Source organism: Mobula birostris, chromosome 31, assembly GCF_030028105.1.
Source record: "Mobula birostris isolate sMobBir1 chromosome 31, sMobBir1.hap1, whole genome shotgun sequence".
Classification (NCBI taxonomy): domain Eukaryota; kingdom Metazoa; phylum Chordata; class Chondrichthyes; order Myliobatiformes; family Myliobatidae; genus Mobula; species Mobula birostris.
Window position 1 is genome coordinate 22,647,630 of NC_092400.1, and position 576,716 is coordinate 23,224,345.

Here is a 576,716-nt window from a genome sequence, read left to right on the forward strand (position 1 = left end):
TTGCCTCTTTACTATGTCAAACTTTAGTGGAAGTCTGGAAATGTTCATTAGAGGCTGCATTGTCGCTTATTTTGTAGACATTAAATTATGTATCTGTGACTTAACATGATACTATACTCATAATCAAAACAAACTATTTTGCTTTTAAAAAATATTGGAGAAGCCCTCATGAATGAACACATTGAGTTTTAGTGGATTACTAGATTATTATTGCTATTGAACAACTTCTTTGACCCTGAAAAAGTTTTAAACGTGAATCGAGGATGCCATCATTTTAGTGAGTTTTGTCTCAGATGTTTCTTTCTGCTGTAGCTAAATATGCCTGCCCTATTTCAAACTGTGCCCAAAATTAGGTAGCTTTTGTGATCAGTGGTGTACCACAGGGCTTAGTGCTGGGATCCTTGCTGCTTGTTCAATAAATCAGTGATCTAGATGAGAATGTGAGAGATATGACCTGAAAATTGGTGATACTAATTTTGAAGAGCAGAAGATCCCAATTTTTTTATGCCAAGGACCCTAACCATTAACTGAAGGGTCTGTGGGCTCCAGGTTAGGAAGCCCTGGAGAAGAGTGTACTCTTGGGCTATAGAGTGACAGTACTCAGTTGATAAATTGTGTAGGGCATGGTAGATCCTGAGAAGCGTGAGGTGATTTTTGTTTTTGGAGGAGTGGGGTCAAATGTGAATCTATCATCCAAGATCCTCACCACCCTGGCCATGCTCTTTTCTTGCTGCTGCCTTCAGGTAGAAATACAAGTGTCTCAGGACTTGCACCACCAGGTTCAGGAACAGTTACTACCCCTCAACCATTAGGCTCCTGAACAAAAGAGGGATGATTATACTCTTCTATTCAGATGTTCCCACAACCAATGATCTCACTTCAAGAATTCTTTATCTTGTTATTTAATGCATTTATCATGTATTGCTATTTATTTTAGTTGCATTTCAACAGTTTGTTGTCTTCTATGCTTTTGCTCTTTCATTGATCCTGTTTAGTTACTATTCTATAGATTTGTTGAGTATGCCTGCAGGAAATAAGAACCTGAGGGTTGTATGTGTTGACATGTATATACTCTGGTCATAAATTTTACATTGAATGGACTACTGAAGGAACAAAAGGCATTAGCAAGTATACGCCAAAGGATCACTGAAGGTAGCAGCACAGGAAGAAGGCATTCAGAATGCATGACTTCATTCGCCAGGTTACAGACTACAAGAGCAAGGAATTCTTTTACCTTGGAACAGAAATGGTGTGGGTGGGTTGGTGGTGGAGGCAGACAGAGATGCATAAGATTTGATAGACATAAGTAGGAAGAAAGCTATCCCAATGGCAGTATGTCAAGAACCAGAGGGCAGGAGTTGGAGTCAGGTACACTTCCAGCATTTAAGAAGCATCTGCATGAGATAAGGCATTGTAGGCTGCCCACAAAGTGCTGTTAAATGGGATGAGTATACATGGGTACTAGGTGGTGGGCTGAAGGGACTGTTTCTGTGTTGTATGCTTTTATTATTATTTCAGATGATAGAATGTTACTCAAAATGTTATTCCTGTAGTTTAGTCGTCGCCAACCTTTTTAAGCCCAAGATCCCCTACCTCGGCCTTAGTGAAAGGCAAGATCGACCTACTAAATCATTTAGTCACACGCATGCACACTGGGCAGAAAAGACCGGAAGCAAAACACTGCAACCCAGAAACAATCTCTCTTTACAAACAGCTTTCCGTAGCGGGAGTATTGCTATATTGCCATTATCTTAATTAGAATTACTTATTTTTATAATACTCACATTACAACACCTTTAAGTCTATGTTTCATTATTTAATTTTATTTCAACATGAAAAATAAATGAATAAAAATTGACTGTTGCACTCAGTGTAATGTCTGGGGCTGAATACTTTCTGCTAGTTCCCTGAAATTTGGCTCATAACTACAGACAGCCAGTCTGAGACAGTCTGTGAGGTGTCTGTCAGTAAGACAACTCCTGTACTTAGATTTCATAATTTTCATCTGTTGCAGCACAGCACCCTCGCAAACCTCTTTACAGACTGAATATTTGAATGGACAGTTTCCTTTGTTCGACTGAATGTTGAATCTGCCATATTTTTCGGGTGATTTGTATTGGTAAGCTGTTACTGAGACAGACTGAATATTTGAATGGACAGTTTCCTTTGTTAGACTGAATGTTGAATCTGCCACATTTTTCAGGTGTTTTGTATTGGTAAGCTGATACTGAGACACTAGTATAAGTTTCAGAGGTACGCAAGATAATGACACCACTGATGTTTGTTTCCCAGTTATTTACATTTGGGAAATGTTGGAATTTAAAGGGGGAGAAGTGTGTAATGTGAGCATTTTAAAGATAAGTTAATACAAATTAGGATAATGGTAATATAGCAATACTCCCGCTACAGAAAGCTGTTTGTAAAGAGAGATTGTTTCCGGGTTGCGGGGTTTTACTTCCTGTCTTTTCTACCGCGGTGCATGGTCGGGGAGCTAACACACATGCGCACTGTGCAGAAAGAACGGAACTAAAACCCTGCAACCCAGAAACAATCTCTCTTTACAAACAGCTTTCACTAGCAGGAGTATTGCTAAATTACCATTACCCTAATTAGTATTACTTATTTTCATAATGCTTACATTACAACAGTATTTGTGTATTTATTTTTCATTTTTTTTCTGGATCTGCTGGAAAAGTCTCAAAGATCGACCGGTCGATCGTGATCATCTGGTTGGTGATCACTACTATAGTTAAATGTTTTTTGTCCATAAAGTTGCTTCAATTTTATTGGCTGCTCCATCATCTTAATGATTGTCCCCCATCACTACAGAACCTTGTCAATGTTAGATGAAAGATTAGGAAGAACTAACCCTATTGAAACTTTGTCAATGCCCCTTTTTGAAGTCAGTGGTAAGTCCTATCCCATTCTGTTCCAAAATATGACCTGTGATGTCTTTTGGGTGGACTCCAACAGGCCTGCAGCTGATTGTGAATGTTTAAATGTGCCCATCACTGGAGAAATATATAACTCTGGTGGTAGTTTCTGTTGAAGACATTAATTTGCATCTCACATTTCCTTTATCAATTCTTTTGAATGCACTCTTTCTTTCTATTAGGCCATCTCTATACGTGTCTGAATTAAAACAATGCACTTTTGATTTCAAATTATCTGGTAGTGTTGAGCAATGTGTTACTACACCTTATAACAAACAACAATTAACTCAGAGTGGATCAATCAGATTTGTCTTTATTTTACTTGCAGCAAGGGAAGACTAGCACCATACAAGAGCCGGTGATAGCTTCAAAAAAACATACAGCATAGTCACACCTTTATACACAAGTATGGCTACCGCACCTCAATTCAAGGACAGGGTGCATTCTTTTCATCTGCTTAATCAGTGTACTTGGCATTCTTCCAGTAACGCATCTGGCCTGCAGTTTGTCAAGGACTCGGGTTCCATTGGTATAATGTTGCACAACCACTATTAACAAAGCACTCTGGTACAACACAGGTTTCATTTTGTTACAGACAAAAATGCCATTTTGGTACTACAAGTACATTTCCACAGTAGTAATTTGATACTTTTCTCGTGGTCGGAAGATGTGCAGATGAACAGGTCCTCCTCAGGTTATGTTTGAGAGACTACTATGATGGACGTGAGTGGCTTTGCTAATTGCTGCAGGGTTGCAAGCACCTTCTGCAGAATGGGAATGAGGACCTGGCCTCCTCTCCCCATTGAGTCACACAACTGGACTGGGCTGAGCAGAGTTAAGGATTGGGGACCAGGGTCATTCATTCACTTGCTCAGTAAGCCAACTGGTAGCTGCTCTTCACACATCTGATGTTTCTGTGATTGTCCTAACCCTGGGGATTGTCTGTAATGAACAGTCTCCAACCTGGTTATCATTCAGTTTTACATCTGGATCAAATGGCATCATTAAAATGTCATACTCGTATTTTGGTTTCAGTATCTGCCTAAATCAAATTTCAACCCATTTGAATCAAAAAGTAGCCAGTCATCTTGAAGTGAAATCTGTAGAAATCTTACACAAGGTCAGGCAAGTCCTGTAAAACAATTGGCTTTGTACATTACTCAATGGCATCAATATTTTGGCCTTGGGAAATAGAAAATGAATTAAGTTGTTCGACCACTGTTGTGGAATGATTCATCATCCAGGAAATCCTAGTGAACCACTGAGATTAATTATAGAATATAAATTTCTACAGTAGTGAAATGTAGGTTGAAGCTTCTGTAAATAAAAGCACTGGCAAAAGTAAAAAGCTATCCTCCAAATAAAGTTTATTCATTATTTAGTACTAACAGTTACAGGCAAATCCAATTGTTTATACATATTACATGAGTTTGTTACATAAATTCAGGATATGCTGGTGAGTAAATAACAACACAAGACCTAGTTATGGATGACTGTTCTTGTGATCACTCTCGCATTCTGCAGTATCAGAATCCACATTGACACTCTCCAGAGAACCAAACAGCATGAAATATAACACATCACATTTCCCCCAAGGCAATCTCTCCTTAAAACTGGAATAGGACACAAGTATTTACAGACCTCATCCTTTTTCAACATGACACAGCCAATATGTTCTGTGGTTCAATGTTAACCAGATTTGGGGTCATAGACCCCTACTGTTAATTGGCCGAGTTTAGGGTTAAAACAGATTTTAAATCCAGTAAAATTATTAAATCATCTCATTAAACAATTCTTGGTGTCACCATTACTCTGTTTTGAGGTATTAGGTGCAAACTTGTTGATTTTATCCCACTTAATTAATATGGTTTTATTTATGGCAATTCATATTGAATATTACATTTGGAACCCAGGACAAATGGTCAGGCCCAATCGAGTCATTGCTACTTTGGGATATAAACAATTCCATAATGGCTTCTTCTAAAGTGTGATAGTTAATTTCATTGTTCACAAAATGGCCAGAAATTGTAATTATTCCAGGAAAAAAATTAAGGATATGTTAAACTTGCGACATTGTTCTATCTAGATCTGTTACAGGGACTGTTGTAGTATTCGTGATTCAATGAATCTACAGCACACGATTCTGTATGTTTGGGCTGAATGGACGTGCTTACTTTGTGCAATTCATTTTTATAGCACATTGCAATACTCACATTCAGTTTCGTTGTGCTGCTAATGGGGGAAAACTGGCCATCCCACACAACTAGCTCTGACAACAATTGGTCTCAAAGCAGGAAGTCTCGTCTGCATTTTGCAAAGTGAAGTTCACTCCTTAGGAGGTTGTGCCAAACTGATTTGAAAGAAATATCTGCTTTGTTATGGGAATGCCCTGGAACTCCCATTGCCATTTACAGTAGTAACACGGAGTAAACACGCATAAGCAGCCTTACCTAACAATATTGGTGCTTTACTGCAATGGCATCTCATCAGGCTGCCTGTTTTTCTTGTTTCCTAGCAAGAACACGGCAGTGGTGGGAGCTGTACGGCAGGTCTAACATCTGAAGTGATTCTTCAGAGTATAAGTCCCATCTGGAGTTATTACCAACGTGTACTCCAATAGCAAAACTAAGTTTGTATCAATGCACACTTGTCCTTCACTTTAATATGAGCTACATGAAGCTACTTTGAAACACACAACTTTTCAATACCATTTTCATTGTGGCTTCCTCTAACTTCGAAACTTTTAGAATGCTCCTAAAATATGAGGTTAAAATGATTCTGTGATTAAGAAGATTTTCAAAACCATTCTTGACTATCATAGATACTCCCTGAGACCACATGTTGTAGGGAGCAGTTGCAATCTTATCTTGGCCACTGGAAAAATGCAAGCATCAGGTAGAACTCTAGTTTTATACCCTGCCTGATTTCATTCACTTAAGTAATTAACAGCATGTAAAATCGTTGTCCTTTGAGATGACATGGGTTAATACCACCTCTGTGGGTATCATTAATCACACTGTCCTTATTTTGAATTGTATTTTAATATCTGAATTAGCTGCATTCTAACAATGATTTGAAAGATATTTAACCTTGTTACTTATCACATCCTTCTGCCTATTTTCAAAGCAGTGTTATCTTTGGCAAATTGTGTCTGAAATACCTCTTGGACAAAAGTCTCAGTCACCGGACTTGTGGGTTTCCGAGGACATTATGTAATTAGGTAGACTGTGTAATTAGGAAGGCCAAGCTATGGGGCATTTACTCATAAAATGAGCTTAAATAAGCTTTTTTATTCCACTCCTTAATTGCCATTTTAGACCAGCAGACAATACAAACTGCTCTCCTGGGTGGGGGAATTTAATAACTATTCAAGTGCAATATTGAAGTGGGCCGGAATTTGAGCTTTCAGTTCTATCTTGGCAAATCCTGATGAGAACAAATAAATTTGTATATTACAAGGTATGAAGCAAACTATCATCAAAGCTTGACTTTAATATCCCAACATGTTAATAATCTTGTATATGTCATACTACTTTCTTAAACACATTTCACTTTTTAAATTTTTATCTGCAAAATGGTCAACATTGCAGGATCTCTTTTTCCTCCCCTGTACATTAGGTGTAGGAAGATGGGCTGTAAATTCTATCACTGCTGTTGGTAACTGCAGCTAAGTTATTGTTAATACAAAATGAAATCCAATTAATTGCTTAATACCACTTTTTAATTTGAATCCATTGCTGACTCTAGTGGACTTGTATATTATCAAGAATGGTGATTATTTTGGATTTTTATCCTATGCATGACCATGGCTAATTTCACTAATCTGGCCCTTAAAAAGAACACGTTCCTTTTTTTTAAAACAAAATTCTCACCTGCTCCTTACAGATATGGAAAGCAGGTTTTAAATCTGTAGCTAGTTCATCAGCTCTGTAGAAGTGATACTGCCAGCTTGGTAATAAGTCCTTTGATGGTTAGAGTCGAGCTCAGTTTGTTTTGCAAATACAGTTGTAAAATTAATATGCATTAAAATCTTCAGACATAAGTTCTTAAAATAGCTATGATTATATTCAGCTTTCCAAATGAGAGTTAATGAGACTACCTTGCATTTTCCAATAGCATGAGGACCTGCACAATTATACAAATTGTACTTGCCTTGCCCATTATGACAGATACTGTTCCCTACACTGTTTGAAACACATCACATCAATACACTATTTACACATGCTTTGTTAATGTTTATTTCTATATAAAAATGGATTTGTTTCAGAATCTTCTACACTATTTTGCCAGTAGCTCTATGGGTGCTGCTGACTCCTATGCTGCCAGATCAACGACGTTGGCAAATTTAGAGTAGGCTCTGCAGCTAATGCATTTAAAATTTAACATATGTTCTGTAATATCAAACATGGTACATTTGCTGCTCTTCTGGTGCTTTTCTACAGCAGTTCTTAGGTTCACTCATGGATTTTGACTGCAAGAGCCAATAGAATAGAACAAACTTATCAGGATAGCATTCCCTATTATGACAAACTGCTGATATGAGGCAGCTTGGTTTCCATCTCTTTTTTTTTTGCCTATTCCTGCATTGCCCCATGTTTACCTATACTTGTGTTGTATCAGTTTTCCCCAATGATAAAGTACATTAACAGCCCTTTATATTTTTAAAAAATTTTTAAAATTTAGCTTTGCATGTTTTGTTGAGACAGGTTTCACATCTGAATCGAGCTTTCCCCAGTTTTGGGTGAATGTTTATTTAAAAAAGAAAATAATTTCAACTTGCTGCTTTTCCCAGTTTGTCCTATAAATCAGGAAAGATTGCCGTCATACCCCACGTCTTTCAAACACTTAGACTGCTGAGTACCTTTTGTTCATCTTTGCATCACACCTTTTCACAGCTGCAACAAAACTTAAGGGAACCGTCACTATCCTCCTCCTCCTCTTTTTCCTCCAATATTTATTTCCTCTTTGGATTTTTTGGCAATAAGTCTTGTAAGTTGAACATCATACAAGTCAGCAACCAGGACATAATTTGCAGAAACAGTGTTTGTTGAACATTACTTTTGCCAGTAATGACTATGAACATAATGGACTTGATAGCAGTTGTCAGGATAATGTTGAATATTTCTACAGCTACCAACACTTTGCAAACTGTTTATAGCTTTGCAACATTCCATCCTGTGCAGTTTCCCATTGACAGAACAGTCCAAAGCAAATGTCAGTAGACATTCACTTACTGAGCCGGTGACTGTTTTTGGCAGGATTATAATCCAGTTTCTGTCTCTGGGCTGGAAGTATAATTGCTGTGTCTTTGAAATCCTCTTCTTTATTTAATAAGGTCCTGCATCCCAGGATTTCCCTTAGTGAAGTAATCCTCTTGCTTCATCTGACAGCTAGGTATACTGAGTTTCATTTAGAATGTGGGAGTCATTTTATGAAATTAAAAACAGAAACATCCACATTGAGGGGGAAAAAAAAAATCAAAGGAAATATAACTACTACTTGGCTTCAGATGCATTCACTACCAAACTCATAAACCGAGTAGAGAGAGTCTCGAACACAGACATAAATGGTTTGGTTAAGACACTGACATATTTCGCTATGAAGTATAGCAACATCTATAGATAGAAAAGTTAACTTTAAATAAAGAGCCTCATCTGAGGATGCATGTATTCATTGTCACTGACATGCAGCATGGGCCACCAGGACACTAATACTCAGCTGGACTAATGGAGTAACGAGACAGACCTTTAACACAGAACAAGCCCTTATTATTTCTGAATAAACACTTTAATAAGCAGTGTTTTTAAATTTAAACTACCTTCGTCAAAACTTTTTAAAATGCTCCATGGTGTTGCTGTCCTTGTGATAAAGAAAGTTAATATGGGCACTTTTTTTTTTAAAAGCCAAACAGTTTTCACATGCAAAGCTCCTTTCCTCTTCATTCTGTCTACTGTACACCATTTACAGTGACACATCCAAGCAAAAAGACTAACATCCCTGAGAGATGTGCACGCCTTATTCACGAAGATACTACTGCGTGTTTTGCGGGTTGTGACCTCTAGAAAGCATCTGATGCCAGTGTTCCTACAACTAACCAGGCGTGCTTAGTATTTTTGCCTCTATGTGCACCATTAGCTGCAACACGGCAGGAGGTGCACTGTATACAATTCAACCAAATGGAAAACATCTCCGCTCTTATTTTAAGGAATGACCAGTGCAAGCAACTGTCAACTCGACAGCCCTCTCTCTCTCATTTTTTTTTCTTGATTTACCTGCCTCTAATTATTTATATTGAGTGGGTCTTTCCATGAGGAATAACAGTTGCAGACTTGCACAGTATGTCACTGTAAGTTGCCACCAATAAAACTGAATCAGGCCAATGCAGTCTGCTTTTAACTAGCCCGAACTGGAGTTAAAGTAGTGGCCAAGGCAGTAAAGCAAAGCATATTTGAACCCTAGTAATGTACTTTACAGGGTGTAGTCTTCATTGTCAACATCCTTATTCGCTGCTTCTTCTCATCTCCTCCTCAGTCCTTTATGCTGTCCTCCATGACCCCCTGGGCAGATAACTCTGCCAGCACGTTTTCCAAATAGTTGGGATCTGGATAGCCATGTCCGGTTAAATTAGATCCAAACTCTGTTTTGTGATGAATTTCGTTCCACACTACTGTATCTGTTTCACCAGTGGTATTGGACGTTCCAATGGTGAATATCAGCCTGCGATCCCAAGCCACAATCAAGAGCTTCAGAATCTAGAAAAGGACAATTAAATATTCAACAGTGAGAAGATATTTGGATTGGGGCTTTTCAAATTCTTCACAAAAAAAAAAAAAAAAATCCAGTCAAGTGAAAGACTGGAACAGAGATTCCTAAGCTCTTTTTATACACCCACTAGATTTATCAGCTACTTATGTACCCTGATCAACACATGCCATACATTTAGCCCTTTAAACAATAATTATTATTCTTCCCTGATCCACTACCATGTCTAATCTACTGGAATGACTCCTGGTTATGTGCCTGATACTTTTTTTCCATCCTACTGATACGTTTGTTCATTTACCCTGAACTACACACTGTTTCCTCCCCAGTCATGATACTTTTCATAGTCCCATCTTTCTGCCTCGGTAAATACCCACAGTCTTGTATGCATGATTTCTCTTACTTAACCCCATGCTATCTGAATGTATCTCCCAGGTTGAAAACCTCTGGCCTAATCCAGTTTCACTAGGTTCCTTCCACTGCAGTCTCTTGTGCACTCCGTGTCTGAAGTGTGAACAAAAACTAGTGAGACTGGGTCCTGAGCCTCTACCGAATGGATGAGCTGTGGGAGTCTTATGTAAATGAGTTTTCATTAGTTACATTAAATATTGTCCTCCTCCCCTCCCCTCTCCACGTCACTGCCACCTGCCCTCACTAGATGTTTAGCCACTCTTTAAATTTTGCAAAGATGGATGACAAAATACCAAGCTGCAGTTAGAAGATGACAAGAGGTTCACAAACTCAGTTCAGTCCTTGTATAACTTATTGAGCTCGAAGTAATCTCATCAATTAGCGTTTCTGATCTAAGTAATAATGTGTGTGTTAGAGCATATTCTGGACTTTGGGTGCACAGCAAAACATTTAACTTCAGCCACCAATCTTCAGATCTGTATATGGACTGCAGATTAAATTTAAAATGCAGTTCTGGACAATGGGTTCCTAAGCTATGAACCAAAATTAATTGGAAGATTGGACAATGCTAATTTAAATTAATTTGGGTGTCTGTAGTGTGGGTACGACGAAGGAGGTGTGAAAGTTATATGTAATTCAAAGGGATGCACTGTAGATGCTTTAAATAAATATAGAATTGTCCTTTGATCTTTAGCATATAAAGTGTCATGTAATGTTGGGACAAGCAGACCTCTTCCTCCAAAAGGGACAGTGTGAATGATTTATATACCACCTGCTATCAATGCACTGATTTCTGGAAGCAATCTTTTCTAGTTAAAATTCTTTGACCAGGAAGTTTCAAGTGTGAATAAAGTTTGCTCTATCCACATTGCCTTGATTAACACAGCCCTATCTAATATACAGTCCTAACGTTCCCAAACTCCGCTCCACGGAGAACTGGCTGTTGGGAGCCTTGGTGTGTACTTGAAAAGATGCGGGCTCAGTGCTTAAAGGTGGAATTTGGCCAATTAGTTAATTTTTAGAATGGCAGAGATGTGGACCTAATGTTCTTCTGTGTTGTGTCCTGTGATACCTTAACTCTTGGAATCCATGGGCAAACAAGAACTTAGTTCAATCATCTTGATAAATGTATAAAGTACTGATTGTTTTACGAGCTTTAAAATTAGAGTTTTTGGCGATGTTGGCACAAAGGTGAGAAGATGTTCCACTTACCTTGCGGCCTTTCTCGTTATCAGGCAGGTAGCAATGACGTGGAAAGCCTCTGGCGGTGAATTTCTTTCCTTGATTGGGGTGCTCAACACCCTTTGCATAATGAAAAAGAATGATATAGGAAACTGGACTGACAAGTGAAACATGATTTCATGCAAATAACAGAGTAATTGAGGTAATTTTACATGCCCACATTGCCCGCAATGTCTTATCCACTAGAAAAAGCCACTAAAATACAGGAGTGTGCTGCCACAAAATCACTTTAATTGTGGTTTTCCTGTCTCCCTTGTTTGTGGATTCCTTTGTGCTTACATAGCTTTTGTTGGTCAATTTCTTCTTCATGTCTACGCATCATTTACTGATTTTTTTTTTCCCCTTCTTCCTTTCAAGCCTAAGCCTAGCACCCTATTTCTGAGCAATCTCATGCCCAAATTCATTTTTTCTTTCTTCTTCTGTAAATGGCTTACTTTCTGCATTCTCACCTAAGCTCACTAGATTCCTTTCTTTTCAAATCCTTTTATTATTATTATTATTATCCAAAATTAACACGAGTACATTGAAGTAAGCAACAAAAACATTATTTTAAAGATCGAAAAATTTTGGTGATTTAAAAGAAACCCCTACTAAGCAAGAAAAAGTGGGGGAAAAAAACCCATTAGATGTTCAATCCTGGAGCCATGCATCATATAAAAAGCTTCTAAAGATAAACATCAAACCGCCAGCATAGATTCCGTTATCCTCAATGGTTCTAAATATGCAGAAGAAGAACCAGAGGCTGATAATCTGCATGGCCTTTTGTATATTCTCTCCCACTTCTGTACTAAATGTGGGGAATGGCATGTACAGCCATTTGTACCATGGCAATATATAGCCTTCTTTCTCAGGTAAAACTGAAATTCAATCCACATACTACATCTGTAAATATTTTTCAAAAATGATACCAAAACAAGGAAGCCTATGATATTGAGCATAGTTAAAAGCATTCACCTGTAGTCCTGCTGGGATGTCATAGACAATGCGAATTGTTTTGACTTCGGGATATCCAGGCAGTGAGTGTGGGATTACGTGATATTCCATCTTCCCAGGTGGCTGTGTCCCAGTTTTCTCACCATAGATAGCCTTGCAAGTGGGACACTGCAGGCTACCATCCTGAACAAGGAAAATTACAAAAACATCGATGCTTTTTTTCACTTGCTAAGTCACTAAATATTCTTCTAAGTAACTTATTTAACATTCAATATTTTACTTCAAGTACCAAATGCTTACAAAGGTCTCTGATTGTAAAATAATTTCTCTTAGTACTATACTGCAGACAGGCAAAAACTATTCAATTTTCATTTACCCTTTTAACCTCTCTCCTACTTGATCGATTCCTCAAACTGTAGCTCATTAGCAGCTACGATTCAAAGTGTGTTTATTATCAAAGAATGTATGAATTATACAACCTTGAGATTTGTTTGCAGTCGCAAAGCAAGAAACTAGAAAGAACCCAATTTAAAAAAAAAACCCTCAGTGTGCACAGAGAAAGAGGAAAAAAAATAACAAAACAAATCAAGTAAACCACAGAAACGAGTTCTGAACCACATTGAGTCCTTAGATCCAAATCCCTCAGAATAGGCCTGAAGCCTTCAGTTCTTCACATTAGTGGGGCATATTGCCGCAAAGTTCGCAGACACGAAGCACAGCAGAAACCTGGATGAAAACTTCTAATTGGGTCTGGCTCAGATAGAAATTTGGGTGCAAATGAGACAGTACAGGATTGTCCACCTGTTATATGAGGCAGCACCGTAGCATGATGGTTAGCACAATGCTTTACGATACCACCTCCAAGAGCACCAAAACCTTGTCGTAGGGTTTGGAGGCTTGCGTAATACATGTCTATTAACAACTCAGAAAACATGTTACACTGAGGATTGTTTCTGCTTTAAGAATTCCGTACCACATGGTAATTCCATGTAAATTTGTTCCGTGCTTGTAAGACCATAGAACATCAGCGCAGAATTAAGCTTTTTGGTTCATCAAATCTGCTCCGCAATTCCATCATGACTGATTTATTACCCCTTTCAATCCCATGCTCTTTCTCCCTGAAAACCTATGATATAACAGCAACACCTGTGAAATTTGCATTCTGTTTACAAGCCCCTCCTTGTTAAATATTTTACTAATACCCATATTTAGATTTCATCAAAGAGCCTCTGGAGGGTACTTCAAACCTCTACTAATCTTTGCATGGTCATGACTGAAAAATGACATTATGGCAAGCACAACTGATTAAAAATTTCATGATAGCTAAAGGAAGCTGTAACATACAAATTAGGAAAAGTGGCGGGTCTCTCAGCCTCTTGTGTCTGTTCTCCCATTCAACAAGGTCATAGCTAACTGATGGGTAACTTAGGCTCCACAATCCTGCCTATCCTTGGAACCCGACATTCTATTACTACGAATCTATCTAACTCTACCCTGAAAGTATTCAAAGATTACTTCCATCTACCCCTGAAGGAGAGAGTGCAAAGACATGCACACCATGAGAGAGAAAAATATCATCTCAGCTCTATATTAAGTTTTGTTTGAGATCTTCCCACAAGATGGGACATCGTCTCAACATCCACTGTGTCGATATAAGAACTTGACAGGCAGGTAAATTAATCCAGTAGCCTAACTATTGATGGACAGTTAATAACAAAACTATGCAATGGGTTTTAATGTCCTGTGACTTGTGATTTATTTAAAATCACAGGTGTGAGCAAGTATTAAATCTTCCCATCTGATAGACAGTAAAAGTACTTTTCAAACTGAAGTTACAGTCTCATTATGGAGAAGTGACAGCCAATTTACTCATCAAAATGCTCCACAAACAACAATACTGTTCTATAATTGGTCCAAGTAGTGATTTATGGGGAGTGATACTACTTAGTACACAGGGAAACTTCCCTCCTCTTCTACAAAGCACGTGGAGACTCCTTGGAGGAGCAGGTGGTTACTTGGTTTAATGCAGCCATCTCTGAGTGCTGCATGGAATGACAGCCTAGATATTTGTTCAAGCCTCTGGAGATGCATGAATACTACTGGCTGAATGGTAATTGACACAAGGTAAAAGAAAAGTAGGGTAATTGTATAAAGTGCCCTGGTATCCGATCTCCACCAAAAATCTGAGATCAATAAAAAGAAAGTCACTTGTACTAGACAATAAGACATTATTTATTTACTTATTGAGATACGGTGTGGAATATGCCCTTCTGGCCCTTCAAAGCCATGCTACCCAGCAACCTACAGTTTAATCCTAGTCTAATCACGGGGCAGTTTACAATAACCAATGTATTCAGCCCATTGAGTCTGCTTTGCCATTCCATTACGGCTGATTTATCATCCCTCTCAACCCCACATTCTCCCCCTAACCTGTGACGCCCTGACTATTCAGGACTCTATCAAGTTCTGCTTTAAATATACCCAATCACCTGGCCTCCACAGATTCACCACCCACTGACTAAAGAAATTTCTCCTCCATCTCTGTTCAGAAGGGCATCCTTGTATTTTGAGGCTGTGCCCTCTGGTTCTAGACTCATCCACTACAGGAAACATCCTCTCTAAGGCCACTCTATCTAAGTCTTTCAATATTTGATAGGTCTCTATGAGATTTCCCCCCTCATTCTTCGTAATTGCACTTATGTGTTGGGCCCAGAACAGGTCCCCTGCAATCATTAGATTCTTGAATCAAAGAGGATAACTTCACTCAACTTCACTTGGCCCATCATTGAAATGTTCCCACAACCAATGGACTCACTTTCAAGGACTCTTCATCTCTTGTTCTCGGTATTTATTGCTTATTTGTTTATTATTATTTCTTTTGCATTTGCAGAGTTTGTTGTCTTCTGAACTCTGGTTGAAAGCCCAAATTGGGTGGTCTTTCACTGATTCTGTTATAGTTATTATTCTACTGATTTATTGATTATGCCCACAAGAAAATGAATCTCAGGGCTTTATAAGGTGGCGTATTTACTTTGGTTATAAAATTTACTTTGAACTTTTCTTCTAAAGTCAAGTGAGTACAGGCCCAGAGCCATCAAGACACTCCTCATACCTTAAACCTGAAATTCCCATGATCATTCTCGTGAACCTGCTCTGAACCCTCTCCAATCCCAGCGCATCTTTCCTGAGATAAGGGGCCCAAAGGGGCTCCCAATACCTCAAGTGTGGCTGACCAATGCCTTCTGAAGCCTCAGAATTACATTTTTGTTTTTTACTACCAGTAAGACTGACTGAATGCCAACCATTATCGCAGAGTTTTCAGGCAAAGTTTGCCAGTCTTCTAGTTTGTTGTCAATGGCCGGCTCAAGCCTTTATTATAAACACAAGAGATTCTGCAGATGCTGGAAATCCAAAGCAACACAAACTGCTGGAGGAACTCAGCAGGTCAGGCTGCATCTATAGAAATGAATAAACAGTCAACGTTTCAGGCCAACTGAAAGCCCTTCAGCCCTTTTTCAGGACTGCCTTTATTGTTCAGTCCAATTGTGTCAATTGTAAGTGCAAAGTTCTTTTTTTAAAAAAAAAAGTTCGAAGTAAATTTTATTATTAGCGTACATATATGTCAGCACATACAACCCTGAGATTCATTTTCCTGTGGGCATACACCCCAAATCTATAGTATAGTAACTATAACAAGGATCAATGAAAGATCAAGCAGAGTGTAGAAGACAACAAAGTGGGCAAATGCAAATATAAATAAATAGCAACAAATAATGAGAATACGATATAAGGAGCCCTTAAAGTGAGATCATTGGTTGTGGGAACATCTCAATGGATGGGCAAATTATCCCCTTTTGTTCACCGGTCTGATGGTTGAGGGGTAGTAACTGTTCTTGAACCTGGTGGTAACACACATTTGTTTTCAATTAATGAATTAATACTTTATTAATATTATATTAATAACCAAAGGCACAGTATGCCTTTGGTTGACTCTTGGTCAACCAATAAGTGGTCATGATTACAGAAGACTAAGGAGTGTTATTGATTCTATTAATTAATTCATGCCACATTACACACAATATTGTGCGTGCATGCAGGTCAATGGCTTCCTCTTCATTAAACAAATCTTTCTGCCTTTTTTGGAACTTGCTGAGGCTGTTTCTTTTCATCCCATGCTAGTTAAGGTTAACTCTAATGCAGCTGTTTCCTTGCTAGTGTTTATAGGCTGAAGCAAAAGAAAATTTTAACTTCAGGTATTACAGTCAGTAGTATAGTTGCTGCTTCAGGGGTATGGTCTCCGCTGGCTGTCTGATCTTACCTTGTTGCCGTTGTTGTACATGGCTACAAGACACAGGAGATGATACATGTGGCTGCATTTACTGAGCTTCCCCACCAACTCTGGCTTCACACCTTTCAGATTCAGGACCCCATCATAGCCCGATGAGCTGACCAGCCTCTCCATGCAGATTGTGCAGTCCTGGTGGCAGAGCAGAAGGACAATTAGAGATGGGGGAGAAAAATACAGGAAACGAAAAGCAAGAAACTGCAGATGCAGATGGTCCCCAACCTTTTTATGCCATGGTCCAATACCATTAACCCCTGATCTAAAATACAAACGGGAATTGTTGACAGCATCTCCAAGAAAGAGAAACAGAGTCTATGTTTCAGGTCAAAGAAGTACACTCTATCAATTCCTCTGATAACTACTAGGAACTAAATCTGGCGGGAGCAAAGGGTGTTGGAAATGGCAACGGTGGAGCACCGCGAGAAGAGTGCGTGATAGGTTGTAGAGGAGGAATGCCAGGGGTAGGTGGCGTGGGTGCAGACACACCCAGCCCTGAGACACCAGGTAAGCTCATTTGATCATTACAGGATTTTTCACTGGTGCTTCCCACTACCTCCCCTCTCCATTCCCCTTTTCCCAATGATGATTCCCCTCTCCTTGCTCCCTTCCCACTCACAGTCCACAATAGAATCAGGTTTATCATCACTCGCATATCTCATGAAATTAGTTTTTCTTTGTGGCAACAGTTCAGTGAAATACATAAAATTACTACAGTACTGTGCAAAAGTCTCCGGCACCCTAGCAATATATATGTGCCTAAAACTTTGCATGGTACTACATATGTACTTAGATAATAAATTTGCTCTAAATTTTGAAGCAGTGACACATCTTAAAACCTTGTTAAAGGCAGCAGTGTGAAATAATTATAAATCCAATTAAAGGGAAAATTAGAGAAAAGAAATATTAATGAACTAGGGTCATTTTTTAATGAGAAGAAAATACTTTCTTGAAAACTATTAAAAGGGATGGATGGCAAATAAAAGTGAGGCAAGTTAGGTGGTTTGTGTTGAGAAACATATCAATATAATAGGCAGAATGTTCTGGTTTTCTGCTGTATGACCCCCTAACTTTATGATTCGTTCTGGGGGGGGGGAGAAGAGAGGTAAAAAGAACATTAAATCTTCGCAAATTCTATGGGACAGTTTTAACAACTAGTAGACATAAATGACTAACTATTTTATAACAAAGCAACACACAAAATGCTGGAGAAACTCAGCAGGTCAGACAGCATCTATGGAAATGGATTGCGAGTCAATGTTTCAGGTGAGACCCTTCTTCAGGACTGAGAAGGAAGGGGGAAGATGCCAGAATAAAAAGGTGGGGGGGAGGGAAAAGAGGATAGCTAGAAAGTGATAGGTGAAGGGCTGGAGAACAAGGAATCAGATAGGAGAGGAGTGTGGACCATTAGAGAAAGGGAAGGAGGAGGGGACCCAGGGAGAGGAAGTGGGGAATAAAGGAGGGTGGGGCAAGTTTGTTTACTGGAAGGAGAAATTGGTATTCGTGCCATCAGGTTGGAGGGTACCCAGACAAAATACAAGGTGTTGCTCTTCCACTCTGAGGGTGGACTCATCTTAGCACAAGAGAAGGTCATGGAGTGACTTTCAGAATAGTTGTAGATAGGAGTAGAGAAGGGATGTAAAGCTTTTTATCATAGTGGGTGTTACGGTCAGAACTAACCATATTAAAAACTCTTATAACACTAAAATATAACCTTTTAACTGAGAGCTGGAGAAAGCGATAAGGGTAAATCCATTAGTTGACACTGAGAACATTCCTGAATAGCCACCTCCTGTGCCATGAATTAATGATTTCTTGATAAAAGGCTGGATTAACTAATCATGTTAGGAGGTAATGGCCCAGTTTTAATTGCCCTTGCTTTGTTACTGCTTTAATTCCTTTTCAGAAACTGCCTGTAGTGAAGAAATAAATGGCTGATGGAACCTAAATTTAACTGCATTTGTTCGTATCTGTATTAAAGATTCCACAATAAAATCATTCCCAAAGACTGATGGCCTCCAAGAGCACCACAGCCTTGTATCCCTCAATGGCCTGGACAGCTATGTTGGCTGGAGTTAGGGCTTGATGCTTTGGCTCTTGGTCAGGTCACCAATGCCAGACAGGTCAAAGAGTAGAGGCCAGACTAAGAGAGGTCCACCAGTCCTCCAGGTTTGGGGGTTCAGCTCAGAGCTGACTGGTCAAAAACGAATCGTTATGGAAACAGAAATGAAGAATCCTTCTGTATAGACAGAGGTGGAGGGGCTATTTTGCTGCCCTAAAAGTCATGAGCAGGAAGTAAGTAAGTAAAGATTGATGAGTGTTTTAAATATAAAACTATAGCTGGAAGTAGAAGCTATCTTTTAAAAACATCTCCCTGCCTCTGTTGCATTTACTTCCACTCTTTGTTACACTGCCCTGTATAACACAGGCTCAACACTGGCATTTCTGTCAACTGCGTGGAACTCTTGGACATCTATGTGTGTGACCAAGTGTGAAGGTCCAAGATGTCCAGAAAGTCTGATGCTGGTCAATTGGGCTGCCCACTCCTTGCATAGCTTGCCAATACATTCAGAGACCCATTGAGGCAAAGACCTCCACACACTTCCATCAGAGTGGACATGAGGAATGGTGACCCCATACACATGTAAATTTAGGTAACTTTAATACTTAATCTGAATGTTTAAACATTTTTGCTGTGTTTAAGTTTGTTTTTTTTAAATAATTATTTAGACTTATTTGCCTTGCTTTTAAATGTGTCCCACTATCGGAGTCAGCTGATGAGCAGTCAAGAGACCAAGCCAGAGAGAGAAGCGCGTTAACAAAGATCAAAGTAAATTCTATTATCAAAGTACATATCTGTCACCATATACAACCCTGAAATTCATTTTCCTGTGGGCATACTCAGCAAATCTATGGAATAGTAACTATAACAGGATCAACGGAAGATCAACCAGAGTGCAGAAGACAACAAACTGTGCAAATGCAAATATAAACAAATAGCATTAAAAAATGAGAACATCAGATAATGAGATAAAGAGTGCTTAAACTGAGATCATTAGTTGTAGGAACATCTTTAATAGATGGGGCAAGTGAGTGTAGTTATCCCCTTTTATTCAAGAGCCTTATGACTGAAGGGTAGTAACTGTTCTTGAACATGGTGGTATGAGTCCTGAAGCTCTTGTACCTTCTATCGGATAGCAGCAGTGAGAAGAGAGCATGACCTGGGCGGTGGGTATCTCTGATGACAGTGCTTGAGGCTGAAGTCCAATTGGCTTTGCTGACCATGTCAGCTTTTCTGGCTTTCTAGAGAAGCTAAGTGTGGTAGATGGGAATTGTGGGCAGTGGACTGGAAAGGACCTGGCCCACTGAAGATATCACGGAGTCTGATACAGGAAAGCTTCTTTTCATGTTCACACTAATTCGTGCTAAGTTTTGACCCTCACGGCAGGTGCTAGAACTGCATCTATGAATCCAAACTGATACACAATACGCTTGCAGCTAATGTCCATTGGAAGAATGTAGAGTGGGACGATTGTGATAACCAGGCCAAGAGTCTTGCATAACCCTGACTTTGCTGTTCTTCAGAGTTTAACATCTGAGTTCTGTAAACTTGCTCGGCCTAAGGATCTACCTTGGATTATTTCTTTGCAACAATTCCATCAGTGTGTTGCTTCTTGAGTTAGTATTGCTGAATTCAATAGGATATGGCATACTAGGCACTAAAGGTCTCTCTGTCCAGACTTCAAAGGTTTCTGTCCTAACTAGCTGTTCCATTAGTAGGCATTTCCCAATGAGAAGATCACAAGAGAACAAGGAGAGTAGGACAAATTGCTGTAAAACTTGGAGTGGGGGCGGGGTGGGAGTTGTGGTGTGTTAGGTCAATGATTACTTTTATATTACATGTTTATTTGTAAAACTTGTTGATTGGGCGGTTACAGTTGGAGGAATTGCAAATTTTCTGACTAAATGGCCATTAGATCATAAACACCAGAAATTCGCTGCAGATCCTGGAAATCCAAAGCAAATCACACGAGGTGCTGGAGGAACTCAGCCATTATATCAGTATTAAATGCCAATTACAAGCCTAGTGCCCCCGATCAACACTTGTCCCTGTTTGCCCTTGTTGCCTGGGGCATAACTCTCCTTGAACTCAAACCTCCTCCCCACTCTTTTTTCCCACTGCAGGCCAATGTTAGGCAGATTCTGGGTCTGGATGGCTGATGTTCCATTGCTATTTCTACATTTTAGTTTTTTTTTTGAGATACAGCTCCACCCAGCAATGACCAATTAACCTCTCAACCAGTAGGTCTTTGGACTGTGGGAGGAGCACCTGGAGGAATCCTATGTGGTTATGGGGAGAACGTACAAACTCCTTACAGGCAGCGGTGGGAATTGAACCTGGGTCACTGGCACTGTAAACTGTTGTGCTAACCACTATGCTACCGTAGCACCCCAGCTAAAAGCACTTAGCTAATCATGTGATATCTGTTGATGCGGCCTGACACGCAGATCGTTTCTGGTTTTATGTCAGATCTCTGCATCTGCATGTTGTTTTGATTTTTATTTTTTATTTACCGATGCTCCACTGCACCTGATAGTAAGTGGACCGACCAGGCTCCCTTTGTTCTCTGTCAGACATTTCCATTTATTTTTCTAACTGATAAACTTCACAGCCCACAGCAACTAATTTTGTGATCAAGCAGTAAACTGGTTCTGAAGGAGAAGCTGCTCAGTTCACTGTAAAGAGTAGATCTGAATTATTAAGTGTCGATTTTGATTCTCCAGCAAAATGGCTGGCTGTACCCAGTCACTGTTATATCCACAGGTTAAGTGATTCAGTTATGCTACTTATTGTCAGTTTTAAAAACTGCAGTTTTGCTTTCCTACAATTCTATTCCAAATCCCACTTAGCAGCAGAAAACCAACTGCGCTGTTAATGACAGAGGATAGAAACAGACTGCAGCAGTTAGATGGGAAATAGAGGAAAAGGAATAAATAAAGAGGCGAGCAATTTTCAGATGAGATGATAAAAGCTTGATGTTTATCACAGATGTGTGAACCTGAAGTACTTAGGACAGCAATTAGTTAGGACGGTACACTACAGGAGATTGAAACCAGTCTGTGATGTCCACAAGAGCATACATTTAATTTGAATTATTTTAAGTGAATTGCAACTTGCTGACTGGCTTCAACAAATGTCGGATATTGATGTAATGTACGACGAATACCAAGTACTTCAGCCTCTTTAAATAAGTTCATCCAAAAGCCCAATTCCATTTTCTCTATACTCAGAGGCTCTCCCAATTCTGCTCCACTTCACTACCATAATTCTATTTTGTTTTATTGACCTTTCAGGGTGTGGTTATTGCCTTTGTCTTACTAAGGTGATATTTTCTTGAACCTCTGCTGTCACTCCAGCTGTTGGGGAAGAAGTTTCAGGAGTTTGACTCTCTGATGATGAAGAAAGGTGGTATAGGTTGCGGTCAGTATGGTGCACAATTTGAAGACAAACCAACAGATGTGGTTTTCTGAAGGTTTTTTTTGGGTGTAGACTAAATAATGCAACTCATAGCTGGCAGCCACTGGCAAAGCAAAGAAATATTGAAGTTATGATAGTGAACCCATCCAGTAAACTTTGTCCTGGATGATAGTGAGGTTCCTGACTGTTGTAGAGCTGCACATTTCCAGGTGAGTGGAAAGTCTTGGTTCATCTGTTTTGTGCTTTGAATATGGTGGAAAGACTTCGGGGTGTCAGTACTTGAGTCATTTGCTGCAGGATATTCTGTCCCCCTCCTGCTCTTGTAACCATAGTATTTAGATGATTGATCTAGTGAAGGGGTTTCTCAATCTGGGGTCCAAGGAACCTTTGGTTAGTGGTAGGGGTTTATGGCATTAAGAAGGTTAGGAACCCCTTAGAAACCCTAGTGAGTTTCTGATCATTAGTGACCCCAGGAAGTGATGCTTGAAGTCTTGGCAATGCTAATCACATTGAATGTCAATGGAGTTGGTGGTCAAACTTGCTCTTGTTAGAATAGCCATGCAAATATTATTTGCCATTTCTCAACTCATACCAGTATGGAGTAAGCCTTGCTTAATGCAGATGCGGACCGATTCCTTTTTACAGAAGTTAGGAATGGAATTGAACACTGAATAATTTGCAATCCAGCCTTGCGATGGATGAAACATCACTGATGAAGCACCCACGGGTCTTTGTGCCTGGCACCTTTCCTACAGAATCCCGCTGTGGACGGTCCCAAGCCTGACTGTGAAAGGAAGAGAGTTGGGCATGGGGCTAGCAACCCATTCCATAAAAACCCAGAACTACAGGAAGGCCAACAGAAGCTCCAATGGCCTCATCCAAGGGAGAAAAAAGATCTTTGAAGATGTGCTACACCCTGGACAACTTGAAAGACTGGCTAAGGCCAGGGGACTCTGGCAAGCTGCTGTCATTGGCCTATTGCCCAGTAGTGGTGATGGGCTTAAGTGGGGGGCTTAAGCACCCTTCCTACAGCAATGTCCCAAGGTGGAATAATTGAATACCAACAACCACAACAATCTTCTTAGTGTGAGGTATGGCTCCAACCATTCTTTCTTGATGATCATTTATTTCATTTGCACTCACAAGAGCTGTTTGAATCCACACTCAGTTAAATGATGCCTTGATATCAAGGGTGTCACTCTCACCTCACCTGTCAGGCCCTTCGGTCCCCATTAGGATAAAGGTTGTGATTAGATCTGGAGCAGAGCAGGGGTTCCAACCTTTTTTATGCCCACGAACAAATACCATTAGGCCAGGGTTCTGTAGACCCCAGGTTGGAGACTCCTGCAGTAGAGTAACTCACAAACAAACTAGGCTATTGGCACTCTTTGCCACTTTGATTATTTGTAGACTAACTGGGATGGAGGGGTAGGATTTGGTAATAACTCAAATTGAATTTGTCCTGCCTTTTAGTAGATGAGATACCTGGGCAGAGTTCCTGCATTTGAAAGATGCTAGTTTTTAACTAGCAGAGCTTGGTGATGTAAAGTTGGTTCTGGAGCAGAGCTCTTCAGTACATCAGCCACAGTGCTGTCTCAACATGTGGCCTTTGTTGTACCCAGTGTACACAGATGTTTACATAATATCCTGTAGGGTCAATTGAACTGGCTGAAAAATTGCTCTGTGATGGTGGAATCTCAGGAGGAAGCAGAGATGGATCATCAGCTTGGCTTTTTGGCTAAAGTGGTTCTGAATTATTCAGACTTGACTTTGGTAATAGGTCTTGAAATCCAATTCAAAAGACATGAAATATTCCCATGAAGCCTCTCAGCTTTGCCCTTTATCCTTTAAAACTGTTCTTCAAACTCATACCTTTGACCCTATTTTTAGGTATGACTCTTAAAATCTCCTGATTGGCTTAATTCCATTTGTTTGAGAATGAAGCACCTTAGTATGTTTCACCAGGTTAAAGATCCCATTGTAAATACAAGCTTTTTTTAAATAGATAGGAAATGACTTGGCAACTTTAAGTTATTCGTGATATAATACTGTGAGATTATTGAAATCTACTTTTTCCAGTAAGGTTCAAATAAGACACAAATATACTGTACCCATAGATTGAAAATTAAAATTAACCAACTTCTTGCATTCTCTCAATGTCATTATAAATCCAACCATTGCTTTGATTATGATAATTACTGAAAATTTACATCTTTAAAAACCAAAGAGTTAGAAATATCTGCTGTCATTTTTTTTCCTCCTTAAATTACAATGATGACTATATCTCTCAGATACAGCAATGACTATGACACTTGGCTATGCAACGTCTAGAGGTTGTGAAAGGTGTTTTAAATGCAAAGTCTTTGGTGGGTTCAGCAGCATAGGGAGACTAAGAACATAGGAATTTCAACTACACCGGTCTCTGCCGTTCCTTTGGGTTCATCAGATGCGTGGAGTGGGAGAGCTTGCTAGATGGATAACAGCTTGCCCTCCATATGGTGCTGCCCAGGTTTGCTAGGACACAATATCCATGGTAGACCCTGACTGACGAAGGCCTCACTCTACAGGATGTGGGATAGTTTATAGCAAAGATAATTCAAACAATGATATTCAAGAGGGCAATATGTGCCAAACGAATGATGAACCAATGACAAACACACACAACTAAAAATGTTTAAACTTGGAAACAGTTACCATTTGTGTGTGTGTGGTTTCCATCTTAGTTCAGGCCAGATTTCTACCCTATGTTGCATTTTTGAAAAAAAAATCTTGTTTCAAGGTAGCAGAACAATATCAAAGTTGGACTTTGTTCAAGTGTGACCATTGTAATGAGCATACATTTTGTTCCTTTGTGAAGAGGGGAGTAACGAGGGGAACCGGTGAACTGATTTGCCCTGGACACTCATCTCCTCCCGGTATTTCTGTCATACTCTGACCGAGGGATTGTCCGTTAGTGACTCTCACCTCATCCGGTGGATTCTTGACTTTCTGCATGTATCTTCGCACCACATCCTCCGGAGATTTTACTATAAGAGACAAAAAAAAAATGTACATCCTTATTAAATGTGCCCCAGGAAGAAGGAAAAATATCCCTCATTCTAAACATTCAGGTGCTGTATGTAGGTCAGCAAACATCATTAGCAGAATTCTGCAAAGGCAGCATCTCGTACTCTGAAAGGATAACGAAAGGTTCAGGATCTCAAATTAAATTTCCAGAGTCTCCAATGCTTATCTAACATGGCAAGTGTTCCCTTGTACGGTGTAACCTTATTAGTGGTCTGTAGCCACTTACAGAATCTAATCAGGCTCCAGAGAGTCTGACGGTCTTTTCTTTTTGTTGCAAAATTTCCCAACATTGCTTTTTCTTGCTACTCCTCTCCAACATCCTCTGTCCAAGAATACATTGTGGAATACTCTTATGCTTATTCCAATCATTGGCCAATCCTGAAAGCCCAGTACCAAGATGATTTAAATATGGAATTGGTAAAAGCAGAACATCAAGTGAAAGGGCGGCTTAAAGGAGCAACTGAAATAAATTATTAATCATGACTACAAAGTGTTTCAGAAAATGTTCAACAAAAAGTTGCTTCATCTTTATCCCGTACTTTTTTCTATTCTCCCACTTCTTTCTGTAAGGGAGCACATGCCAAGAGAGAGAAAGGAGCCTTCAAGTAATTGGTAAAAGGTACAAGAAGAAACATGAACAAAAATTGCATGCAATGAATTATTAATGATCTAGACTGCCTAAAACAATGGAGGGAGCAAGCTCTTCATCAGGAACAGATTGTTCATTCATTCGTTCTATGACACATCATATGATGTGGGCGATCATGGTCTTTCCATGACTATAATTGTTCTTGGCAAATTTTCCTACAGAAGTGGTTTGCCGTTGCTTTCTTCTGGGCAGTGTCTTTACAAGATAGATGACCCCAGACTTCATCAATACCCTTCAGAGATTGTCTGCTTAGCGTCAATGGTCACATAACCAGGACTTGTGATATGCACCAGCTGCTCGTACGACCATCCACCACCTGCTCCCATGGCTTCATTTCACCCTGATTGCAGGCGGCTAGGAGCTACACCTTGACCAAGGGTGATATGCAGACTAGTGGAGGGAAGGGGAACTTTACACCTTGGGAATAGATATGGGGGGGGTGGGGGAAATTCATATGGGCAAGAGGAAGGAGCAGGGTTAGGGAGTGTATTGCACAGCAACTTTGAAAAGCTGGTACAGGCAGGGTCTGCAAATGGTCTTTGTGCTCTGTAATGCCATGGCCTGGTGGGGGCAGTGTCATTTAACTTACTGCCCCTTTGCTCTTTACTACTCTGGGTGTTCCCACAATGATACCAAGAAATTGTTGCTCTTTCTCTCTCTCCTACGCTCTAGCCCAACATGAATAAGGTGTGACACCAGTGGGTTTCTTGAGTTGGAGACAGTATAAAATAAGGAAGTATATAGCAGTTGCAAAGAAGGTTTACAAGGATGTTGCCGGGACTTGAGAAACTCAGTTACAGAGAAACGTTGAATAGGTTAGGACTTTATTCCCTGGAGCGTAGAAGAATGAGGGGAGATTTGATAGAGGTATATAAAATTATGATGGGTATAGATAGAGTGAATGCAAGCAGGCTTTTTCCACTGAGGCAAGGGGAGAAAAAAACCAGAGGACATGGGTTAAGGGTGAGGGGGGAAAAGTTTAAAGGGAACATTGGGGGGGGCTTCTTCACACAGAGAGTGGTGGGAGTGTGGAATGAGCTGCCAGACGAGGTGGTAAATGCGGGTTCTTTTTTTAACATTTAAGAATAAATTGGACAGATACATGGATGGGAGGGGTATGGAGGGATATGGTCCGTGTGCAGGTCAGTGGGACTAGGCAGAAAATGGTTCAGCACAGCCAAGAAGGGCCAAAAGGCCTGTTTCTGTGCTGTAGTTTTCTATGGTTTCTAAATAATGTCAGTAGAGTTGATAGTGGGAGAGCAAAAAAAAACCCTTTCAGCCACACAGTGCACACGATGTTAGCAAATTCACACTAAATGCTGGATGAACTCAACACATCAGGCAGCGTCAATGGAAATGAATAGATGGTCGATATTTTGGGCTGAGACCATTCTTCAGGCCAAAATATTGACTGTTTATTCACTTCCATAGATGCTGCCTGACCTGTTGAGTTCCTCCAACATTTTACGCGTGTTGCTTTACACTTCCAGCATCTGCAGAATCTTGTGTTTATGCTAACAAATCACTTGTTTAAAAATAGGAGTGGCTGTGGATACTTGGCTCAGATGGTATTGCAAAACTCCTGAATGTTGGCTTTTTCCTCACCTTTGCAGACATCCTCCAGGCCTATCCCCCACTGCTACCCCTTGACCACAACCCATCTCTTCTCATTTAATCATTACTGAGCTTGAATCCTGCTATTCCCTATCTAATTAATATCTTTGGGTGACTATTAGTTGCATAGAGACTTGTAGCTTAGGATGAAGGATGTCTGTTGAAATACATGTTGAAATACAACTTGCAACAGAGATTAGTGTTGCACAAATAACAAGTTAGCTTTTGATGAAACACACTGTCATTAGGTAGGTTTGCCAGAGTCTGCAAAGGTTTTAAAATTTTGAATGGCGTGCTCATTTTTTTTTAATAAAAAATAGTGTGAACTGAAGACAAGGGAGAGAGCCTCAGGGGAAACACTTGGTGGGAAAGGCCCAAGCATAAATCATTTACCAATCAATCAGACTGAGTGATGTTAAGTGTAAAGACTGAAGTACAAGTTGAAATGGGTGAATGCAATATTAAATCAGGTCAGGAAAGAAAAACAGGGAACAGCGTTGTATTAACAAGTAAAGAAAAGAGCCAGATTAAAAAATTTTAACTTTGTATTTCACAATATGTAATGATTAAAACTTGAAAGAATGAGGTTCAAGTTTTAAGTTTGGTTTCAAATCAAGAACAGTTTTTCCCTATCGTGTAACACTTTTGCTGATCAGAGGTCATTATTTTGAAATACATGAGGTGAGATTTAGTTTGCTCAAATGCCCAATATTCAGCTTTCACTAGTGTTTGGGTCATGAGGTAAATGTTGCAAGTCTAAATGGGGATTGCAGATTATGAAAAATCCATAGTTAATTTTGCTCTTTGAACAAATATACTATTTGCATATTAATAAATGCAAGTGCCATCACACTCTCTTTTTTGCATCAAATTCAGCTTCAACCTTCTATTGGTGACACTGATGTACTGGATAAAAGACAGTCAATTAAATGCAGTCGGATTCCTGAAAAAAAAATTGTGTGTGTAGGCCTATTGATGTGGAATTATCACTCACTAAGTAATCTGCTTACCATGACAGTTCAAAGTAAGTTTGTTATCAAAGTACACATGTGTCACCATATTCAACTCTGAGATTCACTCTCTTCTGAGCACTCACAGTAAATCCAAGAGCTGTAACAGAATTGAGGAATCAGCACAACCAACCAATGTGCAAATACAAGAGAAAATAATAATAATGATAAATAAGAAATAAACATCGAGAACATGACATGGAGAGTCCCTGAAAGTGAGTCCATAGGCTGTGGGAGCAGTTCAGCGAGGGGGCAAGTGAAGTTATCCCCACAGGTTCAAGAGGGCTAGTAGTAACTGGTCCAGAACCTGGCGGTGTGAGTCTTGAGGCTCCTGTACCACCTTCCTGGTGGCTGCGGTGAGAAGAGAGCATGGCCTGGCTGGTGGGCAGTCCCTGATGATAGAAGCTGCTTTCCTGTGACAGCGTTCCTTTGTAGATGTGCTCAACGGAAGGGAAGGCTTTACCCGTGATGGACTGGGCCACAACCACAACTTTTTGTAAGATTTTCTATTCAAGAGCATTGGTGTTTCTATACCAGGCTGTGGTGCCACCAGCTGACATTGATTTAAGGTGAGAGGGATGAGATTCAAAGGGTATTATTTTTCCACACGGTAGTTGGTATCTGGAAAGAGCTGCCAAAGATGGTGGTGTTCAGTGTTCCCACTGAGGTATGCACGTGTTCGTGTGCACACATCATTGGCTACTAGTGCACGAAGGAACTTAAACTGCGCACAAAAGGTTGTCACCCTCTACCTCATTGGCAAGTTAAATATATTTCACAATTGTACATACTCACATTTCCTTTTCTGCTTTCTGATCTGGATGGCGTTGAAAACATGGAGTTTGTGATTTGTCTGCAGATTTTAGAACTGCCTTATTTATACTGTTTTTATTGAAGAAATTATTGATTCACTGTTGAATTCCGAAGAAGCAATGCGCGTGAAGCATAAAAGAACTATTAGTTAATTTAAAGTGGAATGGCTTAATGAGACAGCACAAACTGCGGCACTGAAAGGTCAGGAATGTGCAGCTACGAGAAATATTTATGTATAATACAGAAACTGGTGTTACTTGCGTGTATTGTCGCGATGCCAAAGTTGCTGGAAAATTTGCAAGTAGGAAGAAGTGGACTGATATTTGGAAACTTGACTTTTTAAAGTGTCATTTAGCAAGCAAACCACAAATGTACAGTGTGCAAAAGCTATGGCGAGAAAATCCGTCATTACCCACTACAGGCCTGCTAATGTATGTTTTGTGAGAATGCAGATGAACGAGAGCAAAAATCATCAAACCCAGAGGAGATCAAAATCTTATTGATAGTGTTTTGCTAGCTGTTAAAATGAATACCTCTCTCTCTCTCTCTCTATATATATATATATATATATATATATATATATATATAAAATTCAGTGTGCACGTGTTGTCACTGGGCAAAAAATCGCACAAGATTTTTGCACACATTGGTCATACTAATTAGAGGGAACATTGGTGGTGTTGTCAGGAACAGAAACAACATTTATCACCTGGACAGATAACTGAAAAAGCAAGGCATGGGGTGTATGAAACTACTGCAGAGGGGTGGGGTTAGGGCAAGATGACTGGCATAGATGCAGCAGGGCTGCACAGTTCTAAGTTAGGCTACGTCTACTCTATGCCGGATAATTTTGAAAACGCTGGTTTCGAGTAAAAACGATAGGCGTCCACACTAAGCGTTTTTCAAAATATCTCTGTCCACATTAGACGGATATTTGGGCGAATCTCCTTCTATTGGGCATACGCAGGACACACACAAAACAAGTGAAGAGGAAATGATATAATTGGTGCATGTTTGTCCAGTTACAGAGTTGAAAAACTTAAAAGGAATTGCTCTTGGCTCTCGCGCAGGAGGACTTAAAACTGAAAAAAACAAATACCGGAGTGTATGGAGGCAACCGACAGGTAGTTCACAGACAGTATGACCCAGCTGACGACGAACATTGAAAAACTGACTAACTCTGTTGCATTAATAAAGCACCTTGTTAAATGTATAAAACATGTCTGCATCAGTGTTATCTTGTATTTCCATACAATGTTACATCAGGCTGTTACACATCTATTGTCAGAGAAGTACTTGCATAAATAGGTAAACCACCTTCATACAAGCAAGGACAGAAAACAGGGCAAAGTGAGTATACTTATTTATTCAGTAAGCTATGGGTCAAAGTATTTGGTGAGTACATTTCTAACTCTTCTGGCTTCAGTCTCGTTGCTGTCTTCTGAAATTGTTAGGTTCTGCGAAGCGCAGAATCAAATATTGCTGTGATGATTGTACGCTCTAGTATCAATTCCTTGGCGACAATAAAGTAGTACTAATAATAATAAGAAAACAATGAAATGCTGCGCTGTTGCCATCTGTTCCGGTACGTCATGACAGCGGTTTTAAAAAGCTCCGGTTACCCCGTACACACTGCAATGGATATTAGACGTTTTCAGATTTATTCACTCTGGAGACCGTTTCTGAAAATCTCTGTTTTCGGGGGCTGAAAACGCCGTTTCAGTGTGGACAGAAGGTGAAAACGAAGAGAAAAAGCTTTGTTTTCAAAATTATCCGGCGTAGTGTGGACATAGCCTTAATCAAGAAATAATTGTTTCCAACAAAGGTTAGAAAATGGTTTTAAATAAAATGTATATGCCTAAAAGCAAGGAAATCAGTAAATAAAGCAAATGCACTACTGACACAATCCCCTTCTTTCCTATCTCAGATATTCCCCTCTTTCCTTTCTCAGACATCCCCCTCCTTCATACAGCTTTCCAAACTTCTCGTTTCTTTTCTAAATCTGACAAGAGCTCTTTTTCCTTTGATCTTTTCTCTTCCCTTAGATGTAGGCTGACTTGCTGAACATTTCTAGCATTTTTTAACAATTTGAGTCAGACACAGATGGACAAAAAAATGAGGTGTGAAAGCAGGTAGTTTAAGGAGGACAGGGCTAGCGGCTGAATGTTTCCTGTTGAGGGGGCTTTCAGACAAGATACAGATCAGGATTTAAAAAAAAAGGTGTCATGAAATGGCAATCATTTTTTAAACTAATAATCAAAGGAATGAATTTGAATTGAATTGACTTTATTGCTTACGTCCTTCATATACATAGAGGAGTAAAAATATTTATGTGACGCCTCTGTCTAAATGTGCAATGTGCAATTTATAGTAATTTATAATAAATAGTATGTACAACAGGACAGTCAACATAACACAGAAATACAATTGTGTCAGCATGAATTAATCAGTCTGATGGCCTGGTGGAAGAAGCTGTACTGGGGCCTGCTGGTCCTGACTTTTATGCTGTGGTACTGTTTCCCAGATGGTTGCAGCTGGAACAGTTTGTGGTTGGGGTGACTCAGGTCTCCAATGATCCTTCGGGCCCTTTTTACACACCTGTCTTTGTAAATGTCTTGAATAATGGGAAGTTCACATCTAGAGATGTGCTGGGCTGGGCTGTCCGCACCACTCTCTGCAGAGTCCTGCAATTGAGGGAAGTACAGTTCCCATACCAGGCAGTGATACAGCCAGTCAGGATGCTCTCAATTGTGCCACTATAGAAAGTCCTTAGGATTTGGGGGCCCATACCAAACTTCTTCAACTGTCTGAGGTGAAAGAGCCGCTATTGTGCCTTTTTTCATCACACAGCCGGTGTGTACAGACCACGCGAGATCCTTGGTGATGTTTATGCTGAAAGACTTAAAGCTGTTCACCCTCTCAACCCCAGATCCATTGATGTCAATAGGGGCTAAGGCCTGTCTCCATTCCTCCTGTAGTCCACAAACCAGGTCCTTTGTTTTTGCAACATTGCGGAAGAGGTTAAAATAAAAGGTGATAGAATGATCATCAAATTAAGCTTAACTGATTTTAAAAAATGCTGTACTGTAGATCTCAAGCAGTCTGAAGACAGAAACTTCCTCTGTCCTGTAAATACAACCAATGAAATGCCTGCTACTTTCTGTACACAGAGACCTCCCAATTTTATCTGCCACATGTACAGCATTTTCTCCTGTAGTCATTCCTGTAACAGTCCAGACCAGCTGCTGATTCTCTCAATCCCACTGCTCCCTCCTGTATTATTTCCAGCTTTTACTCTTTGCCTGTTGCTTTTTTAAAGTTTTTCAGAAATTTGGATCTTGGATCATCTTGTGTTTTAGGTCCATTCTGCTGACTAATCGCTATATCTTCCAATTACCTTGAGGATCCTATAATCCATGGAACTCAGCCATAAATGTTCTCAACAACTGAATAACCACACCCTTTCAGGAGAGAATTGCAAAAATATACAACCGTTAGTGTCAAGATCTCTGTTACAGGTGGCCAACTCCTCTTTATAAGCCCATATCCTCAGCCAAGCAATCTGGGGTCCATGGACCCCTTGCTTTAATAGTTTTGGTCCATGGCATTAAGAAAGGTTGGGAGCCCCTGCCTTAGGTTCTCTAATAGAAGGAAACAGGGCTCTGGGTCCCCTGTCAGCATCTTGGATGTAGGAACTATGGCGAACATGGGTTAATTGTGGTCAGGGCCCTTTTTAAAGCACCTGCATCTCAGGAGGCATGTAACAAATTCATTCTGTTCTGATGGCAAGGCATATACATTTTTCCTTTCACAAGACCAAATGCCCTTTAAGTAAAACCCTGTGCAGTCTCTGTAAAACCTGCCGTTCAAGAAACCTTGTAATAAGGACTGATGTACATTGGTACATAGTGTGGAAGGGACATGGAAGTGTATCAAGAGTAGAGCGCTTCCTAAAAATGCCATTGTCCCATGACTCTTTTGTCAGTCTAGTTTATATGCAAGTTGCACATGTGAGCAGCTTCCTTTGGTGACACTAAATGCAGTGATGAGCGATGTGCCACAGCTTTAAAAACCAAACTTCCTCATGGTTCTATTTCGGAAATGGAGGCTTAACCTCTTCTCCATATTGCTGTTTACATTCCTAAATGGACTGCAGTGCTGATCTCATCAGGGAACGGACCAAACTGAGGGAAACTACTCAATATGACTGCATGAAGGGAATGATTAAACGGGAGCAAAGACAGCACGATAAATCAGCCGCACTGGGCGTCCATGTCATTTCTAGCTGAGTCCTTTAGTACAGTTTTCTCACAATGGCTTCACCAGAAATGAAACTGAATTGTTCAAGGCACTGAAACATGGATGGAAAATCTCCTTGTTTTGTTTCTGAAGGACTTACGATAATGAATCTCCCTCATTATTCAGTCGCTGGGAGGCACCCACTCCACACATACCTTTTTTCAGATGCTTTTTCTTGGTTTTCCTGCAGATGCCAGATATCCCAGGCACTGGCTTTATTTCACTCTTATTGACCGGCGGAGGGTGAAGGATGGGTTTGGGAGCCCGAGTCAGGCACACTGGAAGCCCAGCAGCACACATTAGAATCCCAGTCATACCTGCGCAGAATGCCAAGGAAGATAATTTAGCCAGTAAATCGATTTCAGTGTAAATCGTAAAAGTCACCATCTTGAAGACAATTTTAGTATAACGTTAGTCGTTCCATGGGTATAATAATCCAAGACTTCCCACCATTCCTTTGCTGGCTCAAAGATATTGAACAAATTATTTCAAAATAGCATTTCAGCTAATCAGACCACTTGCTTGTTCCTGACATGACATCAAATCTCTCAAAAATCCTACTTAATAATGAAGACTACACATGCACTCATTCTTAAGGTTTATCCTTTGTGGATTTGCTTAAGACAGACTTCCTGAATGAAAACCCACACAGCTATTTAGTAACACTGTACAATCCTATCAAGCAGGAGCATCGTTAATAGTTCGGTAACCATATTCCTGTATTAACTCACAGCTGCCATTTCCCTTCTTGCTCAGCGGCGAGCTAATTGAAGCTGTACAGAAGACATAACTACTTTCAGCTGTGTACGTTGTTCCCTGATCCCAGCCAAAGGCTGCATAATGGCAGGGAAGCTAATATTGCACGCTAAAGTTAGAAAATGGGTGGTGGGGTGGAGATTCATCTTTGCTAAAGGAGGTGTAAGGCACTCCTTCCCTTTGCTAGCCTGCAGGTCACCCTTGGGCAAGGTGTAGTCCCAGATCAGGGTCACATGAAGTCATGGGAGCAGGTGATGGACGGTCGTATGAGCAGCTGGTCCATGACACAAGTCCTGCTTATGTGACCACTGATGCCTGGCAGACAATCTCTGAAGAGTATTGATAATGGTTGGGGTCACCTGTCTTGTAAAGACACCGCCCAGAAGAAGGCAAACCACTTCTGTAGAAAATTTTGCCAAGAACAATCATGGTCGTGGCAAAACCGTGATCCCCTGTGTCATATGATATGGCACATAATGAAAAAACGAAAGTTAGAGTCTGAAAAGACTAATCAGACAAGGTTTCTTGACACTCGATGACTTCTTAAAGGTACGTGCCAATAGCTTGCTCGGCGTATTAAAACAGTCTGCAGTGATCACTCTTTTCACTCAATGTCTATTCATTGGGATTTGCAATTTGCTTGCGCCTGCCAGAATGGAGCTTAACGTACAGTAAGTGATTAAAGGAGACCGTGATAGCACGGGACACACATGCTTCCTTTGGAAATGCTGATGCGTTTCTTTTGACTGGGATTAATAACACGTAAGGTACTGCAGGATACTGCACTGTATTTAAATCCTCAGCTTCTTGATCTCAAATAATAACATACTCATCATTAGCAGCACTATCTAATGTTCAAACAGAGATGGTGAGGTACTAATATGCCAAGTGAACAATGTCACCACCTCGAGCTCTCACTTTCCATTCATCACCCCACCCCCGCCGAACCCCTTTATCACATTTCACTCTTTCCCCTTCAAACAACTACACTCTGGTCAAAAGGATGCAAGCTCCAAGCACGTCACAGCCCCCTCCAAGTCTCTCAATTAAAGATCCCATACTACATCCGTGAGACTTTATAATGAGAACTAGTGAGAACTTCAGATGTTTCAGTGAACACCGCTTCTCAGCCTGGACAATGAACCTGGGGCCTTATTGTTTTAGTAACACCGTGGGCCACAGTAAACATCCAGAACTCAAAAAGGCCTCATAGCACACTAGTAATAGCCACTGGTCTTTGTTTTCTAGCGTCAAAATGACCATATTGATTTAAAATTAGGATCATCAACATCAATAAGTGAAACTACTTTCTGATGAGATTACAGTAATCCTATAGTGGAACATAAACAATGGTCAGTTTCTGTCCCTGGCAGATACCCTTGGGTATTAGCCATTAAAGACTGTCCTTAATTTCTGCAATCCGTCATATTAAGGCAATAGCAAAGGCATTCCAACTTGACCACTGCTCAAGTTAAATTGCGAGCGATTACAGAGTTGCATACATACAAACTTCCATTGACAGGGTAATGTGGAGAGATTAATTTCCATCAGCCCTCTTTTTTTAACAACAAATCTGGTGAATATGAAGTAGCACACAAGACATACAGGCTGCTCGGCTAAGGGAAGGGGGTCAGTAGAGAATAATTAAAATGCTTTAGTGGATTGTGCACAAACTACCTATTTCTGGCTTCATCGTTGCTTGGGTGTTAGGATCAGTTGTTGCTGGTACCACACATTGCATTGGGTCTACAGCTTTTTGACTACTCTTCTGCAGAGTGAAGGGAGCAGCTCGCTTCATACCTGCTAGTGCTGGGTGAACGGGACCAGACCCATTTAAGTTTTTCACTGGAAGGGCAGGTACCCTGCAAGAAATCAAATACAGACCATTAGCATCCTCAACACAGATTTCATTCACTCTCAGTACATTTATTACATTTTCTTTTTAGCCAGTCTACATATCAGAATCACTGTATACATTTCACATTTGCTATCTCAGAAGAATTTATTCAGGCAGTGCTTGAAGTCCAACATTGTGATTGGTCAAATACTGTAAGTTGAAGCCTATTGACAAATGCCAGCATTGATTAAGGATCCATCAAAAGATCCTTTCCATGCTTGAATAAGTGTGAACTAAATGCCCCCGTTAGCTTTTGTCTGCTGATTTTTGAGATCTATCATGTTACTTGTAGCCGATAAAGAGACTCATAAAATGTCACAAAGGGTTTAAAGAAAGCTGCTGAAGCCATGACTGATTAGCAATAAAAGACTGTACTGTGAAAAGGGAGGAAAGCGGGTCAATGCAAAGTCACAGCTGCAGTCTTCAGATTCCTCCATGTTGCTGGGTCTGAACTCCAGGAACTCCTTATCCAGCAGCACTGTGGGAGGAGGCCCATACCCTGCATTGATTCAGGAGCTTTGAAATCGCTGTATATGGCAGCGGATATCAACAACACTAAAGCATTCCACAAATCCGGCAAACTTTCTTTTCCAAAATCTGAGGTAACAGAATTAAATAACTTAGAAAGCTTGGTATCCAAACGTCAAACTGAACTACCAATCATGGCTTCAGGCTTCGATTTACAGCATTGACCAATCAAAATGGTTCAAGCACACATTAACTTTACAATATTGCCCTACTTGCCCTCGGATCACAACAGTATGGTCCATTATACTGAATAATTATCAGTGTACAACTATCTCCCGCCATTCTTGAAATTGCACTAACTGGGTTCTAGTCAAATTTCTTTTTTAAAAAAAAGTCTCGAAGCAAATTTATCAAATTTCAACTTGAGGTGACAAAATTAAACAACTTGATCTCTAAATATGAAACTGAACTACTAATCAACTCCATTAAAAATAAATTATTTCTACCAGAAGACTGAAGGTATTTTAAAAAAAAATTTATTTATTGAGATACAGCACGGAATAGACCCTTCCAGCCCTTTGAGCCACGCTGCCCAGCAATCCTTCAATTTAATCTAAGCCTAATTTACAATGACCAATTAACCTACCAACCAGTAGGTCTTTGGACTGCAAGGAGAAACTGGAGCACATGGAGGAAACACATGGTCACGGGGAGAATGTACAAATTTCACTCTTTCCAGATAGTAGGTTATGGTCGGTTACATTAACATTAAAAAACCAGGCACAGCTTTAAAAAGTCTGCAACACAGTACACTTCTTCATGCTGAAATGTTCCACTAATTAAGATAGTAGAGCTTAAAGACAGAAACTAGTAACTTAGGCAACATGGGCCATATTTTGGAAACAGTATTTTTAAACTACATGTAAACGAATGCAGTGGAACATTATTTAAAGTCCATTTATCAGCAGTAATCTCAAAGAGTTAATCCAAATCAGGTATGAATATTTACTGGGAAACTATCCACAAAAAAAATCACAGCAAGTTCCAAGAATGAAAAGAAAATCAACACAGGAATTCCCCATATTTTAAAAAATACGTATATTTAATTATTATTTCACTCTGACCTGACCCCACAAACATAGAAGCAACCCTTTAGGTTGGCAGCCTCTGGCAACCCCTTTAAGGATGCTCACTTGGGTCAGCTGGTATGGTGCCAATCACATTTGAGGTGGTGAAATGTGGCTGGCACTAGCTACAGGAATATGCAGGCCATTATCAGCAGAACATTTTTATTTCCAGCATGGGGCCTGGATGTGAATGTTTTGCCTGTGATGAAAGGAAAGTGGAACGTTCACAGACACAGCACTTTTGACAGTTTCTGGATATCTAAAAGAGCTAAACTGACAATGGTATAATTTGCAATGGTGTCAGCCTAATAGTGGAGGAATATGTTGTATACACTGAGCCCTCCTCAGACAATCCACTTGAAACTACAAAGTCATCACTGAATTTCTAGACAATGGTGAAAACGTCTTAATTCAGACTGCTGTTACTATGGAGTCATTGACCTACACAGCATAGCAACAGGCTCCTGGGCGCAACTACTTCACACCAACTAGGTTGTCTATATTTGTAGCCTGCATTTGACCCCGATCCCTCTAAACCAGGGTTCCCAATCTTTTTTATGCCATGGATCTCTATCATTAACTGAGGGGAACTCCTGCCCTAAACCCTTCCTATTGATGTACTTGTTCAAGTGTCTTTAAATGTCATAACTTCACCTGTCTTTACCACTTCCTCTGTCAGCCTGTTCCATATACTCACCACCTTCCATGTGGAAACTTTCTTTTTTTTTCTTTTTCAATCTTTTTTATTAGTTTCAATATCAAACAGATTACAAAAAGTAAGTACATAATAATTGGGATTATATTAATTGATAATTATTGGAATTTACAGTCAGGTAACACATGGTTAGAAACATCCCAAAATCACACAGATTAACAACAAAATATATAAGGAGTAAATGTCACAAAAAAACAGAAAAAGAGAAAAAAAAATCCCCTAAAAAAAAACTAATCTACCCAAACTAAAGAAAAAAAAGGGGCTATTTTGATACCTCAGATAAAACCAATAGTGTCGCCACTTCCGCTCCTCTCCCCATATAATGAAATCACAAAATAGATTTGGCAAGGGTCAAATTACATCATGTGGAAGTATTTGAATAAATGGTCTCCAAGTCTCATCAAATTTATTAGATGGGTCAAAAATGACACTTCTAATTTTTTCAAGATTTAAACAAGATATAGTTTGAGAAAACCAATGAAATGTAGTAGGAGGATTAATCTCTTTCCAATTCAATAGTATGGATCTTCTAGCCATTAAAGTAACAAAAGCAATCATCCGACAAACTGAAGAGGTCAAATAATGTTTTTCTATCATTGGTAAACCAAAAATGGCAGTAATAGGATGAGGTTGTAAATCAATATTCAAGACAGTGGAAATAATATCAAAAATATCATCCCAATATTTCTTCAATAAAGGACAAGACCAAAACATATGAGTTAATGAAGCTATTTCAGAATGACATCTATCACATATAGGGTTTATATAAGAATAATAACGAGCTAGTTTATCCTTGGACATATAAGCCCTGTGTACAACCTTAAACTGTATCAATGCATGTTTAGCACAAATACAGGAAGAATTAACTAATTGAAATTTTTTTTGCCATTTCTCAGTAGGTAAGGTAAGCTTAAGTTTCCTTTCCCAGTCATTCTTAATTGTATTGGAAACATCCGAATTAATTTTCCTTATATTATAAATAATTGCAATTGAACCTTTCTGAAAAAGGTTTAAATCCAAAATTTTTTCCAATATATCAGTGGAATATAAAATCAGAAAAGTAGTAAGAACAGTATTTAAAAAGTTTCTAATCTGTAAATATCTAAAAAAAAATGTGATCTAGGTAAATTATATTTATTAGATAATTGTTCAAAAGACATAAAACAATTATCAGAAAATAAATCAGAAAAACTTATTATACCTTTTGTTTTCCAGACCAAATATGCTTGATCCAAAAAAGGTTGAAAAAGAAAGTTGGATATAATAGGGCTAGTTAAAATAAATTGATTCAGTCCAAAACATTTTCAAAACTGGAACCATATTCGAAGAGTATATTTAACTATTGGGTTATCCATTTGTTTGTCCAGTTTAGAGAAGTCAAAAGGAAGTGGGGTCCCTAAAATGGAACCCAATGAAAATCCTGAGACAGAATTACATTCAAGATTAACCCATTGTGGACTTGAAACTGTATCCCAATTCCATGTCCAAAATTTTAAATAACGAATATTAATCGCCCAATAGTAGAATCTAAAATTTGGCAATGCTAAGCCACCCTCCTTTTTGGGCTTCTGTAAGTATCTTTTACCTAGTCTAGAATTTTTATTCTGCCATATGTATGAGGAAATTTTTGAATCAACCTTATCAAAAAAGGATTTTGGAATAAAAATTGGCAAAGCTTGAAATAAACATAGAAACTTGGGTAAAATAATCATCTTAACAGCATTGAAATTAAAACCTTTCAGTGAATCAATAAACAGCAGTTCTGGTTAAAAGCACAGAACCATGGTATTATGATCATAGGCTTTCCAAAAATATTTACAGCAAGGGTTCCCAACATTTTTTGATGCCATGGACCCTTACCAATAACTGAGGGGTTCGTGACACCCCGATTTACAGGAACAGTGGGACACAAGGGGCTTATTCCAAGCAGCTGTACAGATATCCCATCGGGTGGCATCATATAGGAAGATGGAAATTCATCCTTGGGTTTAATTAAATGTGCTACAGGATATCTGCCTACTCTTCCTCACTGACTCTCTACATGCAGCATCTACCTGTACACCAACTGCACCAATACCCCACACCACAACCCACCACCAAACTAGTTTTCACCCTCCTCAACAGCTCTAGCAAAACCTGCCCGCAAAGATATTGGTCCCCCTCTGCTTCAGGTCTAACCCGTCCTTTTTGTCCAGGTCATACCTTCCCCAGAAGAAACCCCAATGATCCACAAATTTGAAACCCTGCCCCCTGCACCAATTAAAAACAAGAGAAAATCTGCAGCTGCTAGAAATCCAAGCAACACACACGAAATGCTGGAGGAACTCAGCAGGCCAGGCAGCATCTGTGGAACAGAGTAAACAGTTGATGTTTCAGGCCGAGACCCTGCACCAGTTTCTCAGCCACGCTAAATCGTTCTATGCTTACCTTCACTGGTGCTCAGTACAAGTAGCAATACGGAGATCATTACCCTTGAGTTCTTGCTTATCTTGCCTTTCCTACCTACCCTCTTACACTCTCTCTTTAGGACCTCATCCCTTTTCCTACCTATATCGTTGGTACCAATACGTACCACGGCTTCTGGCTGCTGACCCTCCCCCTTTAGAACGCTGTGAGGTCGACCTGAGATGTTCCAGCATTTTCTGTTTTTGTTCAGGTTTTGGTGCAAGTTACACCAGCATCTATTCCAGAGCTTTGGATGACCTCAAGTTTCTGAAAGGTGAAACAGGAGAAGGCAGGTGGGTGTTGATTGGAATAGGCAGGGCCAGAGATGGTAATAGCACAGATGAAGGTTCTAGCAGTAGATATCTGAGGCAGGGGAACAACTGGGCAATGTTGAAATGGTTCAGATAGGACTGAAATGCACAGAGGTCAGTTTGGAGTCACGTACCACACCAGAGTTGAAAACAGCCTGCTTCAGTGACCTGTGGCTGCCAGGGATAAGAGAAGAATAGAATTAGACACGACAAAGCAGTTTGTGACTGAGATCTAAGGCAGTACTAAGTTGGAGGACTTTGCTGATCGTTCTGTACTGTTACTGAACAGGCCAGTTTGATGGTTCAGAGAGAGCAGAGAATGTCGGTGTTTACAAGCAATATTTTATTAGAAATTAGAGAGGGTGGAGGGAGAAAATCAAGAGGTCTGGCTAAGGCTAGATCTTTGAGGGGAAGCAGGAAATGAGATATTAGTGCAGGCGATCTTCTGGATAGGTAAGCATGGTACCAGGCCAGTGCAGACCCATTCAGAATCCTGGCGATAGAGGAAGTTCACTTGTGAGTCTGTTGGGGTCATCTACTGTATTCAGTGCTCCCAGTGAGACCTCCTGCATATCGGTGAGTTCCAATTTCAATTCATCTTCCCATTCCCATTCTGATAGGTCAGTCCTTGGCCTCCTGTTTCCCCCTCGCTGATCTTATCTCCTTACCCGCCCATCACCTCTCTCTGGTGCTCCTCCTCCTTCCCTTTCTTCCATGGCCTTTTTGTCCTCTCCTGTCAGGTTCCCCCTTTTTCAGCCCTCTATCTCTTTCACCAATCAGCTTCCCAGCTCCTTACTTCACCCTCTCCCCCTCTCCTGGTTTCACCTATCACCTACTACCTTGGACTTCTTCCTCCCCTCCCACCACCTTCTTACTCTGACTTCTCATCTATCTTTCCAGTCTTGATGAAGGGTCTCAGCCCAAAATGTCAACTGTTTATTCTTTTCCATAGACGCTGCCTGGCCTGCTGAATTCCTCCAGCATTTTGAGAGTGTTGCAATAGAGGGAGTTATTATAGTCACGCCAAAGTTTGCAGAGAAGTTTGGAAAGAAACAGCATGGATTATCTTTGTCAATGGTCACGTCAAATGCCATTGTGACTTCCATAAGAGCAGGAACAGAAAACTGGCTGGAAGTATTTGGAATTTCTAGGGAACACTTTAATGGATTTGGGATATTTGAGGATTTGAAAATCAACAGGACGTGTAACAATAGAGAAAGCCAGCACTGCTTTTCTGAGGCAGAGTGATAGGGGCAGATCTGAAGAGAGAGCTACTGGCCAACACTGCAATCATTAAAGAAGTCTGAGTTATCATTCTGTGGGAATGAGATCAAGGAACCAGGAAGCAATAGGTGGGCCATGTATGTAGTCAAGGTGGGAGGGGAAGTTGGAGGGTGGGTTGCACATTTTTGAATGGTACAGAAGAGACCTTAGACTAAGTTCAGACCTGTGGACTAAGAAGAGTGAAGCAACAGCTGATTAGCTATTCTCAGTCACAAAATAGTCCACAGACTCCTTGCATTTGGAGCTGAGGGTGGATAAACAAGGGGAAGTTACTGTTATCCCTGCATGCATTAAAATTTTTGAATTAATGATTAGTCAGACAAATGACCGACCTTCATGCAAGAAAGCCTCATCCACACATTATCCAGATTCATGCAGACGATTCCTTGGCATAAGATTTACCAGTGTTTAATCTTTCCACTCAACAAGACTTCAACAACATAATTGTTCTTTCAAGGCAAGGACAGCCCGCTATAAACAAACTCCTTGGGCTTGACTGTACCTTGGTGGTTTCTGTCTTAACAGCCTGATTTTTCTCCATATCTCTGGGCAACACTAGAGCCCAGAAAGCCTCTCATCAGAATCTGAGCACTCTCAAACTCTTTCCGAATAATCAAGCGGCAATCTTGTGGCTTGAAACAATGCATCTTGCAAAGGACCTTTGCAGACAGCTGCCGTACGTCTGGGAGTACAACAGCGGCCACCACTGAAAGCACTTACCCCCTTTGCAAAGAAATCTTCATCTTCCTTAAAGCAGCAATCTGGAATTGTGTACTAATGTTCCCCTTCAGATATGGCTCTTTCCTTAAATGGATGCAGGTATAAAACAAACCACCCTGTGAGTCACTGGCTGTGTCTAGATTAGTTTTATAAAGCAGTTTAATCCCGTCCATCACCGTAACTTCAGTGACATCACAACCAGCCTTGTGCGTAATGTGGCATGTGTAGAGATTAACAGGGAATCAGCCACATTTTCGTTCGTAAACAAGCCACTCCTGCAGGCACGTACGCATGTATTAAGCCCGGCTTTTCCATTACTACGTGTCAGACAAAAACAACTGACCTTCTCATTCAAAAAAAAATCGAACATAAACAAATACAACTGGATGCTGTTGGCTGGCAGTGAATCTTCCATGATTCAAAATCCACCATTGTTTAATGTCATTTCCAGTACACAAGTGTAAAGGAGAATGAAATAATTGTTACTCAGATCTGAAGCAGCACAAAAAAAACACAATAACATAAAGAACACCATAATATAAAAAACACACTAACTAAATGCGTAAGGGAGCTTATATATTTAGATTGATTGTATGTCTGTAAGGTTATGTTGGGCACAGGAGTGTCTGTATATAAAGGTGACTGACGGAATGATAAAGTAGTGGCGGTTGGGAATGTGGAGAGGTGGGTTTGTGGGTGGGAGTGTTGATCAGCTTTACTGCTGGGGGAAAGTAACTGTTTTTCAGGCTGGTGGTCTTAGTGTGGCTGCTATGTAGCCTCATCCCTGATGGGTGTGCGATCGCGGGACCGTTGCAGGAGGAGGAGCGAGGAGCTCGGGGCTCGGGAGAGCGCTGAGTGCTGGGAAGCAGCTGAAGAGCTGAGGTGAGTGTGCTTTAAAAGCATGGAGGGCAACTGAAGGGTTAATCAGAGTGTTGATTAGAGGGAGTGAGTACTTGAGGTAATTGGCAGGGACAAATAAAAGGAGGGGTAACTGAAGAGGAGCGGCCAGTGTGTGAGTGGCTCAGGGTAGGAGTGGAGCTTTGAGGCTTCGGCGAGCAGAGGCTGAGAACGAGCTTGCTCCCAGTGAGGTAAGGCCGGGTGAGTTCCTTTAATTAATCTAATTAACTTAGGAGTAGATAATGGAGGCAGCAGTTAGGGCAGTCGAGTGCTCTGTATGCAGTATGTGGGAAGTCAGGAACAGCACAATTGTCCCTGATGACTACACCTGTAAAAAGTGCATCCGGCTGCAGCTCCTGACAAACCGAGTTAGGGAGCTGGAGCTGGATGAACTTCGGATCATCGTGAGGCAGAAATAGACAGGAGTTTCAGGGAAATAGTCACCACTAAAAGTCAGGAGGCAGGTAGCTGGGTGACTGTCAGGAGAGGGAAGGGGAACAGACAGAAAGAGCAGAGCACCCCTGTGGCCGTTCCCATCAACAATAAGTATACCATTTTGGATACTGTTGGTGGGGACAACCTACCAGGGACAAATTGCAGTGGTCGCGTCTCTGTCACCGAGACTGGACCCTCAGCTCAGAAAGGAAGGAGGGAAAAGAGGAGAGCAGTAGTGATAGGGGATTCGATAGTTAGGGGGACAGATAAGAGGTTCTGTGGGAGAGATCGAGAATCCCGGATGGTCTGTTGCCTCCCTGGTGCCAGGGTCCACGATATCTCGGATCGAGGTCTCGGTATTCTCAGGAGGGAAGGTGAGCAGCCGGATGTCATGGTCCATGTAGGGACCAATGACGTGGATAGGAAGAAGGAGGAGGTCCTGAAAGGGGAGTTAGGGAGTTAAGTGCAAAGTTGAAGGACAGGACCTCCAGGGTTGCAATCTCAGGATTGCTACCCGTGCCACGTGCTAGTGAGGCTAGAAATAGGAAGATGATGCAGCTAAATACGTGGCTAAGGAGATGATGCAGGAGGGAGGGCTTCATGTTTCTGGACAATTGGGCTTTGTTCCAGGGAGGGTGGGACCTGTTCCAACGGGACAGTTTGCACCTGAAATGGAGGGGGACAAACACCCTTGTGGGAAGGTTTGCTAGTGCTGCTCCAGGGGGTTTAAACTAGATATGCAGGGGGAGGGGAACCAGAGTGTTGGAGTAGATAATGAAGTGGAGGAGGATAAAGGTCATGCGAAGACTGCATGTACAGACAGAAAATAAAGGTTTGTATGTGATAGAAATGTTCTCAGGTGCATCTACTTCAATGCAAGGAGTATTGTAGGTAAGGCAGATGAGCTTAGGGTGTGAATTGGCACGTGGGATTACAACATTATTGCTATTAGTGAGACTTGGTTGCAGGAGAGACAGGACTGGCAGCTTAATGTTCCGGGGTTCCCTTGTTTCAGACGTGATAGAGGGGGAGGGATGAAAGGGGGAGGAGTGGCATTACTAGTCAGGGAAAATATCACAGCTGTGCGTAGGCAGGACGGCCCAGAGGGCTTGTCTGCAGAGGCCATATGGGTGGAGCTGAGGAACAGGAAAGGTGTGACCACACTAATAGGGTTGTATTATTGACCGCCCAATAGTCAGAGAGAATTGGAGGAGCAAATCTGTACAGAGATAGCAGACCGATGTAAGAAACAGAAAGTTGTAATAGTAGGGGATTTTAACTTTTCACATATTGACTGGGACTCCCACATTGTGAAAGGGCTGGATGGCTTGGAGTTTGTCAAATGTGTTCAGGAAAGTTTTTTAAATCAATATATAGAGGTACCAACGAGAGAGGATGCAATACTTGATCTCCTATTAGGGAACCAGACAGGTCAGGTGACAGAAGTATGTGTCGGTGAACATTCTGGGTCCAGTGACCATAATGTTATTAGTTTCAAGTTAATTATGGATAAGGATAGGTCTGGTCCTCGAGTTGAAGTTCTAAATTGGAGAAGGGCCAATTTTGTGGAAATGAGAAAGGTTCTAGGAAGAGTGGATTGGAATCAGTTGTTTTCTGGCAAGGATGTGTTCAGTAAGTGGAAGGCCTTCAAAAGCGAAATTTTGAGAGTGCAGAGTTTGCATGTTCCTGCCAGGATTAAAGGCAAAGTCAACAGGCACAGGGAACCTTGGTTTTCAAGGGATCTTAGCGATCTGGTTAAGAAAAAGAGAGAGGTGTATAGCAGCTATAGGCAACAAGGAACAAATGAGGTACTTGACGAGTATAGAAAATGTAAGAAAATACTAAAGTAAGAAAATCAGGAAGGCAAAAAGAAGACATGAGGTTGCTTTGGCAGATAATGTGAAGGTAAACCTGAAGAGTTTCTACAAGTATATTAAGAGTGAAAGGATAGTAAGGGACAAAATTGGTCCCCTAGAAGATCAGAGTGGTCGTCTATGTGTGGAACCTCACAAGATGGAGATCTTAAACAGTTTTTTTGCATCAGTATTTACTCAGGAAGCTGGCATAGCGTATATGGACGGAAGGGAAACAAGCCGTAGTGTCATGGAATATATAGAGATTAAAGAGGAGGAGGTGCTTGCTGTCTTATAGCGAATAAAAGTAGATAAATCCCCCAGGCCTGACCTGATATTTCTTTGGACCTTGAGAGAGACTAGTGTAGAAATTGCTGGGGCCCTGGCAGAAATATTTCAAATGTCTTTAGCCACGGGTGCAGTGCCAGAGGATTGGTGGGTAGCTCATGTTGTTCCGTTGTTTTAAAAAGGCTCCAAAAGTAAATCAGGTAATTACAGGCTGGTGAGCCTGACATCAGTAGTAGGTAAATTATTGGAAGGTGTTCTGAGAGATCGGATATACAAGGTCTGATTAAGGATAGTCAGCATGGCTTTGTGTGTGGTAGATTGTGTTTAACTAGTCTTGTAGAGTTTTTTGAGGAGGTTACCAAGAAAGTAGATGAAGGAAAGGCTGTGGATGTTGTCTACATGGAATTTAGTAAGGCCTTTGACAAGGTCCCACATGGGAGGTTAGTTCAGAAGGTTCAGACACTAGGTATCCATGGAGAGGTTGTAAACTGGATTCAAAATTGGCTGTGTGGGAGAAGAGAGAGAGTGATAGTGGATGATTGCTTATCAGACTGGAGGCATGTGACTAATGGTGTGCCTCAGGGATCTGTGCTGGGACCATTGTTGTTTTGTTGTCTATATCAGTGATCTAGATGATAATGTGGTAAATTGGATCAGTAAGTTTGCTGATGACACTAAGATTAGAGGTGTTGTGAACAGCAAGGAAGGCTTTCAAAGCTTGCAGAGGGATCTGGACCAACCGGAAAAATGGGCCAGAAAATGGCAGATGGAATTTAATGCAGACAAGTGTGAGGTGTTGTATTTTGGAAGCACAAATCAAGGTAGGACATGCACAGTAAATGGTAGGGCACTGAGGAGTGCGGAGGAACAAGGGGATCTGGGAGTTCAGATACATAATTCCCTGAAAGTGGCGTCACAGGTAGACAGGGTTGTAAAGAAGGCTTTTGGCATCCTGGCATTCATAAATCAAAGTATTGAGTATAGGAGTTGGAATGTTATGGGGAGGTTGTATAAGACATTGATGAGGCCAAATTTGGAGTATTGTGTGCAGTTCTGGTCACCTAACTATAGGAAGGATATCACTAAGATTGAAAGAGTGCAGAGAAGATTCACTAGGATGTTGCCGGGTCTTCAGGAGTTGAGTTACAGGGAAAGTTGAACAGGTTAGGACTTTATTCCTAGAAGAATGAGGGGAGATTTGATAGAGGTTTACAAAATTATGAGGGGTATAGACAGAGTAAATGCGAGTAGGCTCTTTCCACTTAGATTAGGAGAGATAAATATGAGCAATCATGGCTTTAGGGTGAAAGGGGAAAGGTTTAGGGGGAATATTAGGGGTAACTTCTTCATTCAGAGAGTGGTGGGAGTGTGGAACAAGCTGCCATCTGACATGGTAAATATGGGCTTACTCTTAGGTTTTAAGAATAAATTGGATCGATACGTGGATGGGAGAGGTCTGGAGGGTTAAGGACTGGGTGCAGGTCAATGGGACTAGCGGAATAAAGTTTTGGCACAGACTAGAGGGGCTGAATGGCCTGTTTTCTGTGCTGTAGTGTTCTAGGTTCTAAGCAGTCCAACAGCAGGGTGGATGGATCTTTCATGATGTCACTGGCCACTTTCTCATATCTGTCCTTGATGCCAGGTAGGCTGATGACAATGATGCACTGTCATTTATTAGTTTATTTAATAATATTCCCTTTCTTCCATCAGCTGGGCACCTCACACACACTCTTTGAGGAGATAGCAAGTCGCCAGCACTCTCTCCAGTCTGAAACACTAAAACGTCTGCTCACCATGCGGCCTCCTGGGAAGACTAAACACTGTTCGGTGAATTGATTTTCTGTATTCCTCCTCCTATCCGCCTCTATGCTCACTGTGGCCTTTTGCACTAACCAAAATTCCCTATTCCTGCGTGACCATACTGTTCTTGGCCACTTGTGGTGCCTCAAAAAAACAAAAAATCTTTGCTTATTTGCTGTCCATGACTGATCGGTCAAGTTTCAAAGAATGTTTGAGGGGGCAGAGGAGGGTGTTGTTATAGAGCAATATAGAGATATTCTTCACCGAAGGTTGCACATCTGGGCTACACCAGCTTGTGCATAAACATTTGAAGCAAACAATCATATATTTCCAAAGCCACGCACACAACATGCTGGAGGAAATCAGCAGGCCATTTAGCATCTATGGAAAAGTGTGCATAGTCGACATTTTGGGTCGAGACCCTTCATCAGGACTGTTAGAAAAAGATTCCCAGAGCTTGCAACATGAATAACTGAGACATCGTCACTCCAATTATAAGTGCACAACGGGCAAGATTTCTCAACCACTGCAGGAAATCTTGTTTAATAAACCATTCCAACTTTAAAATGAGTTGATGTCAAATCTGATTATTTATATGCAAATTCAGATTACTGAAGTTTATTTCTGGGTCAAGACTTTGCATGATAGATGGTTTCACTATGACTAATTATTGATATATATACATATAGCATAAATCAACAATTGCTGAGATATCAGATTCAAAAAGGGGTTGTAAGAAAAATATTTTGCTTGTTGTTCCAAAAGGCGTTTTACTTGAGGAGGACAACGACAGCCTATACTAGAACCACGCATTACATTTCGTTGATTGAATTACCAGCACTTGTGAAACAAACAGCAAGTCTGGTTCATTGAAAAGGGCCATCCTTGTATTTTCTCTGCACTCGAGCAAATAGTTCTGATGACATTTACACACTCTCTTCATCTATCCTCCCTTCAGATCCGACTCTGAGCATAGTTTCTGACCTGGCCCCACGGCACTGTAGTGTAGTGGTCAGCACAACTCTTTATAGTACCAGCGATTCGGGTTCAATTCCCGCCGTTGCCTGTAAGGAGTTTGTACGTTCTCCCCATGACCGCGTGGGTTTCCTCCGGGTGCTCTGGTTTCCTCCCACAATTCAAAGATGTACTGGTTGGTAGGTTAATTGTTCTTTGTAAATTGTCCCATGATTAGGCCTGGATTAAAGTTGGGGAATTGCTGGGCGGTGTGGCTTGGAGGGATGGAAACGTCTATTCAGTGCTGTATCTCAATAAATAAAATAAATATCTAACTTTGAATTCCGCTATCTCGCTGCTTTCTGTGCAAAGACGTTCCTCTGCTCTGAATGTTGGGATCTGGGGTGAGAGCTGATTTCACTCTTTCTCTGTGATGGTCACTCCTCTCTCCATGAGGCTGGGGCTATGAAGACTGCCCCTGCTGCTGTGCCTCATGCCTGCTAATATGACAAACTGATAAGGGAGGTTTTAGGCCTACTCTGGGCTGCTCTGGGGTTCAGAACTGAAGACTCAATTTGGTTTGGAATGTTGTTCGCTTCAATTGCTTGCATGATTTGTGTTTTTTTTTACTTTCTTGCACGTTGGGTGCTGTCTTTTGTTTTTATTTTTATTCTTTTTCTTTAATCGGGTTCCTTCGAGTTTCTTGCTTTGTGCTACCTGTCGGCAATCTCAAGGTTGCATAATTTATGCTTTCTTGGATAATAGATGTACTTGAATCATTTCCTGTTCTCCTTGTCCTCAGTCCCACCAGTAACGACAGACTGCTTGAATCTAACCTACCCCGTCCTTTCTTGATTTTAAACACTTTCATTATACTGCCTCATGATCAACACCACTCTAATTAAAAATAAATTTTCCATCTTAACATCCTTCTTCATACCAAGCTGCATTTTAGTGAATCTGTGTTGCGTCCCTTCTAAATTCTTTACACCCTTCCTGTGGCTGACAGCCCGATACAGGATACCGTAATCTAATTGACAGCTTATTAATTGTATAAATAGAATCTTCTGAGGCGTGCATGCCACTGACCCACTTGACCGATGCAGGATTACAGGGGGAGAAAGGTCGAAGACATGTAGATGGAAGATAAATGAGGACTGATCGCTTATGGCGACCAAGAATGAGTAGCGGCACTGGGTGTTCATTGGGAGTACAATGCATGTGAAGGCAACAGAGCAAGCTGAGAAGTGGTGAAGCCGAAAGTATTAATGAAGCTTTATAAAACATGGTTGAGGTTCAAGTGCAGCATCATCAGTTGAGGCGCTATATTCCAGATTTTTTTGGGGTGGCTACCAAAGGAGGTGCAAGGTGCTCCTTCCCTCCACAGGGCTGCAGGTCACCCTTGGGCAAGGTGTGGCACCTGCTTAGCCCCCCCACCCCGATCAGGGTCACGTGAAGCCATGGGAGCAGGTGGGGAATGGCCATATGAGCAGGTGGTACTGGTTTTGCAATCACTTCATCCTCTGAAGCATATTGATAAAGGCGAGCGCATCCCATCTTGTAAAGACACTGCCCAGAAGAGGGCAATGGCAAATTACTTCTGTAGAAATATTTGCCAAGGACAATCATGGTGATGGGACCATGATTGCCCACATCAAATGACACGGCACATAATGATGATGTCATATGACATGACGCATAATGGTGATGACGATATTCCAGGAAATGTATCAAGAGCATTAAGATGTGGTTTCAGGTGTATAATACTTCAGTTAGATATGGAGTCTAAAGAAGTTAGTGCTTCAGAAGAATATGTTGAAGATTAAAGTTTACCAAATCATAAACTTTTGGTATAAGATGGTGCTACCTAATGTGTGCAACAGTTCACTGGCAATTCAAAAGGCAAGAAATTTGTCTAAAAACGCCTTTTCTGAGGTAAATTTGGTAAACTACCACCCCAAACAATGAAGAAGCAGGCCAAGGTGAAGCTAATTGGAAGGGTGGGCCGTGCGGATGCATCACAAAGCCAAAGTGCAACGTGTTCACGGGGTCGCAGAGGGAGTTGGAGTGAGTGATTTGGAGAGTAGTCGAAGTGGAAGAGGTTTGATGCTCGTCCACCTAATCTGGGTGAAAGGTTGGAATGCTACAGGCGCCGAGCTGATTTGGCGATATCGAGAATGGCTTCAGGCTGCGCGGCCCAAGTGTGTCGCTGTGTCAGGATCCGGGTCCGAGAGCAAGGCACTACCCAGTGCTTGGACAATTAAAACTCTGGTCCAGATAGACGGGAAAGCCCGAGTGTCAGGATCAGAGGTGAGCGTCGGGCTGATTTTGCTCACTCTGCCGTGGTGTTCATTCCTCTGCCTGCAGCGCTGAGGCTGTGAAATGCTCCGGCGTCTGTCGTCTCTGCGAGTTTCGCTGCGTTTTTGTACTGCTAATACTGTATGATGGACTGAGATTGCACCTTGGGCCTGCTTCAGCTGCTCTGGCAGTAGATCGAAGAAATCAGTCTGTTTCAGAATGCTGTCATTTACTCCTTTTTTGTGTGTGTGTTTTCCCTCTTCTGCAGTGCAGTGGTTACGGTCTTTCTTTTTTAAATTAAGTTGTTTGGGTTTCTGGCTTTGTGGCTGTCCGTAAGCAATCAAATTCCAAGGTGTATAACTTATGCATTCTTTGATAATAAATGTACTTTGAATCTTTGCGTCTTTGAAAAGTAATGAGAAGCTGGCAGGACACGATGATACCTGAGGGTGTAGCTTTAACATATTTGATGAAAGCATTTTTGAGTGTGTTCTTACAATCAACAATGGCTTTGTCTAACTTTTAGAACATAGAACATAGAAAACCTACAGCACAATACAGGCCCTTCGGCCCACAAAGCTGTGCCGAATATTTCCTTACCTGGGAAATTATGATTATGTCTTTTAAACACAGCTGAAGGGAAATGGTATTTCCTGTTATCTTCATTGCCATTAATAGCAAAATTGAACAACATCTAAGCAGGTAGAATCTGTGCACCAGCTCTACGTAGCCCTGGTTTGATCAAACTTACAATACTTTGTCCAGTTCTAAACAGCATATCCTTCTAAAGAGATACACTGGCTTTGTAAGAAATTCAATCAATCAATTACTTAAGTGATACAATGTGGAATAGGCCCTTCCGGACCTTCAAGCTGCTCTGCCCCAGCAACCCCGACTTAACCCTAACCTAATCATGGGACAATTTACAATGACCAAATAACCTACCCAGTACGTCTCTGGGCTCCAGTTTCCTCCCACAGTCCAAAGACGTATTAAGTAGGTAAACTGAATGTACCTGAAATTATAAGCAGACTATTTCTCGAAGTTTAGAAGGCTGCAAACATATGAATTAGGACCAGCAATGGGACATTTGGTCCCTCTGGAATGCTCCACCATTTAATGAGTTCATAGCTTATCTGACAGTAACCTAATCAATATTCCAGCCTTTCCATGGTAACTTTGCCTTCTATCTATCCCTGCCTGAAAAACAGAACTTAAAAGGATCACACCCCTCTAAGAGGATACAAGCTGTTTCATATCTGCTGTAAACAGACAGCATTTTAATTTTAAGACTCCTGGTTATGGATTCATCTATTGTTATCTTTCACAATGATGTGTCACCTTATCCAATGCCTTCTGGAAATCCATATTACAGCATCTCTTTTATCCTTAGCACATGCAATACTATGCAAAAGGTATACATGTGTATGTGTGTGGGTTTTGTATGTATACAAAAATCTTAGGCCCATATATAGTGTATAGCTAGGGTGCCAAAGACTTGCACGGTACTCTATTAGTCAACATCGAGCGGAGAGCGAGTTTGTAAATCTGCTGGGTGTTGGGAATGACGAGGGTGGTGTACCGCAGGAGGTGTATGGGACTGGTGGCAGAGGAGTGCCCGGGTGGGGGGGGGGTGGGGAGGAGGGTGGCATGGGTATAGAGACGTCCAGCCCTGAGACAGCAAGCAGAGGGTCTTTTGTTTCCACATAATTGGTCTATTGATCATTACAAAATGCCTCTCTGGTGCTTCCCGATCTCCCCCTTCTCCCTTCCCCTTTTCCCAACCAGGACTCCCCTCTCCCTGTGCCCTTCCCACTCTCAGTCCATAATAGAGACCCATATCAGAATCACACTTATCATCACTCACATATGTCATGAAATTTTTTTTTGCAGCAATCCAGTGCAATACATAAAATTACTACAGTACTGTGCAAAAGTCTTAGGCATCCTATCAATATACTATATATATGTGTGTGTGTGTATATATATATATATATATCTTAGACTTTTGCACAGCACTCTATCAATTCTTCAAAGAAGTCCAAATAAATTGGTCAAACACTGATCTGTCCTGCTCTGATACTGCAGAATTCCATTCACATGGGACCAACCAAAATACTGTCCTCAAATACACATGATGACAAGTCTGGTGCTGTTGTTGTTTGGTGACCTTTACCTGAATGCCAGCTCCCTGACACCTCTTCAGACTTCCCACAAAACCATGACCCCACCACCAGTCTTGAGATCGTCACTAACACCAGTTTCTCAGAACTTCCCTCCACGAACTGCATCTTCCTAATCCATCAACCATTGACTTATATATGATTTCTGGCTAGCTTTATCTCATTCTAATTTATCTGCCTTTTTCACCTTTGAGTTATTTGTTACTTGCTGTTATAAATTCTGTCCAGTCCTCTGACCTGGCACTTAGCATTGTATGATTGTCCGCTGGTAAGTTTGTAATTTAGTTGAAATTTTCAAATTAACAGTTTCACAGATGGGAGACTACATTGTTTGGGGATTCCAGGTCATAGAGTTAAATTTAGAGTCAGGACTTTCAGGAGTTCTTTATTAGTAAGGATGTCAAAAGTTATGGGCAGAAGGCAAGAGAATGGGTTGAGAGGGGAAAAAAAAAATCTAACAGCCACGATCAAATGGTGAAGCTGACTTGAAACACCAAATGGCCTAATTCTGCTCCTATCAGAATCAGTATCAGATTTAACACCACTAGCTTATGCTGTGAATTTGTTGTCTTAGCCGCAGCGGTACAATGTGATACATAATAATAGAAACAAAATATGAATTGCAGTTAAGTATACACACATTAATTAAATTTAAAAAGTAGTGGAAAAACAGAAGTAAAAAAGTCATGAGGTTTCGATGCCTATACTGTCAGTCTTATAGTCTTGGAGTTAACTGACGGTGGGTCAATTCTTAACCTTGAAATTGACTGAGTTTCCTGACTGCACTAAGTGATGTGGAAATTAGGTCACGGATCAGTAATAGTTGATCATCAGTTCATCTTAATAGCTGAACAGACACAAGGGTTTAAATAGCCTCCTGTTCTTTCTGTTTTGCCTCATCGTTCCTTTCTTTAATTACAGATACATAGTTGTTAAAAAAGTAACAAAGAAATGGCTAAACCCTGACTGTCCCCTGATAACGATTTGCATTTGTAGGTGTCTCAGTTGTTATATTAAAAGCAGTATGGTGGTGAAGATGTATGTAACCATGTTACACCAATGGTTTCACGTGATATTACTAAATCTAGGTAATTTTCCATTGTTAGCTAACTGCTCCATTTGCCTGAAATCAAAGCTCTGTACTAGAATTTGGAAATCCATTTCATAGAAAGGACAGAAGATTTTTCCCCCCATTACTTTAAAAATCCCAATTTATCTAGATCTCTTCTTCGGTCTCCTCACTCTCTCAGGATCCACCGGTAGGATGACATCCCTTGTGATGAATTTTCCACAGCCTTCACCCACTCTAATCTGTCCTGCTCTGATTCACATGGGACCAACCCAAACTTTGTCATCAAATATATACAATGACAAGGGTGGTATCGTTGTTGTTTCGTGAGTCTTACCTGAATGTCAGCTCTCTGACAGCTCTTTAGACTTCCCACAGAACCATGACCCCACCACGAGCCATCAGTTTTTCAGGAGAACTTCTCTTCACAAACTGCAGCTTCCTAATCCATTAACCCTGCACAGTCTGCTTCTAACTTGTCTCTATTATCCACCATCAGGACTGTCAAATCAGACTCCTTGATTCAGCCTGCCCAATACCATAGAATTATTTCCTTACACTTTAATTCAATTCTTCTTCTCCCTTTCTGTATTTCCCCCAATTACGGTGATGTTCTTTGTTCATTGTCTCTTCGCTCAATCCTGGAACATCTGGACAAGAAGATTCATATATCAGATTGCTCTTTATTGACTACAGCTTTATCATCCCCTCAAAACTAATCAGTAAGTATCAAGACTTGGGCCTCACTGCCTCCTTGTGCAACTACATCCTTGATTTCCTCACTTGCAGACCCCAGTCTGTTTGGATTGGCAACAACATCTCCCCCAAAATCTCCATCAGCACAGGTGCACCCCAAGGGGGGCTGTGTACTTTGTCCCCTGGTTTACCCACTTTACGCTGATGACTGTGTGGCTAAGCACAATTCCAATGCCATATTCAAGTTTGCTGATGACCCCACTGTCATTGGCTGATTCAGAAGTGGTGACGAATCAGCGTGTCGGAGGGAGGTTGAAGATCTAGCTGAGTGGTGCCACTGGAACAACCTCTCACTCAATGTCAGCAATACCAGGGAACTGATTATTGACTTCAGGAAGAGGAAACCGGCGGTCCATGAGCCAGTCCTCATCAGGGGATCAGAAGTGGAGAGGGCCAGTAACTTTAAATTCCTTGGTGTTATCATTTCAGAGGGGCTGTCCTTGGCCCAGCATGCAAGGGCAATTGCGTAGGAAGCACAGCAGCACCTTTACTTCCTTAGAAGATTTGACATGACATCTAATACTTTGACAAACTTCAATAGATGTGTAACCCCCTCACTGGGGCTTGTATATAAATTTGGCTCGTTAGCTATCTCTGCTAACTGCAACATGACCGCAGTGAGAAGGCCACCTTTTGTAAACAATATACGTCCAGGATCGGTATGATCTGGGGTTCAACCAAACAGGAAAGTTAGGATGTTCCAAGTAAGGAACATAGGTTGTAGCAAATGCTGTGTAAATACTGCCCATACACAATTACCAGTAGCTCAGAAATGCCAGATCATGCACCAGCATAAAATTATAAAGAAAGTACATTTACCAAATTTTCAACTTTAATAAACAGTCACAGAAAAATAAAAGGGCCCATTACAGTTAAACCAGTCCAATGTGCACATAAACAATGGAGCTCATTTCTCGAATAGTCGGGGGTGTATTGTTTTACTCTCACACTGGACCCATGGTCTGCATAAAAGCACCTGCACATTCTAAACTTCTCTCAAAGACCATCCCAAATGAACAGGCTCTCTCAGGAGTATTGGCCCTTCCTTCTTGGAGCCATTCATCTGCACAAAGCACATCTCGCAATGGGAACTCTCCTTCCGACAGTATTCTGCTGCATCTTCCCTTGTATCCCGCTCAGCAGCTCCTGCTGAAAGACCCCAAACCAGACTACTATCCTTCAGAAATCTGATCCCGCCCAGCTCTCCCAAATCTTCCACTGGGCAGGAAGATACAATTGATTGACACAACATTCTAATTTGGAGATCCTGGGTCCTTATCTTTAGCCTAAGGCAAAATACACTTACCAGCAGTACACACTGCTTTTACAGAAAACTGCTAAATAAAATACCTCACAGCATAGCAGTAGAATTCCTAACCAGGGCATTATAGATGTGTAGTGGGGAGTATATTGATTGGTAGCATCACAGCCTGATATGGAAACACCGATGGACTTGAACGGAAAATCGTGCAGAAAGTAGTGGTTACGGCCCAGCCCATCACGGGTAAAGCCCTCTGCTCCACTGAACATGTCTACGTGGAGTGCTGTCACAGGAAAGCAGCGTCGATCATCATGGACCCCTAGGTCGTCATGCTCTCTTCTCACTGCTGCCATCAGGATGAAGCTGCAGGAGCCTCAGGACTCACACCACCAGCTTCAGGAACAGTTATTACCCTCCACCATCAGTGGGGATGAATTCATTCAACTTCCCTTGCTCCATCACTGAACTGTTCCTATAGCCTATGGACTCACTTTCAAGGACTCTTCATCTCATGTTCTGGATATTTATTGCTTATTTATTATTATTATTTCTCTTTTGTATTTGTACAGCTTGTTGTCTGGTTGTTTGTCCCTCCTGCTTGGTACAGTCTTTCTCAGTGTCGGATGTGGGAGGCCCTGGAGTCTCCAAGCCTCCCAGACGTCTACATCTGTGCCAAGTGCATCGAGATGCAGCTCCTAAGGGACCGTGTTACGGAACTGGAGCTGCAGCTCGATGACCTTCGTCTGGTCAGGGAGAGTGAGGAGTTGATAGAGAGGAGTTACAGGCAGGTGATCACACCGGGGCCACGGGAGGCAGACAAGTGGGTCACGGTTAGGAGGGGGAAGGGAAAGAGTCAGGTAATAGAGAGTACCCCGGTGGCTGTGCCCCTTAACAATAGGTACTCCTGTTTGAGTACTGTTGGGGGGGACAGCTTACCCGGGGGAAGCGACAGTGGCCGTGCCTCCGGCACAGAGTCTGGCCCTGTAGCTCAGAAGGGTAGGGCAAGGAAGAGGAGGGCAGTTGTGATAGGGGACTCGATAGTAAGGGGGTCAGACAGGCGATTCTGTGGACGCAGTCCAGAGACCCGGGTGGTAGTTTGCCACCCTGGTGCCAGGGTCCGGGATATTTCTGATCGTGTTCAAGATATCCTGAAGTGGGAGGGTGAGGAGCCAGAGGTCGTGGTACATATAGGTACCAATGACATAGGTAGGAAAAGGGATGAAGTCCTGAAAGGAGAATATAGGGAGCTAGGAAGGGAGTTGAGAAAAAGGACTGCAAAGGTAGTAATCTCGGGATTACTGCCTGTGCCAGTGAGAGTAGGAATGCGATGAGCTGGAGGATAAATGCATGGCTGAGGGATTGGAGCAGGGGGCAGGGATTCAAGTTTTTGGATCATTGGGACCTCTTTTGGCGCAGGCGTGACCTGTACAAAAAGGATGGGTTACACTTGAATCCTAGGGGGACCAATATCCTGGCAGGGAGATTAGCAAGGGCTACTGAGGTGATTTTAAACTAGAATGGTTGGGGGGTGGGAATCAAATTAAAGAGGCTAGGCGAGAGGAGGTTAGTTCACAACAGGGGGATGGGAACGAGTGCAGAGAGACAGAGGGGTGTAAAGTGAGGGTGGAAGCAAAAAGTACTAAGGAGAAAAGTAAAAGTGGCAGGGCGACAAATCCAGGGCAAGCATCAAAAAGGACCATTTTTCAACATAATTGTATAAGGGCTAAGAGAGTTGTAAAAGAGCGCCTGAAGGCTTTGTGTGTCAATGCAAGGAGCATTCGTAATAAGGTGGATGAATTGAAAGTGCAGATTGTTATTAATGATTATGATATAGTTGGGATCACAGAGACATGGCTCCAGGGTGACCAAGGATGGGAGCTCAACATTCAGGGATATTCAATATTCAGGAGGGATAGACATGAAGGAAGGGGAGGTGGGGTGGCCTTGCTGGTTAAAGAAGAGATTAACGCAATAGAAAGGAAGGACATAAGCCGGGAAGATGTGGAATCGATATGGGTAGAGCTGCGTAACACTAAGGGGCAGAAGACGCTGGTGGGAGTTGTGTACAGGCCACCTAACAGTAGTAGTGAGGTTGGAGATGGTATTAAACAGGAAATTAGAAATGTATGCAATAAAGGAACAGCAGTTATAATGGGTGACTTCAATCTACATGTAGATTGGGTGAACCAAATTGGTAAAGGTGCTGAGGAAGAGGATTTCTTGGAATGTATGCGGGATGGTTTTTTGAACCAACATGTCGAGGAACCAACTAGAGAGCAGGCTATTCTGGACTGGGTTTTGAGCAATGAGGAAGGGTTAATTAGCAATCTTGTCGTGAGAGGCCCTTTGGGTAAGAGTGACCATAATATGGTGGAATTCTTCATTAAGATGGAGAGTGACATAGTTAATTCAGAAACAAAGGTTCTGAACTTAAAGAGGGGTAACTTTGAAGGTATGAGACGTGAATTAGCTAAGACAGACTGGCAAATGACACTTAAAAGATTGACGGTGGATATGCAATGGCAAGCATTTAAAGATTGCATGGATGAACTACAACAATTGTTCATCCCAGTTTGGCAAAAGAATAAATCAAGGAAGGTAGTGCACCCATGGCTGACAAGAGAAATTAGGGATAGTATCAATTCCAAAGAAGAAGCATACAAAAAGTGGCTCACCTGAGGACTGGGAGAAATTCAGAGTTCAGCAGAGGAGGACAAAGGGCTTAATTAGGAAGGGGAAAAAAGATTATGAGAGAAAACTGGCAGGGAACATAAAAACTGACTGTAAAAGCTTTTATAGATATGTAAAAAGGAAAAGACTGGTAAAGACAAATGTAGGTCCCCTACAGACAGAAACAGGTGAATTGATTGTGGGGAGCAAGGACATGGCAGACCAATTGAATAATTACTTTGGTTCTGTCTTCACTAAGGAGGACATAAATAATCTTCCAGAAATAGTAGGGGACAGAGGGTCCAGTGAGATGGAGGAACTGAGCGAAATACATGTTAGTAGGGAAGTGGTGTTAGGTAAATTGAAGGGATTGAAGGCAGATAAATCCCCAGGGCCAGATGGTCTGCATCCCAGAGTGCTTAAGGAAGTAGCCCAAGAAATAGTGGATGCATTAGTGATAATTTTTCAAAACTCGTTAGATTCTGGACTAGTTCCTGAGGATTGGAGGGTGGCTAATGTAACCCCACTTTTTAAAAAAGCAGAGAGAAACCGGGGAATTATAGACTGGTTAGCCTAACGTCGGTGGTGGGGAAACTGCTGGAGTCAGTTATCAAAGATGTGATAACAGCACATTTGGAAAGCGGTGAAATCATCGGACAAAGTCAGCATGGATTTGTGAAAGGAAAATCATGTCTGACGAATCTCATAGAATTTTTTTGAGGATGTAACTAGTAGAGTGGATAGGGGAGAGCCAGTGGATGTGGTATATTTGGATTTTCAAAAGGCTTTTGACAAGGTCCCACACAGGAGATTATTGTGCAAACTTAAAGCACACGGTATTGGGGGTAAGGTATTGATGTGGATAGAGAATTGGTTAGCAGACAGGAAGCAAAGAGTGGGAATAAACGGGACCTTTTCAGAATGGCAGGCGGTGACTAGTGGGGTACCGCAAGGCTCAGTGCTGGGACCCCAGTTGTTTACAATATATATTAATGACTTGGATGAGGGAATTAAATGCAGCATCTCCAAGTTTGCGGATGACACGAAGCTGGGTGGCAGTGTTAGCTGTGAGGAGGATGCTAAGAGGATGCAGGGTGACTTGGATAGGTTGGGTGAGTGGGCAAATTCATGGCAGATGCAATTTAATGTGGATAAATGTGAAGTTATCCACTTTGGTGGCAAAAATAGGAAAACAGATTATTATCTGAATGGTGGCCGATTAGGAAAAGGGGAGGTGCAACGAGACCTGGGTGTCATTATACACCAGTCATTGAAAGTGGGCATGCAGGTACAGCAGGCGGTGAAAAAGGTGAATGGTATGCTGGCATTTATAGCGAGAGGATTCGAGTACAGGAGCAGGGAGGTACTACTGCAGTTGTAAAAGGCCTTGGTGAGACTACACCTGGAGTATTGTGTGCAGTTTTGGTCCCCTAATCTGAGGAAAGACATCCTTGCCATAGAGGGAGTACAAAGAAGGTTCACCAGATTGATTCCTGGGATGGCAGGACTTTCATATGAAGAAAGACTGGATGAACTGGGCTTGTACTCGTTGGAATTTAGAAGATTGAGGGGGGATCTGATTGAAACGTATAAAATCCTAAAGGGATTGGACAGGCTAGATGCAGGAAGATTGTTCCCGATGTTGGGGAAGTCCAGAACGAGGGGTCACAGTTTGAGGATAAAGGGGAAGCCTTTTAGGACCGAGATTAGGAAAAACTTCTTCACACAGAGAGTGGTGAATCTGTGGAATTCTCTGCCACAGGAAACAGTTGAGGCCAGTTCATTGGCTATACTTAAGAGGGAGTTAGATATGGCCCTTGTCGCTACGGGGATCAGGGGGTATGGAGGGAAGGCTGGTACAGGGTTCTGAGTTGGATGATCAGCCATGATCATACTGAATGGCGGTGCAGGCTTGAAGGGCCGAATGGCCTACTCCTGCACCTAGTTTCTATGTTTCTATGTTTCACTGATTCTATTATGGTTCTTGGATTTACTGAGTATGCCCGCAAGAAAACGAATCTCAGGGTTGTATATGCTGACATATATGTACTTTGATAATAGTACATATATTTGAACTTTGAACCTCAGTTCACCGCCACTCTGACAGTTTCCAGCTCCCTGGTCCGTCCTCCTTCCCGCAGGTGGCTGAATTCACTCCGCGCTGAACTCTGCTCAGTCCTTCCGTTTCATCAGTGCAGCTACGCAAACCCACCTGATCCCAAACTAAGCCTCTTTGTGGGATACATGGAACAGTCCCTGTTAGAGTGCTACTCAGGCTCCCTTTATTGCCTCTGATTTCAGTCGTTGATAATTATCGCTGTTGCTTCCTCACCTTTGCTGATTACTTTCACGCTGCTCTCAGTTTGATATTCATTGGGCAACACAGCAGCGTAGCGATGAGCATAACACTTTTTAACGTGCCAGAAACCTGGGTTCAATTCCGCCGCTGTTTGTAAAGAGTTTCTCTGTTCTCCCCATGACCACACGTTTCCTCAGGGCGTTCCGGTTTCCTCCCACATTCCAAAGATGTACGGGTTAGTAACGGGTCCGTAAGCTGTGGGCGTGCTATTTTGGTGGTGAAAGCAAGGCGAATTGTGGGTTGTCCCGAACACATCTTCAGACTGTGTTGGTCATTAACGCAAACAACACATTTCACTGTATGTTTTGATGTTTCAATGCACATGTGACAAATAAAGCTAATCTTTAACGATTCGTTATCTATCTCTGACTCTTCCCTTTCCCCAATTTTTCTTGTCTCCATCAGAGCTGTTAGGTTAGCCAACAATATGCAACTCAAGCCCACAAAAATGCATAGCTATCTTGATGGTATTTAACTTTCTGCAGACTGTCTATCTGTATATTGCTTTCAAAACAGTTATGAATATGGCAGCGATTGCACATCCCAAAGCAGAGACAAATAAACACCTCCTGGGAACTAACTCCTAAATCTTGAATAGAATTGACTTTATTTTTTTACATCCTTCATATACATGAGGAGTAAAACTATTTACATTACGTCTGTATCTAAATGTGCAATGCGCAATTTGTAGTAATTTATAATAAATAGTATGTAAAACAGGACAGTTAATACAACACAGAAATACAGTTGTGTCAGCATGAATTAATCAGTCTGATGGCCTGGTGGAAGAAGCTGTCCTGGAGCCTGTTGGTCCTGGCTTTTATGTTGCGGTATCATTTCCCGGATGGTAGCAGCTGGAACAGTTTGTGGTTGGGGTGACTCGGGTCCCCAATGATCCTTCGGGCCCTTTTTACACATCTGTCTTTGTAAATGTCCTGAATAGTGGGAAGTTCACACCTACAGATGTGCTGGACAGTCCGCACCACTCTCTGCAGAGTCCTGTGATTGAGGGAAGTGCAGTTCCCATACCAGGCAGTGATGCAGCCAGTTAGGATGCCCTCAATTGTGCCCCCATAGAAATATTCAGTATGTTTTCAGTCATTAGCCCAATCTGGGGCCAAGAAGAATTGGCCACATCATGGTCCAAGGAATCTTTCTGATGGTTGACCCTAATGTCATCATTCACTGACTACCCTAACCCTTGCCTGCCCATAAACAGATCTACATGTGGCAGGATATCAGAAGGAAGATCAGCCTGGCCTTGTGTTATTGAGACATCCACGTGTGCTGTACTTGCCGGGCTGGAGTTGACTGCACTTGCTACAGCTTTCTGCTAACTACACCAACGAAGAAAGGCTCGACAGCAACTTGCCCGTCGCTTATCAAGAGGATTTACTAATAGCTTAAGAATCTGATAAGTCCAGTGGCAAATTCAGAAACTAATCTGGATTTTGGAACAGCTGTGAGCCATTGGTGTCATACTAAATTGTTAACTAGAAAAACACAAAGCTGCCTTTGTACTTTTCATGTGCAGTGAATGTTGTTTTGACCTACTTAAGATTTCAGATACATCACCTTTTATTAAATTCTCATCTGAAAATTAATGACAAAAATGCCACTGTGAATATTAATCTAGGTTCATCAGTTAGTAATTTTTTCAACGTCATGATAATGTAAATGTGAAATATACTGAAAAATGTCTAACAATAGAAAGTGATGGATTTGATCTAGGATTCCTTAGTGTTGCCACAGTTTTCATACTTCCTGCATTATAGCACTCACACTCCCAACAAGTCCATGCTACGGAAATGTTGATGAGTCAGTCTTTTTAGAATATTGATGCTGTTTCATACTGTTCTCCATTAACAAGGTTGGAAATTCATCAGACTGTCTCTAATTATGACTCAACTAACAGCTATGCAAGACCATAAGCAAAGAGGAACAAAATGGGCTCTACGACTTTCACTGATGCCCAGTCAGATTTGTGTCCCTCTCGATCTCCTCGGGTGGAGATTAGGGAGAGTTAGTCATGCAGTTTTACAGCAACGTTGAGGAGAGTACTTTGCAGATCAAAAGAACAAACCAAGCTATTGGACAAGACCAATGTGGTCTACAATTCCCACTGAGGGCACTGCAGCAAATATTATGTTGGCCAAACTGGGTGAAAACTATCCACAAGTAAAGCGGCGTGGCCATCTCTCCCTAGTCTCTACCCTTGAAGATCGAGAGGGGCATCAGTGAGATGCAAACACGCGGCTTGCTAGAGAATTCCTTAGAAGTGTGGTGTTCCGCAAACAATCCCGGAAACACGTAGACCTTGATCCTATTTATGAGCTGGTGTGGGCAAAATTCCAGACTACACTTCACGAAGTTTGTCACACAGCCGATCAGCGACAAGATTTCCTCCCTGCATCACAACTGAGTTTCAGAAAAGACGTCCAGTCGGCGGATTGAAAAGTATATAAAAGGCCAAGCATTCGGAGGACATGCCACAATCAACAGCGCACTGACGATGTCTCCTTGCATGGTGACAAAATGTTTGCAAGTAAATTGCCAAGACTGAAATCACGTGGTTGAGATAGATGGAATAAATGATTTCCCTCAGGTATTCTGAGTAAAAAAATGACTGAATGATTAGAAAACAAAATTGCTGGGAATAAGAACAGAAATTGCTGGAAACATTCAGCAGGTCGAGCAACCTCTGTGGAAAGAGAAAAATAGTTAACCTTTTGAAGCATGTCTGAGTGAAAGGTTAACTTTATTTCTCTTTCCTATTCATATAGCGAGTAGGTAATAATTGGTGAGGTTAAGTAAACACTCAATGACCAAACAGTCTCAACTATCAACACTTATCCAAGCTGCAATATCTCCACCACTGGATAATAAGGATGTATAAACAAACATCATATATTCCAAGGGATCCCAATCTGGGGTCCGCAGATCCTTTGCTTAATGGTATTGGTCCATGGCATAAAAAAGGTTGGGAAGAAAACCCAACTCTGTTTTGCTTTCTACTTCAGACATAGCTTCTAATAATTCAAGGCATCAAGACTAGTCATACTGTATCAGAGAACTTAATAAATGTCATTAAAAACTTAGCATCTACAAACTTTTCATATAAGAGTGAAGGTCACAGAACACTACAAGCAGAGAAACAGGCCCCATCTGCTCCATGCCAAACAATTAATTTGCCTACTCCCACTGACCTGCACCCAGACCACAGCCTTCCCTACCTCTCCCATCCATGTACCTGTCCAAATTTCTCTTCAATGTTGAAATTAAACCCACATCCACCATTTCTGCTGGCAGCTCATTCTACAAATTCACTGACCTCTGAGTGAAGAAGCTCTCCCATGTTCCTCTTAAACATTTCACCTTTCACCTTTAACCCATGACCCCTAGCTGTAGTCCCACTCAACCTCACTGGAAATATCCTGCTTCCATTTACTCTATCTATACCCCTCATAATTTTGTATACTTCTTTCAAATCTCCCCTCAGTCTTCTGTGCTCTAGGGAATAAAGTTCTAACATATTCAACCTCTCCTTATAACCCAGGTACTGGCAAGAACCTTGTAATTTTTGTCTCCATCTTTCAATCCTATTGACATCTTTCCTGTAGGTAGGTGACCAAAACTGCACACAATACTGCAAATTATGCCTCAACAATGTCTTATACAACTTCAACATAACATCACAACTCCTGTACTCAATACTTTAATTTATGAAGGCCAAAGTACCAAAAGCTTTCTTTGTGACCCTACCTAACTGTGACGCCACTTTCAAAGAATTATGGATCTATATTTCCAGATCCGTCTGTTCTACCACACTCCTCAGTGCCCTACTGCTCACCGTGTAAGTTTCACCCTGGTTTGTCCTTCTAAAGTGCGGCATCTCACACTTGTCTGCATTATATTCCATCTGCCATTTTTCCAGTTGCTCCAGGTCCCGCTGCAAGCTTAAGTCTTCCTCACTGTCCACTAAACCCCCCAGTCTTGGTATCATCCACAGATTTGCTGATCCATTTTATCATATTATCATCCAGATCATAGATATAGATGACAAACAACAAAGGACCCAGCACAGATCCCTGTGGTACACCAGTCACAAGGACAGCCATCTTCTACCACTCTGGCTTCTCCTGCAAAGCCAATATCATAAGACCATAAGACAAAGGAGCAGAAGTCGGCCATTCGGCCCATCGAGTCTGCTCCGCCATTTTATCATCAGCTGATCCATTCTCCCATTTAGTCCCACTCCCCCGCCTTCTCACCATAACCTTTGATGCCCTGGCTACTCAGATACCTATCAATCTCTGCCTTAAATACACCCAATGACTTGGCCTCCACTGCCGCCCGTGGCAACAAATTCCATAGATTCACCACCCTCTGGCTAAAAAAATTTCTTCGCATCTCTGCTCTGAATGGGCGCCCTTCAATCCTTAAGTCATGCCCTCTCGTACTAGACTACCCCATCATGGGAAACAACTTTGCCACATCCACTCTGTCCATGCCTTTCAACATTTGAAATGTTTCTATGAGGTCTCCCCTATATCTAATCCAATTTACTACCATATCCTGAGTGCCAAATGACTAAACCTTCTTGACTAACCTTCCATGTTAGCTTGTCAAGGTCCATGCAGACAACACGAAAGCTGCCTTCATCAATTTTTCTGGTAACTTTCTCGAAAAACTTTATAAGACTGGTTAGACATGACCTACCATGCACAAATCCATGTTGATTCAGTCCCCGTCTATCCAAATACTTATATATCCAGTCCCTTAGAATACCTTCCAATAACTTTCCCACTACTGTTGTCAGGCTCACTGACCTATAATTTCCTGGCTTATTCTTGCAGCCTTTCTTAAACAACGGAAAAACATTAGCTATCCTCCAATTCTCCGGCACCTCATCCATGGCTAAGGGCATCATAAATATCTCTGCTTGGGCTCCTGCAATTTCACCACTGGCCTCCCACGGGGTCTGAGGGAATACCTTGTTCTGCCCTGGGGATGTATGTACCCTAATTTGCCTCAAGTCAGTGAACACCTCCTCCTCAGTAATCTGTATACTGTCCACGATCTCACTGCTGCTTGGCCTCACTTCTACAGACTCTGTCCATAATGGGACCACCTTCATTTAAAAACACAGTGGACATGGAGCAGAAACTCTTTTGATTGAAGTTGTCTTCTTTGATACTGGTTAGACTGACAATTGTTCTTCACTAGCATTAGAGAGCGAATGAAAAACAAAGATCTGTGCAGGAGATCTACTCGCAGAGGCCCCGAAACCCCTGATTTCGATCCGCCATTCAACCCTGCTTCCCATGTTATTCCCAAAACCTGTCGGTCCCACTCCTCAGAAGGATGAAAGGTCATTGACATTGAAATGCCATTCTTTTCCTTGCTGCATAGCTCTAGATACCTTCTCCATAGCTTCATACCACATTTAGTATCCTTCAGGAATATAAAAATGATGAACTGCCATTTAGACAATACGTTGTGAGTCATTCTTTCTGAAGCCACAGCAACAAAAGGACATCAAGGATATTGGTGCTCAGAGAATTACACGTCTTGTTTCAGGCCAACATTAAGCTTTGAGGTTTGATTTGATTTAGTCTCCAGTTTGGAAGCTTTAATATAATTGAAAGTAGATCACACGTAGGCTGAAATATGCTTAGGTTCAACATTTGTAGAGGGGAAAAAATAGACACGGTTTCACTTCAGGTCATTTATGGGATTTTTCTAAATGTGTAACTGAGGCCGAGTTGGTAGCAAACAGTCACCTCCAAGTCAGAGGACTGTTGGTTCATGTCCCAGATTAATGTATTTCCAACAAAAATTGGGGCTGGTAGTTCACTGCAGGAAAGATGTCAATAAGATTGAAGGAGTACAAAGAAAATTTGCAAGCTTGTTTCCAGGAGTTGAGGACCTGAGTGATCGGGAAAGGTTGAGTAGGTTAGTTTAGTTTACTGGTTAGAGGTATCGCTTTCTGATGTGATGGTGAACGTGTCATTCTCCCAGGCGGACATGAGAAATGCCACGTTGCTAACTAAATATAAGCAAGCGATTTATTCATACTGTCCTGGCCAATATTTATTTCTCTATCCACTTCACTAAAACAAATGATTAATTTATCATCATAATGATCTTTGCAGAAGCTTGATGTACACAAATTCCAGATGTGACTACAATTAAAAGGTAATACACATTAAAATTGCTGACAAAGGGTCTCGGCCCGAAACATCGACTGTACCTCTTCCTACAGATGCTGCCTGGCCTGCTGCATTCACCAGCAATTTTCATATGTGTTGTTGGCACGTTTTGGGTCAAAATATTGCATCAGGCCTGCAATATATTCACATACACTTTTTACTCCAGGTGGCGGGGTGGAGATACGTCTCTACCAAAGGAGGTGGTAAGGCTCTCCTTCCCTCCACTAGCCTGCAATTCACCCTTCGGCAAGGTGTAGCACCTGCTTAGCCCCCTGATCAAGGTCACATGAAACCATGGGAGCAGGCGGTGGATGGTCGTATCAGCAGCTGGTACATATCACCAGTCCTGGTTATGTGACCACTGACGCCAGGCAGACAATCTCTGGAGAGTACTGATTATGGCTGGGGTCACCCATCTTGTAAAGACACTGCCCAAAAGAAGGCAATGGCAAGCCACTTTCGTAGAAAAGTTTGCCAGGAACGATCATGGTCATGGAAGGACCATGATCACCCATGTCATTTGACACGACACATAATGATAATGATACTTTTCACTGCACGGGTTCCCAACCTTTTTCATGCCATGGACCCCTACCATTAACCGAGGGTCCATGAACTCCAGTTTGGGAACCTGTGTCTTATTATAATTTAATGTTTTTATTATTATATACTGCTGCCACAGAACAACAAATTTCATGACATATGCCGGTGACATTAATTCTGATTCTGATTCTAACAAACACTTCTGGTCATTGTCAGAACAGTACCTTGCAATTTTTTTCTAACCAGTAACCAGAAAGAGTTTGCTGGCTGTATCTATAGAATGGCTGTGTTTATAGAGGGACAGCTGCAAAATGCCGTGGCTTCCAAGAAATCTCACAGCAGGCATCAGAAGTTCTAAAAATTAAACCATGACCCCTTATAAAGTCACGAGTATCAATTATTGCAGCTGAGTGTGACAAACACATGGCCTTGCTGGTTTTTCTGATTTTTTTAAAAAACATTCTTACATAATAGCAGAGACACAAGAGACTGCAGATGCTTGACCCTTGCATATATTGCAGGCCTGATACAATGCTTTGACCCAGAACTTTGCTGATTCCTCCTCACCGTCACCCCAAAAGAAGCTGCATGACCTGATGTGTTTGTATATCAACTGCTTGTTGATTCATACATAAAAACTGACTTAATGTCTCGACTTAAAACGACACCTCCAGCTAAACTGTCTCAACCCTGTACTTAAGTAATAACCAGGATTTTGATGCACATGTCTCTGGAGTAAGATTTAAAGAACCAACTTTCCACGTAAAATAGAAACAGAACAACAGTCACAACATGCTGGAGGAACTCAGCAGGTCGGGCAGCATCCGTGGAAACGATCAGTCAACGTTTTGGGCCGGAACCCTTCGTCAGGACTGAAAAGGGAAGGGGCAGAGGCCCTATAAAGGTGGTGGGGGGAGGGTGGGAAGGAGAAGGCTGGTAGGTTTCAGGTGAAAGACCAGTAAGGGGAAAGATAAAGGGGTGGGGGAGGGGAGGCAGGGAGGTGATAGGCAGGAAAGGTGAAGAAAGTATAGGGGAAAACACAATGGGTAGTAGAAGGAGGCAGAACCATGAGGGAGGTGATAGGCAGCTGGGGGAGGGGGCAGAGTGAAATAGGGATAGGGGAAGGGAGGGGGAGGGAATTACCAGAAGTTGGAGAATTCTATGTTCATACCAAGGGACTGGAGACTACCTAGATAGTATATGAGGTGTTGCTTCTCCTACCTGAGTTTAGCCTCATCATGGCAGTAGAGGAGGCCATGTATGGACATATCTGAATGGGAATGGAAAGCAGAGTTGAAGTGGGTGACAACCGGGAGATCCTGTCTGTTGTGGCAGATGGAGCGGAGGTGCTCGATAAAGCAGTCCCCCAATCTGCGTCGGGTTTCACCGATGTAGAGGAGGCCGCACTGGGAGCACCGGATGCAACAGATGACCCCAACAGACTCACAAATAGAAACAGAAAATGCTGGGAATGCTCAGGCAGTCAGCCAGCTTTTGTAGAAAGAGAAATAATTGAGCAGTTGCACCATGCGATCATAAGATATGGGAGCTAAATGAGGCCATTTGGCCCATCGAGTCTGCTCCGCCATTTCATCATGGCTGATCCACTTTCCCTCTCAGCCGTAATCTCCTTCCTCCTCTCTGTATCCCTTCATGCCCTGACTAATCAAGAATCTATCAACCTCAGTCTTACATATACTCAATGATGGCTTCCACAGCTACTTGTGGCAATGAATTCCACAGATTCACCACTCTCTGGCTAAGGAAATTCCTCATCTCCTTTCTAAAACGATGTCCTCCTATTCTGAGGCTGTGTCCTCTGGTCTTAGACTCCCCCACTATAGGAAACATACTCTCCACATCCACTCTATCAAGGCCTTTCAACATCTGATAGGTTTCAATGAGGTTTCTTCTGAACTCCAGTGAGAAGAGGCCCAGAACTACCAAACACTTCTCATATGAAAAGCCTTTCAATCCTGGAATCATTTTTGTGAACCACCTTTGAACCCTCTCCAATGTCAGCACGTTCTTTCTTAGATAAGGGGCCCAGAACTGCTCATAATGCTCCAAGTGAGGCCTCATCAGTGCTTCATAAAGCCTCAACATTACATCCTTGTGTTTGGTCTGGTAGGTTATGTACAGGAGTATAAGAAGCTGTAATCGGTAGTGGACTCTGCCCGATACATCTTGGACGCGACCTCAAGGCAAAATCCATAGAAGATTCCTACTATCTAGGCCATGTTATCTTTTCACAGCTACCATAGGGAAGGAGTCCCACACCACCAGATTCAAACACAGCTACTTCCTGTAAACCATGCAGTCCTTGCACCAACCAGCAAAACCCTATCACTGGAGTACAACACTAAGGACTCTTTAACTACTTCGCACTAAGATTGGGCCATCGTATTCCAATTGTGTTTGTGTTGCTAAAAATGTTTATATTTTATGTTTAATTTACATTTTTCTTGTGACTGCTGCGTATATGATGCCTGTAATGCTGCTGGAATTTAGCTTTTCATAACATATGCCTGTACTTAAGAATTTGACGTTTCAGACTCTTCATCAGAACTTTCCGCAGATTCATTAATCTTGGAATGATCTGCCCAGGGAGCACTGGTTTGGGAAATGCATCAGAATTTTACTGAAAAGATGGAAAACTTCAATAAAATCGATCGTCTTCCATCATCAGGAACTTTAAACAAGAATGCACAGTTTACTTATCTGACTATATCTTTATGGAAATTACATTCTTTAAAATAGTTTTCGACTAGTCACATAAAACACTTTCTTTCCGGTTGAAGTTGACGAGACTGCAGTCCTTCCGGTTACTGGGGAAAAATCCCCGAGTCATTAACTTTCCATCCTGCCACAAACTCAGATGAACACAGGTGATCTGACCAATGCAGTGCAGAGTTCACAAGGGCTGCACGTCTTGCACCCACCATCCGACGCGACGCGGGAGCAGGTAGCACCATACGAACACAAACCTCACAAAAGTTTTGATTCTATGACTGATTCGTACCCCCGCCTCTATTTACTTAAAAAGAAATTTCTCGTCTTCTAGCAAGGTCCCGAGTCAGTTATCGAGCTCTACTTACAAGATCTCATCCATCTGTCAGTGAGCGAGCGGCGCTGGCGCTGCGCTGTGCTCCCACTGCTAACCAAACCAACGCTGCACGGCTGCAAAAGCAGAATGACTCGCGGTGCCACAGCTTCCTCAGCAAAGAGAAACTTAACTTCCTCTAACTGACCAGACGTCAGTTTGTCACGTTCGCGTTCCCCCCCCCCCCCCTGCCCAAACAGCTATTTTGTATAAAGTAGCATTTATGCAAACACAACTACGTGGCGGTCTTTCTTTGGTACCTATCCACTTTTAGTTTTGGCAAAGGGCTCTACGTCAGAATCAGAATCAAGTTTAATGTCACTGCCATATGGCGTGAAATTTGTTAACTTTGCGGCAGCAGCACAACGCATACAGTATAATGTGGAAAAAACTGAATTGCAGTCAATATATATGCTAAATTAAATAAATAGTGCAAAAATAGAAATATAAAACGTAGTGAGGTAGTGTTCAATCATAAACAAGAGAAAATGTGCAGATGCTGGAAATCCAAGCAACACACACACAATCAATGCTGGAGGAACTCAGCAGGCCAGGCAGCAGCTAATGGAAAGGGTACTGTCGACGTTTCGGGCCGAGACCCTTCAGCAGGGGTGGACTTTTGTGTGTGTGTGTGTGTGTGTGTGTTGTTAGTGAGGTAGTGTTCATGGGTTCAATGTCCATTTAGAAATGGGATGGCAGAGTTTGTGCCCTCAGGCTTCTGTACCTCCTACCCGATGCTAACAGTGAGAAGAGGGCACGTCCCAGGTGGTGGGGGTCCTTAATGATGGACGCCGCCTTTTTGAGGGACTGCAGGTACTTTATGGAGGAATGCAGATACAATACCAAAGCGACTGGAAAATGCTGCGTTTATTTGATACTTAAAGTTATCTCAATCATGGGCTGCAATCTACAGGCAAACTGGATGGAACAATTCTTTTATGTTTAACCGTAACCTGTGGGAGAGAGGAAGTTCGCTGCAAACTGCCGAAACCCGCACTGGTTTGCGTGATATTTTTAAAACATAAAGCCTCCGGCGAGTCGAAGGTGTTGGAATATGTGAGACGGACGGAAACTGGGTTTCTTGCTTACTTACCAACACGGGTGTGAATCAGTTCGCGTAGTAAGTGATCCGAGTAAAACTCACGTTCTGCTCTTTCTCCCGTGTGCCTGGGAAAACTCGCAGCAACCTCGGTGGAAGCAAAGCGCGCTCGTTGGGTTTTCAAGGACACAGCAGGAAAGCAAAACGCACTGTTCTTGACTGTTAACTCGTTTCCAAACACGGTCCATCGCTGTTTCAAGTTTCAGGTGTTGTTGAGTGATAGGTGTTCGGTCATTCTGAATGCGCTGACACTTCAGTCATTCTCCCGGTCTTCCGTCTGGGGATCGAGTAAGAGTGTATTTTCCCGGAGAGGAGGTTTCCGTCTGCACATCATGAGAGACCACCAACAAGGTCTGCGCCACGATCAGAGCAATTATTACAAATGTACAAACACGAGACAGTCTGCAGATGCTGGAAATCCAAAGCAACGCAGACAAAATGTTGGAGGAACTGAGCAGGTCTGGCAACATCCATGGGAAAGAGTAAACCAGTCAACGTTTCCGGCCGAGACCCTTCCTCTTCAGTCCTGAAGAAGGGCCTTGGCCCAAAACATGGACTGCATATTCCTTTCCATAGCTACTGCCTGGACTGCAGAGTTCCTCCAGCATTTTGAGTGTGTTGTTATAGATGTCAGGATATAACACCACTATCATACTGACTGTGGGCCACACTTCTTTATGATAAGAACATAATAGAAAACAGCAGGAGGCTAAAGGAAAACACAGATCTGTAATGACCGAATATCCTGCATTCACTCACTGGTATGGCAGCATAACGCCAACGAAGAAACATCTTTCTGTTCACCATACTGGAAGATTAACCTTTCTCTTTCCTCCTGCTGAGCATTTCCAGCCCGAAATCACAAAGACTGCAGATGCGGGAAACCCAAAACCAAGATGGTAAAATGCAGGGCAGACGTCTTTGTTTTCCTTTCCGCAGGTGCTGCCTGGCCTGCTGAGGGTTTCTATTTTCTGTTTGCTCCTTAGTGGGAGGGTCAGTTGGGGGTAGGGTGAAAGTGTAGTCCACACTGAGCAAGGACCATGTACCTTGCGGCCGAGTAAACCTGAGGGTTTCTGTCCACTTGCTCAACATCAGGATACAGAGAGGTCTGTACAGTGGGTGAAGAAAGAACACAGGACATCAATACATACAGGACAGATACTTTGGCCCGCCATATCTTCGCTGCACCAAGGCCGAAGCTGTGGGCCTTCTCTGGCTGCTCTGGGCTTCGTGCGAGCTCCACGACGTCTTGCTCCGCTGTGTGAAGACCTGAGGCTGTGGCCCACACTGGGCTTCGTGTCTATGGGCTTAACTTTCGTTCTGAATGCGGTTGCTTGCTTTTACTGTTTGTGCAATTTACTTTTTTTTTAAATTTCCCTGCACATTGGGTGTTAGATATTTTTTAATGGGTTCTTTTGGGTTTCTTGTTTTGTGGCTGTCTGCAATTGCCGGATCTCAAGGTTGTATAATGTATACAAACTCTGATAATAAATGTACTCTGAACTTTGATCTATGCCAACCACGATGCCAATCCAACTAATCCCATCTGCCTTCATTTTCTGCCTGTCTGTGCAAATGCCTCTTAACGTTGCTCTCATATCTGCTTCTGACACCTCCCCCAGGCAGTGCATTCCAGCCATTAACACTACCTCAATATTCCTGTTTTGCATTATTCTGTAATTTTTAGTGACCTTATCTTCGCACTGTATTGCTGCCACAAAATAACAGATTTCACATCATCTAAGGCAGTGATAATAAGCTTGATGCAGATTCTGCCCTCACACAATTCCATTAAACCTTCACCCTTCCATCTTATGTCCTCCAGTATTAGGCATTTGCACCCTGAGAAAAACATCTCCAACTTTCTATCCTGACTGTGCTTCTCTTAGTTTTACATACTTCTATCACATCACCTCTCAGCTTCCAAAGTTCCAGAGAAATCAATCCAAGTTCATCCAACTTTTCCTTATAATTAATACCCTTCAATCCAGGTGCATGCTGGGGACCCTCTTCTTCACCTTCACGTCCTTGCTGTAGTGTGCCAACTAGATCTCTACATGGTAGCCCAAGTATGGCCTGCTCTATATAGCTGTAATACGCCTTGCCAACTTACATGCTCTACACCCAACAAGCAAGCTAATCAACTTATTTACCACCCTATCTCCTTGTGTTGCCATTTTAGAAAAAAGCTATGGGCTTGCACTGCAATACCTCTCTGTACATCAATGCTCCTTGGCTCTGCCATTCATTGTATACGTTCTTCATACATTTGATCTCCCCAGATGCATCACCCCACAAACAACAGAGATCCCAGTACTGCTTCTTGCAGAGTAGCCCCAGTCACACACTTCTGGTCAGAAAAAACACTTCTCCATCAATAGCCTCTGTTGTCTTATGACCAAGCAAATTTTCTTAAAATTTACAAAATTATGATCACTGTTCCCAAAATGCTCCCCCACTGAAAATTTAGACACAGGCCCACAATCATTCACCACTACAAAGTCTAGTACCCTGATTGGTCAATTTAAGTTCGACGTACATTTATTGTCAAAGTATGTATACGTTATACAACCCTGAGGTTCATCTGCTTACAGACAGCCATAAAACAAAAAAAAAGCAAAAGGACCCATATAAAAAAACTGTCAAACACCCAATGTGCAGAGGGAGAGAGAGAAAAAAAAATTGTGCAAATAAAAGTATGCAAATAGCATTCAGAACAAAAGTGAGTTCTCAGGCACGTAGCCTGGAGCATCCAGAGCAGGCCACAAGCTTGGCTTGACCAACACCATCAAGCAAGGGGTCTGTGGACCCCTGGTTGGGAAACTCCACATCGGCAGCAAGCTATTTACTGTTTTTACGTCTTTCATCCTTTTCGATATTTGACAAGCTAATCATTTGGTGCTGTGGTCTGGCTGTAAAGTGCAGCTGGTCCAGAAGATCAAATCGCATAGGATCCATGCTGAACTAAGTCCTGTACAAAACTTGCTTGGTCATAGACATGACCTCCCTAAATATCTGTTCCTATCTTGTCAACTGGCTATTGGGAGGCCTGTTGTATAACTCTACCGTAGCAATTGCAACTTTGTTATTGCTGTGCTCTAGCCATGTGGTTTCATTGGAGGAACACTTCAAGATGCCCAGTCAAAATACTGCTGTGACAGTAAAGGCCCTCCTCAATTCTTTTACATCTGTCTCTGTCATGTCAGAGACACCTAAAATCTCTAAGAGTATGCCAACATGTTTTAGTCTAATAATAAAAAAATTTAAATTAATATAGAACCATAGAAACCATAGAATATTACAGCACAGAAACAGGCCTTTTGGCCCTTCTTGGCTGTGTCGAACCATTTTTCTGCCTCGTCCCACTGACCTGCACCTGGATCATATCCTTCCATACACCTCCCATCCATGTATCTGCCCAATTTATTCTTAAATGTTAAAAAAGAACCCGCATTTACCACCTCATCTGGCAGCTCATTCCACACTCCCACCACTCTCTGTGTGAAGAAGCCCCTCTAATGTTCCCTTTAAACTTTTTCCCCCTCACCCTTAACCCATATCCTCTGGTTTTTTTCTCCCCTAGCCTCAGTGGAAAAAGCCCGCTTGCATTCACTCTATCTATACTCATCATAATTTTATATACCTCTATCAAATCTCCCCTCATTCTTCTACGCTCCAGGGAATAAAGTCCTAAGCTATTCAACCTTTCTCTGTAACTCAGTTTCTCAAGTCCCAGCAACATCCTTGTAAACCTTCTCTGCACTCTTTCAACTTTATGATATTGGAAATACCAAACTAATTAGCTGCTGTGCTTTTTGTATAAGGTGCAGCAATGTTATGCATTGTGGGGTAAAGGACTACATGCATCTTTATATGGAAATTGTCCAGTTGCCCAAACAGACAAGTGAAGTGGTGATGCAACTTACAAGTTTAGTTGTTACCTCTCCAGTGAGCTGGGATTAAAAGATGCTCAAAAACTAGATGGTATAGAGTAAGGAGGAAGATTTTCTTCCCCATGGAGAGAATGGCTTGAAAATGGAGCATTGTACCTGAGGAAGTAGTGAAAACAGATACTCTCACAACACTGAAGAAAGAGAGAGTGAGGAAGAGATTCAGTTTCAGAATGAGGTTTAATATCACCAGCATATGTTGTGAACACGAGGAAATGTGCAGATCCTGGAAATTCAGGCAACACACACAAAACGCTGGTGGAATGCAGCAGGCCAGGCAGCATCCACAGGAAGAAGCACAGTCGACGTTTTGGGCCGAGACCCTTTGGCAGGACTAACTGAAAGAAGAGATAGTAAGAGATTTGGAAGTGGGAGGGGGAGGGGAAGATCCAAAATGATAGGAGAAGACAGGAGGGGGAGGGATAAAGCTAAGAGCTGGAAAGTTGATTGGCAAAAGGGATACAAGGCAGGAGAAGGGAGAGGATCATGGGACGGGAGGCCTAGGGAGAAAGAAAAGGGGAGGGGAGCACCAGAAGAAGATGGAGAGCAGGCAAGGAGTTATTGTGAGAGGGACAGAGAGAGAGAAAAAAAGGGAGTGAAGGATGGATGGATGGATAGATAGACAGATAGATAAATAAGGGGAGGAGGAGCATTAACGGAAGTTAGAGAAGTCAATGTTCATGCCATCAGGTTGGAGGCTACCCAGACAGAATATAAGGTGTTGTTCCTCCAACGTGAGTGTGGCTTCATCTTGATAGTAGAGGAGGCCGTGGATAGACATATCAGAATGGGAATGGGACGTGGAATTGAAATGTGTGGCCACTGGGAGATCCTGCTTTCTCTGGCGGACAAGCGTAGGTGTTCAGCAAAATAATCTCCCAGTCTGCGTCGGGTCTCGCCAATATATAGGAGGCCACATCGGGAGCACCGGATGCAGTATATCACCCCAGCCGACTCACAGGTGAAGTGTCGCCTCACCTGGAAGGACTGTCTGGGGCCCTGAATGGTAGTGAGGGAGGAAGTGTAAGGGCATGTGTAGCACTTGTTCCGCTTACAAGGATAAGTGCCAGGAGGGAGATCGGTGGGAAGGGATAGGGGGACGAATGGACAAGGGAGTCACGTAGGGAGCGATCCCTGCAGAAAGCAGAAAGGGGGGGAGGGAAAGATGTGCTTGGTGGTGGGATCCCGTTGGAGGTGGCGGAAGTTACGGAGAATCATATGTTGGACCCGGAGGCTGGTGGGGTGGTAGGTGAGGACAAGGGGAACCCTATCCCTAGTGGGGTGGCGGGAAGATGGGGTGAGGGCAGATGTGCGTAAAATGGGAGAGATGCGTTTGAGAGCAGAGTTGATGGTGGAGGAAGGGAAGCCCCTTTCTTTAAAAAAAGGAAGACATCTCCTTGGTCCTGGAATGAAAGGCCTCATCCTGAAGCATATGTTGTGAAATTTGTTGTTATGCGGCAGCAGTAATATGCAATACATAATAATAAAAACTATTATTATTATTGTAAATTACAAGTATATATATGTAAAAAGTTAAATAAGTAGAGCAAAAAGAGAAAGAAAAAAAAAGTAGCAAAGTAGTGTTCACGGGTTCAATGGCCAATCAGAAATTGGATGGCAGAAGGGAAGAAGATGTTTCTGAATCATCCCCAGGAAGTTGGCTGGAATGAAGGATTTTAGTTATAAGGGAGGTGACATAGGCAGTTTTTTTTCCTCTCTCACTAGAGTATAAGAGGCCAAAAACTAAATGGTATAGAGCAAGAAGGAATATTTTCTTCCCCCTTAGAGGGGATGGTTTGAAAATGGAACACGGCACCTGAGGAGGTGGTGAAAACAGGTACTTTATAGAGCTTTATAACATTTTCAGAGATACAGAGACAGGAGTTGGAAATCTTTTTCCTAGGGCAGGAGAGTCTATGAGAGGGGAGCAATTTAAAGCAGATCTGCGTGGAAGATTTTGCACAGGGATGGTGGTGGTTATCTGAAATGAACTGCTCGAGGAAGTGGTGGAGGCAGATACAATGCTGAAAATGTGTTTGACAGGCACTCAGATGGGAAAGGCAGAGAGGGCTACATCCTAATGCAAGCAAATAGTACTAGCATAAATAGTCACTGCGGGAAACACAGACAAGGTTGGGCAGAAGAGCCTATTTCTGTGCTGTACATTTCTAAGTATCTACACAAGCAGCTGAATTGCCAAGGCATCAGAGGCTACAGACCACATGTGCTAAGTATTCAGTAGTCAGTTATTGACACAGTGGGTGAAAGGACATTCTTCTGTGCTCTGCAACTCTATGAGACTGTTCAGATGTTAGTGGAGGCTCCATTATGCACCTCCTTGCCATCTTTTTTAGCTGGAAGATTAGGTTAGCAGGTAATCCTCAAATATTGGTCCTACACATGCAGAGCAGTGAGGAAAGCAGAGTGCAAGCAAAATGTATTGGATTTAATCTTCTTTAACATGAGACAGCATGAGGAGAATGTTCAAAACGCTGTGAGAAGCAGGAAAGCTACGTATGAGCTTGAAAATCCTCTTGTGCGCCTAACAAAGAGATTCAGAGATATCCTGATGAAGGGTCTCGGCCCGAAACGTTGGCTGTTCATCTATAGATGCTGCCTGACCTGCTGAGCTCCTCCAGGATAATGTGTGCATCACTCTAGATATCCAGCATCTGCAGTACCTCTTGTGTCATAGATGACTGCCTAACCTTCAGTTTTCCATGAAAAGCAGTCCCAGCGTCACTCTTCAGTGATGTGTATACATTGAGTGTGTCAGGAGCTGCAGTAAGGCAAGGGTTAAAGACAACGTCCAGACAAGGGTAGCCTGGGGCAGTTGTAGTCAACCCAGAACTTTGAGGTGGGACCACTAGGGCCAATCTTGCTTACGGTAGACAGGTAGGTGGGAATGACTGCAGCAGTGTAGGGAGTGCATTCTCTGAAGACCATTTCTAGAAAGAAATTTGAACATTTCTTCCCATTACACAGTAGGGACCTGCTGACAGATGAGATGGGAATAATGGAACGATGTGAAATATAGCCCAAGAAATCAGAGACAATGGTTTTAATAATCTCAAAGTGTCATTGGCTATCAGCTTGTAGTTTCTATTGACTTTGTGAATGAGCTGCCTGAGAAACGACTCAGATCTGCTCCAATGAGCCTACACCAATGTGCAACAGACCACAGCAGATACTAACTCATTGGCTCTTCACTGAACCCTGGAATATTTGGAGAGCAAAGATGCATACATCAAGATGCTCTTTTATCAACAACATCTCTGCACTCTAAACCACCATTCCCTCAAAACTAATTAATAAGCTTCAAGACCTTGGCCACAATACCTCCTTGCGCAATTGGATTCCCAATTTTCTCACTTGCGGTTCCCCAGTCAGTTCAGATTGGCAGCAACATCTCCTTCACGTTCACCATCAGCATAAGTCCACCACCAAGCTGTGTGTTTAGCCCGCTGCTCTACTCACTTTACACTTACAATTGCGGGGCTAAGCACAGCTCTCATGGGCCAAATTAAAGGTAGTGACGTATCAACGTATAGGAGGGAGATTGAAAAGCTGGCTGAGTGGTGCCTTAACAACAAAATCTTCCTCAATATCAGCAAGAACAAGGAGCTGATTATTGATTTCTGGAGGAGGAAACCAGAGGTCCATGAGGTGGAAGGGGGTCAGCCATTTTAAGTTCCTTGGTGGTACTATTTTGGAGAATCTGTCCTGGACCCAGCATGTACGTGCAATTACAAAGAAAGCACGGCAGTGCTTCTATTTCCCTAGGAATTTGAGTAGATTCGGCACGACATCAAAAATAAACCTCTATAGATGTGTATTGGAGGGTATATTGAATGGCAGCATCACAACCTGGTATGGAATCATCAATGATTTTGAATGGAAAATCCTACAAAAAGAGTGAAGGCGATAGCTTCACTCAACTTCACTTGCCCCATCATTGCGATGCTCCCACAACCAATAGACTCACTTTCAAGGACTCTTCGTGTCATATTCCTGGTATTTATTGCTTGTTCATTTATCATTAGGTTTTCTTTCCTTTTGTATTGCACAGCCTGTTGTCTTTTGCACACTGAAGTTGGTGTTTCACTGATTCTATTATGGCTGTTATTCTATTAGGGATTTATTGAGGATGCCTACAAGAAATGAACCTCAGGGTTGTATATATATATATATAATTTAATAATAAATTTACTTTGAACTTAGAATGGCAATTGATCTTGCACAAAATAATTCAAACATACACAATTTACCAAATGGTCAATATCTGTAACTGACAGCCAATTCTGTATAAAAAATAGCATTTTTCTGTCCTGGATTCAGAACAATGTGGTGACAGGGGCCACGCCGTTCTCCTTGTGCACAAGTAAAATAAAGTATGTTTGAGTCGTAAATGTGCGAGTGTTCTGGGTCCAGTTATTTTATTTAATTTTGGGTGACGACAAGTATTTCTCAGCTTTTGAAGCAGAAATAGTTGACTCAATTTATAGTCCCACTGTAACAGATGAGAATTACCAAAATTCAATATCACCAGCAATTTGTGCTAGGAATCCATATCTATTGCTTTTGAGGGAAATTTCAGGATAACAAATGTAATGAAACTCCTTGCTGGAGAATAGAGTAGGTCCTTCATTGATTCAACATTGGCATTGCATTTTTTTTTTACAACTTTAATCACATAATCTTAAGTGAACTGTCTATGCAATTCTCATTGGCTGCATGTTGTTGGCAATGCTAATCGAAGCAGAATATGTAAGATCCAATTGTTTTGCCACCAGTCAAGCCTGGTGATGTTTCACTGTAAGTGACTGAGATTGAACTGAAATATGTTGTATGTGTGCCATCAAAATTATGCGGAAGAGTAGAGTGTAAAAGAAGCTGAGCCGTCCCAGGTTCAACATCAAGAGCCTAAAAGACACAGTGAAGGTACAAGATCTCCAGGCTGCCCTTTCTGAAAGACTCCCAAAGCAACATCCAGAGGGCACTGAAGCACACTGGACCACACTGAAAACCACCATCCTTGATTCTTCTAAAAACATCATTGGATACAAGCCAGGAAAAACAAAAGATTGGTTTGATGAAAACAACAATGAAATAGAAGAGCTAATCAACAAGGAAAGGAAAGCTTTCTGTGCCTGGCAGAAGGACATCTGCTCCAAGGCAAAAAGAGAAGCCCACTCCAAAGGTAAGGCCGTAGTTCAGCAGAGAGTAGGGAAATAAAGAATCAGTGGTGGACAGAGAGGGCCCTAGAAATACAGCAGCCTGCTGACTCTAGTTATATCAGGGTTTCTTTATTGCCACCAAGGCAGTGTATGGCCCAAACCATCATGGCCTAAACCCCCTTCACTCCAAAGATGAACAGAGGCTGCTAAAGGACAAGGATGCCATCAGTTTTTGATGAAATGAACACTTCACAGGCTACTTAACTGTAACACCACTGTGGACACAGAGATCATCAATCAGCTCCCAGAACGACCCGTGAAGGAGGACATGAACAAGCCTCCTAGTATCAAAGAGGTGCAGAAGGCTTGCAAGAATTTGGTGAACAACAAGGCCACTGGGCCGGATGGAATTTGCAGCAGAAATCCTCAAGGAAGGTGGCACAGAACTTTTAAATGATATTCATAGCCTGTTTGTCAAGATCTGGCACAGGAGAAGATTCCAGCTGAACTCAGGGATGCACTGATTGTCACTCTCTTCAAAAAGGGTGACAAAGCTGACTGTGGAAATTATAGAGGCATCTCCCTCCTCTCTACTACAGGAAAGGCACGCACCCGAATTTTATGTGACCGGCTTCCACCTCTGGCAGAAAATCTCCTGCCTGAGTCTCAGTGTGGTCTCCGTCCAACCAGAGGAACATCTAACATGATTCTTAGTCAATTGCAGGAGAAAGCCCAGGAACAAAATCTCCCACTTTAAGTGGCCTTCATAGACTTTACAAAAGCATTTGACTCTAGAAATCATGCTGTCCTTTGGCAGGCACGTCCAAAATTGGGTGCCCAGAGAAATACCTCAAGATCCTGCAGCTCTTACACAATGATACGAGTGCAACAGTCATCAGCAACAGCAGCTCTGAAACAGCACCTTTCAAGGTTGAGACCGGGGTCAAACAGAGGTGCACCATTGCCCAACTCTGTTAGCCATTTTCATTACAACCATTCTTCACTTTACAGGCTATGGCCGCCCACAAGGAGTCCACATTCTCTACAGAACAGATGCGGGGGAGGGATTCTTTAATCATAATAGGCAAAGAGCAAGGTGTCAACTACTTCCATCATGGAGCTCCAAAAGGCAGACAATAACTTCAACTTAGCTCGCTCAGAGGAAGATCTACAGTGCATAGAGCATGCAAGCTCCATCAAGAAAACCCAAGTTCTGCAACAACCTACTCCTGATCAAGCTCCTAAACCACCAGTCGTCCAAGTTGGCAACATCCCTCTGGAGAACACTGATCATTTCCCCTATATTGGCAGCCTTCTTTCTTCAAGAGCCAATATTGACCTTGAAATAAATCGCATAGTCTGTGCGAGTGGAGCATTTGCCAGGCTGAAATAGAGGGTTTTTGAATATGGGATATCAAGAGCAACACTAAGCTTCTGGTCTACAAAACTATAGTCCTCCTCCCCTTGCTATATGGAGCGGAGTCATGGACAAGACCCACAGGTGACCACAAGAAGAATCATACTCGACTACACGTGATCGCTAATGATGATGATGATGATGGCACCTATCTTCTGCTCCTTCTTCAAAGTTCAAAGTACATTTATTATCGAAGTATATATATATTATACAAACTTGCGGTTTGTCTCCTTACAGGCAGCCACAAAACAAAGAAACCTAAAAGAATCGATTAAAAAAAGACGGTCAGACACCCAATGTGTAGAGAGAAAAAAAAACAAACCATGCAAACAATAAAAGCAAGCAACTGGCATTCTGAACTGAAATCTACGAAAGAGATACCATCTCCAGACATGAAGCCACAGCCTCAGTTCAGCTTACGGCCCCAACTCCCTGACCTTTTCAATCTGGCCCACACTTAAATCGTCATCCTTGTGCTTATTTTCATTAAATTACCTTGCTTAGATTGGGAGAAGTTGTAGTTTAATTCCATTCTTTAACCTGACTATATTTTGATGTCCTGCCAAAGGGTTTCAGCCCGAAAACATCAACTGTACTTTTTTTTTCCCCGTAGATGCTGAGTTCCTCCAGCATTTTGGGTGTGTTGCTTGGATTTCCCAGCATCTGCAGAATTTCTCTTGTTTGCGATACTTTGAGTAAACTGTTATTGTTTATCAGTACAGCCGAGTATTTACTATGAACTCAAGACATACAATCCTTAAGTGTGTTGATTGAGATACAGCACGGAATAGGCCCTACTGGCCCTTCGAGCCTTGCTGCCCAGCAACCCCCAATTGAAGCTTAGCCTAATCAAGGGACAATCGACCTACCAACCAGTACGTCTTTTTGGAATGTGGGAGGAAACCCACACAGTCACAGAGAGAATGTACAAATGACAGAGATTTGTGAATAGGGGATCTGATTTTAATAGTAAAATGCTATTTAATACAGAACATAAAAGGAAATAAAACTTTAAAATTATCATGTAAAGTTGGGATTAAAGTTCTTTTTATTTCCCCTGCACCACCATACCCAGTCAATCACACCCTTCACTGGAACTCCATATAATGAATAGACCCATAGATAAAACAATACAGAATCCAATAAGCTAATTACAGAAAAGGACACATAAATATCTGGTTAGGAAACAGATTAAGTATAATGGAATATAGCTGGGCAAAATCAACTTCTGTATGGGACATCATTATATGTGGAATTACATTGTCCACATCAGACTGCTTCATGCAGTATAGACTTTGAAGCTCTTTAACTTTACTTTTCTACACCAAATGTGTGTGTCGTTGCCAAGCTCCCCTGCTTCATCTCAAAATAATGTCACTAGATGTCTGCCCAAGGAAGGGGCTTGGCTTAATGTCTCGTCCAGCAATCCACGGTCCCATTTTTACAACACTGTGGTGATCAAGTAGGTTCTTACACTCAAATCTTGGGAGTGGGATTTGAACTGACATATGGATCAGAACTGTAGCAACTGAACCACAGCTGACACATAGCAAACGCAGAGCATATTCAGATATAGAACTGGACTATTTTAAGTAGTGATATTGCAGGCACTAATTCTGCATCCATTATCTCAACTCACTATTGCTATGATGAGAATGCACCATTATTAAAGTCTAATTTCTTGTTGTATTCTGATCAGTTTCACTTCCCTGTAGCTATTCCATCTCACGTCCTCTAGTTCTTGTCTCACTGAATCTGTCCTACTCATCATTTAATACATACCTTAATGAGATCTCTCCCCCCCCAGTCTCTTATGCTCCAATGAATAAAGTCCTAACCTATTCAACCTTTCCCTATAACTCATGTCCTCATGACCTAGCAATGTCTTATAAATTTTCTTATAATATTACTAATGGTACTAATGTTGCTCTTCCCTCTTATTTACATTCCAAGAAGCACACCCCCACTCTCTGTTCCTCTTCCTCGCTGTTCCAGATTTTCCCTCTTCACCAGTGCTTGGTTTTATGAACATCTTGCGCAAGAACTAATGTTGCTAAACTGTGTGCTGAAGTACTCAGCAACAGGCCAAGATCAATATTACACAAATATATACTACATCAACAGCATTGTTTAGTCAGTAACATATGGTCAATATCTATCTTTCGATATAAATCAGTTATGTTTTGTCACTCCAAGACATAAAAAAACTAATTGAAAGGAAAACAAGGTTGACGGGAGATAAGTCATGTATGTCATTTTTACTTTAAGTGAGGGATGCACGGATCAAATGGCGGCATGATGACGTATGCCATTTACGTACTTTTACATATAATTCGCAATGCATTATGTAAACAACAAAGAATGCTTAATCAAACAATATATTTAGAATATTACTCAAATACTACTGAAATATTAAATACACAACACTCCTCCCTGCTTAGCTATAAACTCCAACTCAATATGGAATGCATCTTAACTAAATACATAGCCTACTATATCATATAACTCTATATACAGACATCCACAGCATAGTAAATTTTAAATTGTCCCATTTAGACCAAAATATTTCATCGCTGTGGAGAATTTCTTATTCTTGTGGGATAACAGCTTTCCTGACAAGGAGGATCACTCTGCTTGGCAGGTGAGGCTTGAATTTGCTAATTTCTCAAGAAATTACTGTAGGTCTAATTTATTCTCTTCTCTTTCCATGGCACTTATACCTTCTACCTCTTTCTTTCCTTTTTCTTTTTTCTTGGTCCTGGAAAGGTGCACTTAGTTCACTGGAGTATTCTCTTATTAATCCTTCTATTGCTCCCTTTATGATCTGATCTCTCCTCTTGGCTTCCTCATCCACATCATCATCTGTTTTCATATCTCCACTGATTCATCTAGATGGATTTTGGTCTTTTCTTCTACTTTTACAAGCAGTATTTTGTCTCCCATTAGAAGTTCATGCAATAACCTTAATGCACGCAGAGTAGATTCTGGTTCTTTATACTCACAAAAGCCGAATGCTTGCAACTTTCCTGAAGCACCTTGAACTCTCTTCCAGCTTAAAACCAATCCACCTTTTGCAAGTAACTGCCTGATTAACATATCAGAAACTTCCTCAAATATGTAGCCTATAAAAACTATTGTAGTCGGACCACTGCTTTTGTCACTTTCACTATTCCTCTGAGCATGGTCCTTCCTTGGTCCAATATGCTTTCCAACCAGAGGCAGAGGTTGGCATCAACACCTGTTTTCCCTCTGTTGGGCAACAGTTCATGGTGTACTACGTGGAAATAGTGTGGTACCATCCAGTATCTTTCTTAATTCTCTTTCATCTGACACTGTTACAGGGGACGTGGCATGATAGATAGGTCTCCAATCAAGTTGTAGTTGTCTCGGCCAATCACACCTCCACAATGCTGGCCCTCCTGTTTTTACTACATACAAGCCTAATGTGTCTTGTTGGTTGTTGAACTTCACTGTTACAAATGTCATTCCCACAGGAATGATCTTTTTTCCAGTATAAGTTCTTAGTTGGGTATCTGGAGGCTTCAGTTTAGTATCCTTGAAATGCCACTCAAATTTGTTTTGTGGAATAACTGAAACAGCTGAGCTAGTGTCCAATTCCATTTTAATTAATTTGCTGTACACTTCTGGTGTAAGCCATATCGCTTGTCTATTATTAACTTTCAATTCAATTCAATACAAGGCTATTCACTCCTGTCTCACTCTCATCATTATCAGCTTTTCCATCGGCAGTGTGCAGTTTAGTGCTCTTTTTGAAACTGCAACTTGACTTTTTATCTTTTTCACTTCCCCATGCAGTCCATTTCATTTTGTCTGTCTGACACACCCTTTGAATGTGTCCTACTTTGTTGCATTTTCTGCAAGTTTTGCCTTTAAATCCGCATTTATCTGGTGTTTTTGAGACCCTGCAACAATGGTAACACAGTTTGTTCAGTCAATCCAGTTTCTGTTTACACATTGCAATTTTGTTCATGCTCACTTTCATTCCTGACTGCAACTCAATTGTGTGTCTCTCTCGTTTCCATTGATAGAGCTATTTCAACTGCTCTTTTACATGCAAGTTGGGCTTCAGTTAGGAGTCATTTTTAAATACTTTATTGTGAGATTCCATAAACTAAACAATCTCTCAGTGCACCATTAAGCCCATTACTGAACTGACAAGGCTTAGACAACTTCTTCAATTCAGCCATGTATGCTGAAATGGACTCCCTTTCCTTTCCTTTCCACTTATGGAACCTAAAACATTCTGTAATCAACAAAACAAACTGTATGCTTTTCCACTCAATGCACTCAACAAGACTGGTACTTGTTATTTAGTTATTCCATTTACTTTAAAATGTTGCTCAATTAGCTCAGTATACATATTCCAGTTATCTGTTATGTAATCAAACCCATCAATCTTTCTAATGTCATTAGCCATTTTTGCTCTTTTTTAATGATTATTATCACCTGATACTCACTCACTGTTTATGAACCCATAAATTCTTCTATTTTCTGCCTTTATTGAAATCGACTGTGTCTGTCCCTTCAATAGAAGCACATGCTGTGTTACTTAACTCGACCATTTCTCGCTATACTTGTTTTTTACTGTAACCCAAATGTCTCGCTACGCTTCCACATGCAGGTAGCTGTCTTTGTTTTGTTTAAAACTTCCTCATCGCCACTGTTATATTTTGTAACTCCAAATCATAAAAAACTAATCAAAAGGAGAACAAGGGAGCCAGAAGGTAAGTCAGGTACTTTGTTTTTACTTTAAGTAAAGCACACACGGATCATGTGGTGGCATGATGATGCATGCCATTTACGTACTTTTACATATAACCCACAATGCATGATGGAGACAACAAAGAATGCTTAATCAAACAATAGATTTACAATAGTACTCAAATATTAAATACACAACAAAATCAGGAGGAGGTGAGGAGCAAAGTGATGACCGTTGAAAACAGAGTTGACAAAACCACACCTTGTGGAGTATACAAGGATCCTCTCTATAGTTAGAGGATAAATATTGACTGGTTACAAGATTGTCCATCTTTACAGTATGGGCAAGGTCAGACACATTTACAGCTTGCAAGTTTACAGTGAAGGCTTTTCCTTATTGGCGATTCACTCCCAACATGAGAGTCATAGAATTACTGAGTTACTGTTGTTGTAGTTGTCTCAAACATTTCCTCCAGCAGCTGATTCAACACAGATACACCCTTTGTGTAGAAAAATAAAACTTGCCCTTTAAGTCCCTCTTCAATCTTTCCTCTCTCACTTTAAACTTACGCCCTCTTGATTCCTCAACTCTTGGAAAAAAGACTGAATGCATTCACCCTATCTACTGTGTCACTTACTGCCCATTATGCTGTGGGTGTTTAGTGCAGCAATGGAGATCCTCCATCTCTGTCAGTATAGAAAGATTATCCATTGCTGTTTCTGTAACGATTTTTTTTCAGCAGTCAGGGTTGTCGGCCCTGAGCTGGAGGACCGGTGGACTGCTCTTAGCCTGGCCTCTATCCTTTGACCTGTTTGGCATGGGTGACCCTACCAATAGCCAAGGCCCTGATTCCAGCCAGCATAGCTCTCCAGGTCATTGAGGCGCACAAGCCTCCAAACCCTATGACGTTTGTGGTCTTCTTGGAGGTATGTACTGTATGTTCCTCATAATTTCATACACCTCCATATGATCACCTCTCAGCCTCCAATGCTCTAAGGAAAAAAGTAAAAACCTGTCCTCTTAACTCAGTCCCTCAAGTCCTGGAAGCATCCTTGTAACTTTTTTTTCTGTACTCCTAGTTTAATAACATCCTTCCTACAGCATGCTGTAAAACTGCACTGTGACCTCCCAACTTTTGTGCTCGATGGCCTAATGTATACAGCTCAATGTGGCAAAACCTTTCTTCACCAGTCGTCCATCAGTAATTCCGTGTTCAGTGAGCCATATACTTGTACTGCAAGTCACTCTGTTCTACAATACTGCCCAGGTCTGCGCCATTCTCTGTGAAAACATTGCATGCTTTTATTCAAAGAAAATAGTCAGTGAGTCTGTAGCAATCTTTAAGCAGCAGAATTCCAAATGCCATCCAGAGTAATATTTTGATCTCATTAAAAACCTTTTAATAAAGCAAGAACATCTCTTTATCTGGAACAGTGGTTACGCAGCTTTATTAAAAATGAAGGTAATTTTCATGAAATTACTCAATCAAAATGAAGCCACTGTTCCAGGAATAGCAACGTGCTGGCTCAAAGTAGTTCACTTCAATCGATCGACAACGAATGCTTGAGGAGCAGAATGCAAATGATGCAGTGCAGCTCCACCGAATTGATCCCTTTCTGCTCTGTTCGTTCGTCCGTTATGTGCCGTGTCATATGACGTGGGCAATCATACCATGATCATGATTGTTGGCAAATTTTTCTACAGAAGTGGTTTGCCATTCTTATCTTCTTCTGGGCAGTGTCATTACAAGGCTCAATATCAGGCGCCAGCTGCTCCCATGGCTTCACATGACCCTCATCAGGGGGCTAACCAGGTGCTACATCTTACCCAAGGAGGACCTGCAGACTTGTGGAGGGAAGGAGCGCCTTACACCTCCGTAGGTAGAGACTTATCTCTACCCTGCCGCCCTTCTGCTCTGTAAGGTGATAAGTAAGGAAATTGAGAAACGTACAACAATTTTTGATAGGATTCTCTTGTGTCTTGTGCCACTCAGAAACATTTCCAAAAGCAACTGCGGAGTTAAAGAAAAATGGTTTTATGATTTGAATGCAATCAATGTCAACTGAGTAAATCGATTTTACTGCCATTGTACAACACAATCGGATTGGCCATAAATTTCTAACAGGCGTTATTGCCCAAGTAGCCGCCACTTAGTAAAATAAATTTATTTCACCATAAAATTTGGGCTTGCATTATTGAACAAAGGCATTAAATAGATTTACTGAAGTTTAGGTGCAGTCTCTACAGGGTAGCTGGCAGTGACAGACAATAGTGTGTAATATTGACTATCGACAAATAGAAAATGAGATCCAGCAAAAGAGCACTGCAAACAAAGAGTAACTTAATTGCACACTAGCTTCCTTCTGTGGTGAGAAGTCTGTGATTCTTATCAAGGCATGGAGTATGGAAAATACTTTTTCGGTGCGGAAAACCAAGTCTGGAGTTACACTCAGTGGCCTCTTTTTTTTGGGTACACCTATACACCTGCTCTTTAATGCAAATATCTAATCAGCCAATCATGTGGCAGCAAGTCAATGCATAAAAGCATGCAGACGTGGTCAAGAGGTTCAGTTGTTGTTCAGACCAAATGCCAGAATGGTGAAGAAATGTGATCGCAGTGACTTTGACTGTGGAATGATTGTTGGTGCCAGATGGGGTGGTCTGAGCATCTCAGAAACCGCTGATCTCCTGGGACTTTCACGTACAACAATCTCCAGAGTTTACACAGGATGGCATGAAAAACGAAACAGAACATCCAGTGAGCAGCAGTTCTATGGGCAAAAACAACTTCTTAATACAAGAGGTCAGAGGAGAATGGCCAGACTGGCTCAAGCTGACAGAAGGGGGCCAGTAACTCAAATAACCATGCATCACAAAAGTAGGGTGCAAAAAAAGCACCTGAGAATGCAGAACAAGTCAAACCTTGAAGAGGATGGGCTACAGCAGCATTAGAACACAAACATACACTCGGGGGGGGCACTTTATTAGGTACCTAATAAACTGGCCACTGGGGTATAATGCAAAAGCTGTCCTCCACTTGGAGACCCACTGGGAATGCAACGGTATAGCAGATGGTTTAAAGATTAGTGCGAAGATAAGGTTGATTACACTAGACAGGTGGTCCTTCTGATTTTGATTATTAGTTAATTTTAATGGATGGAAAAATTACAGTCTGCATTCTTATACCATCTGAGATATACTCTTCTTGAATTCTTAATATTAGATGCAAAGTCTTCTCTACGCACCCCAGTTTTTGACACCCTAACTCTTTAATCTTTCTTCATCCACTTGTGTGCAGACCTCTTTCCACTCCATCATGGTGTCAATAGTTTAAGGTCCCATTGTGGAATTTCCCTTTTAAAGAGCTCAGCCCTTCCAGGCCATTCTTTCCTTACAGAATCTCATTAAAGCTACCAGTTTGACCATGCCTCTTGTTACTTCCAAATAATCTATCCTTCTTTGGATTTTGTATGTAATTTCAAATTAAAGTTTATAGTAATTCAACCATACACATGTATAGCACCAAGTGAAACAATGTTCCTCCAGACCAAGGTGCACAACACAGTACATATAACTCACACCCAACACAAAGTAATATTACCACAAATAAATTAATAAATAATAAAATATATTCCAGAAGATTGACATTTAGCATAAGTGCATTTATGGCACAAGTTAAAAAGTAAATAGTATAATGCTACTGGCACTTCATAAGTGGTGAGACCTGGGTGGCAGTAGGGAGTTCAGTCAACTCACAGCCTGGGGGAAGAAGTTGTTTCCCATCCGAGTGGTCCTTCTCCCAATACTATGGTACTTTCTTGCCTCTATCTTAAACTGATGAACTTTTCTAGATCTGAAAGAAGAATATGCCCGCAGAAAAAAAATCTCAGGGTTGTTTGTGGTGACACATGTGTATTCTGGTAATAAATTTACTTTGAACTTTGAGATGTCAAATCCCTTGAACAGATTATTATACGTGAAATAACCAATCTGCTGAAATCAGACAAGTGTAAGGACTGAGGTTCTCAGACAGGGATATCACGATCTATTTAAATTAACAGCTCCATCGTTCGTGTGTGTGTGTGTGTGTATGTATGTCACCATATACCACCCTGAGATTCATCTTCCTGTGGGCATACTCAGCAGATCTGTAGAATAGTAATTATAATGGGATCAATGAAAGATCAACCAGAGTGCAGAAGACAACAAACTGTGCAAATACAAATATAAATAAATAGCAACAGAGGATAAGAACGTGAGCTGAAGCGTCCCCGAAAGGTGGGAACATTTCAACGATGGGGCAAGAGAAGTTGAGCGAGGTTATCCCCTCTGGTTCAAGAACCTGATGGTTGAGGAGTAGTAACTGTTCCTGAATCTGGTGGTGCAAGTCCTGAGGCTCTTGTACCTTCTACCTGATGGCAACAGTGAGAAGAGAGCACGGCCTGGGTGGGGGGGGCCCCTGATGATAGATGCTGTTTTTCCAACAACAGCGCTTCATGTAGGTGTGCTCAGTGGCTGCAAGGGTTTTACCTGTGAAGTACTGGGCCAAATCCACTATCTTTTGTAGGATTTTCCATTCAAAGGACAAGGATAAGGTTGATCAAGGTAGCAGAGGAGGTGCTTCTAAAAGACCGATACAGTGAGGTGCTTCTGAAAATCTGCGGATTTTCAAATGTCTGCTTTCACCCAAATGGTTGCATCACATGCTCCCTCGCTGACGAAGTTAGAGCACAAATAGTTTGGCTGCTCCAGTATCCAGAGAACCTCTACAAATTCAACAAACTGCCCCAGAGCACCCAAGAACACCAGCAGTACCCTGTCATTCTGACAATATCACTATTGAGAGGGAAAACACATACAGTACACTGAGAAACACCCAGTGACAGCACGATTTATTTATTTATTGAGAGACAGTGTGGAATAGGCCCTTCTGGTCCTTCGAGCTGTGCTAGCCAGCAACCCCTGATTTAATCCTAGCTGAATCACCAGACCATTTACAACGACCAATTAACATACCAACTAGCACGTCTTTGGACTGTAGGTGGAAACCGGAGCACCCGGAGGAAACCCATACGGTCACAGGGAGAACGTACAGGCAGTGGCGGGAAGTTACTGTACCACATAGAGCCGAGGGAGCATTGACAGTCTGTGCTCCCCCAGCCCACACCTAGAGTTTAGTCCAAGTGCACCCACTTCCTGAATTCAACCACGTTCACACCACGGTCCAGACAAGTCGGCAGCTCACTTGAGCCAGCTGATAGGTGTCCAGCTGTGTGCGCAGCAGGAAAACCCCAGGCGTTTGCACCCAGAGATGTCCCGACACAAAGTGAAACATTTGTACACTGACCCACGTGTAGCTTGTTCCAGCACACAGATGGGAAGCTTGCTAACATTACTAGTGTTGCGAGACAACTTTGCCACAGTCATCATCAGCATCAGGTGCTGTGCCCAGTTTGAGCTTTGACTGCCATGGCCCACACACTCCTGTTTCGGGTCAAGTGGATTAATTCATTGGTATTCATTTCCAGTTCTCTGGCTGCTGTCTCCATCATCATTTGTCTTTGTCTTCTTTTGCTTTTTTCCCTTCAATATTTCCCATAATTACTATTATTATTATTATTATTATTGCATTGTAACTCCTCTTTCCTAATCACATGTCCAATGAAGTCACGTTGCCTTTTCACGATCTCATACATTATTTCTCTTTTTGTGTTTGCTCTGTTCATGACATCCTCATTAGATATTCGTTTCGTCCATGATATTCTTTGCATCCTCCTCAAAAACCACATCTCTGCTGCTTCAATTTGTTTCCTCATGTTACTAGATATCGTACAATGTTCTGAGCCATATAACATAACTGGATAAACGTAACATTTGCCACAGTGACAGATCTATATTAAAATGAGCCTCAAGGAGCAAGATGTCTGATTGGCATTGTGCACATCCCCGGCATCATTTCTAAGAACCAGGCTACAGGAGACTAATATCTATCCCAATGACAGATATAGCATGGGAAATGCTGGCACATAGTAAGCATTGCAACACACACAAAATGCTGGAGGAACTCAGCAGGCCAGGCAGCACCTATGGAAAAGAGTAAACAGCTGGCGTTTCAGGCCGAGACCTTTCATCAGCTCCTGGCCTGCTACATTCTTCCAGCATTTTGTGTGTGGGTTGCCTTGGATTTCCAGTATCTGCAGATTTTCTGGTGTTTATGACAGAGAAAGCCTAGTTCAACGGAGAGTGAAAACACTCCTCATCGAAAACCTAACCATCAAATAAAGCATAAATAGGAGCTGAAATCCAAATGGTATGCCTGGTAATCACCAACCAGGGATTGCAAGTTTACAAACTACTGTACTAAACTGTGAAAATGCAATGCAAGAACATTTGTATCCAAGATATCTACCATAAAATTAATAACTCAATTCTTCCCTGATTTTGGACATTCGGTCTCCCCAGTGGCTTGAGCTGGATCATTTCACTATGTCTCACAGGGAACAGAAATAACCTCTCCCTATTTTCTCTGCTATACATGTAACTCCTGTTCCACAATGTTAGGACTATACCTCAGTGCTGGTTTCCTTAATTAAGAATAAACTTGTCTTGGAGACAGTGTAAGGAATGCTGACTAGGCTAATTCCTGGGACGAAAGTCTTGCCTTACGAACACAAATTCTGTAGAACAGGGCTTTATTTATTTCCCACTTATTTGTTTACTATTGTCATTATTTCTTCTTTTTGCATTTGCACAACTTGTTGTCTTCTGCATTCTGGCTGAAGACCCTCATTGGGCAGTCCTTAACTGATACTGTTATAGTTACTATTCTATAGATATATTGCATATGCCTGCAAGAAAATTAATCTCAGGGTTGTATAAAGTGACATATGTGGACTTTGATAATAAAATTTACTTTGAACTTTCAATTTTATTCTCCGGAACTGAAAAGAATGAGCATTGATAGGAAAGATGTGGCATGGGACTCATAACTAGGAGACATAACTTTAAGATAATAAGACAAATATGAAGAATGTTTTTTTATCTTTTAGGAGTTGTGGAAGTTTGGACTTTCCTCCTCCACATGTATGTTGAGTCATTAAATATAAAAAAAAAGTTGGGATAATTTTTCTTTTACCCTTTGAGATGCAAAGATCAGATCAACCTTCACATCAGGGGCTCCAAACCTGGGGCCCATGGACCTCCTGCTTAATGGTATTGGTCCATGGCATTACACAGGCTGGGGAACCCCTTCTCTAAGTTAAATGGTTCAGATTTAAGGAGCCATATCATGAACTGTCGCAACTATCCCTTATGTTCTTGTAATTGAGTTTTACGGTTTGTGCCAGTATTGCCTTAATCCCATGAACTCAACAAACTTTGCACTGACTTACTTCCTAACAAAAGGCAGGAACATTAATAATTCTCAGAAACCCCTTGTGATACATAATTAAGCAATTATATAGATGCTCTGGTTTTCTTTCTAATTATTACAAAAGGGTAAGCCCAAAACAGTTTCCTGAACCATCATTCATATTCCCTTCCAATTTAATTGTTATTTCTTCATAGTTTTCAATCTTAAGACTTTGTAACTGACTTCATCAGAAATCACAAGTGCATCTTCTTCCCCTTTATCCTCCCTGGTCCCTGCTTCTGACTCAGTGCCTTCTCTGAGCTGCTATATCTCTTCATCAATCAAACAGCCTTGTCAGCAAACCTAGGGATATTGATGTAGATTTAAGCCTTATATCCATTTCCTTGGTTTAAAAAGTTTTCTATTTATCAGTTTGGTGTAAACATTAAATCAGCAACTCTCTCATTTGATCACATTTGGACAGTACACAGATAGAAAACAGTACAAGGTGATATTTCTTATGTGCAATCCTGATGAAGGATCATGGTTCGAAACATCAACTGTTTGTTCCCATCCATAGATGCTGCCTGTTTGCTGAGCTCTTCCAGCACATTGTGTGTATTGCTCTATACTTACAGCATCTGTAGTACCTCTTGTGTCTATGATTTACATTTCTTATAGTACAGGTTCAGTACAAATGGTCAGTATTTGCTATTCTTTCATACAAAAGAGTTCCACTACCTAACGGGACATTCTCTGTGGTGATATCACGTGCAATGATGTGCCAGTACATGATTGGACAGCACTGAGCAGGCGCAGGGTTTGCCAGAATGTTTCAGCACATGGCGGGGTTAAGACATGTTTGTTTATTACTGTAAATAAAAGTTCTCTAATTCTTCCAGAATATGATTCTTTACTGTTAACCCACAGAATGTTTGAACAGAAGTAACATAACATGGTGTCAGAAGCGGTTCCGGAAGAATAATACGGGAGAATCGAGAATCGACGAGAATCGAAGATAATTGAAAGAAAAGAAGAAGAAAAGTTCCAACGGTAATTGGTGAAATGGAAGGTTTACAAACCCCACCAAAACTTCAGCTGACTGGGAATGTAGCGGAGAATTGGAAGATCTTCAAGCAACAGTTTGAACTGTACTCATCGGCGATCGATTATGAAGAGAAATCGGATAAAACCAAAGCTGCGCTTCTGCTCCATATAATCAGGAATGAAGCAGTAGAGGTATATAATAATTTTGTCTTTGAAAATGGAGATAATTTCAATTTAAAGTCAATAATGGACAGATTTGAAGTATTTTGTATACCTAAGCATAATTTAACATATGAGTGGTATAAATTCTTCACATGAGCGCAGAGAGCTGCTGAAACAATTTATCAGTATATTACTGAGTTAAGAAAGTATAGTAGAACGTGCGAGTTTGGATTGCTCATAGACTCTCTCATTAAAGATAGACTAGTTTGTGGCATTTGAGATAATGCACTGAGAGAAAGGCTTTTGCGTGAAAAAGGTTTAAATTTTGAAAAAGCTTTTTGTTGAAAACTGCAATGTAAACGTAAAAAAGTGTGAATATATCAATACGTCGACAAAACCGACAGTGACCAAGACGGCATTTGAAAGAAAAAGGTCATGTGATTGCTGTGCGTGGGAACATCACCCGAATCAGTGTCCCGCATACGGCAAAATTTGCAATGGCTGCGGTAAGATTAATTTTTTTCACGCTGTTGTAGAAGTAGAAAGAAGGAAAATGAAATGAAACAAGTGAATACAGTGACTGTAGATGAACGTGAGAAATTTTATATAGATGCACTTTATGAAAATGCTGACATGGAGAATATAAAAGCAGTAGCTTCAGTGTATGAGACGACCAAACAGGAGGCAATTGATGATGTGAAAAAACAATGGCAGGAAGGGGTTGCTTCAATGCAAGTGATAATGAAAGAGACACCCTGAGAGAATATGAGATTCAGTCTAATCACTGACTAGAGCAAGAACGCTCACAGTGGGCACACTATAAGGAAGAATTGAAAGCACAAGTAACGGAATTGAGAAGTTTTATTGAAATGATGAAGTCTCAGCATAAAAAAGAGATTACACAATTAATGAGTGAATTAGATGAAGAAAAGAAGCTTCATATTTCATTACAAATGGAAGTGGAAGGAATTAGGAAAGATACAGTCCAAACAGAAGCAGGGAAGCAGATTGCTGAGGAGGATAGCATGAACTGCTTACCTGAAATTCCAGATTCTAACCAGGAGGCATGTGAGAGTATACCAAAAAGTTTAGTTGAGATACATAAAGAAAAGCTTAAAGCAGAAAAGAAGAAGAAAAAGAAATAGCACAAGAAGAGTCAGGGCTCAGACAGCGAAGAGCCAACTTCAGAGTTTCAGTTAGCTGATACAGATTTTTTTATTGGTTAATGTTGTTATTTGTTTTTCTTTTTAAGGAAAGGAAGATGTGATTCTTCAGAGGTTCAGTTAACTGATGTAGATGAGACAAAACACGTAAATAATAACAAGGTAACACAAGATCTGTGTGTACACTTAGGAGGTCTACTTCTGTTAGTAAACCCACAGACAGACCGATTGAGACTTGTTGAATTATGTCTTTGCTTTGATCAATGTTGTTATTTATTTTTTTCTTTTTAAGGAAGGGAGGATGTGGTGATATCACGTGCAATGATGTGCCAGTACGTGATTGGACAGCACTGAGCATGCGTGGGGTTTGCCAGAACGCTTCAGCACGTGGCGGGGTTAAGGCATGTTTGTTTATTACTGTAAATAAAAGTTCTCTAATTCTTCCAGAATATGATTCTTTACTGTTAACCCATGGAATGTTTAAATAGAAGTAGCATAACATGCTCAGTTTACACATTTTATTTTCTTTAAGTTTTCCATGACATCTGCTGTTTCTGAGCTTTGACATTTCAGCAAAGTATACGACTGTACTTGACAACATGCAAAAAATTCATTTGAGAAAATCGTTAACAGCTTGCTAAAATTGCATTGCCTCATCTAATTTCATGCTGTTTAGGATTATGTCGTTCTTCCAATTTATGTGGGTCTTATTTAATTCTGCTTTGCACATGGAGTTTGAAATCTTGCAGGAATTAACAGCTCCGTCACTCTTTCAATTTAATTCAGCGCTGGGATAAGCAGGGACTCATGCCAAATCGAGTACATAGATTCATCCCATATCAGGAGTAAACTTTATCTGTATTACAAGAGATGTGCCAGCTGGTGGTGTAGTGGCATCAGCACTGGACTTTGAGGAGAATGGTCCTGAGTTCGAATCTGGCCGGCTCCTTGCACACTTTCCATCCGTGCTGGGTTGAGTGTCGAGCTAGCAACTCGGCCTTGTAAAAGTAAAATGTTATGGAAACAGGAAAAATGCCACCAAGGCACGAAAAGGCACTAGAATTACAAAAGATAATAGTTCAAAGAGAATTCACTGTGTGTCCTGAGAACGTATATGGTGATGCACAAACAGAAGATATTTCTTCTTCCGCTCCTTTTTTTTTCTTTTACAGCTGTTTTGCTTTGCTTGGCTAATTTAAAGTGTATTAAAGGTCAGCCGTGCCTCGCAGGGCTGGAGTATAAGAGAGGTTGGGTAGACGTTGCAAGCAAACTATGAATCAGAAAGCAAGAGGCATTTTTTTTGAAGCAATTGCAAAAATCGGCCAATAAGCTGATTTTAATTTGATAACTGCTTGTGGGAGTATCTCAGTCACTGATCTAGAGATGTGCCTGTTCACAGTAGAGACAAACCATTCAATTTAATAGCTTCTGTACACGTAGTTTAGTTAAGATCGGTTCTATGTCAATAAAAGGGTAGCACAGAGTCCATGATATTGAGGATATATTGTAGCACTACCAATACAAAGACGATCTTCTCCCTCACTAGCTCTGAGCTAATTGAACAGCAGCATAAATTAACCAGTGATGTGAATCAGACTGAGTGATTCCTTCACCAAAATAGAGGGATATATCCTCATAGAGGGATCAGAAGTGGAGAAAGTGAGCCCAACTGGCCCAACTGGGAGCATTCTGAAATTGGTTAAAACATGGTACAAATGCAAGTGTTTCTCTTCTATTCAATAATAAGCAAAAAGAAAATTCAACTACGATGTCGTATAATGGGCAAGGGAACCTGGATCAATATTAAACAAAACTTGAGGCCCAGGGAACACTCAAAATGCTGGAGGAACTCAGCAGGCCACGCAGCATTACTAGAAATGCATAAATAGTTGATGTTTCAGGCCAAGAACCCTTCATCAGAACTGGAGAAAGAAGATGAGAAGTCAGAGTAATAAGGTGGGGGGAGGAGAGGAAGAAATACAAGGTAGTAGATGATAGGTGAAACAGGGGGAGGGGTAAAGAGCTGCAAAGTCAATTGGTGAAAGAGCCACCTCCAATGAGATCCCATCACCAAGCACATCTTTCCCTCCGCCCCCCACTTTCTGCTTTTGGCAGGGATCGCTCCCTTGTCCTTTCAACCCTCCCCACTGATTTCCCTCCTGGCATTTATCCTTGCAAGTGGAACAAGTGCTACACCTGCCCCTACACTTCCTCCCTCACTACCATTCAGGACCCCAAAGAGTCCTTCAAGGTGAGGCGACACTTCGCCTGTAAGTCTGTTGGGGTCATTTACTGTATTTGGTGGTTCCAGTTTGGCCTCCTGTATATCAATGAGACCCAACGTAGATTGGGAGACCGCTTCGCCACGCACCTACCAGTCTGTCAGAAAAAGTGGGATCTCCCAGTGGCCCATTTTAATTCTACTTCCCATTCCCATTCCAACATGTCAGTCCATGGCCTCTTCCACTACTGCGGTGAGGCCACATTCAGGCTGGAGGAGCAACACCTTATATTCCATCTGCGTAGCCTCCAACTTGATGGCATGAACATCGATTTCTCAAACTTCTGATAATGGCTCTCACCATTCACCATTCCCCATTCCCATTTCTCTCTCTCATCCTATCTTGTTACCTGCCCATCACCTCCCTCTTCCCTTTCTTCCATGGCCTTCTGTCCTCTCAGGTTTTCCCCGTTTACAGCCCTTTATCTCTTTCACTAATCAACTTCCTAGCTCTTTTCTTCACTGGTTCCCCCCCCCCCCATTGTCTTACCAATCACCTCCTACCTTGTATTTCTTCCTCTCCTGCCCTCCATCTTCTTACTCTGACTTCTCATCTTTTTTCTTCAGTCCTGATAAAGGGTATCGACCCAAAACGTCGACTGTTTACTCTGCTGCCTTTAGCATTTTCAGTGTGTTGCTTGGATTTCCAGCATCTGCAGATTTTCTCTTGTTTGTGGCTGAGGCCCAGAGATGGAGTTTTCGTTTTGGATACAGTTAGTTGCACACGGATTTTATAATTCCACCTATTTTGTGATGGTTAGTTACTTTTATGACACAGAAGGCAGTCACTCTGTCCTTCCGTTCAATGCCAGCACCCTACAGAACAATTCCAACTATCTCATTCCTAATCCCTTGGTGGCCCAGCGACATATTCCTGCTGACAAGTTCATGAATTCCTTTTTGACTCTTCTTGTCATTTGCTCACATAAAAGGAGTTATTTATGTGGCCCAAATAAACTAAATCTGAAAGGACACAAGAAATGTTGCAATCTGTAGAAAGAGATTTTTGTGTTTGGGTTGAAAATCACGAGTCAATTTACTGTTGTTCCTTCTCACGCCTTGTGGCACATCGGGTGGCAACTTGCCACTTCTGTGGTAGTTGTCTGATATTTTTACAGGGCCGAGTTGTTAGCTTGACACTCAACCCAGCAAGGATGGAGTGCGTGCAAGGAGCTGACTGGATTCGAACTCAGGACCATTCGCCTGGAAGTCCAGTGCAGATGCCACTACACCACCAGCTGGCTAGTGTCAATTTATATTGTCAGTATATGAATGGGTTCAAGTCAAGTCTATTGTCAATGACCTATATATATTTTATACTGTCAAGTGAGACAACGTTTCTCCAAACCAGGGTGTAAAGCACCATAGTACACATAACACAAAATAACTTAAGAAAGTAAGGATAACATCTACAGATGGATTACACAGAAATAAACAACTAAAGTGCATAAATTAAATATTGTAAGGTACAGAACAGATTAACCAGTGACACTCTGAATTTGATGTGGAAGGGAGTTCAGAAGCCTGAGGGAAGAAACTGTTTCCAATCCTGACTGTTTGTGTCTTTATGCAGCAGAGTCTTCGGCCTGATGGTAGAAAGTCAAACAGGATGTTGGATGGATGGGTGGGATCCTCAGTGCTAAAATGAAGAGCCCTGTGTATGCAGCGCTCCTGATAAATGTCCCCGATAGATGGTAGGGAGACCCCTATGACCCTCACAGTCCTTTGTACGGACTTCCGGTCCACGCTTGGCTACTCCCATACCAGATGGGGATGCTACTTGTCAGGAAGCCCGAAATGTGGGTTCACGTGGAAACCTACCTGGTCAAAGAAGGACCAAGCAAACTGCATGCAGAAGGCACCCCCCGGGCCAGATCGCCACACCAGCAAGGAAGCAGTTATAACAGTTGAGCTTCTGCTCAAAAAAGCGCATCACCAAACAATCATTGGGAGCAATTTGAAAACAGGATTATAGATTTTAAAATTGATTTAGCATACTTAAGAATGCTAACTAGGTGAGGTGTGATAAATTCCACGGAAAATTGGTTTCCTGGGGGAGAAAAGTTCACCACAATGTCAATCCACCAAATGTTCAGTGACCCAATTCAAATTACTTAATGTTATTTTGTTATAAAATATCCAGAACCAACTACTAATTATTATAGTGTATAATAAAAATCAAAACATGATAAATTTGAGAACTTTTAATGCTTGCCTGTTATTTATTGTGCACTCAAAAATTCTAGCTCAATTAGCTTCTCCGATTAGATGAAACTCCTGAAGCCCTGAGAGTATGTCCAGTTTTTCGTGATGTTATTTATTTATTTGTTTATAAATACAGTGCAGAGTAAGCCCTTCTGGCCCTTTGAGCCACGGCACACCAACAGCCCCCGACAATCCTGATTTAACCCTAACCTAATCACGGGACAATTTACGATGACCCATTAACCCAGCTGGTACGTCTTTGGACTGTGGGAGGAAACCGCAGTGCCCAGGGGAAATCCCAGCCGTTTCACGGGGAGGATGTAAAAAACTTCCTTACAGAGGATGCCAGGATTGAACTCCAAACTCCAGTGCCCCAAACTGTAATAGCGTCGCGCTAACGACGACGCTACCATGGCGCCCAGAGATAGGTTCCATTAATAGGTACTTAAACCAGGGAAGAAAGGTGGGATGCACAGTGAGCACTATCATTGCCCCAGGACCTCGGCTTTCTGTGCATAACCTGATTTCTTTCCAAATCACAAAGACTTGTCAACTAAACAACATACAATTAAAGACATTAACTGGCTACGGTAAATTACTCCGTGATGTAAGCAAAAGACAAATTGATGGACGTCTGAGAGAGAATTAGTTGCATGGGTATGAGGAAACGGAAGGAGAGGAGAAATTGAAACTAATAGCAACCGGGAGATCCAGTGGCCTCCTGTGTTGTGACAATTGTAAGAAGAATGCAGACACCTGGTTTGTGTCTGATGTCATTTCCTTATGTTAAATTCTGAGGATCTGTACCTCAAGGAACTATGAATATCTGAACAGAAACGTCTACTCTTGGATTGTGCAGGAGCCATGTATTATTTGTTTTCCTTCTGTGTTGTATTTTGTGTTGCGCGGTTACTTTGGGTAATTTGTCACGTAGGTTACGGCGTGGTAAAAGTGAAGAGTATAGTTACATATTTATGTTTTGTCGTTAGTCTGATTAGAGCAGCAGGGATAGGATGGGGAATGATACTTTTTTGTTGACCGTTTAACTCTAATGTTTACATACGCTAAGACTACACACGCTTAAGAATGTTTGAACACAATTAGACTGCTTATTTCATTATATTGCTAGTTTTAGTTTCATTAGTTTTTTTTATCGTTACAAGACAGGTCATCTTTGCAGGTTTCTGAAAGGATCGAACATAGTTTCTTCGACTTAGAACTTCGTTATTCTTGGAGCGTGTCATAGTCTCAACTCCCCGTGCTTATCTCCAAGTGGTTTTGGTTTGTCTTGAAGTAACCGCTACAGATTGCTTGCTTTCATTCGGTCCCAGGATTTGGACATTCCTGAATGCTGACCGTACAGAGGCACACACACTGCCACTGCAGTGGGCATTTTCGAGTTTGCCACATTGGTGGATCTGGAAGTCACATATGGGCCAGGTCAGACAAAGATGGCAGATTCTCTTCCTGATGAGTATTGGTGAATCAAATAGGTTTTCCTGAAAATCCAATACTTCCATTGGTCAAAGTTTAAAGTTCAAAGTTCAAAACCACAAACAACCCTGAGATTCATTTTCTTGCGGGCATACTCAGCAAATCTAGAGAATAGTAACTATAACAGGATCAATGAAAGATCAACCAGAGTGCGGAAGACAAAAAACTGTGAAAATGCAAATATAAATAAATAGCAATAAATAAGGGGAACATGAAACAACAGTATAAAGAGTCCTTAAAGTGAGATCATGGTTGTGGAAACATCTCACGGATGGGCAAGTGAGTGTAGTTATCCACTTTTGTTCAAGAGCCCAATGGCTGAGGGGTAGTAACTGTTCTTGAACCTGGTGATGCGAGTCCTGAGGCTCTTGTACCTTCTACCTGATGGCAGCAGTGATTAAGAACATGACCTGGGTGGTGAGCACCTCTGATGATGGATCCTGCTTTCCTACGACAGCTTTTCATGTACATGTGCTCAGTGGTTGGGAGGGCTTTACCCATAATTGATTGGGCTGAATCCACTATCTTCCGTAGGATTTTCCATCCAAAGGCATTGGTGCTTCAGTCAACACACTTTCCACTACACATCTATGGAAGTTTGTCAAGTTTTTGATGTCATGCCAAATCTCCAGACTCCACTAATATTGATTTTAAAAAAATTCCAGATTAATTTCCTTTCTTGAATTACAGCTCTCCAGCCATTGTGGCTAAAGTTCAAATCTGTGTCTTTAGATCAATGGTCCATGCCTCTGAGTAACTGAATAAGTCTGACAACATTCATTCCACTGTCTTTAGCAATGACAACATCGGGATTGGTTCCACACTATAGATACTGAAGTCAAACACTGCACCCAAGATTTGATGCAGGTGAAATGGGTTGAAACAATAGACAATAGACAATAGGTGCAGAAGTAGACCATTCGGCCCTTCGAGCCTGCACCGCCATTCTGAGATCATGGCTGATCATCTACTATCAACACCCAGTTCCTGCCTTGTCCCCATAACCCTTGATTCCCCTATCCATAAGATACCTACCTAGCTCCTTCTTGAAAGCATCCAGAGAATTGGCCTCCACTGCCTTCTGAGGCAGTGCGTTCCACACCTCCACAACTCTCTGGGAGAAGAAGTTCCTCCTCAAACATCAGAAGAGATTTAATACTGACAAAATCACAGCTAATTTTGGGCTGTTGTTAGAGCAGAATGGAGTCTCGAGGAGATGTAGGTAATCTTTATCGTGCCTCTAAATACCTTAGGACGTTTTACTACATAGAAGATGATACTTCAATGAACGTTACTGCTTCTGACTTGAGGACATTCAAAGCAAAGCCTTACGCATACTTAAAAGTAAAAGTAATCACAATCCTTTTATGTGAAAAATAAAGAGGATGTTTATTATTTAGGCACATGAAAAGAGGATAATTTTGCTTTTGCCTGTAGAAGGAGGGCTGCTGTGTAATAAGAAAATAGAGTCAGAGATAGTAGGCACTAGGAAGGTTTACAAGTATCAAACCATTTAAAAATAAAAAGAGGGTTAGATTAATCTTGCAATATAGAAGCTTAGATAATGAAAATCAATTGTTGCCATGGCAACAGAATATAAATTATATATTTAGTAAACTCCCACTGAATAAATCTAATTGCAAGTAGCATTAAAGTTGGGTTGACATGAGAAGATTTGCTCCTCATATATTATTCTGTGCACACGTCAATGAATTCTCAATATCAGAACCGAAAATTACATTTGTTATGGAAAAGTGACAAGTACAATTATTTTTTTGCTTATAATCTCCAGTTTGGATCATGAAAGGGCTCTCACACCAACAATATTTTATAAATATGAGCCCTATATAGCATCATTTCAATCCATAGCACGTTTCAATTATTGTAAATCAGATGCTACTTCCATTTTCCATAATAGTTTATGCTCTCAGAGTCAGTCAATGAAAAATAATAGAGATAACATTTTATTTACAATAAACCAAATTCCTACAAGTTATGGCTACTCACATTACTCTCACAATATTTTAACTTGCTCCCTGGTTTGAAATTAACTGAGTATTTTAACTTGAAAATAAATTAAGGGGTAAAGGTCAGCAAGCACACTTTCACCAAATCATGCTGTTTTAACTCTGCACCATTAAAGGTTCGCGATAAGAGGAATGAAACACGTATTGGAGTCCATCAAAAGGACGTTAAGCAAATCTGAGTAAAGGACATCAGGGACAGTATCTCATTGATTCCACCCTACTCTTCATTTTACTGTGGATGCCCACAAGAAAGTGAATTTCAAGGTACAGGTCGACCTTCACTAACCCGGCACCAGTGGGACCTGAGGAGTGCCGGATTAGTGAAAATGTTGAATTACAGAAGGATCACATTAAGCATAATCAGTGCCAGGTTATTGAAGGAACCGGATTGCAGGTAGTCGGATTAGTGAAGGTCGACCTGTGGTATATGGTGGTGGGGCGGAGATACGTCACTACCAAAGGAGGTTTAAGGCGCTCCTTCCCTCCGCTAGCCTGCGGGTCAACCTTGGGCACCAGTCAGGGTCACGAGAAGACATGGGAGCAGGCGGCGGATGATCACGCACGTCATACGACATCACACGTAATGAATGGGTGGTACATACTTTTATAATAGATTTACTTGCAGGGAAACAAATATCACACCAGATTATTAGGTTTCTGAACAGCCCACAAACCTAGGATCACTACCTCACTATCTTGCTTTCCTTTTTTTTTGCACCATTTATTTTTTATATATTTCTTATTAAAATGTAACTTTCAGTAACATTTTTATGCATTGCTGCCACGGAACAGCAAATTTCACAACATATGTCAGTGATTTAAAAAAAACCTGATTCTAATCACAAACAAGAGAAAATCTGCAGATGTTGGAAATCCAAGCAACACACACAAAATGCTGGAGGAACTCAGCAGGCCAGGCAGCATCTATGGAAAAGAGTAAACAGGCGACGTTTTGGGCAGAGAGCCTTCAGTAGGATTGATTCTGATTCCAAGTTGCCACAGGAGAATTTATCAGTGCAATTCTTGCTTGAATTTAGAATCACACTACAGCCCATCGATGAATCCCTGGAAACCTGCCAACAGAGTCATCTGTTAACACTGCAGTGTTGCTGGTACACAGCAGACAGTGATGCTACCTTGTAACGCCAGGAATCCATGTTCGATTCTGGCATTGGATATCGTCCATGTGGACTTTGTATTTTCTTCTTGTCAACACCTGAGTTTCTGGGTGCACTTGTTTCCTCCCCGGGCCCAAAGAAATGCTGGTAGGTTAAATGATATTGTAAATCACCCTTTTCGTGTGGCAATAATGGCAAAGGAATTAAAGAGGAGATGATGGGACTTTGAATCAGTGTAATTTGCAGGGGGATAAAGAGGTGGAATAATTGCGCTGGGATTTGTCGTAGATCTGATGGTCCGCATGGGCTCTGGCTGTACTGACATGGATGATAGCAGCAACACACATCAAAGTTGCTGGTGAACGCAGCAGGCCAGGCAGCACCTCTAGGAAGAGGTACAGTCGACGTTTCAGGCCGAGACCTTTCGTCAGGACCCCTCGGCCTGAAACGTCGACTGTACCTCTTCCTAGAGATGCTGCCTGGCCTGCTGCACTCACCAGCAACTTTGATGTGTGTTGCTTGAATTTCCAGCATCTGCAAAGTTCCCTTCGTTTGCGTGAATGATAGCAGCTCCCGGTTCTGGCAAAACTGGAAGCAGTAGGGTTAGGATTAAACATAACTCAGAACGGTACAGCACAGGAGTAGGCCAGTTGGCTCAAACTAACAATAATAGGAATTAAGTGCCTGACTAAACTAGTTTCTTCTGCCTATACAATGTCCTTATCCCTCTATTCTCTACACATCGTGTCCCAGGCCCAGAACATACGTTGAGAGCACGGCAGTGCCTCTGCTCCCTTAGGAGTTTGTGAAGATTTGGCACGGTTTCTAAAACTTTGACAGACCTCTATACGTGTGTTGTGGAGAGTGTATTGACTAGCATCACAGTCTGGAATGGAAATACCAATGCCCTTGAACAGAAAATCCTACAAAAAGTAGTGGATACAGCCCCATCCATCACAGGCAAAGCCCTCCCCACCATTGAGCACGTCTACATGAAACGCTGTCACAGGAAAGTAGCATCCACCACCCAGGAGATGCTCTCTTCTCGCTGTTGTCATCAAAGAAATGTACAGGAGCCTCAGGACTCACACCACCAGGTTCAGGAACAGTTACCATCCCTCAACCATCAGGCTCTTGAACTAAAGGGGATAACTTCACTCAACTTCACTTGCCCAATCGTTGAGATGTTCCCACTACCAATGACTCACTTTCAAGCACTCTTCATCCTATGTTCTCGAAATTTATTGCTTACTTATTTATTATTATTATTTCTTTCATTTTGTATTTGCATAGTTTGTTGTCTCCCGCACTCTGGCTGAATGCACAAGTTGGGTGGTCTTCCATTGATTCCATTACAGTTATTATTCTATAGATTTACTGTGTATGCCCACAAGAAAATGAATCTCAGGGTTGTATATAGTGACATACATGTACTTTGATAATAAATTTGCTTTGAACATTCATATGCTTCTTTAATTCTCTCTACTAGCTGTGGCACCACTGGTGTTTAGAGCAGCAAAGAAGTTCCTCCATCTCTGACAGTGTTCGGGGCTTCCTTCATCGTGTCAGTAGCTCGGTTTTCACTCCTGTCAGTCTTGCAAGTTCCGGGTGGAGACTCATGAACACTGTTGCATACAGACGTAGAAGGATTCCCCATAACTATTATGTTTGACCAGTCGAGGTTGTTAGCCCTGAGCTGAACCCCTGAACCTGGAGGACCAGTGGGCCACTCTTAGCCTGACCTCTACCCTTTGACCTGTTTGGCTTGGGTGACCCTACCAAGAGCCGAAGCGTAAAGTCCTGACTCCAGCCAACATAGCTCTCTGTGTCATCGAGGCACTCAAGCCTTCAAAACTTAACAAGGTTGTGGTCCGCTGGGAAGACTTCTTCAACACATCTATCCATCTATCATATCCTCAAGCTCCCAGGCCGTAAAGGGTGAGAAAGAAGAATATATGTATTTTCCCTCAATATCAGGTCCTCTGTCAGAGGCCTGGGAGTTTGAGGGCTCAGCACGGTATATAAATATCTTATTGGAATTTACAGTTTTTATCATATATTGCATTGTACTGCTGCCACGTAACAACGAATTTCACAACATATGTCAGTGATATTACACCTAATTCTGAGTCGGAGATGTTGATAGCGATCATTTCTATAACGACCAGAATACATAGGTTTTCCTCATTGGAAAAGAGCATCATGAACAAGGACACACACCAGTGCATCAGCTCCTCCACTCTAATGGTGTCCACTTGTGGACTTCAGCATCCAGCACAATCTTCAGCCCCCATCCCCCACCATCTTGATCCTAGGGGTGTCAACCTGAGACAGGGTCATGAACAGCAGGAGTATCCACAGGCCACTGTTACAACGTTAGTGGGCAGATGCTGTGCGTTGGGAAAGAGATAGCACTGCTTCAAAGCTCCAGACTCGGTAATACTCACTAGGCGAGCTGCAGGATATCAACCAGACTTCCTGTTGGACGGCAAAGGGGCAGTCATTTAAAACTGGCATGTGTAGGTCACACAACCAATGAACTTCTTAGATTTGAGACTCTTACTTAGATGGGCACATGGATAAAGGAAAAATGAAGGGGTATGTGAGATGGAAGGGTTAGATTGACTTTAAGAGCAGATTAACAGATCGGCACAACATCGTAGGCCAAAGGGCGTGTACTGTGCTATAATGTTCCATGTTCTACTTAGCTCCATCACCACAGCAGGAAGCTCATTCCAAGCACCCAACATTCTCTGTGTAAAAATTAAACTTGCCCCTCAATGTCCTCTGAACTCGCCCTCTCCCACCTTAAAAAAACATGCTCTCCGCTAATAGACATCTTAACCCAGAAAATTAGATTTATTTTACGTCAAAGAACCATAAATATTAATTTTACTGTCTATCTATAATGAACGAACGATGGCTGGTATTCTGCCTGGAACTGTAGCAAGCTATTAACATCCTAATGTTGAGATAAATCACGAGACTTCGCCCCTACAATTTCTGATGCCACCACCGTAACAACACCTCGGGGCATTAAGTTATTACCTAATTATATTGGCTGTAGAGAAATACAGACCATCAAATGAATCTTCAATTTCAGTGATTGTAATTACCATAATTTATGTAGTTTGAGGAATTGATAGTAAGTTTCCTTCATCTCACTAGGTCCCCAGAGTAGCCTCAGAAATTAGTCCAAATCAGTTCTTTTTATTTAATATTTTTTCTCCGGGCCGGGTCGAAATTTCTATCCCCGTGATTCACTAACAGTATGAATGTGAACAGATACTTCACTATCATCTGCCGAGGTGGGTCACCCCAGCGAAACAAACGCTCACTTACCACGTGCAAGCTCAGACTAAACATCGGGCGGCTACTCAGTCACGGTCAGAAGACACGGCCACAGTGACAGGAAGGTTATGTGACAGGACTAGTAACCTAGAGCCCTGGGCTAAACAGCCAGGAGAATTGAGTACAAACCCCTTTAAGGCACAGGGCAATTTACAAATCAGAAAATTACGTCAATCTGAAAGTGAAAAACAGGCAACACTGAAAGTGGTAACGATGAAGTTACTGGCGTGTTGATATGTCCCCAGAGATGGCACGGTAGCGTAGTGGTTAGCACGACACTTTAGAATACGGGCAACCCGGGTTCAATACCCACCACTGCCTGTAAGGAGTGTGTACGTTCTCCTTGTGACTGCGCGGGCTTCCTCCGAGTGCTCCGCTTTCCTCTCACATTCCACAGCCCAAAATCGTACTGGATGGCAGGTTAATTGGTGACTGTAAATTGTCCCGTGATTAGGCTAGGGTTAAATCAGGGGATTGCAGGGTGGCGCGGCTCAAAGGGCCGGAAGGGCCTACACCTGCACTGTGTCTCGATTAATAAATTCTTTTTCCATTTTTAAGCATTGTGGCCTCAGAAATAGCGTAGCAAGTCAGGCGAAACAATAAAGAATAAAATCAGACAGACATCTGTACTTCGATCCAGGTGTCAGATGTGACAGTCCACCCAGCTGAGAGTGAGAGTCCGCACTCACCAACACCTGGGGATCGATGGCAAAAACCAAACGAGACACCTCACAGACAAATGATTCAACACCGGGCCAGATCGAAATGGTTAGGCTGTCGGGGCCCGGAGACAAGGGGGCGGACCTGTTCAGCTCGATGCTCTGCGAGATTTACTCATCTCTGCACTGAACCGAGACTGTGGCCTGCAAGTAATGGGCTCCCAAAGCAGCTGCAGTGATGACCAGCTTCGTGCCTGTGGACTCACTTTCATGAACTTCAGTTCTGAATGTTATTAGCTTAATTGTATTGTTTGCAAATTTGTTTTATTTTTGTCCTGGACATTGGGTGTTTGATGGTCTTTTATAATGCGTTCTATTGGGTTTCTTTGTTGTGTGGCTGCTTGTAAGGGGACAAATATCAAGGTTGTATATTATATACATATTTTGATAATAAATGTAGTTTGAACTTTGAACTTTGAAGCAACAGGATGTTGCTATCCTCTCCAGTATCCTAGGTTTGCCATTCATCGCTCCTGGGTGTGCCTCACTCCACCAGCAGGAGGGACATCCCACAGCTGGTAGATCTGCTGTAGTCAGGAGGGACCACTCAGACGTGGGCAGGAAAATCACTAGACCGTCACCTTGATTTTGACCTCACCATTGGCCCGTTGCAGCAACACCTGTCCACTTCAGTAAAGGTAAGTGTAACTATCACAGTCAAAGTTCAAAGTACATAGATGTCACTGTATACAACCCTGAAATTCATTTGCTTGTGGGTCGACTCAACAAATCTATGGAATAGCAACTATAACAGAATCAGTGATAGACCGCCCAACTGGGGCATTCCACCAGAATGCAGAAGACAATAGACTGTGCAAATGCAGGAAAAAAAACAATAATAGGAATAAATAAACAATAAATATTGAGAACAAAATGAAGAGTTCTTGAAAGTGAGTCCACTGGTTGTTGGGGCAAGTGAAGGTGTGTGAAGTTATCCCTGTTGTTCAAGAACGTTGTGCAGAAGTCACATTCTCAGTTTGAGGACGCTTTCCGTCACTCCATGTGTCCTGCCTGCACTGCTAACTGGGATAAATTCGGAACAGATGCTGCAGCTCTGAACAGTGCCCATGCAAAGCTGGGACCCATAAACAGCAGTAGATTTGTATTCGTGCTTATGGACTGTCATATCTCCTACTGTGCACCATGGTGGGTCCACCGGCTTGATGCTAAGTGATGTGTAAGAACAGATTGCTAGAATAAGCCAACACAAGAGGTACCAATCTAGCAGAACTACACTTCAACAGAAGCTGGTTTTGAAAGATGTTCAAAGGCCCTAGGACAGTTTGGGACCCCAGAAAGGGGTGAGATCATTATTTCTTCTGCCACTATCACAGAGAGATACATCCCCAAAAGGTACAGGTTGGTGAGGTCAAGATCCTGTAAATTTATCCCCTCAGGTGATTTCTCCAACAACCTGTCTGAGGTCTTGTCCCACAGCTTCGTTCTTCAGGAGGGGGTTAGTAATAAAACCTTCAAGCTACCCTAGGTGACAGACACTAACGCTTTTTCAGTGCGGACTGATGACAACATAGACTATGTCTCACTCCACCTTTCTGGAGTCTTTACTACTCGACCAGCTCCCCATGAAGTTGCCTGCTAATCTACGAGATGAATTGGAGTCTGCTCCCCTCCACTCCAAAGCCGAGGCCACTCCAGCTTCAGCCACTGAACTACAGTACCCAGACAACGCTTCCGCAACCATACAGTCAGGTGCCAAGCCCCAAATCATCTTCGGGCTTATTCACCCAGAGGGTGCTTGAGACAATCTTCAAGTTCTCTTACACTTCTGGTGTGAGAGACATTTGCTTTACAGATGCATGTTTGAAGGTGCACCACAATAAAGGTTCACAATAAATCCCTGGAACAATTATTAGAGGGAGGCACAGAACGTGGAATGATATCCACAGAGATGTGCCAACCCTTTAACCTATTCTAAGATCAATCTAACCATTCCCTCCTGCATAGCTTTCCAATTTCCCTTCATCCATGGGGATCCCTTCAATGTCCCAAACGTATCTGCTTGTGCGGGCACGTGGCCAAGTGGTTAAGGCATTGGACTAGCGATCTGAAGGTCGTGAGTTCGAGCCCCAGCCAAGGCAGCGTGTTGTGTCTTTCAGCAAGGCACTTAATCACACATTGCTCTGCGATGACACTGGTGCCAAGCTGTATGGGTCCTAATGCCCTTCCCTTGGACAACATCAGTGTCGTGGAGAGGGGAGACTTGCAGCATGGGCAACTGCTGGTCTTCCATACAACCTTGCCCAGGCCTGCGCCCTGGAGAGTGAAGACTTTCCAGGCGCAGATCCATGGTCTTGCAAGACTAACGGATGCCTTTAATGTATCTGCTTGGTGGTGGGGTAGAGATACATCTCTATGCAAGGAGGTGTATGGTGCTCCTTCCTTCCGCTACCCTACAGGTCGCCATTGGGCAAGGTGTAGCACTTGCTTAGCCCCCCCATCAGGGTCGCGTGAACCCATGGGAGCAGTAGGTAGATGTGCATATCACGTCCTGGTTATGCGACCCCTGACGCCAGGCAGACAATCTCTGAAGAGTATTGATAATAGCTAGGGTCACCTGTCTTGCAAAGACACTGCCTAGAAGGCAGCGATGGCAAATCACAGGTGAGTGTAACTATCACAGGCAAAGTCCAGAGTAAATTTTATCATCAAAGTACAATAGATTACACCATATACAACCCTGAAATTCATTTACAAAAATTCATGCAGAAAAATTTGCCAAGAAAAGTCATGGTCAAAGACAGTGATTGCCCATGTCAATAAACACAGCACATAATGATGACGAATGTACTGCTTCTACCCCAGTTCAATGCACTGACTACTCTTTGTGGAAAAAATCTGCCTCTGACATCCCCCAATACTTTCCTCCAATCACCTTAAAGGTACGCCCCACCCTTTATTAATAATTTCTGCCGTGGGCAAAGGTCACTCTGTCTAAGCCTCTTATCATCTTGTACACCTCTATCAAGTCACCTCTCATCCTCTTCTGCTCTGAAGAGATACGCCCTAGCTCACTCAACCTATCTCCATAGTATATGCACAAGGGAATTTGCAGGTGCTGGAGATCTTGAGCCACACTAATAAAATGCTGGAGGACCTCAGCAAGTCAGGCAGTGCCTGTGGACACAAAAAAACCAGAGGAACTCCAGACATGCTACCTGATCTACTGAGTTCCTCCAATAGGTTGTGTGTGTGTGTTGCTCAGATTGAGTTAGCACAGAGTAGAACAGTCAACGTGTTAATGTCTCTAGTTTACATTGAAATAAATTTGATTTAGGAACGCTTGTCTGTCAAATTTAGAGATACAAAACAAGTGAAAGCATACTGTTGTCCCGATGAAGGGTCTCGGCCTGAAACGTTGACTATTTACTCGTTTCCATAGACGATGCCTGGCCTGCTGAGTTCCTCCAGCGTTTTGTGTGTATACACAGAGGAGGCAGCTGAGCCAATACATTGGTGAGCAGAACAGAGCTGAAGAAAATCGAAAATTAAGATGGACGCACGCTTACTAAGTGCTATTAAAATGGAGTAATTCAAAATGAACAGAAGTCCTATTGGATACAGCGTCACACATAGACAAGCAATTAAGTTTAGTTATTGATGGACTTACACAGTCAAAGCAGAGAAAATTGCACACACAATGTGTGTGTGAGTGTTTTGTGTACGTGTGTCTTGGAGGGGGGAGGAAGGTGGGGTGGAAATCTGTTCGCACTGCTGCTTCTTAAATACTTTGCCTAGTTCTCTGCTCGCCACGGGACTTGAATACTAATAGAAAAATGGTAAGAGCAAGAAGTCCGCTCCCTACCTTTGTCATTTCAGTTGTGAGGAACAATAGCAGAACCATCTGAAATCGCCCCTTCTGGCTGATAAATCTTCATAACATGGGATAGGCGAATATAGAAAAGTACTTTCACAGCTCAAGTGTGGAAGAGCTTGAGAGAACATGGGCTCAAACTTAAATAAAAGCAGTTCTTAAACATTATTACAAGTTATAAAGGCAGGACAACTAATTTATGGAGGAGACCACCAGTGAGAGCTGGGAACAAAAGTTCCAGAATTATTTGCAAATGAAATAGATTTCACGGTGAGGGGCCCCAGACTCTTTCTAGTTGAGTGAATTAAAATGGAGTGAATAGACATCCATGTCTATAGTTGTTTGGTGTTTAAAGATTTTGCCTAAATGTGTGAATTGTTTATCAAAAAATGACATCTCTTTAAAAGAATGTGGAAGAAATTAAAGAATCCTTCCATTAAACAACTTTTCCACAGCTTATCAGAACTATTTTCTGTTCAGGCAGTGCAACAAGAAGATTTAACAAGAGAAGGAAAAAAGAGACTTAACGAGATATTATAAATTTGACCTTGGGAACTTGGAAGGTTAAGAGAAATGGCTTGGAAGGGACCCCAGCAATCTGTCCTCCCCAAATAAATATCCCAGCAACAAAAGTGGAGCTTGTAATTGTTAATTGTTTAAATTCCCATGTACCAGTGGCCGCGAGGGGTTTCCACAGATGGGAGTGCTGAGCACAAAGGCACGCCGCTGGTGTAAGTTATAGAGAATGTTAGCTACTTCAGGCATGAACATGATGTTTGCTCCCTGAATGGTCATGGGAGACTGGGACTTGAAGGAAGAGAAAATGTAACAGAACTTAAGCTTGCTTTCTTAGCTGAAAAATTGAAGCATGATGAATGGAGTAGTTTTATATTAAGAAAAATTTTCAGGTCAGCCGTAGATTAATTCTGCCAGCCGGTGGTGTAGTGGCATCAGCACCGGACTATGAGGCGAGAGGTCTTGGGTTCGAATCCAGCCGGCTCCTTGCATGCTTTCCATCTGTGCTGGGTTGAGCATCGAGCTGGCAACTTGGCCTCATGAAAAAACAGACCAAAATGCTAAATAAACGGCTAGGTCGCCCCCCCCCCAATGCGCAGAGAGCAGTAACAACAACAAGTTAATTAGTAATGTAAATAAGGCCTTAAGGAAGGGTGACATTTATGTTGCTCAACAAAATGGCAAACAACTCCCATGCTATGATGAGGGAAGAATAAATCATAAATTACCAAATATCTAACCCAATCAAATCACAAGATGGAGTGAAATAATGCTCTTGCATCTGTAATATTCACCAGAAATAGTCAGTTTCATTCAGTGGTGAAAGAATTATTTGAGAGGTTACTGAAAATTACTTTCATATACTTTATTTTTAATACATTGGAATATATTAAAGTAAATGGCTATATTTCATTAGGAGTTTGAGATTTGGTTTGTCATCTAAAACACTTGGAAATTTCTACAGATGTACTGTGGAGAGTTTTTTGACTGGCTGCATCACCGTCTGGTATGGGGGGTAGGGTGGGGGCTACTGCACGGGATCGAAGTAAGCTGCAGTGAGTTGTAAACTCAGTCAGCTCCATCAGGGGCATTAACCTCCATAGCATCCAAGACATCTTCAAGGATCGGTGCCTCAGAAAGGAGGCATCCATCATTAAGGACCCCCACCACCCAGAACACGTCCTCTTCTCATTGTTACCACCAGGAAGGAGGCACAGAAGCTTGAAGGCACACACTCAACAATTGAGGAACAGTTTCTTCCCCCCTGCTATCAGATTTCTAAATGGACATTGAACCCATGAACACTACCTCACTACTTTTTTATTTCTGTTTTTGCACTACTTCTTCAATTTCACTATATATATATTTACTGTAATTTAGTTTTTCTCCTCTATGTTATCATGTATTGCATTGTACTGCTGCTGCTAAGTTAACAAATTTCACGACCTATGTGGGTGATATTAAATCTGCAAACAAGAGGAAATCTGCAGATGCTGGAATTTCAAGCAACACACATAAAAATTGCTGGTGAACGCAGCAGGCCAGGCAGCATCCATAGGAAGAGGTACAGCTGACGTTTCGGGCCGAGGTCCTGACGAAGGGTGTTGGTTCGAAACGTCGACTGTACCTCTTCCTATAGATGCTGCCTGGCCTGCTGCGTTCACGAACAATTTTTATGTGTGTTGATATTAAATCTGATTCTGATTCTGACTCTGAAGTCAAAAACCTCTGTTAGAAATAACCCTGTTGATTGATGTTCCTGATTGAGTGACGTTCAAGAACATTTACAGATTTTTGTTTATCTTCCCAGCTGTTTTAAATCCTTCCATTCCTGCTATCTATCTTTGGTAACTTCTTTGCACTGAAGGGACATCTGTTTCAATTATTCTTGCGCAGTTTTTGATGTTAATGTAAAATAGCTCTTTGCACCAATAGCACCATTAATTACAACAAGCCCTTGGGCAGCTTTTGTTTTGTTAGAAGGTATTTTTAATCTGAGTTTAAAGATGAGGTAGTGTAGTGATTGGAACAACACTTTACCGTATCAGCGACCCAGGTTCAATTCCCGCCGCCGTCTGTAAGGAGTTTGTACGTTCACCCCCCGATGGCGTGAGTTTCCTCCGGGTGCTCTGGTTTCCTCCCACAGTCCAAAGACGTACTGGTTGGCAGGTTAATTGGTCATTGTAAATTGTCCCATGATTAAGCTAGGGTTAAATCGATGGTTGCTGAGTGGTGCGACTCGAAAGCTGGAAGGGCCTACTCCGTGCTTTATCTCAATCAATCAATATATTTTGGGGCTCCCGACATGAGAAGAGGCCATAAGACCATAAGATATAGGAGAAGAGGTAGGCCACTTGGCCCATCAAGTCTGCTCCACCATTTCATCATGGCTGATCCATTTTCCCTCTCAGACCTAATCTCCTGCCTCCGACCCCTATCCCTTCATGACCAATCAAGAATCTATCAACCTCTGCCTTAAATCTATGTAAAGATATGGCAAGAACAGCTGCCTGTGGCAACGAATTCCACAGATTCTCCACTCTCTGGCTAAAGAAATTCCTCCTCATCACCATTCTAAATGGACGCCCCTGTATTCTGAGGCGGTGTGCTCCGGCCTTAGACTCCCCCACCATAGGAGATATCCTACCCACATCCACTCTATCAAGGCCTTTCACCATTCGATGTGCTTCAGTGAGGTCATCTCCCCTCCTCCCCTCCCACCCCCCCCGGGACAAAAGATTTCTGGTCAAGATTAAATCGTGCTTAAATTGGAATAAACAGCAGTGGTATCCGTTTGAACCCACAACCCTTCCACATCCTGGAGACAGGTCTACAACTGACATACATTGTGCAATATCTTAGCTGCAGGTCATCAAGAACATGAAAGAACAGGGTGCAAGGACATAAAGCTAAGGAATATTTTTAGAATGGGAAAATGTAGGTTATTAGTAAGTTCAAACTGTTATTTCTGGATTAAGTACGTACAATTTTCTAGTGTACTCGTACTGCTCTTACTTTTGCTCTCTGCCCTTTATCTTAAACTTGCTCTGTCACGGACACACGATTAGGATGTACGGCATCGACGGAGGGGCGGTTATGTTGACATTTTCAGAATGGGAATCTAACTTTGCTGTTTCACTTCTGCTTTAATTAATCGCAAGGAAGTTGTTACAACATTGTCTCTGTTTTCACCAGCAAACAACTGTGCCTCTTAAATACTTCACTATATATCAAAAACTTGGATGCTTGCTGATGGAATGACGGTGCACACCGTAAATCAAAGTGTATCCTGCTTCATGGTTTATCCTTATCTTCTGGACCACTTCATTAAGAGTGTTGTATTTATTACTTAAACTCAGACATTAGGTTTCCTCTGTATACATTTCATATTCTTTTCTCCTTTTCTGGGTTCATCATAGCAAGGGATGTTAGGTCAAGGTGATGGGATATTTACCCATCCCAGCATCGGCTGTGAACAATTCCAGAAAATGTACTTATACTGTAGTGTACTTGAGCCAATTCTAGACACAGCAAAAAGCTAACATTCCGGTATCCGATTGTTTCCAAGTCTGAGCATCGAGCTTACTCGACCCAGAAGATCGTGACATTGGAGCAGGGAGTTGCTGGTCTCTGCTCTCACTGTTGCAGGAGCAACCTCTCTCTCCTTTGTGGGAGACAGAGCCTGGCTGAGACACCGTAGTGCTGGTTTGTGGACTGTAGTTTGATGGAATCTAGATTGAGAACTCATTGGGCTTCTGTTGTTGCTTGCATGATGCGCGAGGTGGGATCCAGTACATGGCGCGGGGTCGGTGGGGTGGGGGAGGTTGGTCGATTCTTTTACTGACACTTGTGCGAAGGCCGGGGGGAGGTGGGACTTCAATGTTTCTATCATTCATTTTATGGGGTTGCTTATTTTGCGGATGTCTGTGAAGAGTACGATTTTCAGGTTCTTTACTGTATACACACTCTGATATTAAATGAACCTTTGAAATAGTCTGTTCTAGTCCAGTGTGCCTTTACTAAATTGAAATAAGTAGCTAAATGTGATTTATTTTACATTTTATCCAGCCACCTCCAAATCATAATAGACTCTATTGTGCATTATATTAGTTTATTGCTTCATGAATAAGAATCTATAACTTTACTGTAGACATTAACTAACATTATATACACCTATTTACTCTTATTTCTGAATTTGCAAATATATCACTGGGTAAAGTATATAAGCACACTGGGGGTGGCATAGTAGCATAGTGGTTAGCACAACACTTTATGTTACAGGCGACCCAGGTTCAATTCCCGCCGCTGCCTGTAAGGAGTTTGTACGTTCTCCCCGTGACCGCGTGGGTTTCCTCCGGGTGCTCCAGTTTCCTCCCACAGTCCAAAGACGTACCGGTTGGTGGGTTAATTGGTCATTGTAAATCGTCCCGTGATTAGGCTAGGATTAATTCGGGGACTGCTGGGTGACGTGGCTCAAAGGGCCGGAAGGGCCTATTCCACACTGTATCTCAATTAATAAATAAGTATTAATACGAGTAACATCCCCTAATCCAGAAGATATGCCAGTCCAGCAGCAAAATCCTGAGGGTGCTGGATCACTGGAGTTCTGTTTTACAAACTACTGCAGAATGAAGCTCCCCCTACTGTGCATTCACATTATGCTTGAGTCCAGGTCAAACCAGCAATGATTTTCAGTATTCTCCCTCTTCCTCAGCTGTCCTGTCCATCGACAGCTCAAGAAATTGGTTTCACAAACCTTGTTGGGAATATTAATTAAAAAAAAGCCTGTTTCTCTTTGCAATAAGTAGTCTATCAAATAAATTGCAGGAATCTAATACGTTTAAAAAAAAGATTTTTTCACAGCTGATAATTTCTGACATTTCCAGCACAAACAGTTAGAATCTTATTTCCTTTAGAAATGATTTAATTTTATTATTCACAAGGGAGCTATCCCAGAAGTACAAATGTCAGTGTCTTCAGGAGATTTTCACAACATTCATGTTCGGCTGTGCAAGATGAAAAATAGCAATTGTAAGTACAGTGCGCTCCCAATGGATGTCCATCAGACCGTAAGGTATAGAAGAAGAATTAGGCCATTTGGCCCATCAAATATGCTACACCATTTAATCATTCTTGATCCATTTTCCTCTCAGCCCCAATCTCCTCCATTCTCCCTTTAACCCTTCATGCCCTAAATAATCAAGAATTGACCAACCTCTGCCTTAAGTATGCCCAATGGGATGTCCCTTATGGGATATGGTCTCTGTTATAGTTCCAAGGTTGTCAAGCCGAGGAGTGGTAGTGGGGACAAGCTCCCACTACCTAAAAGTGCTCCTCACGGCATGCGCCTCAAATAACCTCTGACAACCAAGTCCAACTCCAGGCTTTCTCGTGTGGCTTAGCCTCTAAGCCCGACAGAACTGTTTCTACTGACAGGAGAAGGGGCGATGGTGGGAAGGCAGGTCCTGGCGCCTTAAAACCAGTGCTTCGGGTAGATGGAGCTCGTCAGCCTGGGAAGGCAGTCCAGTTAAGAGAGGGAAAACTCTGATTTCAAACCTCCACTGCCTTGCGGCCATACCCACTCATGGGAAAGGCTTCGAGAGTAAACCCTGAGGACAAATCCGGAGCTGGAGTCCCTAAGGCAGTCCAACATTGCTTTCAACCTCGCTCCGGCAACTCCTGCGACGACACTGGTGCCAAGCTGTATCAGCCCTTGCCCTTCCCCTGGACAACATTGGTGTCATGGAGAGGGGAGGCTTGCTGCTTGGGCAACTGCCGGTCTTCCATACAACCTTGCCCAGGCCTGCGCCCTAGAGAGACTGAAGCAAGACTTTCCAGGCGCAGATCCATGGTCTCGCGAGACTAACGGATGCCATAGTTTTATAATTATTTGCAGATGCAACTTGGGCAAAATTTCCCAAATGTTCACTAAAATTATTTTATCAACTAACATGCCACTTGAATCTTCTTTTTAATTGTTTTGGTCTTTCACTGAACTTTACCAAATGAACTATTCCATTCACACACACAGACACCACAACACAACACAATTGAATCTATTTCCAGCATCATTTAAGTGGAAGGAAGGAGGCAACACCAAAGAACTAATTTTTTTTAACATTGCAAAATGCGAACAAAAATTACTGAAGAAAAATTAGATGTCCAGTCACATTAGACTACTCTATAATATTGATGGGAATGGAGAAGTAGGGGTTTGTTGCTGTTCAGGTGTGAAGTTAGTGGTGTGGATTGGTGATGACTTTGAGAAGAAATGCACTTTGAACTTTGGTGAAGTCATTACAGAAAACGCCATAAGTTATGGGGAAACAACTTGAAACAGATCTTTACAGAGTCATGGAAAAGCACAGCTCAGAAACAGGCTCTTCAGCCCCTCTAGTTCATGCTGAAACCATATAAACTGCCTATTCCCATTGACCTTCACCGGAACCATAGCCCTCCGTACCACAACCATCCATGTACTTAGCTTGCACGTTTGAATTGAGCTCACATGCACTGCTTGTGCTGGTCTCACGACCCTCCGAGTGAAGAAGTTTCCCCTCATATTCCCCTTAAGCTTTTCACCTTTCACCCTTAACCCATGAACTCTGGATGTAGTCCCACCCAACCTCAGTGGAAAAAGCCTGCTTGCGTTTGTCCTATCTATATACTTCTCAATTTTGTATACCTCTATCAAGTCTCCTCTCTGTCTTGTACACTCTAAGGAATAAAGTTCCAAACTATTCAATCTTTTCTTATAACTCAGGTCTTCCAGATGCAGCAACATCTTTGTAGATTTTCTCTGTACCTAATTTACATCTTTCTTGTAAGTAGGCAACCAAAAGCGCACACAATACTCCAAATGAGGCCTCAACAATGTCTTATACAACTTCAACATAACATCCCATCTCCTGTACTCAATACTTTCATTGATGAAGGCTACTACAGATGATCTGGTGTAAGAGTTTAACCACGTGCCAATTCTGCTCCACAATCAATTTAGTTTCCCCTTAACATCAACGAAAAGGATTTGGCTGTTGTGTATTACAGCTGGCAACTGTTTGGTAAAGATCAGTTTCTATCTCCGAAACCACTTAATGGACAACTTGCTCTGGGTCAATGAGGCCCCAGCCAGCACCTAAGGAGGGAAGAGGGCAGTCAAAGTGATCTTCTGTCATGGCTCACTGTTACATACCTCATGGATATCTTGTGACTGTCTTATGACCATGATGTAATTGAGTATCTTATGAGCATGAGGTAATGGTCATGTGATGGTGGGGTCATGTAATTTTCCCGCCAGTGTGAGGTCACGTGATGACACGTTCACCACGGATATAAAAGGGAGACCCCTGGGGTGACGCAGTTAGTTTTAAGTTGAGTTCGTTATTTAATTCGTCAGATACTCCGTTATGCTGCGTATTCGTCTTATGCCGCAGTTTCGTTTTAAAGTGGAGTTCTACTTTCTATTGTAAGTAGTATTGGAGAGTGAAGACCTTACCAAAGTACAGGAATTGGCTCAACGATATCACATTGCCCAATTGCACCCCTGTGACCAATTAGCCTACTGACCTGTACATTTTTGGAATATGGCACCCGGAGGAAACCCGTGCGGTCACAGGGAAAACATACAAACTCCTTACAGACAGCGGTGGGAAATGAACCTGGGTCACTGGCACTGTAACAGCGATATGATTAGGATGGTGGTGAATTCTCGCAGCTCGGCTTGAGGCGCAAGCGTTCTCTTCTAACAACTCCATAAACAAACATGTCAAAATAGATGCCGTGTATGAACTCCTAACAGCCACAGTAATGTAAGCCAATGGAAGTCAAAGGTCAACGGAAGGGGTAGCCAATCAGGACTGAGGCAAGCGAATCGAGGCCAATATAAATGCGAGCACTCCCAGAGAGAAACACCAACAACTGCGCACTGTGGACGTCACCTCGACTGGTGAAGAAACGTCTGCAAACTAATTACCGAGCTTGGTGAACACCGCAACATCAGTCAAGTGCCTTGCTAGCCACTACGCTACCACACCTCCTGCATTGAATGCAACAGACCAGATGCTTGTAAATGGGACAAACCTTTGCCCGAACACAGGAGGTTAAATTGAGTTTGAAAAGACCAGAAAGCTGAAGAGTTAGCCTCATCCCCAAATTTCTCGATATTTTCTCCTCAGCAAGGGCCTCCCCAATTCCCTCACACGCAGGCAGCAGCTCACTAAAACATTTCAAGAGTCGACAAGTCACTAGATTTGGCCAAAGGATGTCTGTTTATAGAATGTTTCTGGCATGAGGCAGAAACAGAAAAAATATATTGTCGAATTACTGGAAAGGAGCTCTGCAAATGAGCAGATCTTAGGGGGACCAAGCAGGGCTTTGGAGCGCATCGCACGAACAAGCTATTCGCAGAACCTTCAGCAACATTCAAATGCATCAGCTGTCTTACTGGAAAGTGTATTTACAATAAGACTAACAACATAATTGTATAAAAATGATTAATTCTTTGAGGCCCACTTCCTTTTCTGCTAGCAAATTCTGAAGCGTCTTGCGCAACTCAGCAAACAAATGAGCCCTGTAATAGGATCTTGATCATCAAAATATGGTGTGGGGGAGAAAAAGTCTTAGCAATACCAGCAACATGAAGAAGAGCTCAACGGTCTGCTGACGAGGCATGTCTGAGCACCTTTAACTAACCACCATAACATATTTCTCTGAACTCATCATTTACAGTCCTGTTCCGAGTACTTTTCTTCAAGTTTGGGCTGGGAGTTTCAGCAACTTTGCCAAAGCAGTTCAAATATCTTTTCCCCCCAGCCTTGTCTCTTTCACTTGCTTTATTCTGGGGTTAGTCATTATGTGGTTGAAAAAAAATATGTAGTCTAGTAAACAATTCATTTTGTCAGAGTGAAAGAATAAAATAAACTTAATGACAACCACTCCTATCCTCTCATTGTCAGAGGGAAGATGTTCTCTGCCAAGCACGACTTAACAAATTTTATTTGGATGGGAATATTGTCTGTGGAAAAGTTGACCACTCAAAGACACCTTTGCTGTATTTTACTGTCATTTTTACTTCCCATTGTGGGACAGTGTGGTCAGTGGTATGTTTAGGCTATGCATGCACTTTGCATGCCTGGCCTGCCTTTTGAGCTCACCAGATTCAGCAGATGCTGAAAATCTTGAGGAACGCTCGGCAAAACATCTCAGGAAGCCAACAGGTCAGGCAGCACACGAGGAGAGAAATGGGTGGTTGAAGTTTCGGTCCGAGACCTTCCATCGGGACTGGTGCCAGGTCGATGGGGCAAGCCAGAAGATCAGGCTGGCAGGGACTAGGTGTGCCAGGGAGCCTGTTTCTGTGCTCTTGTGCTCTATGACCCTATGTGTGGCCTTCAGCACAGAGGCAACACTGGAAAAGACTGCACCATCCCTTGTGCCTCAAAGATTCTTATGTTACTGATGCTTAAGTTATAGTGGCGCTGGCTCAGTCACAGCCTGTGGACCCTTCACATTCTGTGGCACTCCATCAGGGTACTAATGTGCCTTCCAAAGAACAAAACCCTGACTTTGGCCTACCACAAGCTTTTTTTAGATTATGAGGACACTCAGTCCTCATTTATTGTCATTTAGAAATGCATGCATTAAAAAATGATACAATGTTCCTCCAGAATGATACCACAAGAAAAAACACAGGACAAACCAAGACGAAAAGTGACAAAACCACATAATTATAACATACAGTTACAACAGTGCAAAGCAATGCCATAATTTGATAAAGAGCAGACCATGGGCATGGTAAAAAAAAAGCCTCAAAGTCCCGATAGACTCATCATCTCACGCAGGCAGCGGAAGGGAGGAACTCTCCCCGCCATGAACCTCCAAGCGCTGCCAACTCGCCGATGCAGCACCATTGGAAGCAGCCGACCGCAGCCGACTCTGAGTCTGTCCGAAAACTTCAAGCCTCTGACCAGCCCCTCCAAGCACCATCCTCTGCCGAGCACTTTGACCCCGTCCCGGCCGCTGAGCAACAAGCAAAGCCAAGGTCTCGGGGTCTTCTCCTCCGGAGATTCTGGACCACACAGTAGCAGGGGGAGGAGCACCAGAAGGAGAGATGGGCAGGTAAGGAGATAAGGTGAGAGAGGGAAAGAGGAATGGGGAATGATGAAGGGGGGGGCAATCACTGGAAGTTTGAGAAATCGATGTTCATGCCATCAGGTTGGAGGCTACTCAAAAAGAATATATGGCACTTGCCTTCTAAACTATTTATCAGACTCCTGCTAACTAGAATATCTAGATCCTTCCAAACATCACATATTTTCAGTCACTCTGAAAATAATCCACCTTTTCATCCCTCTTCACATCAGACTGTGTGACCTCACTTTTCACCACATTAAACCCTATTTGCTGGGTTCCTGCCCAATCATTCAATCTACATCTCATTACAGAATCAAAATATGGATCTCCGCCTGCATTTTGTTCCCTGCTTCAGGTCATTAATGTAAAAAGGAAACAATTAAGGGTCAAGAGCTGATGCATCTCTTTAGCCTGAAAGGACATATTTGTTCCAATTCTGTTTTTGATGTGACAGACCTTTTCCAATCCATGTTAACACACATCCACCATTACTCTGGGCTCTCCTTTTATTCACCAGCCTCTTAGATGGCACCTTGTCAAATGCCTTTTGAGGATCCAAACACACCACATCAACAGGCTTCCCTCTATCAGCTCTCACATTCTCAAAGAAGTTGAACAAGTTTGTCAAACGTGATTTACCTTTCATAAAATTAGGTTAACAATGTCTGAATACCTTCAACTTTACTAAGTAATTAGTTATTTTATCTTAGATTATTGATTCAATCATCTTTCCATGAACACGTTAAGTTTACTGCCTGATTGTTCCCTGCCATCCATCTCCCTTCCTTCTTGAAGAAGGGAGCTGCTTTGGCCATTTGCAATTTCCCGTTACTCTCTGGGAATTTTGCAAGGTACGCTACTGAGCATCACCCCAGTGGCTAATCATGTGCTGCTTTGGCAAACCTCCAAGAGGACAACAAACTTGCCACAGGGTTCGGAGGCTTGCGTGCCTCAGTGACCCAGAGAGCTGTGTTGGCTGGGGACAGTGCCTGGTGGTTTGGCTCTTGGTAGGGTCACCCATGCCAAACAGGTGAAAAGGTAGAGGCCAGGCTGAGAGTTGTCCACTGGTCCTCTGGGATCACGGGTTCAGCTCACACCCAACAACCTTGACTAGTCAAGAAGAAATTTGTTACCAGAAACAGCAATGAAGAATCCTTCTATATCTGCGTGCAGCTGAGGACCCTGAACCACACCTGGGGTACAATAGAGAAGATAGCCAAGGACAGAGACAGGGATAGAGGATTTTCATTGCTGCCCTAATCTCCAGAGGTGTAGCAGGCTGTAATTGAATAACACCTGCTTTGGTCAAGTGTGTCACTTGACTGACAGTATCCAGGAGTGGGATAGTTTCTCTCTGCCTGTATGTCAGTTTTCATAGCCACCCCAAATCATTGCCATAGTCTACTTTGAAACCAGTTATGGTTGCTTTGTAGGGAATGTTAACTGTGTCATTGCTACAATTCCAACAATAAATTGGTATTGGTTTATTATTATCATATGTCACCAAAAAAAAAGTGAAAATCATGTCTTGTAAACTCGAGGAAATCTGCAGATGCTGGAAATTCAAGCAACACACATCAAAGTTGCTGGTGAATGCAGCAGGCCAGGCAGCATCTCTAGGAAGAGGTACAGTCGATGTTTCGGGCCAAGACCCTTCGTCAGGACTAACTGAAAGAAGAGCTAGTAAGCGATTTGAAAGTGGGAGGGGGAGGGGGAGATCCAAAATGATAGGAGAAGACAGGAGGGGGAGGGATGGAGCCAAGAGCTGGACAGTTGATTGGCAAAAGGGATATGAGAGGATCATGGGACAGGAGGCCTAGGGAGAAAGAAAAGGGGGAGGGGGGAAAAAGCCCAGAGGATGGGCAAGGGGTAGAGTGAGAGGGACAGAGGGAGAAAAAGAGGAGAGAGAGAAAAACATGTGTGTATATAAATAAATAACGGATGGGGTACGAAGGGGAGATGGGGCATTGGCGGAACTTTGAGAAGTCAATATTCATGCCATCAGGTTGGAGGCTACCCAGACGGAATATAAGGTGTTGTTCTTCCAACTTGAGAGTGGTTTCATCTTGACAGTAGGGGAGGCCGTGGATAGACATATCAGAATGGGAATGGGACGTGGAATTAAAATGTGCGGCCACTGGGAGATCCTGCTTTCCCTGGCGGACAGAGCGTAGGTGTTCAGCGAAACGATCTAAACTGTTTACGCAGGTCAAGCGTTACACAAAGCTCTGAGCTGGAGGAAGGTAAGGGCAGAAGGAAGCACAGTGCTTTGCAATACAGGCAATCAGAAGATGGGGGTTCAATTCCCACCACTGTCTATAAGGAATTTGTACGTTCTCCCCTTGACAACGTGGGTTTCCTCAGGGTGCTCTGGTTTCCTCCCACATTCCAAAGACGTGTGGATTAGGTTAGTAGGTTGTGGGCATGCTAACTTGGCGCTGGAAGCATGGCGACACTTGTGGGTTGTCCCCAGCAAAAATGCTGCAATTCACTGTATGTTTCAATGTACACGTGACAAGTTCAAAGTACACTTATTATCAAAGTCTCTACACATTATATAACCTCAGGGCTCATCTCCCCCAACAGGCAGCCAGAAAACATAGACACCCAAAAAACAATTTTTAAAAAAAATACCATCGAACACCCAATGTGCAGAGAAAAAAATAAATTATGTGACATTTGCGGGCTGCCCCCCTCCCCACATCCTCTGAATGTGTTGATCGTTGATGCAATTGATGAATTTCACTGTCTGTTTCACGTTTTGACATTATATGTGAATAAGCGTGATCTTTATCGACAATAACAATGCAGAGTTAAGCGTGAAGGCTACCAAAGGAGTCCAGTGCACCTAAGTGTAAAAGTACAAGATCCTAATGAGGTGGTTTGTGAGTGAGGTAAATTGCAACCAACACGATGTTGTATGTAGTGTTGGATATTTAAAAGCTTGGTCTAATCTGCACTTGTTTGGACTTCTTGTGGATTTTTTTGTGCGAATGTCCATACAACTGGTATCATTTGTAACTAAGATCTTCCATTTGTTGTTCTATGGCAAAATCGGTTTTGTTCAAAGCAAAACCTCAGGATACAATTATATCAGGAGAAAACAACTAAACAGTGACAATGTGCTCCAAATAACAAAGACAATTAAAATCCTCTGCTACTTCCATCTGATGCAGTTGGTTAAAATCTGGGCAGCACGGTGGCGTAGTGGTACGTTTTACAGTACCAGAGACACGGGTTCAATTCCCGCTGCTGCCTGTAAGGAGTTTGTACGTTCTCCCCGTGACCACGTGGGTTTCCTCTGGGGGTTCCGGTTTTCTCCCACAGTCCAAAGACATACCGGTTGATAGGTTAATTGCTCGCCATAAATTGTCCTGTGACTAGGCTCGGATTAAATCAAGGGATTGCGGGGTGGCGCAGCTCGAAGGAGGCAGAGGGGCTTATTCTGTTCTGTATCTCAATAAATCAGTAAAGGTCAGCAGAAAATGAAATAAAACATAACGCAGCCATATAGATGTCAGGTTACTGGGTCAAAACCTGGAAGTGTCTTATGTACCGCAAGGAGCAATTTCCAAGTTCCATCAAAAGATAAGAATTTGGCTGCTGGGTCACAGTAGATGTTGAGTTTGTGAATATGTGAATTAATTTTAGCAAGTTATTTCTGCAGAACTTCAGATGAAATTCCTTGATGCTGCCACGCTCCCTGTAGGTCTGGAGGCACAACGATACAAGAACTGTGGATTTTTACATAGCAACTCCAAGGTATAACAAACACAATGTCACACTTGTTGCTCAGAAAAGTACATAATTCTAATGTCGCTGTTCTGAAACTATTTGCGGTCTGGTTCGTAATGAAGTCAGCTTGAGGCTCATTGGCATTACTCATTGAAAATTCTACCTGAAAAACATGTAGAGTTGAAGAGACAATCTTCTTGTTCCTCTCCAGGAAAGTTAGAGATCCATTAACTGCTGGCCTTAGCAAGATTCTGAACCATATCCAGACAATGCACAGGCAGTGGGCTGATTAAAACATGTTGCAATAGTCATCTCTCCCAGCACTCGGGCTTTGTCATTGCCTGGATTCCAAGACACTGTAGTGACTTCCACGAGGTCCACTTCTTCTCTGCCTTTGCAAAAAGCTGCTAGGTCTCCCTAACTCCACCAAAAGAGAAACCAAATGATAGCCTTGAGAGCCTTTTTAATAATTAATCCCGTGGTTCTCATTCACTGAGCTAGCCTCTAACAGTGGAAGGGCCCTTTAGTTCTTGTCATGGGTCAATACCACTTTCAACACGCACATTCATGAACTGCTGCTAGATCTGGGTTAAAGTTCCAAGCCACCTCCACAAGCAAGGTTGGTACCAAGCACTTGTAAACTTATTCAGCTCCGTCACGGGCACTAGCCTCTGGAGTATCCAAGACATTTTCAAGAAGCGGTGTCTCAGAAAGGCAGCGTCCATCATTGAGGACCCCCATTACCCAGGACATGGCTTGTTCTCATTGTTACCATCAGGGAGGAGGTACAGAATCCTGAAGGCACACTCAATGATTCAGGAACAGCTTCTTCCCCTCCGCCATCAGACTTCTGAATGGACATTGAACCCATGAACACCACCTCACTACATTTTTAAATCTCTGGTTTTGAACTACTTATTTAATTTAAATTTAATATACATCTACTTACCGTAATTCAGTTATTTTTCCTATGTTTATCATGTTTTGCATTGTACTGCTGCCACCAAGTTAACAAGTTTCATGACATCTGCAGGTGATATTAAACTTGATTCTGATTCTGACTACTCATGCCTCTAAAACTTGCATTTGTATCCCACACACAACACACACAAAATGCTGGAGGAACTCGGCAGCATCTATGGAAAAGAGAAAACAGTCGACGTTTCGGGCCGAGACCCTTCACCAGGACTGCATTCGCGTCACCCCGCTCCCAGGGAGTAACAGTGAGACTAATCGAAAGCCTGCACAGCCACTAGGTTATGAAGCTAAGCAGGAAGTAATCGTACTGGGGAAAAGGAATTGGAGATTTGCCAGCGGCAGGGAAACCAGTTTGGGTTTGTTGCTGAGGCAATCCATTTTGCTCAGAACTGTGAACGGGAACATTGTTTTACAGGGTAAAAGTTGGACCAGAACAGCTAGAGAAAGACGGAAATAAACCTTTGCAACAATCTTGGATGACCTCTGAAATGGTCCAGCAAGGACAATGAGGGGAGAACAATAACTGCCAGACATCATCAGCAATACCCTGATCCTGAAAAAAGGAATTAAAATAAACTTGACTTTACAACACAGGCTATTTAAAAATAATAGCCTTGTGTGTAGCAACAGTGGTGTAACGCTGAGCTCTGCCTATTGCAGAATGGCAACACTCCCAATCACTCAAGCACTTCAGAGCTGCTGAACAAGCTAAACTAAGTAGTTCCTCGGAGACAGAAGTTGAGAGATCATTTGTCTAAAGTCTATTTTTTAATAAGTGCGCTTAGTCACGAGTGAAAATATATAAATATTCCATGAAGACCGACAGGCACAGCCTTCTGATTGACTTTCAGCTGAATCTGAGAACATCCGGCTACAGGCTTCTCTCCTGTGGGGTTGCAACAATAAAATCTGCATAAGACCAAGCACCAGATACTTTATAAAGATAACATCCAAACTCCAGAGATTAGATTGCAGGACTGAACTAACTTCCTTGTACCTATTATACGGTACAAATATGGTGCAAGGATAGGGTACATTCCCTCTCGAGACTGCTTTGCCTTTTCAATGAGAGCAGTTCCTTGTGTGAGTGCCCCGTCGTAAACGATCATCTCCTCCTACAGCTCTGCCAAATTTCCTCTCTGCTTTAAGCAGTGCAACCCCAGTTTGCCCACTCTGACATCATACCTGCTTACAATTCTATTGACCTCAAACCTTGAGTACACTCAGTTGTCACGCATCATCCTCTGCGATGCAGAATTCCAAAGAGGAGTTCTTAACTTTCGGTTAAGATGGCGCTACTGAACGCATGTGACAGCTCACTGGCAGTTAAAAATTTAAGAAATTCAACTAAAAAACAACTTTTCAGAGGTAAACTGCATTAAATTATCGCTGCAAGTGGTGGAAGGGCGAGCGATGGCGAGGCCAGCTCGGGGGATGAGCTGGGATGGCGTGTTGCTGAATCGATGTGGATGCAGTGAGCCATTTGGAGAGGAGAGGAGAGGTCGGGGCAGTGGAGCTCCGATCCCCGTACGGCCTGGCCCGGGTGCGAGGTTGGATCGTGCTGGGTGTCTGGAGGAGAGGTTGGGGCAGAGGAGATTTGATGCCCGTACAACTGACCCAGGAGTGAGGTTGGATTGCTTTGGGCACCGAGAGGAGAAGTCAGGGCAGCGGAGGTCTGATGCCTGTACAACTAGCTCAGTTGCAAGGTTGGATCATGCTGGGTGTCTAGAGGAGAGGTTGGGGCAGAGGAGATTTGATGCCCGTACAGCTGGCCCAGGAGTGAGGCTGGATTGCTCCGGACACCGAGCTGGTTTGAAGAGCTTGAGAGCGGCTTCAGGCTGGGTGATGAAATCTGGGCCCAGAGCGAGTTGCTGGGCGACATGGTCTAGGCCCCTAGCCCTTCACTGTAGCCAGGTCCTAGAGCAAGAAATGATCCACTGTTTGGTCAATTTAAACACCAGCCCAGATAGACTGAAAAGACAAGGTGTCAGAACCGAGGTAAAAGCTGTTTCGCTCACTCTCCACAATGGTCACTCCTCTCTCCATAGCAAAGAGGCTCTGAAGACTGCCCTGGCTGCTGTGCTCCATGCCTGCTAATATGATGAACTGATAGATGAGGTTTTGGGCCTACTTCGAGTGCTCGGAGGCTCGGATCTGAGGACTCAATTTGGTTTGGAATGTTGTTTGTAATGATTTGTGTTTTTTTTTCTTTCTCGTGCATATTGGGTGCTGGTTTTTAATTTTTTTTTAATTGGGTACCTTCAGATTTCTTGCTTTGTGGCTACCAGCAAGCAAATGGATCTCAAGGTTGTATAAATTATATGTTCTTTGATAATAAATATACTATGAATCTTTGAAGACAGACCAAATGAATAGAGATTCCTCCGCTTCTCTGTTCTAATGGTTGTTGCCTTAATCTGAGGCAGGATGTTTTGTTCTGAACTTTTTCCGAGGAAACACAAATGGAAATACACCAAAAGCTCCTGGGATTCCTTCATTATTCCGGGATCACCCCAAGGAAGCTACTCCCACATCTCAAACCTACCCAGTACTTACTTCCACAAACTTGGAATCAGCATTTGCAATAAGCAAATGCATAGTGGCTTTCAAACTGGGAAAATAAAAAGGAGATGCTGGTGGATTACATTTTACAGTACTGAGTCCGTAATGTTTTAATAACAGATGTAGTTTCAATAGAATGTTGTAAATAAGTAGAGACAAATAAAAATACTTGGCATTCTGACTCCACTGCCCGTGAGAGAACTATTAGTTTCCAGGAATCCCTGGGCTTGTCCCGACTTCTTAATGGAGCTCGCCAAGACATCAACAAATGCTTACAAGACTCAGGCCACATCATATCAAATGTAAACTTATGTTGCTTTCGCTCATAGAGCTTCCGACCCAATTGCAACACCGCACAGTGATGCTGAATATTTGCAACCAATGATACACCTCACGAGGGTGTCTTACTACAGTTTGCTTTTAGAGAGAACTATCCAATCGTCAATGCATTCTTCTTTTCTTCCCAGCCATGTATTTCTTTATCTCCTGTTCTTTCCCTTGACCTCTAAATAATTCCCCGCAAATGCCCAATCCTTTTGAATTCACCAACTGTCTCCAGCACCTTGTCAATTAGGGAATTCCAAAACCAGCATTGGTCTTTGTATGAAGTATTTTCTGCTTTATACTCCCTAAAAACTTTTGCACAAAACTTTGAATCTGTGCCCTCAGTTGCTAAAATATCAGCTGAAGGAACAGCTATCCCATTTAGCTGTTGGCAATTCTCCTCATAAATAGATGAACTGCCACCATCTCCAGTCTAACCTCATAGCTAAAGTAACCAATAGGTGAAAAATACTCAAATGCCAAGCACCTCAGACTTGTAGCTAAATGGATAACTCTCTCAATAACATTATCCAGAGAATGTTAATGTGCTGGCTCTGATCCCCTTATTATGTTTCTCTGGCAATTATTTTTGAATTTTCAATTCCATTTTAGCCATTAATTTTCACAAAACTATTTGACATTTTAAGAACACTTTCAGGACAGCCAAAAATGAACTCCGTGTGTTACAAGATGATGGCAGTCGAGGACAGAGCCAATGAGGCAACTGGAACACTGCACTTTAAGTTCAATTAAATGGGCGCCATTAAAAGAATATCAAAATATCGTGCAGATCTTTAACACGTAAGGAGGACAATCAGCTCATTAAGTCAATGTCAGCCTGTTGTAACATGAACGAAGTCACCAGAGAGCTATCACTGCTAGATATGAAGTAGTTTCTTTATTCAACAAAATGACACACAGCAGGCATCCTATTGAGACTCTTGCACAGGAAGAGGCCTGTTCGACCCAATATTACATGACATTTTATATGCTAAAGATCAAAGGACAATTCTATACTTACAATATATCTACAATGCTTCCTTTGAATTACATATAATTTTCACAGCTCCTTCATTGCTTATACAGTAAAGATATCCAAAATGAAGGTTAAATCAGTATTGTCTGGTTCTCCACTTAACTGCGGTTCTCAGCTGTAGGATCCTATTGTCCAGAGCTGCATTTTAAATTTAATCTACAGTCCATATTCAGATCTGAAGATTGGTTGCTGAAGTTAATATGTTGCTATACACCCCAAGTCCAGAATATGCTCTAACACAGCCAAAAGTGGACTTTATACCAATCCCATTTTCTGGCGCTTGATTCATAGTCGTGTGGTTATGGCTTTTCAAGCAATTATCCAGATTCTTTCACAATGTTTATCCAGATCCTTTAAAATGTGAGCTCCAGGGCTTCATCCTCCATCCTTTCCAGTCTTGATGAAGGGTCCCAGCCACAATGTCGATTGTTTATTCCTTTCTATAGATGCTGCCTGACCTACTGAGCTCCCCCAGCATTTTTTATCCATCGTTCTGGATTCGCAGCATCTGCAGAATCTCTTGTGGTTTATGAGCTCCATGTCATTGAATGTAAACATTTAACTAAGTTCCCCTCTGATCCTACCTCCAAGTAACTGCCAAACTGCCTTCTTTCACGACCTCTTTTCAAAGAGAAATATGAAGATAAAGTTCAGTTCCAGTAATGTGGCTGTCCCTTTGTTGTTCCCCAATTCAGTGCACATGACATTTCGTTTCTTCTCACAGCAGCTAACAGCTTCCATCCTCTATTTAATTTTCCTGACATTAAAAACTTCCACTTCTCTGGCCTGCGAATGCTTCCTAGTTTGACTACAATGACACCAGGAAAACTTTCAAGTCTGAGAGGCGACATGGAGAAGAGTTGGATGCTTAACACTGGAGTATATTATTGACTGGCTGCGTCACAGCCTGGTATGGAAACACCAAAGCCCCTGAAGGGAAAATCCTACAAAGAGTAGTAGATACGGCCCAGTCCAGCACAAGCAAAGCCCTCCCCACCGTTGAGCGCATCTACATGTTGTCGCAGGACAGCAGCATCCACCATTAGGGTCCCCCACCACTCGGATCATGCTTTCTCTGCTGCTATCAGGATGAAGCTCCGGACCCACATAACCAGCTTCAGGAACAGTTACTACCCTTAACCACCAGACTTCTGTACCAAAGGGAACAACAATTCAACATCATTGAACACTTCCAACAACCTATGGGCTCACTTTCAAGGACTCTTCACCTCATGCTCTCAATATTTATTACTTACTTATTTACTAGTATTATTATTAATTTTTTTGTTGGGTTTTGTATTTGCATACTTTGTTGCTTTTTGCATACTGATTGTCTGCCCTTTCGGTGCTGTCTTTCATTGATTCCATTATACCCATTGGACTTATTGAGGATGCCCGCAGGAAAAGCTCAGGGTTGTGTATGGTGACATATATGTACTTTGATAACAAACTTACTTTGAGTTTTAAGGAAAGCAGGATGATGCACTCTTCAAATTGAAATGTGTTGACTGAGAAGGCACCTCTGCTTACAAGGTAAATCTGAAACATTACTTCACATTGAACTGTGAGCTGAACAAAGGATTATGGGATCAAACTGATATTAATTGTAACTTAGAATCATAGAGACATAGAGCACAAAATTAAGCCCTTTGGTTTACAAGGTCCAAGTCGACCACCATCCATTCATTTACACTAAACCTACATTAATCCAAGCCCTGCCTTGTTCTCATTGCTACCATCAGGGAGGAGGTACAGGAGCCTGAAGGCGCACACTCAACGATTCAGGAACAGCTTCTTCCCCTCTGCTATCTGATTTCTGAATGGACATTGAACCCATGAACATCACCTCACTACTTTTTTATTTCTATTTTTGTACCACTTATTTAATTTAATTAATATATATGTATATAGATACTGTAATTCACATTTTTTCTCTATTTTATGTACAGCAATGTACTGCTGCTGTGAAGTCAACCAATTTCATGACATGCGCCGGTGATATTAAACCAGATTCCGGTTCTGAATGCAGGTTTCTTGCTCTGTGAGGCATCAGCTCTATGACCTACACCACTGTGAGACTGAGGGCCGCTTCATTCACGAATGCTGCCAGGGAAATGTTCTTCATTCAAAGACTGAGCAGGACTGCACCTGGGTTTCGATCTGAAACGTTAAGCGCCCACTTCCCTCCGGAGGTGCTGTCTGACCCAGCCAGTTTCTCCAGCATCTTGCACATTGCTCCATATTCCAGCAACTGCAGTCTCTCGTGTCTCCTGCTCAGAATCATTGTTTGCACGAGCATAAACGGTGGCACAGAGTGAGTGGGTCGGGAGAAGGGGCCTGTTCTTATTCGCTAACTCCTGTGCACTTGATTCTGTGTAGTTTCCTGACACCCCATTATCTATAAATGCCAGCTCATCGAAAACCCCAAAGCCCTACGTGGAAGTTGTGTGTCCAGAAGTTCAGTCAGACAGTGAACTTTTCTGTAGGACATTAATGGACAGTAGATTAGTGAGGAAACTAATGAGGCCCACTAGCATAGCGGCTAGAAGCTGGCCGAAGAGAAGGGGGTTGGTCTGGGGATGAAGCAAAACCCAGATTCTGGAAGAATAGCAAGCTCAGAGAGATTGCTGAACTGAGCAAACTTGTATAAACAGCAGTAGGTAAACTTAGAGGTGACTTAAACAAAGGCATGAGTATTTTATATAGCAAACTTGAGAGGCGCTAGCCATGAATATAGTTATCGAGAAACTAGGTGATGCGGGATCAAATCACAGTAGCTTTTTAAAACCCTCAGATAATATTCCCTCTTGCCTTTTTATAAGCAGACTAACTTTGAATACTATACACTTCATGTGTATACAGTTGCGTTGGTTCTTTTCTTAATCATAGCACTGAGCAGTGCAGGAGAACAAATAGAAACAAGGTTGTGGTATCTTTATATGAAAAGGGAGCTGCTGAGAAGCTTGGCATGGTTTCAAGGAGACTTGGACTCGGTCCCAGGACAGCAAGGTCCGGCAGTGCTCAAAGGCCTTTCTTGTCAGCTTTGCAAAATATCAGATCACCCATCCGATTCATTTTTAATAAATCTGCAGGAGAGGTCAGCGTAGGTGCAGAGAGATCATCGAGTTGGAAGGGTGTGACTGTCAACTGAAAAGTGATATTTGTATCACTTACAAGTCACATGGCAACAGAGTTATCCAGAGGAAATGGAGGTATTCTCTTCAGCTGGAGTGCTCTGTGAAAGACAACCTCCAATTAAAAGAAAGGTTCACATACAGGTCTGGCTGGAATATTCACTTGAAGCTCATGCACATGACTTCAATCTTTTACTTCTAATCTCCTCTCCAGTCAATTTCTTGCTCGAGAATATCAGAACATATTGCTGTCATTAAATAGTAGCTTTATATCATCACACACTCTATAGCCTGGGTGTTGATTGGACGTCAGTGGAGAGTGTATTGACTGGCTGCATCACAGCCTGGAATAGAAAATCCTACAAAAGGTAGTGGATTTGGCTCAATACATCAGGGGTAAAGCCCGCCCTACCATTGAGCACATGGAATGCTGTTGTAAGAAAGCAGGATCCATTATCAGAGATCGCTACCACGCAGTCCATACTCTTTTCTCACTGCTGCTATTAGGTAGAAGGTACAAGAGCCACAGGACTCGCACCACCAGGTTCAAGAACAGTTACTACCCCTCAATCATCAGGCTTTTGGACAAAAGGGGATAATTACATTCACACGCCCATCTTTTGAGATGGTCCCACAACCAATGATCACACTTTCAAGAACTCTTCATCTCATGTTCTTGTTATTTATTGCTATTTATTTATATTTGCATTTGCACAGTTTGTTGTCTTCTGCACTCTGGTTGATCTCTCGTTGATCCTGTTATAGTTACTATTCTCTAGATTTGCTGAGTGTGCCCATGGGAAAATGAATCTCAGGGTTGTATATTAGATTATATTAGATTAGGTTATGAGGACACGCAGTCCTCTTTTATTGTCATTTAGTAATGCATGCATTAAGGTGACATACATGCACATTGGTAATAAAATTTACTTTGAACTTTAATGCAGGCAAGGCTTAAGCAAGCACTGGTGCTTAGAAAGACTGGAATTGAGTGCAGGTTCTGTCCTGAGTCCAAAAGACCATCTATGGGTCCCTGGTTCCAATATTTTGCAGTGAGAACTAAGGGATCTCCAATGGTTTTTGCTTATGGGCCTTTTGCATTATTTCTTTATGTCCATTAGTAGAACCATCGAATAGTGCAACTGAATCTTTATCATACAATATTATTACATGTGGAATCTATCTGTATATCACTCAATTTTAAGAAGCTCTCATGAAATTGTTTCATCATGCACTCTAAAGCATTTGATATGTGAGTTGGAAAATTCAGCAAAAGTCACAGGAAATGCTGAATGGTACACATTGGTTAACTAAAATATTAAATAGATGTTAAATATATAAATGGACTGAACCTAACAAATGATACACATCAAAGCACAGACACCGACAAATGACAATGAGGTTAATCATATTCAAGAAGAAATAATGAGATCAAAACAACTGCTAGTCTTTGACTTCTCTGAAGTCTATCCACTGTGGACTGTCAACATGACAAGGAAGCATAGAGGAGACAGGTAAATTGGCTGGTTGAGTGGTGTCACAACAATAACTTGCAGTCAATGTCAGTAAGACCATGGAACAGATTGTGGACCTCAGAAAGGAGAAGTCCTGGGATCACACAGCAGTCCTCATACAGAGGCCAGCAGCAGAAAGGGTGAGCAGTTTCAAGTTCCAGGGTGTTAGTAGTTCTGAAGATCTAACTTGGACCTGACATACTGATTCAGTTATGAAGAAGGCGTGCCAGTGGCTATATTTTATTCGGATTTTGAAGAGATTTGGTATGCCACCAAAGACGCTAGCAAAGTTCTATGGATGTGTCTGAAGCACTTCAGCTGGTTGCATCACCATCTCGTATGGAGGGCCCACAGCTCCATCGGGGCACTAACCACCCTACCACTGAAGACATCTTCAAAAGGCGGTATCCATCATTAAGGACCCCCAACATCCAGGACACGGCCTCTTCTCATAACTACCATCAGATCAGAGGCACAGGAGCCTGGAGACACGCACTCAATGTATTAGGAACCGCTTCTTCCCCTCTGCCATCAGATATCTGACTGGACAATTAACCCTCTGAATCTCACCATTTTCTCTCTCTTTTTACAATACTTACTTAATTTTATATATACGGTATGCATATCAAGGAGAATAGAATATAAAACCAAGGAGATAAAGCTCTGAGGCTTTATAAGACACTAGTCAGGCTGCACTTAAGAGTACTGTTAACAGTTTTGGGCCCCATATCGCAGAAAGGTTGCATTGTCATTGGAAAGAGTCCAGATGAGGTTCACAATTTCCCCTGGGATCAATAAAGTATGACTAGGACTATGACAAGGATGATTTCTGGGAACGAAGGGGTTAACATATGAGGAACATTTGGCAGCTTTGGGCCTGTACTGACTGGAATTTAGAAGAATACCGGGCGGGGGGGGGGGGGGTCTCATTGAAACCTACCAAATGTTGAAAGGACTAGGTAAGCTGGATGTGGAGAGGGTGTTTCATGTGGTGGAGGTATCCAGAACTAGAGGGCACAGCCTCAAAATTGAGAGGTAGCCTTTTAGAACAGAGGTAAGAAGGAAACTATTTAGACAGAGAGAGATGAATTTGTGCAATGCTCTGCCACAGACTGTGGTGGAGGCTATGTCCATGGGTATATTTAAAGCAGAAGTTGATAGTTTCCTGATCAGTCAGAGCATTGAAGGATATGGCGAGAAGGCAGGTGTATGGGGGTGAGTGGGATCCAAATCAGCCATGATGGAATGGTGGAGCAGAATTGATGGGCTGAATGGCCTAATCTTCAGCTCCTATGTCTTATATACACAGTATTCTGTATATATATAATTTATAAAATATTTTATGTTTCATGACAGATGTCAGTGATAATTCTGACCTGCCAAAAGAACATCTGCAGGCATTCTGACCTCTGCAAGGGACTGGCAGCTGTTGGTGGACCTCGAAGGGCAGCTGAAGTTCCCCAACCATATCGCAGCCACCACCCTGTGACCAGACATTGTCCTAGTGTCTGAGTCTACTAAGCAAGTGGTGCTGCTGGAGCTGCTGGAACTGCCAGTCCCATGGGAAGATAGCTTGGAAGAGGCCTTTGAAAGGAAGCTCTCCAAGTACGCAGGACTGGTCAGCAACTGTCAGCAGGCTGGATGGAGAGCGAGGTGTCTCCCAGTGGAGGCTGGTTGTAGGGGATCCCTAGCCCGTTCTTTAGTTAGGGCCTTCAGCGATTTGGGCATCGAGGGAGAGAGGAAGAGGAGAGCCATCCGCAGTACCACCGATGCGGCAGAGAGGGCCTCAAGATGGCTGTGGCTCAAAAGAGGGGAGCCATGGAGTCATAAGTAGCTAGCCATCTGGACACAAGCTGGGGTCTGATCAGCCCCGGCTGGGTCACCTGGAGGAGGTTGTATGATGTTGAAAGACCTGAAACACCCGATGATTCCAGAAACATCACTGAAGATGTGTCCAGAAGCATCAATGGATGTATGTACAAAGCATTCTGAATTAAATTCACTTATGGACTTATGGTACCGAGGGAAGTATTATGAAACAAAGAACCTCATTATAAAGACTTTTTCTCATCAAGTCCACTGCTGCCTCATGTCATGTCTTACTCATATTTTCATATGAAGCTATTCCTTTCCAAATGAGACACAGGTTTTGATGTGAAACATAAAGAAAGCAGAACACATTTAAGATCTTATTGGCCAATTAATCAGGATGCCAGTAGATTCAAATTCCAATTAATTGGACATCAGAAACTGGTGATAGAATTTATTGGGTAATATTTTGAGCACATTATTGTATAACACTTGCACAGGGAGCTGAACACTTAGCTAACAGAAGCCATGTGCACATTAGAAGAATTTGACCTGAGGGAGTTTGAAAGGTTGCTCAAGTACAGGAAGAACACTGCAGGGAATTTTAAATAGATTGTAAGGCCTCTGGAAAGAAATCAACTCTTTTGGTTGAAAACTTTGCAGAAGTTGTCTGCAATGAGGTGTTTGCTTAAGGAAAACCCTCCCTGGATCTATCCAAGTCAACATTTTGAAGATTCTCATCCATGCTGACTTAAGATAATATCACTGCCATATGATTATGGGGCATGAAAAACATGGATCAAGACCATGATTATCTACCAACACTTCTCCTAACTACCTGGTTGTGGATGACTGATTTACACAAAATTGCACACAATTATCATGGAAAGAATGGTCTCAAGTGCCACTGGGGTGTATCCTTGGCAGCATCTCTTCCATTAACCACAGAGAAATACGAGGAACTTCAAACCCAAGCCAGGAGTCACAGCGCCTTACTCTAAAGAGCAGATATTTATCCTAACTTATATCACATGAATAAGAGTCCAAACTCTTTACTTAGAGTCACCAGACATCCCACTCTGCAAAAACTCATTTCAGGGAGGTAGCACCATCAATTTGCGGGAGACTTCCGGGAGAGGTAGGATGTCTGCAATAGAGTAGCTCCTTAGCAGCTGGCCAGCTAGTTTAAATAACGTTAGCTATGCTAATGAACGAATGACACCTGTTAAACTCACTTCAATATGTCTTTTACAGTCTTAACCCACCATGGGCAATAGAAAAGTCACTGTTGCAAACAGTGCAGCGAGCAACACTGTCATTATTTTGACCCCTATTAGGCAGGGTACACTTTAGTATAGTCTGGGGTGACGTACGTTTTATATTTTTTTTTGGAACACTCTGCAATGGCACGCTCTCGCTCGGGCTCTCTCTCTCTCTCGTGGTCGCTCACACGCTCTCAAGTGCTCTTGCTTGCTTTCTCTCTCGCTCGCTCTCTCTCGCTTGCTTGCTCTTGCTCTCTCTCGCTCGCTCTCAAAAAAATTGATTTCCATGATATCGTATATAATTTGCGGGCATCAGGGCAGCACTGTTAATATGTGGGAGGCTCCCGGAACTTCCAGGAGAGGTGGGATGTCTGATTCATAGAGTTATACAGCATGGAAACAAGCCCTTCAGCTCAACTTGTCCATGGCCACTGAGTTGATCATCCCAATTGTTATTTCTTTTTAATATGTGGCTTCATGTCTACGGGCTCCACAATGCTTACTCTGATCTACGCTGAACTGAGGCTGAGACTGTGGCCTGCTCTGGGCTTAGTGTCTGAGGATTTACTTTCATTCTAAACGCTATGTGCATGATTTGTTTTCTCTTCTCTCTGCATATTGGGTGTTTGCCGGTCTTATTTTTTATATGAGTTCTTTTAGGTTTCTTTGTTGTGTGGCTGCCTGTAAGGAGACAAATCTCAAGGTTGTTTAATGTATACATACTTCGATAATAAGTGTACTTTGAGTGAATTTTAACACCTTTTATTGGAGACTTGGCATAAATTCCCTTTAAGTTCAGAGGTTGGTGAGAGTGCGGAACGAGCTGCCAGCACAAGTGGTGCATGCGAGCTTGATTTCAATGTTTAAGAGAAGTCTGGATAGTTACGTGGATGGTAAGGATATGGAGGGCTATGGTCCCGATACAGGTCGATAGGAGGAGTTAGTTTAAATGGTTTCAGCATGGACTAGAGCAGGGGTCCCCAACCTTTTTTGCACCACGGACCGGTTTAATATTGACAATATTCTTGCGGACCGGCTGACCAGTGGGGGGGTGGGTGGTGTTCACCTCAACATGCCTTTTACAGTTAAGGTTGCCAATTTTCTCACTCCCAAGTAAGGGACAAATGTAGCAGTCAAATCCCGGGACATTTGTGTTTACTCCATAAAGACTACCATGACCATGAAGCCTTGCACGGGCACCTGTGTGCGCAAGCGTGACGTGCGCATATGTGCCGATTTTTTTTCTTTCTCCCACAAATCGCTTTTGGCTTAATCTTCCCAACTACACTGTACATACATTATTTTTACTTTATATAGGCTCTGTATTTATCATATCATTCCTGCTTTTACTATATGTTAGTGTTATTTTAGGTTTTATGTGTTATTTGGTATGATTTGTTAGGTTATTTTTTGGGTCTGGGAACGCTCAAAAATTTTCCCATATAAATTAATGGTAATTGCTTCTTCTCTTTACACAATTTCAGCATGAAAGGTTTCATAGGAACACTCTACCCTAGCGGGGGAAATACGGGACAAGGGCCGTCCCATATGGGACAAACCAATTTAGCCCAATATATGGGATGTCCCGGCAAATACGGGACAGTTGGCGACCCTATGTTCAATTTCAACAGCGCATGACAGGGAATGAGGAAAGGTGCAGCTGACTCATATCGTTTCCTCGCGGCCCGATAGCACATGCTTTGCGACCTGGTGGTTGGGGACCGCTGGACTAGATGGACCGAAGGACCTGTTTCTGTGCTGTAATTTTCTATGACTCTATTACTGCAAGCTAATTCTAATTTTGCCAGAAATTATCAAAGGACTGGACGCTTGTGACTAATGGTGTGCCACAGGGATTGGTGTTGGGACCATTGTTGTTTATCATCCACATTAATGATTTAGATGATAATTGGGTTAACTGGACCAGCAAATTTATAGACGACACCAAGATTGGGGGCATAGTGGACAGCGAGGAAGGCTATCGTGGCTTGCAGCATGCTTTGGACCTGCTGAGAAAATGGGCTGAAAAGTGACAGGTGAAATTTAATGCAGAAAAGTAAGAGGTATGGCACTTTGGGAAAACAAACCAGGGTAAGAGTTGCACAGTGGATGGTAGGGCTCTGAGGTTATGTGCTGGAACAATGTCACCTGAGGATACAGATCCATAATTCCTTTAAAGCAGTATCACTTAACACCTTAACACGTTGCCTTCATGAATCAGGGCAGTGAGAACAGGAGTTGAGTTGTTAGGTTGAAGTTTGTATAAGATGTTGGTGAGGCCAAAATTAGATTATTGTGTGTAGTTCTGGTCACCTATCTATAGGGAAGATGTCAAGAAGTGTGAAAGTGCAGAGAAAATTTGCAAAGATATTGCTGGGACTTGACGACCTGAGTTACATGGGAAGGTTGAATGGGTTAGGGTTTTATTACCTAGAGTCCAGGGGAACAACAGGAGACCCTATAGAGGCTTACAAAATTTTGAGGGGTAAATGGTTGCAGGCCTTTCCCCCTCAGGTTGGATGAGACTAGAACTAGAAGTCATAGGCTTAGGGTGAAAGGTGAAATATTCGAGGGGAACCTGGAGGGGAATTTTGTCATCCAGAGGGTGGTGCGAGTGTGGAACGAGCTGCCGGCAGAAGTGGTAAATGTAGGTTCAATTGTAGTATTTAGAGAAGTTTGGATAGGTAGATGGATGAGGGGGACTTGGAGGAATGTGGTTCAGGTGTAGATAGATGGGACAATGCAGAACATCAGGTCTAGACTGGCTGAACTGCCTGTTTCTGTGCTGTGATGCTCTATGACACCACAATACCGGAATTTACTGACTTCTATGAACAACCCTATTCGCCTGCAGTACCTCACAATTATATTTTTGAATTTTAAACTATTTTAAGCTGCACTAGGTTACATCCTCACAACCTTGCTTAAGTAGAAGGAGATGTGTAAATGTTCAGGCACAGAGGGCAACCATCGTGCACATATGAGCTCAAGGTTGGCACCTACAGACCCGAACGTACCAGCTTTTGGCGATGGCAGTGAGAAGTAGCTCTGGATATCTTTCTTCAAGGTTATACACGAGTAAGCACTACCGTTTTTGGATTTCAGTGCTCTGGTTGATTTTAGCTGGAGATTCGAGCTTTCACAAACGACGCTAACCAAAGTCCTTGATCGGCTCCTTGTACTTGTAAATAATACCTTAAGGTCATTGACAAAATGGAATGAGAGCTCCCCTGTTCCCTGCCAGTTTTTTTCACTGTTTGCCATCCTGCAGATGGGATAGCCTATGAAGAACAAACCCTACCCACCCAGCTTCATCGATAACACAAATCTTAGCTATAGCATTCTGGCTGTCCAATAAGCATATTTTTCTTTGCTGTTGTGACAGGAAAACAGATCTCTCCTTCCTTATCAGCCAGCTGCAGAAACCATCAGGCATGGTGTCTCCTCTCACTGTCATTATAAGTGCTTGTGTTTATTATATCTGATTAGCATTTAAAACTCCAGATATTGTTGGTGAGGAAGGCCAGCAATGGTAACAGATGATATTCGTTGGTGTTTGAACTGCCTTATCAGGAAAATACATTAAAGGCTCTCAAATCTTCCACCTCAGCAGTAAACAGGGTTTCATTTAACCTTATAAATTGGTATTTACATAACTTCAAACATAATGTGACCATGCTACAATCACAATCATTAATGTCTATACAACACCCAAAAGGCAAAAAAAAACAGTTTATTCTCAACTTAAGTTGCCTTTGATCAAAGTGACAGTGGGTCTTAAGCACTGTTCTAAAGTCAACATCTGCTTAAGTGGGACATTAAACCCTCCTCACCCTCTTATCAGGTTGTGCTGAAATTGTCTGTAATGGCATTATTTAATGGTATTGTACAGTTCAACAGCACAAGTTAATGTAATAGAACCAGCAAATGTTTAATTCCTATTTCTGATGGGTTCTAAATACTGTGTTGAATTCTCAAGCCCAAGGGTTAATGCTAAGCCAAAGAAAGAAACTGTAAAACATAACACAGGCAAATTATTATATCAATTGAATTAAATAGTTCAACTTGAATAATACACGAATGTAGGCCCAGAATAATGAACGTTACAAATTTAATCAGTTCCTGGAATTATAATTATGCCTGGGTAATATGATTTTGCATTTGTGACTTTGGGTTTATAGACACCATATTTCTCTCAATGTAACAAAATCAGTCTTACATTAAATGTACTCCTCCAATCTCAGATTCGACTAGTTCACATTATGATGTGCTTTTCGGGGCGGCCTGCAGATAATGAACAGTGAGCTGAACTGAATATGGACTCTTCTGATTTTTTCAATTTTGATTTTGTGTTTTTTTGCTCATTCTTTCTTGTTGCCATTTGTGTGATTTGTTGTTTTTGCACATAGGGAAGGTTGCTGTTCCTGTTGCCCTTTGTGTGATTTTTTTTTGTAACCAGGTGACCGTCGGATCTTATTCAGTATCGTTAAAAGTGTACTTAGGCATCCATCCGGGTAATGCTAGAATAGTTGTCTGTGCCTTTAAGGGAGATGGTGATGTCATTACGCATGCACGGGACAGTGGGAAGACCATTTTGCTTTCTGCTGAAGACATGGTAGGGCATTGGAATTGGGTTCCTCCTAGAGTGTGCTAGGCATGGTGCGGAAAGGTGAGCATTAGTTGACAATATCCATGTGAATTTGTTTATGCTTGTTGGCAGATCAAAAATAGCGGTAATTTGACATGTTTTACATGTGGATGCTTTAGATTTTCTCCAGTGAATGACTCAACGCTGGATCGTGTGGCTTGGGCAAAGTTCCTCGCCATCCAAGTAGGTCAGTCTTCCTGTAATTTAACTACCAGGCGATACCTTGTAAAAGCTGTGCCAAAGTGTACCTTTTGTCGAACTTTATTGCATCGGGACTGATTGTGCATGCAACCGTGTAACGTGAATGTTTAGTCTCTGTTCGGAAGTTCAGCATGTGTGTATGTCTTAGATGAGATGTATTCGCTTACATTTTTTGCTGTTATGTACAAGATGCAGGGTGGGTGGGATTCTAATGTTGTTTGTATTGTGTTCCTTCAGGATTGTCACTACCATATTTGTACAATATTAGTTCTGGTATTTTTATACTGCATACGAAATTCTGTCTATACACGAGGGTGTGGATCGAAAATTAAACTGAGATTGTAACGGCAAGAACTGGTTGTAAATTCGTTCGTTTTGTTTTGCGACCCTCTTCTAGCACTTAAACATCTAAAACAGATAAAGGAATTAAACCCTGAAAAAGTCTTTGTTGTCTTGAGTGTGTACTTTTCCCCAGGCTACATTTTGCATGTGGGAAGGAGATTGATGATTTTCTTTGAACAGGTTCCACGGTGTTTCTTTGTTTCGTGGTTATCTATGGAGAAGGCAAATCTCAGTGTTGTATACTGCATACATACTTCGATAATAAACATACTTTGAATCTTCAAATCATTTCCAAATCAATGATACTTACAGCCCAGATAGTACTTCGCCTGAGAAAAGGCTTCCATTTTCAAATGGCTTGCACATCAAGACATTCCAAAGAGCTTTAGGACCAACTAGTTATTTGTCTAACTTTGGATGGACAGTAAGTAATTTGCATCTGGTTAGATACCAAATAATTAGTCAATTAAATATTTTTTTATTTAAATATTAGCAATTAAATATTTTTTGTTATTTTTCATATTGGTTGAGAAACATCTAATGCCATTACATCTGGGCGAACTCACCCAACTCTTCTCTGAACTGCAATGTGCAATTATTTATATCAACCTCTGGGGTCAGATAGGACTTTAAGCATTTTTAACAGCGTAGCACTTCCTCATCACCAAAGTAAATATACTATTAAAGTACATATATGTCACCATATACAACCCTGACATTCATTTTCTTGTGGGCAAACTCAACAAATCCATAGAATAATAACCATAACAGAACCAATGAAAGACCGCACCAGCTAGGGTGTTCAAACAGTGTGCAAAAGTCAAAAAACTGTGCAAATAGAAAGAGAAATAAATAAATAACTTAGCAATAAATAGCAGAACATGACATGAAGAGCCCTTGAAAGTGAGTCCACAGGTTGTGGGAACACTTCAATGATGGCGTAAGTGAGGTTGAGTGAAGTTATCCCCTTTGGTTCAAGAGCCTGATGGTTGAGGGGTAGTAACCATTCCTGAACCCAGTGGTGTGAACCCTAAGGCTCCTGCAACTTCCTCCTGATGGCAGCAGTGAGAACAGAGGTTTTCCTGGGTGGTGGGGGTCCCTGATGACGGACGCTGCTCTGTGTAGATGTGCTCAATGGTGGGGATGGCTTTGACCACATCCACTACTTTCTGTAGGATTTCACCTCTCAGAAGTGACAGAGATTAGGTATTAAATGTACAAGGTGGTACTTGATCCCATTGTCTTTCACCTCATGCATCCACCGAGTTAAGGCTGGCTCTTTAGATTCACCAGTGCACAGAAGTCCACAACTTTGGACGACAGAGCCCTTCATAAGTTTCAGATGATATACTGGGCTACCAAGTGGTTCTGAAATTCTGAAAATCCCATGCTCGCCAACAGGTGAAGCTGCGAGCAAAACCAGCTCTACACTGCAGCATTTCAGCATTATTTCTTCTGACAGGATTCCATTCCTGAGAATTGTTCATTACCTGAAGAGTTCACCAGTCAGCAACTTAGCCGACTAGCAATAGATTTAATGAAAGCACAGGCCAACCAAGGGAAATGTGTCATTAAAACATGTTATTCAGATACAGAGGATTCCAGTTAATTGGGCCATTAGTTAATCGGGGCAGCAACTTATTTGGGACAAATTTTTAAAAAAACCAAAAATTAATTGAGGAAATAGCCAGAATTCCCTTCATTTATTTGGGATACTATGCCACTTAATTGGGGCAGAAGACTGTTGCTAACTAGCGTCAGACAGTTGCACTTGTGTGGTCTTTAGACACAACACTGTGCTTAGAGCAAACAGTTGTACCCACTTGTGTTCAAAAAGCGGCAGTTTTTGTCACTGATAGTTGGCAACAAATACTCAGTAAGACAATTCAGAACTGTTTTGCTCACTGCGGCTTCAAGCATTCAGGCTTGGAAATACAGGAACAGCCGGGAGTGAAAATGAAATGATTCGACCACTTCAACAAGTTAGGAACTACGAAGAACTTGAAGGTATCGACAATCATCTTGGATGTTACAATGAAAATGATGATTTGGAGGATGCAATTGTCGATATTATTGTATGAAGACAGTCCATAATCTACACTAGGTATCTGCACTGATTTTGTTCATTTAATCAAAAGAACAAGGCAGCACACACTCGATGAATTCTTCTGTTGATAATTAGGAACAAATACACAGTTTCACAACACTGTAGTAGTATTGATAGTGTTTTAATTTGTTCTGTATTCCATTTAAATATATAATCTGTTACTCAGTTAAATGGTAGCTTGTCTTTTTTTTATACCTTTTTAACTATTTCCATGAAACTTGGGCCAAAATGTTACTGGTTCTGATGTGTCCCAATTAACCTGAATACGCTGTATAGTCCAGAACTGAGTGCACCCACAACAGAAGATGCCTGCAGCCCCATGGCAGCCAGCAAATCCATCCCACTTGCTTTCCAAACATTGATTCAGAAATAATCTTGGAGAACCCCAATGTCACCAAGAGGTCCTACAATCACTATCAGAAAATCATAAAATTAGTGGTTAATTAGTTATTAACTTCAAGGCAAAGTGACATCATGTCAAAAACACTCTCTTTTAGGTTGTAAATATGGTAGGAGAGCCAACAGTATACTAGGAAACTCATTCTGAAGTTTTATTGCTTTGAAATATGGCAAGTGGACTAACGTACACAGTACAACGATGTCACCCAGTATTTGCGGACTGAAGGTCATGGAGTGCTTTTGGAATCTGGGTAGTTCAGAGGTCTAGATTAGGACTAAATCAATTGTAAATTAGTGAGCAACTTCCCGGTGGGCAAACATTTTAATTCCCATTCCCGTTCCGATGTGTTGATCCATGGCCACCTCTTGTGCCACGATAAGGCCACCTTCAGGGTGGAGGAGTGACACCTTGTATTCTGTCTGGGCACCCTCCAACCTGATGGCATGAATATTGATTTCTCCTTCCGGTAAAACTGCCCCCCTTCTATTCCCCACTCTGACCTTTTACCTCTACTCACCTGCCTCTTACTTCTCCTTGAGTCCTCTCCTCCTTCCCTTTTCCCTATGATCCACTCTCCTCTCCGATCAGATTCCTTCTTCTCTAACCCTTTACCTTTCCCACCCACCTGACTTCATCTATCACCTTCCTGCTCGCCTCTTTCCCCTCCCCCCACCATTTTACTCTGCTATCCTTCCCTCCCCTGCCTTCTCAGTCCTGAAGAAGGGTCTCAGCCCAAAACGTCAACCATCTATTTATTTCCATAGATGCTGCCTGACCTGCTGAGTTCCTCCACAATACTAAGATCGACTATTAAAAAACTCTTCACTATCTTCAGGGACTGGTCAGAATTCCAATCTGGGCTTCTAAGAAAGGAAACACGGCAAAGAATATATAAATTAAATTATGTGTGGAGTCCCAATATTCTCCAAGTATTAAATAAAAATTCAATGATTCCCACATTTTATTTCTTCTTTTAGTATGAGCTTTGTTTAAAATATTGAATTACAACAAGCTTATATTAATTGAATTAAAGTGGGGCTTCTACCTAGTTAATTAACAAGATATTTAAAATTTATCTTTTGCAAGAATGCAATTAAAGTACTGCTTTGAAATCTAACCGGTAAGAATGGTAATTATCTCTTTGCTTTTACTGTATCTTGAAACTGTCCAGTTAAAAACTTCCAAGAACCAAAATTATTCACAGTATCAACATTGAAAGTAATACAATGAAACTCCAATAAATTGGCTTTAAATTGTTCAGAAATCCTGACAGGATATTCCAGTTAATCCTGATCCTCGGCAGGTGACCCGATCATTAGTTCAGACTGTGAACCGGGGTCCAGAGTGCAGGTTGGGTTTGCAGTCTGAGCTGGACTTGGGGATCTGGAACATCAGGAGTGGGTTGCATCTCAAATAATAGGTCAGAGTACAGGAAGGAGATTGAGATCTTAGTGGCAATGATGTCATGACAATGACCTTTGCCTCCGTGTCAGGCAGCATCAATGTGGTGATGTTTCAGGCTGAGACGCTCCATCAGGGGCCATTTGCAAGCTTTCACTGGACCTTGGTACATGTGACCATAATAAACCGGTATCATCATAGGTAGATTTGTGGCCAGAGCCAGACTGGAGTACTTATATGTTTACTAACACATAAAAGTCTGCAAATTTCTGAAACTTCCAATAATTGCCTTCCCTCCTCTCCATCACCATTCCCCCTCCTTCTTTCCTTTACATACCTTATCTCCACCCCTGCCCATCATCTCCTTCTGGTGTTCCTCCCCTTCCCTTTCTTCCATGGTCTCCTGTCCTCTCCTATCAAATCAAGTCCCTACAGAATTGTGTGTGTGTGTGTGTGTTACTTATACATTTGCTGTTCCTTTCCAATTCACCAAGTTTATTTGAAAATTTATTAAACAACTGTGTAATCTGATTAAAGAAAATGAAATAAAGATGCATCAAAGTATCAAAGTAAATTGTATTATCAAAGTACAGATATATCACCGTATACAACCCTGAGATTCATTTCCTGCAGGCATACTCAGGGTATCTACAGAATAGTAACGAGAACAGGATCACTGAAAGATCAGCCAGGGTGCAGAAGACATCAAACTGTGCAAATGCAAATATAAATAAATAGCAATACCGACAACGTGAGATAATGAGATAAACAGCCTTTAGAGTGAGACCACTGGTTGTGGGAACATCTCAATGGACGGGCAAGTGAGTGTAGTAGTTATCCCCTTTTGTTCAAGAGCCCGATAGTTGACAGATATTAACTGTTCTTAAACCTGGTGATGTGAGTCCTGAGGCTCCTGCACCTCCTGTACCTTCTACGTGATGGCAGCAACAAGAAAAGAGCATGGACTGGGTGGCAGTGAGCTCTGATGATCGATGCTGCTTTCCTACAACAGCGTTTCATGTGGATATCCATGTTCAAAGCAAAATTTATTATCAGAGTACATACACATCACCACATACAACCCTGAGATTCTTTTTCTGTGGGCATACTTAGCAAATCTGTAGGACAGTAACTGTAAACACCATGAAGTATAAACAAACTGTGCAAATGCAGATATAAATAAATAGCAATAAATAACGAGCATGGAATAACAAGGTAACAGAGACCTTAACTGAATCCTTAAGGGAATGTAGCTATCCCCTTTTGTTGAAGAACCTGATGGCTGAGGGGTAGCGAGAAAAGAGCATGGGCTGGGTGGCGGGGATCATTGATCATGGTTGCTGCTTTTCTATGGCAATGTTTCATGTAGACATGCTCAATGGTTGGGAGGGTTTTACACAAGATGTACTGGGTTGAATCCACTACCTTTCGTAGGATTTTCTGCTCAAATGTAGCTAATCAGCACACTTTTTATAGAAGCTTGCCAAAGTTTTTGATGACATGCCGAAACTCCGCAGACTCCTGAGCAAGCAGGGGCGCAGTTATGATTTTTTTGTAATTATATTTATATGATGGGTCCAGGACAGGTCCCCTGACATGGTGACACCCAGGAATTTAAAGTTACTGACCCTCACCACCTCTGATCCGCCGATGATTACTGGCTCAATGGACCTCTGGTTTCCCTCTCTTGAAGCCTACAATCAGTTCCTTGGTCTTACTGACATTGAGCGAGATGTTGTTGTTATTACACCACTCAGCCAAGTTTTCAATCTCGCTTCCGTATGTTAATTCATCACCCCCTTTGATACAGCCCACAACATTGGTGTCATCAGCGAACTTGTATAGGGTGTTGGAGCTGAAATTAGCCACATGGTCACATGCGCAAAGTAGGGGGCTAAGTGAGTATCCTTGCAGTGCGCCTGTGCTGATGGAGATTGTGGCGGGGATGTCTTTGTCAATCTGAACTGACTGGGGTCTATAAGTGAGGAAATCCAGGATCCAATTGCACAAGGGGACATTGAAGCCCAGGTCTTTAAGTTTACTGATTAGTTTTGAGGGGATGATAGTGTTAAATGCAGAGCTCGAGTCGATAAAGAGCATCCTGAAGTTTGCACCTTTACTGTCTAGGTGTTCCAGGGTTGTGTGAAGAGCCAGTGAGACAGCATCCACTGCAGACCTATTGCTTCGGAAAATTGGAGCAGATCTAATTTGCCCTTCAGACAGGAGCTGATGTGCTTCAATACCAGCCTCTCAACTTCCTCACTGTGGATGTAAGTGCCACTGGGCAATACTGATTTAGACAGGTTACCATGCTCTTCTTAGGCACCAGTACAATTGAAACCTGCTTGAAGCAGGTGGGCACCACACACTGCTGGAGTGAAAGATTGAAGACATCTGTGAATACACACACTGATTGGTTGGCACAGGTCTTTAGTACTCAGCCAGATACTCTGTCTGGACTAGGTGCTTTCCTTGGATTCACTCTCTTGAAGGCAGCCCCCATATCATCTTCAGATACTGAGACTAAAGGATTATCAGGAGATATGGGGGTGCATGATGGTTCCTTCCTGTTCTGGTGGTCAAAGCGAGCATAGAAGGTATTGAGCTCACCTGGAAGTGAAGCTCTGCTGTCCCCTTTGTCACAAGATTTAACTTTGTGGGAGGTTATGGCATTCAAACCCTGCCACAGCTGTCGAGCATCCCTCATTGATTCTAGCCTCGGCCGGAATCGCCACTTCATCCGAGAGGTGGCTTTCCAGTGGTCATACCCGAACCTGTTGTAGCGTACTTGATCTCCAGACTTGAATGCCTCTGATCTGGCTTTCAGCAGGTTCTGGATTTCATGGTTCATCCAGGGCTTCTGATTGGGGAAAACCCTGAATGATTTTGTGGGGACACACTCATCCACAGCTGTTTTAATGAAGTTTGTAATGACCTCGGTGTAGTCATTCAGGTTCTCAGATGACGGCACAGTCCACTGATCCTGCAACCGTTCCTCAGCCTCCCGTCACACCTCCTAGTTGTCTTGATCTCCGGAGAGGGCTCACGATGTACTGGGCCAAATGTAGGATTTTCCATTCAAAGGCATTGTGTGTTTTGATATTATTATTTCTAACATCTGCCACTCTAGAAAATATACTAGTCTAGTAGTATCAAATTCCCAAAGGTGGTGGAGTCTGAAGGGCAAAGTAACATGATGGCATGACTCTTCCGGAGGTGATGCACTGCTTAAATCAACATGGTCTTATCAGACTCATTAACCGTGGCTCATTTACAAAATTACTTCATGGCAGAATAAGTCACTGTCTTGTTAAAGGCCATTGTCATCACACAAGTGTAGTTTCCAGGAAAGGACATCAATAAAGAGAAAACTTAAAAAAAAATCTTCCAGTGACTCAAAATAACAAGCTTTTGAAGATCTTTCACTTGGAATGCTGTGACGCTGCTCTGATCTCTAAGGGTTGAGATATTACAGAGGATTATTCGAAATACATGATTGACTGCACTGTTATTTTACAACTTGGAAGCTGAAATGAAAACAAAATGCTACTATTATTCAGCAGGTAAGGCAGCATCTGTGGAGAGAGAAACTGGGGGATCACAAGCAGAATGGGTGAGCATTTTCAAGTCCTGGGTTGTCAATATGATTGAGGATCTATTCTGTGCCCAACATATCGATACAGTGACTGAAAAAGTCACGTCAGTGGCTATATTTCATTAGGGGTCTGAGAAGATTTGAGATGGCACCAAAGGCCCTCACAAATTTCTACAGGTTTACTGTGGAGAGCATTCTAGCTGGCTTAATTTGGGGGTGGGGGAAGGTGTGGGGGGTGGGTACTGCAGAGGATCAAAATAAGGTGCAGAGATGTGTAAAATTAGTCAGCTCTATCATGGGCACTAGCCTCCCCAGCATCCAGGACATCTTCAAGGAGCGATGCCTCAAAAAGGTGGTAACCATCACTAACGACACCCCCCCCCCCATCACCCAGAACATATCCTCTTCTCATTGCTACCATCAAGGAGGAGGCCCACAACATATGCCAGTGATATCAAACCTGATCTTGAGGTAAAGCACCAGGCTGATGAACTGCCACTGTCAATGAATCTGTATTTCTATAACTATATCCAGCATTCTCAGCTTTTTCCATTCAATTCAGTTTGGCCCTTCAAAGCCAGGTATACCGGTACAAGGAAGTGGCAGGAAAGTGGAACCGCTCAGCCAAGAACCCCACCCTCTCAGACAAGCTGTACTGCTCGGTGTTCTATAAAGGAGACTAGTTTAGACAGTTACGGCCCACTCTGTCAGACAAGCAAACGTCACCTCTCCAACTGAAATGGCATCATTTTCACTCCACCCCCACACCATCTAGCACTCTGCGTCCTAGGCCGCACGCTCCAATGTAATTCCTGACCCTCCCTCATTTCTGACTGACAGGACTCTCTGCTCTTGTGTGTTCCCTTCATTTCATGGAGCCACTGGGGGAGGGGAAAGGGAGGGAGACACACAGCTTCTGGAACCACTGAGAAGAAATGCTTCTCATGCGATTGCCGATGGCGTGCAGGCATCCGTTTTGTAACTTTGGGGATATAGGCGTGTGGCCTCCCTCTCCAAATACCTCAGTGTAAGTGGCTACCTTTGACTCTGCAGGAGCCACCTGTCTATTTTCTGCCTGTATTGGATTTTCTTGGTGTGTTTACTATGGTAATCGGTCACGTGGGTTGAGGCGTGGTAGAAGCAAATGAGGAGAGTTGAGCATTCACACTTGGTCTTAGTTAGTTAGTTTGTTAGTTAGAGGTAGCCAGTGAGCGTGCCCACAGTGGAGAGGGCTAGTTGAAACTGAGAGAGAGCCTGTCTGAGATGTCAAAGTTAGAGGTTGTTAGTTTGTTGACCACTAATTACACTATTAGATCGCCAACTTCACTAATAGAAGACTAACTAGACCATTACATCACTAACTAGACCATTACATTACTAATTCAGTTTTGTTCCTATCTTATCACTATAAGATACTGTTTTGATGGAGGCAGCCGTGAGAAGCGCAGAGGAACACCTGGAGTAACTTCTGAAATGCCTGCTTCGCTGCTGCTGCTACTGTGCGATTGAGAATCTCCGAAGACGAAAGCCCCAAATCCTCGGCTTTGCGTATCGCCTGTTGCCGGGGCCGGGGTTGAAGCGCTCAGCAGCGATGGTGCTCGGTGCTCAGTGTCGAGTAGGTGGTCGGAGGCTCGGGGTTTTTCAGACGGACTCGGAGTCGGACTGTGGTCGGATGCTTCCAGAACGCTGCATCGGTGAGTTGGCCACGCTGGAGGTTTACCGTCTGCGTGAGATGATGGGACTTTCAAGAGACTTTGAGACTTTTACTGTGCCATGGTCTGTTCTTATCAAATTACGGTATTGCTTTGCACTGCTGTAACTATATGTTATAATTAGGTGTTTTTTGTTAGTTTTTAAGTCGGTTTGTCATGTGTTTTTCGTGATATCATTCTGGAAAAACATTTTATCATTTCTTAATGCATGCATTACTAAATGACAATAAAAGGGGAACTGCGTGTCCTCATAATCATAATAATATAAGATCGTTTGTCTTTGCTGGTACTGTAATAAAGGAGCAAGTGTACTTTTATCGATTTGGAAATTCGTTATTTGGAAGCGCGTCAAACAGTTTCAATTACCCTGGCTTAGTCTCTCAGCGGTTTTGGTTTGTTTTCAAGTAACTGCTACAGATTCCCTTCTCTACCATTTATCCTTTCCCTTTCAATGGTTCATTTTAATATCAGAGAATGCATACAGTAAGCAACTTGAAATCCTTACTCTTAACAGAAGAAAAACCCTGAAGAATAAATGACAGAAAACATTAGAACTCCAAAGCACCTTCCTACACACAAATACCATCTATAAATTTACTGACAAATCAACCATTATTGGTAGAATCTCAGGTGGTGACGAGAGGGCGTACAGGAGTGAGATATGCCAACTAGTGGAATGGTGCCGCAGCAACAACCTGGCACTCAACGTCAGTAAGACAGAAGAGCTGATTGTGGACTTCAGGAAGGGTAAGACGAAGGAACACGTACCAGTTCTCATAGGGGGATCAGAAGTGGAGAGAGTGAGCAGTTTCAAGTTCCTGGGTGTCAAGATCTCTGAGGATTTAACATGGTCCCAACATATCAATGTAGTTATAAGGAAGGCAAGGCAGCAGCTATACTTTATTATGAGTTTGAAGAGATTTGGCATGTCAACAAATACACTCAAAAACTTCTATAGATGTACCATGGAGAGCATTCTGACAGGCTGCATCACCGTCTAGTATGGAGAGGCTACTGCACAGGACCGTGAGAAGCTGCAGAAGGTTGTAAATCTAGTCAGCTCCATCTTGGGTACCAGCCTACAAAGTACCCAGGACATCTTCAGGGAGCGGTGTCTCAGAAAGGCAGTGTCCATTATTAAGGACCTCCAGCACCCAGGGCATGCCCTTTTCTCACCATCAGGCAGTAGGTACAGAAGCCTGAAGGCACACACTCAGCGATTCAAGAACAGCTTCTTCCCCTCTGCCATCGATTCCTAAATGGACATTGAATCCTTGGACACTACCTCACTTTTTTTAAAGTATACAGTATTTCTGTTTTCGCAGGTTTTTTGAAAAATCTATTCAATATACATAATTGATTTACTTGTTTATTATTTTTTAATTTTTTTTTCTCTGCTAGATTATGTATTGCATTGAACTGCTGCTGCTAAGTTAACAAATTTCACGTCACATGTCGGTGATAATAAACCTGATTCTGATTCTGAAAAGCATCAACCCTTGCCTCTCCCCCTCTTGCTCCAGCGAAAGCACCAATCTCCACCATCCACTCTGAAAGCAATAGCAAAGCCCACCCTCCACCCCCAGAGACTATCAGAAACTTCTGTAAGTCCCAATGCTTTGACAGCTCAGAGAAGCTCTCTCTCAGTTTCATCTCACCCTCTCCCCTGTGGGTATACTCACTCGCTGCTCTAGTAATGCTGAAAACATCCTCGCCTCCACACTCTTCCTTCCACCACCAATTCTGGCTTGAACACAGGCCCATGCTTTCATAGAGTCGTACAACCTGGAATCCGGCCCGCCAGCCTAACTTACTGATTACGAACAAGGTACCTGCCTAAACTCATAGAACATTGAACAGAGCAGCAGGTCTCGAGGCCCTCAGCGCACAATGCTGTGTCAAAGAAATTAAATGCCTAACTAATGTAGTGCCTTCTGCCCAGACTAGCCGGTGTCCCTCCGTTCCCTGAGTATTCATAAACACAAGGAATTCTGTGGATGCTGGAAATCCAAAGCAGCACACACAATGCTGGAGGAACTCAGCAGGTCAGGCAGCATCTCTGGGAATGAATAAACAGCCAATGTTCTGGGCTGAGACCCTTCTTCCCCCTTCCTCTTGGTCCTGAAGAAGGGCCTTGGCCCGAAATATTGACTGTTTTTTAATTTCTCTAGATGCTACCTGCCCTGCAGAGACCCTCCAGCATCTTGTGTGTTTTCCTCTGCATATTCGTCTCCCTTTCTGCTCGCTGTTTGCTTCAATTGTTTGCATGATTTGTCTTTCTTTTCCTCTTTTGGGTTTCTTGCTTTGCAGCTACCTGTTATGAAGGAAATCTCAAGGTCGTATTAATTTATACATTCTTTGATAATAAATGTACTTGAATCTTGAATCTTTCCAAGAGCCTCTAAAACTCCTACATTGCATTTGTCTCCACTACCACCCCGGCAGAACATTCCAGGCACCCCCCATTCTGTGTAAAAACAAGCTTTCCCTGCATGTCTTCTTTGAACTTCCCCACCTCACCTTAAATGCATGCGCTTGAGTATTAGATGTTGTGGTCGCTCATTAGCAATCACCATGTAGAGTTGAGCAATGCCTCCCCAAAACCTTGCAATATTCCTATTGAAGGTATTATTGCCTAAACATCTGAAATTGCGGTGTCCTTGGGCTAAACCACCTGACTTCATGCTAATTTACATCAACTGCCTTCTTGTTGGGGATAAATCAGTTTTGGAAACATCTGCACTCAATTTAACTTGTAACACCCACAGGGAATTCTGCTCAAAATGTAAGCGCAAAGGTTATCTAGATCAGAATATTCCTTTGTGTTTTAGTCTGGGACTTTCTGCTGATAAAGCCATTGCAATAATTCCACAAGGAGTAATAGCACAATTTGTGATGTGCGTAACACTGGGAAAACCAAATTATTTCAAATCCAATACTTACCATCTAACATTCTGGCTGGTATATTGACCGCCTGCACCACAGACTGGTATGGAAACACCAATGTTCTTGAACATAAGATCCTACAAAAAGTTGTGGATACAGCCCAGTACATCATGTGTAAGGTCCTCCCCACTACTGAGAACATCTACATCGACAGGAAAGCATCATCTATCATCATGGATCTCCACCACCCAGGTCACGATCTCTTCTCGCTGCTACCATTGGGAAGAAGGTACAAGAGCCTCAAGGCCTGCACCACCAGGTTCAAGAACAGTTACTACCCCTCAACCATCAGGCTCTTGAACAAAAGGGGATAACTTCACTCAACTTCACTTGCCCCATCATTGAAATGTTCCCACAACCAATGATCTCACTTGAAGGACTCTTTATCTCATTATCTCATGTTCTCGTTGTTTATTGCTACTTATTTATAATTGCATTTGCACAGTTTGATGTCTCCTGCACTCTGGTTGATCTTTCATTACTCCTGTTATAGTTACTATTCTATAGATTTTCTATGCCCACAAAGAATGAACCTCAGGGTTGTAGATGGTGACATATATGCACTTTGACAATAAAAATTTGCCTTGAACTTTGATCTTGGGTATCAATAGTGGATTTCTTGCCTGACACCTGATAGCTTTTTCACTTACTTACTCAAGGGTGAACTATTTCACAAAGCAGAATAACCACCACAGACGATTCATACTGGTAGAGAGAAATAGCAGGTGCAGTCATGCTGGAAAGTGGAAAGATAGGTGGATCTCTATAGTTGGAAAACCTTCTTCAGAACTGAGCTAGGGTCTGAAACATTACACGCACTCACAACAGGCCAAGCCAAAACATTCACAACAGGCCACAATATCTGAAACATGAACCCACTTTTTACTTCAGTTCTGCTGGTGACAGATTCACATCGTTGCTATACTCCTCTTCACAAGCAGCTGTTACAGTGAACTTATAACCAGACTGAAAGGATTAAAGGTGAAGAATGCAATTTGGACACATAGCCCTTTGTTATGGACACAAGGATTCACAAGTCTGATGGTTGAGCCTTACCTTTTTGAATCTGGTCAGTTAAACATTAACGTCACCTTCCCTCCACCCCCCAACCACCACCCACCCCTCACACCACTGACTCTCCTCGTTTTATTTCAATCTATGGTTCTCCTCTTAATGTGGCTGGTTCCAGCTGTCCACTTGCCTTGCTAACATTTCCTAACCTGATTTATAAGACCACAACCCATAGGAGCAGAATTAGCCCATCCAGCTCATCGAGTCTGCACCACCATTCGGTCATGGCTGATTTATTTTCCCTCTCAACCCCATTCTCCTGCCTTCTCCCCATAATCTTTGATGCCCTCACTTATGGAGAACCTATCAATCTCCGCTTTAAATATATCAAATCACTTGGTCTCCACAGCCATCTCTGACGATGAATTCCAAAGCATCCTCACCCTAAAAAAAAATTCCTCCTCATCTCTGTTCTAAAAGGATGCCCTTTTATAGTGATGTTGTGCCCCGTGGCCCTAGAATCTCCTTCTATTGCAAACATCTCCTCTACATCCACACTTTCAGTAATCTGTAGGCTTCAACAAGACCTCCTCATTCTTCTGAACTCCAGCGACTACACACTTCTCATACATTAACCCTTTGCTCCTGTATCATTTTCGCAAACCTCCTGTGGACCCTCGCCAAAGCTAGTGCATTGGAACGTGGAAGACCGAGTGGAGGCTTGACAGAGATATACAACATTAAGAGCGGTATAGGTATGGTAAACGCAAGCAGGCTTTTTCCACTGAGGTAGGGTGGGATTACAACTAGAGGTCATGGGTCAAGGGTGAAAGGCGAAAAGTTTAAGAAGGAACACGAGGGGGAAACTTCTTCACTCAGAGGGTGGAATGAGCTGCCAGTGCACGTGGTGTATGGTGAACTCGATTTCACTGTTTAAGAGAAGTTTGGATAGGCACATGGATGGTAGGGGTATGAAGGGCTATGGTCCTGGTTCAAGTCGATGGGAGTAGGCAGTTTAAATGGTTTGGCATGGACTAGATGGGCCGGGGGGCCTGTTTCTGACTCTATGACTCTATCCTTTCCTAGGTATGGAGCCCAGAACTGCAAATATGGTTTGACTGATCATATCTGAGCTTTCATCCATTATATACGATTCCAGTTTTCTCTCTATCCCGCTTGTTTTCAATTCTAAGAAATTCTAGTTTTGTCTTCGCTAATACCAACCATTCAAGGAAATGAATGACCTGTTGTAGGTAATGTTTGAAAACCTAAACCGTCCTGACTTGCCCTTAGCTCCGAGTTCACACTACAGCGCTGGCATTTCCTGGATGAAGATATTAACCCCCCCCCCCCGTCTATGATGTCAGAAGGTTTACATGAGGGCAGATACCAATTCATGGTCTGTGGTGTCTGATGGCTCACTGGGAAAGGCACTTCTAATCACTGTGAAGACTAAGTATCAACTTCAGTCCCTCTCTTACACATTAATCTCTCACCACTGAGTCCACGACTCCCACTGCAACTGCATGGATCTGAACTGGAGTGTCCGCAAGTTTAGCCCTGAATTCATAGCCCTGTCTGATCATGCTCTTGCAAGGAACCCTGGGACGTCGTTGCCGTGGTATCAAAGGCTGTCGATAAATGGAAGTTGTTGCTGGTTTATTGTCCTGTGCTGTTGTTTGTCACAGCTTTGGCTGGTGAAAGGAGCAGATTTCAAAGCCCCGGTTCCAGAGAGAACCCACATCAAAACCTTGACCTTCACAACCAGCTGCATGCAACACGGCTTCTGAAAATGAGAAGGACCTGACACAGCAGCTGCCTTCAAGGAAGGATAACGTCGAGACCACTGCAGAGCATTCAACATCAGCGTCTGCAATCGAACGGGGCTTGCGGATATCAAACACACAGATCCACAGCAAACGACATTCAAATGGCTAATTTTGATATGTTAAGCAGGTGTTAGTCCATTGCATTTCTTGCAGCAGCAACCTGCACCAACAAGGCCAGTGTTTCGTTGAATGGTACTAAACATCTCCAATGTGCTACAAACACTAATTGTGACCGTACTGTTAAAGTCCCCTACCAAATGCTGAGGCAGGCTGAAAAAAAAACTCTTAAAAAAAAACTCATACAGATATCACACTTAAGCAAAGATTCCACTTTCTCTTTTCCCTCACAGCTTAAAAGCAACATGTCAAGAATCTTTCTCCCCCCCATTTGAACTTACCCAGGAGGGATGGAAGCCCTTGTGCTGACTACCGCTGACCTCTGGGTTCCAGGTCTGTTCAGGTTGTTCTGGCCTGGGATCGGAGTTGTGGTGGTGGTGGTGGTGCCCTGGCTTTGCGAAATGGGAGAAAGCTGAGTGGTGGTTGGCGAACGGGCCTGTTCGGGCTTCGGAGGGGTGGTCCCGGCCGTGCCCACGGTTGACCACAAGGCTGCGCCGTTGTAGGAGTTGCTCTGGCGGACCGTCAGAGTCCCATTGGTGGCGGAGTAGATTTTCCGTCGCTGGGATGCCAGGATGGCATTGGAGGCTGCCCTTGTGCTGTTGACCAGGACACACTGCTGGCAGCTGCACGGCTGCCCTGACTGCGTTCCAATGGGCCAGGACTGAGACTTGGGGATGGAGCCCATGGTTAAAGGATAGGCCAAGTCCATGCGTCTCCGCAAACGCCGCTTCCGCTGTGTCTGCCTGTTCATCTGGCACATGCTATTGAAGTCAATGATATAACAGAACCCTAGGGAAGTCAGGTCCAACCACGGATGCTGTTTCTCATACGCGTTCTGAATGGTTATGCAAATATCCATGTCGTACGGAGTCCAGGAACAACTGTCATTTTCCCATTCCCAAACTATGCCTTTCCCCGGAGCTGAAGAAGGGTCATAAAAATTTCTTCTAACTGGACGCATGGTTCCTGGAAAAAATGAAAGATAACAGTTTACTCAATAGCAGATCAAACAGAACGCCAACCGCCCCCACCCCGGCAATTTCATGCACCGAATGGAAGCGGCCCACTGATAGCCCTCCCTCCAGCACACACCACGCTTCCAGGGCCCTGAATGGTGACATTTCTCTTTTTGTGAAGCTGGGGATCAACACAGGCCCGGGTGGGGAACTTCCCTCAGTCTATCTGTAACACATCAAAAAACTGCACAATGCATTCATCGTGGAACCAGTAACAAGCTGCTGCAGCTAACAATCTCAACATCAGCCCACAGTTCAAAAATTTACCAAAAAAAAACACATTTTGAAAACCTGACATGATGATCTGCAGATCCTTTATTTAGTTACGGTGCTGTCATGGGGCTAGACATTGTTCCAACTGCTTAGCTGGTAATTTAAACAAACACAGATGTGTGAAATGTCGCGGCTTGGGTTGTGAAAAACTTCTTTGGATCTGACTTGGGTTAAAGGAAAATTCATCAACATGTAATGTCTGAAAATACGTAAAGCAAAAACCTTTAATCGCAGCAGAAACTTTGCATTTAAATTGCGGTACGGAGAGAGAAACAACACTGAAATTCTCCTGCCTTAGTGCCAATGAGTCAAGTAATGAACCCATGCATTAAAACAGCAGTCCCCAACCACCGGGCCGTGGACCAGTACCGGGCCACAAAGCATGTGCTACCGGGCCGTGAGGAAACGATATGAGTCAGCTGCACCTTTCCTCATTCCCTGTCATGCACTGTTGAACTTGAACATAGGGTTGTCAACTGTCCCGTATTTGCCGGGACATCCCGTATATTGGGCTAAATTGGTTTGTCCCGTATTTCCCCCGCTAAGGTAGAGTGTTCCTATGAAACCTTTCGTGCCGAAATGGCGTGAAGCGAAGAAGCAATTACCATTAATTTATATGGGAAAAATTTTTGAACGTTCCCAGACCCAAAAAATAACCTAACAAATCATACCAAATAACACATAAAACCGAAAGTAAATAACACTAACGTATAGTAAAAGCAGGAATTATATGATAAATACACAGCCTATACAAAGTAGAAATAATGTACGTACAGTGTAGTCCGGAAGATGAAGGCAAAACCAAGAAAATTGGCACGTACGCGCATGCGCACATTAGATGCACACGTCACGCATGCGCACGCATGTGCCCGCGCAAGGCTTCATGATCATGGTAGTCTTTCCTGGGGTAAAGTGTCCCAGGATTTGACTGCTACTTTTGTCCCTTATTTGGGAATGAGAAAGTTGGCAACCCTAACTGTAAAAGACATGTTGAGGTGAGTTTAACCCTACTTGAACACCCACCCCGCAACCCCCCCCCCGCCCCCAGTCGGCCGGTCTGCAAGAATATTGTCAATATTAAACCGGTCCGCAGTGCAAAAAAGGTTGGGGACCCCTGCATTAATGTGTGCTTACCTCTGCATAGCATGACTCAGGAGCCAGTGTTTCTTTTGTTATATATATATATATAAACATTTTACAAATGCTAATTACTTTTGAACTGTGTCATTTTTGTATGCCGTCTACGTTCTGGGACTCCATAAGATAATGAAGAAAAATTACTCAAGAAGCTTTGGGATTTCTGGTTGCAATGATCTTGTGAAGACCTTTATTTAAAACATCAACTTGCAGAACATAGCAACAGCAGAATTTATTGCCCGTCTGTAATTAGCTGGCAACCTTCAGCATTTATCGCCCATTCCTAATGACTCCAACATTGCTGGGCAGAATTTTTATTTAGAGATACAGGATGGTAACAGACCTTTCCAACCCAACGAGCCCGCGATGCCTAACTGCACCCATGCAACCAATTGACCTACTAACCCGCACATCTTTTGGTAAGTGAGAGGAATATGGAGCAGTGGAGGAAACCTACACAGTCACGGAGAGAACGTACAAACTCCTTACAGACAGTGGCGGGAATTGAACCTGGGTCGGTGGAGCTTTAATAGTGTAATGTCTCCCATCCACTACATAAAGTACTGGTTGGGCACAGGAGTACGTTCAGCTAGAGACTCATTCCACCGAGATGCAACACTGAGCGTCAAAAGAAGTCATTCCTGCCTGTGGCCACCAAACTTTACAACTCCTCCCTCGGAGGGTCAGACACCCTGAGCCAATAGGCTGGTCCTGGACTTATTTCCATCTGGCATAACTTACATATTATTATTTAATTATTTATGGTTTTATATTGTTATATTTATACTCTGTTCTTGGTTGGTGCAACTGTAACGAAACCCAATTTCCCTCGGGATCAATAAAGTATGTCTATCTATCTATCTATCTATCTTACCGTGCTGCCTTACTGCCTCTCTCTAATTGCCCAGACACTGTCACTGTTATGTTATGTATTGTAGCTTTGAAACATTAGCCTAATATATATATATATAACACACAATATACACAAGACTACTCAAATACTCCTGAAATATTAAATACACAACAGCCACCCAGCATTTAATGCCCATCCTTAGCATTGCTGAATCCCTAGATACCCCTGTCTGATTTGTTTGCCACTTGAGAGGGAAGTTAAAAGTCAACCACATCACTGAGTGCCAAGAGTCACTTCAGGCTAGCAGGCAAGGACGGCAGTTCCCTTCTCTCAGGATTTCCGGCATCTGTAGAGTCTCCTCTGTTTCTGATTCCCTGCCCTCCGGAGCTTTGGTAAGTGAAAATCAGGCACTTCTGCAGAAATTAGCTTTACATTTCAATTATAGGTATATCTGCATTTAAATTTCCCAGCGGCAGTGAAAGCAGCGGGCCCTCCGCTCGGGAGTTCAAGCACGGGATTCACAGGATCCAGCTGAAACCGTTTTCTTCAAACTCCACACATAAAACAACTCCATTTCACATCCTGCTTCCAGATAACTACAAATAACCTGCTGCTGTGTAAGTATGGACAAGTGGGATTATTTCCTAGTTAGGCTGTGCAAACTGTATGCTGACCAGTGAATTTACTCAGTACTCCAGGATCACCTTCACGTGCCTTTTTTTTCTCTGAATTAGGACAGTTCAAGTTGAACAGGAACTGAAATGAAAGGAGTTCGCTGTCACGTGTTCAACACTGGGATCTGGAGGAGGTGGAGACATCCACAGCCTCTCAAAGAATGACTTTCTCCATCAGCTCATGCTGCTGAGAAAAGTGGCTTACTTGCCCTCCTCAACTATAAATGAAACATTTGGAAATTCTTCCTCCGTATCTGTAAATGAGTCCTTCCGAACAGAAATGGGAATTTATTTCCCCTAATTGTATCAGATGCAGAGTAACCAAATAATTCATGGCTTCAGTTGCACTGCATATCATCCATCACATCATTAAGTTCGCAGATGACCCAACAGTGGTGGGGCTCATTACCAACAACGATGCAATGGCCCACAGAGAGGACGTGGAAGAGCTCAAGGGCTGGTGCCAGGCAAGTAACTTCTTCTTTAATGACAACAAGACAAAAGAGATGTTAATCAAAACTTCAGGAGAACTCACACCGCTCTCTCTTCCCTTTATATCACAGCAGTGTCAACCTCCTGGGACTGAACATCTCACGCAACTTGTCACGGCCGCAGAACACATCCTACACAGTCAAGAAAGCTCATCGATGCCTGTACGTTCTGAGGAGGCTGAAGAGAGCTGGCCTTTGCACGTCCATACTCACACCATTCTACAGATGCACAGTGGAGAGCAACCTGACAAGCCACATTACTGCCTGGTACGGAAGCTGCATTGTGGCGGACAGGCAGGCTCTGCAGCGGGTAGTCAAAGCTGCCCAACGCGTCACAGCAACCGCCTTCCCACGATCAAGCACATATATACAGAAAGGTACCCGAAAAGGGCCAGTAACATCCCATCCTGCCCATGAACTGCTTGTCCCATTCCCGTCAGGTTTCATGACATCCATGCCAGGACCACCAGACTCAAAAACGGTTACCTTCCCGAGGCAGTAAGGCTAAACCACATCTCCGCCCACAAACTCAACCAGTACTTTTGTGCAGCCTAGCACATCACTTTATGGACATAAAATTAATCTACTTATATAAGCTATTTTTTGTGTTTATACTTACTGTGTTTTTTTATAATTATTGTGTCCTTTATCTTCCGTGTGTTTTTTTTTGGGGCTGTCTCGGATCCAGAGTAACAATTATTTTGCTCTCCTTTATACTTGCGTACAGGAAATGACATGAAGCCATCTTGATTCTTGAATATACAGTATGTAAAAGGCCATCTGATCCATTGACTACTCTTGAATCCATCCTCAAACTCCAATCCTGAAGTCGTGCCCGTCAAAGCCCCTCTTTCCCAAGCAAGCCTAGTTTGCTCTGTATAAATTTCCTTTAAAATAAAATGTGATGGGGAATCGCAGTCACTCTGGCAGCTTATTGAACAGCGAGGCAGGGGGGACATCGTTGGCTGTGGCCCCGGGTGTATTGCTGAACCTTCGCCTGAATGATGAATTATTGATTTTAATTATCACTGTAGAGAGACAGAACGGACTGTCGAGGAGTGGTTTGGGGACTGAGTTGGGAAGTGGAGAGCTTCCCTGGCAGCTGAACGAAGATAACGAAAGGCTATGTGCCCAGCCCTCCTGTGTGTGTTATCACTTGAAGATAGGTGGGAGCAAAATGGAGAAATCTTAAATAACATTTAAAATTTCCTATATATATGTGTGTGTGTGTATATATATATATATAGACACACACACACACAGCTGTCCCTCGGTATCAGGAGATTGGTTCCAGGACCCCTCGTGGATACCTAAATCCGCGGATGCTCAAGTCCCGTATATAAAATGGCGTAGTACTTGCATATAACCTACGCACATCCTCCCATATACTTTGAGTCATCTCTAGATTACTTATAATACCTAATACAATGTAAATGCTTTGTAAATAGTTGTTATACTGTATTGTTTAGGGAATAATGACAAGAAAAAAGCCTGTACATGTTCAGTACAGACGCAACCATCGTAGCTCTTCTGGGAACGCGGATGCTGCCTCAGCATCAGCTGATGTCGATTCTCCCGTGATCCTTAAGTTCTTGAGACTGTAGCGCTTTACATAGCTAGCCAGCCATCCCTTACTAGCCTTAAACTCTTTCCTCTCACTCACAACACAAGTAGCGAACGAACGAGACGCGAGGCAAACAATGCTCAAACGAGTGCTGGAGAGAGACTGAGGATCTGTGAAATAGCGGGAGGCTACAGCAGGGTATGCCCACACATCACTTCATTCGCGTGGATTCAGTGTAGTGCTCGGCGCGTGGCAAATTCAAGTTTTGCTTTTTGGAACTTACTGGAATTTTTTTTTTCGAATATTTTCGATCCGCGGATGCGGAACCCGTGGATACGGAGGGCCGACTGTATATATGTCGGATGTACCACGGAGAGAATTCTGACTGGCTGCTTCACCATCTGGTATGGAGGGGGGTGGATGGCTACTGCACGGGATTGAAGTAAGCTGCAGAGAGTTATAAACTTAGCTCCATCATGGGCACTAGTAGGATCCGGGATATCTTCAAGGAGTGATGCCTTAAAAAGGCAGCATCCATCGTTAAGGACCCCCATCACCCAGGACGTGCCCTCTTCTCATTGCTACCATCAGGAAGGAAGTATAGAAGTCTGAAGGCACACACTCAACGATTCAGGAGCAGCTTCTGCCTCTCTGCCATCAGATTTCTGAATGGACATTGAGCCCATGAACACTACCTCACTACCTTCTTTTCTCCTTTGCACTACATATTTAACTACTATATTTATATATATATTCAATTTTCTACATATTTGACCAGCCTGCTATGCACCAAACTTAGATACCAAAACCTCTACATTGTCCAAATACTACATATTGAAGCATGCCTTTTCACTTTATGCGAGAAAGGCTCTTAAACTTGATTAGGGCTTAATTCTAAAGAAGGATATTCTTGATGGATGAGTAACAGTACTTACATGTGTTTTCAATCAGAATAGTGTGCTAGCCAAATACTTTGAGAATTTGAATGAAGTTTTTTTAGTGTAATCTGGGAATAAAAATGGACAAACACATACCTCACACAGTGTGTGGACATACCACAAGCAGTTTTTTTAGTGTTGGTTTTCTGTGAATCACCCACCCCTTTCTTGGAAGGGCAGACTGATGATCTGAAAGCCTGTAGCCTGCCAAACAATCCGTAATTCATTTCACCTGAAGGCAATAGTTTGACTCAGCTGTGCTGGATTTCAACCAGGACTGCAGAAGTGAAAGTTAGTGAGCTTGGGATTGCTGATTTCCAGCTTCTCTTTCCATCCTTCCTCCTTGTTACGCTTGTCTTATACCAGTGATGCTTCAGGGTATGGCAACTTTAATGACCTTTCAAATGCATTTTCCAAAATTCCCTTGCACTCATTCAACTTAATTCACCAGAAATCAGTCACAGGCACATGGTGCACCCCAAGGAAATGGGATTCTGTAGAATATTGATACCACAGAGAGAATCCTCTGCCTCTGGTCTTTCTTTGTGGGTACATGCTGGGGAGGCAGCATTTATTTATCATTTTTACTTTATTTTATCTTGTTGAGATACTGCGCTTCTGACCCTTCGAGCCTCGCCACCCAGCAATACCCTGAGTTAATCCTGGCCTAATCACAGTTCAATTTACAATGACCAATTAACCTAGCAACTGGCAGGTCTTTGGACTGTGGGAGGAAACCAGAGCACCCGGAGGAAACTCAAGTGGTCACGGGGAGAATGATCAAACTCCTTGCAGGCAGAGGCGGGATCTCTAAATTCCCATGAAAAGGTGATGACGGGGGCACTTTCTTGAACTGCTGGAGTCCTTAAAGTTTAAAGTTCAAAGTAGGTTTATTATCAAAATACACTTACGTTGCCAGAAACAACCCTGAGACCACTCTCCTGTGGGTATACACAACAAATCTAGAGAATAATAGCCATAACTGCTGCTGCTAAGTGAACAAATTTCACAACACATGCCAGTGATAATAAACCTGATTCTGATTCTTTCAAGTCAAGTCACTCTTTATTGTTATTTCGACCATAACTGCTGGTACAGTACACAGTAAAATCAAGACAACATTTTTCAGGACCATGGTGCTACATGAACAATACAAAAACTACATTGAACTACGTAAAAAAACAACACAAAACTACACTAGACTACAGACCTACCCAGGACTGCATAAAGTGCACAAAACAGTGCAGGCATTACAATAAATAATAAACAAGACAATAGGCACAGTAGAGGGCAGTAGCTTGGTGCCAGTCCAGGCTCTGGGTATTGAGGAGTCTGATGACTTGGGGGAAGAAACTGCTACATAGTCTGATAACAGAATCAATGAAAGACCGTCCAACTTGGGCATTCAACCAGTGTGCAGAAGACAATAAACTATACAAATACAAAAGGAAAGAAATAATACTAATGCTCCAGATTTGGAAGTTCTGCTTGTGCTCTTAGTTAAGTATCTGTTTGTAAATAAATGATTATTATTGCTTATTCATAATCAAACCCGTTTGGTGTCTCACTCACCAAACCCGTGAACCTGCGTCCAAGTTACAGGGGTTGATATAAAAGCAGACTATTTAATTTCCATTCATTGGCTGAGTGGCACTCCTCCCCGTCCACCAGGACGTAGTGAGCTCAGCTCTCTCTCAGCCTCACCATCCTGGAATGATACACAGCTGTGACAGATGTGTTGGCATTTAGACAAGCAAGTTGTCTGTCAGGCTGATGTAAATGTCCCAAGTTGCTATTCAAAAAGCAGGAGGGATCTCCTGCTAGGAGACCCTTCAACCAGCATTTAAAACAACTAAACTGGTTGTTTACATTATTGCTACTTGTAAAAGAATGAAGCATGTAACTTGGCTGTTATGCTTCCAATTATAAAAGAAAATCCCTTTGAACTCAAAGCATTTTAGGAAACCTAGCAAATAAACAATGTTATATAAATGCACGTATTGCTTCATTAGCTGGCCAGTGGTGCGGTGGCATCAGCCCCGAACTTCGAGATTAGTGGTCCTGGGTTTGAATCCAGCCGGATCCTTGCATGCTTTCCATCTGTGCTGGGTTGAGCTTTGAGCTGGCAACTCAGCCTCATTAAAAAACTCAGTAAGTGCTGAAGAAATGGCAACGTTGCTGCCCGGTGCACCACAAGGCGTGGAGAAGAACGACAACAATTACCAATATTATTTACCTTTGGTTATCTGATTGAGTGGTCTGACTTTTCAGGACCAAGTAAACAGTACAACCACTCACATGGACAGTTGTGGGTTTCTTTCATCATCTGCCGGTATTCATATCACTCGATTACTTGAGACAGATTGGGCAACCAACAACCTTGCACTCAGTGTCAACAGGAACTGATAGTGGATTTCGGGAATGGGAAGTTGGGAGAACGTACACCAGTCCTCATTGATGGATTGGCAGTGGAAAGGGTGAGCAATGCCCGGTTCCTGGGGGTCGAATCGATCCTGATCACAACAAGTGGATGCAATCATAACGGCAGCATGCCAGGGGCTCTACTTTGTTATAAGCTCGAAGAGACTTGGTACGCCACCAAAAACTTTTACAAATTTTTATAAACTTTATAAGTTTTATGTTTCAAGAGACTTGGTATGCCACCAAAAGCTTTTACAATTTTTTTATAAACTTACAGTGGAGATTGTTCTGACTGGTTGCATGATAAGGCTTCAATGCACAGGATAGCAAGAGACAGCCCCATCACAGGCACAATCCACCCCACCACTGAGGACATCTTCAAGAATTTGACATCCATCAGTAGGGATCCTCACCAACGAAGACATACCCTCTTCTCTTTACTACCACCAGGGAAGAGAGACAGGAACCTGAAGACCAACACTTGATTTAGGAACAGCTTCTTCCCCTCCACCATCAGATTTCTCAATAGTCCATGTACCCATGACAAAAGTTATTGCTTATGTTGCACTATTTAATTTTATAATTTATAAACATTGCTGCTGCAAAGCAAATTTAATGTTATTTGTCAGTAGTAATGAACCTGATTCTGAGGTCATCAGAATGAGGTAATGAGGTAATCACTGCCTGTTCTGCACCCTTATCATTTATCAGCACAACCAATCAAAAGCCTCGTACTTAAAGCCCAGTAATAATTTGCTGCCTAGGATGTCAATCATATTTGGCTATCTCTCATTGGTGGGGGCTTCCATGAGGATGACTTTGTATCCAATAAGATCGGAGCAATCTGATCGTCAAGCAACATAAAGCTCATGTCACATGACACCAGCTGAAGGAGGGTACAGTAACAGAATGACCTGGAAACAATTCTGTACAAGCAATGGGAACACAAAGAAAGCAAAATGATTGGAAAGGCATGGCAAATTAACTGCTATTTCAAGGAGACAGTGAGGTTACCATCAGAGGTACAATCTTACATTTGGTAGGCCCTGATAGAGATTTCTTAATTAGAATCTATAAATTCTGTCTCTTGTACCGGTGGTAAGCATGAAGTGTGCTACAAATCAATTACAGAAGGTCCGTAGCAAAGACTGAGATCACTTGGCCCATTACGTCTGTTGTGTTTCTCCATGCCACAGAAAATTATGTTTTGTAGAATTGCAAATGTTTTTCCTCACCATATATTATCCCATTTCTGCAGGTAGTGGGGGTTTCCTCCGGGCGCTCTGGTTTCACCCGACATTCCAAAGACGTAGGCTTTGGGTTAGTGAGTTGGCGACGTTGTATGTTGGCATCAGAAGCACAGTGATACTTGTGGGCAGTCCAGCACAATCCTCGTCGGTTTGATTTGATGCAAACAACACATCTCACCAAAAATTTCAATGTACATATGACAAACAAAGATAATCTTTATCTTTTTGACCCATAAACACATACTGAGTGGGGGAAAAGCTTTTCCTCAAGCCATTTTTAAATCTTATCCCCCTTATGAAGTATTGTGACCTCCACTCCTTATCCTCTCCACCAAAGGGACAGACTCCCAGCATGCACTCTGCACCGAGCCCACAATTTCTTTAAGTGGATAACAGCGTTTAACATTACAAAACCGGACTTTCAGCCTACCACTGTGGGCAGTATGTTTACACCAAGTATATTTTATTTTCACCACACCTCCCTCAACTCTCCCCGGATTCTACCACTCACCTGCACCACTTGGAGTAATTTACTGGCAGCCAACTTACTTTGGAACGTGGGAGAAAGCAAAAGGATTGGAAACGTATGGGAAATTCAACTGCTATTTCTAGGAGATGGAGTTGCCATGAAGCCACACATACAAAATGCTGGAGGAACTCAGCAAATTGGGCAGGATCTATGGAAATGAATAGAGAGTTGACGTTTCAGGCCGAGACCATTCTTCAGGACTGAGAAGAAAGGGGGCAGATGCTAGAATAAAAAGGGGGTAGGAGGGAAAAGAGGCTAGCCGGAAGGTGAAAGGTGAAGCCAGGTGGGCGGGAAAGGTCAAGGGCTGGAGAAGAAAGAATCTGATAGGAGAGGAGAGTGGACCTTAGGAGAAAGGGAAGGAAGAGGAGGACTCAAGGAGGGAGTAATAGGCAAGTGAGAAGAACCATGAAGCCCATGGTCTTACGAAACCAGCTGGAGAAGGCCACAGCAACAGAAGGATATCGAAACAATTCTGTGCAAGTGATGGGAACACAAAGATGGGAGCAAAATGATTGGAAACCAGGGCATGGCGGGGGGTGAGGGGGAGATACTGAATGGTCAGAGGGTGAATGGTACTCTCTACAAAGACAGCACCGAAGACCGGGATTCTACCCAGGTTACTGGAGCTGATGAGGTAGTGACTCTGCCTGTTGTACCACTGGCTCAGTCTCTCCCAATTACTTACCAACTTGAAGTTCAGACAACCTTCCAATAGCTTCCTGGTATTACTTATTTTTTTTAAATATAGCTAGTGTCTCAACTACTTCCATCTTTGCTATTGCTTTGGGAGCAAACTTCCCTAGTGAAAGCAGATGCAAAATAGTCATTTAGTGCCTTAACTTTAACCTCACCATTCTCGTGCAAGTTTCCAATTTGTCCTCAACAGACCACCCCTCCCTGCATTATGCTTTTACCATTCAAACGCCTGAAGGACACTTTTAGATTCCCGTTTCTCTTGGCAGCTATTTCTGCTTAATATGCTCCCTTTGAGTCTTGGCTTCCCCAGCACGTCAGGCAACCTCTATGGTTAAGAGCAAACCGTCGATGTTTCGGGCTGAGATCCTGCATCGGGACTGGAAAGGAAGGGGAGAGGTCAGAAGACCATGGAAGAAAGGAAATGGGAAGGAGCACCAGAGGGAGATGAAGGACCTATCACTTCCCTTTGGTGTTCCTCCCCCTTCTCCTATCTCTTTATCTCGTTCACCTATCAACCTCCCATCTCTCTGCTTCACCACTCCCCCTCTCCTGGTTTCACCTATCACCTGCCACCTTATATTTCTTCCTCCCCTCCTCCCACCTTCTCACCTCGACTCCTTCCCCTTTCTCTTCCAGTCCCGAAGAAGCGTCTCATCCCGAAACTTCCACTGGTTACTCTTTTCCCTACATGCTGCCTGGCCCGCTGAGTTCCGCCAGCATTTTGTGTGCGTTGCGGCGCCATAGTTTTTTGTTCCATTTGTTTGTGCCTTTCTTTCATCCTCAAGCACGTTCTGGATTTGATCGTTCTTCCTTTGCGCTTTGCGGGAACATGTCTTGCCCATACCTCAGCATGGACTACACCGCAAATAATGTGCATTCCCAAACACTTTACTTCATTTCCACTATATTATTAAAAAAAAAGGGGAATTAGACATGTCCCTGTCAGCAAACTGGAGTTTGGATTCTTTAAAATGCACCATGGGAATTCTCTGGATGTGTGGATTTTATAGACTAAAGTTCTTCCCCTGTCCAAAGTTGAAAATTATAATCCTTAAATCATATCTGCCTGATCTGCTGCTTATCCCCCTCAAAAATAACATTCAGTGTCAGAGCAGAGATTTCAACATTAACTGTAAAATAACAAACAGTATGGAACCCGAAGCCCCTTTATGGTTTGTATCAACACATCTTTCGCTTCCTCTTCAGCTCAGGAAGTATGAGTCATATTTCCAAAGGAAACAGATTTGAGTCTGAAAGTGAAATTTGAACTGAAGCACCTACAAAGAGCAAGTTGGTGAATTGTTGCTTAGGATACCAGCGAAAACAGAGAGCAAAGAACTGAATAGTTTTTTTAAAAAAACACCAAAATCAGGAACTGAGACAGTAAAGAAAGCGAGAAGTAAATTCTGTCTTGGCGGGAGGCACGGTAGCTTACTGGTTAGCGCAATGCTTTACTGCGCCAGTGACCCGGGTTCAATTCCCGCCGCTGTCTGTCGGGAGCTTGCACGCTCTCCCTGTGACCGCGTGGGTTTCCTCAGAGTGCTCCGGTTCCCTCCCACAATCCAAAGATGTACCAGTTAATAGTCAAAACAAGTTTATCGTCATTTAGCTACACACATGTATACCGTAAACAAGACAACATTTCTCTGGACCAGGGTGTAAAGCACAGTAGTGCATATAACACACAATAACTTGGGAAAGTGAGAATTAAATCTACAAATGAATTACGCAAAAAGAAACAAAATTTGGTCATGTCAAATCTTCCTGTGATTAGGCTAGGGTTAAAACGGGGGTTGCTGGGCAGCGCAGCTTGAGGGGCTGGAAGGGTCTGTTTCGTGCTGTATCTCAATAAGTAAAAAAATAACTAAATAAATACAGCCATAAAATGGCAAATCCATTTTGTATTCAATTCCGCCCGGGTAACATCCAACCTGTTGGCATGAACATCAATTTCTATAACTTCAGTAATTCCTTCTCCCTTCCCCTTCTCTCTTTTGCCATTCTGCCCCCACCCCCAACCCTTCTCGTCTCTTCACCTGCCTATCTCCTCCCTCTGGTGTCCCTCCTCCTTCCCTTTCCCTCCAGGTCCACTCTCCTATCCTATCAGTCTCCTTCTTCTTCATCCCTTTACCATTTTCACCTACCACCTGCCAGCTTCTTACTCCATTCCCCCCCCCCACCTGGTTTCACCTGCCAGCTTGTACTCCCTCTCCCCTCACCTTCTTATTTTGGCTTCTTCCTCCTCCTTTTCCAGTCCCGATGAAGGGTCTCAGCCCAAAACACTGGCTCTTTATTCCTTTCCTCAAGGTTGTATAACTTATACATTCTTTGATAATAAATGTACTTTGAATCTTTCCATGGATGCTGCCTGAGCTGCTGACTTGCTCCAGCATTTTGTGTGCGTTTACAACTTTCATATTTCTCCCAAGCAAATGGGGATCATTGGGAGTTACAAAGCAATCTCTTAAATTTATCGACCCACCTTTCACAAACAAAAGTTCCAAAGAACAGTACAGCACAGGAATAGGAGCTTTGGCCCACGATGTCTGAGCCAAACATTATGCTAACTTGATCTAGCTCTATACTGGCTGCACGTAATCCATAATTTACCAATAAAACAGCAGAATCCTTTTCAATCAAATACACCACTAGGTAGATTGCTCTGCACTGGATACTTTTCCTACCATGTATTACAGTTTTCTTTAAATTGAAGCAGAGGAAAATATACTTCTTGATTTATATATGCCCTGGCCTTTGAGTCCTAATCGCTGCCTTCTTGATGTATTTTCTCTTCTTCCTTCCTTCTGTCAGGCTCTCTCGTTTTCCTGTCCGCTTCATCTCGCTGAGGCAACAACCAGCAATTACATGCACACTGCCAAAGATTCACAGCCTGCCTTTAAAGTGTCAAAACACGATCCTTGGGTCCTGCTTCACAGGGATTCTTGAACACGGAAAGACACATCCTGTTGTCTTCAAACTGACTTGAGAAGTGTCGCAGTTTACAGCTGATTCTCCTGCCTGACAGGGGCCAAGAAAAACAAAGCGGGCGCGGTGGGGGGGGAACGGCAGAAATGGAAAGTGTTCAACTGTGTGCACTGGACACAGAGACGTGAGTTAGTTCCGTGCAGAACCAAACCAAAGGAAAATGGCTGAGCGCTTGTTATCCACGGCAGGCAGCAGCCAATAAAATCAGCGCCTTAAGGATTTAGAGCGTCAAGTGAGGAAGGAATTACACTCAAGAGGAAGTCTGCAGATGCTGGAAATCCAGAGCAACGCACACAAAATGCTGGCGGAACTCAGCAGGTCAGGCAGCATCTATGGAAATGAATAAACAGTCGAGGTTTCAGGCCGAGACCCTTCTTCGGCACTGAGAAGGAAGGGGGAAGATGCCGGAATGAAGGGGGGCGGGGGGAGGGAAAGAGGCTGGCTGTCAGGTGACAGGTGAAGGGGTGGAGAAGGAATCTGATAGGAATGGAGAGAGGACCATAGGGGAAGGGGGAGGTAACCCGGGAGGAAGTGATAGGCAGGAGTGAAGAGGTTAAAAGCCAGGGGAATAGAAGAAGGGAGCGGGAGGGATATTTTTTACCAGCAGGAGAAATTGATATTCATGCCAACACGTTGGAAGCTCTACAGACAGAATATCAGGTGTTGCTCCTCCACCCTGAGGATGGCCTCACCTCGGCACAAGAGGAACCCTTAGCCCAACATGTTGGAACGGGAATGGAAATCAGAATTAAGCCCGCTTCTGGCAGGTGGTGCGGAGGTGCTCGACAAAGTGGTCCCCCAATCTACGCACCGGGAAGTTCTGCTTTTGGCCTGCCACATTAACCCGATTTCTGACAGGTCGTCAATGGAGAGACCTGACTTCACTACCGTCTGACCCAGAGCTGGGCGTGCCTCCAGCGGAGCCATGACTGACACTAATTACAGGGGCACGATGAGTTATATCTGCTCATCCTTCAAACTGACAGTCAGCTCATGTGGGCCATCCTTGGCAAGGGGATCAAACATTTCCTCAACTTAATCACAGCCTCATGATGGCAGAGCATGTTAAGTCATTCAAAAGTCTGGGTTATTTTAACAACTTCACTAAGCATCTAATCACACTCTAGCAGCTCTCACTCTCCCTCCATATAAGTTAATAACCGGTTGTATTCCCACCACTTAATCACACCAGGCTGATCCCTTCTATACCCTTAGCAGATATAAGCACTTTTCATTAAGTGTTAGCCTCGTGAACACAGTCAGAGCCAGTGGACGGCGATGAAGATAACTTCCATGTGTAGACCAGGGTGAGTGGGGAACAAAGTTCTGGAAGACCTCAAGTTAAAGAGAATGGAAGGCAAGTGACATACAGTGGAGTAACCAAGTGAAGAGTGTTTCTGTTGAAGATGAACTGAGCCATGGTAAAGAGCACCGACTGATATCCCGGTGAAGAGCACAGACTGATAGTTGCAAGGCCGAGTGCTGAGCCAAGCTGATGAACGGTCAGGCCAAGCTTCGGACAGGAAGTGCCATGATATGCGTGGCAAAGGAATGCAGCTCAGAGTGGATCAAAGTCAAGAGGGGGGGACTTCTGACTATTTAGTTGGAGGAAATGCGTACTCATCCAGTGCAGGATGTCTGACCATTCAGAAAGCAGAGGGGGATGAAGTGAATGGGCAGCAGTACCTGAGTGGAAACTGGCACCGTGTCTTGCTGAGGGGTAATGTGCAGGAGGGGCCGCAGACTGCAGCATAATGATGCAGGAGTGAGGAAAAGGAACTGACAGGAATTTTGATGGTTCAGGCAAGGTGGATAAGGAGAAAGCCATCTTTCCGTATCACGTTCCTTCTATTACCACCAAAAATTTATCATTCTATTACCATCAAATATTTATCGTCCTGAGTTTCAAAAGTCCAAATAACATTTATTCTCAGTGGCCACTTTATAAATAAAGTGGCCACTGAGTGTATGTTCAGGGCCTTCTGCTGCTGTAGCCCACCCACTTCAAGGTTCAACATGTTTTGCGTTCAGAGATGTTCTTCCTGCACACCAATGTTGTAACATGTGTTTGTTTGAGTTATTGTCACTTCTCTGTCAACTTGAACCAATCTGGCCCTTCTCCTCTGACCTCTCTCACCAACAAGAAATTTCTGCCCACAGAACCGCCACTCACTGGATTTTTTTTCCACACCCTTCTCTGTAAACTCTAGAGACAGCTGAGCGTGAAAATCCCTGGAGTTCAGCAGTTTCTGAGATACTCAAACCACTCCATCTGACACCAACAATCATCCCATAGTCAAAGTAATTCGGTCTGAACCTCTTGACCATGTCTGCATGCTGTTATGCATTGAGTTACTGCCACGTGATTGGCCAATTGGATATTCACCATAACAAGCAGGTACACCTAAACTGGCAATTGAGAGTTTATAACAGTTACTAGTGCATTGTATTTCTGTAGGATTGTTTTTATATTTATATTGCGTTCTTTATGCTTCTCTTTTTATATGCTGCATCAGATCCAGAGTCACACTCATTTTGTTCTCCTTTGTACTCATGCACTGAAGACTGACAATTAACAAACTTGAATCTTGAGCTTTCTTTATAAAAGCGGGTGCTTACACTGGGCACACACTCCAGGAACATACAGTATGTACAGACTGGAATTGGCAGTGCATCTGCAGCGTTATCAGCCAAAAAGCCTATCAAAACAGACTTCCATTTGAGCATTAGCTGGAAAACGGTTTAAGACTGTCGCCCTTCTCTTCATCTCTCGGGACCATCTCTGGAACATCGCCTGGCCTGCAGAAGGCAGCCTGCTGCTGGTTCATTGCCCTCAGTGAGAGCACAAGTTCATGTGAAGTCCTGGAGATTTCACAACGCTTGCAAGTTTTCCAACGATCAACATTAAAGAACAATGAAAAATCATTTCCCTTTCTTTATTACTGTATTGCTTTCTGCATAGATACCCATACCAATTTTTTTTTTGTTTGTTACTTTATATCATGGGAATCCTGAAAAATTCCAGAAACTTCTGGCATTCAGCTTTTAATAAGGTGTATTGTCACTAAATACTGGAGATTATCGGCAGCAAGTGGCGGTGGATTGTTGTCGGAAGCTTACATTACATCTTCAGTGGTTTTCAACGTAGCTGTCTTAACCACTGTGCACAGAGGTTTTTTTAAATTCATTTCTGAGATAGAAACATTCCTGGCTAGCCCAGAAACGCCTCTATTATTGCTCAGCTGTTCATTCCTCATCTGTATAAGCCTCCTTCTGCAACCACAGTCCTCTGGTGACTGCACTTTCTCAATGCTATATATACTTACTGTAATTCACAGCTTGTTTTTTCCTCTCTATTCTCATGAATTGCATTCTACTGATGCCGCAAAGTTAACAAATTTCATGACATTTGCCGGTGATATTAAACCTGGTTCTGATTCTGTTGCTTAAGAGGTGCCAGGACTGAGACCAAGCAATAGCAAAGGAATGGTGCTGTATCGTTAAAGTTAGATTCCAATGGGAGATCTCATGCACGTGCTGTTTTCATCCTTGGTAGTAGATGGTGTGGGTTTGGGAGATGCTGCCAGTGACTTGCCAAGGCTTTTCCAAAGTGTATTATGTAAATGATAGCGATGAGAGTCAATATGTGCCTACGGTGAAGGAAATTAAGATTTTAGGGAGTCAAATAAATGGTCTGCTTTGCCCTGGGTTCTTGAGTGTTGTTGGAACTGCAAATGGAAAGTACCATTGAAATCCCAGGCATAGCTTTGTCGGTGAAAATTCCTTTTGGGATGTCAAGAGGCAAGTCAATCACCTCTGTCTCACCATTCTTTTGTAACCACGATGATTTATCAGTCTTGGAGGGAGTGCAGTGCAGATTTACGTGAATGGCAATGGAACCTCACCATCCTGCACCTGCCCTCTTCTTGTTACTACCATTGGGGAGAAGGTACAGGAAGGAGTCATAGAACACTCCAGCTTTCATCAACTTTCCTCGTAACTTCCTGCAAAAATTCTATAAAATTGGTTAGACACAACTTACCACACACAAAGCCCTTTTGACTATCCCTGATCAGCCCTTGTCTATCCAAATACTTACATATTCAGTCTCTTAGAATGCCTTCCAATAACTTTCTCACTACCAATGTCAGGCTCGCCAGCCTATAATTTCCCGACTTATTCTTAGGACCTTTCTTAAACAATGGAACAACATTAGCTAACCTCCAATCCTCCAGCACCTCATCTGTGGCTAAGAACACTTCAAACATCTTTGCTAGGACCCCTGAGTGCGAGGGAACACTTTGTCATACCCTGGGAATTTATCCACCCTAACTTGCCTCAAAACAGTAAACACTTCCTCCTGTGTAATCTGCTGCATTGCCTCATATCTATAGCCTCTGTCCATATCCCGAGTAAATATGGAGGCAAATAAAATCCATTTAAGATCTCCCCCGTCTCTTTCAGATTCATGCATTGATTACCACTCTGTTCTTCCACAGGACTAATTTTGTCCTTTGCTATCCTTTTGCTCTTAATATATCTGTAGATGCCCCTTAAGATTCTCCCTTACCTTGTTTGCGAAGAAAATGCATTTTTAGGATGAATATTGTATAAATTTCTCTGACATTAAATTTTACCTTTGAACCTTTGCTAGAGCAACCTCGTGTCTTCTTTTCCTTAAGTGTTCCCTTGCATTTCTAATACTCCTCAAGTACCCGTTTGTTCCTGCCTGCCTACACCTGCTATGCACCTCCTTCTCTTCCTTAACCCAGACATCAATGTATCTCAAAAACAAAGGTTCCCTCAACCTGTTATCCTTGCCTTTTATTCTGACAGGAACATACAAACTCTGTACTCTAAATTTCACTTTTAGAGGCCTCTTGCTTACCAAACCATAGAAACCATAGAAACTACAGCACAGAAACAGGCCTTTTGGCCCTTCTTGGCTGTGCCGAACCATTTTCTGCCTAGTCCCACTGACCTGCACACGGACCATATCCCTCCATACACCTCCCATCCATGTATCTGTCCAATTTATTCTTAAATGTTAAAAAAGAACCCGCATTTACCACCTCATCTGGCAGCTCATTCCATACTCCCACCACTCTCTGTGTGAAGAAGCCCCCCCCAATGTTCCCTTTAAACTTTTCCCCCCTCACCCTTAACCCATGTCCTCTGGTTTTTTTCTCCCCTTGTCTCAGTGGAAAAAGCCTGCTTGCATTCACTCTATCAATACCCATCATAATTTTATATACCCCTATCAAATCTCCCCTCATTCTTCTACACTCCAGGGAATAAAGTCCCAACCTATTCAACCTTTCTCTGTAACTGAGTTTCTCAAGTCCCGGCAACATTCTTGTAAACCTTCTCTGCACTCTTTCAACCTTATTTATATCCTTCCTGTAATTTGGTGACCAAAACTGAACACAATACTCCAGATTCGGCCTCACCAATGCCTTATACAACCTCATAACATTCCAGCTCTTATACTCAATACTTTGATTAATAAAGGCCAATGTACCAAAAGCTCTCTTTACGACCCTACCAAGTATACCTTTGCCAGATCCTTTCAGATACCATCAAAATTGGCCTTTTTCCAATTTAAAATCTCAACCTGAGGACCAGACCTATCCCTTTCTTTAAAGTCTTGAAACTAATGGCATTATGATTACTAGATATGAAGTACTGCCCTACACAAACTTCTGTCAGCTGTCCTGTCTCGTTACCTATAGTATAGCACTCTTTCTCTGGGGTCTTCTATGTACTGATTACGGAAACCTTCCTGAATGTATTTGACAAACTCTTTCCCAACCAGCCCTTTTACAGTACTGGGGTCCCAGTCAATATGTGAAAAAATTATAATCACCTACTATCACAACCTTATGTTTCTTGCAACAGTCTGCGATCTCTCTACACATTTGCTCCACTAAATTCCTTGGACTGTTGGGAGGTTTATAATAACGTGGCCACATACAAAATGCTGGAGGAACTCGGCAGGCCACGCAGCCTCTATGGAAAAGAGTAAACAGTCGGCGTTTCGGGCCGAGACCCTTCCTCAGCATTTTGTGTGGGTTGCTTCGGATTTCCAGCGCCTGCAGATTTTCTCATGAATGTGGTCATACCTTTCTTATTCCACAGTCCTACCCATGAACCCTCACTGGACGAGCTCTCCAGTCTGTCCTGACATCTTCCCTGACAGGTAATGCCACACCTTCCCCTTAAACCCCTCCCACTCTATCAAATCTAAAACAAAGCAACCCCAGGACACTGAGCTGCCAGTCCTGCCCCTCCTGCAACCAAGTCTCACTAATGGCCACAATGTCATAATTCCACATGCTGATCCGCACCCTAAGCTCACCTGCCTTTCGTACAATATTCCTTGCGCTGAAATCTACACAGATCAGAACATTAGTCCCAGCATGCTTGACCTTTTGATTCCTGACTTTGCATGTAGGCTTAACACATCTTTCCCCACAATCACTGCATTAACTGTTCCGGCACTCTGGTTCCCATCCCCCTGTAATAAAAGTTTACCACCCCCCATCCCCCCCATGTAGCACTAGCAAACGTTCCTGCCAGGATATTAATCCCCTTCCAGTTCAGGTGCAAACCATTCCTTCTGTACAAGTCCCCCCTTCCATGGAAAAGAGCCCAATGAAGCCCTCCCTCCTGCACCAACTCCTTAGCCATGTGTTAAACAATACGATCTTCCTATTTTTGGCCTCACTAGCAAGTGGCATGGGTAGCAATCCTGAGATCACAACCATACAGGTCCTGCCTTTAACTTAGCACCCAGCTCCCTGAACTAACTTTGCAGAAATTTGTCACCCATCCTGCCCATGTCATTGGTACCTTCGTGGACCACAACCTCTGGCTGCTCACGCTCCCACTTAAGAATGCCGAGGACTCGGTCTAAGATGTCCCTGACCCAGGGAGACAACAATCCATCCAAGACTCTTCTTCTCGGATTTCTGTTCCCCTAACTAACCAGTCCCCTATCAGTACAGCTCGCCTCTCCTCCCCTCCCCTTCCCTGAGCCACAGATCTAAACTCAGTGCCATAAACCTGACCACTGTGGGCTTTTCTCTGCTAGGTCATCCCCCCCAACAGTATCCAAAGCGTAGACCTGTTGTTGACGGAATGATCACAGAAGTAATCTGCACTGGCTGCCTATTCCCTTTCTCCTCCTGACGGTCACCCAGTTACCTATTTCCTGCAACTACAGTGTAACTACCTCCCTGTATGACCTGTCTATCAACTCCCAGCCTCCTGAATAATCCAGAATTCTTCTAGCTCCTGCTTCAACTCCCTAACACCATCTGTTAGAAGATGTAGCTGGATGTACTTCTTGCAGGTGTAGTTGCCTGAGACACTGGAGGTCTCCCAACCTTCCCATATCCTGCAAGAGGAGCATTCCAGCGTCCTGTTGAGCATCCCCACTGCTCTAAATATGCAGTCAGAAAGCAATACGGAATAAATAACAAAAATAAAATCTACCTAAGCCTTTGTCTCTCCTCAATGAGCCAAAGCCTCAAGTCTCCACTCCAACACTGGCCCACTCACACAATGGCCACTCGACTTAAACCTAATTTCATTTTATTGATCCTTGCCAAGTGCCTAATTATGTGCAATCAAATGTCTACTTGGAAACTGTGGGGTGCTGTGGATCCTGAAGGCCCATTCAACACGACTTAGAAACAGCTTCTTCCCCTCCACCATCAGATTCTCTAAATGGTCCATGTTTCATTATTCCTTAGCAACACACACAAAATGCCAGAGGAGGTCAGCAGGACAGGCAGCATCTACAGAAATGAATAAACGATCCACATTTTGGGCCAAAATCCTTCTTCACGATCGGAAAGGAAGGGAGAAGACACCAGAATAAGAAAGTGGGTGAGGGGAAGGGGGATAGCTGGAAGGTGACAGACGAATCCAAGTGAGTGGGAAAGATAAAGGGCTGGAGAAGAAGGAATCTGCTAGGAGAGGAGAGTGGACCATAGGAGAATTGGGAAGGAGGCGGGGACCCAGGGGGAGGTGATAGGCAGGTGAGAGGATGTAAAAGGCCAGAGAAGGGAATAGAAGATGTGAGGGGGTGGGAAGAAGAAGTTGATATTCATGCTGTCAGGTTGGAGGCTACTCAGACAGAATACATAATGTTGCTCCTCCACCCCGAGGGTGACCTCATCATGGCACAAGACTCTTTGTTGCACTATTTATTTATTTTGTGATTTACAGTCATTTTTGGTCACTGCAGGTACTGCAGCTGCAAATTTCACGTCATCTGAGTCAGAGATGTTAAACCTACTCTGATTAGGGACGATTGAACCGAACGGAGAATAAACTCAAACTGCTGAATGGCCTACAGGCCATCTACTATATGCATGGTAAAATAAGCAGTAGGTAGTTCTGGAAAATACACAACAACCAGATTAAAGTAGCAGATTCAAAAAGCATTCATTTCACAATTACTATAACTATCCTTCTGAGATTGAAGAACAAACAAATGTATGAGGATCATCTGTGCCCACCCGCTCCCTCCTCCCACTCTCCCCCATCCTCCCCCTCTCTCACCTCCCTCCTCCCACTCTCCCCATCCTCCCCTCCCTCTCCCCTCCCTCCTCCCTCTCCCCATCCTACCACTCACTCTATTGTGTTGGACTGATGAGTTCATTGGGCTGGGGGTGTCTGGACTATATACACGTATATTCTGCGTTGTTGTAATTTAATAACGTTCTATATGTTTTTGTCGTCTTGTACGTGCAAGGACTGGGCCGCAAGCCCCAGTGTTGCTGGGTGGGGGGGGGGGTGCATGGCCTCCAGACTGAATTTTGAGTAATGCCCCCTCCCAGTGTTCAACGGCGTGACTCATTTATTATGTGGTTGTTGTACCATTTGTCCCTGCTATCTCGTGTGTGCTTTGTGCCGTGTGTGACTGTTGGTATTGTGTTTTGTACCTTGACCCTGAAATAACGCGGTCTCGTTTGGCTCTATTCCTGTGTATTTGAATGATAATTAAAATTGAACTGAAATGAATAATCCTCTCTCGATTACAGTACCGATACTGTAAAACACACAACAAACCACAAGAATCCTTCCCTGGTTGTGAAAGAACAAAACATACAGTCATCCCTGCTTCTTGTTTCCAATATGATGACTTACTCAGCTTCCCACAATCAGATCCAACCCTCTGCAGCCACTTCATTTCCTCTGCTCACCAGCACTCAATGCTTAAGCAAAGGCAGGGTGTGCACAGGAGTTTAAAATGTGGCCACTTCTGAAGGGTTTCAGTAAATAAACGTTAAGAGTCAGTTATACAGCACAGAATGAGGCCTTTCAGTCATTTGTACTCCTGCCAGCCATCAAACAGCCAACTACACTAATCCCATTTACCACCATTTAATTGATAGTCTTACATACCATGTGATTCATCCACTGCCTAAAGCTATTTCCAACAAAGTAAATTATGAGTAAATTAGATTTTGTTATTGAAGTACATATACGTCATCATACACAAATCTGAGATACATCTTCTTGTGGGCATATTCAGCAAATCTATAGAATAGTAACTATAACAGGATCACTGAAAGATCAACCAGAGTGCAGAAGACAACTAACCGTGCAAATGCAAATATAAATAAATAGTAATAAATAATGAGAACATGAGATAATGAGATAAAGAGTCATTAAAGTGAGACCATTTGTTATGGAAACACCTCAATGGATGGGCAAGTGAGCATAGTTATCGCCTTTTGTTCAACAGCCTGATGGTTGAGCGGTAGTAACTGTTCCTGAACCTGGTGGTGCGAGTCCTGCAGCTTTTGTACCTTCTTCCTGATGGCAGCAACGAGTAGAGAGCATGACCTGGATGGTGAGGATCTCTGATGATGGATGCTGCTTTCCTACAACAGTGTGTCACGTAGATGTGCTCAATGGTTGGGAGGACGTTACCCATGACGTACTGGGCTGAATTCACTTCATTTTGTCGGAGGTTCCATTCTGCTATTTCCATACCAGGTACTCAGGTAGTGCACTCCAGATTCCAACCACCCTCTGTGTGAAAGCATTCTTCCTCTGATTCCTCTAAACCTCTTCCTCTTTTTCCTGAATCTATATCCACTAGTATTTGATACCTCTGTTCTGGGAAAAGATTCACTCTCTATGCCGTCATTATGTGCCATGTCATATCACGCAGGCAATCTTGGTCTATTGACCATAATTGTCCTTGGCAAATTTTCTACAGAAGTAGTTTGCCATTGCCTTCTTCTGTGTAGTGTTTTTACAAGCTATTATCAATACTCTTCAGAGATTGTCTGCCTGGCGTCAATGGTCACATAACCAGGACTTGTGATACGGACCGGCCGTCCACCCCCTGCCCCCGTGGCTTCATGTGACTCTGCTCACTGGGGGGAGGGGGGGAGTGGCTAAGCAGGTGATACACCCTGCCCAAGGGTGACCCACAAGCTAGTGGAGGGAAGGAGTGCCTTACACCTCCTTTGGTAGATATGTATCTCTACCCCACCACCCATTAGCCACGCCATTCCTAATTTTGTCTACCTCAGTCAACCTCCTCTATTCCAGCCTGAGGTTTCTTCATAACTCCTCATTTCATCCCAGGGAACATCTGACTGCACCCTCCCTACAATTCAGTAAGCAGAATTCCACACAACGCTCCAGCGGTGGCCTAACCCTCTGTCGTAACATACCTGCTCTTACCTGGTTACTGAAGGTTTATGCCCCACACACCTTATCAACTCGTTACCTACTTGTGTGGCCTGCCACCTTGCAGGATATTCGGACTTGGATATCTAGGTTCCTGCATTCCTCAGATACTGGACCCTCACCATCTGGCCATTGGTGCAGGACTCACACCACCAGGTTCAGGAACAGTCATTACCCCTCAACCACCAGACTCTTGAACCAGAGGGGATAACATCACTCACCCCAACACTGAACCATTCCCACAAACTATGGACTCACTTTCAAGGACTCCTCTTCCTCTCAGGTTTTCCATATTTATTATTATTTTTGTATTCGGACAGTTTGCTAAATTTTGCACATGGGTTGATTATCCACGCTGTGCATGGTTTTTCATTGATTCTATGGTGTTTCTTTGTATCTACTGGGAGTGCCCACAAAAATCTCAGGGTGGTGTATGGTGACATGTACATATGTATTTAATAATAAATTTACTTCAAACTTTGAACTAGAACCCTACCATTCATCGTGTAAGTCCTATCCTTATTTGTCCTTGCAAAGTGCATCACTTGACACTTACCAGGATTAAATTCCATCTGCCATGGCTCTGCCCAGCGACATTCATATCCTAGCCCAGTCTTCCATCCTCACTGTCAACATCACTAACAACTTCAGTAACATCTGCAAACCTACTGATGAAAAGCAACTGTCCAACTCTCAACCATCACCAAACCAACTTCAGATCTAACTTGTCGACTTGTTTACAATTTCACGAGCTCTAATGTTTGGGACTAATTTCCCACATGGAGCCTTGTCAACGCCTTACTGGAGTCCAAATAGACTACACAATGACGTTGTCCTCATTTTGGTGCTTCAAAAATTTCCAATTGGTCAGACAGGATACCCTTCTAACAAAATCACGCCAATTACATTGGACAACAAATATTTTGCTTCCTGAGTACTTTTGGGTGTATCTTTTGGAATTTGAGTTGCTGATCACAAAATCACCATGAAATTTCCCTATCACACACCATTCTTTTCGACATCACACATATTTGTTATTTCAATTCAGAATTCCAGTCAATTAAAATGTTGCCCACAATGTAAGCTGAAAAATTTTCTATCTTGTCCAGGCTTGCCTGGGCATGTTTAGGCAGGGTGGATGCTACATGGCAGGACAGGTTTTACAAAGGCTCTAAAAGCATCATGCACACACCGTTCAAAGCATTGCATTTATATCAGTCTGCAATCATGTTGATGCATATGCTATCTTTGATTAATTCGTGCCTTTGCAAGTGTTGATTAATTATTTTCCTTCACTATCATTTCCAGTAACTCCTCTGAGATGCAGAAACATTACAGACATGGCATCCTCACTGGCCTCTCTAGGCGGTACTGGTCTCCCAGGTTTGAATGGTGGAATTGCAGGCTGAATTGCGTGTGTCTGTACACTGCCGAGAGGCTGTACCATCGAGTGCCAGACATTGTCGCTCAGGGTCTTGGACTATACAAATGTTTTTTCTGAGTGAATATGTTTCTTTACTATTTTGAATTATGTTACTCGCTATTTTGAATGTTTGCTTGCTATTTTGAGTGCTTTGCACCTTGGCCGCAGAGGAATACTGTCTAATTTATCTGTATCTATGTATGGGCTTGAATGATCATTAAACTTGATTTGATTTAACCATTAACACCAGGCTCACAGGCTTGTAATTACATGGTCACTCATGCTACCCTATCTGCATTAAAAAATACCAAATTTTTCTATCCTGTCATTTGGCACCTCCTGTCACCAGTGGGCCAACGAAGATTTATAAGTGTCTTGTCTCCCCAAAAGACTGGGGTCCATCTCATCAGGTCTTAGGGATTTATCCACCTACAACCCTGCTAAGAGAACTACTTCGTCATTAATGTTAATATCATAATCCCACCCCCCTCCCCCCGAATTCTCCAATTACAACACACACAAAATTATCGAAGAGGAATGGAGAGGGAAAAACAGTCGATGTTTCAGATCAACACCCTTCATCAGGACTACTTTTGTCCTATGAGGTGGAATTCACTCCTGATGAAGGGTCTCAACCTGGAAAGTCGACAGTTACTCCTGCTGAGTTCCTCCAGCATTTTGTGTGTATTGTTCTGGATTTCCAGCACCGACAGAGTCTCTTGTGTCTCCACTTACAGTGACCCATTCCACGGTGAATGCATATGAGCATTATTCATCTTAACACTATGACTTCTGCTTTCACATAAAGTTTGCCAGTTTGGTCCCTCACGGACCCATCTCTCCCCCCGGTTACCTTTTGACCTTAATATACTTGGGAAAAAAACTTTGAGATTTTCATTTATGCTTTTCAGAGATATTTCATGTTCCCTTTGCCTTCCTGATCTCCTTAAGTATCACCCCCACGCCTGTACACTTTCTACACTCCTGGTTTCAGTTCTCTGTTTGCCATAAGCTTCTGTACCCCTTTATCTAGCGTTCAATATTCATAGTTTCAAGGTCATGCTAAATCTGCTTTATAGGACATACATTATCCAAACTTAAGTTCTTTCCACTTGTCAGCAGTAGACCTAAGGGCAAATAGCTGCTCTCAGTCTACTTCAACCCAGTCCAGCAAGTTGAGTGGTATTGCATTCAGCATCAGCAAGACCAAGGACTTCAGGAAGGGAACTCCACAGCCATCCTCTCTGAGGAGTCAACGATGGAAAGGGGTGAGCAGCTCTAAATTCCTTGCCATCGACATCTCGGATAGTCCAACCTGGATCTCGAGAGGAGGCAGAGAGTTGAGGTGCAGCCAGCTCCGTCACAGGCACAACACATCCCACTATCAAGGATATCTTCAAAAAGTGGTGACACAAGAAGGCAACATTCATCACCAAGCATCCTCACCATCTAGGACATGCCTCTTCCTGCTGCTACATTGAGGAGGTGATACACGAGGCTGAAAACTCACACTCTATAATTCAAGAACAGCTTCTCCCCTTCTGCTATCAGATTTCTGAATGGTCCCTGAACCCATAAACACTACCCTGTACTTCTTTCTATTTTGAAGTATTTGTATAATTTTGTCATTCATAGCAACTTTATGTCTTTGCACTGCACTGCTGCCACAATACTGCACATTTCACAGCACACAGTCTATCTATCTGACTATTATCTATCTGACTGATTCGGCCCAGTACATCACCCGCAAAGCCCTCCCAACCATTGAGCACATCTACATGAAACACTGCCGTCAGAAAGCAGCAACAGAGTTCCCCACCACCCAGGTCATGCTCTCCTCTAAAAGCTGTACAGGAGCCTCAGGACTTGCACCACCAGGTTCAAGAACAGTTACTACCCCTCAACCATCAGGCTCCTGAATAAAAGGGGATAACTACACTCACTTGCCCCATCACTGAAATGTTCCTACAACCAATAATCTCACTTTAAGGACTCTTTATCTCAGCATCTCAGGTTCTTGTTATTTACTGCTGTTTCTTTATATTTGCATTCTGCATGTAGGCTGATCTTTCATTGATCCTGTTATAGTTACTCTTCTATAGATCTGCTGAGTATGCCCACAAGAAAAAAAAATGAATCTCAGGGTTGTATATGGTACTTCGATAATAAAATTTACTTTTAACTTTGAATTCCCTCTCAAGGGAAAGCTTATTGCAAAAGAGACTGTCTGAATAGATTGGTGTCTATGATCCAACTTGCTCAGTGACTCTTGGCTCTCCGTCTCAGTTGGTTTATTATCGAGAAGGAGATTAATGATAGGCCAAGTCACTATAAAGCCCATGCCTTCACTTCTCAATGTCATGGTTCATATTTAACGTGGACGTTGCCAACTCCATTTCCCAAGTGCTGTAAGTTTAGCCAGCTGTAGTTATCAAATTCTGTAAGGAGAAACACATTTTGCATTGAGGCAGGCCGGTTGGTGTCAGGACAATGGATGCTGAAGCAAAAAGAAATGTCACACTGAAAAATTGTGGGCAGATTAATTCTCAACGAGCTTCCAGGATCTTCTCCCCCTTGCTCATGAGCACATTTACAGAAACCCAGTAAAAATACAGGTATAAACCACATCTGAGAGTGTGGTTCAGTGAAATCTGAAAGTTCCTACTGCAATTTAGGAGGAATAACTCTCTCTAATACTCTAATGTCTCTAACTTATCTAATGCTTCAATGTCTCTAGTATTGCATTGGATTGCTTGTGTATTCAGGAGGAAAAGCAGAGGAGTTAATAAACAAAAATGTGCAGATATTATTTTAAAAAGTTGGAAATGAGTGCAGAGATAAAGAGGAAAGATTAAGGGGGTGGCAGTGGGGAAAATGGAGCACCAAAGGTTGAGCTTCTATTGACCAAGACTTTTAAGGACGAGGAGAGCTGGAGGAGCTTAAGGATACAGAAAATGGAGTTTCAGTCGCAAAACCACAGTTGTAAGGTTAGACCAAAGGGTTGCCGTGCAGAATGGCAACAACCAAGAAAACAGAGCTGAATACTTAACTGGAGACGGGGACGGGAGAGGGGAACAATATTATGAAACCAGCAAAGTCAAAGCTTTGACTTTGAGGCATTTTAGCCAGGCAGCTGATGTGAGGACAGCTAGTGGGCTAATTGGGACAGTCAATAAACCAGTACAGGCAGCAGAGCTTTGGGCAGTCTATGATTTATGGAAATACTAAGTTAAAGGTTGACTCAGGAAATTTCAGAGCATTAAAGTTTTTATAGGAAATTTATAAGAGAAAGCCTCAGCTGGAGATCGGCTAAGAGCTGAATGACGATTACTGGTGTAGCAGAGATCGAAGAAGATGCTGAGTTATATCCTAGGATGTGCTGGGACACATCATCAGTGACATGACCTGGGATCATCGGGTGCTTTGGGTCTTTCAACGTCAGACACTCTTGCCCAGATGACCCAGCCAGGGTTGATCAGGCCCTGGTTTGTGTCCCAGCAGATTGGTCAACGGCTCACACCTCTTGATCCACAGCCATCTGGAATCTCGTTCAGCAGCCTCTGTGACGGTCCTGATGGCGCTTTTCTTTGTAGCCCCCATGAACTCTGGTAAGTTCTGCACAGCAAGCATCCAGTAAAGCCTCTACACTCCACTTCCGTAGGCTCACAACATGCCCTCCACCCCTGTCTCTCGTGCTGCTCTACCAGCTCCCGGTATTTGGCTTTCTTACACTCAAACGCCTCCTCAATCCAGTCTCCCCAAGGACCCTCAGTTCTACCCAAGTCCACCTGCTTCAAGATTTCTGACAAACAGTTCTTGGGAATAGGGAGGATACAGGTGGGGCAATTATTAATGCAGCACAGCAGGTCAGGCAAGACCAAAGCACAGAGGGATGAGCAGTGTGCAGCTCTGGGAAATGGCAAGGGATGGTGACAATCAACCTTCCCAATAATTCACTTAATCAACCCCTTGTAGAATTAAAAATACGTGCTGCTCTGGAAATGAACAGAACAGCATGTTCATACAAAGACAGAAGTGCTTCATCAATGTTATTCTGAACTACCTCCATGCAAACAGCGGTCCTTGCTTTTTTTATGACTGATTGTGAAGTGAGGTAGTTTGAAGCACAGAGCTGAAGGATCCTCCTCCCACACCAGAGTCCACCACCTCCGATTCCACGCGTGGAATTCCAAAGGGAAAAAAACTTTCAGAAAGCTCTCATGTCACCACTAGATGTACATTGAAAAGGGGGGAAATGCTACAGAATTGATCTGGTGTTTTGACATTTTTTTAACATCTGGACTATCAAATCAGCTGACACAACATAGCTGGACGGTGACACAACCTGGTATACAAGATTACAACCCTTCAATAGGTTCAATAGGTGCATTTAATGTCAGAGAAATGTATACATTTGTGTGGTTTACATTAAATAAACCTAGTGTTTATCACTGTCTCTCATTTTTCAACACATGTCAAACATCAAATGCCAGAGGGCATGCATTTAAGGTGAGTGGGAATAAGTTCAAAGATGTGAAGGTAAGATTTTTTTTGCACATGCTGACGTGTGCCTGGAATGCCAGGGATATTTGTGGGTACGCATATGCACTCATTGCATATGTGTATTTATACACACACACACACACACACACACAGAGTGTCTTGTCGTTGCGCTGAGTGAGTGCACTTCAATATCTCCCCCAGTACAATCAACTAATGAGTCCTAATGGGTTGGCGTTATGGTGCTTTTCCTGCCATACATTTCTTTAGTATAGGGCAGCGGTCCCCACCCACCAGGACACGGACCGGTACTGGGCGGCAAAGCATGTGCTGCCGGGCCATGAGGAAACGATATGAGTCAGCTGCACCTTTCCTCATTCTCTGTCACGCACTGTTGAACTTGAACATAGGGTTGCCAACTGTCCCGTATTTGCCAGGACATCCCGTATATTGGGCTAAATCGGTTTATCCCATAGGGGACCGCCCTTGTCCCGTATTTCCCCCGCTAAGGTACAGCGTTCCTATGAAACCTTTCGTGCCAAAATGGCGTGAAGCGAAGAAGCAATTACCATTAATTTATATGGGAAAAATTTTTGAGTGTTCCCAGACCCAGAAAAATAACCTAACAAATCATACCAAATAACACATAACACCGAAAATAAATAACACTAACTTATAGTAAAAGTAGGAATGATATGATAAATACATAACCTATATAAAGTAGAAATAATGTATCTACAGTGTAGTCGGGAAGATGAAGGCAAAACTGATTTGTGGGGGGAGAAAAATCAGCACGTACGCGCATGCACACATCACATGCACACGTCACGCATGTGCACACAGGTGCCTGCGCAAGGCTTCACGATCATGGTAGTCTTTCCTGGTGTAAGGTGTCCCAGGATTTGACTGCTACTTTTGTCCCTCATTTGGGAGTGAGAAAGTTGGCAACCCTAACTGTAAAAGACATGTTGAGGTCAGTTTAACCCTACTTGAACACCACCTCCCCGCCCCAGTCGGCCGGTCCGCGGTGCAAAAAAGGTTGGGGACCCCGGTATAGAGATATATAAATGTGTATATGTTGTTTGTATACTGTATTGAAGGTAGATACTTCTGTACTACATTGTGCGGTGCATCATATTCTAATTCATGTGTTGCCTTAAGTTAACTTTGTGGGTAATTAAAGATGGGATGTTCTGGTGCCAAGTAAATGGTGCTCATCGCTCTCAGTGAGAGAGGGATCGGGGCGGCCAAGCGTTAACACTGGACAAAGTATGCAGCTATTACTGTGTTTTCTGGTAGACATCTTTTTGTAAATAATGGCAGTTTTCGAATTCACTATTTTCACTAATTTTTGTAAGTTTGACTTTTAACACACTTAATATACACCCTTGCATTAAAATGCTTAGCAACTCAGTCACCTTTTTTCCTTTGGTCATAACCCATGTATCTAACAACACCCCAAACGAATGTGCAGAGAAAAGAAGGATTTTGACGTTGTGTAGGGATTAGTTTAGTTAGATGATTAATTCATGTTCTTGATATATTTTTAATTTGTACAACTATCTTTTGCATATTGGTTGTTAGTCTTTGTTTATATATAGTTTTTCATAAATTCTATCGTATTTATTTTCCTCAAAAGGCCCACAAGAAAATACCAACTTTGACTTTACTTTAACTATTACTTTAACTTTTAACTACTTTGGCAGAACTTTGTGGGCGAACAGCCTGTGCTGCCTCCTCCTGTGCTCTTATACAATTGGTGTTTTCAGCTAGACAGGGTATCACATGGTCATTCAGATTATTTAATTGTTGAAATAGCACATTCGGACTCTGAACTTTCTGAGGAAATTAAACACATGCATATTTTCATATCGTGATAGATGTGGCTATATCCCTCTGATTGGATACCGATTGGCAAGAGGGCTTATCCGATTTCGAAAATAGTGTATTTCTAAGGAAGTTTGCAGTCTGGTTGATAACATCTACTGTTGCTCTAATATCTGTATAAGGCAAATATTTTCTAAAGGCCGAATTCAGCAAAAGCTCTTAGATATTTCAAAACAATTTATTCTTATCACTGTCTGAGGAAATAGAAGGTGAACCATTCAGGCGTACTGCAAAGCAAAGCTAGCATGAACCGGTGCCGGGATCTGTATCCTGGGCTCCAGCTGAAACTAATGCAAGGCAACGCAGCAGGACACACATTCTTGCTAATTCTAGAGACTCCAATGAAGGCAGTAATTCATCACATTATTACTGCAGACTTTTTGTTTTAAAAATATCAAAAGGAAAAATTTCATTTCAAGCACTTTTATGCCACACAAGGCATTAAAAGTTTCTTTCCTTTCAATAGCAGCTTTATCTGCAGATATTTCCTTTGCAGCGTGTTTTAAAGATAAAGATTAGCTTTGTTTGTCACAAGTACATCAAAAACGTACAACGGTATGCATTGTTTGCATCAAATCAGATCAACGAGGCTGGTGTTGGGCAGCCCACAAGTGTCAACACACTCCCTGCGCCTACACAGAACGCTCACAACTCACTAAGCTGAACTGTTCATCCTTGGAATGTGGGAAAAAAACCTGAGCATCCGGAGGAAACCCACGTAACCTCGGGGAGTGTTGGGATGTATTCTGGGCTCCTGGAATTTAGCAAATATTAATTTCAACAGCAACCAGTCTTCAGATCTGAATGTGGATTGCACACTGAATTTTAAAATGCAGCTCAGAACAATGGTGTTCTTGGAGCTGCAGGCTGGGGTCGATTGCAAACCCGGAAATACCCCCCCCCTTGACCTGAGATGTCTGCGTATGCATGAATGCAACTCAGAGACAGTGGTGGGGGAACATCGACTCAGACCATGAGAGGCCTGCGTTCGGCATTTTCATGCCTTACAAGGCGCAGATTGGAAGTCTGTGTGGGGCACCACTCCTCACACAGACAGTAGAGCAATGTGGTTAAGTGCCTTGCTCAAGGACACAAACACGCTGCCACAGCTGAGGCTCGAACTAGCGACCTTCAGATCACTAGACAAACGCCTTAACCACTTGGCCACGTGCCCAACACAAACAGTGGTGATTAACATTCAATTTAAGGTGTCTTAAGTGTTGCTCTGAAGATCTAGGTGTTTGAATCAAAGGGAGCAGTATGAATGCATTGTAACAACAGAATTATCCTGCTGTTACCTTTGATCTTTAGCATACAAAAATGTGATGAAATGTTGGGTCAGGGAGCCACTCTCCAGAGCAACTCCAAATGCTGCCAGCTAGTGCGTGCTGAACAAATACTTTTCTATTACAAGCAACACGTCTCTCTGTTGGCTTTCATGGTTAGTCACAATGGGGAGAATGTACAAACTCCTTACAGACTGCAGCTTGAACCCAATTTCAATCTTGCAGCTGGCCCTGTAGTTTTGTGCTAACCACTATGCTACTGAGCCATCCAGTTTTATTCTACTGCATTGGTCAAATATTCCCAACTTTGGGAAATGTTTCCAAAGTTCACTCCAAACATTGTAGAACCAAGGTGGTATTAACCCAAAAATTCTCAGAAATATTAGACAACACTCTCATCTGGAAGTTAAAAATTATTTTTCTCATTAGCTCTAAGGGCTCAGAATTGATTAATGTGAAAATAGCCTTTGAAGATTCCTCAATGTTCTTCATCAATGAGGATCAAAAGACTTGATTCAGACCAGGAAATTGCTGGATTTGGACCAAAACCTCTATATAAAAGATTCAAAATAAAGTGACATTTAAACAGATCATTGCTAATGTTCAGAATGAGTAATTATAGTGAGAAAAAATACCACAGATGTTTTATAAAGAAATTCCCATGGGAAACTTCAGAAGAAAGTCAACTTTTTACAACTGCCAGTGATTTTCACTCAGCTTCATCCCTGATTAGGACCAGCTCTACCAAAGTTGAACAAACATAAATAAGATTTAACTGCATGATTCTTGAAGTGGTGGAACAAGTGGAACAAGCGGTCCAGCTTTCTGGTGGATCATGAAATCTTCCATCAGATTTATCTCCTGATTATAAACAAGATAAAATCTGCAGATGCTGGAAATCCAGAGCCAAGCACACAAAATGCTGGAGGAACTCAGCAGGTCAGGCAGCGTCTACAGAAAAGAATAAACAGTCAGGTGTTTTGGGCTGAGACCCATCTTCAGAACTGGAAAGAAGGGGGAAGATGCCAGAGTGAAAAGGTGAGGGGAGAGGAAGGGGGACTGGCTAGAAGGTGTTAGATAAAGCCAGGTGGGTGGGAAAGGTGAAGGGCTGGAGAACAAAGAATCTGACAGGAGAGGAGAGTGGACAATAGGAGAAAGGGAAGGAGGAGACGACCCAAGGGGAAGTGATAGGAAGGTGAAAGGCTAAGTAGGGAATAGAGGAAAGGGGTGGTTCTTTCCCTTTCCTTTCCAGTCCTGTAGAAGGGTCTTGGCCCAAACTGTTGACTGTTTACTCTTTTCTGAAGATCAGAATCAGGATAATTATTATCAGCATGTGTTCTGAAATTTGTTAACTTAGCAGCAGCACCTCAATTCAATACATAATATAGAAGAAAAATAAATTAATAAGTTTTTATTTATTTATTTATATAGACTAAAAATCATGCAAAAACAAAAATAATACATATTAAAAAGTGAGGTCATGTTGACGGGTTCAATGTCCATTTAGGAATTGAACGGCAGAGGGGAAGAAACTGTTCCTGAATCACTGAGTACCTTCTGTACACTCACAACACGCTGGAGGAACTCAGCAGGTCGGGCGGCATCCGTGGAAAAGATCAGTCGACGTTTCGGGCCGGGCTTCGTCAGGACTTCTACCTGATGGTAACAGTGAGAAAAGGACATGCCCTGGGTGCTGGAGGACCTTAATAATGGAGGCTGCCTTTCTGAGACACCGCTCCTTGAAGATGTCCTGGGTACTTTGTAGGCTAGTACCCAAGATGGAGCCGACTAAATTTATGACCCTTTGCAGCTTCTTTCAGTCCTGTGCAGTAGCCCTCCCCCCACCTCATACCAGACCGTGATGCAGCCTGTCAGAATGCTTTCCATGGTATATCTATAGAAGTTTTTGAGTGTTTTTGTTGACATATCAAATCTCTTCAAACTCCTGATGAATATAGTTGCTGCCTTGCCTTCTTTATAGCTGCATCAGTATGTTGGGACCAGGTTAGGTCCTCAGAGATCTTGGCACCAAGGAACTTGAAACCTCTCAGTCTCTCCCCATCTGATCCCTCTATGAGGATGTTGCCTGATCTGCAGAATTCCTCCAGTATTGTGTGTGTGTGTGTGTTGCAATTGATACACTGTAACACTAATGAATCCAGTTCCGCTTACCAATTACGATTATAAGAAATACTATAAGTCTGCTAACAGATTGATGGGAATGATGACATTAATAACGTCGATAACTATGCATCAATCTACAGCACGGAGAGTCGGGTTTACACAGGGACATTGAAAATACAGTGTCTAAGCACCTATTCAGGTTTATTCTGCTAAAACTAATCAATTAGACACTCACATGGCCCATTAGTAGGAAAAAGAACAAAGGCACTCAGTCCAAAAGTGAGACTAATTTTCAGTCACTTTAATTCTCCACTCCACATGAAGGGGAAAGGACAACAGGAGAGGATGCAGAGCAGACAGCACATGCAAAAGTGAACTGAAATAAGCCGGACATTATTGTCAAAGAGAGCTAGCGAGTTGAACAAAGGGCACCTGATTTGCCCAAGCAGGCTTCTGTCCTCGTGACAATGCGCAAAGCTTATCCCACCATGAAAACAAGATTATATATAAAAGCAAGAGGAAAAAAGATCAACTGTATGGGGGTTAAACTCCAATCTCCAATTAGGACAATATTCAACTGACACCTCTGCCTCATTCATCCTTTGGTAACAAGCTCTTCGGCCTATCAAGTCGGTGCTAACCATAAAATACCCATTTATCCAAACCCATTTTATTTCCCCCACATTCCCATTAACCCCCTACCCCCCCTCACCTACTACACTCCCCTACACACTAGGGGCAATTCACACTGGCCAGTTAAATTGCAAAACCAATCCAGGCATGGGAGCAAACTAGAACTCCCGAGGGAAACTTGTGCAATCACACGGAGAACCTGCAAACTCCACACAGACAGTAATGAAGCTCAGGGTTGAACCTATGTCATTGAAGCTGTGAGAATAAGGTAGTTAATACAATACAGGGGTTCCCAGCTTTTTTATGCCATGAATCAAGAGCATTAAAGCAAGGGGTTCTTGGACCCCAGGTTGTGAATCTGATATAACAGATGCTCTGATGAAGGGTCTCGGCTCAAAAAGTCGGCTGTTTACTCTTTTCCATAGATGCTACCTGGCCTGCTGAGTTCCTCCAGCATTTTGTGTGTGTTGCTTGGATTTCAGCATCTGCAGATTTTCTGCTGTTTGTAACAGATGCTTGTCTACTGGTACTGAATATGGGCTCGTTCAGTTGGGTACTTTGAAACAAATATGCTGGAAATCCAAAGCAACACACACACACACACACACACACACACACACACACACACACACACACATTGCTGCAGCAACTTGGTCAAGTCGCATCGATGGAAAAGGGTAAACAGTCGAAGTTTTGGGCCAAGGCGCTTCTTCAGGACCTAAAGAAGGGTCTCAGCCCCGAAACGTCGACGGTTTACACTTCTCTATGGATGCTCTCCGGTCATCTTGGTCCTCATTGCCACTGGGTCAAAATCTTGCTCCAAACCCATTTTATTCCCCCCACATTCCCATTAACTCCCTGACCCCCCTCACCTACTACACTCCCCTACACACTCTGTCCTATGAAGTCCATGTCATAGTTGATGCACAATGGCTACCTCATGTTAAAAGAAACCACGCCTACTCCACAGTATGAAGTTCAGGGACTTGAATATCTGCGCCCTTATAGAGAATCCCAACCGGAAATTAGAGTGAAAACAAGTGATCTCAACCTTGAGGGATAACTCATTAACACCAGGTTCTGCAGGTCCTGGAAATATTGAGCAAAACACACAAAAAGCTGATGAAGCGACACATTTTGAAACATCGACTATTAATTCCCCACCAGACCTGCTACCCGACTTGCTGAGTTCCTCCAGCATGTTGTCTGTATTGCTCCACCTTGGGGGTAACCCAAGTATGAGGCTTCCAGCAGCGAAGAAAAGTGGAAATTGTCAAATCCACGTTGTGTTAATGGTTGCTTGTTCCTCTCCGCGCCTGGCGGTGCATCGGGCAGCAACCTGACCGTTTCTTTAGCATTTCCGTCTGTTTTTTTACGAGGCCGAGTTGCCAGCTCGATGCTTAACCCAGCATGGATGGAAAGGGTGCAGGGAGCTACCAGCTAGATTCGAACCCAGGACCATTCCCCGTGAAGTCCAATGCAGATGCCGCTACGCCACCGGCCGGCTATGTTGTGTTAATGATGGGAGATAAGAGAAAGGCAATGTAATGAATATGCCCCCCAACTCTAACCCAAATAAATTGAACTTCTTCAGAATTTCCTTTACAAGTATCTCAAAACAACTATCTTTTCACCACAGCTTACAAAATAAACAACTTACATGACTGAAAAACTGTTACTTTGAACTTACTGGGCATGGCAGAGGACGAATCTGCTCCCAGGTGTCAACTAATGGTGCCTGGTAAATAGGAACGGAACTGAGAGATACACTTGAGTCTTTAACACTGATCGATCCACACTCTCAGCTCACCTACAGGAGGAGGCTATTGCCAAACTGTAGAAGCGATAACTCAGGCGGTGGTTAGCATAAGGTTTTACAGCGCAAGCGATCTGCTGCTGTTCTCCCCATGACTGTGTTGGTTACCTCTGAGTGGTCCATCTTTCTCACAATTTCCAGAATTGGAATTAGGTTTAATATCACCGGCATATGTTGTGAAATTTGTTGTTATGTGGCAGCAGTACATTTAATTATAAAAACTGTAAATTACAATTGCATACATACATATACACACATACATACATATCTATAGACACACACACACTCACACTCGTGATTAAGTTCATGGCCTAAGGTAGAAGGAAATGAGTTATTAACTTCAAACTTTCTGCATTTTCACTCAAAGAGTTGAACTGCACGTGCATGTAACGAGAGCTGTGTAACTCATCTCCTTTACCTTAGGCCATGAACTTATCAATCATCCCTGCTGTGGACCACTTCTACAAAGAAGGGATTCGTATGCTCCACGACCACTGGACTAAGTGTGTAAATGTAGGAGGGGCCTATGTTGAAAAATAAATGTGCTAGGTTTTCTAAAATTGACGCCTTCTACCTTAGGCCACGAACTTATCAATCACCGTGTGTGTGTGTGTGTGTGTGTGTGTGTGTGTGTGTGTGTGTGTGTGTGTGTGTGTGTGTGTGTGTGTGTGTGTGTGTGTATATAAAAGAGTGCGTGCCCCTTCAGGCTCCTGTACCTCCTCCCTGATGGCAGCAATGAGAATAAGGCAGGTCCTGGGTGACAGGGGTCCTTAATGGTACACGCCGCCTTTTTGAGGTATTGCTCCTGAAAGACTTCCTGATGCTGGGAACGCCTGTGCCCATGATGGAGAGATGTGCAAGCTGCGACGTGCAACGTTGGTGTGAGATGCGTGACGACACTTGCACATCCTTGGACTATGTTGCTCATTGCAAATGACGAATCTCACTGTACGTTTTGATGCATATGTGAGAAATAGAGGTAATCTTTAATCTTTAAATAATACCACAGATCTGCCAAAGTTACATTACCCGGTTGTATACCATCTTAATAAAAATCCTTTTCTGGTGTCAGTGGCATTGGATTCTGTTTTCTCCGTCGCAATCAGGTCATGCACAACGTTCTGCTTTAAATGGGACCCATTCAATCAGGATAATTAATACAAAATACCGCAAATGCCGCATGTGCAGAACAGCTCAGGCAGCAGGTATGGCAAGGAGAGAAAATCTGAACTATCATTTCAAACTGGTAACCTTTCGACAGAGCTGGTAGAAAAGTAGAAATTGTGAACTGCCGAGAATGGGGAATGGGCAAAAGAACACGTCAACTGGAGAGAGATCGGGGTGATGGAAGAGGGAGTTAAATGCATCTACTGGTCCCTTCCTCTGTCAAATGTTTCAATATCTCACAGCCTAAGTCTCGATGTCACTAAAAGGGGTACACAAGTCTCGCAAGATCGATGCAAGACAGTTTTTCGCTGCTAGTGTGAGCCACACACAGCTCAATCCTCTATGTGTTTCAAAATGTCCATCCAGCTGGCTGCAGAGGGACAGAATGATTGGAGCAGCCTCACTCATCCCACCACATACGACACGGTGCAGTCAGCTCTTAGAACGAGGCCCAAATCAGTGGCTGCAGAACAGAATAATCCCCCCCAAACCCACCATCAATGACTCAGGAAATGAGATGTGACTGTTAAAACAATACAGAATCAAATTTAATATCACCGGCATCTGTTGTGAAATTTGTCTTTGCGACAGCAGTACAATGCAATACATGATAAAAAAAAGCCTGTGAATTACAGTAAATATATGTAGACACACACACACACACACACACACACACACACACACACACACACACACACACACACACACACACACACACACAATCGTCGAATGGCAGAGGGAATGAAGCTGCTCCTGAGTCATTGAGTGTGTGCCTTCAGGCTTCTGTACCTCATCCCTGATGGTAGCAATGAGAACAAGGCATGACTTGGGTGATAGAGGTCCTTAGACACCTTCTGTTTGGAGATGTCCTGGATACTACAGAGGCTAATGCCCATAATGGATGTGACTAAGTTTACAACTCTCTGCAGCTTTATTTCGATCCTAGGCAGTGCCCCCTCCCTTCCCCAGTCCAGACAGTTATGTAGCCAGTTAGAATGCTCTCCATGGGGTACATCTGTAGAAATTTGCAAATGTTGGTTACATATCAAATCTCCTCAAACTTCTCATGAAATATAGCCAGTGTCATGCAATCTTTGTAGCTACATCAATATGCTGGGCCCAGGTTAGATCCTGGGAGATGTTGGGACCCAGGAACTTGAAATTGCCCACTTTTTCCACTTCTGATCCTTCTATGAGCTGGTGTCTGTTTCCAACACTGATCGAGCTGATGTATTTTGCTCCTGTACGGCCTCTCGTCACCATCTGAAATTCTGCCAACAGCCGCTGTTGCAAACTTATAGATGCCATTTGAGCTGTGCCTAGCCACACGGTCGTGGGTTGCAAATCTTTTAAAGTGGCCTTAATGTGAATGCTTAATTGCAGCTTAATGTGAAAAAGACTAAGGAGCTGGTGGTAGACCTGTGGAGAGCTAAGGTACCGGTGACCCCTGTTTCCATCCAGGGGGTTGGTGTGGACATGGTGGAGGATTACAAATACCTAGGGATACGAATTGACAATAAACTGGACTGGTCAAAGAACACTGAGGCTGTCTACAAGAAGGTAATCAGAGCTGTCTCTATTTCCTGAGGAGACTGAGGTCCTTTAACATCTGCCGGATGATGCTGAGGATGTTCTACGAGTCTGTGGTGGCCAGTGCGATCATGTTTGCTGTTGTATGCTGGGGCAGCAGGCTGAGGGTAGCAGACACCAACAGAATCAACAAACTCATTCGTAAGGCCAGTGATGTTGTGGGGATAGAACTGGACTCTCTGACGGTGGTGTCGGAAAAGAGGATGCTGTCTAAGTTGCATGCCATCTTGGACAATGTCTCCCATCCACTACATAACGTACTGTTTGGGCACAGGAGTACATTCAGCCAGAGACTCATTCCACCGAGATGCAACACAGAGCGTCATAGGAAGTTATTCCTGCCTGTGGCCATCAAACTTTACAACTCCTCCCTTGGAGGGTCAGACACCCTGAACCAATAGGCTGGTCCTGGACTTGTTTCCTGGCATAATTTACATATTACTATTTAATTATTTATGGTTTTATTACTATCTAATTACTTATGGTGCAACTGTAACGAAAACCAATTTCCCCCGGGATCAATAAAGTATGACTATGACTGTGATGTAGGATCACTGTGGGCACAATTAACACCACGTACGTATGCAGCATACACCAAGCATGGTGCACACACGCAGCCATCATACAAACAGTACTCTGCATGAAGATTATCCCATTATACACTGCGCTCTGTGTACAACCATGACTCCATGTCACTTTCTAGGAGATACTAGGAGGTATCACTTAGTCCCTTCAGTCTCCCACTGGGTGGGTTGGGCTCGGGTTCAAATCTGGTTGAAGTACTGTATATGAGTGAAACGCCTTCTGGAGCTCGGTACCATTACAGCATGGGCAGCTGTGAGGGTTCACATCCCAAGTATTAACACGGAGGAGGAAGAATGGGCCTTTTGCTGGGAACACAAATAACCAAAGATATCTCCAACAATTCCCTGAAGAAGCTACTTTTCTAGAGCAAATGTGATTGACGTAATGGGTTCACAAACCAAGGTAATGTTGGGAAACTGGCACGTCCCAGTACAGCACAGGCAGCTCAGAGTAGCATCCCTACAGCGTCCAAATGGGGCAAGGCTTACATCCAAAATTCCTTCTCCTTGACACTTCTGCATTATTCTCCTTTACAAATGTCAGACACCTGCATTCTTTCATGCAGGAGACATGCACAAATCACCGTACTTTGATAACATTCCATACATTGAGAACGGGCCCCGGGAAAAATCTTACATTGTTTGTGAAACCGGTTGGAATAATTCCAGGTAGCTTTATGGAACAGGCTGGATCAGAGGCAAGGAATCAGGTACATGGAAGCGAAGAGAAAAAGATAATTCTATTTTTAATGTGGCAAGAAGGAAAATGAAAGCCATACAAAAGAGAAAAGGCCTTGTTTCTCTAAAGGGGAACAGAAGGCAAATGGCTTACACTTGAAGATCTGCTGCCCATTACTCCCACTTCACTACTTTTTTTCCTCTCTTTTTGGATTAATTATTTAATTTAACTTTATATAATATATGTATGTAGATACATACGTACTGGACAAGGAACATAAGAAAGCAACAGTGGCAATCCGGAATGACAGTAACGTCAGGAGGAAAGAATACGAGAAGCTGGAGAAATAAGAGCTGATAGGAAGGACGTGGAAGTTAAAGCCAGAGTAATCCCAGTGGCGATAGGAGCACTTGGAGCTGTGACGCCTGGACTGGAAGAGTGGCTCCACCAAATCCTGGGAACAACATCTGAGATCTTAGTCCAGAAGAACGCACTACTAGGAACAGCAAGGATACTACACTGAATCCTCAAGCTCCCAGGCCTATGGGATGATACACATCATCCGTAAGGGGTGAGAAAGAAGGATATATATATTTTCCCTCAATATCAGGTCCTCTGCCAGAGGCCTGGGAGTTTGAGGGCTCAGCACAGTATATAAATACCTTATTGGAATTTACAGTTTTTATTATATATTTCATTGTACTGCTGCCACATAACAATGAATTTCACAACATATGTCAGTGATATTACACCTAATTCTGAGTCGGAGATGTTGATAGCGATCATTTCTATAACGACCAGAATACATAGGTTTTCCTCATTGGAAAAGAGCATCATGAACAAGGACACACACCAGTGCATCAGCTCCTCCACTCTAATGGTGTCCACTTGTGGACTTCAGCATCCAGCACAATCTTCAGCCCCCATCCCCCACCATCTTGATCCTAGGGGTGTCAACCTGAGACAGGGTCATGAACAGCAGGAGTATCCACAGGCCACTGTTACAACGTTAGTGGGCAGATGCTGTGCGTTGGGAAAGAGATAGCACTGCTTCAAAGCTCCAGACTCGGTAATACTCACTAGGCGAGCTGCAGGATATCAACCAGACTTCCTGTTGGACGGCAAAGGGGCAGTCATTTAAAACTGGCATGTGTAGGTCACACAATCAATGAACTTCTTAGATTTGAGTCTCCTAGTTGGGCACATGGATAAAGGAAAAATGAAGGGTCATGTGAGATGGAAGGGTTAGATTGATTTTAAGAGTAGATTAACAGATTGGCACAACATCGTAGGCCAAAGGGCCTGTACTGTGCTATAATGTTCTATGTTCTATTATCCAACAATATTAGGAAATCTTTCTTGTTTCAGGTGCTTAACTCCAATTAGAAATATTACTGAAGGGATATGGGGCAGTTCATGTAGAATCAGTGTACATACAACGCGACTGCAGTAATACTATTCCTTAATTGAAAGCTTTGTTATTTGTTTTCAAGTGATGAAACGCTAAAACTGTTGTTAGTACTTCAGCAAGTAGAGGCCTGGACACCCACAGCAACCCCTACAGCTGAGCACTTATTCCCTACGATACAAGATCACGCTCCCACCACACACACACACACACACACACCAAGTATGAGTAATAACCCCATTACCTTAGCATATTCATAACCATAAACCTTAAAATTTGTGCAAGGGCTTGGAAGATTCAAGGGTTGGGCCTGGTTAATGAAGGCGTGGACCAGATCAAAGTGGCAGGTTTGTGGGACACTGAATCTCCAGTAATCAGATCAAGAAACACTAGATTCTTAAATAGGCAAATGGAATAGCAGAGAATGGAGGGACAGAGACCTCATCCATGCAGAAGGGATTTGTCCCATTAGGCATTTCATTTCGAGTGTAAATGAGCTGGGTACAGCATTGAAGGGCTTGTTCCTGTGCTCTTAGATGTTCTATGTACATCAAATGATCGTCTGAAAATATTAGTGGTGTTCCGCTTTAGTGAAACCGTTTTTTCAATTAATTGCGTATGAATGGGAATGTGGAATGGCTGATGTATCACGATTGTGAAACTATCCTATTGTGCAGGGGGGGAGGTTGATGGTCATGAGGGAGGTGCCAGGCTGCCTGCTCCCTTTCACCAATGCATGGGACTGGCAGAGGTGACACCGCTTTGGCAGACGCAGCGACTCTCGAGACTCAGCTTGCTGAATGGAACAAGTCTGCGACGATATCACAAGGCCAGGTGGGTAATCAGCTGGTAACGCGATACAACAGCCGTTTATGCAGCAGTTTTACTGGCGATGAACGCAAGGCCATTTGCGGACGACACTTTAGGAATGCATGTTTGGGCAAGAATCCACATTACCCGAAGAAGCCATAGAGCCATCCAGCACAGAAACACACCCTTCGGCCCATCTAGCCTATGCTGACCATCAAGTACTCATTGATAATATTCCCAGTGACCAACAGTTGATCAATAACAGTCTGGGATAGTGGAGCACTGGGGGTGGGGTGCAGCCAATCATTTCTGCACAGATTGATATAGCCCACAGTCTATGGGTTCCTGTCCTGCTGAGACCAGAGCTAGCACCACATCTGTTGCTGGTGTGCCAGTCTATCTCCACTATGCACTTGCTGGGACAGTAACGGTCCACTGGGGCCTGGCGCATTTCTTGCAATACTGCCACCAACTCATCAGGTCTCAGCTCCCTTCCACAGTAGTGTATCCCTTACAGCATCGCCATACAGCACCATCAATCACAGATCAGGGTTCAATTCCCACAGCTGCCTGTAAGCGTCGTGAGCCCTGCGGCTTACTGTGGAGAGTTGAGCTTCTCGCCTTCCTGAGCACCTGTACTCACTAATCAATATCTTAACTAGAGTTGTTTCGGTCTTGTGTTCTCGGTTTAATCTTGTCAAGTTAATTGCGGCTGACACGTGGTTCCTGCAGTCTGTGATTACTTAAAGAGGACTCCCAATCATCCTTAAGTGGAGACATTTTGTCGGAGAGGATAAATTACCTCGAGGTGTTGCTCAGTCACTCATCGGAGGCTCTGATTCCGACCTTTAACATCCTGTTTCCATCTCTTTTTGGGGAACCTGCTGATCCTCCGCACCTGGGTCCAGTCCTTCATGAGTGCACCATGACAGGGAGGCGTTTGTACATTCTTCCTGTGACTCGAGATTCCATTCACATTCCAAAGGTATATGCCATTATTTATTTATTTATCGAGATAGCGTGGAACAGGCCCTTCTGGCACTTTGAACCACGCAGCCCAGAAATCACACCCCCGCCCCCGCCACCAATCCTAATCACAGGACAATTTGCAATAACCCAAAACACGAGGAAATCTGCAGATGCTGGAAATGCAACACAACACACACACACAGACACACATACGCACACACACACAAAATGCTGGAGGAACTCAGCAGGCCAGGCAGCATCTATGGAGAAGAGTACAGTCAATGTTTCGGGCCAAGACCCTTCTTCAGGAATGGAAATAAAGGGGAGAAGTCACTGATGTAACTTCAAAACATTAAACTAATTCCAGCATTTTGTGAGAGTTGCCTTACAATGACCAATTAACCGGAGTGTCTTTGGACTGTGGGAGGAAACTGGAGCACCTGGAGGAAACCCACGCGGTCATGGAGAGAACATGCAAACTCCTTACAGACAGCTGTGGGAGTTGAACCCGGGTCGCTGGTACTGTGAAGCGTTGTGCTAACCACTATGCTACCATGCCACCCCATACACTGTTAGGGTTAGTGAAGTGTGGGCACACTACTTTGTCGCTGGAAGCCTGCCAACACTTGCGGGCTGACCAGCACAAACCCCGCAGATTTAATTTGATGCAAACGACGCAGTTCACCGTATGCTTTGATGTACCTGCGACAAATAAAATTAACCTCTATCTCTGCCATGTGAGGGGACGCTTCTAAGGAGGGGCACAGAAACACAAAGCAACCTATATGGGGGCAGGTGCCAGATGTCGGACAACGATCATCAGATGCCCCAGGTAGAGCCTTTAAAAAAGGATATTTCTGACCCCTTGGCCTACTTAGCATTGACATGGAAAAGTCTCTGACTTCCAGGGGCAGCAACAACTAAACTACACCCACTGAGAAGCAGTAAAAGCACTTGAAGGTTAGAATAGTGCCGACCACAGAATCTCATGTCCAAGGTGGAGCCGTTCCAGTAAAGAAGCAAAGTCCTGGACCCACCACACTATCAGGCAATCCAAGGTGGAAGAGTTCAAGGTCCAGCAGCAGTGGCCAGGATCAATATTAAAGATTAGCTTTATTCCCCCGGACCCCAGAGTGTAGCGTAGCGACAGAACCCGATGTTTTTCAATTTAAGCACCGGGCCAAATCGGCAAGTTCAGGTCCAGGCCCCAGAGTGTATTGAAGTGACTGAACCCAATGACTGGACGACGATTTACGTGTCGGGCCAGATTGAAAATGGCAGGGTGTCGGGGCCTGAGGCAACAGAAGGGCCCGATTCAGCTCACTTGCCCGCTTTGCGCTAAACTAAAGGTCCGTGGACAGATTCTCTTTGTGGACTTCAGTTCAGAGCGCTATTTGCTTGTGCTTATTGTTTGCACTCCGCACACTGGGCGTTTGACGGTCTCCTCTTTCCTAGCGAGCTCTTTTGGGTTTCTGTGTTCTGTGGCGGCCTGTTGGGAGACGAATCTCAAGGCTGTATAATGTACACATACTTTGAAAATAAGTGTACTTTGAACTTATTTGTCACATGTTCATTGAAACATACAGGGTAATGCAGTGTTTGCATCGAGGAATAAGCTGGGTGCAGCCCGCAAGTGTTGCCAAGCTTCTGGCACCAGCATAGGAAGGATGTGGATGCTATAGAGAGAGTGCAGAGGAGACTTACAAGAAAGTTGCCTGGATTGGTCTGGTGAACTTGGCATTTTCTCCTTGGAGCGACGGAGAATGAGAGGTGACCCGACTGAGGTGTCTAAGATGATGAGGGGCATTGATCGTGTGGATGGCCAGAGGCTTCTACCCAGGGCTGAAATGGCTAACAAGAGGGGGCAAAGTTTTAAGGTGCTTGGAAGCAGGTACAAGGGGGAGGACAGAGGTAAGCTTTCCACACAGAGAGTGGTGGGTGCGTGGAATGCACTGCCAGCGAAGGTGGTAGAGGAGGATGCAGTAGGGTTTTTGAAGAGACTCTTAGATAAGTACATGAAGCTTAGAAAAATAGAGGGCTATGCGGTTGGGAAATTCTAGGCAGCTTCTAGAGTAGGTTACATGGTCGGCACAACATTGTGGGCCGAAGGGCCTGTAATGTGCTGTAGATTTCTATGTTCTATAGCATGCCTACAACTTACTAAACCTAACCCATATACCTTCATAATGTGGTGGGAAATCTGAGAAAATCCGCGCAGTCACTGGGAGAACGTACAAACGCCTGACAGTCTGCAGCGGGCATTGAACCCTGATCTTACAGTTGACACTGCAAAACGTTACGCCACCGTGTCACCAGTGGGTCGGTAAGCAAGAGAATGACAACATTCTGTCTCCAAAGGCATTTCAGTGCAGCTTGACAAGTCATTAAAGATAATTAGCAGCTTGAAATGTGTGCTGACCCCACAAGTGTGACCCATATTGTGCACAGGAACTGCTTTTCTGTGATTCACAAATTATACATCTTTGAAGCCTGTGAAAACAAGACGCATCTTCAAAATTCTCAAGGAAAGAGAATGCTAGCAGACTTCAGCAGCATATGCCACAAAGACAGCTCACTAACAGGGATTTCATCAGCCTTTCCATCAGCAAATTGCTATTCGGCTTTGAGTGTCATTAAAGAGCAAGCAAACCATTTCCAGAGGCCTCCTGTGGGTCAGGAACATCTTCCTTTGGAAAATGTGGCCTCATCAGTGGTGAGCGGGTTTTTCCACTGAGAAATCAACACACAGTTGGCCAATCCTGTGGATGTTCTTTTATGTGTTAAAAAATAATTACCGGAATTAATGCTCCTATGTCATTGTAGTCTGATTATTTCTGTGAATTGTCTCTTCCTGAGATGTTGATTTGTCTGACAAAAACAGTAACAACTGAAGTTTGAGAGATGACACTTGGCATAAATACACCAGAGCTCTTTCCTCACAATCCTACCTCCTTCCACAATACCGTCAGTGAAGAGGTGAGTAGGGGCCTGTAAGAAATATAACGCCAAGGTCTGCTTCACCTTCCACCAGCTGGGTAACAAATGTTTGCACCAATAATGAAGTGTTGCCACATTACAACAATCAACTTCACACCCAAGAGGTGAGAAAAATTCCTTGATGGAACGCTGGAGGAGACACTAAAGACATGTTATCTTTCCAGTCATACAAGGCAAACACATACACTGAGTGGCCACTTTATTACGTACACCTGCTCATTAATGCAAATATCTAATCAGCCAATTGTGCGGCGGCAACTCAATGCATTAAAACATGCAGACATGGTCAAGTTGTTGTTCGGGCCAAACATCACAATGGGGAAGAAATGGGATCTAAGTGGCTTTGACTGTGGAATGATTGTTGGTGCCAGACGGGGTGGTTTGAGTATTTCAGAAACAGCTGATCTCCTGGGATTTTCAAGAATGGTACGACAAACGAAACAAAAATAAAATCCAGTGAGTGGCAGTTCTGAGCGCGAAAATGCCTTGTTAATTGGAGAGGTCAGAGGAGAATGGCTAGACGCATTCAAGCTGACAGGAAGGCACCAATAACTCGACCGGAGTAGGCAGTATAAATGGTTTCAGCATGGAGTAGATGGGCCAAAGGGCCTGCTTCTGTGTGGTTCCTCTCTACGACTACGACTCTAACTCAAATAACCTCACAATACAACAGTGGTGTGCAGCAGAGCATCTCTGAACGTACAACCCATCGGACCTTGAGGTGGATGTGCTACAGCAGCAGAAGGTCATGAACATACACACTGTGGCCTCTTTAAAAGGTACAGGAGTCACTCAAGTGGCCACTGAGTGCATTATGCATCCTTTTTTTTTAAGGCATTCATAGGATGAGATTGTTTAATTCCCCGAGAAGATGGTGAGCTGCCTTCTGCAATGGACTGCAGTCCTTTTCATTTTTGTTCTGAATCTGGGCAAGGCCAACGTTCAGTGCTCATCCCCCACTGCCCTTGAGTTGTCTTCTTGAACCCCTGCAGAACCTCTGGTAGACAGAGAGTTCCAGGAGTCAGCCCCAAGATAACGAAGGACTGACAACTGATACATCGCTGAGTCAGAGTAGTTCATGGCTTGGAGGGGAAGGGAGACATATTAGCTTTATTTGTCACATGTCACACCAAAAACATATGGTGAAAATCTGCAGATGCTGGAAATCCAAGCAACTCGGGTCTCTGAAAGGCCTTGGACTGAAACGTCGACTGTACTTTTTTCCAGTGAAATGCATTGCTTGCGTCAAATCAAATCGGTGAGGACTGGGCTGGGCAGCCCACAAGTGTCTCCACACTTCCGGTGCCAATGTAGCACGCCCGTAACTCAAAAAGCCTAAGCATATATCTTTGGAATGTGGGAGGAAGCCAGAGACCTGGAGGAAACCCACGTATTCACAGGGAGAACATAAACGCTCCAAACTGACAGCAGCAGGAAACAAACTCGAATAAGAATATAAGACACAGATTTGGCCTTTCCGTCCATCAAGTCTGCTCTGCCATTGAATGAGTGAAGCAAAGACAACTTTATCAAGTAATTATGTTTGGAGAACCAAATCACAATGGATGCCATGTTAAGATCAATGTGCCTTGAGTCAGACATGTACTCCACTAGTTGTAATGCTTATCGCAAATTAATATAATCTTTTTGCACATTTACCATTTCAGTATCAATATTAAAGAGACAAGAGTGTTCCTCCAGAGTAGACTTCCTATAATATTATTCCACATGGTAGCTATGATTGGAATCAGGAAATGAGCATGGTCTTTGAAGCACACACATCAAAGTTGCTGGTGAACGCAGCAGGCCAGGCTGACGAAGGGTCTCGGCCCGAAACGTCGACTGTACTTCTTCCTAGAGATGCTGCCTGGCCTGCTGCATTCACCAGCAACTTTGATGTGTGTTGCTTGAATTTCCGGCATCTGCAGAATTCCTTGTTTTTATGGTCTTTGAAGCAATGCTTTACAAAAATCTCTTCTTGCTGCTACCATCAGGCAGGAGGCAAGGGAAACCTTAGGTCTCATACCATCAGGGTCAGGAACAGTTTATCATCCTTCAGCCGTCAGTCTCCTGAACCAGAGTGGATAACTTCACTCACCTCAACATTGAACTGGTTCCACAACCTATGGACTCACTTTCAAGGACTCCACAACACATGTTTTCAGTTTCATTTATTTATCTGTTTGTTTGTTTATTTATTTATTTATTCGTTATTTTTACACACATCATCTTCTTGTGCATATTGGCTGTTTGTCAATCATTGTGTGTTGTTTTACATTGGCTCTTGTATTTCCTTGTTCTACTGTGAATGCCCAGATGCAAACGAATCTCCAGTTGGTATAAGGTGAAATATATGTACTTCGATAATGACTTTAAACTTCGAACTTTTGCAAAGAGTACAGGGAAGTATTATACAACTAAACAATAAAATTCCGTTTTTGAAGAATTAATGAAACTTAGAAAAACAAACTTCCTGTCACTGGGCAACATTATCTACAAGCATGTGATTAGCTTCCAGATACACAGTGAGCATTCCCAGTTCTTCCCGTTAAAACTCTCCACCCATCCACTTTGGTCAGGCTCCACATGCAGTCCATAATATGTCACAATTTTGTTCAATTAAAAATAAGAATGAGTGGATCTATTTTCTCTGAGCCCACCATAAATTGTGTTATTTCTTCTTCTCATGGCCACCAACCCTAAACGTATCAGAAATTCTGCAAACAAGGTAACTGATATCTACCTCTGTATCTCTCAGTACCAAAAAGGCCATCTATTACCATCAGCCTACCTTCAATGTTTCTATTGCTGAATTCTTAACCATGCTTCTGTCTCTTCCATCCTCGACTACTCCCAAATTCTCTTGGTCTGGGTTCCCATTCTTGATTCTGCCCTGCACCCTCTTCCAACCAGAATCCTGCCCTGCACCATTTTCCAATCAGAAACCTGCCTCGCACCCTCTTCCAACCAGAATCCTGCCCTGCACCCTCTTCCAACCAGAATCCTGCCCCTGAACCATCTTCCAATCAGAATCCTGCCCCTGCACCATCTTCCAATCAGAATCCTGGCCCTATACCATCTTCCAACCAGAATCCTGCCCTGCACCCTCTTCCAACCAGAATCCTGCTTCGCACCCTCTTCCAACCAGAATCCTGCCCCTGCACCATCTTCCAACCAGAATGCTGCCCTGCACCCTCTTCCAATTAGAATCCTGCTCTGCACCCTCTTCCAACCAGAATCCTGCCTCGCACCCTCTTCCAGAATCCTGCTCCTGCACCCTCTTCCAACCAGAATCCTGCCCTGCACCCTCTTCCAACCAGAAACCTGCCTTGCACCTTCTTCCAACCAGAATCCTGCCCTGCACCCTCTTCCAACCAGAATCCTGCCCCTGCACCCTCTTCCAACCAGAATCCTGCCCTGCGCCCTCTTCCAACCAGAATCCTGCCCCTGCACCATCTTCCAATCAGAATCCTGCCCCTACACCCTCTTCCAACCAGAATCCTGCCCCTGCACCATTTTCCGATCAGAATCCTGCCCTGCACCCTCTTCTAAACAGAACCCTGCCCCTGCACCATCTTCCGATCAGAAACCTGCCCTGCACCCTCTTCCAATCAGAATCCTGCCCCTGCACCATTTTCCGATCAGAATCCTGCCCTGCACCCTCTTCTAAACAGAATCCTGCCCCTGCACCATCTTCCGATCAGAAACCTGCCCTGCACCCTCTTCCAATCAGAATCCTGCCCCTGCACCATTTTCCAATCAGAATCCTGCCCTGCACCCTCTTCCAACCAGAATCCTGCCCTGCACCATCTTCCGATCAGAAACCTGCCTCGCACCCTCTTCCAACCAAAATCCTGCCCTGTACCCTCTTCCAACTAGAATCCTGCTCTGCACCCTCTTCCAGCCAGAGACCTGCTTCTGCACCCTCTTCCAGCCAGAATGCTGTTACCCATATCCTGCCCAGCACCCTATTGCAACCTGCTGTATCCTGGCAGCATGCACGGACTTATCGTCTCGACTGGTCTCATAAAATTCTCATTCTGCATGCTGCCCCATCCTACAACCAACAACATACAGTGCAGAGAGGCAAAGAATTTAGGCCACAAGTTCACTTCTTTCTCACCGTATGTGAAGCGACAAAAGGTTAAATGTGACACTTAAAAACTTGCATCTGGATTAACCACAACTCTCCCACTACTTCCAATTATTCAACACCTCTTTGTGCTGACTGGAATCTTAGTCTTGTGTCAGAGATAACCTTATAATCCTGCAACTATTTGTAGATTCTTAAAGAATAAAGTACTTGAAAGATTTTCAAAAATGTCCTCAAGGCACAAGCAATCCTTATGAAAGAAGCACGATGTAGACAATACAGTACAGCCACAATTTTCTCAGAAACACTTTGAAAAAGTGAAGCTTTGCTGGGAGTTCAACAACAAGGCAGACCACTGACAAATTAACCATTTTGGCACAGAAGGTTCAATTCCTTTTTCCCAACTAATACCAAAGCCAGCAATTTGCAGAAATACATTGTTTTTCTCTTAGAACTGAGAATACCAAGCCTAACTTGCAAACAAAATAAGAACCAAAATTTCTGTGGAACTTTTTAGTTTTGTGCTTTCCTGGCCTTAGTGCCGCAAGACCTCAGAGTCACAGCAGTGAAACACAAGTACGTGCACTTGAAAAAAAAATCACACGTAATTCATGTAGCAGATTTCACATCCGTTCCGAATACTGCAAGTATTTACAGTTATTGAATCACTCTTTATGTGTTGTCTTTGTGACAATGTGGGAATCAATTTACACACACCAAGCTTGTCATGCCTACCTATTTGTTTGAGGAGAGTAAATAGCATTCAGGATGTCGGCGATAACGTCCCTGGTTTTTTAGTTGAAATACTTCCACGGGAACTTTTACATCTATGTGAGAAAGCAGGGGAGTCCTCAGTTTAACTCCTGTCAGCTGAAAAATAGCATCCCCAACACTGCAGTACTCTCCTCATACTATACTCAGACAGAGGGGTGGAAATTCGTCTCGATCAAAGGAGGTGTAATGTGTTCCTTCCCTCCGCTAGTCGGCAGGTCACCTTTGGGCAAGGTGTAGCACCTGCTTAGCCACCCCCCCCCCCCCGATCAGGGTCATGGGTAGCCACGGGAGCTGGTTGTGTACAGCTGGTGCACATCACAAGTCCTGGTTATGTGACCACTGACACCAGGCAGACAATTTCTGAAGAGTGTAGACAATGGCTGGGGTCACCCATTTTGGAAAGACACTGCCCAGAAGAAGGTGATGGCAAAACACCTCTGTAGAAAAATTTGGCAAGAACAATCACGGTCATGGGACCATTATCGCTCATACGACACGGCACGTAACAATGATAATGACTGTACTCCGAGTACAGCTATTCTTCAAGGGCTTCTTCATCTAGCAACGATGACTAACAGTTCCCTCTCTTTTATAAACTGAAAATTGCAAGTTTTGAAAATTGTCCCTTGATGTCAAGTTTTTCCTGAACATGGAGACATTAAACAGACGGAATAAATAATGATTACTACACCTTGTGCAGTGCCTCTTACTTCGGTCCCAGTAGATGAGAAACTGCAGCTCACATTTGTTTTTAAGGGTGAAGTAGCATTTGCGGGTTGACGATGTTTAGGCATTATTGGCAATGACAAATACAATTACGTGCAGGGCCATAGTTCAAAATAAAAAAATCCCCAGTGGATCTCTGAGCAAAAGCAGATCTCATTTGCTGCATCATATTGACACTTGTTTGGAAACAGCGTGTGTTGGATAGGTATCAAGTGAATGGCAAAATCAATTCCAGCTAAGTGAAACATGAATACTCTCATGCTGGCTGTATCGATGTTGTAACAGTTTGCAAACAGATGCTTCCTAAAAGCTTGCCATCACCCTTTTCTTCCTTCCACTACGACGAGGAGGATACTCCACCTGACCTCCACGGGTTACAGATCCAAAGCCCCATCCTACCTTGGCCAAGTTATTTTTAACCAGCAATTGCTCGGCTGACACATCCCTTACCCTTTATTGCTAAAAGGACAGAGTTCAAGAGTGCCAAAGATTCGAAGTGCATTTATAATCAAAATATGCATGCCGTGTACAACCCCGAGGTTCATTTTTCCCACAGGCAACCAGAAAGCAAAGAAAAAAAAATCATGGGACCCATTCAAAGTCAAACCCCCAACGCGCAAAAAAAAAAACAAATTATGCAAATGGCAAAAAAAAGCAAGGTGAAAAACACAGAATATAAAACACCAAACCACAAATCATCGAACCAGTCCAGGTATATTCAGTTCAACTCTTTTCAGTTCAATCTTGCGCTGTGCTGTCTGTTAATTTCAGGCCTCAGAGCTAAGCCGCCCTGGTCAAAATCGGTCAAAATAGCAACCAAAAAAAGGAGCGACAGGAAACCAGAAGCACATCATAACGCAAGCTACAGAGTGAAATCCACCAGTTGTGTCCATGAAACCTTGCCCAAGACCCAGGAGTGCGGCACCATCCACCAGCAGCAGGGATCTTCCTCTGGGAGCAGAGGACAAGAGGGAGAGAGAGGGACCGTCACAAGCAGACACCTCCCCGCGGCAGCAGCGAGCGAGAGGGTGAGAGAGACGAGTCAACTGCAGGTATTCGGCACTGAACGAACGCTTGCTATTTACCCTGGCCCTCGAGGATTTAATCAGTGAGACTGGTGAGAAATGGAGTCGATCATGGGCTTGCACTTTGCCTCCAGGGCACTCACTTCTCTCGAATCTACCCACAAACTTCCCCTAACAACTTGGCCTAAAAGTCAGACGGAGGTAATAGAATCCCACTGGGAAAAAAGGCCACTCGGCCCATTATGCCAGTGCTAACTCTTCAAATTAGTTCCATAAGGAGATTGAGCACCTGCAATCTGCCAAATGGACTCCATCTGTGCTGTGTCTATGATTTGCTCCCCTTTTCCTCTGTGTCTCCAAATTAGTCTTGTTTTGAGTACAAATACTGAGGCTTCATAGGGCATTGGTCAGACTGTACTTGGGAGCATTATGAACAATTTTGGGTCCCCTATGTAAAAAACAGGGTATGCTGGTGTTGGAGAGGGTCCAGAGGAGGTTCATGAGAACGTATGAAGAGGATTTGCTGGCTCTGGGCCTATGCTCACTGAGGATTAGAAGAATGAGGGCGGATCTCATTCAATCCCATTGAAGATTGAAAGGTCTCGATAGAGTGAACGTGAAGATGATGATCCTTATCGTGGGGGAATCTAGGATCAGAGAGCACAGCACCAGAATTCAAGTACATCCCTCTAGAATAGAGATGAGGAGGAATTTCTTAAGCCAGAGTGTGGAATTCATTGCCACAGACAGCTATGGGGGATATTTAAAGCAAAGGTTTGTGATCAATGTGGATATCAAAGGTTATGGGGAGAAGGTAGAAGAATGGGATTGAGAGGGCTAATAAATCAGCCATGATGAAATGGCAGAACAGACTGGATGGGCTGAGTGGCCTATTGCTTCCCCTATGTCTTATGCAATTCCAGGTGATCGATAAACTGACAATGTATCACATGTAATATACACTGAGAACCCCACAAAATAAAACAAAGCCACGAACAGTACAGATTGGGAAAAACAGCATATTTATCAAAGAAATACTAACACAATCATTATTTTCCCCACTTATTTGTTCTCTAGTTAAAATTCTCCTTCTGTTAATTGTTCTAAGCAATGTCCAATAGGATGACTAATCAAAAGGAATCAAATTGACAAGCTCAACAAAAAGTTTCAGCCGTAGATTGGATGCACTGGAACCGAATGATGCCATCATGAAAGCTCAGGTATTTTAAATAGCTTGCAAAAATCACAGTTAACAAAGACTGCTTCCAACAGGTGGGTCTTTGTTAAGTTCATTAAATCTCTTCCTAGACTTCCTCCATCTGCCAAGCAGCCACACTTCACAAAAGCTGTGCTTCAATGAGGAGGACAGCAAAGTGAAAGCCCCTGCCTGGCTTGCAGAGGCTCTGTCTAAGGAAGGTACATCTGTTAGATCTCTGTAACTGTAGTCAAGGCAACAAAAGTGATTAAGTATGCATGAACACTCGCCGTGGGAGACCCTACATAGACAGCACCACTGCCTTCGCATAAAATTCTCCGAATGACCCCCCTGCACGCATGTTGGCGACTTCTGATCTACATGCTGGGCTGGGCTGTCCCCTGTAAAATCAAGCATTTCTGAACAAGCAGTCCCAGCCAGAAGCAGAGCAATGTTCCCACTCTGCTGTCTCCACCTCATTTCTGCGAATATCCCCTCCCAATGATCTACTTACATACCAGCTAACTGAGTAATCACCAGCACTACTACAGCAAATAAAGGAGAAATTATTCCAAAGAACAGGTTAACAACATTCAAATGCAGTTTTTAAAAAAATATAAAGCGCAGTCAACAAAGATTCTGAAAGAAAAGGATTGTGCTTGACAAATATTAACATTCAAAATACAGTACTTGGTGACTTCAAGACTTTCAAAACACTTGACAAATTGCCAAATGCAAGACTCCCACAGAAACAGAACAGGTACAGGCCATTCAGCCCTTTATAGTCATTTTGCCATTTAACTGGATTTTATCTCCACCCACTTGCCTTCTGTAACCACTAACACATTAACTAATAAAGATGTATCAGTTTTGACTTAGAGTTAAACCCTGGCCTTTTCTCTAAAGGGGGTGGGGTGACATCACTACTCCAGATTTTCGTTTGAGCCTTCCACAGGCATGCCTCATCTGCTGAGCAATGCCAGCATTTTCTGTTCTCACGCACAATCATTTCTCTACAACCATTCTAGTAAACCTGCCCTGTGCCCTTTCCAATCCTACTTCCCCTTCTTGAGCACTGTTCCCTCTAACCTGCATGGCCGCACAGTAACTCAAATGCTCCCACGCACATAGCCTTTGCTGCAACGTAGCTGGAATTTTTTTCTTTATAACATTAATATAATTTTGTAGTTATGTTAATATTATTTTGAAACATGTTACTTGTGAAATACCCTGTAATTAATTATGTGTTAATGAATACAGTCCATAAATTTTCTAAATAATAAACGTACCATAACCTTTACTTTGAAACATTTTAGAACTTCAATGTATTTACCTTGACAGTATCTCAAGTTACCCGTGGCGTGTGGCCAAGTGGTTAAGGCGTTCGTCTAGTGATTTGAAGGTCGCTAGTTCAAGCCTTGGCTGAGGCAGCGTGTGTGTCCTTGAGCAAGGCACTTAACCACACATTGCTCTGCAACGACACCGGTGCCACGCTGCATGGGTCTCAATGCCCTTCCCTTGGACAACATCGGTGGTGTGGAGAGGGGAGACTTGCAGCATGGGCAACTGCTGGTTTTCCATACAACCTTGCCCAGGCCTGCGTCCTGGAAACCTTCCAAGGCGCAAATCCATGGTCTCATGAGACTAATAGATGCCTATATCTCAAGTTACAACAATGTAACAATGAACACAGAATGGAAGTCGGTAGCTCCTTGTTAATAAACCGCCAGCCCTATGGCTTATTGTTCACGCGTGTAAAAATTTCTTGCTCAGAGCAATGGTTGATCTGCGCAGGTATAAAAAAGCTAGAGGGAATGTTGTTCCTGAGGTGTGGTATTCACAAATAAAATCAATTCTCTTTGCCCTAACTCTACCTGCTAGGATTTTGCGAACTCATTCTATCTATCAATGTCCATTTGGAATTTTCTTTCTCCCATTTACTGTTCGTCCAAACTTAGTGTTATCATAAGGGCGAGGTACACAGCTGGTAACACAAAAGGTCAACAGCATTATGTGGAAAGATAAACAAATTTCAGGTCAAGATGCAGAGATATTGGCTTCATGGCCACATCTCCAGTCAATAGCCAGACAAAAAGCAAAGCACATTTCCGTAACATGTCTAGCACAGGACAGTGTAAGTTTATAGGGGTTATATTTTCAGAAGACAATGGTTAGGCAATACAGAGTGTGGTGTTCTACTTTGACGCAAAGTGTGCAAAGGTGTTCACTGAAGGAGGATTAGAGGAGAGAAATAAAAATGATTCTAAGTAATGACTGGGTGGTGGGGTGGAGATACGTCTCTACTAAAGGAGGTGTAAGGTGTTCCTTCCCTCCGCTAGCTTTCAGGTCACCCTTGGGCAAGGTGTAGCACCTGCTTAGCCCCTGATCAGGGTCACATGAAGCTATGGGAGCAGGTGGTGGATGGTCGTATATGCAGCCGGTGCAGATCACAAGTCCTGGTTATGTGACCACTGACGCCAGGCTGACAGCCTCTGAAGAGTATTGATAATGGCTGGGGTCACCCGTCTGTAGAAGCCGAAGGCAAACTATTTCTGGAGAAAAACTTGCCAAGAACAATCAAAGAACATAGAACAGTACAGCACAGAAACAGGCCAATTGACCCATAATGATGTGCCGGACCAGCTGAAAAGCAAATCAGAATTAATCCATATTCTTCCATCTTCCTTACATCCATGTGCCTATCCAAACATCTCTGAAAAGCCTCTAATGTATTTGCCTCGACCACCATACCCAGCAGCACATTCCAGGCATCCACCACTCTCTGAGTAAAAAAACTTACCCACACATCTACTTTGAACCTACCCCCTCTCACTTCAATGCATGCCCTCTGGTATTATACATTTTCACACTGAGAAACAGATACTCTCATCTATGCCTCTCATAATCTTGAAAGACCACGATCGCCCCATCATACAATACAGCACATAATAAATGAACAAAATAATGAAAGTTAGGATAGATATGTGTATCTGAAGCTCCAACACCTTGGTAGGTAGCTGCTAAGCAGGTCATGACTGAAACATAGCAAACTAAGGCACAGAACAGATAAAATCTAAATTTTATTCCAAAGTGACTCTAGGTAGCAACACAGCTCTAGGATAGTATAGAATAAAATTTAAGGCAGATTCCATTATAGTCGAGCCACTTCGGAATAATACTTAGCTTGATATTGTCTTTTCCCATTAGATTGTGTTCAGTCAGGCTACGATCAGTGTAAGAAGATGATTCAATTCTAATACCAATATCAAAGGTTCATAGGACATTATCAAAGTATTTATACAGGATATCACTCTAAGATTCATCAGCCACGAAACAAAGAAAACCATAGAAATCAGTCCAAAGAAAAACATCAAACCACCCCCCCCCACACACCTAAAACTTACAAATCGCCCCAAATTTAAATTGCACTGGCACCAGGAGAATCAACATCGCCCCCCCCCACACCGTCCCACAAAAAAAAACAAATAGGCGAACTGCGATATCTAGCAATGTTAAAACATTTTCTTTAGTGGCAGTTTGACAGTAAGGAGGAAGTTACAAAAGCTGAAAATGTGTCAAAATCAGAGAAAATAAAATAAAATTATATAACTATGGCACTAAAAGATAGTTTCCTTTTAAACTCAAGGGTTGATACTCAAATGGATTAATCAAGCAGGGAAAGTCAGAACCATGAGGGATTGCTCCAAAGGGCGGTGGATGCTGAGTTAGAACTGCGGAATTTTAAGGTGCAAGAGTTCAGCTGCAAGGGCTGGGTACTATGTCGTAAGAATAAATGGCAAGCACAATGTCTGTTTTATATCCTTTGGGGTCTCTCTGTCGATATGGAAAAGGGATATAATATGGCTTTCTAGCTAAGAGGAAAACATGAGAATCCAAGACAAGCAATGTCCTTAGAGTGGGGGGAGAGAGAGTTGCACTCCTTATAAGCTAGATTGTAGCCTTGATTTAAAGGGAAGAAAAATATCCAATTCATTTTGGTATCCTAAGTGTAAATGGGGTGTAGATCAAAGTGGATTTGTTTCCTTGACAGGGTCAATGACCATAAATTACTGTAAACACAATCACTGGCCAGCACATGTATTCATGGACCTCACTATAATAATCAGTACCAATTCGCAGACTCTGGCTGCAAGCTATAACTATGATGAGTTAATTCTCCCTCCCATGAGGTAATGCATGATGTAATCCACTTGAAATGTGCACTTGTAGCATCCAATATTATGACATCTATTGCTAACTGCCAAGTTTACCAATTATTTATTGTTGTTGTTTCTTTCCGTGCCTCGTGGCGCGTTGGGTAGCAACCTTGCTGTTTCTTTGGCATTTGTCATTTTTTTCCATAAGGCTGAGTTGCTAGCTCGATGCTCAACCCAGCACGGATGGAAAGTATGCAGGGAGCTGGCCGGATTCGAACCCGGGACCACTCACCTCGAAGTCCGGTGGGCTGGCCAATTACATTTATTAAATATATGGAAGTAAAGGTGAAAATGGGCAAATGTACTACCTTACAAAACTTGGTTGGCATGTTTTTAAAAGGACGATTATCACTGTTCAGATATAAAAATCTGATGTTCCCTCATGTAATGGAAACATCCTCTACAAATTTTAGAAATCTACCAAACTCAAAAATCAGTTACTTCATATTTTGAGTATTTACTGCTTCATGCTCCATCCAGTGTTCCAGTTTGATTTATGTGAACAATTGAAGCGAAGCCCTGGGACTTCTCTTAGCATCTATAATTACCCTCCAATCTGGTCATAAACGGCAATGAAATAGACTGAGACAACTTAACACACTCAGCATTTCAAGGACAAACTTTGAAGCTTTCTTCTACTTCAGACATTTCATATGGCACATTCACTTTGGTTTCATGTCAGCAGGGAGTCTTATATGTATATAAAAATCACTCTGCACAGAGTGTTTGGACTCAGAGGAAAAGATTAAACCACCATGACACAACAGCTTATTTCTTTTATTGGTTACCACTGAGTTCAACTACAGCAGGAAACATACGGTAATAATGTTTCTGGGTTCGCGTGCGTATTCATTCTTATGGATTAGATTCTATGTATGTTATTGAAAACAATCCAATGTAATGTGATGGAAGCAGAGACACTGCACTTTCACAATAAACAAAATTTACTGCTTGACGGCTTTTTTTTAAATGCCTGTTATGCCGCTGGCATTTAGGGCAGCAATGAATGTCCTCCATCTCTCTCTGTCAATACTGTCGCACACAGATGTAGAAGGATTCTTCACTGATGTTTCAGTAACAATTTTTTTTACCAGTCTGAGTTGTTAGCCCTGAGCTGAACCCCCTGAACCTGGAGGACAAGTGGACTGCTCTTAGTCTGACCTCTACCCTCTGACCTGTTTGCCATGGGTGACCCTACCACGAGCCAAAGCACAAGGCCCTGACTCCAGCCAACATACATTGCCTCATTGAGGCATGCAAGCCTCCAATGGGGGGGGGGGGTGAAGTGAGAGGAGAGGGAAAGACAAAATTTTTTATTCTGATGTTTTATCACACAGTATAAGAGGTTTGTAAGAACTTACTTCCTTTAACTCCAAGCCTAAAGATTTCTAGCTCTGATTAAATGAAAATGATAAAAATGTTTGCAGGCAGAGGTTCATTTCTATGTTTACTAATAAAAATGGTCCATGGCTTTCAGAATAATCTATCACCTACCAACCGCTATCATACCACCCTGGTATTATAAATTCAAAACGAATGAGAAGTAGCACTCAAAGACATAGCACTTGTCTGTTTATCAAGCCCGTGAGTTCACATTTTTTTCAACCAATTACTTAGAACCTGCTGACAGTGGGACATAATGTAACTTGATTGTTATTTGACCTGAATAATTTGACTGTAACTTTTCGAACAAAACAGAGTGGAAAAAAAAATTAAACTACACATAATTTATTTAAATGATCTGCACATCACTCGAGGTACTTTGGATAGAAAGCGAAAGGGAAAAGAACATGCTAAATACTTCTCACACCTCGCAGCACGTCCCAGCAGAACTTCAGACGCAACATATTACTTTCGAGTGTTGTTACTATATAATCAACAGGACAACCATTCTGCACAGAGCTGAATTATCCACTTTGGCAATATGAACTGAGGAAAGAATGGGAACCAAGGTCTTTCAAACTCAACTGAACTAAAACATAGAGACTGAGTGAGTGAAAAAGGAAGAGACTTTCACAATACAGCAATCCCTCAGTACTTCATGAAATGCTCTGACTACTTAATACTTATTTACTGAGATACAGCATGGAGTAAGTCCTTCCAGTCCCTCAAGCCACGCCACCCAGCAAGGCCCAACTTAACCCTCTCCTGTACAAGGGACAATTTACACTGACCAATTAACCTAGCAACCGGTACGTCTTTGGACTGTGGGAGGAAACCGCAGCACCTGGAGGGAACGTACAAACAGCAGCAGTAATTGAACCCCAGCCGCCGGAATTGTAAATCATTGTGAGTGCCGAGCTGCCCCAACTCTGTTTCTCAGATTCGTGAATCCAAACTTTCGGTGAAGTACCTAACTATCCATCAAAAGGAGAGTGTGCACGCTGTGTTAAAGCATTTCACACTTTGTTTTGTTGTCTGTGCGAATAGACCCATGCTGAAAATATTCCTGCAACACACTGAGCTTCTATTTCTCAAGAAAATTCAGATATAGTAATGCACGGTTCTCCTTTTAGACATCTTCTTGAAACCATGTGCCAAGCAATTAAAAATCCTGGGATTATGCCACCTTTGCTATTTTTTACAATTTATCTCCATTCCCCCCCCCCGCCACTCTTTATGGCACTGAGTCATGTATCCTCCTCTCCTCCTCATTCATTTCAAAGCTGGCAACAATAAAGTATAAAGTATTGAATATCACAATTTCTTGCTTTGATCAGCATTATCTGAGCAAAATAGTTCTCAGGTCCTGTGTTCTGAGGTGATTCCAATTGCAGATACATTCCTGATGATGCTTTGCTCCGACCTATAGCTCTTTCATTTTCCAAGTCTGAGTTCTATAGATACCTTCTAATGTTACTTGATCTCCAAGCATTCTTCCTTGCTGCCAATTTCAGCTGCTGTAATTTTTAGTCCTGGAGTGAAATGCTGTGAGTCTTTGACTATTTTTGTGCACTGGGCAAGGTCTTGTAAGGAAAGGGGTAACTTCATTTTACATAAGCCAAGATTTCTGATTCACCTTCAGAAAAAGGACAAAGGTCTTTGCTCTTAGTAAGAACTTTTAGGAGCCTTGCAAGCGCAGTTAGCTTATTCCTGGTTGCCTTTGTCCAGGACATGTTTTTAAGAATAAAATACTTAAGTACTTAATTTATCACAAGGTAGTTTGAGAATGAATTCCAAACCCAAGAATGAAATAAAACTGTACCCAATATCAGGAGAGCATATGAAGGGATGGAAGGTGGGGGGGAGAGGGAAGGGGAGAGGGGAATTGTACACCAGTGTAAGTAATTCTCCTGTACTTTACCTAACCCATACAATATTGACAGAATATTTCCCTTTGTGGAGAGGATCTCGACCTAGGGATATAGTTTCACCCATTTAAAATAGAGATGAGGTGAATTACTTTATTTGAGGTTTGTGAATGCCCTTTCAAGAGATATGGAATCACTGAGTATATTCTGTGCAGAGGATGCAGATTGTGGGTCTATATTAGAGTCAGGTTTCATTTTAAAAAAAAGCAGGCAGAAAAGTGGGTGTGAGTATCGCGACAATTTGCCCCACTGTATGATGAGACCAAGGCTATGGGCCTAATCTGGTGGCTCCAGCCCGTGGGTCTATGGGCTCACTTTCGTTCTGAAATGTTATTGCTTGTTTTTACTGTTTGCATGATTTGTGTGTTTTTTCTCTCTCTTTGTGCACTGGGTGTTAGTCTTTTTCTTAAATTGGGTTATTCCGGGTTTCTTGCTTTGCGGCTGCCTGTAAGCAGACAAATTTCAAGGTTGTATAATTTATCCATACTTTAATAATAATTGTACTTTGATCTTTGAAGCTGGGGCCAACATAAGATCACTCATGACCTTATTGAATGGAAGACAAGTTCCACAGGTCACATGCTCGAACTTCTTATGTCTCCAGCAAATCACATGTACCTAACACTCCTTCATTAAATATATCTTAATATTCCTAGGTTGAAACACTTGCACAAACATTTGTGTCTCAGAGGAATATTGGAGGAATGGGAGCCTCCAAACTTTTTCTTTTATTCAGAAAAAAACCTGTTCCCTGTGTATAACAAACATCAAACTGTCCTTTCTACCTGAGTCCTCTAAAAGGACCACAACCTTGTCGTGGTTTGGAGGCTTGCGTGCCTCAATGACCCGAAGAGCTATGTTGGCTGGAGTCAGGGCCTTGTGCTTAGGTTCTTCTCAGGGTCAACCATGGCAAACAGGTCAAAGAGTACAGCCAGGCTAAAAGGGGTTCTCCAGTCCTCCAGATTTGTGGGGGGGGGGGGGGTGTCAGCTCAGGGCTAACAGCCCTGAATATTAAAAGAAAACTGTAATGGAAACAGCAATGAAGAATCCTTCTACGTCTGAGTGGCCAAGGCCAAACAGATGGAGGACCTTCATTGCTGCCTTAAACGCCAGCAGGCGCAATGGACTGTGAGCAAATTCCACCTGAGTGGTTCCCCTTGTTTCTCTGTAGGGCACTAGGATAATATTTTGCTAGGTGATTCATCTAGAAATACTAAAGAAATAAGGACTGAACAACTTGCACGTTATGAAAGGACAACCTCCCAACACGTTCGACAACTAAGTCCCATATTTGCTGAGATAAATTGAGGTTAACTTCCAAACTTCATGAACACTAAACAATGGCTACACATAAATAGACAGAAACACGAGAAAGTCCGAAGATGCTGGAAATCCAAAGCTTCTTGAATTAATGAAAGATTAACACTACCTCTCTGCCAGAGGGTCCCGTTAATTAGAATTAGTTTTGCTCTTACTTGTCACCTTTTGTTAATTTCAACTATTGGCCAGTGTGTTCCGTAAAATTATACAGAACCCAGCCATTTCCACCAACAAATTTTCCACCAGGAAAAATGCGAAAGAGAACATAGATTTTAAGGTGTGAGGGGGGATACTTAAAGAAGATTTGCAAGGCAAGTTTTTTTTTAACCACAGAGTGGTTGGTACCTGGTACACACAGCCAGGAGAGGTGATAGAAGCAGATACAATAAAGATGTTTAAAGTTCAAAGTAAATTTATCTTCAAAGTAGTTAAATGTCACCTGTACAATCCTGGGATTTATTTTCTTGTGGGCATATTCAGTAATACATAGAATAATAACCATAACAGAATCAATGAAAGACCGCACAACCAGGAAGTTCAACCAGAATGAAGACATCAAAATGTGCAAATACAAAAAAAAAGGGAAAAAAAATAATAATAATAATCATAATTAATAAGTATGCAATAAGCATTGAGAACATGAGAAGAGTCTTTGAAAGTGAGTCCATTGGTTGTGGGAACATTTCCATGATGGGGCAAATGAAGTTGAGTGAAGTTATCCCCTTTAGTTCAAGAGCCTGATGGTTGATGGGTAATTACTGTTCCTGAACACATGAACAGGCAGAGAAGGTAAGTATATGGATCATGTGCAGGTAGCTGGGGCTTGTTTAATTCAGCATCATGGTCAGTGCACAAAGTGAGCCAAGGTGCCTTGCAGGTTCTATCAGACGGCATTGAAAGACTAAAGACTGGTTGTAGACCAGGTTTATGGATCTGGCCATGATACACATTGAGTGCAAAACAAATGGAAAATTTCATAGAGACAAGAGATAAATTACTTTCCCAGGAAAAGTTTCAACATAGATGAAATCTCTCACACAAAAAGGCTGTTGAATTTAGGTCAAGTGAAAGCATCAAAATGGTGGTTGATTGACTGAAGTAACAGGATCCAGGCAGAGAGTATGATCTGAGATTAAGCGAGCAACTGTAACAGAAAAACAACACAAGTTTGAGGAACTGAATGGTCTACATCTGTTCTTCTGTGATATTTTGGGAGTGTTCATAGTTGTTGAAAAAAAAGGGTGGTATAAAGATTCAGTTATCTCTCATCCTTTACTGTAACACAGCCATTTCCTTCTATTGTTTACTCGTGACTGAGACTTTATTTTCTTATTAATTCCATAAAAGAAATATCACATCTAGATCTTTATACAGTTCGCACTAAAACTCTCAAGTAATAAATGTAAGAATGGTTTCAATTGGAAAAAACGATAATTCCAAGCAAATGATTGGGTAATAAGATACTATAGAGAGAAATAAATATTTTAAAGTATCTGATAGATATAGAAATAAGCAGAAAACAGATCCATTGATTAAATTAAAGTACTATTCAGCCTCAGGATCTGGGTAGCATTGGGAAGAGGCCATGTCCTGGTCGACGGGGTTCTTAATGATGGATGCTGCCTTGAGGCATCGCTCCTTGAAGATGTCCTGGATACTACAGAGGCTGGTGCCCATGATGGAGCTGACTAAGTTTACAACTCCCTGCAGCTTATTTTGATCCTGTGCTGTAGCAGCGCCCGCCCCCCCACCCACCCCCATACCAGACAGTGAAACAACCAGTTAGAACACTCTCCACAGTTTATCTGTAGAAAGTTGTGAGTGTCTTTGGTGACATAGCAAATCCCCTCAAACTCCTACCGACAGAGCTGACTAATTTTACCAGTTTGTTATACTGATAAACTGATGTACGATACACGTGGGATGCTTGTTTCAATTGATGTCTATCCTTCTCCCTCAGGATCAAAGATGAGTAAGTTCTACTCTGGCCTTGTGGGTTCTGAGGTGAGTAATGAGGCCACAGATCCTTCTGAGCTCTTTGGTGGCGAGTTGGTGGTGAACAAGTAGTACAAGTGACGAGACAATGCCAAAATGTTCTGCTCCTTGCCCTGCCTTTGCAGCTCCCCTCTGTGCTCCTGATACATGACCCTGAGGGTCTCTATACCACCCTGAATGCTTCTTATCCACTTGAATAGTTAAAGCCATCAAGTAGGAGGTGAATAACATGCTGTGCTGTGATCAATTAGTAATGTATTGGCAAAATATTGAGGTCTTTGAAGCTCCACGTAATACAGCAATTGTACTTCTTAGAGTTATAAGCATAAGGAAAGCTGGTTCACACCACAAAGCGGTGCCAAACACATGTTACTTGATCTCCCTGTATACAGTTTCCCTGAGGTAAATAACACTTCTGTAAAAACTTTAACCAACCTTATTAAATGTCATGTTAATTTTTACTCAGTATCAACTATGTGCCACTTTTGCTTAATTTTTATCGACTGAAAATTTAATTTCTCTTGGGAGAATGGACATGAACTCACTAATGCAATACTTGAAAAATCCAATACCGTGACTGCATTATTTAACATATATTTTACTGAAGTTGTATTGTGGACACTCTCTGCAGCTCTGCAGAGATACAGACATTCTTCGATTAACAAAATGACTTAATGAAAGGTCCAATATTTACCCCCCTATTGAGGATAGGCCATCTGATCTATAATTCATTCTTTGCTCCCTTTTTTCTTAACCAGTTATTTTCTTTCCAACAGCCAGATTTTTTTTAAAGATCATAAAGTTTCTAAGATCACAATCTGTGCAGCCAGTTCTGTTAAAATCCAAAGATGTAGGCTATCAAATGTTTGGGTTTTGTCAGCATTAATCCCACTCATTTCCTCCATACTTTTTATTTACTAAAAAGAAGTTAACAACTTGCTTTTGTGCTGTGCACGTTAAGTCCCAAAGCACCTAAAGGAAGTCTCAAATAAAATTTGACACAAACCACAAAAGAAGACATCAGGGCACTTAGCTCAAGAGCTTGTCAAAACAGTTGGTTTGGAGGGCACTTTAAAGAAGGAGGTGGGAGAAATAAAAGAGCAAACTCAGAAAGTTTGGATCTTTGTAATTACTATTAAGACACTCACTGTCACTACATCCCAGATTCTCACAATTTTCAGTTTGTTCTTTGGATTTTCAACTGGGAAGATACCTACATAATAATTGCTCATTATCTCCATTTTTTCAACTTCCAAGGCAGCCATGGTTACTTTATTTCTCCTTTTACAGCCTACCTATTTCATAAAACCTGTTGTAATATGTCGTGCTATTTTACCGAGACATTTAATTTCCTGCTTCATCATTAAACGTCTTTGGCATCCTTTGCTAATTCTTAAAACTCAACCTAATTTTCAGGGGTGGCAAGGTGGAGATACATCTCTACCAAAGGACCATGGTCGCCTAAGTCATACGACATGGAACATAACGAACCTCAAGCTCACTATTTCTTGGCAAAGTTTCACAGTCTCCTCTTCTTAATCTGAGCCTTTCCCCAGCATCACTGAAAATGCAGCATGGCCAGAGTTTGTACTCATTCGGGAATGAATATTTGCAGTTGTTTAATCCAATCTAACGATCTTCATCCCTGTATTTTTGCCCCTGTTAGATATTCCCTTGGGAACAAGGATGATTTGCTTCCGCCTCGGTTTTGTGGATCTTGGGATGAGGCCGATGGATGTAACCACTGACTCTTCCAGAGAGGGGCAGCAACTCCTGGTGGTTGGGCAGGAGAGCAGTTTTTGTTGTACCGTGTTCCTGAAACATGGACTTGTAGATCTTAATCCCATCCCAAATACTGCTTTACTACTTTAAGATGTCATGTGCCAGGAATTCCCAGAATATCAAAGTTCAAAATTTGAAGTAAATTTATTATCAAAGTACATATATGTATATAAGTACACATACTTTGATGATAAATGCACTTTGAACTTTGAACTTTTGATAGAATAATAAGCATTATAGAATCAATGAAAGACCACACCAGCCTGGACATTCAACCGGTGTGCAAAAGACAACAAACATGCAAATATAATAAAATAAACTAATAATAATAAATAAATAAGCAATAAATATCGAGAACATAAGATGAAGAGTCCTTGAAAGCGAGTCCACTGGTTGTCAGAACATTTCAATGATGGGGCAAGGAATTTGAGTGAAGTTATTCCTTTGGTTCAAGAGCCTGGTGGTTGAGGGATAATAGCTGCTCCTGAACTTGGTGATGTGGGTCCTGATGTTCCTGTACCTTCTTCCTGATGAATCTGTGGAGATGAGGCACCTTACCAAGGAAATTTTGAAAATATCCTTGAATATTTTTTTTCTGACCAGTAGGCAACTTCTCCCAACAACAGAGTTTGGAATAGGGCACCTGTTTTGGGAATCTGGTGACAGATATGTCAATGCCTTCTGAACCTTTGAGTGTAATCGGAGTGAAACAGAGACATTCGGCAAAACAGACAGCATCTATGGAAAGGGAAACAGTTAACATTTCAGGTTTGTGACCCTGCTGCAGAAAGTACAATCAGGTGTCAGTGTTGGGGATGTTGGCCCATAGGATGACAATGACGATGATTGCTTATTCTTCCAGTTTTTGAGACCTATCAAATATTGAAAAGCCTAGATAGAGTTGAAGTGGAGAGAATGGGGTTGAAAGGGATAATGAAATCAGCCATGATGGAACGGCAGAGATGTGATGAGCTAAAAACCCTAATTTGTTCTCTGGTCCGATGGTCAAACCTAATCTCTTTAATGATACATCAATCTATGAACTGATAAGATGCCTACTATAGTGATTTTTCTGCACTGGTTTTCCTTAACATAAAGATTACGGAATATTTTCCGAGGCTATTTTGTATACAAGATGGAGATGGAGGGAAGAAACACCCACTCATGTACTACTCCTTCCTGCCAGAGTGACGTTTACCTTACTCGATTGTGAGCTACTTATGAAAGTTGTCATCTTCTGATGGAATTTCTATTGTTGAAGTAACTAAAACAAATGGCATGCATTGATTGAATCGTCCTGCACATGAAACAGAACAGGAAAGAGAGCCAGGGTTAAGGTGTAGTGCTCATTCCAATTTCCTAATGGGTAACTTACCAATGGGCACAAATGAAATGTGCACAATATACTTTTGATGCACAATATATAAAAGGCATCTTCAAACAGGTTTGATTTCTAAGCAATAGTAACTGTTTCATGTTTTTCACTTTCAAACACTGCAACAAACTCAATACCATTGATACTGATTAATTGATTGAGATTCAGAGTGGAATAGGCCCTTTCAAGTCCTGCTGCCCGGAAACCCCCGATTTAATTATGGCACAAGTTACAATAACCAGTTAGCCTACCAACTGCTACATCTTTGGACTGTGGAAGGAAAGCAGAACACCCAGAGAAAACCCACGCAGTCATGGGGAGAACATACAATCTCCTTACGGGCAGCAGCTACGATCGCCTGCACTGCAAAGCGTTGTATTAACCACTGTGCTACTGCGCCGCCCCATCAGTGACATATTTACACTTAGAAACATAGAAACATAGAAAATAGGTGCAGGAGTAGGCCATTTGGCCCTTCGAGCCTGCACCGCCATTCAGTACAATCATGGCTGATCATCCAACTCAGAACCCTGTACCTGCCTTCTCTCCATACCCCCTGATCCCCTTAGCCACAAGGGTCATACCTAACTCCCTCTTAAATATAGCCAATGAACTGGCCTCAACTGTTTCCTGTGGCAGAGAATTCCACAGATTCACCACTCACTGTGTGAAGAAGTTTTTCCTCATCGTGGTCCTAAAAGGCTTCCCCTTTATCCTCAGACTGTGACCCCTCATTCTGGACTTCCCCAACATCAGGAACAATCTTCCTGCATCTAGCCTGTCCAATCCCTTTAGAATTTTATACGTTTCAATAAGATTCCCCTTCAATCTTCTAAATTCCAGCGAGTATAAGCCTAGTCGATCCAGTCTTTCATCATATGAAAGTTCTGCCATCCCAGGAATCAATCTGGTGAACCTTCTTTGTACTCCCTGTATGTACTCCCTCTAGTTTGTTAACTACAGCTGGCTCATTGCCAAATCAAAATGGCTGCTCTGTTAATGTTACGACACACTGTGGTAGAAAGTTACCTTGAACACACCCAATTAATCCACAGGTATCAGCTTGTCCACATCCTCATCTACAAATGTCTCTACCCCCTGAATCCTGCTTCTATTGATTTCTGCATGTATTCCTTCCACTATCTTACTGTTACCAAGGGGCAGGTCTACTAATGCTGCTGGAAAATCCAGTCAGGTCAACCAATAACGATTCTACTTTCTGCTTAACTCTCATTGATCTGCCTCATCATTGTGTGATCCTTCTTCGACCATGGATAGTGTGTCCTCCTTGGTACGCAAGCCAAGGCAGTACGATACGGAGAGCAAGCTGTTGCCCGTGCAGCAGGCTCTCCACACAGCTGATGAATTCAAAGGAACGGCAGAGACCTATACAGTTGGGCACCAGCGGCGTCGCAGAAGTTGCTAGTCGGCATTAAACTCAACGTAGGACTGCCTTAGGGGCTCCAGCTTTGGAGCTTCCCTCCGAGTTTACTCCTGAAGCCTTCACATTGAGTGGGTAAAGCCGCAAGGCAGCAGAAGGTTGAGATCAGAGTTTTCCTTCCACTAGATGAAACGTGGCTGACAAGCCCCATCTGCCTGAAGCGACTGGTTAAAAGGTGCCAGTAACCTGCCTTTGCCACTCCTCCTGTCAGTAAAAACAGTTCCATTGAGCTTACTAGCTAAGCCGCATGTAAGAGGAAGGAGCTGGACTTGGTTGTCAGAGGCTATTCGAGACGCACTCCATTGGGAGCATTTAATAGGCAGTGGGAGCTTGTCTCCGCTCTAACAACCTTAAGGAACCACCTCATCCTTGAACTCATTATTAATCACTAATGTTACCCCTCTTTCTTCAACATCTTTCCTTAACTTGTGGACTCTACAACCTGGTATATTTAGTTCCCAATTCTGCCTGTGATGTTTTCACAATGCATTCCCCATGCTGCATTTAGGCCTCCCGTTCATCCCAGCTGCTATTTGCTGAAAATAGTCTCATCCCACATAAACCTTATATTATGTTCTACTGTGAGGTTCTCAAGTGACAGAAAAGCATTCAACATCTGGCGCTGAGAATCCAAGCTGCCATTTGGATTATGTGTGCGACGCTCCAAAATACTAAAAGCACATTTTAGTCTGGGATTAACCTCAATTTGCATTATGTTATTCAACATGTTCATCAGCCAAATGGAAGGTTATAACTAACACAAGGATATTCTGTCTGCCCTCTCGCTGTTCAATCGATCTTTCCAAAACATCTCACACCCTCTGTCTACCCGAATAACTGCATTTCGCTATTTATAATTTAGTTCACTGTGATGAATGAGCAAATGCTCTTAACTTCCATTACATCTCTTCTACCGAGCGATTCTTCCAAGTTTGGATAAAGTTGGTTAAAAAAAAATTCAATACTTCCGGGTAAAATTGCAATTTTATTGAGTTCCTCCAAAAATTCCTCCACCTGTCTATGTAGTCTGGTAGTATTAGAGAAGTTTCTCCACAACTCATTTTGATGCCAGATTTTGGAACTACAATCATATGTACCTACTTTTTTAAATATTGTAGCAAAGAGCAAATTGAGGAAATCACATGCTTTTGACCACCTAGACAACACAAACACCTACGTCAGGATGCTGTTCATCGACTATAGCTCAGCATTTAATACCATCATTCCCACAATCCTTATTGAGAAGTTGCAGAACCTGGGCCTCTGTACCTCCCTCTGTGACTGGGTCCTCAACTTCCTAACAGGAAGACAACAGTCTGTGCGGATTAGTGATAACATATCCTCTTCGCTGATGATCAACACTGGCGCACCTCAGGGGTGTGTGCTTAGCTCAATGCTCTACTCTATATACACATGACTGTGTCGCTATGCATAGCTAAAATACCATCTATAAATTTGCTGCCGATACAGCCATTGTTGGTAGAATCTCAGGTGGTGACGAGAGGGCGTACAGGAGTGAGATATGCCAACTAGTGGAATGGTGTCACAGCAACACCTGGCACTCAACGTCAGTAAGACAAAAGAGCTGATTGTGAACTCCAAGAGGGGTAAGGTGAAGGAACATGCACCAATTCTCATTGAGGGATCAGAAATGGAGAGAGTGAGCAGCTTCAAGTTCCTGGGTGTCAAGATCTCTGAGGAGCTAACCTGGTCCCAACATATTGATGTAGTCATAAAGAAGGCAAGGTAGCGGCTATACTTTATTAGGAGTAAGAAGCGATTTGGCACGTCAACAAATACACTCAAAAACTTGAGCAACACACATCAACGCAGCAGGCCAGGCAGCATCTCTAGGAAGAGGTACAGTCAACGTTTCAGGCCGAGACCCTTCGTCAGGACTGACTAAAGGAAGAGTTTGTAAGAGATTTGAAAGTGGGAGGGGGAGGGGGAGATTTGTGGAACAATCTATGTTCCGTACCTATTCTGGTATCTGTCCCCCACTTTTCCTTCGCTACATCGACTGCATTGGTGCTGCTTCCTGCACGCGTGCTGAGCTCATTGACTTTATTAACTTTGCCTCCAACTTTCACCCTGCCCTCAAGTTTACCTGGTCCATTTCCGACACCTCCCTCCCCTTTCTAGATCTTTCTGTCTCTATCTCTGGAGTCAGCTTATCCACTGATGTCTACTATAAGCCAACTGACTCTCACAGCTATCTGGACTATTCCTCTTCTCACCCTGTCTCCTGCAAAAATGCCATCCCCTTCTTGCAATTCCTCCGTCTCCGCCGCATCTGCTCTCAGGACAAGGCTTTTCATTCCAGGACAAGGGAGATGTCCTCCTTTTTTAAAGAAAGGGGCTTCCCTTCCTCCACCATCAACTCTGCTCTCAAACGCATCTCCCCCATTTCACGCACATCTGCTCTCACTCCATCCTCCTGCCACCCCACTAGGAATAGGGTTCCCCTGGTCCTCACCTACCACCCCACCACCCTCCGGGTCCAACATATTATTCTCTGTAACTTCTGCCACCTCCAACGGGATCCAACCACCAAGCATATCTTTCCCTCCCCCCCCCGCCCGCTTTCCGCAGGGATCGCTCCCTACGCGACTCCCTTGTTCCATTCGTGTCCCCCCCCCCATCCCTCCCCACTGATCTCCTTCCTGGGACTTACCCTTGTAAGTGGAACAAGTGCTACACATGCCCTCACACTTCCTCCCTTACCACCATTCAGGGCCCGAGACAGTCCTTCCAGGTGAGGCAACACTTCACCAGTGAGTCAGGTGGGGTGATATACTGCGTCCGGTGCTCCTGATGTGGCCTTCTATATATTGGCGAGACTTGACGCAGACTGGGAGACCGCTTTGCTGAACACCTATGCTCTGTCTGCCAGAGAAAGCAGGATCTCCCGGTGGCCACACATTTTAATTCCACATCCCATTCCCATTCTGACATGTCTATCCACGGCCTCCTCTACTGTAAAGATGAAGCCACACTTAGGTTGGAGGAACAACACCTTATATTCCGTCTGGGTAGCCTCCAATCTGATGGCATGAACATTGACTTCTCTAACTTCCGCTAATGCCCCACCTCCCCCCTAGTACCCCATCCGTTATTTATTTTTATACACACATTCTTTCTCTCACTCTCTTTTTTCTCCCTCTGTCCCTCTGACTATACCCCTTGCCCATCCTCTGCGTTGCCCCCCCCTTGTCTTTCTCCCTGGGCCTCCTGTCCCATGATCCTCTCATATCCCCTTTGCCAATCAACTGTCCAGCTCTTGGCTCCTTCCCTCCCCCTCTTGTCTTCTCCTATCATTTTGGATCTCCCCCTCCGCCTCCCACTTTCAAATTTCTTACTAGTTCTTCTTTCAGTTAGTCCTGACGAAGGGTCTCGGCCTGAAACGTCGACTGGACCTCTTCCTAGAGATGGTGCCTGGCCTGCTGCGTTCACCAGCAACTTTGATGTGTGTTGCTTGAATTTCCAGCATCTGCAGAATTCCTGTTGTTTACACTCAAAAACTTCTATAGTTGTACCGTGGAGAGCATTCTGACAGGCTGCATCACTGTCTGGTATGGAGGGGCTACTGCACAGGACCGAAAGAAACTGCAGAAGGTTGTAAATCTAGTCAGCTCCATCTTGGGCACTAGCCTACAAAGTACCCAGGACATCTTCAAGGAGCGGTGTCTCAGAAAGGCAGTGTCCATTATTAAGGACCTCCAGCACCCAGAAAATGCCCTTTTCTCACTGTTACCGTCAGGTAGGAGATACAGAAGTCTGAAGGCACACACTCAGTGATTCAGAAACAGCTTCTTCCCCTCTGCCATCCAAATCCTAAACAGCCATTGAAGCTTTGGACACTACCTCACTTTTTTTTAAGTATACAGTATTTCTGATTTTTTGCATTTTTTGAATACATGTATACAGTAATTGATTTACTTGTTTGTTTATTATGTTTTATTTTATTTATTATTATTATTATTCTCTCTGCTAGATTATGTACTGCATTGAACTGCTGCTGCTAAGTTAACAAGTTTCACGTCACATGCCGATGATAATAAATCTGATTCTGATTCTGTATTTTGTATTCCCAGCTCAGTTTTGCCCTGTTCTATTTTCCTCCACAAGACCCGACGTTCATATGTCATCTAGTCTCCGTGGACTTGCGTTCCCTGGTCTCGATGTACTTCAGATTATAACCCTGATGTAAACCAGGGACTATTTTTAGTGGGTGAGGTTTTTAATGCTTATTTTGCTTCTTACTGAGTTTGTGCCTGGTGCCACAGAATGACTTTCATCATCTCTCCGCTAAGAATGTCTCAAATGGAAAGGATGTTAACGTGGATGAAATGTTTTGCTGATTTGAATTGTCTGGTGTTTAGCCTCATTCCATTGGATGGAATATCCATAATTCTGCTTTGAGAAATGGTTCTAAATTAGGACAAGAAAGTGGAAAAATTAAGTTTGACTGTCTTCTCTGTCATGGAAAGGTCCAAGTCGCAATTAGCTGAAATGCTTTGCTCCCTGCCACACCCATGGCCTCCAGCCACGGCTTGGAATATTCCTAGTCACAATTTGTTCCTGCCACACCCACGTATGATTGACATAGAAACATATCCATGGACTAAACTATGAACACATGGAAAGAATCATTGCTCCTTAACATAGTTTGGATAGACGGCAGCATGTGATTTCCTAAGTCACTGAAGATTATCATCACCTTTGAACTTTCAGTGTTGAGGTGCACTGCTTTTAAGTTGGATCCAGCAAGCACGAGGAGCATTCATGTGATCCAAGAAGCTCTGCAAAGCTCACTGCAATTTTCCCACCGCAACACGTTGCAAAATCAACACTGCGCAAAATCCAAATCACCGGTCACCCCAACACTGCAAATTGGGGCATCCCTTCCTCTGGTAATGTGAGCTGAGAAGTCACTATTGGATTGAGAAGGGAAAATGCTTCCTATCATCAAAAGGGGAAATGTGCCTAATATATTAACAGAAATTACGTTAGAATTTTGGAAATATACCTCAAGGGATATTGATGCAGGCTGAGTACCCCTTAGCTGAAAATGATTACAGGATTTAATGGCTTGTCATATAAAGAGTGTTTGATGGCTCTGGGACTGGACTCGCTGGAATTCAGAAGGATGAGGGGTGACCTCACTGAAACCTATTGAACGGTGAAAGCCCTTGACAGAGTGGACGTGGAGAGAATGTTTCCTATATTGGGAGAGTCTAAGACCAAAAGACACAGGCTCAGAATAGAGGGACATCCTTTGAGAACAGAGATGAGGAGGAATTTATTTAGCCAGAGAATGGTAAATCTGTGGAATTCTTTACCACAGGCAGCTGTGAAGGCCAAGTCTTTAAATATATTTAAGGCAGAGGCTGATAGATTCTTAATGGGTCAGGGCATGAAGGGATATGGGGAGAAGGCAGGAGATTGGGGCTGAGAGGAAAATTGGATCAGCCATGATAAAATGGCGGAGCAGACTCAATGGGCCAAATGGCCTAATTTTGCTCCAATATGGTCTATGGTCTTATGGGCCGGAAGTGTTTTGGATTTTAGTATATATAATGAGATAGCTTGAGATTGCCATCAATTCCGACTCTGAATTTATGTGCTACTAGCAAGTAGTCTTTGCCTTACACTTATTCATCACACATTTGTACGTACTTAACAGTCAAAAATTATTACATTATCTGCCATTTCGTATGACTTCATCATCATGTGCTGTGTTGTATGACATGGGCAATCATGGTCTTTGACCATGTTTGTTCTTGGGAATTTTTTCTCCAGAAGTCTTTTGCCAGTGCCTTCTTCTGGGCAGTGTCTTTACAAAACAGGTGACCCCAGCCATTATCAATACTCTTCAGGTTGTCTGCCTGATGTCAGTGGTCACATAACCAGGATTTGTGATGTGCACCAGCTACTCATACGACCATCCACCACCTACTCCCATGGCCTCACGTGACCCTGCCCGGGTGGGCTAAGCAGGTGCTACACCTCGCCCCAGGGGTGACCTGCAGGCTAGCGGAGAGAAGGGGTGTCTTATACCTCTTTGGTAAAAACATATCTCCACCACCCATACATACCATTAATATAATGAAAATATAATGAATGCATTGTAACAAAAGCAGCACAGAAGCATCAGCTGAATCAGCTGCTGAACAATAACACACAGTGGCAGGCTTTCTGTTTCCACCCACGATGCTGTGTTTTGATTAAAAGGTTACACTACTCTATATTTGTATTTTACTTTATTTTAGGTTTTATGTAAGTTATAAAAACGATCAACATTGTAAACTTGTTCTAGTGTTTTATTTTCATGATCAGCAGACGCTTTAAAAATTTAATGCTGTTCCTTTTCTTAAATTTGTGAAACCAGCCTGCTGAATATTCACAAATACTTCCAATTTTCAGTTCACTGTGATAGATCTTTGCTTGTTTCGTGATCAACATACCGTTAACTGGCTTATGTTCACCCCAACGCTTATGAATCCACTCTTTCAATACATATTCGAGATCTTCACTTCTCGCTTTATGCAGTGTTTTTCCATTGTTTATTAACTTCTGTTCTTTGCATATGTGAGGTCACCTCTCAGAACTGTCTGTGGTGCGCAGAGACCTGTGCATTGCCAGGGAACTTTCCCAGTGACTTGTCATTTGTGACGTCACGTCAACGCTCAGAAAAATTCAGAACTTGGAGATTTTCAGATTTTGTTAATTCAGATAAGGAGTATTCAACATGTACTATGGTTTCTTTCAGTTGAAATGATTTTGATGCATTAAAGAACAGTTCATTTCTTCCCTTCATGTTTGAATTTACCTGAAGTATGATGGATGAACCAAAAGACTGTTATATCCTTGGTCCAGCTTTCTCTACTTTTCACTCATAATTTGGTTTGGTATTAGTTTGTTATTATGTCACATATACCAAGATGACTGCAAAACTTTAGTTTTACATGCCATCAACACAATTCGTAACTGATATAGTTACTGGTTCATTATTGATACATGTATCGAGATACAGTGAAATGCTTGATTGCATACTGTTCATACAGATCAAATCAACTTCCCAACTCTTTACTTCACCCCCTCCCCGTTTCACCTATCACCTGCCACCTTGCACTTCTCCCTTCCCCCAACCCCGCCCCCCACCTTCCCAAGTCTGACTCCCTCCCCTTTCCTTTCTAGTCCTGATGAACAGTGTCCGCACGGAACGTTGACTGCTCTTTTCCGCAGATGCTGCCTGGCCCGCAGAGTTCCTCTGGCATTTTGTATGTGTTGCCCCGTACATTTCCAGTATCTGCAGATTTTCTCGTGTGTGTGGTGTTTTTATTGAACTTTTATTTATCCAACTCTAAACAAAACAGCACAATCTCATCCAGAGAATCAATACTTATACTAGTTGAAATTTCAAAAAAAAAATCATCGCTCTACTATCCACTACTGACTGGTAATGGAAATTCTCGTGCTCCAGGCTATTGTACATCATGCACTTGTCATTTTTTCCTTCTTTCTTTGATTTTAAGCTCTTAAGACCTATTTCTTAAAACTCTCATTTAGAATCTAAATAACTTCCCGGCTTTTCCCATCAGTCAGTGTCACCAAGTTCTGAGCAATTGACTTCATTCATCTTCTCCATCAACACTGGAAGTTCTTCCTGCTTTCCCACACAAAAAAAAGCCCCACATCTTAATAGGGGTGGTTGTTTTGTTATCTAGTGTCTCATCTCTATCCTGAGCCCCACAGAGATCTCATTCAGATCACAACTCTCTGTGCCATTCTTCGGGGCTTATCCGAACACAAAGGCATCGATCAAACAATAGGGTGTATTAAGCTACCTTCTGAAACATGTGCCCATGTTTTCGCTCTGGGTGAAACCGCACAGCAGGTTGTCATAAATGTCTTCTCCATCTGCCTGCAAAAACATTGTTTCAAAAGAACAAATATGTCTGATCTACAGTGTCCAGCACTTGGGTTAGAGATAAATGCCACAGAATAAATCTCTCATGGCCAAATGTGCACTCCCTGTGTTTTCAATTCAGCCAAATTCCAATCTTGCCCAGGGAACAACAGCTCCAACATGACGACATTTCAAACTGCTATTTAGACAGTGCAAAATAAATATCAGGAGAAAAATAACAGCATGTGTCAGAAAATGTTTGAATGAAACACAGGGTCAGTATGTATGGAGAAAAAGGATAGATTAATTTACTGAGCAGAATCTGTCATTATGTTTTGTAACTTCAAAACATTAAATTAATTCAAATGAAGAAGGGAGTATGGGAATACAGTGCAATTTCGAGTCTCCTTTAAGTGAGGTGTGCATGCATCATATGGTAGCATGATGGCATGAGCAGCTAATGTATTTGTACATGTAACCCATAATGAATTATTTAAAGAACAAGAATGCTTAATCTAGCTATATTTTTATATGCACAAGATTACTCAAATATTATTGAAATATCAAATATACAACAGAACCCTTCATATTAGAGGAGTGTGGATTAGCATCAGGTTTGAAGTGCTCCAACATAACCTGCAAGTCTGATGAAACTAACAATTAAATTGTCATTTAATCCAGCAAGTAAAAAATACGCCAAGAAAGGATGAAACAATGATTACAAATATATATGCAATCAAACACATTCTCTAATTTGGGTTTTGTTTGAGGATTAGCTTTGTTTTCTTGGAAAATAAATGAAGAAACATCATTCCATTAATAACTCAATAACCAAGACGTTTTCAACTCCATTTTCTGTAAGTAAAATAAACCAAAGTATAATTACTGTGTCAAACCGATCAGTCTAATCCTATCAGGTTGTTATCCAATGTTAAATGCAAAGGAATGTTTGCATAAAATCACCTGAATTCAGAAAGTGAGCTTTGATCATCACTTCCAGGTCCAGGAAAGTGACTCTATATTAAATGCACAATTAAAGTTCTAAGATCAAAGTAAATTTTATATCAAAGTACATATATGTCACCACATCCAACTCAGACTAATTTTCCTGCTGGCGTTCTCAGCAAATCTCTGGAATCAATGAAAGATCAACCAGAGTGCAGATGACAACAAAATGTGCAAGTGCAAACACAAATGTAGCAATAAATAACAAGAACATGAGATAATGAGATAAAAGAGTCCTTCAAGTGAGATCATTGGTTGTGGGAACACTTCAATGGGTGGGCAAGTCAGTGTAGTTATCTCCTTTTGTTCAAGAGCCTGATGGTTGAGGGACAGTAACGTTCTTGAACGTGGTGGTGCAAGTCCTGAGGCTCTTGTATGGACCTTCTACCTGATGGCAGCTGTGAGAAAAGAGCATGGCCCGGGTGGTGACAATTTCTGATGTTGGATCAAGTTGTTTGTTGTCACTTAACTATATACATGTATATAATCGTATAACGTATAGAGAGATCAGACGTTCCTCCGAACTAGGGTGTTAAGACACACATAGCGCACAATAATTTATGAAGGTAAGGATAAAATCTACAAATGAATCACACATAAATAATCGACTAAAGTGCATAAACTGAATACTGTAAGGTACGGAACAGATTAACCAATGATATTTCAAATATGATGCAACAGGGAGTTCAGAAGCCTAATGGCCTGTAGGAAGAAACTGTTTCCCGTCGCAACTATTCTTGTTTTTATGATTCGGAGTCTCCTGCCTGATGGTAGAAAGTTTTCCAATAACAGATTTTCATGTAGATGTGCTCAATGGTTGGGAGGGCTTTACCCAATGATGTACTGGGCCGAATCCACTAGCTTTTGTAGGATTTTTCATTCAAAGGCATTATTGTTTCCATACCAGGCCATGATCTAACCAGTAAATATTCTCTCCACTGCACATCTATAGAAGTTTGTCAAAATTTAAGATGTCTTGTTGAAACTCCACAGACTCCAAAGGAGCCCTTTTTTTTTAAAAGAATTAACCTGAATTTAGCACCATTATCTGCAGGGGTTGTCTCGAGGCATTTCATGGCAAATTATGTAAGCATTTTATGTAAGCACAACTAAGTAACTGAAGCAGCTCATTTGAGCTCAGCATAGCCCGACAAACCACAGCAACTGACAAGCTAACATGTTGTGGCAGTGTAGATCAGAAAGCAGCTGCTGATCAGGACACCTTGCCCTCAGCACCAAAACCAATGAATCATTTTATTACAGAACAGAAAAAACACAATATGCTGTGAATACTCGGCAGGCCAGGCAGCACTGACAGAGAGAAAAGAGGCTTATAATCTCAGATCGTCATACAAGGTATTCCGGTTCCAGTGGGCACATTTAATGTCAGAGAAATGTATACAATATACACACTGAAATCCTTTTTCTTTGCAAACATCCAGGAAAAGAGGAGTGTCCCTAAACAATGAATGACAGTTAAATGTTAGATCCCCAAAGCCCCCCCGCTCCCCCTTCCCATGCATAAGCAGCAGCAAAGCAACGACCCCCCACCCCCACCAGCAAAAAAAACATCAGCACTCCCCACCGAGCACTCAAGTGCGCAGCAAAGCATCAATAAAGACACAGACTCACAGTACCCCAAAGCCTACCCATTCACCCGGTAATTCGACATGCCACAGGCTCTCTCTCTCTCCCCCAATAAGGGAAGAAGAGATGTCCCCGTTTCACAGCGAGAGGGGAGACGCAGCAAAACAACTCACTGATTTTCAAAAGAACTACTAAAATATAAACTTTTCATGAAACAATTATCTGACTGGAAGGAAAGAAAATATAACTGTTTATCATGGACTGTCCTAGTCTATCCTGACAAGAAGCACAACATTGTTCCAATCACTCAACATTCTTCACTATGCCATTTTAATTTTGACCAGAGCTTCAGACTGTTTTTTTCTCTCAGCAACTGCACAAGTCACAATGTGTGAACAGAAGCATAACCACACACTGTTTGTAGAAAAAAAACATTGTAGACAGCAGTACTAACTACCTTTTAGTTGTTTTGAAAGGATGTGGGAAAATTTTTTGCACTACTTATTAATATTTTTGATACATTTCTTATAATAATCTATGGTAGATTTTATGTATTGCACTGTACTGCTGCTGCAAAACAGCAAATTTCACAGTGCACTGTCTGTCAGCAATAATAAACCTGTGTCTGACACCACACACTACAAAAAAAGCAAGCTCTCACTGATGTGATGAGAGTCACTTATTTTGACGATCGAGGGGTAAACACTGGCCAGGACACTGTGAGCTCTCTTCAAAAGAGTGTCATCGAACCTTTTGTGCAATGGTGCAGCACCCCTGTGGAATTTATTTGTGCCAGGGTCTGTCACAGCTGCCCGGCTACAGGCAAGGGTGAGATTTCACCCTTTATGAATGAGAGGTTAGTATATCCACAGAAGCACAAGAAATAGAGGCAGGGTAGGCCATTCAACCTATTGTGCATGCTCAGTCAGTCACTAAGATCCTGGCTGATCTTTTACCTCAGTACCACTTTCTTGCACTAACTCCTTTCTCTTTGATTCCCTTGGCAGAGCGCAGCCTTTGTTCAATACCTCAAGAGCTCTCCCATTTCAGCAACCATTCACTACACCAACAGAATGCCAGTGACATTTTTTTTAAAAACATGTCACATTGAACAGGACAAACGGGCAAGACCGCTGAACATTTAAGATGAAAGTACATGACCATAAGACATTAGAGCAGAACTGGGTAATTTGGTCTGCTCTGCCATTCAACCATGACTAATTTATTTTCCCTCTCCTGCCTTCTCACCATAAATTTTGACACCCTTACTAATCAAGAACCTATCAACCCCTGCTTTAAATATACCCAGTGACTTGGTCTCCTCAGCTATCTGTGGCAATTCCACATATTCACCATCCTCTGGCTCAAGAAATTCCTCCTCATCTCTGCTCTGCATGGACTTTCTTCCCAATGGAGACACACACAATTCCGGGGAGAGAGGACAGCTGGAGCAGAGCCAACTCACCCTCGCCTCATAGCCACCGAGCATATTACAACCTGTGTGTGCATCGTACCATTTACCATTGAACTGCTTTAGCGTTCTCTCGCCCTCTCTCTCTCTATCTCTCCATCTATTTCTCTATCTCTATCTCTCTCCTTCTCCCTCTCCCTCTCCTGAAGGTGTCAGAGGATGTTACCAAGGTTCTGCGCTGATGGACTGGACTGTGGACTCTTTCAGTTTTATGGTTTTTATATTATTCCGGCCTTTCACCCGTTCTTTTCATATGGTGCGCTTCGTTAGTTTTTTTGTGTGAGGGGAGGGGGTTCAGGATGATGTTCTTGTTGTATTTTGTTAAGTTTTTTTTTGTGCAGGTGGGCAGGGGTTTGGAACACCGAGGTGAATGCAGAAGGTAAGCACGGTAAATCTCTGATACCAGAGAAAGAGTCTGTGGATTTTATCCCTCACTGTTGCCTGAGGGTAGGTCTCTGCTTCTTGTTGCACCTCGTTCATTTTTTGTGTGGGGGAGTGGTAGTTGGGAGCTGATGATCATGTTATGTTCCTTTTTTTGTGTGGGGTGTGGGTTTGATGTTTTTCTTCCTGTGGATTTCTTAGATTCGTGGCTATCTGAAGAAGACAAATCTCAGAGCTGTATACTGCATACATGCTTCGATGATAAATTAATCTTTGAACCTTTGGAACAGAATACATTAAATTTAAATTGCTGCATCTGAAAAACAGGCACCACTGAAGCAGCAGAATCGAAGAAGATGAAGTTTAATGAAACAGACAAATGGACATTCATAGAACAACTTTAATATGGTGAAATTGGGCAAGGATTGACACTGAGATACACTGGTGATGTTGGAACAAGTGAGCTTGATGAAAAGTGAGGGTATAACCAGAATCTTAAGGGAGGATAGGGAAGTAGAGAGACGGAAAGGTGGGTAAGTTTAGTGTGAGAATTCTTCAGTTCAGAACTCAAACAGCTGTATGCCTACACGACAGGGAAGAAACAGCGTACACCTGGCCAAAAGTTTACTACATCAGCAACAAGCAGATGAAGGGGAATATGCTTGTGTATGGGAGGTTCTTTTTAAAGGGACTAATTGAGTAATATCTGTAATTGCAAAAACACATTGCAAACATGAAAACGAAACCCAAGAAACACCAGTGAAATCTCTGACTGAAACACGAAAAGAAGCAGCCCACTCTGGTTTCAGGAAAATCTCCCCAATAAACTGGCCTTTCATTTCCACGAAATTAGCTCACTTCTGCACAGACCGGTCCCCCGCACATCTGTGGTTTCCCCTTTGCTTCCTGGATGCAGCTGAGATCTTTTGGTGGTTGAAAGTATCACTTTACAGTTTGGTGCAGGAAGCAAAAGAGGTACATGGCTTGTTGAGCAAACTGATGTCTGAGTGCCTCTCACTGAAAACATCTGATTGGAGATCATGAGCAAAGGAAAAAGAGGCTGAACTGGAATGCAACACATCCAGTATGTGAATGAATCAACATCTTTCCCTTTATTAACTCCCATGAATGATATTGGAGACCTGCTCAAGAACTGCACAGATGAATTGCACCTTCAACAACTACGGAATGTATTGGCAAAGTATTTATCCAATTCTAATATCAGCTATATACATTGTAGCGGCAAAACAAAAAGCAAAACAAGTGCCGCTGCCTGTGACCCTATGGAGTTGTTATTCTTGCATGACATTCCCCCATCTCCAGTGATTGCTCCAAAAGCCAAATCCTTTGTTCAATCCTTTATTAGCAATTAGCAAACATACAATCTTGAAACGATGAAACTTAACCATACCCAGGTGTAAGCTAAGCATAACTGCGCGTTATTGAGCAATCAGCAAAACACATGACATCCACTGGTCCCAAGCTACAGACTGCCACAAAATAAGCAAGAATACGGAACTTATTCCCTTTGTTTTTACCCCCCCCCCACACTCATGTGACAGTCACCATAACAAACGCGCAGCACGGAACACAATGCAGTAAGAGAACCAATGCATGGCTCCCACAAAGAGTTTACTTTGTAGTTGTTTCTGACGTAGGAATGTGTCCTGCAAGATATCTGTTGGTACATAAACACTGACTTCCAAACAGATTTACAATCTCAGGTTCACAACCTGTGCCTCCCCAACAAACAGCCATTCTGGCAAACATCTCTTCATTTTAGTGACAGTACCCTAGAAGATGCCCTCGATGCCAGCTGACTTTACAACCCTCTGCCATTTTTTCTGGTCTGGTGCAATGGCCCCTCCACACTCCGCAGTGATGCAAAACAGTTAGAATGCTCTCCACAGAACATCTGTAGAAATTTGCCAGGGCCTTTGGTGACATACCAAATCTCCTCAAACTCCTCATGAAATATAGCCGCTGACTTTGTAACTGCATCAATATGTTGGGCCAGGATAGATCTTCTGAGATGTTGACACCATGAGCTTGAAACTGCTTGGTCTTTCCACTTTGGTGTGTGTGGCGTCTGTACACATTTCCAATGCCTACAGCGATGAGGAAGCTTTTCATTCTCACTTGACTCCAGAACTTTGTATATGCCTCTGCTGGCAAAGTGCAACATTTGATTTTAAAATATTTCCCATTGTAGCCTCTGGTTGCAATTTGTTAACTCCTAATGTGTGTGCTTTTTATTTTCTGAACTCCGTTTCAATTTCTTACCTAGAACCCAGCTTTTGCAACCTTTGGTTATCCGAGCCACTCAACTGAACTTTGGTTGCACGTTAACACTGATTAGGTCTGTGTTTATGCACAGCATCCATCAAAACGTTCTGTCCTTGTCACAACTAATTTCTCCCTCCCATCTCACCACTCAAAAATTCAAGGTTGCTAATTGTGCAAGCCGGTTTCACAGACCTGGGTTTTGATTGAGCGTGTTTTCCCACCAAACGGCGTACAATGCATGCATTATGTGAAGTGGTGATTGGAAAATCCAAAGACCGCTCTTATTGCTTTTTTTTCTAATTTTATCTCTTGCCCTCCTGCAGACAGATGAGCTGGGACAGAACAGACAAGAGAGGAAAAATTAGAAGGGGAGTGAAGGGACAAAGTGGCTCAACCTGCTCTGCCAGTACAAAAAACTGCATTTTCCTGCTCTAACATGCAATGCTATATCACTACACTGAGGAACGGAGAGGGGTTGGTTTATATTAAAACTAGTAACAAGCAGGTGACAGTAAGATTAAGGTTCATGTTGGTTCCCACATTTTCACCAAATGGCAGAGTGTGCCTCATTTTCAAGTTGACTGAACAGCTGTTTATAAACCACCCTGTTCCTGTTAGTCAGTACTTGGTAGGACCTTATGACAACACTTTGAATGAGAAAGAACAAGATTGCATCTTCAGGAAAGTCAGAAGCATTTTTAAACAAGATTACTCCAGATAAGTTTGACAAGCGATGCCTTAAACTCCCCAGTGTGGGTGCAGACTGCAAACTAGTCCTAAAGGGATCATCGTACTGATAGCTTGTTCATTATGTGCCGTGCCGTATGATGTGGGCGATCATGGTCTCTCCATGTGGTTTGCCTTTGCCTTCATCTGGGCAGTGTCTGTACAAGACAGGTGACCCCGGCCATTATCAGTACTCTTCAGAGATTGTCTGCTTGGCGTCAGTGGTCACATAACCAGGACTTGTGATATGCTCCGCCTGCTCCCATGGCTTCGTGTGACCCTGATCTGAGGGCTAAGCAGGTGCTACACCTTGCCCAAGGGTGACCTGCAGGCTAGTGGAGGGAAGGAGCACCTTACACCTCCTTTGTTAAAAATGCATCTCCACCCCGCCACCTCGTACTGATTGTAGACCATCCAGTCTGGTGTTCAGTCACAAGGTGACCAGAACCCCACCTCACTGACAAAGGTGGTCACCGTACTGCTGGGAGTTCGGAGTCTCTCTTCAAAAGTGCCAATGGGCAGCTTGTACTGCTGACAGAAGTAGTGTGGTGTGCTCTGGGAAGGATCAGGGCAGTAGAGAAGAGGTGCAGGGCAGAGATCAATCGTCCACAGTGAAAACAATGAAAGATTACTTGAACTACCATCCCAGCCTCAGCTACGCTTACTGTCTTATGAACATGGCAATTTTCCTTCTTATTAAAATGTTCAATTTTACTAAAACTCACTCTATTAATTCACCTCTCTGATCCTTTATGACACTAACAATTGTAATGAATTAACTTGTTGAACCACTTGCTTCTTTTAACTGCAGATTACACATTACACATTCAATGAGAAATAATGAATGCAAATTTAATGTTTGGATTAGATCTTGCTCTACAGGAGTAGTGAGTAGTTTATTGTTCAGTGTACTGAAATGTTGTCTTCAGAGTTATTGCCTTTCTTTCAAATTTATTCTCATTTGTGGTCATACTTTTAAAGTCAAAAATTCACCACGTTGAATCAAATGTATACATCTTTTATGTATAAGATATTTTTAATTAATTTTTTTTCCTCAAACGATCTCCCTCATTGCAGTGTATTCAATATTTCAATAATATCTGAGTAATCTTGAAAACATATTGGTCTGTTTTTCACCTTAAATGGGTTTCTGGGACTGTTAGAGCCTGCAATTTACAGTTTGGATATTGTTTGAGTGATCCAGCACTTTGCTGCCCCCGAGAAAATTCTGGGAAGTGATTGCGTACTCAGACCCCCTCGATGCAAAGTCGATGCTCATCTCCATTTTGCCAGTTAAAGCGTCCGTTAATCGCCGATTAAAGCATCGAGTAAGACTGAGACATCAAGGCAAATGCGGAAGGCGAGTGAGAGTTTCAGCACTGACTGCCTGACTTTTGATCACCGCCGGAGAAGGAGCCTGTGAGTGGCCTATCACTGTGTGGCTCGCTGTGGGGTGCCCGTAGGCCTCTCTGCCTCATGTGGTGTCCCTCTCTTTCAATGAATGTCATTGGATGCTATCATGGTTCTGCATGTATGGATTGTGAACTTCCTTCAGACTGATGGCTTTTATATTCCGTGTTATTTTTATTGCCTGTTCCCCTTCTGTTTTGTTGTGTGAGGAGAGGATGTTTGGGGGTTGATGCTCTGGTGGTGTTCTGTTAGTTTTTTGTGTGGGGGAGGTTTGTTTTTTGGGGGTGGATGTTCCTGTTCCGTTTTGTGCGTGGGGAGGGGGTTTTGGAGTGGTTGATATTCTTTTTTGTACAGGGGGGTGGGTTTGATGTTTCTCTCCGAACGACTTTCAAGTTCTTTCTTTGTTTCGTGGCTATCTGGAGAAGACAAATATCAGAGGTGTATATGGGTACAAGCTTTGATAATAAATGAACCTTTTCTGAACATTTTGATTAAGCATTCATGTTCCTTAAATAATTCTTTATGGGCTATATATAAAAATACATGACTGCAGACATCATCACACTATCATGTGATAAGTCCACGCTTCAAGTGAGATAAAGTCCCATGTCTTCCTTTGAATTAGTTTAATGTTTTGAAGTTACTAAACATAACACTCATGCTGATCTACTGTTATATTGTTTTGAAGGCAGTTCCCAAAGGCTGTTTGATCACTGGAAGACATAATAGACAATCATGACACTGGCCAGAGTCAGCAATAGCAGACTAGTTTGAGTTATCTAGCAGATAGTTTGAGTTATTATTAAGAATAGAAATTCCAGTTAACTATCTTTAGAAGCTGTACTGAGAACCGGTACCTCAGCTTATTCCATTACCTGGAATCTGTTGGTCTTTGTTACCAAGTCTCAAAACTTTCAGCCAAACTATGGAGAACTTGAAACTTTTTTGTTAGGAATGCACTTTAAGACAAAAGTTATCAACACGTGGATACAAATGCACTGAGCACTGTGTGGGATTCACCGTTATGTCGACCGCCATTGGCATGGCTCTGAAGGATTTATCAACAGATAGGCTGTGACCAGGACAATAAGGTGCACGGTAAATGGTAAAGTGGATTTTTTTTTGTGTGCCATACTCTGCCAGAGCCCTGGCGACCACTTTTTTTCCCAAGTGGTTGTCTTGAAGGAAAGTTTCTGTGAGTGGTCCCCCATGTCCTTCTCACAGCACAGTTTTTTTTTATGAGGCCGAGTTGCGAGCTCAACACTTAACCCGGCACAGATGGAAAGCGTGCCCGGGAGCGGCCCGACTCTGCACTTCACTCTGGAGTCCGGCACTGATGTCACTGCGCCACCAGTCGGTACCAAAGTGGATATACTAGCCCAAAATAACTAGGACACGACCACTGCAGACTTAATTGAACACAAATGCAGTTAACCATCTGCAATGCTGAAGACGTAAAGAGCTCGGATGAGTGGTATTCTGAAGTATCGTTAGTAAAGACAATACAAATTGTTTAATCAAAGAATGATTCACCTTTTAAGAAACATGTAAAGTTGTCCCAAGTAAATAACTGACAATGTCCAACTAACAGCCAACTGTCAGATCGCCATATGCCTAGGCAAAGCTCGCTTTATTTAACTTCGTCTCTTGGTGCTTGTTGTTCCCTCCCTCTCCCCCATGCTGTTAGAAGATGGTGCCAGAGGTTTTGTGGACTGTGGACTCTAATTCACGTATGATGCGATTCTCGACTTCTGGTCGCTCCAACTTTTGTAGCTAGCTTGGTCAATTCTGAATCAGGCCGGCCTGCAGATAACAAACACTGAGCTGAACTGAACTTCCAATTTTGTGTTTTACATTCTGTGTTTTTGCTCGTTTTTTTGTTGTTGTTGTTGTTTTGGGCAATTTGTTTTTTTTTAAATGCATGGGAAGGGGTTTGATATTTTTTTCTCTCCAAACGGGTTTTATGGTTCTTTGTTTCATGTCTGTCTATGGTGAAAATGAATCTCAGAGTTGTACTCTGCATGCAAACTTTGACAATAAATGCACTTTGCATCTCTGAATCTTGAATCAGAGCCAAGCTACTGTTTTAATTAATGTTAATTAGAACTGATTCTGCTAATAAAACATGTTAGCACCAATTGCAACGTGAACATCCTGTTGCCTTTAGTCTGCCAAAGTAGCTGGACTGGTACATTTCTGCATCAAGATTCTGAGAACAAGCTGAAAACTTTCAAACAAATTAGAAGAGAATTATTGATTCTTAAGAGGAAAGATCACAACCTACATGGTTTTGGATACATTTTACATTTCTTCCTCTCATTCCCTGGTGTATTTTTTAGAGCCTTTCTCTTTCACACCGATTCTATCTCCATGCAGTAGTACATATATAAGACGGTGTCATCAATATGCTCTACTGGGAGCTGGACAGTGGTCCTCGAACAGAGGACAGTACAGCGCAATACAGGCTCATTGGCCCACGATGTTGTTCCGACGCAAAACCAATCTAACCCTTCCCTCCCACACGACCCTCCATTTTTCTGCTTATCTAAAGTCTCTGAAGTGCTTTGAGTGGTCTTGCTGTGGTTTTACAAACCCTGTACATACATCTCATGCCAGTAAACAGAGCTTTCACAGCCAGCCTCGGCAGTCATCAGTACCTGCCCAGGCCTTTCTCGCCATCTGTTTTACTGTGTTCAAACACTCAATATTTTCCTTGCGCTTACTCTCAGTGCTCAGGTCCTGGTGGCTCAGTCAGTACTGTCCCTCCCCTTCTATTTCACAAAGGAAGCAATGGGCTTTCTCCTTATCTGGCTGCACTGGTTTGAAACAATTAGCTAGTTGGGAAGTCGAGCTACAAAAATAGAAATGAAATTACTGGAGACGGCCAGAAAGTCAGACGGCATCTGTAGAAAGCGAAGCAGTCAATGTTTCGAGCCGATGGCTTTCATTAATAACTGGGAAAAATTTGGAAGCTCGATATGTTTAGACTCAGCAGGGAACAAAGGAAATGACTCTGATAGGTCAGAGAAGATCAACAACACAGATCCGCGTGGACCAGAAGGAGCTGAAGGTTTGCCATGGCAACTTGGAAGAGAAGGAACTAGAGGACGAGCAGAGCTTACAAAAATAAGACAACACTGGAATAATGAGATACAAAATACTGTAGATTCCAGAAATCCAAAATGGAGATTTAAACCGAGGAAGGCCAACAGCCCCTTTGCACCTAAATTGGGTGAGCTCTGACCCAAACTGGAATGGCTGGTTATCTGAAAGTGCTGAACACAGGTGATGAATGCTGCCTGCCAAGCTGAAGCTGGACTTTGCTGGAACAGGAACAGTGGTCTAACACACAAAAAAAGTCAAGAGTGTGAATGGAATGGGAATTAAATAACAGATAACTGAAAAGTTAGGATCACCCATGCAGACTGAAGGGAGGGTTTTGCACCCAGTCTGCATTTAGTCAGAGTGAGGGACAGAAAATACAGCAGAGAAACACAGTCTTTAGCCCATCAAGTCTGTGCCAAGCATCAACCACGCACACTACACTGATTCTCCCATTAATCCCTTGTTAAAAAATTCTTTCCACATTTTCATCGACTTCCCCTGAGATTTTACCATCAGCCCAAGGCCAAAATACAGCGCCCAGTTAGCTTACCAAGGCACATCTTTGAGAAGCGACAGGAAACCACAGCAGCCTTAGGAAATCAACACAATAGAGCCCTAAGTCTGGATTGAACTCACGTCACTAGTACTGTGAGGTAGTTTGTACATTCATTACGTGCCGTGTCATATGACATGGGCGATATTGGTCTTTCCATGACCATGATTGTTCTTAGCAAGTTGTTCTACAGAGATGGTTTGCCATTGCCTTCCTCTGGGCAGTGTCTTTACAAGATGGGTGACCCCAGCCATTGTCAATACCCTTCAGAGATTGTCTGCCTGGCGTCAGTTGTCGCATAACCAGGACTTATGATCTGCACCAGCTGCTCATACGATCAGGGAAGGAGTGTCTTATACCTGCCTTTGGTAGAGACGTATCTCCACCCTGCCACCCAACTGTAAGTAAGTCTCCTATCTGTATCACCTTGCCAACTCATTTGCATTTGGTTTCTCCAACGTTGAAGAGAATACATTATGAGCACAAAATATATTACACTACATTTAAAGATATCCAGACGAATTACTGTTTCATCTGGGGGAATCCTTTGGGTCCTTGGTTGATGGGACGAGATAAAAGGGCAGAAGTTCCAGTTCCCTCAGCTGAGAGCCAATTGTGCGGAACTGGAGTTCAGATGACCAGATGAGGGTAGCAGGTGTTTTTCTCATTGCTTCACCTGACACTTTGTCAGACCTCTGATGAGAGACGACAGACACAACTCTTGCGTCTCTACTTGTCTGTCAACAGACGCTCCTCGTCATGCCGAGCAGTTCCAGAATATCTCAGCATGACTCGGATTTTGATCATCCGTGACATTTTGACTGATTCACTTCGGGAATGGAGCCACATGCGAGAGACTGCAGAAAGCCTCCTCAGTGCAGAACATAATGCGCTTGCAGTTTCACCACCCCTTGCAATGGCTACACCAACATCGGGGCAGATTTGCACCAGCAATGAAGCCCACAAAGACAAGCAAGTGGAAACTCCAGTGAGGAGGAGCGCGTCCTCGGTTGTGAGCTGTAAATAAGTGCAAGAATGTCAGCTGTGCATACGCCCACACATCCAGTTCCACCGAAATCAAAATAACCCTTGTGCGGGGGGGAGTCCAATAAGCAGCTGATAGTCTTGTAATCACTTACCCGAGCAAACAAAGGCGCCCTCCAAGCCTTTATCTCCACAGTTCTTTTCAGCTTGTTTCAAGTTCTAACCCATAGGCTTTTGCTTCAATGCCTCAAGACTGCTGGTTCCATGAAATAATCCCAAATCAATCATGTTCCCCTTGTTTACTGACCCGCCATAGCAAAACACTGTTTCAACACCAAAATCCTCCAATGTCAGTAACACACATCAAAGTTGCTGCTGAACACAGCAGGCCAGGCAGCACCTCTAGGAAGAGAAGAGGTACAGACGACGTTTCGGGCTGAGACCCTTCGTCAGGACTAACTGAAAGAAGAGATAGTAAGAGATTTGAAAGTGGGAGGGGGAGGGGGAGATCCGAAATGATAGGAGAAGACAGGAGGGGGAGGGATGGTGCTAAGAGCTGGACAGTTGATTGGCAAAAGGGATATGGGAGGATCATGGGACAGGAGGCCCAGGGAGAAAGACAAGGGGGAGGGGGAAGCCCAGAGGATGTCAGGGAGTATAGTGAGAGGGACAGAGGGAGAAAAAGGAGAGAGAAAAAAAAATTAAAAAAATAAAATTATATATATATAATACAAACGTAAATAAATGAATAAGGGATGGGGTACGAAGGAGAGCAGGGGCATTAACAGAAGTTAGAGAAGTCAATGTTCATGCCATCAGGTTGGAGGCTTACCCAGATGGTTGTTTTCTCCCCAATAAGCAGATGAATTTATTTAATTATTTAGAGATACTGCACAGAACAGGCCCTTCTGGCCTAACCTAATAATCCACCAATTTAACACTAGTCCTAATCATGAGACAACTTGTAATGGCCAATTAACCTGCCAACTGGCATGGCTTTGAACTGTAGGAAGAAATGTTACAGCTGTCCTGACGAAGGGTCTCGGCCCAAAACTTCGACTGCACCTCTTCCTGTAGATGCTGCCTGGTCTGCTGCGTTCACCAGCATCGTGTGTGTGTGTTGCAGCTACATAAGACCTTAGTTAGTCCCTCTTGGAGTACTGTGTTCAGTTCTGGTCACCTCACTACAGGAAGGATGTGGATGCTATAGAGAGAGTGCAGAGGAGATTTACAAGGATGTTGTCTGGATTGGCGAGCATGCCTTATGAGAATAGGTTGAGTGAACTCGGTCTTTTCTCTTTGGAGCGACGGAGGATGAGAGGTGACCTGATAGAGGTGTTTAAGATAATGAGAGGCATTGATCGTGTGGACAGCCAGAGGCTTCTTCCCAGGGCTGAAATGGCTAGCATGAGGGGGCACAGTTTTCAGGTGCTTGGAAGTAGGTACAAGGGGGATGTCAGGGGCAAGTTTTTTTTTTACACAGAGAGTGGTGGGTGCGTGGAATGCACTGCCAGCCATGGTGGTGGAGTCAGATACGATAGAGTCTTTTAAGAGACTCCTGGATAGGTACATGGAGCTTAGAAAAATAGAGTGCCACGCGGTAGGGTAATTCCAGACAGCTTCTAGAGTAGGTTACATGGTCGGCACACCGTTGTGGGCCGAAGGGCCTGTAATGTGCTGTAGATTTTCTATGTTTCTATGTCTAAACCGGAGCACCTGGAGGAAGCTCACATGGTTCACGGGGAGAAGATCTAACCTCCTTCCAGACAACGCCGGAATTGCCCTACCCTGAGCTGTAGTACCATCACGCTAACTGCTACAGCCCAGATGAAGTGTGTTATTTTAATTACAGTACGCACAGTATTCTCCCTAGTTATAAATAAATCCCATGTATCAAATGAAAGAGTGATAGTGCATGGCAAGTTAATCTTCCAGCTATAGAAGACTCAGAAAAGCACAACACAGTAACAGGCTCTTCGGCCCTTCTAGCCTAACATTGAAATCGAGCTCCCATGCACCACTTGCACCAGCAGCTCATTCCACACATTCTCACGACCCTCCGAGTGAAGAAGTCTCCCCTCATATTCCCCTTAAACGTTTCACCTTTCACCCTTCACACATGACCTGCAGTTGTAGCTCCACCCAACCTCAGTGAAAAGCTTTATGGACACATTCAGCAGCAAATATAGCATTGATTTAGCTTTGAAAAATTTCACTACTTTGAACTGAGGACTTGGGATTTGTTGACAAAGGACTCCTTGTTGAATTGCTCGATGTTGTCGTTACTATGTGGTCAGGAATCTTTCAGAGGGTAGGCCTCAAAATCCCCGGCCTTGCTTGCTTTCGGCGACCGAGAAAGAGGTCCAATCGCTTGGAAAGAGATGGCACTCAGTATTCGGTGTCGGAGAAAATCAGAGCTCGAAGTTTTTGGATGACTCAGTCGGATTGTGGTCGGCATGGCAGAGAGAGTTTTTCTTCCCTCTCCCGTCTGCGTGAGATGTGGGACATTTGAGAAACTTTGAACTTTACTGTGCTCATGGACTTCTTCATCAAGTTATGGTATTGTTACACTATTTGTAACTATATATTATAATTATGTGGTTTTGTCAGTTTTTTCAGTCTTGGTTTTGTGATATCACACCGGAGGAAATAATGTATCATTTCTTAATGCATGCATTACTAAATGACCATAAAAGGGGACTACGTGTCTTCATAATCTAACATTGAGCATCTTTATTTCTTGTGTTCTGCTGCTGCTTTGCCATTGAACTCCACCATTCTATAGTTTCCTTGACGCCGGAGAACCAAAATGCAGATTGAGCGATTCTTCTCAGGGGCATTTTTGATCAGTTCACAGCATCAACCCTCTCACTCAGATCTGTCACAGTGCATGGCTCTTGAAGTGAATCAACAAGGCCCAATGTAAACTTGAGGAACATCATTTAACCTTTATATAGGCACAATGCAGCCCCTGGGACTAAACATCAAATTCAACAATTCAGGTAACTCACCTTATTTGTTTGTATTCATACTGGCTAGTTCTATTTTAAGGTCATCTATTTGTAATATTACTTCAGTCTTCCCTTGGTACCATCATGCACTGCCTGATCTGCTGTGCATTTTCATCGCTCCCCTTTTGGATTCAGACTTCAGTAACTGCTCATACTTGTATTTTCAGCTTTTCCATATTCTTTTGATGCTTCCCCCAAATTCCTTCATTATTCAGCTGTGTAAACTGCAGAATTAACCCTTCAGAGTTATTCTCTTTGTCCAACTGTCCCTTCCCCGCTCTCTCCACAACTTAAAACTAACCTGTTTTGTATCTTTTCCAGTTCCGAAGAAGGGTCTTCAACAAGTAATGTTTCTCTCTCTACAGATGCTGCCTGACCTGCCGAGTAATTCTGCTTTTATTACAGATTTCCAGCATCTGCAGATTTTTCTGATTTTCTACAAAGGAAAGATATTCATCTCTGTACCGCCTTACATGGAGGTGTATACTGTAACTCCAAAAACTAATCCAAAAAGACACAGGAACCGGAAAAACGTGTCTACCTAGCTTTCCTTTAGTGAGGCACTCACATATGACCTGGTGGTGCAATGACGTACGCCATTCACATACTTTTACATATTGTACAACCCGTAATGAATTATAGTAAGCAAAAAAAGAATGCTTAATCAAACAATATATTTGCAACTCAAATATTACTGAAATATTGTATATACTACATATAACTACTAGTTCACACTCAATATTGTCCCTTTTGCAACCCACGCACTCCTCTAAAATATGAAACATAGCAAAACAATTGTAGACAGGAGGTTGCTATGAACAGCACTCTGATTCAGTGATATTGGTAGAGGAAGAAATACTAGGTGGAATACAAGAGCTCCCCAACTGCATTTTTTAAAAGTTTTTACTATTCAGTCTTTTGCATTCATTCCACAACCTAAATGGAGACTCAGACTGAAGCTTCATCCAACAGGACAGCGGTAGAAAATCAGTCCAGGTTTTAACCTCACCCTTCCAGAATGGGACTTAAACCTGGAACTTCTGATTTTGGAGGTGAAATTTGTTATGCTTTGTACCTTTGAAAAGTTCTCATTTGAATATTTCCCACAACCAGCAAGATCTGCACCTGTAGCAGCTCCACCTGGACCTGCGCTCACCACAGTGTCTCTTCTACTTGGCTCAGCACAGTCCCCAGCATTGCTACCAAATGAGTTCTGGCTTAGTTAACAGGGCTAAACACAGCCTTTATCAGGCACACAAAAAAAAAGTTCTAAGTCTCATGCTGAGTTGAGTGGGAAATCAATACATCAATAACCATATTTTAACATTTTCTTGACCTTATCTTACACAGACATCCATTTCTATTTCACCCAATGTAGAACAACTCTATTCATTGTGAAGAGGTTGAGGGCATTGTTCAAAAGATAAAGATTAGCGTTATTTGTCAAGTGTATATCGAAAAATACATTGATAAAGCGTCATTTGCGTCAAATCAAATCAGCGAGGGTTGTTCCATTATTGTACGAAGATTCCCAACAATTGCACCTTCAAGCTCGCACGTTAGGAACAAGCCTTCTCTTTGCTTTCCACTTCACTCTCGCAGCACCAATTTCAATCAGAATCGTGATTCAGATTGTTTCATGGCATGAGATGGAACAGCTAAATGGCAGCCAGAACCTGAATGTATGGAGCACCCTTCAGCACACTGGATATCCTGAATCACTTCATAGTCAATGAAGGACTTTTGAAGAGTAGCGCTAGGGATAAAAGGCTTCTTCCTAAATATCGAAGCCCTTGCCGCACTATTTAATGCAGAGACTCTGATGAATAACTTTCACTATTTTCATAACTTCTGAGGTCGAGATGGAGTCGGGGCGCGCGAAGTGGAGAAAAGTCGGAGCAGAGGAGTTTCTGAGCCCGAACACCTAAATCGAGAGCAAAGTCGATCTAGGCACCGGGCTGATTTGGAAAGGTCAGGCCCGGGCCGGAACGTGGCAGCAGGGTCCAGGCCCAGAGCGTAGCGAAGTGACAGACCCTGGTCTTAGTGCTGGGGAGGACAGTTTAAGCGCCAGGCCAGTTGGACTGAAAAGGCAGGGTGTCAAGACAGGAGGCTAGGGTCAGGCCAGTTCTGCTCGCTGCTCTGGGACGTTTACTCCACTCTCCGCGGCACTAAAGCAGAAACTCTGGCTGCCTTGGGCTTTGGGTCTGCGAGCTCCGTTTCGCTCCACTGCGTGATGAACTGAAGCAGAGGCTGTGGGCCTGCTCTGGCTGCTCCAGCCTTCATGTCTAAGGGCTCACTTTACTTCTGAATACTGTCGCTTGCTTTTGTTGTTGGCACAATCTGTGTTTTTTTCCCCCCCGCTCTCTGCACACTGGGTGTTTTGCTAAGTCTTTTTTTTACTGGGTTCTTTTGGGCTTCTTACTTTAGAAGCTGCTGGAAAGGCGACGAATCTCAATCCTGGGTCTGGAGGCCTCTTCGTCCAAGAGTGTCTCCAATATGGTGCCTCCTCGTGATGCTGGACAAAGTCTTCTTTATCACCAGGGATTTCAATCACAGCCACAACACACACTCCAGCCAAGGTGTGTCAGTGGTGGATGAGTGAATGAGAGCCAAATCCAGCAGGCTCCTCTGTCCTGCAAAATACAGAGTTTTTTGAGTAACACTGAGGCAGGTGTAGCACTTGTTCCTGCTCCGGTGACATCCTACTGATTGTTCCTTTTAACAGGCTAAGGCCGAGCTGGAATGACCCCATGTTTTAAGCATCGATACAATACTTACCATCCATATTTGTTCAAGAGACTAGAGAGGGATTGGCGCTAGGGCGTTTTTGGGGGTAGCACATGCAACAAATAACTTGGGCCACACATCATCAAATCTGAATATAGACTGTAAAATAAATTTTAAATGGAGCTCTGAACAATGGGATCCTAGAAGCAATGAATCACAGTTAATGGGACAATGCTAATAAAAATGCATTCAGATGTCTGTGGTGTGGGTGCAAAGTGGGAGGTGTGAGGGTTATGTGTAGTTCATTCTGGAGGTATTGTAAATATGGAATTGTCCTTTGACCTTTTGCACATAAAATGGCGCAAAGCATAGGATCGAGAAGCCCTCTTCCTCCGAAAGGGTCTCCACATGATGCCTGCTGTGTCTCGTTTTGTCAAATAAAGTCATTACTTCATGTTTACCAGCTAAGTCTCTCCAGTGACTTTGTTCATGTGACAACATTTGACAGCCACGGAACTTCAGTTCAATATACAGTAACACCTACCCATAATTCATTTAACTGCATGCTTCATTTGGAGTTTGAGGAGATTTGGTTTGTCAACTAAAACAATCAAAAACTTCTACAAGTGTACTGTGGGGAGAATTTTGACTGGCTGCATCAGCGTCTGTTATGGAGGGAGAGGGCTACCGCACAAGATCAAAGTAAGTGGCAGAAGCTTGTAAAATTAGTCAGCTCCATCACAGGTATTAGCTTTTGTAGTATCCAAGACATCCTCAAGGAACAGAGCCTCAGGAAGGCGGCATCCATCATTAAGGACCCCCACCACCTGGGACATGTCTTCCTCACACTGTTACCATTAGGAAGGAGGTACAGAAGCCGGAAAGCACACACTCAACAATTCAGAAATAGCATCTGCCAATCTGCCAACTGATTTCTGAAAGGACATTGAAACCATGAACACAACCTCGCTACTTTTTTTATTTGTTTTTTTTTGCACTGCTTATTTTTAACTTAACTATTTTATATATATATTTACTGCAATTCTGTTTTTTCCCTATACTTATCATGTATTACATTGCACTGCTGCCGTAAAGTTAACGAATTTCATATGCTGGTGATATTAAACGTTATTCTGATTCTGTCAGCCATTAACTTGCTGTCACAGCATCACAGAAATTTACATTTACACAACACCGAGTTGAATGCTGTTGAGAACGTTTGTCAAGGCTGCAAGCAGTGGCAGAACATTTCAACGTTTGTGTGCGAAGGAACATATGTAGGTCGAACAACATCCTCATTACAAAGGCAATCAGTCGAGGACAGGAGTGGGAGGAATGAATGAAACAAGAGCACAAAAATCAATCACAAGTTTACTTGGCTCTCTGAAGAATTTGGAGAGATAAATTTACAGAGCAGTGGTGAAGTGGCACATTTTTCTCTGTCAAACGGAACAGATTTCAGAATTTTTTTAAATTTAGAAAATGTCTGTTAGTCAGTTTTACCGGCTGAGAGTTCATGCTGCATACTCAAAGGTTCAAAGGTTTATTTTATTATCAAAGTATTCTGTTTTGATATTATTGTCAAAGCAGAATTCAGCTCTGAGATTTGTCTTTTCCAGATAGCCATAAGATACAGGAAAAACCACAGAAGTAGTTGAAAGAAAATACAAAGGTTTATACTTCAATCCCCCCCGCACAAAAAGAAAAAGAAACAAAAACTCGCATGCCATAAATCCCCCAACTCCTCCCTCGTACAAAATAAACTAATATATCGCCACGCACGGAAAAACAGCAACAGGAACAGCAAGCCCCAAGCCCCAAACCCCCAACCCCTAGCCCACTAATCAGCAACAAGAAAGAATGAGCGAGAACATGAAAAAAAACGGAACTGAAAGAGGTCAATACAGTTAGTTTGAACTACAGTCCGAGGATTAATCTCAGAATTTCGATAATATCTCCGACAGCATCGAGGAGAGCAACCGCTCGAACCCAGCTGTTTAACTAGTGAGTGACTTACTTGTTTTTACAGTGGACAACTGCTAGATTCATATACACACTGAAATGAGTTAAATCTAATGTCAAATTTTGCTGGCAGTATATTTAAAAACTAGCATTCAAAAAAAAAGTGTATCTGAAGATGATCCATTGATTTCCTCTCATCAAAAATGCAGGTGTCAACAGAGATGGCTTTTCAAACGCCTTTGTGTGCATAATGATGAAGAGACTAAAACAAAGGTTCACAACCTATCTTAGACCATTAACCGAGGGGTCCGTGGATCACAGGTTGGGAACCCCTGCACTACAGCCTCAAAAAACATAGAAGGGACATCTTCCATACCCATTATAAAACTACTGAGCAGGCCCCAAGTACGATAAGATGGAACCTTTATCCCACAAGCAACCCCAAGACCTTGCACTTTGTTGTCTGTCTGGACTTTCTATGTAAATACAACACCGGATTCTTCATTCTGTGATTGTTTCCCCCCCCATCCCTATATACTCAATATCTCAATATACTCGTGCGATGAAATGATTATTTATTTATTTATTGTGATACGACATGGAGTAATTTCTTTGAGCTGCACCTCCCAGCAATCTCCCAATTTCATCTTAGCCTTATCACGGGACAATTTACAATGACCAATTAACCTACCAACTGGTACATTTTCGGACTGGGGCACCCAAGAAAACCAACACGGTCACGGGGAAAACGTAAAAAGTCCTTACAGGCAGCAGTGGGAATTGAACCCAGGTCGCTGGTACTGTAAAGCATTGTGCTAACCACTAGGCTACCGTGCCACCCTCTATGTGGATAGTACATGAAACACTGCACATGTTCAATGTTCAAAGTATATAAATGTCACCATATGCAACCCTGAGATTCGTTTTACTGTGTATGCCCGCGAGAAATCGACAAACCATAATAGAATCAATGAAAGGCCGCACCAACAGGGCAGACATGTAACAAGAATGAACAAGTTTACCAATTAACCTTCTGAACAACTGAAACCCTAGCAATGATAAAATTAGAAGGAATGACCAAAATCTAAGTCAAAGGATCCGGACTTCATCTAGCGTCGTATTGATGTGAGTGGGGAAGTGTTTGGATTTTGAGGAAAGAAAGGCAAGTCCCATTTTGAAGATTATACTGTCAACAAGATTTTTTGTTTGAGTGTGAAATGCAGGCCGGTAACTCACACTTTCATTTCTTTGCCCAGTACCTCTTTTCTCATTACAGTTTCATAAGTATTTCATTTGGTGCCAGCATTTCACTGGATGAGACTTCTGTTTGAAAATGTTCTGTGGGGTTCTTTTCTTCTCTCTGAAATTACTAACTGCATATTAACATTCCAAGCAAAATAATTAATAGCCCCTACTTCATATATATTATTTTTACAGCTTTGCCAATATAAAAATGCATTTTAAAATAAACCAGGTTATATGCTCAGTGGCCATTTTATTAGGTACACCTGCTCGTTAATGCAAACATCTAATCAGCCAATCATGTGGCAGCAACTCAAGGCAGGAAAGCATGCAGACATGGTCAAAACGTTTGGTTGTTGTATAGATCAAACATCAGAGCGGGGAGGAAATGTGACTTAAGTGACTTCGGCCATGGAGTGATTGTTGGCGCCAGATGGGGTGGTTTGAGTATCTCAGAAACTGCTGATCTCCTGCGATTTTCACACACAGCAGTCCCTAGAGTTTACAGAATGGTGTATTAACCAGAAAACAACCAGTGAGCAGCAGTTCTGCAGCCAAAAGTGCCTTGATAATGAGAGAATTCAGAGGAGAATGGCTGGACTGGTTCCAGCTGACAAGAAAGCGACAGTAACTCAAATAATCATGCGTTACAACAGTGATGTGCAGAGGAGCATTTCTGAATTTCTGAACACGTCGATGGGCTACAGCAGCAGAAGATCACAAACATACACTCAACAGCCACTTTAATAGGTACAGGAGGTGTCTAATAAAGTGGCCACTAAGTGTACAGTACTGCTTTATAACTTGAGCCATTATGTAACTTTAAGATAATTAGTAATATATTTAGTCAATGAGAAATACAAAAATTAAATCGTTGCAGCAATGTACAAAGAGAGTCTGAATTAATCATTAAAAATTAACCCAATAGCAGCCCTAATAACATTTGAATACTGATAAAAATTAAGCCAAGATTGCCATACAAAAATAGAGAATCAATCAGGAGGGATTTGCAATGATTACACATGCCGTAAGTATGGGTCTGAGGAAGACTAAATCAGATCATGTGCAAATTAAATCCAAAATTGGTGATCCACTGCAGACAAGGAGGAAGGCTTGTTGTGAGCCAGGAGTAGGAGGAGCAAGAACCTAATTAGATAGCCATCAGAAGGTTAAGGAAGTCCTCACTAAAACAATAGGTTCAACAGGTACATTTAATGTCAGAGAAATGCATACAATATACATCCTGAAATTCTCTTTCTTCACAAACATCCACGAAAACAGAGGAGTGCCCCAAAGAATGAATGACAGTTAAATGTTAGAACCCCAAAGTCCCCCCAGCTCTCCTCCACTCCCCACCAGCAAAAAAAGCATCGGTGTGCTCCACTAAGCACTCAAGCGTGCAACAAAGCATCAATGAAGACACAGTACCATAAAAACTACTCGTTCACCCGGTAATTCCACATACCACAGGCTCTCTCTCTCCCTAATAAGGGAAAACGAGGTGTTCCTGTTTCACAGTGAGGGCGAGACATAACAAACAACTCGCTGATTTAAGATGTTAAAAGTCTGTTGCATCGCTTTTTCCGAGCTCTGCGCCCAGAGAACCGGCCCCGGAAATGCTCAGGTTCTCTGGACACACAGCCGGCAGCTAACCCGCTGTTCCCAATGTTCCATGTTTTCCCATGGCGCCTCAGTCAGGGGCACTAGCCCTGAATCAGCCCGTCTCCAGAGCCACGAAAATCCAGCACCCAGAAGGCGCACTCGTCTTCCAGGCTGCGTCCTTGGGATATCAAAAGGTGGCCAGTCATGAGGCCCTGACAACGGGTCCCATTCCCACAAAGAACCAAAGTCACAGTGTAACTCCAGGTCAAATTTGACATTAAGTTTAAGAGAAAGTAAGATATCAGACCAGGCTTTTAATTTTTACAAGGAAATTTCCAGATAATGCAAGATTTGTCCTGATACAAAATACTACTCTGACCATTAGTCTACAAAACCCAGAGGGAGGAATTCACGGTTGTCACCTGGACAATTTAAGACCAGTGGCCATCCCAGGACGGTAAGAACTTGAGGTAAGGTTAACCTGATTAGTTACTTGTTGTATTATGGGCTTCTCGTCACCAAGCATCTCCTCTGGGCATTTAGCAGGAGCTCAGGATTCCAAAACTTTCCAGATTCCCCGCTGCGGATATGAATCCCTCCCTCCTTGTAACTTCAGGAGCCATACCAAGAATGGGGGCGGGGTAATAGGAGTAATGCACAGGCGTCCACAATTGATCAATAGTCAGATCAGAGTTAATTTCAAAAGGATGACAACCTGGAATGCTTAACAAAGTGAAGAGGCTTCACTATTCATGCAGACAAATTATGAAAGGCCTTTATTTCAAGGTGACCTTTACTTCAAGGACACTGAAATAGAAAAGGAGAAGAAGATCCCTTTCCATTAGTGACCTATCGGGCTCCATTAGGAACTTCGCTTTCGACAGCTGAGGAGAAGCTGGTTTTTTGGGACTGTGACACAGATACACTAGAATGATGTCAAGGCTAAAAGGACTGGTTTTTGAGGACAGGTTGTGTAACCTGGCTTGCAGTCTCTTGAGTACAGAAGATTGATGAATGTTCAAATGAAGTTGTATTTAAAAACGAGGTAGATATTTTAAAGCAAGCTATGTCTTTGGTCCTCCATCACAAACCCCATTTTCTGACCTCTGACTTTATCTGTTCTGGAAAATGTCTGAGTTTCCACTGATAAGCTGGTATTGTAGTTGATCTCACAGTAAGCTGAAGACCTGTACTGCAGTGTACTAAAGTCTTAGGCACACATCTATATAGATACTCTTGCACAGTGCTCTAGTAATTTTATGCATTGCACCGTACTGCTGCCACAAAAACTAACTTCATGACATAGGTGAGTAACGATAAACCTGATTCTGATACGGGTCTCTATTATGGACTGAGGGTGGGAAGGGGACAGGGAGAGGGGAATCATGTTTGGGAAAAGGGGGAAGGGAATGGGAAGCACCAGAGAGACATTCTCAAATGACCTTGCCTGGTGTCTCAGGGTTGGAGGTGTCTGCACCTGCACCAAACCCCACCCTTAAGCACTCCTTCTTGGTCACCTGTCCCATTCCCCTCCCACAGTGCTCCACCCTCACCATTTAAAGATCTACGAAGCAAGTTTTTAGACAGAGATAGTGGTGGGTGCCTGGAAGTTTTGGAAGCAGATACAAGGGAAATGGATAATGCTGTTTAAGTTGGCATTATGATAGGTACAGAATTATAAAGCCATATAATGAATATTATTTCAAAATTAAATGTAATCAAACTTTTAAATATGTTTTCATATTAGCGGTGAATTATTGCAGCAAAGTTATTTACCAAATACATCCGTAATGGATTGCTGCTCAATGATTTTATCTCATTTTAAATCAGATTTATTTTACTATTAGTTTATAACAACATCAAAGTGATGTCATATTTCCTAAGAAACCACTGCAATTCAATGTCGTAACAGAATGGCAGAACATTTTGCCATGATAGAAATGGGCACATTTATATCGAGGCCAGGGATACAATAGTTGAGAGAGGTGGTTTCGGGGGTGGGGGGGGGAATCTTGGATAGAGCTTTAAGGAATGATGCTGGCCAGGGAAACGAACATCAGAGGGGGAACAATTTTATGGCCATGATCGTGATTCAGTTAAACACAGCACAGTTGAGGAAGCCATTAAAATGCTCTGAAGTAGGGTCAATTTTAATCATAAAAGTGTCTGGAAACAGCTTCTGTCAGGCAAAGAAGCAACAGGAGGTATTTTGGATGGAGATTTCAGGAGCCTGGGGAAAAAGATGTTCCTACAACAAAAAGGGAAGCTCTGGCAAATCATTTTACTTAAGAAAATCATTCTTTTCCACACAGGCATAATGTTACCAGTTTAATCTCCATAGACTTGATCAATGTATATCAGACTTGATCATAGTAATAGTTTAATTCAGGATGAAATGACACATAAAAGAGCATGGGGTAGAAGGTAATTTTGTGATGATTAAACTCACAGATAGGCTTGGACTGGCAATAGAGGTAAACAAGCTCATAGCAACCATGCAAGCAAAAATGTATCAGAGTACGTACATGTCACCACATACAACCCCGAGATTCTTTCGGGGCAAGCATACTTAACAAATCTACAGTACAGTAACTGTAAACAGGATCAATGGACAACAAACTGTGTAAATGCAGATATAAATAAATAGCAATAAACAACGAGCATGAAATAACAATATCAAAGAGTCCTTAGGTGAATGTAGCTATCTCCTTTTGTTCAACAGCCTGATTGTTGACAATACACTGGACTGGTCAAAGAACACTGAGGCTGTCTACAAGAAGGGTCAGAGCCGTCTCTATTTCCTGAGGAGACCGAGGTCCTTTAACATCTGTTGGACAATGCTGAGGATGTTCTACGAGTCTGTGGTGGCCAGTGCGATCATGTTTGCTGCTGTGTGCTGGGGCAGCAGGCTGAGGGTAGCAGACATCAACAGAATCAACAAACTCATTCGTAAGGCCAGTGATGTTGTGGGGATGGAACTGGACTCTCTGACGGTGGTGTCTGAAAAGAGGATGCTGTCCAAGTTGCATGCCATCTTGGACAATGTCTCCCATCCACTACATAATGTACTGGTTGGGCACAGGAGTACATTCAGCCAGAGACTCATTCAACCAAGATGCAACACAGAGCGTCATAGGAAGTCATTCCTGCCTGTGGCCATCAAACTTTACAACTCCTCCCTTGGAGGGTCAGACACCCTGAGCAAATAGGCTGGTTCTGGACTTATTTCCTGGCATAATTTACATATTACTATTTAATTATTTATGGTGCAACTGTAACGAAAACCAATTTCCCTCAGGATCAATAAAGTATGACTATGACTATGACTATAGCTGAGGGGTCAAAACTTTCTTCAACCTGGTGATGCGAGTCCTGAGGCTTTTGTACCCTTAACTGGATGACAGCAGTGAGCAAAGAGCATGTCCTGGGTGGTGAGGATCTCTGATGATGGATGCTGCTTTTCTATGGCAACCTTTCATGTAGATGTGCTCAAAGGTTAACTGGTCATTGTAAACTGACCCGTGATTTGGCTAGGATTAAATCGGGAGTTTGCTGGGTGGCGCGCCTCGAAGGGCCAGAAGGGCCTATTCTGCATTGTAAATCTCGGTAAATAAATAAATGGAAATTTGTGGTACACTGGACAGAGCCACTCACTATTCCCAGCAAGGATTGGTTATCGCTTCAACATGAAGCCTTGTTTTATTTTAAAAAACCGCTACCATCCAATACTAAATGAGTGTGCAGTACATTTTTAGACATATCCCAGAACTAAACCCAGGAACTCCTGTGCACTTAAAATGTGAACAAGTCCACCCCCTAGTTAAACATCAGTGGATACACCTGCTCCAGCTCAGGGAATGCACAGGGAATCAGCCTGGGGCTTTTATGTAAAAATCATAAAGTGAGTTAAAACTAACTAGGGGTCAGAATTCATTGATTTAACTAAATGGAATGCAATTCCAGTATTTCTGCTCCACATGTTTAGGCTGCATTAAGTTCCCCATTCTAGCCCAAAAGGGCGTACGAAAGGATGCAGGGGACTTGGTGGAGACATAGTTTACTTAGGGAAATTAAGGGGTTCACAGCCTCGTTTGAAATGTCCTGACATCAACTCTCTCCTTCGAATCAAGGGTACAGGATTGCTGTGATGGACAGCCCGCGCATTTTAGTTATCAGTGAGACTCCCCAAGTGAGCACCTCGAAACTAGTTCACCCCGTCAATTCAAAATATGGACTTCCTCCACTGCTACACTCAGTGCTATTCTTTACTTGACCTAATTAAGCGATTCCCCTAGCCCTTCGTCATATGATAGCTTTCTGATAGCAGTTTATCTGGAGAAATTGCTTGGCTTCAATATACACTTACGAAATTAAAATCTATTTACGTCATGTCAGCAAAGGAAACATTCTTGAATAACTGTCAAGTTTGTGTCGGATTTTTCACAAATAACATCGTCGCATTTAACTGTTTAGTGAGAGGAGTCCAAGCTGTAAGAAATAATGATTTAACGAAAGCATCAGTTTCAGAAACATTCACAATCTCCTCCAAATCCACTACCTCTTTGCTAACCAACTGTGTGCCACTTTCACTAAAAGTTAGTCATTAGCTACTGAACAGCTTATCATTCATAATGCTTGAGGCTCGCAAACATACAGCTGAGGTTTAAGAGATTATCCAGACAGCATCTCACCACCTCAAATCTGCGACAGCCACATGATGTCAAAGGTATCAACTAAGTGGTCTGGGCTCTATAAGAATGCCAATGGCTATGTTCTACTCGAAGTCCAACCTGGCTGGAAAGAAAAAAACAAGTTTAAATTGCAATTCCTCAGAGGAATTAAATATCTTGTCATCTCATATTCTTTGGTTCCTTTAACAGAAAAATATTTCAACCTTTTAATCTTGGGTATACTCAATGACTAAGCCTACACAGCCATCTTGGGCACAGAATGCCAAAGACTTACGAACCTCTGGTGTAGCAATTTTCATTTTCCATTGCAATTCTGAATGGCCTACACCTTACTTTGAAACTGTTTTCTATATACAGGGACCCAGGGAAGGAATTGTCTCTATATTCCTGTCAAATTCCGTAAGAATTTGGAGTATCAATGAAATCACTGGCAATTCTAAATTCGTTGTAGTATAGGCCCAATCTTCCTAATCTCCCCACATAGAATAATCATTCACATCCCAGAAATCAAGCTGGTAAATCTCAGTTGCTCTCTACTGCAAGAATAGGTTTCAAATAAAGAGGGACCAGACATGTATTCAATATTCCTGGTATGGTTTAATTTGTCTTACGTAACTGCTGTGGGACATGTTTATTCTTGTCTTCAAATTCTCTTGAAATACATAATGTTTGCCTCCTTAACTGTTTGCTGAACCTGTATCTGAACTTTGAATGATAGGTTATTCAATGATACCCAGGTGTCTCTGAAAATAATACTGCAAGACTGTAGGGGGTCATCCACTGTATCTGGTGCTCCCAGTGTGGCCTCCGACATAGACGAGACCCAACATAGATTGGGAGACCGCTTCGCTGAGCACCTTCACTCTATCCGCCACAAAAAGCAGAATCTCTCAATGGGAGAGATTAATTCTACTTTCCATTCCCATTCTGACATGTCAGTCCATGGCTTCCTCTACTGCCGCGATAAGACCACACTCAGGTTGGAGGAGCATCACCTTATATTCCATCTGTGTAGCCTCCAACCTGATGGCATGGACATCAATTTCTCAAACTTCCGGTCATTGCCCCCTTCCTTCCCCATTCCCGTTTCCCTCTCACATCTTCTCTTCTTACTTGCCCATCACCTCCCTCTGGTGCTCCTCTCCCTTCCTGTTCTTCCATGGCCTCCTGTCCTCTCCTATCAGATTCCCTCTTCGCAGTCCTTTATCTCTTCCACCAATCAATTTTCCAGCTCTTCACTTCACCACTCCCCCCCTCCTGTTTCACTTATCACCGTCCACCTTGTACTTCCTCCTCCCCTCCCCTCCACCTTCTAACCCTGACTTCTTCCCCCTTCCTTTCTGGTCCTGATGAAGAGCCTTGGACAGGAATGCCGACTGTTTATTCCCATCCATAGGTGCTGCCTGACCTGCTCAGCCCCTCCAGTGTGTATTGCTCTAGATTTCCAGAAATCTGCAGTACCTCTTGTGTCTTAAAAATAATGCTTTTTCTTACCTTTTTCCATCATGTTCTCATTCAGTTGTGTAGTCTATCTATATGCCTTTGAAGTCTATTTGCTACTTCTCATACTACCTCCCAGCTCTGATTGATCAGAAACCTGGTCTTTCATCCAAATTACTGATGTGGACTGAACACTTGAGACCATAGCCTCAATCCCTCAGATTACTGAAGCAATCTAGCACAAATTTATGAAAAACATTTAACCATCATGTAAGCTTGCCAAGACGCGAATTTTCTGAAAGTCACACATTACATTTTAAACCACTTCTTAAGAATGGCCCAGTTGACTCTTTACATCATGTGATAAGATTTCAGAGACAGTCCTTTTACTCACAATGAGCTTTAATCCAGAAACTTCCCCTCACAGAGTTTCTCCCACAGAGTTCCTTACTTAACCTGACCTTTTCAGTTTCTAAGTACATTTGAAATCCCAGTACGGTTCATATGGATTATGTCAGAGCATTTCACACAGAGCTTTCAGAAACACTAGCCGATGTCTAAGAGCCGAGGCTGCGCTCCCGACAGCTGATGCACAAACTCACTAAGACAAGCACTGCCACTCTGCATTGCTGTGTTAATCGCTCACGATATTCCAATATCTTACTAAAGAACTTGAAAATAACAGATGATATTAAAATTAGTTTTTAAAAATTGTAATTTATTCTATGTGAGTGCATTAAACTGATACGAAGGAACATTGTGGTTAATAAGCATTAATTTGCATCAGGATAATATTTGCTGTCAGTGCACAATTAGAAGACATAAAGATTTCAAGCAAATGTTATTGGAGTCCGCAATCTTAAGTGGGACTGCATTCTGTACTGAAGACCTTCCAGCTGTGCCAAGACATCTCTTACATGTTAAAATGGCCAGCTGTCCAAAAGCCACTTTTAAAAAGTGTACCAAAATAGATAATTCCCATCTTAGAGCCAGTTAGGCTGCTGCACAGATTTAAGTGGTTGATTGAGATGGCTAAGTACATTGCTCCGAGAAAGTACTGCAATCTTGACAAAAGGGACAATTTTAACCCAGCCCATCTGTCTGTAATTTGGTAGAGAATTAAAAGTGTCCATGGTCCTTCACAATGTGGTCATACAGCTTCCTGTTTTAGCATGAAGACAGGAGCGTGTGGTGGACCAGGTGATTTAAAACCTAGGTGAGGCTATCGATAGTTAGCATGGATTGTTGTTAAGTACGTGACCAAATATTCCCAGACAGGTTACTAGAATGCAAGGAGAACAACAGGATTCCGCAAACAGTCATGCCAGTATCACCAGTTAATCTAAGTTAGAGTGGCCTACCACCACTGCCCCAACTCCCCAATTTACAGACACACTCTCATATTGTACTGGTCACTTTTATTTTTCATTGCTTCTCTTTTACAGAATTATAGACCTGCTTCTTTTATAATAGTGCCAGGAACATTATACTGTCTTACATAAACGTGCACTTCACACTTTATGTCAACCGGCCAATCTTCAGGGCTTGTGCTAATGTTATTTTGTGGCCGTGCGTGCAGTGTGGTCAACAAGTACCTTGGCCCCTGGGGAATAACGTTTCGTTTAGCTGTATACATGTGTACGGTTGATTGACAATAAACTTGAACTTTAACCTGATATTATCTGAGGGTTAAATATCATTTACAAGAGTAGAGAGACTCTCTCTCCTCTTCTTTAAAATAAGGCTATTTCATCTTTAATGATCATCTGGGGGAGCCCCATTTTAATCTGAAAGATAACATCTCTGGTCACATATCACTACCTCCTGCCTAGACAAGTGTCCGCTCAAATGTCTGGAGTGGGACTTGTATCCATGACACTTGACCAAGAGGCAAGACCACCTAACAGTTAATACTCAGGGAAGGCAGAACTTCATGAATGACAACAACTCCTGTAGCTCTACTACAGCTGAGAGACAATACGTAGCTATGGTGACAATATTCAGAATTTGGAGTGTAAGCCACCTGGAGTTCATGGAATTTTTGCGAACTTCATTTCTCTGTGTTGATGAAAATACTTGTTATCTGCTTCTCTTTCCACAGATGCTGCCAGAGCGGCAGAATTTTCCAACCACATTCTGACTGCATGCAGATTACCAGCATCTGATGACTTTTTGATTTCCATAAATTTTATGAACTCTATTCTACTTAATCTTTCCATACATCTAAAGGAACAAGTGTTAATGGAAAGTACACCATGCTATGGTATCAGTGATAAGTGAATGAGAACGTAAGCATCATTGGTTAGATGGTGCAGTGAAGCTCAACTCTCTACCTTCCTTTCGCAAAAACCAAGGAGCTGGTTGTGGACTACAGGAGGAATGAAAACAGGCTAACCCCTATTGACATCAAGTTCCTCGGCATACACATCACCGAGGATCTCTGTACATACCAGCTGTGTGGTGAAAAAGACACAACAGCACGTCTTCCACCTCAGACAGTTGAAGAAGCCCCCAAAACCAAAGAACTTTCTATAGGGTCACAATTGAGATCATTCTGACTGGCTGCATCACTGTCCGATATGAGAGCTGTACGTCCCTCAATCGCAGGACTCTGCAGAGAGTGGTGCGGACAGCCCAGTGCATCTGTAGATGTGAACTTCCCACTATTCAGGACATTTACAAAGACAGGCATGTAAAAAGGGCCCGAAGGATCATTGGGGACCCGAGTCACCCCAACCACAAACTGTTCCAGCTGCGATTGTCCGGGAAACGGTACTGCAGCATAAAAGTCAGGACCAACAGGCTCGGGGACAGCTTCTTCCACCAGGCCATCAGACTGATCAATTCATGCTGATACAATTGTATTTCTATGTTATACTGACTGTCCTGTTGTGCATATTATTTATTACAAATTACTATAAATTGCATATTGCACATTTAGACAGAGACGTAACATAAAAATTTTTACTCCTCATGTACATGAAATATGTAAGTAATAAAATCAATTCAATATCCAGTGCAGGGAAGAGGATCAAATTGCTGGGGACATGTGAGGTTACAGTGAGAAGCAGTGAAGAGAGCTTTTCTCCTCTGATAGCTCCAGGGCATTGAATTATCAAAGGCACAAAGTAGGGGAGAGAGTAAGAGTGTGAAGAAAGCGTCTCACAATAAACTTGAAAGCTTCTGACACAAAGACTAAAATTGTTGTAACCTGGCCGTAAAAAGCACATTTCTTTTAACCTACATGCCGTGGTCACTGTTTTTACGTACCAGAGTAGAACCCAGTGTGGTCTTCTGTTGCTGTAGCCCACCCATTTCATGTTTGAATTTGTTGTGTGTTCATAGATATTATTCTGCACATCACTGTTGCAATGTGTGGTTATTTGAGTTCCTGTTGCCTTCCTGTCAGCTTGAACTAGTCTGGCCATTCTTCTCGGATTGCTGTCATTAACAAGGCCTTTTTGCCCACCGAACTGGAAGTTTTTGTTTTTTGCACCATTCTCTTTAAACCAATGGTTCCCAAACTTTTTCGGGTTACCGTCCCCTTGGCTCTTCATGATGTTGATGTTTCTCAACATCAGGCTGGATGCCACTCAGAAATCCAAGATCCACATTCAGTCATTTCCAGTCTGTTTCATGGATTTGAAAGAAGTTGGGTGACTGCAGTGAAACCGTACTTCACCAAATATGATGTTGGAAAGAAAATCTAGACATTTTTCCACAATGCAGGATCACATTCAGAGATTTCCTTTCTGCAACCAAAAGTCTTGAAATTATTTTTTGAACCTCAGCTTCAGCTCAAAGTTACCTTGTAGTAAGATCTGTTCTTTCTGCATAATCCACGTTACAAATGTTCGAAAATGGATTTATTACGCAAGCTGGAATTTGGATCAAGAGAAGATCCTGAACTATCTCTGACATATCTTTATGCAACTCAGCTGGGTGGGTGGACACAGTCTACTTGAAGATTATCATCTAGTATTCTTTCTTTCTCTTCCAACTCAGAGAGGCTCCAAAATTGGAAAAAGTCAAGGGGACCAATGTTGCACTTAAACTGGGTTAACTTGGACAGAAATGTGGAAAAGACCTATTTAACTTTGATAAGATTCTCATCATTTCCTTGCAATTGAAGATTAATTTAAACTTTGCAAATCATTTTGACAAATAAGCAATGCTATGCCTGATATTCTTGAGTTGATTACTGAATGATGTGTTTGAGTCTTCAAAGAATTTTATCACAGTTTTAAAAGACAAATAAAAGCATCTCAGGCAGTTTCTTTTTGAGAGCCATCTGACTTCTGTGTGCCAACAGTAGGTGTTCAAACTGTTCATCTTTCTCAATACAAAGCTCTTGAAATAGTTGAGAATTGAGAGCATGGGACTTGATTTTATTTACTGCTGTGATTACAGTATTTAATGCTTTGTGCAGCCGATCACAGGCGTTTTGTGACATGATGTTGCCTGTGAATTACACGGTGAATGGTAAATATGTTAGCTACAGCTTTTTTTCAAGAAAGTAATAACCCCACGGTGGTGTCCCGTCATTGATGGTGCCCCATCTGTTGTACAAGCAAGAATGCTGGTGAGCGGAATGTCGTCCTCTTTGAGGAGGACATTGCTCAACAATCCAAAATATTGACTCCTCCTTTGTATCTGTTTTGAGTCCCCTTGCAAATAACAACTCTTAAACCATGCATTCATCTTTTATGAAGGAAACATTACCAAGAAGCAAAGATTCATTGCTTGGCACAGCTGGTTCAACCAACTGCAGAGCAAATTATGATGTCTGAAGTATGTTGCACAATGCGTCTCCCACATTCAAAGAAATTTCATCTATTCGTCTTTGAACAGAGTTGTCACTGAGCGGAATCATCCTATTTGGTCTGGTGACTTAAGCAAAACTGTACTCAGAACCTCCCTTACTGCTGGCAGAGTCAGTTCTTCTCCAATTGTCTGGTGCTTTCCAGATTTGGCAATGAGCAACGAAATGTATGGAGTATGCAAACCATCACTGTTTTGTTGAACACAGACCACCGGGAACTGCAGTCTGGCCCAGAACGGGCGAGACTTGGCCTTGGACTGGGTTTTGTCAGCTCTGCATTTTCCTGGTCCGGACATTTCCACAGTTTCAGCAACTGTTTAACAGAGAATGAGAAAATCCTTCCACATTCATCCTTCTTGCACCTTCTGGGGGAACGTGGTGGGGCGCTGCTGATAGGTACAACAGTGCTTAATTTCACTGGTGAGAGGTAATGACACAATTGGAGAATTGCCTTATTCACCAATCAGCGGTGACAGAAGCTCATAAGATAACTGTCCACTACACTGAATTTCAAAAAGGAAATCTCTTATTGAAATCTAATCTAAAATCAAATCATTGCAGGTCAGTTTGTCGACTCAGTCTCATTATTTGCTCCCATTACTGATGACCGACACATTGACACAAGCGGTTAACATCAGGGAGGTTCAACTCATAACCAATCAGAACAAAACTGATTCTCATCTTCTGTTCGCTGTTGACCATTGTGTAAAGTTTAATTAGGTGCTGATATAAATCCATATTTCAGATTATTTGCATTATGGATTAATAGCCACAATCACCTATTGTTTGAGTCCAACCTCAAACGCTTTGATTCATAAAGGGGAAAGTTATGACGTCATGACAGCTTAGGCAAAACTCTGTGCCTGAAGGTACGGGAAGTGGGGCAGTGGTGTCTCAGTTGGCCACGGGCTAGAGAAATGTGATCAAGACCATTCAAAAGGGACGTTTCTGAACGTCACCCCACTGAAAGCCATACCCTAGTTCACAGGAATTGTGTCACTGCACAATTGGAGTGTGAGAATCTAGCTAACACTCTACAATAGTGAACGGCAATAACGCATGGGCCAGGACCAGAAATAACACAATTTCTTCAGTCCAGATTTCTCATTATATGCCAAAAGCAGAAGTGCCAAATGCTTTTCAACAAACTATAATGCTTTTTGAGCAAATCCTAAGAGAACAGTGGATTAGCAAGAGATGAGGCAATTACTTGATCATAGTATTCAGTGATGAGACACTGAGGACCAAGTGCTATAATAAGTAATTCATTTCTTAAAGTAAGCCTGTAATCCCTCAGCTGCCCTCTTGCCTCAAGTATCACTCCAACTGCCCCCTTTATCTTTATCTCCACCTTAGAAACTCCCACCACCCCTGGGGGGGGGGGGGGTAACATCGCCCACTTTGGGAACCACTGCTGTAAACTCTGGAGACTGTCACGCCTGAAAATCACAGGAGATCAGCAGTTTCTGAGATACTCAAACCACCCTGTCTGGCACCAACAAACACTCCAAGGTCAAAGTCACGTTAGATCACATTTCTTCCCCAGTCGGATGTTTGGTCTGAACAACAAGTGAACCTCTTGACCATGTCTGCATGCTTCTATGAATTGAGTTGCTGCCACATGACTGGCTGATTAGATATTTGCATCAACAAGCAGGTGTACAGCTGTACCTAATACAGTGGCCTCCAAGAGTAAAGGAAAAGGTGAAGAGTCTGCAGGGAGGTGGCATCGGTGAACTACTGAAATTATCTCATTGGGTTGCACCAACCATTCCTGTAGCGAAGACAAAGAGCACTTTTTGGATCTGCAGACATGACACGTTAACAATCTATAGCGGAGGTAAACCAATATCTCTTACTTCTGACTGATGACTTGCTTGCTTTACTGGGAGGGAAGATCTTCACAAATTTTGACATATTATCTGTTTACCTAAAAATCAAGTTGGACTAAGGCTCAATGAGCCCTCAGTGATAAATAGTCACTTTAGAGCAGGAGTTCCCAACTTGGGGTCACACAGATCCCTCAGTTAATGGTAGGCATTGATAGTGTGGATAGTCAGAGGCTTTTTCCCAGGGCTAAAATGGCTATCACGAGAGGGCACAGTTTTAAGGTGCTTGGAAGTAGGTACAGAGGTAATGTCAGGGGTAAGTTTTTTTTTACGCAGAGAGCGGTGAGTACATGGAATGGGCTGCAGGATACAATAGGATCTTTTAAGAGACTCCTGGACAGGTACATGGAGCTTAGAAAAAGAGAGGGCTATGGGTAACCCTAGTTAATTTCTAAAGTAAGTACACGTTCAGCACAGTGTTGTGGGCCGAAGGGCCTGTATTGTACTGTAGGTTTTCTATGTTTTTTTTCTAACTCCTGACCTAGAGTGTTTCAATACAACCTTGACTGCATCATTTCTGATTATTTTCTGGAAATCTGAAGTTCACTCAGAGTCCAAGATTACCAAGGGATATCCTGGAAGGGCAGACTCAGAACACAAGAAAAATCTAGAAGGCATGTTTGAACCATTTTGAGGAAAGGAGCGAAGATGAGGAGAGTCAAGGGCAACTCTGTTGCCACGGAGGCAGTCCACCTTGGTTGTGAGATAGCTGCTGTAAGGACTCCGCACCACTGGATGCACCAAGCTGTCCAAAGTAACAGGGCTGAGGCCTACTTAGGACTCCTCAACTTCACCACATGCTTCCTGCCATTCTTAAGCAAAGTGCAGGAGCTCTCATTGAACTGCTGAATTATAACAGAGTATGGAAGAGGACAAAGAGTTCCAAGATTTGGAGCAGTTGCTTCACAGGTTCTTGTTTCATCATGATCCGAAGCTACAGGGAACCTCATCACTAGCTTTACTCATTGCGGTGCAAAAGGAAGTTCAAGCTGTGAGGAACGGAGTGAAAAAGGTGACATGACAAGACGAAGTTCTACGTTTCTTCTTTCGTTACCAGGACACACAAACTATAAACAACTGTTGAGACTGATGGTTGAGGAAGAGCTGGAACACTGAAGGCAGAAAATGGAGCAAAACAGATTTCAAAACACAGAGATGAAAATTAGAGGTCACAGTGAAGGATAAAGCAGAATTTTTTTAAAAAAGCCTCATCACGCCTCTCGGCCCGAAACTTCGACTGTACCTCTTCCTATAGATGCTGCCTGGCCTGCTGCGTTCACCAGCACTTTTTATGTGGGTCGCTCATCAAGCCTTGAAGTGTAAGTGTACTGTACTCAAACACCAGGAAAAGCTATACAATTACAACTGGAGTTGGCAAACTAGTTTTAAAACAAACATTTTATCTCAAAGTACAGCCTAGGAAATTCAAATGATTATCTTACAGGGGCAGTATTACAAGCAGTTTGAGTGAAGCAGAGAGACAGAAATCAAAAATAAATGGAAAGTAAAAACCCAATTACTCTGCCTATAATCTGGAATAAGTGGCAGGTTCAGGAGTTAGAATTCAAAGGAGCCCCGTGACCCAACAGGGGTGTGTGCAAGCAGAAAGGAGAGTTATAGTTCTCTACTTCTTTTCCCTTGCATGCACCCATTGGCTTGGTGCAGGTGGACAAAATGATCCCAACCAAAGGTGATTACTATTATAATGGTAATTACAACCATTTTAGATTTGCAACATAGAAAAATTACAAATACAAAAGAATTTCAGCTATATCACAGTGAATGTATTAAGTCTGGTTATTGAGAGGTTATTAAACTAGTAAATTTTAATGTGAACTTTTTGTAGATCTCAGATTTAAGAATACCTATTCAGTAATTTTTCATGTGAAAAAGGTGACACAGTAGCATAGTGGTGAGCACAACACTCTACAGTATCAGCGACCCAGGTTCAATTCCCGCTGCTGTCAGTAAGGAGTTTGTATGTTCTCCCCATGACTGCACAGGTTTCCTCCGGGTGCTCCGGTTTCCTCCCACAGTCCAAAGATGTATCAGTTGATAGTTTAATTGGTTATTGTAAATTGTCCTATGATTGGGCTAGGGTTAGGTTAGTTACTGGGCAGCACCACTCAAAGGGTACTTCTGTGCTGTATCTCAATAAAGAAAAAAAGTAAATAAATGTGTTATGTTTTTGTATAAAGACATTATAATAGAGCATTGGCAAGGATATTGTAAATAACATGCAATGTAAAGTTAAACAGTTTAACAGTTCAACAAGTTCCTTGCCCCTTCAGTCTTGCAATGGAACATGTACATTAAGTAGGTTTATAAAGATATCCATTATTTTGGATCAAACCAGGCTTAACATAATGCACAACAGCAAGTCTCAGGTTAGGCTGGAAGCTGAAGGAATCTGTAACTTGTTGGGACTTCAGTAAGGCATGCAGCTGGAAAAGGAAGAAAGTGGTTTCTAGTATTCAAGCAGCAAGCCTATAAGCAGACTGGTAATCAGGTTTGGCGCAGTGCAGAAATCAAATCTGCATATTCATGAATTTTTAATCAGGGTGCAAAGAATGTAAATTCATGTAACCCAGTTCTGTATAAAACCATGTTTTATTTGTCTGTGGGGGTGTTCCTTTCTGTAAGTTGAGGAGGAATCTTTGTTAGGCCATTGTAACCCGTTGCTCCTCAGTTAAGCCATCCAAAATTCTCACACACTGGCTCAGATCAGCCCAATTACACACTATCGGGTCATCATATTTGAGAATGTAACATTAACACTCAGTACCATTCCTCTTGTGCAAAATACAGCCCAATTAAAAATAAACCTAAGTGGGTGGTTTCCTGTAATATTTCTTACTTTCAGCTGGGAAATTTACACAAGTCCCATGTCTTTCTGATCAATGAAGCAAAGAATAGTAGTACAGAATGGAATACTACTAATTCCTCTTGCATTTCTCCAGCCACACACAGTTCAATCTTAAAGTCATCATCATGGAAATGAATAGGCACCAGAAATAACAGATAGAATCAAGGCATCTATTCAATGACATAATTACAACTTGTTTACTTTGGTGTTGTCATTGTTGCTATTTTTTCCTTATTGAAATTATGCACATGGTTAGTTTACTAGGCCCTATAGGATCAGAAACTAGCATTTTCCTGTACTGCTGTGAAGTTACATGAATTTCGAACATGCATACGCAATGCTTCTAAACAATTCCAAGGGTTTTATGATTGGGAAAAGTATCAAGTCTACGAATGTGGCCATTCCAACTTGCCAGCCTTGTCAGGCCTGCATGGGTAGGCAGCTCCCAATTTCTGCCCGGCTGACATGACTCACCTGCCGGATGTTTTCAATACATCACCTGCAGCCTACTTAAACCCAGTTCTCATCCACAGTCCTTGTACACCCACTGAGCCAGCTGGTTTCAACCAGTAGCTCCTAGCCTCCAGTTAACTTATTGTGTGTTGTGTTTAGAATCTGTTCTCTCTTGTTTTGTGGCCCCTTGTGACTTGTTACTTTGTAGTCCTTTATTAAAGCTATTGCTCACTGCTAAGTTGCCTCCATTGTTCTCCTCTCAGCCTAAGCCTCCTCTATGTTTCCTGACAGGATGAGTAAACCAGCGATTAACCCAGCAGGGTTTGCTCACCTCAAGGAAGTCGTCCAATGACACAAGAACACTATCCAGAAGCAGCAGGAGACTACTGAGCATCTGCTTGCCACTCTCGTCCTACTCTCTGCCTCATTACGGGAACCATGCACCAATCAACCCCCTCCCTCAGAGTCCCGGTAATCAAAATGCTTCAATAGATCCCCAATCCAATACCAGAACTTCCTGCCCCAGTGCCTCGTGCACTCGAGCTCCAGCCGTCTCTGCATTCTATGGACTGACCCAAGATTGCCTTTGTCATCTCTCTCTCGTCTGGGCAAGCTCTGACCTGGGCTGCCACCAACCAGGACAATAGAGCCAACAAATAAGAGGCATTCACCGCTGAGGTGCGCCGGGTTTTTGGCCATCCGGGAAGTGGAAGGGAGGCAGAGGAGCAGACACTTGGCCTGCATCAAGGCTCACGCTCTGTGCTGGATTCGACGGCGGAGTTCAGAACCCCCGCGGCAGAGTGCGGCTGGAATGCAGAAACGTTGCTGGCCCATTACCATCATGGCCTCTCAGCGTGCTTGAAAGACAAGCTGTCTACCTGGGAAACGCGCACAAAATGCCGGAGTATCTATGGTAAAAAGTGCAGCCGACGTATCGGGCCGAAACCCTTCGGCAGGACTGGAGGAAAAAAGCTGAGGAGTAGATTTGAAAGGTGGCGGGGGGGCGGTGTGAGGGGAGAGCTGTCTGCCTGAGAGATGCCCTGTAACCTCAAAACCCTCATCACTCCGGCCCTCTGATATTGACAAGCATCCTATGGAACAATCCTCCGGATCATCAGTCAGAACCATTTCAGGCTGCAGAACCCTCATCAGCAGTGCCTCCACAACCAATGCAGCTGAGGGGGGCGGGGGGAGCTCCCTTAACCCCCAAGAGCCCGAGTGTTGGTGCACTTACTATGGAGCAGCCGGTCACCAGCACCTCAAATGCCCACTGTATCCGGGTAAGGGCACCGTCAGATAGAGACAAGGGGTCGTCTATCTAGTAAGCTCTCCACCAGCTCCTCGTGCCAGCTCCTTTGCCTGGCTCACTCTTTCTGTCCTTCTCCACACTCTGACGGCTCTACGTGCACAGGAGGCTCGGCTAGATTCAGACTCTGTGTTGCAGTTTGCATTCCCTACTGAGTTTACCTGCCATTCCTTCCGCATCACAGCCGTTGATGGGTATCCTTTGGGGTCAGAGTTGGAGGAAGCCCTCGACTCCAATCCCCCACAGGAAAACCACGACTCAGTAAAAAAGGAAGTCAGCACCCTGCTGCCTCACAGACCACACAAATGCACGGTCAACCTCCTCCCGGGGGACCACCCCTCCCTGAGATCGCCAGTTCTCTCTCTCTCCCCCCTCCTGAGACCCAAACAATGGATGACCGCATCACCAAAGGGCCGCAGCACTCTTGTGAGGTGTGGGATCTCAGGGTACCTAACGGTCTCCATGATGACTACCACTGCCGGAAGTGTGCACCCAACTTCAGCTTCTGACCGACAAGGTCAAGAATCAGGAGCTAGAGCTGGATGTACCCAGGACCCCAACTAGGAGGCTGAAAACTTGCGTGCACTTTCCAGAAGTGGCTGCGTGACCTTGGCTTCACTAGAAGAGAGATCAAGTCAACCAGCAGGGCTGTAGCTGAGGCAGCAGAGACAGGATCAGCATGGGTGTGGACCAAGTATGTCCGGTTGGGCAGATAGTCAGACAGTGTATACATATCTTGCAAACCCTTCAGCAGTTGCATAGACACCTGAAGAGCAGACTATCTGTTGGATGGAAGTGACCAACAACTCTGATAGAGGCAGATGCCAAGTTTTTAAGCTCACCAGTGGGAGGTGGTGCTTTAGCACTGCTGGCCCACCACCTCGAGGGAGTCTTGATCATAAGCAGGCCAAAACTCCTGAAGACAGGTGGCAGATCAACTGATGATAGCACAGGACAGTTAACATCTTAGTCCACGTGTATTTTTAACTCAAAGATGAGATTTTTACTGAGATAGTTACACCCAGCGTGCAGGCTTCAGATAGGAGATGGGTGACCACCTCCTGACCACCAGGAGAAGTAAGGGGAGTAAACAGTCAGTGCAGGGTTCCCCTGTGGCCATTCCCCTCTGCATCAAGTACACCCCTTTGGATCCTGCTGGGGGGATGAACTATCAGGGCACAGCAGAAGCTGGCCAGACCAGTGGCACTGTGACTGGCTTTGAGGCTCAGCAGGGAAGAGTAAAGTCAGGCAGAGCGATAATGATAGGGGATGGACAAAAGAGCGAAAAGCCAAGATGGCATGTTGCCTCCCAGGTGCTAGGGTCCAAGACGTCTCAGAGCGGCTGCAGAAAATTCTTGAGGTGGAGAGTGAGCAGCCAGAGGTCATGGTGCACACTGGCACCAATGACAGGTGTAGAAAGGGGCAAGGGGTTCTGGGCAGTGAGTATAGGGAGTGAGCAACAGAACCTCTAATGTAGTAATCTCTGGATTCCTCCCAGAACCACGGGCAGCAAAAGGATGACTGAGTGGCTGAGGAACTGGTGTAGAGGGCAGGATTTCAGAATTTTGGATCATTGGGATCTCCTCTGGGGAAGGTATGACCTGTACAGAAAGCCTAATAGCCTAATTCTGCTCCTATGTCTTATGGTCTTATGTTGTGGGAATCACGGAGTCGTAATTGAAAGAAGATCATAGTTGGGAACTTAACACTCAACGATACACATTGTAATGAAAAGACAGGCAGGTGGGCAGAGGGTGAGGGGGTGGCTCTGGTGATGAAAAAAGAAATCAAATCTTTAGAAAGAGGCGACATAGGATCAGAAGATGTAGAATCCTTGTAGAATGTAAGCAGCTGCAAGGTTAAAAAGAACCTGACGGGAGTTATATGCAGACCCCCAAACAGTACTCTGGATGTGGGATATAAATTACAGCAAGATATGGTAAAAGCATGTAAAAATGGCGATGTTACGATAGTCATGGGAGATTTCAATATGCAGGTAGATTGGAAAAATCAAGGTTGACGCTGGATCTCAAAAGGGGGAATTTGTAGAATGCCTATGAGGTGGCTTTTTAGAGCAGCTTATAGTTAAGCCCACTAGGAGAAAAGCAATTTTGGATTAGTATTGTGCAATAAACCTGCAGTTTGAGATGGCGAAGACAAAGTCAGATGTACCAGTATTACAGTGGAATAAAATGAGGCATGAGAGAGGAGCTGGCCGAAGTTGATAGGTAGGGATAATGACAGAACAGCAATAACTGGAGTTTCTAGGGCCAATTCGAAAAGCACAGGACAGGTACATCCCAGAGACAAAGAAGTATTCTGAGGGGAGGAGAAGGCAACTGTGGCTGACAAGGGAAGCCAAAGACAGCATAAAAGCAAAACAGAGGGCATATAATACAGAAAAATCTAGTGGGACGTTCAAGGATTAGGAAATCTTTATAAGCCAACAAAAGGCACCTTAAAAAAACTATAATTAAAGAAAAGATTAAATATGAAGATAATCCAGCCAATAATACCAAAGAGGATACAAAGGAGTTTTTCAGATAAGAGTACAAGGGAGATGAAAGTGGATATTGGACTACTGGATAATGACGCTGGAGATGGGGGGTAAGGAAATGGTGGACAAATATTCTACTTCACTGTGGAAGGCAAAAGCAGCATGCAAAAAATTCAAGAGTGTCAGGGGGCAGAAGTGAATGTAGTTGCTATTACTAAGGAGAAGGCGCTTGGGAAACTGAAAGGTCTGAAGGTAGATGAGTCACCTGGACCAGATAAAATACACCCCAGGGTTCTGAAAGGGGTAGGTGAAGAGATTGTGCGGGCATTAGTAATATCTTTCAAAAATCAACAGATTCTAGTGTAGTTATAGAAGATCAGAAAATTGCAAATGACACTCTAAGCAGAGAAAATACCTACAATATTTCTGTTACCTTATTTGAGAGGATACTAAACATCCAAGAAAGTATGGATTGTAATTGGTTTTTAATTCTAGAATTGCGATCAGAAATACACTTATCATCACATCATTATGTCTACCTCGCAGTCAAAGTATCAATTCATTTCCATAATTATTGTCTAATATTCTACCTGATTAATACTTAATGCACCACAAGTGTTTGTAATATCATCTCAAAACAAACATTCAAAATAGTTTGAGTGCACTTCCAGTAAAGTTTTAACCACAAAGTTGCAATTGCGTTGAAGAAAAACAGAATGAAAATTTCAAAATATTTCTATATATCACAAAAATCAGTTTAATTATATTTAATTGAAAACCTAAAATGCAGATTCAGTTGTACAGTTATTTCATTAAGTTCGAGCTGCATAATTTAACCAAATTCCACGCTGCATTTTTAAACTGATGATCCAATTCCAGTATGACTTCCACATAAACGCAGTTTTTAATGTAAATATTGATCGCACCATCATCATCCCTGAGGCTTGAGATGGTTACTCTGCCAGAAACCTCAAAGCAGGTGGCTATGGTAAGAACTGACGGTTCCTTGGAAAGACCGAATTGAGGAGGCATTTGAGTGCAAGAAAGCCAAGTACCTGGAGCTGGTAGAGCCATGCCTGAGACAGGGGTGGAGAGCACATTGTGAGCCTAGGGGAGTGGGGTGTAGAAGTATTGCTGGCTGCTCGCCGTGCAGAACCTAATCTCTCTTTGGCATTGTGATGGGCTGCAAAGAAAAGAGCCATCAGGACTGTCACAAAGGGAGTGAGCCTCTAGATGGCTATGGATCAAGTGGTGTGACCCGCGGACCAAAGCTGCGGGGTCACAAACCAGGGCCTGATCAACCCTGCATGGGTCACCCTGGCGAGAGTGAAAAACCCGAAACGCCGGATGACCCCAGGTTACATCACTGATGATGTGTCCCAGCACATCCCAGGACATATCTCCGTATCACTTGTCGAAGAATGTACAAGTTAACGGAGCATTCACAATATAGTTCACAATATTATCGATATTGTATAAAGAATGCATAGTATGTATCTGTGTTATTCACTTATTATTCATAAGTGTTATGTTTCTGTATTTTAGATACAACATTTGACTACTCTCAGCTTTGTAAACTTCAGTCACATCACTGCTTGGTGCTTTTGAATATCTTGTCATGCATAAATATCTTCAAGTCATTTTTATTGAAGGAAGTAAGCATTGTTTTCATTTCCAGAAGATTATTATCTCCACAGTTACTTTTCAAGGAATAATAACCTCATTAAGTATTGACACTTTTGAACTAATTTGTGATGTTCCCAAGATTGAAGGGATTTTTACTTTTAAGATAGTCTAAGCCGATGCAGGAATCAATGAATACAAAAATATTTTTCTGAATTATAGTCAATGAAACTGTAAATTAATTAATAACTTATACTTAGCTGCCCAAAATTCTCATTTCAACCAGATATATTATCCTTTCAGCTTCTACAATTGGTTCTGACTTCATATACATCAGCTGCAAGCCTTCTGCAGTTACAATTATATGCTTATGTACCAATCCCATTATGCACAATAAATAATGTTTCACTTTCAGAGAAGTGTAATTACAGGAAAATGATACAATACCTGTGACTTTCCTGCAGTATTAATACTGCTTTACTGAAAGCTCAATGTTGGCAAAACTTCATAATACATATATATGCCCACATCTACTGTGACAAAGCGGTTCAACAGATTGGCGATGGCAAGAACTAACTCCTGCCTGAACAAGGACCTGAACCCACTGCAATTTTCCTACTGTCACAACAGGTCCACAGCTGGTACAATCTCATTGTCTCTCCATTCTATTTCAGAGCACCTATAAACAGGAAAGCATGATGTTCTCACAAACACGAGAAAACCTGCAGATGATGAAAATCGAAAGCAATGCATACAAAGTGCTGGAGGAGCTCAGCAGATCAGGCAGCGTCCATGGAAAATAGTAAACAGTCGATGTTTTGGGCTGAAGGAGGGTCTTAACCCAAAACATGGACTGTTTACTCTTGTCCATAGATGCTGCCTGGCCTGTTGAGTTCCTCCAGCACGTTGTAAATGCTGCTTTGCATGTCAGGCTGCTGTTTATCAATTACAGCTCAGCGTTCGATACCATCATCACCTCAGTATTAATCGCCCAAGCTTTTAAATCTTGGTCTCTGTGCTTCGCTCTCCAAATGTATCTTTGACTTTCTTATCAGGAGACCACACAGTGCAGATCAGTGATTACATCCCCTCCTCGCTGACAATCAACACTGGCCCATCTCCAGAACGCACGCTTAGCCCACTGCTCTACTGCGTGGCCAGGCACAGCTCAAGCACCATCTACAAATTCGCAGATGACACCACTGTTGGAAAAATATCTCCGAGGGTGACAAGGAAGTGTACAGGAGTGAGACAAGAGTGGTTGGTTGAGGGGGTGTGGCAGCAACAACCTCACACTCAAAGTCAGCAACACCAAGGAATTAATTGTGGACTTCAGAAAGGGGAAATCAGGAGAACAGACACATTGAGTAGTCTGCAGTTGAAAGGATGTGCAGCTTTATGTTCTTGGGTGTCAACATCTCAGAGATCTGTCCTCTGATGTAATTACAAAGAAGGCATACCAGTGACACTATTTTGTAAGGAGTTTGAGGAGATTAGGTATTCACTAAGGCATCTAGCAAACTCCTATGGATGGATGGTGGAAGGTATTCTGGCTGTTTGCATCACAGCCTAGTATGGAGGCTCCAATTCAAAGAAGCTGCAGAGGGTTGTAAACTCATTCAGTTCCACCATGGGCATAACCTGCTGACCATCTTCAACAGGCAGTATCTCAGGAAGGAGGCGTTTATAACCAAGCATCTCACCATCGGGACATTTCCTCCCATTGTTCCCATTAGACTCCCACATCAGATTTCGTGATTGGCTCATGACCACGTTAATCTTTCTTTGGCACTGCTTATATAATTTATTGTAATTTTGTGTCTTTGCTCTATACTGCTGCCACCAAAAAAAATTCACATCATGTAAGACAGTGGTAATAAACCCTGATTTTGAAACAGGAAGAATCGAGGACATAACCATTAAAAAGCTCATTTGATATTGCTTTGGGAAAACCATGAGTAGCACAAAACTGGAATAAGCTGATTGATATGGGATCATTGGGAACAAATTAACAGGTATGAAATATGTCAAGCAAGTATTTTCTAAACACAATAGTCAATAGATACATTGAGACATTAATCTACTAGTCTCAACGTGTAAATGAGAACTAGATAGAGTCGTAAAGAGAGCGTTTGGTACGTTGGCCTTCATAAATCAAAGTATTGAGTACAAGAGATGGGATGTTATGTTTAAGTTGTATAAGACGTTGGTGAAGCCTAATTTGGAGTCTTGTTTGCAGTTTTGGTTACCTACCTACCGGAAAAATGTAAATAAGGTTGAAAGACTACAGAGAAAATTTACAAGGATGTTGCCGGGTCTGGAGAACCTGCGTTACAAGGAAAGATTGAATAAGTTAGGACTTTATTCTTTAGAATGTGGAAGACTGAGGGGAGATTTGGTAGAGGTAGACAGAATTATGAGGGGTATAGATAGGGTAAATGCAAGGAGAGTTCTTCCACTGAGACTACAACCAGAGGTCATGGGTTAAGAGTGAAAGGTGAAAAGTTTAAGGGGGACACGAGAGGAAACTTTTTCTCTCAGAAGTTTGTAAGAGTGTGGAACAAGCAGCCAGCACAAAAGCCGCATGTGAGCTTGATTTCAATGTCTAACTGGTTTAGATAGGTACGTATGTGTATAGCAGGGGTTTGGGGGGCTATGGTCCAGGTACAGGTTGATGGGAGTCAGCAGCTTAAATGATTTCAGAATGGACTAGATGGGCTGAAGGCCAGTTTTTGTGCTGTACTTTTCTCTGACTTTATGACTCTAGATAGCAGGAAATAAAAATACTAACGAAACTGAAATGAAACTCTAATGGAACAACAAGATCTAGGAAAGCATGCACTGCCCATCAACCCACCCCATTCTGAATTGCTACATCCACATCTACAATAGAAATTGCTTTTGTAAACTCATCACGGTAATTGCACCATCCCCCAGTGTATGACCTGCATGGGAATTGGGAGACTACACTTCCTGGTCCAATTATCCCTCAGCCAATTACATCTGAAAACAACCCTCAGTCTTGACCTTCAATCTGCAGAATGACAAAAGATCTTCCAGAGCTCTCGATGGATGGGACTGTTGACGGAAGAAGGCAATTAAACGTCACAGATGCGGAAACTATAGAAAGGGTGCACAGAAGATTTATAAGGATGTTGCCTGGATTGGGGAGAATGCCTTATGAGAATAGGTTGAGAGAACTCGGCCTTTTCTCCTTGGAGCAGTGGAGGATGAGAGGTGACCTGATAGACGTGTATAAGATGATGAGAGGCATTGATCGTGTGGATAGTCAGAGGCTTTGTCCCAGGGCTGAAATTGCTATCATGAGAGGGCACAGTTTTAAGGTGCTTGGAAGTAGGTACAGAGATGTCAGGGATAAGTTTTTTTACGCAGAGAATGGCGAGTGCGTGGAATGGGCTGTCGGCGACAATGGTGAAGGCGGATACGATAGGGTCTTTTAAGAGACTCCTAGATAGGTACATGGAGCTTAGAAAAATAGAGGGCTACGGGTAACCATAGGTAATTTCTAAAGTAAGCATATGCTCGACACAGCATTGTGGTTCGAAGGCCCTGTATTGTGCTGTAGGTTTTTTATGTTTCTATCTATGTAGAGTTCTGCATTAGAAAACGGGAAAAATTGAACACAACCATTGGCCCTAATTTTAAGTATCGCTTTACATTTTTTTTTCTTCATATTACTTCAAAGATAGGATAATGGTAGACAGAGAAAATAGCGATATATTACTAGAATGGTAATACTAGATACCAGCAATGAAAAAATAAGTATGGAAAGAGAGATGAAGGTCATTCAGAGCCTTTTAAATTTCAAAGATTTTGATATGTTAACCTGCCTTCTGATGGCCTAATAGGTGATGAGGAAAAGGAATAATTTTTTGAACACAAGTTACTCGGTCACGAAAATCAGAAAACTGCAGACGGTGGAAATCTGAAATAAAAACAGAAAATGCTGGAAAACCTGAGATCATTCGGCAGCCTCTGTGGAAAGGGAAATTGTTAGCACTTCTGGCCTGAGATCCTTCATAAGAACTGGAAGGAGGAAAACAAGTCCATCTAAACTTGAGAGAACTTGCCCTGAGGAACTCCTCTAACCACAATCTTTTATTTTGTATGACTCCAACCACTAGAACCTTTTCCATTTATGCCCATTGATTTAACTTCAGTGTTTGCATTTAGATGCACAGCCCCAAGAGATCCTGCAAATGCTGGAAATCTGATGAAGGGTCTTAGCCCAAAGCGGTGACTCTTTATTCTTTTCCATAGATGCTGTATGACCTGCTGAGTTCCTCCAGCATTTTGTGTGGGTTACTTCGCATTTAGATTATAGCTACACGGATGGTTATTGAAGACAGAAAGGATGATTTGTATTTTAATAACACCTTTCTCAGCCTCAAAGCATCGATTACCATCCACCTTAGTGATAGATGAGGCCAAGAGGATGCCATAGAAGATGTCGCCAAGCAGCACTTATTCACAAGTAACCTGCTCACTATTGCCCAGTATGGATTTCAGCAGGAACACTCAGTGACAAACCTCACCACAGCTTATAGTCCAAGCACAGACGAAATCACTGAATTTCGGAAGCAAGGCGAGAATGGTTGCCCTCAACACCAAGGCAGCATTTGATTGAGTATGCCATCATGGATCCCTCAAGTAAATGGGCATGAATAAGCATCACGGAGAGGCAAATTTCATTTAGTGGCTGCTGGATACATTTGAAAAGTGCACTTGTTCTTTATTGAAATTAAAGGATTACATCATGAAAATGCATGTTCAAAATTCTTCTATTAGATTGTTTGTTTCTAGATTAAATTTATATGGCACAGTCACTGTTTAGAAGTGCTCACCTCAGTTACCAAGCAGTGTTAATAACTCTCACAGCTATCTGGACTATTCCTCTTCTCACCCCGTCTCTTGCAAAAACGCCATCCCCTTCTCGCAATTCCTCCGTCTCCGCTGCATCTGCTCTCAGGATGAGGCTTTTCATTCTAGGACGAGGGAGATGTCTTCCTTTTTTAAAGAAAGGGGCTTCTCTTCCTCCACTTTCAACTCTGTTCTTAAACGCATCTCCCCCATTTCACGTACATCTGCTCTCACTCCATCCTCCCGCCACCCCACTAGGAATAGGGTTCCCCTGGTCCTCACCTACCACCCCACCAGCCTCCGGGTCCAACATATTATTCTCCGTAACTTCCGCCACCTCCAATGGGATCCCACCACTAAGCACATCTTTCCCTCCCCCCCTCTCTCTGCATTCCGCAGGGATCACTCCCTACACGACTCCCTTGTCCATTCATCCCCCCCATCCCTCCCCACTGATCTCCCTCCTGGCACTTATCCGTGTAAGCGGAACAAGTGCTACACATGCCCTTACACTTCCTCCCTTACCACCATTCAGGGCCCCAAACAGTCCTTCCAGGTGAGGCAACACTTCACCTGTGAGTCGGCTGGGGTGATATACTGCGTCCGGTGCTCCTGATGTGGCCTTTTATATATTGGCGAGACCCGACGCAGACTGGGAGACCGCTTTGCTGAACACCTACGCTCTGTCCGCCAGAGAAAGCAGGATCTCCCAGTGGCCACACATTTTAATTCCACATCCCATTCCCATTCTGACATGTCTATCCACGGCCTCCTCTACTGTAAAGATGAAGCCACACTCAGGTTGGAGGAACTACACCTTATATTCCGTCTGGGTAGCCTCCAACCTGATGGCGTGAACATCGACTTCTCTAACTTCCGCTAATGCCCCACCTCCCCCTCGTACCCCATCTGTTACTTATTTTTATACACACATTCTTTCTCTCACTCTCCTTTTTCTCCCTCTGTCCCTCTGAATATACCCCTTGCCCATCCTCTGGGTCCCCCCCACCTTGTCTTTCTTCCCGGACCTCCTGTCCCATGATCCTCTTGTATCCCTTTTGCCTATTACCTGTCCAGCTCTTGGCTCCATCCCTCCCCCTCCTGTCTTCTCCTATCATTTTGGATCTCCTCCTCCCCCTCCAACTTTCAAATCCCTTACTCACTCTTCCTTCAGTTAGTCCTGACGAAGGGTCTCGGCCTGAAACGTCGACTGCACATCTTCCTAGAGATGCTGCCTGGCCTGTTGCGTTCATCAGCAACTTTGATGTGTGTTGCTGTTGTTAGTGTTAATAAATATTCAGATTATTTTATATGATGACTGCTGTGCCTTGTCAATTAAAAAAACTTTATGTCCAAATTATCATCATTAGTAATTCTCTTCATCATAGATTCGAGTTGGAAAAATGGAAGGCATTTATGATTGCCAGATGTTAACATCCCCACCATAGGAGTTCCTCAGCGCAGCATCCAAGGCCAGCCTACCTTCAGCAGCGACAAAGGCCAACCCACCTTCAACAGCAACTAAGGCCAACCCACCTTCAACAGTGTCCAAGGCCAACCCACCTTCAACAGCAACTAAGGCCAACCCACCTTCAACAGTGTCCAAGGCCAGCCTACCTTCAACAGCATTCAAGGCCAACCCATCTTCAAGGCCAACCAACCTTCAACAGCAATGAATTCCAACCCACCTTCAACAGCGTCCAAGGCCAGCCACCATCAACAGTGTCATCAAAAACTTTCCTTCCCCCCCACCCCCAAGCTCAGAACTGCTGATGCAAACTGATCATTACACAAATTTTGATTTCCATTCACAACTCCTTGAGAAATGAAGCAGTCCCTACGTGCATGCTGCAAGACCCAAACAACAAACAGGCAAGAGATGTTAAGTTGCAAGTAACACTGGTACCTCAGAAGTGCCAGACAATTACCATCCCCAAGAAATGGGAACATAACACCGTAACCATGACATTCCCATTGTGTACTCCCCACCACTGACATCCTGGCAGTCACTAGAGACCAGTAGTTCAATACAATACTAAGGATTCAGGAGTGGATCAGAGACTTTTTATTTTTTGCTGGAGTAGCTCATTTCAATTTCTACCACCTGCAAGGCACAAGTCTGGGAATGATGGAATGCTCTCCACTTGCCTGGCTGAGAGCTGCATCAACGGTGTTCAAGAAACCCAAAAACTGCCCACACAAATGGCGCCCAATTAACCACCCAGAGCATTCATCCCTGTTCAACTCAGCGAAAAGGGTACAGGGTGTACTATCTAGAAAATGGAGTGTTAAAGAATAGAAACAGGCCATTCAGCCCATCTAGTCCATGCCAATCATTTTGCCTAGATCCACCATCCTGCCCTCCCGTCTATTTACTTATCCAAACTTCTCTTAAGTATTGAAAGTTAACCCAAGTCCACTAATTCCACGGGCAGCTCAATTCACACTCTCACCACTCTCTAAGTCCGGGGTTCCCAACCTTTTTTAATGCCATGGACCCCTACCATTAACTGAGAGGTCCCCGAACCGCAGGCTGGGAACCCCTGCTGCAAGTGAAGAAATTTCCATGCATGTTCCTCTTAAGCATTTCATCTTTCACCCTTAACCCATGACGTCTCACCCAACCTCAATGGAAAATTCAACACTCATAAAGTGCTGGAGGAACTCAACAGGTCAGGCAGCATCCATGGAAATGAATAAACAGTCGACATTTCAGGGCGAGAACCTTCACCAGGACCGTTCTCAGTGGAAAAAGCCTGCTTGTATTTATCGTAGCTATCTAAAATCCCATGACCACCACCAGGAATGATACAGGTGGCACAATAATCTGCATGTTCCCCTCCGAGTCATGCAACATCCGAATTGTAAATGCAACATCTGTCCTTTATCATCACTGGTATAAAGTCCTGAATCTCAGTCCCTGACAGCACTATGGAAGTATCTCCACTCAAAGAACAGCAGTGGTCCATTACTACCTTTCAAAGAAAGTTAGTCATGGGCAATAAACAGTGTACTTGCTGATGATGCTCAGACTGTGCACAAAAAGTACTTTGTTCAGAATGCGACAGCTTTGTGAGGGACCACGCATTACCCCACGTCAAGTTTAGCCCTGCTGGCAATCTGAGATTAATATCATAAAATAGGTGGCTTCTTGATGAACATTCACAGCATTTCCTATGCTTATTACCCTGCGAGGTGAGGTGTAGAGGTTTCACTGCCTGCTCACTGTGCAGATCCTACTCTCTCCTTGGCAAAGAGATGAGCCATCAGGACCGTCACAGAGGCTGCTGAGTGAGCCTCCAGATGGCTATGGATCAAGAGGTGTGACCTGTGGACCAACTCTCCTGGGACCCAAGCCCATTCAATCCTGGCTGGGTCGCCAGGGTGAGGGTGTCTGACACTGAAAGACGCGAAACATCTAATGACCCCAGGTTACATCATTGATGATGTGTCCCAGTGCATCCTAGGATCTATCTCAGCATCATAAGACACCATAACAGATTTGGGGATGATTATAGTCAAAGAAGTAAAACTTCAAGTTCAAGATTATTGCAGAAATATTGATGACAAATGACTGAGGCAAAGTGAAATCGGTGCCAATTACTGATAAAATAATGATAAGAAAACCACAACACAAAAATTATAACCACAAAATGAAATATTGCATTGTTTTAATATAATACCAAGCTTAAAAGTCCTCCTAGAGGACCACAATCTTGTCGTAGGGTTTGGAGGCTTGCATGCCTCAATGACCCAGAGAGCCATGTTGGGTGGAGTCAGGACCTTGTGCTTCAAGAGGACCATAACCTTGTTGTAAGGTTTGGAGGTCTGCGTGCCTCAATGACCCGGAGGGCTATGTTGGCTGGAGTTAGGGCTTTTTGCTTTGGCTCTTGGTAGGGTCACCCATGCCAAACAGGTCAAAGGGTAGAGGGCAGACTAAGAGTGGTCCACCGCTCCTCCAGGTTCAGGGCTTCAGCTAACAACCCTGACTGATAAAACAAAACCATTACAGAAACATCAATGAAGAGTCCAATGAAGATTGCGATGGTATTCCTGAGTCTCCACTTGAGACTTGCGTGACTGACAGTAGTGAAAACTGAGAGGAAGTTACTGACACGATGAAGGAAGCCCTGAACACCGCCAGAGATGGAGGACCTTCATTGCTGCCCTAAACGCCAGCAGCGTAACAGGCATTAAGTAGTAAGCTTTAAAGTAGAGAATTTGTCGAACAACCATTAATACACAAGTATCCCAATGATTTTGAACATATTGTTAGTGACCTATCATTCCATACACTAAAGCTCCAATATTCTGTTAGCCCAATGAAGCGCCAATGAGTTGGTATCTGAGTCAACGATTGCTGCTTCCTGCTCTCACTTCACACTCACGAAGACTCTGCTTCTCTTTCAGCTGACTGGAGTACTGTTTCCTTTGCTTACTTTACTGATCATCATAAAGTTTCTAATGCTGATGTGTAATAAGTGGATAAAAAGCAAGCTAAAAATGTGCTGATGTTATTAACAGGAATAATATCTCCTATGGTCTAGAACAAGGGTTGCAAACTTTCATTATGCCATGGGCCAGGTTAGAAAATCTGCCTCACCAGCACAAATGTCACATTGTTTTCTAAGTAATGTGTGCTTCCAAGCAGATTATGGAAAAGGGCTTGGGACTATCTACCAACATAATAAGAAATATACAACATTGAAACAGGTCACTTGACTCAAATAGAAAATGATTTGCTGTTCCACCAGAGCTCGGCTCCTCAACTTGCCCTGATGGTGCAACACTTTATTTATTCCACCCCCCCCACCCTTGGTCACTCTTTAATTCCCCATTAATATCATGTGGCAATTGTGCAAAGGTTGTTTACAATCTGCAAAAAAAGTGAAAATAGCGACTCATGATACATTTGCAATTTCTTAGTAACAAAATATGTTAGTCTAACCTTTGAAAAAAAGGAAAATAATCCTTTAATATTCCTGGGCCCTGACCCAGAATAAACAAATTGATGGCTTTTCCACCTTATCTAAATGGTTGAGTTCATAAGAAGAAATGGCCACAGCAAAATTACCCCAATTTTCATTGAGCAAGAGTTAAATGACAGCCTGACATTATAGAAGTCTTTGAATTAAATTATACATTAATGACCACAAAAAGTCATTTTGAAAGGTCAAGGAAATAAAAACATATTTATAAAGGAAAATAATTGTCGAAACCGTTCTAAACGAATTCAGCCGCTCTGAACAAATAACACTAAAAATGATAGGTACTAGAACAGGGTGAACCATTCACATATAAACCATTTTCTGGGAACTAGCCAGATATGTGCTTTACAGCCTGGTTTGAAGAAATGTCTTGTTTCTATGTACATTATATGGTTATATACGTTACATACATGTATGTTGTTAAATGGCAATAAACTTGACTTGATATGCCTGTAATGCTTATGCCCTGAGAAACTTCTGCCAATGACAATAACTTAAAATGAAGACAGTTGTAAATGATAAGCATTGATGGATGTGACGACACATTTGGTGAATAAACAGAAGATAAAGGGATTGAATTTATCCACAAATTATGACTATACTGTATCTATATAAAGTGAAACAAGAGCATATCAACATTATTCCAACGTGTCATGAAAGATACATTGGAAAACTGAACACACATTCCAGATCTAGTTTACTGAAGAAGAAAATGATGTTTACTGCAGAGGATTACGCTCTCCATTAGCTTACAACACGGAATCTTGGCAAGATATAATAATCCTTATAAATTTATAATTGAGGGTTAAAGAATCCGTCATAGAAACAAAGGAAGATCATGTTTTGTTAGCACTTGGAACAATTAAATTCGAGGAAGGATTCCACTCACTTCCAAATCATTTCCTTCAATCTACTTGCACTTGTTTACACAAAAGATCAGTTTCAATTCATTAAATATCCTGTAAAGGTCTGGCCTTAGATTCAAGCAAAGCCTTTTACCTACATTACTAATTTCAATTCAGTAAAGCCTCAATTATGGAGCAGAACATTACGCTGCTTGAGCACTTGAGATCTACAATAAAGATGTAAAAATATCTTTGCAAAGTGACACAATTCCACCTGCAAAACAAAGAGCTCCAGCTGTGTTCATTATTACAATTCCAAAAGTGTTCACCACCATTTTGGTCAGACTTTTGTTTGCTCTGTTTTCATTGGCTGGACAACTCATTACAATTTAAAAAGAACACACAATCCTGAAAAATGCGCATCAATACTTTAAATTGGAATTCATCATTTGATACTATAGTTATTAGTTTGCTTGTTCGTTTGAATTCGGTTCACAGTGCATAAACCTAAAGGCAGGACCAAAGAAAGTTAAGTCTTGATGTCGTCAATGTAAGCTGCTTGATAATCATTGCTTTACTAGCAGGTAGCGTTCCTTCTACATTGCCTCCAAGGATCAAGACAAAATAAATCAGCACTACCTTTTACACGAGAAAAATTTGCACACTGGAAATCCTGATGAAGGGTCTCGGCCCGAAACGTCGACCGTTTACTCTTTTCCATTGATGCTGTCTGGCCTGCTGAGTTCCTCCAGCATTTAGCCTGTGCAGCACCTTCTTTCCTTTCCCACAAAAGTAATCCCATTTATCTACAGACTGAGCCACTGGTGCTCCAAGTGCAAATGGTTTTTTAAAAAATCCTTGAGAATTTCATGTTACCACACAGAAAGCAAATGCCCTTTACTCATGGCCACAGCATTTGGAATTATTTGCGGTCTGAGCCTCTGTTACACAGTCACCCTCAATTACCTTCAGCAACACTTCATGGGTTGAGAAAGCAAATAGATTCAAACAATGGGGAAAAATATCCACAAACTGATCTTCATACTCTTTCCTACAACGATACAATTGACTGCTTAAATTTATGCCTGTAATCCCTTATTTTCTACAGCTTTTGTTTAAGAAAGGGGTGCAGCTTCCCTTTGGCGCGGTGAGTGACGTTTTGGGTCACAAGTATTCAAAGTTCAAAGTAAATTTATAATCAAAGTACGTAAATAATTTCACCGCATACTACCCTGAGATTCATTCTCTTGCAGGGATTCACAGTAGAACACAGAATTAGAGTTGAATCAATGAAAAACCACACACGATGATTGAGAAGCAATCAATCTACAAAAGAAGACAAACAGTCCAATACAAAAATAATGATAAATAGATGAAGTAGTTCTTGCGATAGATATTTTAAACAATTGTTGTAATTATAATCCATGTTTCCAGTCTTAATGAAAAATGACTCTAATTCCATGATGGAATTTAGGAAGAAGAGTTAAATATCTGTTTATACATACTTTGATCACCAGAACAGTGTACTGGCATTGAGCACTAATTCCATGTTATTGAATGTATCAATCATTCCTATGTTATTACTCTTAACGTAGTTTTTAGTAAGTGTTCAAGCTCAAAATGAGAAACATAAATATAGAACAGCAATCAGAAATGTGTGGTTCAATGCACTGGTCACTGAGAGTCCCAGTATTGTACCAGACTTGACATCGGGCCACTCTGAACTTAGTTGATACACTCCAATTGCCAAACAGGATGTTGAGTCACGCACACACACAACATTTTAAGGCAACTTCAGTTGCCATGGTGGCTGTGGGCTCAAGGATACTCAGTGGCCACTTTGTTAGGTATGCCTGCTCCTTAACGCAAATATCTAATCAGCCAATCATATGGCAGCAACTCAATGCAAAAATAAAGCATACAGGCATGGTCAAGAGGTTCAGTTGTTGTTCAGACCAAACAACAGAATGGGGAAGAAATGTGATCTGAGTGACTTGGACCATGAATGATTGTTGGTCAAAGACGGGCTTGTATAAGTTTCTCAGAAACTGCACGACACGTGCATTTTCACGCACGACAGTCTCGATAGCAGGGGTTCTCAACCTGGGGTCTATCGACCCTTCAGTTAATGGTATCCATGACAGATAAAAAGTTGGGAACCCCTGCTCTAGAGTTTACAGAGAAAAACATCCAGTGAACAGCAGTTCTGCGTAAGAAAACGCCTTGTTACTGAGAGAGATCAGAGGAGAATGGCCAGACTGGTTCAAGCTGTAACTCAAATAACCACATGTTACAACAGTGGTGTGCAGAAGAGCACCTGTGATCACTCAACACGTCCAGCCTTGATGGGGATGGGCTACAGCAGCAGAAGACCACACCAGGTTCCACTCCTGTACATCATAATGTGGCCGCTGAGTATAATTTGATCTGGTGAGGAAAGGAGCAAAACCTCAAGAACAGCACTCGATAGTTGACTCAGGAAACCCAGAGTCATATTATTCTTTCAAAGTATTGGGAAGTTTCTTCAGCAGCCATCAACCACCAACTCTGTCCCATCACCAGGCCCAGTAAAGTCTGCCTGGAGGAGACTTGGCTAAAAAGAGTGCCTCAGTGATAAAGCTTGCTATTACATTTACACAGACGCAAATCCAGAATCAAAGGGCGCACAAGGTTGTGTCCCGGTTTTGTACCGAATTCCGTCCTATTGCATGCAATAAATAAACATCTCAAGTCAATTGATGGCTGTTGCAATGACAGCTTGCTGCATTTATCTTGGAATAGTTTTATCTTCAAATTAAGTCTGCTCTGACCATTTCTCACTGAAGTAACACTGTACCCTTCAGAACAATTTCCAACCAAAGTTAATAACAACAAGCATTCTGGCCTCATAAGCATCATCCAAGAGTTTAATATTCAATTTTAATATGAAGTTAATATTTGAGCATCAGTTATACCAGAATATTCTGATTGTAACAACATGCATCAAAATTTGCCTCTTTCCTTACAATGCCTTTTCCATGGTATTGTCTGCTTACAGGGCACATAAAACTTTAAAACAAAATGCCAATAATGTCTACAGTGTAATTCATAAAGTTAACTACACACTATTAAATAGTGCCCATTTTTAAAGGTACTTGCTATTTCCACAATGAATATTAAACTGCTTCATACCATTCTGTGTTGATATGTAAAACTGGTAGCTAACTTACTGACAGGCATTATGGAGTGATTATCACTTCTAACATGTTCACTGTATGCCGATCTGAATTTTAAAGAGGTTCTAAGGTGTTTCTTTGTTTTGTGGCTGTCTGCAAGAAGACTAATCTCAAAGTTGTATACTGCATACATATTTTGACAATAAATGTACTTTGAACTCTGAATTTGTGAAGAAAGCCACAGTCTTTTTTTTAAATTGGAATCAAATCACCAAGCCAATCTAGTCTTGAATTCCAGGTTTCATGTTGAAATGACAGTGGCATAGTGTTTGGAAATGGCATCAAAAAAAAATTACACTGAAAATCTTCCAAGTTATTTAAACAAATCGTTACCAATGAGGAATACTTTAATTTCAGCTTTCACAACACTCCTTAGCATCTGTGAGTAGATGGATTAACCCTGTCAAATCAGAATCAGTGGTTAAAAAAAAACGTAAATTTAATGTTTTGGTATGAACCTCAAAATAAAAGTGATGTTCTAATAATTTTTCTTAAAGTGCTAGAGTGTATTTGAGTAAACTCCCCCCACCCCCCACGTATTAAATGCCCAGATTTTCTTTTGAAAGGCAAGTTACTGAATACTTATCTGCGAATCAGGATCCTTTGACAACAGTAATCATGTGCTAGTAAAACCCAGCAGAATGAATCTGCAGGGTATGAAGTTAAGGAAAACCTCCGAATAATGTGTCAGCGTGCCCCTGAAATTCAATTTCCTTCTGCAATGTGTTGCTAACATTGGTCATTTATATTGTGAGCAACTAATACAATGCAGCCCTTGGTCCTCTCACTGCTTCCTTTAATACCCTTACTAATCAAGAACCTATCAACTCCACTTTAAATATACCCAATGTCTTGGCTTCCACATCCATCTTGGCAATGAATACCATAGCTTCACTAACCTTTGGATAAAGAATTTTCTCATCTCTGTTCTAAAGGGCCATTCTTTTCTGAGCCTGTATACTCTGGTCCTTGGTTCTTCCACCTCTCCATGTCCTTTCAATATTTGGTAGGTTTCTATGAGATCCCACCTCATTCTTTTAAACTCCAGCTGAGTACACCAAATGCCCCTCATGCATTAACCGTTTCAGTCCTGAGTTCATTCTCGCAAACCTACTCTGGACCCTCTCTAACGCCAGCACATCCTTTCTCACATAAGTGGTCCAAAACTGCTCAAAATACTCCAAATGCAGTCTGACCAATACCAATACGTTCTTGCTTTTATGTTCTAGCCCTCTCAAAATGAATGCTAACTTTGCAGTTGCCTTCCTTACCACCGACTCAACCTGCAAGTTAACCTTTAGGGAGTCCTGCACATGGACTCCCAATTCCCTTTGCACCTCTGATTTTTTGAATTTTCTCCCGATTTAGAGAATAGTCTATGCCTTTACTCCTTCTATCAAAGTGCATGACCATACACTTCCCTACACTATATTCCATCGGTCACTTCTTCCCCCATTCTCCCAATCAGTCCAAGTCCTTCTGCAGAATCCCTGCTTCCCCAACACTACCTGCCCATCCACCCAGCTCTGTATTGTCCATAAACCTGGCCATCATTTCCATCATTCAGGTCGTTAACATATGGTGTAAAAAATAGAAACACCAACAAGAACTCCTGTAGAACACCACTAGTTACCGGCAGCCAACCAGAAAATTTCCCCTTTATTTCCACTCTTTGCCTTCCGTCAGTCAGTCAATCTTCAATCTATACTAATCTATTTCCTGCTACACCATAGGCTCTTATCTTGTTTAAATGACTCATGTGTGGCACCCTTTTCCCTTGACATAAGAATGTCCCTAGATTCTCCAATGGGTTTAGTCAAGACATGTCAGAGAGATGAGATATTTGGGCTGAATATATCAAAGACTTGGTCAAAGTAACACTAAAGGAAGAAAGGGAGATAGAGGAGCAGAGAGGCATGTGGCGAGAACACTGGCGACTGAAGACACACAACTGCCAAAGGTTAAGCATGACAGATATTTCACTGGGTTAGGAAGCTGGAGAAAATTAAAGGCTTGGATGTGGTGAAGCAAAGTTCAAAGTAAATTTATTATCAAAGAACATATATGGTAGCCCAAGATTCATTTTCAAATCCATCACTATCTGAAAATACGTTGCATTACCAAAAGTAATCCCTGGCCCCTATATGGTAATTTACACTCTGCGGTCAACATAGAGACGTCATCAGACCGGTTCAGTGATGAAGGTGGGACTGTGACTTCCAATCCAACAGCATTGGGAGAGAATTGTAATGAAAAAAAAAGAAATGATGAATGAGTGGTTTCTCGGGGCTGGCTCATCGCTGTTACTTATTGCTATTCTGGGCAAAATCTGGAGATAAAATCAAACCTAGACTCATTGTAGTTCTGAGATTCATCCCCCAGTCACTGCATTATCTGTTTGACATGATCTGATAATCACCTGCATTTCCCTGAGAAGATAAGCTACTTACGTGCATCAACTATATTAGAAAGATGGTTTGGCATTTGAAAGGCTTCACCGTGGCCACCACATCCAGCGCAATCAGCGACAGCAACATCACTTCAGATTGTTGTGCGATTGGGATATTTTGTTTTCAGCATCAGGGTAAAAAAAAAAGGGCAGCCTCTATTCCTGTAGTAAATCAACCGACCTTGCCAAAAATATTTCATGCGATGTGCTGGCATAAATTTGGAAGACTTATTCTTGTCTCTGCACAGTAAACAGGGAGTACAGTGCTGCTGGAATTATCGTCATGTAAACAGTTTCAGAATGAACTTCAAATATTTAGAGAGTGTCAACGCTCAGTCCAAGATCCAAAGAATGCACGGTATTTTATATGTCTAATACTATGCCTAGATTATCCAGAAAACCGCACATATGCTGCCACTCTATCATGAGAGCAAAGATAGATCAGAAGAATTCGTTTCAATTGTCTTAGGTTCTTTTGACAGCCTGTTCACCAACTCTATCGAGGTCAGGCACGGGCCATTTCAACTGAATTAATCTTCCGACGACTTTACGGAACATTGCGGTGCCGCTGCGCCAGATTTCTCAAGGATGGATCCAGTGCCGGTAATGCTGTGTTGGCGCCCGTCTCTTTCGACAGGCACCCTCGAACCCCAAGATTACCCGGCGCAACCACAAGCGCACATCGTGCAGAACACCATTTTATTGAGCGGAGTTCTCCCAACAAAAAGGGCTGGGCATGATAATATTCGGCACGCAACACAACCAGAACATTTATCTCCTCGCTTATCGAGCCTGCAGCCCTTGCACCTCTAGGCGAAACCTAATGCAACTAAAGTGGAAACACGCTGACATTACTGCAGATGTTGGACGGATGACCAGATCCAACTCAATTTCAATCACGCCTCGCAGCTTTCGTCGATGTGTATGTGTGTCTGTGTGAACACAGATAGGGTATGGGAAGGGGGGGGGCTTCATTTTGGGTCGGCGGGCGGGCGAGGGGCTGTATGCAGGCTAGAGCACCCCGCAATTGATATTTTGCCGCACTAAAGACATAAATCTCACCCAGAGACACATGGAGCGTCTCATATGGAAAGCTCCCTTGAAACTCAATACCCCCGGGGAGCCGTGTTTGCTATTGTACACGGGAGCAGCTCGAATGTTGGGTGTGAAGCCACATTGATCACAAGCCCATTGATCTCCCTCGTATGCACGGCCAATGCTGCGTTGGAGCCACTTAAGCACGGTCTCCGATTAACACCGGCAACCACTTGTATTTGGTACCAGCGCATAAAATGAATGATAAAAATTAAAACATTTTCGGGTCTCCAGGGGGAGGGGGGATGTCACAGGAAGTGGGTGTGGTTATTTGTGTGTGTTTTTGAGAGAGTTGTGACAGCAGACGGAAGGTGAAAGTGTCACTAACCTGTGTCCTGCCTGAACTGATGCATGGATTGCAAGTCGATGATATAAGGCGAGAGCTGTACGTCCGCCTGTCCCAGCACAACGCTCCCCCTGGCATTGCATTTGATGATGTTCTCGATGTGGTGACACACGGTCGCGCCATACGGTCTCCAGCGGCCGTGCTCGTTCAGCCATTCCCACACCACCACCCGAGCGAAATTCTGCGGCGGGAAGCCGAAGCCGTTCGCCGACAGCATCGCCGGAGCGGCGGAGCGAGCCATCCTGCCGCCGCCGCCGCGGTCCCCGGGAGCTGGCAGGCTTTATCCAGGAGCGGAGGGAGGGGGAGGACGTTGTCTTGTCTCTTGTCTCTCCTCTTGCGCTCTCTCAGGTGTGAGTGCTCCGTGCCGAGGCACCCCTCCCGGCCGGATCACGGACGCGTGCACGCAACCCTCGAAGCAGCACCACCTCTCTCTCCTTGTCTCTCTGACTGTCTGTTTGACTGGAGAGCCGCATGTGACGCGCCGGGGCGGGACTCCGGTCAAATTGATTGGCAATGTGTGTGTGTGTGTGTGTGTGTGTGTGTGTGTGTGTGTGTGTGTGTGTGTGTGTGTGTGTGTGTGTGTGTGTGTGTGTGTGTGTGTGTGTGTGTGTGTGTGTGTGTGTGTGTGTGTGTGTTGCCGCCGGCAACAAAGTAAGCACCGAGCAGGATTTCATTTTAAAACGGATTCGCCGTGTCAAACATCAAAACCCATTGCCCACCACCCCCTTCCCTCCCTCCTGCTTTGAAATGAAACGAGGATCACAGCCGTCCCTCGTGTGATCGAAGAGACAATGCAATCGAGAGCCGTGCGATAGCGAAGCGTGAAGTTGCGTCTCGTTAACCGCGGCCGTAAGCACGGGTGTCAAAGTGGGTCTTCCTTCCAAAGCAACGTCGGCCTGATTGTATCCCGCGGACTCGGGAGGTGAGATGGTCGTGAGCGGGAAATCCGGAGGAGATAACAAAGACTGGCAGCCCACCGGGGGATTTAAGCGAACCAGGTACCAGCTGAAGCTGGCTGGAGCTGCTTAAGAACATGCCTTCAACTCTCAAAAGGGAGGGGATGCTTTTTCGCAGCCAACGGTAGTTGGGTTTTCTCCATAGCGTTTGCATGTTGCTGGAAGCCACGCTCCGAGATCATTTGCCATTGTAAACTGCTCAGAAAATTCTCCCATCAACTAAGAAGATGTATATTTTATTGATATCACCAATTCACACTTCAGCCACACGAAACACCTTGATGTCACACCTACACCCGTGGATGGAGCTATTTAACGTTGTCGCACTCAAAATTACAGTTCCACTTTCTCAGGAAGGGCAACAGCAGACACCGATCTCTTGTTCTCCGTGAACACCTCGCTGCCGCCGGGGCCAGTAGCCCTCGTCTGGCTGAGACACTGGGCTCCAGACTTCTTGCAGCTTCTCAAGTCCACCTGACCAGTGGTGTGTTTAGGTGGAGCCAACACACCCCGAAGCTTGAGTGGTATCCGATGCTGCAAAAGATGCAATCACTTAATCCAAGTTATTTCATCCAATGGGAACCCTGGTAGATGGTTTAGACACAAAACAGGGCAAGTGACTGGACCCATCCCCATCTGCCTTTATAAGCTGCGTCTGACCTGGAATGTCTTGCATGAAGTCCCAAGACCATTTCACTCTGCCTCAGTGAAAAGTGTGTAAGGTAGTTCCACACATGTCTGTCTACAACTGACTGACTTCCTGCAGTTGAACATGCATACTGATCACAGAATTCTCAATTAATCTCCACTTCACACTTACAATAAATTCCACTGAACAAACACATTTTCACCTCTTCATTCTGTAATGCTGCTCCAAGAGGACCACAGCCTTGCCTTTGGGTTTGGAGGCTTGCACGCCTCGGTGACCCAGGGAGCTATATTGGCTGCAGCCTGGGCTTTATTCTTTGGCTCTTGGTAGGGTCAGCCATGCCAAACAGGTCAAAGGGTAGATGACAGACTTCGAGTGGTCCACCGGTCCTCCAGGTTCAGGGGTCCAACTCAGGGCTGGCAACCCTGACTGGGAAAACAAAATTGTTACCAAAACAGCAGCAAAGATTCCTTCTACATCTGAGTGCAATGGTGTTGCTGAGACTCCGCCCAGGGCTTGCATGATTGACAGGAGTGAAAACCAAGAGGAAGCCACTGACATGATGAAGGAAGCCCTGAACACCGCCAGAGACGGAGGACCTTCATTGCTGCTCTAAAAGTCAGCAGTGTAATGGGCAGTAAATAAATTTTCTTATTCTAACATAATTTATATCTTTCTCTCCTACCATCCAAGGTAAACAAGCCAACTGCCTCTATCAACAGTTACCTTCTTGCAATCTCTGTTCTGCACAATTGTAGACACTGGGTCTCATTGAACTGGCACTGTGAGAACTGGTAGTTCCCATAACTCAGATTTCCTGCCTTCACAAACCCATCACTGGCAGCCTTCCTGTCTCTGACAGGCACGTGATCTGCAGGATTCTCACTCTTCTGTAGGTATTTACATGGCTCAGCCATACAAAAGAACAGCATGCCTCTCTTGATGTTTCTGTTGGGCCTCACCTCAGAGCGACAAGCTAGATGAAATGGTGCTGAAGTTCACCACTATTTCCATAGCGCTGTCAATGTGATCCTTTCTCAATGATCAATCATATCCAGGGTGTCAAGCAGTATTGTCTGAATTTACTCATTGTAGCATGCACGCTAAATCTTCCACACCAAATAGTGTGCATCTGTTAGCCTGTCACTTTAGCCTGGCAATCGTTTCTCCTGGTCCTTGGTTGCACTTGCCAAACTTGTAACTCTTAAAAATTTCCAAGGGCAGTTACTTCAAGATGCTTATAATTACATTCTAAAGTGACCTTGTCTGTGGTTTGTGGTACAAGTAGATACCTAAGCATTTCATATATTCTCAATATTAATATTTTTTGTATGAACATGTAATTCTGAATTACTTTGTTCCCTGCATTCATCTATATACACTCAGTGGCCATTTTATTAGGTACAGGAGTGGAACCTGGTGTTGCCTTCTGTACCTGCAGCCCATTCACTTCAAGGTTCAAAATTCTGTGTATTCAGAGATACTCTTCTACACACCACTGTTGTAACGCTTGGTTGATTGAGGTACTATCCTCTTCATGTCAGCTTGCACCAGTCTGGCCATTCTCCTCCAACTTCTCTCAAGAAGGTGTTTTCCTACAGAGAACTACCGCTCTCTGTAAACTCTAAAGACTGCTGTGTGTGAAAACCTCAGGAGATCAGCAGTTTTGGCAATATTCCAACCACCAAAAATCATTCCACAGTCAAAATCACTTAGATCACATTTCTTTCTCATTTTGTGCTTTATATTCTGTGTTTTTCACGTAATTTTTTTTGCCACTTGATTTGCTTTTCTTTTTTGTATATGTGTGGGGGGTGTGGGGGTTTGATGTTTGAATGGGTTCCATGGTTTTTCTTTGTTTCGTGGGTTTTAGTGGGAAAGCGAATCTCAGGGTTGCATATTGCATACATAAAGGCATCTGTTAGTCTTGGGAGACCATGGTTCTGCACCTGGAAAGTCTTCACTCTCCAGGGCGCAGGCCTGGGCAAGGTTGTATGGAAGACCAGCAGTTGCCCATGCTGCAAGTCTCCCCTCTCCACAACACCGATGTTGTTCAAGGGAAGGGCATTGGAACCATTACAGCTTGGCACCAGTGTCGTCGCAGAGCAAATGTGTGATGAAGTGCCTTGCTCAAGGACACAACACGTTCCCTCGGCTGGGGCTCGAACTCACGACCTTCAGGTAGCTAGTCCAAAGCCTTAACCACTTGGCCACGTGCATACATACTTTGATAATAAATGTACACTGAGTCTTTGAATATTTGTTCTGAACAGCAACTGAACCTCTTGACCATCAATTTCGTCTTGCGCCGTAATGCACGGTTGCCATTATCTCTGTGGGTGTCTTGGCCAGAAGAAGGCTGCATTCCCGTGCATCCGTGCCTGCTGGTGCTTTTGCGGAAGCAAGTTTGTATGAGCTTTATGAAAGCGGTCATTTGAGTTGCTGCCACACGTTTAGACATTTGCATTAACAAGCAGGTGTACCTAATAAAGTTTGCACTGAGCTTTCTGGATCATCACTCCTTATTTTGTGATCGGGACAAATGTCTCAGACTCTCACGGATCACAAGTTCCCCATGTCCGCACATTCACTGCATAACATGTTCACTGCACTGCAGAAGCCCTGTCATCTATTGTTTCACCTTTGATTACTGTTCTGCTGTTTCCTCAAGCAACAACACCACAGCCTCATTGCCAATGTAGACTGTAGTCTCTTCACCAGAAAAACCACAAGATTAAAGCTATTAAAGGAACACCCCTTATTAAAAACATTTCAGTTTGGTCAAGCCATCTGGTAAACATTTTTTCAAGCTATATTAACAATTATGTAAACTACAGAGGGATATATTTTCAGTATTTTCTGTTGGTGCATGGGTACCGGTCACTTAGGAGGATTGCTCACCAAAGAAACTCTTACTGCAGTGGTGAGTCTTTCTGCAAGTAGTTAAATTGCCAGTGATTTAAAATGAATGGCTAGTTCAGTCTGCTCTTTTTTTGGTTGGCAAGGATACTTGGAGTACCCACTGCTCTTTTGCAGATACTGTTGAAAATGCCCTCATGGTGACCTGAGGAAATGATGTCAGAATCACACTCCTAACAATACAGCTAGATTTCATTTCCACCCTAGGTACCAAAAGCAACGGCACTCTTAAATCCTCAAAGCACATCCAATCTCCAACACTCTGACCAGGAGGTGAGGTAGTTCCCAACCAGTAAACTCAATGAATGGTGGTTGCCCGTCATGTCCGGCGATGACAGGAAACCTGTGCGGAAAAATTTTTAAAGAGGAAAAGCTGTTGCACTGGGGCTTCTCTCGATCTCAGAAGTATTGGTCAAATGGTACGACCAGGTGTCACAAACCAGGGTCCTCCTTGGTTGCAGTTGACGATTATGACATCTTCTGTATCTTGTCATGCCCTTTGCTCTTCACGGAGCATTGCAGTACCACCTTCCTGACTGTTGGATCTCACCGTAGATCTCATCCTCCTAGCCCGCCAGAGCTGGCTTTGCGTGCTGGGACGGGCTTGTCCCTGTCTCACCAGGACCTGATGCCCACCTGCTACCCTCACCTGGTTTAGCCCGCCTGTCGGTGGACTGGGGTGAGGCCACTGTCGCATGCAAACACCTACTTACAGCCGCAGGTGAGAGCTGAATGTCCGGTGAGTCAGCTGCCTGAGAGTGGACAAGAGAAGCCCCTTCACCAGAGGCGCTACCCCTCCCTGGACACCCAGTACACCCCAGACTCAATGAATAAACATTCCAATTCATATTGCTTTGAACCGTTTGAGATGATGTATGAATGAGCAAAGATGAAAACATTAATGGGAACCTAATCACAGAAGTCGAGTGTTCTATATATATAAGGGAGAGGATCGGAACCTTTGCATCCATTTTCCCAGCATGGCTTATATCACAAGGAAGCTCTGCCAATGGAAAGCTAATTCATAACATTCACTCTGGAGGCAGTCCCCAGGTTATGTTGCTGACAACTGTTCGTATGTTGGAACTGAATGAAAGCAGTGTGTGGGAAAGGATCACAGGAACAGAAGCAACACTCACACAGAATGCTGGAGCGACTCACCAGGCCAGGCAGAAACTATAGAAAAGAGTACAGACAACATTTTGGGTTGAGAGTCTTCGGCAGGACCTTCAGATATGGAGTAGGTGAATTTAAGGGCAGGATCAGAAATGGACCAAGTGAATTCAAGGGTTGGGTAAAATCTCACAAAGGAACAGCATTGAGTATGTAGTGTATTAAATATCCTTAAGGTCTATTTGCTCCATGTGGTGCGACTTTGACACATTGTTGCACCACAGCAGTGTCCTACTCTTTTCCCCAGATGCTGCCTGGCCTGCTGAGTTCCTCCAACATTTTGTGTGTGTTGCTTGGATTTCCAGCTTCTGCAGATTTTCTCTTGTTTGTGATGGAAACGGAAACAATGGGAAGAGTGGCCACTAGCCAAGCCCCATATACTGCAAATTCACCCCCATCAATGCCGCCAGTCTTCCAAATAGTCATTCTAATGTACTGGCTGTCTATAAGTCAAGTTTTCTCCACCTGGGGAGAACCCGCTCTGTGTTTTATTGCACATCTTCTATTACTTATTGTTGGGAGGTGTAATGTCTTTCCCATCTCAATAATAAATGACACAGGACAGAAATGTTGAACCAAATTATGCAGAAAAGGTGAAAAAGTAATAATGAACATATTTATACCATGTAACTCAGAAATAGTTCATTTCCTGACACGGGTTAGCAACAAATCCCACAGTGAGTTAGCAACACATCCATGCACCTCAGTTTTCCTAAATCCAAGCCCTGCCCTCAGCGATGGGATAAAAATCCCTTTCATCTGCTGGTTCATATGTGACTCCAAGTTAAGATGAGTTCAATAATCCTAGGTTTCATTTCCTTTTGGATATGGAGTTACAGTCCAAACCTGTTAGGACCTCCTCACAGTGATATTGAATGGCTAGCCTTGTCCAGAAACCCAGGAACACTTTAACATAGTAAATCCTTTATTGGTTTAAAATATTAATAGATAAAAGCCACATTTCACCACGAAGAGTGTTATAAATTGAAGTCGATGGGAATCAAGGGGAAAGCAGTCCAGCAGCAGGATTCTTACATCTCACAAAATTTATTAGAAGTCAAAGTCATACCTTATGCTGTGCTAACTTAAATTTAAAATGCCCCACCATGCCCTTCAGTCATCATGTCTGGAAAGAGGATGTTGGCTCATATACCTGTCATTTTGAATCTGAAGTTGGAATTATAATGTAGAGTGTGAATTATTGCTGAAGAATTGTTATAAGCTATATGCCAACGATTGATCCGACTCTGAAAGGCACAGAACTTAAATGGTGTGAGGTCTTCTCCCCCTGAGCAAAGTGTACTTGGATTTGTCAAGCATAAGCAGGAATTAGCAACGGATTATCTTTTATTGAAGGCTATCTCTCAAATAAGCAGCATTGCCTGGCGCAGTAACGTATCAGAGTCACACCACAGAAAGCAAATAGTCCTTAAGGATATTTAATACACTACCTATTCAATACCGCTCCTTCGCGAGATTTTACCCTACCCTTGAATTCACTTGGTCCATTTGCAACCCCGCACTTAAGTTCACTTGGTCCTCTTCTGACATCTCTCTCCCCTTTCTCGATCTCTCTGTCTCCATCCCTGGAGACAAACTATTGACCCATACCTTTTATAAACCTACCCATTCCCATGGGTACCTTGACTATACCTCTTTACGACCTGTCTCCTGTAAGCATTCTATTCCCATTTCTTAGTTCCTTCATCCCTGCCGCACCTGTTCCCAGGATGAGGCTTTCTTTTCCTGGATATCAGCGATGTCCTCCTCCTCCTTCAAAGAACAGGGTCTCCCTTCCCCCACCATTGATGCTGCCCTCACCCATATCTCCTCCGTTTCCCAGACATCTGCGCTCATTCCTTCTTCCCACCGCCTTAACAGGGGTAGAGTTTCTCTTGTCCTCACCTTACCACCCCATGAGCCTCCTCGTTCACCTCCATTCAGGGTCCCAAACAGCCCTTCCAGGTGACTCAACACTTCACCTCCGGATCTGCTGGGGTCATCTGTGGTGTCCAGTGCTCTTGACGCGACCTCCTCTAAATTGGTGAAACCCAACGTAAGTTGGGGGACCACTTTATCGAGCACCTCTGCTCTATCCGCCGAACGCGTTCCCCATTCCTGTTTCAAAATGTCGGCCCACAGACTCCTATTTTGCCACAATGAACTCTCTCAGGGTGGAGGAGCAACACTGTCTGGGTAGCCTCCAAACTGATGGTATGAACACCAATTGCTTCTTACAGTAATGTTTTCCCTCCCCTTCCCTACTCTCCCATTCCCCACTCAGGCCTCTTTCCTCCTCCTTCTTCCCTTCCTCTCCTGCTCCACTTTTCTTTCCTATCAGATCCCTTCCTCTCCGGCCCTTTATCTTTCCCTTCCACCAGGCTTCACCTATCACTTTCTATCTGTCCTCCTTCCCCTCTCCCCTCACCTTTTTATTCTGGCATCTTCCCCCTTCATTTCCAGTCCTGATGGAGAGTCTCAGCCCAAACGTTTGACCGTTCAGTCATTTCCATAGTTGCTGCCTGACCTGCTGAGTTCCTCCAGTGTTTTGTGTGCGTTGCTCTGGATGGCCAGCATCTGCAGAATCTCTTGTGTTTTTATTAAAGCTGTCAAAGATAGGAACCTTGTGATTTTTGTGAAACATGCCTGATTCTGAAGAAAAGGTCTAAGTCCATTTTACAGGATGTGGCTGCCAAGGGCGCGGTAGGTGCTCTCAGCCCTGAGAAAGGAAGAGTTTAAAGCTGTTGTTTCTTTTTGGAACTGGTAACACTTTCGCAAAGCTGAGCAAGTTGGATGAAGGGAGGGTGAGTCTTCTGGCTAAGGATTCTGGAAGGAAGGATCACCAACATCAAGTGATTGCTGTCTCCCGTCCAGTAAATTAAGTTCACCAGGACTGGTCCCTCCAACTCCCTGCTGAAGTCTTGTGTAAGGATACTAACTTGAGATGGTGAAATCAAACATGTACTGATAGCAGGAGGAGACCAGTTAGCTCCTTAAGGTTACACTGCCATGTCTGATATCTCAACCCCACCTTGCTTTCTTTCCACAGGAACCTTTCACGTAAGGGAGACTATTTAGGATGGAGATGAGGAGAAATTTCTTTACTCAGAGCGTGGCAAAGATCTGGAGTTCTCCAGCCAGGAAGCTGTGGAGTCTCAATCACTGAGGTTATTAAAAACAGACTTTGATAGATTCAGATTCAGATTTATTTATCACATGTACATCAAAGTTTAAAAGTCCAAAGTGCACTCATTATCAAAGTATGTACACATTATACAACCTGGAGATTCATCTCTTTACGGGTAGCCATGAAACAAGGCACCCAAAAGAACCCATAAAAAAAAGACCAACGAACACCCAAGGTGCAGAGAGAGGAAAAAATTAGATTGTGCCAACAATGAAATTAAGCATGTAGCATTGCGAATGAAAATGAGACCTCAGATACAAAGCCCAGAGCCGCTGGAGCAGGCCCACAGCACGTAGAGGAGTAAACGTCGCAAACAACAAATCCTGGCGCAGGCCACAAATCAAAACACACAGTGAAATGAGTCACTGCTGGGGGCAGCCCATGACTGTCGTCACACATCCTGGCACTAACGTACCAGGCACACAATGTTCAGTAGAACGGCTCAAGCAGGAACAACAAAACAAAGCAAGACAGCAAGAGCAAAACGGGTTGTTTTAGACATTAAGGAATTCAAGAAATGCATAGACTTAATTAGAAAACGGTGCTGAGATAGATCAATCGAATATTCAAAGTACATTTATTGTCCAAGCATACATGCAGTGTACAACCCTGAGCTCTGTCTTCTTGCAGACAGCCACACAACAAAGAAACACTGTGGAACCCATTCAAAGAAAACATCAAACACCCAATGTGCAAAATAAACCTAAGAAACATAAGAAATAGGAGCAGGAGTAGGCCATCTGGCCTGTTCAGCCTGCTCTGCCGTTCAATAAGAGCATGGCTGATCTGGCCATGGACTCATCTCCACCTACCTGCCTTTTCCCCAAACCCTTAATTCCCTTACTATGCAAAAATCCATCCTACCTTGTCTTAAATATATTTACTGAGGTAGGCTCTACTACTTCATTGGGCAGAGAATTCCACAAATTCACCACTCTCTGGAAAAACAGTCGCCTCCTCATCTCCAGCCTAAATCTACTCCCCCGAATCTTCAGGCTGTGTCCCCTAGTTCTAGTCTCACCTACCAGTGGAAACAACTTTCCTGCCTTTATCTTTTCTACCCCTTTCATAACTTTGTGCTTCAAAAAATCGCACAAGCAGCAATAAAGGATCTAAGAACACACAAAATATGAAACATAAAACCACAATGTCCTTGAAACAGTCTAGAAATGTTCAGTTTAGTTTAGTTGAGATCAATTTAGTGTGTGCAGAGCCTGTCCATCCCAATCAGAATTGCACAAAATAGCAATAAAAGGAGTCACCAGAAACCAGAAACACATATAACATGAATTGCAGTCCTCTGACAATGAATCCAATCCACAAACTGCACTGATCAAACCTTGCCTTAGACCCAAGACTCACACACCTTCCTCCAGCTGTGGTGAGCGAGAGCGAGGGGGAGACTGCTCAAACACAGGCAGATGACTCACTGAACACAAGTTCATCTTCTGCTTTCACCCTTGTGATTTCAATCTTGCTTGATGCTTTAACCAGCAAGTTATTCGAAAATTGGAGCCAGTCATGGCTTTGCACTCCGCTATCAGGCTGCAAACTCCATTCTCAATCTCGCTTTCAACCACACCAAATTCTCTTGGAGATAGCAAAAGCCCTGGCTCGCTCAGTCAGCCCAAAAACACAATATCAAGATGTAAAATTACAGGCTCCAATCACACATAGTTTAGTAGTAGAAGTATATTTAAGAGAAGAGGGAGAAGCAGGATACTTCGTACAGGAGAAGCACAGCCTATGGGAGGGAGACTGAAAATTTGGCTGAGTGGTGTAATAACAACAACCTCTCACCCAATATCAATAAGACCAAGAATTGCAGACTTCAGGAGAGGGAATCTACAGGTCTATAAGCCAGTACTCACCGGAGGATCAGAGGTGGAGAGGGTCAGTAACTTTGAATTCCTGGGCGTCACTATCTCAGAGGATCTGTCTGGACCCATCATGTAAATAGAATTGCAAAGAAAGCATGACAATGCCTCTACTTCCTCAGGAGTTTGTGAAGCTTCTGCATTTATCAAAATTCTTAGCAAACTTCTATAAATGTGTGGTGGAAACTGTGCTGACTGGCTGCATTACAGCCTGGTATGGGAACACCAATGCCTTTGAGTGGAAACTCCTCCAAGGGGTAGAGGATTCAGCTCTCAACATCACGGGTAAAGCACTCCCAACCATTGAGCGCATCTACATGAAACGTTGCCGTTAAAAGGCAGCATCCATCATCAAAGATCCTCACCATCCAGGCCATGCTCTTTTCTCGCTGCTGCCATCTGGTAGAAGTAGTCCGTGAGCCAGGACCCCAAATTTGGGCCACCGGTACCATCTTGGGGGAGTAATTCTTACAGTGATTTTTGGCAAGGTATACACCCCTAGTGCTAGAAAATATGTGATAGCATTGCAGCGGTGGTAGCTTGCTGTGTGTTAGCACTCGATTTATAACCCCATGCAAAACACACTTCTCAAAACTATACATAGCACGGAATAAAGCATTCTACTTCAAACTGTCTATGAAGCACTGATGAGACTTGCATGGGCAGAGTTCACACCGTGGGTTGAGGACAACGTTCCAGAGAAGAGTGGGATGATTAAATCATTCTTAGACCATGTGAACGACATGGCCAGTGACTTGAACCAACAGAAGTTGAACAATCTGCTGCAAAGTCCACTCTTAGCTGAGCTGATAACCCTGTGGACAGACTTTCCGGAACACCCACCTCAGAACAATGGAAAGCTATCTGCATTCTGGATATCATACATCCAAAAAAATGTTCACTCCCAAGATGTATGTGTGTTGCAAATGGCCTCAGGTGTACTGACATGTGTAGACTGGCAGACTGTGAGAACCAGGCATCCACCTCAGAGAGTGTGGAAAGTTCAGATGAAGATGTGGAAGACTTGGAAAATTATTATGATTATTAATAGGTTATGAAAGTATGGAAAGTAGTCTTTGATTAAATATATTCATTTTACAACCAAATGAGGCCTAGGTTACGGCCCTGCAGAAGCCCACATTTGAATTACAGTACTGTAATTCCATATGCTATGACAAAAGCTTAAGATTGTTACAACAATATGGAAAATATCATGACATTGATAAAACTCCAGAAATCTCTCCAAATGAGGTTTTTTCACTTTTTGCGGGGTGGGGTAACATTTTCTGCTGTACTGATGTTAATATGGAACATATACAAAAAGTGATTACTTATTTGAGTTCCTGAATAAATTCTCCATAGATCCCTGTGATTATATGTGTCCTAGGGTTTTTATTAACTTTTCCAAAATGAATGACAGACAAATATTTTTCTAAAAATGAAATGATTCACTCTGCTGAGTGCTGCCAATGACATAGTTTTCAATGTAGAATTTTAGAACAGCATTTAATGAAAAGTGCTCGAACTCAGCTATCATTGTGACAAATCTCAATGTTGAGGGATCACTGATGACAAAATACCACTAGGTTGAATATATATGTTGTACTTTATATTGGCCACTTTTCAGAAACGCTTGTTTTAGGGTAGTGTTATAAAATTCATGATACCCTAACCCTAAAGCTACCACTGGTGCAATGCTATCACATATTTTCTAAATCTAGAGATGTATACCTTGCCAAAAATCACTATGAGCTTTATTCCCCTCAGATGGTACCAACCAACCCTACTGGCTCACGGACTAAAGGAACAAGAGCCTCAGGACTCCCATCACCAGGTTCAAGGACAGTTACTACCCCTCGATCATCAGGCTTTTGAACAAAAGGGATAACTACACTCATTTGATTTCTAGTATTCCCACAACTGATGGGCTCACTTTAGGAACTCTTTATCTTGTTATTTCATATTCATTTTTAATGCTTTTTATTTATATTTGCAGTTCCACAGTTTGTTGTTCATTGATCCTGTTTACAGTTACTGTTCAATAGATTTGCTAAGTATGCCAGCAGGAAAAAGAATCTCAGGATTGTACGTGGTGACATGTGTGTACTCTGATAATTAATTTTGCTTTGGACTTTGAACCTTAGAAGTAGTTTCATGATCTGTCTGCTGTTGGTCAATGTTAGATGCTTACTCAAACCATCATGGTTATGATGGAGAGCAGAGAAGGCGTGGAGGATGATATCGCCTCCTCCTGTTCCTATCCCTAATATTTTTATGTATCAAGTTATTAGACTATGGACTCATCGTTGTAATAGGCCAGGTAACCCAGTAGACCAGAACTACTTTGCTCTTCCACCAGCTGGCCACCAGGGATTTGAAATTCTCTTAAAAATACAATTCAAACAAGTGAGAGAGCAAGCTACTATATGCACTGACACTGCATGCAAAGAACCAAAGTGATCTATTGTTCCGGCTCACCCTTTCTCAACAGAAGGAACAGTTGTGACGACAATGACAAATCAGTGAAGCTGTAATCTCATACAGATCAGATTTGATATCCAGTATTATGCAGAGCCTTTTCCATTCTTGCCCAAAGTTTTCAAATATACTCATTTAATTGAAACCTTGGACCATCGAGGGAATTGATGGCCAAATTTGCATAGATTTGCATCTTGTTATAGTTTCATGCCACAACCTGTGCAGCTGAAGTATAATGCAATACCCCATCAATAGTTACAGAACTGCAGAACAAAGCACAGCCTGCACCAAACAAAGCAATTTCAAATAAAAATTAAACACTTTAAGATATCTTTCTTTTGATTTTTCATTCCATCCTTTTGTTTGCCATCATCATTTCTTTAGCTCTGCCACTGTTGTATTTTTGTTCTTATATAAAATAATCAATATATTCTACATTAAAAGTACTCCTTTGAAGTCCTTTGCTCATATGGTATACCTTGAAGTCGGCAATAGCTTCCAAGACAGTATTAAGTCTTAATTTTGCTGCCAATTCCATGCCTAAATGCACACTTGCATTTAAAGTAATCTTGAGATTTAAATCCATCAGATGGACTGGGTTGATGCCAGTTAACGAGGTTGCTGGAGTTTGAAAATTGCACTAAGTTTAATTTTTTGAGAATATGGATCTCTGGCCCAAGATGTGGTTCCTGGAATGTGTTGCTTTTGAAGGTACAACATGGCTGCCAACTCTTTCAGTCATCTACTGGACAACATTATCTCCGTCTCTATTTGTCATCTAGCGAACAACATTACCTCCATCTCTATTTGTCATCTACTGGACACATTACCTCCATCTCCATTTTTCATCTACTGAAAAACATTACTTCCATTTCTATTTATCATCTAGTAGACAACATTACCTCATTACCTTCATCCCCACTTGACATCTAGCGAACAACATTACCTCCATCTCTATTTGTCATCTACTGAACAACGCTACCTCCTTCTCTATTTGTCATCTACTGGACAGCATTACCTCCTTTTCTATTTCAGTCATTTTGTGGAAATTATAAACCTTTATTCTGATTGTGTAAAACAAATTTCTGAGAAGACATCTGAAGCACTGTGTACAGTATTGGTCTCCTGTTTAAGGAAGAACATTAATGCATTGGAAGCAGTTCAGAGAAGGATTGCTACACTAATAGCTTGAGTGGGTGTTTTGTTCTTTGAGAAAAGGTAAAAACATATCTTCTGGAGCTGAATGAGAGAGGGATGCAAGATCATTTCAAAGATTTGATTATCTGAGTGGAAGGACTTCTCATAAATGAGTGATCGTTGGAGAATAAATAGTGATCTCTAGCACTAGATTCCCTCCCACAAAGAAATATCCTCACCGCGCCGACCTTGTTATGACCCCTCAGTATTTTTTCCCAATCTCATCCCACCGAACTCCAGCAGTTATAGACTAGTCTGTTCAAACTTTCCTCATAGTGCAACACAGGGAAAAAATAAAGTTCTATTTCACCAGCAGAGTGGACATTCGCATCTCTCACTCTCCAGGTCTGATGACAAATCCTATAATCTTTCCTTGGGAGAGTAGAGTCCAGAATTGCCCTGTCATCCAACGTTACGCCTAGCAGAAAACCTGGGACAGTTCTGTGATTAATTACTGTCCAAACAATTCCTTGTTCCAATGAAAATTCTCAGTGAAAGTGGGCAAGATGTGAATACTATAGGCTAGGGGTTCCCAACCTTTTCTATACCCTGAACAGAGGGGTCCATGGGCCCCAAGTTGAGAACTCCCACTACAGGACATAGGTTTAAGGTGAAGGGGAGGAGGGAAAGTTTAAAGGGGATGTGCTAGGCGCCTGGAACGTACTGCCAGGTGTAATGGTAGAGCAGATATGACAGTGGCATTCAAGAGTTTTTTAGGTAGGCATATGAATGTGCAGGGGATAGAAGGGGTGGATCATGTGATGGAAGAAGGGATTAGCTTAATATGGCATCTCGCTCTGCATAGACGTAATGGGCTGAAGGGCCTGTGCCTGTGATGTCCTCATCTGTGTTCTATGTGACATGATAGGGTGGTCAACCAGGCAATCGTAGTACAATGAACCCCTCATTATCCCAGCCTCATGTTCGCACATCTCAAATTCAACGTACATTTATTATCAAAGTACATTCAGTGTGTGTCACCATATACTATCTTGTGATGTATTTTCTCAGGGTAATCTTGTTCACATTGCACGACTACCTCCTTAATTCAAATCAGGACAGCAATTCATGTCGTCATCCAGTGAGCATGGGCATCTGAGTCTCCCTTACTCAGGCAAAGCAGAGCAAAGCCAGTGTGTGCCATAACTGTGTGGCAGAAAGGCCAACTAGGAGTGATGAGATTCCACATCTCCAGTGGAAGCAGTGATGATATTAGTTGCTGGAAACTAGACTTAAGACCTGATTTTAATTAAGGCTGGGATCATAATATGTGATCCTGAGAAGATAAATCACAAGGTATTATATCATGACCGGAAGTCCCTACAAAGGTCTGTGACTATGGCCGAGAGGATCATAGGGGGCTCCCTACTATCCACTGGGGACTTTTATCAGGAGCGCTGCATACACAGGGTCCTGAGTAGTACTAAGTATCCCATCCATCCATCCAGCATCTTCTTTGACTTTCTAGCATCAGGCAGGAGACTCCAATGCCTAAAAACAAGAACAGCCAGGATGGGAAACATCTTCTTCCCTCAAGCCATTAGGTTTCTGAACTCCCTGCTCTATCGCATTTGAAGTGTCGCCAGATAATACGTACATTACCCTACAATAGTTGACTTATGCACCTTACTTTGTTTATCTATGCATAATTCATTTGTAGATTTAATTCTTACTTTCCTAAGTTATTGTCTGTTATATGTACTACTGTACTTTACACCCTGTTCTGGAGAAACATTGTCTCAATTGGCAGTATACATGTATATAGTTAAGTGACAATAAATTTGACATAGCTAGGGCAAATTTTGGACGTTGGGCGTATTGCAAAATATTAACTTTCATAACTAGCTTCAGCAACCAATCTTTAGACCTGAACGTGGACTGTAGGTTAAGTTTAAAATGCAGCTCTGGACAATAGGTTCCTGGAGCAGTGAACAGCAGTTCATTGAAAAGCTAGACAACATTGAATTGATTTTGGGTGCTTGGAATATGGGTGCAAAGAAGGAGATGTGGAAATTATATGTAATTCAAAGGAAGCATTGTAGATACATTGCAAATATGAAATTTTCCTTTGATCTTTAGCATGTAAAATGTCATGTAAAATTGGATCAAAGTGGCCTCTTCTTCTGAAAGGGTCTCCGTCTGATGCCTGCTGTTCATTCTTGTTGAGTAAAAGACTATTTTATGTCTACCAACTTCATTTCTCCAAGGACTTTGTTCACATTACAATCGACTTGACTTGACTGTATTCAACTGAAGAATGTCGTACCTGCATATATTATAAAAGCAAAATAAATAAAAGCAGGGCTTGGCTAAACAGCTAATCAATAAGATCATAGTTGATTAAATAGCTCAGTCCATTTGTTGTTTATTTTCCCTGGCACCCCGAAAATCTATTGCTCACTCTCTAATATATTCAATGACTGACTAATCCAGAATCCTCTGGGATGCCAAGGACAAAAAGATCTGCAACCTGCTCAGAAATAAACTACTCCTTGTCTCATTCCTTAGTGATTGGCTCTGAAGGACAGAAGATTTTAGCTCTGTGCCAGATTGAAAAGGACAGTGTGTCGGGGCTGGAGGCAAGAAACGGGCCGGGTCAGCTTGCTGCTCCGCAATGCTTTCTCGGCTCGACTCTGAACTGAGGCTGCGGACAGACTCACTCCCATAAATTTCAGTTCTCAATGCTACTTGCTTACTTTTATTGTTTGCATAATTTGTTTTTTTTTCTCTCTCTCTCTGCACATTGGGCGTTGGACCGTCCTTTCTTAATGGTTCTGTTGGGTTTCTTTATTTTGTAAGGAGATGACTCTCAAGGTTGCATGCTGTATACGTACTTCAGTAATAAATGTACTTTGAACTTCGAACTTTGTCAAGGCTGGCGAAACAGTATCTTGGCATCTGCTCTGTCAATCCCTCCCTCCGAATCTGATATGTCTTGTTGCCCCCAGTTGCCAGTCTTCTAAACTGCAAGTGTAGTCATTCAATTTAACATTATTCTATCAAGGGAGAATTTCCTTATTCAGGGAATAAAATCAGTAAATTCACAACGATAATTCTAAGGCAGCAATGCTATTCCCTTTGTTTCTCATATGGAGCTTCTGATACCTGTGGATATCAGATGTCGAATTACTATCTAGCTAAAATCTGACCCCTTCAGGATTGAAATGATTGAGCCTGAAATTGAGACAATCAGATTAGATCAAAGCATGTTACCCTGGGATCCATTTTCTTGTGGCCATTCACAGTAAATGCTAAGAAACACAATAAAATCAATGGAAAACTACACACTAAGACAGACAAACAACCATTGTGCAAAAGACAACAAACTGTGCAAATAAGAACAAATAATAATATCAATAATAACAACAAATAGTACATAATATTGAGAACGTGAGATGTAGAGCCCTTGAAAGTGAGTCCATTGGTTATGGCAACACACACAAAATGCTGGAGGAACTCAGCATGCCAGACAGCATCTACGGCAAAGGGTATAGTCGATGCTTTGGGCCAAGACCGTTCATCAGGTCTTAGGTTGTGGAATCAGTTCAGTGTTGGACTCAGTGAAGTTATTCACTCTAGTTCAGGAGCCTGATGGTTGAGGGGTAATAACTGCTCCTAAAACTGGTGGCACGGGTTCTGGGGCTCCTGTACCTCCTTCCTGATGGCAGCAGCGAGAACTGAGCATGGTCTGGATGGTGGGGGTCCTTGATGATGGATGCTGCTGTCCTGCGACAGCGCTCCTTGTAGAGGTGCTCAGTAATGGGAAGGACTTTACCTGTGATGGCCTGGGCTGTATCCACTACTTTTTGTAAGCTTTTCCATTCAAGGGCATTGGTGTTTCCATACCAGCCTGTGATGCAGCCAGTCAGTCTACTCTCCACCATAGCTACACTCTAGAAGCTTGTGAAAGTTTTAGATGACATGCTGAATCTTTGCCAACTTTTAAAAAAGTAGAGATAACTTTTCTATTTTAGGTGGATACAGTTAAAATATTATGATGTAGTATTAACCATTCAGATTTACGAATAAGACCCGGAGAAGTAAACCTATCAACAAGAATTAAGTATCTTCAAATTCTGTTTTAGCACACTGCTGAAACAGACAACGCAAAATGGGCTTTATCAGTGCCCAGTGTTGATAATCTAAATAGATTAAATACTAGCATTTCCTGTTTGCTAATATATGTGTGGGCATGAATGTGAGTGTATATGTGGTTTTGGGTGTGTCACAATAAGTAAACCAACTTTTCTAAGTTTTTCAATGGTTCAGTTGGAACATTATCATTGTGATGAGTTTGCACTTAGCGCAGAAAGACAGTTGAAAAAAACAAGCCTCAAAAAGGGCATTAAAAAGCTTCAGGAAATGTTTGAAAGAACATGTCTTAACTACTAACCTATCCTATATTTTTGAACACTCATCCAAGTCAACGTATATTCCCACGTGGGTGGGGTCCATAGGGAGCCTCTTTGATCCCAGACACAGACTCTCATGGCCTGTACAAGAAAATTATTAGTTCAAATTCCCTCTCCTATTCTAAAGACAGTTTGTTATCAAGCCACAAATCAAGTAGCTGGGTGGACACGGGGAGCTTGGGGGTGGGAGGGGACAGTATGTGGTCTGTGTTGAAGTAGGCATGAGATGCTGGAAGGTTTCTTCATGTGATGGTGTCTCTCTCCCTCGCACTCAATGCTCTTGGAGGATTGTGTTGGAGTCCTGGTTTTTGGGCAAGGAATAGTCAACGCAGTTTGTCGATTGGTCTCTGTACCTCACGTTATGAAGTGTTTCTGGTTTCTGGTTGCTCCGTTTTTTGTTGCTACTTGGCTGATTTTGATTGTGGCAGCCCGCAGATACCGGGCAACACAGTGCTGGACTGAGCTGAGCTGAGCTGAACTGAATATGCCTGGTCTCTTTTGATTCTATGTTTCATATTCAGTGCTTTACACTTGTTTTTTTTTGCCATTTACACAGTTTGTTTTTTTTGTCTGCGGTTTTGGTGTTTTTCTTTGTTTCAAAGCTGTCTGTGCGAAGACAAATCTCAGGGTTGTATACTTTGATAATAAATGTACTTTGAAACATTAAAACTTTGAGGTTATGCAAGGAAAAATCTAACAGGCTCAAAGACATTATCTATCCAAAAATAGTGGCCAATACCTTTGCAGTCACCTATAAAATTCATCAATTAATTGCCATATTTCTCCTAAAGGATATCCAAACAAACGTGGGCAGCATTGTCCCTTCACTTTGTAAAGGATTAGGTTTAATGAGCATAGGAAAATTATATTAAAAAAAACAGGACTCTATAAATAAATAAAATTCAAAGTGCTGGATGAATATTATCAACTCTGCCCCCTCAAGATCATCCAAATTCACTGGAAAGATAAATGTTTATTTATTTATTTACTGAGATACAGGACGGAATAGGTCCTTCATGCCCTGCGAACAGCTCTGTCTAACAACACCCAATTTAACCCTAGCCTAATTATGGAGCAATTTACAATGACCAATTAACTTACTAACTGGTACGTCTTTGGACTGTGGGAGGAAACCAGAGCACCCGGAGTAAACCCACGTGGTCACAGGGAGAACGTACGAACTCGTTAGAGGCAGCAGTGGGAATTGAACCTGGGTCGTCTGGTACTGTGAGGCATTGTGCTAACCACTATGCTTCCGTGCCACCCCTGTCCCACGCAAATCTACAGCAGCGAAGGCAGCTCTGATGGGTAGATCATGTTGTCAAACACCAAATTCCCAAGTGCCAGCCAGTGGCGTAGTGGCATCAGCACCAGACTTTGAGACGAACGGTCCTGGGTTCAAATCCGGCCATCTCGTTGCACGCTTTCCATCTGTGCTAGGTTGAGTGTTCAGCTAGCAACTTTGCATCATAAAAAAAACTGAAAAACTGCTAAGGAAAGGCAAAAAAACACCCAATACGCCACAAGGCATGAAAAGGAACAACAACATTCCCAAGCAGATCTTCTGGAGCTGCAAAATTAGACAAAGGAAACAATTCAGGAGTTCAGGACAAAAATAAAATCAAAGCCTTTATTTTATTTTATTAAGAGAAATAGCGTAGCAGTGCCTTCTAACCCAACAAACACACACCACAGGATTACACCCATGTTACCAATTTACCCAATAACCAGTGTATCTTAGGGATTTAGAAGGAACCTGAAGCATTCGGAAGAAACCCACGCAGTCACTGGGAGAGTATACAATCTCCTTACAAACCACGATGGAGTTCAATCCAGGCACCGTATTATGTCGGGTGGCAGGCTGGAGATAAGTCTCTACCAAAGGAGGTGTAAGGCGCTCCATCATTTTGTTAGCTTGCAGGTCACCCTTGGGAAAGGTGTAGCACCTGCTTAGTCCCCTGATCAGGGTCACGTGAAGCCATGGGAGCAGGTGGTGGATGGTCGTGTGAGCAGCCTGTGCATGCAACCACTGATGCCAGGCAGACAATCTCTGAAGTGTACTGATAACGACTGGGGTCACCCATCTTGTAAAGACGCTGCCCCAAAAGGAGGCAATGGCAAACCACTTCTGTAGAAAGATTTGCCAAGAACAATTATGGTTATGGAAAGACCATGTTCACCTACATCATACGACATGGCACATCACGAACGATCTGTGATATGTGTATAGTAACTGCTACCATACTGTGGGTAATGACCTTCTGAAGGAAGAGCAATGTATTTAGAGATGTTTGAGAGTCCCTGGCTCATGATCAGTCAAGATGGAGGAGGAGCATTCTGAATGATTTTGAGGTCCTTGACTCTGTTATGTTGGCAGCACGCAGAAGCTGAATGCGAAGGGGGCAGGAAGTGCACGGCTTCCAAACTCTGCATCTTGTTGCTCCATGAGGCCCTTCCAGCTCCACAAATGGCAGAATCCATCAGCTCTCCCTCCTTCGGTTGTCCATCAAAATCCGATGATGATGTCCACTCCTTTAACGGTGAGATCTTTGATGACTATACAGTCCTATCCTGGACCCACGAGCTCTATTGCAGGTGGGACATGTATATATGGTAGTGGTGGCACCCATGGCTGCATTTCTCCTGGCTCTCTTCTGCTGTCCTCTGGTTGTTCTTTCCATCTCCAGAATATGAACCCCGTCAGAACAGGAGCCTTCGTCCCTCCACAAAGGTCACTGTATACCAAGCGGTCTGTGTCACCAACCTCCTTTATAGCTGTGAAGCTTGGGTAACCCACAGCCATCACATCAAGTCCTTGGAGCACTTCTACATAAGCTGCCTCCAGCACATCCTGGGAATTACCCGGCGTGAGCAGATGCCTCACACTGAAATACTTGTAAAGACCAACTGCAGGAGTATTGAGGCCATGATCACCCAGCGTCAGCTGCAGTGGCTGGGGCACGAGATAAGGATGCCCCCATGTCGACTACCTCGCAGAGTGTTATACAGCCAGCTACATCATGGTCGACGCTCAGCTGGAGGGCCGGAGAAGCGGGATAAGGATCAGATGAAGAATGCTTTAAGGAAGTGCAAGATCAGACCCGAGGACCTGGAGCAGGTTGCTGCTGACCGTGCCACTTGGCGACAGCTGTGTAGGGACGGGGTTCGTACTCTATCAGCTCTATATTGACCTCGTCAGGCACCTCAGAACACACACACTGTGGAACCTAGGGGACTGCCAGAGAGGAAGAGTGACACATATGACAGGTTTTAACCACATAAGATGTCACTGTGGTTAGACGTACAAGAAATAAAAAAGATAGTTATGAAATTGAAGCAGGTAAGGAAGGCAAAAGAAATGCAAAACTTACTGATTTTACCCTTCTTAAGAGCGACCAAGTTTTATACACTTTAATCTTTCTTCTGATTTTCCACATCTCATTTATTTTTATATAAGAAGGCCTATGAGGCATTTATTCTTCTCATTTCTCTGTTGTTTTAATGAACTGAGAGAATTTTAGAACAACATCTTGTGCTTCAAGGGTAAGTTGTTGGTTTTCCCTTTATCACAACGTTCAAAAAGGAATAAGCATCTCGTTAGTCACTCTCAGTAAGTTTTAATAGCTTTAAACCTGTACTCCTTTCTGTACTGGTTTGAGTTACAGGCACATAATGACCAAGAGGAGAAATGGGACTATAAGGAAGGTAGGAGATAGATCTTACTGTTTTCTGACACCTTACCAGCAAATTCCTTCCAGTTGCAGTTAAAGTGAAACTCGAAACTTCTTATAGCACCGAACAAAATGGCAACTTTTTAATGTTAAATTAACAGAAAGTGACACAATTTTTGAAGTGTTGTTTTGTTTTTAGTAAAACGAACTGTTCAAGAAAAGGGAAGAACACTGAAGTTATCTGTTGGTTGTGTCATTGTAGTTGAAAGTACACTTACAGTACTAACAAAGTATGTATATGTTATCATACTCCACTGGAATTCATTTTCTTGCAGGCATTCACAGCAGAACAAAGAAATACAACAGAATCAATGAAAAGCTATACGAAGCAAAGACTGACTAACAACCAATGTGCAAAAGAAGGCTATCTATGTAAACGCAAAAATATAAATATGTAAATAAATAGTTTAGCAATTAATACTGAGAACGTCCCTTTTAGTTCTAGGAAGTTTGATCTGAAGGCAATTTTTATTTTCCTAACTACTTATGAAAGTACACAAAAGTATAGATTAAGCATTCCTGGTTCTGCAAACTATTCTGTAAACCTAGGTGAAAAATTGTTATACTCAGATGAAAGAGCAAGCTTACTGCATTTTGCTAAGTTTTTTACAGGGTAAGGGCCAACTTTAATGCCGAGGAAAGACTCTGTATTTATATAGTATCGAATCACACTACATGAATTGGTCAAAGAGTAGCTTTGAACCTTGAAGTGTAATCATTGTTGTAAAGTAGTCAAACATCATGTCATATTTGCATACAACTAGTCAGCGAACAGCAATGTAAGGAATGCCATTTCAATGCAAACACGAGGAATTCTGCAGACGCTGGAAATTCAAGCAACACACATCAAAGTTGCTGGTGAATGCAGCAGGCCAGGCAGCATCTCTAGGAAGAGGTACAGTCGACGTTTTGGGCCGAGACCCTTTGTCAGGACTAACTGAAGGAAGAGCTAGTAAGAGATTTGAAAGTGGGAGGGGGAGGGGGAGATCCAAAATCATAGGAGAAGACAGGAGGGGGAGGGATGGAGCCAAGAGCTGGACAGTTGATTGGCAAAGGGGATATGAGAGGATCATGGGACAGGAGGCCCAGGGAGAAAGAAAAGGGGGAGGGGGGGAAAAACCCAGAGGATGGGCAAGGGGTATAGTCAGAGGGACAGAGGGAGAAAAAGGAGAGAGAGAGAAAGAATGTGTGTATATAAATAAATAACGGATGGGGTACGAGGGGGAGGTGGGGCATTAGCAGAAGTTAGAGAAGTCAATGTTCATGCCATCAGGTTGGAGGCTACCCAGACGGAATATAAGGTGTTCTTCCTCCAACCTGCATGCCATTTCAATCTCTTTTGGTGATATCATTTGAGGGAATATTGACTAGACTACAAGGTAGCTTTCTGATTCCCAGAAATGGGTTCAGCCTAGTTTTCACACATGAGGAAGCACTTGCAAATATACAGCTCAGTATTGTACTCTCAGTGCTTTACAGAAGTGTGAGCCTACACTAACCATCTCGGAAATGGGCTTGAACCCGTTAATTAATAATAGGGGATGCTATTTATATAAGCAGGCATTCAGGGGAAGAATGTGTAGCTCTTTAACAAATAAAGCATCTTGGGTTTGCTCTTTGTAGATGGGTTGCAAGATATTTTACCACTTCATTGCTTACCTGAAATCACTACCTATTGGCACTGTTAAACTTGTGTTGCAAGTTACATTTTTGAGCTCCCAAACTAATTCAAACTAAGCAACCTTCCCAATCAAATAAAACATGAACTCTTTCACTCATCACCATTGCCATTGTTGGAAAAGAGTGGCTAGCGAAAAGAAAATTGTCATTTAATATACAAGACTATTAATGCCATATCTTATAATGTATTATCTTCATGAATAATGATAATACAGAAAATGGATGCTTGCGGTCACAATCCAATGCAAGATGCTCTTCTTTAAGAATTGTTTAGCTGTTTGCATCAATGATGTACCCACTACTAGTAGTATTGTTATATTTAAAACTACTTGTTACAAGTCCTGGAATATTTTCAGTAATTTTAGTTCTATTATTATGTTTACATTTCACAAGTTGTAAAAATAATCTTTATCCTGTTTTAGCAGTTTTTAGAGTCAGATGGATATTATTAAGATTTCACTTGATGTAATGATAAATCAATCATACCTACATCAAAGGGGACTTTAAAATTGTTATTTGCTCAATAATTGCCCTCATTTAATCTTACTTTCACTCAGAACACACACACAAAATGCCGGAGGAGCTCAGCATCGATGGAAAATAGTAAGGATTCAACATTTCAGGCCAAGACCCTTCTTCAGGACTCAGCACCAGCAGGTTTTCTCATGTTAATTTCACTCGGCTTTACTTACAACATCTCTTTTTATAAACATAATAAATCTTCAAAGTTTATTTTCTTTTGCATAAACAGTAGCACAAGTTCCTATATTACTAGATGTATTTAAGGTGGAGGTTGATTGATTCTTGATAAGTCAGGGTGTGAAAAGTTACGGGAGAAGGCAGAAGGATGGATCAGCCATGATTAAGTGGCGGGGTAGACTTGATTGGCTGAATAGCCTCATTCTGCTCTGATGTCTTATGTTCTTATTACTTCTTACAGAAACATCTGCATCATGCTAAGCTAGGGCACATCATCAGTGATGTTACCTGGGGCCGTCGGGTGTTTCGGGTCTTTCAACATCATACACCCTTGCCCAGGCGACCCGACCGGGGTTGATCAGACCCCGGCCTGTGCCCTAGCGGCAACCTACGGATCTGCCCTCTTTATCCAGAGCCACCTTGACGCTTTCTCTGCTGCATCTGTGGTGGTAGAACTGGCTCTCCTTCTTGTCTCTCCCGTGATTCCAAGTGCAGTGTATACTTTGCAGAGCGACTGGCCTGCAAAGCCACGACACCCCGCCTCCACGGGCCAACACTTTGCTCTCCAGCCTCTTCTTTGGCAGTTGTTCTTCAGATCTTCATACTTGGCTCTTTTCTGCTCGTAGGCCTCCTCCATGCGTTCTTCCCATGGCACAGTAAGCTCAAGCATAAGAATGTGCTTCGATGAGTCGAACCACAACACAATGTCGGGCCACAATGTAGTCTCTGTGATGTGGGGAGGAAACTGCAGCTGTTTTCCCAGGTCTGATTTTAGCTTCCAGTCCTGCGCGGTGAAGAGCAACCCGGTTGCTTTCAGGTGTTCTGTTGGTCCTTCCCCCTCTTTGACAAAGCAGATGGTATTCTTGACTGGACTTGTTTTCCAGCAGATGTTAAGGGTGCTGCAGATTGTCTCAGCAATTGTCCAGAGGACCCGGTCATACCGCCACCGATAATGGCCATTGGCAAGAGCTCTGGGGCAGCAGCTCAGAATGTGCTCTAGCGTACTGGTCTTCTCACAGAGGGGCAAGCTGGTCGTTCTGCAAGGCCCCAGCAGTGCAGGTTGGACGGGCTAGGAAGGATGTCATATACAGCCTGGATAAGGAACTTGATGTGGTGTGGATCCACCTTCCAGAGATCATTCCACGTGATCTTTCGCTCGATCACCTGCTCCCATTTGGTCCAGGCTCCCTGCTGTTTCATTGCCACTGCTCTGCTGGTCCTCCCCTCCTCCTCAGCTGCCCTTACTTCATTCCGGACCAGTTCTCGTCGCCCTTTCCCTTGTACTTTGTCAAAATGGGGGACCTCAAGGCTTCCAAGTCCAACTCTTCCCTTGGCGACTGCCCCCACCGGCACTTTGTGGCGCAGTCACGTCTCAACTTCTCCCACTGCAGCCTCTGCTCTCCACTCTCTTCCAGTTCTCACTGCCACTCCTGCTCCAGCAACCTTTGGATCTAAAATTTCCGGAACTGCAGCACCTCTCTTGCTCGCAAGACCTCGAACTCCTCCTCGATAGATTTCAGGGGGAGCCTCGGTTTGCAGTTATTCCTGTACAGAGCGATGCTGCTGAAGTTCCTTGGTAAACCCAGCCATCTTCGCAGGAACCGGCTGACTACCCTCTCTAGTTCAGCAGCAGTGGAAAGTGGAAACTCCTAGAGAAGCAGTGGCCAGAGGATTCTTGGTAGTGTACCGTGCTGGTAGATCCATGCCTTAAACCGCTCTGGAAGACCAGTCCTGTCAACCTCTTGCAACCATTGTTCAAACTCCCAACAGGTGTTTCTTATTGCCGCCTTATCTCTGAGTGTTGCATCGAACATCTTCCCAAGACTTTTAACAGAGTTCTCTGTGATGGTAGGAATTGGAATGTCCTCAATACAGAAACGAAGTTTCGCCTGTACTCTCCCCTTCTTCAGCACTGCAGATCTTGATTTTGCTGGCTTAAAGGACATCCTTGCCCACCTCATCAAATTTCCAGCCCCTTAAGAATCCACCTCGCACCAGGCACTGACTCCGTAGTGATAGATCATCCATGAAGGCTCGTCTTGGTGGTTGGCGGATCCCAGATCCTGATTTCGGGCCTCGACACTCTGGCTCTGCAGATTTTACCAGCACGTTCATTACCAGGGTGAAAAGGATGATGGAGATGGTGCAGCCTGTGATGATACCAATCTCCAGCCTGCACCAGTCTGATGTTATTGGCCCTGTTCAGACTCTCAGGTGGAACTCCTTGTAGTAGTCCATAAGGAGGCCTCTGATTCCTTCAGGGACATTGTGCCTCTTCAGAGCGTCTTCAACAACCTTGTCGGGGATTGATCCATAGGCATTGGCCAAATCCAACCACAAAACCACTAAGTCACCCTTATTCTCTCTGGCCTCTCTCAGGAGCTGTGTGATGACTCCAGTGTGCTCCAAGCAGCCTGGTACCCTTGGAACACCACCCTTCTGGACGGAGGTGTCGATGTAATTGTTCCTCAGGAAGTACTTTGTTAGGCACTTTGCCACCACGCTGAAGAAGATCTTCCCTTCAACACTCAGCAAGGATATTATCCTAAACTGGCTGATGTTCTTGGAGTTCTCTTCTTTTGGAATCCACACTTCGTCTGCATACTTCCATTGCTTGGGCACTTTGCCTCTCTTCCAGATGATCTTGAGGATTCTCCACAGCTGCTGGAGAAGCCGGGGAGAGTGTTTCTAGATGTTGTAGATGGTGCCACTCAGACCAGGAGCTGAGCCAGCTCTGGTTTCCTTGACTACCTGCTGAACCTCGTTGAAGAGAGGTTCTCGAAGGTCGAAAGCCTCTGTTGGTTCTGCAGGGGCGATGAGAGCATCACAGTCTCCCAGTTCAACTTCTCTGTCCGGGTTACCAAAGGTGTTTCAAAGATGGTGGTCCATCTGTTCCTTTGTGCAGGACAGCTTTCCACTTCTCTTCTGACCCAGCAGCTGTTTGGTGAACCGAAATGGGTTGCCGATGAATGCAGATCTTTTCTGTGCTCTTTCTCTCCTGTGCCTCTGATGTTGCTCCACTCTTCTCAGAGTGATGAGCCTTTTCCTCAGCATCACACGCAGTTCTTCCAGTGGTGCCCTTTCCTCATGGTTCGCCAGTCTATGTTGTTGCCTGAGCGCCTTGAGTTCTTTCTGGATGTTGTGGATTTTGGTGGCTCTGTTGTTTTTAACATACGGCTCTTTGGCCCACTTCTCTTCCTCAGTACCAAATCTTTCTGCTGCCCCAGTTATGATCACTAGTGTCATTATCTGCAGTCTCCTCTCCACACCCACTGCTTCCAACACTAGGTCTACGTCCTCATCAAATCGTTGCCACTCTGCTGTCTGGCAGGCTTTGGGCCACCTGATCCGCACGGTCTGAGATGTGGTGTTGGGATGTACAATTTGCACCACGCGGAGGCTCCGGGTACTGTGAGGTGCTTCCTGAGCCTGCTCCTCCGCCGTCTCACCAGACTGGGAATCTGCGCATTGTGGTGCTCTCTGTTGCTCTTTACGCTTCATCCTTGACCGGTTGATTTTCAAGCCTCTCTGGTTCTTACAAATTTTGCCACAGATGCACTGTATACTCATTGTCGTTAGCCCATTCCTCTGGGTCGGTAGCCTTGTGTCCGTCCGGCTGGGAAGCTCTTCCACCTCCTCCTCTCCTCGGGCTTCCCTGGGGATATTGTAATACTAATGTATTATGAATTCTGTTGTCTTTGCCCCATGGGCTTTGAGACTCACAGCATAATTGAATCAATAGCTTTGCTGGTTAAGGGATAGATGATAAATGCTGAAGAACATCCGCTATTTGTGAATGAACAGTTAAAATTAAAATTCAACCTAATGCAGAAGTTATACATGGGTGACTCATGAAGGGAAGATGTTGTTGAGCTTTTCATGAAACATGAACTGATTCAGAGATGGTCATTTTGAAAGAACATTGGGGATTTTGAAACTCTAAAGTTCAAAGTAAATTTATTATCAAAGTTCATATATGTCATCATATACAGCCCTGCGATTTGTTTTCTTGTAAGCATATTCAATAAATTGAATAACCGTGAATAATCAATAATCAATAATCAATGAAAGACAGCAACAGAAGGGCAGGCAACCAGTTTGCAAAAGACTGTGCAGGTACAAAAGGATGGAAAAAAGAAACAATAATAATAAATAAATAATAAATATCGAGAACATGAGATGATGAGTTATTGAAAGTGAGTCCATAGATTGTGTGAAAAGTTCAGTGAAAGGGCAATTAAAGTTGAATGAAGTTATCTCCTCTGTTTCAAGAAGCTGATGGCTGAGGGGAAATAACTAGTGGTGTATCCAAAGGCTCCTGTACCTTCTTCCTGATGACAGCAGTGAGAAGAGAGCATGAAGTTGGTGGTAGGGGTGCCTGATGATGGACACTGCTTTCCCGCGACAACGCTCCATGTAAACGTGCTCAAAGGTGGGGAGGTCTTTACCCGTGATGGACTGGGCATCAGCATAAGGTGTGACTGACCTGTTAGTCTGCTTGAGGACATCAGCATGGCTAGATGCTGTGATCCTTTTGAACTGATGCTTGATATTGGGGAAAAGAGAAGTCTAGGCCACGGCTATCACCTGATTTTTTGGGCCGTGTTCTTCACTTTGCAGTGGACTTCAAAATCCATGGCAAAATGCTATGGTTTTGCTGAGCTTCTTGTTTTCAATATGTAGGAAAGATAAAAAGTCAGGTGTTTATCGAGGTGAACTATTTGACCTTAAGACTAATGTTTTAATAGGTTTCAATAGGTGCATTTAATGTCAGAGAAATCTATACAATGTACATCCCGAAACTCTTTTTCTTTGCAGACATCCATGAAAAATGAGTGCCGCAAAGAATGATTGACACTTAAAAAGTTAGAACCCCAAAGCCCCCCAAACTCTCCCTCCCACACACAAGCAGCAGAAAGGCAACGACCCCTTCCCCCACCAGCAAAAAAGCATCAGCACTCTCCACCGAGTGTACAGCAAATCATCATTAAAGACACAGACTTGCAGTACCCAAAAACTACACGTTCACCCAACGATTCAACATTCCACAGGTTTTCTCTCTCCCTAATAAAGGAAAAAGAGGTGTCCCTGTTTTACCATGAGAGGGGAGACATAACAATCAGTCACTGATTTGGGATGTTAAAAGTCTGTTGTGTCGCTTTTTCCGAGCTCTGCACCGGAGAGTCGGCACCTAAAAGGCGTAGCTCTCCGGGCTCACAACCCCCGGCAGCTAACCCGCTGCTCCCGATGTTCCGTGTTCTTCCGTGACACTTCAGTCGGAGCACTGACCCGGAATCAGCACGTCCCCAGAGCCACGAAACGCCGGAACCCAGAAGGCGCGCTCATCTTCCAGGCCGCCTGCTTGGGATATCAAAATGTGTCAGATCGTGAGGCCTTGAGAGCAGGTCCCATGCCCGCAAAGAACCGAAGTCAGAGTGTAACTCCAGGTCGGGGTCTGTAAAGGAAAAAAAAGAGATATCAAAGATAGAAATAAAGCTACTTCCAAAGATGCAAGTAAAGGAGTTGCCGTTTAGCGCCATCTTAACTTCGCCCCGCCTTTAATAAAACTAATTTTGTGTAGTGTCAACTTTGATCTTCAGAATGAGAGTGCCAAACTGGTACTTTAGAACATGAGGACATGAGAGACAAAAATAGGAGTAGGCCATCCCAGCCTTCTTGGCTACTCCATCATTCCTCAAGATCACAGATAACCTTCAACATCAGTGCTGTTTGCCTGCACCATCTCTATATCCCTTGATCCCCTTAGTGTCAATATATCCATTAATCTCCATTATAAACAGGCAGAACAGTTGAACTTTCATAGCTTCCTGGGTTAAGAATGTCAGAAGTTCACTCCCGCCCCCCAACTTTGAATTAAAAAATTTCTCCTCAGTTCAGTCCTATATGGCCTATCCAATGGTTCTAATGGTTCAATTTAATATAAGGGAATGTATACAATATATACAACCTGAATTTCTTACTCTTCACAGACATCTACAAAACAGAAGAAAAATCCCTGAGAATGAATGACAGGAAACGTTAGAACCCCAAAGGCCCCTTCCCCCTCCCATGCACAAGCAGCAGCAACACATTAATTCTCTCCCCTCCTGCTCCCCCCACCCCCACTTGCCTCAGAAAAAGCATCAGCCCCCTCACCACCTGCCATGCAAGGAATAGCAAAGCCCCCAAAGAGACCATGATCTAGAGTGCATCAAAAAAACTACAGTCCAGAACCCAGTACTTTGCTATGCAACAGACTCTCTCTCTCACTAATGAGGGAGAGAGGAGTATCGCTCCTCCACAGCAAGAGAGAGATCAACAGCTCGCTGTTTTGATCTTAGAGGCTGCAGTGTCACTTATTTTGATAGCAGCGAAGACTGCTGTGTCGATGTACTGATCTCCCACAGTGCTTCAGTCGGCGACCCCGTTGAGGAATAGGGTCATTCTCAGGGCCATAGTGCCACACCCTGAAGGCCCACATCTTCCAGGCCGCTCCTGGAGATATCGAAACCGCTAGGCTGCTCAGTGAGCTCCAAGAACGGGAATCCACCGGCATGGAGAACTGTAGCTTGAGTGCAGCTGTAGATCACAGACTCGGACAGGACCTCAGCCACCTTGAAATGGAAAGAAGAAGCATTAGAGAGAAGAATTTAAGCTGTTTTGCAGATGAACGGGAAGAAGTCGCCTGTGACACCATCTTTAGCTCCACACCATCTTCAGTTCCACCCCTTATTCTGAAACTGGCCCAAGACTCCTCAGACAGGGTAAACCCCTATATCTAGCCTACCTAGCCCTCTAAGAGCTCTGCAAGTTTTGCTGACATCTCTTCTCTGTCTTCCATACTCAAGAGTATTCAACCTATCTTCATATGGTAATGATACTATCCTCAGAACCAGTCCAGTGGATCTTCATTCCTCTTCCTCAGTGAAGTGAAGATGCATTCCTTTCAGTCATCGTCATTATATGCCGTCTCGTATAACACGGGCGATCATGGTCTTTCCATGACCATGATTGTTCTTTGAAAATTTCTTCTACAGAAATGGTTTGCCATTGCCTTCTTCCGGGCAGTGTCTTTACAAAACGGGTGACTCCAGCCATTGTCAATACTCTTCAGATATTGTCTGCTTGGCATCAGCGGTCACATAAGCAGGACTTGCGATATGCACTAGATGCTTAAACGATCATCCATCACCTCCTCTAATAGTTTCACGTGACCCTGATCAGGAGCCTAAGCAGGGGCCACACCTTGCCCAAAGGTGACCTGCAGGCTAGTGGAGGGAAGGAGCGCCTTACACTTCCTTTGGTAGAGCCTTATCTCTATTTGCCACCATTTCCTTTCAGTAGTGTAAACAGTTCTTTTAATACTGTACACAATACAATACGATCCTATACAATTTCAATATGGTGTTCTGCCTTTACTCAAATGCTCTCATTATCAAGTGAGGCCTCCGTCGGTCAGGGTCGACCATGGATGTTGTGTCCTAGTTGTCTAGAGACACAAGCCCGGGAGTACGTTATGGAGAGCAAGTTGTTGCTCATGTAGGAGGCTCCTCCTCTCCACACAACTGATGAACCCAAAAGAACAGCAGAGGCCAGTACAGTTCGGTACTACCAGCATCACAGGAGTTGCCAGACAGCATTGAACTCAACATAGGACTGCCTGAGGGACTCCAGCTCCAGAATTTTCCCTGGGGTTTTACTCCTGAAGCCTTCTCCATGAGTAGGTATAGCCACCAGGACAGCGAAAGTTTCAGATCAGAGTTTTTCTCCTCCCAGGTGGGCTGCCAACCATGGCTGACAAGCCCCATCTGCCCAAAGCGATTGGTTTTAGAGCGCCGTAATCCGCCTTTTCCTCTTCTCCTGTCAGTAGAAACAGTTCCGCTGGGCTTAGTAGTTGAGCCACGTGTGAAGGCCAGGAGGTGAATTTGGTTGGCAAAGACTATTTGAGATGCACGCCAAATGGGAAGATTAACACAGAGTTCGCCTACCTAGTCACTTGCTGCATGTTAGCCATCACTGACTTTTGTACAAGCTCAAAGTCCCTTTGAACATCAAACTCAGCATTTAACAAGTACTCTGCTTCTGTTATTTGTGCAAAGGTGGATAACCTTACAGTTTTTCCATTCACCTTGTTCTTGCCCACTCACTCAATTTCTTCATATCCCCTCGAAGCCTCTTTACATCCTCCTCTGTACTCACATTGTCAGCAAACATGGAAACACAACACTTTTTCCCCAACCAAATCATTGGTATGGACAACATATAGTTGGGTCCCAAGCACTGATCCTTTTGATATTCTTGAGAAAGATTTATTTCTCCCTATTAGTTATTTTTTATCTAATAATCAATTCTCAATGCATGTCAACATATTACTCCCAATTCCACACACTCTAATTTTTCTGACCATCTTCAAATATCTAAACACATAAATTAATTTGTAAACTCAAAAAGTAAAATGTGCGTTGATACCTGTCACACAACAGCTTTTGATCTTCCCTACCCATCTGACTTCACCTATCACTTTCTAGCTATCTTCCTTCCCCTCCCCCCACCTTTTTATTCTGGCCTCTTCCCCCCTCCTTTCCAGTCCTGAGGAAGGGTTTCAGCTCAAAACATCAAATTTTTATTCATCTCCATGGATGCTGCCTGACCTGCTGAGTTTCAGAATCAGAATCAGGTTTATTATCACCGGCATGTGATAACTTAGCAACAGCAGTTCAGTGTAATACATAATGTAGCAGAGAGAAAATATAATAACAAATAAAATTTAAAAAAATAATAAATAAACAAGAAAATCAATTACATATATTGAATAGATTTTTTAAAATGTGCGAAAACAGAAAAACCGTACATTAAAAAAACATGAGGTGGTGTCCAAAGATTCAATGTCAATTTAGGAATTGGATGGCAGAGGGGAAGAAGCTGTTCCTGAATCGCTGAGTGTGTGCCTTCAGGCTTCTGTACCTCCTACCTGATGGTAACAGTGAGAAAAAGGCCTTAATAATGGACGCTGCCTTTCTGAGACACTACTCCCTGAAGATGTCCTTGGTACTTTGTAGGCTAGTACCCAAGATGGAGCTGACTAGATTTACAGCCCCCTGCAGCTTCTTTTGGGCCTGTGCAGTAGCCCCTCCGTACCAGACAGTGATGCAGCCTATCAGAATGCAGAATTTCTCCAACAATTTGGATGTCTAGCTTTTGACCTCGACCGGGTTAGGGTGGAAGTAATCGCAAATGATTTAAATTCATTTGAGACTTTACATCTTGAGTTAGTACAATGTATTTTTTTGTTTTCATTCCGTTTCCATGACGACCCTTTCTGTAACGTACATGGATAGTGTGCTGTTATGTTTCCTGCAAACTGCTCCACCAAGCTTTTTCATTCTCTACTTCTAGGGAAATTAATTATTGACTGTAGACACCACAACTTCTGAAATAATTTGTTCCCATATTTGTGATTGTATAACGACACAGAAATAATGCTTTGGGCAATCATCAAAATAAATCAGTTACACTCAACAGGTTTCAATAATTAAGGGCATTTCATCAGTTTGTAGAAAATTACACAGGGGAGTTTCCTACACGGAAAAATGCCATTAAAGTTGTAGCAAACCTTTTGTACAACATCAGGACTCTCTCTGGGGCAATGGGTTCACAACCACATCGATATTTGTTGTCAGATATTTTTGGCAGTTTTCGGTTCACTGGCCTACTCTGTTCTTGTTCAACTGAACTACGTTGTTTGTAATTGAAAGTCAATAAAACTGGAGCCTATTAATAACTGCAAGACATACTGTACGTGCATAACATTTTATTGTAAGTTATGTTAGCCTCACAAAGCGTGACAATTTCATATCCCGGTATTTTTATTGCATCTTTATTCAGCATATATGAGTGAGACAAAACTTGACTTGCCAAGCGCACTGGAATGAGGTAAGCTGAGCAGAAGGGTGCAGAGGGAGCAGGAATTGAAGCTCTTGGCAGGGGGACATTAATAATGATCATCCTGAGCAGTTATCCTATGATGTCCCTTTCATTCCCAATGGAAGCACTTAAACATAGTTGGCTACTTCTGATCATGTTCAATGGTAGTCCTCTTGAAATTCAAACAGTGCCAACATGGATACCTTTGTCCATTAGCCTTGTGGCTTCTTGAGTTATTGTTTCTTTCAACTATTTAAAAAGATCAGTTAGTCTAAAGGCACATTCCACCAACAGCAAAATCAAAATGATGTCCACTGTGACCTTTCTTTCTTTATCTATTCATCCAGCTATTTATTTATCTATCTATTGATTGATGGATCACCTTACACTCCATCTGGGAAGCCTCCAACCTGATGGTGTGAACATCAATGTCTCGGAACTTCTGGTAATTGTCCCCTCCCCCTTCATCATTCCCCATCCCCATTTTCCTCTCTCTCTCTATCTCCTAATCTGCCCATCACCTCCCACTGGTGCTCCTCCCCTTCCCTTTCTTCCACTCCTTATGTCCTCTCCTATCAGATTCCCCCTTCTCCAGTATCTCTTTCATCAATCGACTTCCCAGCTCCTAACTTCACCACTCTCCCATCTCCCGGTTTCACCTATCACCTACTACCTTGTATTTCTTCCTCCCCTCCCTCCACCTTCTTACTCTGACTTCTCATCTCTTTTTCCAGCCCTGGTGAAGGGTCTTGGCTTGAAACATCGACTGTTTACTCTTCTCCATAGATGCTGCCTGGCTCCAGCATTTTGTGTGTATTATTATGATTGATTGTGATACAGTGTGGAATAGGCCCTTCGAGTCGTGTCACTCGGCAACCCCTGATCTGACCTTAGCCTAATCACGGGACAACTTACAATGACCAATTAAATGATTCAATATAAGTGGATTTGTGTAAATTAATTGACAGTTGTACTATCTGTTTCAGAAAATAGATATCTCACTGGAATATCTAAACATCCTTACCAATTTTTCCTTCATGACAGCAGGCATGAATTAATAATTGATCACATTTTCCATTGTATTGACTGGACACTATCACTAGTTCTTCGCTTTTAAATTAAAATATACAAGGTGGTGGCTGTTCCTTTGTCATATACGAGGGGTGATTGATAAGTTCGTGGCCTAAGGTAGAAGGAGCCAATTTTAGAAAACCTAGTACATTTATTTTTCAACATAGTCCCCTCCTACATTTACACACTTAGTTCAGTGATCGTGGAGCATATGGATCCCTTCTTTGTAGAAGTCGGTGTCTTGGACCTCCAGAAAGTGTCCACAGCAGGGGTGATTGATAAGTTTGTAGCCTAGGGTAGAAGGAGATGAGTTATACAGCTCTTGTTACATGCATGCACAGTTCAACTCTTTGAGTGATTATGCAGAAAGTTTGAAGTTAATAACTCATCTCCTGATCATGCCGTCAAGTTCGCCGATGACACGACAGTGGTGGGGCTCATCACCAACAACGATGAGACAGCTCACAGAGAGGAAGTGGAATAGCACCAGGCCTGGTGTCAGGCAAATAACCTCCCCCTCAATGTCAACAAGACTAAGAGTCAGAATCAGGTTTAGTATCGCCAGCATGTGTTGTGAAATTTGTTAACTTTGTGACAGCAGTACAACGAAATACATCAAAGAGAAAAAAAGAGTTTCAGTAAGTACACACACACACATATATATATATAATAGTTAAAATAAACATGTAGTGCAAAAATAAAAATAAAAAAGTACTGAGGTAGTGTTCATGGGTTCAATGTCCATTCAGAAATCGGATGGCAGAGGGAAGAAGCTGTTCCTGAATCACTGAGTGTGTGCCTTCAGGCTTCTGTACCTCCTACCTGATGGTAACAGTGAGAAAAAGGCCTTAATAATGGACGCTGCCTTTCTGAGACACTACTCCCTGAAGATGTCCTTGGTACTTTGTAGGCTAGTACCCAAGATGGAGCTGACTAGATTTACAGCCCCCTGCAGCTTCTTTTGGGCCTGTGCAGTAGCCCCTCCGTACCAGACAGTGATGCAGCCTATCAGAATGCAGAATTTCTCCAACAATTTGGATGTCTAGCTTTTGACCTCGACCGGGTTAGGGTGGAAGTAATCGCAAATGATTTAAATTCATTTGAGACTTTACATCTTGAGTTAGTACAATGTATTTTTTTGTTTTCATTCCGTTTCCATGACGACCCTTTCTGTAACGTACATGGATAGTGTGCTGTTATGTTTCCTGCAAACTGCTCCACCAAGCTTTTTCATTCTCTACTTCTAGGGAAATTAATTATTGACTGTAGACACCACAACTTCTGAAATAATTTGTTCCCATATTTGTGATTGTATAACGACACAGAAATAATGCTTTGGGCAATCATCAAAATAAATCAGTTACACTCAACAGGTTTCAATAATTAAGGGCATTTCATCAGTTTGTAGAAAATTACACAGGGGAGTTTCCTACACGGAAAAATGCCATTAAAGTTGTAGCAAACCTTTTGTACAACATCAGGACTCTCTCTGGGGCAATGGGTTCACAACCACATCGATATTTGTTGTCAGATATTTTTGGCAGTTTTCGGTTCACTGGCCTACTCTGTTCTTGTTCAACTGAACTACGTTGTTTGTAATTGAAAGTCAATAAAACTGGAGCCTATTAATAACTGCAAGACATGCTGTACGTGCATAACATTTTATTGTAAGTTATGTTAGCCTCACAAAGCGTGACAATTTCATATCCCGGTATTTTTATTGTATCTTTATTCAGCATATATGAGTGAGACAAAACTTGACTTGCCAAGCGCACTGGAATGAGGTAAGCTGAGCAGAAGGGTGCAGAGGGAGCAGGAATTGAAGCTCTTGGCAGGGGGACATTAATAATGATCATCCTGAGCAGTTATCCTATGATGTCCCTTTCATTCCCAATGGAAGCACTTAAACATAGTTGGCTACTTCTGATCATGTTCAATGGTAGTCCTCTTGAAATTCAAACAGTGCCAACATGGATACCTTTGTCCATTAGCCTTGTGGCTTCTTGAGTTATTGTTTCTTTCAACTATTTAAAAAGATCAGTTAGTCTAAAGGCACATTCTACCAACAGCAAAATCAAAATGATGTCCACTGTGACCTTTCTTTCTTTATCTATTCATCCAGCTATTTATTTATCTATCTATTGATTGATGGATCACCTTACACTCCATCTGGGAAGCCTCCAACCTGATGGTGTGAACATCAATGTCTCGGAACTTCTGGTAATTGTCCCCTCCCCCTTCATCATTCCCCATCCCCATTTTCCTCTCTCTCTCTATCTCCTAATCTGCCCATCACCTCCCACTGGTGCTCCTCCCCTTCCCTTTCTTCCACTCCTTATGTCCTCTCCTATCAGATTCCCCCTTCTCCAGTATCTCTTTCATCAATCGACTTCCCAGCTCCTAACTTCACCACTCTCCCATCTCCCGGTTTCACCTATCACCTACTACCTTGTATTTCTTCCTCCCCTCCCTCCACCTTCTTACTCTGACTTCTCATCTCTTTTTCCAGCCCTGGTGAAGGGTCTTGGCTTGAAACATCGACTGTTTACTCTTCTCCATAGATGCTGCCTGGCTCCAGCATTTTGTGTGTATTATTATGATTGATTGTGATACAGTGTGGAATAGGCCCTTCGAGTCGTGTCACTCGGCAACCCCTGATCTGACCTTAGCCTAATCACGGGACAACTTACAATGACCAATTAAATGATTCAATATAAGTGGATTTGTGTAAATTAATTGACAGTTGTACTATCTGTTTCAGAAAATAGATATCTCACTGGAATATCTAAACATCCTTACCAATTTTTCCTTCATGACAGCAGGCATGAATTAATAATTGATCACATTTTCCATTGTATTGACTGGACACTATCACTAGTTCTTCGCTTTTAAATTAAAATATACAAGGTGGTGGCTGTTCCTTTGTCATATACGAGGGGTGATTGATAAGTTCGTGGCCTAAGGTAGAAGGAGCCAATTTTAGAAAACCTAGTACATTTATTTTTCAACATAGTCCCCTCCTACATTTACACACTTAGTTCAGTGATCGTGGAGCATATGGATCCCTTCTTTGTAGAAGTCGGTGTCTTGGACCTCCAGAAAGTGTCCACAGCAGGGGTGATTGATAAGTTTGTAGCCTAGGGTAGAAGGAGATGAGTTATACAGCTCTTGTTACATGCATGCACAGTTCAACTCTTTGAGTGATTATGCAGAAAGTTTGAAGTTAATAACTCATCTCCTGATCATGCTGTCAAGTTCGCCGATGACACGACAGTGGTGGGGCTCATCACCAACAACGATGAGACAGCTCACAGAGAGGAAGTGGAATAGCACCAGGCCTGGTGTCAGGCAAATAACCTCCCCCTCAATGTCAACAAGACTAAGAGTCAGAATCAGGTTTAGTATCGCCAGCATGTGTTGTGAAATTTGTTAACTTTGTGACAGCAGTACAACGAAATACATCAAAGAGAAAAAAAGAGTTTCAGTAAGTACACACACACACATATATATATATAATAGTTAAAATAAACATGTAGTGCAAAAATAAAAATAAAAAAGTACTGAGGTAGTGTTCATGGGTTCAATGTCCATTCAGAGATCGGATGGCAGAGGGAAGAAGCTGTTCCTGAATCACTGAGTGTGTGCCTTCAGGCTTCTGTACCTCCTTCCTGAAGGTAGCAATGAGAACATGACCTAGATGTTAATGATGGACACCACATTCTTTGAGACATTGCTCCTTGAAGATGTCCTGGATACCACAGAGTCTAGAGCTCATGATGGGGCTGACTAAGTTTACAACTCTCTGCAGCTCATTTCGATCCTGTGCAATAGCCCCCCTCCCCCCGATACCGGACGGTGATGCAGCCAGTACGAATGCTCTCCACAGTACATCTGTAGAAATTTGAGAGTGTTTTTCGTGACATACTAAATCTCCTCAAACTCCTAATGAAATATAGCTGTTGTCATGCCTTCTTTGTAGCTGCATCGATATGTTGGGTCCAGATTAGATCCTCGGAGAAATTGACACCCAAGAACTGGAAATTGCTCACTCTTTGCATTTCTGATCCTTCAGTGAGGACTAATGTGTGTTCCCTCATCTTACCCTTCCACAATCAGTTCTTTGGTCTTACAAACGTTGAGTGCAGGGTAGTTGCTGCAACACCACTCAACAAGCTGATATATCTCGCTCCTGTACGCCCTTTCATCACCATTCAAAATTCTGCCAACAGTAGCTGGGTCATCAACCAATTTCTTAATGGCATCAAGATGGTTCTAGACTTGAGAAGGACTCACACACCTCCTTACATCAGCAGCACAACAATGCAAACTGTGAGCAGTTTCTATCGCCTGGGAGCACACATCTCGTATAACATCTCATGGTCCCAGAGCACATCCTACACAGTCATGAGTCCACCAATGCCTCTACTTTCTGAGGAGGCTGAAGACGGCTGGACTAGGCACATCTATATTCGTGTCATTCTACAGACACACAGTGGAGAGCATTCTAACAAGCTGCATCAGTGCATGGCATGGAAACTGTAGTTCAGTGGATGGGAAAGCTTTACAACAGGTAGTCAGAACTGCCCAATGAATCACTGGTACCAGCCTACTTGCTATCAGGGTCATATATACAGAAAGGTGCCAGAAACCAGTCTGTCACATCATGAAGGATCACACCCACCCTGTTCTTGGACCACCACTCATCAGGAAGGCTACGTAGCATCCACGGCAGGACCAGTAGACTCAAAAACAGTTACTTTCCCCAAGCAATAAGACTGATCAACACCTCTACCCACTAACCCACACCACCACACCCCCAACCACCACTACTTTATCATTTCCTGTCGATCACCTTATGTACAGACACTCCTGTGCCTAGTGTTACTTTTTGAACAGACAATCAATCTATGTACATAAGCTATCGCATATATTTATATTTATTGTGTTTTATTATTATTGTGTTCTTTATCTTATTGTATTTTCTTTTGTGCTGCATTGGAGCTGGAGTAAAAATGATCTCATTCTTCTTGACACTGTGTACTGGAAATGACATTAAACGATCTTGAATCTTGAATTAGACAATTATCAAGAACATCCAATCTTTATTGGTAGTCCTGGCCATGATGTTCCAGGTCAAGACCAAAGGGATGTGCATCCCACCAATAATAATGAAAGCTCTCCATTACACCTGAACACCTTCCCCAATATGACCTTCAACTTATAACCTTCTGGAAGGGTCCTGTAGCATTCAACATTATTGTCATCAAGCAGACTGAGGACACACTGCGAATCAGAATTTTCACAAGCAGCAAATCTGAAGATAAACAGGACTGATTTTCAGTGTGTTATATAGAGAAGAATACATATTTAGATCAGGGGTTCCCAACCATTTTAACGCCATGGACCAATACCATTAAGCGAAGGTCCGTGGACCCCAGTTTGAGGACCCCTGATATAGATATTCAAAGTAAATTTATCATCAAAGAACATATAAACTATACAACCTTGAGATTTGTTTGCTTACAGGCAGTCACAAAGCAAGGAACTCAAAAGAACCCAATCAAAGAAAAAAATAAGGCCAACTCTCAATACGCACAGAGAAAGAGAGAGAAAAAACAAATCATGTGTACAATGGAAGCGAGCAACAACAACAGCATTCTGAACCAAATAGGGTCCATAGATCCATATCCTTGGAGCATCCTGGAGTAGGCCCAAATCCTTGGTAATCAGTTCAGCGAAAATGGAGCTAAACGCCCACCCCTTGCTTACGTCTTTGGAAATAGCTTAATTTCTGTCATTGATATCTCTTTTTTTCCCTTACAGAGTTCTTTTGAAGACTCTGACCTGGAGTTACATTCTGACTTTGGTTCCTCGCGAGCTGCCACTTTTTGATATCCCAAGCACGTGGACTGGAAGGCAAGCGTGCCTTCTGAGTTCCAGATTTTCATGGCTCTGGGAACATGCTGATTCTAGGCTGATGCTCCTGACTGAAGCATCGCGGGAGAACACGGAACATCGGGAGCAGCGGGTTAGCTGCCGGGAGTTGTGAGTCTGGAGAGCTGCACCTTTTTGGTGCCGACTCTCTGGGCACGGAGCTCAGAAAAGGCAACACAACAGACTTTTAACATCATAGATCAGCAAGTTGTTTGTTACGTCTCCGCTCTCACTGTGAAATGGGGACATCCCTTTTTCCCTCGTTAGGGAGAGAGAGAGCCTGTGGTATGTCGAATGACCAGGTGAACGAGTAGTTTTTGGGGTACTGCAAGTCTGTGTCGTGCTGCATGCTTGAGTGCTCGGTGGAGGGTGCTGATGGTTTTTTGCTGGTGGGGGGTGTCATTGCCTTGCTGCTGCTTGTGCGTGGGAGGGGGGAGCTGGGGAGGGCTTTGGGGTTCTAACATTTTAGCTGTCATTCATTCTTTGGAGCACTCCTCTATTTTCATAGATGCTTACGAAGAAAAGGATTTTCAGGATGCATGTTGTATACATTTCTCTGACATTAAATGTACCTATTGATCATATTAGTGGGGCAAATTGCTGCACAATCTGCGGACATGAAGCACAGCTGCCGAGGGGGCAGTCTTACAGCCTTGGTATCGTGGAGAGAGAAGCCTCCAGTCAATCTGGGCTGGCGCTTAAATTGTCCAAACAGCGGTTCACGCCTCGCAGGAGGACCCGGGCCCCGCCACGGCGTATCGCTCCAGACCTAGATTTCGCTGCCGAAGAAGCCGTTCTTGACCACTCCAAATCGGCTCGGCGTCGAGAGTGATCCAAGCTTGTCTAGATCTTGACACCCTGTCTTCCCAGTCAATCTGGACCGGCATTTAGGTTGTCCAGACACCAGATTGTACCTCACATTAGGACCCGGACCTCACTCTGGCGAATCGCTTTGGGCCTAGATTTCGCCGCGAAGAAGCTGATCTCAACCTCTCCAAATCGTCATGGCACTAAGAGTGATCCACACTTGCACCCAGGCCAGATGGATGGGCATCGGAACTGCACTGTCCCGTCTTCTCCCCACCCTCTCTCCCTGAATCATCCGCTTCAACCAGGACCGCTCCAGCTCTAAGTGCGTAGACCTTTGCAGTGCACCAGCACAGCACATCTCGCAAATTCACTTTGCCTTCACACGTCTCTTTATTGTCTACCATAATAGTTCACCACAATTCACCTCAAAAATGTGTTACTAGTAACGATTTTAATTGAATTCCCATGGTTTTGGACTATCAGTGAACTGTCACACACCTTCAGTCGCAGTATCTTAAACCAGAAGTTTAAGATATATAACTTGAATTAAAATAGGAACTCACAAAGGCACAAGTGAATAGGAGCGAGTGCAGACCACCTAGATCTCCAAGACTGACCCATCACTTGGTACAATCAGGTCCAATCTGCCACAGAAGCAGAAATATCATCAACAAATTTTTAAAAAATGAATCCTGTTATCTTTAAATAATGGACATTTCATGGTCGTGAAGATCTTCCCTCCTAGCGTGTTGCACCAGACAGTCAGCCATTCTTGTCTGGCGCCTGGTGTCAGGATTGGTGTCCTTTCAGATTAACCGGGTCACGATATGAACGTTCCTGACTTGACCCTTGTATTTTACGAGGCCGAGTGGCTAGTTCAACGCTCAACCCGGCACGGTTGGAAAGCGTGCTCGGGGGGTGGCCGGACTTGGATTCGAACCCAGGAGCCTTCGCTTCAAAGTCTGGCGCTGATGCCACTGCGCCACCACCCGGCCTATAGCGAAGGTGAAGGAATTGATCAGTCAAAGCTCAATTCTTTCAGCAGCAATTACTGGTAAAAGTTACTTCTGTGTTTTTTTCCCTTTTCTCTCAAACCTAAAGGCAAAAGTGTACCTCTGACTAAGGTAACACACACAAAATGCTGGAGGAACTCAGCAGACCAGGCAGCATCTATAGAAATGAATAAACAGCTGATGTTTCAGGCCAAGATGCGTCTTCAGGACTGAGAGGGAAGGGGGAAGGTGCGAGAATAAAAAGGGTGGGGGTGGAGATGGAGGATAGCTACAAGGTGATAGGTGAAACCAGGTTGGTTGGAACCTTGTAACTTCATCTCCATCACAGTTACTTGGGCCATTTTGTCTTTTTCCTCTCTGCTCCCAAACCTAAAGGCATAACTCCATCTCCATCACAGCAAAATGCAAGGACTGAAGGTAAAATTTTCATTGCAAGCTCGGTAACGTAGCATTGAGAACATGCATCCACTGAATTACTGGGAACAATCAGAATTAGTTCTAATTTGTATTCCTCTCATGGCAACAATACAGTTTGAGAAAATTGGTTTTGTTTGGAATCAAACCAGGATCCTTGATTAGTTACAAGAGCTTCTGCAGATGCTGGAAACCTTGAACGACATATCCAAAATGCTGGAGGAACTTAGCAGGTCAGGCAGCATCTATGGAGGGAAATAAACAGTTGACATTTGCAGCTGAGACCTTTCATCAGGACAGAAAAGGACAAGGGAAGAGGTCCTTCAAGTACCTCGGGTAAAGAATGATGAGTTCAGAGAAAGACATAAAGATACGGAAGGCGCTGACGTGGAGGGCTATGAACAACATGAAGGAAATCTGGAAGTTGAACCTGACCAGAGGGCTTAAAAAAAGGATCTTCATAGCAGTCATAGAGTCCATTCTCATGTATGGATGCAAGACGTGGACACTCACCAAGACGATGTGAAAGTCTCTGATGGTTGTTATACACGAATGCTCCGGATGGCTCTTGACGTGAGTTGGCAACAGCACATGATGAACGTCGAGCTCTATGACGACCTACCGATGCTCTCCACTAAAATCGAGGCAAGAAGACTGCAACTAGCAGGGCGCTGTCTACACCACCCCGAGCTACCTGCCAGCCTAGTCATCATATGGGCGCCCAAGCACGGGAGGATGCACCCTGGGCGCCCTCCCAAGACTATGGTCAACACGCTCCTGGAAGACAGCGGCGCGGCTAATGTAGATGAACTGAACACACTGATGAGGGAGAGGGAGAAGTGGAGAGTCCGTCATCGTGCCTGACGCTGGTCCCCTAGGCCTGAGTTGACGTAGTCTTAGTAGCAGTAGGAGTTGTAGAGGAGGCCAGAATAAGAAGGTAGGGGGGTAGGGGAAGCAGTACAAGTAGGCAGGTGATAGGTGAAACCAAGTGAAGGGGACGGTCAGTGGGTGGGAGAGGGGTTTGAAATAAGAAGTAAGGAAGTGATAGGTGGAAGAGGTAAAGGGGTGAAGAAGAAGGAATATAATGGGAGAGGACTGTAGATCATGGAAGAAAAGGAAGGGGGAGGGGCACGAGGGAGGTGATGAGAAGAGAAGGGGTGAGAGGGAAACCAGAATGAGGAATGGAAAAAGAATGGAAGGAGGGAGTAGAAATGATTGGAAGTTATCCTTCTCCTATGGGGAAGATGGCGGCGTGACGGCATGGCGCGCAGCCTCTCCGGTGAATGATATCTGTAATCTGTCAAGTAGGGTACCGTGCACAATTCTGGTTTGATGGAGACAGACGTGAGAGCACGGAGAAACATCTGGAGAAGCTTCTGAAATGCCTGTTTCGCTGCCGCTGCTACTGTGTGGTAACTGGAATCTCTGGAGCAGAAGGCCCCGAATCCTTGGCTTTGCTTGTTTCAGCGGCCGAGGCGAGGTCGAAGGCACTCGGCAGAGGATGGCGTTCGGGAGGCTGTATTGGAAGGGCTGGTCAGAGGCTCGAAGTTTTCGGACAGATGGACTCGGTGTCAGCTGTGGTCAGCTGCTTCCAAGGTATCGGCAAGTTAACGGTGTCTGGAGGTTTATGGCAGGGAGTTTCTCCCTTTTGCCGCCGGCTATCAGGGACTCAGGAGCCGATCGACTCGGGGACTTTGAGACTTTTTTTTACCGTGCCCATGGTTTGTTCTTCATCAAATTATGGTATTGCTTTGCACTGCTGTAACTATATGTTATAATTATGTGGTTCTGTCAGTGTTAGTCTTTGGTTTGTCCTGTTTTTCTGTGATATCACTCTGGAGAAACACTGTATCATTTCTTAATGCATGTATGCATTTCTAAATGACAATAAAAGAGGACTGAGTGTTCTCATAATCTAAAAAAAAGTTAGAGAAATCGATGTCCTTTGATTAGCCTTTGGTTTATTGGTCATCAGGTCATAAATTATACTTATTACATAACAGCAATTCACAGTGGACATTGTATTTGATTTCCCATCTGTGCCTTGTCTTTACCCCTCCAAACCGACGCCACACTACATTCTTTTTCAGCAACGCATGGTTGCTAGCATTCCATTTCAACTACAATAACATTATCCATTCACTTAAATGGTTTGACACCAATAATGATAATAAAATGTCCTGGAAAATTTGATATCTGTTGTCTATTCATTTAAAGATGTTGCAAGCCTTATTAAGACTGTCACTCTTTCTAGAACAGGCCAGTGTTATTAGCTTAATCTTTTCAATTTCTTTTTGCTTGTCAACTGCAAGATTAAAGTTTCCATCAGTTCTACCATTTAATCATGATTACAATGGCCTCCATTTCCACGTGTAAATCCATCTAAAGATCAAGCAATATTCTTGAATGATTACGTTCTCTTGCAGTGGCTAATATTGCAAACAATCTGCAGACTGAGATTGAATTGCTCTTTCACCTCTTAATGCATTTGACTCATTTGACTGTTTAAAACCTCAATCCCCTTCAGGCAGCATGTTCTTGAATTTTCAAATAAATGTGCATTTTTCTAAATACTCAGATGTTTCCTAATTAGCCATATCGATTTTAAAAGGTGTAATTTGTAATTAAACATCTGTCAGGATTTCTGTTTCTACACTGCATTGAGGCAGCCGTCATAGGTCTGATTGAATATATTTCTCCTACTCATGGCCCAGTTTGCAATGAAAAAAAGAACACAATATTATGTGTCAAAGTTCGTGCCAACATTACATCGAGACTATTAAAATAGCCTGCACCAACCCCTACTCCACAATCATTGGATCAGGGTATATCATACTCAAAAGGCTCTTTTCAGACTTCCCACATATAGTAGCAGGCAGGCGATGATCCCAGGGAATCATGTGTTTGTGCCTCTGGTGGACTGTGTCCTCTCCTGGGTGCAAGCCTGGGCGGGAAGATTTGAAGAACCGGCTGTTGCCCATGCAGTGGGTTCCTCGTCTCCACGTCACTGTTGTAGTCCAAGGGAAGGGCAAGCGCTGATACAGCTTGGCACTAGTGTCGTTGCAGAGGTTGCCAGAGTGAAGTTGTGAACAACGGCAAACTACCTTAGGGATCCCGACTCCAGATTTCTTCCTCGGGGTTTACTCCTGAATCCTTTCTCATGGGTGGGTACGGCCGCAAGGCAGCGGAGGTTTAAAATCAGAGTTTTCCTTCTCCTAGGTGGGCTGCTGAGCCCCACCTGCCCAAATCTCACATATATACATATGTGTTTGTCACCTTTCCCTCTAAGGTGTGTGGGTATGCAGCTGCATAGTAACTGAAATGCTCCTGTGCACATAGTTTTTCTTGCAGTGTTGCTGGAATGTTCTTCTGCATAATGTTAGTCTAACTTTGAAATCATGCTAATATAATTTTGAAATCTGTACTAATATAGTTCTGAAATACCCTGCAATTAATTATGTGTAATGAATATAATCTGTAAATTTTCTAAATAATAAATGTACCACAACCTTTACTCTGAAACATTTTAGAGCTTCAACGATTTACATCGTCGGTGTTCCAGGTAACAACACTGTTACAAATTGCAACAATAAACTCAGAATGGGAGTCGGTAGCTCATTGTTAATAAACTGCCAGCCTGCTGAATGCCAACGCCATCTAGTCAACACATTTTACTCTTACCATTGTGCCTGCATGTTGGTCTGACTGTGTGACATTGTTTATTTGTGTTGTGAATTGTTGTTTGTGTTTGATATGCATATTACAAAAAAAAACATTTGAAGCGCCACGCAGTTTTCAGGCTGTGTAAAAATTTCAGAGCAATGGCTGGTCCAGACAACTATAAAAAAAAGTAGAGGGAACTTTGTTGCTTGTCCTAACTGCAAATTATTATAACACAATTTCCATGCTATGGGATAAAAGGCTGTACTGGCTAAGCTCCTAGACTAGTATTCTGAGACGTAGATTACGGAGTTTGTATTCACGTATGACAAAAAGATGACTAAGAAACTACTGAATGAAAAAATCCATAATATATATTCTGCTGAAAAGGAAATGGCCATCTTAATCAAATCAATGTGATTAACTGACTGATGAAAAAGGCTTGGTCAAGTCAAGTTTATTGCACAAGCACGGAGAGGAACAGCAACAATGGAAAATGTGCAGGCAGCAGCATCTAGGCATCTAGGGGCATAGATTCATACACAGAGGGAATAAAAATATGCATAACTGATATAAGACAGTGAAGAGAAACAAAGACTATGCAAAACAATACATTGGTACAAAAACAACACAATGAGAGATGTCCACAGTGGTGCAAGATGTGGTCCATAATGTTCTGGATGGACATTAAATGCCAGTAATCATCCGGATCCTGGAGGATTGCTTTGGCTCAGTGAATCTTGGTTCATCAGGCAGGTTAAAACACAAGCTTTTGAAGGGATCATTGCTTTTTTTCTCTCCCTCTTTTTGAATTAACAGAAGGTAAATCAATCTTGAGTGGCAGGGTGGAGATAAGCCTCTACCAAAGGATGTGTAAGGCACTTATTTACTCATTTCCTCCGCTAGCTTATAGGTCTCGCTTGGACAAGGTGTGGCATCTGCTTAGCCACCCGCCCCATCAGGGTCACACGACGCCATAGGAGCAGGTGGTGGATGGTCGTATGAGCAGCTGGTTCTTATCAGAAGATTTGGTTATGCAACCACTGATGCCAGGCAGACAATCTCTGAAGAGTATTGATAATGGCTGTGGTCACCCGTTTTGTAAAGACACTGCCCAGAAGAAAGCAATGGCAAACCAATTTTGTGGAAAAATTTGCCAGTAACAATCATGGTCATGAATGAGACCATGATCGGCTACATCATACGTCATGGCTCATAATGATGATGTCATAGATTACGACACATAATAGTGATGACGATATATAGCCATTATGATGCAACTAAGTGGTTTACTATGCCAATCCAGTTAGTGAGTGAAAGTCAACAATATTGTTGTGGGTCTGGAATCACATAAATTTCAGAGTGAATTTTCTTCCTTGAAGGGAACCAGAAGGATTTTAAGGACAATCCAGTTGCTGCATTGTCATTTTTCATTAGGATTCCAGATTATGAATCAAATGTAAACTCCACAGCTCCTCTGTTGGTACTTGAACCCATATCCATGGATTTTTCATCTAGTTGACTGCATTAGTAGTCTAGCAGTTGAACTACTGCACCATCACCATATCATTGTGTGAACCTTCAGAGCATTAATCACTGCAATTTATTCAGTCCAGTGAATGGTGCCTTGTTTCAACGTTCTGAATGGTAAATGATTAAAGACATACGGTATATAATTTTGACATTTATATGCTGCTTGCAGCGTATCATTTTCTGAAGAGAAACGAGAATGTAGCTAACCTTTATTATCGTAATAGCAGACAATTGCACGTTGCCTTCATAATAGTAGAGATCTACAAGAAGCAAACATTGTATGTCAAAGTGAGAAGCTCTTTGGAATAAACACCCATATTGCAGCAATAGCAGAGCTTCAGACAAAAACAAAAATACTTTATATCCGAGGGTGGCAAATGTAATCCTTGTGCTATTTTCTAAACTATGATCTGTTATGTATTGACTCGACGAGTTTCTTTAATGAATTAAACATCTAGCTGAAAAGCTCTGGGCCAGATTAATTTTCTGCCAATGCTTCCTCTGTTGTCAGTGATTGATTTTTCAGCCTCTGGAGGTGAACTAAGAATCTACAGTTAATCTCCATTTGAATGGATCTACATCTCATATTTGATCAAGTGTGAAAAATAAAAGTTAGCAACAAAGTCTCTTCTCTGTGGGGGTCACAATAAATATTGCAACATCTACTAACCATTTAAGCGGGCCAATTTCTGAATACGAACAGGCACCATCGGCATTACTGTGGCAAGGCAGTTTTGACAAGCTAGATATTACATTACTGAAATTTTAATTGACATGTACTGTATGGTTTGTGACGTGTTAACTTCAAAGATTCGAAGTACATTTATTATCAAAGTACGTACGCAGTATACAACCCCGAGATTCGTCTTCCCATATCAGGCACGAAATCTGTAAATAATTTTATGAGCGCTCTCATCTTGTTCTTGAGAATACTACTCTCAGAAAGCGTCTACAGTCAATAATGCTGTTGTCACCAATCAATAGGACATTACATGAATTGTGCTTTCACTGTCTGCAAAGGAGCTCAGGAAAATGTGTGTCTGATCTGTTTACTCCTGAATTTACTTTCACAAGAGTTTACACAAACTGAACTGAAGCTCCTCTACCACCGTCACATCTGTTTAAGCCCGTGCCCAGCACAGCACAATGGTAATTTTGAGGAGATGGAAGCACCTGACACTGTTTTGGGATTAGTTTTAACTAAAGATCTGGAGATAGATACATATTCAAATTCAGACAGGTTTGACAGTTATGTACCTGTCTTGGTTGGCCAATACCTGATTTTAGTGGCAATTAACATACTAAACCACATATTTATATTAATGCAAACAAGAGGAATCCTGCAGATGCTGGAAATTCAAGCAACACACATCAAAGTTGCTGGTGAACGCAGCAGGCCAGGCAGCATCTCTAGGAAGAGGTGCAGTCGACGTTTCAGGCCGAGACCCTTCGTCAGGACTAACTGAGGGAAGAGTTAGTGAGAGATTTGGAAGTGGGAGGGGGAGGGGGAGATCCAAAATGATAGGAGAAGACAGGAGGGGGAGGGATGGAGCCAAGAGCTGGACAGGTGACTGGCAAAGGGGATATGAGAGGAATATGGGACAGGAGGCCCAGGGAGAAGGAAAAGGGGGGGGGGGGAACCCAGAGGATGGGCAAGGGGTAGAGTGAGAGGGACAGAGGGAGAAAAGGAGAGTGAGAGAAAGAATGTGTGTATATTAATCCCATTCTCTTCATATTTTCTTCAATTATCTTCCGAATCAATCACTCACCATTATCCTAAATTAGGGGTTCCCAACCTTTTTTATGCTGTTGAGGCTTACCACTAACCGAGGGGTCTGTGGACCCGCCCAGGTTCGGAACCTCTGCTCTAGAGGCAAGTGACAGTGGCAAGTTAACTGATCAGCCTGCATGTCTATGGGATACAGCAAATATTGGTGGTAATTTTATTGCACAGATGTAAAAAGTGAGAAAGGACTCAGTTGCCCACGATATAGCAGCCTCAACCTTCTACTTTCACTCGATTGAACATTAAGGGAGATATAAAATGGGGTTTGATTCCTCATCACTCTTAATCTAAGATGTTCTGCTCCATTGCTTATTTCTCATTGAAAATCAGACAGCAACACCCCTGCCAATATTGAAGATGAAGAGAGAACTGAGCCAAATGTCCAATTCTGGCAACAATCTCCTCACGTCCATGAGACAGAGAAAGATAAAAATTCTACAGTTCAATAGAAGTGAAGAGGGCCTGGCAAGAAATTTCTGTAAACAACATTACCAGGTAGCTGCTCTATATTGGGACATATACAGTACCATTTTGAATAATGCTGGACAACAAAGATTTTGTTTCCTGAATACTTTTGGGTGTATCTTATGGATTTTGGCTGGCTGGTCATGAAAAGCATCATGACATTTCCCTATCACACACCATTTTTAAAACATCACCTATATTTGTTATTTCAATTCAGAATAACTGATGCCAAGATTAAGGAAGGTGTTTTTGCTGGTCCACAAATCAGACAGGTTATCAATCACAGGCAATTTGAAGAACATCTAGTGGGACTGGAGAAAATCGCATGGAAGGCATTCAAAGATGTTGTTGAGAATTTTCTAGGCAACTACAGAGCACCAAACTACGTGCAGCTGGTTGACAATATGCTTCAAGCATACAAAACCATGAAGTGCAACATGTCACTAAAGACTCATTTTCTGCAAAATCCCCCTGCAAATCTTGGTGCTGTCAATGACAAGGATGGTGAAAGGTTTCACCAGGATGTTGCAGACATGGAGAAATGGCAACTGGAATCCATTAGTGCTGGCTGATTATTGTTAGACATTTAAGTGAGAAGCTTCAGACGCTAAGTACAAGTGAAAGCTATCAACAAAGCAGTTTTAGCTTAGCTGAACTATTGAAAAGCATCAGCACCATTATGCAATTAAATGCATTATATTCAATAAAAGTTAATTTCTTGTTTCTCCAAATTTCTACGTGATACAAGTAGTCTGAAATTATATTTGTGTTCAGCTTTAAGCAGCCTATCATAAACAAAACAAATTCTGAAGAAGAACCTCTGAATAAATTTGTTGTCCAGTATATGTTATCTGTATTATTTTTGTCATTTAAACTTTTCAGACTATACACTCAGGAACCACTTTATTAGATACACCCATACACTGGCTTGTTAATCAACCAATCACGTGGCAGTAAGTCAGTGCATAAAAGCATGCAGACATGGTCAAGAGATTCGGATCTAACATCAAAATGGGGAAGAAATGTGATCTGTGACTTTGACTTTGGAATGATTGATGATGCCAGATGGGGTGCTTTGAACATCTCAGAAACTACAGATCTCCTGGGATTTTTCAGACACAACTGTCTCTAGAGTTTACAGAGAATGGCGTGAAAAACAAAAAAAAACATCCAGTCAGCAGCCGTCCTGTGGGCGGAAACGTCTTGTTAATGACAGAGGTCAGAGGAGAGTGGCCAGACTGGTTCAGGCTGGCGGGAAGGCAACAGTAACTTAAATAACCACAGTGGTGTGCAGAAGAGCATCTGTGGATGCATAGCACATTGAACCTTGAAGTGGATGGGCTACAGCAGCAGAAGACCATGAACACATGTCAGTGGCCACTTTGTCAGGTCCTGGAGGTATCTAATAATACTGCCATTGAGTGCAAGTGAAACCTTGATTCCTGTTGGTTTTTGTTTCTCTATGCTATAATAAAATTTTATCTGTCCGACTCATCTTTATGCTTCAAAAAAAACTTCTACAATAAAGATAATCTATGAACTTAATCTAAATCTGGAGACAGATAAGAGGGATAAGACCATAAGAGATAGGAGCAGAATTAGGCCACTTGGTGCATTGAGTCTGCTCTGCAATTTCATCATGATTGATCCAATTTCCTCTCAGCCTCAATCTCCTCCCAGTAACCCTTCATGCCCTGACTAATCAAGAATCCATCAACCTCTGCCTTAAATATACCCAATGACTTGGCCTCCACAGCCACCTGTGGCAACAAATTCCATAGATTCACCATCCTCTGGCTAAAGAAATTCCTTCTCTTCTCCATTCTAAATGGATGTCACTCTATTCCGAGGTTGTGCCCTCTGGTCTTAGACTCCCCAACAACAGGAAACATCCTCTCCGCAATCACTCTATTGAGGCCTTTCGACGTTCAATAAATTATAAATTAAGCCTGGAAGAATAAAATTCTCTTGATTTTGATTTATGGATATTATAAAAATGCATTATGCTTACTAAAACATGCTAATAGTAGTGCAGAATTTGAAAGCAGTTAGCCATTTTAAACTTCTTGACATTTAAAATGAAATGTGACTGATGGTGGTTATTCATCCCTGATTTTACATCATCTGAAATTTAAAGCAGTTCTTAAAGCTTTCAGTTTCAGATTTATGCATAAAGCATCAGAATCGTAATTCAATCCTTGGTGACTATTAATGCATAAATGATTGAAGAATTATTATTCATGCTGTAGCATTGAAGAACTTCAGAGAGAGTGGGGTTAATTTTGATTGTATGATGCTGTAGGACAAACAGATGATAGTTCATTACATATTCAATCTTTGGGATTCGTGCATTGTTGGTAATGCTGGCATTGATTACCTTTGAGAAGGACCTTTGGGGAAGGCAAACTTAGAATGTTGTTGGGAAGGTAGTTTTAGGGTGTTCACTTACTGCCGTTGGCATTTAGGGCAGCAATGGAGGTGCTCCATCTCTCACTGTATAGAAGGATTCTCCATTGCTGTTTCCGTAACAATTGCTTTTTGACCAGCTGAAACCCCGAACCTGAAGGACTGGTGGACCACTCTTAGTTTGGCCTCTACCCTTTGACCTGTTTGGCATGGGTGACCCTACCAAAAGCCAAAGCACAAGGCCCTGACTCCAGCCAACACAGCTGTCTGGGCCACTGAGGCATGCAAGCCTCCAAACCCTCTGACTAGGCTGTGGTCCACGTGGAGGTTCAGGATGCTTGCTTGGAGGGTATTCAAAAGGATTCAAAGTACATTTACTATCAAAGAATGTATAAATTATACAATGTTGACATTTGTTTGCTTACAGGCAACCACAAAGCAAGAAACCTGAAAGAACCCAATTTATTAAAAAAGACCAACACCCAATGTGCAGAGAAAGAGGGAAAAAAAACACAAATCATGCAAACAATAAAAGCAAGCAGCAGCATTCTGAACCAAATTGAAACCATAGACCCAAAGCCCAGAGTAGCCAGAGCAGGCTCATAGCCTCGGTCTCATATAGAGGGGCAAACCGGTGCAAATCTCGCAGACACGAAGCACGTATTCAAGCAAAGAGGTTCACAAAACCAGGAAAATCTCAGGTAACTATATAATTCTGAGCCTCAGATTCAGGAAGTATGTCAATCCCAACAAGCTGCCCCAGCAGCTATAGCATTCACTGCTACATTTGTGTCTCCAAAATACGCTCTTATCCTCAATTTTGCAAAGCGTTAATTTCATTTTTACATCATGACTTTTATATGTGTTTTATTTTAATTATTGATGAGCTGAAATATTCCTTAGTGAATAAACAACATTAATATTCATTATGATGGTTGGATAATTAATCTCAGGGAACGTGTCTGGATAATTGTTTCACCATCACAGCCCGTGAATAAATTAAAAATAATGTAATATTAACTGGACTGCAGTGCCTAATAATAAGACAAGAAGTGAGTTTTTTTTAAGCAAGCTCACGTTCTTTGTTAAGTGATCTTCTGGGAACACTTTACTTTTGAAAATGCGACTTCTATTTGGTACAATGGAGAAATCATTTTAAACACTAAAGCGCCAGCTATCAATAATAGTGACTGTCCTGTTAAGTCTTCACAATAATTTGCATTTATATAGCACTTTAACAATCAAAGAAGGAAACATTAGTGCTGGTAATCAAAAGCATCTTTGAGGTGAAAGAGATATGCAAATAGGAACCCTTGTAGTTATGGTTCAAGCAATTGAATGCATGATTGCTAACAATGTTCCCCCTAATTTTTTTTACTGTTCTGTGGACCAATCACTGCACAGAACAGAAGATTTTTACACGGCCTGAAAACTGTGCGGCACTTTAAATGTGTTTTATTGTAATATGCACATCAAACAAACAGAAACCACAACTCACAACACAAGTAAACAACGTCACATTGTCAAAACAACTGACAGGCAGAATGGCAAAAGTAAAATGTTTTGACTAGATGGCGTCGGCATTCAGTGGGCCAGCAGTTTATTAACAGTGAGTTACCAACTTCCTTACTTACTGCCTGTTATGCTGCTAGTGATTAGGGCAGAAGTGAAGGTCCTCCATCTCTGACAGTGTTCAGGGCTTCATCGTGTCAGTAGCTTCCTCAGTTTTCAGCACTGTCAGTCATGCAAGTCCCAGGTGGAGACTCAGGAATACCGTCACACTCGGATGTAGAAGGATTCTTCATTGCTGTTTCTGTAACAGTTTTGTTATACCAGTCAGGGTTGTTAGCCCTGAGCTAAACTCCAGAACCCAGAAGTCCGATGGGTCACTCTTAGTCTGTCCTCTACCCTTTATGGCATGGGTGACCCTACCAAGAGCCAAAGCATAAAGCCATGACTCCAGCCAACGTAGCTTCCAGGTTATTGAGGCACGCAATCCATCAAGCCACAACAAGGGCTGTGGTCCTCTTGGAGTTACCAACTTCCATTCTGTATTTATTGTTACAATTTGTTGTAACTTGAAACACTGACAGTGTAAATATGTTGAAGCTCTAAAATGATTCAAAGTAAAATTGTGCTGTTTATTATTTAGAAAATTTATGGATTATATTCATTAACACATAATTAATTAGAGGGTATTAATTATATTAACATTGCATAAAAGAAAATTCCAGCTGCACCACGACAACTACTATACAGTACTATGCAAAACTCTTAGGCACTTATATATAGCTAGGGAGCCTAAGACTTTTGCACAGTACTGTAGTAATTTTATGCATTGTACCGTACTGCTGCAAAATAAAAACACATTTCATGACATATGTGATGATGATAAACCTGATTCTGATACGGGTCTCTATTGTGGACTGAGAGTGGGAATGGGGCAGGGGGAGGGGAATCATAATTGGGAAAGGGGAGAAGGGAGAAGGAAGGAAGCAGGAAGCACCAGAGGGACATTCTGAAATGATAATAAACTGCTTGTTTGGAGACAAACGACCTTGCCTGTCGACTCAGGGCTGGGAGCATCTGCACCTCTGCCACCCCATGTCCCTGGCACTCCTTCTCTGCTCCCTGTCCCACATTCCCCCGGTGGCACTCCACCCTTACCATTCCCAACATCCTTTGCTCCTGCCAGATTTACAGATACACTCTGCACTCCACAATACAATACTGTGCACAGTCTTGGGGCACCCAGGCTGCGGTATGCATATGTGCCTAAGACTCTTGTACAGTACTGCACGTGCAGGAGCACTTCATTGGCTGTGCGACTGTGAACCCGTGCAGCTTAGGGCGAACAGCGACCACTAGTGGTGGAGAGAAGGGGTGATCTTGCAGGGTGATCTTCCAACCTAGATGGTGCCAAGTTCCATCAAGTCGTAGCTCAGACATAATTGTTTTTTTAGGGTCTTAGAGATGGTTTTGGAATGGTCAGGTTAGGGTTTAGGGTCAGGGATGAGGGAGAGTCAGGAAGAGTCAGGGTTAGGAGTCACTGCTCAGAGTCCAGGAGCATTCCACAGTCGAGGGTCAGCGATCTGGGAGCTCGGGCCCGCAGGCAATGAGGAGTCCCCAGTTTGGTGAGTCCTGGTTCAGTGGTCTGCTCAGGCAGGAGCCATGAGGGGCCGGTGTCACGAGAATTTGAGGTTAAACTTCTGAAAATGCCTGCTTCACTGCCGCTGCTACTGTGCGATTGAGAATCTCCAGAGGAGAAGGCCCCAGATCCTCAGCTTTGCCTATTGCCTGTTGCCGGGGCCGGGGTCGAAGCACTCAGCAGAGATGGTGCTCGGTGTCGGAGAGCTGGTCGGAGGCTCGGAGTTTTCGGACGGACCCGGAGTCGGACTGCGGTCGGGTGCTGCATCGGCAGGTTTGCGGTGCTGGAGGTTCACCGTCTGCGTGAGATGATGGGACTTTCGAGAGACTTTGAGATTTTTTACCATGCCCATGGTCTGTTCTTTATCAAATTACGGTATTGCTTTGCACTGTTGTAACTATCTGTTACAATTATGTGGTTTTTGTCAGCTTTTCAGTCAGTTTGTCTTGTGTTTCTGTGATATCATTCTGGAGAAACATTGTATCATTTCTTAATGCATGCATTACTAAATGACAATAAAAGAGGACTGCGTGTCCTCATAATCATAACCTAAACACCGGATCAGCGAGACCTGTAATAAAAGCTTGAAGGTCAAAGTAGAACTATCAGCAAATTCTGGAGTCCATATCCAGAGATCAGTGAAGTCTGGAGTGCAAAGTCAAAGGCCAAAGTCCAGAAGTCAGCCAGACTGAAGATAAAAGTCCAAAGTTGGCAAGTTTGGGGTTAGAAGCCTGAAGGTCGAAGCCCTGGGTCAACTTGTCCAGAGGCCTGACGCCCAATGTCTGTGAGTCTGAGAGTCTGGGGCCAAGGACGAGAGGTCAGAGGTTGTCCAGGGGTTGAGGCGTGTGTGTGGGAGGGTGGCAAAGTTGACTGCTTAGCAGCTTCTGCTCTGCTTGCTGCTGTTGCAGCTGCTTTTGTTGCTCTGCTTTCCAGCACCTGCAGAATTAGGAGCACATTGTGAACTCATTCATTTCTGCCTCACCTTGAAAGCAGCAATTTGGTCAACAATAATGCTTCAGAGAGAACGATTCACAGATAAATCAGCATTTATGAATTCTTTTCCAACTTCTTGCCGATGGCAAAGAAATGAAAGCATACAATGGAACTCACAGGCAAATAGCAGTCAATTTTTTGATCAATAATTGAAATGGACAGGAGGTAGTGAAGAGCTTCTCCCGCATTCTCAAGAAGGGAGCAAAAAACCTAAATACCAGATGTTGGAAATCTGAAAGGAAAACAGGAACTTTTGAATATTCACGATTTTTTAAAATTCAAGATCATCCTTTCATGTCCATTTATGAATAAAAAAAAATATTTTGGAGCCCTAAGAGATATGGGCAAACAACAACCACTTGCAACACAAAATGCTGGAGGAACTCAGCAGGTCAGGCAGCATCTGTGGAAAAGTGTAAACAGTGAACCTTTTGGGCTGAAACACTTCTTCAAGACTGGAATGGAGGGGAGAAGATGCAAGAACAAAAAAAAGTGGGGGAGGGGAAGGAGGATAACTAGAGGGGGATGGGTGAAGCCACGTGGGTGGGAAAGGTAAAGGGTTGGAGAGGAAGGAATCTGATAGGAGAGGAGAGTAGACAATAGCCAAAAGGGAGGTAGGAGGGGATCCGGGGGGAGTCATAGATAGTTGGGAAGAGGTAAAAGGTCAGAGTGAGGAAGAGGGGAGTGGGACAGGGAATTTTTTACTGGAAGGAGAAATCGATATTCGTGCCATCAGATTAGAGGCTACCCAGACAGAATACCAGATGTTGCTCATTCACCTTGAGGGTGGCCTCATCTTGGTACAAGAGGAGGCCAAGGAATCGATATTCATGCCATCAGGTTGGAGGCCACCCAGATGGAACAACCACTGCTAGGGAAAACAGAAAATATAACTCATCATATTTTGGAATAGTATCTCCACCAGTCAGGACACTGGAAGTGCAGGGTCAATGTTCTGCATGGGGCATTTATCCAAAACTTAATGTGCAATTCTTCACATTAGCTTATTGGCAATATTTTTTAAAGTTTTCTTCATGTTAAAGCAAAGGCCGACTTTGAATGCTTCTTTAAAACATACATCCACTTGAACATCCATTAAAACAAATGCCTCTTCTGATTTGGGTGTCTTTTGATTTGACATTACATACAGTGGGGTGTATGGGGTATCCAGGGAGGGGTAGCACCTCTAGGGTAGGGGCTTGTCTTGTCCATTCCAGGGCAGCTCACTTACCTTTGGTCCCCACCGGACACTCAGTTCTCACCTGACCTCCAAGAAGCTGTTTGCATGTGACAGCGGCCACACCCCGGTAAACTGCTTCGACAGGCAGGCTAGACCAGGTGAGGGTAGCCAACAGCCCCATGCCCTGGTGAGACGGGGACATGCCTGTCCTAGCTTGCGAAGTCAGCTCTGGTGGACTGGCGTTCTGAGATCTATGCTGAGATCCAATGGCCAGGAAGGCAGAACTGCAACGCTCCATGGAGAGCGAAGGGCATGGCAAGGCGCAGAAGATGTCATAATCATCAACTGCAACGAAGGAAGATCCCAGTTTGTGACGCCTTTTCGTACCCGGTCCTCTCAGGTCAAGAGAGTGGAACTGCCCCAGTGCAATGGCTTTCCCACTCAAACAAACAGCTCTCATGTCATTGTTGAAAATGATGGACAACCACCACTTATACAGTCATCAGAACACAACATTAATTATCTAATTCTTCTATCCACAGCTATTATAGCTGTGTCTGACCATTGATATTCAGCTAAACATGGTTTCCAATTCTCTTCTGGATTGTGACATACCTGTTCAGTAGTCCCACTGGAAGATTTGGGAACTGGGACAGGAACATGTTGCCTGGGTCTCCACCTCAGGAGAAAGCAGAGCTCAGGTACTCCTTCCTGATGGCCTATACAAGTGGTGGATTAATCTACGTATAAGAACCTGGTGGACAAAAACAATGTGATGGCTGATGACAACACCTGCTTCCTGTGAGAACATCACACACAAACACCTACGTCAGGATGCTGTTCACCAACGATAGCTCAGCATTTAACACCATCATTCCCACAATCCTGATTGAGAAGTTGCAGAACCTGGGCTCTGTACCTCCCTCTGGAATTGGCTCCTCGACTTCCAAACTGGAAGACCACAATCTGTGCGGATTGGTGATAACATATCCTCCTCGCTGACGATCAACACTGGCACACCTCAGGGGTGTGTGCTTAGCCCACTGCTCTACTCTCTATATACACATGACTGTGTGGCTAGACATAGCTCAAATACCATCTATAAATTTGCTGACGATACAACCATTGTTGGTAGAATCTCAGGTGGTGACGAGAGGGTGTACAGGAGTGAGATATGCCAACTAGTGGAGTGGTGTCGCAGCAACAACCTGGCACTCAATGTCAGTAAGATGAAAGAGCTGATTGCGGACTTCAGGGAGGGTAAGACGAAGGAACACGTACCATTCCTCATAGAGTGGAGAGAGTGAGCAGCTTCAAGTTCCTGGTTCCTGGGTGTCAAGATCTCTGAGGATCTAACTTGGCCGTAACATATCAATGTAGTTATAAAGAAGGCAAGGCAGCAGCTATACTTTATTAGGAGTTTGAAGAGATTTGGCAAGTCAACAAATTCACTCAAAAATGTCTATAGTTGTACTGTGGAGAGCATTCTGACAGGCTGCATCACCATCTGGTACGGACAGGACCGAAAGAAGCTGCAGAGGGTTGTACATCTAGTCAGCTCCATCTTGGGTACTAGCCTACAAAGTACCCAGGACATCTTCAGAGAGTGTTTATTATTAAGGACCTCCAGCACCCAAGGCATGTCCTTTTCTCACTGTTACCATCAGGTAGGAGGTACAGAAGCCTGAAGGCACACACTCAGTGATTCAGGAACAGCTCCTTCCCCTCTGCCATCCGATTCCTAAATGGACATTGAATGCTACCTCACTCTTTTTTAATATACAGTACTCCTGTTTCTGCACATTTTTTAATCTATTCAATATATATAATTGATTTACTTGTTTAATTATTATTATTATTATTTTTCTCTGTTAGATTATGTATTGCATTGAACTGCAATAAAAATAAGTTAACAAATTTCACGTCACATGCCGGTGATAATAAACCAGATTCTGATTCTGGGGGAACTCAGCAGGTCAGGCAGCATCCATTCAGATGAATAAACAGTTGATGTCTTGGGCCGAGGCCCTTCTTCAGAACTGGAAAAGAAGGGGTGAAGACACCGGAATAAAACGTTGGGGGGGAGGGGGGAGGGGAAGGAGGCTAGCTGGAAGATGATTAGTGAAGCCAGATGGGTGGAACGGTCAAGGGCTGGAGAAGAAGGACTCTGATAGGAGAGGAGAGTGGATTATGGGGAAAAGGGAAGGAGGGGGGCACACTGAGAGGCAGGTGAGCAGAGGTGAGAGGCCAGAGTGGGGTATAGAAAAAAGGGAAGAGGGAGGGGAAAAAATTGCCATAAGGAGAAATCAATGTCCATGCTATCAGGTTGGAAGCTACCCAGATGGAATATGAGGTGTTGCTCCTCCACCCCGAGAGTGGAGGTGGTCATGGACCAACATGTCGGAATGGGAATGGGGGATAGGAATTAAAATGTCTGGCCACCAGGAATTCCGCTTTTGGCAGATAGAGTGGAGTTTCTCAACAAAGTGGTCCCCCCAATTTATGTCGGGTCTCACCAATGTATAGGAGACTGCATCAGGAGCGCCAGAGACAATAGATGACATGTGGTTCATGGTGGCAAGCTCTCAGCACCTTTGAGTAAATGGTCACCATAGTAGTGTCTCTCCTCAGGTTTATAGCCATTTCAAAAGACCAAAGGATCTTAAAGGAAAGCATTGCCAATGTAAATGGAGCAAGTTAAGCTTCAATGAGGGTGAATAAAACACTATGATTTCTTCCAAATTGTCTATTACAGGATGCGATTCTGAGGCTTTGTAAGGCATTGGTCAGGCCACATCTAGGGTATTGTGAGTAGTTTTGGGTCCCTTATCTAAGAAAGGATGTCCTGTGCTTGGAGAAGATCCAGAGAGGGTTCACGAGAGTGATCCTGGGAATGAAGGAGCTGATGTATATATGATGAGCTTTTGATGGCTCTGGGGGAACCTTATTGAAGCCCATTGAATATGGAAAGCCTAGATAGAATGGGCGTGGAGAAGATGTTTCCAATAGTGGCGGAGTCTTAGACCAGAGGGCGCAGCCTCAGAACACAAGGACGCCCCTTTAGGAAAGAGATGAGGAGGAATTTCTTTAGTCAGAGGGTAGTAAGTCTGAGGAACGCATTGCCACAGAGGCCAAGTCATTGGGTATGTTTACATTGATAGGCTCTTGATTAGTAAAGATGTCGAAGGTCACGGGGAGAAAGCAGACGAACAAGGTTGAGAAGGATAATATACCAGACATGACGGGGTACTGAAGCAGACCTGATGGGCTGAATGGCCTAATTTTGCTCCTGTGTCTTATGATCCCATTTCCATGTTGCTTTCACCAGACGTAATATTGATTTATAGCCAGTGGAAGACCAGAAGAATCGCAGTGTAATTATTACTCCACAAATTGAGCAGTGTCAACTTTGGCCATGCACAGTTGACTAATTGCTGCATTCTTCCATCCCCCAGCAAGAAGTGAAGCAGTGTGCGCTCGCACTGTCATGTAATTTAGTGAAGCGTTGTGATGTTCGAAGCTGCAGCTCCAGAAAGGCTGCAGTTACAGTGGCACACCGGAACAACGGCTATCGAGCCCCATTCAGTTTTGACTTGCATGGATTTCATTCAGTTCATATTTTTTTTACCCTCTTTCAGCGTCCTTCCTCAAAACAGAGACAAATTAATCAGGGCAGTGAGGTTTTTCGCGCTCAGGCCTGTGCTGATGCCGCACTTGAGGTATCCAGCGGAGCATCATGGGGGTGGTGCGTTGATATTCCATTCCTCCCCGTGGGGAAACACCTGTCCCTGCTATGAGCTGGACACTTCCCCTTGGTAGCACAACTGAGATCAAAACATGTTGTGTGGGAAATGATAAAATCAAAGTGGCATGATAACACGGCAACAGAAAAACAACGAAAATTCAAGCGGTTGAACTGTGATCTGTGCTAGAGTACAATCCAATGAAAGGTAAATTGTATTCCACTGTATTAGATAATAGTGTCATATTTTAACAAGCTTCTTTTTATGGAATAATTTGTTTTTTTATCCCCCCCAGATGCGTTGAAAAAGGAAGCAACGGCTATTTCTTAGGTCTTTGTGTTATTTCCATTTTGTGAACTGCTTATTTCAATAGACACACACACACACACACACACACACACACACACACACACACACACACACACACACACACACACACACACACACAGAGGAACTCAGCAGGGTCAGGCTGCATCTAAGTAAGTAAGTGAATAAAGAGCTGGCATTTCGGGCCGAGACCCTTCCTCAGGACTGGAAAGGAAGGCGAAGACATCAGAATAAAATTGTGCAGGGAGGGGAAGGAGGACTGGCTAGGCGGTGATAGGTGAAGCCGGGTGTGTAGGAAAGGTAAAGGTCTGGAAAGGAAGGAATCTGATAGGAGAGGGAGAGGAGAGTGGACCATCAGACAAAGGGAAGGAGTAGGGAACCCAGGGGGAGATAAAAGGCAGGAGAGAAGAGGTAAACGGCCAGATGGGGAATAGAAGAAGAGGGGAGGGGGAGGGAATTTTTTTTACTGGAAGGAGAAATCGATGTTCATGCCATTAGGTTGGAGGTTACACAGACTGATCAGTGCTGCTCCTCCACCTTGAGGATGGCCTCATCTTGGTGCAAGAGGAGGCCATGGTCCAACATGTTGGAATAGGAATAGGAATTAAAAGTTTCACCACCAGGAAGGTCCACTTTAGTAATTGTTTGTCTGTATGATTATAATAGCCTTTCCTCAAACTAATACATTTAGAAAATATGTAACTTATACACACTCTTTTAACCCATAATCATTTCAGAGTTTTAAAGAAAATTAAAGGAAATGTCAATAATGTGACCTCCTTTAATATACAAACCTAAAACATTATAGATTTTCAATTTAGATGGATTTCAGAGTCAGAGAATCTTTAAAGTAAGAATTAAGAAATTAAATTCTCCGGACTGAACCCAGTAATATGCTGTGTTGATTATAAGAAAGGCTCTGTAATATAATGAGCCCAAGTCTAAAGCTTGTTCCTGTCTCGTGAAGTTGAAAATACTGCCTCATTAAATGACTCTGAACCTCTAAATTAATGATTAGTCTAGATTTAATTAGTTCACTTGGGGACTGGAAAAGGGATTATAAATCATTTTAGATCTTAATATGCTTATACATAATTCTGCCCTCTTAAATATCCCCAATTTAGATTGCCTCATCATCTGTACACATGCCTTTTTCTGCCCAAACCCCCAGACTCTCTAAGCTTCCCTAGCTCTTCTTCCTCATTAATATATTCCTTGAAGTCAATTTTTTGACCATGTTTTGGCCATCCATCCTTATATCTGATGATGTGTCAAATTGTATTTGATGATGCTCCCACAGAGTACTTTTGTCATTTTAATGCATTAAATTTACAAGAAATACCATTTGTTATATAGCTCCTTCCCAATCTCAAGCTGCCTTAAGATCAGAACATCTGAAAGTCCTCCTTTTGATTTCATTGAGAGAGATTTCTATTTATACAGCACCAACCATTGTGCACATCTACGTGAAACGCTGTCGTGGGGAAGCAGCATCCATCATCAGAGATCCTAATCACGCAGGCCATGCTCTCTTCTTGCTGCTGCCATCAGGTAGAATGCGCAAAAGCCTCAGGATTTGCAACACCAAGTTTGAGAATAGTTACTCCCCCTCAACCGGGCTCATGAATAAAAGGAGATAACTACACTCACTTGCCCATCCATTGAGAGGTCCCCACAACCAATGGTCTCACTTCAAGGACTCCTTATCTTGATATTTCATGTTCTTATTATTTATTATGAATTTCAGGGTTGTATATGGTAACATATATGTATTTTGATCATAACATTTACTTTAAACTTTGACTTACAACCTCCGGTCAAACCAAAGGTCAAATCTCTAGAACGGGTTTTGATCCCACATCATTTGTCTCAGAGAACTGAACTTTACCATTAATGACAGCATGGTAAGCATAGACGATTCGTCATTGCCATTATGTGCCATGTCACATGATGCGGGCAATCATGGTCTCATGAGGGTGATTGTTCTTGGTAAATTTTTCTACAGAAGGACTTCTCACCTTAAACCTGAGTCCTCTTATTCTTCATATCCACACCAGGTGAAATTACCATCATTATGTGCCACGTCATATGACGTGGGCAATCATGGCCTTACCATGACCATGGTTTTCTTGGAAAATTCTACAGAAGTGGATTGCCATTGCTTTCTCCTGGGCTGCCTCTTTACAAGATGGGTGACACCAGCCATTGTCGATACTCTCCAGAGATTATTGTCTGCGTCAGTGATCGCAAAACCAGGATTTGTGATGTGCACCAGCTGCTGATACAACCATCCACCACCTGCTCCCATGGCTTCACATGACCCTGATCGGTGGCTAAGCAGGTGCTACACCTTGCCCAAGGGTGACAGGCAGGTCAGTGGAGGGAAGGAGCGCCTTATACCTCCCTTGGTGGAGACGTATCTCCACATTACCACACATTTATGATTAGGATTCTCTAAAAGCAGCGCAATGGTTAGCACAATGCTTTACTGTACCAGTGATTTGGGCTCATTTCCCGCCAATGCCTGGAAGGAGTGTGTATGTTCTCCCCGTGGCCGCGTGGGCTTCCTCCCGCATTCCAAGGACGTACCGGTTGGTCGGTTAATCGGTCATTGTAAATTGTCCTGTGATTAGGCTACGGTTTAATGAGCGGTTGCTGGGCGGCGTGGCTCAAAATGCCAGAAGGGCCTTGTTGCGCACAATATCCCAATGAATAAATAAACAACTTCAGACTTGAACGTGAACAGACAGAAATTGATTCGTGCAAATGGTGCTTGAAGAATTTCAGGCAAACAGGAATGACAATGATTTGCATTCAGACCCATCTTCAACAGACTAAAATACTCCAAGAAATATCACTAGAAGAGCCTGATCAAGAGACAGAACAAATGAACAAAGGTTTTGTTCGTAAAATAGGCTTTAAGGAGATTGTGAAGGGAGGAAATGCACTTCCTTAAAGCATTTAAGAATGCTTTAGGAAGTGCGAGATCAGACCCAAGGATCTGGAGGAGGTTGCTGCTGACCATACCACTTGGCGACAGCTGTGTAGGGATGGGGTTCGTATTCTGGACATGGAAAGAACAACCAGAAGACAGCAGAAGAGAGTTAGGAGAAATGCAGCCATGATTGCCACCACTAAAACCACCACTACGACATATACATGGCCCACCTGCAATAGAGCTTGTGGGTCCAGGATAGGACTGTATAGTTATCAATGATCTCACCGTTAAAGGAGTGGATGTCGTCATCGGATTTCAATGGACAACCGAAGAAGGGAGGAAAGAGGAAAGGTTCATATCAATTTAAAGAGAACATTCCAGAACTTAGTGTGTTAGCAGATGAAGGCACAGCCACCAATGGAAGAGCAGTTACATTTGAGAATACCCTATGTAATTTAGACAATTGAGCCAAGAGAGATGCCAATGTAAAGAACCTTTGTGATCTGAGAAGATTGCATTATTTGGGCCATAATAGATCCTTAAGGTGTTCAGTACAGTACATTTGGATGAAGTAACTGAACAGCAAGCATCAGGGAAGATGAAGGATCTTGTAATTGTACACTCCAGCATGTGGGTTTTCAAGAACTTGTTAATGCAATGACAGCTCGTTCATTCAAAATTGATTTTGACTCCAGAAGTTATGGCAACACAGGTGTGCCATATGAATACAACTCAGAGGATGTTTTATCACCTCAAGAGTTTCAGGGCCTGCACGCTCCTGTTAGGGTGGAGGGCACGGCTGGTAGGTTTTGTTAACTGTGGCTGAGGAGAGATGATAAGGCTTTGATTAAGAACAAGCAATTGGGAACTAGTGAATCTTTTGATGACTACAAGACATTTAGGAGTTTACTCAAGACAGAAGTTAGAGGGGGAGAAAGGGTAATGCAAGCAGGACCTGTCAGGCAAGCAGAGGCAAATTCCCAAGAGATTTTATAGCTACATTAGGAATAAAAGGGTGGCTAGGAAGAGAACAGATCTTTTACAGATTAGTATGGCTACCTCTGTGGAACCAAAGGTAATAGATGAGATTTATAATCAATATTTCTCTTCGGTTTTTATGGTTGAGGAAACAATGGAAGCTGAGCATCATTGTCTTTGACCACATACAAAATGACAAGGAGGAAATATTGGAGGCTTTAAAGTGTTTTAAGGTGGATAGATCCCCAGGGCTTGACCTGATATGTTCTCAGACCTTGGAAGAAGCTAGAGAAGAAATTTTGGAGGCTCGTGCAGAGATTTTTGCTTCACCCCTGCCCACAGGTGAGTCTCTGGGGGAGATTGGAGAGTGGCTGATGTGGAACAATTGTTGAAAAACAGTCACAAAATAATTCAGGAAACTACAGCCCAGTAAGCCTGACATTGGTGGTAGGGAAATTGCTGGAGGAGATTCTGAGGGACGGGTACTACCATCATTTGAAAAGCTCTGATTTGGGACAGTCAGCTTGGCTTTGCGCATGGAAGTCGTGCCTGTAAAATCTCTTGTAGTTCTTTGCGGAGGTAAGTAAGAGGGTAGATGAGTGGATGTTACCTATATGGACTTTAACCAAGACTTAGCCATAAGCAAGTAAAATGGGGTGGCATGGTAACATAGTGGTTAGCACTACACTTTAGAGTACCAGAGACCTGGGTTCAATCTCAGCTGTTGCCTGTAAGGAGCTTGTACGTTCTCCCTGTGACCACGTGGATTTCTTGTGGGTGCTCCAGTTTCCTCCCACAGTCCAAAGACGGTCCGCTAGGTAGGCTAATCAGTCATTGTAAATTGTCCTGTGATTAGGCTAGAGTTGAATCGGGGACTGCTGGGCAGTGTGGCTCAAAGAGTTGCACTGTATAAAGTAAAAAATAAAAAAACAATATTGCAGTTATACAAGTTGCTGGTGCTCTTCCCTTATAGTATTGTGTACAGTTTTAGTTACTAATAGGAGTGGTAGGAAGAATGCAGAAATGATTTACTAAGATGTTGTCTGGACTTGGGGGCCTGAGTTGCAGGAAAGGTTATGTAGACCAGGACTCTATTCCCTGGGGTGTAAGAGATTAAGAGATGGCATTAGATCATGAAGAGCACAGACAGGGTGAAAGCACACAGTCTTCTTTTTCTCAGGGTGAGGGCTGAGTACAAGAGGGCAGAAGATTAAGATCAGAGGTGAGAGATTTAAATGGGACAACAGAGCAGCTTCTCACAAAGCCTGATGTGTATTGGGAATGAGCTTCCGGTAATGGTTGAGGGGAGCACATTGAAGTTCAAAGTCGAAGTACATTTATTATCAACGTATGTATACTATATACATACTCCATTCTCCTGTCTCCTTACAGGCAGCCACAAAACAAAGAAACCCAATAAAACCCATGAAAGAAACAAGACCATCAAACACCCAATGTGCAGAAAAAAAACAACAAATTGTGCAAACAGTAAAAGTAAGCAAATAGCATTCAGAATTGAAGTTCATGAAAGTGAGTCCACAGACATGAAGCCGGTCATCACTGCAGACGATTCAGGAGCCCGTTAATTACAGGCCACTTCCGCAGTTCAGTGCAGAGATGAGTAAACCTTGTGGAACAGCGAGCTGAACACAGGCCCGTCTCTCGCCTCCAGACCTGACACCCTGAGCTTTTCAATCTAGCCCAGTGCTTAAATTGCCCAAACCTCGGGTCATTCCTCGCTCTCAGACCAGGGCCCCGTTGCCTCGACTCTGCCTCGCCTTTGCTCGCCTCACCCACGCCTGATCACCTACCTCCGAGTCTGCGCCAGCAATGGCCAAGCATCGGTTCATTCCCCACTTCCGGGCCCGGGCACCGCCGCCCCAATTCGGCCCGTATAAGCCACACCGCGGGCGTCCCGCTCCTTTGAGATTTCACCTCACACTGCGAAAGTGCCAGGGCGTACTGGTGGTTTAAGCGCTCAGCTCTGAAAGTGAAGTTGCTGCCTATTGATTGCAGTGATTGTGTCTGAGAAAAAGTGTGATTAGTACAGTAATTCATAGTTTTACTTATTTTGACTGCTACCAGCAAATCGTCGCTGTGCTTCACCAGAGCCATCATAAACTGGAAGTTTAGCAAAACAAGGAAAAAGAAAATGGCGGCACGACGCAGCTGGCAGCGGCCACTCCGGTGATGATGTCTGTTATCTGTCAAGTAGGGGCCGTGCACAATCCTGATTTGATGGAGACAGACGTGAGAAGCATGGAGGAACATCTGGTGAAACTTCTGAAATGCCTGTTTCGCTGCTGCTGCTACTGTGCGATCCAGAACCTCCGGAGGGGAAGGCCTTGAACCCTCGGCTTTGCTTGTTGCTTGGCGGCCGGGGCCGGGGTCAAAGCGCTCGGCAGAGATGGTGCTCGGTGCTCGGTGTCGGAGGGCTGGTCGGAGGCTCAAAGTTTTCGGTCGAACTCAGAGTCAGCTGTGGTCGGGTGCTTCCAGGGTGCTGCATCGGCAAGTTTGTGGCGCTGGAGGTTCATGGCAGGGAGAGTTTTTCTTCCTTCTACCTTCTGCGTGAGATGATGGGGCTATCGGGACTTTGAGGCTTTTTTTCACTCTTCATCAAATTACGGTATTGCTTTGCACTGTTGTAACTATATGTTATAATTATGCGGTTTTTGTCAGTTTTATTCTTGGTCTGTCTTGTGTTTCTGTGATATCATACTGGAGGAATATTGTATCATTTCTTAATGCATGCATTACTAAATGACAATAAACGAGGACTGAGTGTTCTCATAATCTAATCTAAAATTTAAAACCCATCTACTTAAGCACATCAATGGGAGCGTTTAGAATGCTTTAGGCAGTGAGATGGGATTAGTCCGCTGGGCAACACTATCAGCATGGATGATTTTGGCCAAAGTGTCTGTTTCCATCTGGAGGAACTCAGCAGGTCAGGCAGCACCTAAGGAAAAGAATAAAGAGTTGCCGTTTCCAGCCGAGGCCCTTCTTCCGGACTGAGAAGGAGGAGGAAAATGCCAGAATAAAAAGATGCGGAGGGGAAAGGAGCTAACTGGAGGTTGTGTGGAAAAGGTCAAAGGCCGGAGAATAGACAATCTATAAGAGAGGAGAGTGGACCATAGGAGAAAGGGAAGGAGGAGGCGATCCAGGGGGAAGTAACAGGCAAGTGAGAAGAGGTAGAAGTTCAGAAAGGGGAATAGAGGAAGGGTGCGTGTATTTTTTGTACTGGCAGGAGAAGCAATATTTATGGCATCAAGTTGGAGGCTACTCATACGGAATGTAAGGTATTGTTTCTCCACCCTAAGGGCAGCCTCATCTTGGCACAAGAGGAGATAAGTAAGTTCTGGCTTCGATCTGGACTTCCGATCAACCCTCAGGCTTTGATCTTCAGTATCGGTCGAACGGTAAACAACAGTAAACATCTTAGAAAGGACTGAGGTAACCCGGGACACGCTGTTTAAGCTCTCAGAGTGAATGCGCACAGGTGGATGTGACTTGCATTCTGTTAACACAAGCCTGTCACCCACAATTGCATCTGCAATCACTATTCTTCCAAACTTACGTGATCTGGCCTATTCTGCTGCTCTGTTGGCAATAGAGCAATGGGGCATATTGAAAGCTCGGGCAACAAGTACACGTACAATTCCCAGGTGCTGGCACTTAGAGGAGTTTCAAACATTCAGAGATTCAAAGTATATTTATTTAATTGTACAAAATACAATTATACAATCTTGAGATTTGTCTACTTACAGGCAGCCACAAAACAAGAAATCAGAAAGAACCCGATTAATAAAAAATAAGACCAACGTTCAATGTGCAGCAAAAGAGGAGAAAAGCACACAAATCACGCAAGCAACAGCATTCCGAACCAAATTGACTCCATAGATCCGAATCCCCGGAGCATCCGGAATCGGCCCAAATCCTTGGTCTCAAGTTTATCATATAGCGGGGCAAGCCACTGCAGAGTGCACGGACAGGGGGAGCAGACTCACAGCCTCTGCACCACGGAGAGAGGAGAGAACATTGTAGGAGACCGAGCAAAGATGGCCCAACCCTATGCTTACTGACAAAATCTGGCCCATTAACCTATCAAGAAACCACTGTCCAGTGAATTTATCTAGGAACCTGTTTATTCTGAGAAAATACGATTACGGTACCCAGTATTCTGTCCTGATATGGTTCTCTCTTCTCTCGGCCAGCCAGCTATTGTATATCAATTCTGCTCTTTAAAAAAAGTTCTCTTTATGTGATTGAAACATTATCAGTATTGAACAGTTGTCGGAGAAACCAACTTAATTACAAAAATCAATTAAATCTTATAATAATGAACTTTTTTTAACTGAAGAAACATCTTTTTAATTACTTAAGTAAATAATCTTAAATCTTTCATCTTCATCATTGAAGCACCATGCTTGACGTTCCAAAATTTTGATTAGAGCGCCATCTTGTGATTCTAGTGAGGTGACAGAACCACTGATACGGAATTAGTCTAACTCGGACCATATTGCTTTGCTAAGGAATTACGAAGGAAATTTCAACTGTCTGATAATCCCGGAAAACTGATGCTAACTGCATTATGGCTCCCTGCCCATTGTAGCAATAAGGAACACAGACAAGAAATCCCTGCAGTCAATTCCTGGTCTGGGTTGAGTTAGTTGGTCTCAACCAGGGTTGCAGTTAATGTTTCATAAGTTGCCGCTGGGCCTCCCAAGTTAGAGAAGGGAGCATTCAGCCAGAATTCTTCATCATAGCAGCTATCCTTCAATTCTTAACATGTGTGCATATTGGTTCATAACAGAACTGGGAATGACTGAACAGCTTCCTAAAACTTGTGCACTGACTCATCCACAATGATCGTTTCTGTTCACGTGAACTACCAGACAACCGCCCAGGACATAGAGCCTCACTAAAGTGAGACTTAGTTATTTACTAAAGGGATATTAAGGGAAGGAGAGAATACTAGGCGGCACGGTAGCGTAGTGGTTAGCACAGCGCTTTACAGTGCAGGCGACCCAGGTTCAATTCCCACTGCTGCCTGTAAGGAGTTTGCATGTTCTCCCTATGACTGCGTGGGTTTCCTCCTACAGTTCAAAGGAGTACTCTAAATTTGTAAATTGTCCCATAATTAGACTAGGATTAAATCGGGGTTAGTGGCCTGTGCGGCTCAAAGGGCCAGAAGGGCTTACCCCAGTAAATAAATAGTATCCTGGACATCCTCAAGGAGCAGTGCCTCAGAAAGGCGGCATCCGTCATTAAGGACCCTCACCATCCTTCTCATTGTTACCATCAGGAAGGAGGTTCAGAAGGCACACACTCAGTAATTTTACCATCTGATTTCTAGATGGACATTGAACCCATGAGAACTCCCTCATTACTTCTTTTAAAATTTCTGTTTTTGCACTACTTCTTTTAATTTAACTATTTAATATAAATATATAAATACTTACTGTCATTCAGTTTTTTCCTATATTTATCATGTATTACACTGCCGCTGGAAAGTTACAAATTTCATGTTATATGCCAGTGATATTAAACCTGATTCTGTTTCTCAAATAAATAAATAAAATTGTCCCCAGATGCTAAACCATTGCTGGTACCCACACAGGTAGAGTATTGAACATATTAGTAAAGGTTATTGATATTCATTTATAAATATTTATCTCTCTTCTCCAACTAGCAACATTGAATAATTTGCCACTTCTGCTATCTTTAATTACCAGAATTTTTAATGCTAATCATCCCATGAATCATTAAATACAAACTAGCAAATTAAATAATCTCAGAACCCAACACAGGCTTTGTAAGATGCGCATTGGTAATTTTAGGCATTCCTGGCAAGGTCCAGGGGGCTTGACAGAGATCATTATCTTTCAGTGCAAGGAGTAAAATGGGGGAAGATCTATATCTCATCTCTAATCATCATGCAAACCTATAATCAGATGTTCCAAAAATAACCATAATGCAACATTAAGCTTGTTTCAAGAAACAAAGCATTTGATATTTCAAATACTGGAAAACTGAGTTTAAACAATGCAATTCCCCTAATGAATGAGGGCTCCTCTATGAAAAGAATCAGGATGAAATCAAGTCACGTGAGACATGTCTTGCTAAGTATTTTACTCTGGCAGTTATTTACCTTACTACATAATTCTACTTTGAGTCTCATTATATTTTATTTATCATTTACAGTAGGTATCAGTAATGTATTGATTTTGCAATAGGAAAATAGCAATTAATTTTTCCGCATAATTCAAACCATGAACAAGTTGCCTTAATTGAACTAAGGTGTGGTTGTAGAGAAAGATTCTAACTCAGTACTAAAAGAAAAAAAAATGCTTACCTCTGTGAACCTTTGTTATATTTACTATAAGCATGAGAAGGTCCACAGATCCTGGAAGTCCAAAGCAACACGCACTGAATGCTGAAAGAACTCAGCAGGTCAGGCAGCATCTATGGCAATGAATGAACGGTTGATGTTTCGGGCCGAGACTTTTCTTCAGGACTGAGAAGGAAAGGGGAAGATGCCAGAATTAAAAAGGTGGGGGAACATTTTAATTCTGATTCCCATTCCTATTCCGCTGTAACGGTCCAGGGCCTCCACTTGTGCCAAGATGACACCATCCGCAGAGTGGAGGAGCATCACCTTATATTCCATCTGGGTAGTCTCCAACCTAATAGCATGAATATTGCTTTCTCCTTCTGGTGAAAAGATTCCTCCACTCTTTCCCTATTCCTCACACTGACGTTTCACCTCTTCTCACCTACCTTTTACTTCCCCCAGGTCTCTCCTCCTTCCCTTTCTCCTATCCACTCTCCTCTCCTATCAGATTCCTTCCTCTTCAGCCCTTGACCTTTCCCACCCACCTGGCTTCACATATCACTTTCCAGCTAGCCCCCTTCCCTTCCGTCCACCTTTTATTTCTGGCATCTTCCCCCTTTCTTCTCAGTCCTGAAGAAGTGTATTAGCCCGAAATGTCAATTGTTCATTCATTTCCATAGATGCTGCCTGACCTGCTGAGTTCCTCCAGCATTTTGTGTGTGTTGCTTTACATTCCAGCATCTAGCATTTAGGGCAGATATGAAGGTCCTCCATCTCTGTCCTCGGCCGTCTTCTCTATTGCGCCCCCAGGTGTGGTTCAAGGTCCTCATTTCTTCTCCTACGCTATGCTGCAAAGTTGTCTTTAGTCTCCTGCGTTTCCTCTGCCCTTATATCGGTTTGTAATCTTCTGCTATGGCTTAGAGAACCAACAAACACTGGAAGTCTATGAAAGTGGCCAATGACTTCAAGCAATAATCTTGATGTCTCATTCACAGGGCTTTGTTCCTCAGTTGCACTTTGATTCAAATCTGTAGCTCAGACTACAAGGCGTGCTATCAAAAGTACATAGAATGCAGTTCACCGGTCAGTAATGTATCATAATAAGCCCAATAATACACATTTGCCTGTAACATTATTTATCCTGATTCATTCTTGTGTTCGTTCTCCGTTGTCTCCAAGAAAATATTTCTGATGGAGTAAAGTTCCAACTCAACCGTACCAATTTTGGAAAAGAATTACTTGACTATCAAATATTATAATACATTTATAATATTTCCTGACATCTTGTTTTATATATTTATGATTTTTTCTGTTGCTAAGAAGACACCTGGGGAACTTTCACTGTCAGATTTGGTCTCCACTGAGCCAGCTATGTAATGAGAGCAGTTGATTGGGGTATTGCTGACATAATTTACCATGGCAGATCTTAATAGAAAACTATGATCAAGAAATAATTGTTATGGCCAATTAGGAAAATGTAAATAATTACATGTGAATATTTATAATGGATTCATGATTTCAAACATACAGAGCATTGTTCTTGGGATGTGAAAATAAGGAAATTTTGTTACAAGGGAACAAATAATTGCTTTCCATGAAATATTATTGCAACTTAAATAAAACAAAATGCATTAATAGCATATGTTTCAAGTAAGGAAATAACTTTATGAATATTGAAGAGTTTGAGACAATTTTGCTTAACGTTAGAACATTAGAAAGTTTTTGACAAGAACAGGCCATTCAACCCAACGAAGCTTGCCAAGTTCCTGTTCACATAGAGTGTTGAAATAACTATGGAGTTTAGATTTGAAAGTCTCTAAGGCACCAATCTCAACCACACGGCTTGGTAGCTCATTCCATGTGTCCACAACTCACTGTGTAAAGAAATGCTTCCTGATGTTAGTCTGAAATCTCCCTTTAACCAGTCTCCACCTATGGCCCAGTGTCCTTGCCAATGGATTAATTTTAAAGTAGCAGCTGCCATCCACTTTACTTATACCCGTAATGATTTTGAACACTTCTATCATGTCTCCTCTCATTCTACGTCTACTTAAGATATAAAAAAATAATTCTTTCAGTCTTTCTTCATAGCTCATACCCTACAGGCCTGGAATGAGTCTCATTGCCCTTCTCTGAACTCTCTCGAGTGCCTTTACATCCCACACAAAATATGACCAGAATTGTATACAGTACTCAAGCTGTAGCCTCACAAGCTCATTATACAGTTTAAGGAGAACTTCTCCAGAGTTGAATTCCACTGAGCGCATTATATAGCCCAACATTCTACTAGCCTTCTTAATCACTTCTGTGCATCGTCTAGATGTTGATAGTGACGAGTCTATCAGGACACCAAAATCCTTCTCATACACTGCACTTTCTAATTCAAGACCCCCCCATTGTATATTTACCGTATATCTAATATTTTACATTTACTTACATTAAATTTCATCTGCCATTTATCTGTCCACATTTTGTGTCATCCGCAAACTTTATATAACCATATAACAATTACAGCACGGAAACAGGCCATCTCGGCCCTTCTAGTCCGTGCCGAACTCTTACGCTATCCTATTCCCACCGACCTGCGCTCAGCCCATAACCCTCCATACCTTTCCTGTCCATATATTTATCCAATTTAACTTTAAACGACAACATAGAACCTGCCTCAACGACTTCAGCTGGAAGCTCATTCCACACAGCTACCACTCTCTGAGTAAAGAAGTTCCCCCTCATGTCAACCCTAAACTTTTGTCCTCTAATTCTCAACCCATGCGCCCTTGTTTGAATCTTCCCCACTCTCAATGGAAAAAGTTTATTTTACTAGTTTATTTGTTCTGTGCTTATTCAAATCATTAATGTAAATTAAAAACAGTAGCGGTCCCAAAACTGATCCCTGCGGAACTCCAATTTATGATCTTTTAACGTTGCAATATAATGGTGAATCTGTGGAATTCATTGCCACAGGCGGCTGTGGAGGGTAATTCATTGGGTATATTTAAGGTAGAGGTTGATAGGTTCTTGATTAGTCGGGTCATGAAGGGATACAGGGAGATGTAGGGAAATTGGGGCTGAAAGGGAAAATGGATCAGCCATAATGAAATGGCAGAGAGGGCTCGACGGGCCAAATGGCCTAATTCTGCTCCTATATCTTATGGTCTTACAAGAAGTAGCAGTAAGACTCAGTCATTTGTCCACTCAAGCCTATACTATAATTCAATAAGATTGAAAGATTTGATGTTGGCCCTCAAGTTCTACCTTCCTAGCTCTCCTAAGATCAAAAATCTATCTGTCTCAACCTTTGAATGATTTAGAACTTCCAGAACTTGGTAAAGAATTCCAAAGATTCACAACCCACTGAGAGACAAAGTGCCCTGTCATTTTCTCAAACGGATGACCTCTTGTTGCGTATTTAATATTTCTGTAATATTTGAGTAATAATCTAAGTATTTTGCTTGATTAAACATTCTTTGTTGTTTAAAAATTTATTACAGGTTATGTGTAAAAGTACGTGAATGGTATGCAGTTCTGTGCAAAAATCTTAGGCACATACATAGAGCTAAGGTGCCGGAGACTTTTGCACAGGACTGTAGCAATTTTATGCACTGCACTGTACTGCTGCCACAGAAAAAAAAAACAAACGTCATCATATTTGTGAGTGATGATAAACCTGATTCTGATATGGGTCTGTATTGTGGACTGAGAGTGGGAATGGGGCAGAAAAAGGGGAATCACAGTTGGGAAAAGGGGAAGGGAGAGGGGAGAGAGTGGGAAGCACCAGAGAGGTATCCTGTAATGATCAATTGTTTGGAATCAAACGACCTTGCCTGGTGCCTCAGAGCTGTGTGTCTCTGTACCAACAACACCCCTGACACCCTTTCTCTGCCTCCCGTGGTGCTGCACCCTCACCATTCCCCACATCCTTTGCTCCTGCCAGATTTACAAACTTGCTTTCCACTCTGTGTTGATGAATACAGTGCTGTACAAAAGTCTTAGGCACCCGAGTTATATATATGCACCTAAGACTTTCGCACAGTACATTATTACGCCACCACATCATACGTGTTTTTACTTTGATTGGTTTTATCTTTTAGAGTTACAAAAGATAACCACAGAAACGAGTAAGTTTTTAGATGAACCCAGGTTGACTACCCACCTGTTGAAGTGCAGCGAGATGTTTAAGTTTTTAAAAAAAGTGCAGAGGGAAAAGGTTGATTAAAAACCACAGCATGTGCTTCTTCAGGAAAGGACAGAGGCGTTCAAGTTAAAAATAAAGACAGAAAATGGACAAATTGAGAGTTTCATAAACAGTGAGTACCGGGTGATAATCGTAAATTAAAAAATAGAGCACCTCTTATTCTGCAACTGTGTCTCCAAGTTGTACTTTCTCCATGAGGGGAAACCTCTCAACTTCTGCTCTGTCAAGCCCTGTCTGAATTTGATATGCTTCAAAAAAATCTTTCGTTCTGCTAAACTCCAATGAATATGAGGTCATCCTCGTCAACTTTCCACATTAGACAGCCATAACATCTTAGCACTCAACTTAACGAACCTCCTGCGCACAGCCCCCAATAAAAGCACACTCCTCTTTAAATAGAGAGACAAGAAAACTGTATACGGTACTCCCAAAGTGATCTTGGGCAAGTCGTCTTAATCGCTATAGCCACAAGGCCAACGTTCAATTTGCCTTCCTAATTATTTGCGGTAAATGCATGTTAACTTTCTGTGCTTCGAGTAAAAGGAAACCCAGAACTCTGTCCAGCAGAGGGCTTTCTTCAGTGATATTGCTGACAAGTTGATAATGGGCACAAAAGCTAGGGATAGAAATGAAACACTGAGATTTTATGAGCAACCCAGCCACTAATGAATTTAGACCAGATGTAGACTGAAAAGTGAAACCACATCTGTTTAACAGATCAAATGCAATAGTATAAACAATGGTATCAGTGTTCAAATCTGCAGACTAGAATAATTGGTTTCTTCAGGGTCACACTCTTCTCCAATCTACTTAGCCAAGCCGTACTAGCGTTTAGTGCAGAAGTTAGATTCAATCAGTTCACTACCTCCTCTAATATTAATCAACAAAGACAACTACTGCAGCGAATTTATAAATAGAAACAAAAGTGGAATTATAAATGGAAAAATAATAATTGGGATTTCCAGTAGTAACTTAAAATAGATTATACCATCAGTGTTAGGTTACAAAGAATATATAAGATATTTCTATTTATGTGTGATAAATTGAGTTAGGAAAATAGAACGAAAATGCTAGAGGAGCAGCATTATGAAAAACTAGTGCCTCAGGAAAAGACAACTGCATCCAGTTAATTCATTGAGATGGTATGTGCAACGTGATAAATTTTAACAATTCAAATTCAATTTCCTTTTCAGGACAAGTAATAGGACAATATGGTTGGTAATAAGATCTGTAAAGATGGCTGATTGTAGCAGTCCTATAATAGGTTTCAAAAAGGACTGCTAAAGCAGGAAATAAGAATCAAAAACAGTGCTAGAATGCTCTGTAGATCAAGCAACAGCAGAGGGAAGAGAAACAAAACTTTGATTCTTGGGGTCAAGGAGACTCCATAAGAAGCAGGGAAGTCAAAAAGTTACAAAGATTGAGAGGGGTTGAGGGAACAAAGGAAATGTTTGTGAGAGACTGGAGGCCAAAGTTGCCAAGGCAACAATTGCTTTAAAAGACGTGGTGAGAGGCAGAAGAGAGAGAGAAAGAGAAAAGAAACAAATCAGAAAAGGAAAGTGCAGACATATTTGTGGAAAGAAAAAAAAAGTAGGCAAATTAAGTGTTGAGCTCGCGGCAAGGGAAATGGGGTGTAAAAGTACAGAAATCTTGCAATTCCTGTACAGTTCACTGGTAGGATCAATTCTAGAGTACTGCGCACTCTTCTGGGTCTCCTTATTTTATGGTGATTACCTGAAATTTAAATATTAAATTGTTATTTAGCATTAACTCTTGAATGTTGCAACGACCCAAGAAAGAAGATGTTACTTTGAGCTTCTGTTGGGCATTGTTGGAAAAATGTGGAGGTTGAAGATAGAGAGAATAAAATGGGAAGAGGAAGGAGAATTAAAGAGACAGGAAACTGGATGCTCCAAATCTCTCTTGCAGACCAAATGCAGGTTTTCTGCAAAGTGGTTGCCCAATCCGAGCTTGCTTTCTGCAAATTAGGGACGACCACATCATAAGCACCAAGGTAAATTATATTCAATTCTCATTCTCAAGGTCAAATGTTACAAATTAATTTTACAAAATCATCAGTTGCAAAAGTGTTTAGTGTTCTTACAAGATCAAATAAGGCAATGATTCTAACTCTGTTAAGAAAGAATAAAAGATTAACAAAATTTAGTAACCAATACCGAAGGACTGCAAAATCAGATTATCCATCACAATGAGAAATGTATTCTAGCAAAACTGGTTTGAAAAAAATGGATTCAAACCAATGAATGGATTATTAATCATCGGTGTCTAATAGATTATATAATACTTGGTGGTGATTTGTACAAATGCCTTTTAAAAAGTATTTTTTTAATTTGACTGCAAGATCCTACAAAGGATTACAATTTCTCCTGAGAGGATCATTGGGATCTCTCTTCTACCTGAGATATTTATCAGCAATGCTGTGTATGCAGGAGCCTTATCATTGTCAAGGATCCCTCCAATCCATCCCAAAATCTCTTTGACCCCCTACCATAAGGCAGGAGATACCGTAGAATTAGGACAAGGACTGTTACAGTGGGATACAGTTTCTTCCCCCAGCCCGTGAGACTAATGAATTCCCTGCCACCACTGAGGTCTCATCATATACAAAAGACCAGTAGAGTTATACTGTTTATTTTTTCACTTGTATTGTAAATGCACCTTATGCTAAGTGCCAATCTTCTGTAAATATTACAATTTATTTGTCCTCCAAGAGGACCACAACCTTGTTCTGGTTGGACGCTTGAGTGCCTCAGTGACACGGAGAGCTATGTTGGCTGAGTCAGTGCTTTGGGCTTTATGCTTTGGTTCTTGGTAGGGCCACCCATGCCAACCAGTTCAAAGGGTACAGGCCAGACTAAGAGTGGACCACTTGTCCTCCAGGTTCAGAGGTTCAATTCAAGGCTAAAAACCCTGACTGGTAAAACAAAATTGTTACGGAAACAGCATAGAAGAATCCTTCTACATTTATGTGTGACAGTATTCCTGAGTCTCCAGCCAGAAGTTGCAAGACTGACAGTAGTGAAAACCGAGCCTCTCCCTCTCTGGCTATCCATCTCATAGGATGATGATGGGTCCTTTCAGTCAGTTAGTGAGGTGGTACCCCACTACTCAGAAAGGAACAATGTGTGCGTGAGTGGATTTTAGGTGAGTAGGGGGTTGCACAGGTCCAGACCCACCCTCTTGACATCCCCTCCCAGATCCAGTGGCATGGTGGGGTCCAAGACGGCTGGGGGAAGTTCTGCTGCAGTGAATGGCCAGACCAAGCTTCGATGCAATGGATGCCCTTTCCGCGCTTCACGGCACGTGTTTGCTAGACAGCCGTTGACCCTACGAGAGGGCTCACCTGCCTTTTGACAGGTCTTGTTTTTCGTCCTGCAGGGTGCCTAGCCACCCTCCTCACCAGGCAAGCCTGGTGGGGGAGCCGGTTTAGTCGCCGACCATCCGACCATGTGGCAGGTAGTACTGGGTCACATGGTACCAGTAGCACTCAGACCAGTGACCGGACCAGCTCACAAAACCGAGTCACTCACACGATGAAGGGAGACGTGACCACCACCAGAGATGGAGGATATTCATATCTGCCCTAAATGCCAGCGGCGTAACAGGCTGTAATAATTTATTTGTGGTATTATTACCTTACGTGTTGTATGTGAGTTATATGTACTGTGTTGTGCATCTTGGGCTAGAGAAATGGCATTTTGTTTGGCTGTATCTAGGTGTATGGCTGAATAGCAATAAACTTCAACTTGAGTATTAACCCATTACAGCCTTAATTCAAAAAGCTGGAGATGACACAATACAGACTGGGAACAATCCTCAGCCCGAAACCTCAACACTTTATTCCTCTCTGCAGATGCTGCCTCTCCTGCTGAGTTCCTCCAGCATTTAGTATGTATTGCTCTGGATTTCCAGCATCTGCAGAATCCCTTGTGTTTAAACTTTTGCTTGTAACAGTGGCTGATTGAAATTTGTATGGTGTTTCATATGAAGGATGTTGGATATAAGGTGGGGACTAAAAGTCAAATACTAATAGGTGATCTCCATGCACAGAATTTGTCCAGCAAGACTGTGCTTATAGGTTTGGCAACTGCATCACATGTCTAAAACTCTGCATCTTGTAAGGTAATAAAGTGGATTTCAGCGCAAGTACACAGAAGTGGCAGGTTACACTAGACAACAATTTTTTTTGAAAGTGCTGCTTCACAGAATTTTTCTTTTACTTATGTTAGACCGCTTGAAACTGAACATAAATATAATCTCAGTCCACTTGAATCATATAGGAATCTGGAGAAGCAAGAAATTAACTTTTATTGAATATAATGCATTTAATTGCATAATGGCGCTGACACTTTGCAATAGTTCAACTAAGCTAAAAATGGTTTATTGATGATTTTGATTTGTACTCAGTGTCTGAGGCTTCTTGCTGAAGTGTCCAACAATAAACAGCCAGCATTGATGGATTCCAGTTGCCCTGATACCGTTTCTCCACGACCGCATTGTCCTGATGAAACCTTTCACCATACTCATCACTGAGAGCACCAGAACTGGCAGGGAAGAAGTCTAAATGGAAATGCAGAAAATGAATCTTTAGTGACATGTTGCACTTTATGGTTTTGTATGTTTGAAGCATACAAATATCATCAACCAGCTGCGTGTAGTTTGTTACTCTGTGGTGGACAAGAAAATTTTCAACAACATCCTCGAATGCCTTCCATGTGATTTTCTCCAGTCCCACTGGAAGTTCTTCGAATTGCCTGTATTGATGACCTGTTTGATTTGTGGACCAGCAAAAATGCCTTCCTTAATTTTGGTACCAGTCATACTAGGAAATATTAGTATCAATTATTGAAATCCTTCACGGAAATTTATAGCCTTACCAAAACCTGTCCTAACATGTAGCATCTGCCCTCCCAAGCATGCCCGGACAAGACAGAAAACCTTTCAATTTACATTGTGGGCAACATTTTAATTGATTTGAATTATGAATTGAAATAACAAATATACACAACTTCAAACAAAATGGTGTATTGTAGGGAAACTTCATGGTGATTTTCACGATCAGCAGCCCAAAATCCATAAGGTGCACCCAAAAGTACTCAGGAGGAAAAATCGTTGGTGTCCAGTGTCATCAATAAAAGGTATGAATAGTGAAATGGCTGCTGGCATTGTAAGGGAATAGATGTAGTAAGTTAGCTGTGGGGAAGGTCCTATTTTGCATTTAGCATTTTTCTTGAGAGCAGAATCTTGGAATGTCACCTTTTTTTTAGATTATGAGGACACTCAGTCCTCGTTTATTGTCATTTAGAAATGCATGCACGCATTAAGAAATGATACAATGTTCCTCCGGAGTGACATCACAAAAAAAATAGGACAAACCAAAGACTAACACTGACAAACCACATAATTATAACATATAGTTACAGCAGTGCAAAAAAAACCATAATTTGATAAAGAGCAGACCATGGGAACGGTAAAAAAAGGTCTCAAATTTCCGATCGACTCCTGATAGTCCCAACAGCAGGCGGCAGAAGGGAGAAACTCTCTCTGCCATAAACCTCCAGGCGTCGACAACTGTCGATGCATTGGAAGCAGCCGACACTGAGTCCGTCCAAAAACTTCGAGCCTCCGACCAGCTCTTCGACACCGAGCACCGAGCACCATCTCTGCCGAGCGCTTCGACCCTGTCCCAGCCGCCAAGCAACAAGCAAAGCCGAGGATTCGGGGCCTTCCCCTCTGGAGATTCAGGATCACACAGTAATAGCGGCAGCGAAAAAGGCATTTCAGAAGTTTCTTCAGATGTTCCTCCGTTCTCTCATGTCTGTCTCCATCAAATCAGGATTTGGAAGTCAATAACAATAAGCCAAATGGATCTGCTTTAGGATAATACCTTTGAGGATTCTCCTCCCACCACCCCCCACCCCCCCCTCCATAAATACCACTTTCTACTGGATCACCGTCGAAAGTGTCCTGACCAACTGCATCACTGTCTGATATAGGGATCGCAATGCATCAGAGCGCATGACCCTGCAATGGATAGTGAGGACCGCTGTAAAGGTTATCAGGGTCTCTCTTCTCCCCAGTTAGGACATATATCAGGAGCACAGCATGCGCAATGCCTCCGGCATTGTCAAAGCAACCTCCCGTACTTGCCAAAGTTTCTCTGAGCTCCTGCCGTCAGGCATTATGGCACCGCGGCATAAGAACCGGAAATTTCTTTTTCAATCTTTTTATCAATATCAAAATATTGAACATAACGGAATATTAATACAGAGCTATTGGGATTACATTGTTAATAATTAGCATATATAAAAATGAACTGAGTTAACACACAGATATTAAACCTCCCAAAATCTTACAGAATACAAATATAAGGGAAAAAAACGCAGAAATATCATGAAAAAAGAAAAGAAACAAAATACCCCAATTTGAAAAAAAGCAGTAATCTAACAATACTAACCAACTAAACTAGAGAAAAAGACATGGGCTGTTGTGTTACGTCAGATAGGACCATTAGTGTCATTAACTCGGCTCCTCTCTCCATATATCTAAAAGTAATAGAATAGGTTTGGAGAGGAGAGCCAGAACTGTCAGGCTGGGTAACAGCTTCTTTCCCATCGCCCCACCCCCCAGCTATTAGTCTTCTTAACACCCTGCTGCCACCCAGCACAGATGTACACCCTGTCTTAATGTCCTGCTACCCCCTAGCCCCACTCCCCAACTCATTCCATAGGCTCATCTTGCTCTGGTGATTTTTCATCCTTTATTGATGCTGTTTCACATACTGGTACGACTGCTTGCTTGGTTATATCAGGGCCAGTAACATTATACAGTCTTACATGAATGTGCAGCTCCCATTTTATGTCAACCTCTCAATCTTCAGGCCTAGTCACTCAGGGACTTGCGCTGATATTATTTTGTGACTGTATGTGCTGGTCGTAACTATATATGCTCTGTGTGATAATATGTTCTGTGTTTTGCACTCTGGCCCCAGAAGATCAATGTTTCGTTTAGCTGTATAGATGAGTGTGGCTGATTGGCAAAAACTTGAACTACTCCAAATAATAATTCATCTAGCAGTAAAAGCTGGGCAGGGATGTTCATGCTGTAGCAACAAGACCAAAATAGAAACAAAATTATTAAGAGAAGAGAATCTGCAGATGCTGGAAATCCAACCCAACACACACAAAATGCTGGAAGAACTCAGCATGCCAGGCAGTATATATAGAAAAAAAGTACAATCGATGTTTTGGGTCCTGCCAAAGGGTTTTGACCTGTAACGTCTACTGTACTTTTTTCCATAGTTGCTGTCTGGCCTGCTGAGTTCCTCCAGCATTTTGTGTGTTTTGTCCAGTGGATCTTGCCAATGCAGAGGAGGCCGCATTGGGAGCACTGGACACAATAGATGACCTCAACAGAAACCGAGGTGAAATGTTGCCTCACCTAGAAGGACTGTTTGGGGCCCTGAATGGAGGTGAGGGAGGAAAGGTATTTTTGTTGCTTGCAGGAATGTGTCCCAGGAGGGAGACTCGTGGGGAAAGGTGAATCTACAAGAGGAATCATGAGCGAGCTATCCCTGCGGAAAGCAGAGAGTGGGGGTGGGGGGAAGTAGAGATGTGGTTGGTAGTAGAATCCCATTCCCGTTGACGATGGTGGAAGTTGTGGAGAATGATATGTTGGATACGGAGGCTCATGGGCTGGTAGGTGAGGACAACAGGAAGTCTATCCCTGTTAAGGCGGCGGGAAAATGGGGTGAGCTCAGATGTCCAGGAAATGGCGCAGATGCAGGTGAGGGCAGCATCAATGGTGGAGGAAACCCCGTTCTTTAAAGATGGAGGACATTTCTGATGTTCTGGGAAGGAAAGCCTCATCCTGGGAACAGATGTGGCAGAGATGAAGGAATTGAGATAAGGAAATATCACTTTTACAGGAGACAGCATGGGAACAGGTATAGTCAAGGTAGCCATGAGAATTGCTAGGTTTATAAAAGATCTCAGTAGACAGTCTGTCTCCAGTTACGGAGACAGCGAAATCAAGAAAGGGGACGGAGGTGTCAGAAATGCACCAAGTGAATATAATGGCAGTGTGGAAGTTGGAGGCAAAGTTGATGAAGTTGACGAGCTCAGCTCGAGTGCATGAAGTGGCACCATTGAAGTCATCAACGTAGCGCAGGAAGAGTTGGGGAGCATTACAAGTGAAGGCTTGGACCATGGACTGTTCTTCGTAGCCTACAAGGCTGGCGTAGTTGGGGCCTATGCGGGTGTTCATGGTCACCCTTGAGTTTAGAGAAAGTGGGAGAAGCAAAAGGAGAAACTGTTAAGGGTGAGGACCAGTTCTGCTAGATGGAAGGGAGTGAGGGTGGAAGGGAAATGGTTGGATCTTTTTTTGAGAAAGAAGCTGAGAGCTTTAAGACCTTCTTGATGGGGGATAGAAGGGTATAGGGACTGGACATCCATGGTGAAAATGTGGCTGTTGAGGCCAGAGAGTCGCAAGTTTTTGAGATGGAGAGTACATCGCAGATGTAGGTGGGAAGGGACTGGACCAAGGGGAATAGAATGAAATCATGATATGTGGACATGGAAACAAAATTATAAGCCCTGAATCCAAACAGTTTGTGCACAAACATACAACCCCTTCCCACACATATGGCTGCATTAACTTTTGCACTAGAATGATCAATCAATTAATCAAAGTACATTTATTATCAAAGAATGTATAAATTATACACTTGAGATTTGTCTGCTTACAAGCAACCACAAAGCAAGAAACCAGAATAACTCAATTTTAAAAAAAAGAAAGGCCATAACCACTGTGCATAGAAAGAGGAAAACACACACACACACACACACACACACCATGCAGACAATAGATGCAAATGACAGCATTCCAAACCAGATTGAGTCCTTAGATTTGGCCCCCAGAGCAGCCAGAGTAGTAGGCCCAAGCCTCAATCTCGTTCATCATATTAGCGAGGCAAAAATGTCGCAAAACTCACAGAGACGAAAGCCACCGGAGAGAGGAATGAACATCGCGGGAGAGCGAGCAAAGTCAGTCCAAGCCTTGCCTCTGCATTTGGGCTCCAGTCTATCTGGACCGGTGTTTAAATTGTCCAAGTACTCTAGGACCCGGATCCCAGCACAGCAACACACCCAGACCGCACAGTACAAAGCCATTCTCGATCTCACCCAATCGGTTTAGCACTTGGAGCCATCCAACCTCACACTTGGGTTTGGTGGACGGGCATCAAAAACCTTCTGCATCAACTGCAAATTGCTCACTCCAACTGTGACAGCGATACCAACTCTATCTGTGACTGCGTCCTGAATGCGTTTGCAATACACAAGTACCTCTCATCCTTGGAATCAGCTTCATCTCCATTTGCTTCTTCATTGCTAGCACTGATAGCTGACCACAATTTACTTCAGAAGAGGTATAATTAATAATGTTTTAGTCATATTTTTTGCCTTCTGGTCTACCAGTCAGCTATCGCACGACTTCAGTAGCGCCATCTTAAACCTGAGAAGACTGAGATCCTTTGGAGTATGCAGGCCACCCCTTCACATGTTCTACCAGTCTGTTGTCACCAATACAACCTACTATGCAGTGGTGTCTTGGGGCAATGGCATCAACATGGGTCATGCCAACAGTCTCAATAAACAGATTAGAAAGGCTGGCTCTGTTATAGGAGTCAAACTGGACACACTGGAGGCTGTGGCATAATAAAGGACCCTACAGAAAGTCCTAGCAATTCTGGGCAATGTTTCTCACCCTCTGCACTCCACCTTGGCTGAACAGAGGAGCACTTTTAGTAATAGACTAAGACAACTGAGAATTTATCCAAGAGCAAAAATTGCATACTTCTCCAAACTGCATATCGGTTATGAAATCAAAACAATGTATAATATTGGGTAGGTTAGCGTGGCTGTAGAAGGGGGAGATGATTGTAGGGAAAAGGAGGAAATACACCCAGTGGCTACGTTTTTCCTGACCTTCTGTACCTAATAAAGTGGCCACTAAGTATATGTTTGTGCTCTCCTGCTGTTGTAGCCCATCCATTTCAAGGTTCGAAGTGTTGTGCGTTCAGAGATGCCCTTCTGCACACTGCTGTTGTAATGCGTGGTTGTTTGGATTACTGTCAGCTTGAACCAGTCTGGCCTTTCTCCTCTGACCTCCCTCATTAATGAGTCATTTTCACCCACAGAACTGCTACTCATTGAATGTTTTGCTTTTGTTTCTCGCACCATTCTCTGCAAACTCTAGATACTGCTGTGTGCGAAAATCCAAGGAGAACAACAGATGCTGAGGTACTCAAACTACCCCATCTGGCACCAACAATCATTCCACGTCACTTCGGTCACATTTCTTCCCCATTCTGCTGTTTGGTCCAAACAACATTTGAAGCTCTTGACCATGCCTGCATGTTTTTTTTTTGCTTTGAGTTGCTGCCACATTATTTGCTGATTAGGTATTTGCATTAATGAACAGGTGTACAGTGTAGCTAATAAAACGGCCTCTGAGTATACGTGGGAAATATGAGGAATACAGATGGTAAAGATAGGTAGACATAAGAGAAAGGAGTAAAGGGATTGGGGAAAATAATGGTGAGAACAGAAAATAAGAAAAGAAAGGGAAAAAGAGGAGTAAATTAAGTACAGAGAGAAGAAGCAAGGGATAAGTGAACGGATTTAGTGGATTGTGGGATTGGAACGTCTTTCCCTCTTTCAGTATGGATTTTTATCTTATTAGGTGGAATTCTTTCTGTGTCATCTATAAGAATGTTTCTTTCCCACTTGAAGCACATTTCTTCAGACCCAAATTTCCCTTTTAGCAACAGAGGTCTGTGTCTCCTTTACAACCTACTCCTGCAGGTGGTGCAGACAGAGAGTTCCTTAATCCTTGCTACTTCTTTTGTGACCAGAGCTTGTGGAAGGTCTTCTCTCAGTGGCGTGGTAGGTGAGGTTCTGTCAGCAGAGTGGGAGCAGAAGATTGGCACGTGGACCATCGTCCAGAGATGGCCACCACAGAAATCCAATAACCTCCACCTAAAGATGTTGAAATAGCTGAAAATGTCCACGTTAGGAATTGACCATCCAAAACTTGAATGTAGTTCTGATAAATTGGAAAGTAGCACATGTAATAACAATATTTAAGAATAAAAGAGATGAAAACGAACTACAAAACACTGAGTCTGACAATGTGGTGTTGGTGGAAATGCTAGAATCTATAAATAGTTGAGCTTAGAGCCTCTCCTCTGCTCCAGGCACCACAAGTTCCACCTGTACCTTTTGCAAATCTGGAGCTTCACCCTCTGCACTTGATGCGAGCCTACAGCTTCACCTCCTGAAGAACCTGGGGAGCCACCCTCTCCCGCATCTGAGCTCATAATCTTCTAATCTTTTCAACACTATCTTCGGATTTTGGAGATGCTTCATGTCATCCTTACTGGTAAAAATGATGTCATCCAGTTAACGCCAAGTGCTTGGACAGCCTTGTGGCACCTGGGTCCGTAGCTTTCTACCAGCGTCCAGGCATATATGCTCCTCCAAAAAACAAACCTTATAGCAATAAAGTCCTTTGTGATTCTGACAGACCCATTCTGACAGACCCATTCTTCTTAGTTACTGTGACCACTGGCATTGCCCATGGGCTCCACTCAACCTTGGAAAGAACTCCTTCAGCCTCCATGGGACCTAGCTCACTGGCTACTTTATCATGGATGGTGTAAGGAATCGAATGGGCTTTGTAAAACTTGGATATGGCACTTTCATTTAACACTATTTTACCCCTGATATGTTTTCCAGTGCCGGCCCTGAACACTGCTGTGGTGTCACCCAGTACCTTTCTTACTATGCTTTCAGTTGACTATTACAAGGGATGTGGCATGCAAATGGTGGATGGATACCCAATCAAGTTGTAGTTGTCTCAGCCAATCACGTCCTCACGTTGTTGGGCCTCCTGTTTTTACCACAAACAAGCCCGTTGTGGCTTGTTGGTTGTTGTACTTCACTATTACAAATGTCATTCCCTCTGCAGTTATCTTTTCTCCATTGTAAGTTCTTAACAGGATATCTGCAGACTCCAGTTCAGCATCTTTGCAATGCTATTCAAAAATTATTTTGTGGAATGACTGAAACAGTCAAGCCAGTGTCCAATTCCTTTTTAATTAATTTGCCGTTCACTTCTGGTGTAAGCCATACTGCTCGTCTCTTGTTAGTTTTCACATTGTAAATCTCAAAGTTACTCAGACCAGTGTTACTCTCATCATTATCAGATTTTTCATCAACAGCTTAGTGGTCTTTCTTTGAATCTGCAACTTGACTTTTTATCTTTATCTCTTCCCTGTGCAGTCCATTTATTTTTGTCTGCCTGATATGCTCTTTGTATGTGTCCTACTGTGTAACATTTTCTGCAAGTTTCGCCTTTAAACCTGCATTAGTCTGGTGTATGTGAGCCCCTGTCACAACAGTAAAACAATTTGTTTGACCAGCCAAGTTTCTGTTTATACATTGCAAATTTGCTCATGCTCAATTTCATTCCTGACTGCAACTCAATTGTGTCTCTGTCTGTTGTTTCCATTCACACAGCTATTTCAACTGCACTTTTACATGTAAGTTGTGCACCAGTTAGGAGCTGTTTTGGAATGCTTTCGTGTAAGATTCCACAAAATAAATAAGCTCTCAGTGCATCACTAATCCCATCATGGAAATGACAATGCACCGACAAACTTCTTCAATTCAGCCACATACACTGAAATGGACTCCCCTTCCTCTTAACTCGGCTTATGAAACCTAAATCATTCTGCAATTAACAATGGTTTTGGTTCTAAATGTTCCTGCATTACTTTCATAATATCAGCAAAACTCATTTTGGCTGGTATGGTTGGAGCAGTCAAGCTTCTAAGCAAACTCTATGCCTTTATACCTAATGCACTCAGCAAAATTTGCACTCACTTTTCTTTGGCTATTTCATTTGCTTCAAAATACTGCTCAATTTGCTCAGTATATAATATCCAGTTATCTTTTGTGTAATCAAATGCATCTATCTTTCTGATGTAATTAGCCATTTCTGGTCTTTTTTTATTTATGATTATCACCCAGTACTCACTGTTTATGAACCCATGAATTCATCTGTTTTCTGGCTTTAAAAAAAACGTGTACATCTTCCAGCTGGTGAAGAAAAAAAAGTGCTGTGATTTTTAAAAACTCGAACATCTCACTGTGCTTCAACAGGTAAGTACAGGTTTCCCCCGCCATCCGAAGGTAGAACGTTCCTATGAAACGGTTCGTAAGCTGAAATGTCGTAAAGCGAAGAAGCAATTACCATTTATTTATATGGGAAAATTTTGTGAGCGTTCGCAGACCCAAAAATAACCTACCAAATCATGCCAAATAACACATAAAACCTAAAATAACAGCAATATATAGTAAAAGCAGGAATGATATGATAAATACAGAGCCTATATAAAGTAGAAATACTTCTCTACAACGATTGCCTACACAGATCTCTGTAGCAAAAATCTCACGCAAGCGCTCTCAGCAGAAAATCTCACACAAGCGCTGTTGGCATAAACGTGCTCTCCAGTAACCTTTAAACTATGAAGCTGCCAAACCTACCAAATAACACGTAAAAATACACAGCCTATATAAAGTAGAAATAATGTATGTACAGTGTAGTATCACTTACCGGAATTGGGAAAACAGCGCCGAGCACACTGATGATAGAGTGTTAGACAGAGTCGTCGCAGGCTGGGTGGTGCAGTGGCCCCCTCCCTCCGGGCCGCTGACCGATACATTGCCGCGAAGCATGCAGGGGTCTAGCGGTAGCTGGGAGGCACACAGCACATCGTTAAGAAAGAAGCCGAAATAAACATGCTAATTAATTAGGTGCAGCCCGGCACGTAAATGTCAGTGCAGATCAGAGGCGATTGCCGATTGCATCGCCTCTGATCTGGGCCGACAATTATGTGCTAGGCGGCACCTAATTAATTTGCATGTTTATTTCGGCTTTTTTCTTAAAGATGTGCTGTGTGCCTCCCGGCTACCGCTGCGTTCTTCGCGAATCGGTACAGTATCTGTCCAGGGCCCGGGTGTTGTGGTGGTGGGACACGGGGTGTCATCTCATCATCGATCAGGGCAGGCAGCTCATCTTCCCCTATGACTGCCCGCCTCGATGTTGAAGGTTGAGGTTCGTCGTCTGCTGTGGCTGATGTGGAAGGTTTGCCTGACTGCTGAGCCTCGCGCATTTTTCTATCACACAGTTGTTTGTAAGCACTCAAACCATCCTGCAAATATCCCCTAAACCTACGTACCCTTTCAAAATTAAAGTCGTACTTTATCATTGCAGCGAAAATCTCACGCAGTTGCTTCACTTTCTGCATTCGGTTTCAATTGTTATCCTTTCCTCTTCCAATTGCATCAGCTCTTCATCTATCAGTTCTTGGTCATGGGATGCCAAAACCTCTTCAACATCATCTTCATCAACTTCCACAAGCCAAACTCACTTTGTCCTTGCTTCGTTCACCATGATCAAAACGCTTAATTATGTCTAGTTTTACGCTAAGTGTAACATCCTTATTCTTTCAGGCTTTTCCGACACCTTAGATCTCATCTTGCTAATGGCTGCTCAATGCAACGTGTTTAAGCAATGCCGTTCCAAATCCGGGGCAGAGCGGCTGCTCGGGGCACACGCTTCCCTTTATCGCGCGCTGCCTTTCTTCGTAACAGTGAAAACACCTTCTGAAAGCGAAAACAGGGTACTAATGTAGGTCTTTCGTAACAGTGAGGTTTCGTAAAGCGAACATTCGAAAAGCGGGGGACACCTGTAGTCGTCTTGGGTTCATTTTAAACTCACTCGTTTAAGCGAGGTGTGTGCATATGATGTGGTGGCATGATGATATATGCCATTTATGTACGTTTATATATAACCCGTAATGAATTATTTACATAAAGGATGCTTAATCAAACAATATATTTACAATATTACTAAAATATTAAGTTGACAACAGCTGCCTGAATCTGACGTGATGCTAGAACTCTGCCTCTTGCATCTGATGCAAGGGTGGTGCATCAGATGCACCTGACACGAGCCTGTAGTTCCACTCCCTGCACCTGAGGTGAAGCTTCGGCTACACCCTCCAAATTGTGTGAGTCTGGAGCTCTGCCTCTGCCTCTGCCCCTGCCTCTGCCCCTGCCCCTGCTCCCGACGCGGGCCTGGCACTCCACCTGCTGCACCTGATGTGAACCTGGAGTTCTACCCCTGCACTGATGTGAACCTGGAGTTCTACCCCCTGCACCAATGTGAACCTCTAGCTCTGTTCCCTGCACCTGATGCGCCCGAAGCTCCGCCTGCTGTACCTGGACCATGCTTAGAGCCCCGTCCCCTGTGGCTGAGATAAGCCTGTAGTTCCGCCCCTGCACCTGACACGAGGCTGAAACCACACCCCTTGCACCTGAAGTGCCTGGAGCTCCGCCTCCTGTACCTGGCGTGAGCTTGGAGCTCCGCCCCCTGTACCTGGCGCGAGCTTGGAGCTCCGCCCCCTGTACCTGGCGCGAGCGTGGAGCTCCGCCTCCTGTACCTGGAGCGAGCGTGGAACTCAGCCCCCTGTACCTGGAGCGTGCTTGGAGCTCCGCCTCCTGTACCTTCGCGAGCGTGGAGCTCCGCCTCCTGTACCTGGAGCGAGCGTGGAGCTCCGCCTCCTGTACCTGGCGCGAGCGTGGAGCTCCGCCTCCTGTACCTGTCGCGGGCGTGGAGCTCCGCCTCCTCCTGAAACCTGACGCGAGCGCGGTGGAGGTTTCCGGTTCATCTCTATGGGCCGCCGGAAAGGCTCGGAGTGAAGCCGAGCAGCGTCGGAAGCCGGTGAGTCTGTGGGTGTGGTGAGGGCGGTAGACGCCGCCCCCGGCCCTGGCTCCGGCCCCTTCTATTCGGCCGTCCCTTGCTCACTGCGGGAGCGCCGCGGCAACAGTGAGCACCAGAGACCCGCAGTATCATCTCGGCATTCGGTGCCAACAGGGCCGGCGCTTGAGGACGGGTGAAGGACAGCTGGAATCGGTCTTGTAGGGGTTACATGAAAATCTTCGTAACTGCACATTGCGGTATTCTGTAGCGACCTTCCTGATTAAAGGTATGGTTTGTTCTGCAGCAGCTTTTTGTGCTAAGAGAGCATGCAGATCCTGCCAGCATCACTGGTACTTTCGCTGGGAGATGGATGGGTTTCCAGGCTGACGTGATGCAGCCGCTTGAAGGGCTGTCAGTTTTTCAAACGTGGGCTGCATCCGAAAATCAAATTAACAGAAATTGACTGAATTTGTTGCTTGACAACCCTTCAAGCAGTACATTTTGACTGGAAAGTGTCTTAAAGTTATCACAGTTGCTAAATTATTGAGTGTTTTCCTTTTGCCTATCTACAGTTTGGGAATAGTTTCATAATTAATAGGCTAGTCAGTTCAAGTCAAGTTTATTGTCATTTCGACCATAAGCTGCTGGTGCAGTACACGGTAAAAACGAAACAACGTTCCTCCAGGACCCTGGTGTTTGTAAAGCTGCCTCTCAATGGGAATTTCGTTTTTGCACATGCTTTTTAAACTGCTATCTTTTATATGCCCTTTTTGCCCCTTAAGGTGGTATCTTCTGGTTTTGTCTTATTGACAAAGCTGTCCAATCTCTTGTATAATATCCACTGCGCATTTTGTAGAATGCAGTCAGATGGTTTTATTTCATTTCCAAATAGATTTACAATGGCTTCTCTGTATCTTCAGTGAAAACAATGGTAATGAAATCTCTTGATCAGGACTTTAAATGTGGATTATTTCTGGAACCTCTGACAATTGATTAAACAAGTGAATCCTAAACTAAAATGATAGTGTTTCAGTAGAACGTGCATTGTAATGCTGAAAAGACCATTTAATAAGGAACTATGTTGCATGTGACTGGTAGATTTGCTTAAGACAAAACTATTGAAGTTGAGAAGAATTACGAAGTAATTTGTCTTATACTGGCCTTCAGACCCCAAAACATGTTTGTGTGTGTCTGCAAACCATTCTAAATCGGGAAGCATTTGTTTAAATCATGTGATGTTGACTTTTGTTTTAATCTTGTTTCAGGCTGGTGTAAAAAGAATAGGAGAGACTGCAAGAAAAATGGCACAAGATAGTATATACTATTACAGATTGCCTGCTGTTAGATTCATCCCTCTTATTAATATAATTCTATTTGTGGATGGAATATCTACCATCATGCTCTGGATTTTAGGTAATGCATTTTTATCATTGTTGACGGCTAGAGCTAATTGATTTTAAGAAGCTTTTTATTCCCACATAAAGTGGGAAATTAAAAATATTTTGTTTGCATAAATAGAATGACGGCTTTTGATAACATGACTATATGATGCTATACTATATAGAATCTGTATGAATATAGACAGACTCTTCAAAGGTCCAATTTAATGTTAGAGAAATGTATACAATATATATCCTGCAATGCTTTTTCTTCGCAACATCCATGAAAACAGAGAGATGCCCTGAAGAATGAATCACAAGTAAACGTGAGAACCCCAAGGTCCACCCCAGCTGCCCTTCCTCCCGCGCGTAAGCGGCAATGAACAACAATCACTCCTCCTCCCACCGGCAAAAAAAAGCAAGCATTGGTGTTGGCACCGTCACCGAGCACCCTAGCGTGAGCAAAGCAATAGCAAAGACATAGACTTGCAGTTACCCCAAAGACTTTGCGTTATACTCAGCATTCGACATACCACAGATTTTCTTTCTCCCTAATAAGGGAGAGGGAGGTGTCTCCATTTTTCCAGCGAGCGGGGAGACATAACAAACAACTCGCTGGTTTGCGATGTTAAAAGTCCGTTACGTCACTTTTTTTGAACTCTGTGCCTGAAGATCGCAAAGATCCTGGGTCTTTGGGCCCATAGCAGATATCCCGACTCCCCTGATGACACACGGGTCTCCTACTGTGAAACCAAGCCTCGATCCACCTGTCTCCAGAGCCCTGAGATCTTAGGCTTCCGAATTCGAGCAAGACTCTCAACGGCCAGTCCTGAATCCCCGAGAACAGGTCCCATTTCTGCAAAGAACCGACATCAGCATGTAACTTCAGGTCAGTGTCTTCAAAAGAACCCTGAAAAGGAAAAATGAAGGTATTAGAGATGGAAATAGAGCTGTTTCCAAAGATGCAAAAAAGGAGTCACTGTTTAGCGCCATCTTAACTTCACTCCACCTCCTGAAGACTCTTTGATGACACTTTAAGAATTAAGACTGAAAAACAGCTTCTTCCCGAGGGCTGTTATGTAGCTAAGTAACGCTACACCCCAGCTTGCCAATATCCTTTGAGTGTTGTGGACTATCAAAGTCACATGTTGCATGTAAATATGGGATTATTTTTTAAATTAAGCTGCACCACACATTGTGAATGTCTGTTTTGCATGGACTGGAGTAGCACCGCAATCTCGCTGTCTTGAGCAATGACAATAAAAGTTCTATTCTATTCTATAGAATCATACAACATGGATACAGGTCCTTCAGCATGACTGACCAAGAGGCCATCCAGGCTGGTCTTATTTCCTTGGGTTTTGGCTCATATCCTTCTAAACTGCTCCTCTCCATATACCTATCCAATTGTCTTTTGAAGGACATTATTTTGCCTGCTTCAAGTAACTTCTTTCATAGACATACTACACTCTGTTGCCCACTCAACTTAAATCCATGCCTTCTCGTTCTTATTTCCCCCAAACCCAGAAATGATACTAAATGCCCTCTGTATCTATGCCCTTCACCTCTAAATGCGTCTATAAGATCATCACTGACGTCCGTACTCTGTACTTGTGAGACGTGCTGTAGATGTTGCTAGCAAGGTTGGCATATGTTGCTCATTCTTTTTCATCTTCGATAGGGTCAAGACCAATCATCTAGAAACACTTCAGTTCTGTTGAAGGAGTTGTTTTAATACTGTTAAGGTGGAGAGGTCTAACATTTGAACTTGAAGACTATGAATAAATAGTGATATCATTCCTAGATAGGTGGTGGGGTGGAGATGAGCTTCTACCAATGGAAGTGTAATGTGCTCCTTCCCACCATTAGCCTGCAGATCACCTTTCAGTGAGGTGTAGCATCTGCTTAACCCTCTGATCAGGATCATTTAAAGCCATGGGCACAGGTGGTGGCTGGTCGTATGAGCAGCTGGTGCATATCACAAGTCCTGGTTAAGTGACCACTGACACCAGGCAGACAATCTCTAAAGAGTATTGATAATGGCTGGGATCAACAAGAAGGCAATGGCAAACCACTTCTGTTGAAAAATTTGCCAAGAACAACCATGGTCATGGAAAGACCATGATTGCCCACGTCATATGACACGGCACATAACGATGATCATTACTAGATGTGGGCTGCAGAGGAAAACTTCCTGTTCCACCTTGAACATTTTAGAGTGCAGAGGCTACCAGTCACAGTGAGGTATATTCAGGAGAGTTTTGATATTGCATCATATGAGTGCTGCCCATTGTGGCCACACTAGGTTGTGGTGGAGGGAATCAATGTTTAGGGTTGTAAATTGAGCATCATTCTACTGATACTGTTTATGCCCCATGATTATTTTTGGAATTGTACTCGTGTTATGAAGAGTTGAGTATTTTATCAAACTCTTGGTTTGTATTCCGTAGGTGGTGGAGAGGCTTCATGAACTTGGAAGCCTCGTCATGACACAGGCTCTGCTATCGTCATAGTATTCATATGGTCTAGCTATGTTTCTGGTCTGCAACATATTGGCATTGTTAATCTGCTGAGACTGGATCCAGACTATTGTGTACAGGCCCAGTCTTCCTATGTAAGGAAGGAAATACTTTTTTTTTTGATTATAGGAAAGGTTTAGTTTCCTGGGGTGGCAAGTGTGTGCAGAAAGGACCTTGAAGCTCTGATCTTATGAGAACGCAATGTGATCTGGATGCAATGTACACATTTCTTACGGAGCTCGACCTGGTAAATGGAGGGTAATGTTTCTTGTGTCTGGGGCATCTGGAACTAGAAGTCACAATCTCAAATGAGGGTGTGACCATTGAGTGTAAAGACTGGAAGAAACTTCTTCACACTTACAGTAGTGAATCATTGGAATATTCTGTTGAAGATGTAAGCATCAGTGGTTATCTTCTGGCAACTAGGCATGAGTTTTTCCTCAAGGATATTTGTGAACCTGTTGGATTTTTATCATAACCAGTCACATGTCACTGTTATTGCTGTGATGATTAAATTTATTGAATTTGTATTCACCAGCTGCCTCACTCGCTTCCTGAGTTTTGAATGTTTCCAGATCTTTGATCCACAAATATTAATGCTTACCACTTAACTAATATGCCGCTTTTCTCAATGAATCATGACTTATAACAGTAAATTTATCCTTTTGATTCCCAATGATTTCAGTTGAACTGAGCTTCTTGGTTCTGTGAGTCAAGTGCTGCCTTTGTGTGTTTTGCCTCTAGAATTCTGTTCTTTTGCCCTTTTGTAACAAGTAGTCCCAGGAAAACCTTATTCAAGCATTAGTAAGCTGGTTATTGGTGTGTGAGTATTGCTTAATAGCACAGCTGATGAGATCTTCCTTCCATCCCTTCGCTAATGATTGTGGCTACCATGATGAGGTATTAATGGCCAGGATTAGAATTGTTCATGCATTTTGAGATAGTGCCATTCCTGGATAATTTTCTACATTGTCATGTTGATCAGTGTTGTATCTGTACTAAAGACAGGGTTCGTCTTCAAATACAATTGAACTAGATTGTGGTGAAGATTGACAGCTAGCTTTGTATCCACTATATTGAGCCTTTCTTTTGCATTTAAGCAAGTTAGTTTGAGTTTCAGAAAGGTTCAAAGGTTCACTTATTATCAAAGCATGTTTCCATATACAACTCTTGAGATTCATCTTCTCCAGATAGCCATGAAACAAAGAAAAACCATGGAAGTTCTGCTGATAGGATCATAGAAAAAGTCAGATTGATCAGCTGTCTTGCTCTTCTAGATGTAAGTGATTGAAAATATCTCAACTGTGACATTTTAGACTTGCATTTTGGCTTTGCTTATTGGAGCCATTTATGGGCCGATTCTTCTCGTTTATTTATCACTGGCTATTTGTAAGTGGATCTGGTAGGACAGAAGAGCTTTCAATCTGATTGTTGTAATGTAATAATCTTAAACATTCTTTCAGTAAACTTTTGATCCTACTCAGTATTGACATGTTAAATAAACTTTCAAAGCAAATGCAGATTTCCAGAGTTAATGTGTTATTACTTATCATGATGAGGTAAACACAGAAAATGCTGGAAGCATCTGTTGTAAGACAGAGTTAATGTTCTCAAATCAGTGACCTTTCATCAGAACTACAAAACTAGATTTAAGTGGATGAAAATCTTAATTAATGAGAGCACATGGATGCAAAAAAAAACTCAATACCTGTCAAAGTCTTTAGTAGACCTAATTAAATAGAAACTTGCTTTGTTTTTTGTTCTTGATAATGCTGCCAGTTTCTGGGTCAGATTTGGGTAATTGCTAAGTTTGGAATTAGTGGTTGACGGTTACTTTTTAATCATACCCTGGATCAAACTTTTGAACTTATGCAGACAAGTGTTGTAACAAAACTGCATGGTGGTGAAATGATTAAAATTTTTGAGCTCCATAAGTTAATAGTTTGCATACTCATTACATCTGTGCAGATGTGTCTTTTTTTAAATAACATTTTATCTTTGTGTCCTGTGCACCAAGAGGGAAAATCTCATCCTTCTGCTTGTGTTTTCATGAGTAGTGTCACTGGCCTTCTAATGGAACGTTAAAGGTAGTAAATGAGTGGAGTAGGGGTGCACTTGGAATTGGGGGAACAAATTTTGAGCAGTTGTCTTGACATACAGTATTTTCAATAAAGTTATATCTGAAGAGTGATGTTCAGGTAGTTTACCTTGAATATGTAGTGCAGGACCTATGTATCTATTTTCTATCTGTATTGTATTTTGTTGTGTGTTTATTATGCCTAGTTAGTCATGTGGGTTGGGGCATGGTAGAAGTGTAGAGTTGAGTTGCATGCCAGACAACGGGGTGACCCGTTGGGGCACCCTTTGAGAGAAGGGTAGTGCAGTCTGATATGACCAGAATGAACATTAAATTTTCCTGAATGCTATTGGTTTCGCTTTGCTTTGGAAACTGAAGTAGAAAACCTCAGTTTATTAAAGAAGAACGACGCGTAGCAAAGCAAATATAGCTGCTCCTCATTTAATGAAGGACACTTTTGATGGCATCATTTCTGGTTTATCAGCCACCCTTGTGCCTCTTGTTGTCATTCTGGAGACGTGCAGCCTTTTCATCCCCCGTCTCTTCATCTCTCCTGCTGTTTGTTGTTTGTCTCTGATCCTGGAGACGTGTATGCCTCTCCTCCTGTCTCTTCTCTCAACCTTTTTTGTCCTGACTCTTTGATACTGGAGTCATGTGGCCCTGGCCTCATCTGATTCTTGTTCTCTCCCTCTCCTTGCCACTTCCCGAGGACATTTGCCATCATCTCTTGACCATAATGTCCCCCTTTCTTTTCCACGCGGCATAATTGGCTGACCATTTTTTTTTTACTCTGATGCTGGATAGAAGATATGAAGCAGTAACACCAAAGGATGCGATTATTCTTGATGATGTGGTTGGCACTCTCCTAAATGGATGTGATATAGTCACTGCTGTCCTTTGACTGCAGCAAAGGGTTATATGGGTGTCTGGAAGTACGTCATTACAATAAGATTTAATTATCTCTTATTGATGGGTGGCAGTTAGATCTGTCCCAATCCTGCACATGCTGATGGTGATTAGCAGAATGTGACCCCGCGAAATAGAGCTGCCCTGCCCTTTTGCTCCGGCAGGTGTTGCTGCTGAGGCTGGCCGTGCGCATGCGTCAGGCTGTCACGTACCGATTTCCATGTTGGCCGATGGGGTCTCGGGTGAAAGCCAGCCTGTTGATTTTTGGTGAATGAGCAATTTTATACGAATATATAACCCTGAACTTTGTCTGCATTCTGTAAGTTAGCGCATTTTAATTCGATTTAGCCAAAAAAAGTGCCGCTGCAATGCAATGTTTGCGCTGATTGGAGGTGACAGACAGACAGAGCATGAGAGTTGTAGTATATATATAGATTCATGCTTTGTCTTTGGGCCAGTGGGTAGAGCTTGAGGGTGGGCCAGGGGTGGTATCATCTTTGACCATTTAATTCACTCAAATATGCTTGAATAGTTTTGCATACATTTAAGAATGCTTGGCTGAGGTACGTTTAATACACTAAGTCTGTTTATTTCATTATATCACTAGTTTTTGTTTAATTCGTTTTTATTGTTTTTTCAGATTGTTCATTTTGCTGGTTTCTTAATAAAAGATTGAATGTATTTTGAAACTATTGGATGGACAGTGAGCACATCAGAGTATCTTGCCCCCCACCCCCGTGCTTAGTTTAAGTGGTTTTGATTTGTTCAGAAGTAACCGCTACATGTAGAATTATCGAGCAGGAGAAGGAAATTCCACATTAGATGTTCCATAAAGTATTTTGGATACTTGAGAATATTTAATTCTTTTTCATGTTTTAAAATGATAAAAGCTTTTAGGTATCGATAAAAATGGAAGTATTTTATTTCAGATATGTTGAAATGTAGAAATATGTATGTTGGAAATTTTCAAAGCTTAGAATTGACTTTTTTAAAAATGCATACATTTCATTCTTAATTCTGTTTTGTGGCATTGCCTTCCATTCATTTTGACTCTGATCTTTTATTTCACCTGTTTACTTTTTATTTCCAAGGTGGTCGCTCTCACTATTTGGAAAACGATGTACTTAAGTGGTGCTTCTGGAAGTCAACTTTTGATCTTGCGGCATTTTGCACAATGAAAACATGTATTCTTATAGTAATTTACTTGACAATGGAATCTATTGCCCTGAAACAGATTGATGATCTTAACAATTCCAATCTTAAAAGGAAAAGGGAATTCCTGCACCTGATTAGTTTCACCATCTCAGGTCTCTGGGTTGCATATACAATTGCCAAAGGAATTACAGTTCTTGTCACGCAGAGTTATAAAGAGGTAAATGCTACTTTTGATCAGTGTAATTTCTTAAATTTGTATTAAACATTGCTTTAATAATTGTAAGAGATATAGGATTATATATTGTGGACAACTGGAAGCAAAAGTGTATTGAATCTTCCTTGCTTTGGAACCACCACAGTTGCAGCATAACCTTAGGGTAAATATTGGTTAAATACTGTATGTTTGAGACTAATGGATTAAATGTGATGATGCATATTTTGTAAATTACTTCATATTTCCTTCTAACATAGAAGGAGGCTGCTTGACCCATTGAGCTTATGCTGGCCCTTGGAACAATCCCTTCACGCAATTATTTCCCGGGAACCTATTTTCTGTTGAGTGCCTATGACCTCCATTTTGATTCTCATGCCACCTATTAAAGCAGGATAATTGGCTATTGTAAGTTTCCCATCAACCAGCCTGTCTTTATGATATAGGAGGAAACTGAAGCACATGGGAGAAATCCATGAGGTCACAGAAGGAACATGCAAACTCCACACAGAAAGCACTGAAGCTCAGAATTGTACCTGAATTATTAGAGGTGTGAGGCATTAGCATTACTGTCTGTTACTATGCCCTGCAGCTGGAATCCATGTGGAGTATATTGGCAGAGCTTGGCCTAGGTAGGATATTGATGAATTATGTTACCAATCCCACAGTGGGTTAAATTGGCAAACTATTGAAGATCCCACGCATTCCATTTGCAATTCTTGTCCAGTGGATTAGAAAATGTATATTATTTTTATTTTTTCCCTTTTAAAGCACTTGGTGATCAATAAGAGCAAAGAGGTCCTTCTGCAGTTGTACAGGGCCCTGGTGAGAACACCTGGAGTATTGTGTACAGTTTTGATCTCCAAATTTGAGGAGGGACATTCTTGCTATTGAGGGAGTGCAGCGTAGGTTCACAAGGTTAATTCCCGGGATGACGGGACTGTCATATGTTGAAAGATTGGAGCGACTGGGCTTGTATACTCTGGAATTTAGAAGGCTGAGAGGGGATCTTATTGAAGCATATAAGATTATTAAGGGATTGGACCTGCTGGAGGCAGGAAGCATGTTCCCGCTGATGGGTGAGTCCAGAACCAGAGGCCACAGTTTAAGAATAAGGGGTAGGCCATTTAGAACGGAGTTGAGGAAAAACTTTTTCACCCAGAGAGTGGTGGATATATGGAATGCTCTGCCCCAGAAGGCAGTGGAGGCCAAATCTCTGGATGCTTTCAAGAAAGAGATGGATAGAGCTCTTAAAGATAGCGGAATCAAAGGTTATGGGGATAATGCAGGAACTGGATACTGATTGTGGATGATCAGCCATGATCACAGTGAATGGTGGTGCTGGCTCAAAGGGCTGAATGGCCTACTCTGTACCTATTGTCAATTGTCTAATAAAGATAATGTGATTTAGGTTAATGCTATTCTCCAGGTCCAACATATCCTCCGTAACTTCCGCCACCTCCAACGGGATCCCACCACTAAGCACATCTTTCCCTCCCCCCCTCTCTCTGCATTCCACAGGGATCGCTCCCTACACAACTTCCTTGTCCATTCGTCCCCCCCATCCCTCCCCACTGATCTCCCTCCTGGCACTTATCCGTGTAAGCGGAACAAGTGCTACATATGCCCTTACACTTCCTTCCTTACCACCATTCAGGGCCCCAAACAGTCCTTCCAGGTGAGGCAACACTTCACCTGTGAGTCGACTGGGGTGATATACTGCGTCCGGTGCTCCCGATGTGGCCTTTTATATATTGGCGAGACCCGACGCAGACTGGGAGACCGCTTTGCTGAACATCTACGCTCTGTCCGCCAGAGAAAGCAGGATCTCCCAGTTGCCACACATTTTAATTCCACATCCCATTCCCATTCTGACATGTCCATCCACGGCCTCCTCTACTGTAAAGATGAAGCCACACTCAGGTTGGAGGAACAACACCTTATATTCCGTCTGGGTAGCCTCCAACCTGATGGCATGAACATCGACTTCTCTAACTTCCGCTAGGCCCCACCTCCCCCTCGTATCCCATCTGTTACCCATTTTTATGCACACATTCTTTCTCTCACTCTCCTTTTTCTCCCTCTGTCCCTCTGAATATACCCCTTGCCCATCCTCTGGGTCCCCCCCCCTTGTCTTTCTTCCCGGACCTCCTGTCCCATGATCCTCTCGTATCCCCTTTTGCCTATCACCTGTCCAGCTCTTGGCTCTATCCCTCCCCCTCTTGTCTTCTCCTATCATTTTGGATCTCCCCCTCCCCCTCCAACTTTCAAATCCCTTACTCACTCTTCCTTCAGTTAGTCCTGACGAAGGGTCTCGGCCTGAAACGTCGACTGCACCTCTTCCTACAGATGCTGCCTGGCCTGCTGCGTTCACCAGCAACTTTGATGTGTGTTGCTATTCTCTTAGACGTTTAGTTTTCAATTATTTACATCAATTTTAATTGTTTTTAAATTCCCTGAATGTTGGTTATATTTAAAATTTATTAAAGCTGCTTCACAGCATTAACAAAAGTCATGGATGTCTGGCTCAAAGTTGTGTGAACTAAAGAAAATACAGGACACCCCTAATTTATGGCCATTTGGGTAACAGCAATTCATCCTTAGGGAATTCACAAAGCGCTACAAAAAAGTTTAAGATAAAGAATAAAATGTAATCTTACAGAATTCGTGTGTGGGGGGAATAAAAGTAAATAAAGCACAATTTTTTAAAAATCATGTTTTTTCATGACTTTGCTTTATAAAAATTTGTGATAAGATATGTATGAACACAACATACTCCTGGAATACAGAACTCTGTAGAAATTAATTTTTTTATTTTTTGATTGAGGCATCAGTTGTTATTGTTCTAGGTGGAATCAAATCTACATCCCACCATCCTTTGTCACATATCAATTTTACTCAGCATGTATGAGGCTGTCTGTTTATTCTTTAAAACCTACTGTATGAAATAAGGTAACTTCACACCCCCAAACAAAATTGTTGTACAAATATTTTCTGTTCATCTTAATCTAACAAATAATCTTTACAATGTTTGCAATTACCCTGCAAACTGAGGAACAAGACTTAAAATGGCTTTGATTTTAGTTATTTAGGTTTGTTTATAGGTAATAAGCTTCACATTTTCTGTCAAAAGAACTTCCTCTTCTATAGAAATAGTTTAAAATCTTACTTTGCATATAGTATAATGACCACCTTTATGGGTTCTATTGAGAAATGATCTGTAACTAGGAGCCATCAGAGTTGGCCTGTTTAACCTCTTCCTTCATCAGTGTTCTTGGAAAAAGGAATCCTGTCATTTCAGATCCCATGGTTTCTTTTAATATTTCTCCTCTTAGAATAGGATCCACTGTACATTTTCTCTGTTTAAAAAAGCATGATTTGTAATCTAGATAACCTGCATGTTATCCAGATCATTGATTACAGTCGCGTTACTGGGCAATGGTATCCCATATAAAATAGATTATATATCATACTGTTTTTGTGCATGAAGATTAAAAACTTATAAGATTATGTTAACTGAATTGTTTTTAATAAGACCTTTTTTTCTCCCCCATTGACAGATGCATCTAACTTTCAAGATTGTTTGTATTTCTACCGTGGTATTCAGCCTGGTTGAGTTCCCCTTTTGTGTTTTTTGTAACAGGTAAAGGACACTGAAATTGTTGAAAAACTCTAAATGCATCTTAATAAGCAGTTATGCTTTGTTCCCTAGCAGTCTAATTATTCCTGAAAAATTTTATGTTCTAGGTGTAACTTTAGCAAGTAATACCTGACAAGGTGATCAGATAAAACTGAAAAAGCATGAATGTGATGAAGATTAATATTAAAGCTTTGGTTCATCTGTGTAACACTCAGGGCTGATTTAAGTATGAACTTGACCCCATTATTACCAGACTGAATGCTAGTCTAGAATGTGCTGAAACTGTGTGATATTATTTTCTATAGCCAGGTGTAGGGGATCTGTGGTAATTTCCAGGAAAAGCTGGGGAATCTGTTGATGTCTCTGCCGGCAATCTTTCCTCACTGACGCCACCAAAATATATATCAGCTGGACAATTTTTATTGAACCTTGTTGTGGGTAAAACAGTTGTTGTGCCAGTGAAGTAGAGGACAGTGATCATATGTTGACATTAATTGTTTAGAATGGTGGAGCAGACTTGATGGGACAAATGGCCTAATTCTACTCCCATATCTTATGGTCTTGTGGTCTCAATGCCTTCTACCTTAGGCCACAAATTTATCAATCACTCTTTATGAGTTATTAACTTCAAACTTTCTGCATAATCACTCAGAGTTGACCTGCATGTGCATGTAACGAGAGCTGTATAACTCATCTCCTTCTACCTTAGGCCACAAACTTATCAATCACCCCTGCTGTGGGCACTTTCTGGAGGTCCAAGATCTGTATGCTCCACGACCGCTGGACTAAGTGTGTAAATGTAGGAGGGGACTATGTTGAAAAATAAATGTGCTAGGTTTTCTAAAATTGACTCCTTCTACCTTAGGCCACGATCATATCAATGACCCCTCGTACAGTGCAGATAGCTGCAAAGGATTATTATATTGTCACAGCATAGTTCCTACCTCAGGATAGGATTAAGTGCTAAATTTTCAGAGATTCAGGACATTCAAGTAAGGAAGAAGACATGTAATATTACTGATTAAGGAAGCAGTGCTCTCAGGGAAGATACATTTTATTAAGCTAGAGTTGAGAAGTTATAGAGGTACCATTATCCTTTTGGGTATATTCAATAGACTGTTGGCCTGTGGGAAAATATAGAGAGCTATAGAAAAGGAGCCAATTCCGGGGTACAAGAGTTTTAACTATAAGAGTAGAGCTTATTTAGGACTGTGCGAAAGATTTAGGCTCATGTGTATATGTGCCTAAGACTTTTGCACAGTACTATAGTAATTTTATGTATTGTACCGTACTGTCACAAAAAAAAAACAGATTTCATGACGTGAGTGATGATAAAACTGATTTTGATATTGGTCTCTATTGTGGACTGAGAGTAGGAAGGGGCAGGGAGAGGGGAATCATGGTGAGAAAAAGGAGGGGGTTGAGTAAGAAGCACCAGAGAGACATTCTGTAATGATCAATTGTTTGGAATCAAATGACCTTGCCTGGTGTCTCAGAGCTGGGTGTGTCTGCATCCATGGCACCCCCTGCCCCTGGCACTTCGTCTCTGCCACCTGTCCCACACCACTCCCATGACGCTCCATACTCGACATTCCTAACATCCTTTGCTCCCACCAGATTTACAAACTCGCTCACCGCTCCACGTTAACAAATACAGTGCTGTGCAAAAGTCTTAACACACTAGCTATATATATGTGCCCAAGACTTTTGCACAGTACTGTAGATAGCACAGTGATGTCTGACAGTTCCAAAGAACCAGGTTTAATCCTGACGTTGGGTTCGGTATGTGTGTGGTGTTGCACATTGTTCCTGTGATTGTGTGGGCTTTCTCAGGTAATCCATTTTTCACCCACACATCTCAAAGACGTATGGGTTGGAAGGTAAATTTACCACTGTACCCAGGAAATAAAAGCTGACCACTGCTTAATATGCATTGTATGTTAATAAGCTGGGTTCTGTTTCAGAATTTTCCAAACTTGTATGGTAAATGGTGAGGTAAATGGTGAGGTAAACAATGAGAAGCATGGTGATGGACTTCAAGGATATAAATAGGCTGGGTGAAATTGGGAGGTGAATGACGGAAGAAATTTAATGTATTAAGAAATGCAATTGAAGCATTTAGTTAAGAAGAATGATATATAGACTAAATACCAGAAGCTTATGTTATGTTGGTTCAGCTGCCACTAGAATATTGCATCCATTTCTGTTCACTATGTGATTGGAAGGACTTCTAGAAGTTACAAAAAGATTTATCTGAATGATCTTGGGAAAGATGGATTTAAGTTACTAGGATATGAGATGTTTGTGTTATTCTTCTGAGAGCAGGAAATATTGAGAGATGATTTAAGAGGTGTTCAAAGCAGGAGGCATCTAGACATTGTGGAAAAAGATAGAACTGTTTCTAATAGTGGAAGAATTTAAAAGCCTAAAATATAATATAAAAAACAATGGAAGTGCAGTGAGTAGTCACCATCTGGAATCCACTATATGAAAAGTTGCTGGAAAAAGATTAAATTATTGTATAAGTATGCAAAGGACAAAAATGGAGGTGGGGAATAGAAATAATGATCTTGCAGAAAGATAGTCAAATGGTCTTGCATTCTGTAATGAGTTTTTGGGATTGTATTTGCTCTATGTATTCAGTACCTAAGGAATGTAGGATGATCTGTTAAAGTTTTTGGTCGAAATAATCAGATACTATTGTCTTTAATTACTACTTTCTGTCTCAGGTTCCTGAGGAGGTTGCAGATATTCCGTATTGTGCAAAGCATTGAGGAAGAAAGGGACCAAAAAAGTAAAGCTGATCTTAAGCGTCTCTTCTCTTTGGCTAAAGATGTGAGTGCCGTTTATCGTCTGTTCAATGAGTATTTCCGCATTAGAAGTAAGAATTTTGCATTTGATGTGTAAGCCTATTTTGCATGCCTGGAGTTGTTTATAAGTAATATTGTTCAATTAATCAGGAGTTTTAAGAACTTCTGGTTGATTAAATAAATTATATGTATTTTAATTAAGTAAGTGATGGGTAAAATATTGTGCATATATACTGAATTTCAGAACTGCTGCCTTCAGCATGACATCTTCTTTGGGAACTGTGACTTTGTAAAAGAGGTGGTGGATATTCTGGTTTATAAATAGTGGATATTTGCCTTAACTATTATATTAATCTTTGTTCAGGTAGAGTTGTCTGATGCTTCTCCTACTATGGTAGAAGCCCCATAAAAACTCACAAACAGTTTTTGCCTGTTTTCAGATATTCTGCAGATATTACATGATTGAAGACGTCAGAAGACAACTGTGGCAAATTGCACCATGGATGTTTACAAGCCACCAAATTCTTTAGTTCTGTTGCTAAATGTTTGAATCTTTTGAGTGTCAGTTCCTCTTCATCTTATTTAAATTGAAATTCTCATTATTGGAAGAGGTGACTTGGTGTTAGTTAATCTATTAGAAAGTAAGTTGTAACTGTTAATTAAGTATAACTGATGGAAAAGATTGAGCATTAAGACTCTTGAGCTTAATCTTTGATTGTATTACTGAGTTAGTTACTGCCTGTTACGCCACTGTCATTCGGAGGCAGCAATGAAGGTTTTCAACATTGCTGTTTCCATAACAACTTTTTTTTTGACCAGTCAGGGTTGAACTGAACCCCTAAACCTGGAGGACTGATGGACGACTCTTAGTCTGGCCTCAACCCTCTGACCTGTTTAGCATGAGTGACCCTACCAAGAGTACAAGCACCTGACTCCAGCCAACATAGCTCTCTAGGTCATTGAGGCATGCAAGTCTCCAAACTCTATGACAAGCTTATGGTCCTCTTGGAGGATATTATTGAGGTTTCAATTTTAATATCAAAAAGTTTGGAAAAGAATTATGATGTTACATATATTTTACACCATTTCCACATTGCTATAACTGAAGCATTTAAAGAACCAAATAAACTCCAACTAATCTCTGCTCTTTTTCTGTTTCTTCGTTATTAATTTATGTAAATTAAATATTTCCTTACAGTAAAATTACTTGTTGGAGATTAACACATGTATATCATACTTAAAGTAACCAGAAAGTATTTTCTTTTACCACAGGAAGTTTTGATTTGTCTTGGTGGGATGCTGGCACTTGTTGTCTCCTGCCTCTCACAGATAGTGGCTCCATTTTTCTTTGGCAAGGTCATTGATTCAGCAATGGAATCAATGGGTATGTGAATTATTTCCTTTTGTAGTAGTGAAATGCTTGATGATATAGAAATGGTGATGTCATAAATGAATGAATTTGAGCAAATTGGTAAAAATTGTGATTTGAAGGCTAATTTATGATAAAATATCATCTACTGTATATAAAACTGTTCATATTTGAGACAGTGTCAATAGACCACATCTTGCTGGGTCATGCTTGCAGTTTCAAACAGAACGACGTGCGTTTAATCAGATCAAAACTTTGATGCATACATTATCACATGTTAAACACATGGAGCCCAGCAGCAGAGTTTTACCTTGCTATGGTCCCTAATGTTATGCTGGGAAATTGCTTCTTGGATCTTGTGCCAGATTTAATCTGGTGCAGGATCTGACTCCCAAAGATTTTAGTGAAGATTTTGGGTTGTTAATCAGAAGGCAAATGATGAGATGAGATTTTTAAAAAAATTATTTTGAATAATTTAGTTATTGAGTTTTGTATGTATTTTGGTGAACTGTTTTGAAATATTTTTGATAACTGTTGATTCTATTTAATTACCTTTTTAACGATAAGATATTTTAAAAAGCTAATTAAAAATCACATGCAGATTTTACAATTGGGAAAGCTGTGCAGGTTTTGTCAGCTGTTAAAGCTTTGAGTGGAGCTTTGGATTTCCTTCATTACAACACAAAATGAACTACTGCTGCTGAGACTATACCATTGAAGTCCAGGACGGTAGGCTTTATGCATCTGAACAAGTAAATGCGGGTGTCGGTGTACTGTGCATTAATTTTGTTTGTCGTGATTGGGTGCAGGCAGTATGACTTGAGTGTATCCTTCTGTTTCCAAACTGAAGTGTGTGAGTCAAAGCTATCCACCAGAGGGTGCATTGATGCTGTTTTCACAAGAAAGTAAGCAGCTAAATTCTGCCTAATTTGTCCAGAGTGTGACAGATGTATTCCTTGGTTAGCCTTTGGCCTTGATCTAAGACTAAGGCCTTTATGTGTTAATGGTTTAAATGTATATGAAAGTTACATATTAATCGCTGACCTTAGAAATGAACTGTTCAGTAATCCTACTAAGAACTGAGTTTTCTGCTTTGAGGTTCAGTAAAACTTCATTACTTAAGTGACTAGGCATGAATTGGTTCTTCATTTTTAGTTTACATTTCTTCAACAGTAAATTAATTTAACTTAACTTTAATACTATTTTCCCATTGACTATGACAAAATTTCAACTGTAACTATCTTATCTCACCTGCCTTTCCACAGTTCAATTGATGGTATTACACGTAAGAGGCTCCCTCATCTACTTTCTTTGTCCTTGGCTTCAAACTGAGGGTGGAAAGAAGTGAGCCAAAATTTTCAGTAGAATGAAATATTTTTTAAAATCTTTTTTTTTGGATCTGGGAATCAGAAATTAACATTTGCTTCCCATGCCTAATTGCCCTTGAGTGGTGATGAGATGTCTGCCTGAATCAATGTAGTTGCTGTCCTTTTGGTAAACATACTCCAATGGTAGTGTTATGGAGGAAATTCCAGGAATTAAATCTAATGACTGAAGGATTTTCTATGTACATGCAAATCGGGGCACAGTGCAGAACTGGAAGAAGAATGTAGAACTAGTGCCTGTCCTTCTCTTCACTATACCAACGCCTCTGCCAAATAATTTAAAACACTGATGTGCACATTTGCTGTGTTCCCAAACACTGCAAATCTCATATTAAGCATTATTTGCTTTATTCAGTGATTTGCAAATTAGCAACTAATGTTCCATGTTAAACTGTATTAAAGACTGTCTCCTCCAACTTTCAGTGAGCAAAACCATGGAAACTTCTTTTGGTTCGAGAATAGAAAGCTTAAGGACTTGGAAATTGGAAATAAATTCAGAAAGTACTCAGAAGTATAGTACTCAGCGAATCAGACACCACCTTTGGTGTCTCGTCTGTTGAGCTCTGGGTTCATGAAAGATCAAAGACCTGAAAGGTTAGCTGTCTTTCCACAGAAAGGTTCCTTGACACCTTCAGTGGTCTCTAATATTATTGCAACTTTTCAGTACTCTTTTTTGTTTATCAGTGTGATATCCATTCCCTCTACTCTATCTGAGATGAGATAATTTCAATAAAGAAAGAGCCACATGATCTGAAGGGGCAAAGTTGACACCATTGGCGCTCATTTGACCTTAAAAGTCAGTAACTATTGGCATTTTCTCTTTAATCTGCATTTCTCGTTTAAAATTTATCCTTATGCTTGATTGTTAAACTTCATTTCTATGTATTGATTTATACAGTTGTTCATTACTATTTACTCAATTTTCTTCCATACTTCTATGCAATATTGTTTTTCCATTTTGCTTGCTGGCCCAAATCAAAATGATGATTCCAGTATCATAAAAGTAATAAACTTCCTATTAAAAGTCAGTTTGAATCTGGCAGCAATTTAGATTTTAATGCTCTGAGCAGTTTTATTTTGGTTGGAAGCATTTACCTTTCTCAAAAGTTTGAGCTTGTTAATTTTGTCTTTGATCACCAATAGCAGTACCAATGAGGTAGCTAGAACTGTTAATTATAGTCATAAATTTGTTGATGTAAATTGAAATATTTTCAGCTAGTGTGAGTAGGTGACATCTTGCAACACCATACTTGGAGTGAGTAATCTGAACTTAGCCAGATGGATCCTGTGGATAAGTTCTTTCCAACAATAACTTTCATTCACAGCTTGTTTAGGCTGAAACTTTGATATGACAAACTCAAACTGGGGCTTGCAAGGAGGTGGAGGGAGCATGCAGTGAGGACTTAGGTAGTGACAGATCACAGGATACAGGATGATGATGGTGAGAGAGTCCCTCTCTCTCCCATCTTTATTGATGTGTGATCTTAATTTGGGGCATCATGATAGTGTAGTGGTCTACAGTACCAGTGACCTGGGTTCAATTCTCACTGCTACCTGTTAAGAGTTTGTACATTCTCGTCGTTAGTATGTGGGTTTCCTCTGGGTGCTTCAGTTTCCTTCCACAGTACTGGTTGGTAGGTTAATTGGTCATTGTATATTGTCTCATGAATAGGCTAGGACTAAATTGGGGGATTGCTGGGTGGCGCGGCTCAAAGGGCCAGAAGAGCCTATTCTGCACTGCATCTCAATCAATAATTTTGCAGCACAAAAAGGCACTCTCTGAGTTTTAAAAGTCTGACCACTTCTTCAAAATGTGAGGCAGCATTTGAAGTCTCATTGTTATGTTCCTCCACTTAAACTGGTGTTTGAATCCCATTTGCCAGTGCAGTTTGAATTCCCTTTATTTTTCTTTCCTTGTTCTATTCCTTTAATCTGTATTAATGTTGACATGTCTCTTCCCCATAGCCTTGATAAAGCAAGATTTTCTGTTACACCTGTTCAAAGCCACGACATGCTCATTTGTTTAAGCTTTGAAACATTGAAAAGTCTTTTTATCTTTTCTGCCCCTTGTCTATCTCTACAAGGTAACAATCTTTTTTGATCCTATAGAAACTGTTCAACTTCATGTGTTTCTTGGTATTTGTATTTCTTAATGCTCAGACAAAACTTTTATTTTTATTTTCTCATTTTAAAGCATTTTTCTATTCAACTTGTTACTCAAAATTGTAAAATATAATTCTATTCAATGGACTCCAGTGATAATCTTGTAATGGTACAAAAGTCCATGTGTAAAATGATTTTTCTCCCCTGAATCTGTTTATGTTATTTACTCAAAGAAGGTATCAAGCATATCAAAGATAAGCATCTGAAATAAAAGTTCAAAAACATAAAAAGGTGCTCCCTTTTTCCTTTAAATAATACTGAGTTCAGATGAGACCACCATGCCTTGTAAGAACCAATTTACCAATGCTGTCAGCTCATTGTAATAATCCCTTTCGGGTTTATAAGTGAAATATTCAATATTTGGTACTGTACAAAGTTAAATTGTATCACTGCTTATCTCTAAATCAACAATTATGCTTTAAGCGTGTTTTATGTTTACTTGTTTGCCACAGAATCCTGATCTTTTATTGAATGTTCAATCCTTTCTCTTTTTCTTTTGGGAAAGTAATCCGAAAATATTAAATCTTAATACTCAAGTATATCCAAGTATTATTTTCTTTACTCTTTCAACTAAGCCTTCATCTTCCATTTCCTATTTTTATTCATTATTCTCAAATCTTTACTCTAATTATCTTACTAATTCATCTCCCTAATTATCTTTAACATTTAGTTCATCTGCTTGGTGAGGTTATTGATGGTGTTTTGTTTCAATTTGAAGCTGTTCAATTTGGCGCGGAGGAGAAGTAAGAATTATTGCCCTCTGCATCAGTTTATAAAGCCGCATGTTGACCTTAATCTTCCTTTTTATAACCTGTTCATTGTTCCCTTCATTCGCACCTTCTCTGGTTAAAGGGAAGCCCCATATAAAGGGGCCTGGATCTCACCTAGGCATCAGCGATTGGCAGCTAGCACTCATGCCACATATAAACCAGGCAGTGTTCAGCTTCAGAATGAAAAGGAACCAAGTATTTTTCTTGATATGCAAAGCCACACTATTTAACCTGCCATTCACTATTGATCAGAAGCTTTGATTGTTAAAATCCTCGGCATGATTACTAGGGGTGTATAGATGCTGGCTACTCTGTACAATGAGCACTTGGCTCCTGATCCCTTATAGTTTATCTTGCCATCAAAATGTCTTGCGTTAACAGTGTCTTGCAGTAGTTCAGATTCTTTTTGATGAATACATCTGTGATGGTCAAGATAGTCTCTACTTAAACCAGTGCATTATACATCTGTGATGGTCAAGATAGTCTCTTCTTAAACCAGTGCATTATACTATGTGATTGTTAGTGAGCCGAAGAAGGCATCTGTTAGTCTTGCCAGACCATGGATCTGCGCCTGGAAAGTCTTCATTCTCCAGGGCGTAGGCCTGGGCAAGGTTGTATGGAAGACCAGCAGTTGCCCATGCTGCAAGTCTCCCCTCTCCACGACACCAATGTTGTCCAAGGGAAGGGCATTAGGACCCATGCAGCTTGGCACCAGTGTCGTCGCAGAGCAATGTGTGATTAAGTGCCTTGCTCAAGGACACAACACGTTCCCTCGGCTGGGGCTCGAACTCACGACCTTCAGGTCGCTAGTTCAATGCTTTAATCACTTGGCCACATGCCCACAAAGTTAGTGAGCCACTAACTTTAGTAATTTCCTTTTTCACTGCTGGAGGACTACTGGCGAGTGGCTTGCCAGAACAATTGCACAAGCACTTTGTAACTCATCAAGAAGGCTGCCACATGCAAAAGAGATCAGGAAATACTTAGCAGGTAAGGCAGCTTCAGTGGTGAGAGAAATAGTTAATATTTCAGTTTGATGATTTTTAATTAGAGCTAGGGAAAAAAGTGGGAGAGGAGTGTGGCAGGTTCAGGAAACAGGAAGTGAAGATCAGGAGGGTTTCAATGATTCAAGTGATGGTACTAATTTGAAGGTGACTTAAAAACTTGTGAATAATGAAAGGTAAGTCCAGAGGTGGTGTGAATAAAGAGGCAGTGTACAAAATCTGACATATATCCAAGCTGAGAGAGTTGGAAAAAATGGCTGGGCTGTTAATTAAGCTTAGTATGGAAATTTGAGATTGTTTGCTAATAGTGTAATATGACACTTTAATAAGGTTTATAATCCCTCAAAAACTGTCTGATAGAAGAATTGAAATTTATTGAATAATTGAGTCTTAATTTGAATATGCTAAATTATTTCATATACAGGTGTCCCCTGCTTTTCGAACATTCGCTTTACGAAACCTCACTGTTAGGAAAGACCTACATTAGTTACCTGTTTTCACTAACAGAAGGTGTTTTCACTGTTACAAAAAAGCAGCGCGTGAAAAAAAGGCAGCGCACGCCATGAGCAGCCTCTCTCCCCCGGATTCGGAACAGAATTCTCGCCGGCATTGCTTTAACACATGCCTGTGAGTAGCCGTTTGCAAGATGAGATCTAAGGTATCGGAAGAGCCTAAAAGAGCTCATAAGGGTGTCACACTTAGCGTAAAACTAGACATAATTAAGCGTTTCAATCGTGGTGAACAAAGTAAGGACAACATGAGTTTGGCTTGTGGAAGTTGACGAAGATGATGTTGAAGAGGTTTTGGTATCCCATGACCAAGAACTGATAGATGAAGAGCTGGTGCAATTGGAAGAGGAAAGAATAACAATCGAAACCAAATGAATAATGATAAAGTACGACTTTAATTTTGAAAGGGTACGTCGGTTTAGAGCATATTTGCAAGATGGTTTGAGTCCTTACAAAGAACTGTATGATCTAAAAACGCATGAGGCTCAGCAGTCAAGCAAGCCTTCCACATCAGCCACAGCAGACAACGAACCTCAACCTTCGACATCGAGACAGGCAGAGATAGGAGAAGATGACCTGCCTGTCCTGATCGACGATGAGATGACACCCCAGTGTCCCACCACCCCAACCTCCAGGCCGCGGACAGATACCGATTTGTGGAGAATGCAGCGGGAGCCAGGAGGCACACAGCACATCTTTAAGAAAAAAGCCGAAATAAACATGCTAATTAATTAGGTGCCGCCCGGCACGTAATTGTCGGCCCAGATCAGAGATGATTGCCAATTGCGTCGCCTCTGATCTGGGCCGACATTTACGTGCCGGGTGGCACCTAATTAATTAGCTGTTTGTTTCGGCTTTTTTCTTAAAGATGTGCTGAGTGCGTCCCGGCGACCGCTGCATTATTCGCGGATCGGTAACAGTTCGCTGCCCAGGGGGTGGGGGCCACTGCAGCACCCAAACTCCAACGGCTCAGCCTAACACACCATCATCAGTGTGCTCTGCGCTGTCTTCCCGATTCCCGTGATACTACACTGTACATAGATTATTTCTACTTTATATCGGCTGTGTATTTTTACGTGTTATTTGGTATGATTTGGCAGCTTCATAGCTTAAAGGTTACTGGAGAGCGCTTGCGCCGTGTTTCTGCCGAGAGCGCTTGCGTGAGATTTTCGCTACAGAGAACAGTGCCGGCAATGATTGTGGAAAAGTATTTCTACTTTATATAGGCTGTGTATTTATCATATCATTCCTGCTTTCACTATATGTTACTGTTATTTTAGGTTTTATGTGTTACTTGGCATGATTTGGTAGGTTATTTTTGGGTCTGCGAACACTCACAAATTTTTCCCATATAAATAAATGGTAATTGCTTCTTCGCTTTATGACATTCCGGCTTTCGAACCGTTTCATAGGAACGCTGTACCTTCGGATGGCGGGGGAAACCTGTATTAAAAATACTTTTTGATTTTTCTTCCACAATCTAAGTTTCCTTTCCTCATTTTATTTCTCTTTCTGTGACTGATTTGACCTTGTGAATTTATCAGTTCACAATTTTAACCATTACACACAAATTATAAAGGTGAAAGGAATTTGTAATGAAGCAGGAGGTGAGGTGCCGCATTCTGGAAATATAAGGGTATTTTTGGTTTCTAGATCTGATTAAAAGTCATTCCATAAAGAATTTTATTGCAAGGAATCAATAGAAGAAAACATGAACAATGGGATGTAAATTAGAAGTGCGTTGCAAAGGGTCTTTCTTGACTTGATTTCAGTCAGCTATGTCATGGATACACGTACAGTTTGGCATAATATAGTAAAGCTTTATCATAGTTGATGAATAGCAAATGCATTTAGTTATTCTACATAATTAGACAAATATTATCCCCTTTCTATTTTCTATGCAGTAAATGAGAAACAAAAACATGGAGGAACAGGAGCATTAGAAGTCTTATTATAACTCTTCTCTATCTAATCTTCAATTTAAAAAAAAAATCAGTTTATATGATTGCTTTTTGTTTCCCTTTCAGAGGAACTTGACAGAATGATTCTTATTCTCTTCGGCATATATGTTGGTGGTGCTGTTTGTTCATTTTTCCGTGCCTACTTTTTTGCTCTGGCGGGTCATAGGCTGGTGGCCAGACTGCGGAAAAGACTTTTTGGGAGCATTATAAAGCAAGAAATTGCATTTTTCGATGAAAACAGGTGGGTGCCATGGATTTGAAGAATGACCAACCTTTTAATTGTAATAAATCAAAGGCTTTAAATGCAGAGGCTTGTCAAGATTAGCTCTTTGGAATTTAGGCTGTACTCAATAAACTGTGATAACATTTTTATGACTTTTATTTTTCTTTTCATTCCTTTAAGTTGCTGCTTAGCTCAAACTGGTTCCTGAGTATAATTTCTGAATTCAGAACTGTCTTGAATGAAAATGCAAATGTGAAAATCATTTAATTGGATACTTCGATACATTTCTCCCTTGTATCTTAACAGGATGAAAATGTAATGGACATGTCTCAAGACTTCTCAACTTTGTTCATATTGTAAAAAGAGATGGACACACCTTACAGAATCCCTCCCAATAGTTAAAGATCAATCATGCTGTAGATTTCAATGTCTAATGTGCTATCTCACCTAATGATGAAAAGTACCTACGTGATTTAAACATTCTGAGTTTAGTGGTAATTTGTGATATGGCTGTGCAACAAAACAAATGTTGTATGGTTACTGAAGAAAGCATTCTAAACTATTATTAATTCAGTGTGCATCAGACAAGGAGCCCTAGCTTTAGCACATCAGAATTTCAGATAATGCACACAATAATTAGAAAACTATTAAATCCAAACCTAAAGAAAATTTGATGTTTCAGAAATGTGTCCTTATACAATTGGAACAACTTAAATTGTGATATTGACCATGTAGACAATGGACAGATGATTTTAACATTTTTGTCTGCTTATAATGAGAAAATTACGTTTGTACTCGATTTTCTTGTACGTATCGTGAGAGACTTTGAAGGTACCATCTTGCATCTGAATGATCAGAAGTATAAAACTCTTTTCATGCTGAGGAGTTGCAAATTGAGTGAGAAATATTGAAGACTGGTGTGATGCCAAACATTTGCAAGTGCCTAGTGAAATGCAGGCATTGGTTACTATCATTTAACATCAGGACCAGTTGACATAATGCGGCACCTATGGTTGTGGACTTGAAGGGACGGAACTTAAAATGATGAATGTTAGTTGTCAGATACCTATGGACTCACCATAGGAGATCATCTTAAAATCTTATTCTATATTTCTAATTTATCTAATCCCTCTAATTGTGATACATCAGATTGTGAATCTCTACTGGTTCCTTATTCAATAATTGGAAGGATGGTGTCCTTAAGTAAAATATTTTGGCAGGTTTGTTTCAATTGATTAGGTAGAACAAGCAAACACTTGCATATTTACAGATTGGTTATAATTTCAAGAAGAGATTCATTATTTGAACAATTTTCTTGTTTTGCAAAATTACAAGATGAAACTTTAGATGCACTGAGCATTTTAAAGCAGAACAGTAGGACTTGTTGCAGTAGTTAAGATGAGGAATGTATTTGTGTAATAAAAGCTGTCTAAACTTATTTTAAAATTTAATTATTTTCAAACTTATAGCATCTTTCTGACTTGTGCCTTGATGGGCGTCTCCATGTAAAACATCTGCTGCAATTGAAGGAAGTGGAGCAGGTTTTTGTTTTGAACCCTAGTCCTCTTTTCAACTAGTTGAGCTTTCTGTTTCTCCTTTTCTTTTATTTTCTCCTGCACAGTCAGCCTCTGGAAGTTCTGACCATCAGCGGCTATTTTAAATTAAGTTAGTTAAGTTAAGTTAGTTAATTAAGTCAGTTAAGCTTTTTCCCTATGTCTTACATATGCAATTTAGTCCTCACTATGGTAGAGGAACGTGCATGGGGCATACGCTTGGGAAATTGCTTATTTTGTGTTCCGTTTTGGTCCACGTTCCCTTCCTGAGCTTGAACATAACAAATCCAGTTGCTGTAATATTCATTCATTTGTTCATTTCCACATTGTGTTGATGGCAGTTATGGAGTCTAGATATTTGATATTGTCACTAATCTCTTGGAATACCGTGCTGCATCCTGTGATCCTTCTTTCTATGCTGATGATCTGAGTGCTTTATAGGCACTGGATATATTCCTCACAAGGGATACCAGCATGGCATTGTTAAAGTAGAGCAACTCTCTGGTGTACTTGGTTCTCAGATGAACAAAGCTGACAGGCATTTTAGTACCTGATAGTTTGTTAGATTTTATTTTCAAGCAGCTCTTCTCATTTAAGCCTCTCTTTTCATTAGTAAGGGCAAATTGTTCAGCTTCAGTAACAGGTTTCAAAACAGCAGGTATTAAACCAGTCAGCAGGTTCCCATTCCTGTTTCCCATCCAGTGTTGAAAATAGTAATTTGACATATATTTCAACTCTTTTTAGAAATGTTAGAAACACAGAATAGTATTAGTTCCGTGGAATTGAAAATCTTATCTCAAAAGACAAATAGACTTGTTAATTTTGCAGGAATTGCCTTTGTGCTTTGAATAGAAAAGCTTGAAGAGTTGCCTCCTTACCTTGGAACACAACAGAGGGTAGTTCAAATCACTGTCTATACTTTTGTAGCTGAATGCATTATAGATCTTGTTAAGAGACTTGCTTGTTGTACTGATCAGATCATTGCTTAGATCCAGCTGATGTCAATGATGTGACCAGGGCACCATATGATTTGGAGACATTTATGATTATAAAGACACGTAGTCCTCTTCTATTGTCATTTAGTAATGCATGCCTTAAGGAATGATACATTATTTGCTCCGGTGTGATATCACAAAACACAGGACAAACCAAGACTGAAAAAACTGACAAAACCACATAATTATAACATATAGTTACAAATAGTGTAACAATACCATAACTCGATGAAGAAGTCCGTGAGCACAGTAAAGTTCAAAGTTTCTCAAATGTCCCACATCTCACTCAGACGGGAGAAGGAAGAAAAACTCTCCCTGCAGTGCCGACCACAATCCGACTCTGAGTCATCCGAAATCTTCGAGCTCTGATCAGCTGTCCGACACCGAGTACGGAGCGCCATCTCTGTCCGAATGATTCGACCTCCTCGGTGGCCAAAAGCAGGCAAGGCCGGGGATTTTGAGGCCTACCCTCCGAAAGATTCCCAACCACACAGTAACGACAGCAGGGGACGGGCGTTTCAGAAATTTCTCCAGATGTTCCTCTGTGCTTTCACGTCCATTCTCCATCAAATCAGAATTGTCCACGGCCCCTATTTAACAGATACGATATTATTTTTCACTGGAGGGTTGCGCACGCGCGGTGCGCCGCCATCTTCTCCTCCCGCCTTGAAAGAATATTATTTACACAAACCTCATAACAGCAACATACAGTGTCTATAAAAGTAATCGCGCCCCCCACAGGAAGTTTTCATGTTTTTTTGTTTTACAACATTGAATAACAGTGCATTTATTTTGGCTTTTTTGACACTGATCAACAGAAAAGACTCTTTCATATCAAAGTGAAAACAAATTTCTACAAGTTGGTCTAAATTTATTACAATTATTAAACAAAATTGATTGCATGATTACTAACCCCCTTTAAGTCATTTTGGCAGCAATTACAGCCTTGAGTGTGTGTGCATAGGTCTCTATATCAGATTTGCACATCTGGACGCTGCAATTTTTCCCCATTTTTCCTCACAAAACTACTCAAGCTCTGTCAGATTGCATGGGGATTGTGAAGGAACAGCCCTTTTCAAGTCCAGGCACAAATTCTCAATTGGATTGAGGTCTGGACTGTGACTTGGCCACTCCAGGATATTAACTTTGTTGTTCTGTGTAGCTTTGGCTTTACGCTTGGGGTCAGTTTCTTGCTGGAAAACGTCTTCTCCCAAGTTGCAGTTCTCTTGCAGACTGGATCAGGTTTTCCTGCAGGGGTTCCTTGTATTTTTCTGCATTCATTTTACCCTCTACCTTCACAAGCCTTCCAGAGCCTGCCGCAGTGAAGCATCCCCACAGCATGATGCAGCCATCACCATGCTTCGTGGTAGGGATGATGTGTTTCAGATGATGTGTGGTGCTTAGTTTATGCCAAACATGGCATTTAGGCTGATTGCCAAAAGCTCAATTTTGGTTTCCTTATATCATAGAACCTTCTAGCTGACTTCGGTCTTCCACATGCCTTCCGGCAATCTCTAGCTAAGATTTCATGAGTTTTTTTTTCCAACAGTGGCTTTCTCTTTGCCACTCTCCCTTAAAACTGTAACTGGTGAAGCACCTGGATAACAATTGTTTTATGCACAGTCTCTCTTGTCTCAGCCACTGAAGCTGGTAACTCCTTCTAGAGTTGTCATAGGCCTCTTGGTGGCCTCCCTCACTAGTCCACTTCTTGCACAATCACTCAGTTTTTGAGGACTGCCTGCTGTTGGCAGATTTACAGTTGTCCCATATTTTTTCCATTTCTTGATGATTAACTTAACTGTACTCCAAGGAATATTCAGTGACTTGGAAATTTTCTTGTATCCATCTCCTGACTTGAGCTTTTCAATAACCTTTCCATGGAATTGCTTGGAGTGTTCTTTTGTCTTCATGGTATAGTTTTTGCCAGGATACTAACTCACCAGCAGTTGGACCTTCCAGATACGGGTGTATTTTTTACTGTAATCAATTGAAACACCTACACTGCACACTGATCTACATTTAACTAATTGTGTGACTTCTAAAACCAATTGGCTGCACCAGAGATGATTTACTGTGTCATATTGGGGGGGGGGAGTTAATACTTAAGCAATCAATTATTTTGTGTTTTTTATTTGTAATTAATTTAGGTCACTTTGTAGAGATCTGTTTTCACTTTGACACAAAAGAGTCTTTTTCAGTTGATCAGTGTCAAAAAAAAAGTGAAGCTAAATCCATCGTGATTGTAAGACAATAAAAAAAATGAAAACTTCTGGGGTGGGGGGGGGTGAATATTTTTTATAGGTGCTGTAGCTCCATTTTCTTTATATTCCATGGTGCTTAATGAAAATGGGCCACAGCTCACAGTCTGCCTGCACACTTGCATTGAAGTCCAGAAGCAAGAGATTCAGGCTGATTAAGCTCCTTGTAGTGGATTTTTATTTAACTTATTTTACACTTTCAGATATCTCTTGTAGTAAAGTGTGCAAAGAAATAGTATTTTAACTAAAAACGTTCAGCTACATTTGCCTTCTAATTGCAGATTATCTGATTACTTGGAGAAGTATGTAGGCGATATTTGAAATTGAAAAGATGGATGGGAAACAAGGGAATAATGCCAAGAATTAACTGCAGGCTTAATCTATAAGTTACAGTAAATGAAGAAAGTTGCATGCATTATATTAACCAAGCTAATTATATTTTGGAATGAAACATAACAAAGTTTCAAAGATTTCCCTCAATGTGCAAGTTTCAGAGTTCATTGCTACTATGAAATGTTTGCTGCTTTACAAAGTTGTTTTACTGTTTTTAATAAAATGGACAATGTGTATGACTGCACTCGTTAGTCACATCAACATTAGGATGAAACAAAAAGAAGTTATCTTCTGAGTAAGCTAATCTTTGTTGCACTTGATTTAAAAATGATCTAATGTACATTCTGGGAAGTGTGTGTTTCAAATGAACTGTTCTTAACCCTTAAACATTTTCAAGAATTCTGAGTTAATGGGATTGTGGTAATTTAATTTTTCCCCCCAACTTGGTTTCTTTCTCTGTCTTAACTTTTATCAAGAAGTTGATATGGGCTAAAGTATTTTGTGCATATTTCAACAGCTGAAAATATTTTGAGATCCAAGTGTTGATCTACGAACTATACCTTCTGATGAAAGAAGTATTGTTTACTTGTTATTGTACATGTCTAGTCAGGAAATGGAACCCTCCAAATAGCGTTTGAATGAACAATGAATAATGGGGCAACACACATAAAAGTTGCTGGTGAACACAGCAGGCCAGGCAGCATCTCTAGGAAGAGATGCTGCCTGGCCTGCTGCGTTCACCAGCAACTTTTATGTGTGTTGCTTGAATTTCCAGCATCTGCAGAATTCCTGTTGTTAATGAATAATGGGGATTATGATTTCATAAAAAGTTACCACACCGCAAAAATAATTCAGTGTGTTCTTGCTGCTGGGGCTTGTTTCAATGCATTTCCTGGTCTTTGGGATGGGAAGTAGATGAGGAAACTTAATAAATGATTTATTATTGCAATGTAAATAATGACTTATTATCTTCCATGTACTTTGTTATTGTGAAATATGATAATTCAAAGTTCCTGACTAAACATGAAGATGAAGAATAAAATTTGTGCTAATGAACTGTAGATTATCTGGTCAATTTAAATCAAAGAGGGTAGCAATTCTTTGAACAACTGGGATGTTTACCTAGTGCTTGCAATAAACTTGTAAATTAAGAGTGAATAATTTTGAAAATGTTTCAAACCAGTAAACTTTTACAGTATAAAACTTAAGGAAAAACATGATACCTCATACCTTTATAATGGTCGTCCTAAGAATTTCTGAAATACTGCAAGCAAAAACTGAAAAACATCTACTTGCTTAGTTTTGAATCAGGAGAACATAGAAGATCTTAAATGTGAATCTCTTTAATCATCAAGCTGTTAATTTTAATATGGCTTTACTAGAGGAGAAACTTGCTATATTTGACAATAACTAAGAGCCACTAGATACTTCTCCAGTAAAAATTTATTCCAGATGTCTTAACTTTAGAACAAATCTTTCAATACTTTAATTTTGTCATTCATGACTATGTATTCAAAATGTAGTGACAATTCACCTTTGTTAAGCCTTGTTAGACTTTGATATCTTGAATCTTCTCTCACATTGGTATCTGATATAGTAGCACATATTGGAAAAAGAATTGTAGAAAATGACAGTAAAGAACTTCAAAGGCAGCTGGCACAGAAGTGGGATTTATAAGAAAATGAATGGCGACACAAACAACTGAATAATGAATGTTAGCCTTAATAGGAAGGAAACCATATTATGCACCTCATATCAAATTGAAAAATTGTGATAATATTTGCTTTTCAGTCTGAAGTACTATATTTAGACTGACTCTTTTGTGTATCATGTAAAGCATCATAGATACCATCTTTCAGATGAGATATTCACTAAGGGCCTATATGATCCCTCAGATGGGCATTGACAAAAAGCTATGCGCCCCAATTCAAAGAAAAGTAGAGATTTTGAATTCAGGTCATTATGTCCCTTGCTTAATGTTGGAAATGGACATACCTGTATATTTTTAACCATTTTTGGGTGTTCATATTGTGTAAGTTTATTTGTTACACTTTCTGCAGTATCATGGTAAAATAGTAAAAATATTCTTTAGGTGTTTTGGGTCTCCTGAAAGATATGTGAAAGGTGCTATCTAAATGGAAGCCCAGCTTTTTAATTTTCTTATTTAAATTCCAGCAGACTGTTTTAAAAAAAACATTGAAATTGAAGTTAAGAGAAGCTGTTGATCGGTGACCAGTGCTTCTATTACTGTTGTTCCATAATCAATTTGAAACTTTCTATCTATTCATTTTTTTGGTTTGGAGAGATTGGAGAAACAGTTGCCTAATGTGTATGATCGTGAAGTTTTAACTCTGACATAATAATGAATATTGATTGCCATAAAGTAATAGAAAATTACTGTGGTTAAAGTTGTTCTTGTTTAAGTTTAAATGAATATTAATAGTACTAAATTTATTTTCTGATTTAGTACATAGATGATACTTAAATAACTGTGGTGTGTTTTAGTGGAAAAGTCCCAACCCTAAAACCATCAATAAACCCCTGCTTACAATTAGGCAATATATAAAATGTGTATTTGTTTTATAAATCTGATCTGTAGTTTTCCTACCTGACTTTGTTGGATGCAGTGTCTTTTTTAATTGACTGCTGCTGCACTGGCAATAACATTACTAAGTGACAACAAAGAATTTCCTATTTCTTTTCATTTTTCTCCATTACTTCTGTTTCCATTCATTTAATTCTGGCTTTGCATATGGACCATGCAATTAGTGGCCCAGTCTAGTTGCATGATTAAATTGCTAAGCTTATTAGGAATTCACTTTTTGTTCCATTGATCACTTAATTTATTTTTCATTTTAGGCAATTATAGTGTTAGTATGGTTAGGGTAAGATATTTACAACAATTTTATAATCAACTGAAGAGTCATTTAGTTCTAATATTCTTGATTTAATATTTAAAAACTGAAATTTTTTTCCTTGCAAAGAGTAATTGAAATTTTGCAGGCTTTCAAAAACAAGATGTGCCACCTCTGGTTAGAATATAATTTTAATTTACACCCAAAATTACGAATATTATGTGTAGTTGCAATGTAATCTGCTCAGTGTAACTGTCAAGGTGCCAAACACTCGAAAGAGGAAATGTACTGTATATTGCTGAGTTATAATATATTTTCTCCAGTTAATTTCTTTAACTGCCAGTTTTGTTCCCAGTGAAAACAGCAAGTACATTTTGAGATTGGCAGTTCAAAACTCCAACTTTTTTTTATTTCTATGATAAAAGTATTTTTAAAAGAACCAAAGTCCTTTTCTGCAGTGAATGGCAGGAGTGTTGAAATTTTATTAACTGAGCCTTTTTTAGTTATTTTTATTTGTGATCTGTAATTGATGTTTCCAATTCATGCAAAGATTTACTGAGTCAATTTGATTAACATCCTTTAAGTATGTAATTAAACTTTAAAGTATTTTCAAATAGTTTATGGAAGTTAAGCCAAATTTTAATTTAAAAATTTCTCTTCCAACAGAACTGGTGAATTAACTAATCGCTTGTCATCTGATACTCAAATCATTCAGAATACCTTAACAGTAAGTACAAGAGCAAACAAAAGAATGTTGTATCTTCGCTATAAAGATATCATGCAATGTTAACAAAGCATGAAAATAAGAATTTGATTTTTTTTCCGATGTGATATACATATAGGTGTATACTATTGAAGTGCTTAGATGCCCGATTAAGAAATTCAAATTATCTTTCCACTACTGACTTGTTGGTGTTTATGTATGCATTGGTTGAAATATAAGAGGAATAAATGTCTGTGTTAATGATACATATAAACTAATTATTTGATAGGCACTTACTACAATATCACCAAAACTTATTGTTCTAAAGATTTCTTAAAGGTAAAAATTCAGAAGATGCAATTTTTATTCTTGATGAATTTTCCTTATAATGAAAGATGTTTTAATCATCCATAATATGACTGTAACTGGAAAAAATATGGGAAGTATTCTATGAAAATTGTATGACAATGGAAGTAGAGCTTTTATATGTTTAGTCACAATTTGGAATTGTTTTTACTGCAGGTAAACCTATCCATGTTGCTGCGATATACTTTGCAAATAATTGGATCTATTGTTCTCATGTTTGTTGTAAGTCCAGCATTGACTGGAGTGCTCCTCGCTTCCGTTCCAGTTGTAGCAATTGGAGGAGTGCTTTATGGTGAGTTCAAATTCAGTCTCAATGTGCAGATTGAATTTTTGGAGAGAGAAAACATTTTATTAACTCATGCTTGCATATGAAAGCTGCAGGCAGCAATTGTTTCACTTCTATAAAATAAGTTGGTACTTTTTCTCTTCCTATATTTTTGTCTATTTTAATGCATTTTCCGTGTGTTTAAGTGTTCTCCCAATCCACCATACCCGTTTCACAGACCTCCATGTAGGCCAATGCTGTCATTCCCTCCAATTGCTATTGGAGTAAGATCATCAGTTGGCTAAAACCTTAGCCAATATTACTCCTAATCCTTTGTTCTATTAGGCCTAAAATGTTTTCACACCACAAATAATCATTTGACACAGCAGATCTATTTGCCAACAGTATAACGATCATTGTCCCCACTTTTCTCCATCTAATCCAGTCAAAAATCCTTTCTAGCTCTTTCATAAATGCGAAATTCTGCAGATGCGAGAAATCCAGGGTAATACACACGCAAAGTAATGGAGGAACTCAACCGGTCAGGTAGAATCTTTGGAGGGGAATAAATGGTTGACATCTTGGGCCTGTTGAAGAGTTGTGGCCTGAAACATTGACTGTTTACGCCCCTCCATAGATGCCGCCTGACCTGCTGAGTTCCTTTTGCTCTTTCTCCCTCTATTTTCTTAGTTTAATGCTAAAAGCATTCATGCCTTGAATTGTTTTGTGTTAATGTGTTACATATTCTAGCTACTTTATGGATAAATGAGTCTCTTGAATTTAGGCTTTTGCATTTATCAGTGACTGAAGGTTAAGCCATAAATAGAACATACTCTCTCCTCTGTTACCATCAAATCTGCACTTGCTGAAAATCCTGAAATAACAAAAAAAGGGGAAAAAAGAAACCCAGATGCTGTCTGTTGAAAGAGAAACAATTAACATTCCAGTCCTGTAAGACCACCCCCACCAAAACCCTATGTTTCAAAGGAACACCCTCACCTTATCAAGAAATGAGCCCAACATTCAGTTCTATGTTAGATGATATCAATTCTATTGTACATGATAAAGGCTTCCAATGTGAAGCATGTTGAGGTGTTCTGTTACTCTGTTTAAAATCCAGAGTTCAGCTGCAAAATATCAGTTACCTCTGATCAGTCTTGCTGATTATCTGTAGTGGCTGAGCAGAATTGTTACTTTAGTCATGTCATTGCTTGAGTGTATTTTCAAAAACACTACTAAACTAAGACTTTTATTTACCCACAGGCAATTCTGATGTTCTTTACACTGTAGAAAATAATATGTTGTTATAAAACATAGCACATTTATAATTTCAACATCAGTTGGGGAGAACTTGTTTCTGGAGATTCTTCAATTCTATTATGGATTTGAAAGTCTAGTTTTCTAGTAATGCATAATTATCCTTGTATTTCAATCAGTATTCCTCAGTGGTAAATAGAAATCAAACAGAAGGCTGTGAAATTTGATTACATATTTCAATATTTTTCAAAAGATAACTTTTAATAATTGTCCATGTAGCATTTCACATTTGCTCAGTAAATGCTTGTTCTTCAAGATGGTGATAACATTGTTTGGTTTATGCTACTTACCCAGGAGAATTTGTGAAGAGACTACGAAAAAAATTCCAGGATGAGCTGGCAGCTGTTGGCTCAACAGCGGAAGAGACTATTTCTAACATACGTACAGTGAGAACTTACTGTAGTGAAAAGAAATCTGAAGAACTGTATGGCAAAGGAATAGATAAGAGCTATCAGATTGGGAAAAATCTAGCTCTGGCAGAAGGTATAGTTCAGTGAATTTTAAACAACTTGGGTTGTAGTAAATAACCAATAGTTTTTATTCCAACTATGGATTAAGATTTCATGTTTTACTCCTTTTTTTGTGTACCTATCTACTTTTGAATTCATTTTTCCCATGGGGTGGTAGGGAAGAAATTAAGGAGCACCAATTGCTAACACAGTGTATTCAGACATCTTACTTGGTTTAGCCAATAGGCCCTTCAGGCCCTTGATCCACACCCCCAACAACTGCTGATTTAACCCTAACAATGATTACTTAACCTACTAACCAGTACATCATTGGACTGTGGGAGAAACCCATGTGTCCACAAGAAGAATGTATAAACTTACAAACAGTGGCGGGAAATGAACCTGGGTCATTGGTGCTGGAAAGCATGTGCTAACCAGTACGCTACCATGGCTGCTGAAATCAAGAATAAAATGTTGACAATATTTTTTCAAAAAAAAAATTAATCAAATTATTAAAGGTTAGACCTCTTGAAAGTTGGGGTCAAGTCTCCACGGAATTTATGAATTAAAAAAATCTGGTCTTGTCATTGTTTCGTGGGGTAGTTTTGTGCAAATAGATAGAATTCACTTATACAGAAGTATGTTGATTTATGGCATGAAAAAGATTATATAAATGTAACTATTCATGTTTTTCTCTTCTTTGATTATTGGCTTTACTTTTGCATTCTATCATTGATGAAAGTGCCCTGTATTACTATTAACTCTTCATTTAAAAGAAACAGCATTGCATAGGGAAAGATCTGTTTGGATCCACCCAGATCTGCTGCCAAATGAGGCTAACTGTGCTATTCCTGAGTAGAGACAGAGTGCTGGCCTGGGCACATCTTAATGTGGCCAGTTTCTGTAGATTTCCCAGCTCCAAGGCTGGCAAACTGCCTGCTCTTTGGATCTGGTGTAATAACAAAAGGGACCATGAAAATGATGGAGAAAACTTAGCTACTGGGAGAAAGATAGATATAACTGCCTTTTGATTTTTTAAAAATAATGTCATATTTTTCTTACATGAATGCTTTTTTCAGTAGTTCTTTTAAAATTTAACACTTTCATCCAAGTAGAATAATTATAAATGTTATAATGTGATGAAATATTCTATAATTTTGACAGCTGGTGAATCTGAGGAAAAGCCTCACCAGCTGTCTTAGCGATTCAGCCAGCCAGCTGTTCAGTTACACTGGCTTAGGCCCGGTGCTGCACTATTTTAGGCTGGGAGACGTGGATGTGCTGAGAGCCAGATTTCCTAGTAGCCAACCACGTCCATGACGACTCTGAAAGAAGAGCACAGTCTAGGGGCTGCTGGTCATCATGTTTTGCCTCCTTTTCTCCAAGCTAATTTGCCACAGTAATTACCATAATGCCAATTAGAAATATGATCCATCTATAGGAGAGGTAGGCTTTCTTTGAAATATTTATGGGTTATGTCTTTTGTACCTATATTTATAAAATTACAATCTGCTGTGTTTAATTAAACGAAGCTACTGGTGCGTTGGACCCAATGACAAAACAGTTCAGTCTGGGAATGAGCCCATTTTGCTGATGATTCAACTAGATTAAGTATATAGTTCATTTGATACAAGGAAAGACTCTTGGTCAAATAAATTACAGCTTGACAAGTTAATGATTTGTTAATTCTGTGAAATATCCAATTAATTCCAGAAATTGTCATCCTTGTTTTAACTACATGGCCCAACCTCATTAGTAACCTCCCCTAGTTCTGAAAATATCTGAAATCTCTGTTTCCTTAAAGCTGCCACCTTACTGATCAAAGATGTCCACCTCATCATTCAATTGCTTGGGCATTCAGTTGTGGAATCCCCCCTCTTAATTTCTCCGCTCCTCCATTTAGGATGCTCTTTAGAACCAATTTCTTTGACTGCGGTTGATATTTATGTGAGTAACGGTCAAACTTCTCTTGGCATTGTACTGTATCAGATCGATTGTGAGAATGTGGCAGGTGAGCACGCGGCTGTTTGCTAGCACAGTGAGTCGACTGAGACTCCTATATGTGGAGGGTTCTCTTATGGGCGCTGGCTTTCAAGTGCAGATGTTTTCATCTTAGGAGGCCTGGTTCATCGCTCCCGCACAGCAAGGTGGCCGGAGTGTACAGTTACCAATGTGACTCAGTAATAATCACACTACTCTGTGTGTAGTAACATTTAAATGACTTGCACGAGCACCTGGCACTTTCCTGCAATTGATCTTGCATGGTACAGGCATGTTTCTTATTGCGGCAAAGATCCATGAAATAGTTAACCATATTATTGAAGCTGTATAAATGAAGTAATATTTGTAGTGCTAAAAACCAGAAATTCATCATGGGCTTAAAGGTTATTAGGCAGTAAATTTATATTAACAAAATTAATCGAATGCATTTAACATTAGACATTCTGCAACTTGTGAGAAATAACATCAAATGATCTAGACGTGCATGTATTCTTTCCTGTTTGACCACTGACTGCAGAAAAGGCCGTTTTATGTGTATTTTCTTCTGGATAACATTTGTTTTAATGATTTATTTCATGCTCTGAGATGCCCTTTCTGACAGTTTTACAAATTTTCTGTGTGATGTTTTCTAGCTTTTAAAACCTGCATTCTGTTGCACAAAGCCCACGTTGGGTGCTACGGTAGCATAGCGGTTAGTGCAATGCTTACAGCTCAGTGTCAAATTTCATTTCCGGCGCTGCCTGTGCATTCTCCCTGTGACCGTATAGGTTTCCTCCAGGTGCTTCAGTTTCCATCCACAGCCTACCGGTTAGTAGGTTAATTGTTCGTGGTAAATTATCCTGTGATTAGGCTCGGGTTAAATAGGTGGGTTGCTGGGCGACACAGCTTATTGGGCTGGAAGCGCCTGTTTTACAGTGCATCTTCGAATAAATAAAAATAAATCACACGTTGAAAGCTTCACATGTGTGGTGAGATGAGCAACAAGATTTGTAACTGCACTATCTTCACAAAAATAGAGTTTAGCACCATTCTTGATGGGAGAAATGACAGACAAAATACGTTCAATGTGATAAAGGCAAGGTGACAACAGGGATAACGTTCTGACTTCATGCTTCTGTGGAACCTCCGACTAGAAGCATATAAATTTGGAGGGTCCTGATGAAAGGTATTGGCCCAAAACAGTGACATCCCATCTATAGATGCTGCCTGACCTGCTGAGTTCCTTCAGCACATTGTATTGCTAGAGATGTTGTTTGTCCACCTTTGCAACGATTAAGTTAAATGGTTATAAAATTTATGTCAACATTGTGATTTTAAAACCAAGGTTCCCCACCTTTTTTATGCCATGGACCAATACCATTAAGCAAGGGGTCCGTGGAGCCCAGGTTGGGAACCCCTGTTTTACAAGGCCTCTGGGAACAAATCACACATGGCCTCCCTTGCCTTATTTAAAATCCTGGTCATATTGCAATCAGGAAAAACGCTTCAGTGTTTTTAGAAACTTGCATCCCCAAAAGCAATGAGTCATGTGTTCTAAATCTCGACATAAAACTGAATTTCTATGAGTTTTAATGTATTAAAGACTTGATGTTGCACATCAGCAACTTTGCGGACAAGAGTAAAACTGAGTTTTATAGGCTTTGATTCCAAAAGACTAAGATTTAAATTTCAAAACAACAAAGTGAGAAGTTAATTGGAATAGAACATTTTGCTGTGTATATAGTATATTCATTGACTGAAGCCACTGCAAGATGCAAAGGCATTTTTAAAGTACTGATGCTATTACTTTTGTAATGTACTCAAAGCCATCTACCCGGGTTACAGGATAAAGTTTTTGTCAGACAATTCAACCTTTCTTGTCCTTGTCCTTGAAAGTTATAGTAAGTATTTCTATTGTTTTACTGAAGCACTGTATTGATTCATGCAATTTTTGGAGTTACCTCATGGTTAATTTTTAGGAGTAAATGTCCATACTACTCATTTATGTTGTTTGATGAAAGTGAGTGGGTAATAGTTTCTTTAAATTGAGGTATAATTTTATATTTTTTTACTTTGTACATTTTTAGGGTCCTTCAGTGGGCTGGTGCTAACTGTCTTACAGGTAAGAGGTGACTTGCTCCGAGAAAATTGAGTGAGAATTTGTTGCTCAAAATTCATTTCCAAAAGATTGTACATGACCTTAAAATTTTACTTTTCTGCTTTTCACCCGGTCACAATTTGTGCCTACCAAATGCAGCAGAAATTCATTTGATTTACAAGGTCACCTTGGAGTAATAGTGTATATCACTCTGTTGATGGAGGAGAACAGGAATAAATACAACCTAATGTGAGACACATTTTTCAAAAGCAAGTCTGATGTTGCCACTAGTCCAGACCTTCAAATGATAAATTATGCTTAACTGATTTATCAACCAGTCAAAAAGACTGCAAATTAAACCACAATACTTATTGGTGTTGAATAGCTTGTATGTTCCCATAATGGTGTGTCTGTTGTGTAAGGGTTCCAATTAATGAAGGCTTACTAACAGAATGAAATAGAATGATTCATAAAGCAGTATGAGAATTTCTCAGACTTTGGACTGAAGCCACAAGATAACTGCCCTGTGGGGATATTGGTCTTAAAAACACTTGAGCTGCCTATAGAATGTATTGCAGCAGGAGTTACTCAGTTACTATTGTCTGCAAAGGTATTGTGATTTATGAACCCATTCAAGGTTTTACCCAGATTTGTGAATGTACTAAGATTTGAATTTTGGATTTGTTGACTTGTTAACCATTGAATGTGAATCTTAAGCTTGATGACGAAATCCATCCTCTTGTACTTTTTTAATAGCCCTTAAAGAATACTCATAAGGTTCTGGCTTGCATTGGAACGTTCTCTTTCCTGTATCCATATAAGTATATTCAGTATCCATATAGGTATATTCAATGGAATGTACATGTAAATACGAGGGGAAAAACAAAACTCTAAAACTGGACAAATCTAAAATCTAAATAGTTATCTTTTTAACTGCAAATACAGTGGGAGACATGGGTGCAGCACAGTGTAGAAAAGAGGAAGATGACTATCCTATAAGCAAGGACAATCAGAAATATAAATGCTTTAAAAATTTTCTGAAGGTAATCATTAGTGCATCCCCGTTTTCTTTAAGGTATCGTAATGCATATTACTTCTCCTTATCTAAGTATTTTCTTCTGCTCCTGGCCACATTTTTTTCTGAGCTGTGGCAGGCTGGCTTGAGTTGATTAATTCCATATGTTGCATCTGTTTTTAGACTAAAAAACTGTAGCTAGTTGTCAGTATCTCAATCAACACTTCTCCATTGTATGTGAGTGGATGCTCATGCACAGATGTGCTGTCTTCACTGCAGCTTTATTTTTTGTGTTAGATGCCACTGTTGTAACCCTTTAAGTATGTACTCGAAGTAAATGAGAATTCTGGGTTGTTTTGAATGGATTGTAACTGAAAAGTCTATCAAGGAGTTGTCTGCCTTTTTTGATATAATTGTCTTTTACAATAATCAATTTTACTCATGTATGAAATGGATTATGTTTAATATGTTCATATTTCTTTTGTTTTCCCATTTGGTTTGCCAAAAGAACTCTTCAAATCATTCTATAACTGTTGTTGGTCTTTTTTTTACTTCCCTGAATTTTAAAAATTTTGCTGTAGAATTTTAACTCTATGCCTTGTACATATTTGGCTTTAATTATTAAAAAAAACTGTTATTCTTACCTTGAGTATATGAAGTACATCCTCATTTTAAGGCAGAATATGAGCTACAAAAGTTGATCCAAGCTGGATTGATGTGAGTTTCCATCAGCCTTAGCATCACGGAGTTCCTGCTTCCAGCATCTCTTTCTGGAAGTTTGTATTGGCATGATTGGACTTAATTGTGATGCTTTTCAGGCTTCACTTTTTATTTTTGCCAACACCTTGGGATGGAGAGTTAGTACTGCTTAAAGCTTTTTGAGCTCTGAGCATACTTTTGAGGTCGGGGTACCTGGTCTCTTGCCACAGAAGAAATAGAGATACTTGGTGTTCATGTTTTATCTGTTTTCTCATTTGGTTTGCTGTCCTGGTGAAGGATCTTGGCCCAAAACGTCGACTGTTTACTCATCTCCATAGATGCTGCCTGGCTTGAGTTCCTGCAGCATTTTGTGTGTGTTGCTAAGAGATCCCCTTTAGGTTAGAAGGAGAGGTCGTCTCTCCTTCCACCACTTTCCGTTCTGCATGTTCCCAAAAAATGGGGGCTTTTCCAATGCCAACTTGAATGCACTGTGTCAGCAGTAATATTAGCTGATGGCTGAGCAGACTTAAGGGGACCTCCTGTGCTTAAATTTGTTTATTTTGTGTTAACTGATCTAGTGGTTTGAGGTTCCTCCTGTGGGTTGTCATGTCTCAAAACAACACAGAAAAGCAGTAATGACTGCTGCCAAGTAGACCATTATCGTTGTGCCATATTCAAGGTTTTGAATTTCCCTAGCCAGCCAGAGGTTTTTCTGGCACATCAAAATTGATGAGTATCTTTGATATTTGCTATGATTCACAAATCTTGTTGTCAGAGTGTTGCTATGCAGCAGGGGTAGGTAGATTTAGAGCCCCTGTTTAGTACATGTTTAGTTTGCAATTGCCTCATAACCTTAACTAAGGACTTTGGCAATGTCTTGGAGTTCGAGTGTTGTTTACATAATGCAGTTCTGACTATATTTGAAATTATCTTGCCTCTGGACTGGAAATGATATTGGTGTAGGACATTGGTGAGGTCATACATGGAATATCATGTGCAGTTTTGAGAAGCTATCTATAAGATATGCTTGCCATGGAAGGAATGTTACAAAGATTCACAAGACTAATTCCTGGGGTTATAGGATTTGCAATAGTCTTTGGTGACACATCAAATCTCCTCAAACTCCTAATATTGTGTCAAGAAAAATAAAAGCAAATGGGTAATGTGGAAACAAGAATGCACAAATTTTTATGCATTTATCAGACAAAATATCCTAAAATGCAGATGTAAAATGAACTTTATTTTGTGTTTTTGACAATAATATTGTGAAAATAGCTGCAATTTGGGGATTTACATGCATGTTAAATTTAAAACAAATTCCAAAGTTGCTGCCAGTGATTCAACACCTCCTCCCTCAACTAACTACATTGTTTTGCAAACTTTACCAGAATCTAGGGATGATTTGATGGAACTTGGGGTGCATTTGATTAGATCTCATTGCAAAATGTCATAAAAAATACTGTTTTTGTTACACAAGGTCACAAATGAATTTTTGATTATATAGTTATAATTTCTAGACACCTCTCTAAGCCTAAAAATGTTTTTTTTCAGTGAATTATAATTCTCTCTCAAATATTGTGAAGTATATTGGTTTTTAAAATAAAAATTTATATTATTTGTGTGAACCCAAGTTTTATTTTATCTTTAGGTTCCAATCTTTATTTAGTGTCTGTAAAATATTTTTCCTTAAACAGAAGGAATGACAATTTCCCCTCGCCATACCCCCACATCATTCCTTGCCTTCTCCCAGATGGAGTCCTTAATCTGATACACAGGCAGCATGGATAACATCACTCCTGGTCCACTGTGGGGATTTCCTTGAACTGATGCCTGACAGCAGCTAATGTCACAAAAGACAAAGTCTATTCAACAGGCACTAGATCTTTTTGGACAACTTCTTTTGAGGTCAGTAGCAAGTGCCATTGCTTCACTGCTGTCAGCAAGATTCTGGCCATAAATTGCTCTACTAGTATTCATTGGTACATTCAAAAAAATTAGGGCTAATGTAATATTTTGGAGTCTTGACAAAGTCAATGCAGTTTTTTTTCTCACCCTGCACTTTGTCTCACAGAGCATCACACAGAGATCCTTTAAACCCAGTAATAATCATAGAATCATAAAGTTCAAGCTTTTAAATATATTGCATCCAACTATATTATCTCTGTGCTCCTGCAGAAGTGTCTGGTATGTCAGGAAGTTGTTTTCTCCTAACTTTTCTTCTAGTGATGATTTTTTCAATTCATCATCTTAAGCTGACAACTCATCAGCCATCAGATATACTTCAGCTTTATCAGAATAATTTGTAATACCTCTCCATGATTTAATGCTTGCTTTCTCTGATTTAATTCTCTCCAAATCAATGAAACTTTGGGTTATTCTTATGATTCATCTACTCATTGTAGTTTTCCCTGTTACTGTTCTAATGCTCAGTGGAATCATTTCAACTTGAATGCATCATTTCAACTTAGGTGTAACTAGTCACCTGTTTTTCATAGGCTATCCTCAGTGTGTGGATGTTCTTGACAAGGCTGATATTTATTAGATTGTTGCTATTTTTAGAATTATATACAAAATTAAACTGGAGATCAGTGAAGAACAGTGTGGCTTTGTTGAAGGCAAGGGAACAGCAAACGCCACTTACATTCTCAGGAATATTATCGAAAGGTCAATAGAAGTACAACAAGACCTATACTTCTGTTTCATTGACTACACAAAAGCCTTTGACACGGTGAAACACCAAGTCATCATGAAAATGCTTGAAGATATTAATATCGACAGAAAAGATCTAAGAATAATCAGGAACCTCTACTGGCAACAAAGTTCACCCATACAGATAGACAACGATATTGGTGAATATCAGCTAATAAAGCGAAGAGTCAGACAGGGTTGTGTTCTATCACCAGACCTGTTCTCCTTGTACAGTGAAAACATCATGAGAACCATACAAGACCTACCTGGAATAAGTATACTATACAAGTACAATATCAACAACCTCTGCCATGCAGATGATACAGTACTGATAGCAAACAGTGAAGTAAATTTACAGAAACTAGTATATACCGTCAACACAGAGCGAAAGACTTGACCTAACCTTAAACAAAAAGAAAACTGAAGTAATGGTACTATCAAAGAAACCTGATATCCCAAACCTATAGGATCGTATTGGGAAATGAAATCCTGAAACAAGTTCACAACTTCAAGTACCTTGGATCATGGGTAACATCTGATGGCAAATGCGAAACAGACATAAAAGCAAGAATAGCAATGGCAAGAACAGCATTTATAGAAATGAGAAACATCCTAATGAACAAGAAAATAGCAATTGACATCCACCTTAGAACTCTCAGCTTCCACATTCTTCCTATATTGATGTATAGCTGCGAATCATGGACCATCACAAATGCAATGGGAAAAAGAATCAATGCAGCAGAGATGTGATTCCTCAGAAGAATGCTATGCATATCATATACGGACAGAATAGCCAACGAAGAAGTTCTACAGAGAACGAAAACAAAACATGACATTACGTAAAAAAAAATCAGAAAACAGCAATCAAAATTCTTTGGACACATCATGCGAAGAGAGATGTTAGAATATTTAGTTACAACTGGAAGGAAAAGAAGCGGAGGCAGACAGAGAATGAAAATGATAGATGGAATAAAATCATGGTCAGAAACAGGGGAGGCAACAACTACAATTCGGAGGGTCAGGGACCGTGATGAATGGAGAGACATGATCGCCCACGCCAAATGGCAAGGCACCTGAAAGAAAGATACAATCCCTCAGGTGTGGTCATTTATGGTTGTGGTAAGACTTCTTTAGTCTGGTACTATGTTGATTACATTTACAATATACCACTTATGTGCTAAATATTTAGGGTTAACGATGCAATTTTGAGTGTTAATGTGCAAAAAGGATTACAGAGTAAAATAAGGATTTCTATTTTGTTCACTCTCTAAGCATGTTGAAATATGCATAGATTATGTAATTTTAAAGCACCTCAACTTACCTTACTTTCCTACAAGCATTTGTTGAAAAAGGTAGAAAAAGAGAAAAATCTCAAAAGCAAGGGACTATTTATTATAATGCAGTCTGTTCTGTGCATCAAATGGCTATTAATAGAAATTGAATTTTAGACTATTCCTTAGGTATGAGATAAACGTTCAGCCATAGTTAGAATTCAAATAGGGGAACGCCCAAGCACAACTGGTACTAAAGTTGTTAACCATCTCTTTGCCTCCAGAGATGCTAATTAACCCACTGAGGTTTTTGAGGTGTAAGGCCAATTGTAATAATTCACATTGTAGGTCCAGCTGGGACCAGCCAACATTGTGTAGCTCTTATTAGTGCTAACCAGTGATGATTTAATGCCCTAGGCTATCAGGGAAACTATTAGTTTTCCTTTTTAAAATGGAGTGAGCAGTAAGTTTATGTAAGCAAAATTTTACTTCTAAGATGCTTTGTTAGCAATTATTCTGTTTCATTTTGTAAACTAATATTTTTTAAATAGTTTACCATATATTTGTGTAAAATTATTTCAATGTGGTGACCATAAGATGTTAAGTAACATTTTAGTTTAAGATGAATTAGTTCAGACTGAGAATATTTAGCAGGAAATATTCTTACATTGTTGCCTTGCACCATTTAATTCAAATTCACTAATTCCAGTTTATTTTGCACAGAAGTGAAACCTTAATTATCATCAAGAGTTCTATGATTTTGTAAAAATAACTTTGCATTGTTTTTACAAAATCATGGAACTCTTAATGATAATTAAGAGTTTGCTTTTGTTCAAAATAAACTAGATTATTGAATTTGAATTAAATTGTGTAATTAAACAGTTTGACTAAGTTTGGCCAAGGGAACCCTCTCAGGTAGCTTTGTATTGTTTTTACAAATTCTTGGAAACCTATTCAGTTTTTTCCCCCCACGATATGTTTGCTGTATTTATATTTTGCCTGAGATAATTTTCTCATATGGCATTGTGGCAGCATTTGCACACAACTAGAGCAACCATTTGCAATGTGGTGGTAAGGATGAGTGGAGCTGTGTTGGAATCCATATGGGATGTATTGGAACTGGATTCTAATGCAGCTTGACCTGCTGAATATTTTCTGTTTTTATAGCTGTGCAGCCTTCTCAATATGTGCACCGAAAACTGGCCAGAGAAACCCTTGCAATTTTCTTGAAGCAACTTTGGCTTTGTTTTAGAGGATAAACAATTTGATTCAAAGCAGGTCATTTGACACGAGTAATTAGAGGAAAGGCTGCAGAAAATCCATATGCAACACTGCAGGTAAGAGGATATATTTTGGAGTTATTGAGCTCTAGAGTGGAATGCCCCCCCCCCAAAAAAAAAGGCTGGTCAGCATATGTTTTTAGCATCAGTGACATCCTGTGTCTTCATAAGAAATCCCCATTGTCACTCTTCATTTTCACTGCATTTGCCATTCACCCTTTGATCCAAACCTGTATCCCAACCATTCTGTGAAGGTCTACATCTCCTGCAAACTGATCACCGAGTCATTTACTGTTAATGCCAACTCTGATAACTTTTATGTACTGTTTTCCAGCCTCCTCACTTCTATCTGCACTTTTCTCTGTAGGCAGCCCAGGACAAAAATTCTTTTTTAAACTACCGTTTGCCAGTTTTATCCCTCCATTTGACACAGTACTACTGCAATCATGATCTGTTAAATCATTCACTCACCTTCCTCCCCAGTGCATTTATCCCAGCAAAGTTATTTGTCATTTTGAACAGAACTAGAACAATAAAGCTCTGGAACATGACCTAGAGCACACAAGCCAAATTGAACGGAGTCTCTTCTGCCTTCATGTGGTCCATATCCCTCCATTCCCTGCATAATCATGTGCATATTTATAAACCTTTTAAATTCCACCATCATGTCTGCTTCCACCATTCAGTATTTCAGTTTTTCGGTTAAACTGTTATTGACCATTCAAATTCAAATAGATTAGTCTGGAGTATAGCCGATGTAAGGTAGCTTAGACATTCAATTCTGGATCTGGCTGGACCTTATCCAGTATTACAGGGTCTCTTTGACATTGTGGACATCATTTAGTTGGAGACTCAACAAATCCATTCAGCAACCAAGTAGAGAACAGGTAGTTTTAAGAGACTAAAGAATCAAACTCCTTGTTTAGCTTTCTGTCCAAGTTGATTTAAAGCTTCATCAAAGATAATGTTTCGCAGGCAGTGAGTAATTGCATTTAGTTAATTGTACAAGATCCTTCAAAATGGCTGTTAAATGGGTCATTCTATATAGCTTTTTCTCTCTATTGGGTCAGCATAAATTAGGTTCACAGCTAAGGTTCTCCTTCAAAAAGCTGTCACAGAGTTGAACATTATTGGGAAAAATTGGGAGGTTTAATGAGCTTTATTTTAAGTGAAGATGTGTTGAATTGAAATATTGCCTGTTTTTAATATTAAAGTCTCAAAGCTGTGTAAAGTTCTGAAGAAAAAATGGCATTTTGAAAACTACCACAAAATGACCTGTAGAAAGTGAAACCCTATAGTGGAGAGGACTATATTTTGATTTCTATAACGTTAAATCACTTGAAAGGCATTTTAAATGATTGCACTCATTGCAACCATAAATGAGAAAAACTAATTATACTGTGGTTGCTAAAATAAACATGATTGGATTGCATGGTAACATAGTGGTAGAGTAACACTATTACAGCATAAGCAACCCAGGTTCATTTCTGTTGTTATCTGTAACGAGTCCGTATGTTTTCCCTGTGACCACATGTGTTTCCTCTTGGTGCACCAGTTTCCTCCCACATTCCAAAGATGTGTGGATCAGTAGATTAGTTGGTCGTATAGTGTAATTAGGCAGTGTGGGTTGCACAGCAAGGGTTGTTACTGTGCTGAATAAAAATAATATAAAATACTCAGCAGGGTAGGTGGCACCTATGGACGACTTCTTTTCCTCCTTACAGCCTTAAAATCTTTTAAGATCATGAACTTCACTAGTATAAGCTAAATCTAAGCTACTGCAGGTTTCACAAACTGAATCCGCACCCTAAATGCTAAGGGAGTCCAGCAATTTTTTTGGCCAGGCAGAGTTGAACAGTGGAACTGAGAACCAGATTCAATAGCAGGAGCCAAGACTTCTGCAGCTGGTGGCCTGTGCACTGAAGCCTTGAACCTACTGCAATATAAAGTGATAAATGCTGCGACTTTCATGATAAACACCGTATTCGCATCCTAGCTTCACTTTATCGAAATTTAAATTACCATGTTCCCATCAACTGCTTTTGTAACTGACTAAAATTGAGCCATGCAGAAGCTGTAGCTGGGAAATGTAAAAGTCTTCATTCACACGGCAAGCCTCCGGAAGAATCCAAGAGAATTGCGCTCTCCTGACACAATGATAATAATAAACCATTAAATACACTTTCAGTTGCCGTGATCACCTACTTCAACATTTGAAACATGAAGTAATTTTACAGATTACGTATTTAGAATGGTAGTGCATCAGAACTAGCAGAACCCCTTTGAATATTCAATGCAGGTGTCTGTTGCAGAAGCCTCAGTACAAACTTTTGACACCCAAAATATAAGGATAGCTCAATGAATATACATCTTACTAGCATGATAAGTGACAAAACAGATCTGTCCTGAACTGTGCCTTAAGTGTCAGGTTTACATCTGTGTTACTAGCAGGAACGTTCATCTATTGTCTCCCTGACGTAGTTTCAATGGAGCAGAGAATGTCTCGCACTCAATGATTGGTTTTACTGGCCATAAAATATCAATTGTCAAATTCTGTGCAGGTTTTTATTTCCTGAAGACTGGTTCTTACTTTAGTTAATCCATATTATGCTGTCCATAATTTCATAACTCTAGAATGATCCCTAACACATGAGTGCTGAAGCCCTGAATCTACGATCATGTGAAGGGATAATGCTGTCAGTTGCATGATGTACAACATCCTCAAACATGTCCTTGTTTGATCATACTAAATACCTATCAACTGGCTTAAATAATATTTAATGTTGCTGTTGTCCAACAGTGCAGTTAGAATTATAAATCTTCTTATTGCATTGCTAAAACTTTCCAAGCATGTTACTTGTCATCATAGTACCAGAGAAGGTGAGGAACTACAATAAAGCTAGAGAACTCCAGCTAAACAATGTGAACCCTAATGCAGTATTACCTCAGCTGCACCTCTTGCCTGTTCTAGAAAATTCCTCCTTCTTTCAGCATCCAAATAAAGGTACAGGTAGCTTTTTAACTTGTCTCCATTTGATCCGTTATTAGTTTCTAAACTGCTTATTTCAGATGTATCATTCTGTGGTGTTTTTGTATTTTCTTCATAATGCCTCTCTACATAACTACTCATGGAAATACAAGTTTCATTTTACATCCTTAGTCAGGCTAAACTATAATTGAAAATTGAAGGAGACCCAGCAACCCATCTTGTCCAGATATTTAGGTAAAGCTGATCAAATACATTCTCTAACCTAATCCTTTCAAAGTAGAATAATAACAGGGGGTAGTGTTATTTTCTATTTGGTTTTGAATTAAAGTAATATAAAGTTTACTGCTGAAGAATTAGGAAGAAAATTTGCATTTGTGTGCTACCTGTCCTGAATTTTATTGAATCGATGTCACTTTGCATACACACACAAAATGCTGGAGGAACTCAACAGGCCAGGCGGCATCTATGAAGAAGGGTAAATAGTCAACGTTTCAGGCTGAGACCCTTCGTCAGGACTGGAAAGGAAGAGAAGTCAGATTGAGAAGGTGGAAGGTGGATTAGGTGGGGAAGGAAGAAGGGCAAGCTGGTAGGTGATAGGTGAAACTGGGAGGGGGAGAGGTGTGAATTGAAGAGCTGGAAAGTTGATTGGTGAAAGAGATTTGTATACAGATATGTTGGCCAAAATAAACAGCAAGATAGACAAATGGCTAGTTAATCTGTACTGCAAAGCTTTCTGATTGCCATAATAAAGCATGAGCCTTGAATACAGTTTGAATCCAGAACACGTAGACTCCATGCTGCCATGAGGAGACCTTTATTAAATCCTTTGGAAATCAAGCGGTGTTTTATATGTGCTGTATTGGAATAGTGAACATGAAATCTTCCATGAAAAGCGATTCCATTCCAAGAATTTTTTCCTGGCACTATATTCAGCTACAGGTGGCTGAAAAATGACTGCATACAGCATTTTCTACAGGGATATAATTAGATGGGTCTTTACACATTTGTGTAAAGTTCATATTCTCAATGGCATAAACTAGCTACATTTTAATTTTTTCCAGATGTGTAGGTGCCAACCTGGGTAATATAGAACAAGAATATCAGTGATGGCTTGTTTTTGGCTGTTGATGTGCTGCAGGGATCCAGTACTTGGCTGTGAAAAGGCTGTGACATATCCATTCCTCATGCATGCAGCTTTAATTTATTGAGCATATTGTACTGAACTACATCTCAAGTCAATTTGTTTAAAAAGCATTCTGTTGAACCAGTAGCATAGATAGAAGTTATATTGTATTTTCAATCACAGCCAAAGGAAATTTGGTATGTAGTGATTTCGGCTGCTGAAAGAGATTGTTTTCAACTGAGCTTGACATTGCAAATTATCTGAAGGTGTCAAGCCAACTTTGTGATGTCTTCAGAATGGATATCTTAAATACTCTATAATTAAATACTTTTTTAAAGCAATTATTCAGTATGCTTAATTCCATTCAAGACCAGTAAAAGGCTATGGGCATGCAGATGGAGAATAAAACCAGAAAATTTTGGAAATACTCAGCAGGTAACTTATGTGCTGTAACTCCAAAACATAAAACTAATTGAAAGCAAAACATGGAGCTGGGAGATGCGTGTCTTAGTTTCATTTTTTATTTTAGCAAGACATGCATTTATGGCGTGTTGGAGTGATGGCACATGCCATTCATGTACTTTTACATATAAACCCAATGAAATATGAATTCAATATTACTCAAATATTACTTATACTACACTCCTCCCTGCTTAGCTAAGCAACACACACACACACACACACACACACACACACACAATGCTGGAGGAACTCAGCAGGCCAGGCATCATCTACGGGAAAAAGTACAGTTTCGGCCTAAAACGTCAACTGTACTTTATCCATAGACGTGGCCTGGCCTGCTGAGTTCCTCAAGTATTTTGTGTGTGTTGCTTGGATTTCCAACATCTGCAGGTTTTCTCTTGTTTTACTCTGCTTAGCTGTATGGTTCAATGGTTCAATTTAATATTTGAGAATTTATATAGTATGCAACTTGATATCCTTAATTTTCATAGACATCCACAAAACAGGGGGAAAAAACCCAAAGAATGAATGACAGAAAATGTTAGAACCCGAAGTACCTCCCCCTCCCCCTCCCATGCACAAGCAGCAGCAAAAGCATTGACCTTCTCCCTCCCCCCACTTGCTCCAGGAAAATCATTAATCCCACCACCCACCATGCAAGCAATAGCAAAGAGACTATGATCTAGAGTCCATAAAAAGCTACTGTCCATCCCAACACTTTGACCTCTCAAACAGGCTCACTCTCTCACTAACAAGGGAGAGAGAGAGAGGGAGGTATTCCTGCAAGAAATAAAAGGGAGAACAACAACTCGCTGTCTTGATGTTACAATCTGCAGCTTTGCTTATTCGCGTTCCCACGACTCGAGGGCCGCCTTTCGACAGTAGGGTACACTGCTGTCTCGATGTTATAATTTCCTGTGATACTTCAGTCAGCAACACTGGGTGAGGAATCGGGTCGTCTACAAGGTTGCACCCTGAAGGTGTACACCTTCCAAGCCACACCTGGAGATCCTGAAACGCAGGCCGCTTGTGAGTTCAAAGATTGAGAACCCACTGCCCTGAAGAGAAGTAGTTTGAGTGCAGCTGTAGATCACAGATTCTGGGACCCCAGCCACCTTGAAAAGGGAAAAAGAGACATTGAAAGAGAATATATTAAGCTGCTTCATGGACGAACTGGAAGAAGTCGCCCAGGTCTGCAAAAACCTCTGCAGCCAACTCAATATAGAGTGCATTTCAGCTTACATATATGTACATAGTACTGTGTCTTGAGCAGCCTGGATTTTTCATATGGTTTCTGAGGGTATGGCCTTCATAGAGCCTTGATCTCAGCATCATTGAGGCTGTTAAGGACTACTGGCATTGCCCATGGGTTCCATTCAACTTTGGAAAAAATTCCTTCAGCCTCTGTGCAATTGGCTCACTGACTACTTTATCATGGAACTGAATGGGCTTTGTAAAACTTGGGTATGGCATTTTCATTTAGCACTATTTTACCCTTGATCTGTTTGAATTTCCAATTACATCCTTGAACACTGCTGTGGCATCACCCAGTACCTTTCAATTCACTCTATTTCAGGGTATGTGTCATGCAAATTGTTGATGGATCTCCAATCAAGTTGTTGCTTTAGTCACTCATGACCCCACAATGCTGGGCTTCCTGTTTTTTGTTTAACCACATACAAGCCCAAAGTGGCTTGTTAGTTGTTGTTTCAGTGTTTCAAATGTCATTTCTCCAATACAAGTTCTTATTTCGATATCTGCAGGTTTCAGTTTACTATCTTTGAAATGACATGCAAACTCATTTTGTGGAATGACTGAAACAGTTGAGCCAGTGTCCAATTCCCTGTTAATTATTTTGCCATTCAGTACTGATGTAAGCCAGACTGCTTGTCTATTAGTTTTCACATTGTAAATCTCAAAGCTACCCAGTCCCTTGTCTCTCTCATCATTATCAGATTTTCATTAGCAACATGCATAATAGTGCTCTTTTTGAAATTGTAACTTGACTTCTTAGCTTTTTCTCTTCCCTGTGCAGTCCATTTATTTTTATCTGCTGGGCATGCTCTTTGTATTTGTCTGAATTTGCTATATTTTCTGCAAGTTTTGCTTTTAAATCTGCATGGTCTGGTGTATGTGGGCCCTGCTACAATGGTATCAGAATTTGTTTGGCCAGGCAGGTTTCTGTTCAGGCAATGCAATTTTAACTTTCATTCCTGACTGCAACTCATTTGTGTCTGTCTGCTGTTTCTATTGATACAGCAATTTCAACTTATCTTTTAAATGTGAGCTGTGCTTCAGTTAGGATCTGTTTTTGAATGCTTTATTGTAAGATTCTACAAACTAAACTTATTTCTTCAGTACACCATTAAGCCCGTCACTGAATTGTCTGAGCATTGCCAATGTCTTCAGTTCAGCCACGTACACTGAAATGGACTCCACTTCCTTTTGATTCTGCTTATGAAACCTAAATCATTCTATAATCACTGTTGTTTAGGTTCTAAATGTACCTGCATTACTTTGACAATGTCGGCAAAGCTCATTTCAGCTGATTTGGTTGCAACAGTCAAACTTCTAAGCGAACTGTATGCCTTTCTACCTACTATGCTCAGTAAAACTGGCACTCACTATTTCATTGGTTTAAAATACTGTTCAGTCTGCCTAGTGTACAATATCTAGTTATCAAATGCATCTATCTTTCAAATGTATCCAGCCATTTCTGCTTTTTTTTTATTATCATTATCATCGGTACTCACAGTATATTAACCCATGAATTTTGTCCGGTTCTGCCTTTTTTAAAACTCTACTGTCTCTCTACCCCTTCCAAGTGCTACACTGCTTTTTTAAAAACTCTAACGTCTCACTACGCTTTAGTAGACTTGTCTCGGTATTGCTTAGCACTTGCTTGTTGCCACTCCAAAACATAAAACTAATTGGGGGAAAAATAGCACACAGCTGGGTGGTATAGGTCTTAGTTTCATTACTTACATCAGCAAGATGCACACTTATGATGTAGTAGTGTGATGGTGTATGCTATTCATGTACTTTTACATATAACCCACAATAAATTATGTAAACAACAAAGAATGCTCAATGAACAATATTTACAATATTACTCAAATATTACTGAAATATTAAATACACAAGTCAGATTCAAACACTGGAAGAGTTCGAACCTCTGTCACGTTGAAGGTATATGTGGAGTTCAGTTGTGGTGTTGGCAATTGCAATCAGCAGTATAAATTGGCAGCTGTTGACTGTTAACTCTAATGAACAGAATGTTATAAAAGAGGATTTCATAAGCTGTGAGTGAATTATGTGGTTCTGACTTAGATATGGTATAGCAAAGAAATTAATTCTTATAAGTTATGTCACTTTGCTTCATCATTAGGGATAACATGTTCAATGAAATTTTTTATTTAAATAAAGGAAAGTTAAAAGAAAGAGTTAAATTGCTGCTAAATAAAAATGAAAATGAAAAAAAATCTGGTGATCATTCAATACATTTAATTCTTGTTTCACTTCTTACCCTTTGTGCAATAGAGAGCTTGGTATTTATGACTTGACGATGTCCAGAAGAACCGAACTGTCATAACAGTAAATTTAAAATCGCTTTGTTATTCACCAAATGGCTGGTTGAGTAGATGTACTGTGTGCTACTGAGCTATTGCAGACCAGGAAGAGCACAACTTCGATCACTGCTGAATTAGCTGATTTGTGCTAAGGAGTCAGTGAGCTATACGTTTGTTCCAGGTTTTGATAGGCAAGGGAAATATCATTTGGTATCCCTGCTGAATTTATCAAAATTCATCATTTTTTGGAGAGATGTGGGGAAAAAATTAAGGTTACATCAAATTTTAAGCAAATATATAAGTTTATACTTTATTTTCTGAATGAGTCACTTAGTGAAGTTACGTGTGTGTGTTGTGTGTGTGTGTATATATATGTGTGTAGATATGTGTAAATGTGTGTGTGTGTGTGCGCGTGCGCGTATATATATAATTTCCATACAGATCAAAATAGAATTGGAATAAAAAATATTCATTTTTATAATGTTTCTAATTATCAGTTTCTTGTAGATAAATTTCACTTATTTTGTAGCCTTTTTTTCCATACCTCATCCCCATCTTTTCCTTCCTTTAACTCTACACTTTATACTACCTATTCTTCTGTCCTTCTTTGGATCTCTACTCCCGTTTGTATTTTTTTTTCCAGGAAGTCAAATTCTCAAGATTATGACCTTTATGATTCACTTAATTTTGTATGTTCCAGGGTGCTTTGAATTGGAGGCACAGCATAATACGTAACAATATGCAGAAGCCAAGGAGGCTTGGTTCAGGAAAGGTGTATGTCTGCCTTCTTATGACTACTTTCAAATTAGACAGCAACTGCAGTAGTTGTTAAACTTAAATTTGAGTACTACTGTTTGCTTAATTGTACTCCTAGTAGCAGCAGCTTTCCACACGGCATGCACTTGAATAGACTGTAAAAGCAGTAAAGGCAAGAATTAGAGGAACTGTGTGGAAGTTATTCCTAAAGTTACAAATGCTTACAGAAGGGTGTTGGAGAATTAGGATATTCAACGGGCTGAATGGCCTAATTTTGCTCCTATGGGTAGTCGGCAGGAGAATGGGGTTGAGAGGGATAATAAGTCATTCGAGATGGAATGGCGGGGCAGACTCAGTGGGCCGAATGGCTTGTCTTGTGGTCTTATGGAGTGTTCCTGGAATATTAAGGAACAGTTGGGCAAAGTAATGATTCTAAAAATTGAACATGTGTGGAATGACATTTGAAAACTAGTTGTAATCATTTTCAAGCATTTGTGTCCGAAGTGCCACATGTTTAACATAAATTTTTGTTAAGCTGCTGATTTGGTGCCTTCAGGGCTTAAAAAACCATTGGCAAAGTAAGAAGCTGATTTTAAGATTGCAATGTAGACTAATAAGAGACGTTAAGTATTACTCTAATTAAATATTAGATGTATTATGAATAAAATCACTATACAGACAAAAACATGATTAGTCTTTGTTAGCTAGTATACAATTTGAATTTTAAGTTGCAACACTCTTCTCTTGACTAAGTAACAGAAGGAGAATTACTGTAAGTACAGGTCACTAAGGAATGATTAGCATAAATTTGTGATACTGAATAGGCAAGGAGTCTGAATAGCTATTTTACTGCGGATTTCTCTGGCGAGACTAGCAGTGAAAATTGCAGTTGTGTGAGTGTTCATCTAAATGTATTGCATCCCCAGGGTCAACTAATTTACGGAGAGTACAGTATCCATTTACAAAAGTTCTAAGAGAAAGGAAGAAAACCAGAGGATTCATGAATCTTTAATGCCATTCCTGTTTGTAGAAAGAGAAATTAAAAACTGTTTCATGTAAATATGAGCCATTTAGCCTGACAATGGTCATGGGCCAGAACATTTCCTGAAATGTTATCATTTCGATGGGGGTGGGGAAGAGATGCCTTTTTTAAAAAAAAACTTGTTAAACAAATCTTGAATGGATTTAAATTAGAATTGACAAGATACAGTGGAAACCTTTTGTTTGTATGCCAGCCAGACAGATCCTTCTATTTCATTGAAGGATTACTGCTTATGATTATTAGCAGTAAGTGGGAAATTAAGTTCTGAAGACCAAGGTAAACTGTAGAATTCAAAGTACGGTGTCTAAATTAATGGATTTGATTAGTATACAGATTTTGTATTTTGATAACAAAATTACATTAAGAAATAAGCAGGCTTGTCGGATGGGCATATAACTGACAAATAAATTAGTAATGGCAGAATTGGATATTTCAACTTGATAAAACAATAACGGATTGCATATTCTTTAGAATACTGGAAATCAAATAGGGTTGAGGAGCAATCAGGGAACTAATGACTGACAGTTCCTTAATTTGTGCTGTGACTTTTAGGGCTGTACATACTGTATAAACCAAGTATTGGTATTTATTTCTAGATGAAAAGCAAACAAAAAAAGAACAAGATAATGTTTAAGATGGTGCTGGTGAAGCACAGTGATAATTTGCTGGTAGTAAACAGAACAAAAATTACTGTATTAATCACACTTTTACTTGAATACGATCACTGCAATCAATAATCTGTAGCTTTGCTTTTGAGTTGAGCTGTTTAACCACCTGTATGATCTGGCATTTTTATGGAGTGAACTGAAGACCCTAAAGTGCAGCATGATTGTACAGGTGGTACTATCAAAGTTACAGGCTTTGGTTGCATTGGCTTGAGGTAGCGGAACCCAGGCCTGAGAGTAGGTATCAACCAATGTTTGGTCATTGCTGGAGTGGACTTGGAAGCGATTCGATGTCGCAGAATGGAGGCAATGCAGAGGGGAGCAGTGGAGCCTGGGCCCAAGCTCAAGGTTTGATCAGTTTAAGTGTTGGGTGGAATTGGAAAGATTGGGTATGGGCCGAATTGAAATGGCGGCGCTTGAGCCCAACAGCATATCGAAGCGACAGGGCCCGGGCCTGAGAGCAAGGAACGGACTGAGATTTGGACAATTTAAGAGCTGGGCCTGTTACATACCTCAAGGAGATCTTGTGACTTCCTTGTGAGAATGATGTAATGGTCTTTTGGAGGTCACCTGATGTAATTTTCCCGCCGATGTGAGGTCACGTGATGACATGTTCACCATGGGTATAAAAGGAAAGACCTTTGGTGACACAGTTAGTTTTCCAGCTAGAACGTTCGTCAGTGTCTCCGTTTCGGTTGCGTATTTGTTTTATGACGCAGTTTCATTTTTAAAACGGAGTGTTACGTTCTTTTGCAAGGTACAATAGTGCTGGACTGGCAATTTCTGCTAGATTTGTTGCTGTACCTTTTCAGTAGTATTGGAGAGTGAAGACTTCATCGAAGTACGGGACCTGAAGGATTAAGAGAAGTCCGGAATGTTCGGCAGTTTAATAAAGAGTCGACCTTATTGAGTCTTCGTTGAAGAAGTAGCGACCTGCATCGAAGATAACTCTTGCTGAATTATGCAGAGGAATTTGCTCACTGACCATCAAGTCGAGTGTTTAGACTTTTGTTGGTGATGGTCATTGTCTGGCATTTAAGTAATTTGCTACTCTCACTCCTACCTAAGTGTTCTGTTGGTCATTATTTGTGAGATGGTCTACAATAAATGGGCATAGTAATCAGGTTGTTTAAGAAAATGAAGAGAAGGAGGGGGATATATCGGGGAAGAGAGAAGAAGCAGTGAGAAGGAAATAGACAGAATGCAAAGTGGTAGGAGAGGATGGGAGAATGATTGTATTGAGCATAAATTGACATAGAGCCATTAGGGGTGAGTGTCTCTCTGCGTGAAGTGGCTCTGTGGATCACAGCTTTAGTCAGGGAGAACATGGTGTAAGGCAAAATTAACTGCAGAAATTTATAAGAGGATTCTTTGGAATGATAAGCACTGTCTCGTGTGGAAATCCTGTTAACAGAATTGTTAAATGGAAATGAATGTTGAGTAGGAAATATGGGACAATTGCAGGCCCAGCTTTGGATAAGCTTGTTTGGAATGGCTGAGTTAGACAGAGGGATCAGTTTCCATTTCACATTGCTCACAATAGGATATAGTCAAAAACAGCATTATTTTCCTGGGGGATAATGCTTCAAACATGAAATCTAAAAAGTTGATGCATTATTCACTATTTCATGAGGAAAAACTGCAAAACCCCCTTTAAGATTCCTGACATTAAAGTAAGTTCCAATTGTTTAACAGTATGGGTGTGTGCACAGGTGCATCTTGAGTATCAGAGTGCCACGGTAGCATAGCGATTAGCAAGATGCTCTTACAGCTCACAGCACTGGACATTCAGTTCCAGCGTCTCCTGTAAGTAACTTTGTACACTCCTTCCTGTCTGTACGTGTGTTTCCTCCCACAGTCTAAAAACTTACCAGTTTAGTAGGTACATTGTCCTGTGATTAGCTGGGGTCGCTGGGTGCAACAGCTTGGTGGGTGGGACAGAAGGGCCTCTTCCACGCTGTATCTCTAAGTGAATGAATCTCAGTTAAATTACAACATTGCTCCTGTACACTAGCACTGACTTCAGCCTTCCCTCAAGCAATTATAGCTTCATAAAATATATTTTAAAAATCAAATATTTTTCTACCTTCTCAACAGATAATAAAAGTGATATTATTTTCAGGGCTGATCAATCAGTTACCTTCACCAGCAAATAAAGCAAATCATAGTGGAAAACACAATTTGCATCAAATGCAAATCTTTGGGGACAGTCTCTGACTCCATGGCACTCCCAATGCTAGTTCAAGTTTTCTAGCCCACTTGCAAAAAGATTGATGTTATGTGCTTCATTGTTTCTTTACTGTAAGTTCTTTAATTTTTTTTAAACAGATCACCTTTTTTCAAATCTGCTAGTTAGTAAATTTCTATATGTATGTTTTAAATTTTAACATATTTAATTTTTCATTTAAGAGCAACAAAAAATTGCACAATTAACTACTTTGAAATGATATTTGGAATTTTAAAGGAAAATGTCACTTGAAATAACTAATTTTATTGACTACATAGATTCTTTAACCATTTAATATTAAAATAAGGATTTTTTTAAAAAAAATTGAATTTATAATAAGTTGTTCCTAGTATGTTTTCTCAAATCTCCAAACATGGGTAAACAATAAGATCAATTATTTTAATATTGCAGGGTGCTATTGTGCTTGTGTTATGGTATGGTGCAAAGCTTGTGTATGATGGAAGACATGGGAAATCTGGAATTTCTTTTGGGACTTTAGCATGTAAGTGAAAGAAAGTGAACTCTTCACAAAAAATTCATGTATGTAGATTACCTGAAATAGTTGTACCTGTTGTAATTGGCTCCTGAATAAATCAATCAACGCATTGCAGTGCTCCTGAACAGAAGGAAGTGTTGTTGATGACTTGAAATACTTTATCCTAAGCATATTGTTCCATTAACACATGAGAGGAGCTCACTTAGTTTGCAATAAATTATTTCTAATTGAAATTTTGTTTTCTCTGTTTAATAGTTCACATACCTACTAAATGAAATATATATTTAAATTATATTAATGAGTAAGTTTTCTTATTGCTTATTTGCCTGAGTTAACATTTATTGTGGAAAATATAGCCATAGTTTGGACTTGGTTGATTTCATAATTTTGTGGCTGTTGCTTTAATGATGGTTTATCATGATTAAATGTAAAGAGGATGTTTGGCTCAGCTATTTAGTTGATTTTAATCTGAATTATTGAAGAGAAGTCATAATAAAATAGCTTAAGATGGTTGTGTCAATCACTGAAGGGCCCCAGGCTGATATCATTAACCTCTGGCAATCACAACCATTCCTTTTATGTATGTCTTCAACCTGTGGAGATTCTCAGTGACTTCACTATCAATCCTTGATGACAAACTTAATCATTGCTGCCTTAATCACTCTCTCTTGTGCAATTTAACTCATTGACACATGCTCTTTGGAGGTATAAACAATGTCTCCTTTAGTAACTGTATGAGAGCTATTTGCAACAACTATCAGAAATGTTTGTCTTTTACATACTTTGCTACTCAGCAAAGTATTTCCATTTAGAGAATTTGCAATAAACATCTTTTTTTCTCTTAGCCTTATGCAGTTTGTTCATGTAGCTGTAAAAAGTGCTTCTGAAGCGTTTGGACCCCTATGATGCAATTTTTAAAATTATAAATCTAGTGTTCGGATCACATTGACATACAAATCCCTTGAAATACTAACCAGGCATCTTTATGGTCGTGCAAATTATTCCCTTTAATTAAATTGATGTGAATCTTCCCATTTTAAAAATGTAATTGTTTTGAAAAGTTGAGTATAGTGTAACCAGAAATGCTGCCATTATGGGAAAGGCTGAGACATAATGGATCAGGATTTCTAACTTTTATTACGAATCCATTACTTTGCCTATTACTCACCTCCCTCAATTGTTCCCTTGCTCATGTGAGCAAGGTTATCTGACACTAGAACAATTGATTTGTGAACAGACCTGGATTCTGTTATAACCTACCCAGCATTAAAGCTGATCTGGAGTTAAGGTACCAATCAAATATGCTCCCCAACTATGCTCCCCATAGTGCAAAAACTCGCTAAGGGTAGCCTGCAGGCAATTTTCACTAAAATGCATCTCAATTGTTACTAGATCCATAATCTTTGCAAGTTTATCTGTTCAAAATGATCCTGTGTGCCTGTATTGAATTAAATGTTGAAGTCCATTCTGGTCACTAGCACACAAGTTCATGTAACTAGTCAGGGTAAATTTAGATATATGATGTGGCAGTTCCATTGCACAACTTAATTAAAAATAAATACCTTTTCATTTGCTGTCAATGTTGGAATAGTACAAGTAAATGAAGAAGGAGGTGGTAGCAGCTGACTCCTGCTAGCCCCCCCCCCATTCAGTAAAAACTCCACCAATGGAACCTGCAGGGAGCAAGCACTGCTAAGAGCTTCGGCTTCCATTGTAATCATTATCTTGCACATTTTTTTGGAGATTAACTTAAATTCAGAATATGATGGCAACATTACTACTTGCTGAGGATGTTGTGCAAGGTTTCTTGGTGTTGACAGATATGAAACAGATTTGGGAAAACCTTCAAGTCACTTATTGTTTTGGTCCTTCTCCAGTTTTAATGGGAAAAACTTTTATCCCAGTTTCAGAATATTTGAAAGCTTGTAGAGTACTGTTTAGCAATGATTTCATTTCCTTTTCCTAATGCTGAATTGTGAGCTCCAATTCTTACCTTTTTCAAAATAAGGAAATAGTTCTGTCAGTGTGTAATGTCTAATAGTACCCTACAAATACGGCAAAATGATAGTGAACTAAAAAGGATGATTTTGTTTATAAAAGATAACTTTAAGGGTCCTCTTTTAATTTTGGATACATTATGACTTTTCTGAATTAGCTTTTATGGTCTACTCGATGAATGTTGCTATGGCATTTGGAATGCTGGCATCTCTTTATGGTGATTTCATGCAAGCTGTTGGAGCCTCTATTCGTATCTTTGAGCTGCTGGACCGTAAGCCAAAAATCCCCTGCATGGGTGGAAGTCGCCTTGATTCTCTAGAAGGCAGTAAGCAGATCTTTAATTCTCTAAGTCAGTTCTTTCATTGCTTTGCTAAGGATCTTTTTCATCTACAAATTAGAGTTTAGACCAATTAAAGTAAAATCTGTGATCAAAGTAGAAATTAACCATAGCTTGAAATTGTTCCTGTACCTTGGCATTCTGCCCCATTGTCCAATTTCAAGCCAGAATAACCAGAATTAGAAATAAAAATAATTCATAGATAATGGACATGCAAAGTAGTGAAATATTCTGGTGCTATTTCTAAGATGAATATAACTTGTTTACTTGCAGGAATTTGGTGCCCCTGCTCATTTTGTTGGGTGAGGGAAGAAATAATTTGTTACATTTGAGAATGATGTTTATACAGACTCATTTTTCTGGACTAAACAATTCTAACACCAAAAAAAAAATGATCAGTGGTGGAATTTTGAAAACCTGAATTTGTGCAAAATGTTCAAGGTTAATTTTAAAAATGACTATTTTTGTTTACAAAAACAGGACTTGAGTTCCAGAAGGTCAGCTTCACATATCCTACCAGACAAGCTTTTCAGGTTTTAAAGGTCAGTATTTTGTTTTGTAATAATTTCTCAAACCCACACTTTCCTACTTTTAATGGAGTCTATTCAGAATTGCACATCAATCCACTTTCAGCAACCAGTTAATCACTTGTGCCTTGTAAGGGGGCTGCGCACCTTCATTTTATTTAAACTGCTGGATGTGCTTTAGGGGAATGAGGCTGAATGAAGAAAACATCAAGAGGAATACAGTTAGGGTCCAACAATCATAGTATTGAGAAGTTTTGAGTAACTGTGCAGAAGGCTTTGGACCATTCTAAGGTAAAAATACAAGTGCAATTTCAGTGGGTGACATCATTTCTGGCCCAGGCAAATTGAAATCAAAGATTGGCAGGGAAAACTCTAATTGAATGATGGGAGGTCTTTAATGTGGAAAGAGTTCATCTACAATCAAGGTACAATCATTCTCCCGAGGGAGAATGATGGGAAATTAAAGTTGATTGGAGAAAGTTCAGAGGGGGAGTGAAATGGGAAGTAAGAGAGGTAAATTTGATAAGTTGGTTTATTATTGCCACATGTGCTGAGGTCCAGTGGAAAAACTTGCTTCGCAAGATTATCATGCATTGTTGTAATGAATTGATCTGTATTGTGATGGTGAATGGTAAAACAGCAACAGAGTGTAGAATAAAGTGTTACAGTACTGAGAAAATGCAGTGCAGCTGGAAGTAAGGTGCAAAGTCACAATGAATTAGATAGAGAGGCTGAATACATCTCCTCATACTGGGGGAAACTTTCATTAGTCCTATAACAGTGGGATAGAAGCTATCCTTAATCCTGGTTGCATGTGCTTTCAGGCACCAGGATTGTTGGGGGTTGGGGGGGTGAGAGGAGAGAATGTCTGGGTGCATGGGGTCTTGGATTATGCTGGCTGCTTTACTCAAGCAGTAGGAAGTGTAGACTGAGTTTGTGGAGTGTCGGCTAGTTTCTGAGCTGTGTCCACAACTCTGTAGTTTCTTGGGGTCATGGGCCAAGCATATAGCTTGCCATACCAAGATGTGGTGCATCCAGATAGGATGCTTTCTCTGGTGAGAGTCCAAGGGGGTGATGCTAAATTTATTTTGTTGCCTGAGAAAATAGAAACTGGTGAGCATTATTGGCTGTAGCTTCAATGTGGTTAGACGAGGACAAGCTTGAGATGTTCACTCCTGGGGGCCTGAAACTCTTAACATTCTTGACTGTATGAGAAGTGACTGATAGCAAACATCGAGGTGAATATTGAAATATTGTATAAGTTTGTAAAAATCAAAAGGTTGGAAGAGAGAGAAGGGACTGATTAGAACTAACGAAACAAATCTACTCAAGGAACCAGAGGTACTGAATAGACGTCACGTAGTTCAAATGTGAAGTATGAAAGTCAGAAAATGTGGATGCTGGATGTCTGATGCAGTGGTCCAAGAGGATGCTTCCTTGGTTGCTGAGGGAGAAAGTGGCCATAATCCTGAGAATTGTGAAATTGCTGATTTTAATCCCTGTTCAGAAAAGAATGAAGACTTTTAACCCATCAATATTGATGGGGAACATCTTAGAAATAATGATTAAGGACAGAACTGGCAAGCATGTGGATTAATTAGTAAAACATGGCTAAAGGGGTGGATTATAGGATTGTCATCAAGATTGAAGTCAGTGGGATAAAAGGAACGGCATCTGCTTGGATACAATATTCTTAGTGATAGGAAACAGTGATGGTCAAAGGTTGCTTCTGAACTGAAGGAAAATATACAATGACTTGAACTTGAATACAGAGCAGAACTCCCCTGGTTTTAAAAACACAAAATATCACAAAATAAAATACAAAAAAAAACCCTGTGAAGGATAATGGAGATGAAGGCAGACTGATGGGTTGACACCTGGCAGATGAGTGCTAGGAAAATACAAAATGTTACATTTTGGCAGGAGGAATTAGGAGAAATATATAGTTTTAAATGTCTCCAAGATTGGATAGGACTGAGGATGTGTATTCACCTCTCCCTTAATTGTTCCAATTATCACCTTTAACAAGACTTTATAAGGCATTCATCAGGCCACACTTGGAGTAATTGTGAGCAGTTCTGGGCCCCTTACCCCAGAAAGGATGTGCTGTATTGGAGTGTGTCCAGAGGATGTTCACGAGAATGATCCCAGGAAAGTGGGGAAAGCCAGGTTAGCTGGATTGCTTGATGTGACAGACAAAGTGTTGTCTTTATCTGCTATAACCTCTGTGATTTCTACTAAATTTAAAATATTGGGACTATTCTGTTTCTTCTGTTTAGGGACATTTGCACATTGGTTTAGGCATATAATGTAAACACATACTACATTAAGAGTTTTTGCTTTCATCAAAAGCAATGAAATCCAGATTTATATATTCCTTGGTCTAGATCTAACTGAGAGGTGCAAAATCTCCGAATATGGATTCGTGTTTATTGCTCTTTCGCCACTGTCATTGGTATTAGTGTTGGACTGGAGCCACAACTCAGGCAGTCTGTACTGGTACACCACTCTGAGTTCATCAATATAGCAATTGAGTTTTTGCCGCAGTCCAGCAGTTTTCACCATGACCGTCCTAGGGTAGTCTACGTGCTATTGAATTATTTGATCATTTCAACTCAGGCCCCAAAATTTTGTTGCTGGAAAACTCCTGTCTGACTGCTCTGCTGCAAGGCAGATGTGCTGCATAAGTAAAAGAAACAATCTCCATTTCTATTACTACACTTCTCTCCACCCCATCCAATAACACAGCATTTACACATAACTTGTTTAAGGATGTTCTAATGGAGAGTGGTTAAATAATTATATCTTATAATTTGCCACAATACGCGAGTTGTATGCGTGGTTTTGCTGGAAAGCTTTGCAGTGTTCATTTCTAACTGATATAACTAAATCTTTTTGTCACCAATGTTATTCTTAATGTCTGTGATGAATGGAAACATTCTCTTTGTAGGAAATGACATTTGAAATTGAGCCGGGTAACATGGTTGCACTGGTTGGTCCATCGGGTGGAGGAAAATCAACAATAGTCAACCTGATTGAGCGATTCTATGACCCAGACTCCGGAAGAATATTACTTGGTATGGTACTTATGTACTTTTTCTTGGCAGAAGACCAGATTACTCAATTGTATGCATGTTTGCCACAAATGTTTAAATCGACAAGCTGAATCTAATTAGCATTTTTATGGCAAACCAATGAAAAGAACTAAATATTCTCCATGATTGAATATTCTTGCAAAAGATCTGCTAATATTGGAGGGATAATCGCTGGTTATACTGAAAGTTTAGTGTTGGTTAGTATACTCTTCCTTTACGAAAATGAAGAGTATACTGACCAACACTAAACTAGGCATGACAAACTGCCTCAGAGTACTGAAATGTTACGTTTATCCAGTTATGTTATATGGATCAGAATGTTGGACAATATCTAGTAACATGAGGAAACGAATTGAAGCAGCAGAGATGTGGTTTTTGAAGAGGATGCAAAGAATATCATGGATGAAACGAATATCTAATGAGGATGTCATGAACAGAGCAAGCACAAAAAGGGAAATAAATGTATGAGATCATGAAAAGGCAACGTAACTTCATTGGACATGTGATTAGGAAAGAGAGGAGTTAGGATGCACGGTATTGAAGAGAAGAAAGCAAAAGGAAGGCAAAGACAAATGATGATGGAGACAGTAGCCAGAGAACTGGAAATGAATACCAACGAATTGATCCACTTGCTACACCTGTCCCTACACCTCCTCTCTTGCCACCATTCAGGGCCCCAAGCAGTCCTTCCAGGTGAGGGCAACACTTTACTTGTGAGTCTGTTGGGGTCATCTATTGCATCTGGTGCTCCCGGTGCGGCCTCCTCTACATCAGTGAGACCCGACGCAGATTGAGGGACCGCTTCGTCGAGCACCTCCGCTTCATCCGCCGCAACAGACAGGATCTTCAACTCACTCTGCTTCAACTCTGCTTCCCATTCCCATTTGGATATGTCCATATATGGCCTCCTCTACTGCCATGATGAGGCCAAACTCAGGTTGAAGGAGCAATACCTCATATACCATCTAGGTAGTCTCCAGCCCCTTAGTATGAAGATTGAATTCTCCAACTTCCAGTAATTCCCTCCCCCTCCCTTCCCCATCCAAATTTCACTCTGCCCCCTCCCCCAGCTGCCCACTACCTCCCTCATGGTTCCGCCTCCTTCTACTGCCCATTGTGCTTTCCCCTATTCCTTCTTCACCTTTCCTGCCTATCACCTCCCTGCTTCCCCTCCCCCACCCCTTTATCTTTCCCCTTACTGGTTTTTCACCTGGAACCTACCAGCCTTCTCCTTCCCACCCTCCCCCCACCTTCTTTATAGGGTCTTTGCCCCTTCCCTCTTCAGTCCTGATGAATGGTTCTGGCCCGAAACGTTGACTGATCGTTTCCACGGATGCTGCCCAACCTGCTGAGTTCCTCCAGCGTGTTGTGAGTGTTGCTTTGACCCGAAACAGGAGTGTGTGGGCCATGGCAGTCAAACCTCAAACTGGGCATGGCACCTGATGATGATGATGATACTGAAAGCTAAGTTCTACAGAGCTAATGTTTCTATGCCAGTGGTACCTGTTTACCTGAGAATTTCCAGCATTTTTGTTTTCTAAAATATAGTTATACTGTTTGTTGTACCTTGCAGATTAAGCTGTATTAGACAACAGAAAATGTAAAGATCATGGTCCTAGAGTATCTGCAACAACAGACATTCAAAGTTAGAGAATTCGGCCAAAACTTTATTTATCAGAAAATATTGCAGTATTCACAGGCTGGATGACTAATGTTTGCTTTCATGGTGAAATATAGACCAGCATTCCCTACCACATGCAGTTTGCCATTAGAGGTCCACTGTATTTTGGAGCTGGTTTTCAATAATTTTAAATGTGAGGTCATGAACTTTTGATCTACAAAGGCAAGAACAAAGTATTTTCAAAATTGAAAAGCTGGAAGCAGTGGAGTGTCTTGAGAACCCTTATGCAAAGATAACTAAAATATCTGGAACATCAGTTTTTTGAACAAAAGTGGAAGGAATTCTGGCTTTTACATCTTGAGGGTTGGAATTTAGTGTTTTGATATTGTGCTCCAAATATGAAACAGAGGCATGTTCTGACCATTATATGTAAGGAAAGAGATGCTAACTTTGGAAGAATTGGATTCAGATTTGCCAGAAAGATGCCTGGATTCTGAGAGCTAAATTATGAGAAGATGGGGACAGAAGTAAGAATTTTCTACCCTTGAACTGAAAAGGTTGATAGGTGGTGAGATTGAAATTCCCAGTTGCTCCGATTGTGAGAAACCACTTTGACTTGTAAGGAAATCTTGGGTCCTGCAGAGGGTTGCAGAAATCTCAAGTCCTGTTTTGCAAATGGTAGCAGATGCTAGGTTAAATGTTAACTTTGAACCTGATTTTTATGAACCAAATGTAATTAGGAATTTAGAGTAAAAAAACACTATGTATATGGAGTTAGATCAAAATAGAGACATAATCTCAGTGAATGCTGGGGGCATATTGGAGTGGCTGAAATGTCCGATACTGCTCTGATGCGTTGTGCACTGAATTAATCCCTTTGATATGGGTGCACTATTTAATATTGTAGCTCCAAGAAGTTTAGTTCAATGCAATTTATAATGAGACGCTCATTTTAGCCTAAGCTAGAAGAGGATTTCTTATTTAGGATGTCTTTCTTCCAACAATTTGTTTTTGTATAGTATTACATTCTTTGCAAAAGAATCTTGTTCACTTGCCTTGTGACCAGTATCCTCTTTCAAAACTATTGTTCATTTACTCTAAATACAATGTGATGTGTCACTAAACCAGCTAAGTGAATTGAGTGTGATAATTGGGAGACTATAGTACCAGCATTTGACGGAGAGACCTGGAAAATAAATCCAAGCCATCTTGTTCATAAATTTGCATTGTTTTGCGTAGTGCTTATCTTCTCTGCATAGTGGCTATCATTCTTTGCATTCTGGAGATTACATTCACTGGTTTCTCTCTTCACATATGATTTCACTTAAAATTAAGGGACTAAGAATTGCGAATACAAAACTAACATAACAATGACTACATTGAAAACTTGAAGTTTGTGCCTACTGATGTATTGTGCTCCAGAGCCACTTCATGACCTTGCAAATATAACTGTATTTTTCCTTAGTCTAACAACCCAACATTCAGAGTTACTGTGCTATTTATTCAATGTTCATCAATATCGTGTGAGCCATGGTAGCTTTGTTATAAACTGAAAATGTATGATTTTTCACATTCTAGAATGACTATTAAAACAATCTGCAGCCTCTACTTTCCACAGCTTCCTTTAGTAATGAAATTTCTATTTTTTTAAAGAAAGCATTTTCACACTTTGTGTGAGAGCATTCGTCTACATGCCACTGTTAGATTTCAACACGTCTGCATTCTTGCATAAATTCCAATTTAAGAATATGCTCTTTACCAGTGACTTTCAAGTGTAGGGAGAAGAAAGGTAGAAGGATGATAGTTTTCTACAATTTAGTTGCTTCATTTAATCATGTGTTGCATCTCCTCCAGTCACCACAGGGTAAGATGTTTGGAGTGTGTAATTATGCAATAATAACATACAACAGTAGAGAGAATATGTAAACTATTGGCTTTGGGATAAAGTTTAAGTCACTTATTCTTTTATTATTTGTGAACACATTCCTGCTTTCCTAACTTTGCAGATATTTTCTGTCATTCAACTATTAAGATTTTTTTTAGAATAATTATTAAAGCAACACATAAAATGCTGGAAGCACTCAGCAGGTCAGGAAGCATCTGTTGAAATGAACAAACAGTCGATTTTTCGGGCTGAGACCTTTGTTCAGAACCATGGATGCTGCCTGGCTTGCTGAGCTGAGTTCCTCCAGCATTTTGTGTATGTGGCTTTAGATTTCCAGCATCTGCAGAATTTTTTTAAGAGTAGAGCAGCTCTTTTTATTTTAAAGACTTTTATTTCTACACGCAGTTATCTGCAAACTAAATAAAATCTCTGGAATTTAACTTTGCATCAGATCATATCACAATAAGAATAGAATCAAGGTTGTTATCACTGGCGTATGTCATGAAATTTGTGGTTTTGTGGCAGCAGTGCAGTGCAATATATACAACATTACTATAAATTACGAATAAGAAATATATAAAAATAGTGAAAAAAGAGCAAAATAGTGAGGTAGTGTTTGTTCATAGTTTAATGGACTGTCCAGAAATATGATTGAAGAGGGGAAGAAGCTGGACCATAAGACATGGGAGCAAATTAGGCCTTTTGGCCCATTGAGTCTGTTCTGCCGTTCGATCATGGCTGATTTATTTCCACTTTCAAACCCATTCTCCTACCTTCTCCCTAGAGCCTTTCATGCCCTTGCCCTTCAAGGCACCCTGCTTTAAATATCTCCAGTGACTTATCTCCATAACGATCTGTGGCAATGAATTCCAGTGTCACCACCCTTTGTCTGAAGAAATTCCTCCTCATCTCTGTTGTAAAGGGACATCCTTCTGTCCTTGGGTTGTGTCCTCTGGTCCTAGATGCTATGCTTTGTAACTTTAGAAACTAATTGACGGAAAAACATGGGAACCAGGACTCGTTTTCTCTTCTTCGTTTTACTTTAGTGAGTGTTACACACATGACACGGTAGTGTAATAACTATGTCATTCAGGTACTTGTACGAATTATGTAAAAAACAAAGAATACTTAATGAAAGAAAATATTTGCAATGTTATTTAAAAATTACTGAAATACTAGTGCAGTACAGTACACTCCTTCCTTTCCTGCTTAGTTGTAAACGCCAGCTCAATATAGAATGCACGGCTTATATACATATGTAGTGTACACACAGTATACCATATAATATAACTATTATATAGACATCCACAGTATAATATATTTTAAATTGTCCCAAATTCATTGCTGTGAAGGACTTTTTGCGTTTGTGGGATAATGCCTTTACAGACGGAGGTTGGGGGGCTGGGGGTGGGACACTGGCAGGAGAAACGTGAGGCTGTGAAACAATCTCATGTTCTGGGGTCTCCTCCGTGGTGGTCATAGGAGTTGACTCTAGGATGGCAGGAAGTGATTCTGACAGCTCTGGCCACCTTTCTTCATCAACAATTGACTCTTCTTTCCTCAGCTTCTTAATGAAATATAGCTGCTGGTATGCCGCCTTCAATCTGTTGGATTTAGGATAGATCCTCTGAGATGTTGATGCCCACCTTTCCACTGCTGACCCTTTGATGGGGACTTGTGTACGTTCTCCCAACTTACCTTTCCAATGTCTTACCAATGTCGAGTGCAAGATTATTGTTGTGACACCTCTCAACCAACCGATCTGTCTCCTTCCTGTATGCTTCCTCATCACCATTTAAGATTCTGCCAACAAATCTTGTCATCAGTGAATCAATAAATGACATTTGAGCTGCGCTTAGGTGCAGAGTCATAAGTGTAGAGAGAGTAGAGCAATGGGCTAAACACGCAGCCTTGAGCTGTGCCTATGTTGATTGTCAATGACTGTAGTCTCCCGATGAGGAAGTCAAGGATCAAGTTGCAGAGGGGCGTACAAAGGCTCAAGTTTTGAAGTTTGTTGATTAGTGCTGAGGGAATGATGGTACAGAACACTGATATCATATGAATCATAGGCTAATATTAATGAAGGTCTCATGTGTATTGCGGCTTAAGTTAAATTCAAGATTGCTTAATGAAATTTCCTGTACATAAGTGTAAAGAAGAACAAAATAATTGCTACTCTAAACTAATGTAACACAAAAGATAAAGAATACACCAACAAAAAAAACTATATAAATAAGCAAAATAGCTTACATGCATTGATTGTATGTCCTTAAAGTGATATTAGCATGCACATAAGATGACTGACAGGGAATAATCAAGTACTGATGGAGTTAGTGGGTGGAGGTGTTGATGAGCCTTACTACATAAAGAGTTTTTCAATTTTAATGTGTGTCTTTCAACAACTAGTCTATTTTCAATTGGATCTTAAGCACTAAGTGGAATATTATCCTCCGGTTTCAGTTGCTATAGTGGGCTTCCCTTGTTAGGCCAGTTAATCACTGCTGTACTGTAGATATAATTAGGATGTGTTTCTGTTTGATTCTGTTGTACCAATTCTTCATAATGTGTCCCCAGAGTTGATGTCAGACATCCCACCCTGCAAAAACTCATTTCAGGGAGGTATCCCCCCCAATCGGTCGACTTCCAAGGGTGAATGTAATATTTTGTTTAGTGATTTTGTCTAATCTGTAAACCAAGTTGGATATATGCAGAAAATGTGACATTAAAATATGTACTTATATTATCATGTTTATTCTATTACAATTTTAAGCAAGTCTACAAGGAGTTTGGCCTCATCACGTAGGACATCAATAGAGTAGCTCCTTAGCAGCCAGCCAGCTAGTTTAAATAACGTTAGCTGTGCTAATGAATGAATGACACCTGTTAAACTCACCTCAACATGTCTTTTACATTTAACCCACCATAGGCAATAGAAAAGTCACTGTTGCAAACAGTGCAGCAAGCAACACTGTCATTATTTTTGAGGTCGACTGTAAAGCCCGCCCACAGAGAAAACTGATAGGTCTACTTAGCAGGGGTTCCCAACCTTTTTTGCACCACAGACTGGCTGACCGAGGGGGGATGGGGGTGGTGGTGGTGGTGTTAATCACGACCGGAATATAGGTGATAAGGCAGCTGTTAGTCACTTATAAGAGGCTAATACACTCAATTTCGTTTCTAAAAGGGTTTATCTAACGAATTTAATATTAAACGCAGAGCATATTTTCCTCGCATGAATGTATAAAATCATTGCAACACACCAATATCGCTGAATCAGTGGGAGCCCTGGGCTTGTTTTCCTGCAACAAGACAGTCCCATCGAGGGGTGATGGGAGACAGCGATACTCGAAGGGGGTTCCTTATGTCCAGTCTATTCTGCAATTTAGTTTTTGTTGCATTCATTGCAGAGATATGTTGGAAATGGAAGCAACGTTTTCGGTGCTTCCATGGCTATCTCAGGATATCCAGCTTTGACTTTGATCCAGAATGCCAGCAGAGGTGTTATGTCAAACATACTTTCCAGCCCACTGTCATTTGCAAGCTCGAGGAGTTGATGATCTTCCCGCACTGACATGGATGACGCGTGGGTAATGACCTTGCGTGCGTTCAAGTGGGCGTGACAGGGAATGAGGAAAGGTGCTGCTGACTCATATCGTTTCATATCGCCAAATCATATCGTTTCCTCACGGCCTGGTGGTTGGGGAGCACTCAGCGTGAAGAGAGACCAATCAGGATGCTCCCCCTCCCCCTCCCCCTCCCCCTCTCAAAAAAATTGATTTCTGGGATATTGTATATAAATTCTGGGCGTCAGGGAGCCACTATCGATATGCGGAGACTCCTGGAACTTCCGGGAGAGGTGGGATGTCTGTGATGTAATCTGCTGAAAAAGGTCACAATATTTTGAACAGAAATTCTTTTCAGTGTAGCTAGTGTTTCTGTAATCATTTGCACTACTTTAATTGGCTTAATGCTAAAAGTTGGGTCTTGCCCACAGGATCTATTCATTACCAATGGGAATTAAAGCTGATTGCACTCTTCTTCTTATCAGTTGCTTTTGAACATTTGAGCTGATTGTTTTGGGGCCAGCAATTCAAGAGCATTCTGACGTTTTCCAGTGTACTAAGTGAGTTCTGTACCCCAAAATACCTGTCTGTATTTTTAAAATCAAGTTATCCAGGGATAGTGGATTACCATTGATTATTCTTTGTGGCAACCATATTTATTCAATCTGCTTCAAGATATCACTTAAGTTTTTTGAGGAATATTTGTAAGCTGACTTTTAAAATTACTCTGCACAATTGCACTGGTTTGTCTGCTGTTGTGCTGATGAGTTTCGGCAAGAACCTGAAAAGAAACGCTTTTGAACAAGCATGATTTTGGATACAATTTACTTCAGTCAAAACGTTTGTAAAAAAGTATTTAGTAGATTAACAGTACCTTATGGAGAAAGCAGACAGGGTGAATGGCCGATCACAAACAAGAGAAAATCTGCAGATTTTGGAAGTCCAAGCACAAAATGCTGGAGAAACTCTGCAGGCCAGGCAGCATCTATGGAAAAGAGTACAGTCGACATTTCGGGCTGAAACCCTCCAGCTGGACTGGAGAAAAAACGCTGAGGAGTAGATTTAAGAAGTGGGGGAGAGGGGTGAGAGAAACACAAAGTGATAGGTGAAACTTGGAGGGCGAGGGATGAAGTAAAGAGCTAGAAAGTTGATTGGTAAAAAGGCCATGGAAGAAAGAAAAAGGGGGTGGGGGGAAGCACCAGAGGGAGGGGATGGGTGGGCAAGGAGATAAGGTAAGAGAGGGAAAAGAGAATGGGAAATGGTGGAGGAAATGGGGTGGGGGACATTACCGGAAGTTTGAGAAATCTATGTTCATGCCATCAGGTTGGAGGCTGCCCAAACAGAATATAACATGTTGTTCCTCCAACCTAAGTATGGCCAATCATGACAGTGGAGGAGGCCATGGATAGACATATCAGAATGGGAAGTGGAATTAAAATGGGTGGCCACTGGGAGATTCCACTTTTTCTGGCGGATGGGGCATTGGTGCTCAGCAAAGCAGTCTCCCAATCTACGTCAGGTCTCACCGATATACAGGAGGCCATACTGGGAGCACCAAACACAGTATATAACCCCAACAGACTTCCAGGTGAAAGTGTCGCCTCGCCTGGAAGGACTGTTTAAGGCCCTAGATAGTAATGAGGGAGCAGGTGTACCACTTGTTCCACTTGCAATGATAAGTGCCAGGAGGGAGATCAGTGGGGAGGGACGAATGGACAAGGGAGCTGCATAGGGAGCAGTCCCTGCGGAAAGCAGAAAGTGGTTCCACCCTGTTACTTGTTTAAAAAAAACACGCCATCTCGTTTTCTCAATTCCTCCACTCTGCTGCATCTGCTCTCAGGATGAGGCCTTTCATTCTAGCCAAAGGAGATGTCTTCCTTTTTCAAAGAAAGGGGCTTCCCTTCCTCCACCATCAACACTTCCCTCAAACGTATCTCTTCCATTTCACACACGTCTGCTCTTACCCCATCCTCCCACCACCCTACCAGGGATAGGGTTCCTCTTGTTCTCACCTACCAACCCACCAGCCTTCGCGTCCAGCGCATAATTCTCCGAAACTTCTGCCACCTCTAACAGGATCCCACCACCAAGCACATATTTCCCTACCCTACCCCCCTCTGCTTTTTGCTATGCACAGGGATGGCTCCCTTCGCGACTCCCTTGTTCATTCATCCCTCCCCACTGATTTCCCTCCTGACATGTACCTTGCAAGCAGAACAAGTGCTACATCTGCCTCTATACATCCTCTGTCGCTACCATTCAGGCCCCTGAACAGTCCTTCCAGGTGAGGCAACACCTCACCTGCGAGTCTGTTGAGGTTATATACTGTGTTCAGTGCTCCCAGTGTGGCCTCCTATATATCGTTGAGACCCGACGTAGATTGGGAGACTGCTTTGCCAAGCACCTACACTCCTCTGCCAGAAAAGGCTGGATCTCCCAGTGGTCACCCATTTTAATTCCACTTCCCATTCCCATTCCCATTCCGATATGTCCATCCATGGCCTCCTCCACTGTCGTGATGAAAGCCACACTTACACTGGAGGAACAACACCTTATATTCCGTTTGAGTAACCTCCAACCTGATGGCATGAACATTGATTTCTCAGACTTACAGTAATGCCCCCACTACCTCACCTTCACCATTTCCCATCCCCTTTTCCCTCTCTCACCTTATCTCCTTGCCCGCCCATTGCCTCCCTCTGGCGCTCCTCCTCTTTTCTTTCTTCCATGGCTGCTGTCTCTTTCACCAATCAGCTTCCCAGTTCTTTACTTCATCCCTCCCCCTTCAGATTTCACCAAACACCTTGTGTTTCTCTCTCCTCTAAATCTTTTAAATCTAATCCTCAGCTTTTTTTTCTCCAGTCCTGCTGAAGAGTTTCAGCCCAAAACGTCGACTGTACTCTTTTCCAATAGATGCTGCCTGGCCTGCTGAGTTCCTCCAGCATTTTGTGTGTGCTGCAGGGTGAATGTCCTATGTTCATGATCTTTTCTTGGAACTGGAGTGTTTCTGCATCAATAAAATTGATGATGTTGGCAAGTGGAAGTGCTTGTCTCCATTTCAATTTTGTAATGAATTAGTGGAGCTCAATTTGGCTCACAGCCAGTGTGCTACAGTTGGCTTTTTCTGCAAAAGGGAATGTAATATTTGCCAAATTTACTTCATTTCTCATTTGTGCCTTGTGCGCTAGTTTTGCTTTAAGCAGGTGTCTTAAGATATGAACACTGTCATTCTCAAATGAGGTTGAGGCATAAAAAGTTGAACATCATGATCGTGGTAATAGAAGGAAATTATTACGAATCATCATTTTTGGGTGCAAATTAAGAAAAAAGCCACTGCTTTCTATGTGCATTTGTTATTTTGGTATGCTAGTGGTAATTTTGTTGATTTGGAACTTTACTACATAGAATAATAAACTTGTGTATAATTTAATGTATTCTTTGATTAGGAAAATGTGATCTGCAAACTTTGGATCCTCAGTGGTTTCGGCAGAAGATTTCAGTTGTTAGTCAGGAGCCTACGTTGTTTGCAACATCTATTAAGAAAAACATCACGTATGGAAGAGAGGCGAATATGGAAGAGGTAGGATATTGCAAATGGTATTGTGGTTCAATTGTGATGTAGTAACCTACGGATTTTGGGAAAAAAATAGCAATTGTCTGAAACATTATGAAATCTACAGATATATAGTTTGTGTTAAATCCAGCTGATTCCTATGAATTTTGATTTTCCAAGATGGAAAGCATTACAATAGAGAGCAGAAATATCTCTACTTGTCTAATATTTTTTCTGACCTTGAGTTGTCTCAAGGCAGATAGAACCTTTGGATATGGATAGTCCTTAAAATGTGAAATAAAATCAAAGCCTCTGATTTCATTATCTGAAACTTAGAAACATAGAAATCCTGCAGCACAGTAGAGGCCCTTCGGCCCACAAAGTTGTGACTTACAACTAAGTGAAATTTTCAGTTTTGACCATTGCTGTAACTGAGAAATTTAATACTGCAATTCTTCATTTAGGCTTATTTCTTTTTTAGCTTAAGCAGGTTTAAAAAATCTTGTTCAAATTCTGTAACTCCTGACGTTGATATATTAATCCCTCTTTTGGCTTGACCAGCCTTGAGCTGTGAATTCTCTTTGCCATAAGCTGTTCCGCACCATTAGCAAGTTTGCAAGGGAGTAGAACGGAAACAATAAAAATGAAATATGGATTTTAATGAAATGTTGATTAATGCAAATTTTAAAAAATAGCCGGCAAAATTGCATCTAAGGGCTGTGGGAAGTTGAGTTTGTTTAGACTGGAGATGATAGAGAGCCTTGCTAAGCTATTAAAGATCTTGAGACCATCAGCACTTTATATACTTACAATAAATCCAGGAAAGATGAAAAAGATAGCATGCAGTGAGGTTCAAAAGAAAGGGATGAATGAACAGAACAAATGACCTTCAATAGTACAAAGCTGATAATTAAAATGGACTATGAAAGGCCTCATTGGAGATAACATCAGTAACAGCAATTTTAAGGACAAGTGGTTGATGATATCAATTTAAAGTAGCTAAAGCTAGGGAAAACTGATCTGACATAATAAGAGTCCTTTATTGGTTTTTCACATATTTATTTCCATCCTTATTTTGGAAATGCTTGTAATAAAGAAAAAGATTATCCACCAGAAAACAGCAATAGATTTGTTAGATTACTTCTAAAGTGATGTTTGTGTTCTGGGCTCACCATATAATTTTGCATAATTTGTGTACTGAAGATGATATCTATAGAGGCTGTATAGTTGAAACAGCTGTTGGTTATGAAAGAAGAATTACAAACTCAGGCACGCTTGAGCTTGTTTTGCTATTAGGGGCTTGTGTTTATTGGAGTTTTTCACACATATGAAACATTGTGAATGAGGAAAAACATTCACTGATCTACCCAGCTTGTCCTACATGACTGCAGTGCCTTCTCAATCCTAATCAATATATTACCACTCCACCCAAAAGCCTAAGAGAAGGGGAAACAAGTCATATAAAGCCCAGGCCTGTTGAGGAAGGATGGGGAATTAACTTGGAAAATTCCAGTTCTCCTTCCTTGAGCCATCAAAACTAGCCCACGATGACTCTGACCTTTACTAATGGAATCCAGTAACTAACCCCTGTGTGAGAAAATATCTTATCCAGCCAGAAACAAGTCAGTTTTTTGTCTGAAGGAATTCAGTGCCTCAGCATTCATCAGAAAGGCCAAAAGTTGTAGTGTACTTTTCTCTACAAAAAGAACCAGTGCCCACCTTTAAAATTAGCCTACCTATCCAGATAAATTTTTTATTTGTCTCACTTTTGATTTTCATCATAGAAAATAGGGCCAAGGGTTTTTTTTTTCCATATCTCTAAAAATTTAAGTCAAATTTATTATTTAAGTCAACTTTAAGGTTGTTATAGCCAGGAGAGGTAGTGGGGACAAGCTCCCACTATGTATTAAATGCTTCCAATGGTATGCGTCTCGAATAGCCTCTGACAACCAAGTCCATCTCCTGGCCTTCATGTGTGGCTTAAGCCACAAAGCCTGGCAGAACAGTTTCTACCCTCAGGAGAATGGGCAAAGGCAGATAACTGATGCCTTAAAACCAGTTGTTCCTGACAGATGAGGCTCATCAGCTGTGGTTGGCAGCTCATGTAGGAGAAGGAAAACTCTGATCTCAAACTTCTGCTGCCTTGTAATTATACTCACTCATGGGGAAGACCTCTAGAGTAAACCCAGAGGGGGAAAAATCAGGATCTGGAGTCCCTAAGGCAGTCCTACTTGGAGTTCAATGCTGACTGGCAACTCTTGCGATGCCAATGGTGCCAAACTGAATCCGTCTCTGCAGTCCCTTTGGATTCATCAGCTGCATGGAGGGAGAGCCTGCATGGGCGACAGCTTGTTCTCCACATTGTACTGTCCTGGCAAATACCGACTTGCATATCACCTAGACAGCTGGGACGCAAAATCCATGGACAACCCTGAGGCAGTGGGGGGGTGGGGGAGTCCTCGTATCTAGGTCAGGTCATTAGTAAGCAAAGTGTGGATATCAGTTAGTTTGCCAGACTTTTTTCAAAATAAGATTGCATGACTAATTCTTTGTTTTGAGGTAAGGAAAATAAAATTCAAAAGTTGCTTCGTAATAACAGAAGAAACTCACATGGGCCTTAGATGATCATAGGCCATCTTTAACAAGTGGCTCATTTCCTAAAATGTAACTCAAATGCATGTCTCTTTTTTTTTAAAAAAAAAGTAGGTGTTGGAATATTTAGCACAACAGAAAGCTATAATATTGCTATGAGGTGATAATAGTGCCCATTCATTATAAAATTCCCGAAGAGGGAAGTTGTTGGCTCATCAGCACTGCCTGTTGTGGAGAATTGACTAAAGAATGAAATCTCAAATTAACTCTAGCCTTCCTTTTTAACTCTTGAAAATTTAGAGAGATTCTATCATAATAAGTGAGAGATGATTCAAAATCAATACTGCAAGACGATTGCCATTTCAAGAAACTATCGAAAGCAGATGAATATCATTGATTAGTTCGATGATGGCTTGAATTAACATTTTTAACCAAACCATTTAGTTGATGTTTTAACTGTTTTGGTAATGAATCGTGACTCAAAACATTGTCCATCCCTCTGCCTCCGTAGATGCTGCTTGACCTATTGAGTTCTTGCAGCATTTTGTTTTTATCCTCCATATTCTATCTGTATCCTCTTGTGTTGCCATTTTAACTTGATTAGCTGTCTGAATGATAAATTTATCTTGAAATTGTCATTTCCCACTGCAGGTGGAGAATTCTTTATTTTTAATGGTAAATAGCTTGCTAGTATTTATTCTTAAATATAGTCCCATGTCTTCTGCCTGTCAGTGAATTTGAAATATTGTTATTAGTATTTCTTGTAATGTTAGTGATGACTTTGAGCTCTCAAAGTTCATTATTGATAGGAAGACTTCATGATTCAGTGTAGAATTAATAGTGGTAATGAATATGTCCAGAACAATTACTACCCCTCGACCATCAGACTCTTGAATCAAAAGGGGTAACTTCACTCAACTTCACTTGCCCCATCACTGAACTGTTCCCACAACCTATGGACTCACTTTCAAGGATTCTTCATCTCATGTTCTCAATATTTATTCTTCCTTTTTCTCTTGTATTTGCGCAGTTTGTCTTTTGCACAGTGGTTGTCTTTCATTGATTTTATTAAATGGTCATTGGATGTTTTGAGTCTGCCTATAAGAAAATGAACCTTCAGGAGCAATCTATAGGGCTGTTGATAGGGCTTTAAATACATTTCTGGGAACAGGATTTTGAGAGAAAAACTTTAAAAAAAAATTGGTGAAAGGACACGGGGTTAGTGCAAGGTAGCAAAATATTGCTGGTCAGAGTCCTAAAATGGACAAAGCATGTATGAAAATAGCACTGTAAATAGTGGGAAATCAAAAGGTGTTGACTTTCAGAGTGACCTTGGTTCTTGTAAAGGAATCATAAAAGTTAATATTTAGCTGCAGCAAGTATTCAGGAAGCCAAGTGGTATGTTGGCCATTTTTGGAATAAGATTTGAATTGAATGTAAAGATACCCTGGTGAAATTTCATATAGCTCTTGTGAGACAGTGCTTGGAATTGTGCATACAGGATATTTAAGACAAATGTATAGATTGTGGCTATTGGAAGGAATGATGAGATTTGGGAATGGTGCAGGACGGAGTGCAAAAATAATAGGTTGGCCATAATATTAAATAGTAAAGTAGGCTCAAGAGGCTGAAAAGCCATCTCTTGTTTAAACTTGTGTTAACTTGATTATGTAACCTTTGCTAATGTGCCCCTTTGGAATCAGTCGCTAATTGTCATTGCTGCTAAGGTAAATGCTGCTATTTATAAAATGATGGTGTTTACTAATTCCTATGTCCTTGTACAATTATTTCCAGATGCTTAGTTTTTAAAGCAAAGTGATTAGGATCTGCAGATTTTGAAATGTATAGAAAATTCTTTACATGTGTTTGATGCTAAATGTCAATTTGACATCTGGAGGGAATGGTAGCATTGGCTGTTAAGCATGAACTTGTAATATGGGCATAATGTATAATGAAAACAGATATTTTTTCAATCTATCTCATGAACCTGGAACTCTTGTACTGTTGTATTTCTGGTGTATTTGGGTGCCACAGTAGCGTAGCAGTTAGTGTGATGCTCTGGAGCTCAGGGCATCAGAGTTTGGGTTCAACCCTGGCATCCTCTGTAAGGAGTCTGTAGGTCCTCTCCGTGGAATGCATAGGCTTTCCCCATGCGTTCCCATTTCCTCCACTGTCCAAAGGTGTACCAGGATAGGTTAATTTGTCATAGTCTATAATTTACAATTTTGAATACATCCATATTCATATTAACTGCAATAAAAAAACTTCCATTCAAATCTTGTATCTTTTCCCTCCTTATCAATTTCTTTTGCATTTTTAAAGGTGCTTTTTAGATCACCTCTGCATTTACTGTGATGAAGATGCTCCTAGGCAGGGAGCTGTGTTCATATTTTACAGTATTGTGAGCTTCCAGTTTTGGTTAGGCCAGCTGCTGGCAATAGGTTATTCTGTCATGTGCAGAAGAGAGGTTCATGGCTGAGTATCCAGCTGTTGGTAGAACAATGTTGAATGAATTCCCACAGTATCATTTTCCTGACATCTTAACTGGAGGAAGTTATGTTGATGGGTAGAATCTCTCGCCTTGAAATCAAAGAGTGATGTAGAAATCGTATTACTGTTTTATTGTGCTGCTTTCTACTTCTGTGGCATTAACTAGTGTTTTCAGTGAGGCATGACCTTCTCCATTAACGCCTTTTTGCAGTTGGATATTCTTGTGAGAATTACTCATGTTTTCAATTATGTTTGTCAGGAGTATACTCCAGAGAGAACTAGGCGTTAAGTATGCTGCGGTGCAGAAATGAAGATATATTTAAAGAGCCACTTGAAAGAATGGATGTAAACCTTAGTACATTTGCATTAACTAGTCATTAATAAATTAATGACAAAGTTGTAACTGTTAAATGCTAGTGGATAGGATACAGTTTGCAAAACCAATCTTGTTGATAAATATGCAGGCACATTTTCAATTGTATGTTTAATTGGAATCAGCTGCATGAATTCAAGTAGTGACTGCTTCCGATGAACAAAAAGAGCCCAGAAGCAAAAACCTAATTAAATTTCTTTAACTAGTAGATAACACAAATGTAGATCATAGACTGCATAGAGCCTTCAGCTAAATTATTAAAAAAACACATTTATTTTAAATATAGACTGAGTACAAAATATTGTGCACAGTAAGTAGATTTAGGCACCTCACTAAACACCACTAGTTTATTAATGTTTTCATGTATAAACCAATTACTGGGATAATATATAATCCTCATCTTTTATAGTCATTCACTTGGAGTCTGATTTTTTAATTATCTCACTAATTAATTATTTCTGTGGATATGTTAAAATTATAGTACTCTGGTATAGTACAAAGAAAATCAAATCTTGCATTTATAATGAGGCTTCCAGGTGAGTAGAGTTGAATGTTTTTATTTGAAAACACTCTTTGAATTCATATTGATTATTTATCTTTGCATTTAACCTGTTAGACCATATAGACCAGTTAGCCTGACATCAGTGGTGGGGAAGATGTTGGAGTCAATTATAAAGGATGAAATAGCAGCACATTTGGATAGCAGTAACAGGATCGGTCCGAGTCAGCATGGATTTATGAAGGGGAAATCATGCTTGACTAATCTTCTGGAATTTTCTGAGGATGTAACTATGAAAATGGACAAGGGAGGGCCAGTGGATGTAGTGTACCTGGACTTTCAGAAAGCCTTTGATAAGGTCCCATACAGGAGATCAGTGGGCAAAATTAGAGCACATGGTATGGGGGGTAGGGTACTGACATGGGTCGCAAATTGGTTGGAAGACAGGAAACAAAGAATAGGGATTAACGGGTCCCTTTCAGAATGGCAGGCGGTGACCAGTGGGGTACTGCAAGGCTCGGTGCTGGGACTGCAGCTATTTACAATATACATTAATGATTTAGATGAAGGGATTAAAAATAACATCAGCAAATTTGCAGATGACACAAAACTGGGTGGCAATGTGAAATGTGTGGAGGATGTTGAGATAATGCAGGATGACTTGGACAGGTTGTGTGAGTGGGCAGATGCATGGCAGATGCAGTTTAATGTGGATAAATGTGAGGTTATCCACTTTGGTGGCAAGAACAGGAAGGCAGATTACTATCTGAATGGTGTCAAGTTAGGAAAAGGGGAAGTACAATGAGATCTTGGTGCCCTTGTTCATCAGTCACTGAAAGTAAGCCAGCAGGTACAGCAGGCAGTGAAAAAAGCTAATGGCATGTTGGCCTTCATAACAAGGGGAATTGAGTATAGGAACAAAAAGGTTCTTCTGCAATTGTACAGGGCCCTGGTGAGACCGCACCTGGAATATTGTGTACAATTTTGGTCTCCAAATTTGAGGAAGGACATTCTTGCTATTGAGGGAGTGCAGCGGAGGTTCATGAGGTTAATTCCCGGGATGGCAGGACTATCATATGTTGAAAGATTGGAGCGACTGGGATTGTATACACTGGAATTTAGAAGGATGAGAGCGGATCTGATTGAAACATATAAGATTATTAAGGGATTGTTCACGCTAGAGGCAGGAAACATGTTCCTGATGTTGGGGGAGTCCAGAACCAGAGGCCACAATTTGAGAATTAGGGGTAGGCCATTTAGAACAGAGTTGAGGAAAAACTTTTTCACCCAGAGGGTTGTGGATCTGTGGAATGCTTTGCCTCAGAAGGCAGTGGAGGCCAATTCTCTGGATGTTTTCAAGAAAGAGTTAGATAGAGCTCTTAATGATAGCGGAGCCAAGGGATATGGGGAGAAGGCAGGAACAGGGTACTGATTGTGGATGATCAGCCATGATCACAGTGAATGGCGGTGCTGGCTCGAGGGGCCGAATGGCCTACTCCTGCACCTATTGTCTATTGTCATTTGCTATTGTATACAAGACTTCCAATTTATGTCATTGTAAATCTATTGGTGGGGGGGAGTAAAATAAATCAATGAAATAACAAAAGCTCTTTGCTAAAAAGATGATCGCAGATGAGTAATCTGGAGCAAAAAATCAACTGCTGTGGGAGCTTGGTTAGTGAGGCAGCATCTGTGTAGGTCGAGAGGTGATTCATGTTTCAAGTTTGAGACCCTGTATCATGACTGAGAGTGTGGAGCGCTGGTTTCCATTTCTACAATTTCAGTTCTGATGCACCAAAGTTTTACTGGAAAAATGCTGCTTAGGCATAAGTACTCACATCGTTGATCTGTAGATTAAACGTTCACCTTGCAAGTTGTTTTGTTGTTGTTCCTTTTCACTCCTTTTGGCACATCGAGTGACGTATTTGCCATTTCTGTAGCATTTGACTGTTTTATTTTACGAGGCCAAGTTGCTGGCTTCAACAGCAACCCAGCAAAGATGGAAAGTGTGCAAAGAGCTGGCTGGATTTGAACTCAGGACCGTTCGTCTTGAAGTCTGGTGCTGATGCTACTTCACAACTGGCTGGCTATGCAAGTTGTTTTATTGAGTGATTATTTATATTTTTGATGATGAAAATATTGCAATATTTCTGACATGGAGTGGTTGCTCTGCACTCAGCATTGTAATCAAATGATGCAATTGAGAAAAGGAGTCAAATCTTGAGACTGAGTAGGAACGATTGATGAATCTGATTAAGGGAAAAATATCTGAGAAATATTTGAAAGTTGCAGAACAGTGACTTTGTGGAGACCATACTTGCAAGTTCACTAAGTCTGGGACTAAATTACTACACCCAGATTTCTAATAATAATGATTTAGTGTCAAGCCATCACACTGTTCCTTTATTGTTGTCTTACAATTCCATTGTATGGTTCCGAATTTCATTTGCTTATAAATGCCGTTTGACAACTGAGGAACTGTCAACAGCTGTGTAATTGGTTCAGATTCTGTGACTAAACAGTTTCCAGCACAGCTGTAGTTTTGTGAGACAATGTTTCTTGTGTTTTATAGAATCCGTTTCATATTGAGTAAGGGCCTTATTGCAGAGCTTTCCTCTTGATGTTGCTGTGTTACTTCTGCAAAACTGCAATATCATTACCTGCCAACAAATAGATGGCAAGCAAAAAGCACGTTGGTTCTTCATAGATCAAAATTATAAGTTGTCTTAGTGTTATTTCTTTTCTCATGGAAAATTGTATGATTTACATGTATTTGTGATGCATTTAATTACAGCTCATGAATCATTTACTTAGTTAGATTACTTGTGTAGATTTCTCGTTATGCTCTCAGTAGAAATTTCTGTCAATTAAGCATGATTAATAGCAGAACAGTTGCAGATCAATTACTTGCTGTTAGGTGCAGGAAACTTTCATTTTAATTGTATTTGTATAGTTGCAGGGAACAAGGTTAATGTTCAGTTTTTACCACCAAGTCATCAATGCTTCATAATTCATAAAGCAGATTTATATAAATGTCTAATTAGTCAAATACAAATTCACATTAATAAAAGAATTTCAAACACTAATGAACAGAGTAAAAACATAGAGTGTCATGGCAAGCTTCTTACTCTAGTGGTCATTCTTGTTAAATTTAATTATAGAAGAACGATTAGGTGAGAAAACAAAATCTGAATTATTTCAGTGGAAAAAGGTGTGTTGAGCGAAGGTTAGAATGTATAGCAATACATAGAAGCTACTGGAGGAAGTCAGCAGATCAGGCAGCATCTGTGGAAAAGAGAAAACAGTTGACTTTTTGGGCTGAGACCCTTCTTCGGGACTGAGAAGGAAGGGGTGTGATGCCTGAATTTAAAAAACTGGTGGGTGGAGGGGGGGTGGGGAGAGAGGCTAGCTAGTAGGTGATAGGTGAAGTCAGGTTGGTGGGAAAGGTCAAGGGCTGGAGAGGAAAGGATCTGATAGAAGAGGAGAGTGGACAATAGGAGAAAGGGAAGTGGGTGGGTGGGATCCAGGGAAGTAATGGGCAGGTAAGAAATGAAAGGTCAGCGTGGGGAAAATAAAGGAAGGAGGGTGGAAGGAATTTGTTCACCGGAAGGAGAAATCAATACTCGTATCATCAGTTTGGACAGTATCCTGTGTTATGGTCAACATAGTTTAATGCAATGATTGTGTAGTACAAGTTGAGTTCAAATTTACAATATACCCAATGTGAAGAAAACTGCAAGTGCATCATCAGAACAGAGCTTATTTAAAATCAGAATCATCTTTACTGATATAAATCAAAAAGCCCATGTTAAAGTTAGGTTCGTGAATTGGGCATTGCTATTTAGGAGAAAAGAAATAGCTCCAGAAGAATTAAAAAAATGAATGGAATTTTAGTTACAATTGTAATTCTATAGTGTCTATAAAAAGTATTCATGCCCTTGGAAGTTTTCATGTTTTTTTTGACACTGATCAACAGAAAAAGACTCTTTCATGTCAAAGTGAAACCAGATTTCTACAAAGTGATCTAAATTAATTACAAATATAAAACACAAAATAATTGATTGTTTAAGTATTCATCCCCTTTAATATGACTCACCAAAACATCACTGGTGCAGCCAATTGGTTTTAGAAGTCACATAATTAGTTAAATATGCAGTCAAGGTGTTTCAATTTTTGTGGTAAAAATACACCTGCATCTGGAAAGTCCAACTGCTGGTGAGTCAGTATCCTGGCAAAAACTACACCATGAAGACAAAAGAACTCTCCAAGCAACTCCATGAAAAGGTTATTGAAAAGCACAAGTCAGGAGATGGATACAAGAAAATTCCCAAGTCACTGAATATCCCTTAGTATACTGATTAAAAGTCATTCATCAAGAAATGGAAAGAATATGTCACGACTGCTATTCTGCCTAGAGCAGGCAGTCCTCAAAAACTGAGTGACTGTGCAAGAAGGGGATTAGTGAGGGAATGCCAGTATGACAACTCTGGCAGAGTTGCAAGCTTCAGTGGCTGCGGTGGGAGAGACTGAACATACAACAACTGTTGCCCAGGTGCTTAATGGGAGAGTGGCAAAGAGGAAGCCACTGTTGGGGAAAAAAAAAACTTGCATGAAATCTCAGCTAGCGTTTGCCAGAAGGCATGTGGGAGACTCTGAAGTCGGCTGGAAGAAGGTTCTATGGTCTGATAAAACCAAAATTGAGCATTTTCACCATCAGGCTAAACACTATGTTTGGCGTCTGTCAAACACCACTCATCATCAGAAACACACCATCCCTACTGTGAAGCATGGTAGTGGCTGCATCATGCTGTGGGGATGCTTCACTGCAGCAGGCCCCGGAAGGCTTGTGAAGGGAGACGGTGAAATGAATGCAGCAAAATACAAGGAAATCCTAATGGAAAACCTGATGCAGTCTGCAAGAGATCTGCGACTTGGGAAAGATTTGTTTTCCAGCAAGAAAATGACCCCAAGCATAAAGCCTAGGCTACACAGGAAAGGGTTTAAAAACAACGAAGTTAATGTCCTGGAGTGGCCAAGTCAGAGTCCAGACCTCAATCCAATTGAGAATTTGTTGCTGAACTTGAAAAGGGCTGTTCACTCATGATCCCCAAGCAATCTTTGGCAGAGCTTGAGCAGTTTTGTAAAGAAGAATGGGGAAAAATTGCAGTGCCCAGATCTGCAAAGCTATTAGAGACCTATCCACACAGACTCAAGCCTGTAATTGTTGTCAAAGGCGCATCTACTAAATACTGACTTGAAGGGGGTGAGTAATTATGCAATCAATTATTTTGTGTTTAATAATTGTAGTAAATTTAGAGCAATTTGTAGAAGTTTGTTTTCACATTCCCTTCCCTGTTTTCACTTTGATACGAAAGAGACACTGTGATTCAATGTTGTAAAACAATAAAACATGAAAACTTCTTGGCGAGGGGAGGGGGGTCAGTTGAATGCCTTTAATAGGCACTGTATATAGCCTTGGTACTCTTTTTAGAAAGCTGTGTTTTAAATAAGACTTACAGTATCCATTGGAAAACTCTTGTTTCACAATAGATGTCAAATATATACTGCCTGCATCACAGGTGTCAGATTTTGTTTAAAAAGCACTAACACAAATATGTTGTGTTCTACTCATAGCCTATTCATTTTGTGGTGCATATATCTATCTTTAATAGATTAGTATACATATTTTAATAGTTATTTAAAAATCTGTTTCAATCTATCATGCAGAATTCAATATCTAATAAGAACAACAGTAGAAGAATTTATCAAGGTGTAGAGGACAATTTTACTAAGCTGATCAGGAGAGCAGTGCTGAAGATTGCATCTTTGCCTCTGAATTTGTTTTCACGAGCTGGGTTGGAGGAAAAGAGATGGAGAGTTAATGTGAATGATGGGGTAGGGCAGAAAGAATAATATTATCCAAGATTTCAATCTTATTCTTCTGCACAAAACTTGATGCATTTGCTTTTTTAAATTATTTTATGAAGGAAAATCATCCAGGTGTCTGATTCCTTCATTTCACTCTTTGCCTTGAAGACCTTCAATGAAAATGTTCCAAAATAAGATCAGGTGGCATTTCTTTTGCCCTATACAATCCATTGATGCTAAGAACACAGATCTTGGATACAAATTGATAAGCTTCAAGAAGTTCAAAGTACGTTTATTATCAAAGCATGTATAACATTATACAACCTTGAGATTTGTCTCCTTGCAGGTAGCCACAAAACAAAAAAACCGAAAGAACCCATTATATAAAAAAAATCCAGCAAACACCCAATGTGCAGAGAGGGAGGAAGAAAAGATCAAATCATACAAACAATAAAAGCAAGCAAACAGCATTCAGAACAGAAGTCCATAGACATGAAGTCCATAGACATGAAGTCCATAGACATGAGGTCCATGATCGAGTCCATAGACATGAAGTCCATGATGGAGTCCATAGAACAGAAGTCCATAGACATGAAGCCCGGAGCAGGCCACAGACTCAGCCTCAGTTCATCACACAGCAGAGCAAAACATTGTGGAGCTCACGGACACAAAGTCCAGAGCAGGCCTGCAGCCTCAGCTGCAGAGTTAAGACTTGGGAAATGCCAGTGATTTCACAAGTATTCTGCTTGATTTGAGAAAATTAAATTTGCATATTATTTTCTGATGTCTAAATATGACCTCAGTTTACTGCTCTATATTTGCTTCTTGTGTGGCAGTACCGTTTTTTTAAAATTCCAGTTTGTTCTTCCTATCTCTGAAACATGCTGCGTACTTTAAATCTCTGTGTTCCTCAAATTCTGATGACTTTTGGATCTATGATTTCCATGGCATTGCCTATTTCAAAAAACCAAGTGAAATTAATGTGTTTGGTCAGTCCTTGTTTGACCACTTTATCACAGTCTGTGAAGAAGTAGATAAAAGGAAACTTTTCATCTCGTAGCTCTATACTTGTATTTATAGAACTCATTTGATAAGAATATTGTAGGAAATTGATGTAAGGAGGTAACATTGCTAAGGATAGAAGATTGGCTGGTTAAAAATAAATGTGAGTCTAGGCATAAGTGCATCTTCTGGTTGGCAAAATGTAATAAGTGAATTGAGCAAACTTGAGGGGTTGAATAGACAATAGATGATCTTGATCTAATGTTCATATACCCTACTTACCACCTTTAAGATATTTCTTGAAGCCCAATTCATTGAGCTAGCTTTTGATCATTTAATTAAGTTTTTGTGCTAAACCAAAATTTGTTAATAATGGTTTTATGAAGCTTTTTTGGGTGTTATATGATGCTAAATACAGTTTGGTTATTTCTTGCTATGAGTTTTACTTCAAGAAATGGAGATCTACCACAATCAGAAATTGAGGAGTATTTTATCTGTCTGGTCGTTTGGGAACAGTGTTAAGTCATCAAGTCAAGTCACTTTTTATTGTCATTTCGACCATAACTGCTGGTACAGTACACAGTAAAAACGAGACGACGTTTTTCAGGACCATGGTGCTACATGAACAATACAAAAACTACACTGAACTGCGTAAAACAACACAAAACTACTCTAGACTACAGACACAAAAAGTGCTGGTGAACACAGCAAGCCAGGCAGCATCTATAGGAAGAGGTACAGTCAACGTTTCGGGCCAGGACCCTTCGTCAGGACTAACTGAAAGAAGAGGTAGTAAGAGATTTGAAAGTAGGAGGGGGAGGGGGAGATCCAAAATGATAGGAGAAGTTAGGAGGGGAGGGGTGGATCTAAGAGCTAGAAAATTGATTGGCAAAAGGGATACTAGACTGGAGAAGGGAGAGGATCATGGGACGGGAAGCCTGAGGAAAGAGAGAAGTGGGGAGGGGAGCTGGGTGGGTGGCGAGCAGGCAAGGAGTTATAGTGAGAGGGACAGAGGGAGAAAAAAGAGGAAAAGAAGGGGGAAAAATAAAATATATATTAAATAAATAAGGGATGGGGTATGAAGGGGAGGAGGGGCATTAATGGAAGTTAGGGAAGTCAATGTTCATGCCATCAGGTTGGAAGCTACCCAGATGGAATATAAGATGTTGTTCCTCCAACCTGAGTGTGGCTTCATCTTGACAGTAGAGGAGGCCGTGGATAAACATATCAGAATGGGAATGGGACATGGAATTAAAATGTGTGGCCACTGGGAGATCTTGCTTTCTCTGGCAGACAGAGCGTAGGTGTTCAGCAAAACAGTCTCCCAGTCTGCGTCGGGTTTCGCCAATATATAGAAGGCTGTGCTGGGAGCACTGGACGCAGTATATCACCCCAGCCGACTCACAGGTGAGGTGTTGCCTCACCTGGAAGGACTGTCTGGGGCCCTGAATGGTGGTGAGGGAGGAAGTGTAAGGGCATGTGTAGCTCTTGTTCCGCTTACAAGGATAAGTGACGGGAGGGAGATCGGTGGGAAGGGATGGAGGTATGAATGGACAAGGGAGTCAGGTAGGGAGCGATCCCTGCAGAAAGCAGAAAGAGGGGAGGGAAAGATGTGCTTGGTGGTAGGATCCTATTGGAGGTGGCGGAAGTTGTGGAGAATTATATGTTGGACCCGGAGGCTGATGGGGTGGTAGGTAAGGACAAGGGGATCCCTATTCCTAGTGGGGTGGCGGGAGGATGGGGTGAGAGCAGATGTGCGTGAAATGGGGGAGATGCGTTTGAGAGCAGAGTTGACGGTGGAAGAAGAGAAGCCTCTTTCTTTAAAAAAGGAAGACATCTCCTTCGTCCTGGAATGAAAAGCCTCATCCTGAGAGCAGATGCAGCGGAGACGGAGGAATTGCGAGAAGGGGGTGGCATTTTTGCAAGAGACAGGGTGGGAAGAGGAATAGTCCAGGTAGCTGTGAGAGTCCGTAGGCTTATAGTAGACATCAGTAGATAAGCTGTCTCCAGAGATAGAGACAGAAAGATCTAGAAAGGGGAGGGAGGTGTCAGAAATGGACCAGGTAAACTTGAGGGCAGGGTGAAAGTTGGAGGCAAAGTTAATGAAGTCAACAAGCTGAGCATGCGTGCAGGAAGCAGCGTCAATGCAGTCGTCGATGTAGTGAAGGAAAAGAGGGGGACAGATACCAGAATAGGCTTGGAACATGGACTGTTCCACAAAGCCAACGAAAAGGCAGGCATAGCTAGGACCCATACGGGTGCCCGTAGCTACACCTTTTGTTTGGAGGAAGTGGGAGGAGCCAAAGGAGAAATTGTTAAGAGTAAGGACTAATTCTGCTAGACAGAGGAGAGTGGTGGTAGAGGAGAACTGGTTAGGTCTGGAATCCAAAAAGAAGAGGAGAGCTTTGAGACCTTCCTGGTGGGGGAGGAGGTATATAGGGACTGAACATCCATGGTGAAAATAAAGCGGTGGGGGCCAGGGAACTTAAAATCATTGAAAAAATTCAGAGTGTGAGAAGTGTCATGAACATAGGTGGAAAGCGATTGAACAAGGAGGGATAAAACAGTGTTGAGGTATGTAGAAATGAGTTCGGTGGGGCAGGAGCAAGCTGAGACAATGGGTCTACCTGGGCAGGCAGGTTTGTGGATCTTGGGTAGGAGGTAGAAACGGGAAGTGCGGGGTGTGGGAACTATAAGGTTGGTAAAAGTGGATGGGAGATCCCCTGAGCAGATAAAGTTGGTGATGGTGTGGCAGACAATGGCCTGGTGCTCCTTAGTGGGGTCATGATCAAGGGGTAAATAAGAGGAGGTATCCGTGAGTTAACGCTGTGCCTTGGCAAGGGAGAGGTCAGTACGCCAGACTACAACAGTACCCCCTTTATCAGCGGGTTTTATAGTACGGTTAGGATTAGTGCGGAGGGAGTGGAGAGCAGAGCGTTCAGAAGGAGTGAGGTTGGAATGGGAACAAGGTGTGGTGAAGACTACAGTCCTACCCAGGACTGCATAAAGTGCACAAAACAGTGCAGGCATTATAATAAATAATAAACAAGACAATATGCACAGAAGAGGGCGGTAGGTTGGTATCAGTCCAGGCTCTGGGTATCGAGGAGTCTGATGGCTTGGGGGAAGAAACTGTTACAAAGTCTGGTCATGAGAGCCTGAATACTTCGGTGCCTTTTTCCAGATGGCAGGAGGGAGAAGAGTTTGTATAAGGGTGCGTGGGGTCCTTCATAATGCTGTTTGCTTTATGAAAACAGCGTGTGGTGTAAATGCCTGTAATGGCGGGAAGAGAGACTCCGATGATCTTCTCAGCTGACCTCACTATGCAGGGTCTTGCGATCTGAGATGGTGCAATTTCCGAACCAGGCAGTGATGCAGCTGCTCAGGATGCTCTCAATACAACCTCCGTAGAATGTGGTGAGGATGGGGGGGTGGGAGATGGACGTTTCTCAGCCTTCGCAGAAAGTAGAGCCGCTGCTGGGCTTTCTTTGCTATGGAACTGGTGTTGAGGCACCAGGTGGGATTCTCCGCCAGGGGAACACCAAGGAATTTAGTGCTCTTAATGATCTCTACAGAGGAGTTGTTGATGTTCAGCAGAGAGTGGTCGTTCCGTGTCCTCCTGAAGTCAACAACCATCTCTTTTGTTTTGTTCACATTCAGAGACAGGTTGTTGGCTCTGCACCAGTCCATTAGCCGCTGCACCTCCTCTCTGTATGCTGACTCATCGTTCTTGCTGATGAGACCCACCACAGTCGTGTCATCAGCGAACTTGATGATGTGGTTCGAGCTGTGTGTTGCAGCACAGTCGTGTGTCAGCAGAGTGAACAGCAGTGGACTGAGCACACAGCGCTGAGGGGCCCCCCTGCTCAGTGTGATGGCGTTGGAGATACTGCTTCCAATCTGGACTGACTGAGGTCTCCCAGTCAGGAAATCTAGGATCCAGTTGCAGAGGGAGGTGTTCAGGCCTAGTAGGCTCAGCTTTCCAATCAGTTTTTGAGGAATGATTGTGTTGAATGCTGAACTGAAGTCTATGAGCAGTATTCAAGCGTATGTGTCTTTTTTTGTCCAGGTGGGTTAGGGCCAGGTGGAGGGTGAAGGCAATGGCGTCGTCTGTTGAACGGTTGGGACGGTATGTGAACTGCAGGGGGTCCAGTGAGGGGGGCAGCAGGGTCTTGATGTGCCTCATGACGAGCTCTCGAAATACTTCATGATGATGGACGTGAGTGCGACAGGATGGTAGTTGTTGAGGTAGGACACTGAAGACTTCTTCGGCATGGGGACGATGGTGGTGGCCTTGAAGCTCGTAGGAACGATGGCGCTGCTCAGGGAGATGTTGAAGATGCCAGTGAGAATCTCAGCTAGCTTGTCTGCACATCCTCTAAGAGCCCCAAAAAAAGGTAACTGATCATAACTTTTCACCTACAAATTGAAATAAAGCGACATAGGTGACATCAAGGCTCAATGCCTTCGATGCTCATTTTAACCATCAAAACATGGAGAAACCTTCACAAACTCCCATAGTGATATCAGTGACTGTGGCCGGTGTGAGGGCATCCTTTGGGGGAGAATCCATGGAAAGGATTTAGCCCAGATAGGATACCTGGACGAGTACTAAAGGCCTGTGCTGATCAACCGGCTGAACTGTTCATTGATATCTTTAACCTCTTGCCTTGGCAGTCTGAGGTACCCACCTGCTTCAAGAATAATATGGTAACCTGACCCAATGACTGTTGTCCATTTAGCACTGACATCAACTGTGATGAGGTGCTTTGAGAGGTTGATGATGAAACATATCAGCTCCTGCCTGAGAAGTGACTTGGATTCGCATCCATTGTCAAGGACCCCCACCACCTAGATCATGCTCTTTTCGTTTCTGCCATTAGGAAGAAGATACAAGAGTCTTGGGATCTGCACTGTCAGGTTCAGGAAAAGTTATTATCCCTCAGCTATCAGGCTCCTGAACCAGCGTGGATAACTTCCCTCAGCTTCACTCGCCCCATCACTGAACTGTTCCCACAACCTATGGACTCACTTACAGGGACTCTTCATTTCATGTTTATTGGTATTTATTGCTTGCTTATTTAATTACTTATTTATTTTTCTCTCTCATATTTGTAGAGTTTGTTGCCCTTTGCACATTGGTGGCTTGTCTGTTCTGTTGGATGTGGTCTTTCATTGATTCTATTATGTTTCTTGGATTTACTGTGTATGCCCATAAGAAAACAAATCTCAGTGTTGTATCTGCTGACACATGTACTTTGATAATGAATTTACTTTGAACTTTGAACCTTTGGATCGACTTAAGTATTGCAGTTTTGGAGTCAATTTCCTTGAAAATGTAACTGGAATGAATGCCTTCCTAAACCAGACAGGGTGACTGGGTTTTGTTGTTAAAGGGAGCTTATCCTTCTTCCTGCCTATGTTAAGGCTCATTCTCTTCTTTCCTTCCTATCCACAATCTTTGCTAATATCTTGAAAATAAATCAGTCAAAGCTTATATGTAGACTGGGGAATGTTGGTCTGGGGGCTGGTGGTAAGAAAGCAGAAAATGTTTAAGCATCTGTACTGTAAAAGTTCCTAGAAGAATTTCAACAAATATAAACTGTCACTTGTTTCTTGTTCAAGTATTGTTCTGAGAACTTCATAGTCACATGCAAATGTTCTGCCACAACCATGCATCATTTGATCAGCTGGCACATTTAGGTGTAGAATGCTTAGTAGTTTTTATTTCATTTTTAAGACTGATCTCATGGTTTCTGGAATTATATTGGTATTTATTATAAATGGGATGTATTAGCTATGAGATTGTGGGAACAGCAAGGCAAGATACCTTGCTGCAGATCTCGGGTGGTTGCATTAACCATTGCTTTCTACAATATTATTTCAAGGATAATTGTTGCACCACATTTCAGAAAAGGTGATTTAAAGATATTCTGTAATCTTACTGGAGACCGTTTTAACTGCATGGTTTGCCTTGCTTTTGCAGCCAAGCATTTGGTCTGAGTATGCAGCCAATGTGCTTCATGCGATGTGATTACAGGCAGATAAAACAAAATACTGTTCCCATGTGCTACTACTGATAAAATTTGCATTATGAACTGAGATAAATACATAAGCAAATCATTAAAATATATAAGCTGTTATCAGTCTTTAATAACACATGAACCATGTAAAATTAGATGACACTTTATTCTTATTTCTATGAAAAAATAATGAAGGAGAAAACTGAAAATAATATTAGAAATAATAGAACATAGAATAGTACAGCACATTACAGGCCCTTCGGCCCACAATCATTTTATATTTTAAAAATTACAAGAAACTTTGCTCAACTGTATCATGATGGGAATACCAGGTAATAACTTAATCTTGCATTTCAACAATAATGACTGTAATTATGTATACTATTGCTCTGCAAACTCACCACGCTACTGGGAGCATGGTAAATTTATAAGAATGAGTTATAAAAATGAGTCATCTTTATTCATTATTTGTATTTTAATTAGAGAATGTTGGTGTAAGATAAGAGAAATAGCTAACCTTTGGTTTAGATAATGGTATAAAAGTTTCTACACAAATATCAAATAATACAAGCAAAATTTAAAAGATCTAATTGGACCACGGAATATCTGGGTGTTTAGATTCCTTTTGCATGCTTCACTTTGAAATTTTTTGAGGTGTATCTTTCAGGTGTGCTGATAGGGTGAGAAAGCCTGGGTTAATGGTGGGGGCAACATTATTGATCAATAATGATGAAGATTAAGAAAGACAAGAATGATAGAATGCAGTGATGTAGCACAAAAAATCAACTGAGAGATGAATGTAAAGTAAGTTTGAACAGTTAACATCCTTAAAAATAACTATTAACTGCATTGAAAATTGTATGATTTTTATTGTATCCTTTTCAGGATGGAGAGGTTAATTGATTTTTTTACTGACAGTAATCACTTTTTAAGTGCCAATCATAACTTTCAGCAGCATATTTAATGGCAAATTTAGTAAATCAAATCTTGGCATTGAAAGCAACAATGCAGTTGGTTGAAAGCATTTGGCAAAGTGGATTCAGTTGGCTGGTGAGTTCTAGAGATTTGAATTCATGCAAATTTCCTAATCCATGAATTTGTTTCTTGATACATTGTTTTTTCACAAAATATGGCTCAGTGGAGTTTGTCTTGGTTTTTAATCACTGGAATTGTTGGAGTTTCAAAGGCTAGTTCCTTAAAATTGTAATCACTCAGGTTAGAGGAACACCACCTGTGTAGCATCCAACCTGATGGCATGAACTTCGATTTCTCAAATTTCTGATAATGGCACCCCTCTCCCCTTCACCATTCCTCATCCCCTTTTCCCTCTCTTCATCTTATCCCCTTATCTGCCCATTGCCTCCCTCTGGTGCTCTCTTCCCCCCCCTTTCTTTCTTCCATGACCTTCTGTCCTCACCTATTAGATTTCTCCTTCTCCAGCCCTTGTATCTCTTTCACCAATGAATTTCCCAGCTCTTTACTTCACCCCTTCCCCTCCCAGTTTCACCTATCACCTTGAGTTTCTCCCTTCCCTCCTCCCCGCCCCCTTTAACGCTACTCATCTTTTTTTTTCCTTCCAGACCTGCTGAAGGGTCTCGGCCAGAAATATCCACTATACTCTTTCCATAGATGCTGCCTGGTCTGTTGAGTTCCTCCGGCATTTTGTGTGTGTTATCTTAATCACTAAATGTATTCCATGTTGCTTATAGAATGCTCTGCTGAAAAGGGGAAGATTCAATGGGGAGAATTAATTCCAACTATTTTTATTTGTAAATGAATTATTGATGGTAAATGGATCTAGATAGAATAATTGAGCTCCCTGTTAATGTATAATGCTAGCACAGTGTTAATTTTCCCTTCTGGGACTTCCAAAATTTGTGCTTTGATTTTCAGGGGTATGGTTTTGGACTTCTGTTTTCATTTGTGAACTTTAATCCATTTTCCACAGAATTTGAGTTGATTTTAAGTTGATAGCAGTTTTGCTGAGTGCAGTTCAACCAAGAAATTGGTTTATGGGCAAACTGTGGAAAAATATTGCACCATTTTAATTTAGCTTTCGATCGAATTACACCATTTCCTGGATATAACTAATAAGCTCGTATCATTGATGTGAACAAAGTGGTTAGTGCATTTATGGATATTAATATTTGACATGTACATTTGAAAGGCAAAAAACATAGGATGCATTTCACTGCATTAGTCCCATTGGTATTCTCAGTGGTTACAGACATCTTAGTGTCTGGGAATATATTATTTCAAAGGTAGCTAGTGAATGCTTAGTGAACTAGAAAGTAATGTTAGAAACCAGATATTGGCTTCTCCATTTCTGTCAACTAATCAGACAATTGACCTTGTTTCTGTGTTTGCCTCTTCTGTAGGATTAAATTCAAGAAACCTTTGTATTGACCAGACTGTCTGAATTTATTACTTAAAAAAACAAATTTTAGTATTTATGCATGTTATATAAGTGTGGTGAGCTTTTTTTTGTCATTCTGTATTGGATCTGAGGAAATCAAGTAATATTTCATGAAGTATTGAATAAATTGTCCTAATTTGCCCAGTGCTTCGAAATACCATGTGAAGAAAGGGCACCACTGATCTAGAAAAAAATAAGTATACTTTCTTATTTTGAGAGGACATCGCCTTTCAGAGGAAGTGCTTATCTTCTTGTATAATTACATTCTTGCTTTAACTAGAATTGCCAAAGTTCAAAGGTCATCTTTTGTATTTAGCCAATGCTTAATATCTACTGATACCTGAGCACTCTTCCGTTCTGCTGTTGTTATTACTTAATTACCTTTGCCTATCATAAGGGCTTGCCAAGTTAGCTTCCTTTAAAAATCTTAATTCTTGACTACATTTTATTCTCCTTTCTAAAATAATAACAAAAATAAATGCAAAGCCTTAATACTCTGCTGGTCAAATTTTAGCTAAATGTGATTTTTTTCTTTCCTTTTAAACAGGTGATTGATGCAGCCAAGAAAGCAAATGCTCATGATTTCATTTTGTCATTTGAGGTGAGGATATGGATGCATGAAATAATATCAATTACTGATTCAATATCCAGTTTTGCATGTAAGCACTAAATGCTTTGTGAAGCATGATTCTATTCCCAGTTTATCCTGGGGAAAAAAAGATGATTTTTAAAAAAAAGACAATGATCTGATGGGTTTTGTTTGCAGTAAAGCAGTAATGTTGAGCATGTGCATTTTAGCGTGTTAAGAGTTTACAAGGATCAAAAAACAGTTGAATGAAGTACTGCCAGAATGGAGATGTATGTTTGATTTGCCATGAATAGTGCAGGCTCAGAATAAGAAAAGCAAAAAGCTTTTTTTCTTGTGTACTAAATTAGGAATGCTAATAGAAAATCTTCCCAGGAAGTCTTGGAACAACCTGGACTTTTACTCATTTAAAGGAATAGAATTGTTTGGTGTATAAAAGAAATGTTGCTTTGAATGAAGAAAGCACGGTTAAGGATCAATTTTATTTGTCACATATACATCAAAGCATCCAGTGAAGTGTGTCGCTTGTATCAAATATCAACACAGATCGAGGATGTGCTGGGCAGCCCACAAATCTCTTCTTGCTTCTGGCATCAACATGGCATGCCTATGGCTGACAAATCCTTATGAAGCCATACGTCTCTAGAATATGGAGGAAATCGGAGCAACTAGAAGAAGCCTCTGTGGTCATGGGGAGGACATACAAATTTCTTATAGATTGATCCTGCATTGCTGGTGCAGTAATGCTTCAGATTAACCAGTACACTACGGTGTTGCCCGGTTATGATTTCATGGAGCTATTGACTTCAAGAATGATTGTAGAAGGGTTAATAGGTTTAAGTTGTTACCTGCTGGTTAGATTTGAAAAACGTGAAAGAGTCTGCCTTTATGGTTGAGGACAAAATTTGAACAGGCTGCAACTGGCGTAAATAGAATATTAATCATAAGTTGAAATTTTGAGAGTTTGATTTTTAAAAGGAACTTTTAGTAACACGTGGAGAATATTGCCAAGTCACCTATTGCTCAAAGAACAGTGATACTTTTCACATATATTAAGGTACTGCCTTTCTGGAAAAACTACATGCCTCCTTTTTCAAGGTGGTGGGAAATACTCATCAAGATTTGAATGCAAAAATAGTTTTTAAAGTAAACTCCATTGAAAAAATGGTTAAAGTGATTGGTGTCTAGGATCTATTAAAAACAATCCACTTGGAGAATTTTTGTATTGTGTAAGTAACTTTGCAAGTTTGATAAGGAAATAAAAAGTTTTATTTATTTCCTACATTGCCTTTCCATTACTATTACCCTTGACACTGATCATGGATGAAGTATTGCTGAGCAATGTAACAATTCAGTAAAACCGACAGAATGGTAATCATAACTCTTTGGAGCAGCCCTCCAAAAGGAAGTGTATGGGAAGCATAATGTGATCGTTGCAAGGAATTCAATAATTGAGAGACAGAAATAATCCATTTGTAATCCAGTAGATAAATGGCCTGCTGCCATATTAAGAAACTTCTTGAAACATATTGAAAGGATCTAGAGAGGAGAAAGCAGGATGATCCATTTCTTCTGTTCAGTGTTGGGACAGCAAATTGGGGAAAATGGGGACTAGATGTCACTTCAGGGGAGTAGCAGATGATGGGAGCTAAATCAGAATCAGGTTTATTATCACTGACTTGTGTCCTGAAATTTGCAGCTTTAGAGCTGCAGTACAGTGTAATGATTAAATTACAAAAGGAAAGAGCTGCAGTACAGTGTAATGATTAAATTACAAAAGGAAGTATTTTTTTAAAGTGTGAAAAGGGAGCAAAATAGTGAGGCAGTATTTAAGGATCATTCAGGAATCTGATGGCGGAGGGGAAGAAGCTGTTTCTAAAATACTGATGATACTGATAAAAATTGATGATAATTATGAAAAGAGGGCATGTCCGAGATGCTGAGGGTCATTCTCAATGAGACGTCACCTTTTGAAGATGTCCTAATGTGGAAGACTAGCGAGCTAGCGATGAAGCTGGCTGAGTTTCCAACTCTCTGCAGTTTTTATTTCGGATCGCATGCATTGATGCCTCCGTACCAGAGGATGATTCAGCAAGTCAGAATGCTCTCCGTGGTACATTTGAAGAAACTTGTTAGAGTCTTTGGTGACATACAAAATCTCCTCAAACTCCTAATGGAATTTAGATACAAACATGCCTTCTTTGTAATTGCATCAATTTGTTGGGCCAAAGATAGATCTTCAGAGATGTTGATATCCAGGACCTTGAAGCCATTAAATTAAGGAATAGGTCCTTGAGCGTTAGAACTTCTGGATTATTATACAAGTTAAGCATAAATTGGTGTAGAGAAATGGATGAGAGAAGATAACACATAGATGAGTGGGAAAGACTCGATCTATTTCTAGGGACATTGGAAACATTTATTGGACATGAAGGAAACCTGAACTCCAAGAGTTAAGTGTAAGAGGAGATTAAACAAACTGGGACTGACTTGGTTTTCAAGATATTAAAAGGAACGGACAGAGTTGAAAGACACTATTTATTTTTGATGATTGAGAAGTCTAGAACGAGAGACTATAGACTAAAAATTAGAGCCAGAGTTTTGAGGAATGAAATGAGGAAATAATACAAAGAACAAAAAAGTCTGGAATTTTGTTCATCTTGGTAATAAATACCAGGTCAACTATTCATTTTAAATCTGATACTTCTAGAGTTGTTAACCATCTATATCCAGGGATAAAGGACAAAGATAGGCATATGCACTTTAGTTTGAGATCAGGCATAATTATACTGAATTGAAGAAAAGGATTGAGAGCATGTGTCCCCTTCTGTATGTACGTTTCACCATCAAGAATTTGAAATGGGCAAGTTGTTTCTCACATAAGTTCACTAGTGTCTTACTTAGCTTTTGTTTTGTCTCCCAAGTACTTTGCATTTAATCTTGTATCTGTATTCCATTGTGTTAGACTTCCAAACAACAAGAAATGGCCTGATTTTGTCTCCTTTTGTTTACATTATTTTACACACACATTTACAAAAACTTGTTTATTAACTAAACAAACCGACTATTCATGAGAAAATTCTATTAACTACCTTGATGTAGTTTGAAGCAACACAACATTCATCTTTTTTGTAATTAAAGTGCTTTTAGCTTGCAAAGTAAGATCAAAAATCCATTTTTTCATCATAATGCCATGTACAGCATTTTCTTTATCCTTCATGTGATCATCTATTTTTTTCCTTAAAATTCCAGACAAACTGAATAGTAAATGGAAACCATGTGTTGTTTTTAAGTACCTACTAGTTAAAAGCAAAACATGTCCATTGTTATTAAATGAATACCAGACAGGCTGAATCAAACCATATTGAGCATTCAAAATGCTGATCAGGCTAAATCTAACAAAGAAAATTAAATATGGCTTTTAAGCTTAACTAGTTTCTTTATTGCCAAATCGGCAATGTGGCATAATTACCCTGACTTGTCATTTTTCTGTTTACTGCAATAGAAAGTGATGTTACATCAGTGCTTTAACACATGATATGCTCTTATTGCATCAATGTAATTTGCAATATCTTTAACATGTGCTATTCTCATCTACTCTGCAGTAAAGTAAAATCTCTATTACTGACTTCAAATGGCACTGCATGTTGCAATTTGATCATGAGACACTAGTACTTGCTGTTGTTAGCCATTGGCATTTTAAAAAAATAACAAGTTGAGAATCCAATAAAACAGTCTCAACAAACTCAGTTCCATTATCCAGAATAACGAGGCTGAAATTTATTTCAAGGTTGCAAGCAACTTGGATACTAATTGGATCCTTGTCCTCCCTGATTGGTGTAGATCTCTATAGCCCGTCAGGTCAATGAAATGCTTCAAAATTTGTGACAACTTTGTCAGTAGTGGTCACGACCATCACTAAGTATCCACTTCTCAAGGTTTTTAGCATGGGCAATTAGAACAATGAAGAAGAAGAAAGCCCTTAACTCTGAGTGGAGTCATCGGGTCGTCGTCATGACGGCGTTTTTTTAGCAAGCTTTCTTATTTTTACGAGGCTGAGTTGCTAGCTCGATGGTCAACCCAGCACAGATGGAAAGCATGCAAGGGAGCCGGCTGGATTCGAATTCGGGAGCGTTCGCTCCTGAGGTCCGGTGCTAATGCCACTACACCACCAGCCGGCAATTAGAACAATATTTTATCATTTATTACCAATTGAGCTGTTAATTGTAATCATAATGGAATGTTCGATTTCAAGAGAATTCATTAGGCAGAAGTGTTCTCTAATTGAATTCAGAATGAGGTAAAAGTTTCACTGCACACTCAAACTCCCTGCGATGAATGTAAGCAGTGATAAGAATTTTTGGTTACTCTGTCACTCTGGCTTGTTTTCTGTTTGAATCACTCACTCCGTAGGTGCTGTTTGTGGTGGTTACAAAGTGAGTACCTCATTCATTATAAAGGTTTACATTTTTGTAAGTCTGAAACTGTCTGTGTGATCTAATTATCATAATTTATCCACTTAATCAATGCTCTACCTTATTTAAAAAAGAAAACGTAGAAAAGTGAGGCCCAAGTAACTTTGAGATTGGAATTCTGAAGGAATAAAGTATCCTAACTGCATTAATGAGTTCACTAGTGATTCCAATTGCATTGTTGATCTGGCAGAGCCAGTGGCAAATTGGATGCTACTTCAGAATCCTGATCGAAATAGTTCAACATCAGCCTTGCAGTAAGAGCATGACTTTAATACATCTGTAGAGATGAGATGGGTCCGTCTCGTCTCAGAAACTTGTGCTGAAACATTCACAGTCAGATTCATTGATCTCATGCTGACCTGATGTTGGCTGACTCACCAAAAGGAAAACCAAAAGGCTGGTGGGGCTATGAATATTGAACTTAAAACTCTTGGTGCTTGACAGCTCAAAGAACTTAAAAGGGATTGATAACTCTTTGATTCCCCAGTGTAGTCAGGGTTTCCTCATCCTTATGGATGTTCAGAAAATTAGCCTGTCAGTTCCAAAATAACTTCCAGGTTTGTTCATGTTGCAGTCAATGGGGGTGGATGTCAAGGAAGATCTCCAAGAAGTAAAGTGCTAGCAAGCCCCATTCTTTGAAGGCAAAAGAGACTGCAGATGCTCGAACCTAGAATGAAAACAAAGCTGGCTCAAGCAGCACCTGTAGAGACGAGTTTTATAAGACGTTTAGAAGTGAGATTCTGCATGAGGTGGGATACAGGCCAGTTGGTGTTGGAGGAACCAGATGGGGAGGAGATTATAGGTGGATGGAACAGAGGGGGGAGGGGTGGATCAATCAAAGGCTGATAGGTGGACTAGGTGGTGAGGGTATGCTAGGTAGATAGAACAAGGTAGGGAGAGGGAATAGGAGGGATGACAAAACAAAGGGAAAAATGTAGACAGGTGAGTGTTTATGGAAAGAGAGCACTGGGGTTGTGCATTAACTGAAATTCAAATAATCAGTAGTCATACCATTGGGTTATATGTTGTTTAAGAGGATTATGATATGTTGTTGTTCCAATATACATTTGGCCTCTCCTTAATGGAGGAGGCTGAGGACAGACAGGTTGGTGTGGTATTGGAAAGTTACTGTGATGGGTACAACTGGAAGCTTAAAATCACCATTGCAGACAAAGCACAAATGCTCCTCAAAATGGTTGTCTGGTCTGCACTCATTTCCACCTGTGTAGAGGAGAACACATACCATGAATTGAAAGGTTGGAAGGGGTGTAGGTGAATCTCCGGAGGGCTGTTTGGGGGAGCGGAGAATGAAGGGGCAGAAGCTGAGTTCTACTTGGCTCTGTGGGACTGAATTGCTCCAGAACTGTTGGAGATGTACAGCATATTTCTAACTGTTCAGAATCTTTGAAGGACATCATTACCCTTGCATCAGAATGGCGAGTTGGAAAAAGAAGCAACATTGGCAATGCATCTGGCAGTTTAATGTGGATTACATTTTACTGACTAATGTCATCAAAAATTGAGTCAGGCCAACTCTGGGGATGATGGTTCACCTGGAATAGACTTGTGCTACATTAATAAGGAATATGATTCCTAATATGTGGGGCAAAGAAGATGTGCTTTATCAGCATGAACCAGGAGAAGATTTTTTTGGGTAGTTGCCCAAGTAACGTACATAAGGGTTGTACTCTTCAAAATGAAGTTTGGTGAGAAAATCTGCAGTTGGATAAGAGTTCTTAAATCAGGCGTAAGTTGCACCATCCAGTGATGAAAGGTTATCATACTGAAAGATTATCACTTCAGCAATATTTGCTGACTCACTTTCAAATTCATACGTCTCCCATTTGATGGCTGGCACTGTCTAAGACACAGGACTTGTGTGCCAAGAGATACACTGCAAAGTTGCTTTACTGAATGAGCCGTGTAGGATCCTCCCACAGCTGCATATTGAGAGAGTGGAGCCATAGGTTTATTCTTCCTAAAAGCCTGTCAGAGTTGACTCTAATGGAATGTATGTGAAATAAAAGTGGACCACATTCTGACATGATGTAAATATTTTATGTCGTTGGGTGTGATATGTTTCATGCTGTGAAGTGACACAAGACTATCTTGTATTATCTAGTTTTGAATTTTATGAAGAAAATAAAGTTAGCTGCCCTGTAAGAAAAGCATTAAAGCTGTCTAGTGAATCCACTACAGCAGATTGTCTTCCCAAAACCCTTTTCCTACCTTGGCCTTCTCCCCATGCCACACATCCCAACCTCTTAGCTTCTGAATGTACTGTTTAGTTAAGAAAGGGTGTGCTTTCACTGGAGAGGGTTCAAAGGAGGTTCACAAAAATAATTCTGGGATAAACAGTCTTGTCCAGTGAAGAGCGTTTGATGGCTATGGGCCTGTACTCATTGAAATTCAGTAGAATGAGGGGTGACGCCATTAAGACCTGTCAAATGTTGAAAGGCCTCAACAGAGTGGATGTGGAGAGGATGTTTCCTTTGGTGGGGGAGTCCAAGACCAGAATACCTTCAGAATAGAGGGGCGTCCATTTAGAATGGAAATGAGGAGGAATTTCTGTAGATGGAGAGTGATGAATCTGTGGAATTCGTTGCAACACGGGGCTTTGGAGGCCAAGTCATTGGGTATACTTCTTGAGTTGATAAATTCTTGATTAGTCAGGGCATAAAAGGATACAGGAAGAAAGCAGGAGAATGGGGCTGAGAGGAAAAATGGATCAGCCATGATGAAATGGCAAAACAGATTCGATGGGCCAAATGGCCTAATTCTGCTCCTGTATCTTATGGTCCTATGTATTGACATTGTAGCTCGAGTATTGGACTCAGCCACCTCCTACTGCCTGTTTGTGAAGTATCTTTTCATCACCAGAATCTTCACCACACCCAGAACTGATTGTGGGTAGGATAGTAAGCCACAGCTAAATTCTTGAGGATGTACTGATAGTGTTGCACTTAAGAATTTCGTTTATGGATCACTGAACAGGAACTCACCTGAAGCTTTTATGGATCTGGAATCTCAAATAAGTGTTTTGATTAAATATGAGGAATTATTAACCATGAAGAGTGCACTAGGCTCAATCCAAGTTTCTATTGGTTTAGCAGCATGGGTGTTGAGAATTCATATTTGCTGCTACTAGCAAAAAATTTTGTGCATGCTATTTTTTCTGTTCTGGTACTTGACCATAAATTACAACATGTAACAACAACCAATTTGATTTGTGCTTCTAGAATGGTTATGAAACGATAGTGGGAGAGCGTGGAATCAGACTCTCAGGAGGCCAGAAACAGAGGATCGCTATCGCCAGGGCGCTTATTATGGATCCTGTGTTGTTGCTACTGGATGAGGTTAGACTTACATAGTACAAAGCAAAGAAAAATTTAATCTTTGTAGATTAATGGCTGATGTTTTTAACTTCTTAGTAGAAAACTACCCTAAGATGACTGTGGTATTCCAATACAGATCATCCCCATCTTACAAACGTCCAACTTGTGCACAGCCCATAGATACAAACAGGTATTTGGGATATTGTTGGGATCAATATTCCCTCTAAGGAACATTTCTGCTGTTTGCACACAAAGGAATTTAAATTGCACAGAAGAGGTTGTTACCCTCTACCACGGTGGCATGTTAAATATATTTCATGATCATACGACATAACATTTCCTTTTCCAGTTTCTGATGTGGATGGTGTTAACAATGAGGAATTTGCGATGATTTGTCTGCAGATTTTAGAACTGGCCTATTTATACTCTTTTTATTGAAGAAATTATTCACTGCGCACGTGTTGTTGTCACCGGGCAAAAAGCTACACAGCACAAGATTTTTGCGCACCTTGGCCATTACAAATTAGAGGGAGCATTGGTAGGGAGGGATTTTCTTTATGCTGCCATATTGAAATCTGGTTCACTGTAAATTATTTGTGCTATGAGCAATTCACAGAAACAGAAAATTATCTTAACCTATGGAGGATCTGTATTGTAAATTATCTACAGTTGCAATATTTTTACATCCATCATGTTCTGGTTTCAAGATGTATGAAATATCACTGAGTAATTTACGTCATGCCTGCTCTGAAATTTTAGATCTTGACATGAGTTCTATATACACATTTAGACAAATTTAGTTTCTACTCAAATGCTGTGGGGCAGTGATCCATTGCATTAATTAAATTCTACTTTTTATTTTGATACCAAATCAGAATTTTAATTTTGCATGTCTTGAATGTTTATGTCATTTGAATTTCGAATGGAATCGTTCCGATCTTTCAAAATTAATGGTCAAATCTGATTAATGCAGAAACACTGGTGCTGTCATCACAAGTCACATTTTTTCCTCTTGCCTGTGCATCAGTAGAAGATTCATTTTTGGTGGTCTGCAGAAACAAATGCAGGTCGTATCAAGGACTTTTGACAGGCACTGTGAAGGGATACAAGTAAATCAAGTGACTGACAAATCGAGCACAATCTGGGAAAATGCAGAATTGTTCATTTCGACAGGAAAAAGATATGAAAAGATTATGAAGAATCTGAGTAACTAGATGCATAGTTGATAAAGGGCTAGTTGCTTGGGGCCAATGCGGCAGCATAGTGGGTTAGAGTAACGTTATTACAATGCTAGTAACCCAGGTTCAATTCCACTATAGTCTATAGGAAGTTTTTACGTTATCCCCATGACTGCATGGATTTCTTCCAGATACTCTGGTTTCCTACCACATTCCAAAGATATAGGGTTAGTAGACTAATTGGTCACCAAGATGTAATTGGGTGGCATGGGCTCATTGTGCCAGAAGGGTCTGTAACCATGCCTTATCTCTTGTATATAAAAATAAGTATATAAATAACTTGAAAAGCTAACAATGTTATTACTTTATTACCAGTGAAAATTAATCAATAAGAACAAATTTGGAATGTTTTGTACAGCATTGATCTTTTTTTTAAATGCTGTGGATGCTTTGGAAGTACTTTGGCAAAGGCCATTCAGACTGGTATGTGGAAGGGACTGGTTACCTTGTTAGAAAAGGTTGGATGTACTCGGTTTATATCTGATGTGGTTTAGAAGAGTGAGAGGGGAGTTAACTGGAGCATCTTGACTGGATGGATATAGCGGACATTTCCATTTTTGTGAGAACCTCAAACTAAAGATTCGTGTTTAAAAATAAGCAGTTGCTTATTTATGTCGGGATAAAGCGAAACTTTTCCACAAAGATTTGTGGGAATTTGGAACTCTCCTTTTAACACTGAAGAAGAGAATATTTGAATGCTCTTAAGCACAAGGATGAAGGAATTCTGGGGATGAGGGAATGTCAAGTAATAGGAATAAGCCATTCAACCCCTTCTACCTGTTCAACATTCAGTAAGATTATGACTGATCTATGCAATTGGGTCAGTCATAATCTTATTGAATGTGGAGCAAGCACAAGAGGTTGAATGGCTTATTCCTGTTACCTTGTATCTTTATCAAATCTAAAACTTGGATTACAGAAATGTATTTTTTGGAATGGGCAAACTTTTAAATGAGAGTCCAGGGTAAAATTGACAATTGCCTTGATTGTGGATTGATTGGTGAGGCCAACAAATCATGTTTAACTAACTTGATGTATATTTTGATGTGGTAAAACTGGAATGATTGAGGGAAGTCCACAAGGACTTTCAGAAAGTGTTTGAGAAAGTACGGTTTAATAGGTATCGTCAGGGCTGAAGCCCATGGAATTAAAGGGGCAGTATCCAGATGCTGGGAAATAGGGAGTAGACATGAACTAATGCTTCTCAGACCAGAGGAAAATGTACATTGGTTTTTCCCAGAGGTCATTTCCAGGACTGGTGCTTTTAATATACATAAATTACTTCACAATTTCCACCTGTGCATCAGGCTCAAAAGTTGAAAATTAATGAACTGTGAGAGTTAGTACAGGGCTTCAAGAAGATGTGGACAGGTTGGTGAATTGAATGGACATGTAGCATATAAAATTTAATGCAGAAAGTGAAAATTTAGTTTCCTTAAGAAGGGTGAAATGAACTGGAGGGCACAATGTTAAAGTAATATGAACACAGATGTGGAGGTATGTGTATATAAATCATTAAAAGTGGCATGATGGTTTGAGAAAGCAGTGATGGAAGCGTCGGATCATGGGACTGACGGGTATCATGGTCACCACAGTAACATAGTGGTTAGCACGACACTACTACAGTTCAGAGTGTCAATTCCAGAATCCTCTGTAAGGAGTCCTTGTACATCCTCCCCGTGGAATGCGTGCGTTTTCTCCGGGTCCTCCAGTTTCTTCTCACAGTCCAAAGACGTACCGGGTAGGTTAACTGGTCATTGTAAATTGTCCTGTGGTTCAGTTAAGGTTAAATTGGGGTCATCAGGGAATGCTGGGCAATGTGGCTTGAATGTCTGGAAGGGTCTATTCCATGTTGTATCCCTAAATAAATAATAAAGGCATTAAGCACAAGAGTGAGATGGTAGAATGAATCTATGAAACACCGATTAACCCATGAGTTTTATGTCGAATTCTGGGTGCTGTGCATGATGGAACAAAAATGCAGACCTTGGAGAAGATACAGAAAACCTTTACTAGAATGTTTTAATGATGAGGGATATTGGCAAAGCAGATGAACTGGACAGTCTGTGGCTATTATCCTTTGAAGAGAGAACTGGATCTGATAAAGTATTTTAAGTTATAATGAAGAATCCAACTAGATGGAAAGGTCAAGAACCAGATGCCACAAAATGAAAGTAATTGGTAAAAGTTGCATTAGGAAAAATGTTTTAAATACAGTGATTGTTGTGTCTGAAAAATACTGTCTCAGATGTTTAGTGGCAGGTTGAATTATGCTGTTCCAAAATGAACTGGATAAGCACTTGAAAGGGGGAAGGGAAAGTGCACAGGCCTGTCATGGACTTGCTGACAAAATGTCTGCTTCCCATTCTATAACCTGTTCAGAACTGTAGAATAGAGCTGCTGAAGATGAAGTTGTGTGGCAAGAGAGGATTAACAAAAGATGAAGAGCCTGAGGAGCAGAAGATTAGAGAAATGACAGTTGCATTATTTACAAAAAGCTGAACAAAGTTGAAAAGCTGCAGATGTATTGAGGGTGCATTTAACAATGCACAATCCTGGTTTAACAAAATATTTTGTCAAGGTAGATGTGTTACATACTCAAGTAAAATAGTTGTAATTAGTTTTTCCAAATTATAAAATTAAAACTAAAATCTGAAAGTGTTCTAAAGAAAATTCCATGAAGTATCTCTGGCAAAGTAATAGTTTATGGGAACTAAAAGAATGAATTCCTCTGACTTTTATCTCCTCTATTTTCAGTGACAAAATAATTTGATAATTGCCAAGCATTAAGGCCGACCAAGTGATGAAAGCATTAAGTACTCTAATGTCACCATTTGCCAAAGCTGGTCACAACATGGCATTAACTAAGCTTATCCTGATCACTAATCCATCTGATACACAGAGGAAATTTACTCTATTATGGCATTGCATCTACCACCACAGCTCCCATGAGCACACCAAAAAGTTGTCATACAAAAATATTTACAAATATTTTGTACAAGACTTCTATTCATGATCTGCCTTGCTTTAGGTGTTCCTTTGATGTGGCCAGTTGGATGCAATAGCTGGTACATGATGTAATGTCTTAATTTTGAATTGTCTTTTATACAAATGTAGGTGATATAGGTAGTAGTGCAGGAATTTTGAGGACCCTCAGAGTAGAAAGGAGTGCACTGTAATGGTTCTATGAATCAGAGTTGAATTTTTTTTTGTTTTTAAAACAAATGCTGATCATAATCCAGGATGATTCTGGGAGGAATTGACCAAAACTCATAAGTTTTCAGATTTCATCTGGTCGCATATAAAATCGAAAGAATATATGAATGTTTGTATCTGTTCATTCAGTGCCGACAACCCTTGCTAATATAAAATCTTTTTTAACCCTTCAATAACCCCCCCCCCACCACCACCACCACCACTCCTCCACCTTTTTAACACAATCTGTGGCAGGGAGGGCTACTTTTATAGTTTTGAAAATCTTCAAGACAGGATAGGATTCTCCACCTCCTCCAACTACACAACCTTTTAATATCCTACAGGGTAAATTGCACAAATGAGCAATAAATTAAACTGTTGGTCAAGATGCTATTGGTGCTTCCCATACTCCATGGTAAATGTTTTCAATCAGCATCTTCCCCTATAGCTCTTAAATCCGCCAATGGTTTCATGTCGATTCTCAGAAATGATCACCGTTCGTGGAAATAACCTCTGTGAGGAAGAGTAGGTTCCAAACTTAGCAGGAATTTAAAAATAACTTCACAAATATAATGGCTGTCATTAAATTAATTACAAACCATAATGCAATTTTAGGGTTCTGTGACTGCAGTAGAACTTAGTGTGTTAATCATCTGAGATTGGATATCTACACTAAAAATCTGCATGTTTTTGTATCAGTTATAGTAGATATTAGATGCAAACTTTTTTTTGCCATTGTTAAGAGTTTAAAATACCCGTTTTAAATTACATGCATTTAAAAGTTGGATGTGGAATCTGAGTACGCACTTGTTCGAACAGTGAGTTTGCATCATTACTTCTCCCCATCACATTATAGCACAGGGAAACTCAATACAGCATTTTTGAAGGATAATGGATAATTAAATCCCAATTTATCCCAATTTATTACTCATTCACCTATTAATTACTATGGTAATTACAGTTCTCAAGCATTAAATAATACAATTGCGCAAAATTTTAATTCTGCTACTTTCATTTCAGATGCATTTAGAGTCAGAGTTGTATAGCAGAGAAACAGACTTTTGGACCCACTGTATTTCTGCTGACCATTGTGGTATCTATACTGATCCCATTTGGCTGCATGAATTCTGTATCCCTCTATGCCAGGGGTTCCTATGTTATGGACTCCTACCATTAACTAAGGGGTCCATGCATCCCAGGTTGGGAACCCCTGCTCTATGCCCTGTTCATTCAAGTACTTGCCCAGGTGTACCTTAAGTGTTGTTACTGTCCCTGCCACCTTCACCACGTATGGAGGCTCATTCCAGATATCAACTACTCTTTGTGTGAAAAATCTATCCCTTCTCTCACCCTAAACTTGTACACTCTCTAGAGTTGCCAGCTACTCTATTTATGCTTAACATAATTTTATATTCCCCTAATATATAACTTCTCAGCCATCTTCTCTTCTGGGAAGTCAAACCCAGCCTATCCAATAACTCAAGCCAGCCAAACCAGGCAACATGCTTGTGTATCTTTTCTGCCCCCTCTACATCATAATTACATCCTTTTAGAACTACTCTAAGTGCAACCTAACCAATATTTTTTACAATTGTAACATGATATCCCTATCTTCCACTCAGTGCCTCAATCCAGAAAGGCATGCATGCCATACATCTTCACTGCCAAACCTGTGTTTGCCACTTTCAATGAACTATGTACTTTTAACCAGAGGGTTCTCTATTCAGCAATGTTCTCCAGGGTCCTATCCTGGTTTAACTTCCTACTTTGCCCTTATCTAAGATAAACAGTTGCTGCCCACTTTTCCAGTTGATTGAAACTCTGTTGTTACTTAGACAACCTTCTTCACTGTCCAAAATACAAGCATTTTTGGTGTCATTTGCGAACCTTGGCACCAACTTTCACATTCAAATAGCTAATGTACATTGGATGCCAGTTAAGATACATATTTTTAAAAAAAAGACAAACTACTGTTTAACTGAGTGAACAATTATATATTTAAGTGAAATACAGAACAAATTAGAACACTGGCCCAATTGTAATATAGTGCAATAAAACTATTAGTTCCAAACTCTCAGTCTGAGGTATAATTTTTAATAATGTAATAAAGCTTAGTGTTGAATAATGGTGGACATCAACATTATATCTTGAATTATACTGCTAGCAGTTGTATCTTTCTATGCTTCAGAAGTTTTAAATAATGCAACCTACTGTAATTTTTTTTCCATGCATAATTAGAGCACGGGCGCCCCCCAGGGCTGTGTGCTCAGTCCACTGCTGTTCACTCTGCTGACACACGACTGTGCTGCAACACACAGCTCGAACCACATCATCAAGTTCACCGATGACACGACCGTGGTGGGTCTCATCAGCAAGAACGATGAGTCAGCATACAGAGAGGAGGTGCAGCGGCTAATGGACTGGTGCAGAGCCAACAACCTGTTTCTGAATGTGAACAAAAGAGATGGTTGTTGACTTCAGAAGGACACGGAATGACCACTCTCTGCTGAACATCAACGACTCCTCCGTAGAGATCATCAAGAGCACCAAATTTCCTGGTGTTCACCTGGTGGAGAATCTCACCTGGTCACTCAACACCAGCTCCATAGCAAAGAAAGCCCAGCAGCGTCTCTACTTTCTGCGAAGGCTGAGAAAAGTCCATCTCCCACCCTCCATCCTCACCACATTCTACAGAGGTTGTATTGAGAGCATCCTGAGCAGCTTCATCATTGCCTGGTTCGGAAATTGCACCATCTCAGATCACAAGACCCTGCAGCGGATAGTGAGATCAGCTGAGAAGATCATCGGGGTCTCTTTTCCCGCCATTACAGACATTTACACCACACGCTGCATCTGTAAAGCAAACAGCATTATGAAGGACCCCACACACCCCTCATACAAACTCTTTTCCCTCCTGCCATCTGGCAAAAGGCACCGAAGTATTCAGGCTCTCACGACCAGACTATGTAACAGTTTCATCCCCCAAGTCGTCAGACTCCTCAATACCCAGAGCCTGGACTGACACCAGCCTACTGCCCTTTACTGTGCCTATTGTCTTGTTTATTATTTATTGTAATGCCTGCACTGTTTTGTGCACTTTATGCAGTCCTGGGTAGGTCTGTAGTCTAGTATAGTTTTGTGTTGTTTTATGTGGTTCAGTGTAGTTTTTGTATTGTTCATGTAGCACCATGGTCCTGAAAAACATTATCTCATTTTTACTGTGTACTGTACCAGCAGTTATGGTCGAAATGACAATAAAGAGTGACTTGACTTGAAAACATTTGGAAAGATGTACAGTACCTGTACACTGAATGTGTCCCACATATAGAAGAAAAACAGCTGCCTTGAATCAGGAGTATCGAAAAGACATCAGTCACAAGAAGGTAGAGTCAGTGTTTGGTGTTTCTTAAGAATATCAGCTACCTTTTTGTATGCATCCTGAACGTTGTCAGTATTCCTGCTTGTTCATTAATTTCTTTGATAGATTACTTATAGGTGTTTTTGATGAGTAATCAATAAGTAGTGACATGCTTGAGTGGCCTTTCGAAAATAATTTGCAAATTGGCTTAACAATTGGTGATCATATAGATGCTGAAAACTTGATTTTGCTTTGTCTGTAAAATAAGAATTTTGATTGTATTCTGTTGCAGTAAATGCAGTCTAAGATTAATAGGGTGAACTCTTGATCACCACAATTACGGTAAGGTTGATATGGAAGTTCTCCAATTACACAACATTTGATGTCAATTCAAATTACATTATGTGTTTCTATGTAAATAGGTTTATGGGATACTGTGATTTTCTTTCTCTATGGTCTTTGAACAGATCTTTAAGTAAAAGTTTCACAAAATCTAGCATCACTTTCTTGTCAAAGTATTGTTCATGACACAGTTATTTCCAAGTAAATTCTTTGGTGTGGTAATTCTTAGTCTTTGTAACCAAAAGAATCATCATATTACAGATGTGTCTTTTAGTTTTTAAAAAAAATCCTAAAAGTTTGCACTTTCACCACATAAATTTGATAACAGCTGTTAAAAATGAAAATTAATAAAGGGGCTATTTAAAGCTTTGTTCAGATTAAATAGAAGTCAGGTTTCTGTGCAAGGCATTATCAACAATAGTCTTTGACTTTGACATAAAAATCCACTTTTAGAATTCTGTGTTCAGACCTTCACCTGAAGTGGATTCAAAGTGATTTTTGTATGAATTTGTATATGAAATGTATGGAAAGTGAGTCTTACATTTGCGTGGCAAACAGTCTGGCACAAACTTACTAAACTTCAAACTTTCAACAGAAAATATAGATTCATTGTGCAGCTGAAGGTGTGTTGGCTTTGATTTATATTTGTTTGATCCAATAGGTTACTAATACATTGTAAAATTCATATTTTGGATCAGCAAACATTTCCAAAATTAAATCAAATTTGATTGTGAGAAGAGATAAGAGTCTAGTTCAAAAATTACTAATACTAATGAGAAGGATGTTTGGAGAGGAGTGATCAACTTCACATAAGCTTGCTCATTGTTGATGGAATATTAAAACATTCCAATGGGGTTGTTTTTTTAACTAACTTTTAAAACCTGTAAGTAAATAAAACTTGCAGAGCAAGCTGTCTGGAATTTTTGAATTTGACCTGATGTCAGATAAGACAGCATCACATAATGCTGCATTAAGTATGTCAGACAGCGAGGTGGTTTGCTCTCCTTAATCTGTTTTCCTCTCCCCAGTGGAAAGTTCAATAATGTCTTATTTATTCAAGAACACGTGAACTTCTGTCCAGACTGTCACATTCCAGTTTAAGATGGTGCTGGTGAGGCCCAGCAACTACTTACTGGTGGCAAAAAACAAAACAAAACTGCTAAATGCTTTATTAATAACACTTTGATCAACACTAACATTGGAGAAGTGAACAGTGGCAGAGGTGCAGGGAGGAAAGTGGAGACTAGCAGTGGTGGATGCGCATGCGAGGCACGATCAAGGTAAGCAAAGGCGGAGATAGGGTCGAGTTCAGAGAAAAGGCAGAGTTCTCAAGAGTGAGTTAAGTCCCAGAGTCTGATTGATTTAAGTGCTGGGCAGAATTGTAGAAGTCAGGTATGGGCCAAATCATGACTGCGGGGAACAGTCCAAGAGCGAGGAATGACTCGATGCTTGGACAATTTAAGCATCAGGCCAGGTGGAAAAGGTCAGGGTTTTGGAACTGGAGGCAAGGCAAGGCCTGTTCTACCCAGTTCTGCTCTCCACTCCGCAAAGTTTACTCACTCTGCACTGAACTGAGGCTGTGGACTGCTCGGCTGCAGTGATGCCTTATTTTAAGTCTTTCATAAAACTTCAGTTCTGAAGCTATTTACTTACTTTTATTATTTGCACAATTTATTTTTTTCTCTCTCCATGCGTTGGGCCTTTTTTTTTAAAATGAGTTCTTTTGAGGTTTCTTTGTTTTGTGGCTGCCTGTATGGAGATGAATCTCAAAGTTAGATAATGTGTTCATATTTCAATACTGTACTTTGAACATTAATTTTGTGGGCATGATTGCTTGGTTAACCAGAGTTGGGTTCAGTAAATATATCTTGCATCTATCTGTGTAATTATTGAAAAAGAAATGATCCAATGCTTGCAATACCAAACTGTACTGCTGATTTGATGGATAATGCTCTGAATGATGTGATACTAAGCGTAAATTTGTATAGTCCAGTGATGTCAGCCTGGATTTCTATAAAGTAAAATGGATCTGAATCCTTGAGCTAGATACAGGTGAACACAAATATAATTTTAAATCTCTATTCAATGATTTGTTGCTTAAGTATCTGCCAGTCCATTATTCCATCAGTAATGTTTCCTTTGCTAAATGCTTTCAGTGTAGTGTTAGTCAATGTAGTGAGTTTCTGAATTTAAATTCCTTGTAGAATCTTTGGATCAGCACACAGATTTGAGTTCATGTACTAGAGTTTAAAAAAAACTATTGTCTAGCCCACTTCATCCTGCAGTCACCCAATTAAATAAATTGTAAAAGTTTAAAAAAAATCTATCTGTTTCTCAGCTTGCAAGTGACTTATGTGAAAGACTTCCCGGAATATCAAATCGCTGTCTCAAACAGAAAGGCTATATCCTTTCACAGGATTAAGAGCTATTCCATTTAGAAAGCTTTCTCTCCCCTGCATCACAAGATAAACAGTGACCACCAAGAGTGTTTAAATTGGTTCACAAGATAGATATGGAGCACAATTTAATCTTCTGCTTAAGGTTTTAATCATGAATTACAAGCTGTGGCTTTGATCTTCATGGCTGCTAGAGGGAAAGGATAATGGCTTAGAGTTCTGCTTGGTTTGGCCCCGATGTTGTTGTTTAATTTTCTCAAACAGCTAAATCAATGCAAAAAGTGTTGAAATTTTCTTGACCTTTTACAGTCGTGGTTTTCAAGCAGGTCTTTATAAAAATAACTAACCTCAAAACTGGTCATTCTCCCAAATTACACCAATGATTTTCTGTTCATTGAACCTATTTTCAGGCCTTCATCGAGGCTCTTAAAATTATTTTTTTGAACAAAATTAACAATGCACATATTTTAAACTTTTTTACTGTCAAAAGGAATTCCCATACTGACAACATATGCTAACAAATATAGTATGCATATAATTTTTTAAAAGTAATTTTCTGTTATTTAAAAACATGGTAATGAAATAGAAATTGACTAAAAATTTTGATAAATTTAATGTTAGCTGTATTAATAAGTCTACAGTAAACCTATTAGCAAACTTATTCTTAAACATGCAATGGAATATTCTCTATTACAGTTAATGTTCTAAAACAATACTTTATTTTGCTGATTTGGGGAAGATTTTGCATTCAATAATTTGCAAATCACTGGTAAAAAATCTCAAGAAATTGGCAAACTTTTTCATGGAATTTACTCTAAGATTGCATCCCAAATAGAAACTTAACTCATGCACCCTTACCCACTAACCCCACCACCCCAACTCAATTCAATCTGGATTTCATTGTTGCTGGTTCAGAATTAATTTGAACTTTCTAATATGGCTTCTAGCTGAGATAATATTTCCAGTAATTTACAATACTCTCGCTAGCTTTGTTGCAGGCACCTTTCCAACCTGCAGTTAGTTCCTTGAGTGTGACTCCTTGCATAGGATTGCTAGATTTCGTCTTTTTTTGTAATCTAATCAAACCCAAGTTCTTATTAAACCAAAAACTATTTGGGATTTGTTACCATTATAGGTGATGTGATTGATAGTGAGGGTAAAGCCTTTGACTTCAAAAAGATATGCATTGAAAGGTTGAATGGGAAGAGCAACAACTAGAATTCAATCTACAGAACCAAATGACAGTGCATTTGAAGAAGGCAAAGTACACATTAAATGGTGGAATACTGGGAAGTGTAAGGAAACTTTGGAACACATCACTGAATCCTGGAGGAGCTAGATTACATGGGTTAAAAATGCATGAGATAATTTTCCTGAATAACTAATGCATAGAATATAAAAAGGATATTAAGTTCAATAACTTCTTCACACAGAGAGTGGTGAATCTGTGGAATTCTGTTCCACAGGAAACAGCTGAGGCCAGTTCATTGGCTATATTTAAGAAGGAGTTAGATATGGCCCTTGTGGCTAAAGGGATCGGGGGTATGGAGAGAAGGCAGGTACAGGGTTCTGAGTTGGATGATCAGCCATGATCATACTGAATGGCGGTGCAGGCTTCAAGGGCCGAATGGCCTACTCCTGCACCTATTTTCTATGTTTCTATGTTTCAAGTTTATTGTCATCTGACTGTACATATATACAACCAAGTGAAACAATGTCCCTCCAGGCAATGTGCACCCGCACAACATGTATAACCCACAGCACATAAACCAGAATATTATACTATAAAAAGTTAACAAAATATATGTAAGTAAAGTGCAGCACAGGCAAACACTAAACAGCTCACTATCCTAGTAATGAGTCCTCGGTGGTTACAAGGTATTCATTAACTTCGTAGCCTGAGAGAGCAAGCTGTTGCCCAGTCTGGCAGTCCTAGTCCTGATGCTTTTGTACCTCCTTCTTGATGGTAGTGAGTCAAAGAGATTATGGGATGGGTGGTAGGGATCCTCAACAATGCTTTGGACCTTTTGTCTGCAATGTTCCTGGTAAATGTCACAAACGGGAGGAGGGAGATCCTGATGATTCTCTGTAGCATATTGTGGTCAGATGCCTTGCAGCTTCCGTACCACAAAATGATGCAGCTATGCAGCTGGACAGGACACTCCCGATGGTGCTCCTGTAGAAAGTTGTTAGGATTTGGTGGGGGGGGGGGAAGAGGGTGCAGGGAGACTTGCATGCCTCAGTCTCCTCAAAGTGTAGATGCCGCTGTCCCTACTTGACTAGTGAAGTGGTGTTCCAGGTTAGATCATCCATTATGTGCACACCAAGGAACTTTGTGATCATCGCTCGCTCTTTGGCAGACCCATTGATGTGCAGTGGAGAGTGGTTGACCTGTGCCTTCCTGAAGTTCACGATCAATTCTTTTGTTTTGTCCATGTTGAGACTCTGTTGTTCTCGCACCATTTGACAAGCCTGCCTATCTCCTCTCTCCGTGTGCCAACTCATCATTGTAGCTGATGAGGCCAAACACTAGTATTGTCAGCAAGCTTGTTGATGCAGTTTGAGCTGAAACTGGCAATGCAGTCCTGAGTTAGCGCTCTGAACAGCAGCGCACTGAGCACACAACCCTGGGGAGGGGGCACCAGTGCTTGAGCTTGATGGAGCTTGAGATGTTGCTGCCAACTTGGATTGACTGGGGTCTTTCTGTCAAGAAGTCCAAGATCCAATTACAAAGATGGGTATTGAGTCCCAACAAGGACAGTTCACTCACCAACAACATCTTGGTATATGAGACATCACTTTCCAGGTGCGACAGGGCGAAGTGGAGAGACAAGGCTATGGTTCGAATAGTAAGAGAACTGGAAAGGGTCCAATGTAGCTGGAAGTTGGATTTTATAGGATCCATTACTAGCCAAGATCCAGCTAGACCTGTGGAAATTGCTAGTTAGGTAGCAGCTAATGTACTATATTTGGTTCTAATCACACTATATTAAATGCTGTTATAGCAATTGAGTAATTACAGAATTTTTGTGCAGAACATCAGAACTGAAAATTGTTAGTTGCAATATTTTAGGTGAGATTTTCTTTAGAATAAGGATAAGAAAAAAATGTGACAAGGTAAGGTCTTCCTTTAGCAGAGATGTCAGTAAAGGGGTAAGTTGAATTTAAGATAATTCATAGAATGATTACAGGGGTATTGAATGAAGCAATCTTCACCTATATGAGTGGTGGTGTTCTGGAGTACCCTAGCTAATAGGATAATAGAAGTAGAAACCATAACAAATTTGTACTTGAGGGCTTGGGATACTGTAACCTATGGGTCTCAGTGTTGAAAAGTGAGATGTCTGTAAAGGTCCTTAGTGGCTGGCATGACTGCAGTGGGTTAAATAGTTATCTCCAAAACCATAAATTTCAAGGACTCTCTGACCTTGGTCCTGGGATAATTGAACTTAATACCCTCCCTGCCAAATTCTTCTTTCCTTTCCATAACCAAAAGAAGATCTTTGATTCAGAATATTTTTGCTTTATTAGATCAAGTAAAGAATTTTATTCTATCACAAACTTGGAATAAGAGTAATTTGGTAGAACTGAAAGAATTTCTTTCATCATATCTAAGGGTTTACTAAATACATTTAAATGCATGTGGAAGATGACATAATGTTTGGTGACGCAAACAGTTACGTGGGTTCCTGTTGAGAACACAATTGCACTGGTAAAATTTTGTGGAGTATTGATGAATTTTTGTTTATCATCCTAAGTAAAATAGTTTTCTTATTGCTATAGATAAAGGTTATAAAGCAAATCTGACTAAATCGTCCATTTAACTCTGGTTTATATTAACCCTGATAATCTTAATTTATCAAATCCCATGGTATTGTGGAGGCTATTGAAATAACGATGTTGAGTGCTTTACTGAAACATAACTAGGTTCTCTTGTGTATTTTTCTGGATTAACAGGCTACCAGTGCTTTGGATGCAGAGAGTGAACATTTAGTACAAGAGGCCATTGATCGGGTTATGCAGGAGCGAACAGTTTTGGTAATTGCACACAGGCTTTCAACTGTAAGAAATGCCTCCAAGGTAAGCTCAGGGAGAATTTTGATTTGGGGAAGAATAGTGTGTCAAATGCCTGCTTTTAAAAAAAAAATTAAAGTCCTGTCAAGTTGCTATTAACTATCAGTTTCTCACAGCTGTGAATTGAGGCCACACATGAGAAAGTAAATTGGCTCACATTATGTGTGAAGGCAGCGTATGAGAAACTAAGATAGTAACTGATCAAAGGTTTTGGTGGGTTACAACATTTATTCAATGATTTTGATTTCAAAATTGTTGAAATGCAGGAAACATTTTAGCTCATTGAACCTTTTTCATCTTTTTGAACTATCACTGTCACCTTCCATTTCCCTAACCTATTAACCTTTCCCTTTAAATATTTATGCACTTGTTCTTTAAACAAAAGGCTTCCTCTTTCACCATTATTTGCTTTTAGTAAAGTGCTCTTTATCCCTAAAAACTCACTGTATTTATAATTTCTGAAAACTAATCACTGGGTAGAAAAGAAACCTTACACAGTCAGTTAATGATCAGGAACATGCTGCTGAAAAGGCAGTAGAAGTAACTTCCATGAGGGAATTTTGGTTTTGATATTCATGGAAAGGGAATTTACAGGACCATGGAGAAAGCAGAGGAATTGTCCTAATAAGAAAACTTTCAGTGAGTTGACATCAACAATAATTCTAATCTTTGACCTTCAGTGATTTTAAATTTATCCCTGGTTGCAGGCATGCTAATAATTTTGAACACTTATCTCCTAATAATTCTTGTTCCTTGCAACACTGACAACACGCTGGAGGAACTCAGCAGGTCGAGCAGCATCCGTGGAAACGATCAGTCAACGTTTCGGGCCTGAACCCTTTGACAGGACTGAAGAGGGAAGGGGCAGAGGTCCTACAAAGAAGGTGGGGGGAGGGTGGGAAGGAGAAGGCTGGTAGGTTCTAGGTGAAAAACCAGTGAGGGGAAAGATAATGGGGCGGGTGAGGGGAAGCAGGGAGGGGAGAGGCAGGAAAGGTGAAGGAGGAATAGGGGAAAACACAATGGGTAGTAGAAGGAGGCGGAACCATGAGGGAGGTGATAGGCAGCTGGGAGAGGGGGCAGAGTGAAATAGGGGTAGGGGAAGGAAGGGGGAGGGAATTACCGGAAGTTGGGGAATTCTATGTTCATACCAAGGGGCTGGAGACGACCTATATGGTATATGAGGTGTTGCTCCTCCAACCTGAGTTTCACTCTGCCCCCTCCCCCAGCTGCCTATCCCCTCCCTGCTTCCCCTCCCCCACCCCATTATCTTTCCCCTTACTGGTTTTTCACCTGGCACCTACCAGCCTTCTCCTTCCCACCCTCCCCCCACCTTCTTTATAGGGCCTCTGCCCCTTCCCTCTTCAGTCCTGACGAAGGGTTCCGGCCCGAAACGTTAACTGATTGTTTCCACGGATGCTGCCCGACCTGCTGAGTTCCTCCAGCGTGTTGTGAGTGTTGCTTTGACCCCAGCATCTGCAGAGTATTTTGTGTTTACGAATCCTTGTTCCTTTTCCCCTCTCCATTTGCTGTTATTTGCCCTGATATAACTGAAGTGTTTTGTCCATAGTTCATATCTTTGAACTTGTGCCGTTTTTTAAAAAAACATGCATCTTTGAAGGTTTTGATTTCAAGGTATAGATATATTTGCTTCTGGCTGGCTGATCAAGTCTGCTCCTCCATTGCTTTTTTTTTTGCACCATTTTACCATCTGTAGCATTCCCCTCTCAAAACGAATCACTTCATGTGGAACTTCATCTACAATCTATCCTTATATAATGTATAACTGAATATTATGTGAAGGATAGAGTTCAGGTTGAACAGGCACTATGACACTGAAAATTTCTCAGTATTTTGGCAAACTGGAAAAGATCATTAGTGTAAACCAAAAGAAGAATCATTTTGGATTTAATCCTGGTGCTGCAGAGTTTTTTTTTGCTACCTATAGTATCTATATAATGTATTTTATATATTGCTTTTGCTAGAATGCAATACCAACTCAACAAAGATGGTTCTTTTTTAATAAACAAAATAGAGCTTGAAACAGACTAAACAAGCTGGCGCTGATGATAGAAAGCATATGCACTCCACAGGGATTCTCTTGCTTTAATTCACTAGGACATGGTTGCCTTACTTTATAACCATGTTAAATGTGTGTATGCACAATTCTGTTATGGGGAGCGGCAATATTTTATGCATTCTTTTGTAATGGTGTAGATTCTTTTTAACTCTGAAGAAGAAAACATGGATACCAGTTTATGAACTTTGTTAACAATGTATTTTCCAAAACTAGTTCCTAGTTTTCATACAACATGGTCCTTTAAATTAATGCCTTCTTGTAGATGTTAAATATTCAGCCTCTATGGAAAAAAGTAGCCATTTTTTCTATATATTGAATCCAAGGCTTCATCTATGTCAATGCCATGTCACGACATTTTGTCAGAGACAGAGTTAAATACCAGCTCTCTGAGAGAAAATAGCTGATGCTTGGATAAAAGGATTGTGAATGTCATGCCTTCCACTATATCGATTGTGCTTTCAGTTGTACTGAGGCAATACCTATATTGTGCATGATAGTAAAAGAAGGGGAAAATTTCTTGAATTTCTCTGCTATTTGTGGGGCAAAGGTACGAGTACAAGTTTTTTTTGTGCTAGAAGCTTTCGTTCTAAAGAGGACAGGGAAAGAATCAGCCAAAGGCACTTGAACAACTTCCAAAAATTCTTGTTGGTTCTTGCAGATTTTCTCTTGTCATCTTATTGGATTTTGAATGATATACTGTTGATGAATAATAGAATATTGTGGATTTACTTATTCAACTGTATTAAAAACTACATTATTATAGCAGGGGAAGTAAATTTACATTCCAAACCAGTACAGTATAGATTTGCCTCCTGTGCTAAGGCATTGAATTCCTTGGTGTATAATCCTATCGTGTTGTACAACTTTCTTTTAATACTCTCAGTAGCCATCCTTTTATCTGCTTTGTCCACACTTCCCATTCCCTGAAGTTTTCGATTGTATACTGAGATAGTTCTTCTGGTGAAGTTGTTCACCATGAAACATTGTAGCTGATCCCAATCCTGTTCTTCAATGTGCACTTTCAACAAACTTCACCAAATGCATTTTCTCCCTCCTAGTTCCAGGCTGGTGATAACTTCCCCAACTCATGAATTCAGCTGCCAGCACCAAAACATCTCGTTTCACCTGGGTAACGTCACCCATCTCCATTCCTGGTCTAACCTTTCTGCCACTGAAATCCTCATCTACAATTCTCCTGAATGTCTACATGAGTTTTCCAGCACCTTCCTGGAAGGCCTCCCATATCTTCCAACTTGGTAAACATTATCCAAATTTCTGTTTCTAATTTCCATTAAGTCTTTTTTACCATTACTCTTATGCTTGCTTACAATGCAATTTTTAAAAGATTTTGTTTCCAGTTTTTAGCTTCTCTACTTGTATAACCACTTCTAGCCTAAAAATTATTTGCCAACTCTGCACTCTCTTATTCAAGCCTCCTGCATGTCCCAGTATTTTTTCTTGCAGCACTATCTGTAACTGTCTTTTCTGGTCCCACATAGGATTTTTTTCCCTAAACCTTTCTGCCTTTTAACTGTTTGGTTCTCCAGTGATGTACTCCTTAAATGTCCTTTGATCAAGCTTTTGATCATCTCTGGTATCATCACCTATGCCACCACCTGTGTTAGGTTTTATTTGATAACATTATTATGCCCCAACTGTGGAATTTCTTCCTTGGATTTGTCAACTTTGCCACCACTGCACCTGGAGCCACTTCTGACCAGCTTTTGGTTACCAATGTTAGTGACATATGTTGTAAAATTTTACTTGGTGGCTCCTGTGTCTTGAATGCTTTATTTCTTGAAAAGCGTCGTACTGTATGAGTTGAAGTGGTTAAATGATGTATGGGGCTGCCAGACCTTAAAGTTCCCATCAAATGTTGAACAGATTTCTCTCATAAATGTATCGTGTTTCTTCTTTGGCTCAAAACACTCAGATCTGATATTATCATGGGCATATCTTCTCAGCTGTGATAACATCAGTTCAATAAATTGGCTCAACTTTACATATGTGCAAATGTAGATATCAAAAAATGCTGGCCTTGCTACTGATGCCTCAAAATGAATTTATAACAAAAAATGCAAGGCTGATATTGGGAAACATTTCTTCACACAGTAACTAACAACTGGAACATTGCCAAAAGCAGGGTTGAAACCAACTAGTATGGCTCTTATTTTTTTTATGTGAACATTGCCAGGTGCTTTAGTGGGAAAATAGTAAGAGATGTTATTCAAAAAGGATGAGGTCAAATAGATTGAAGTGATTTCTTCATTCTGGACCCTGCTTTAAGAGAGGAGGCAGCTGTACTTTTTAAGGATAAACGTGTAGAAATTTAGAAAGAAGTAAACAAAGCAGGACAGACAGAAAATGGTCTCTGCAGAAAAAGCTTTACTGTGGAGTTGCTCTGATGTAACTTTTTCTTCTCCCCCCCCATTCAGACTTGCCTCCCCCTATGGCCAGGAGATTTGACTTGGTAATAATTTTCAACAAAGATGATCCTTGCACTGCTGTTAAAAAGCCTCCTCTGTCCCTCAGGACATGCAGACAGCTACTTGTGGATAAAAGACTTAAAAGAGCCTTTTAACAATTTTGTAAAAGTATAATTCCTTACATCAGAGCTAAGTTAAGCTGGTTGAAGGTTAAGATGAAAATCATTTTAATTAGCTCCCAATGTTTCACCAAGCTCAAAAGACAAACTGGAAACTCCAAAGTAGGGAGTAACATGGAATGCGGAAAGCAGTTAAATGTAGTATTTGGATCAAACCTCGTGGCCAGTTGAGGACTGGACCAGCACATTTGTAGTTTAAGGCAAACATTTACATTTACTACCGGCTCAAAGATCCTCTCGTTTCTTCAGCAACCACATCAAGTTTAAAGTTGTGGGTTTGCAGAAATTGTTGTTTAAAAGCATATCTATATTTTTGGATAAAGGTACCTGTGGTAGAAAAATAATTAAACTGTTCATTTTTTTCCAGCCAAGAAGTCCAAACAGTTGAATGTTTTCGGTTTTTGATTGTTTAGTACAGACATTGGAGCTCATGTTTTGAAAAAATGTGAAATTATGAAGTAAATTGTGATGTTCTTTAACACAAGAGAATCCATAGATGCTGGAAATCTGGAGTGACCCACAATGCTGGAGGAACTCAGCAGGTCAGGCAGCATCTACGGAAATAAATAAAGAATCAACATTTCAGGCTGAGAACCGTCATCAGGACTGGAAACGAAGGGAGAAGAAACCTGAATAAGATGGTGGGTTGAGGGAATGGAGTACAGTACACACTAGAAAGTGATAGGTTATGCCAGGTGGGTGGGGGAAATGGGCATGAAGTACGAAGCTTGGGAGGTGATAGGTAGAAAAGCTAAAGGGACGGGGAAGAAGGAATCTGATAGGAGAGGAGAGTCGGTCATTTGAGAAATGAAAGGAGAAGAGCCACCAGGGGGATGTGATAGGCAGGTGAGAAGAGAGGAGGTAAGAGGGGGAGCCAGAGTGGGGAACTGAAGAGGAAGAAAGGGGGAGGAGAAAAAAATTAACAGGTCAGAGAAATCAATGTTCATGCATCAGGTTGGAGATCGAGTTCCTCAAGCATTTTGAGTGTGTTGCTTGTGACGTTCTTTGCTTGTCCGATTTATAATCCAGTGGAAATCAAAGCTGTTACATTAAGTTTTTAGTTAATGTGACCCAAGTAAGAATGGGAACTGCCAAATATACGGGAAATACTGCGGGCGATGCTGGAAATGATTATCATACTATTTCCTGTTTTACTGTACTTTCAGAACAGTGCCATTGAATTCCTAATTAAACTTGCCCTATAGAAAGCTGCCCAGAAATTATGCCAAGCTACTCATGCTGATAAACATAATTTGCCCTATTAATAAGGTGTTAGTCCTGCCAGTAAGGTGTGAGTAAGGATTTGTAGGCAGGCAAACAATTTTAACTTTTCTTTATTCAAATTCCAGAATAAATAAGAATTACAAAATTATTTCAACATAATACCTCAGCAGATTTGAGCATCACGGAATAGATGTTCTTTTTAGTCACATTATTCCTTAAGAAAATGAGTAAGTTCTGAATTCTGAGTATTATGAAAGCATCACATCTGTCGTTTGAATAAGACATCAAAAGGAAGGAGGGCTTGCTTGATGTCCTGGCAAACAATTATTGCATAAACATCATTTCTACAAGCATTCATTTTGATTGTAAGATCTCACCAAAAGCAACACATGTATTGGCTGCCACCTTCAACTCCAACACTTAATAAATTCTTCATTGTCTTTAAAGGGCTCTAATATGCTCATGGGTAATAAAAATGCGGTTCCTTCTTTGTATACCTGCCATAATTAAACTGTTTAGATTTTTGACAAATAGTGTATGATTTACCTATCCTTTATTACTTCCCAAACTCATATTGAAACCATGTGTATCAAGAATAGTGACTTTTTAAAAAATATTTGAACTGTTTCCAAAAAGTTATTTTTATGAAATGTATCGAACTTTCTGCTGACTACTTGTTTAGTTACTAATTTATGAAGTAAAATGTAATCAAGGGAATTACAAAACCCCCAAGACCTTAAGAGCAAAATAAAATTCTGGCCATTGATTTTGTTCAAAATATTGGGTTCTCATAATAGTGGATTTGTTGTAGTTCTAGCCAACATTGATAAATTTAAAACTATAAAACTTAACTTAATTGTTCTTGAGTATCTCATCCAAATTTTTGTTCTCAATGAACACCTTAACTGTTTTGTATTAAGTAATCGTGGGTCTGTATATAAGCTTTCTTGATTGTCTTCAAATTCTAAACTGTTTGATGGAAGACAAAAGAACTTCAGATAATGCAAAACGAAATGCTTGCTGGAGAAAGTTAAAGCAACACACACAAAATGTTGGAGGAGCTTAGCAGGTCTGGCGGCATCTATGGAATTGAATAAACAGTTGACATTTTGGGCTGAGACCCTTCGTCAGGATTGGAAAGGTTTGCGGGAAGACGACAGACTATAAAGGTGGGGGGGTGGGAAAGAGGATGGCTAGAAGGTGATGGGTGAAGCCAGGTGAATAGGAAAAATAAGGGACTGGAGAGGATAGAATCTGATAGGAGAGGAGACTGGATCATAGGAGAAAGGGAAGGAGGAGGGGACCCCGGGGAGTGGCAGGCAGGTGAGAAGTAAGGGGCTAGAGTGAGGAATAGAAGAAGAGCTGGGGGTGGGGGGAATTACTTTTTATCAGAAGGAGAAATCTTCCTGTTAAGGTGGCAGAAAGGTGGGATGTGCATGGATGTTCAGGACATGAAGGAGATGCAGCTGAGGGCAGCATTAATGGTGGAGGAAGGGAAACACCGTTCTTTGAAGAAGGAGGACATCTCTGATGTTAAAAGATAACACTCATCTGTAGATGTGTGTAACTGCTGTTACAATTGGTAAACAAGATGGCTGGTATTGTGTATGTGTTCAACTGTGCTGTGGAAAACTGGAAGATGTAAAGGTTAAATTTTTACTGTTAATTCATAAAATATGTTTAATTGAAGCAGGTGCTGGTGGCTAACATGAGTTGTCAAACTTAACAGTATGTTATATAAATTCATGCAGCTAATGGGCCTTTGTTGTTCTTAACTAACAACACAGAGTTTCTAGTAAATGGATAGCACTTTGAGACTATTTTCATCATAGAAACAAAAACTTCCAACTACCCTAAAACATTTTGTTAACAAGTTACTTGCTACAGAAAGCTTTCCTGAAATTGACAGCAGTTAACATAGGGTTATTGTGGAGGGTGTTGGCACAGCACCCCAAATCCTGGTCAGTATCAGAATCTGAAACATGTTTAATATCACTGGCATATGTCATGAAATTTGTTTTGTGGCAGCAATACAGTACAATACATAATTTTTCTAAAAACCTACAAATTACAGTAAAATATTGAGTGCAAGGTTAAGACACCACTAAACCAACTGATCAATCTCACTCCTGTACGTCTCGTCTTCACTCTCTGAAATCCTGCCAACAATAGTTGGTCATTGATAAATTTGTAAGTGGCATTTGAGCTGTGCCTTCATACAGTCGTGGGTGAAGAGAGAGTAGAGCAGTGGGCTGACCATGTAACCTTAAGATCTACCAGTGTTGCATGTCAGTGAGGAAGAGATGTTACTTCTGATGTACACTCACTGGTCTCCCAATGAGGTTGTTGAGAATCCAGTTGCAGAGGGAGGTACAAGCGCTCAGTTTGTTGATTAGTATTGGAGGTGGGATTGTGTTGAATGCTGAGCTGTAGTCAATAAACAGCATCTTGACATAGGCATTGCTGTTGTCCAGGTGATCCAAGGTGAGTGGAGAGCCAGTGAGACTGCATCTGCTGTGGTGATGGACAAATTGCAGTGAGTCCAGGTCTTTGCTTAGACAGGAGTTGACTCTAGCCATGACCAACCTCTCAAAGCACTTCATCACCATAGATGTGAATGTCACTGGGTGATGGTCATTGAGGCAGCTCACCTTGGTTTTCTTGGACACTGGGATGATTGTCACTGTTCTGAAGCGGGTGAGAACCTCCAACTTCAGCAGTGAGAAATTGAAGATGTCCTCCCGCCAGTTGGTTGGCACAGGTTTGAGCTCATCTGGGAGTTAAGCATCTCAGCCATTCATGATGTTGGCTTTCGCCTTGTAGGAAGTAATGGCCTGCACACGCTGTCGGAGCTGATTTGCATCCGATTCTCTCTCTAACTTCATTTGCAATTGTTTTTTCATTCTTAACATAACCTTCTGTATGTTGTACCTGGACTGATTGTATAGTTCAGAATTACCAGTCCAGAAATCCTGCTTCATCCACATCTTTGGCTTGGGTATGTCTGGTATGTTCTTGAAGGTGTACCCTCATCCACACAGGTCTTGATGAAGTCAGTGACAACTTTGGCATATTTATTCAAATTTGAAAATTAATCCCTGAATATTGTCCAATGCACTGATTCAAAACAGTCCTGTAAGTGCTCTTCCACCACCCTTAACCATGCCACCTTAGTCCTCACCACTAGTGCTGGAGTCTTTCATCTCTACCTTTACGCCTGGAGTAGATGTACAGCCAGGTAATGAGACTTTACAAAGTGCATGCGTGAGAGGGCATGGTTAGCATTCTTGGTGATGTAACGATGGTCAACTTCGTTGGCTCCTTTGGTTCTGCAGGTGAATTTCAATACCTCCTTGTGCTCTTTATCAACTACAGCTCAGTGTTCGATACCATTAAAAGTATCAAAACTAATGAATATGCTCAGAAGACCTTGGCCTCAATGCCTCTCTGTGCAATTGGATCCTCAATTTCCTCACTTGCAGACCCCAGTCAATTTGGATTGGCAACAACATCTCCTCCACGATCTCCATTAGCACAGGTGCACTACAACGCTGTCAGCTTAACCCCATACTCTACTCACTTTACACTAATAACTGTGTGTTTAAGCACAGCTCCAACACCATATTCAAGTTTGCTGATGACACCAGTGTTGTAGGCCGAATCCAAGATGTTGATGAATCAGCATTAAAATGGAGATTGCAAATCCGGCTGAGTGGTGCCAGAACAACAACCTCTTACTCGATGTCAGCAAGACCAAGAAGCTGATTATTGACTTCAGGAGAAAGAAATCATTGGTCCATGAGGCAGTCCTCATCAGAGGACCACAGCTGGAGAGGATCAGCAATTTAAAATTCTTCAGTATTATTATTTCAGAGGACCTGTACTGGGCCCAACATGTAAGTGCAATTACGAAAAAATGCACAGCAGCACCCCTACTTCCTTAGGAGTTAGCAGAGATTTAGCTTGACATCTAAAATTTTGACAAACTTCCATAGCTGTGTAGTGGAGAGTATATTGACTGGCTGCATCATAGCCTGGAATGGAAACACCAATACCCTTGAACAGAAAATCTTACGAAAGGTAATTGATACGTTCCAGTTAATCACAGATAAAGCCCTTTCCACCGTTGAGCACACCTACATGAAACACTGTTGCAGGAAAGTCGCATCCATCATAAGGGACCCCACCACTCAGAACATTCTCTCTTCTCACTGTTGCCATCAGGAACGTACTGGAGCCTCAGAACTCTCACTACCAGGCTTAGGAACAGTTACTGCCCCTCAGCCAAAAGGATTAACTTCACTCAACTTCACTTGCTCCATTATTGGAACGTTCCCACAACCAATGGACTCACTTTCAAGGACTCTTCATCATGTACAGTATTCTCTATTTATTGATTATGTAATTATTTACTATTAATTCTTTATTTTTATATTTCCTCAACTTGTTGCCTTTTGCACTCTGGTTGAACGCCCGAGTTGGGCAGTCTTTCATTGATTCTGTTATGGTTATTATTCTATAGATTTATTGAGTATACCCACAAGAAAATGAACCTCAGGGTTGTATATCATGACATATGTACCTAGATAATAAATTTACTTTGTACTTTAGAATGTTGATATACTGGTGGCAGTTAGTCAAAGACTTCTTCAAACAGGCCCGGATGAAATCCTCCGTGATGATAGGGAAGCTATTAAGGTGCACTGTTTTGTGACTTTTGATCAGTGCTCAGTTCCTCCAGTACCTGCCTGAAGTTGAGGTGGAATGTACACCTCAACCAGGATGATGGTGGGGAAACTCCCTTGGCAGATAAAATGGATGACACTTCACCTCTAGATGTTCCAGGTCAGGTGAGCAGAACTGAAAATGGCCATGTCTGTGCATCACAATGAATTAAGCATAAAGCATACTTTGTCTCTTCTCCCTTTAAAAGACTGAGTTGTCCTGTCTTTGTGGTGAATGGTGAAGCCATCAAGCTGTAGCGCTGCATCTGAAATGGTGGGAGATAGCCATGTTTCCATGACGCAAAATACACAGCAGTTGCCACTTTAGGTACACCTTCTTGCAGACGTGATCTTGAGGTTTAATTGTTGTACAGACCAAACATCAGAATGCAGAAGAAATGTGATCCAAGTGACTTTGACCATGGAATGATTGTTGGTTCCAGATGGTGTGGTTTGAGTATCTCAGAAACTGCTGATTTCCTGGAATTTTCATGCACAACATTCTCTAGAGTTTATGGTGAAGGTGCAAAAAACATAAAACGTCTAGTGAGCAACTGTTCTGTGGGCGAAAATGCCGTTTTATTGAGAGGTGTCAGAGTCGATTGACCAAACTAGTTTAAGCAGACAGGAAGGTGACAATAACTCAACCACTTACTGGTGTGCAGAAGACCATCTCTGAATGCACAACCTTGAAGTGGATGGGCTACAGCAGCAGAAGACCACACCGGGTTCCACACCTGTACCTATAAAAGTGGCAATTGAGCTATGTTTACCATCAAGAATGTCAGTGATCCTTGCATCATGCCAAGGTTTCCATTCTGCATGTTGTTTTCCTCCTGATTTATCTCTGTGTACACAGTAACTGACTTTGCTTCATGAGTTTCTTTCCTTCAAGCAATTAAACTTCTCATATTGCTCCTGCACATTTTATTTATTTTAGTGCTTCAAGACAGAGGTTATTGTGGTGAGAAACAAAATTTCTTCTATCTCTTTGAAGGCAGCTTAAATTGAGTACATGAATTAGCTTTTTCCACCTTAAGTGAAGATCAAATTAACATAAGCTTCATGTTTCCGGGTAGAGAATGGTCCTGCTGCTAATTCTAAAGTCCAGAAAGAAATACAGGTTAAGAAAGCAAGAAATGAAAGCTCAGGGCACTGCACTACTGATAAGATAGGTATACAGAAAGTTTTGTGGCACAATGGCTGTAACAAACGGAGAACACTTCTCAGTAACAAATATTTTGTTGTATATTGATGGAGTTTAGAGAGGTGTTGCCAAATTGTCCATTTTGATTTGTCTAAACCAGGAGGATTCATTCTTCTCCATTTGGTCGAAACTTGAAATTTTTAATTGCAGGTCAGTAATTAATTTTAAATCTGATACTCTTTAACAGAAACCTATCCAGCGTACAAGAGAAAATCTGCAGATGCTGAAAATCCAAGCAACACACACAAAATGCTGGATATTTAAGGGACTAGATAGCTAATTGCTAATTCAATGTTCCTGATGTATCTATGATCTAACTGACAAATATTTTACCAGATTTATAAGTCCGTAAGACATAGGAGCCGAATGGGGCCATTTGGGCCATCAAGTCTGCTCCACCATTTTATCACAGCTAATACATTTACTTCTGAACCCCATTCTCCTGCCTTTCACGTCCTGACTAAGTGAGTACTTATCAGCCTCTGCTTTAAATGTGGCCAGTGACCTGGCCTCCACAGTGCCAATTGCAACAAATTCCACAAATTTGTCACCTTCTGGCTAAAGAAATTCCTCCTCATCGCTGTTCTAAATGGATGTCCCTCTATTTTGAGGCTGAGCCCATTGGTCCTAGACTCCTCCAGTAAACGAAACGTCATCTTTATATCCGGTGTATCTAGGCCTTTCAATATTTGATATGTTTCAATGTGATTCCCCCTCATTTTTCTAAATTCAATGAGTACAGACTCAGACCCTTCAATTGTTGCTCATATAGAATCTTACAACATGGCCCATGGATTCCACAGTAACCATCAGGCACCCTTTGACACTAATCCCATTTTTTCTGATATTTCTATCAATTCCTCCTAAATGTCACCATTCACTTGCACTGTAGGGCAGCTCACAAATAACCTACCAACCCATGCATCTTTGTGGTGTGGGAGGAAACTAAAACGCTATGGGAATCCCATGTGATCTCAGACAACATGATCGGCACCAAAGGTCAAGATTAAACCCAGAGTACTGGAACTGTGCGTCATTGACTCCACTTGCTGCACCACTATAACTGAGGAAAACCAGTAAACAATCATCATTATGTGCTGTGTCGAATGACGTGGGTGATCAGGTCATGTCCATGATTGTTCTTGGCAAATTTTTCTACATAAGTGGTTTGCCATTGCCTTCATCTGGGCAGTATCTTTACAAGACGGGTGACCCCAGCCATTGTCAATACTCTTCAGAGGTTGTCTGCCTGGTGATAGTTGTTGCATAACCAGGACGTGATGGGACCACATGACCCTGACCGTGAGGGGTGTGGGGAAAACTAAGCAGGTGCTACACCTTATCCAAGAGTGACTTGCAAGATGACGGAGGGAAGGAGTGCCTTACACTTCCTTTGGTAGAGACTTGTCACCACCACCACCCCACCCATCACCCTAGTAAAATACATCTTACTGTAACTTGCAATGACTTATTTCATTTCAGGTAATTGTTATTGACAAAGGAAGAATAGTGGAATGTGGCACACATAAAAATCTGCTGGAGAAAGGAGGAATCTACAAGAAATTAGTTTTGCACCAACTGACTGCAGGTGCCATACGGGTTGGACGTGGTGGTTTCCAAGAGGATGGTGCACAGGGGGAAGAAGCAGCACATCCCGAGAGAGAATGTTGGAACAACACGGATATTGACATGGGAGAACAACAAAGCGGCTAGACTATAATGGAGAAGTTTGTTTCACATTATTTGTTCGTAAGCAAATTAAATTAATATCACCATTTTGATGTGTAAAATGCCTTTCAACATTTGTAACTCATTTTATAGTGAAGGTGCAAGTTTACAGTTATTTGTTACAGATGTTTGCCACTGTTGGATATCCATACTAAGTGAATTGCAAATCACAATCCCATTGAGGTGATACTCTTTCAGTCCTTTATATTTAATACTCTTGGGCTTAAGTCCAACTCCTACTCTGCAGTAGAGAAGTATAGAATAGGAAACTTGTGGAATTCAAATTCACATCAACTTGTCTAATGTAAGTCACTCAGTCTTGTTCTTTTGTGTGTCACGTATCAGCAAAAGTTTGAAGTGTTAGCAATGAGAAAATAACCTAAACCAGCATCACTGCATTTGTTACCATTAGTTTTCTGATGCATGATATACAGTATACAGTCAGGGTACAGCACACAGCAGTTTGTTCCTGCTGCGGTATGGGTTCCACAGCACTTGTAATAAATGACTAATACTGTAATCGCATCTTGTAACAGGAGACTAACATTTTGTATATTTCACAACTATGAATATTAGACTTGAGACCTCCTTTATTTTTATGCCCTCGTTAACTATTTCTCCAGCCTCCTCCTCTGATCCCCAACTAGGGCACCAATTTTCTCATGCTAAACTAACAATACAGAAAATAGTACTTTATGTCTAATGTCATCAACCTAACTGTAGACTAGGGCATCATAAGTAATTATTCACATTTCCTGTAGAGCCCACTGAATTGTGAGGACAGAACTGCTTCCCCGGTCCCTGTCCATCACCAATTTTCTCCAAATTGTTTCAAATTTGAGATGAATTGTAGCAATCGATACAGAGCACCGAAGTCGCCATAAAAACACGACGTAATCTATAATCACACTGGTCATCACAAAAGCCACTTGGCTGATTTTCAGTAAAGTTTAGTTGTGCTTTTCTGTTAACTTTATACTTTTGATTATTTGTAAAGATTGGGTTGATAATTATTTAGAAAGTTATATAAAAACATAAGCAGCAACAGCTATTTTATTTTATTAGTCCCTTTTAATTCTGTAGTAGAAAGAAACAGCAGAAATAATTTGTAGAATGATTAACAATTTCATGAGCATTCATATTTATTTCCATCACTCCTTGGTAAATTTGGCTCGATAGCCACATTGCACTCCTTTTTATTGAATTTTCCACTCACTGATTATATGCTGGGTTGATACCTTACTTTCCTCAATAAGAATTATACAACGAAATTAAATTTCTCATCATAAAAGCTAACTGATTTCCTTTATATTTAAATCAAGGGAATTTTAAAGTTATGTGGTGACTGTTGTGCAAGATTATTTGATGTGCACTTTATAATATAAACTAATACAAAACTATTCTTGTCGTTAACTGAGTTGGTCAGGTGCAAGTTTTACATTTTAATATTTCAAATTGATAAACAAGTAACCATTGATCTTTAGTGATGGAAGACAATATTTGTTCAACATCTAATTATTTATAAAGTGGCTGCAGAGTTCCTTGAATTTATTGCAAGTTTTTGAATTTAATGCAAAAGAATGTGAATGTAGTTTATCTTTAAATATTGTTGAACATCATACATTATCATTTTTATGTATATTTGAGGGAAATCATTTGAACTTGTAATAGGATTTTTAAGAAACTGTGGTAATGAAATTGTATCTATTTTGAAGAAAACTGTCTATAATTGTGTAAATATACCAGAGGCATGTATTTATTGTTAACTTACATTTTATTCTTGACACATAAGATGCAAAGTATGTAATTGCTTCTCACAAAGCATCTTTTAGAATCGTCTTGCCTTCCTTCTGGTCCTTTTATCTTTGATATTATCACAGTACATCAAGCTCAGAAATACTTTGTAGTCTCTGTCACTTTGCAGCTCTTAAATGCTCCATCTTAACTACTCTCATAAAACTGACCATCTTCTGCAAAATGAAGGGAAGCTATGAAGAAGAAACATCATTTGTGCTGGGAATTACAGATGTTACTGCTTAGTAACAAATTACAAGACCACCAAATTTATCCTGTCTTAACTATTGTAATTTATAGAGTATTAAACTAGCCGGATACAGCTGGAGAAAAGTTACTTAACCTTTTGCAGTTTTTTCATTGTTTTTTTCCCCACTCTCCCTTTTTAGACAATAGGTGTGAGACACATTTAGTGTTCAGGAGGTTTGGGATGTTGTTCATTGATATAAAATTCTAGTCCCTAAGTAAATTCCCACTATATATTTATCTGAGCCAACAAACTAAGTAAAATTTATAGGGTTTTCTTACCCACTAAGAAAAAACATTCATTTTTGCTGGCAAACAAATCCAGTCTTGTGCAGGTCACAATAAATCTTTCTTTTGTTTGAGGAGTGATACACTACTGAACTTATTTTGCAGGCAAGAATAGTCTTTCACACTGGCAAACTAAACCCAGTATTTGTTAATATCTATGTTCTGAAAATTGCATCTGTGAACATTTTTCTATGTTGCGTTGTGCACACTATAAATTGATTTGCCCTTGCTTTGCCTCCTAATGGTGAAACATTATTAATTATTCGTGGGTATAAAACATGAGGCATAATCTTGTTGGACTGCTGAAAACATTTCAACTACATGGAAGAAATCCAATTTGTTAACTTCTACAACATAGCTGGTTGAATAATTATAGAGCTGTGGAAATTATTTCAAAGCTTGGCCGTCATTGTATGGGTTCTTCTGTACTAATTAAAGCCAGGTCAACTGTGCAACTTTGTGACATCCCTGTCAACTGTTCTTTGATGTATTTATATTCAGAAACGTGTAATATTTAATTTATGTAATGTCCTTTGGGCCATATTTCTTACTACTACGATCCATATATATCAAAGTTTATTTTTCAGATTTAATATACTGTGACAGTAAGTGTATTGAATAAACTTAACTATTCTGTTACAAAATAAATATCAGAGAATATGTTAAAATGTGCCAACTATAATGAATATGTGCAATAATTCAGTAGGTAATTGTGAAGGAATAAAGCGGTTTACCAAACCTTAGTATATAGGGGTGCTACGGTAGTGTAGCAGTTAGTGTGATGTTAACACAGCTTGGGGTGTCGAAGTTCAATTCCATCGCTGTCTGTAAGGTGTTTGCATATTCTCCCATGAATGCATGGGTTTCTTCTGGGTGCTCTGGTTTCCTCCCACAGTCCAAAGACCTACTGGTTAGTAAGGTAATTGGTCATTGTAAATTGTCCAGTGATTAGGCTGGTGTTAAATAGATGGGTTGCTGGGTGGTGCCAGAAGGACCTGAATCTCTGAATAAATAATCTATGCAGAAGCATTGTATATTTTTGCAACCACTGCCTATGTCTGTCAAATAGTGCCAGCTATTTCCTGTTACCGGAGGTATCAGCTACACCTTTTGAATCATTAAGCAGCAATGGAACACTTGGAGAATAGGGGAAAATAGAAATGAAAATTCCCTGTATCCTCTCTGCAGCCAGACATGCTGGTACTGTCATAAATAATTTTGAAACCTTTGCTATTAACTTAGTCTGAAGTCTTCCATGTGTCTTCATGGCAAAGAATGAAGAGGAGCTTTCAGATTTTGTCAGATTAATCAACCTCTTGGAAAGCCATAGTTTCCTTGAAACTGTCTCTGAAAGAGTTGACTTCTTTTTGCTGCAGCTCAACAGAGCACTTAATGTGGAAAGTTTATAGATAAATTGCCAGTTGTTATGATGATCCCTTTCACTTTGATCTGATCACTAGTATTTTAACTTTGGTCACTTTATAATTATTAATATTGTTGATAAAAATTCCCTTTATTTAGTTTAAAAACTGAATGTAGCATAAGTAGTATTTTAAGCCAGTTTCAGTAATAGCATATTGGTTGGAGATGAGAAGAATGTATACTAATCACCCCTTGAAGTCGGAGTGCTTAATCCAGGTTTACATTTGAGTGCTGTACTATGCGACAAGGGATCCTCTGTTCTATCTTGTGCTAAAGCCCTGCCTTCACAGGTGGACATCAAAAATCCCTGGTGCTATTTCAAAAAATAGACTGTGCATGTTTTGTCCAGCTCTCAGTCAATGACCAACATCATTTAAAGAAATGGTAATTTAACTCATCCCTGTTGTGAGATCTTGCTTTAAGCAAATTGGCCTTGCTAGATTTATCCCCGCTGTGAACCTTTAACACTCGTGTGGTTTCAATTGTGGAATACAAGAAAAAATAATTTCCTCAACTTTGCAGTCCCAATATTTGAATACTGTCACATTTTAATTTGTAATCTCTCTCTAACTTTTAGTACTGAAATTTTACACCTTGTTTAAACATGAAATTGATATCTATGGTATGTAAACATAACATCTATAATGTTTGAATTCAGCAGTTCTGCATAGAAAGTGAAAATGATGAAATGTTGCCAATAAAGCTCAATTTCTATGTCTATGCCTCTGTGAAAAGCATTTTTATATATCCTAAAATGTTTGAGTAGATGGCAGATGTCATAAAGGTGGCCCAATGTTTTTCATCAATGTTGGTATAAAGAAGGGGCTCCCAACCTTTTTTATGCCATGGGCCAATACCATTAAGCAAGGGGTCCATGGACTCCAGGTTGGGAACCCCTGGAAAGAAAAGTGGATTGAGAAAGCAAATTTTTAGGGCATTGGAGAGACCATATGTGGAGTATTTTGGACAGAACTTGTCTCTTTATTAAAAGAAGAATATTAATCTATTAGAAGCCATTCATAGAAGATTACTAAACCAATGCCTGGAATGGGTGGTTTGCATTATGAGGGAACAGGCTAGGCTTGCCTCTGTTGGAATTCAGAAAAGCAAGGGGTACTTGATTGAAGATCCTGAGGGGTGTTGACATAATGGGTGTGGAGGAGATGTTTGCTATTATAGGGGATTCTAGAACTGAGGGCTGTAATGCGCCGTCAGAGGGTGAGATGCTGCTTATGGGCTTTGTAGAAGCAGTGTAATAGATCAAGGCAGAGGTCAGAGAAGCATTCCTTGCTCACAGTGTGATCTCCTCAACACTGACGAAAGTAAAACAAAATACTGGGTGAGAGCTTTACAAAACATCTCTGCATGGGTTACTCTGAGCTTTCCACTTGCCTGTCATTTTAATTCTCTAATCCACTCTAACTCTTTGGCATCATATGTGGGCTGGGTTAGAAAATTAAATAGTAAACAATAAAGCCACAGAATCCCAAGCAGATGACAGTGATCTTTTGTAGTCTAATGCAAAAGGTGACCATCTGGCCCATTGGGGGGATACTGGTTCCCATTTCCCACACTTTACAATCACTGAAAGTTAGTTACACAGCATGGAACCAGGCTGTTCAGCCTAACTCTTCCATGCCAATGAAGAGGTCTTCCTGAGGTAGTCCATTTACTTCTATCCCTCTGAATATTTCCTATCCATGTACTGGTCCATCTATCTTCTAAACATCATCATTGTACCTGTCTCTATTGCTTCCTGTGGCAACTTCTTCCGTATACCCACTAGCCTCTCAAACTGTGAAAATCCATCTTGTATACAGTACTGCACTAAAGTCTTAGGCACATATAAAAAAAAATCTGTGAAGTGAAGATGCTTTGCAAAAATAAGGAAATGCAAAAGGTTCTAAATGTCAAAAAGTTTACTATAAAGAGCAGTAAACAGTAAAACACTAAATCTAATCAATTTTTGGTGTGACCACCCTTTTCCTTTTAAACTACATCAATACTCTTAGGTACACAGTTGTGCAGTTTTATGAAAATTGACTAGAAGATTGTTCCAAGCATCTTGGAGAACTTGCCACAGTTCTGCAGGGTTTTGCTGTCTTACTTGCTTCTGTCCAGGTAATCTCAGACAGCCTGAATGAGATCAAGGCTCCCTGGCGACCATACCATCTGTTGCAGAACTCCTTGTTCTTTTCACTGAAATTGACCTTGGCCATGTGTTTGGGGTCATTGTCCTGCTGCAGAATGAAGTTGAGACCAATCAGATGCCTCTTTGATGGCATTGAGTGATGGATGAGAACCTGCTTTTACTTCTCAGCATTGAGGATTCCATTAATTCTGACCACCAATCCCATTTGCAATAATGCAATCCCAAACCTGTAGAGAACCTCAGCCGTGCTTCTCTGTTGGCTGCAGACACTCATCCATGTGGCCTACTGCTCAAGCCAAAAGTTTCAAATTCTGACTCGATAGTCTGGAGGACTTACTGCCACTGTTCAGCACCCCAGTCCATGTGTTTTTGGGGATAGGTGAGTCTCTTGGCTTTGTTTCCACTTTGGAGGAATGGCTTTTTTGGCAACAATTCTTCCATGAAGACCACTTCTGCCAAGACTTCTCCAGACTGTAGAAGGGTGTACTATATGCCCCTGACTATTTTATAAACGTCTAAGGTTAACTTTCAGCCTCCTTTGCACCAGGGATAAAACATCCCAGCCTATCCAGACCCTCCTCATTATTCAAGCCTTTGTGACATCTTTTCTGTTAATGACATCCTTCATATGGTAAGGCAACTGGAACTGCACACAATTCCAGCTGTGGTCTCATGTGAATCTTAAATAGCTGTCGCATGATGTCCCAACTCTTGTATTCAGTGTTCCATCCTATGAAGCCAAGTGTGACTTATGCCGCTTACTCCACCTTGTCTACCTCTACTTGGGAGACCATGTACATGTACTCCCAGCTGTCCCTGTTCTATAACACTCCCTGTCATTCACTATGTATGCCCTGCAGTCAATTGGTTTTCCAAAATGTATCACTTCACACCTAAGTTAAATTCCATTTACCATTCCTCTGTAACTTTAGACAACCTTTGCTGTCCACCACACCAATTGTGCTGTTAACTGCATTCCTAACTAATCATGCCACATAATTTTTCATCCACTCATTTATTTTCTTTCCAATGTGCCTTTATTTACCAAGTCTTACACAGACCCTATGTACTTAACAGCATGCCTTTGGCAGGTGGGAGAAAACCAGAGCAAATCCACATAGATGGCAACAGAGGTCAGGAACTGTGAGGCGACAGTGATGACCACTGCACCACTCTGCTGATGGTCACTCAGGTAACATTGGACAACAAAGATTTTGTTTCCTGAAAACTTTTCGGTGCGTGTTATGGAATTTGGGCTGCTGATCATGAAAATCGCCAAGAAATTTTCCTATCATGCATCATTTTTTTGAAATTGCCTATATCAGTTATTTCAGTTCATTATTCAAGTCAGAATAACTGATGCCAAGATCAAGGAAGGCATTTTTGTTGGCCCACAAATGAAACAGGTCATCAATGACAGGCAAACTATACGCCTTAAGCTTACAAAACCATGAAGTGCAACATGTCCCTTACATTCTTTTTCTGCCATTCCCATTTAGATTTCTCTGCAAATTTTGGCGCTGTCAGTGACCAACATGGTGAAAGGTTTCAGCCGGACATTGTAGTCATGGAGAAGCGGTATCAGGGCAACTGGCTGATTATTGTTGGATACTTGGGCGAGAAGCTCAGACACTGATGATAAATGAAAATCAACAAAACATTTTTAGCTTTTTAGCAAAGCGTCTGCATCATTATGGAATTAAACACATTATATTAAATAAAAAAATAATTCATTGTTTCTCCAAATTCCTACGTGATACAAGTAGTCCGAAATTTGTGTTCAGCTGCAAGCGGTCTATTATAAACAAAAAAAATCTGAAGAAGCAACACTTTCGAAAAACATTATTGTCCAGTGTAATTGGACCAGTGATCAAACCCATCATTTGGGCAACCGTGCTGTGGCCACTTTGATAACCAATTAATTGGTCCAGTGGTCACTCTATCACCCGGATAACGATTTTACTAAGCAGTCCAACCACCAAAATGCTTGGCGGCACTGCTGTTGTAGCACGAAGCCAGTTATAACTTAAAACTTTAATTCGTCACAATAGTTTTGCCTAGAACACGTTTGCTTGACAAAACTTTTTTTTAGTATTAAACCTCCCTTTAAATTTGACGATGTAGTTTCATAAATGCAAATCACCCTGTCTTTGCTTGTTACCAGGGAACGTTTGAAGTAAATGTTCCCACAATCTGGCAGCGGGTTTAATTAGATTCTTACAACGGCTCCGGGAGCAGCCAAAAGTTGAGAAGAATCCTTCAGCTGTGGCCCTGCGCTTCTGCCGTCACTGAGGTAAATGGCCCAGTTCTCACCCTGTCACCCAGGAAATGGGCCCGGTGATCACCTCGTCATCTGGTTAACTGGAGCAGTGATCACTTGTCACCCGGATAACTCACACCCGAGTAACTGGTCCAGTAGTCAAACCCGGACTAGCGTCGTTCCCTGACTAAACACTGCCCCCTGCCGCTCCTGCAGTAAATGCCGCCTGTTGCCAAAACCGGAGCCGCCAAAGTTTTTAGCAAGATCCACCTAAACTTTCAACTCCTCCAGTCAGTTGTCGGGACCACCGGTTCCGTGCGAGCTGCCTCGGCACGGAGCCTCCGCATGAAACGCCTTTCGGTAAACTGTTGAGCATTTCCAGCCGACCTGATTCTGCGTGCACAGGAGGGCGGGATTTGCCGGGGTGTGCAGAACCTGATTGCGCCGCCTCATTAATCCAGTGGGTGTGGGATAGAAGGGAAACCCCCCCCCCCACGCCCAGCCTTCCGCGTCCGACTCCTCGCTGCCAGCAATCCATCAACGAGACGTCAATGACATTCCTCCGGGGAAGCGACGAACGCGCGCTGCCCTGACCGAGAAAGAGTGAAGGCATCAGGGGCACAACATCGGTTGAGTCTTTCTCATCGCAGCGGTACCCCCCACTCACCCCGCCCCCCAGCACCCTCTCAATGAACAAACCTCCATCCGGCACCGAACCTCTCGGATATTTGCAGCACCGGCGCTGATCCGTTGTGAAGCGGCGGCAGCGAAGTTTGCCACCACCGGTGTGGGTGCGCGGTGAAGGGAATTCAGCATCACCCGTTAAAGTGTGCAGGGAATGGCCGGGAGCGGGCACGTCAGCTCTTTCAGGGATCTGCAAAGGTGGAAAGGCTTCCAACTAACTTTCTTCCTGGTGTCTTTAATGCCTCTGGTGTGCACTTCATGGGGGACCGCATTTCACTACAAGTTCCCAGCTGCTCTGCAAAGCAACAAGGATCACCAGCACGGAGTTGTGAGCAATGGGTTTCTCAGTCGAAGGTAACGGGGTGGCTTCGCTTCACTCATTTTTAACAATGGGAAGCGGGTATCCTTTCTAAGATAGCGCACAGGAGGTTGATTGTGATTTGCCCATTGATCAGTGTGCGTGGTTTAGTTTGAACGGATGTGAGGAAAGTTTATCCGAGTGAATCGGTTTGGCCGCCGGGAAGGTGAATGAGCAAGTCTTAAATGTGCCTTATTTTGAAAGGTTCTTTGGACCGGAGATTCGCGATTTATCGCAACCACCCCAGTGTTTGGCGGCACTGCCGTTGTAGCGTTAAAATAACACGAAGCAATTAAAAAAAAATAATTCCCCACGATAGTTTTGCCTGGAACACGTGTTCGAGAGACAAAACTTTCCTTTAACCGCCCTTTAAACATGTCAATGTAATTTCATAAATACAAATCAGCCTGGCTTTGCTTGTGACGAGGGAAGGTTAGATCCGAGCGTTCACACAATCTGTCAGCGGAGTTAGTGAGATTCTTACGGCGGCGCAGGAGCGACCTGAATTTAGACAAGCATCCTTCTCCCGTGTTACATATGATTGTCCAGTGCAAAGGCGCAAACTCCCTCCTGCGCTCCAGAAACTCCTTGCATCGGCTATTGCTATAAATCAAATGCAAAGTCGGCGCAAACTAGATCCTTGTACGGTGGACTCGTTCGTCTTATTCATTCAGTGGATCATTAAGATGCTATATTAACATGTCCAATTTCCCCTTCCTAAAGCGGCTCACTGCTTCGTCCGCCTGTCTGCATTTTTCGGGGTAGGACCTTTGTGTTGGGGCAGATGAATACGGGAAGGTTTGTCTTAGTGCAGAAGAAGCGCCTACTGTTCCCAACTTTATTGCCGGAGTAGCGAAAAATCGCACCACGGTGTGAAAAGAACCTGACGCACGGGGTCGTCTTAATCTCTCAAACAACTGAGAGCGGCTTCCCCAGTGAAGATTCAAGACCCCGTTGCCTCCGTTCAACAAATCTCTGGAACAAATGGTTAGGTCGATCCCAAATCGACCCGTGTCCTCCCTCGTTCATTTCGCGTTTCTGAACTCTGGAGACAGTATGCGGGTGTCTGGGGTGGAGGTGCGTTACTAAAGAAAACTAACAGTAAACCAGCCCTTTTCGTCTCACAAACTAGCGCTGCACCAGAGACCGCTGAAAGCCGATTTTACACTAAAATGGCGTTTCTTTGATGTAATAATATGCGCGTTTGATTAATTCGAAATTACCAGCCAGCAATTTGTGGCTGCCTTGAAAAATCTTATCATCCCGTTTCGCTAAAGTGGGATTAACCAAAACGTGACTCCGTAAGGAGTCTGCGAAAAATACAGGATTTCCATCGGTTTCATTTGCTTTGAAGTGCCCAGTATGATCAGGCTCCTTCGCAAAACTAGGGCGGAGTCTTTAGTGAGAAGCACTCAGAAGTTAGCCTGGTTGGGACATCACTGGACAGGCTCGGGAGTACCCGAGTAGCGCGATGGTCGGATAGTGTTCGCGGTGGTCAGACTAGTCCGCAAGCACGCCATTGTTCTGTTTATCAGTGGAGGGGAAAGTCACAGTGTTAGTTTTGCAATAGACTCCCGCCAGGCCTGACAAGGAGAAGGAGTTTAGTACCTCCTCCCCTCCTAGAGGTGTACACCCAGGGCACGGCGAGTGAGCGCTCGCACCGTGCCACAGATGGTCCAAGTCCCGCGGCTCTTGGTGAAATCGAAACATGAACGACCACTTTTATAATCTTTCTAACTTTCAAAGGATCGCTCACTGTCGGAGATGGATAAACTGGAAGAGCCGGGGGCTTTCACCGGAATATTTACTGTGGTTCACTCGGATGTGTGGCTGTCAGGTCACACCCTCCGGTAACGGGTGTAAACTGATGGATTCCCGACCTTTGTAAGCAGGGCGACCATGCTTTCACCGGACTAATCAAAGTTCAGAAGTGCAAAGTACATATCTGTCGCCATATACAAACCTGACATTCATTTTTCTTGCGGGCATACTCAATAAATAATAACCATAACAGAATCAATGAATTCCGTTTAAGCGCTAATCCCATCTCTATCTGTGACTGCGGTTTGAAACTCTAGTCCCGATTTTTATATAACCAAACACCAGGTGTCTCGGTCAAGGAGACTCCAGTCGGAGGCTCTACTTGATTAAATTAAATGCGGATGTCATAGTTAAACTAACCCCATTAACGCAGGCACGCTCTGGGAAACTTCGCGATTCTGAGGTTCAACGAGTCCCGTAACAACTCCGGGCTTCAAAATCAAAGCAAGTTACAAAATACAACCCCTCCGGAGCCCATTCGACTGAACGGCGATCACTCGGTATAAACCTACATAGTAAACTACTTAGGAAATGGGATATCCTCCCCCACCCCCACATTTATCGGGGGATTGAATGGAAGGGTCGGCATGGAAGTTTGTTTTCACCGGCGTGATTGTGTGGCACATCGTTCCTATAGTATCTGCGGACTGGAAAGCAAGCGTGAAGAGTTGACGGAGCACTGTGTGTCAGTCCCCAGCAGGTCTTACCTTGGCTTAGAAAACTTTAAGCTAACCCTAACCCTAATACCTGACGCTCTTCTTTTGAAATGCTAGTGAGATAATGCAGTGATTTTTAAAACCAAGACACACGGCAAAACGCACGGCAGGTCCCGAGGGGGTGAGTTATGTCAGTCGGAGGACTGGTGTTCATTTCTTGATTAGCAGAAATCCTAATAGCTTCGCACACTAGATAATTGACATGATTAGTCTTGGTATTTGTTTAAATCTTTGGGATCTCGATGAAAACTTTTTTTTAAAAAACGTTTAAGCACTTTAAGGTGCTGGTTTTAACAATGATGGCGCCTGTCCTTGGTAAGGTAGTTGTGAACGGCCCGATTACCTGACACTGGAATCTGACGGGAAGGTGTTGCTGCGGGAGCCCAGGGCAATTGGAAGATTAACCATTTTGCATGGTGGAAATAAGACTAAACTGCAAAAAACGGAAATTTAAAATTAAAACAGAAAATACTGGAAATAGTCAGCAGGTCGGGCAGCATCTGTGGGAAGAGAAACAGAGTCAAGGTTTCAGGCTGAAGGCCCTTAGTTTGCACATGGTTTCGTCAGTGTTGTTATTCCTGACAGATTTAACTGCTTCATTTGGTACCAGCTCGTTTGGAAAGCATGTTCTGGAGTCAAAGCAGGAGATTTATCTGAAAAGTTCAGAATCTTCAAAGACCTTTTCCAGGTCTATGCTGAGTTAACTGATTTCGGCAGTAACTGAGAAAATGGTTTTAGCTAGACATGCAGCTGAGTGCATCAGCCTTGCCTTTATTTAGCAAGCCCTAAAGAATAGGGTTTGGATAGGCCTGAATTATGATACTGTGTGCTGTCAAATAGCTGTCTGGATTTCCTCATTTTGGACATGCGAAGCAGCCTAATGGAGTGGGCTGACAGGAACTTGGCTTTTGGCAGAACAGGAGCACAGAAGACGGGAGTTAAGTGGTAGACAGGGGAACTTTGTCCTGGGAAGAGAATTACCTACACACATGCTTGCATTCACATCTGTGTTTTGGAAGAGATTTGAACACCTCGTGTTAGTATCAACCACCTCCCCCCCCATCTTGTAAAAGCAAATTTAATGTTGCAGCTCCATGATGACATGGCCCCTGATACCCTTCTTTAAAAAAAACAGAGCATTAGCTGGCTCCTATTCTTCAGGAGTCTAGGGTCAGAGGGCACAGCCTCAGAATGGAAGGATGCCTCTTTAGAACGGGGTTCAGGAGTTCCTTTAGTTGGATGGCGGCGAAGCTGGAATTCATTGCTGCAGATGGCTGTGGAGGCCAAATCATTGTGTCACAATGGGAGGCGCTGGTAGCGGACCCAAATGCAAGACACAGACACTGAAGTACAAGGAACAGAACTTGACTTGAGTAGGGACATGACAGGATACAGACAAGGAGCAGGGACAAGAACGCAGACTTGGGCTTGGACCCCGAGCCAGAGACTGGACAAGGACCCAAAACCTAGGTCTTGCCTCGGGCTCGGGCCCCAGAACCAGGCATGGACGTGGCATGACTGCAGGACTGGAGGCTTGGAGACAGGCTTGGGGTCTTAGGGCTTGGAGGCAGGCTTGGGGTCTTAGGGCTTGGAGGCAGGCTTGGGGCTTGGAGACAGGCTTGGGGTCTTGGGGCTTAGAGATAGGCTTGGGGTCTTAGGTCTTGGAATGCAGAGGCTGATAACTCGGAGGCCGGAGCTCAGAGACAGACTGGGAACTGTACATCAACATGGAGCCAGGACTTATCCTTCAAAAAGCCGGGACTCATCTTCAACACGACACCAACATGAGACAGGACAGTACATAGACATAGAGCCGGGACTTATACCTAGACAAGCCAGAACTCAACTTCATCTCCACACCAAGAAGGGACAGGACCATCCGTCGGGTAACGGCAGAACGGCCGGATTTACCCAACAGAGGCAGAGACAAGACAAGACAGATCCCCCGCAGGGCAACGGCAGAACGGCCTGACTTACCCCACGGAGGTGAGGACAAGAAGAGACAAACACCGAAGAATGACAGACAGTTCCATTGGCGATTGAACAAGACAGTGGAGCAGGCAAGGTATCCAGACAGAGAGTCAGGTGAGGTATCCAGGCAGAGAGTTAGGCAAGGTGGGGAAAAGACAGGGAGGGGAACAGGACAGTCCAGCAGGGATTCCCTGGTTTGCAGAGGTATTTATGTCTCAGCCCCAAAATGAGAATCATGTGCCCACAACAGAAACTGGGGAAAACCAGAAACCCTGGAACAAGGAACTATGGACCGGACTATGAACCGAAACACGGACTTCACAGACCGGACTATGACAGTACTGCCCCCCCCCCACCCATGGGAGCCTCCTAGCGACCCAAAAGGCTTTCCCAGACTATGAATAACACGTGCAGGTGGGGGAACATTGAACAGGAGAGAACCAGGAAGGCGAGAGTAAAACGACAATGTCTGTGTTGCTGGGTCCAAGTCTGGCTGAGATGTTCTGTCACAATGGGGGGCACTGGTAGCGGACCCAAATGCAAGACACAGACACTGAAGTACAAGGAACAGGACTTGACTAGAGTAGGGACCTGACAGGATACAGAAAAGGAGCAAGGACAAGAACGCAGACTTGGGCTTGGACCTCGAGCCAGAGACTGGACAAGGACCCAGAACTTGGGTCTTGCCTCGGGCTCGGGCCCCAGAACCAGGCATGGACATGACATGGCTGCAGGACTGGAGGGTGGGGTCTTGAGGCGAGGCTTGGAGACAGGCTTGGGGGCTTGAGGCTTGGAGACAGGCTTAGGATCTTGAGGCTTGAGGCTTGGAGACAAGCTTGGGGTCTTGGGTCTTGGAATACGGAGGCTGATAACTCGGAGGCCAGAGCTCGGAGACAGACTGGGAACTGTACATTAGCATGGAGCCAGGACTTATCCTTCAAAAAGCCGGGAATCATCTTCAACACGACACCAACATGAGACAGGACAGTACATAGACGTAGAGCCGGGACTTATCCTTAGACAAGCCAGAACTCAACTTCATCTCCACACCAAGAAGGGACCGGACCATCCGTCGGGTAACAGCAGAACGGCTGGACTTACCCAACAGAGGCAGAGACAAGACAAGACAGGTCCCCCCGTGGGGCAACGGCAGGACGGCCTGACTTACCCCACGGAGGCGAGGACAAGAAGAGACAAACACCGAAGAATGACAGACAGTTCCATCTCTGCATTGGCGATTGAACACGACAGTGGAGCAGGCAAGGATGGAGGGTGACTCTAGTTTAGTGTGGTCAGAGACAGAGTGGCTGACGAGACCTGTGTTAGATCAACAAACTCTTCCACAGATGAGCCAGGGGGTGACTGACAGAGTGGCAAACGGGTATTTCGTGCCTTCCTTCCATCTCTTGAGTCTTCTTTATGCTCTCAAAGTTGTCAATATCATTCTGAATCTTCTTTCTCCATTTCTGAGCAGTCTTGGGCCAGAGATTTCCAGGAGGATTTGAATACATTGGTGAATGTCTTGTTACATCTGCTGTGCAATGCTCTCCATTGACTGAAGTTGGAATAGCATTTGTTTCAGGAGTTGGACGTCGGGAACGGGAGTGATGTGACCAGTCCGGTGAAACTGACCATGATCAACTAGGCTATGTTGATCAACCCTGAGAATGATAACATTGGTTCAATATTCTTTCCAGTGAGGTTGCAGGAGACAGTGTCAGGGGTAACTTTCCAGTCTCCTGAGATGCTGCCTGTGTATAGTTCGGTTCTCAGCAGCACGTAGGAGCGAGGGATCACTACTGCCTGATAAAATCGTAGTGCCTATGCTCCAGAGTCAAGGCTACTCCCACCTCAGTCAGTGTACTGCTGTATGAGGACCGTATTTCAAAGCTCAAAGTAAATTTTGCTATCAAAGTACATATATGTCACTGTCACACCTCACTACGAGGCGTGGGTAAATGTGCCCAACGAGGGTCGCCGGTTGAGGAAAAAGGTGGATGGTAAGCTGCAACAGCACGTTAGTGCAAGGAGTTTTATTTAGTGCCCGGAGTAAAAATGCAAAACTGCCCAAAAGTGTTGAAGAGAAAATGTATTTGCAAGTAGACAAATGAAAAACAAACATGAGTGTACAAAAATGTGCAAGTATACAGAGACTTTCTCCACAACGCACTTTGTCTTCAACTTTCCGACAGAACTGTCACCAACCGTCAACTCCAACCTCCACACCTCTCTAGCAAGGTCAGACTGAGGGTGTGGATCTGCCTCCACCTGGCCTAGAAGGACCAGGAAATTCTACTGTTGATCTGGGGGAGTGGAGGTTGGTGGGGAGATAATCACGTGACCAGACCATAATAGTTATTTCAGATGCAGAACTGGAGCATTTTAAAGAGGGTTTCTAACATCCTACAGTTTTATTCCACAACAAATGCCTCAGTTAAACCCATAGATCAGTGTCCACATGCTCAGATGAATGTAAAAGACTAATACCTCCCCACCAGTGGTGCTGCCTGTGTAGGGTGTCGTGCACATGCTCCCACTAACCCAGGCATTAGTTTAACACACCACAAACTGTCCCTTGGGTCACTTGGGGCCATTCTGCTGTCTACAAACCGATGTAACGTTGCAAGTGAAAGTAAATGAATACTTGTGTCTAGAATCCTTATGCTTATGAGTTATAAATTAGTATGGCACATTAACTGAAGGGAACTGTTTTGACTAGCCAAGCTAGAGATTGTTTTACTGTTGGGTGTGTGAACGGTGAACTCCCCAGAAGTGCAGAATGGGAGGGCGAAGTGTGTGAACGACTGGGGAAACTAGATCCGGGACAGAACGAGGAGGAGTGACTAACCGGGCAAAGGGGCAAGGTTAGCAGGAAAATTAGGATTGCCAACCTGTTCTGTTACATGTTACCGTAAGCCACCCTGAGGTTCATTTTCCTGCAGGCATACCCCAGCAAATCTATAGAATAGTAACTATAACAGAGCCAATGACAGATCAACCAGAGTACAGAAGACAACAAACTGTGCAAATGCAAATATAAATAAAATGCAATGAATAACAAGAACTTGAGATAAAGAATCGTCAAAGTGAGATCATTGGTTGTAGGAACATTCTGTAGTAGTTATACCCTTCTACTTAAGAGCCTAATGGTTGAGGGGTAGTAACTGTTCCTGAACCTGGTGGTGTGAGTTCTGAGGCTCCTGTAGCTTCTTCCTGATGGCAGCAGCGAGAAGAGAGCATGAGTCAGGTGGTGGGGGTCCCTGATGCTGGATGCTGTTTTCCTACGACAACGTTTCATGTAGATGTGCTCGATGCTTGCACTAGGTTTTACCCATGACGTACCGGGCCAAAATTTGTGCATGCCCAGAGTTAGAGCTCCAAGATGGTGCTGAATTGTTCAACAAAGCCTATGAAGGGATTAGGGTTTCAAAGTCTTCTGTCAACCTGGCCCCGCTGTACCACAATGCCCTCGGACAATAACAGTTCACAACAAGAATGGAAAATGTGGATCAGTTCCCATATCTCAGGAGCCATCTCTTGGTGAAGACAGAGATAAAAGAATGAAATTCTGCACTGATATCAATGCACTATCTCCATGCATAATTTGAAGAAAAGGGTAGTTGAAGATCAAGACCTCAGAGCTGACACGTAACCCGTGGTTTACCAGACCTTGGTGAGCCCTTCCCTCCAGTATGCTGGTAGAATATAAACAGGTATTGGTTAACAACTTCTTTCTGTTCAGTAATAGTCTGGCTGATATTATTGTCCAAACTCACATGAAAGGAAGATTATTGAGCTCAACCGATGGCTGGTCATTTTATTTGCCAACTTCCCTGGCACAAAAAAACGCAGTGCCATTAACCTGGAGGAGAAAAGCAACACTCTTTGAAAGGGGCTTTGCTGGTTGTTCTGGGGTCTGCGAATACCTCGCTTTCTTAGAGGGAAATTAGCTTGCCAGGAAGTGTGCATTTGTTCAACTACCCCTCCACCAGATCTGCTCTCCTGGGCACCTCATGGCCTCCCTCACTCTCCTCTTGGCTTCTAGGCACCAGCCAGCCAGGATAGGCCTTTTCTCCTTCCCTACTCAGCGGCCCTTCCTGAAGGGTCTCGGCCTGAGGCACTGACTGTTCATTCTCTCCATAGATGTTGCCTGACCTGCTGAGTTTGTCCGGCACTTTGTTTTCCGATAGCCAGCTTTGTGCTCATCAGCAGGCAGGAAATGGAGAGCAAAGCAGTTCCTGTGTTCAGATTCAGAACCTGATTTATTTAATAGCTGTACATTGAAACGTACAGTGAAATGTGTTGTTTGTGTTAAAACCCAACACAACCTAAAGACGTGCAGGGGGCAGCTGGCAAGTGTCGGCACACATACTGGAGCCAGAACAGCATGCCCACCGGGTTCAGCAGAACAACACAAGTAACAAACAGCAAAACAAGCCCCTTCCCACCTGCTCACTGGATCTCCATCTCCAGTTCCTGGACACAGACTCCCAGACGTATGCAGTGTGTGTGTCTAACCTCCAGTCCCTGGCCTGGACTCATGGACTCAGCAAAATCGGGACTCTGACCTCCAGACACGCCGACCAGGGGATTTGAATTTAGGGCAGTGACCTTTGGATTAGCCTACTTTGGTCCACAACCTTTGATCTTCAGCCTCTGGGCTTGCTGATCCTCGGATTCGATCTCAGGGCTAACCAATCACGGTGCTTTGACCTCCAACCCCATGACCTGCTGACCTAGGGGTCACTGGCCTTTGTGCCTCCTGCCCACACAGAGTTCTGACCCCAGGACTCAGAATTCACCAACCTTTGGGGAGGGGGGTGATCACCAGTTATCATCCTCAGCACCCATGGTCCTTGACCACAGGAATCGTTTTCCTCGGCCTCAGCAACTGATGACCACCAGAAATTGCTGGCCTTTGACCTCATAGTAATCCAGTCTGGAATCTGACCTGCCTCTATCCCTTCACTTACTGCCGCTGACTTCTAACTCTTCCTTATCCCTGTCTCTAAACACTAACCTGACCTCGAATTCACTAAAACCCTCCATATGAACCTAAAAAAGCAACGACATCTGAGCCAAGAACTTGACGGACATCGCAGCTCAGTGCCATTTTGACCAGAAGCTTGAGTGTTCAGTGGGAACTCTGGTGCTGCTTTCTAATCCTCAGAAATGCGCCGTCTTTACGCCTCTGCCTAGACATTCTGATTACAAGGGTGAGAAAACTGTCACCAGGCCTGATCACAATCTCTTTCAGTATCGGAGATCCACGCTTTCCGGCTGAGGACACTGGATAGAAATCAGTACTGGTTGGAGTTCCACTTCCCAGTCCAAAAACTGCTCTTTGGTGTCTGCTACAGACCAGATATACTGACAAAAGTGATTCTGTCCAAACCATCCTTATTAATGTTGAATCGTTAATGGAGCCAAATATGCTCTTCTGATTTACCTGTTTGCCCGAATTTAGGCCATGTTGCAGTTTTCCAAAGTTCCACTTTCTAGAAGGGTCTTTGGAGAGAGGTTATCTCTCTCAGGGTACAATTGGCCCACTGCTGCTCCAGCCCCAGTGATTATTTCAGTGGAGTTAATATGTAACTTGTTCACCTCTTGTGCCATCTTACATACTTACTTAATGAGCATTACACCACTGGTGCTTAGGGCAGCAATCAAAGTCCTCCATCTCTCTCTGTCTTTGGCATGCCGCCGCACACAGATTTAGAAGCTGTTTCCATAATAATTGTTTTCTGACCAGTCAGGGTTGCTCGCCCCGAGATGAACCCCCGAACCTGGACCACTCTCAGTCTGGCCTCTGCCCTTTGACCTGTTTGGTATGGGTGACCCTGCCAACGGTATGAAGCCCCTGACTCCAGCCAATAGAGCTCGCCGGGTCATTGAGGCACGCAAGCCTCCAAACCCTAGGGCAAGGTTGCGGTCCTCTTGGAGGTATTCTGCTGACAGTGACGTCAAAATGCACTTAACCCTGTATTGGAAATGTTAACTCAGTCATGTTAAGAAAGAGCTGGAAATAGGATGCTATGAGCAATTTCCCACCTCAGCTATTTTTCAGAACTTTTGCTTGATATTTTTATATTCATTCACGGGATATGAATGAGCAGGTGTACTGAAATTGCCCATCTATATACTTTAAAGAGAGTGGCAGTAATCTGCCTTAACTGTTATGGATTTCATCAAAAATCTACAGATTAGGGAAAGGTAGTTCCAAAATCCTAACTCATTTGAAAAGATTTCATCTCCGGGTCATGTTGGGCTGTGATTCGGAGTGGCACTCGTAGCTGGTAAGTCTCTGCAACCCTGGGCATCCTGGGCAGGAAAGGTTTCAGGTCTGGGGAGTGCTGGCAGGGAAACCTGGATGAGTTGCGGCAGTGTGCCTTTCAGATTGACCCGTTGGAGCCAATAGTGGTCAGACAATGAATGTTCAGGGTATTGGAAGGAGTACAGACCAAGTGGGCTGTATTGTCTTGAATGATGTCAGGCTTCTATTTGTTGTCAGGGTAACACTGATCTTGGCAAGAGAGTATTCCACCACACGCCTGCTTTGTTCAAAGTACATTTATTATCTAAGTATGTAACCTCGAAATTTGTCTCCTTACAGGCAGTCACAAAACTAAGAAACCCAATAGAACCCATTAAAAACGAAAACAGTCAAACACCCAGTTTGTAGAAAAACAAAAACCAATCATGCAAGCAACAAAGGAAAGCAAACGACTGGAAATTCACCAAAGTGCGTCCATAGCCTGATGTCATTCAACACTGAAGCCAATCCGGTAGCCTGTTAGTTGCAGGCCACGGCCTCAGCTCAGCGTAGAGATGAACAAAGCTCGAACTGAACCAGCCCATCCCTCACCTTCAGCTCCGACACCCTGATCTTTTCATTCTAGCCTGGTGCTTAAATTGTCCGAACCGTGGGTCATTTTCGCTCTTGGATCTGGCCCTACCACTCCCATACACTCTTGGGCCTGGGCTTCAGCCTGTACCTGACCTTTCCAATTCAGCCCAGTGCTTAAACCAATCAATGGTTTGTATTTATTCTGTAGGGTTAGGAAAGGAGTGGCCAGTTGTTCACTACAGAATATCCAGCATCTGATTGGCTCTTGTGCCAAAAAATATTTTGTGTGACTGGTAGCCTATCTGGCCAACAGTAGTCCAAATTCCCCTGTCCCTAGGATGTTGATGATGAGGCTATGGAAGGTCAAGAGAGGGAGTTAAGACTCAATGAGAATTGCTTGGTAATTATTTGGTACAAATATGACTTGTTACTTAGCAGCCCAAGCTTGAATGATGTCCAGCTCTATGGATTCATTCTCCTAGATGCAAGTAATTTCTCCGATGCCACACAGTCATATGAAAGCTTTGACGTCAGGGATTGTCACTTTCCTGTCTTCCGAAATTCAACTGTTTCGTTTGAGAATGAACAAAGGCTATGATGACATCTCATGCTGGGTGTCCCTGCTAGAACCCAGCTGAGCATTAACGGGCAGATTTCTGGTGAATAAGTGAGGCCGTGGGAATACCGGATTGAGGATGCATTTGAGTGTAAGAAAGCCAAGTACCAGGAGCTGGTAACGCAGTGCCAGGGACAGGGTAGGGGGCACAATACGAGCCTATAGCGTTGCTGTGTAGAGCTAGTGCTGGCTGCTTGCTGTGTGGAACCTACTCTTTCCTTGGCATTAAGGAGGCTGTGAAGAAAACAGCCATAAGAGCCAACACAGAGGCTGTTGAGCTAGTCTGTGGATCAAGAGGCGTGGCCTGTGGGCCAGTGCTGCTGGGACACAAACCAGGGCCTGCTCAACCCTGGCTGGGTCGCCTGGGCGACAGCGTCTGACGTTGAAAGCCCCAAAACACACGATGACCCCAGGTTACATCACTGATGAAAAGTCCCAGCATGTCCTAGGATGAATCTCGGCAGCTTTCAGCCCGCCAAGATGTCTTCCATTATTTTGCTGACCTCTGAGAGCTGGTTGAAGGAGCTTGGTTGCTCTGTACCTGGGCAATTTTCCACATTCTCAGTCGGATGCCAATGTTGCGGCAGTACTGAGACGATTTGGCTAGAAACACAGCTGAATCCAGAGGGAACGTCCAAAGCACCAGAACCAGGATATCACCTAACCTTAAAACTTCGCTGAGCCTCAGTGATCTCAGCTTCATTTATGAGGACGAGTTTAATTGACTGAAGCCCATCTTCTACCGCAGTTGGGAATCTGATTGGAGATAATCCTTGGGATTGCAAATGCTTTTAGTTGTTCGGCAAGATGCATTTTGTGAATAGCGCTGATTTATTCTTTGAGTAATATTGTTTTTTTTAATTTATGCAATGATTGTTACCTTATTTACTTTGCTTTATTGAAAGGAACTGGTGTCCTTACACACTGACGAAGACGGTGTCCTGCCAAGTGCAGAATGGGACCTACGTGCAGAGGGTTTATCAGGGTTGCAGATGGCCGTTGGGGTGTCCCGGTGGGATAAGGTAAGGCATCAGTGCTTTGATTTGTCCACTGGTACGTCTCCTTTCTGACCCTTGCATTGATCTCCCTAAAGACTGGCTTCAAACTAACAGTTACCTTTGGCTTTGCTCATTCGAGTGCTGCTGTTGCCTCATATTCCTGACTTGCTTCTGTGTGTGGCGTGGTGCTTTGGGTCTTCAGGAACTGTGCCTCATGCTGCTGGTCCCCAGCCCCTGATCTGCCGCCTTCATTCCACCATTTCTGTGGCTGATCCACGGAGTTCTTGAGTTCCTGACGATGGAGGTTCAGGGATGATCAGACTGATTGATAATCATCATGAACCAGCAAATTGAAGATGGAACTTGAATTTATAAATCAACCCCTCAATAATTATACTTATTTTAGTTTGGAGATACCAGCATGCAAGCACACCCATGCAGCCCAATGAGACCAAAGTTCAAAGTAAATTTATTATCAAAGTACATATATGTCACCATAAGACAACTGCGCTACTCCAAAGAGCACTATACGAGGTTGTTCTTACCCTCAGCCATCAGGCTCTATCATGAGCTGGGGAAGTGAGTCCCTACCTCCTGTTAAACTGTTTGAGACAGCTTATTTTTTATTCTTTCTTACTTCTCTTCTAATATTTGTATGTCTGTGCACTGGTAATGCTAGTATGACACTGTAATTTCCTTTGGGATTAATAAAGTATCTATTTACCTATATACAACCCTGAGATTCAATTTCATGTGGACATAGTCAATAAATGTATAGAATTATAACAATAACAGAGCCAACGAAAGACTGCCCAACTAGGGAGTTCAACCACGGTGCAGAAGACAACAGACTGTGCAAGTGAGAAAAGAAGAACCAGCATTAATAAATAAATAAATAAATAAATAAGCAACATATATTGAGAACCTGATATGAAGAGCCCTTGAAACTAGGTTCATTGGTTGTGGCAAAATTTCAGTGACGGGGCAAGTGAGTGAAGTTACCCCTCTGGTTCAAGAGCCTGGTGGTTGAGGGGTAGCAACCGTTCCCGAACCTGGTGGTGTGAGGCTCCTGTACTTTCTTCCTGATGGCAGCAGCGAAGAGGGAGCATGTCCTGGGTGGCTGGGGTTCCTGGTGATGGATGCTGCGTTCCTGCGACAGCGCTTCATGCAGACGTGATCAATGATTGGGAAGGCAGTTGCATAAATGTGACCAATTAACCTACTGACCAGTACGTCTTTGGAATATGGGAGGAAACCAGAGCACCTGGAGGAAACCCTTGTGGTTACGGAGAGATCGTATAAACTCCTTACGGTCAGCGGCAGGAAATGAGCCCAGGTGGTTGGCGCTGTAATTGCATGCTACCATGATGCCCTGAATTTCCCTCCCGAACCCCACTCCTTCTCTTTCCCATTTAAAAAAGCCCATAAAGGCTTCCTCACTTGTCTTGCTGCGACTTCTCATTATGTTTTGCTGAATCGGCAATGAGGCTTTTTAATGCACGAGAGGTTGAATTAAACTGAAGGTGTTGCATTCACCTGGGCTCTGTTGAGACACTGCTGCTTAGTACAGAAGAGGGAGAGGGAGAGGGGAGGGGGAAGGGGAGGGAGAGGGAGAGAGGGGGAGGGGGAGGGGAGGGAGGGAGAGAGAGAGAGAAGGAGAAAGAAGAATAGGAGTATAGGAGTAAATGTGCAGGATGAGTTCTGTGCTCCAGAGAAGCATCTTTCTTTGATGCCTCTGGACCTGTACTCATTGGTGTTTGGAAGAATGACGGGGTATCTCACTGAAATCTCTTCAATATTGAAAGGCCTAGATAGGATGGACATGAGGAGGGTGCTTCTTTCAGTGGAGGGCATATTCTCAGAACAGAGTACGCCCCTTTAGAACAGAGATGAGGGGTAAATGCTTTAGCCAGATAGTGGGGCATCTGTGCAATTCATGGCCACGGGTGGCTGTGTTGGCCAAAACCTTGGGTATATTTAAAGTGGAGGTTGATAGGTTTTTGATCAGTCAGGGTGTCAAAGGTTACGGGGAAAAGACAGGAGATTGGGTTCAGGGGTATGATAAATCAGCCACTATGGAATGGCAAAGCAGAATCGATGGGCCGAATGGCCTAATTCTGCTCCTATATCTTATGGCCTTTACTTACACGTCTTTTCCTTCTCCCTTTTTAAACACTTCCCAGTTACAGGGCCGTGATTCGCCCGACGTACAGACTGACCTACAAAACGGTGACGGTCATCGAGTGGAAGTGCTGCGCTGGATTCCGAGGGAGCAGCTGTGACGAAGGTGAGCTACCGAGGCCCTTGTCGCGTGATGAATGCCTAGACTGAGATTGCCTTCACGTGCTGACGAGTGAGAGAGCCTTCCAGTACAACACATGCTGCCTCCACTCAGGCAGAGATTAAATGCCAAATCAGATTCTGGAGCAGGGAAAATTGATTCTGAAACAAAACCATCAGAAGTGTTTTCAGAAGGCCGGGCCTGCTGAGGTCGAGGTTTTTATGTTTCCTCCTTCTAAAGGTTGAAGTATATTTTTGGGTGCTGGCTAAATTCAGACCAGAATGGCTCAGATCTGATACAAATCCACCCAGACGGGAAGTATACTAGCCGCAAGCAGTTCATTTACATAATCATTCACAGTCCTGTCTGCAACATTAGCCTGGTACATGAATATGATTTAAGAGATATTGTGAATTAGGTAGAATTTAAAGATACATTAATATCCAGAAGACTTCTTGTCTCTCAGTACTGGTGGCTTCTTTGTTTACTTACAGTTTGTACATTCCTTTGAAGGATTGAAAATACATCCTAATTTGTTATACTTACTGCCCGCTATGCCGCTGGCGTTGAGGGCAGCAATGAAGGTCCTTCATCTCTGGTGGTGTTCAGGGCTTCCTTCATCGTGTCAGTAGCTTCCTCTCGATTTTCACTACTGTCCGACATGCAAGTCCCAGGTGGATACTCGGGAATACAATCACACTCAGATGTAGAAGGATTCTTCATTGCTATTTCGGTAACAATTTTTTGTCTTCAATCAGGGTTGGACCACTTTTAGTCTGGCTCCTAACCTTTGACCTGTTTGGCAGGGGTGACCCTAGCAAGAGGCAAAAAAGCCCTGACTCCAGCCCTCATAGCTCTCCGAGTCATTGAGGCATGCAAGCCTCCAAACCCTACGACAAGGTTGCAATCCTCTTGGAGGAAACTTGTTCTACTTGTATCAAGACTTAGGGGATTGCTCAGTGCTGACAATCTCTATGTGTGGACACAAAAGGGACGCTGGACAAGTGGCAGAGCAGTGCGGCCACCGTACGCTGAGCGCTGAGCTACACAATAGTTGGATCTGAGAAAGGTGATCCAGTGAGGCTCTCCTGGAGATGTAGGAGAAGGTAAAAGGTGGCGAACAGCAATGTCTTAGCAGCCCTCAGGTCTCTGTTGAATGTTATACACGCACTTATAAATGCTGACAAAGCAAGCACTTCAGCTGCTCCCTACTGACCCAGAACTATTTGAGGAAGTTGAGAAGTTGGCCTCCTTCATTAGTTGGGCTGGAGGCCAAGGACTGGAGGTCTGGCAAGTGTGGGCGACTGAGCGTAGGTATGTTTAATGAGAGGCAGAACCGAACTTTACTAGATTCTAAACGTCTCTTTATTCACTTGGAAATCAGGAAATAAGTGTTCCGTTGGAAATGGACAATCATTGGTTTAATTTGTTTGACCACCAATTCTGTTTATTTGATGATAAACAAGAAAAAATGTTCCACTCTGCATGACAAGGTTCATTACTTTAAAAAGCATTAATACAGACTGCTGCTTTTGAAATCGATGTGGTGCAATTTCAGTGCAAAGGCATAAGTGAGAGTACTTTGCATCAGAAGATATCCCTCCCCCGATCTGTGCACTTTGAATAAGTTGTAGTTTGTACCTTGTAGCCAATTATTTTGACTTTATGGTCCATTTTCTGTAATACAACAAGATCTGAACAACAGATTGAAATGTGTATTAATAGGGAAGCACTTTGCCTGAGGCTTCTTTCTCCAATCTTGATTTCTCCTTTTAATTTGATTCTGAGAATTTGTTCCAGCCTTTGTTTCATGTCTTAAGAAAAATGGCACTACTTAGAGTCATAGAATCACAGAACAGAAACAGGCCCTTCGGCCCATCTACTCTATGCCAAACCTTAATCTGCCTAGACCCATCGACCTGCACCCAGAACATAGTCCTCCATACACCTCCCATCCATGTACCTAACCAAATTTCTCTTAAGCATTGAAATCAACCCCACATCCTCCACTTGTGCTGGCAGCTCATTCCACACTCCCTCCACCCTCTGAGTGAAGTTCCCCATCATGATCCACTTAAACATTTTATCTTTCACCCTCATTCCATAACCTCTAGTTGTAGACTGAAAGTCAAAGTAAATTTTATTATCAAAGTACATATATGTCATCACGTAAAACCCAGAGATTCATTTTCCTGTGGGCATACTCAGCCAATCTATAGAACAGTGGCTATGACAGGATCAATGAAAGATCAACCAGAGTGCAGAAGACAACAAAAACTGTGCAACCTCAGTCCCGTCTAACCTCAATGGAAAAATCCAACTTGCACTTACCCTATCAATACTCCTCATAGATGCGGAGCAGACTCAATGGGCCAAATGACCTACTTCTGCTCCTATAGCTTATAACTCTGTATACCTCCATCAAATCTCTTCTCGTTCTTCTACCCTCTAAGGAATAAAGTCCCAACCTATTTAACCTTTTCCTATGACTCAGGTCTTCAAGTCCTATCAACATCCTTGTAAACTTTCTCTGCACTCTTTCAATCTTATTTACATCTTTTCTGTGGCTAGGAGACCAAAACTGCAGATAATACTCCAAATTATGCCTTACCAATATAGCTTCAACATAATGTTCCAATTCTTGTACTCAATACATAGATTTATGAAGGCCAATGTGCCCAATGTACCCGTGAGTCATTTTCAAGGAATAGTGGATCTGTATTCCCACTTTCAAGGAATAGTGGATCTGCATAATAGTGAATCCCTCTGTTCTGCCACACTCCTCAGAGCCCTACAGTTCACTGTGTAAGATCTACCTTAGCTGGTGTTCCGAAACTACAGCACATCACGCTTGTCTGCATTAAGTTCCATTTGCCATTTATCATCCCATTTTTCCGGCTGGTCCATATCCCGCCGCGAGCTTTGATAGTCTTCCTTGCTGTCCACTACAACCCCAATCTTGGTGTCATCTTCAACTTCTCTTTCTCTCTTTTTTTCTCGGTAATTTATTTTTTATTGAAGTTCATCATCAAACAAAACTACAACTTTTCGAATCTAGTTTAACACAACGTCATCCAAGTCGTTGATATAGATGACAAACGACAATGGATCCAACACCAATTCCTGCAGCACACCACTAGTCGCAGGCCTCCAGTCAAGGAGGCAACCATCTCCAACCACTCTCTGGCTTCTCCCACAAGGCCAATGTCTAATCCAATTTACTACCTCATCCTGAATGCCAAGTGACTGAACCTTCTTGACCGAAATCCCATGTGGAACCTTGTCAAAGGCCTTGCTAAAGTCCATATAGACAGCATCCACTAGCTTGCCTTCATCGACTTTTGGAGTAACTTCCTCAAAAAACACAGTCCTGATAAAGGGTCTTGGCCTAAAACGTTGACTGTACTCTCTTCTATAGATGTTGCCTGGCCTGCTGAGTGCCTCCAGTGTTTTGTATGTGTTCATAAAATTGGTTAGACATAATTTACAATGCACAAAGCCATGTTGACAATCTCTAATCAGTCCCTGTCTATCTAAATATTTATATATCCATTCCTTTAGAATACCTGATGCCAGTCCCACCAGTCTATTATTTCTTGATTTATTCTTAGAGCCTTTTTTAATCGATGGAAGAAGATTAGCTATCCTCCAATCCTCTGACACCTCACTCATGGCTAAGGACCGCTCCAATTTCTGCACTAGCCTCTCAATGGGCTTGAGGGAACACATTGAACTGAAGCCCCCTTCCAGTTCAGGTGTAAACTGTCCCTTCCGTACAGGTCCCACCTTCCCTGGAAGAGAGCCTAATGATCAATAAGTTGCGATTATCTGCCAATTTTCAGATTTATTGAGAATTAATTACATTATATATATAAGATGAACTTTCGTTTCTGTAAGTAAGGTCTTTGAGTAGTTGTGTTTTATGTAAACATTACCTGTGCACATGCACAAATTAAATGCTTTGCTGTTATAATGATCATAATCTCTTTACGAGATTCCACCTTCCAAATATCTTCAATTATACTTGTATTTAGATATAAAACTCTCCATTTTTATAACTAGTTTATGTGTGTTGTTTATTTGTTTTGTAATAATTACCTAACTGAAAAATGTGTTTCATCAGATATCACGCCACTTTCCTCTGTTGAATATAATTGTTCCCTCAGGGGCTACATGTAATTACTCAGCTGTTTAATTCACCTCTTGCTATAGGTACTAGATTACTTAGTTACCCTACCTTGCTCCACTTTAACTACGTCCAGATAGTTGCATTACTGCATTTTTGGGCAATTGCCCCATCCTGACATTGTCTTCTAACTCCACAGTACCGTGGAAATCATTGCATTTCAGCAGCCTCTATTTCTGTTTCACCTTGTTTGATAAACACACAACAAGTACTTTGCTTTTGTGATGGGGGGGGGGGGTCTCTATATTCATAGCTAAAATTTACTCCTGACAAAGGGTCTCGGCCTGAAACGTCGACTGCACCTCTTCCTAGAGATGCTGCCTGGCCTGCTGCGTTCACCAGCAACTTTTATGTGTGTTGCTTGAATTTCCAGCATCTGCAGAATTCCTGTTGTTTGCTAAAATTTAAGTCTGCATTGTGATTAAAAACATATAAAGGAACCACAGGATCACCACTGGAAATTGTTTGATACAAATCTGTTTTGTTAAGTTGAGAATTTGGTTGTTGGCCCATCTGTGGTAAATCTTTGTTTTCATAACAATTGTGTTCCCTTTATCTGAACAGTTTGTTTCATTTGAGTTTGGAAAGGTATTAAGATAGACAGCAAAATAGATATTGTGGGTGAATTTGATGCATCTCTGTGATCTGGACACAAATTGACTTTTTCCCTCAGATTAAGTCATCACACAAAATCGTGGTGTTTTCATGAATTTCAATCCTGCTTTGCAATAAAGACTACGAAACTCCACATCTATTTGCCCACATCATTAGTGATTCGGTCTTGTTGTTCCTTTCCATGCCTTGTGGAACTTTGGGTGGCAACCTTGCCATTTCTTTCACATTTGTCTGATTTTTTATGAGGCCGAGTTGCTAGCTTGGCACTCAATACAGTACGGATGGAAAGCGTGAAAGGAGCGGCCGGTTTCGAACCCGGGACCACTCGACTCGAAGTCCAGTGCAGATACCACTACACCACAAGCCAGTGTAGTGTTCTTGTTTTGATTTGTATTTGCCTGAGCTTATATTAGACACCCAGGGGCCACTTTATTAGGTACACCTGTACACCTGCTCATTAATGCAAATATCTAATCAGCCAATCATGTGGCAGCGACTCAGTGCATTAAAGCATGCAGACGTAGTCTAGAGGTTCAGTTGTTGTTTGGATCAAACACCAGAAGAAATGTGATCTAAGTGACTTTGACTGTGGAATGATTGTTGGTGCCAGATGGGGTGGTTTGAGTATTTTAGAAACTGCTGATCTCCTCGGATATTTATGCACAACAGTGCCTAGAGTTACAGAGAATAGAGCAAAAACCAAAAAACACCCAGTGAGCAGCAGTCCTGTGGGTGAAAACACTTTGTTAATGAGAGAATTCAGAGGAGAATGGCCAGACAGCTTCAAGCTGACAGGAAGGTTACAATAACTGATATAGTCATATGTTATAACAGTGGTGTGTAGAAGAGCATCTCTGAATACACAACATGTGGATGGGCTACAGCAGCAGAAGACCACAAGCATATGCTTAGTGGCCACTTTATCACCTACATTGGGTACCCAACAAAGTAGCCACTGAGTGTATACAGAATCATAACAGCTCAGCCAATAATCAAGATACTTCAGGATAACTTTTTTGTCACTTGTAGATAGAAACATGCAGCAAAAAGCATCATTTATGTCAAATCAAAGCAGGAACGATTGTGCTGGGCTGCCCAGAAGTGTGGCCACGCTTCCAGCACTAACATAGCCCGCCCACTGACGAACCCTAACCGCACGCCTTTGGAATGTGGGAGTAAATCAGAGTAAGTGGGGGAAACCCACGCAGCCATGGGGAGGATGCACAAACTCCTTACCGACAGCCACTGGAATTGAACCCAGATCATGCAGCTGGAACTGCAATAACGCTACGTTAACCACTATGCTATCATGCTGCCCACGGTATCTTACAGCATTAGGTAGTAGAATCGTACAAATCAGTCTCCACTTTGGATGAGATTCTCCGCAGTAGGGGTGGTATAATTGGAATAAGGATCCCAGGCTGCGGAGATTAAAAATTGATTAAGTTTTATCCCCTGATCACTATGCATTGTAGCTCATATACAATGGAAACTGGGCAACGAAAGGATTGCTTTAGAAATGGAGCTTCTGCAACCCATGTTAAATTGTGCACAGTATTCAAACAAGCGGGCGCGCAGTCAAATCTTCGGTAGCTAAGATGACTAATTCTTCAGGAGTAGGAGATTGATAGCAGTTGTGGGAAAAGAGCAATTAAATGGGCTAACCAAGAATCAAAGGAATAAAGTTTTGTTATGTGTTAAACTCTTGTGCTTTCTCATATCTATACTTTCTGAAAAAATAATTTGTACTGTGCGATAAACAAGTATAATATTAAAATCAATTAACTTATTTGCATTTTTTATTTTTGCATTATGTTTTTTTTGTTAACATTCTGAATTTTGATCGTGATATCTGATGTTAGTGTATATAGTTCTCGTAATGTTGGATTGATACCACTTTAAGAATTGTACCCCGTAACCAATAATTTGGTCGTTTGTTATGTGCACTATCGTATGTTGTAGGTGATCATGCTCTTTCCATGACCATGATTATTCTTGGGAAATTTTTCTACAGAAATATTTTGCCATTGCCTTCTTCTGGGCAGTGTCTTTACAAGACGGGTGACCCCAGCCATTATCAATACCCTTCAGAGACTGTCTCTCTGGTGTCAGTGTCGCATAACCAGGACTTGTGATACGCACCAGCTGCTCATACGACCATCCACCACCTTGTCCCATGGCTTCATGTGACCCTGATTGGGGGGCACTAAGAGGTGCTACACCTTGCCCAAGGATGATCTGCAGGCTAGTGGAGGGAAGGAGTGCCTTACACCTCCTTTGGTAGAGATCTACTGCCACACTGTCACCATAGTTGAAACTACAGTAGCATCTCTCAGGGGTGTGGGCACGTGGCCAAGTGGTTAAGGCATTGGACTAGCGACCTGAAAGTCGTGAGTTCGAGCCCCAGCCGAGGCAACGTGTTGTGTCCTTGAGCAAGGCACTTCGACGGCACTGGTGCCAAGCTGTATGGGTCCTAATGCCCTTCCCTTGGACAACATTGGTGTCGTGGAGAGGGGAGACTTGCAACACAGGCAACTGCTGGTCTTCCGTACAACCTTGCCCAGGCCTGAGCCCTGGAGAGTGAAGACTTTCCAGGCGCAGGTTCATGGTCTTGCAAGTCTAATGGTTGCCTTATCTCTCAGAGATACAGGTTTTGGGCTGCTCCATTTCCTCAAGCACTTAGAGGCTGGGGAAACAAAAGAATTGGAGTTTAAGCCTCTCACAGATGTCATGGAGCGTACTCCACTATGGATTGGCAGGTGGTAGAGCTGTGTCTCCACCCTGCGACCCTGTTACCAATAATGGCTCTATAATTATAGCAACAATATTCTGTGTAGAATGTTCCCAGAGACTCTGTGATTAACATTTGTTTACCAGAGCTCTGTTTAGCCCTGTTTACCATACCCCATTATTGCAGACATCCTGTGCAACATGACCTTCACTTCTTATCTGGATAGTGTGAGTGTATAATATTACGTTAATTTTTGCACTACCATCTTGTCAGTATGAACTTGGAAACTCTGTAATCCTTGACTTATAATCTTGTACATCTTATTTTTAAGGTACTTATTTTTTATTCCTTCTTACTTTTAATTATAACTTCTCATCTAATTTATTCCTTCTTATTTCTCTTCTGCTTATTAGTTCACATAACCATTTATTTTGCAGCATATTAGTGTAAAGCAGAGAAAGGTACTGAGACAATTCAAGTGTTAGCATATACTTGCTGCTCCACTACTGGAAAAGGTAGAGGTCCTTGGCCAAGAACAGTAACTTTGAGTACTCTGTGATACACTACTCACTCTTCATATGTGAATTTTCCCGTTTCCCACTTCCCACGTAATTCATTGTTCTGACATTCCTGACGGAAAGTGCCAATTTTTTTTTTTTGCTGAATTGTGGGCAATTCAGTGGTTTGGTCCTCTGCTGGCTGGGATCTCTGCAATACTTTAATTGCAGGAATCCTCAAGTCAGCTGAGGGGAAGGCTATCACGTCATTAGTCTGGACTGGACTCAAACACAAACCCCAGAGCGAAAAATGAGATACTTGTCAAGACCCACTGCTTTTAAACAAAAGCATTGCTGTGGTTCGGGGGCAGAGAGATTGGTATCTGGACTTTCCAGAAAGAATTTTATAGTTTTAGATAACACTCATGACTAGAAACTTAATGTTTACTTGGACTGGAAAATACAGAATCGGTGATTAGCATCCTGTTCCTTATGCATTCCCCTATCAAGATATTGCCAGTGTTTTATTAACATCCCAAAAGCATTCAAATATTCAGTATAGACGAAATCACCAATGAGGTGTGTGGAAAATATTCTGTTGGATTAGAGTACTTGTCATTAGTGTCAATATGGTGGCAAAGCATAATATAGTATCCAATGTTCCCTCTAACTTTTACAGCTGTGCGGACCAACCATTTTTCTGAGCAGGAAATTTTTCCATGGCCTGAAAACTCCGCAGCACTTTAAATGTTTTTTTTTTGTAATCTGCGTATGAAACAAACACAAACCACAACTCGTAATGCAATTAGGTGATGTCAGGCAGTCAAAACAACTAACGGGCACAATGGCAAAAATAAAATGTTTTGGCTAGATGGCATTAGCATTCTGTGGGCCGGCGGTTTATTAACAATGTGCCGCCGACTTCCACTCTGTGTTTATTGTTACAATTTGTAACATTGTTGTAACATGAAACGTGGACAATGTAAAAGCTTTGAAGCTCTGAAATGTTTCAAAGTAAAGGTTGCAGTACATATATTATTTAGAACATCTAGGGATTATATACATTAACACATAATTACAGGGTATTTCACAATAATATTAATGATTTCAAAAGTATATTTGCTTAAATTCTAAATTATATAAACATAAAGTTCTGTTAACATTATATAAAAGAAAATTCCAGCTGAGTGGCAACGAAGGCTATGTACATGGGAGTATTTCAGTTACTGTGTGGTTGCACACCCACGCTGCTTAGAGGGAATAGCTGTAGTATCAGTACCACCTGGTGACTGAGGTAGATTCCTTGTCCTTCTCCTGTCTTTCTAATTATCCCTCCTGTTATTGCAAGTTTGATATTGCATGGCAGAACAATCCAAGGGGACCATAGCCAGTAAAGTACAGGCATATTCTGACTCAAAGTGACAGTGACTTCGAGCTGATAGTGAATTGCCTGAATTTCCATTTGCAACTGGAATGCCTAGAAACCAGACAAAATAAAATCTATGGAACAATAATGGAAAGAGGAAGCAGATAACATTACATATCCATCAACTACTTAGCCATGCATTCGGATCTGTTTACGTTGAAGGAGAAAATACAGATTAGGAGTAGGAGTAGGTCACTTGGGCTGCCTTACTACTCAATAAGATCATGTCTGATATGATTGTAATTGAAACTCTGCATTCCACCGACCTCTGGCAACTTTGCACCCCGGTTTAATAGAATCCATCTCCCCATGCTTTAAAAACTACTCAAAGGTTCTTCCACCATTCTTTGCAGAAGAGAGTTCTAAAGATTCATAACCCTCAGAGGCAAAAGTAATTGCCTTATATCTGTCAAATGCTTTCTTTTCTCACTATCCCACCTGTTCCACACTTCCTATTTTTGCTTAGTTTCTTCTTTTTGAATGGTAACCACCAAGTTCTAGAAGAAGCATCCCCTTTAAATCTGTCAATGACAAAATCTCTCAGGATCAAGTCCCCTTTCACTTTTCAAACTCCAGCACTTAGTACATCCGATATTTCCTCATAAGGCAACCCACCCATTCCAGGTATTAATCTGGTAAACATTCTCTGAGCTACTTTCAATGCTTTAATATCCTTCTGTAAATAAGGAGACCAAAGCTGTGTGCAATACTCCAGATGTGGTCTCACCACTTCTCTACGCAACTGAAACATAACCTCCCTACATTTGTATTCAATTCCAAAAGCAATAAATGAAATATGTGTGGCATTGACAAAGAGAAAATATTAATTTAAATTTACCGTCAAAGTAAAAAGAAATGTTTGGTGCATAACTATCCTCTCAGAATTCCTTTAAGTGTTTCTTTAGGAATTTAGTTACTAACGTAGGCGGAAGACGTTGGCATTTTTGGGAAGGCCAGGAAACTACCAGTATTCTGCAGTCTGGATTTTGATTTAAGTAGATTAAACCACAGAATATTGCTTTTATTAAATTAGTGTGGATGATTTATAAAATACTTGCAACTTAAGTTATAATATTACCTGCTTTTGTGAAACTTAACAGTTCAAAGCCTGCGGTGTTAATTGGAGGGATATGGAATATATTCTGGAAAGCAGTTATGACTCAACAGGCTGAATATTAACTTCTCCTCAAACGTACTACACTTTGTCAACCAGCGCCAACCTTTCCTGTGGATCTGTCACCAGCTCTAAACAATTTCCCTTTTGAGCAATCTACACTACACATAAGTTCTATTTTGACTTTGTTCCGTGCTTCTTTAATCCTGAAAGTGGGTGGTAGGAAAATAATTCAAGTGTTGTCCTTGGTGAAATTTTCTCTGTGGGAAGCAGGGAAACATTTCTGTCTGAGCTGAAACCAAGGAGGTGCTGTTGGTGTTGTTTCATTCTGGGTCAAGAGGGATAACAGAAATTACTGGAGAAACCACATACAAATCCATAAATATCGCTCGAGCAATATATATGATTCCCATAATCCTTTGGTTACACTGAGAAGTCAAACAAGACCAAAGACAGAAATGTGAGCCAAAGTGGTATTAGAATTTATTACCATTTTTTAGAACAATTTGCAGCTTTGTTTTGTCCTACTAGTGTGAGCTTTGCTGTTTTTTTTTTGTCTTCTTAGCAGTTAAAGAGTTCAGGCGATGTGTTGCTATTTCTTATTTTTTCTGCATTATAATTTTGGATTACACTTCAAGTTTTAACTAAACTTTAAGGCAATATCCAAGTGTTAAATAAACAGTTTAGAAAATAAATCAAATACAAGTTCCCATAATGTAATCACTTCTCAGTACTTAATTAGGGAAGATTTGCTTCTAGGTTTCTGCCAGGGGCCGTCCTGTATGCAGTGCCTAACCCAAAAGAGGAGCACTTGTTGTCTCTTCCTGTAGTAATACCCTCTGTCTCTACTTCTGCCGTACTGCTTTGTTACGACAGCGGCATTATCTTCCTGTTTGAAGATACATGGGTGTTGCCAATTCAGGTTCTACTTACTTAGTGCCCGTTATGCCTCTGGTGTTCAGGGCAGGAATAAACTTCCTCCATCTCCAGAAACCAATTTTGGCCTTAGTCTTTGTGTTGCTTAGGGCTTCTTTTATTGTGCCAGTAGTTTCCTTCGATTTTCAGCCATTCAAGTCCCGGGTGAAGACTCAAGAATACCGCTGTACGGAGATGTAAAAGCATTCTTCATTGCTGTATCCTTAACAATAATGTTTGACCAGTTAGGGTTGTTAGCCCTGAGCTGTACCCCTGAACCTGCAGGCCTGGTGGACTACTCTTAGTCTGGCCTGTGCCCTTTGACCTGTCTGGCATGGGTGAACTTATGAAGGGCCAAAGTATCAGGCCCTGACTCCAACCAGTGTAGCTCCCGAGGACATTGAGGCACCAAAGCTTCCAAAGCCTATGACAAGGTTGTGGTTCTCTTGGAGTGAGGGTCAATGCATGGCAAACTCACCTCCGAGGCAAAGGTTGTGGATTTATTTCTCGGTGCGGCACTGTATTAATAGGGAGGCAGTCAGCAAGAGTTTCGTTGACATAAAAGCACATTGGGACAATGTGAGGTTGCAAAGAAAGCTCTAGGGTGGGGGGGTTCCCAACCTTTTTTATGCCATGGACTTACCATTGAGCAACAGGTCTGTGGGCCCAAGGTTGGGAGCCCGTACTCCAGAAATATTTCCTTCCTTTGTACCTTTCCAAATTTCCAAGGGAGAATAAATCTCTTAAATCTGTAAAAAGCTACAGGTACTAAATATATAGGAATGCAAAATTTAATAATGCAGTTTCATAGTCCAATGCTTAGCCCCTTAGCTGGGATTCAGGGATTTTGAGCTTTTAATGAGACTCAGGATCATCCATTGTACGTGGAAGTATTGGGCAGATGCTGTCTAGTATCAACATGATGGCTGTGGAGCTTGTTGTAGGGGCCAGAGGCTCAGCTGTCTTACGTTTAGCCGGTGTGCCTGTAAGTGCTGCTACTAGTCTCCTTAATTAGTTTGGTGTTTCTTTACTTCCTTGAACGAAGCCGAGAGTCCAGATGTTCTGCGCTGGGGGAGAACAACTTATTAAACTGCCAATGCACAGCAGGCCAGCATTGGTTCTGTGTGAGAGGTTGCTGCTGTTCTGCAGTGGCCCAGATGTGGATGCAATAAAACAGGCCCTGCCTGTCTAACATGCGCGAGGGTCCCCCACTCACTTTAGAGGAAAGATATCCGCCAAGCCCGGAGGAAGGAATGTGGTTGACTCGGCGGTTGTGGGTGATTTGAGGCAGGATCTCGAGGGTTGCGTGGGAGTTGTGGTTGGGCCCAGAACATGGTGACTGGAATAATATTTAAGCAACACACACACACACAAATGCTGGAGGAACTCAGCAGGCCGGGCAGTGTTGGGAAAAGAGTGAATAGTCAACATTTCGGGCCGACACCTTTCATCCGGACTTCAGGTTTATGTTTGCGCTTTGGCTGGGATGCTCTGCTAGTTGGTCTGACGGAGAAAGAGATGCAACTGGTTAACCTAAAGGGCACCCACCTTCTTGTAGCTCTGATGTCAGACTCCACAACGATGGGCCTTATTGGGCAGGTCAATATCCGCGACACTCACTGTGGCTCACACCTCCTGTCGGCCAAGCACACATGAGTGACTTTCCCAGAAGCTGGATTTAGACTTGTAGTGCGGACTGTTGGATGTCGTTGCTTATGTCTGGGCATCTCCCTGTATTGGCTCATGTCCAGCCAGGATCTGGAAACAACTGTGAACTCCACAAATATCAAAGTCAGGACTTGATCTGTTTCCTGCTAAGCACTTGGCTGTAAAATATGGTAACACCACAAGATAGGATTCCACTAATTGGATGCATCTGCCGGAATCCTTCACAGCGCTCACGTTTGAACAATGAGCTGGACCAGCTGTATATTCAAGTGGAGCCCACAGGCATGTCCTCCCCGGCTCTTGAGCTGTCCAGCAGCATTGTGAATAACGTTCAGGAAAGGGAGGCAGCTGTTGTTTCTCTGCCTGACCAACCAACTGCAGACTGGGCTAAAACTTGCCACACATCAGCCTAGCCCTGTAGGCACTTCATGATTTTCATGGGGGACTTCAGAGATGCTTTAACACCAGTAGACCAGTGGTTATCCCAAACTTTTTTGGGTTGCCGCCCCCTTTTCTCTCAGGATACATCCCCAGTGTCCCTTTCTGGCCATTACATAAGAACTATAAAGAATTTTGATTTACAATGCACAGTGAAAGAAAATAGAAACTGTAATTTCAAGGCAGTGACAAATAATTGCAAAAAAAACCCACATATATTTAAAGCTACAACTAAAGTTATTTACTTACTTAATTACAGTAAAAGCTATTTTCATAACATTTTTACCCCTGTGTACATTAGTAGTCCAAGTATTCACTACTTGATTGCTTTTTTGCCTTTCAATGAGATAGATGGGCCTGGTGCAGTGATATCAGCTTCTCAACATCAGCCTGAATGTCACCCTGAAGGAGGTTCAGATCCCCATATTCAGTACTTTGCAGACTTTTTTGTTGCTTTGAAAGAAATTGGGCAATTGCCCTGAAACCATACTCCACCAAAGGCAAGAAGTAACGTCCAGATCTTTTTACCCAGTGCAGGGTAGCATTCAGAGATTTATTTCTCCAGCCAAAAGTCTTGCATGATTTTTTGATCATTGGCTTCAGCTTGAAGTCATTTTGTAGTGAGATCAGTTCTTCCCCCATCCTGTTAATTCCTCATTACAAGTGTTCAGGAATAGATTTATTACCCAATCTGGAACTTGGATCGAGAGAAGAAACTGAAATCTCATTTGACATGCAAGTGGGCACAGTATGCTTGAGGATCATCATCTAGAATTCTTTCTTTCTTTCCCAACTCGGAGAGACTCAGTAATCTGAAAAGGTTGTGATGGCCAATGTTGCACTTATGTAGGGTTAACTTGGGCAGAAATGACTTTGATAAGATTCACATCAATTCCTTGCAATCGAAGATTGATTTCATTAAACTTTGCAAATAATTTTGACAAATAATCAATGCCATGTCAACCCCAAATATTGACTCCCCTTTTGTATCTGTTTCTAGTCCCCTTGCAAAGAACAACTCTTGGACCATACCTTCATCTCTTATGAAGAAAACGTAACCAATAGGCAAAGATTCATTGCTTGGTAAAGTTGACTCGTCCAGCTGCAGACTTTTCCTTTATTCATCTTTGAACAGAGTTGTCACTGAGCTGAATCACTTTAATTATTTGGTCCGGCGACTCATACAAAATCGTACCCAGAATCTCCTTTTCTGCTGGCAGAATCAATTCTTCTCCCACTGTATGGGGCTTTCCAGATTTAACAATGAGCAATGGAATGCTGTATGAGGCACGCAAACCATCACCGTTTTGTTCTGAAGTGCTGGCAAACATTTTTTGAAATGTTTTCCGTTTCTGGAAGTTTTCAGGAAGAGACCAAAAAATAAGCCAAGTTCTTGTTTGCTTTACAGAGGGAATTCTCTTCAAATGTTCAGGGAGACTGGATGGTTCCGTTGCTTTATTTAAAAGATCTTTTTCATACAACAGATACTTTGGCTGCTGTTGGTTGTTGGGTGCTGGTATAAATCCATATTTCAGATACTCTGCAGCATACTGTCTAAACCTCTTTTCCATTTGGTCTGCTTCCGTCGTTTTCGTTATGGATTAATGACCACAGTCCATCACCTATTGTTGAACTCCAACATTAAGTGCAACAATCAATAAAGGGGCAGGTTATAATGCCATCATGGCTCAGGCAAAACAGGACTCTGCCTGAAGCGGGGCAGTGATATCAGTTGGGCCATGGGCTAGAGATGCGCGGTCAAGACCATTCTAATGGGCAGTATCGAACTTTACCCCAGTGAAAGCCATACCTTGTTCACAGGATTTGCATCAATGTGTGATTAGTGTACAGGAACTACACTAGCTAACACTGTACTACAGTAGTGAGCAGCAATAATGCGCGGCCCAAGCCTGAAAATACTGTTTCTTCAGTCCATATTTCTCATGATATGCCAAATACAGAAATGTCATATTGCTCCTAACAACTATAATGTGGTTGGAGCAAAGTCTAAGAGAGCGGAGGATTAGTAAAAGGTAAGGTGATTACGGGATCGTTGTAATCAATTATGAGGTTCAAATGCTTATTATAAGTAATTAATTTTTCAAATTAAGCCTGGAATCCCTCAACTGTCCTCTTGCTATTGAGCGCCGTCCCCCCTAGAAACTCCTACCACCCACAGGGGTGTGATATCGTCCACAGTGGAAACCACTGCTTTAGACACTCAGATGTTTAACAGCAACATACACAAAATGCTGGAGGATCTCAGCAGGCCAGGCAGCATCTACAGAAAAAAAACAGTCGACGTTTCGGGTCAAAACCCTTCGGCAGGACGGACAGTATTGGATCAAATATGAGAATGTGACAAGTGCTCTTGTGGGCCAATTGATCGTGCGGTGAATCGATTGAGCTTCCTACGTGTGGGGGGGGGGTGCTCTTTTTTTTGCACGGGCTTTAAAGTACGCAGGTTTTTGTTTCGGCAGTCCCTGCTTGACACTCCCACGCTGTAAGTCACCCAGCGTGTACCGTTACTAACACGACTCAGTAAAAGTGTTTAATCCCACTGCTTCGACGTCGTTCTTGCCTCATACATAGGTAACAGTTGTTACAGGGTAAAACATTCAAATTAGTGAAATATATCTTACAATTTTTGCCAAGAACAAACACGGTCATGGAAAGACCATGTTCGCTCATGTCATACAACACAGCACGTAACGCACGAACGATTTGTATAACTGGCTACACATTGATGCCAGTACAATACTGTGTAAAGCACGTTCTTATTGAAATGAACACCCACTAGTAGTGAGCAGCAAATCACAGTCGTTTAGGAAGTATGGTGCTCAGACCAGCTTTTCATGGTAGTCAAAGAAAGCATAATTAATTTCTTCCTGATATAATTTTCAGCAATCCAACCCCTTTTCCCTTCCAGGAGGATTGTTAAGATCTGGTTTTACAGCTCAAAATGCATTAAGCTTAAATATGTGGTTAAGACTAAGTGAAGTTGAAAACTCCAGCAGCCAAAAGTTATTAAGAGCATTCTTTCATGGGTGGGTGGTTCTCTTCCCGAATAGGAAACAGAGTCACGCTGCTTGTAGTCAACTTCACTCCTGCCTGATTGATGGCACATTCAGCAGTTCACAGGATTGGAGGAGAAACCATAAATAAAACATGTAGAATTTAAGATGCAATGAGGAGAAAACAATTACCAATCAGGTAAATCTGTAACAATGAAGAGATACTCACACGAGAGCAAGAGCCGTGACAATTATAAAATGTCTGTAAGTGTGTAAGTCGTATTTTGGATTTTATGCTCTTCCTTCACAGAATGCGCGACATGGTAGCATAACGGTTAGGTCAATGCTTTACAGTACCAGCAACATGGGTTCAATTCCCACAGCTGCCCGTAAAGAGTTTGTACGTTCTCCCCGTGACCACATGGGTTTCCTGTGGGTGCCCTGCTTTCCTCCCGCAGTTGAAAGACATACCGGTTTTTAGGTTAATTGGACATTGTAAGTTGTCCCATGATTGGGCTAGCATTAAATTGGGAGATTGCTAGGCATCGTGGCTCGAAGGGCTGGAGGTCCTATTCCCCTGACCCAAACAAGTGTTTGCTTTTGACACGTGTCTTCTTGAGGGAGCAAAATCACAATTTAAAAAAAATAGAAATTATCACGTTCATGATCTCAATAGAATCTCACGATCTAAAGTGCAGTTTTAAAAATAAATAGCCTGCCATGCAAAACTGGTTGTTGCAGATTACAGTTGTCTAACATTAGTGCAAGGTATAGCTCAGTCAGGAAGTTGGGAGAAGTTTTGGCAGATGGAATTTAGCCAGAAAGTTGGGCAGAGTTTGGGTGGATAGAATTTAGTCACAGTAAATACAAGATAAAGTCAAATAGAGGTAGGACAGCAAATGCTAGTGCTCAAAGGAATGTTGATGAACAGAGGAATTTTGTGGCTAAAGTCCATGGATGGTGAAGAAGTATTTGGCAAGGATCTGGCATAGAATGTGAGAGTTGGGACCTTATGTTGCAACTTTACAGAACTCTGGTTAGGCTGCACTTCGTGCATTGAGAATCATGTGTCATCATGTTGTGATTGCTCTGGAGAGGATGCAGAGGAGATTCACCAGGAATGTTGCTTAGATTGGAGATCTTTACTGATGGAGAGACACTAAATAGGGTGGAATTGTTTTCCTGAAGCAAAGGAGGCTGGGAGGTGACCTGATAGAAATATATAAGATTAAAAGGAGCATAGATAGGGTAGATAATCAAATCTTTTTCTCGTGGTTGGGTGTCAGGGTAGAGATATATTCCTACCAAAGGAGGTATAAGGTGTTCCTTCTCTCCCCTAGCCTGCAGGTCACCCTTGGGCAAAGTGTAGCGCCTGTTTACTCCCTGATCAGGGTCACATGAAGACATGGGAGCAGGTGGTAGGTGGTCGTATGAGCAGCTGGTGCATATCACAAGTCCTGGTTATGCGACCACTGACACCAGGCAGACAATCTAAAGAGTATTGATAATGGTTGGGGTCACCTATCTTGTAAAGACACTGGCCAGAAGAAGGCAATGTAGAATTTTCCAAGAACAATCATGGTCATAGACCATGGTCACCCACATCATATGACACGACACATAATAATGATG

At 41.9% G+C, this 576,716-nt stretch overlaps 3 protein-coding genes across 13 annotated transcripts in view; 2 read left to right on the forward strand and 1 right to left on the reverse strand.

The window, feature by feature from the left end:
* Positions 1-3,228: 3,228 nt before the first annotated feature.
* Positions 3,229-306,886, reverse strand: LOC140190981 (E3 ubiquitin-protein ligase DTX1-like). Of its 7 annotated transcripts, none has more exons than XM_072248001.1 (9): positions 306,406-306,886; positions 162,662-163,346; positions 36,110-36,171; positions 33,709-33,870; positions 25,067-25,128; positions 16,600-16,758; positions 12,303-12,464; positions 11,319-11,408; positions 3,229-9,685 (listed from the first exon to the last, which is right to left on the reverse strand). In XM_072248001.1, the coding sequence occupies exons 1-9, from the start codon at positions 306,662-306,664 to the stop codon at positions 9,461-9,463; spliced, it is 1,866 nt and encodes a 621-aa protein (XP_072104102.1). In that variant the 5' UTR covers positions 306,665-306,886; the 3' UTR covers positions 3,229-9,460. The 7 variants fall into 7 exon arrangements, with proteins under 7 accessions (XP_072104102.1, XP_072104101.1, XP_072104105.1 ...); XM_072248000.1 differs by having other exon boundaries at positions 35,987-36,171; XM_072248004.1 differs by lacking the exon at positions 306,406-306,886 and adding an exon at positions 304,984-305,077.
* Positions 306,887-400,036: 93,150 nt separating this feature from the next.
* LOC140190891 (ABC transporter B family member 1-like) lies at positions 400,037-535,593 on the forward strand. 4 transcript variants are annotated; one of them, XM_072247829.1, is made up of 20 exons: positions 400,037-400,371; positions 401,351-401,498; positions 408,058-408,338; positions 411,893-411,975; positions 414,702-414,807; positions 416,055-416,166; positions 424,010-424,184; positions 432,827-432,887; positions 433,386-433,521; positions 435,106-435,294; positions 439,328-439,362; positions 459,536-459,626; positions 461,776-461,943; positions 462,436-462,497; positions 465,433-465,559; positions 476,093-476,226; positions 498,010-498,063; positions 505,763-505,879; positions 520,345-520,467; positions 533,781-535,593. In XM_072247829.1, the coding sequence occupies exons 2-20, from the start codon at positions 401,387-401,389 to the stop codon at positions 534,009-534,011; spliced, it is 2,397 nt and encodes a 798-aa protein (XP_072103930.1). In that variant the 5' UTR covers positions 400,037-400,371; positions 401,351-401,386; the 3' UTR covers positions 534,012-535,593. The 4 variants fall into 4 exon arrangements, with proteins under 4 accessions (XP_072103930.1, XP_072103931.1, XP_072103932.1 ...); XM_072247830.1 differs by lacking the exon at positions 498,010-498,063; XM_072247831.1 differs by lacking the exons at positions 400,037-400,371; positions 401,351-401,498; positions 408,058-408,338; positions 411,893-411,975 and adding an exon at positions 415,223-415,393 and having other exon boundaries at positions 414,728-414,807.
* A 6,955-nt stretch (positions 535,594-542,548) lies between these two features.
* Positions 542,549-576,716, forward strand: part of emid1 (EMI domain containing 1) — a 431,206-nt gene continuing 397,038 nt past the window's right edge. Inside the window, exons 1-3 of one of the 2 annotated variants that reach the window (XM_072247702.1) lie at positions 542,549-543,226; positions 556,107-556,223; positions 558,383-558,486. In XM_072247702.1, the coding sequence (XP_072103803.1) occupies positions 543,027-543,226; positions 556,107-556,223; positions 558,383-558,486 (421 nt within the window). In that variant the 5' untranslated portion in view covers positions 542,549-543,026. The remainder of the gene's footprint in view (positions 543,227-556,106; positions 556,224-558,382; positions 558,487-576,716) is intronic. The other variant, XM_072247703.1, reaches the window with a different exon arrangement.

What these genes read in the sequence shown, in the direction of transcription:
- LOC140190981 (XM_072248000.1), bottom strand. Translation starts at nt 306,664, where the DNA reads ATGGCTCGCTCCGCCGCTCCGGCGATGCTGTCGGCGAACGGCTTCGGC. An exon ending in GAAAAAGCATCTGAAAAAAG is followed by an intron (nt 25,129 to 33,708) that starts GTATGTGTGGAG and finishes TGTCTCTTATAG; the next exon opens with TAAAATCTCCGGAGGATGTG. An exon ending in TCAAGAATCCACCGGATGAG is followed by an intron (nt 16,759 to 25,066) that starts GTGAGAGTCACT and finishes CTCTGCCACCAG; the next exon opens with GACTGCACAATCTGCATGGA.
- LOC140190891 (XM_072247829.1), top strand. Translation starts at nt 401,387, where the DNA reads ATGGCACAAGATAGTATATACTATTACAGATTGCCTGCTGTTAGATTC. An exon ending in AAGCTTTTCAGGTTTTAAAG is followed by an intron (nt 462,498 to 465,432) that starts GTCAGTATTTTG and finishes TTCTCTTTGTAG; the next exon opens with GAAATGACATTTGAAATTGA. An exon ending in TGTTGTTGCTACTGGATGAG is followed by an intron (nt 505,880 to 520,344) that starts GTTAGACTTACA and finishes CTGGATTAACAG; the next exon opens with GCTACCAGTGCTTTGGATGC.